This window comes from Pongo pygmaeus, chromosome 1 (genome assembly GCF_028885625.2).
Source record: "Pongo pygmaeus isolate AG05252 chromosome 1, NHGRI_mPonPyg2-v2.0_pri, whole genome shotgun sequence".
NCBI classification, from domain to species: domain Eukaryota; kingdom Metazoa; phylum Chordata; class Mammalia; order Primates; family Hominidae; genus Pongo; species Pongo pygmaeus.
The window spans coordinates 166,084,765-166,621,765 of record NC_072373.2 but is presented as its reverse complement, the minus strand read 5'-3'; the positions used below and the strand labels follow the sequence as shown (position 1 = coordinate 166,621,765).

At 41.6% G+C, this 537,001-nt stretch overlaps 1 protein-coding gene, 1 long non-coding RNA gene, 1 other non-coding gene and 1 pseudogene across 6 annotated transcripts; 2 read left to right on the top strand and 2 right to left on the bottom strand.

Annotated features, from left to right (window-relative positions):
- Positions 1-53,671: 53,671 nt before the first annotated feature.
- LOC129034748 (uncharacterized) lies at positions 53,672-90,522 on the top strand. The gene is made up of 3 exons (XR_008501998.1): positions 53,672-53,725; positions 81,258-81,330; positions 90,429-90,522. It is a non-coding gene; the product is annotated as an uncharacterized LOC129034748 (long non-coding RNA).
- A 3,394-nt stretch (positions 90,523-93,916) lies between these two features.
- Positions 93,917-514,799, top strand: ROR1 (receptor tyrosine kinase like orphan receptor 1). Of its 4 annotated transcripts, none has more exons than XM_054493632.2 (9): positions 93,917-94,722; positions 341,416-341,487; positions 381,257-381,544; positions 382,249-382,279; positions 470,776-470,903; positions 473,495-473,812; positions 475,838-476,083; positions 492,326-492,537; positions 510,735-514,799. In XM_054493632.2, the coding sequence occupies exons 1-9, from the start codon at positions 94,629-94,631 to the stop codon at positions 512,160-512,162; spliced, it is 2,817 nt and encodes a 938-aa protein (XP_054349607.1). In that variant the 5' UTR covers positions 93,917-94,628; the 3' UTR covers positions 512,163-514,799. The 4 variants fall into 4 exon arrangements, with proteins under 4 accessions (XP_054349607.1, XP_063510753.1, XP_063510747.1 ...); XM_063654677.1 differs by lacking the exon at positions 93,917-94,722 and adding an exon at positions 109,374-109,433; XM_063654686.1 differs by lacking the exon at positions 93,917-94,722 and adding an exon at positions 225,526-225,579.
- LOC129039629 (cofilin-1-like) lies at positions 177,396-177,891 on the bottom strand (annotated as a pseudogene).
- Positions 360,438-360,541, bottom strand: LOC129023314 (U6 spliceosomal RNA). Its single transcript, XR_008496764.1, has one exon. It is a non-coding gene; the product is annotated as a U6 spliceosomal RNA (small nuclear RNA).
- Positions 514,800-537,001: the final 22,202 nt, after the last annotated feature.

Sequence of the window (537,001 nt, the reverse complement as noted above, 5' to 3'; positions counted from 1 at the left end):
CCTTCTCTTTTTGCTTCTCCTTTCACCATGTGATCTCTGCATACACTGGCTATCCTTGATCTTCCACCATGAGTGGAAGCAGCCTGAAGCTCTCACCAGAAGCAAATGCTGACACCATGCTTCCTGTACAGCCTGCAGAACTGAGAGCCAAATAAAACTCTTTAAAAAAAATAAATTACCCAGCCTCAGATATACCTTTATAGCAACACAAATGGAATAAGACAACAGCTTTACCCATTTTGTCTAAATCTTTCTTATTTCTTCATTATCTTGGGAGACAATTAGATCATCCACTCAAACTTTGTCTTATTCATTATGGATGATTGTGTTTTCTCACCTTGAGTAGGTTGCTAACTCTCTGAGAACAAATTAAGTATGTTTGGTGCTTGGGTGTCATGCCCTTCTCATGGGAACTTGTGAAGCCCAGGTGAGTTGATGTTAAGTTTTGGGTCCCAGAAGTCAGAGTTGGGCACAGAACTCTTACCACAATGACCAGGAGTACAAACCACTAGAACAAGGGCTGAGCCAGAGTTCTTGGAATTATCCAAAGATCAAACTGCAGAACTATTATATTAGTGCAAAAGTAATTGCGTTTTTCATAATTAATTGTGGTTTTTGCAATTAAAAGTAATTGCAAAGGCTGCAATTACTTTTGCACCAACCTAATATCTCTACGGGTGCCCTGAACAGGAGCATGTGGGGTCAGGATCTGGACAGAAATGGAATGAAATGGATGTAAGTCCAGAGCAGAGAGAAGAGGCAGCAGAATCAGCATGGTGTTATGGGATGAATTATATCCTCCACAAAGAAGATTTTGAAGTGCTAACCTCCAGTACCTCAGAATGTGACCTAATTTGGAAATGGAATCTTTAGAGAAGTAGAGTTAAAATGAGGTCATCAGAGTGGTCCCAATCCAATATGACTGGTATCCTTCTAAAAAGGGGAGATTTGGACACAAGGGACAGACATACACACAAGAACAATACATGGACATGAAAGTGGAGGTTGAGGTGCTGCATCTATAAGTCAAGGAATACCGAAGATTGCCAGCCAACCCCCAGGAGCTAGGAGAGGGGCATGCAACAGATTCTCCCTCACAGCCTCGGAAGGAACCAACCCTGCTGACACCTTAATCTCACACTTCTGGCCTCCAGAACTGTGGGACAATAAGCTTCTGTTGTCCTAAGCCATCCAGTTTTTCATGCTTTGTTATGGCAGCCCTAGCAAATGAATATACATGGAGTATCTTGGAGTGCCCCAGGATTCTGCCATGGACCCTTGCTGTCCTCTAACTAGGTGGCATCATCCAGTTCCGTGGCTTCAAAGCCATCTCTAAATCAGTAAATTCCTAATTTAGATCTCCAGCCATGGGCTCATCCCAGAACTTGAAGCTTCTATATCCCACTGTCCATTTGTCACTTTTTTGGATGTGTTTTAGGCACCTCAAATTCATGGGGCTCAAACAGAAATCTTGATCCCTTGCATGATCATAGTCATCTTATTCTTTCCCTGGTGTGATGGTTAATTTTATGTGTCAACTTGGCTGGTCCAGAAGGTGCCCCAATATTTGGTGAAGCATTATCTCTGGGTGTGTCTGGGAGGGTGTTTCTGGGTGAGATGAACATTTGTGTTTGTGGATTGAGGAAAGTTGATTGTCTTCCCTAAGGTGAATGGACTTTATTCAGTCGAGGTCTGAATAGAATAAGAGGCTGAGTAGAAATAATTCTCTCTATATATCTGACTGTCTTTGAGCCACAACATCAATCCTCTCTTACCTTCAGACTTGGACTGGAACTTACCCCATGGGCTCTTCTGCTTCTCAGGCCTTCAGACTTGGACTGGAGCTCTACCATCAGCTCACCTTAGTCTCTAGTTGCCACCTACAGATCTCAGACTTCTCAGCCTTCATAATCACATGAGCCAATTCCTTACTCTCTCTCTCTCTCTCTGGTGTGTGTGTGTGTGTGTGTGTGTGTGTGTATATATATGTGTGTATGTGTTCTGTTTCTCTGGAGAACCCAGACCAATATATGTAGTTTTTCCCATCTCAACAAATAATCCCCAGGCATCCAGATGCTCAGGCCAAAAATCTAGGAGCTATCCTTCAGTTCTTTCAGTTCAATGTACCTTAGAGTGCCATCAACTTGACCTCAGAAATATGCTCTGAAACTCTCCACTTTTCTCTGCTGCTGCCACACAATTCAAGGCACCCAGATTACAGCAATGGGTAATCCACAGCTTCCACTCCTGCCTCACCCCCATTCTCCACACAGCAGCCAAAATGAACTCTTACAAACAAAACCACAGCATGCCACTCTCCTTTTAAAACCTTCTGATGACTTCACAACACACTTAGAATAAAAACCAAACATCTAGCCCCAGCTCATAAACATTGCAGGATCTCGCCCTGACGACCTTTTCAACCTCCTCGCCTGGCACCCTGGCTACCCTGGCCTGTCATGGGTTCCTCACACACTTTGAGCTTCTTTTTATTGAGACAAGGTCTCACTCTGTCACCCAGGATGGAGTGCAGTGGCACTATCTTGGCTCACTTCAACCTCCGCCTCCCCGATTCAAATGATTCTCATGCCTCAGCCTCCTGAGTAGCTGGAAATACAGGCGTGCACCACCACATCCAGCTAATGTTGTATTTTTAGTAGAGATGGGGTTTCACCATGTTGCCCAGGCTGGTGTTGAACTCCTGAGCTCAAGTGATCTGCTCACATTGGCCTCTCAAAGTGCTGGGATTATAGGCGTGAGCCACCGCTCCCACCTCAAGCTGCTTTTTGACGGACTCTGCACTAGCTGCTTCCTTTTTGCAGAATCCCCTTCATCCCCTGCCCCCTGTCAATATTCTCATGAAGGCCCCGTGTTCTTCAGATCTCTGCAAATGCCACCTCCTCAAAGAAGTCTTCCCTGACCAGCCATCCTGAAGCAGCTGCTTCCTCAGTTACATGCCCACAGTGCGATTGTCAGCATGAGTGGTATCTACAACTAGCAAACAAGTTGTTTGTGTTTTTGTGCGTTCATTTCTTTATTTTCTCCCCCTCATAAGAGTATACAGTTCAAGAGAGATACAAGGTCTGCCTTGTTCACCATTCTCTATTCAGTTCCTAAAACAATACCGAGGCCATGGTGAGTGCCTGACAGGCATTTTTTGAATGACTGCCGTGTGGCTTTGAGATGTATATTCATGGCTCTTTGGACTATGCAGGTGGATCAGCCTGGTTTAAAAATAGAGGATTAGACAGACATTGACTCCTGGTACATGGTTGATATTTGTAGCAAGCATTCCTGAGGGCCCATGCCATAGCCCCGAAGCCCACCTCTGATTTCAGCTGCAGCTGTGGTGGGCAGTTCTATGCTTCCTGCTCCCTAAGCTTTTTTTTTTTTTTTTTTTTTTTTTTTTGACAGAGTCTCACTCTGGAGTCTCTGTTGCCCAGGCTGGAGTGCAGTGGTGTGATCTCGGCTCACTGCAACCTCCTTCTCCTGGGTTCAAGCGATTCTCCTGCCTCAGCCTCCCAAGTAGCTGGGATTACAGGTGCATGCCACCACGCCTGGCTAATTTTTATATTTTTAGTAGAGATAGGGTTTTGCCATGTTGGCCAAGCTGATCTTGAACTCCTGACCTCAAGTGATCCTCCCGCCTCGGCCTCCCAAAGTGTTGGAATTATAGGCATGAGCCACCACGCCTGGCTCCTAAACTTTTCTTGGGGATTTTGAAGAGGCAAGGCAAGGAAAAGCAAAAAGAAAAAGGCACAGTCCAGAAGAGCTAGAGAGTTCGTGCCCCTAGGATAATCTTCAACAAATGAGAGGTGGGAGTTTATGGATAGAAAGCCTCCAGTCTTACAGAGGAACTACGCAAGGTATATGCTACACCATTTCTCATGGGAGCTCCCGCAGAAGTGAACCATAGTTGCCCATAGTAGTAACTAGTTCATACTCTCCTGTTGGCTGTTCCTCCTCCTCTGTCTTCCTCTCCCTGCCCGCTCCTTTCTGTTTTCTGGCTCACCTCCCACGTAAACTACCTGCATCCAAATCTTTGTCCTGGGCTCTGCTTTCAGAGGATAAGATAATGCTTAATAGTGTTTGGATGCATGAATGATTCAATTGTGGTAGACAGTTTCAAAGCAATTTGAGAAGTGTTCTTTGCCATATACTTGGAAAATATTATTAAAAGCCATTCTCAACTGCTTGTATAGCCTATAGATTAATATGTTTTTGTTATGCTGTTCCTTTTTTAAAATAGATTTTTATTTGTATGGATGGATAATATCGATTTACAAAAGGATAATTTAGGTTTACATGCTTAAAGTTTCCAAGGTACCTTCTTTCCCATGGAATTCATTTGCCTGTTAGGCTCTAATTATTCCAGTCTGTATGACCTTGACTGAAACACTTCACTTCTCATTCTCCCTGCATATAAAATGAGTGAGCTAGATAGATACTTTCTGCGGTATATTTAGGTGCTGAGTTTCCGTAGGTCTATATGCAAGACCAGATTGTGTTTATTGAAGGCAAAACAGTCGTATTTCGAGGCAGGGGCTGCTTCTTATGACCAGAGGTGGATGTATCATGAGGCCAGTGAAGCCTAAGCTTCAGGATCCTGCCCTTGCTCTGGCCCCATGCAAGGCCCCACTGGGAAGCACCCTAGCAATGTGCTCGTGTGGTTATATACTTTGGTAAAATGTGCAATCATAATATTGTTTCTTGTTTTTCTCGATGAAGGTCTCCCTTTTTTATTTTTGGAAATGGAGATTCGCTTGTGTTGCCCAGGCTGGAGTGCAATGGCGCAATCTCGGCTCACTGCAACCTCTGCCTCCCGGGTTCAAGCGATTCTCCTGCCTCAGTCTCCCGAGTAGCTGGGATTACAGGCATGTGCCACCATGCCCGGCTAATTTTTGTATTTTTAGTAGAGACGGGATTTCTCCGTGTTGGTCAGGGTGGTCTTGAACTCCCGACCTCAGGTGATCTGCCTGCCTTGGCCTCCCAAAGTGTTGGGATTACAAGCGTGAGCCACTGTGCCCGGCCAGGTCTCCCACTTCTTTCTTTTTTTTTGAGACAGAGTCTCGCTCTGTTGCCTAGGCTGGAGTGCAGTGGCATGATCTCGGCTCACTGCAACTTCTGCCTCCCAGGTTCAAGCAATTCTCCTGCCTCAGCCTCCCAAGTAGCAGGGACTACAGACGCCTGCCACCATGCCTGGCTAATTTTTGTATTTTTAGTAGAGACAGGGTTTCACCATATTGGCCAGGCTGGTCTCGAACTCCTGACCTTGTGATCCACCCACCTCGGCCTCCCAAAGTGCTGGGATTACAGGTGTCAGCCACCGCGCCCAGCCATATCTCCCATCTCTTATAAGCTCTGCAAGCCTGGATCTGCCCTATGGCCTCTTCCTGTGCCCTGGTTAAAATCTGTCATGACTTCTTGCTGTGGCCACAGTCTAGCTGCAATGACCGCAGCCTGAGGGGTCCACATGGAGAGATGCAATCCACTCTTACTTGCTGTGTAAGTAAACAATGGTGCATTTAGATTTCAAAATGACTCTATCTTCAAAGTGCCTGAATTGAAGTCCTTGTGCTGCTAAACTATCTTTTGGATTTTAGAATCAGGGTGGTTCCGAGTCTTAATTAGCACACTTTAGTCTAGACTACTTCTGTCTCCCTGAAAATGGTTTTAACAAATGATAGGTCATGCTTATTAGGTAGGCTCTTGGCCACAAAAAGGCCTCGAATTAATCTGCTCCACAGTATTTATTTATATGTAAAGTTTACCTATCATTATTGAGTGTAAGGCACTGTGTTAAGAGCTTTACAAGCATTGGTTCTCCTCCGAAGAATGTTGTAAAGCATTATCCCCAATATATCGATGAAGAAACGTAGGCCCAGAGAGGTTAAGAAAATTCCCCAAAATCTCACAGCTCCAAAATGGGAAAGTAAAAAAAAATTTTTTTTTTTTTAAATTTTAGACAGATCTCGCTCTGTCGCCCCAACTGGAGTGCAGTGGTGCGATCTCGGCTCACTGCAACCTCTGCCTCCCGGGTTCAAGCGATTCTTCTGCCTCAGCCTGGCCCAAAGTACAAATTTAAAACAAAGTTTCAAAATCCTCCTGGCAAAATATCCATAGACTCTTGGAGATGACACATTTGAGAGACAACATTGGTTTTCAAGTTAAGATTTTGATATACTTTTTAAAAATCACTACTTTTTCTTTCTTTCTTTCTTTCTTTCTTTCTTTTTTTTTTGAGACAGAGTCTTGCTCTGTCACCCAGACTGGAGTGCAGTGGCATGATCTCAGCTCACTGAAACCTCTGCCTCCCGGGTTCAAGTGATTCTCCTGTCTCAGCCTCTCAAGTAGCTGGGACTGCAGGTGCACGCCACCACACCCGGTTAATTTTGTATTTTTAGTAGAGATGGGGTTTCGCTGTGTTGGCCAGGCTGGTCTTGAACTCCTGACCTCAGGTGATCCACCCACCTTGGCCTCCCAAAGTGCTGGGAATACAGGTGTGAGCCACTGTGCCCAGCCAAAAATCACTACTATTTTTGTACTTATGTTTTATAAGTGACTATTATGCCATATATATTCATCATTCATTCCTTTATTTATACATCCATCCCTCCATCCATTCACCTACTCCTTCATCCATCCATCCATTCATCTATCTATTTGTCCATCTGTCCATCCAACCATCCATCCAGCCAGCCATCCACCCACTCACCCATGCATTGATCCACTCATCATATTATCCACACATCTATCTATCTGCTCACCCACCCACCCTCCATCCATCCATCCCCCATCCATTCATCCATTCACCATCCATCCTTCCATCCATCCATCCATCCATCCATCCTTTCATCCACTTCTTCATCCATCTATCCACCCATCCACCCATCCGTCCATCCATCCATCCTACAATCTTCCCTGCACCAGGTCCTATTCTAGGTGCCAGACATCACACATCCATTTCCATGACACATTGCCTTTCATGTTATTTCTCACACTCAGAACAGCGCCCCTCCTCCTCTCTGTCCGTCCAAATATTACCAGCTCTCACATGCCATTCAGATTCCTCATCTGCATTGAAATTTTCTCTCCCTACATTAAACCAAATAATTTCAGTCCAAATCTGGATTTGATGTAATATTAGGACCACAAGGCTGGGTGTGGTGGCTCACATCTGTGTGAGGCACTTTGGGAGGCTGAGGTGGGAGGGAGGAATCCTTGAGCCCAGGAATTTGAGACTCACCTGAGCAACATAGTGAGACGCTGTCTTTACAAAAAAAAAAAAAAAAAAATCAGCTGGGTGTGGTGGCATGTGCCTGTGGTCCTAGCTACTGGGGAGGCTAAGGTGGGAGGATCACTTGAGCCCAGGAGGTCAAGGCTGCAGTGAGAAAAAAAAAATCCACAAGACTTAGAATTTGACAGATTTGGCTTGAAATCCCAGCTCTGCCCCTTCAATGGCTGTGTAACCAAATTGTTTTATTCTGTCTCTAGTTTCCTCATTTGTTAAATGGAAATAATAATAATAATTAGAGTAGTAATTATGATAATATCTGTCTTAAAGGTGATTGGAAGATTCAATGAGCAGTTGAACGTGAAATACATGGCAGGAAGTAGATGTTTAATAAAAGTTATTTTGTCTGTCTCTGTGTTGCTCCTTCCATCTCCAAAAAACTGACCCAGTGGTCTGTACTGCAACTGACTCAGATTCAGGTTGTTAATTAATCATTTAATATGTTTAAATCATTTCTCTAATAAGAAGCCTATGAATTCCTTAAATGCATAGACTACATCTTATGAATCTGAAACATCTTTCTCCCTGCATGGAGATCCATATGGCACTAGGGATATAGGAGATTCCCTTTAAGTAGTTGTCAGTTCAAATTGGATTCAGCATTTCACTCACTTCCTTCAGTTGCCATGAAAAAAAGGAGTGAGGAAGCTCTGCAGGAGGTTCTGGAGGCCCCAAACCGGCCAGGGGTCCCACATGCCTGCTTGCTCCTAGTCTCCAGCAAGTCTGCTCATGTCTTGGGGGTTTCTCTATCAAGACTCTTATTCTGCCACCCAGGGTCTGGGGAAGGGATGAGGGTCAGGTGGAGAGGCAGGCGGTTGCAGAAGTCATGTCCTAAGTCGGAGTCACGTGCAAGGCTCAGCTTGGCATCTGGCTGTGGAGCCCCAAAGCTCTTGTCTATCAGCGTCTCTTAATGCTGAAGGGAAGGCAGCCCAGACAGCACCAAGAGGGCAGGTGAAGGTGAATACAGGGACAGCCAGGCAGCAGCCAGCCAGGATGCTGAGTTACACAGGGGACCGAGACATCATGGGATTAAATTGACAAGATGTAAACTGGTTCTGCTCCCACTGAGGGAGATGGCGACCGTCAGTGGGAATGGAATGAAGCACACACTTGCTGGCCCAGGCTAATCTCTGCTGAGTTTTTGTGAAACTCAAAAATTCTGTATGTGTAGGACTCATACATAATCTGTTGAAGTTCTAAAAACCACAGGATGAATGCATAGTTCGTGCTATTTGCTGGGAACTTTCTAATTTTCAAAACCTTTTAAAGTGCCTGTTTAAGAAGTCCACTTGAGGAAGTCAGCAAGGAAAACCCAAGAGGGAACCAGAACTCTAGAAAGGGTGGAAATATTGTCAAATTTTCCTGAACACAGATTCTGCTTTGGCCAGTAAACAAGAAGTAGTAATTGGGTCATTTCTGTAAATAGTATTTATTCATAGGAAATCAGCATTTACTTATGACATTTGTCCATAGGAAATCCCCAGCCCCACTTAATAGCTGTTAAGTAAATAATTCGAAAATAATATCTGATAGCACAGCAAATGATTGGAGCCAGGGTGTGCCTCTGAGGGCAGGAATGTAGCTCATCTTGAGGGGGGCTTCCTCACAGACAGGCTCCAAGACTAAGATTCTAGTGCAAATGGTTTATTTAGGAAGTGGTCTCAGGCAACTCTTGTAGGGGAGTAGGGAGGCGAGGCAGGGAACGGAAGGAGGCCAGTGAAGAATGAATTTTTTTAATCACCTCACCATCTGGGAAGCTGGAGCTTAACCCCACTGGGGACACACTGGGAGCTAATGTCAAATACCTGCCTTAGAGTTTACCTGCCTGAGGAGTGGGGGAGCTAGAGCTGCCCTGGGGGTGTTAATTCTAAGACTTGTCTGTTCTGTCTTGTACATGGGTACAGCAGGTTTCCTCCATTTAAAAAAAGAAAGGCCTTAAAGCAAAGACATAAGGATGCTGAGAGTCTGTTGGGCCAGTTCACCCCAAAATGAGAAGACCTGAGGGGGCATAGCAGCTCTGCCACCCTGCGGTATCACCAGCCCCTAGCACAGTGCCTGGCCACAACAGGCAGCCTGTATTTTTCCACTAAAGGAATGAATCCACAACAGCACCCATTTTAGAATGGCCACAGTGAAGGCTGGAGAGGTAACCCAACACACAATAGCAGGGCACCCAAGTGCAGGCATTTCTCCACGTCCCAGGCTTTCCGATTTTACCTTTGTGCCAGGCACTGAGATAAGCACTTTCTATGGAAAGTTTGATTGAATCCTAAAAACAAGTAGTAGGTTAGAATAGGTCAAAATGGTTTAATATTTACAATTTCATATGCTTCTACCATATACATGAATTAGGTCTTATTATTTTTTACATTGTACACATGAAAACTCTGAGACATGAGAAAGTAAGCAACGTAATTATGGTCTCACAGATGGTGTTTCTCAAACTGTAATGTCCACTGGGGACCTTGTGTAAGTGCAGATTCTGATTCAGTAAGTCTGGGGACCATTTGAGATTCAGCGTTTCTCCAAGTTCACAGGTGGTTCCTGCTGGATGGACCACATGCTTTGAGTAGGTGATTTGAGTTTATCTGACTCAACTCTAGAGCTGAGATGGGGATCGGGTAAGGAGACTACCAAACAAGCATCCTGTAATATGTTAATATTTTTCATAAAGGAACTTTTCTTTGATCCAACTTTAGTGCCTACTATACATTGAGTATATGATAGGCACACAGTTGCCAACCAGAAGACTCCAGGATCTTTCTCTTTCATCTCCCTCCCTCCCTTCCTTCCTTTCTTCCTTCCTTCCTTTTTTTCATTCTTTTTCTCTTTCTCTTTTTTTTTGACTTCTCTTTTCCTTTGCTCGTTATAAATTCATTAAATTTTTTTCAGATGCAAGTAATGCAAGTAGCAGAAACTGATTTTGGTTTAGTTGAGTCAAAAGGGGAATTAATTGGAAAGTCTTCCAATGTAGGCTCACAAAATTTCCAGAAAGTCTGGAAGACCATGTTTGGAACAGAGGCTAGAGCCAAGATGTATTAGTCAGGGTTCTGTAGGGGGACAGAACTAATAGGATAGATGTATATATAAAGGAGAGCTTATTAAGGAGTATTGACTCACACGATCACAAGGTGAGGTCTCACAATAGACCATCTGCAGGCAGAGGAGCAAGGACACCAGTCCGAGTCCCAAAGGTGAAGAACTTGGAGTCCAATGTTTGAGGGCAGGAAGCATTCAGTGCAGGAGAAAGATGTAGGCCAGAAGACTAAACCAGTCTCATCTTTCCATGTTCTTTTGCCTGCTTTTATTCTGGCTGCGCTGGCAGCTGATTAGATTTTGCCACCCAGATTAAGGTGGGTTTGACCTTCCCAGTCCACTGACTCAAATGTTAATCTCCTTTGGCAACACCGTCACAGACACACCCAGGAACAATACTTTGCATCCTTCAATCCAATCAAGTTGACACTCAATATTAACCATTACACAAGACAACTCCAGAGGGCCAAGACGCTGGAGCCCCAACTTTCACTGTCTGGAAGGTGCTATGTCTGGGGCATGGCCTCCTGATGGAAGCATGGACTTTCCAGCCAAGCTTATTCCTGGGTCTGTGCCCTTCACCCCCAAAACTGCTACTATAAAATAACTGTAATGACCTTTCAAGTTTCACCATCCCCTCATGAGTCAAAGAGTATTCAATTGGCTGATGTTGGCTTACATGCCAGGTTCATGGCTGCCAGGAGACCAGGAGAAGGAGGCAAGGTACTGTCTCCTTCAAGCTACCCACAACAGGTGTTCCCCTAATGGAAAGGAAGATTGATGCTAGACAGTACAACCTGCAAATGTCCATCACAGCTATGCATGACTAGTTTCTTTGATTCTGCTTTCTAGAAAAAAAAAAAAAAAAATCAGCTGCCCTGCAATTACCAAGAACTTCAAAGAAAAAAGTGAAAAGCACAGGCTGAGAGGCTGAGAGCCTAATGACCTTGATTTAAACAATGTCAGGCATTTAATTCTGCTCAGCTACAGGAAAAAGAGGAAAAGGGAAAAAAATAGTTTTTACCCTGCTTTTAGAATCTGCTGATGAAAATTCGGAAGCACTTCTTGATGATGAAACCAAATGTGGCTTTCCGCAGTTTGCCACGAGCTAAGAGACATATAGAAAATCTCCCTCTCTTGGCCAAGCACGGTGGTTCATGCCTGTAATCCTAGCAGTTTGTTTGGGAGGCCAAGGCGGATGGATTGCTTGAGCTCAGGAGTTTGAGACCAGCTTGGGCAACATAGTGAGACCTCGTCTCAAACAAAAAAAAAAATTAAAAGAAAATCTCCCTCTGGAGCTCCCTTCCTTTCATGCTTTAATTAATTTCCACATACATGTATTCAATGAACATTTATTGTGTAACTACTCTGTCTCCAGACCTGTGCTAGGTGCAGAGGAAACAATGATGAAAAATAGAGTTCCTTAGGAGAAGCTCTGATGGAGTGAAATTGTAGGATATGAATATGATACAATGAAAGTAAGAGTTGCTGTAAAATTAGTCCTGGAGGGCCCTGAGAATTGGGGAAAGATTTTTATTTAGGTGAGTAAACCGAGCCTGCCACTGGCTGGTAGATTTACGGTTGAAAACAAAATGTTCTTAGCTACAAAAGCAACTGAATATTTTCAAGGGAAAAAGCCTCTGCATCCTAGCCGTATAGAACAAGTCACCTTCCATTTGTCACCAGTAGAAGGCGACAACACGATGGATTAAAGCTGGTCCTTAGTGAAGGAAACCAACAGGCAACATCTAACTTCTGAGGTAAGAGCTGAAAAAATAGTCTGGCAGTAAAATCTTTTCTTTCTTTCTTTTTTTTTTTTTTCCTTGTACAAAGCTATTTCAAAACTTTACAATCTGTTCTCAGGGAGTAGGCCCTTATGTTAGTAAGGAAGGAAATTCACATAAAGAAATCAGGTCCACTGTAAAATCAATGGGACTTAGGCTATAATAAAAGTCTAGGGGACCAAAAACCTAACAAAAATATTCCTCACTGTTAAGATATAATGTGTCTCTATGCACCAATTGATTAACAGTGTTTATAGAGCAACTACTTGGTGGCGTTCTAGGGACTCAGGGGTGTTTAAAAAAGGTAACCCTTCAAGAGAAATATGAATTTCAAGTTTTTTTTTTTCTTTTAAGCACACGACATTTTTATTTTGGACTGTACTTTATAAGGTATGAAAAGTAAATGGGATTTGCAATCACCATTTCTGCAGTGTAACTTTGGGCTGCTGGTTTATACAAACACCTCCATACTCAAAAAAAATGCAAAATTATTTCTGTAGTTGAGTCATCTTGTTAATCAACCAATTAATCAATACTGCATAAGCACTCATGTGTTGGGATACTGAGGTTTCGAAGGCACATTTTCTGTTCAGAAGGAAATTGCAATCCAGCTAGAGAAGAAAAACATGGGAACAAACATGCTATTTAATAACAAGTAAAGGGCCTGGCACGGTGGCTCACACCTGTAATCCCAGCACTTTGGGAGGCCAAGGTTGGTGGATCACTTGAGGTCAGGAGTTCAAGACCAGCCTAGCCAATATGGTGATGGACCGAGACTGACTCAAAAAAAAAAAAAAAAAAAAAAAAAAAAGAGAGATAAATAATATGAGGATTGCCACTTAAAAGGTACTCCAACATATTGCAAACTCTGTGAGACCAGAGACCATTTTGACTTGTTCATCAAACACCTTTCAAAGAGCTGGCATTTAGCATAAGTTCTAAGCATATTTACAGAGTCAATGAATCAACACACAAATGAATGAATACCATCTAAAGGGTAAAGAATAATTCATTAATGAAATAATATGAGGGCCAGGCATGGTGACTTATACCTGTAATCCCAGCACTTTGGGAGACCGAGGCAGGTGGATCACTTGAGGTCTAGAGTTCGAGACCAGCCTCGCCAACATGGCAAAGCCCCATCTCTACTAAAAATACAAAAATTAGCCAGGCATGGTGGTGGGTGCCTGTAATCCCAGCTACTCGGGAGGCTAAGGCAGGAGAATTGCTTGAACCCGGGAGGCAGAAGTTGCAGTGAGCAGAGATCGTGCTACTGCACTCCAGCCTGAGCGACACAGTGAGACTCTGCCTCAAACAACAACAACAAAAAACCAACCAAGAAAAAGAACCAAGTGAGTGGTGGTTTGGATGGACAGTTGGGTGATGGAAGGCTGTCTAGAGCAGGAGGTGAAGCATGGGCTTTCAGATCAGGGGGTACCACCTGTACTTGGGGATGACCCTGGGCAAGTCATCATCCTCACTGGGAAGCCAGTGGGGCTGGGTTTGATCCTGGATGCGTGACCTAATCTCTGTGAGAATTTGAATAAGTTCACCATCCTGAGCCTCGAGTTTCTTGTCAGTTCAGTGAAAATGATAGTAACAGTACCAACTTAGTGGGGTTGTGGTGAGGATAATCTAGATAATCCACGGAAAGAATTTAACCCACTGTGTAGTACATGACTAGCTCTCATATTGATGGGGATTTCATTCCCTTTTCTGTAAACTGGGGATAACAATAGCCCACATTTAATAGGCCTCTTGTAAAGATTAAGTAATAAATGTAAACATATTTTACATTTGTTACATATAAATAATGCATGAATGTAAATTGCCAAGCACAGTTCTTAGCATACAGTAAGTATTCAAGAACTGCTGCTAGTGAAAGTAAAGACCTCTTATGCCAGGGTAGTCAGGGCAGGCTTCTTGGAGGAAAAAAGGCTTGCAGGATGAATCATCTTTGGAAAGAATACAGAAGCAGGCATTCTAGCAGGGGCCCAGGCATATAAGCAAGTTATGGAGATAGAAATATGAAAGATGTGTGTTCGAGAAAAAACAGAATCCCTAAAGGAAGCACCTGATCAAATCAGAAACTTAGGAAGGCCATTAGACTTAAGGATGGTCACACTTGCAGCAGCCAAAATTGAGACTGGGTCGTGAGATGAATCACTTCAGCAAGCCACTTCCCTCTCTGGGCCTCAGCTTCTGGGTTGGTAGAGTTAGACAGGAGTGGTTCCTCATCAGGGACTCTTTCAGCGCTAACATTCTGTAAATACAGGTTTGTTCCCACAGTGCAGTGTGAGCACACATGTTTATGCAACCCCAGAGGACTTTAAAATTGATGTGTGAATGTCTTCAGTGCTTACACCATGGAGGCTAGGTTTCCTTCAAGCCATTCATTCATTCATCCATTTTTCTAAACATTTACTAAGCTCCAACTATGTGCAAAACACTGGTCTGGATGCCAGGGCTTTCTTTCTAAAACGAAGATCTGACTGCATCCCAGCCCTGCTTAGTACTTTCAATGACTTCTGGTTGACAAGCGCAAACTCCAGGCCACATAAACCATGTCCTTCCTTATTGCCATGCCTTGCTTTTGTTCCTGCAGTTTCCTCTCTCTAGATTTCCCTCCAAGTCATCTAGACTGGCCAGCATCTAACGACCCAGACTCCTTTAAAATTTCTCTTCTCTTCTGAAGCCGTCACCAAATGTGCTTGGTCCTTGTCCCTAACCCAGACTGGTGTAATGCTTTCTCTGTGCTCACACAGCACTTTGTATCACCTCTGGTTACTGTGCTTGGCATTTTTTCAGTTCATTGTTTGCGTGGCTTTCTTTCCTGCTAGATTTTCAATACAATGAGGCAGGAACAGTGTTTTATTCTTCTCTGAAACCTCAGCACCTGGCATACTGCTTGGCACATGAGCAATAATTACACATTTGGTGAATGAGTTTGTTGAAGCCTTAGAAGTGAATGTGAATGGTGATATGAATAATATGACAATAATAGTGACTATTTTATATCATGTACTTCTTACACATCAAATTCTGAGCCAAGTGCTCTACATTCATGATCTGTTTAGTTTTAATCCTCACAACATGCTGTGAGGTAGGGGCATAGGGGATTGGTGAGATACGGTGTCTCTGGAGTTAGAGAGGCCAGGGTTTGAATTCTGGCTCCATGAGTGCCTTGTACACTCTTGTACTTTGTGCCTTGCAGTAGGGGGCTTGGTTAAGGAGATGAGTGGGGCTAAATGCTCCCTCTGCTTACCAAACCAAGTACTCTGAAATGGGGCTGCACCTGCCCAGAGGAAAGCTGGTGCCTGCCCATAGGGTGCCCTTTTTGGAAGTGGATGGGAATGGTGATTTCATATTTGAAAAAGGGCACACTATGGGCAGGCACTGGCCTTGTCTAGCTCCAACGCATGCCAGCCATGTGGCATCGCACAACTTACTTAACCCTGCTTTTTGCCTAGCCTTTCTCATCTTTATAATGGGATTATGACACCACTAACCTCATAGAGTTTTTGTTAGGGTTAGGCAGGATAATGCATGTGGTATGCTTGGCACTTGTCTCAGATACGTATTCCATAGATGTTAGTTTTTATTAGTAGTAGCAATAATAGCCCTATTTGCCAAATAAGCAAATTTAGAGAGAAAAGAGTTGGCTGAGAGCAGAATATGGGGGCACTCCTCCATTTAGAGGCAGCAGAAAGAACCAGGAGAGAGAAGGGCTGAAAACATTGCACAAGGGTGTAGAGGAGAGGCTGGTCAGGTGTCAGGAACTTCTGAAAGATTAAGCTGGAAAAAGCCTGTGAACGGTCCCCTGGACTTGACAGAGATCACTAGTGATCTTTGAATGAGAAGTATCATGACAGCAGTGGGAGAGGAAGCCAGATTGCTGTGGGCTAAGGTGTCAATGAGTGGTAAGGCAGAAAGAGTAACTCTGACCTATTCATCAGAAATTAACTTGTGAAGTGCTTGTTTCTGTGCCCCCAAATTCATATGTTGACATCCCCAACCCTAAGGTGATGGTATTAGGAGGTGGGGTGTTTGGGAGGTGATTGGGTCATGAGGTTGGAACCCTCATGGATGAAATTAGTGCCCTTATAAAAGAAGCCTGAGGCTGGGCGCGGTAGCTTACGCCTGTAATCCCAGCTACTTGGGAGGCTGAGGCAGGAGAATCACTTGAACCCAGGGGAGCAGAGGTTGCAGTGAGCCGAGATAGCACCACTTCACTCCAGCATGGGTGAAAGAGCAAAACTCCATCTTAAAAAAAAAAAAGCCTGAGACAGACCTCTTGCCCCTTCTGCCATGTGGAAGGTGCTGTCTATGAGCCAAAAACTGGGCCCCCACCAGACACTGAATCTGCCTTGATCTTGGACTTTTTCAGCCTCCAGAACTGTAAGAAATAAATTCTTGTTGTTTATAAGCTACTCGGTTATGATATTTTGATATAGAAGCCCAACTGGACTAAGACACAAAGGGTTAGAGGCAAATAGGTCAGTTGCTTTAGGAGGATTCAAATTGATAAACACCTTCCACATACTTTATTTCTTTTTTAAAAATTTTATCCACATGGTTTATTTTAGGTGATAGGTATCCCCTTCAAAAGGCCAGATCAAGGGAGCTCTAGGGAGATATGGACCTCTGCCTGAACCCCATATCTATCTGGGGAATCTGGGTATCTCTCCATCTCTCCAGACTCCTGGGATGATAAGGAGGATGATTTATCTCAGCTACTCAAACACTGAATGGGACTCTCTTGTATTTAAGGAGAGAAGAAAGTTGAATGTATTTTTTTAGGCAGAGTACAGTCAACAGAATACAAAGCGATAGAAGGATGAGGTCAAGGACCCAGGTAGATGGATTCATCCTGGTGGGTGGTGGGGATGGAGAATGCAAGGGAGAAGACAAATAGACAAGTCAAGGATGCAGCAGAAGGAAGATGAAGGACTCTCTGATGGTCTTTCTTGGAACAGAAAAAGGTAAGGTCTGCAGAGAGTGCAGGGAGCAAAAGGTGAAGGGCCGTGCATTGGTCAGGACAGGTTAAATGCTGCAACAAACAATCCCCAAGTTTTAGTGGCTTACTATAATGAAAATTTATTTCTTTTCATATCAAGTCCAGACAACGTAGGGTTGGCAGGAGCCTCTGCTCCATGCAGTGATAAGGATCAAGGATCCATCCATTTTATGGCTCCCTCATTTTGTGGGGCTTCAAAGTCCTTTTCTGAACCTTCTTCATCTGCTGGCAAAAGCAGGAAGAAAGAAAACGTGGAGGATTGTGTAGGAGATTTTATAGGCCACTCCTGGAGGTGTTGCACATCACTTTTGCTTATGTTTTATTGGCCAAACTCCAGTCACATGACGAATCTTAACTGCAAGGGAGGCTAGGAGGCATCATCAAACAGTGTGCACAATACCATCTTGTCTGTGTCCTCAGTGCCCAGTGCCTTGCACAATGTCTGGGCAATAGTGGATACTCAGAAACATCACTGAATAAGTACGTAGGTGAACATGATCTCATTTGGTCCTCACTATTCTCTCTACTGGTACCCTGCTTGAGGTTCAAAGACAACATAGACCTAATGTCCTAGATATGAGCTAAAGGTTGGGCTTATGCTTAGAGCTGGTCTTCCTATGATGCTGATATACTGCAGGGATCCATTCATACTCTTTGCACTGGTATATTTGCCAGCTGGGGTTAGACCTGAAGTCTGTAGTTAGTGAATCTGGCAGAATTATACGCCTTCCTCTCAGGGAAAGAAATATCAGAGTTTTTCTTTCAAAGCCCAGCACTATAACAAGTTGAGTTAATGATTCTACAAGTACATTAACCAACTACAATTTCCAATCCAAATATGAGATAACCAGCCCATGATTTGTCTAACCAGATCCTCCCTGAGCCATCCAGCCCCTTGCTAAACTAGCAAGTCCGAAGATGAATGGACATGTTACTGACTGAGCTAACAACTCCCCATTTAAGCTAACTAGTTCCTAGGGTCACAAGGTACTGCTGATTCGACTGTGTCCTACAGAGAACGTTTAAAACCCAGGACTAGGGTTAATCTTCTCCAACACCTTTATAATGACGCTTTTTATGGATAACATGCACTCTAGAAGGGGAAGGAAAGCTGGTGATGTGAGTCATAACTTTCCTAAAGGTCAAATAAAGGACTCTTCATCAGGCTGGCGAAGCTCGCCTGCAAGCGCAGCATGACGCGAAACCGCATCGGGCAGGGAATGCCAAGGATATTTTTATAAACAACTCCAGAGCCATCAACAATGTGGGGCTGTTGCAGAGATTCCCATATTTGCAGATGATATTTCATGAGCCAGGGTGCCTGTGAATGAGAGTGAGTGCCAACAAGCCCAAGAAGGAGAAGGAAGGAAGCAGAGGCAGTCAGTTCTAACACAAGTCAGTGTTTCAGGCCTGTGGAGACACAGGGGCTGAGGCCGACATCTCTGACTCACTCAGCCTGGTGTGGGGCAGTAGAGGCAGTGCTGGATAGCAAGGCGTTGGGTGGATGGGAAGCGAGTAGGGTCTCCTAGTGCCAGGAGTCCTGCCCAGACTGTAGAAGGCAGCTGGGCCCTTAAGGATAAGAGTTCTGATGGCAAAGGAGACAGGCATCCCATTCAAAGGGCAGATCCATGGAGCCCTCAAGGAACATGGACCCTCCCCCCCGACCTAAACCCCAAGTCATCTGGAAAATCTGGCCATCTCTCCAGCCTCCTGAGATGACAAGAAGGATGAATGTCCTCAACTACCCAAATCCAGGCAGGACTGTCTCCCGTCTCATGATAAGGCAACTCATTTCAAAGCAATTGAAAGTCCAGGCTTTGCAGTCAGTGGGTTCTAAGTCCCCATTTACCACCTAGTAGCTATGTGGCCATGGGCAATTCATTCAACCTCTCTGGGCTTCAGTATCCTCTTCTATAGAACAGTAATACTATTTTGCAGGTTAGTGAAGATTTATTTAATGAGATTGTGCATGAAAAAAGCCTAACCAACTGCCCAGAAAGCAGTAGGTACGTAATATACAAGTTTGATTCCCTTCCCCTCAAGCCTGGCTTAGCGCTCTCTGGACCAGGCTTAGGCCTTCCCTTGTCACAGTGGAGCCTTGGATAGGCAAGTGCCATCACTTCTACAGTGCCCACCTTAACTGCCTGCCCACCAGACGTGGGATCCTGCCTTGCTTCCCTGGCCCATGTGGGCCTGCTGATGGCTCCAACCTGCCTGGCAGGAGTTCTCAGGCTATGATCATTCTGAGATCATTCAGGCTTGTAGAGACACAGTGGGTAAGGCCTCATTCTCAGGTTATGATCAAGACTCATGCCCAGCATACTTATTCTTGGAAATAGCACAATGCAGTCAGGCAAGGTACTGGCAGATATGGGTCAAGGCTGGGAACCTCTGGCAGACTTCACATAAAGAACTAAAGCCTGCTCATGAATGAAGGCAGTTGTGGCTGGCCTGCCCTCTCCTTCATGTCTCTTTCTAACAATGTCCAAATTAATGTTCTCCAGCTCTGCAGAGGAAATATTCTAAAGCATAGTAGTTTGACCTAAAGAAGGACTAAAAGTCTGACAAAACTTCTACCATGTAATTTATATGTGCTGAGCTGATGTGGATGGGAATATGTTTGTGGTCAACCAGGGAGCCTTCCACATTCTTGAGTCAAGTTGGAGTGGTGTTTATTGTGATCTAGGGAACTCTTTGGATAGGCAAGACTCCAGGCCAGTGTTTATGACAATGGGGGATCTCTAGATCACCTTTCCCAGGACATCCAGGGATGCTTGTGCACATGTGCGCACTACATTTTAGGAACTCTATCCTTCCTTCTTTTTTGTTTTTGTTTTTGTTTTTTGAGACAGAGTCTCGCTCTGTCGCCCAGGCTGGAGTGCAGCGGTATGATCTCGGCTCACTGCAACCTCCACCTCCTGAGCTCGAGTGATTCTCCTGCCTTAGTCTCCCGAGTAGCAGGGATTATAGGCATGTGCCGGCACACCTGGCTGATTTTTGTAGTTTTAGTAGAGATGGGGTTCCACCATGTTGGCCAGGCTGGTCTTGAACTCCTGACCTCAAATGATCTGCCTGCTTCGGCCTCCCAAAGTGCTGGGATTACAGGCGTGAGCCACCACTCCCGGCCCATCCATCCTTCTTGACTCCATCTCCATCCTTCTCCACTCACTCTGCACCAGCCACCATGGTCTTCCCAACTTGAACACTCTAAGCATTACCCCTGGAGCCTTTGTTTCCACTCCTCCTCTTGCCTGGGAACTCTTTCTTCCCCCATCTCCTTCAGGACTCATCAGAGAGTGTCTCACTGACCATTCTTTATAAAACGGCACCCCCTACAAACTACTATTCCCTTATCATGGTGATTTTTCTTCTTACAACTTAGTTTCAGACCTATTACTACTTATTTTTTGTTTACCGTCTGTCTGTCTCCTACAAAATCAAGCTCCATGAAGACAGGTTTTCATTTTCATTTTTTTCACTGCCGTCTGCTCAGTTCATAAAACAGCTAGGCCCCTAGTAGGCCTTTAATACTTGGTCAATAGATGTGGGACTTGACCTTCAATTTGGCCTGTTGTCCATATATAGTGAATTAGATAGAAAGCTATCATTAATCACTTTACACAGATGAGGAAACTGAAATTCAGAGAGGCTAAGTGACTTTCCCAGGGTCACTGACTAGTTAGAGAGAAGGTCATAACCAGAACCCAGATATCTTGAATCTCAATATTATGCAAATGATGTGAGCCATTTGTGACTCCTTAATTCTTCAGCCCATTTCCCAAAGGACATCATGTTGTGTTGCCTTAAAGACTGCCTTTAAATGGAGCACTGACTCCATTTAAGCTTGATTGATTCTGCTCACAGACTTCTCAGAAATTGGAATTTAGAGATAATAGGCAGAGACTAGTGCTTTTTAGTACAAACCACTTTTCATTTTGTCCAGCGTCTACTCTGAACTCTGTTTATTCCAAGTCTAATGCAGAAAATACATGCACTAAAAAACAAATTAAAAATAAATGATAAGTGAGTTAGAAACTGCCTGGGGCTGTCAGGAACTTATGCACCGTGCTATGTGGGTTTTGAGTAAATATTTGCTTTGCAAGCCAGGAAGCAATATGTATTTACCAAGGCAGTCTCAGGCTGAAGGGCACACATGCTACTTCTGGGGCTTGGCGCAATCTCTCCAGAGAAGTGTGCACGCGGGCCTAAGCACCACGGCGTTCTGCGGAGAGGAGGCAGCTTGGCATCAGAAACCCGGGTTCTCGTTTGAATTCTGCCCCTCTCTAGTTGGGCAAATTTGGGCAACTTACTGCTCTCTCTGGGCCTTTTTAGCCCTTAGCATCCTATGACTTTAAGACAGGCCTGAAAGACTTGTATCAAAATAAAAATAGTTAGAAAGAATAATAAGACCTAGTATTTGATAGCACAACAGGGTGACTGTAGTCAATAATAATTTCATTGAACATTAGAAATAACAAAAAGAGTATAAATAACAAAAAAGAGAACATTTAGAATAACAAAAAGAGTACACAGATGAGGAAACTGAAGTTCAGAGAGGTTAAGTGACTTGCCCAGTGTCCCCAACTAGTTAGAGAGGAGATCATAACCAGAACCCAGGCATCTTAACACAAGACATAAATACTTGGGGGGATGGATACCCCCTTTTCCATAAAGTGATTATTAAACATTGCATGCCTGTATTGAAGTATCTCATGTACCTCATAAATATATACACCTACTATGTACCCACAAAAATAAGAAATAATAAAATAATTAAAAGTAAAAATTAAGAAATAGTTTTCTGGTCAGGAAATGATTCAGATGTGAGGGGGCGGGGAAGAAGTTGTGAGTGCTTTCCTGTCTCTTTCTTCTATCTTTTCCATTGAGTTAACTCTTTTCTCTCTTGTTTTTACTCTCAATTCAAGCATCTCTTTCTCTGAGCACTTGTAAACCAATGCCAGAACTTCCTGAGGGCCTTTGCTGTGTTCTTCAACAACAACTGGTACCTGTGCCGAAAACGATCTGTGCTTGCAGGATAAGTGTTTAGCTATGTGGGGTGATGCGGTGGGCAATGCCTAGAGGTTCCTCTGTCTAAAACATCACTCATCAGATCACACAGTGGGAAAGATGCTCACTGAACACATTCACTCAGCAGCTGCGTATTGAGCTCCTTACAGAGAGATATGTCAGCCAACAGAGCTCAGCCTGGCCCTCGTGAAGCTTAAGGTCTGGCGATGGAGAAATGGTTAGAGAATCAGCCCTAGTTCATGCTCCCGTGAAACTACTACAGGGAGCTGTAGCCACAGGAGGGGCAACTCCTTCCAATCTCAGTCTTGGCGAAAACTCTGGCAAACCTTCCCAAGGTATAATATGTGTCCTCTAAAACAAGATCTGAAATTATTCAGATAATTTCAGATAATAACTTCAGAGAGCTGAAGTTATTCAGGCAAAGGTGAGGAGGGAGAAAGTGTTCCGGGCTGAAGGTATACATGTGTGTAAATGCAGAGGCCAGGCTAGGGGTGGATGGATTCAAAGAAGGCAGAGAGCAGGGGGGCTGGAGTGGGAGAGCGGGGCAGGAGATGAAATTAGAGAGGAAAGGAGGTGGGCTGGGTCTTGCCTAGAGCCTTGTGAGCACTTGAAAGAGTTTGGGCTGGCCAGGCACGGTGGCTCACGCCTGTAATCCCAGCACTTTGGGAGGCTGAGGCAGGTGGATCACCTGAGGTCAGAAGTTCGAGACCAGCCTGGCCCACATGGTTAAACCCCGTCTCTACTAAAAAAACAAAAAACAAAAAACCCCAAAAATTAGCTGGGTATGGTGACATGTACCTGTAGTCCCAGCTACTCGGGAGGCTGAGGCAAGAGAATCGTTTGAACCTGGGAGGCAGAGGTTGCAGTGAGCCGAGACTGTGCCATTGCACTCCAGCCTGGGCTACAGAGCCAGACTCCGTCTCAAAAAAAAAAAAAAAAAAGAGTTTGGGCTTTGTGCCCAGGGCAGTGGGCAGTTCCTAGAGCTTGGGAATGTCACATTTAGATTTGTACTTTAGCAACGTCACTCCCCACCTCTCTGGGGAGTGTACAGCCCCTCTCTGGAGGGAGGCAAGGCTGGAAAACCAGGGACTGGGTGACCGGGTGAGAGAAATCGTCGAGCAGAGTACTCTTTTGACTCCAAGAGCAGGTCCAGGCTGTGGAGCTTCCAGAGCAGGTTTTGTCTGCTGTTCTTTCTCAAACCCCCGTGGTTCCTTTTCTCCATGTGGCCACAGCATTCTCAAACTTGATTTTAATACATTCTGGGGTTTTGTCACGTTAGAACAATGGGATACAACCCCTTTGAGCATGAGAGCTGTTTCTTAACGTAAAAGACTTCACCCCCACGTCACAGTTCTGGTGCTTTTAGTATCTGTTAATTGAGAAAATAACTAAGGAACAAAGCCTCCAGGAGATGGAGGCACACTTGAGAATTACGCCCACGTCTATATGGAAGCCAGGATTTAACCAGTCTGTTGACATGGCTGTTATAACGTATGCATCCATGGAGCCATCTGAAAGAACTCTGCACCCCCCACCCCCAAGGGGTTGGGAACCGTTGTGCTGGAACATATGTGTTAAGAAGCCACATAGACATCTGTCCCCAGAGTGCAGTGCATGGCTGCCTTCTCTGTAAACCGTGGGGTGCATAAACTCAGCTGGTTCTAATTGCACAGGGCATGCCATGTTGTTGCCCGATGTAATGTCAATTTTTATTTATTTGTGTTTGTGAAAAGCAGGGCTGATTAGACCACTTAAAACTACACAGGCTGGTTAGAGCCAGGCTGGCGTTAGTGATTTCAGCTGCCCTCCCCAAAGTCATCAGCGCTCCCAGCTCTCAGCCTCCCTCTGAGAATGTAAACTAGGGGCCTTGTGCTATCATGATTTCTATTTCATCCTGACTCTTATAAACTACCATATAAAAAGCAGCCACTTATGGTTTTTTTACATTTCAATTTCATTTTGAGGCTTGGAAAATCACAAAATAAAAATAGCCCTGAGAGTGGAAAGTTTGGGGGAGTTTGTTTAGCTTTCTTTGAAATATACTTTGTGAAGAAATGTCAGTCATGAGATCTCTCTTGGTGGAGTGCTTTACTGTTGGTGTAATTTTTTTACATCGCTTTCTCCTGTGTAATCCTAAGAGAGATGCTGTGAGGTGTGAATGATTACTATGCTCATTCTGCAAATGAGACAGAAGCTCAGAGAGATGAAAAGACCAGCCTGGGCCAAGACGGCATGACCGGGAATGGCAGAGTCAGTCCAGGTAAATCCTTACCCCAAATCCTGGCCTCCCCCTACAATCTTATGTCTCTCCATGCCTGGTTCCTGCCTTCCTCCTTCCTCAGGTGTCCAGACCATGTCTGGACAAGCATAGGCTCTGGCTTAGTCACCAGGCAACTTCCTCCCTGTCAAGAAACCTGCTGCTCGGTATGAGACTATTTACTTCCAGACCCTCTGGGTCCCCTTGCGGGTGGCCAGCTCCTTGAGGACAGGGCATTTGACTTTGTCACCCCTGTGTCCTTAGGACCCAGAACAGGGTTTAGTACATAGTAGATACTCAGTAAATGTCCTCCAAATGGAAGCATCATTGAATAAAAAAGGTTGTTTTTTTTTTTAATCATTCTATTTCATTCCATTTTGATCCTGATTATAAATTGGCCATCAAGAGATTGATTAAGGTCTTGAGGTTATTACTGGGCTTATCATTTTCTAAACTGTGTTTTGAGGAATGTTCTGAGATATGTCAATAGGCATTCCCCTAAAATGAAAATTTTTGTGGTCATAGAAGTTTGGGGAATACTGATTAAATAAATTCAACAAGTTTTTTTTAATTGCAGTTGTTCTCAAAGCATAGATCCTTCTCCAGGTCTGGTTCCCTTCAAGATCTCCCCATCTTTATGAGTTGGAGGCATACTTCTCCATTCTCATGGTTGTTTAATGAGTAACTTTTAAACACACACATCTGCACTTGTACACGGAACTGTTGTCCTGAGTGGCCCATCGTTTGCAGGGCTGCTTCTCTCATGGTGTCACCAGTTCTCAGCAAAGCCGCGAGTGTGTATGTTTCTCTTCTTTATCACCTTCTCTGCCTCCACGCATAGCCAGGCCATAGTCCTCCCAGTGCCTGAAAAACTCCCTTCCCTTTTGCCTAAAAAGGACTAAAGTCTCCTTCATTTAAAGAAATATATCCTTGTTCATACTGCTTCCTCAGGCTGTGGCTCCCTTTTACTTCTGCTCTTTGACTTCAAACTTTCTTGAGGAGTTGAGCACATCCGAAGTCACAATGCCTTCCTGAGGGCAGTCTGCCTCCAATGAGTAGTGAATGCAGAGGAGTCAAGCCAGCCTCTTTGCCCCAGGTCAGAATTACTCTGCAAGTCCATCCAAGCTCCAAAGCTCCACCTGGGATTAGCTGAGACCTTTGCTTCAACACGCCAACTTCTTCCTCTAGCCTATTCGGTTCCTTCACGTCCGTCAAGGTATTTATTCCAAGAATGCTCCCCAGTTCCTATTTGCTGATGTCCATCTCCAAGTCTGCTTCCCAGGAAACCCGACCTGCAGCAGTTGGTTCTTGGAGTAGCCAAGAATGTAAATATTAATGGGAAAATTTTCAGCTGCATTTTGAACTGGCAATAAGAACGCCATCATTGGTGGTAGATGAAATAGAGATGGCTCCAGGCACAAAGTAGCAGTACAGTCGTGAAAATTGTCATCATGGTGAACTGGAAAGGTATATACATGCAAGGAATATTGTGGTGGGTCGGGTGTTTGGGTAATATGGAGTCATAAAGAGAATGAAGTTGGATGGGTGTATCTGAGAGTTATTGATGCTTTTGAGAAAGATAATGAAAGGCTGAGAGTAAATATTTAGCAGCATAGAAAGAAATTTTCATCTCCTGAGATCTGGAATAGAAAGAGCTGAGGATCAGGCCCAGGATTTAATTATAAGAGAAGTAGAGCTTCTAGACCCAGACAGGGCTATTCCACCAAGGATGAGTCCCAACCGGGAAGAAATGGACTGTGTTATGGCAGGAGGACATCTGAGTTGATGCACTTCAAAATCTTGAGTGTCCAGATTCCCTTGAATTCTTTGGGCTGGCAGAGGTAGCCCCCCACTCCCTCTTAGAGGCCAGTGCTTCCCCCTTGCTTGTAGACAATGTAGAGACCATTACCCTTCAAGTGAACACATGACCTCCCTCCTTACCCACCTTTTGGCCACCAGACAAAAAAAGATAGAATTAAATCAAAACACATCTTTGCCAGGAAAGTACTGAGCCTATTCAGGGAAGAAAGAAACTAGATTTCAGAGAAGCTGTAGGACCTAACCCACAAGTACAGAACCTGGGAGAGTATGTGTGGGCCTGGACTCTGAGAGTGCTGGATCAAGGGGAGACCGATCTTACAAGTGGATGAGGGAGAGTTTATAGGTATGGCAGCAATCTCCCTGTCTAGGACCCTGGGAGGCAGTGTTAACACACCTCCCGGTGACTCTTAGAAGGTTGGAGAGGGCTATAACCCATAGAAGTGAAGTGGAAATACCTGAGTTACTACAGAAGACATTGAAAGGAGAGACTGGATGGCTCAGAGAACTGTGCATACCAGAATGAATAAAGTATGTGAGGCTGGTAAATCCACCAGAAGACTCTGTTCTGCAGGTGGGCTCCGGAAACACTTCGTTTGCCAGAGCAATAAGGAACACACTGACAAAAAGACCATCATCACGGAGAAGCTCAGTGATGGCCACTCTCTATAGACCAGAGTTAATGCTGGGAGATTTGGGCTCCTAATAACAATAGGGATGATTAGATATCAAAAATAGAGGCCAGGTTTCAGCATTTAACTATGAGAAGCAAGGGAGGTGCAATTATCATAGTAACAATAGGAATGATAAGATCGCAATAACAATAGGGATGATAAAATCTCAAAAATAGAGGCCAGGTTTCAGGATTTACCTGTGAAAAGCAAGGTTGGCACAATTATCATAGTAAGTGGCAAGACAGAAAAGCCCAATCTGCTATGGAGATGGTGTAATGTCCCCAGTAGGTCAAATACGCAGGTCTAGGAACCAAGGGGTTTGTGTAGGAATAGCCCCCTTATCATCACTCTCAGTTATTCACTTGGGGAATTTGTGCTTCATTTTCACAGCCCTGGTTTCTAGAGGCTTAGCAGTGTTGGCTCACAGAGGGGAAAATGCTTCCACCAAGGGACACAGCAAGAATCCCATTAAATGTTAAGCCACATCTTTCTTTCTAGTCCCTTCAGGATCCTGGCAAGAGTCATTGATCCTGACTATCAGGAAGAGGTAGCACCGGTGTTACACAATGGGGGCAGGGAAGAATATGTTTGGCACCCAGGTGATCCATTTGAGTGTTTCTTGGTACTTTTTGCCCAGTTTTGATGATAAATAGGTAAGTGTAGGAGTCATTGCCTGAGAAGGGCAGAGGAACAAGAGTTCAAATCCCTCGGATATGAAGGTCTGGGCACCCTCACCAGGTAAGCTATCTAAACCTGCAGAGGCAGTAGCTGAGACTGAGGGGAGTGATAGGAGACGAAGAAGATGCTGAGTATCTGTTTTGTCCTTGGGATCAGGTGCAGCAGGCAACACATTAGTTTACAGCATTAACCTTCCTCTTTTAAGTTTCTCTAGAAAAAGAGGTCCACTAGAATCCTAAAAGATCTGCTTTTAGGACACACACCAAAGGAGTGGATCTGAGCAACATGAGGCATGGATTGGCATGGATGCTGTGATGCCCCAGCCAAATTCTGTCTCCCCACTCCCAGGATCAAAGCACTCATTCCCCCAGCTACTAAGAGTGTTGACAATTGACAGCATATGGCTGAGTCCAGCCCCAGAGGCTGCCCACAGCTGAAGAGAGTTGCCTTGCTCAATGCCACACGCCTTCCTTAAGGGCAGCCCTGAGCCTAATGGGTCATTGCTGCATGGTCATAAAAGCTCAGCCCCATTGCCCCAATTAGGAACAATGCTTCAGGGCTCTTCAAACCCCAGAGCTCTCTATGGAATGGGATGAGGGCTTTTTTGTGACTGCATCACAGCCCAACTTCACTCTGTGCCCAGTCCTATTCCTTTGCTTCTTCCACAGATCCCAGTTCTGAGAGCCCTCCCGAGTGAGTTTTCAGCATGCTAATCTTTTACTCAGAGTCTGTGTTCCAGAGAACAGGGAGGCAATACAAAGCAACCCGCAGTTCCAAACAACAATAAATTCCAAGCTGGATAATCAAAATATATGTATATATGTGTATATATTAATATATATGTGGAGATGTATGTATAGGCAAATCATGGCAAAACTTCAGAAAATCAAAAAAGATATTTAGAGATGGGAAGAAGGAAAAGATAATGTCAGAAAGGCTGCTCTTTTCTCAAAAGAGCAGCAATTTTTCTGAGGGCTGACTTCTCTAGAGAAAATATTGAAGCCAGAAAAGGGGGAAATGAAATGGTCAATGCAGTGACATAAAATAACCTAGAACCTCATACCCAGGAAAATAACCAGTCAAAAATAAGGGCAAAATACAGAACATTTCAGAAAAAACAAAAATGCAGTAAGTTTACAAACAGCAGACACTTAATAAAATGTTTGTTAAGGAATATATCTCAGACAGAATAGATGGAGGGTGCAAGGACAGATGGTGAATATGTATTTTGGTAAATTTACAGATAAAACTTAAGAAAACGTTTAATTTATGAAATAATAATAATGTCTAATGTCTGTTGGGGGCAAAGAGCCTAGAATAGACAGAAGTAGCATGTGAATTTAGAGGAGTGGGAGATCAGATTTAAGACACCATGAAGTCATAGTATATTTGGAGAAAAAAATATTATTTAAACTTTGTTCAAAAGAATGACATAGCACTTTAATTAATTAATTCCAAACTTGTAGGGGAAGAATTAGGATGGAGAAGAGAAAAAATGCAGTCAATCCAAAGGAGGTAGGAAGGGTGGGTGTAAAACAGGAAAGGCAGAATGAATAGAAGGATAATTAGAAATAAGAGAGTAGACATAAATCCAAACAAGTCAGTAATCAAAATAAAGGGAAAAAATTCTGGGCATAGTGGTGCACCCTTGTAATTCTGACTACTTGGGAGGCTGACGTGGGAGAATTGCCATAGCTCAGGAATTCAAGATCAGCCTGGCCAATATAGCAAGACCCCATCTTGAAAGAAAAAGAAAGCAAGAAGGAAGGAAGGAAGGGAGGGAGGGAGGAAGGAAGGAAGGAAGGAGAAGAAAGGAAGAAAGAAAGGGGGGAGGGAGGGGAGAGAGAGAGAAGAAAGAAAGAGGGAGGAAGAGAGAGAAGAAAGAAAGAAGGAAGGAAGGAAGGAAAGAAGAAAAAGAAAGGAAATAAGAAAGGAACGTGGTGGCTCATGCCTGTAATCCCAGCACTTTGGAGACCGAGGCAGGCGGATCATGAGGTCAAGAGATTGAGACCATCCTGGCTAATATGGTGAAACCCCGTCTCTACTGAAAATACAAAAATAATAACAATAATAATAAGCTGGGTGTGGCGGCGCGCGCCTGTAGTCTCAGCTACTCGGGAAGCTGAGGCAGGAGGATTGCTTGAACCCGGGAGGTGGAGGTTGCAGTGGGCCAAGATTGCACCACTGCACTCCAGCCTGGGGACAAAGCGAGACTCTGTCTCAAAAAAAAAAAAAAAAAAAAAAAAGATAAAGAGATAAGAAAGAAAGAAAAGAAAGCAAGCAAGAAACAGAAGGAAAATTGATTAAGCTGTCCTGTTAAAGCACAAAGACCCTCATACCGCATAGAAACAAACTCCAGCTATGTCCTTTCTACAAGAGACTAACTAAATAAAACACAAGGACAAAAAAAGTTTGAATGTCAAAGCCTAGAAAAAATATGTCAGGAAAATATTAACCAAAAGAAAGCAGGCCTACAAAACAAAACAGACTTTGAGGAAAAAAGCATTTAAAAAGATAAAGAAAATCACTACATAATGCTAAGAGGTTCAATTTGTTAGGAACATAACAATTGAAAACTTATATTTACCTAATAATACACCTTCAAAATATAGAAACAAAAACGGTTTGATCTATGAAGAGGCATTAACAAATCCTTCACTATTTTAATACAGCTTTCTTGGTTATTGGTAGATCAAGTAGAAAACAATGTTGGCAAGGATATTTGAGATTTGGACAGCATCATGTAAAAGCTTTCAGGACACTGCTTTGGTTTATCACCTCCCCCAGGTCTCCACTTCACCTCATATACACTCCCATCGCTCTTGTCCCGACTTTTTCATTCACGCATCTCAGGGTAGTCCTTGATTTGTGTCTGCACCACCAGTTTTATTATCTGCCTCTGGTTTGTGGCTTTACTCATATTCTCAATTTTGCCTTCATAGTTTCTTAAGCAAGATTTCTGTCTTCCAGTATCTTAGCCAAAGAGAAGCCCAAGCAGGGCTAGACTTTAACCCCCTTGTCTTCTTCATATTACAAAAGGTGTCGGGGGACAGGTTCAGACATCATATAAATGTTAGTGCTTGGCACATGTTAGGTAAGTGCTCATAAATGTATGTAGAACAAAAGCAATGAATATTAACTTATTTGAAGGATTTTTCTCCCGGCATCATTTACTTCTAGATCAAAGTGCTTAGTCATATCAGACCCTAATCCCTAAATGCAGACAGCTTTATCCATTTTCCTTCTCCCAGCCCTGCATCCCTACACATTCCAGGTCTTTATATTTCTTCTCTAGTCCCTATCTCCTACCACTTAGTGCCAACCACAGAATGAGAGAGGCTGGGGATGGTTCTTCCAGTACAGCTCATGGCAGAGACAGCAGTGGTATATGGAAACTACCTCATATGCAGCGCTCTCCCAGCTGACAGCCTTCTTAGAAAATGAGAATTCATCTGGCAATAAATAACAAGGGCTACAGAGCTGTTCCTACTCTTTGACCCAGTAATTCCACTTCTGGGAATTTTCTCTAAGGAAATAACTTAAGGGGGAAAATATCCATCTGTCTAAAGATGTTCACAGCAGATCAATTCATAAGAAAGGAAAACTGGAAACAATCCAGATTCCCAGTATTGGGGAAATGGCAGGCAGATTGTGACACAGTATCACAATGGAATACACTATAGCTATTACAAAGGGCAGTTATATACACTAGGCCAGTTCTTGGAAGTGTACTTGTGAAGTTACATTCTGAGAGAGCAGCCTACCCGAAAACTCACCGTTTATTGCTTGTAAGACACTTCAAATCTGGTTCTAAGGATGATGAAACTGAGGCTTGAGGCGTTTATTGCCCTGCCTGGAGAGAAATTGGAATTCAAGACTGGATCTCTCTGATCCCAACGTCCATGTCCTCCTATACATGTAGCTCCCAGCTGTGTCTAATTTTCTAGCAAAATAGAAAGGGAACAGAGAATGATCCAAGCAGATTAGAGTTCTGTTTTTTGATTTTTTTTTGAGACGGAGTCTTGCTCTGTCGCCAGGCTGGAGTGCAATGGCACGATCTTGGCTCACTGCAACCTCCGCCTCCCGAGTTCAAGAGATTATCCTGCCTCAGCCTCCTGAGAGCTGGGACTACAGGCGGCCGCCACCATGCGCAGCTAATTTTTGTATTTTTAGTAGAGATGGGGTTTCACCATGTTGGCCACGATGGTCTCGAGCTCTTGACCTCGTGATCTGCCCACCTTGGCCTCCCAAAGTGCTGGGATTACAAGTGTGAACCACCGCACCCTGACTAGAGTTTATTTTTAATTGTGTTAATAATGAGAAATGTTTAAATTTTTTTTGAAAAGAGGAATAAAACAGATCTGTCTCATGAAGACCAGGCCCGACCATAGCTCGATCCAAGGATCTGTGCCACGTAGACACCCACATTAACTATCTGTCTACATTATGTACCCAAATACCCTGAGGGACTTGTTCGGTGCACACATACTTTCTTCCCTGAACCCCTGCTCTGCATTGAAACTTTATGTCTATGACACAATGAGCTACTGCTTGTGGTAGAAATATGGATATTTATTTTTGGTTTGTTCGGAGGCAGAAAGAAAGATTGAAAATCACTGGTTAAAGCATTGTCCTCAAAAGGTCCCTGTGAAAACCCAGGAGCTTGTGACACAAATGAGAAGAACGAATGTTTTCCAATTTTCAACGTATGACTTGATATAGGCACATTGGGTAAAATGGAAGATGCTTGAGTTTTGTGTGAATTTTGGAGTAAGAGTGATTTAGGTTCAAGTCTTGGCCCAATTGTAATTGTGGGTAAGATCTATTTTATTTTATTTTTAAAAATTATTTATTTATTTATTTATTTATTTATTTATTTATTTAGAGATGGAGCTTCACTCTTGTTGCCCAGGCTGAAGTACAATGGCACAATCTTGGCTCACCGCAACCTCTGCCTCCTGGGTTCAAGCGATTCTCCTGCCTCAGCCTCCCCAGTAACTGGGATTACAGGCATGCACCACCACGCCTGGCTAATTTTGTATTTTTAGTAAAGATGGAGTTTCTCCATGTTGGTCAGGCTGGTCTCGAACTCCTGACCTCAGTTGATCCACCTGCCTCGGTCTCCCAAAGTGCTGGGATTACAGGCGTGAGCCACCGCGTCTGGCCAAGATCTATTTTAAACACACCCACACACCCCTGGCATTTGCCCTTAGAAACTGTTAGAACAACATGTCTACCTTGCCCTTTACCTTGATATCGTTGAATTTTGCCACTGACAAAATGTCCTGGTTCTTGGGCTAATGATGTCTCGACGAAAGATAAGGATTAGAAATACTTTGTTTCTAAAGATCTTCTGTTCTTTAGCTGATGCCTGCGTTTCTGTTCCTTGTCCTTCCCTAGTACATTCACCAACCAAAGTTGCAATGGCAGGAGCCCTTCTGGCTTCTCCTAGGGCCACCTGTGCCTGCCTGCAGTCCAGATGGCTGACTTCCCCACTTCCTCCTTCATTACCTCTTATTAGAGAAGCAGTTGGACCACAGGTTTGGACTGACCAATGAATAAAGGGCAAGGAGCCACTTCAAGGTATTTTTAGTCTTAAAGAAACTATAAAACCAACCCAGACACAGCAATGGGAGGACTCCAGGCTCGAAGGCAGTAGGCCCAGAGGACAGCTTGGCACGAGTGCATCAGCTTCAGAGTTGTGCTTCTTGGCTGTTCTTCAGAGTCAGCAGTTGTTCCCTCAATGACTTCGCAGAAGTGGCAAGATGAGGTTGGTGCGGAGAGACAAGCGGCATGGGTTTGTAAGGCCCTTGCCGTCAGCTGACCCACCCGCCCTGCTAGGTTCCCGCTGCCGTGACCACAGCCTTCTAGTTAAAAGTAATACTTTTCTTCATATTTTATGGCAGATAGTTGGGATTTTTACTTTGCCATTGCAAATACACAGAAAGGAAACAATAACCCCAGGGGTGAGGAGCGGGCAGAATAATTCAAGATATCAAAGTCAGAACTGGGTCCCTGGGCAGGAATTAGAAGAGGGAGCTTGTGCTGTACAGACCTCTAGGAGCTACCAGCAAATACAGTGCTTACTTGCACTGTGACTTTGAGCCAGGGGCTTAACCTCTCTGACCTTGAGGTTCCTTATCTGTAGAATGGGCTAATCCTTCCCATGATGCAGAGTTGTTATAAATATTAGAGAAAATGTGTCCAACATACCTGGCTATTAGTGCCCAGAGTGACCTTAATATGGAAATAGCATCTGGTCAGAATGAAGGGTCCCACCCTCCATGTGCCCTGAACACATAGATAGTATAACTACAACCATGCACTATCCCACCATATTTTAATGGCATGCTGTCTTTCTCACTGATGTGTAAACTGTGAAGAGAGACTGAGTCAGATTCATCTCTGTGTCCTCAGGGTGTGGCTGGTATCTGGCACCATGTCAGGCTCAGAGAGGATATTTTTGTACTTTGAAATTGTAATTTAGTATTTGGATGATGAAAACACCTCATTCTTTCTCTCTTTCCTCTGCATTTGCCTCTTTTGTTTCTTAAATGTAAAGGAATTTAAACCAAATAGGCTTTTTGTGATGAGATTGGGCTAGGCTGTGTTTCAGTAACAGCCCACTCTGAAATCTCAGTGGCTTAACTTGACAAAAGTTTATTTCTGACTCATGCAAAGTCCCCTGTGGTTATGAACGACTCTCCCGGACAGCTGTTCTCCATACAGTGGCTCAGAAACCCCAGGCGCCTTTGATCCGGTGGCTCCATCATCTCAGCACAAGGCAAAGCAAGAGCCCCTGGAGAGCTGCACCCTCCAGGCTGTGCTTCAGCCCAGAAGTGCTACCTGTCACTTCCCTGCAGAGCCCCTTGGCCAGACGTCACGTGGCCACATCTAACTGCAAGATAGCTGGGAAGAGTAGTTTTCAGTGTGCCCAGGATGGAGAGCTGAGTTGGATCCTAAGGTGTCCTAATCACGCCCAGTGTAAGGGCTCAAGCTAAAATGCAAAACAACCCAAAGCAAAAGTGGAAAAATCACCCACATTTGTTGTTCCTTTTACGAAACATACATTTACTTATTTATCCAATGAATATTTGTTGAAAACCTGTAAGGTACCAAGCATTGCTCTAAGTACTAGGGCGTAGTGGTGAATAAAAAAGGTCCCTGACATCATGAGCTTATATTCTGTTGGGGAGAGACAAACAATAAATAGGTATATAAACTCTCAGATGGTTATTTGTACTATGAAGGAAAATAATAAAATAGGGTAAAAGGATAGAAAAGGAGAGAGGAAGTTGCTGTTTTGGATATGGTGGTAGAGGAAGTCTTTGCTGATAAGAGATTTGATGAAGTAAGAGATGACATGCCAGTACATGAGGTGGAGGAGAGGAGACATTGTTACAGTCAAAGGGAAGACTCAGTGCAATGATTAGTTCAATCATTTAGTTCATTAATTCATCAAACATTTATTGAGCTTTTACCACTCTGACAGACATTCTCTAATAGAGTTGGTGATACAAATGTGAATAAAACCCAGATGGCAGCCTCCAGAAGTCCACAGTTCAGTAGGGGACATAGATGTGCAAGCAAATATGTACACTAAGAAGTAAGGAGTCAGATAGGACATAAAAGAAAGAGTGAAATTTCCGTTTGGTTGGAGAGGGTCAATGAAGATGTTATACAAGTGATGACTTAATAGTCTAAAGTAGAAATTAAGAAAGTCAGCAATTAAGATAGAAATGTGGTATGCATTATCTATTTCTTTATAACACAATACCCCCAACTGTGGCTTAAACCATATTTTTTTATTTCTCATGATTCTGTGGATTGGCTGGGCTCTGCTAGACTGTTCTCCTGGCACATCTTGTATTAACCAGATCACTTGTGTGAATACATTCAGCTAGGAATCTGGAAGGGCTGAATATCCAAGATGGCTTTATTCCCATGTCTGGTGCCTCACTGGGGGTGGCTGGAACATCTGGGGATCACTGGGCCTCTCTCTCTCCCTATGTGAGGTCTCTCCTCTAGTCTAACTTGAACTTCTTTACATGGTAGATGAATCCCAAGAGAATGAACAAAGGCTGCAAGGTCTCTTAAGAACTGGAAGTTGGCCGGGCGTGGTGGCTCACGCCTGTAATCCCAGCACTTAGGGAGGCTGAGGCGGATGGATCACCTGAGGTCGGGAGTTTGAGACCAGCCTGACCAACATGGAGAAACCCCGTCTCTACTAAAAATACAAAATTAGCCAGCCATGGTGGCGCATACCTGTAATCCCAGCTACTCAGGAGGCTGAGACAGGAGAATCGCTTGAACCCGGGGGTGGAAGTTGTGGTGAACTGAGATCGCGCCATTGCACTCCAGCCTGGGCAACAAGAGTGAAACTCCATTAAAAAAAAAAAAAAGAACTGGAAGTCACAGGATTATTTCCACTGCATTTGATTGGTCAAAGACAATCAAAAAGGCAGCCCAAGGCTGGCAGCAGTGGCTCATGCCTGTAATCCTAGCACTTTGGGAGGCTGAGGTGGGAGGATCGCTTGAGCCCAGGAATCTGAGACCAGCCTGGGCAAGCTGACAAGACCCTGTCTCTACAAAAAACAAAACAAAACAAAACACAAAAACTGAGCATAGTGGTGTGCATCTGTAGTCTTAGCTACTTGGGAGGCTGAGGCAGGAGGATCCCTTGAGCCCAAGAGTTTGAGGTTGCAGTGAGATTCAAGAGGAGGGGAAACAGACAACCTGCAAGCCTGTCCTGGCTGGGAGGAATTTTTGGAGGCCATGTTTTCAGATGATCTATTAATGCCCTGAACATTAACAGTACAGTAAAGCAGGTGTGTCTGTATGCTTCCATGCTACCTTCTCCCCATCATATGTGCCTGTGCAGAAATCGCTAATTGATTTCAGCACACTTAGCTGCTGAGCCTAGGCTCTTTCTCAAGTCAGTACCTCAGGTAGATTGGCCAGAGTTGGGGCAAGAGATGAAACTCATTTGCCATCCCAACCAGAAAGGAATATAGAAACCGCCAAAATTGTATCTCTGGTATGATTATACTGACTACAGCTCTTGGGTCTGCAAATGAAGAAGGATGGGGACAAGCAATAAGATTGTGAGTCACGCTTTTTGTCGTATTTTTGCGATAAGTAGGCAGTTTTAGATGCCCAGGGGATGTAAACATTAAAAACACATTAAAAACATTATATTATAGGGCAAAGATGGAAAAAAGAGAAAAAAGCTGTCAACAAGGGGATTGAGTGAAACAAGCATGGCTGGCTCAGAGAGAAAGGAATTTGGAGGGACCCAGGAAGGGGAGCAGGTGACACAGGCTTGTCAAGGGGTTCTGGAGTGAACAACTTTGGTCTGAACAGGAAACCGTACTTGGTTTCCAGCCAGAATGAGCTTGGCACTCCCAAGCTCTGAGGTTTGGGTAACTAGTCTAGTTGGGCTTAGAGATATAACAGGTTGGAATGTAAAGGCAGCTTTATGTGTCCAGCTGTGCTAGCTGAATTCTACAGCAAGGTTCAGTGCCTGCATTTGACCTGTTTCCAAGGGGTTGGAATCCCCAGATGTGTCATAATGTGTTAAAATCAGTTTTGTGCTCTAAACTGCTGAGAGTGTTGTATTTCAGGTACCTCATCATAAAAGAAGGTTACAGAAGTTAGAGCTGCACCTGTAAGGACAGAGGTAACATAGAAGAAATCTATGTTATTGCTTTTGGTGGTGGTGGCAGCTGAATTAACTAAGCTCCAAAGCAACGGACAAGGCATCTTCTGGGAGACTGGACATATGGCATCTCCTGATCCTTAAAATTATAGATTATTTTAGCCCTACCTCTTCAGCAAAGCAAAATCCTCATGTAGAGGGACTGTGTGTGATTTAAGGCAAAATGTCTTTCCCTTTCCCCCAGCCAGGGGTGATGTGGTGGGAAGTATGTTGAATTTGGACTCAGGAGGGGGATTACCTAAACAGCAACTGTAGTGCATAGTGGGTTTCGGTGTCATCTAGACCTGGACTTGAAGCCAGACTCTGCCATTTCCCAGCTGGATAGCTGGCATGCCTTAGTTAGCAAGTTTGTAAAGTGACGGTAATGATACCTACTTTTCAGAGTTGTTGTGAAGATAAGTATCTTCAAAGTACTAGTGATAAAAGAATAGTATTTGCAGAGCTCTTGTCATCTGGTACCATCTCTCATCATTTTATTAGTGCTTATCAGCCTGCAGGCCTTCAGATGAATGACTTTCTTTCTTAGCTAAAGCATTTGAATTCGGCTGCAACTTAGAGGGAGCTAATCCAGTTGCCAAATGGTCCCAGAAGTAGTGGTCCAGATCCTCTCCCTAACAAGCAGAGGAAGATGTTTTTGTGTAGAGGCTTCAAATCAGACTATCTGTGAGGCCAGGTCACTGTAGGTTCTGGAATTCAGGGAAAAACTTTTCCCCAGATAAAATAGAAAATCGCATTTCCTGACATCTCAGCCACCATCTGGGTTTCTTTCTACATCAAGTATCATATTTTGGCTACTGTACCCTGTTAAAACATTTACCATAAACTCTCCCTCAGGATATTTCAAGGACCTCCCGATAAAACTTCCTAACCAGAAAAACCCCTTTGGAATACAAGAGATGGTCATGGATTAGGAGAGGGATCAAAACACTTCAATTCATCACATAGCAAACCTTCTCTGGGGGGGCCGTCACCAGGATATTTTATGGAGAGATTCCTTCTTTCGTTTTATTATCAATGTAATGTCGCTTAACTCCAAAATATTTCTCTATTGCCATGTGCTACAGTGTTTGTCTGATTCCTATCTGGGCAAGGCTCAAGGCTTAGTTCAGATTCCCTCCTAAACATTCTACAAATGCTCCCTGTGTTTCTGGTTTCAGGGTATTTGCCACTAAGTTTCAGTCTTGCAGCTGCTCATGTGTTCTGATGGCAGAGAGAAGCTGGGGGGTTATCGCATTCAAGCAGGTACTGAGAGTCTAATGCAAGCCAGGTACTGTGCTAGACAGTGGGGTGTGGAAAGCCATGAGACAGGCTCAGCCCTGGGATGTTCACAATCTGACCAAGGGCCTGTTCTCAGAACGGATGGGTAGCCTATGTGTAGTGTACCTTATTGGTTTAACTGACCATCTTTGAGGTGGAATGAATTATTCCACAACAACCCAGAACTTTGGCACTTTGGCCTCATCTGCCATATTTAGTTAAGATAATGCTAGATGTCGCAATACACCCCCTAAATGTAGAATGAATCAACAGAGTAGAAATTTATTTCTTGCTTACATTAAGCCCAAATGCATGTTTCCAATTGCCAAGCTGCTCTTCTCCAAGCAGAGATGCAGGGACCCAGCTACTGAAGGAGCCCTTGTTTTTCCCAGTTGCTGAGGAAAGTGGTTAAAGAAGGCGCCTCACTTCTGAAACACTCCAGCCCAGAAGCAACAGGCATCAGTTCTGCTCACCTTCCACTGGTGAGAACAAGTTACGTGGGCACACCAAGATGCAAGGGGAAAGAGAGACCCTGGCCTGGCAGTCCCTTTCTGGTGACATCTCTCCACTATGAAAGGGGAGCGTGAACCTCTGTTGGACAGCTATCTGTCTTGATCACATCTGCCCCCCATTGGTAGGTAAAAAACTTTGATTACTTCCCTACCGATTTGCTTGTCTGCCTCCTTTTTGTATCTCTGGTCATGTATCTTACTCAAGGATCTTCTAATTCTCTTTCTAGTATAATGTGATTAAAAGAACACTGAGCTAGAATCAGAAGACCTGGGTTCTGGAGTTATTGAGACTTCCTCACAGGATGATCTTGAGCAAGTCATTTTCCCTCATGTGTCTGTTTCCTTATCTGCAAAATAAAGGTATTAATAGCTACTATACAGGGACGTTAGGAAGATTAAATGTGATTCACATCCAAAGTACGTAGTATAGTGCCTGACAAATAAGAGAAACTCAACATATATTCAGTTATGAATTGAATGATGAAAGAAACTTTTATCAGTCATTTTCCTACCACCTTCTACTGGTCCCTGTGGCTGTGTGTATTGGCATTATTTAGGTATATGGGGGCATGAGGAGGTGATGGGAGGGGAACTGGAGTTTTCTCAGCTACTCAATAAAGGCACTGAAGGCAGGAACTGCATGTGAGCTCCCTTTTATAGGTCCCCCTTCAGGCACACGGAGCGAATGCCTGGTAAACTGGTGAATGCATTTTGTTGAATCATGGATGAGCGTTTACACCATTGCCTCAAAGGGGCTGAATACTGAGGCAACCACAGTTATGGCTGTACCCTAGAGCTGGAGCTGCCTCATCTCCAAGTATCAGACTATGTTTGTTCTTCTGGTTCCAGGGTGAAAGGCAATGTTTCCAAGGTGGGAAGGTCAGTCCTGGTCCTTTCCTGACTGAAAATGTGAGAGGACCCTTCTGTTCACCAGGCAGCTGGCTTCTGGCCTCTGAGCTGACCTCAGTAGTCAAATTGCCCACTTGGGTATTCAAAGCAATAAGTCCTTCTAGCAAACCATAGGCAACTGCCGTTAGGCTTGAGTTTGGTATTCAAACTCGAGTCCTGAATGGGCCACTAACTTAACAGGGCTGAGTGGTCAAGTGAAAAGACCAGGGGCTTTGCAGTTCCACAGCGCTGGCTTCAACTCTGGGCTTGGCAGGGAGGCTTTAGGCGACTTCTTCAGCCATCCCAAGACTCAGTTTCTTCATATGCAAAATGAGCACCACCATCCTGCCACCCTCTCTTCCTTTCTCCTTCTCGTACAGGGTTGCTGAGAAGCAGATGCATATTAAGGTTGAGAGGTTAGGCTCTGGAGGCAGACTCCTGGTTCATGTGATTGTGGCAAGTTACCTAACCTTTCTTTGCCTCAATTTCCCTGTATGTAAAATGGGACAATAATACTTCCTACTATATATGCTTGTGAGTTAATTTATGTGAAATGCCTAGAGTAGTGCCTGGCAATCAATAATAAGCAATCAACTATAATAAGTAATTAATAGCTACTATTATTTTTAAATCATTTATTTTATTTTTTAATTGACAAGTAATTATTGTACATATTCATGGGGTACATAGTGATATTTTGATACATATAATGTGTTGTGATTAGATAAGGGTAATTAGCATAGACATCATCTCAAACATTTATCATGTCTTAATGTTTCGAATATTCGATATCCTCCTTCTAGCTATTTGAAACTAAATATATTTTTGTTACCTATAGTCTTCCTACAGTGCTATAGAACACTAGAATTTATTCCTCCTATCTAGCTATAATTTTGTATCCTTTAACAAATCTTGGCTGGGTGTGGTGGCTCATGCCTGTAATCCCAGCACTTTAGGAGGCCGAAGTGGGAGGATTGTTTGAGCCCAGAAGTTCAAGACCAGCCTGGACAACATAAGAAGATCCTGTATCTACAAATAATTTTTTTTAAATTAGTGCATGCCTGTAGTCCCAGCATGTTGGGAGGCCGGAGTGGGAGGATTACTTGAGCCCAGAAATTCAAGACCAGCCTGGACAACATAAGGAGACCCTGTATCTGCAAATAAATTTTTTTAAATTAGTGGGGTGTGGTAGCACATGCCTGTAGTCCCAGCTACTTGGGAAGCTGAGGTGGGAGGACTGCTGGAGCCTGCGAGGTCAAGGCTGCAGTGAGCCGTGACTGTGCCACTGCACTCCAGCCTGGAAGGCAGAGCGAGACCCTGTCTCAAAACAAAAGCAAAAATAAAAATAATCTCCTCCCTCCCTCTCCACTACCCTTCTCAGCCTTAGTATCTTCTGTTTAACTGTTTACTTCTATGAGATCAACTTTTTTGTTTTAGTTTCCACATATGAATAAGAACATGTGGTGTTTTCTCCTGGCTTATTTCACATAGCATAATGTCCTCTAGTTTCATCCATGTTGCCTGGAATGACAGGATTTCATTCTTTTTTTATGGCTGAATGGTATTCCATTGTGTATATGTACCACATTTTCTTTATTCATTCATCTCATATTGGACATCTAGGTTGATTCCATATTTTGGCTATTGTGAATAGCACTGCAATAAACATGGGGGTGCAGATGTCTCTTAATTGCTCTTATTAGAACTATGATTACTATTAGAAGAATTCAATGAATGTAGCATTGTTTGATAACTCTGAAGTCACAACCCTTAGATTTTATTACTAAAGCAATAGGCCTTCTCTGGTCCCCACTGAGTCATGCTGCTGCTCCAGCCCTATTTTCTGGTCTCTTTGCAATTGTGGGAAATTTCTCAGCACCAATGGGGGCACTTGCTTGACTTTTATGCTTCTCTTTGCTGTGGCTGAGAGCTGGTGGGCTTCTTCCACGTCTGGGCCTGTGCTCTGGTGTATTCTACCCTACAGTGCTTAGAATACATGTTCCCTTCAGTACAACTCCTAATCACACTCACTGAAGCATATCTGCATGTTTGTACTATCCCTGGAGTGAGAGGGAACTGGCCCCAGGCCAGCACCACAGACTACAGAGGGGAAACTGCGATGCCAGGGTCTCTTTTACTGTGAACCATCTTCTGATACCCTACTCTGGGAAACTGTGGGACATGGGGTTAGTGGAGGGAAAGACCACCCACCTGGAGGTTAAGAGGGTGGGGCTTGGGATCTGACAAATCTGCATTTGAATCTGTTTCACCTTTCCATAGTTTAGTTATGTTAGCTCATTGACTTCACCCTTCTGAGCCTCAATTTCTTAATCCAGAAACTAGGCATAATAATACCTACTCCACAGTGGTGTTGTGGATCAGATGATTCAGTAGCTGGCATGTAGCAAGTGTTCAACTAAAGCCAGCAGGCCACGAGTCAGTGAAACCGGGTCCTAATAAATCAGCTACAAATGTTCTGCAAAGCACTGGGCAAGTCACTTAACATCTCTGGGTCTTCATTGTCTTCATCTTTATACCATGTCAGTTTAGCTAAGCTGGAATCATGTTTCCCAGAATTCCTTTTCCTTTGCAGATCTGATTTTAGAGTTGGCCACAACACAAATCTGTGCTAGATCTGGAAGATGGAAGTAAAGCAGTAGCCATTTTTATGCTGTGGCAGCATACACACTGTTGCTAATCTGCTTGCTCGGCTTGGTGTGTGGCTGCCCAGATCCTACAGCTCCTTCAGCTCCTGCAAGATCCTTTAGCTTTTTCAAGTCCCATGCCAGGGTGTGTGCAGTTGCATGCTGCATTAGTCAGGGTTCTCTAGAGGGACAGAACTAAGGGTATATATATATATATATGAGTTTACTAAGTGTTAATTCACATGATCATAAGGTCGCACAATAGGCCGTCTGCAATCTGAGGAGCAAGGAGAGCCAGTCTGAGTCCTAAAACTGAAGAACTTGGAGTCTGATGTTCAAGGGCAGGAAGCATCCAGCATGGGAGAAAGATGTAGGCTGGGAGGCTAGGCCAGTCTCATCTTCACATTTTTCTGCCTGCCTTATATTCTAGCCATGCTGGCAGTCGATTAGATGGTTCCCATCCAGATTAAGGGTGGGTCTGCCTTTCCTAGCCCACTGACTCAAATGTTAATCTCCTTTGGCAACACCCTCACGACACACCAAGGATCAATACTTTGCATCCTTCAATCCAATCAAGTTGACACTCAGTATTAACCATCACACATGCAAAGAGCATAGCTTCTTCTGCAGGTCCTACACAACACTGAGGGTGGAGGACATGGTAGACAGATGCAGCTTCCAGTTTACCTTCATGCATTCCTCATTTTCCACTAAGTTCCAGTTCATTCTTGGTCTCCATCACTTCATGTCCAGCTGTCCTTCCTGACTTCCAGCCTGGCTGACCTGTATGAACTTTAGGCACAACCCACAACACAGACACTTCAGCAGCCAATGCAATTGCGTAAGGTCTAATTTCTAGAATACATTGCTTATTCTATGTCAGTCTTAGTGAATCTACTTCTCTGCTCAAACTCTAACAGATACAGTGGGGCTAGTAGCAGCAACCTCACAAGGTTACTTGAAGGATCAAATGAGATAATGGATGAGAAACTGCTTTGAAAAGTATAATGTGCTTTAGGTGTGCCTTTTAAAATAAATCACATATAGAAAAATGTATTAATGAAACTCAAAAGTATAATTCTTTCAGATATTTTAAAAGCAAAACAAAACTGCAAGCAGAACTCCTGGTCTCCCTGAGCCCTGCTCCACTATCTTCTCTCCAGTTGCTCAAGCCACAGTTCCTAGATGACCTTTGACACCGTTCTCTCCTACACACCCTTGCACATATTCAGAGCTTAGTCACATCTCATTGCCTACACTGCTAACACCCTGGTGCAAGCCATCATGCCTCTTGTCAGGATTATGGCAACAGTCTTCTCCCTGGCCCCTTGCTTCTACTCTTTGCCCCAAAATGATCTGGTAAAAACTCGAGTTAGATTATCTCATTCTCTGCTCAAAGCCAGTCAGTTTCTTCCCTCTTGGAGGAAAATCCAAATTCCTCTCGATGACCTGACAGGCGCTTGGCTCTTCCTGCATCTCTCATCTCATTTCCTACCACCTTTTCCCTTGCTCACTCAGCTCACCATACTGGCTTCCTTGCTGCCCTTAAACATGCCAAGTGTGTGCCATTTCCTAAAACTCTTTCTCCTGTTTTTCAGAGAGAAGGAATCATCATACCCTGAAATGATGTGTCTCTAGTGTGACTGTTGGCTTAGACACATCTGGGAACTTCGCTTGCCACCCGTACCCAAGTATTTACCAGTAAACTATACGACCACAGACCAAAGCTGGATGCCATTCTGGAAAACGCTTTTTACCAAGAATTAAATGTGAAGTGAGGTTGCTGTTAGTCTTATGGTTAACAATGACAATTTAGATTTTAATTATTACTACCCACAACAACATCTTGCATCTCTGTAGCTATCCAGGGTTTTCAAAATGCTTTCATGTCTGTTATTTACTTTGGTCCTCACAACAGCACTAACAGTTGGGTATTATTTTCCCCTGTTTTACAGATAGGAAGACTAAGGCTCAGAGGAATCAATTAACTCCAGAGTCAAAGAGATAGTGGTTGACAAGATTAACTTTCAGGCAGATTTGCTGAGTCAAGGCTCTGTACTTTTTGTACTACAATTAGGAGCTTGCCAGGAGAACCTTATTCATAAGTAGGGTCAGATGCAATGCGAAGAAAGTTATTCTTGCCATTGCCACCGCCCGTGATTCAAAATGCTCCCAGCATGCCGAAACTTTTGAAAATTTTACACTTCCTTTTCAATGCAAATATCCCTGGGATTTGTGTGCAGAGTCAACCAGTTTACTTTCCTCCTGAGGTACCGCTACAGCAGAAATGGCCTTTTTTATTAATTAGCTGGGTGTGGGGGTGTGCATCTGTAATCCCAGCTACTCAGGAGGCTGAGGCAGAAGAATCACTTGAACCCAGGAAGGCAGAGGTTGCAATGAGCCAAGATTGCACCACTGCACTCCAGCCTGGATAGCAGAGTGAGACTCTGTCTCAAAAAAAAAATTGGCTGTTTTTGTTTTATGGGAAATTGAGGAAGGGAGAAAGGAGAAGTGTTAGGTGACAAAAAATTCTTTGCTTAATGAGACTTTAATCATGCTCCTCAACCTTCTCCTACGCCCATCTATACACTTTCTTAAAAAATCCAGTTTTAACAAGAACCCTGCTAAGTCATTTTAGCAAGAATCCCCGCCCTCTGTAGATGATCAGGTTTCTTATCCTCCACCATTCCCCAGGTGACTTCAGACCACCCTGGCCTGCCTTCAGCAAGAATCCTGTTAGGTCTGTCTATTAGTCAGTTCTTGCACTGCTATACAGAAGTACCTGAGACTGGGGTATTTATAAAGAAAAGAGGTTTAATTGGCTCACAGTTCCCAGGCTGCACAGAAAGCATGCTACTGGCATCTGCTTGGTTTCTGAGGAGGCCTCAGGAAACTTACAATCGTGGCAGAAGGTAAAGAGGGAGCCAGCATATCACATGGCTGGAGCAGAAGGAAAGAGAGTGAGGGGAAGAGGTGCCACACATTTTTAAACAACCGGGTCTTGTGATCACTCACTCACTATCCCAAGAACAGCACCAACAGGATGGTGCTAAACTATTCCTGAAGGACCACCCCATGAGCCAATCACCTCCCACCAGGCCCCACCTCCAATACTGGGGATTACAATTCGACATGAGATTTGGTGGGGACATAGCTCTAAACCATAACAGTCAATTTAGCCAGAATTCTCCTTACTAATTTCTTAGTAATTTTCCACTCCCACCATGCTCTTTGGCTATAAATTCCTACTTACCCATGTTATATTCAGGGTTAAACCCAATCTCTCTCCCACTCTGCAAAATCCCATTACAGTGCTCCCTATACCTATTGCAATGATCATGAATAAATTCTTCCTTACTGTGCTCTAGCAAGTATTATTGAATACTTTTTTTCTTTAGCATAGGAAGTATATCATTCAGGTAAGTTGAGTAGTCATATTATCCTCACCTTTTGATTAGCCAATATGATTCAAAGTGCTGAAAACAAGTTGTCAAAGGGCAAAATCATATCATGTTGTTTCCCTTGTAGAATGAAGGGTATTAGATTAAATATTGCTAAATTTGTTTCTAACATCCCATGAGCCCAACTCACTGAACTTTTGCAGCAAACTTGTGATGAGGGAACTGCAGAGAAATGTATCCTTTAAAAAAGTTAGAAAAGGTCATATTTCTCAGCACTACAGGCCTGCCCTATAAAAGCAAACAAGTGTTTCAAAAAAATATGGGATTTTCTGTCACTCAAGTAAGAACCTTGATTATATCACTGGGACATTTGTCGCAGACTCAGAATTGCAATGTTCTTGGCAAAGTGGAAAAGATTCTGGAATTTGGAGCTAAGAAACCCTGAGTATATGTGTCATGGGTCTCATACTTATTGTTTATTACTAATACTATTGCTATTTTTTGGGGCACTGATACCAGTATTTTATGTTTTCCCTGCATTATCTCACTTAACTCATCCCACTCCCCAGCAATTCTGTTAGGGAGATGTTATTACCTCTATTTTATATATGAAGAAATGGAGGCTTAAGATCACAAAGCTGCTATGTGTAAAAGCTGGGATTTTTTTTTCCTTATTTTCTTTTTAGAGACAGGGTCTCATTTTGTCATCCAGGCTGGAGTGTAGTGGCATAATCATAGGTCACTGCAGCCTCGAACTCCTGGGATGAAACAATCTTCCTGTCTCAGCCTCCCGAGTAGCTGGGACCACAGGCCTGCATGACCATGCCAACTAGGGCTGGGATTTTAACATAGGTCTCTCCCACTCTAAAACTGATGTTAGTCAGGAGTTTCAGGGAGGGCACAAAACTGGAGGTGATTGCTTTAATTTAATTTAAAAGATTTTAGGTAAAGTCCGTTTGAATCCTGAAGGTTGCTTACTACTATGAGATACTGCCTTCTTTGCAGGATTGTTTTGGGATTAGAGAAACCCATTGATATGGTTTGGCTGTGTCCCCACAGATATCTCATCTTGAATTATAGCTCCCATAATCCCCATGTGTCATGGGAGGAACCCAGTGGGAGGTAATTAAATCATGGGGGCAGGCTTTCCCATGCTGTTCTCATAATAGTGAATAATTTCATGAGATCTGATGGTTTTATGAAGGGCTGGTCCCCTACACACGCTCTCATGCCTGATGCCATGTAAGATGTGCCTTTGCTCCTCCTTCACCTTCTGCCATGATTGTGAGGCCTCCCCAGCCATGTGGAACTGTGAGTCCATTAAACCTCTTTCCTTTATCAATTACCCAGTCTTGGATATGTCCTTATAGCAGCATGAGAATGGACTAATACACCCATATAAAGGACCTAGCATAAGGCCTGACATATAGTTGGTACTGAGTAAATGGAACAGGAGGTGGTATAGGATGGCGACTGGGAACCCTGCTCTGGAGTGAGACTTCCTAAGTACAAATCACTTCTTCCACTTGGTAGCTGTGTGACCTTGGGAAAGTGATATAACCCCTCTAAGCCTAACTTTTCTCACATATAAAATGGAGATGATAACCAATGTATTCCAAGGATTAAATGAATGAGCTGATATGCATAAAGAACCTAGTACTGTTCCTGGTTCATTGTTGTCAACAGGAAATTTTGACTATGGTTTTTATTAATAGGATTATTTTTTTCAGTCTCCACCTGTGCTGCTCACTCCACGAACAAGGATGGTGGCAGGAGTTGTGGTGAGTAGTGAATGGGGAGGGAGGTGGGTATGGTTTGGATATGTGTCCCCTGTAAATCTCATGTTGAAGTGTGATCCCCAGTGTTGGAGGTGGGGCCTGATTGGAGGTGTTTGGGTCATGGGGCAGGTCCCTCATGAACATCTTGGTGAGGTCCTTGGGTAAGGAGTAAGTTCTTACTCTGTTAGTTACTGTGAGATCTAATTATTAAAAAGAGTCTGTGACCAGGTGCAGTGGCTCGCACCTATAATCCCAGCACTTTGAGAGGCCAAGTAGGGAGGATTGCTTGAGCCCAGGAATTCAAGACCAGTCTGGGCAACATGGCGAAACCCCATCTCTACGAAGAATAAAAAAAATTTGCCAGGCATGATGTGTGTGCCTGCAGTCCCAGCTACTTGGGAGGTTGAGGTAGGAGGCTCACTTGAGACCAGGAGGTTGAAGCTGTGGTGAGCCATGGTTGTACTACTGCACTCCAGCCTGGGTGACAGAACAAGACCTTGTCTCAAAAAATAAATGTATAAAAAGTAAAGAGTCTGGGGCCTCCCCACTCTCTCTCTTGCTTCCTCTCCTGCCATGTGCCATGCCTGCTCCCCCCTTGCTTTCTGCCATGAGTAAAAGCTTCCTGAGGCCTCACCAGAAGCTGAGCAGATGCTGGTGCCATGCTTGTACAGCCTGCAGAACTGTGATCCAAATAAATCTCTCGTCTTTATGTTACCCAGTCTCAGGAATTACTTCGTAGCAATGCAAAATGGATGAACACAGAAGTGAACACCCCACATTTCCTTGGGGCTTCCTCTTCAGCAAGCTCCCAAGCATGAAGAGAAGGCCTCCAAGGGTCTGCTGGACCCATTTCTCCATCTTCTATCAGCTCAAGCTCCCTTGAGTGGCTTGGTTAGGGGGCACTGGTGAACCTGTGAGGAGAGCAGCTTAGGCCCTGCGGTAGGGGAGAGCAGAGAGTGAGGCGTGAAGGCAAGCAGGAGAGGAGAGTGCTGGTGTTCCTAGGAGGTGGGGCGGAGACACTGGGAACCCCAGGCTGGGTGTCAGATTCCCAAGACGTGGTGGTTTTGTATTTACATCCCTGTGTGGGCAGGGGGCCAGGGGGCCAGGGACTCAGGCAGTGAAGCCTCAGGCTGACTGTCACAGGTGCAACACTGGCAAGCGGGGGCTGGTAGCTGGCTTTTCCAAGGGCTCAAGGGCACCACGGACTATCCAGAGGTTTTGTGCTCTTTCTTGTGACAAAGCGTCTAAGGCCTCCAGGCTGCCCAAGCCTCAGGTCAGCAAAGGTAAGAGAGGTTGTGGGGTGTGTGGTGTGGAAAGGCCTGCTCCTATCAGATGAGGATGCTTCTCTTGTCGAGAGGGCTTGTGTGTAACTGGGGCCATGGACCTGCCCAGAGATGAGTGACCAGCACTGCTCTTCAAGCAGTTAAAGCAGCCTGCTCTCCCCAGCAGAAATGCACACGAAACAGCCAAACATCAGACCCTGCACTACCTCCTGCCTCCAGGATATCCCAAGAGGCTCCTAGGGCATCACTTCTGGCCTCAAAAACGGAGTCGAATTTTGAATGTTTTTCAGTTGTCTTTATCTTTTCCAGTGCTGGAAATATAAGCTGTTCATACTATTTGGTAAGAATGAGGGAAAAGATTATGTCGATCACAATGACTACCACAGTGGAAAAGAGCACGGTGTCTGACTTGTAGTTGTTGCTCAATAAATATTTATTGAATGGCTGAATGAAGCTCATACAGGGAAAAAGACTTGAAGGAAAAAAGTCCCTCTAAAACGTTGTTATAGGTTGGTGGTAGGATTAGTGGTGATTTTTTATATTTTCGCTAGCCTCTGGAGTTTTGTATTGTGGTAATAAGATTATTATAATAACAGATAATTATGACCAAAAGAAAATTAGAGCCAAAATTAAGTGGTCTTTTTCGTATGAGGCACACGTCTGCTTGCAGCATCAGCAGTCAGCTGTGGGAACAAGGCCTGTTGAGGGGACACATTTTTACATCTATTTTAGGTCATCTATTTCCACCTCTGCTCTTCCTCTTCAAAAAGAAGGAAATCTATCTCTACTCCAAGTGAACACATGCTGACCGTCTTCCTCCCTGAGCTAATTAGTGCCTCGTCTAAAATCCTGCTGAGATTCTAGAGAGGCAAGGTTTTATAGTAGTTAAGGGGCTTTAGGATAGACCCATCATCTGGGTTCCTTATAATGTACTGTTAATTCTGAAAAAAATTTCTTCATGATATATATATATTTTTAAAAAAGCATTTTCTCCTGATTTTAACACTGCATTGCAACCTAGATAAAGTCGGCAGTAAGCAGTTGGTCCCTTTACTGTAAACTAGCACAGTCCTAAAGATTGTTGTCCAACCAAGAGCAGGTTAGGTTGGGGGAAACCTACTCCCAGGCCTCCCTGAGGAATTGGTCCTAAAATATTTACCTATTATCTTCCAACCCCATAACCCTCCAGGCTAAAATGAAGCCTGCTAAGGGAGCTGTGGCCATTTGGGGATTAGGCCAGAAGAGCTGGCTCCTGTGCTATCGGGTGACAAGATTCAGAGACAAGATAGAAGCACCTTCCTCATCTCCTGAGACCTAGTTGCCAACTCCACTGGAAAGTTACAGTTGCTATGGTGACAGGCTACATAAGGCACACTCAGCATAAGTGCCATTTAAAAAATAACTCCACCTTTTCTTTCTCCTTTTCTTTCCTTTTTGTTTTGAGACAGGATCTAGCTCTACCACCCAGGCTGGAGTACAGTGGCACCATCACAGCTCACTGCAGGCTTTACCTCCTGGGCTCAAGCGGTTCTCCTCACTCAGCCTCCCAAGTAGCTGGGACTACAGGCATGCACTACCATGCCCAGCTAATTTATTTTTATTTTTTTTTTTGTAGAGATGGAGCCTCATTATGTTGCCCAGTCTGGTCTCGAACTCCTGGTCTCAAGGGATTCTCCTACCTCAGCCTCCCAAAATGCCGGGATTATAGGCGTAAGCCACTGCACCCGGCCCTCCACCTTTCCTTAAACTATTCAGAAACCCTCTTTGACACAGGGTCAGGTTAAGATGCTTGAACTTTTGGGTAAAGAACAAGGCTGGGTGTAGTGGCTCATTTCTGTAATCCTAGCACTTTGGGAGGCCTAGGCGGGTGGACTGTTTGACTCCAAGAGTTCGAGACCAGCCTAGGCAACATGGCGAGACCCAGTCTCTACAAAAAATACAAAAACAAATTAGCCAGGTGTGATGGTGTATGCCTGTAGTCCCAGCTACTCAGGAGGCTGAGTGGAGAGGATTGCTTAAACCTGGGAGGTTGAGGCTGCAGTGATCCATGATGGCGCTACTGCATTCCAGCCTGGGTGATAGAGCCAGATCCTGTAAAAAAAAAGAAGAAAAAGAAGAAGAAGAGGAAGAAGAAGAGAAAGAAGAAGAAAAAGAAGAAGAAGAGAAGAAGAGGAAGAGGAGGAGGAGGAGGAGGAGGAAGAAAAAGAAGGGAAAAGAAAAGAAAAATATGTCTGAGAATTTCTGGAATGCATCCTGAATTCCCAATAGAGATTCCTGGAATGCATGCTTCACACCAGGGAATTTCCGTTCCTTTCTTACTGGGCAATTGTTATGGGGATCTGGATTTATTTCTGGCTCTGTCACTAACTTTTTGGGTAACTCTCATTCAAGTCACTTTGCGTCTTGAGGCCTCAGTTTCCTCATCTGTAAAATGGGAACAATAATCCTCACCTCATAGGCTTGTTGTGCAGATGAAATGAGATGAAATATGTGAGAAGACTCCCTTCCCTCCTTTCTCTACAAAATGTCAGGACTGTGCCTATCACAGGAGAACAGTAATATTCTCCTCAGTGCAGATTGTCAACCGCCGTACCAACTTGTGCTAAGTCTGTTCACGCATACCACCTGAGTCAGAGCTTTTCATTAATGCCAGGGGAATTCCAGCTCAGCTCCCCCAGTCAAGGAGTTCTGAGTCATGTTTCATCAAGGATTTATTGCAGGAGTACTTTGGGAAAGAAGGACGCATGCTGCTCTGAGGAACTGGGACCACACCCTGGTGCTTGGGAATTGGTGGCAGTGGTTGCATTTTGTTGTTGGCTTGTTTGTTTTAAAATATCCACATCCTGTCCCACAGCTGGAGCATAAAATCAAGCTTTAGTTGTGGGATTTTTGTTTACTTTATTCACTAGTTGGGCTGGTCAGAAGTTTAACGGAGGTCAATGCCTTTAACATTGCTTGGATTCTATAAAGAGAATTCTAGCAGTTTTTGCTACTAAATAGCCTAGTGTAAAAGAGGAACTTAGAAAAATTGACCCACATGGTCTGTTTGCTTTTAGGATAAATTAATTTTTGTTTTGCTTACAAAAATAATAACAACTTCTGAATGTTTATATGTTTTCATTTTGCACAGGAAGCTTTGTCAATAGAAAATGTTGGTAGAAAAAGTAATTAAAGAAATAAATGTGGCAACTCTCACAGCTGTAAATCATTGATTTCGTCCCATTTGTCCCACCCCCCAAAAAAAGAAAAAAGAAAGAAAGAAAAGAGGGAGAGGGAGAAAGACAGAGAAAAAAGAAAAAGAAGGAAAGAAAGAGAGTTAGCCTTATTGCCAGAGGATGATTCCCTGTCAGTTTTCAAAAATCTTCCTCATGTCCCTTCTCACAGAATATTTCAGAGGTCTGGAAAATATTTGATTTGTAAAGACTGCGAGTAGACCAAGTACAGCTTCTTAAAAATATCTTTCAAAATTGAATAACACCCTGTGCTGTTTTCATGATAAACATAATACTTGTTTATTCAAGAAAAATGAGAAAATATTGAAAAGCAGAAAGGGAAAGAATCCCTGTGCCCAACTGCCACTGTGACTGACATTGGGTGTATTTTCTAGCAGTCTTTTTACTTTACCTGTGTCTCCTCACTTGTTTTTGATGGAGATAATGATGGGGTGTATGTGCATTTGCACTCTGGGTCTTTCACATAACAGCAGCATTTGCTGAAGGCTCGCTGGGTGCCCATACTATCTACCATTGCTCAGGGCTTTTAAGCCAGGCTGACAGTCTCACATGTCCACTGGCTCATTATCCACCAGCAGCAGCAGCAGCAGCAGCTACATAACCATGATTCAGTTTCTCTCTGTTTCCTTGGCACCACAACATGTGAAAACAGCTGGATGAATTTCATCCAGTTTGAAGGGTATTTGAAGGTGATTTCACTTCAAATATGGGGTATATGGCAACAATTTCACCATGGGAAGCTCAGGGTGGAGGGGAGCCTCGGTTTTTTATTTCCACCCAGAGAGGGGACTGTGACACTTCATTCTGAAGATTTCCCTGAGTTCGGACATTTACCTTATTTAAGGTTTGCTCTAATTTTATGGATGGGGAAACTTCTGGGTTCATTATATTTCCAAAAATCATCATTTTCCCCCAGTGGGTGCACATAAGAAATTATACCTTACTGGAACCCCTTTAAAGGCATTAATTCCATGTCAGGAAGGATTTTTTCAGAAGAAAACTTTTTTAAAGAGTCTAAAATGTTAGTCAGAATGCGAAAGATGTTTGAGGCCCAAAGAAGAGACATGCAATGAGATTTCTTAGGGCAGTTCACCAAGAGAGACACACTTTTTCCAAGGCACTTGGGGAAGATGTCTGACTCGGGCATGTTGAAACACCCAAGTCGATGGGTATTCATCCTCCACAGCAATGAAACTTAGGCACAAAGAGGGGCCCTTATGATGCCAATTGGGAGATACAGCTCATTGGATTAAGCTGTCAGGGACATACAAAACCAACAGTGGTTTCAAATATGAGGCTTAACCCAAAATTCCTCTTGGCAGACACTCCACAATATAACAATGAAGCTGTTTCCCACATGGCAACTCCATGGACTCTTCAGGGTGAGACGTGAAGATGTGTTTATGCGTATCTCAACAACTAAAGTGTGTATACAGACATTTTTTTTCTATTTACTGAGCTGAAAATTATTAGAGGTCTCTTTGAATTATTGTATCTCTGAACATTAATTTTCAAGTAGTTTCTATTAAACTTGATTCTTCTGAGCAATGATTGCTTGAAATTATAACAATGGCTATTCTTACGGAGTTAAAACACTCACTAATACTCAATTAGAAATATGCTAGATGCTGTCCTTAGTACACTACATGCTTCATTTCAAATAATCCCTACAGCAATTCCAGGAGATGGGTATAGGCACACCTCATTTTATTAAGCTTCACTTTATTTTTATTTTCTTTTAAACATTTTTTATGGGTACACCGTAGGTGTATATACTTATGAGTTACGTGAAATGTTTTGATACAGGGTTACAATGTGTAATTATCACATCAGGGTAAATGGGGTATCCATTATCTCAAGCATTTATCCTTTGTGTTACAAACAATCCAGTTATACTCTTTTCATTATCTCAAAATGTACAATTAAATTATTTTTGACTCAGTCATCCTGTTGTGCTATCAAATACCAGATATTATTCATTGTATATTTTTGTACCCATTAATCCCCATTCTCCCCCTACCCTCTGCCACCCTCACTACCCCTCCCAGCCTATCATTCTACTCTCTATCTTCATGAGTTCAATGTTTTAATTTTTAGCTCCTAAAAATAAGTGAGAACATGCAAAGTTTGTCTTTCTGTGCCTGGCTTATTTCACTTAAAATAATGATCTCTAGTTCAGCAATGTTGTTGCAAATGATAAGATCTCATTCTTTTTTATGGCTGAATAGTACTCCATTGTGTAGACGTATCACATTTTCTTTACGCATTCTTCTGTCAGTGGACACTTAGGTTGTTTACAAATCTTAGCTATTGTGAATAATGCTGCATTAAACACGAGGCTGCAGATATCACTTCGATATACTGATTTTCTTTCTTTGGGGGTATACACCTAGCAATAGGATTGCTGGGTCATTTGGTAGCTCTATTTTTAGTTTTTTGAGGAACCTCCAAACTGTTCTCCATGGTAGTTGTTACATTCCCAAAACTGGATACAAGTGTCCCCTTTTCTCCACATCCTTGCCAGCACTTGTTATTGCCTGTCTTTTAAATAAAAGCCATTTTAACTGGAGTGAGATGATCTCATTGTAGTTTTGATTTGCATTTCTCTGATGATCAATGATTTTGAGCCCCTTTTCATATAGCTGTTTGCCATTTATATGTCATTTGAGAAATGTCTATTCAGATCTTTTGCCTTTTTTTTTTTTTCTTTTGGAGACAGGTTCTTACTCTGTCACCCAGGCTGGAGTACAGTGGTGCAATCACGGCTCACTGCAGCCCCAACCTCCCAGGTTCAAGCTATCCTTCCACCTCAGCCTCCTGATTAGCTGGGTCTACAGGCACGCACCGCCATGCCCTACTAAATTTTGTATTTTTTTTTGTGGAGACAGGGTTTCATCGTGTTGCTCAGGCTGGTCTCGAACTCCTGGGCTAAGCTGTCCATCTGCCTCATCCTCCCAAAGTGTTGGGTTTATAGGAGTGAGCCACTGCACCTGGCCTCTTTTGCCCTTTTATAAATCAGATTATTAGATATTTTCCTACAGACTTGTTTGAACTTCTTATATGTTCTGGTTATTAATCCCTTGTCAGATGAATAGTTGCAAATATTTTCTCCTATTCTGTGGGTTGTCTCTTTATTTTGTTGATTGTTTTCTTTGGCACACAGAAGCTTTTTAACTTGATGTGATCCCATTTGTCCATTTTTGCTTTGGTTGCCTGTGCTTGTGGAGTATTACTCAAAAAATCTTTGCCCAGGTCAATGTCTTGGACAGTTTCCCCAATGTTTTCTTGTAGTAGTTTGATAGTTTGAGGTCTTAGATTTAAGTCTTTAATCCATTTAGATTTGATTTTTGTATGTGGCAAGAAAGAAGGGTCTAGTTTTGTTCTTCTGCATATGGATATCCAATTTCCCCAACACTATTTATTTATTTATTTATTTATTTATTTTTTGGAGACAGAGTCTCACTCTGTCACCCAGGCTGGAGTGCAGTGGCGCGATCTCGGCTCACTGCAACCTCCGTCTCCCGGGTTCAAGCAATTCTCCTGCCTCAGCCTCCCAAGTAGCTGTGACTACAGGCACCAGCTGCCACGCTCAGCTATTTTTTTTGTATTTTTAGTAGAGATGGGGTTTCACCGTGTTTCCCAGGCTGGTCTCGAACTCCTGAGCTCAGGCAATCCACCTGCCTCAGCCTCCCAAAGTGCTAGGATTACAGGCATGAGCCACTGCGCCTGGCCCCAACACCATTCATTAAAGAGACTGTCCTTTCCTCAATGTATGTTCTTGGAATCTTTGTAGAAAATCAGTTCACTGTATATGTATGGATTTGTTTCTGGGTTCTCTATTCAGTTCCATTGGTCTATGTTTTTGTTTTTATGCCAGTGTCATGCAGTTTTGGTTACTGTAGCTCTGTAGTATAATTTGAAGTCAGGTAATGTAATTCCTCCAGTTTTGTTCTTTTTGCTCATGATAGCTTTGGCTATTCTGGGTCTTTCGTGGTTCCATATAAATTAAAGGACTTTTCTTATTTCTGTGAAGAATTTCATTGGTATTTTGACAGGGGTTGCATTGATTTGAGTAGTATGGACATTTTAACAATATCAATTCTTCCAATCCATAAACATGGAATATTTTTCCATTTTCTGTTTCCTCTTCAATTTCTTTCATCAATGTTTTATAGATTTCATTTTAGAGATCTTTCACTTCTTTAAGTTAATTCCTAGGTATTTAGTTTTATTTGTAGCTATTTTAAATGAAATTACTTTCTTAATTTCTTTTTCAGATTGTTCACTGTTGACATATAGGAATGCTACTGATTTTTGCATGTCAATTTTGTATACTGCAACTTTATTGAATTTGTTGATTGATTCTAATAGTTTCTTTTGAAGTCGTTAGGTTTTTCCAAATATAAGATCATATCATCTACAAACAAGGATAATTTGACTTCTTCCTTTCCAGTTTGGATGCCCTTTATTTATTTATCTTGTCTGATTGCTCTGGCTAGGAATTCCAGGACTATGCTGAATAAAAATGATGAAAGTGAGCATCCTTGTCATATTCCAGATTTTAGAGGAAAGGCTTTCAGTTTTCTCCCATTCAGTATGATACTAGCTATGGGTCTGTTGTATATGGCTTTTATTACATTGAGGTTTTATATTCAGTTTTTTGAAGATTTTTATTGTGAAGGGATGTTCAGTTTTATCCAATGTTTTTTTCAGTATCAACTGAAATGATCATATAGTTTTTGTCCCTTATTCCGTTGATATGATGTGTCACTTTGATTGATTTGCCTATGTTGAACCATCCTTGCATCCCAGGAATAAATCTCATGTGGTCATTATGAATGATCTTTTTAATGTCCTGTTGAATTCAGTTTGCTAGTACTTTGTTGAGGATTTTTGTGTCAATGCTCATCAAAACTACAGGATATTGGCTTGTAGTTTTCTTTTAAATTTGTCTTTTCTGGTTTTGATATGAAGACCTTGTAGAATGTGTTTGGAAGCATTCCCTCCTCCTCTGTTTTTCAGAATAGTTTGAGTAGAATTGGTATTAGTTCTTCTTTAAATATTTGGTAGAATTTAGCAGTGAAGCCATCAGGTCCCAGGCTTTTCTTTGCTGGGAGACTTTTTATTAGGGCTTCGATCTTGTTACTTGTTAGTAGTGTGTTTGGGTTTTGGATTTCTTCATGATTCAATCTTAGTAGGTTGTATGTGTCTAGGGATTTATCCATTTATTTTAGGTTTTCCCATTTATTGCCATACAGTCGCTCATAGTGACCTCTAAAGATCCTTTGAAATTCTATAGTATCAGTTGTAATATCTCCATTTTCATCTCTGATTTTATTTATTTGGGTCTTCTCTCTTTTTTTTTCTTAGTCTAGGTAAAGGTTTATCAACTCTGTTTATCTTTTTTAAAAAACAACTTTTTGTTTTGTTGAGTTTTGTATTGTTTTCTTCATTTCAGTTTTACTTATTTTATTTTTGCTTTGATTTTTTTTTTTTTGAGACGGAGTCTTGCTCTGTCACCAGGCTGGAGTGCAGTGGTGTGATCTCAGCTCACTGCAACCTCTGCCTGCCAGGTTCAGGTGATTCTCCTGCCTCAGCCTCCTGAGTAGCTGGGACTATAGGCGTGCACCACCACGCCCATCTAATTTTTGTATTTTTAGTAGAGATGGGGTTTCATCACGTTGGCCAGGATGGTCTCGATCTCTTGACCTTGTGATCCACCTGCCTTGGCCTCCCAAAGTGCTGGGATTACAAGCATGAGCCGCTGTGCCCGGCCCTGCTTTGATTTTTATTATTTCTTTTCTTCTACAAACTTCAGGTTTGGTTTGTTCTTGCTTTTCTACTTCTTTAAGATCCATCATTAGATTGCTTATTTGAAGTCTCTTTCTTTCTTTCTCCCTCTCCCTCTCCCTCTCCCTCTCCCTCTCCCTCTCCCTCTCTCTCTCCCCCTCCCCCTCCCCCTCTCCCTCTCCCTCTCTCTCTCTCTCTTTTTCTTTCTTTCTTTCTTCTTTTTTTCCAGAGTCTCAGTCTGTCGCCCAGGCTGGAATGCAGTGGCTTGATCTTGGTTCACTGCAGCCTCAACCTCTCGGGCTCAAACTATCTTCCCACCTCAGTCTCCTGATGAGTTGGGACTACAGGTGCATGCCACCATGCCCAATTATTTTTTCTTTTTTGTATTTTTGGTAGAGACAGGGTTTTGACATGTTGCCCACCCAGATTGAGGGTAGGTCTGCCTCTCCCAGTCCACTGACTCAAATGTTAATCTCCTTTGGCAACACCCTCACAGACACACCCAGGACCAATACTTTGTATCCTTCAGTCCAATCAAGTTGACACTCAATATTAATCATCACAAGTAGAAAGTCAAAAAGATGAACCTATCAAAAATAATATCTATAACAACTTTTCAAGACATAAAAAATACAATAAGACATAAACAGGAACAGCAAAAAGTTTTATAATGGGGGAGACAGAGTTCTTATCAGTTCTCAGTATGAAGAGGGAAGTTTACAGCTAAAAGAGTCTACATAAAAAAACTGGAGGCCAGGCATGGTGGCTCATGCCTATAATCCCAGCATTTTGGGAAGCTAAGGCAGGAGGATTGCTTGAGCTCAGGAGTTTGAGACCAGTTTGGGCAACATGCCAAAATCCTCTCTCTACCAAAAATACTAGTGTAAGTCCAAGAGTACAAAAGCCAAAGAACCTGGAGTCTGATGTTCGAGGGCAGGAAGCATCCAGCATGGGAGAAAGGTGAAGGCCAGAAGACTCAGCAAGTCAGTCCCTTCCACTTTCTTCTGCCTGCTTTATTCTAGCCACACTGGTAGCTGATTAGATGACTGTATTTTCAAATGGCCTGTCGTCAAGATCACTAATTCTTTTTTCTGCTTGATTAATTCTACTATTAAGAGACCCTGATGCATTCTTCAGTATGTTGACTGCATTTTTTTAACTCCAGAATTTGTTTTATTCTTTTTAATTATTTTAATTTCTTTGTTAAATGTGTCTGATAGGAATCTGAATTCCTTCTCTGTGTTATCTTGGATTTCTTTGAGTTTCCTCAAAACAGTGAATTCTCTCTCTCTCTGGAATTGGCCCCTGGTGCCTTATTTGTTCATTTGTTGAGGTCATGTTTTCCTGGATGGCCTTGATGCTTGTGGATATTCATCAGTGTCTGAGCATGGAAGAGTTAAGTATTTATGGTAGTCTTCACAGTCTGGGCTTGTTTATACCTGTCCTTTTGGGAAGGCTTTCCAGGTACACAAGGGCACTTGGGTGTTGTGATTTGAGTTTTTGGCCACTGCAGCTTTACCTGCATTAGGGGGCACCCCAAGCCCGGTAACACTGTGTTTCTTTAAGACTTGTAGAGGTACCACCTTGGAGGTCTTGAATAAGGTATGAAAGAAATCTCTGGATTACCAGGCAGAGACTCTTGTTCTCTTCCCTTACTTTCTGTCAAACAAACAAAGTCTCTGTCTGTGCTAACTCTCTGGAGCTGGGGAAGGGATGACACAAGCACCTCTGTGGCCACTACCACTGGGACTGCACTGGGTCAGGCCTGAAGCTAGCATGGCACTGTGTCTCACTGACGGCCCACTGTGAAACTACCTGGCTACTGCCTGTGTTCTCTCAAGGACCTAGAGCTCTATAATCAGCAGGTGGCAAAGCAAGTCAGGCTTGTGTCCTTCCTTTCAGGGCAACAAGTTCATTCCCCTAGGCCCCAGGCGGGTCCAGAGATGCCATCTAGGAGCCAAAGCGTGGAGTTGAAAACCCTACAAACTACCTTTACTCTATTGAGCTGGCACCCAAGCCACAAGACAAAGTCCTTCCACTCTTCCCTTCCCTTTTCCCAGGCAGAAGAGTCTCTCCCTCTGTCCATCATCATCACAGGCTAGTGGGAAATACTATCCGACTACTGCCAATGTTCACTTAAGGCCCTAGGGCTCTCCAGTTAGCTTGTGGTGAATGCCGCCAGGCCTGGGACTCACCCTTCAGAGTAGTGGGCTCCCCTCTGCCCCAGGGCAGGTCCAGAAATGCCATCCAAAGCCAAGGCCCAGAGCTGGGGACCCCAAGAGCCTGCTTGGTGCTCTACTCCACTATGGCTGAGCTGGTGCCTAAGCTGTAAGAAAAAGTCCCGTTTACTCTTCTGTCTGCTTTTCTCAAGCAGAAGGAGTCCCTCCTCATAGTCACCACAGCTGTGAATGTGCTGGGTCACACCTGAAGCCACCATGTCTCAGAGTCTCACCCAATGCCTGTGTTGTACTACCTTGGTATCACTGCTGTTTATTAAGGGCTTAAGGGCTTAGGGCTCTTTAGTCAGCAGGGGATGAGTTCTGCTAGGACTGAGTCCTTCCCTTCACGGCACTGGGTTCCCTTCTGGTCCAGGGTGTGTCTAGGTTACCCAGGAGATAGATTCTGGGATGGGAGTCTCAGGACTCTGCCTGCTGCCCTATCTTACTGTTGCCAAGCTGGTATCCAAATTGCAAGACAAAGTCCTCTTTAATCTTCCTTCTCCTCTCCTCAAGTGGAAGGAGGGGTCTTTTTCAGAGCTACAAGCTATGCTGCCTGGGGTTGGGGAGGGGTGGTGCAAGCACTCTCTTAGCTGCTTTGGCTTGTGTCTCATTAGGTTCCATACCCCAACTCCACTGGCTCTGACCCCAGCACAGCATTAGGACTTGTCCAGGAGTTGCAGTCCTTGTGGCCTAGACTGCCTTTCAAATTTATTTAGAACCCCAGAGCACTTTAGCCTGTGGTGGTGAGGCATGCTGAAACTCAAGTTCCAACTGCTGGAATGGATGATTTCCCTCTGGCTAGAACTTGTCTAAATGCTCCCTCCATGGATGTTGTTCTTTCTGCCCAGTGTTGGCAGCACTGAGTTCCAATGCAAAGTTCTACAATCACTGTGCTCTCCCTCCCTCAAGTGCACAGATTCTCTCTCCATGCCCCGAAGCCACTGCTGGAGGATTGAGGAGGGGTGGTGTTGGCAATTCAAGATTGTCTTTCCTGCCCTCTTCATTACCTTTTTCTGGAATCTATAGGTAAAATTAGGTACTGTGATTGCTCACTTGATTTTCGGTTCTTCTGAAGGCGCTTTTTTGTGTAGATATTAAATTTGGTGTTCCTGTGGGGAGGATGATTGATGGAAGTGTGGGATTATGGGTGTGAGCCACTGTGCCTGGCCAAATGTGTGTGTTCTGACTACTCCAAAGACCTACCATTCTCCCATATCTCTCCCTCTCTTTGGGCCTCCCTATTCCCTGAGAAACAGCAATATTAAAATTAGGTCAATTAATAGTCCTACAATGGTCTCCAAAAGTTCAAGTGATAGGAAGAATCACAAGTCTCTCACTTTAAAAAACTATAAATAATTAAGTTTAATGAGGAAGGCATGTTGAAAGCTGAGACAGGCCAAAAGCTAGGCCTCTTGTGCTCAATAGCGACATTGTGGATGCAAAGAAAAAGTTCTTGAAGAAAATTAAAAGTTCGACTCCAAGGAACACACAAATGATAAGAAAGCAAAACAGCCTTATTACTGATATGAAGAAAGTTTGAGTGGTCTGGATAGAAGAACCAGACACAACCATCCCTTAAGCCAAAGCCTAATCCAGAGCAAAGTCCTAACTCTCTTTCATTCTATGAACAGTGAAAAAAGTGAGGAAGCTGCAGAAGCTAGCAGAAATTGGTTTATGAGGTTTTAGGAAGAAGAGGAAGAGGAAAGAAGAGGAGGAGGAGGAACAGGAAGAAGAAGAGGAGGAGGAGGAACAGGAAGAGAAAGAAGAAGAAGGAAAAGAAGAAAAGGAAGAGGAGGAAGGGGACAGGGGAGGGGGAGGAGGGAGAGGGAGGGAAGGGAAGAGAAAAGGAGTAGAGTAGAGACAGGTGGGATGAAAGGCACGAGTAACCTGGTGTACAGTTGGGGATTATGAAGGACTAAATGGCACTAAAATTTCCCTGATGAAGAGGAGACTAAAAGATATTTTATACCTAGGAATATGTCTAACCAAGGAGGTGAAAGATCTCTACAATGAAAACTATAAATCACTGATGAAAAAAATTGCAGATGACACAAACAAATGGAAAAATATCCCATGCTCATTGATCAGAAGAATCAATGTTGTTAAAAATGACCCTACTACCTAAAGGAATTCACAGATTCAATGCAATTCCTATCAAAATATCAATGTTATTTTTCACAGAATTAGAAAAAGCAATCCTAAAATTCATATAGAACTAAAAAACAGCCTGAATAGCCAAAGCAATCTTAAGGACATAAGCTTGAGAGAGTAGAAGTAAGGAAGAGATATTTCATGGGAAAGGGCATTTTGGGTTAAGGGCATGGGGAGGGGTTCAATTTGGTTGCAGTGAGACTTGTTTAAGAGGAAGTGGCATATCATGGGGATGGAGGAAAACCACAGGTGACCTGTAAGAGGTCACACATGCAAGGTTTTGACTATCTTGTAGGTGCTGGACAACTACTGAAAAATGGCTAATTAGCAAATTTTCTCTGGCATCAAAGGAGAAGATGAAGCTGGGAGTAAACAGTTGCCATGTTCCAAGTGAATCAGACCTAAGGGTGAGACCAGAACTAAGCTATGAGTAGTAGAAATGGAGAAGAACATGCACTTTGAGGAAATATCAATTAATGAGGGTTGCCAGGACTTGGTAAAAGTACCTAAGAAGCAGTCCCCAAATGAAAGTGCACATTGCTGTGTTTTGAAGGCTCATTTGCTCCTCCATGTCTTGCCTTTCAGATAGCACAGAAATTATTTCTCAGCTCTTGGGGAGATTGTGCACTCTTCAGCCTCCCTAGGCTCAGGGTTAAACAAAGACGGAGACTTGGAAGGGAATGACTCCAAGGGCAGGGAAGCCACACACAACAAGCTGACTTCTTCTTGCATGTTCAGGGGTAGAGTGGCCACAGGTCATTTAGAGTAGGTGTCCTGCCTTTCCAGATGATGGCTGATGAAACAGAGAGGAGGCAGGAAGTGAGAAGGAATCCCTTCATGTATTTCTACTGGCTTCCTGAGAGCAGTGCAGATTAGCTGAGCATAGCACCTGGCAGGAACACAGAAGAGTATGCTAGCATGGAATTAATGACACAGACAAGGAAATAGAAGAAAACTAGTAGAGGAATGACTGGATCCCACTCTTTCCTTCCAAATGCCCTATCCTTATGGGTCAGCCTGATCCAAGGTTTGTTTCCAAGATGGTTTCAGGGACAGGAAAGCCCATCTGAGGTCTGAAGTTGAAGGATCCAGTAAAGTTAGTGCTGTAGGTTTGACAGGGAATATTACTCCCACTTTACACAGATGATATCCAGGCAGCAAGAGTTAAGCCAGTAACTATAGACAATGCTCTGGTGGTATGTACTTCTGCATACATTGTTCTCGGCATTTAATTTGAATTATGTTATCCTTGTGAGGTTGGTAGTTTTATTATCCCCATTTAATAGATGGGGGAATTGAGACACAGAGAGGCTAAGTAACCTGCCCAAGGCTATATAATGCATATGACAGAGCCAGAATTCAAATCCAGGCAATGGGACATCAGAGAGTATGCCTGACCACTATGCTCCATTGACTTCAGCACCAGCCAAGTCTTCTGATTCCAAGCCCATTGCTCTTTCCAATACATTGTAACAGTCACTTCTTGGCATAAAAATGTCAAATATCATGCCAATAGTTTCATATGTAGGGGATTTCAAAGATGTACCTCTGGGAAGCCTATGATCTCAGCCACACTGTAGGAGATAAATTGCAGAAGTTTAGTGTCTTCAATTCAAATCACAAACGTGGTATTAACAGTGGGGTGGAAGTATTAGTAAAAATTCATCTTATTAAATGAACATCTGTTTCCTGGAATTTGACAGCATTCTCATACAAGTATGGCCAGGCTGGGATGGCTCACTGAGAAAGTTTGAGTATACTTTTTAATGAAACTTTCATAGTTATAAAAACTACAGCGATGAAGTCAGTGGGTGGAGTCTGAATTTTAGTACCTCTAAAAAAGAAGTCAGACACATTATCTGCCCAATTCTAGAGTCATGATATCTCTCCCTCCCCAGTCTAGTGTTAATAAGACAGACTGGGCAGAGAAATGGCAGTTAGTGGGCAAAGGGTTTTTGGTAGGGAAGTGGGCATAGTCCAGAATATCAGGAAATGCCACTGCCTTTCATCTATTTTTGTGACTGGAATGGGTTTCCATGTCAGATTGATTGCAAAAAATGGCTGCAATTCTTCAAGCACTTTGCACTGTGACTTTGCCAGCAACTCCATTAAGAAATGGAGTCTATTTCCCTACCCCTTGAATCTGGGCTGTCTTGTGACTTACTTTTAGCTAGTAGAATGTGGCAGAGGTAATGGTATGTCAGTTCCAAGCCTAAGGTCTTAAACCAAGACCTCTTGGTCAGTTCTTTTTTTTGAGTTGGAGTCTCACTCTCTTGCCCAGGCTGCAGTGCAATGGCACGATCTCGGCTCACTGCAACCTCCATCCCCCAGGTTCAAGTGATTCTCCTGCCTCAGCCTCTCAAGTAGCTGGGATTATGGCCTGTCACCGCACCCGGCTAATTTTTGTACTTTTAGTAGAGACAGGGTTTCACCATCTTGGCCAGGCTGGTCTTGAACTCCTGACCTCGTGATCCACCCACCTCAGCCTCCCAAAGTGCTAGGATTACAGGCGTGAGTCACCGCGCCCAGCCATCTTGGTCAATTCTAAGATCAAGAGTTCTTGAACATTTCCACTCTCTTTTGCCCCTCTGCCTTTATTAGGAGAACAATCCTGAACTAGCCTGCTGGAAGATGAGACATGACATGAAGCAGAGATGCATATTCCCAGCTGAGGCCACCCTAGATCAGTCAACTCCAGCAGACCTTCCAGCTGTGGGCAGTCACATAACAAGCTCAGCTGCATACTTTGAGCCCATCCTGGATCAGCATGGTTGCTCAGCCAGCTCTTAGATGCATGAGAAATAGTAAATGGCTGGGTTTAAAGACAGTAGACATTGGGATGGTTTGTTATGCAGCATTATTGTAGCAATAGAGAGCTGACAAAAGCACCAGAGGAAAATCTCATCAGTGACAGGAAGTCTGCTCCCCTCTATCATGCCCTCTTTCTTATGCTTGCGGCTTTTGCATTTCCTTCTAATAGTGGCTGCCCCACTCTCACCCAGCCCCACAGAAACTCTGCTGGAAGGCCACTGCTTACCTACTGGGGAAAGGCAGCCAACACTTACGAACATACCGAAGAAACCACACTCATGTTTTCTCCAGCCCAGAGCAAGTCAGCAACATGTCAGAAATCCAGACCTTCCTCCTTTGTTCCTTTTGTGTTTGCACTTTGGTCTGCTTTCCACTCAATTCCCACCATGTCTCCTCTTTCTACTTAAAGACAGGTGTATCAAAGGGTTTCCAATCAAGAAATCTATAGTTGCACAGGTTTGGATTCACACTCTGGCTCAGCCTCCTACTAGCTGTGTGCTCTCAGAAAAGTCGCTCAACTCATTGAGTCTGTTTCTTTGTACATAAAATGGAGATGATAATTCCTACCTATAGGGTTATTGTGAGGATCAACTGAAGTATGTACTTAGGATGTATTAAATAATACATCAATAAATGGTAGTTTTGACTAATTGGTGGGCCCCATCCTCTCCAGTTCTCAACTCTGGGGCTCCTTTCAGAATTCTAGTTTGGGTTTGAACCACCTGCTAGCAGAACCCCATAGAATCTAGTCTCTTAGGACCTGCTCTAATCTCTAGTCCCTGCAGGCACCCAGGCTGATGTATTAGTGTCCCCATGCAAGTACCCTTTACAACAGAAAAGTGTCAAAGCCCTTTTGCAAGTGGGTCAGTGGGCTATCCTGCCTCCCCAAACCCCAAGCTCTGCTGACCGCCTGCAATTATTTCCACATGATGCAATGCTCCCCCTCGCCTTGGGAGCAGTATTAGGTTTCCTCCCATTCCCATACACTTCAGAGACTGCTACCCTCTCACATTTCAGACGCTGACCTGCTCCTTTGCACTTTTCCCCTCTGCTTGTCTGGAGACCTGCATAATGAAATTCAGACAGTGGTGACTAACTTCCCCTCAGAACGAGGTGGCGTGGGCTGGCAGGGAGCGTGCTTCTCCCAAGGCTGGGGCATAAAGCTGGGTGAGAGGAAGCTTGGTGACTTCATTGCTTCGTGTCAGATCAGAGGTTCCTCGCTCTGAAGGGAAAGGCAAACACTTTTGATCTGACTGTGGGAGGCGGGGAGAATACATGCGATCTATAAAATGAAAGAGGCTTTCCAAAAACAACAAGGCTGAATCATAAGAACTTACATTTATGGAACACTCTGCTGTTTCCAAGGCTCTTTTCACACGCATTGTTTCGTTTGACTCTCACAGCAGCCCTGGGAGGCACAGGGGACCAGGATTAACATCTCTGTTAGACCAACATTCCCGCTAGACCTTCCAGAGGAGTGCTGAGGTCACACAGTAAGGAGGTGGCAGAGACTAGGCCCACCTGCAGGCCTCTGGACCCCACACCCAGCACTCCGGCCTCTGTGGTGCCGCCTTCTCTCTTGTACTTCAGACCATGACTAAGGCCCAACATGTTTAAAGCTTTCCTGTAGAAACACCCCTTATGGCAGCAAACTTACTACCTCTGATGCAAACTTACTACCAAATCTTGCGTCTTATCTAAAAAATTCATTTGAACTATGAATTTTGTTATATTAATTGCCACATTTGTGTTAAATATATTTTATATTCTTAAGGTAAAGGTAAAACTTTTTATTTTTCCTTCCCTTAGATAAAATAAATGTTTTAGGAAGATGGCTTTGCTTAGCCTCGGGTGACTTCAGGAGCCCGTGGCACCAGGTTCTAGATGCTTTCAACCAGTGTGGAAGATGAGTGTGTGGCCTACATGCAACCGCCTGGAGAAATGCTTTATTGAGCCCCCACCTCAGTAAGGTGGTTTCTTAGTTGGTATTGTTGACTGGGGCTTCTTTTAAACCATATGTCCCAAACATTCCACGCTGCATTCTTTGACAATGGAAAGACACGTGTTTGTAAGGTGTGTTTAGTATCTTGAGAGGCTGGAGGCAGGAGCTTTTGTGCATTCCCAGATGCACTGAGTGCATTTACAGAGCAGAAAACATGTGCTTTAAGCAGGAATCAATGATGGGAGCAGGCACAGCCAGAAGACCAGATGTGTGTGGAGCTCAGCCGAGGGGTCGGAACACAAGATTTAGGGGCTCGGAATTGTTGTAACTCTATGCCATACCTTACGTCACCCTCCAGGCAGCTCTCTCTTGGAAGTCTTGGGGAGGAGTCCCACTGTCAGCCAGGGAGCATTCTCCTCTCTGTGCCTTTCAGCAGGTCCAAGATCTTTAAATTGTAACTTGGACTCCACAGGGCCCTGCGGTGCAAGCCTCAGCTGACTCTGGCTAGCTTTGCCAACTCCTGCTGTCCATCCCAGAGTTGGCTCAGCACTTGCTACTGGGGTTTTGCTTCAGAGAGGAATCCTGACACCACCAATCTGCAAAGTTAGTTGAGACAATTGTAGCACACTTATCAGAACAGATGGGATCAAAATCTCAAGTCTAAGGTGAGTGAGGTGGCCATCATGAGGGCCGTCTCCTTTGACATGGGTTTGAAGTACGTGGGAATATTTTCCAAAGTGGTCTTGCAGTTGTTTGCAATTACAGACTTGGGATTTGCTGAAGGAAAGAAAGAGAGTCATCCAAGAGGACAATCTCGACAGCTAACATGTACAACGGTTTCTTATGTGTGCCAGACACTGGCCTTAGCATCTTAAGTGCATTTGTTTATTTACACCTCACAACAGTCTTACAAGGTAGGTACTAGTGTGACCTGTCCCGTTTACACAGATAAGAACATGAAATCACAGAGACTGTAAGTAACTTGTCTAAGGTAAACAGCTAATACGTGGCAGAGCTGGGATTTGAACCCAGGGCCTCCACACTTTTAACTACCGTGCTATACTACTTCTCACTGCCTGCCCAATGCGCTCACAATTAATAGTAAATGAACTTTCTTTAGCCCTATTTTATGCCAAGTCATGTGCTGAATGCTTGACATGCCCTATCTCTCACGATTCTGACAAGATTCCTGGAAAGGAAGTACTATCATCACTTCCATTTTCTAAATTACGTCCAGCTTCAAATGAGGAAACTGAGGCTCAGAGATGTTAACTTGCCAGGAGTTATATACCTAGTAAATGACCCTAAAGCCGATACTCTTAATCATTCTATTTTGCTGCCTTCTATGTAAACTGCATAAACTGTGACTAGCTCAAAACAAATAAGAGGTTGTTTTTTTTTTCTTTTTTTTCTTTAGAGAGTGTCCCATGTATTCTGGACACTAAATAAGTGCATACTTATTTCCAAGAAAATGCTTATAGGATTTGAGATCTGGGCGGTAGGCAGTATGGTGAAACGCAAAGAACCCTGAGCTTGCGCTCAGAAGATCTAGGTGCAAGTCCCATCTCTGGCGCTTGGCTTCCTAGTTTCCTCATTTGTAAAATGGAGCAAACAAGAAAGCCTGTCTGTGGGAAATGAATGATAGGACATATGTGGTGCCGTTATTATTTAACATATGGAAATAGTTCTCTTTTTAGACCAACTCCTTTCATTATTTTTTAGATGACAAAATAGAATCCTAGAGAGGTTAAAAAAACTTTCTTGAGTCCCACAGCTAGTTCATGACAGTCAGGACTTGAAATCAATTCCTCAGCCTTGCAGTCCAGCACATTAGCTACTTTACTGGGCTGATTTTCTGATATTCCTTAGAGTTTGTGTTTTAGGATTATCCTGTCATTGCTTGGTTCCATTTATTAAACTGCTGCTTCTCTTGTATCTGTGGAATTAAGGGTCAAAAAGAGTTTAGATAAGGTGAATGCACACTCTCCACAACTATCTAGTGGATTCCTGGTTTCCATTTGCAGAAAAGAGCAGCTAAAAAGTCATAAAATTGGTAGACAGCTCTCCATCTCCCTGTCTCCTGTTCATCTTTAAAGGATGTGCCACCAAATGGTGATGTGAGCAGAAAAACAAGGAAGGCACCATAGAGCTCTCCCAGGTGGTCTTGTCTGGTCTAGTGGCAGGTGTGGTGTTGTGGGGAAAGGGAATTACTAAGGAAGAAATCAATAAAGATCAATGGAAAGTCCCACAGTTAGGCTCAAAACGTCACCTGTACCCAATGCAGGGTAAGTAGAATCGTTCACACAAAAATGACCTTGAGGTTTTAGTTGTATAAGCTCAATAAGAAATAATAGTGCTATGGATTTGTCTAAAAATCAGTTGCATTCTGAAAATGTGTGGTGGCTAATATTTTGTGTCAACTTGACTGGACTAGGAATGCCCAGATAGTTTGCAAAACATGATTTCTGGGTGTGTCTGTGAGGGTGTTTCCAGAAGAGATTAGTCTTTGAATCTGTAGTCTGAGCACAGACGATCCACCTCACCAATATGAGTGGGCATCATCCAATCTATTGAAGGCCCAAATAGAACAGAAAGGTGGAGGAAGGATGAATTCACTCTCTCTCTTCTTGAGCTGGGACAGCCATCTTCCCCTGCCCTTGAACATCAGAAATCCTGGTTTTGGGTCTTCAAACTCTGGGACTTATACCAGTGGCACCTCTCCTTCCAGGTTCCCATGCCTTTGGACTTAGACTGAATTATACCACTGGCTTTCCTGCTTCTCCATATCATCATATGCAGACAGCATATGATGATACTTCTTGGCTTACATAATTGTGTGAGCCAGTTCCCATAATAAATCCCCTCTTATAAATCTATATATATCCTATTGGTTCTGTTTCCTTGGAAAACTCTGACTAACACAGAGTGAGTTAAGACTTACTTTTTAGTCCCAGCCAGGTGTGGTGGCTACACCTGTAATCCCAGCACTTTGGGAGGCCAAGGCGGGCAGATGACCTGAGGTCAGGAGTTCGAGACCAGCTTGACCAACATGGTGAAACCCCTGACCAACAGACCAACTACTTGGGAGGCTGAGGCTGGAGAATCGCTTGAACCTGGGAGATGGAAGTTGCAGTGAGCCGAGATCGTGCCACTGCATTCCAGCCTGGGTGACAGACCAAGACTCTGTCTCAAAAAATAAATAAATAAATAAATAAAGCATTACTTTCTAGTCCTAACCCTTTCACAAACTGGCTGAGGAACTCAAGCAAGTGTTTTAAAGCCCTCAGAATGAGGAATGGTATAGTCCCTCTGTATTCTGTACTTAAGACAGATGCATAGAAAGGCTTCTTTCTGAACGTCTTATTTTCACATTGTGTGGACAAGCTGGAGCATAACCAGAGGCCTTGGACTCAGCACTGGAAAGAATTCACCTTTGTGGGGCTTTCCATCATGTACTAGACACTGAGCTAGGGTTTTACCTATATGGTCTCAGTTAATCTTCACATCAATGCTGAAATGTTTTTTATTATTCTAAAAAAAAGAGTTTTTTCTTTTTTTTCTTTTTGGAAGAAACTTGCCTAAGATTGCTCCAACTGAAAGTGAAAGGGCTGACTCCTAAATGCATGTCCTTCCCACTACTAGGATAGAAAAACATCTAAAAACCATGTCATGAGAGGGCAACTGTGGAAACCAAGCATAACAATAGCTATCCAAAAAAATATATGAAGGACTGTTAGGTCCAGGAAAATAGATTTATTTGTTTTTGATCCCAGAGAAACTTGATCCATGGTAGGAAAACAGGAAGTTGGTGTCGGGAAGAGCTTTCTATTAGAGGCGTTTCAACCAAGGACTCAGCTTCCTTAACTCATCCTGAGCATCCTTTGGCAGAGGAGATGCTGTCAGTATCCGGCAGTGTCCCTCTACATGCACCCCTGCTGGGCGTGCTGAACCAGCCTCAATTGCCAAATCCTGTGAATCTTTGCCTACGGGATTCTCTGGTCATTGGAGCCCACCTACTTGCATACTGGAAGTGACCAGGGAATAATCACTTCCCCCGGCAACTGACATGGAATGCCTGATGGGATAAATGCCCTGGCCCTGTTGCCCCTCGTGGGATAACTCTGGGGTGCATGCTCTATGCTGTTTCTCAGAGTTCTCAGCAGGATGAAGCTCCAGTTGGTGGAAACTTGTTTCATTGTGTTCTTCTCTTGCCTGTCTCACTTCCGCTGCTCAACCCGTGTTCCCTGGAATAACTTCTCAAATAAGCCACTTGCATTTGAATCTTTGCCTTGGAGTCCACTTCTGTGGAACCCCAAAGTAAGGCAATCCCTATGATTCATGAGCACTGGACTGAATGTCAAGGGATTTAAGTTTTCATTTTGCTTCCTGACCATGGGCTTTTGGGCAAGTCACTAACTCTGTCTGGCTCCTCATTTTCCCATTTGGACTAGATGAAATATATTTGTGTCATTTATATTCATGATCATGAGTATACCTAGCACTTCAATTTGTAGAGTCCTTTGGCTGCTTTTGTTTTTATTTATTTATTTTGAGACAGAGTCTCACTCTGTTGCCTGGGCTGGAATGTAGTGGCACAATCACAGCTCTCTTCAGTCTTGATCTCCCAGGCTCAAGTGATTCCCCCACCTCAGCCTCCTGAGTAGCTGGGATTACAGCTGTGTGCCACTACGCCCAGCTAATTTTTAAAATTTTTTGTGTGGGGATGGGGTCTCACTATGTTGCCCAGGCTGGTCTTGAACTCCTGATCTCTAGGGATCTTCCTGCCTCAGCCTCCCAAAGAACTGGCATCACAAACATAAGCCACCATACCCAGCTCCTTTGCCTGCTTTTGAAGGGCCCTTCTCATCAAGGCCCTTCCCATCCGTGTTTCATTTGATCCTCAAAATACCTCTATGAATTACAGAAGGTATGAACAACTTTGCCCATCTAGAAGATTAGATAATTGAACACCATAAGGGATTAGTGTCCTTTTTTCTCATCTAAATATTTTAACTAATTTGCTCGTATTATCCACCAGTCTGAGTGATTCTCATGCCTTATTCTTCTAAATTTCCATCTCCAACTTTGATGCATAGAACAAGTTTCCTGATGGCTAGGAAACATCTGGAATTGTGGCCAAAATAAGAAGAGATTCACAACCTTGAATATAAAATTCTGCTTTCAACAGTCTATACTAGGTTAAGTGCTGTGTGAGACAAGCATGTGGAGGGAGACATAGTCCCTGGGCTCGGCGCTGGTGGGCTGGGGAACTGTGTATGTGCACTCTGAGAAGAGGCAGCACAGGACACGTTTCAGAAATGACATAAACAAAGTTTGGGCTCTCTGAGAGATGGACTGTGTGTGAGTGTAAGTGTGTTTGATCTCTGTATCATCAGTTTCTAAAACTGTACCTTGGATATAGTAGGTATTAAGTAAATATTTCTTAAGTGTTAATATATGCCTGCATAAATGAATAATAGCACCCTGGGAGTTCTGGGAAGATACTGTATTACTACTAGAGTAGTCAGGGCAACTTTCCAGAGGGGATGGATGGAATTTGAGGTGGGCCTTGAATGACTGTCAGTGTTTCCGTTGTCAGAGAGGGCCTCCCAGGTGGAGGATATGGCATGGGCACATAAACAGAGACAAAAATACTCTAAGTATGTACAAGAGGGTGGCCAAAGGCCTTGTGCGACTGATGCACCATGTTAACATGGGGCGGGGTGGAGCCAGATTGGTGGAGGCCTTTGAGGCCAGGAGGAGTTCAGGATGCAGTGGTGAACTGCTAAGGGTTCTGAGTGCGAGAGTCATGGTCACGGCTAGGGAGGAAGTGTAGTCAGGTGTCAGTGCAGAGTATGGACACAGGAAGGGAGAGAGAAACAAAATCGTGAGGAGGAGATTACAGTAATTCTGGCAGGAATGTGAGGGTGTCTGAATTAGGGAGTGGAAGTGAAAATAGAAAAGGAAGAATGAGTCCAGAATTCAGTAGAATATGGATTTTAAGAGCACAAGCTTTGGGGTAAAGCAGCCTGGTGCCAAATTCTTTCCCTGCTGTGCAATATTAGAATTATGTATCCTCTGTTGTCTCATTTGCAAAAAGGGAGTCATAGGATGTTGGTAAGAATGAAATGAAATAATGTATATAAAGAACAAGGCAAAATGCTGTCACATACACTCTACATGACAGAAGTTTAAAAAATTATTATTTTATTAAAGAAAGAAAGACTCAGCTGCTGATTAATTACCCAGCATTTAGAGATGGTTATTATTAGTGCATCATACAGTCTGTCCACCGGAACTTTGTTGGTCCCCACACTGTTTCTCTAGATCCATGAAAAACGAAGTGTGTAACTAGTACAGGCCAGAAGCACTGAAGAAAGTCAGTACCATGGGGTTCATGGGCACTCTGGTAGTGTATTAGTCCATTGTCACACTGCTGTAAAGAACTGCCCGAGACTGGGTAATTTATAAAGGAAAGATGTTTAATTGACTCATAGTTCTGCATGGCTGGGAAGGCCTCAGGAAACGTACAATCATAGCGGAACTGGAAGTAAACATTCTTCACAGGGCAGGAGGAGAGAGAAGTGCCAAGCAAAGGGGGAAAGATCCCTTATAAAAACATCAGATCTCGTGAGAACTCATTCGCTATCATGAGAGCAGCATGGGGATAAGTGCCCCCATGATTCAATTACCTCCCACCAGGTCCCTCCCACAACATGTGGGAATTATGGGGACTACAATTCAAGATGAGATTTGGATGAGGACACAACCAAACCATATCAGGTAGTTATAATAATGACCCCCCAAGGATGTCTACATTCTTATCCCTGAAATCTATACATATGCTACTTTATGTGGCAAAAGGGACTTTGCAGATGTGATTAAATTAAGGATGTTGGGATGGGGAGATTATCCAGTAGGTGACCCCAATGTCATCACAAGAATCTTTATAAGAGGGAGGCAGGAGTGTCAGAGTCAGAGAAGAGGATGTGACAATGAAAGCAGAGATCAGAGTAAGAGACAGCTTCTCCAGAAGGAACACAGCTCTGATGACCCATTTTAGACTTCGGACCTCCAGAACTGTAAAATAATAGATTGGTGCTGTTGTAAGCCACCAAATTTGTTACAGCAGCAATAGGAAACTAATCCAGGCAGTGTAGATGGTATCTTCGTTCTTCACATTGAGCAGCAAAGGTTTTTCTAACTAACTTTTGGTTGGTTGCCTGAGTAATGTTCTGTCTCCACAACAGTGTAATTTGTGTTAGTTGGGGTAACAGTAGCTGCTATTGCAAAGAGACTGCAATAAAGAATGACTTAAAGAATATTGATGCTGTTTCTCATGTAACACTCTGCAGTGAGTGTTTCAGGCCAGCAAGTAGTTCCACTCCATAGTTATTCAGAGAACTAGGCTAATGGTAGCTTGGCCACTTCAATGAGTGACTTCCAAGACTGCTAATTGCATTTAGCAGGCAGCCCTGGTCATGCTATGACAGCTACCAGGAAGTGGGGAGTTTTAGAAGGTAGTGGAAGAGGCCAACCTCACTTGGAGAGAACGTGGTCACAAGGCCACACTAGACGCAAAGAGGTCTAGGCAGCCACATTCCAGTCAGAAACTATTACCATGGATGGAAGAAAGAAAGAGCAGATTTTGGGGGGCACCCAGCCATCTCTGTCACATCTGGTCCCATTCTGACCTTTAGATTGCTAGTTTCCCAAAGCAAGGACTGCGCTTTTGCTCACCCATTACATCCCCAGTAGTTGGCACAAGTGTTTGATACATGGTACGTGCTCAAAAACTATATGTTGAATGAATGAAGGAGTAAATGAGTACATAAAAGGACAAGTGGACTCTTCTTTAATAGGTGTGTGACTTCAAGCCCATCTGTTCAGCTCCCTAAACCTTCACCTCCTCATCTAGAAAATGGGCCTAGAAATGCAGGCCCTGCTTGAGTTCCAGTGTTGTTTTGAAGACAAAATATAATCATAAGAAAAAAACTTTAAAAAAATATTTCTCTGCAGTTTACAGAAGCACTTTCATATCTTTGGTCTCACTTGAGTCCCATGAACTTGGGGGATGCTGTTATTTGTTATCCCCATTTTGATGGGGGAACAGGCCGAGGGGGACTGAGTGCATGTGATCAGTGTGAAGCGCCCATTAGCATGTTGAGGCGGATGGACATGGGGGTTGTCATGCTCAGGCCTGTTCCCTAGACAGCTGTGCTGTATGAGTTCTGATTCTGTGTAGATTCACTCAGAGGTACTTGCCAGAATAAACCAGGCTCACTCTGTTACAACTGTGCTGTCATAAAAAAGGAAGAGAGGGCTGGGCGTGGTGGCTCACGCCTGTAATCTCAGCACTTTGGGAGGCCAAGACAGGTAGATCACCTGAGGTCAGGAGTTCGAGACCAGCCTGGCCAAAATGGTGAAAGCCCGTCTCTACTAAAAATACAAAAATTAGCCAGGCATGGTGGCAGGCACCTGTAATCCCAGCTACTCAGTAGGCTGAGGCAGGAGAATCACTTGAACCCGGGAGGTGGAGGTTGCAGTGAGCCGAGACCACGCCATTGCACTCCAGCCTGGGTGACAAAGTGAAACTCTATCTTAAAAAAAAAAAAAAAAAAAAAAAAGGGAAGAGCAAAAATGATACTGCAGAGTCCTTAAGTTATTATTAGATGACCCTGTGTCATTTTGTATAGAGCAAAACCAGACTTCAGCACTCTCCACAGAATCTTAGCCGTCATTCTGGTCCAAATTCCTCTTGGTCCAGAGAGTGGGTACTTTTCTGAGGTTGCACTACTCCTAGAGTGACTACCCATCCTAATTTGCACTGAAATTCTCCCCTCCCAGGAAACTCCTGAGTCCTGAGCGAGTCAGGATGATTGGTCATTACAATGGGTAGGTAAATGTTTTCAGATTCCCAAGGCTCCCTGATTCCAGAATACTACTTGTTAACCACACTGGCACTAAATGTAATCATGAGTTAGTTACTTTGCCCCTCCAATCTTAAATTTTCTCATCTGTAAAATAGAGAGAATAATACTGAACTCAAAGAAATGTTGTATGGATTAATTCAGAAAATGCATATAAAGTGCTCACTAGATTATAGATACCATGACTATTGTTATTACTTACCAGGACTAGAAGCAGGTTATCCTAGCCATCCAACTAACTCTCTGTTACCCTTGGTGGTCTCTGGTAGGACTAGAAGCAGGTTATCCTAGCCATCCAACTAACTCTCTGTTACCCTTGGTGGTCTCTGGTAGGACTAGAAGCAGGTTATCCTAGCCATCCAACTAACTCTCTGTTACCCTTGGTAGTCTCTGGTAGGATTAATAAATCATCATTATGGGAATTTTCTGTACATGAAATAAAGATGTCATATTGTAATTGGAAATTTTTGTAAACTTATATGCCCCCCCAAAAAAAAGTGTAGTGAAAAAAAAGTTTTTGCTGTCCATACTAAAAACCTCACCTTCCAAGAGGAATTTAGTCTATAGCTGAGCTATACCCAAATGATTTCTTTTTTAGACGGTGAGAACAAGCTACAATCAAGTACACTATAAAATGGAAGGATTTAGATGATTCTGGCACCAAGGGTTTAACTAATGTTTATGGCAGGAGGGAATGACTGTATTTCTTATATCATATTCAGTTATGTATAATGAAGTCTATTTTGGATCTAACTACCCTCTGACCACATTTTTCTGTTGTTGCTGCTGCTGCCCATGCAAATATGTTCTATGGCATTATATAGAGAGAATAACAAAATCTGGCATTTCATGCTAGATTTAGAAGCTGCCTGTTCCCCTGTTGTAGTGCTCTGAGGGGGTGTTTGAACTCTGAAACCCTGAAGACTGAGTCCCTCAAACAGACTCTCTCTGTATCTCAGTGGGAAACTCTCTGCTTCTCTTCTTCAGTTTCTTCAGCTGTAAACAGGAATCCAAATAATTCCCTCTAGCCCAGGGATTCTTTGAGCTGGTCTGTAAAGTTACAGAGAGATGAAAAACCCTGTAGTGACAATGCATGCCTAGTGTTGCTGTGAATCTATAGCTCAGAGTTCCATGAAATTAAAATTAAAAAAAAAACAAAAAAAACAGCATCCAAGAGGAAAAGCCCAACGTTCTCTCTGCTCAAACTGTGGTAGTTTGTGCATAAATGCGGGGAATCAATTTCTGTGCAAGTTCCTAGGGTGATCTTGTAAATGTTTTTCTACTCTTTTCTTTAAAGGCAGTCCTCTCAGTTTTTATTTTTTTATTTTTTTATTTTTTAGGATTCCCTACACACGTCTCTCCTTTTTTTTTGTAATAAAGAAAAAAAAATGAATACAGCTTCCTTGCTCATTGTGGAGAACAAATCTGTATCTCTTTGGAAGCTTGTTGATCAAAAGATTTGTGTCATCTGTGTGTAGTACATTTCTCTGAGGGGAAAAGGCAGAGTAATCAAGAATGCTTCTCTTCTGAGAGGAAAACAGATGTACTGTGTGTGTAATGGGACTATGTTTTAAAAACAAAGTCAAGAGCCCTGGAGAATGATAATAGTGATCTCTCTGAAAATGTGTGGAGATGATGGTAGCTGGAAAAGATGTCCCCACATTCCAGAGTTTTTGGTGTCTGTGGCAAAAAGCAGAAGAAATGTGTCAATAAAAATCTGGCACTTATTAGAGAGATAGGGAAGTCTGGAGTAAATAGTGGACTCTGAGTACAATAAGAAAAGTAAAACAGAAACATTTCTGTACCCCGATACCAACTTCTACCTTGGGTCTGGTGGTACCTGTGTTTATTATTTAAAATTTATAACAGGTATCCTTAAAATGATCGTTGGATTTTGAGGAGCTCCCTTCCCAGCTTGATAGTGTTTACAAATCACACCAGACGATAGATCTTTAACTCTATTACTAAAAAGTAATAATAGAAAATGGGTTTTGTATATAGTACATTTTCTCTGGGGGAATGAAATCCAGAAAAATATTGACCACAAACATTTCACTGTTTAACAAAACAAAAATTGTAGACACACAAAGAATCAGCTGATTCTCCTCCCATGGGTGGCTCTTCCGTAGTTGTATATAACTGTCTAGGGCAATTATTCTCATAGTAACCTGTTTAATAGTGGTAAAATCCAATATAATCAGAATACTTAAAACTTTAGGTTATTCTTTGTGTTTTGTAGTTATGAGGACAGACAAATGGGAATATGTATCTGTTTCCAGAATTTGGTTTCCAAACATATTTTTAGATTGGATAGTACTATATAGTTTCATTGCAGGCTTCCTGATTCAATGTTTACGTTGAAAGAGGAAAAATATTTTGTACTGACAGAGAATCAAGAGCAGATGTACTCCAAGGTCTCAAGCACACGTTTTAACTTACATTTGTATGCTGTGATGGACTGTCTCAGAGCCGAAAAGTGATCTGTATTCACTAATTGTAGGTGGTTTGGTAGGTTTTGCATATAAAAATAATGTTTGATGTGTTATTGCTGTTGGGTTTCCCCTCTCTCTTCCTGTGTTTCATGTGTTTACTTCATGGGCTCATTTAAGGTTGAATGTGGAGCTATCTCAAGTCCTAGGCTGCACTGGTTTTTACACCCATAAGTTTCCTTAGTAAATTTAATGTGGCTCTTAAATTCCACTGTTGGAGCACAGGTCCGTGGAAACAGGGCAGTTGCCAGGTAAATTTGATTAAGTTAGAATGTCAGGTTGGATTATTTGAGAGTCAGGACCTCCAAAATAGATCCAATTTGGTGTAAAAAAAAAATAAATAAATCCTGACTGCATATCTACATTGCTGTAACATACCGGAAGGTTGCCAGATTTCCACTTCAATTGGTGTGTGTATAAACTGCTTACATATGCAGCCTAAAGGGAGTGATTTCTGTTGAGTGGTTGGCCGAATGTCAACACAGCTAATTGTCATTTCTAGATAACAAATCATAAACACGGTTGGTCCCTAGAAATGAAGGTTAACTGCATGGGGCAGAATGGTGTAAAACATGGGTTGCAGAAATCAATGCCTGCAGAGGCTAGGTTCCTGTGATAATGAGTGAGGTGGGCCTGGTGTCAAGGCGTGAGGAAATGATGGGGACTGTGAAGATCTGAGGGGACCCGCCTCATCTGAAGGGGCACCTGCTTCTCAGCTCTGGCTCTCCCTTGCTCTTCCTCCATGAGGGCTCCCCGTTGCCTGATCTGTTAATTTTTTGCAAAACAAGCAGGAAATTCAGACTTCTATTTGAAATCTCTCAAACTCTAAATGTTGGCTTGAATTTCTTAAAACACAATGCACTCAGAGTCTAAAGACTTCAGAAGGCCATATATGGCCACTGGCTGCCATTTCGAGACCCCTGAATTAGGCGATTCTTTGAGAAGAAAAGAACCTCCTGACTTCCCACTTAGAGGCTTTTTAGCTTTTTTTTTTCCCCCAGAAACCTCAGTGGGTGTTTTTTTAATGACAGAACACTGGACTAGGAGTTGGGAGGCTGGATATGCCAACTCTCCATTTCCTAACTGCATGACCCAGGGCAAGCCCTTAATTTCTTACATCCTTGGCTTTATAAATCTATCAATTCATAATATATATTTCACTACTATCTCACAGATTAAATTCATCCAACTGATATTTATTGAAAATGTACTTGAGCATATCCTATTTTATTTAACCCTCAAGAAGTCTTTATGAGGTAGATATTTCTAACGTGTGTAGAGATAAAGAAACAGATTCTGCAAACTAAGGAAATTGCTCAAGGTCATAGAGCTAATTGGTGATGGAGTGGAAATTCAGACCAGACCTTCTGATTTTTAGCTCTGCTTTCCATTGCAAAAGCAATTCTTAAAATAGATAAAAAGCTAAAATCCATTTAAATCGTCATTGTCATCATCATCATCATCAACAACAACAACATTATTTTGGCCTTTTCTTATCCAGCCTCTAAATACTGACTTTATAAACAGAACCTGACCAGGTCAAGTTACTATATCTCTATAGGTCTCAATGTTCTTAACTCTTAAATGGCAGGAGCAAAACTTGAGCAGAGGTGGCAAATTTGCATTTTGAGGGCTGTATTTAGCTTAGTAGTGTTTGGTTGGGCCTAAACGCATTTTTTTTTTTTTTTTTTTTTTTTTTTTGAGACGGAGTCTCACTGTATCGCCCAGGCTGGAGTGCAGTGGCGCAATCTCGGCTCACTGCAAGCTTTGCCTCCCGGGTTCACGCCATTCTCCTGCCTCAGCCTCCCAAGTAGCTGGGACTACAGGCGCCCGCCACCACGCCCGGCTAATTTTTTGTATTTTTAGTAGAGACGGGGTTTCACCGTGTTAGCCAGGATGGTCTCCATCTCCTGACCTCGTGATCCGCCCGCCTCGGCCTCCCAAAGTGCTGGGATTACAGGCGTGAGCCACCGTGCCTGGCCATGCATTTTTTTTTTTAAAGCAGGTTATTTATATATAGCTGACATAATATAAAGCAACATATTTTAAGTGTACACTTTGATAAATTTCATCACATGAACACACCCATAAAACCATTGCCACGATCTGGATAATGAACATATCTATCACCCCGAAAAGCTTCCTTATGACCTTCTGTGATCCATCTGTGTCTCCCCACACCTTGTCCCCAGGTCACCATGGATCTGTTTTCTTTCGCTATACATTTGTTTGTTTTATACAAATGGGATATATAGAATGCACTTTTCTTTATGTCTGGCTTCTTTCAATAAGCTTAAATATTTTGCTATCCGTGCTACGGTGTATATCATCATTGGTTCATTTCTTTTGATTGCTGAGTAGTATTCCACTATATGAATGTACCATAGTTTGTTTATTCACTCACTTGTTGATGAACATTTGGGTTGTACCAGGTTGGGGCTATTAAAAATATAGCTGCTATGACCATCTGTGTATACGTCTTTGTGCGAACATATCCTTTCATTACTCTGGAGAAAAAGCCTAGGAGTGATTTGGCTGGATCCTATTGTAGGTGTGTATTTAACCTTATAAGAAACTGCCAAAATATTTTTCAAAGTTCTACCATCTTACTTTCCTACCAGCAGTGTATGAAGAGTTCCAGTTTCTCCCCATTCTTGTCAACACTTGGATGCACAGTCTTTTTTTCCATTCTAATATGTAAGTAGTGGTAAATATTATGATTTTAATTTGAAGCTCCTTAATAATTAATGATGTTGAGCATCTTTTCATGTGTTTATTTGCCATCTGTATATCTTCTTTGGAGATGTATCTGAGTCTTTTGCTTATTTTTATTGTGTTGTTTGTTTTTTAATTATTCTTTGAGCTTCATAGTTTTAGCTTTTACATTTATGCTTTAATTTATCTCAAGTTAATTTTTCTTTATGCTATGGAGTACAGATTAAGGTTCATTTTTTTCCCAGTTGGTTCAGCATAATTTGTTAGACTTTTATTTTTTCATTGAATTACCTTTGTGCCTTTGCAGAAAAATCATTGTCTATATATGTGTGATCCTATTTCTGTACTCTGTATTCTGTTCTATGGATACACTTTTCTGCCCTTATGGCATATTTATAGTATTGAATCTTTTAAGGTGTATATAGCTCTCCCCTTATTTAGGTCTTCTTTCATGTCTGTCAATAATAGTTTGTAGATTTTCAGTGTAGGGGTCTTTTTAATTCTTTCATAAACTTTATTTGTAGGTTCTTTATGGTTTTTGGTGCCATTGTAAATAAAATTTATTTTAAAATTTTATTTCCAATTGTTTATTGCTAATATATAAACATATGATGGATTTTTGTATATTGAACGTGTATCCTGAGGCCCTACTAAATTCACTTATCAATTTAGTAGTAGGGTTTTAAAAATGTTGTTGTGTTAGGCCATGTGAGGTGGGTCACACCTAATTCTGGAGTTTTGGGAGGCCAAGGCAGGAGGATCATTTGTTGCCAAGAGTTCAAGACCAGCTTGGGCAGCAAAGCAATACCCTTTCTCTACTAAAAATTAAAAAAAAATTAGCCAGGTGCAGTGTGGCCTGTGCCTGGAGTCTCAGCTACTTGGGAGGCTGAGGTGGGAGAACCCCTTGAGCCCAGGAGTTTGAGCTGCAGTGAGCTATGGTCACACCACTGTACTCCACCCTGTGTGACATAGCGAAACCCTGTCTCAAAAAGAACACACACACACACACAACACCAAAACCCCAAAATGTTGTTGTGTTGATTCTTTTGAATTTTCTGCGTCCACTATCATTACCTACAAAAAAAATAGAATTTTACTACTTTCTCAATATTTTTGCCTTTTATTTCTCTTTCTTGCCTTATGTAAGACATGCATGACATGGTGAATACCTCCAGTGTGATATTAAATATAAATGGTGAAAGTTTACATCCTTTGCCTTGTCCCTTACATTATGTGGACCATTTTTAATATTTCACCATCAATTATGATGTTAACTCTAGGTTTTCCTTAGAAGCCTTTTTTTTTTTTTTTTTTTTTAAGGCAGCCTCACTCCATCACCCAGGCTGGAGGGCAATGGCACTCCACTCATCTCGGCTCACTGCAATCTCCACCTCCTGGGTTCAAGCAATTCTTGTGCCTCAGCCTCCCAAGTAGTTGGGATTACAGGTGTGCACCACCATGCCCGGCTAATTTTTGTATTTTTGGTAGAGACAGGGTTTCACCATGTTGACTAGACTGGTCTCAAACTCCTGGCCTCAAGTGATCTGCCCACCTCAGCCTCCCAAAGTGCTGGGATTACAGGCATGAGCCACTGTGCTTGACCCCTTTTATCAGATTTTTCAGAGGTTCTCTTGTATTTCTAGTTTTATGGGAACTATTTGAAAATATATAAATGGGTGCTGGATTCTTTTTCAAGTGCTATTTTGCAGTCATCATTGGGTGATTTTCTTTTCTTGAAACATCTTTTATCATAATGTTTTGGTGTTTGGGACATAGAAGCTTATACAATGCATTAGGAATTGGTCCCTCCTTCTCTCTTTTGTGAAAGAGTTTGCCCAATATTGGAATTATTTCTTCCTAAAATACTTGATAGAATTCACCTGTAAAGTCATCTGGGCTAGAGATTTTCTTTGTGAAAATGTTTTAAATTAAGATTTCAATTGTCTTTTATGGGTACATAGCTATTTAGGCCTTTTATTTATTCTTCTATCTATCCATTGTGGTGAGTTGTGTTTTTCAAGGAATTTGTCCATTTCATCTACAACTTTATGTGTTGGCATAAAGTTATTCATAATAGTCCCTTGTTGTCCTCTATTGTCTATAGAACCTGTGGTTATAGTCTCTCTCATGCCTTATGTTGGTAATTTGTGGGTTTTTTTCTCCTCTTATTTTCTTTGATATCACTAGGAGTTTCCCGATTGTATTAATATTTTCAAAGAACAAACTTTTATTTTTGTTGATTTTTGTTTATTATTAACTTATTTTCTATTTCATTAAATTTTCTTCTTATCCTCATTACTTTCTTCTGCTCATTTTGGATTTACTTCACTCTTCCTTTTTAAGCTTGCTAATATGGATGCTTAAATCATGATTTTAGCTCTTTCTTGTTTTCTAATATAAATATTTAAAATCATGAATTTTCCCCTTCATACCACTTTAGCTGCATTTCTCAAATTTCAATAGGCTATGATTTCCTTATCATTTAGTTTACATATTTTCTAATTTTTCTTGTGATTATTCTGTGGTTCCAGAGTTATTAAAAATGTCGATTAATTTTTAAATGTAAATGGATTTTCTACATATCTTTTTGCTATTGATTTCTAATTTACTTGACTTGTGGCCAGAGAATATAGTCTATGATTTCAATCTTTTGAAATTTATTAAGACATTTTATGGCTTAGCAGATGGTCTATCTTGGTGAATGTTATGTAAGTGCTTGAAAAGAATGTGTGTTCGTTAGTTGTTGGATGTAGCGTTTCATAAACATCTACTAAATCAAGTTGATTGATAGTGTTCTCATTGCTTAAATACTTATTTTCTATATTCTTGCTCTATTATTTACTGAGAGAGAAGTACTCAAGTCTCCAACTATGATTGTTCATTTTCTATTCTCACTTTACTTTTGTCAATTTTTGCTTTTTAAGCTCCATTTTTAGGAACATACATATAAACACACGAAGATTTAGGATTTTTGTGTGATCTTAATGAATTGATTTTTAACTCTTTGTCTTCTTTCTTTTTGTGTTTTCAACAGTGTCTCTTTTTAATTTTATTTTAAAAATTCTAAGTTGACACATAATAGTTGTACAATTTATGGAGTACATAGTGATGATGTGATACATGTAATGTACTGTTCTCTCTGATGATAGTAGAGCTACGATAGTTTTTTAAATGGCTACTGTTTGTATGGTACGTCTTATTTTTATGCTTTTGCTTTCAGCCTATGTCTTTATATTTCATCGGTATGATCTCTTGAATGCTGTTCATAGAACATGTACTTCCCCTCCCAATAACCTTGGACTCTGCTCCCATTGACATAACCCTTCCACGAAGCTCACAACAAGACCCCATCAAATTTGAAAGCTATAGCTGCAGTCCATCCAGTTACTTTAGATTCCTCATGCCAAGAGACCCATCACTGAATAAAGGAATTACCATCCTGGCAAGAGTAATTACCCCGATCATCAGCAAGGGGATGCTGTTTTTTGGACAGTAATTCTTTGCTACACATAACATGGCCACACAGAACCTTTAGAGATCTATCTTGTGATTCTCTGATTGATGGTTGCCATTAATTTCATATAACATCTTTCCCCACTGCAGACACCCTCCAATAACAAAGGGGCTCCTGGCTTAAATGGGGCAAAGCAGCAACAAGTTGGACAACAACTCATACCATGGCTTGGTTCTGTGGAAGAGCTTTTTCTTTAATGCACTCACTGTGTCATAGGGAACTTCTTCCGAGCATCTGACCTTTCATTTACTCAGTGTATTCTGGGTCAGAAAACTGGTCCTGGCCTAGAACCAATAAACTACCATGATATTTTACCAGGGAAGCTGTCTTCCACCTCCTTGATTTCTTTTAGCTAAATGATTTGAACAATGCCCTTGTTGGCTGCCTACACATCCATGTATCTTGCCCCTAGGAATGCTGTGTTCTATTAACCATCTCCAGGCTACCCTGGTGGCCTCTCCAATCTCACTGCTCTTCACATTGATTGTGTCCATGCTGCTTTCACCTGGCCTTTATTTTGGGATATTATCATCCTTATTACTATTAGCAATCCCAGTTTCATAACAGCATTTCCTACCTTCACCTCTGGCCTGGCCTACAGAGGAGAGCCACTACTGAGCTTCTCAGTGATGCCAGTGTCCTCCCATAATCCAGCCCCCTTTTCCACATCTATTTCGTGATTTCAATGCTTTCAATATTTAGCTTCATGACCTTAAATAACATATAGCTACATCTTAATATTTCAGTGGCAGGTATTACCTATTGACTTTCCACTATAAGATATGACCTCTCTTTTACAACCACCACCACCACCACCATACACTTCCCATCCTTCTGTGCTCCCATCATAATTAGATCATAATTTTGGTTAGATTCAGTGTTTATAATAGTATGCAATCTCTATCGACAGCTAAGCCATGTAATATACTATGTTTACATTTGTCTTTTTTGTATAACTTCTTGTATTCCATGGAACTAATAATTGTCTTATATTTGTGTTTGCTTAGTGATTTCTATATGCTCATTACTACTTCATTCCAAAAGTCTTCCTCGAAAGTGGAAGTCTCTTTCAGGCCTAAATTCATGTAGTAGTTTATTGGATGGTGACTTCTCTCCCAGAGCCTTAGACCTGTTCCAATCTTGGCTAATTTTCTCTGATTAGTTATTTTGGTTTCCTCCTGGAACCTCCCTTCCTTCTTATCACTTTGGGAATTTCCTTCACTTCTCTTTTTCCTAGATTTCATGGTTTTTTTTTTTTTTTTTTTTTTGGCAGAGGAAAGTGTTGCTTTCTTGAGTAGCTAGAGTTTATCCTCTGTTAGTGTCTTTAGAAAGCGTGTATGGTAGGCTGAGATCTCCAAATCTGAATCCTTGAAACTTGTTAGTATGTTATCTTATACAGCAAAAGAGACTTTGCAGATGTGATTAAGGTAAAAATCTTGTGATGGTGATATTATCCTGGATTATCCAAGTGGGTCCTACGTAATTTGAAGGGTCCTTGTAAGAGAGAAGGCATTGTGAAGATGGAAGCAGAGAGAGTTGAAGATGCTACATTGCTCGTTTTGAAGATGGATATTATTCTGAGCTCCAAGTTCGCCCTTTAATATATGCTTTATGATAAACAATGGAATTTCTTTAAGCATTTCTCCTTTAAAGTGAGCTTTTAAAATAGAGGGCTCTGGAGGGATATTGCAAGAGGAAAAGCCTTCTTGCAGTTTCCAGCATGGGCCAAGTGGTGTGGGTGTGAGAAAGTTTGATGGAGGCTGCCTCAGCCTCAGGCCCAGAACCCACTTTCTCTGCAATCTTCTAGCCTTGGCCTGGTGATAATATTTCTCACAGCCTTCTTGACATGAAAACCAGAGCCTCGCCGGGCGCAGTGGCTCACCCCTGTAATTCCAGCACTTTGGGAGGCCCAGGCGGCGGATCACCTGAGGTCAGGAGTTGGAGACCAGCCTGGCCAACATGGCAAAACCTCATCTCTACTAAAAATACAAAAAATTACCCAGGTGTGGTGGCTAATTGTGCGCCTGTAATCCCAGCTACTTGGGAGGCTGAGGCAAGAGAATCACTTGAACCCAGGAGGCAGAGGTTGCAGTAAACCTATATCGTGCCATTGCACTCCAGCCTGGGCAACAGAGAGAGACTGTGTCTCACAGAAAAAAATAAAAAGAAAGAAAGAAAACCAGAGCCTGAGTGTGGCTTGCATGCAGTCATCAGTGGTTGAGGGGGTCACACACTGAGAAGCTGCTTCTTCTGTAAGTCCCTAGAGCCCACCTGCAGCCACAGGGTGGGAAGAGTACACACAGAAGCTGCTGCTGCTTTGCAAGCTCCACATTGCCCACATGTTTTGAAGGCCTCCTGCCCACACCAGACTTTCACTGCATGCCCATGCCATTAGTTGCTGCCCCTCAGCTAGAAATTTAGGAAATTCCCTTTGCATTTCTCCTGAGGGTGACCTATCATTTGCCTTACTCTGGCTATATCAGCAAACTCCCCTACTATCCAGTGGTTGACCATGCCTTCTCCCATGAGATCTGAACCCTTTCCAAGTGTGTAATTCTTTAGGGAGTCTCCCTTAGGGTACCATAGATAGTTGCTTTATATTTTATGATTATTCTTTATATCATAGTTAATATTTCTTTCTTTCTGTTAAACTTCTGCTTAATCTACTGTGTGGTTTCTATCTCCTGATTGGACCCAGATTGCTACGGTAAATTTTGACACAGGTATATATATACCTGTGAAACATCATCACAATCAAGATAATGAACAAATCCATCGCCCCCATAAATGAATGTCTCTATGCCCATCTGTCATTCATCCTTCCATTTCTCTCACCCCAGGTAAACAATGATCTATTTTTTGGTCACTGTAGATTAGTTTGCATTTTCTAGAATTTTATGTAAATGAAATCATGTAGTATATATTCTTTTAAAACTCTAACTTCTTTCACTCAGCATAATTATTTTGTTATTCAAATATACTATTACATACATTGTAATGTATTTATTGTGTTTGGTGAGTTTTATTATATGTCTATATCAGAGTTTTTCCACTCACTTCTTGATGAACATTTGCGTTGTTTCCAATTTTTTGGCCATTACACATGTAACTACTGTGTATTTTCATGTGTAAGTGTTTGTGTGGACATATGCTTTCATTTCCCTTGGGTAAATATCTAGGAGTGGAATGGCTGGATTGTATAGTAGATACAGATTTAGCTTTTAACTACAAAACTGTTTCCCAAAGTGTCTATACCATTTTATATACTCATTAGCAATATATGAAAGATCCAGTTGCTCCACATCCTGGCCAAAACTTGATATGGGTTATCTCTTTAATTTTAGTCACTGTATTAGGTATATAGTAGTTTCTGATTATGGTTTTAATTTGCATTTAATTTGATCATTAATGTTGTTGAGCATCTTTTAATGTATATTTTTTGCCATCCATATATCTTCATTGGTGAAGTGTCACTTCAATTATATTGCCCATTTCTAAAAGTCAGGTTGTTAGTCTTCCTATCATTGAGTTGTTAAGAGTTCTTTGTATATTGCAGATGTAAGTTCTTAGTCAGACATAAGTTTTTCAAATATTTTCCCCTAATCTGTGGCTTACCTTTTTAATTTTATAGCAATTTCATGGTTTTTTTTCAAATTGTACTTTAAGTTCTGGGATACATGTGCTGGACGTGCAGGTTTGTTACATAGGTATACATGTGCCATGGTGGTTTGTGGCACCTATCAACCTGCCATCTAGGTTTTAAGCCCCGCATGCATTAGGTATTTGTCCTAATGCTCTCCCTCTGCTTTCCCCCAACCTCCAACGGGCCCCGGTATATGATGTTCCCCTCCCTGTATCCATGTGTTCTCAAACAACGTCATTTGAAAAGCAAAAGATTTTAATTTTGAAAAAGTCCAATTTATCAAGTCTTCCTTCCTTCCTTCCTTCCTTCCTTCCTTCCTTCCTTCCTTCCTCCCTTCCTTCCTTCCCTCCTTCTTTGTCTCACTCTGTCTGGTACCATCTTGGCTCACTGCAATCTCTACCTCCTGGGCTCAAGTGATTCTCCCACCTCTGCGTTTTGAGTAGCTGGAACTACAGCTGGAACTACAGCAACCTCTACCTCCTACAGCAACCTCTACCTCCTACAGCAACCTCTACCTCCTGGGCTCAAGTGATTCTCCCACCTCAGCCTTCTAAGTAGCTGGAACTACAGGTGCCCACCACCACACCCAGCTAATTTTTGTGTGTTTTTGTAGAGACAGGGTTTTGACATGTTGCCCAGGCTGGTCTCAAACTCTTGAGCTCAAGCAATCTGCCCACCTCGGCCTCCCAAAGTGCTGGGATTACAGGCATGAGCCACCATGCCTGGCCTTATCAAGTTTTTCTTTTATACTTCATAGTTTTTGTGATATCAAGAAATCTTTTCCAAATCCAAGATTTTCTAAGATTTTCTCCAATGCTTTCTTTCAGAAGTATTACAGTCTATAATGTCTTGTAATAGCTTCACTAACAATCCCTTATTCTTAAGTTTCTTATTTATGAATTTCTGATGACACTACACATATTATTTTTAATCTTCTTTTCTACTCATGTACAAATAGACCTAAGAGGCTAATGGAACAAAATGTATGAAATCAAGATTGTGCTAGAAATTCAGATTGTATGATCACCCGAATTTATGCTTCTCTCCTATCTCATAATGTAGTTTTAGAGAAAAAACAATAATAATAACAATTTTTTTGAGTAAGTAACATGCTAAACACTGTTTTTAAAAATATATATGTTTCTACAGAGATGAGGGTCTTGCTATATTGCCCAGGCTGGTCTCAAACTCCTAGGCTCAAGAGATCCTCTCACCTTAGTCTCCCTAGTAGCTGGGATTATAGGCACAAGCCACCATGCCCAGCTCCTCAAACATTGTTTTGTGACTTTTGTATTCAAAGTATAAAGTACATTATTTTATACTAAAAATGACTTTATATGATTGGTTCTATTATCTGTCTCTCCTTTTAGCAGGTGAGAATGTTGTATCATAAAGAAATTAAACAACCTGTTCAGGTTATCTAGCCAGCTCCGTTTGATGTTAGAATCCATTCTCTCTCTCTCTCTTTTTTTTTTTTTTTTTTTGAGACAGAGTCTCGCTCTGTCACCCAGGCTGAAGTGCAGTGGTGCAATCTCAGCCCACTGCAAGCTCCGCCTCCTGGGTTCACGCCATTCTCCTGCCTCAGCCTCCCGAGTAGCTGGGATTACAGGCACACATCACCACGCCCGGCTAATTTTTCTATTTCTTTTTTTAGTAGAGACGGGGTTTCACTATGTTGGTCAGGCAGGTCTCGAACTCCTGACCTCGTGATCCACCTGCTTCGGCCTCCCAAAGTGCTGGGATTACAGGCGTGAGCCACCATGCCCGGCCCGAGTCCATTCTCTTAATCACTAACAATAGTAGCTAATAAATATTGGCTGCTTACTGTGTAACAGGTACTATGTTAAATTCTTTACAGGTATTAACTAATTTAATCTTCAGAACAAAGCTACAGGTAGGTATTATTGTTATGCCTCTTTACAGATGAAGAAACTAAAATACAGGGACCCAGGTCTCACAACTATTAAGAGCACAGCAGGATTTGAATCCATGCAGTCTGGCTCCTGAACTCTTCCTGGTAAGCATCACACTACACCGTTTCTCCAAGGATAATTAATGGTTGTATTTGTTGGGTAAATCAAGCAGATGGCCCAAATGAGTCTCTCCCACCAAGTTTTTGAAATGAAAGATAGTTTTCTATTTAATGCTCCCCCTGGCACCTGACCCCAGTGATTTACTATTGCCCTGCTCTTGTTCCATTTTCCCACTATGCCTCACAGTGATAATAAACAGAACCGTGTGGGCCAGTGCAAGAGGCCAGGGGAGATGAGTGCCTCTGTAAGTAGCAGGAGCCTCAGCCAGTACCTCAGGTTGAGCCAGGCCCCTGGGAAGTGAGCAGCTTCACCTGGATTCTCTAATCCATTTGTGTCAACTTCTGGCTTCCTAAAAGAGAGGGCATGGCCAAAAGAGGTTTGTGAGAGGAACATTTAGATTGCTTGGAGCTTTTCTCATAGCCCACCAGCGGTTTGAGACAGCGGTGTATAGTGTAGAGAGATATTTGACTTGGGATGGAGTCCTGTCTTTTTGCTTTAATTTTTTGACTTTGGGCAAGTTTTAAAAACTCATTTCACTTAGCCCATTTGTTAAAAACGGGCTAAGACCAACCTTATTTTGATGATATAAGTAGGTTCATGTAGTAAACAATAAAGATAATATCTGCTGTTTATTAGGTGTCTCTCTGTGCCAGATACTCACAAAAGCACTTTCTATGAGTTAACTCAATTAACACTAACCACAGCATGAAATAGGTGCTATTATTATCATCATCATTTTACAGGTGAGAAACAAAAGTATAGGCAACTACGATATTTGTCCATAGCCACTCAGCAGCAACCAGAGAAGCTGAAGCTTGAGACCAAGCAGCCCAGCTCCCCAGCCTGTGCTCTTAAACATTGGCATTTACTGAACTTGCATAAATAAATAAATATACATATACACATATATATTGCATATTATATATATATTTACCTCTTTTACTTTTTTAAACAGGAAAAGCCTTTTCTAACACCCCCCACTGCAGCTTTTTTTTTTTTTTTTGGAGATGGAGTCTTGCTGTGTTGCCCAGGCTACAGTGCAGTGACGCTATATCCGCTCACTGCAACCTCCACCTCTCAGGCTCCAGTAATTCTCATGCCTCAGCCTCCTGAGTAGCAGGGATTACAGGTGCGCCACCACACCAGGCTAATATTTTGTATTTTTTTGTAGAGATGGAGTTTCACCACGTTGGCCAGGATGGTCTCGAACTCCTGATCTCAAGCAATTCACTTACCTTGGCCTCTCAAAGTGTTGGGATTACAGGCATGAGCAACCGTGCCAGGCCATTTCCAACCTTTTCTTTGGAAACTTGTGTGCTATAGCTAAACTGAAGGAATCTGGGATGATTTGATGATGGTCCTTACCCAGGTCTCGACTGGTAGGTCTAGGTCCTAGTTTTGGCTCTGGCCAGCTTTGGGCGAGGCAGTTTCATCCTCCTGAGTCCCACATTTCTCCTGTATAAAATGTTGAGGGGGGTGTACTAGTTAATTTCCAAAGCCCTTTCCAGGTCTCACATTCCTTATGTCTATGATTCTGTGATTAAGTTCCTGGAAGGTTAAGTACTGATAAAAGTGCCATTAAGTTCTGTATACTCAGCACTAGCAGCTGTCTGTTACCTAAGATACCTGGGCCTAGGAGTTATAGGGTGGGGGCTGGGGGCAGGGTGGGTGGATGAGAAAGGCTCCTTGTCTGACAACTGTGTGTATTGACTGTAGACAACAGAGGACTGCCCAGCACTGTGCAGTGTAACTGAGTATCCTCTGATTTCTGGGCTGTGATATACTAAGACTGACCATCAAAGACTGTTTCCCAACAAGAGAACCTTGTGCAGTGAGTTCCTCAGGCAAGAAGCGAGATAATTGGGACAGGATTGAATAGATCTCAGGCAGAGAAACTTGGGGGACAGATCAATGTAGGTAATGAACTGGTTGACCCAAGGCCTCTCTGTCTATCATTTTTTGACCTCAGGTCAGAGCGATAGAAAGGGGGAAAACTACCAACACAGCTCCTGCCATGAAGTCCTGGAGAAGAATAAGTGACTGTTTGTCCTGCATGGGTTAGTCATTCACCTGCCTGAAGGCACAGGGCTGGTAGTCTGGAGTCCATGACCTGCTAGGACATACTTTGGGCTGCATTTTTTCCCCCTTCTAATGTCTCAGCTCTCAGGGATCTGCTTTTCCTGGTGCCAAGGAGTATGGATGAAATTTTGTCCCTCCTCCATGCACCCCTATAAAACAAATATGATGAGAAATTAATATTTTCCAAATGGTGACCTAACCTTTGTTCATTAATTGAGCTCCTATTGCATTCCAGGTACTATTAGAGGCCAGCAAGATACCTAGATGATTGAGACAGAGTCCTTGCCCTCCATGAAGTGACTGTTCATTTTAAAACCCTAAAGCTGGGTTCTTAGAGGCTACTGCAACAGCAACAACCCCCGAGTGAGTGCTTATCTTGTGCCAGGCTCTGGTTACAGGCTTTAACTCTGTCAGTGGAAACAGCCTGAGTGCTGGCTTGGCTGCCCCATGTCTGTGTGACTGTGGGCAAGTCATTTACTTTCTCTTTGAGTTTCAATTTCTAAAACTGTAATATGGGGATAATATATGTAAAACAGCTAAGAAGTATATACTTTTAATGACTCTTTTTAGTGTCAACGGAGGATTTGTGAGCAAATGCATATAAAACACAAGGCAAACAGGAGGTATTTAGTAAGTGGCCACGTGATTACTGATAGACTATGGGCTTCTTCCTGTTCCTCCAGAGCAAGACTGACAGGTGTCCTATTACCCTTGCATCTTCAGAGCCTAGAGCACAGCCCTGAAAACAGCAGGTGCTCACCACTTTTTATGATCAAAGACAGTCTCTACAGGGAAAGTCAAATCATTATGGGTATTTATGAATTACAAAATCCATAAAGTTAAACCAGGAGAAATGGACAAAAACACACTCATTGTAGAGGTCTTTAATGATCCCTTGGTTCATGGCAGAGCAGCTAGACAAAAAACAAACAAACAAACAAAAAAACACGCAAAGATTCAGAAGGCCTGAAAAAAATAATGAATATAAAGAAGATAAATCGACACAGTATTCTATCTTCACATTCGGAAGACAGAAACACCTTTCAAAAAACCATGGGACATTGATAAAAATAACCACAGATAATCCTCAATAAATCTTGCCAGGAGGCAGTACGGATGACATTGAATTCAGTGAAACTACAAATTAAAGACAAAAAGGCGAAGTATAAATTACTTGTGTAAGAACTCTCTCAACTCTTGGGTCCAAGAAGAAAGCAAAAGGGAAATTGTATGATAGCAATAAATGTGCCATTACCCAGAGTCACACAGCTAACAGTGACAGGGCTGAGGCTGCTAGAACCTGGGTCTGCTGTCGTCCAGCCACGAACTAGCTTGAGATCCCGGATAAGTCTCTCTGAGCCTCGGTTTCCCCTTCTGTCAAGTCGCCTCGAAGGTCCCCCGGGCTCGGTTCGGTGGCGAGTTTGAGGCGTGTGGGGGAGGGGAGGGGAGGGAGCGTGCCCGAGACGCGGGAGCCGCGACCGCTTTCTGCGAAGTCAGGGAGGGTGCGGGCGTTGAGGGGCGGCAGCAGAGGGCGCTGGGTCGCCAGCCTGGGCCGCGTCTCCCATTGGTCAGGGCTGGGGCGCTGGGCTGGAGAGTTGGTGGAAAGTGACAAGTTGAGCGAGAGAGGGAGCGTGGAGACCGGGAGCAGCCGCCACCGCCGCCGCCGAGGGAGCCCCGGGACGGCAGCCCCTGGGCGCAGGGTGCGCTGTTCTCGCAGTCCGAGCCAGGGCGACTCACGCCCACTGGTGCGACCCGGACAGCCTGGGACTGACCCGCCGGCCCAGGCGAGGCTGCAGCCAGAGGGCTGGGAAGGGATCGCGCTCGCGGCATCCAGAGGCGGCCAGGCGGAGGCGAGGGAGCAGGTTAGAGGGACAAAGAGCTTTGCAGACGTCCCCGGTGTCCTGCGAGCGCCAGCGGCCGGGACGAGGCGGCCGGGAGCCCGGGAAGAGCCCGTGGATGTTCTGCGTGCGGCCTGGGAGCCGCCGCCGCCGCCGCCGCCGCGAGAGGAGGAATGCACCGGCCGCGCCGCCGCGGGACGCGCCCGCCGCTCCTGGCGCTGCTGGCCGCGCTGCTGCTGGCCGCCGCACGCGGGGCTGCTGCCCAAGGTAAGAGGCGCCCGCCGGCCCCCGCCCGCCCCGACCCCCTGACCCATGGCCACTCTTCCGTCGTCCAGCCGGGCGCGGGACACGCAGGAAGCGCCGCGCTGGCTCCGGGGCGCGTCCGGCCACCCGCCACGGGGCTCGCCGGCGCCGCCAGGCCAGGGTTTGCCCCGGAGCCCCGCGGCGGGCCGGGGCGCGCCCAGGGACTCGTTCCTCGGCGCGCAGCAGCGGTTGTCAGCGCTGACAGGAAGCGTGGAGGGGTTTGGGGGTCCTGGGGGTGATCGGGGCACTTTTGTGCAGGGCGTCCCCCCTTGTCTCCCTGGACCTCTAGCGCGCCCCAGCCGGTGTTCAGGCAAGTCTATCCTGCCCCCAGGTTGCGAGCCGGCCCGGAAGGCGCGGTCCAGGAGGGAGTTTAGATTTTCAGTGGTGCCCGCCAGAGCCCAGGCGGCTCGCGGATCGACGCAAACAAAAGCCCTGTCCTCCTGGGGCTCTGGCGGCCTCGCATCGCCACCGCCTCTGGCCCTCTGGCCCTCCGGCCCTCCGGCCCTCCGGCCCTCCGGCCCTCCGGCCCTCCCGAGGGTCACCATAGAGGCCAAAACTTGTGCGCCGCTGCAGCCGCTGCCACTTTGTGCAAAATGTGCTGTCAGAGGCGGTCTGCGGCTCCAAAGTGCTTTGGGTGTGCACGCGCGCGCGCGCGCGTATGTGTGTGCGTGTTACAAACAAGAGGGGGGAAAAGCCATCTAATGCATATTTGATTTTGGTAATCTCCAAAGACAATCCCAACAGTTAGAGAAAGACTTCACCGCAAGCCCGAGCGTCTTAGTTCGCTGCGGGAAGCTGGGGTCCTTGCTGCGTCTGAGCCCGTACACAATGAGAGGGAAGAGCCCGGCTGAGCCTGTGGAGACAACCGATTCATTCTTTGGAGGTTGGAGGGGAAAAGTTGATTAAAGTCTCCGGGGTCTCGGGCCTCACTTTTAACATGCATCCCTTGAGGGGGTGAGGAGCCTTTGGATTCTGCCCTCCCCCACTCCCAGCCCTAAACCTGAGCGGATAAATAGATCTCCGCTCTTTTATCATGCATCTTTCATTTTTAAGTTAGCACTGTGTTTAGGAAAAGAAAAAGCTCTGCGCTACTTAGCAGTTGAGAGGAAGATGTATTCACTACATAGACTACGAATACAGAATTAGTTTTTACTAAAAGTTAGCTGACTTTCTTGGTAGAAAACACACTCTGGAAGGAAGTTGTGTGTAAATTTTGATTTCTTAGAGATGGTTTTTGGAAGCTAGAGTAGCATTTTCTGAGGATGATTTCTGAAACGGATCCTATAATGTGGTCGTGCTAATCTGGAAGCTCCTGGGGGTAAATAGATCTCCTAATTGTAATTAAGATGTACATCAGCAGGGAGTGCACCTTCCTGATGAAAAATCCTAATGAAATGTAAACAGCTTGGTCACATAGATGTTTTGCTTGGTGATGCCAAACATCTGGCCCTGCGCCACAACACCTAGGTGAAAAGTAAAAATGGGCCATGCTGCCTACGTAATGTAAACATCCTTTTCAAGTTGGGTTGCCCAGCAAATTGAGGTGGAGATAAGCAGGGTGATTTTAACTAAGGTGGGACTCCTGGCTTGGGGCTTTGATTAATTCAGTTATTGCCTCTGTGGACTCCTTTACTTTGTACTTCACCTTTCAACAATGGTTGCTTTTAGATCATAGCCCCTTGTGGGGGTGGGGGTCACTTGCCTTTAAATAAATGTCCCTGCATTGATTTTGCTCACTGTAAACACCCTTCTTATCAGCAGCCACCCCAATTCTGTCTCCTTTAACTGTTTACAGCCTTTTAGAATTGTTTAAAAAAGGTATTGCCTATTCCATTGTAGCAAGACGAGCCGCAGACAAAACTCCTCAGACACCGAGTGAGCAATTCCTGTCCCTTTTAAGGGCTCAAAACTCCAAGGGGGTCCGCGTGAGAGGGTCGTGATGGGTACATGACTGGGGGCTGCATGCACTGGTAATCAGAACGAAACAGAACAAGATAGGGATTTTTACATTGTCTTTCCATACAATGTCTGGAATCTATAGATAACATAACCAGTTATGTCAGGGGTCGATCTTTAACTACCAGGCTTAGGTCAGGCAGGCCCAGGCCTGGTTTCGGGTCTGGTTCCTTGGTTTCAGGTCTGGTTCCTAGGCGCCGGGCTATCTGCCTTTAGTTTCGCTTCTCTTTCCTTTTCTGAGTATAAAACAATATAAAACAATATGAGAGGGTCTGTCTGTCTTCTATAATGAGCTCAAATCTGTTATTATTGTCTTATTTGTTGTTTTATAAATCCCTTTCCATTTTGTGAATGTTTGATCTTTTCTCTGGGGTCAGACTTCTGGTAGAACTCACATTTACTTTCTCCTCTTGGACTCAAGATTCCTAAGGTAGCCCAGCCAGTGGCTCAGGAAATCAGCTTAAGGGGAGATATGTTTCATGTATTTATTTAAAAAGATACAAAACGTTTCTCCCACCATTTTTCTATTTTGTTAGCCAGGAGAAGAAAACCTTTAAATTCATTTTTTTCTGGTCTGTCCATTGTTGATTTCTCATCTACCCCCTCCCTATGCAAAGCTCAACTTCTTTAGGAACCTGAAGCTTACCTTATAACTGCACCCAAGCCCAGAGCTTTAGGAACCTACCTGGCCTTTCTCAAAATCTTATAGATTCTGTGGTTTGGCTGCTGGGAGCCAGAGGGAGGTGGCTTGCTACTGTGTTTGCTATCATTTTGTAAACCTTCCGTTGCCATTTAAATAGGTGTTTGTCTGTACTTTTAGAATAGAAGTCTCTTGAAGGCAATAAGACTGTGAGCTTTTCTGGTGAAAACACTGAGAGCCCAAGTCCGCTAGTCCCAACTCTTTAGAGATGCCTGAAAATCCTCCCTGGCTGGCTAGGGGGAGCCTCACCAAGGTGGGATGGGCAAAGGATGTGGTCAAATTGTCTCCTTCAGTTTTGGAAATATTTAATTTCCAATATAGATTCAGCATACATGGTAGGCTGTTTTGCTACTCTGATGCCTGGGATTATCTGCCTCATATTTAGTGAGGGGTCAGCTTTGCCCTATAGCACCCTTTCTCTTCTGTATCGTGAGCACAGGCCCCCAGTTAGACTTTTGGAAAGTTTCTGAAAGTGTCACTTGCTCTGAAATTAGTATCAGGGTTTGGCTGGTGGTTTGATGGTGAACATCTACCCCATTTCAAATATTTCTAAAAATTTTACACAGCATCCTATGGAGAATGGAACACTTTGTAAGCTATATGTACTTTGATGTAAATGTATATGTACAGATAGTGTATATATATATACACACATATATAGTAAGTAGTCCATAGATATTTGTTGAATGAATGGAGAATAACTTTTTTGGTTGTATGCAAAATTCTGATATATGCTTTGCTTAGTAAAAATGCAACATGGCATATTTTCAAGGATTTTTCCTTTTCTTGTCCCATCTTCTAGTATGAAAGAAGTGTAGTGTAGCAGAACTTGACAGTAAAGCTAAATGGTTACAACACAGGCTTTGGCATTTAACAGACCTGGATTTGAATCTTTTCTCTGTTGTATAGTGGGTATGTCAGTTAGTTTTCCTGAGCCTTTCAAGAGTGTTATGAGATTGAAGTGAGGTCATGCATGTAAAGTACTGGAGAACAGCACCCAGCCTAGAGGTGAGTGCATGAAATTAATTTGGGGTACATGAAATTAAGGATATGTGAACTCCCAGAAATAATATACACAATTTTATGTGCATTTTTAGGTTCTGTATTTATAGCTATAGCTATAATCTTATTTTCCAAGAAAAGTGTCAACCTCTGAACGATAGGAACTGCTGACTTGGAGTGTTTGATGCCTGAGGCAATGGGTTGTCTTCCTGGGGAGGCTGAAAGGAGTTGCCGGCCAGTTCTAGGCCAGTTCTAGGTGGCCAGTTCTAGGCCTTATCCCAGGTTAACACACTCCATGGAGCCCCCACTTCTCACCTCCCAGTTTCCCTTCCACCAGGCAGGCTGTTAATTGGGCCTGAGAGAAGCTGAAGAATGGTGCCAAGTCCTTGTGACCTCAAGTAAGAAAATATGTCTCTGAATCCAAGCATTCTGAGATGCAATTTGTACAGTTTATTTCACAAACACTTATCTAATCCTTACAATGGGCCAATCACTCTTCTGAGCCTTTTGCAAGTATTAACTCACTGAATCCTCACAACAACCCTATAAGGGAGATGGCATAATTAGCTCATTTTACTGACGGGTAAACTTAGGCACAGAGAGGTTAAGTTACTTTCTTTAGGTTACACTGCTAAAAAGTGGCATTACTGGGCTTATAAGCCCTAACAGTTCATGCTCTTACCTTAATGGCTGTCCTAGACATTCTCTCCTTGTTTAATTCTTACAATTTATATTCTTTTAATGTATGAAACAAAGATGGTATTTCCCAAGGTTTTCCAACAGCAGCAAAAGGAAGCTTGCTTAGCCATAATCTAGAGGTTATAAGAAATTATTGGAGACAGCCAATTTCAATTTTCCTTCCCGTGCTGGAGTTCCCTAAGATGGTCTTGCTGAAACTCAGAGATAGACTGGAAGCACCTTGTTGGATGGCCTGGATCTCTGGTTCTGGAAGAATTACATTTTTGTAATGAGCTTCAACTTTGATGTGGTTTGAGAAGTGTGCTCACCAGTTTTTTCCAACTATCAATGAGCTATATTTTGATGAAGTGACTTTGTATTTGCATCTTGGTGGACAACTGTGGTTGTAGGCTGAGAAGGCGGGGATGTATTAGAGTGCTGTCTAGTGGGACAGCTGGCTTGCCAGCTCAAGTTCCCACTAAGGACCAGACCCTGGCAAATCCAGCCCCAGGTGAGAAACACTCAAGTTTTCAAGGCCTCTTTCTCAAACAGAAGGGCCTTAGCCTGGCTTCACCCATTCCCTGGGGTGTGACGGGAGAAACTGTTCGGTAGACACTTGAAGAGAAAGGAGAGTCTGAGAAAGTTCTCTGGAGTTGAAGGGGGAGGGGATGGGGGCAACTCTTCGAAAATCCTTAACTAAATGCAGCTGCTTGTTACACGGAGACTGACTTGCATGCCAGGAATATCTAAAAAGCTAACGAATACAAAATAAAAATAAACAGCAGTAAAAAGGCTCTCTCTTTGTTGCAGTAAGCTCGGTTGGGGTTTTCAGTTTGTTTAGGAATGGGATAATTGTGGCAGCAGTGAAACGTGGATTAATGTTATGTCATTGGGATGCTACCACCATCTGAACTTTTTCCTTCATCCCCCGCCCCCAGCCACACCCCCCAGAACACCCAGGCATGGACATCCATAGGACCTGAGTCTCATACAGTTGCCCCTGAGTGAATTACATTGGAAGAGGGCAGATAATTTAATGGGATAATCTTGGCAGGGCCAGCAAATTTCACACCTCATCTCTCACTAATAGAAAGGCAGCAGAAGGCTACAACATCCTCAGATGAAAAGGTTGTATAAAAAGGCTCTGCTTAACAGTAACTGTCTGTCCATAAATAAGGTTTTGTAGAGTCTTGATCCAAAAGCTGTTATGAAATACTGATAAGCCAAGCCTCATAATGTTTGGCCTCCTTACATTTCCTTTTCCCGCTTCTCTCCATAGAACCATAGTTGTGTTTTTTTTTTTTTTTTTTTTTTAAGACAGAGGGGGGCTAAAAGATCAACAGTCCAAACTTTATTTTTTTCAAGTATTTCTATACAGGATGGACTTCCTTTGATAGCTGTTTAAAGAGGTGGCATGGAGTAATGGAAATAGAATGGGATTTGAGCCTGATAGGGAATGGGGGTTTGAATTGGGGCTTTGTTGCCTTCTTGGGCAAAGTTACCTAACCTTTTGAGCCTCTGTTTTCTTATGTGTAAAATGGGAATAGCAATAATATGTGGCTTACTGGGGGGTTTTGTGAGAATAAAAGTATGTTATGAACCTATAGCACCTAACACAGCACCGTGGACTTAGTGAACGTGAAGTATGTTAGCCACCATCATTATCAAGGGCTTACTGAAGAAATTTCAAAATTTGGCTTCAAAACGATGGTCCTGCTGCAAGGTAGCAACCAAGGCTCAGAGAATAGCAAGTTTTACAAGGTTTTAGGACTCCAGAGTGTTTTGTTTTATAGGGAGCATGCAGACGCTCTAGATCTGAGCAGTACCCAGGCCAGTGCTGGGGACCTGGATGGAAGGGATTCCACAGTGCAGTTTTGCAAAGCCTTAAAACAAAGGCTTTTTTCAGAACAGCAAGCTCTTTGGGGAAGAGCAACCCCTCCCAGGTGCTTAGTGTAATTCCAGAATCCTAAAATGGGGAATGTTACATTTCAGGGACCTCCACTTGTAATCTGACCGTTTTTAGCTGCAATATCCAAATAATCTTGCTGAGCACAACTTGAAAGAGAAGGATAATGGCCGGAGGAAAGGATCCTGAGGTGCTCTGTTTGCCATTTAAATTTTCTGAGTAGAAGAAAAAAAGTTCATGTTACCCAAAGAGAGAAGAGTAATGAAGTGTGTGGGAAGGGGGAGGGGTGATAAAGAGGACTTCTAAAGACAAAGCAGAGGTTGGGTTTGTTATTTTATTTTTCAACAGTGAAGCTTGTCACTCAGTGTATTTCAACTAACATTTATTATATATTTATCACATGAAAGATACAGTATTTGTGTCCAGGAATAAAGTATTATCTTTGCCCTCAAGGAGAGAGTAGGAGAAAAATTCTCACTTTTTTGAGCACCTGCTATATGCCAGGTATCATTTTTTTAAAGCTATTAAATTTATGCTTCTCAGCACTCCTTGGAGTTTGGACTTCTGATCCTATTTTACAGATAAGAAAATTGAGGCTCAGGAAGGTAAGTATCTCAGCCAAATTCATACAATTATTAAGTTGGGATTTGGGATTTGAATCTAGGTATTTTGACTCTCAGGTGTATGCTCTTTTTGTTATCCTTAAAGTGTGATTGGGGAGACACCAATGAGCAGATGTGTTACTACACACAACTATCTCTCCCACAAGCGAATTACAGGACAGGGTTGTGGAAAAAATGCTGTGGGAACATGGGGAAGAATACATTAATTCTCAGAGGATCAGAGGGTCAGAGGAAGAACAGGAGTGCCTCCTTCATAGGCTTATTATGAAGAGTCAATGAAATAATTCATGGAACACACTCAGACTGTGCATAGTGAGTGCTCAGTGAGTGCTCAGTTAGAGGCAGGATTTATCTGCCTCTAAAACCCATGTACTCTTGCTCCCCTGTGCACTTTTTAAACAGACATGTGGTTGTTGGAAGAGTAAGTAACTGTGCAGTCACCAAATGAAAGGGAAGACACCAATACAGTTGCTCTGGTACATTTGCCACCTGCTCTAATCCTGGCTTTTAGGACTGGACTGCTTTGGGTATGGGAGGGGATTTGGATAGGTGTGGGGTTGGAGAGAATCAAGATGTCTCATCATGAACTACAGCGCTCCTACAACTCTGGCCAGGATTTACCACCTGCCCTCATTCATTCATTGATCATACATTTTCTATGCACTTACAGTGAACCAAATATTCTGATAGTCTCACTGGAGATATAAAGATGAATAAGGTTAGATCATTGCCTTGGAGGGTTTTTCAAATGGCAGATTTATGGCAGAGATTGCTAGCTGATCACCAAATATGTTTCCATCTCTTCCGGTCACATGACTAGACAACATTTCTCAGCTTTCTCACAGTTAAGTGAAGCCATGTGACTAAATACTAGCCAATTAAATGAAATTGGAGGTAATTTTTGTCACTTGTAGGCTTGACCCATAAAAAACTCCCCAGGCAGAATTGCTATGATCCTTCTTCGGTGGCTTGACAACCTTAGAAGTCATATGTTGAAAGTGTCACAACATGGAAAGAGCCTGAGACTCTCCCTTAATCACTGTATGGTGGAAGCCACACTTGTTTAGGTTTTATATGAACCAAAAACAAGTGTCCATTGTTAAGGCTGAGATTTTGAGGGTTTTTTTTTTTTTTTGTTACAGCTGCTAATGTTACCTTAACTAACGTGAGGTTGTAAATCAGTGCGTGGTGAGATCAATTTAGTGGGTTAGGACCAGCATTTTTAGATAGAATAAAATAGGAAACCTGGTTTGTGTCTGACCCCTTCATGCAGAGCCTGGGGCTCCATCCAGTAAATTAAACCCCTTCCCAAATAATTTATGGCACACATAGGGTGCCTCTAGCACTGTAGAGAATCTAGAAGAACTAAAGGTGGCCTTTACCCTTGGGGAGTTTACCTCTTAGGGGCAGTAAAATAGGCACTTTATACAGCCAGTGAGTACGGAGTTGGCAATTATATATGCAGAATCCCTAGAAGGGTGGGTCTTTCGGGAGGAAGTGTGATATGATGTGAGCCTTGAAGGAAGGATTGAGAGGGTGTGGGATTGAAGGATGGGAGAGGAGAAGAGGAGTTGGACATTCCACTGCTGGAAAAGGGCTGGAGTTCTACAGCAGCCTGCAGCTGCTCTGGGGGTCTCCATGGACTTGCTGAGACTATCCTGAATTCTTAAACCAGGCCTTCACTGCGGAATGAAGCTGATCTCCAGGGGATGGGAGAGTGAAGAAAGACAGCGTTGAATGAAGCCTGTTGTGTTTTTAGCATATGAAGGGTGGAGGAGAAGAGAGAAGGAAGCAGTTTCACTGGGAGCTTGAAGACTTCTCTTTCTTCCCAAAGGGTATCCCAGGGAGTTAAAAATGTGGTGCATTTCAGGGCTGCTTATCAAAGGTATATGATTGTGTCTTATTCTCTCTAATGCAGCCATTTTCTCTTATAGTGCAGGCTACTTAATTCTATTCCCCCCTCTTGTCTGCTTGATGAAAATAATAATAGTATACTAATAATTAACACACTGAGCATACTGTGGGCCAAGTACTATTGTAAGTTCTTTAAGCATTTTAACTTGCATAGTCTTCAGGACGACCCTATGAGGTAAGCCAGAGTTCTAGCAGCATTATCGTTCACTATTAGGCATCTTGATTCTCTCCAGCTCCACACCTGTGTGAATCCTCTACCATGCCCAAAGCAGAATCCAGGCTAAAAGCCAGGATAAGGGCAGATGGGAGAAGATACAAGAGCAACTGTCTTGGTGTCTTCCCTTCCATTTGGTAACTACACAACTACTTACTCTTCCAACGACCACATGTCTGTTGAAAAGGTGCACAGCAGAGCAAGAGTATATGGGCTTTAGAAGCAGATTAATCCTGACCAGGTCTTTCACCGGCTGCTGAAGACTCCTTGAACACTCACAATGCATGTGGCAGGGTGCTCAGTGTGTTCCATGATATCCCCATTTTCCAGATAAGGAAACTGAGACACAGAGAAGTAAGTAAACTGCCCAAGACCACACAGAGAGTTAAATGGGAAAACTAGGATTTGAACCTGCATATCCTAAGGCCTGGGTTTTGTTCCTAATCATTATTATGCCAAACTGCATTGCAGTTTTTTTTTTTAAACTCTGTCTGATGATTAAAATTCTCTGTAAGATCCCAGCCAAATAGCTGAGTCAAAATAATTATAATTAAATCCTCCATTTGTATAGGGCTTTGCAGCTTACAAAATCATTTTATGTACAGTATTACCTTTAATTTTCCAAAAAATACAGTTAAATAGGATTTATTTCTCTCTCCCTTTTAAAATTAGGCAGGCGAGTTTGGCAGCTCACACAAGGTCACTCTAGCTGTCAGGGCCTGTCTAAAACCCAGCCCCTTTGACTTAGGGCCCATTGAACTTTCTGCTCTAAAGACTACTTTTGTTTGGAATTTGTGCCTCTAATATACTGATATATGACTATTTTCACTACTGTTTCACCAAAAGGTGAATTTGCCTGATTTTCATTTGTTTCATCCACAAAATCTTCAAATAGCTGTTATCTTTAGAAAGAGTTGAAAGGCATTTGTAGATGGGACCTGGCTCTGGGATTTCTGTAACCTAGGAAAATTTACTTGCAAAAAGACAGAGAAGTTATTTAAAAACAGGATTTTCCTAAGTGGTTGGTGATTGTGGCAGGGAGAGGAGCCAGGAAGAGAAGGACTTTGGCATCAGATGGACTAGGCTCACTACTGCTCTGCCAGGTCAGCAAACTACGTAACCTCTGAGACTGGCTTTCCTCACGTGTAAAATGGGAGCCATAATGGCGCCTACCTTGACAGAGGGGGAAGGACCATGGGTAGTGTTTGGCACAGTGTCTGGGCCATAGTTGGTGGTTGGTGTGTGATCAAAGCTATACCTCTGAAGTGAATGGAGAGCAGCAATTCTTCCTTTAAGATTTTTCACAGGATGGGATGGGGCAAAATTGCTAGTTCTCAGCGCCTCGTTAGGCATGATTTTATAATACAGTCATCTCTGACACGGACTTTCTTAGCACCTGGAAATCTTAGGTTATAATTATATTAATGTTTCTCAAGGGCAGGGACTTTCTTATGCTCTGTGAAGGTTAGATATCATAAGGTAAAAATAGAACATGCTGCCTGCAATCCTAGATATCCTTGAAAGGCTCTTATCTGTTCTTCATGGGAAATTGACACCATTTCCGGATGGGTTTAGACAATGTACATGAAAGCAACTTATTCTACTTTTTCTCCATGAGAGAGATTATAGCCTCGCTTCTAGGATTTCACTCCAACTGGGGTGTTTCAAAGTTTTTACATAATTTTCACACCCCCTGGAGAGTATTGGCTATTTTTCTTTTTTCTGCCTGAACTTCCATTGTAGTGATGGACTGTATTAGCCTTTCATATGCCTACCTTAAAGAAGTAATGCTTAACCCAGTCATGACTGTTTTATCTCCTCCCTTCAGAGAACTGTTGTGTGTTGTATGGGGATTTTCAGTCCCAGGATATTGCCTGTTAGAGACCAGTGGTGTGTAGACCACTGAAAACAAGCAGCAACATTTTTTTTTTTTTTGTGAGATGGAGTCTCACTCTGTGGCTCAAGCTGGAGTGCAGTGGTGCGATCTCAGCTCACTGCAACTTCTGCCTCCTGGGTTTTTTAAGCAATTCTGCTGGCTCAGCCTCCCGAGCAGCTTGGATTACAGGCGCCTGCCACTCTGCCTGGCTAATTTTTGTATTTTTAGTAGAGACAGGGTTTCACCATGTTGGCCAGGCTGGTCTTGAACTCCTGACCTCAAGTGGTCTGCCCCGCTCGGCCTCCCAAAGTGCCGGGATTACAGGCGTAAGCCACTGCGCCCTGCCTAAGCAGCAACAATTTTCCACGATGTTCTTAATCTACCAGTGATTTAAACCTCTTTTTCTCTGCGCAGCTCATAGCGCTTTGCCCACTCACATCTGGTGTCCCTAAGTCAAAGCATTGAAAACTTTGCCTGTGACAAGATAGTCTTCAGTGGGTTAGAGTCTGCTGTCACGGCCTCCCAGGAGACACGTGATAACTAATGTCCTTTTTCCCCACTGAGGAAGGGAGGCGCTGAACTGAGCATGTCCAGTCTGTGCTACCCAGCTCATCCATAAGTTGCTGCCTAGGACTGTACTCCAGGCCCCTGCAAGGAGGAGTTAGTAAAGGTGCAGAGAGAGTCCAGGAGTTAACACTGATTAGTCTCCCTCCCCAGAAAGAAAGCACCTGGCACAGGGAATAAAGCATTTTCCCCCTTATGCTGGCTACAACTTGATTTTTTTTTTTTTTTTTTTGAGACGGAGTCTCGCTCTGTCGCCCAGGCTGGAGTGCAGTGGCTCAATCTCGGCTCACTGCAAGCTCCGCCTCCCAGGTTCACGCCGTTCTCCTGCCTCAGCCTCCTCAGTAGCTGGGACTACAGGCGCCCGCCACCACGGCCAGCTAATTTTTTGTATTTTTAGTAGAGACGGGGTTTCACCGTGTTAGCCAGGATGGTCTCGATCTCCTGACTTCGTGATCCGCCCGCCTCGGCCTCCCAAAGTGCTGGGATTACAGGTGTGAGCCACCGCGCCCGGCCTTTTTTTTTTTTTTTTTTTTTTAAGGAGCAGTTGTCAGATTTGATGGTTGTGTTGGGGTTAAAACTATATAGACAAGGTGGTCAAAACCTTTTACAAATAATCCTCCCACATCTTTGCCCGAGGGCTTAGGTTTAGAAAGTTTCTTAGCCATCCCAGTATGTGGGTGAAAGTGGCTTCCCCTAGACTCATCAAATACACAGAGCAATTGATCTGAGTGCTGGTGGATGGGAGGGAAGGAAAGGAGGGGCCCAAGAGGCATAGCTCCACCTGCCCGAGGGAGACGTCCTGTGTAAACTAACAAGAAGTCACTGGTGCTTCCGTTTGGTTAAATACTGATTTAGCAACTGAAAGGGATGCGGGAGAAATATGGCAATATCCTCTCCTGTAAGAAGTTTACTGTTTTTGTTAGGGAGGCAAGACTGATACACCCCAAACAGTATGGGAATAATGAATTGATCCAAATATCAGTGTCCTGCCCTTGGTTTAGGGCCCTTTGCCTATCTTGAAGCCTCCAGGAATTTCTACCCTCACACCGGCCTACCTCCCTGGCATATTCAGCTCAGACTCTTTCCTCTTTTCATTTCTTCTTGCTGAATTCTTGTTCTTCAGCCTGTATTGCATCCACATCCAGGAAGGCACCCTGGCCTGTTTCAGCCTCTGTCAGTCCTTCTTTTGTGGTCTCACCTTCCACCAGTGTTCTCACATAGGCCGTCTAAATCACACCTGGTTATTCTGATTTAGCCCAACACCTTTGCAATAATTGTCACTGTCAAGTATTAAGCATTGACTGTGGACCGAGCACCTGGCAGGCATTTTGTATTTTGTAGTGGAATCGTATTATTTTCTCCCTGTAGAACTATTGCCTTTCTTTCCTTCCTTCCTTCCTTCCTGCTTTCCTTTCCTTCCTTCTCTTCTCTTTTTTTTTTCTTTTTTGATGGAGTTTCGCTCTTGTTGCCCAAGCTGGAGTGCAATGGTGCGATCTCAGCTCACTACAACCTCCGCCTCCCAGGTTCAAGCGATTCTCCAGCCTCAGCCTCCCGAGTAGCTGGAATTACAGGCACCTGCCACCACTCCTGCCTAATTTTTGTATATTTAGTAGAGATGGGTTTTGCCATGTTGGCCAGACTGGTCTCAAAATCCTGGCCTCAAGTGATCCACCCACCTTGGCCTCCCAAAGTGTTGGGATTACAGGCATGAGCCACTGCGCCCAGCCTATTGCCCTGCTTTCAATCCCTCATCCGTCACTACCTCCTTCTGGGAAATGACCCTTCATCAGTTCCAAAAGGAACTGCTTGGCCCACACTAATCATAGTCTTTCGTTGGGATTTAGGGGAATCCCCTTCTGGGATGGGGAAGCTGAGAGATGCCCTTGGTCATGTCTGAGCCCAGGAAAGAAGCTGGTGTGTAGGAGAGAATGACTTCATTTCCAGAGCAGGCATTGCTGAGAGGCAGAAGAGGTCTGACAGCCTGCCAATCTCTTTTCCACCTCTCTTGGGTTTCCTTATCTGAGCCAGTAGATGCTGCTTTCATGAGGTTATTGTGTTCCTACAATGCACACAGCCTCACCTCACTAATCCTCATAACAAAATGAAGTGGGTGTTATCTTTTTTTTAAACCTAAGAGGAAGCAGTTTTATTGCTTTTTCTGATGAGAACATTTATATCCATTAAAAGCAAATTCAGAAATGTATAATGAAAACAAATTTCACCCATTATCCTACCATTCAGAGATAACTTCTGATTGTGTTATTTATACACGTGGATTTATAAAAGGAGGTTATGCTTTTATTCCCAGAAGAAAACTGAGACTCAGAGATGTTAAGTAACTCCTCTAGGGTCAAAACCAGTGCAAATCACTAAAACATGTTGACTGTCTGTTAAATTCAATGTAATTAAGTGCCACAGGGAGTTACAGGCAGTAGATTTTGTGGATCAAGAATGAGAGAGGCGGCATTGATTGGAATTACTGGGAGGGTTTTCTGAAGGAGGTGGGGCTTGACAGAGTGATCTAATATGTACGTTATATGTTATACATATATATTTTAAGGCTTGTTTTATTTTAATGGCTGATCTATATAATCACAGAAGCCAGTATGTACAGACAAAGTGGGAGCTGTTATTTCCTGGTCTCTTCCTCCTTGGACAAGGTCTTGATGATTTCCTCCTTCTTGACCTGGAGGCACTCTTTATGGCGCTTGCATGTTTCCTTGGTCTTAGACCTTTGGGCCTCAACCTGGTTAGTCAGGAGCTTCTTGCGGGCCTTATCTGCCTTCAGCTTGTGGATGTGTTCCATGAAGATCGCTTGTTTTTGAACACATCCCCCTTCACCTTCAGGTACAGTCTGTGATACATGAGGTGATCAATCTTCTTAGATATGCGGTATCTTCTGAGCAGCCAGCACAGAATCCTCATTCTCCTCATCCACGTGACCTTCTCTGGCATCCGGGCATTGGTTGTACCCTTTGGCTTACCTATGCCCATGTGCCTGCCCTTCCGGTAGGCCAAGGTGTTTTCCTGGCATCGAGCCCGGGAATGGACAGTCATTGGCTTGCGGATCATCAGCCCATCTTTGATCAGCTTCCAGATCTGCTGACGGGAGTTGGCATTGGAGATTTCATTGGTTTCATTGGGGTCCAACCAGATCTTCTCCTTGCCATAGCGGAGGACCCTAGAGGCAAGCCTCTTCTGAAGCCTGAGCATACTCATGGCTGCGACCATAGCAGTGAAAGGTGAGTGATCTAATATTGACTTGATTCCTCCCATTAAGTGGCCTCTGAGTGGGCAAAGCCAGTGAATGGGGACACCTGAGCACTGCCTGCTGTCGGGACTGGGTACTGCCTAAGACAATGATTACTTTTGAGCTTTTCTGAATTGAAAATAAGTCAATGTGAACATGGCAAAGAGGGACACAGGAAGAGACATACGGTATCTAGAAGGAAGTTGGCAGGTAACAGGGTGCCGGGAAATTAAGACCTAAAGAAATAGAGTGGAGGAGAAGGAGGATGGGGGCACAACAGTGGATTGTGGTTTTGCATTTGAATCAGGAGGAGGAAAAAACCACCCATCCTTCCTCTTTCCTCTCCTTTTTTTTTTTTTGTCTTTAAACAGGCACTGTCACTCTCTTTTGGGATTACTTATTTATATGTTTGTCTCTCCCTCTGCACTGTGAGATCTGGGTGAGGAGGAATGGTGTTTAATTTTCATGCACATCTTCAGTGTTCAGCACATTAAGCCTGGCACAAATCAAAGAGATACTCATTAAATATTTTTCAAAGCAAGGATCCACTGACGTGACTTTCAGGCAGCCCCTCCCAGGCTGTCTACAACCCCCTCTGTGGTCTCATAGGGCAGCTATGCTCATGGTGGCTTTTCATGGGCTGTTCCCTCCCACAGAAGCACCTTTCCCTCACCCATCAGCTGCAGTCCTTCTGTCTCGGCTCAGATGTCACATCCCTGACTCGACAGGTGAGACTGGATTTCCACTCGCATGCTCTCCTAGCACTTTGTATTCTTAAATAACCTTCGCTATAATTTGTCATTGAATATTTATTTGTGTAATGACTGTTTTTTGGGATCTTCTCTATCACTGGGTTGGTTGCTCCTTACAGTAGGCTCTGGTTCTGGATCTCCTGAGCCTGGGCCCGTTGAATGGATTCTACTTTTACTTTTACTAAGCATTGTTCTTCCTTCGTAGAGGCCGAGATAACTCCAGCTTACCTTGGTGTGACTATCAAGGAATTTAAAAATGCGTCTTTGAACAACTGAAAATCTCCAGGCTGTCTCTTCCAACAGTTGAGGAATCCAGCCCTGTAAAAAGTCAATCAGGCTAAATGACACCTGCTGTGAGTTCTGTTTGCAGTAGAGCAATGGGCAGCTCCAGAGCTGGGCTGTTTTCCCAACATGGAGTCTGTGATAACTGGGTTTTGCTGCTATAAATTAGGGTCACCCTGCTCTTAATTGGCAACCAATTCAGATTCTCCCTTACAGTCCTCCTCTTTCTCCTTTTTTGTGTGGACTGTGTTTGAGAGAAGGTGTGGAAAATCCTGGCACTGTGCTACAGGGACGGTGTACCTGCAGGCTGGGAATAGAGGTGGTGAGTGCTGGCTGCCGGCCCTCAGCACCTTTCTCTCCCTCCCTGTTGCTCTGCGCTTCCCTGTCTTTTCTCAGGAATTTTTTTTTTTTTTTTTCAGTGGTTTCTGAGGAAAATAGCTCCTCTTTCTTGAGAGAGAGTTTTCAGAGGAGGACTTTTTCTTTCTTTTTTTTTTTTTTTTTCTTTTTATTATTATTATTATTATTATTATTATTATACTTTAGGCTCTATGGTACATGTGCGCAACGTGCAGGTAAGTTACATATGTATACATGTGCCATGCTGGTGCGCTGCACCCACCAACTCGTCATCTAGCATTAGGTATATCTCCCAATGCTATCCCTCCCCCCTCCGCCCACACCACAACAGTCCCCGAAGTATGATGTTCCCCTTCCTGTGTCCATGTGTTCTCATTGTTCAATTCCCACCTATGAGTGAGAATATGCGGTGTTTGGTTTTTTGTTCTTGCGATAGTTTACTGAGAATGATGATTTCCAATTTCATCCATGTCCCTACAAAGGACATGGACTCATCATTTTTTATGGCTGTGTAGTATTCCATGGTGTATATATGCCACATTTTCTTAATCCAGTCTATCATTGTTGGACATTTGGGTTGCTTCCAAGTCTTTGCTATTGTGAATAATGCTGCAATAAACATACATGTGCATGTGTCTTTATAGCAGCATGATTTATAGTCCTTTGGGTATATACCCAGTAATGGGATGGCTGGGTCAAATGGAATTTCTAGTTCTAGATCCCTGAGGAATCGCCACACTGACTTCCACAATAGTTGAACTAGTTTACAGTCCCACCAACAGTGTAAAAGTGTTCCTATTTCTCCACATCCTCTCCAGCACCTGTTGTTTCCTGACTTTTTAATGATTGCCATTCTAACTGGTGTGAGATGGTATCTCATTGTGGTTTTGATTTGCATTTCTCTGATGGCCAGTGATGGTGAGCATTTTTTCATGTGTTTTTTGACTGCATAAATGTCTTCTTTTGAGAAGTGTCTGTTCATTTCCTTCGCCCACTTTTTGATGGGGTTGTTTGTTTTTTTCTCGTAAATTTGTTGGAGTTCATTGTAGATTCTGGATATTAGCCCTTTGTCAGATGAGTAGGTTGCGAAAATTTTCTCCCATTTTGTAGGTTGCCTGTTCACTCTGATGGTAGTTTCCTTTGCTGTGCAGAAGCTCTTTAGTTTAATTAGATCCCATTTGTCAATTTTGGCTTTTGTTGCCATTGCTTTTGGTGTTTTAGACATGAAGTCCTTGCCCATGCCTATGTCCTGAATGGTAATGCCTAGGTTTTCTTCTAGGGTTTTTATGGTTTTAGGTCTAACATTTAAGTCTTTAATCCATCTTGAATTGATTTTTGTATAAGGTGTAAGGAAGGGATCCAGTTTCAGCTTTCTACATATGGCTAGCCAGTTTTCCCAGCACCATTTATTAAATAGGGAATCCTTTCCCCATTGCTTGTTTTTCTCAGGTTTGTCAAAGATCAGATAGTTGTAGATATGTGGCATTATTTCTGACGGCTCTGTTCTGTTCCATTGATCTATATCTCTGTTTTGGTACCAGTACCATGCTGTTTTGGTTACTGTAGCCTTGTAGTATAGTTTGAAGTCAGGTAGCGTGATGCCTCCAGCTTTGTTCTTTTGGCTTAGGATTGACTTGGCGATGCGGGCTCTTTTTTGGTTCCATATGAACTTTAAAGTAGTTTTTTCCAATTCTGTGAAGAAAGTCATTGGTAGCTTGATGGGGATGGCATTGAATCTGTAAATTACCTTGGGAAGGATGGCCATTTTCATGATATTGATTCTTCCTACCCATGAGCATGGAATGTTCTTCCATTTGTTTGTATCCTCTTTTATTTCCTTGAGCAGTGGTTTGTAGTTCTCCTTGAAGAGGTCCTTCACATCCCTTGTAAGTTGGATTCCTAGGTATTTTATTCTCTTTGAAGCAATTAGACAGATCAACGAGACAGAAAGTCAACAAGGATACCCAGGAATTGAACTCAGCTCTGCACCAAGCGGACCTAATAGACATCTACAGAACTCTCCACCCCAAATCAACAGAATATACATTTTTTTCAGCACCACACCACACCTATTCCAAAATTGACCATATACTTGGAAGTAAAGCTCTCCTCAATAAATGTAAAAGAACAGAAATTATAACAAACTATTTCTCAGGAATTTTGAAAGAGGTCTCATTACTAGGGAAATATCCCCTGGGGAGCTCTTCCTCTCTCTTCTTTCTCTCAATGAGTAGAGGGGAAAGTGTTCTCAGTTTTGAACCTGCAAGGCATCTGGATGCAAAGATGGCCAGAAATGCCCCCTTGTCCCTGGATTTCCTACAGCAACTCTGCCTTAGCCTCCCACTGCCATCTGCTTCAGGCTGGGACATCTTTCCTTCATGCAGGAGAAAGGGGCGCTTAATAAAATTTTGCTCAGGTTTCTTGGGGCCTGAGGCAGTGGTGGGGAGGAGAGAAGCCTGGGCTGTTTTATTTCTTGCACCTGCTATGAGTCAGGAGTGGTCCTTGGTCAGCAGGCACATGGAGGCCTGCTGGGTGCCAGACATTGGGCAGGTGTTGGGGCTACAGGATTATCTGCTAGTACCTCAAAGTCTGGCCTGGTGGGCAGCATGAAAACAATGATGGTGACACAGTGAGAGTTTGGGCACAGGTCCTGGAAGGTGTGGAGAGGGAGCAGCCAATGCAGGCTCCTGTTAGAGTGCTGGAGGCAGAATCAGGAAAGGTGACTCAGGGGAGGCTTCACTGGAAAAAAATGTGTCTGGGAGGCACTAAAACAAGAGCCCATTATGTGTTTTAAAATGATATTAGTAATAATGTATGGGTTTATTTGGACAAATGAGTTCACAAAATCATGCAGCCTCTAATGTTGATTCTTTTTTTTTTTTTTTTTGTTTTTGTTTTTTTTGTTTTTTTTGTTTTTTTTATTATTATTATTATTATTATTATTATTATACTTTAGGCTCTATGGTACATGTGCACAACGTGCAGGTAAGTTACATATGTATACATGTGCCATGCTGGTGCGCTGCACCCACCAACTCGTCATCTAGCATTAGGTATATCTCCCAATGCTATCCCTCCCCCCTCCCCCCACCCCACAACAGTCCCCGAAGTGTGATGTTCCCCTTCCTGTGTCCATGTGTTCTCATTGTTCAATTCCCACCTATGAGTGAGAATATGCGGTGTTTGGTTTTTTGTTCTTGCGATAGTTTACTGAGAATGATGATTTCCAATTTCATCCATGTCCCTACAAAGGACGTGAACTCATCATTTTTTATGGCTGCATAGTATTCCATGGTGTATATGTGCCACATTTTCTTAATCCAGTCTATCATTGTTGGACATTTGGGTTGCTTCCAAGTCTTTGCTATTGTGAATAATGCCGCAATAAACATACGTGTGCATGTGTCTTTATAGCAGCATGATTTATAGTCCTCTGGGTATATACCCAGTAATGGGATGGCTGGGTCAAATGGAATTTCTAGTTCTAGATCCCTGAGGAATCGCCACACTGACTTCCACAAGGGTTGAACTAGTTTACAGTCCCACCAGCAGTGTAAAAGTGTTCCTATTTCTCCACATCCTCTCCAGCACCTGTTGTTTCCTGACTTTTTAATGATTGCCATTCTAACTGGTGTGAGATGGTATCTCATTGTGGTTTTGATTTGCATTTCTCTGATGGCCAGTGATGGTGAGCATTTTTTCATGTGTTTTTTGGCTGCATAAATGTCTTCTTTTGAGAAGTGTCTGTTCATGTCCTTTGCCCACTTTTTGATGGGGTTGTTTGTTTTTTTCTTGTAAATTTGTTGGAGTTCATTGTAGATTCTGGATACTAGCCCTTTGTCAGATGAGTAGGTTGCGAAAATTTTCTCCCATTTTGTAGGTTGCCTGTTCACTCTGATGGTAGTTTCCTTTGCTGTGCAGAAGCTCTTTAGTTTAATTAGATCCCATTTGTCAATTTTGGCTTTTGTTGCCATTGCTTTTGGAGTTTTAGACATGAAGTCCTTGCCCATGCCTATGTCCTGAATGGTATTGCCTAGGTTTTCTTCTAGGGTTTTTATGGTTTTAGGTCTAACATTTAAGTCTTTAATCCATCTTGAATTAATTTTTGTATAAGGTGTAAGGAAGGGATCCAGTTTCAGCTTTCTACATATTGCTAGCCAGTTTTCCCAGCACCATTTATTAAATAGGGAATCCTTTCCCCATTGCTTGTTTTTCTCAGGTTTGTCAAAGATCAGATAGTTGTAGATATGTGGCGTTATTTCTGAGGGCTCTGTTCTGTTCCATTGATCTATATCTCTGTTTTGGTACCAGTACCATGCTGTTTTGGTTACTGTAGCCTTGTAGTATAGTTTGAAGTCAGGTAGCGTGATGCCTCCAGCTTTGTTCTTTTGGCTTAGGATTGACTTGGCGATGCGGGCTCTTTTTTGGTTCCATATGAACTTTAAAGTAGTTTTTTCCAATTCTGTGAAGAAAGTCATTGGTAACTTGATGGGGATGGCATTGAATCTGTAAATTACCTTGGGAAGGATGGCCATTTTCATGATATTGATTCTTCCTACCCATGAGCATGGAATGTTCTTCCATTTGTTTGTATCCTCTTTTATTTCCTTGAGCAGTGATTTGTAGTTCTCCTTGAAGAGGTCCTTCACATCCCTTGTAAGTTGGATTCCTAGGTATTTTATTCTCTTTGAAGCAATTGTGAATGGGAGTTCACTCATGATTTGGCTCTCTGTTTGTCTGTTATTGATGTATAAGAATGCTTGTGATTTTTGTACATTGATTTTGTATCCTGAGACTTTGCTGAAGTTGCTTATCAGCTTAAGGAGATTTTGGGCTGAGACAATGGGGTTTTCTAGATATACTATCATGTCATCTGCAAACAGGGACAATTTGACTTCCTCTTTTCCTAATTGAATACCCTTGATTTCCTTCTCTTGCCTAATTGCCCTGGCCAGAACTTCCAACACTATGTTGAATAGAAGTGGTGAGAGAGGGCATCCCTGTCTTGTGCCAGTTTTCAAAGGGAATGCTTCCAGTTTTTGCCCATTCAGTATGATATTGGCTGTGGGTTTGTCATAAATAGCTCTTATTATTTTGAGATACGTCCCATCAATACCTAATTTATTGAGAGTTTTTAGCATGAAGGGTTGTTGAATTTTGTCAAAGGCCTTTTCTGCATCTATTGAGATAATCATGTGGTTTTTGACTTTGGTTCTGTTTATATGCTGGATTACATTTATTGATTTGCGTATATTGAACCAGCCTTGCATCCCAGGGATGAAGCCCACTTGATCATGGTGGATAAGCTTTTTGATGTGCTGCTGGATTCTGTTTGCCAGTATTTTATTGAGGATTTTTGCATCAATGTTCATCAAGGATATTGGTCTAAAATTCTCTTTTTTTGTTGTGTCTCTGCCAGGCTTTGGTATCAGGATGATGCTGGCCTCATAAAATGAGTTAGGGAGGATTCCCTCTTTTTCTATTGATTGGAATAGTTTCAGAAGGAATGGTACCAGCTCCTCCTTGTACCTCTGGTAGAATTCGGCTGTGAACCCATCTGGTTAATGTTGATTCTTGACTGAGGGCTAAAACTCACTTCCCAGGCCCCTTTCTGTAAGCCAGTCCCCACCATCCCCTTGAACCTCAGCTGCTCCACCAGAGTCAAAGCAACTCAGAAGGAGGCTGAGACCCCCATGCCTCATTGCTAATCGATGGGCATGATGGGTGGGCATGGGGGTGGGGTTCAGGACCTTACCTAGCATCTGTCTTCCCAGAATGTTGCTCTGCCCTTTCTGGGGATAAGAGGTCTTAGTTTCTTTATCTCTATAATGGGAATTATAACCCATTCCCTGAAGATTATGGAAGAGTATAGGAGATGAAGGCCATAAAGTCACCTTGTAAACCTAAAGTCCTATCTGAGATCGAGGATTTAGACAGCAAGTACCATTTTGTCTTCATTTCTTGGTGAATGGATCCATGAGGCCTCCTTTATTCACTCAACAGATATTTACATGGCAGGCATCGTTCTTGATACTGAGGGTAAAGCTGTGAACAAAACAAAGACCCTGGTCATGGAGGAGTCAGGAAATACAGAAGTATACATGACAGCAGGTAACAGGAAGGGCCAAGAAAAATGAGCAGGGTAAAGAGCTTGTGATGGAAGTGGGGTGGGTGCTGTCGCATGGGGCAGTCTGAGAGGCCTCTAGGTAAGGGATTCGAGCAGAGAGACCTGTGTGAAGGGAAGGGGTGACCCCTGAGACTGTCTGAGGGAGGAGCAGTGAGTGCAGAGGCATTCAAAGCAAACGCCTTGAAATGGGAGTGTTATCAGTTTACAATACAACCAGCAATTGCTTCTACTGCCACTGGTAATATTTATAGAGTCTATACTGTGTGCCAGGCAGTATTCAGGCGCCGCGACAACCCTATTCGGTAGGTCCTATTTTTATCCTTCCCCCATGTCATAGATGAGGCATTCTTAGAACAAACCAAGCATCCAGATAATACGAAGAGGGAGCAGTTCTCATTTACATGGGGAGTGTATAAGTCACAGCCCTGCACAGAGGGAACAGTGTATGGTTTGGAGAGAAAAAAAATCTCAGTTTGGGCCTGGCCTGCTACTCATCTGCTGCAAGGGCAAGATGTTTCACCTCTCTGGGCTTCTGTTTCCTGACTTATAAAATGGGCTAATAAAATCTCAGAGGATTATTGTGTATATAAAGCGAGAGATCCAAGTGAAAGAATGTTGCAAACTGCAGGGCACCATGAGAATATCACTTTATTCTTATTATTATTACACCAATTCACATTCCTTGCCTCTTGCAAAGAGAGAGAATGAGAGAAAAATGGAAACTTGCAACTTACTTAACTTCCTTGGTTCTTTCCCTGAAAACTTATTTTCTACTAATGTCTGTGGAAATGAGTTAACTAGAGTATCCAGTTGAATTAAGTATTTTGCTGAAAGATGAAGGGACTGTGAGATAAAGTTGGTGCCGAGGATTCTCACATTTCTAAAGGAATCACTTGAGGTGCTAGGACTCCCAGTCCACTCTTCCACAATACCAGACAACCTGTAATCCTCAGACGCAGAATCTTATGACAGCTTTCTCTGATTCACATTGTGTAGATTATCTACGCAAAAAAGTAAGTGGCCTCAAATAGTGCTGGCCTTTAAAATTATTCTATGCATTTGTCCCAGAGTCTTGTGGGATGAATGGCCAAATCCTACTGGATTAGGTGAGATAGGTATTATTATTTGGGGTTACAGAATGGAAAAACCCAGGTGAAGGAAGTTATCCCAAACTTCATAATTGATGGTGAGCCTGGATACTCATTCTCAAATCTGGTGAGGCATCGTTGGCTTCTACCACGATGGCGATGGTGAACTCATTTGTCAATCAAATGATCGATTGGCAGTAGGGTGATGATAGTTAATAATAATCTATTATATATTTCAAAATAGCTAGAAGAGAATAATTAGAATGTTCCTAGCATAACATTATGGCTATCCCAGTTACCCTGATTTGATCTTTACGCATTCTATGAATGTACCAAAATATCACATGTGCTCTGAAAATATGTACATCTATTATGTGTCAATCAAAAAAGTTAAGCAAATGATCGATGAACACCTACTATGTGCCAGGCACAGTGCTGGGTGCTGGCAATACAATGGTGAATGAGACAGGGACCTGGGTGCTTGCTCTAGGGAATGCCCTTAGGAGAAGCTCAGGGTATGTTTTTTTATTTGAAATGCTTGCTGATGCCCTTCCCAGGACCTCCAGAAAGAGGTGGTGGTTGCTTCAGCGGTCACTTGGTGATGACTGGCAGGTGTATACCTGTGTAGCTGGCACATCTCGTGCCTGTGATCAGAGCCGAGCCATCCAGTCTGAGCTTTGTTTTTCCTAGTGAAGCAGTGGTTTCCTGCAGTAAGCTCCATCTTGGCTGTGCTGCCCTCCCTGCTGGGGTTGGGATAACAGCCTCCTGGGGACTGTGGCTAATCTCAGGAGAAGTAGGACCCCCAGGGAAAGACTCCTGTCTCCGTTGTGTGCACCTAGGATTAGGTAGAACTGCCGCTAATGCAATTAGGTAAAGGCAAGGGCCCTGGTTACTGGGGAACCAGGAAGCACAGGGTGAGCTTCCCATCTGCTCTCAGTGAAGGACGTCCTCACTGTCACCGCTTCCTAGGGCCAAAGGGGCCTCTGACAAAGCTAATGTGACCAAAGTCAAAATACTGGCTCCGAGAGTCAGCCAAACCCATTCAACTAACTGTGATCTTAGGCAAACCTCAAAGCTTCGGTTTCCCCATCTGTAAAAATTGGGGTACTAATCATATCTACCTCATTACCTTTTGGTGAGGGCAAAATCAGATAATGCTGACGGACACTGGCATGTCTTGAGTGTGCATGGTGAGTCGTCCATCAACAAGAGCTCAGATGACCATGTTCCAGGCGAGGAACCCGAGGCCCACCCTGGCCTTGATCAGAAATAACCATCCTGAATTCCTCAGTGCCTGAGTCTGGCTTCGAAACTGGCTTCCCCGGCCTCCAGCACTAGGCCACGAAGGAACCAGCTTCTTTCCGTCACTGGTGGTGGCCTGCTGTGCCCTGCTGGCTGGGTCCAGAGAGAAAGAGTGAGGAAGAGCTCAGGACTAATCATCAGAGGCCAGAGGGCGGCTCTCCAGCTAGACCGCTAACAGGACCGCAGTGATGGAATCACCTGAAGGTCTTCTTCAATTTCTTCATCTGTAAAATGCAGTGGCTTGACTGCCCCTTTCAGCCCTAAATTTGTTTTAGGAAGCCCACTGGAGGACGCAGCGAGCAAGAAGGGAGCAGCGGAGGGACTCTTACAATATGTTGTAAGAATAATAGCTCCCATTTTGTAAGTCCTGACTGCATGCCTGGGACTGTGCTGGGATATACAGGGTCCAGAACATTATCCATTTTCTAGGGGCTCACGCACTCATGAAACTGGTGGTAGTGGTGGAGTGCAGTCGTTTGGGGTGGGTAGAGAGACATAATAACCGGAGGAATTAGAATTTGTTTTGGTACATGCCTTAAGAGAGATCTGCACAGTGACTTGTGGACCCCAGACGAGGCTGCCTGTGTGTGCAGAGCCTCGAATGCCATGCAGTGAAGGGAGGTTGGAACCCTGCATCCAGGGAAGTGGACTTCGTGGTTGGGAGCGCAGGTTCAGGAAGGTTCTGGTGGGAGGGTTGGCGGCCAGGCTGGTGCTTCAGGGGGCTGATGGATTACGTTCTTCGAGTTAGAAATCATCAGAAGCCACGCTGAGAGGGCTCTTGTGGCTTTGGAGCTATGCCTGAGGTTCCCTCTTGCAAGGGGAAAAATTGGCTGTGCCTTTAAATGTTATCCTCCTGTCCTCTTGGTTTCCTAGTGCGGCAAGATTCAAATCCAAACTATTTGCATTGAATTTGTTAATTTCAACTACTGGTAGAATAGAATAAGAAGTCTAAACAGCCATTTTTTCTTCCCTTTGAGGGTATGTTTTCTGACCTTTTAAGGAAAATCCTGTCGAAACCTTGAAAACTTGTGACTCTAGGTGCTGGATCTGACACTGGGTTGGGAACATATTGTGGACCTGCCGTGTGCTTGGGCCTGAGCTGAGCAAGCTCATGGAGTAAGCTCTCTTGAACTCTTAAGATTGTGAAAATACAGTTCCAAGCCACAGAAGCCCTTTGGAGTGATTCTGAATGGTGGGAGGGCAGAGAGACTTTGAATGCTGTTTGAACACTTAGACTGCTAAGTGCGACTCTTCAAACACTTCACGTGCCTTAGATGGTCTAGTGCAAAGGATATGCAGGAACATAAAATATCCTGCCGCTACTGGAATAGCCTTATCTTCTGCCTCAATATTGATTTAGAACAATAGCTTGTTTTGAACTTTCTCCCCATAAATTAAATTTTAATTTAGAAATGCCATTAGGGGAAACTTAGTATGTAAGTACAGAAGGTTTTGGAGATGGGGGTGGCTGCTCAGAAGGGAGTCTTTAAAGAGACGACAAAGGTAAAAGCATTACTCTAATCAGAACATTTCATTAAAACCCCCATCAGATTAATCCATCGACACATAGTATTTTGAGTATCTTTTGTTGGCAACATTCTGTGCTGGAAACTGGGAGAGAGAGAGTTTAGCTCTTGTCCTCTATGTATGTGCATATTTATATGTGTGTAGTATTGTCTTACATGGGAAAGGACAATGGGATTTTTTTTTTTTCAGAAACATTTTTCCCTTCTACAAAGGATGACATCAGGGCATAGCAGAAAGAGCTCTGGACTGAAAGTCAATAAACTTGAGTTTATCTCCTAGCCCTACCTCTAACTAGCTGTGTGGCCCCAGACAAAACACTTGCCTTCTCTGATCCTCAAGTTCTCATCTGCAAAGCAATAAGGTTGGACCAAGCCCTGTGTAGTGGCAGTGTCAACATCACCTGGGAGCTTGTTAGACATGCAGAGTCTCAGGCTCCTCTCCAGAACTACTGGATCGGAAGCTGCATTTTAACATGATCCCAGGTGATTTATATGCAAATTAAAGAACCATGGCTTTAAAGAACCATTCCTGCTCTAATAATGTATTATTTTGTGTTTTTTTCCAAATGCATATTAAAATATAGTTATGAAGAATTTATCGAAGACTGCATCAAACATTCTACATAAAATGGGTGTATCATCTCTTACCCTTCAAAAGTTTGTACTTTGTGAGAAAAAAGGCTTAAAGGCAGAAACAGGCACAAGCAGTCATACATTCAGTTCCAGTGCTAGATATACATATTTCTTCCTTTTGCCTCCTTTGTGTTTTGGGCCTTGACAGTGTGGTAAGGGCAGCGGTGGAGAGAGGAGAGGAGGAGTTGCAGAGTCGAGGTGACTGAAGGTGGAAATGGCAATGCACTGAGCCCTGAGCTGGCAGGTGGTCCAGAGAGCAGCGGGCCCCAGCCCAGCTCCTCAGTATCATTGCAAGGGTTTTGAGACTCCAACATCATCGGTGATGAGAAAAATGTTTCACATTTTTCAAGCATATGTGAAAGTGCTTTGATGAATTGAATAACAATTCATAGTGAATTTTTGATGTTCTATATTTTTCGAATTAATTGATTCTAAATCTTAAACCTATTAGATGGGAAGAGGACTCTAGTTCATTTTTGCATTAAAAGGGGTCTTTCTTACTTGAAGCTGGTGGGAACTATTGGAAGAGGGCATAATAATTAATAATGATGATAATAACTAACACATGCTGAGAACTTTCTAGGTGCCAGGCACTGTGCCTTGCAAAAAAGGACTTTGAGCATCTGTTAATTAATTTATGGAAAAGGAAACCAAGGCTCAAAGCGGTGAAGTGACTTGCTCCGAGTCATCCTATGAGTAATTGGTGGATCCAGGCTAGAAACCCAGTGTCCTGGCTGTGGGGCCAGGTTTTTTTCTGCTGTGCCTGATTTTGTGGTTTGTCTGTCTGGTGCTCTGGAGTAGCACGTGTGGGAAGGCTGAACGGAGAGTCATGAATTTTCCCGAGTTCCTCCTCTGGGAATCACAGACTATCAGAATCTGGAGGACTTCAAAAGCATGCAGGCCACAAACTCCATTTACAGGTGAACACATCCAGCCCAGCAAGGGAAGGGAACTTGCCCAAGGTAAAACAATTAGTAGGGTTTATTTGTTCTGGTCTCCCTCTACCTGAAATTCAGCTCTATTTGAACAAGTGAAACAAGCCCTTCTATGAAAGCAAATGAACATGGTTTTGAATATTGCATCTCAGGTTGCTGTGAGGGCTATATATACCTTTAAAAAGGATTCAGCATAGCCACTGGTAATTGATAAACACTCAAATAATGTTTGTTATTGTTATCATTTTTACTAAGCTTCACATATTAAATTTAGGGACACTTTTGTTGTTGTTGTTGTTATTGTTGTTGTTGTTTTAAAGCAGGACTGATTGTAGTCTTGTCTTTTTTTTCCCATGTTCTCTATCTTCAGGATAACCTTTGAGAGGACAAACGACCAAATTCCTTTTCACTAAATACTGCACCACATAATCATTGGAAGCCATATACTGGGAAGGGAGAAAGTTGCCCTTTTGAGAGGCTGCGTTCTTCATCTTATGAGCCCATGCTATGCCAGCTCTCATTGAGCCGAGAAGCTATCTTTTTGGCAGTAGGTCTCCTGATCCTGAAGATTTGAATGGAACAGACATTTTCTGAGAATCAGTCAGGCATCTTTCCACTCTGCATACAATTGTTACCAATCTAGAGAAGTAGGAACTGGTTTAGAATCAGAGCCAGCTTCATAGGTATGCAACCTGTGCAACTGCACAGACCATCCACATTGGAGCCCCCTGATTGATTTAATGCTCTGCAGGGAAATTGGAATTCTTAATATTATTTTCAATAAGAGGCCCCACTTTTTTATTTTGCACTGGGCCCATCAACTTAAGTAGGTACTCTTGGTTAGAATAATCTAAAACAGGACCAAGAGCCTGTGAGGAACAAGTCAGTGGGGGTTGCAGTTTTTGGGGGAGGAGGAGGAGGCCACAGACCTGACCCCTTGCAATGGGTCCTAGTATTATGCATGGGCTTGAGCCAGGCAGCATGCGGTCCGCTGCCATAGAGAGGAGGTAAGCAGGGTGGTTTGTTGTCTTGCCCACCCATCACTTTGCCTTGTGAGTATAGACAAGTCACTACCTGCTCTGCATGTCTCCTTTGCATCCCCAGCCCTGATCACACATAGTATCCAGCACATAGTAATCACTTAACACATTGTGGCTATTTACTTTATTGCTGCTCTAAAGTAGTCCAGAGATGAACCATTATTCCAGGGGCTTTACATGTATTGTCTCTAGTTTTCCTAACAGCCTTTCAAGGTAGACATGATCGTCCCTTCTTTACAGATGAGGCAACTGAGACTCAGAAACATTAAGCAAAGGTATCTCTGGTTCATCTCTGGACTACTTTGAAAAAATAGATGAAGTGTTATGTGAGATGCATTATAAACTTTCCTATTTTTGGTGTCAGCACCATACTTTATATCTTGGCTATTCGGGGGCTTAACGTTAATTTCCCTGCTGGTAACCTCTTTCTTTTATTGATTCAACAGCTGAATTAACTTCCCCAGCATCATCATTTATTAGCCACGTAATCTTAGATACTTTTGCTTAATGTTTCTGAGTCTTATTTGCCTCATCTGTAAAGAAGGGATGATCATGTCTACCTTGAAAGGCTGTTAGGAAAACTAGAGATAATACATGTAAAGCCCCTGGAATAATAGTGATTGACACATAGTAGGTGTTCAAGTCACTTTTCTTACTATAAAGTTGACATACAAACAGCTTTCATTGTGTCATTTCCCTTCCTCAAAAATATCTTCAATGGCTCCCCATTGCCATGGCCATGGTGGATCAAAGCTCATCATGATCTAGCCATAGCCTACATTGTCTGACTTCTCTCACCAGTGTTTAAAAACTTCTCCAGTGCTAGCTGTGTCTTGTTCCCCAGGCCACTGGAACCTCCTTGGTGACAGAATTCCATGTTATCACTTGAGTGCCTAGGAGCGTGCCTGTCATAGTGTCTGTATGTCTGGTTGCTAACCACAGTGTATTTCAGGAATATTGTGCAATTCTGCTTTTTTCCCATTTGTTTATAGCTCTTAGTTCCTTCAAGTTGGAAATGGATTGTGGTTTTGCATTTGACTCAGGAGGAGGAAAAAAAACACCCATTTTTCCTCTCCTGTTTTTTTTTGTTTTTAAACAGCTAGTGTCACTCTTTTGGGATTATTTGTTTATATGTTTGTCTCTGTCTCTGGACTGTGAGATCTGGGTGAGGAGGAATGGTGTTTAATTCTCATGTATATCTTCAGTGTTCAGCACATTGAGCCTGGCACAAATCAAAGAGACACTCATTAAATATTTGTCAAACTGATGAATATTGGAAAGCTCAAGTTTTTATGGCAGACAAGGGAGACAGTGGGAGCTGCCTTTTTATTGGAAAAACATTGTTTATTAGATCTGTATGGACCATTTAGAAAATATGCAGTTGGTTATCTTTTATGGTCAAAGAAGAAAATCAGTATAAAATGCTTAATTAAAAGCAGGAGCTAACATTTCCCCTAGTAATGAAGGCAGGCTTGTGAATATTTTCCTTTCCTTAGCTCAGGAGATGGGCAGGCAGCCAGGCTCAAAGATGGGGATGCTTCATAGACAGATGAGAAGGTTTGACGTAGGAGGACTGAGTCCCAGGGTTACCCTGGGTCCATTTTTGCTTTAATGTTTCTACGCATGGATGTTGAAAATGTGAATGAAGAGTGTTAATTCCTTAAGATATTCTGATGACAATGTCAGCCCCTTTAAGGTGATTTTGCTGTTACCTATAAAATTATCACTTGTTTGTGAATTGATTATAATGGCATATTTTCAGGAGTACATTCTGTATTTGAGATTAAAAGCCCTAAGAAGTGTGGGTCTTTTTCTTATTCTTCTTGGTGCTCCTGTGCCTGGCACGGAGCAGGCCCTTAAAAGATGTGATACTTGGAGTTCTTAACCACTTGGCATCAGCAGAGTTGGCCCTTTCCTGGGTGTAGGAAACTGCTGAGGACTAGGAGCTGGGGAGGCAGAAAAGGCAATGATGTTCTGAATGGTTTCTGCCACTGGAAGGAAATCAGGCCCTCTGAGACAAACAATGATTGGATGTGCTGCAGGACAGGAGGTCTGAGTACCGGCAGCATCCACATTACCTGGGAGCTTGCTGGAAATGCAGAATCTCAGATGTGCTCCAGACTTACTGAATCAGACGCTGCAGTTCGTCAAGATCCCCAGGTAATTCATCTGCACATTAACATCTGAGGTGTGCTGCTCTGATGAGAAAATCTGGGAACTTCCTCAACCTTGAGGCTCGATAGTCTGGATTTTCATAATTCTCGGATGTAGCATGGTGAAGTTTGACTGACCATGAATCCCAGAGCTGCCACTGTGGGGTTATTAATTAACCTTTTTAATCTCAGATGTTTTTCATCTATAAAAAGTATATGTTGGATATTTTGCTAGGTTTATTTTTTTGGTGAGGATTAAATGAAATAATGTAATGCTCTTGGCATATAGTAGGAACTTAATAAATATTACTTATTGCTGATTTTGTTATTTTATCTGAGCCCTGGTGTAGATGGTTCAATTATTTATTATGATTGGAGAAAATTACTGTATTATTACGATTACAATGTTGTAATTTTGCATTAGTTTTATGTCATTTATATGATTTAATGAGTATTCTTAAAGAATTAAAAAGCATTTGCATGCTTTTGAACTCTTGTTTTAACCTGTTTTTGAATCTTCTACTCATAACATGGATGTATTATGTGGCTGTATTTATGGGTATCATATTTTTGGTCTTTTTTTTGAGACAGAGTCTCGCTCTGTCGCCCAGGCTGGAGAGCAGTGGCGCGATCTCGGCTCACTGAAACTTCTGCCTCCTGGGTTTAAACAATTCTCCTGCCTCAGCCTCCCGAGTAGCTTGGATTACAGACACCCACCACCACACCTGGATAATTTTTGTATTTTTAGTAAAGACGGGATTTCATCATGTTGGCCAGGCTGGTCTTGAGCTCCTGACTCCAAGTGATCCGCCCGCCTCGGCCTCCCAAAGTGTTGGAATTACAGATGTGAGCCACTGTGCCCGGCCAGGTATCGTGTATTTTTTAAACACCACTGAGTCACTTATATTTCATTTTGGAGATTTCTTCCTCCCATTTATTCTGATAATAGTGATTAAGTAGCCTTCTTATCCAGCACTCATTAGACAGTTAATGAAAAAGGTTAGTTAAAATAGGGAGTGAGGAAATAGTGAAGAAATGAAATTAACTATTTTATCTCACTTTAACTGCCTAGCTGTACATTCATTTAATCTCGTAGCTTTTCCTTTGAGCTGGGTCTGATGTTTGGAGGGTACTGTCTTCTTTCACATCCACACCTAACCTGTAATACATTTTCTGTGGTATCCAGCTTTGTTTTCTCTAAAGTAGATAGAAGCTGAAAGACACATGTAAAGCACTGTAAATGGAGAATTCTTTTAGATACGTATAACGCCCCCCCATGTGTTTATCCTTATCTTAGAGTTAACACAGTGGTAATTATTTGGTGGGGGGAGGGGAGGAGGTTATTTTTATTGCACTTTCCAAAGAATTGGGCTTAATTTTCATAGAAGCAACAATTCTTCTTATACTCTTGTTTTATTAATTTAAATTCTGTAAAGTACACAATTTCTAAAAAATTATATAGCTGAAACTGTATAACAAGCTTTGGGATCAAACCCTACTGAACCTTGTCAGAATAGAACTCAAGAGGTGGGAATAGTGCATGGCTTGTCCAGGAGCATCCACGGAGCATCCTTGGACACTAGGTGGGGTGCTCTATAGAGGGAATGGAGAGCCCTGCCCGATCTAGTGAGTTAGTTGTGTGGAGGTTGGTTAAAAAAACTTCTATGTTTGTTTATTTGCATGCTACTTTACAGTTCTTGAAGTACTTTCAAATTGATTATCTCATTTAATTTTTACAATGCTCATAAAATAAGCAAGGCAAGATAGAGGTGGGAAAATGGAGGTTCATAGAAGTTGAATTGTGTGACTATGAATAAGTAATTTCCTTGAAGGTACATTGGAAGCAGAGTTCAGATTTTTCAGTCTTAAGCCAGATCTCTACCCTGTCTTCTCGATTGCCTCTTTTCATGCTGTTTTGAAAGCAGTGATGAGACTTTGATTTTATTTAGATATTTATAATTTTCTGGGCCGGGCGCAGTGGCTCAAGCCTGTAATCCCAGCACTTTGGGAGGCCAAGGCGAGCGGATCACGAGGTCAGGAGATGAAGACCATCCTGGCTAACACGGCGAAACCCTGTCTCCACTAAAAATACAAAAAATTAGCCAAGCATGGTGGCGGGCGCCTGTAGTCCCAGCTACTCGGGAGGCTGAGGCAGGAGAATGGTGTGAACCTGGGAGGTGGAGCTTGCAGTGAGCCGAGATGGTGCCATTGCACTCCAGCCTGGGCGAGAGAGCGAGACTCTGTCTCAAAAAAAAAAAAAAAAATTTTCTTATAGCATTATGTTACCATCATAGGGCGTATCAGTAATAGTAACATACTACATATGTCAATGTTAAACATTAATCACCTCTAGCAACCTACAAGCAAATAAAGAGACAAAACTCCTCTGGACCAGCACTGTCCAATAAAATTATAATTTGAGCCACATATGTAATTTGAAATTTTCCTTTAGGCACATTACAAAACAAAAAAGAAACAAAATTAATTATATATTTTCTTTAACCCAATAAGTCCAAAATATCATCATTTCAACATTCAATCCTTACAAAAATTCTTATTGTGATATTTTGCACTCTTCTTTTTGTACTAAGTCTTTAAAATCAGGTGTGTAAATTGCTTTACAGCACAGCTTATCTCAGACTAGCCATATTTCAGATGGTCACTCGCCACATATATTTAACAACACACCTCTGAACTTTAAGAAGAATATTGTAACAAATGCAGGCATGTGAACACTTCGAGATACAAGCCTCTAATACTTTGGGGCCATTTAATTTCGAGACAAATAGTTTTACAGATTTCAGTGGCTCCTAATAATGACTTCAAATCATTAAAAATAAGATTAAATTATCTACATTGTATTTAAGAGGGCTGAGTATGGTATGAAATATGTATTTAGAAAACTCTCCATCAAATTTTTTTTTTTTTTTTGGAGATGGAGTCTCGCTGTGTCGCCCAGGCTGGAGTGCAGTGGCACAATATTGGCTCGCTGCAACCTTTGCCTGCTGGGTTCAAGCAATTCTCCTGCCTCCGTCTCCTGAGTAGCCACCATGCCCGCCTAATTTTTAATATTTTTAGTAGAGATGGGGTTTCACCATGCTGGCGAGGCTGGTCTTAAACTCCTGACCTCGTGATCCACCTGTCTTGGCCTCCCAAAATGTGGGGATTACAGGCGTGAGCCTGTAAAAATATTTGGGCGCCCAGCCCAAAAATATTTTTAAAAAAGGTTTGACATATGACCCAGGCATTGTACTCCTGGACATTTGTCCCAGAGAAATGAAAACTTATGTCCACATAAAAGCCTGTACAGGATTGTTCATGGCAGCCTTGCTTGTAATAGCCAAAATCTAGAAACAAACCAAATGCCCTTCAGTGGGTGAATGGTTAAACAAACTGTGCTACATCCATGCCGTGGAATACTACTTCACAATAAAAAGAAATGAACTATCGATGCACTCAACAACTTGGATGGGTCCAACGGGAATTGTGCTGAGTGAACAAAGACTCAGCAAAACTCAGTGAAAATAATGTTTTACTGGGTAAAAAATTATGAGACATTAAAAAAAGTACCCTTTTGAGATTATGCTGAGTAATCTCTAAAGGTTATATTTATAGAACATTCCCAAAATAACAAAATTGAAGAAATAGAGGACAGATTAATTGTTGCCAGGGTTAGGGACTCAGGAGGGGGGCGTCCTGGGAGGGGGATGATTGTGGCTGTGAAGGAGGATCATGAGGCAACTCTGGTGGTGGAACAGTCCTGTATTGTAATTGTAATGGTGGTTACATGAACCTATGTGTGATAAAATTGCACAGAACGCACACACTCACACACAAACACACATGAGTACGTGTCAAACTGGTCCAATCTGAGTAAGGCCTATGGATGTACCAATGCTGATTTCCTGATTTTTCTATTGTATTAGTGTTATAGAAGATGTTACCAGAGGGCAAAACTGGATGATGGGTACGTGAGACCTCTCTGTGCTATTTTCGCAACTTCCTCTGAATCTATACTTATTTCAAATTAAATAAAAGCCTGGTGCTTGAATAGATGTTCTATTATTTGTAAAGCCTCCTTCCTAGAACTCTACAGTGAAGAACCCCAGTGCAGATGTATGAATGAGGATGAGCATGGACATCTGTTCAGGGACCCTTTTTATTTTATTTTTTTACCGTTCTTTCTTTCTTTATTTTTAATTGTACTTTAAGTCCTGGGTTACATGTGCAGAACGTGCAGGTTTGTTACATAGGTATACATGTGCAGGGCTGCTTTTTTTTACAAGCTTGGGGCTGGGCTTATCTCAGTGCAGAGGGGAATGGTTGTGGCCTAGCTGCAAACTCTCCCCTAAATAAGAAGGGACACCATTCTTGTTCCAGTTTCTTGTTAAGGTCACTGCAGCAGAGGGTGCCATCTCTAGGCTCCTGCATCAGAATGTCCCCTAAGGTGCCATTGGGCTGTTTGACCCCACCTTGGGAATGCTAGAGCCTGAGATCTTGTCACTTGCTCTTCACATTTTCATATTAATGTGTCACTGGCTTTCAGCAGTTGCCTCTCAGTAATGCATTTAGTCCCTGGGGAGTATTTCATAGCCAGATGAACTTTAATCCCTGAATGCGCTGAAAGGGAGGGTTCCTTTTCCTCTTTTGAACATTCTGCTCCCCTGTAAGAAAAGTGCATGATTTAATTAGTGGATGAAAGAAAAGGGCCCAAATGGAGCCAAAAAAAGAGTCAGCAGCATTGCCACCCACCTGCAGACACACAATAGGATAAAAGCAGTACCTGATCAGGGAGGGGAAGGAACCAGGAGGGAGAGGGACAGGCTTGGCCATGGGTGTAGCCCGGAGTCGGGAAGCCCGTGGCCCAGGATCAGGTCAGCCACTGGCTCAGTGTGACCTTGGAGCTCAGCCTCTGTGGGATTTGTTTTCTCATCCTTTTAAAATGGAGATGGTAATATAGATCCTTCCTTCCTCCAGAAACATGTAGACAACAGAAAGAAGATGGGGGCAAATCTATGAAAGTATAAAATGCACTATAAAAAAGTATAATGCAGTTTATAAATGATTGCTCATAATGCATCAACTGGAGTGAAACTAGCCAGAGTGTAAGAGAGGAAAGAGGGGAAGATGCAGAACTCTGTTCTTGTATCTTTTTTAAAAAGCACAAAAAGATGACATCTTGGTAAAGAGTAGAAGTTTGACATGTTTTGTCGTGATAAGAATAGAATTATAGTGGTGACTGTCCATTTATCCACTTGGGATCCAAGCATTCCAAAGTATAAGATGCTTCATTACAGGCCGGGTACAGTGGCTCATGCCTGTAATCCCAGCCACTTTGGAAGGTGGAAGCAGGAGGATCTTTTAAGGACGAGTTCATGACCAGCCTGGGCAACACAGCAAGATCCTGTCTCTATAAAATATATTTAAAAAATTAGCCTGGTGCAGTGGAGTGCACCTGTAGTCCCAGCTACTAGGAAGGCTGAGGTGGGAGGACTGCTTTAGCCCTGGAGCTCAAGGCTGCAGCGCACTATGAGTGCATGACCGCACTCAAGCCTGGGCAACAAAGCAAGACCCTGTCTCAAAAAATAAATAAAAATGCTCCTTGGCTGTATAAGACATACTTTATTGCCCTTTTGGAGATTTATAATGAGCACATTAAAGTTTTGGGAAAATCCTGCAACAAAGAAATCCGTTTTACTTTGTTTAGTTCAGTAACTCTTTAGTTTATTATCCATGGACCCCTCTCCTGTGCCCTGTGACTTCCTCCTAACTTGTTACATAGCCTGGTCAAGTCCCCTGGAACAAGGATACTGCTCTGCAGAATTCTGAACTGAGTTCCTGGGGTTTTGTTGTTAGCTTGTTTGTGACTGTCAGACTTTTTTTTTTTTTTTTTGAGACGGAGTCTCACTGTGTCGCCCAGGCTGGAGTGCAGTAGCACAATCCCAGCTCACTGCAAGCTCCACCTCCCGGGTTCACGCCATTCTCCTGCCACAGCCTCCCGAGTAGCTGGGACTACAGGTGCCCGCCACCACACCCGGCTAATTGTTTGTATTTTTAGTAGAGATGGGGTTTCACTGTGTTAGCCAGGATGGTCTCGATCTCCTGACCTCGTGATCCACCCACCCCGGCCTCCCAAAGTGCTGGGATTACAGGCGTGAGCCACCGCGCCTGGCCCAGACTATTTAATTTTTGTAAATAATTTAGTGTTTTGTTTTTGTTTTTGTTTTGGCCTCAAGGAAACTCAAGGAAAATTTGTACCTCAGGGTTAGTTTCCATTTTAGAGTATTGTGACCTTTGTATCTTTGTACTGTTTTTCAAGTTTTCTTTCCTTGTCTTGACAGATTCACGGGCCCTGACTTAAAAATTCTTGTTACTATATTGCTTGTTGTATCATAAGCCATTTCAGAATCTCCCTGGATTGAGATGGGCTATGAATATAATTAAGAAACAAAAACAAACTAATAGCATTACAATAACAACTCTTTTTTGAGGGCCTGTCATTTTTCAGGCATGGTACTGGGTTCTTTGCATAAATGATTTCTTCCTTAATGTGATCAAGGTGTTCCTCAGTTTTGTCCTAGGAGGTTTTAGATCTCATGGTTCTAATTTAGTTTCTCAGAGTCTTACAACTGGGAGGGACTTTTGAGAGCATCTGACCCTAAGAAATAACCTCGAGGGAGATGAAAGTCTAAACCAGCCAGGACAGATGGTCTTCTGAGACTCTCCATGGCAACCTGCAGCTAATCTCTGCCCTTCTGCCACTTCTGGGAAAATTGCTTTACGGAAATGCTGTTTTAACTGGGAGCATGAAATCACTAATGATGGGCAAGGTGGGGGTGGCTGGTTTGTGTTTGGGAAATTAAGGTTCAGTGCCTGTCTCTCTGGGGAGAGCAGCCGCTGTGAGCCAGGATTACCTAGGACGGTTTCTGTCTGATGAGAGAAGGGGACAATGCCCTCCTCCACTCAGGTGGGCGAAGCAGGACTCTCACATGTGCTGAGTTTGTGCTAGCATCAGTCTTTTCATTGCCCTGCCTTCACATACCCCAGCATCTCATCTAAGATGTGTCCTGCTGACATGAGCCAAGTGATGTCATTCTTCCTCATCCAGAGCCATTTCTGGCTGTCCCAGGCTTTAGAGAGATTTCCCTCACTTGGCACAGGTCTTTGCAATTTTTTGTTATATCATCTTTCCATGTGTAAGCCCCATCTTGTCTCCTTGTGTAGACTGGGCACTCCTGAAGGCAGGGATGATGCCCTACGCATGGTTGTTTCTCAAGTTACAGTTCAGTACCAGGTGCGTATTGGTCCTGGGGTGGGGGGTGGAATATTTATTGTTGCTGCTGGGAGGCATCAGTATTTGGTAAACAGAGTGCAGGAATCTGTGCAGGTCTCTGGAGATACAAAGATGCATGGACACTTTTCAGCTCATAGTAATAACTGAGCTTCTTGAGGGGAGGGACTGAAATTTATTCATGTCTCTCCAGCACTGTACCTGGCATATTGAAGTGTGGCAGAGGCTGCTACTTGTTCTTCCCAATATTATTATTATTAGCGGTAGTCGTAGTAATAGTATTAATAGTAGTTTTCCCTCTCCTTCTCTCTTTCTTCCTCTTCCTCCAACTCCTACTCTTCCTCTCTTCCTCTTCTTCCTCCTCCTCCAATAGTAATAGGAACTTTACCTGGGCACGTTTGCCAGCCTTCCTTGCAGCTGAATATGGTCATGTGAGGTTCTGGTGAAAGAGACATAAACAGAGGTGATAATTGTAACTTCCAACTTGTGCTTTAAAAGGAAAGCAGTGGGCCATCTCCTTTTTCTTCTTCTATTGGGCTGGAGCACAGTTCCATCTTTGACCATATGAATAAAGGTCACGCTTTTGGGATGGCAGAGCAACAAAGTGGAAGGAGCCTGGGTCTTCATCCTTGCAGAGCTGTTGCCACGACCCTAGACTGAATAACTGAACTGTTTTTATTTGTAAAGTAACATTTACATGAGAGACAAATATACTTCTAACTTGTTTACAACTTTTCTACCTTTGGGTACAAAAGGCACTTATTATAGCTGCCTAGTCTGTATTCTGATCAATTCAGGAGGTATTGATAAATGTCTGTTAAATGGATGAATGAATTTTTGCCTTCCCTTATTATTGAGCAGCTTTAATAGTGGTCAGCACATACATTTCTATTGAGAAAGGAGGTTTCCCAAGTGACTTTCACCATATTTCACTGGGCAGAAATGTGTCATGTGGGTCTCTCTGGCTGCAAGGAAGCTGTGGATGTGAGTTTTATTTTTCAATCACTGTAGATGAACAAGGCAGAAAAGGGGTAGGAAAAAGGAAGAATGAGTGAACCAATCTATAGTACCTATCAGCAGTCACATATAGGAAAATTAGTTTTGATTTATGTTTTTTTTTTTTTAAAGAATATAAGCCACCTAATTTGAGTATTGCCAAGAAGAGATGTACTTCTCATCCTAGTTGAACCAGATTTTGGGAAGACAAGATGTTTTCAAAAGAATAGATAATTATCAGCATGGACCTTGGGGCTAGATGTAGTCATTTTGTCACACAACTTGATTCATGGCCATTTGGAACTGTCTACAATGGGATGGATGTTGATGCTGAGGCCACCTGGTGCTTCAGTGTCTTAAATGCTTTCTTTGGGGCCACAGCCAATTCCAGGCAAGGCATGGCAATCCCATAGTTTGTAGGTGATATGGAAAAGGTAGTGTCAGGGCAGTCAGAAACCCCCAGCAAATACTTAAGTACTTCTGTGCACCAGCAATGCTGGGTACCAGGGAATCCCATAAATGAGCTCTCTGCCATCAAGAGGGAGATGAAGAGATAAACTGATGAGTCCCCCACAGAGCAATGAATGCCATATAGAATCTCTGTGATGAGTATTGGGAACAAAGCGGGCGAACAAGACAGAAAGTTTCCCTGGAAGAGCAATAGGAGGTACCTGGAGCCTCTATATTTAATTTCTAAAGAGATTCCAAAACAGTGGGTCTGAAATACATAGCCTGCTTCCAAATTGGGTTTAACTTAGCATCTTGTGTATCATATATACATTGTACTTGTTACTCTGGGGAATGGAGAGTTTCAAAGAAGTCTAGACTTGAAGCATTGTCCTTTTCTCTGTCTAGGGAAGATGCTTAAGCAAACGTGAGTGTACTTCCAGTGTGGCATCTAAGCAGAGAGACCATGGAAAGGCCAAGTTTTAAGAATTGAGTGTTTCTCCTTTTGATTAAAGAAAGAAAGTTGCTCATGAATATATGTCACTTCAGGCAGTGGGTATGGGATCCTGAAAATATCTGTGTCAGAAAATCTTTGCAAACAAAAATCATCCTCCACACCTTTCCAAAGTCAAGAATACGTTGGACATTTAACATTTTAGGTTTTGGATTTTCTTAAAGCAAGGCACACAAGAAGATCAAAGAAGGTGCATTGACATGTTGGCAAAGAAGATGCGTGGAATTCAATTCTGTGGAACTCATTTTACCAAAGAAATTTCATAAAACAAAGTGAACTTATCAGTGGTTTAAGTCACCAACCCTTGGATTCCAATGCAATGAGCAGGCTGGATGCAGGCAGCTTGCCCAGGTTCAATGGAGTTTAAAGGCCAGGTGTTTGTGTAGGGGAAGGAAAAACGTTGTCCTGCTCAGGAAAAATGTATTCAAATAAGAAACGAGAAACCCATTTTGAGAATTTAGTGCATATGTTCATTTTATAGGTGTTTTGGGAAATTATCGGCAAATGAATGGATTTGGTCACAAAGCCTTTGGGTTGATTTGGGGGAGGAATGTTGCTTCTTGGGAAACAGCCAGATGAGGCAAAAGATATTTTTGGGAACATTCTAAGGCGTTCTCTTTGCTCTTTTTTGTTGATGGCTTCCAAGTTGTCTAGCCCTGAATCTCTTATGTGCATTGGGGAATTACATAGCGGTAGAAGGCACGCATCATTTCTTTTTTTTTTTTTTTTTTTTTTTTTTTTTTTTTTTTTTTTTATGTACAAACATACAACCTTATTTATTTCCATGTGATTGAATGTCGACTCTTAAATCTCCATTGTTGTGGATGATGGAAAGTTAATTTTGTCAATTCAAAGTAAATTTGGCCACTCTTAACTTAAAACACAGTCTCCTCTGGGTAACTACTCACTCAATTCAGATTTTCCCTGCTGGGCTGCTGTGTAGTATGGTGGTGTTTGGAAGGTGCACATAACTCTCAGTTGCCTCTCTGCTGGAATTCACTGCGGATGTCACCTGTCAGCCTCTCCTTTGTCCAGGGAGGTCCCATCCTCACCACATGGGCTGCCGAGACATCTGGTTCTCTGATCCATGAAGGTCATCCTGCTTCCTCTGCGTCTGACTGTCAAGAGCTCCCTGGGGCAGCTGGCACATCAGGACAATCCTGGGTACCTCTTCAAGGCACAGGAAACTTTCAGCTATACTCTCATCCCCAAAGGAAGACTCAGGAGAGTGTCCCAGAATCTTTGTCTAAATATCCCAGGTGGATATTTCTACTCTGTGTAGACTCACACTCAAAGAGCCTCTTTTTTCCCAGAATCTCAGGCAGGGAGTGGGATACAGGTCTCTGAACAGTTTTCTCCAGTGTGGACGGCCCCTATCTCTTGGTGCCAACTTCGGAAAAGAGCAGAGTGGGCAGAGGCCCTCTCAGGCTCCAACCTGTGGCCTTTGAACGTCACCCTCCCTTCAGCTGGGCAGACTTTTATCTGCTTTTGGATAAGAAGAAAGCTGCTCAGATAGCATCTCATGTTCTTCCCAAGTTCGTGGTTTATGACATAAATTTTGTGCTTTGCGTCCTCCAGGCTTTTCTCTTTGTAGTCAAAGCCAAGCTTTTGGCATCAAAGAAACAAACAAGATAAAAACAAATCAAATGTATTTATCTGGATAAGCCACACAAGTTTAGTGGCTTAAACAAGGCAAAGTTATTAGCTTACATTTCTGGAGGTCAGAAGCCCAACATGGGTCTTCCTGGGCTAAAATCAAGGTGACAGCAGGATTACACTTCTTTCTGGAGGCTAGAAGGGATAATCCATTTCTTTGCTTTTTCAGCCTCTGGAGGCCACCTGCATTCCCTTGGCTTATGGCCCCTTCCTGCATCTTTAAAGTCAGCAGCAGAGCATCTTCAAGTCTCACTCTGACTCTGACCTCCTCTTCTACCTCCTTCCACTCTTAATATAAAACACAGTCTCCTCTGGGTAACTACTCACTCAATTCAGGATTTTCCCTGCTGGGCTGTTGTGTTTGGAAGGTACACACAACTCGCAGTTGCCTTTCTGCTGGAATTCACTACAGATGTCGCCTGTCAGTCTCTCCTTTGTCCAGGACCATCCTCACTATATTGGCTGCTGAGGCATCTGGTTCTCTGATCCTTCCACTTTTTTTTTTTTTTTTTTTGAGAAGGAGTTTCACTCTTGTTGCCTACGCTGGAGTGCAATGGCATGATCCCAGCTCACTGCAACCTCTGCCTCCCGGGTTCAAGAGATTCTCCCGCCTCAGCCTCCCGAGTAGCTGGGATTACAGGTGCATGCCACCATGCCTGGCTAATTTTTGTATTTTTAGTAGAGATGGGGTTTCACCATGTTGGTCAGGCTGGTCTTGAACTTCTGACCTCAGGTGATCTGCCCGCCTTGGCTTCTCAAAGTGCTGGTATTACAGGCAGGAGCCACTGAGCCGAGCTGTTCCTTCCACTTTTAAGGATACTTGTGATTACACTAGGCCAGCCTGGATCATGCAGGATGATTCCTTTATTTTGAAGTCAGTTGATTAGCAACCTTAATTCCATCTGCAATCTTAATCCCCCCTTGCCATGTAACATAACATATTCAGGTTCCCAGGTTCCCAGGTTCAGGATGTGGACATCTGTGGGGAGGCCATTTTTCTGTCCATCAAACTTTTGTCAAAGGCTTGATTCATATCATTATGAATCATGGTTTTCAATATTATAGTCTTTGCTACTGATTTAACAAAGTCTATTTAGGAATTCTAAAGCCAATGCTTTGACTTATTTTTTTTAAATAATTGTATAGATGGTATGAATTGAAAGTGAAAAGCCCAAAGGGATATTAAAAAGCTCATGGTGAAAATAAAAAAAACCCTCAATTTTATTCTCCAGATCTGATCTTGTTTCATGTATGTGGATCATATTTACACCATGTTTTTTGTAAGTGGTTTTATTCACTTAATAATATAATGCAGACATCTTTTTATGGCAATACAGCTTATTTTATCACATCATCTTAATTTCTTTTCTTTTCTTTCTTACTTTTTTTTTTTTTTTTCTTACAAGTTTTATTTCTGGATTTTTGTTGACACGCTTTTCAAATTGACTGCTTTCCAAATACCTAAAGAGATCTCCCAGATGATGCAAAGGTCCAAAATGACTAAATAATGGGTGTGTAAAGAGAAGTTTAAGCACGTGGACAAATAGTGGCAAATAGCAGAGCTTCAGGTACAGAGAGACCTCTGTCACTAAGCAGCTCAGACATATTGGGTGAATCCTGTAACTTCTTTGGCTTCAGTTTCACTTAGCGAAGCAGTTGGCATAATTCGATATATATCAAACTGTGAACTTTTATAGTAAATATTGTCCTGATGAACTCGCACAAGAAAAGTATTTTACAATTTAAATGTAGGGAAATCAAAACCTATATGATAGAGCTGCACCAAATATACATGTACACATTTTGAATTCAAATATATATTCATTTGTAAACTATACCTTAATACAAATAAAACAAAAATGAATATATGTATATGTATCTAGGCATACATTGTTTTATTACTCTTTGCTTTATTGCGCTTCACGGATATTGCACTTTTTTTTTTTTTTTTTTTTTTTTTTTTTTCTTTTATTGTAATTATTATTATTATTATTATTATACTTTAGGTTTTATGGTACATGTGCCCAATGTGCAGTTAGTTACATATGTATACATGTGCCATGCTGGTGCACTGCACCCACCAACTCGTCATCTAGCATTAGGTATATCTCCCAATGTTATCCCTCCCCCCTCCCCCCAACCCACAACAGTCCCTGAAGTGTGATGTTCCCCTTCCTGTGTCCATGTGTTCTCATTGTTCAATTCCCACCTATGAGTGAGAATATGCGGTGTTTGGTTTTTTGTTCTTGCGATAGTTTACTGAGAATGATGATTTCCAATTTCATCCATGTCCCTACAAAGGACATGAACTCATCATTTCTTATGGCTGCATAGTATTCCATGGTGTAGATGTGCCACATTTTCTTAATCCAGTCTATCATTGTTGGACATTTGGGTTGGTTCCAAGTCTTTGCTATTGTGAATAATGCCGCAATAAACATACGTGTGCATGTGTCTTTATAGCAGCATGATTTATAGTCCTTTGGGTATATACCCAGTAATGGGATGGCTGGGTCGAATGGAATTTCTAGTTCTAGATCCCTGAGGAATCGCCACACTGACTTCCACAAGGGTTGAACTAGTTTACAGTCCCACCAACAGTGTAAAAGTGTTCCTATTTCTCCACACCCTCTCCAGCACCTGTTGTTTCCTGACTTTTTAATGATTGCCATTCTAACTGGTGTGAGATGGTATCTCATTGTGGTTTTGATTTGCATTTCTCTGATGGCCAGTGATGGTGAGCATTTTTTCATGTGTCTTTTGGCTGCATAAATGTCTTCTTTTGAGAAGTGTCTGTTCATGTCCTTTGCCCACTTTTTGATGGGGTTGTTTGTTTTTTTCTTGTAAATTTGTTGGAGTTCATTGTAGATTCTGGATATTAGCCCTTTGTCAGATGAGTAGGTTGCGAAAATTTTCTCCCATTTTGTAGGTTGCCTGTTCACTCTGATGGTAGTTTCCTTTGCTGTGCAGAAGCTCTTTAGTTTAATTAGATCCCATTTGTCAATTTTGGCTTTTGTTGCCATTGCTTTTGGTGTTTTAGACATGAAGTCCTTGCCCATGCCTATGTCCTGAATGGTATTGCCTAGGTTTTCTTCTAGGGTTTTTATGGTTTTAGGTCTAACATTTAAGTCTTTAATCCATCTTGAATTGATTTTTGTATAAGGTGTAAGGAAGGGATCCAGTTTCAGCTTTCTACATATGGCTAGCCAGTTTTCCCAGCACCATTTATTAAATAGGGAATCCTTTCCCCATTTCTTGTTTTTCTCAGGTTTGTCAAAGATCAGATGGTTGTAGATATGTGGCATTATTTCTGACGGCTCTGTTCTGTTCCATTGATCTATATCTCTGTTTTGGTACCAGTACCATGCTGTTTTGGTTACTGTAGCCTTGTAGTATAGTTTGAAGTCAGGTAGCGTGATGCCTCCAGCTTTGTTCTTTTGGCTTAGGATTGACTTGGCGATGCGGGCTCTTTTTTGGTTCCATATGAACTTTAAAGTAGTTTTTTCCAATTCTGTGAAGAAAGTCATTGGTAGCTTGATGGGGATGGCATTGAATCTGTAAATTACCTTGGGAAGGATGGCCATTTTCATGATATTGATTCTTCCTACCCATGAGCATGGAATGTTCTTCCATTTGTTTGTATCCTCTTTTATTTCCTTGAGCAGTGGTTTGTAGTTCTCCTTGAAGAGGTCTTTCACATCCCTTGTAAGTTGGATTCCTAGGTATTTTATTCTCTTTGAAGCAATTGTGAATGGGAGTTCACTCATGATTTGGCTCTCTGTTTGTCTGTTATTGATGTATAAGAATGCTTGTGATTTTTGCACATTGATTTTGTATCCTGAGACTTTGCTGAAGTTGCTTATCAGCTTAAGGAGATTTTGGGCTGAGACAATGGGGTTTTCTAGATATACTATCATGTCATCTGCAAACAGGGACAATTTGACTTCCTCTTTTCCTAATTGAATACCCTTGATTTCCTTCTCCTGCCTAATTGCCCTGGCCAGAACTTCCAACACTATGTTGAATAGAAGTGGCGAGAGAGGGCATCCCTGTCTTGTGCCAGTTTTCAAAGGGAATGCTTCCAGTTTTTGCCCATTCAGTATGATATTGGCTGTGGGTTTGTCATAAATAGCTCTTATTATTTTGAGATACGTCCCATCAATTCCTAATTTATTGAGAGTTTTTAGCATGAAGGGTTGTTGAATTTTGTCAAAGGCCTTTTCTGCATCTATTGAGATAATCATGTGGTTTTTGTCTTTGGTTCTGTTTATATGCTGGATTACATTTATTGATTTGCGTATATTGAACCAGCCTTGCATCCCAGGGATGAAGCCCACTTGATCATGGTGGATAAGCTTTTTGATGTGCTGCTGGATTCTGTTTGCCAGTATTTTATTGAGGATTTTTGCATCAATGTTCATCAAAGATATTGGTCTAAAATTCTCTTTTTTTGTTGTGTCTCTGCCAGGCTTTGGTATCAGGATGATGCTGGCCTCATAAAATGAGTTAGGGAGGATTCCCTCTTTTTCTATTGATTGGAATAGTTTCAGAAGGAATGGTACCAGCTCCTCCTTGTACCTCTGGTAGAATTCGGCTGTGAACCCATCTGGTCCTGGACTTTTTTTGGTTGGTAAGCTATTGATTATTGCCATAATTTCAGCTCCTGTTATTGGTCTATTCAGAGATTGAACTGCTTCTTGGTTTAGTCTTGGGAGGGTGTATGTGTTGAGGAATTTATCCATTTCTTCTAGATTTTCTAGTTTATTTGCATAGAGGTGTTTGTAATATTCTCTGATGGTAGTTTGTATTTCTGTGGGATCGGTGGTGATATCCCCTTTATCATTTTTTATTGCATCTATTTGATTCTTCTCTCTTTTTTTCTTTATTAATCTTGCTAGCGGTCTATCAATTTTGTTGATCCTTTCAAAAAACCAGCTCCTGGATTCATTAATTTTTTGAAGGGTTTTTTGTGTCTCTATTTCCTTCAGTTCTGCTCTGATTTTAGTTATTTCTTGCCTTCTGCTAGGTTTTGAATGTGTTTGCTCTTGCTTTTCTAGTTCTTTTAATTGTGATGTTAGGGTGTCAATTTTGGATCTTTCCTGCTTTCTCTTGTGGGCATTTAGTGCTATAAATTTCCCTCTACACACTGCTTTGAATGCATCCCAGAGATTCTGGTATGTTGTGTCTTGGTTCTCGTTGGTTTCAAAGAACATCTTTATTTCTGCCTTCATTTCGTTATGTACCCAGTAGTCATTCAGGAGCAGGTTGTTCAGTTTCCACGTAGTTGAGCGGTTTTGAGTGAGATTCTTAATCCTGAGTTCTAGCTTGATTGCACTGTGATCTGAGAGACAGTTTGTTACAATTTCTGTTCTTTTACATTTATTGAGGAGAGCTTTACTTCCAAGGATATGGTCAATTTTGGAATAGGTGTGGTGTGGTGCTGAAAAAAATGTATATTCTGTTGATTTGGGGTGGAGAGTTCTGTAGATGTCTATTAGGTCTGCTTGGTGCAGAGCTGAGTTCAATTCCTGGGTATCCTTGTTGACTTTCTGTCTCGTTGATCTGTCTAATGTTGACAGTGGGGTGTTAAAGTCTCCCATTATTAATGTGTGGGAGTCTAAGTCTCTTTGTAGGTCACTCAGGACTTGCTTTATGAATCTGGGTTCTCCTGTATTGGGTGCATATATATTTAGGATAGTTAGCTCTTCTTGTTGAATTAATCCCTTTACCATTATGTAATGGCCTTCTTTGTCTCTTTTGATCTTTGTTGGTTTAAAGTCTGTTTTATCAGAGACTAGGATTGCAACCCCTGCCTTTTTTTGTTTTCCATTTGCTTGGTAGATCTTCCTCCATCCTTTTATTTTGAGCCTATGTGTGTCTCTGCACGTGAGATGGGTTTCCTGAATACAGCACACTGATGGGTCTTGAGTCTTTATCCAATTTGCCAGTCTGTGTCGTTTAATTGGACCATTTAGTCCATTTACATTTAAAGTTAATATTGTTATGTGTGAATTTGATCCTGTCATTATGATGTTAGCTCGATGTTTTGCTCGTTAGTTGATGCAGTCTCTTCCTAGTCTCAATGGTCTTTACATTTCGGTATGATTTTGCAGTGGCTGGTACCGGTTGTGCCTTTCCATGTTTAGCACTTCCTTCAAGAGCTCTTTTAGGGCAGGCCTGGTGGTGACAAAATCTCTCAGCATTTGCTTGTCTGTAAAGTATTTTATTTCTCCTTCACTTATGAAGCTTAGTTTGGCAGGATATGAAATTCTGGGTTGAAAATTCTTTTCTTTAAGAATGTTGAATATTGGCCCCCACTCTCTTCTGGCTTGTAGGGTTTCTGCCGAGAGATCCGCTGTTAGTCTGATGGGCTTCCCTTTGATGGTAACCCGTCCTTTCTCTCTGGCTGCCCTTAACATTTTTTCCTTCATTTCAACTTTGGTGAATCTGACAATTATGTGTCTTGGAGTTGCTCTTCTCGAAGAGTATCTTTGTGGCGTTCTCTGTATTTCCTGAATCTGAATGTTGGCCTGCCTTGCTAGATTGGGGAAGTTCTCCTGGATAATATCCTGCAGAGTGTTTTCCAACTTGTTTCCATTCTCCCCATCACTTTCAGGTACACCAATCAGACGTAGATTTGGTCTTTTCACATAGTCCCACATTTCTTGGAGGCTTTGCTCGTTTCTTTTTATTCTTTTTTCTCTAAACTTCCCTTCTCGCTTCATTTCATTCATTTCATCTTCCAGGGCTGATACCCTTTCTTCCATTTGATCGCATCGGCTCCTGAGGCTTCTGCATTCTTCACGTAGTTCTCGAGCCTTGGTTTTCAGCTCCATCAGCTCCTTTAAGCACTTCTCTGTATTGGTTATTCTAGTTATACATTCTTCTAAATTTTTTTCAAAGTTTTCAACTTCTTTGCCTTTGGATTGAATATCCTCCCGTAGCTCAGAGTAATTTGATCGTCTGAAGCCTTCTTCTCTCAGCTCGTCAAAGTCATTCTCCGTCCAGCTTTGTTCCGTTGCTGGTGAGGAACTGCGTTCCTTTGGAGGAGGAGAGGTACTCTGGTTTTTAGAGTTTCCAGTTTTTCTGCTCTGTTTTTTCCCCATCTTTGTGGTTTTATCTACTTTTGGTCTTTGATGATGGTGATGTACAGATGGGTTTTTGGTGTGGATGTCCTTTCTGTTAGTTTTCCTTCTAACAGACAGAACCCTCAGCTGCAGGTCTGTTGGAGTACCTGGCCGGCCGTGTGAGGTGTCAGTCTGCCCCTGCTGGGGGGTGCCTCCCAGTTAGGCTGCTCGGGGGTCAGGGGTCAGGGACCCACTTGAGGAGGCAGTCAGCCCGTTCTCAGATCTCCAGCTGCGTGCTGGGAGAACCACTGCTCTCCTCACAGCTGTCAGACAGGGACATTTAAGTCTGCAGAGGTTACTGCTGTCTTTTTGTTTGTCTGTGCCCTGCCCCCAGAGGTGGAGCCTACAGAGGCAGGCAGGCCTCCTTGAGCTGTGGTGGGCTCCACCCAGTTCAAGCTTCCAGGCTGCTTTGTTTACCTAAGCGAGCCTGGGCAATGGCGGGCGCCCCTCCCCCAGCCTCGCTGCCGACTTGCTGCTTGATCTCAGACTGCTGTGCTAGCAATCAGCGAGACTCCGTGGGCGTAGGACCCTCTGAGCCAGGTGCGGGCTATACTCTCCTGGGGCACCGTTTCCTAAGCCCGTCGGAAAAGCACAGTATACGGGTGGGAGTGGCCCGATTTTCCAGGTGCCGTCTGTCACGCCTGGAAGGGGAACTCCCTGACCCCTTGCGCTTCCCGAGTGAGGCAATGCCTCGCCCCTGCTTCGGCTGGCGCACGGTGCGCTCACCCACTGACCTGCGCCCACTGTCTGGCACTCCCTAGTGAGATGAACACGGTACCTCAGATGGAAATGCAGAAATCACCCGTCTTCTGCGTCGCTCGCGCTGGGAGCTGTAGACCGGAGCTGTTCCTATTCGGCCATCTTGGCTCCTCCGCATCATTTCTTTACTTAACTATGTGTCCAGAACCAGTGTTGAGTTCTGGAGATGAACAGACACACTTCAGCCTTTAATGAACTGCTAGGCAGGAGGGGGAAACACACATATAATCTAAATAATGTAATTAATGGCATAAGTGGTGTAAAGGCTTGTGGTTTTGGAGAAGAGGAACAGATGAACTGTCCTGAGGACATTAGAGAAGCTTTCACAGAAAAGGTGGTATTTGAGCTGGATACTGAAGGATCTTGAAGGTGATTGCCAGGAAGAAGGGAGGAAAGGGCAGACCACGTGGAGGTATCCACATATGCAAAGGCACGGAGGTGTGAAACATGATGCCTCTAGGGGATGGCTCATTTAGCTGGAACACGGGTTTTGGGAGGCCCATGGAGGCTATTTTGGGAAATAATACTGGATCGCAAATGGCCTGATATGCTTGCTAGTCTACAAATCTAAACTTAATCTTTTAGGAAGTAAATCACTTCTCTGTAGGAAAGTAACTACAAACAGTAAAGAAAGACATGCTTGTCAAAAAGGCCAGAACTCCTGAATGTGGACCCCAGGAACTCACATGGACTATCTGGTCTCCCCTAGGTTCTGCAAGGACATCAAAGACCTGAATTTTGCCTAGAAACTGACCCTAAGAGAGACAGGAAGTAGTGAGAGGATACAGACTCAACCGACTGTAGAAAACTGTGGGATTGAGGTTAATATATAATTTGCTTTAACTTGGGTGAATGTGGAGTAAGGAGAGTGGCAAAACGTTAAGTTCATACTCATCTGTTTATAATTGTGTGCTCTGAGCACCCTTTCCTTTAAAGTGGGCTGCACACACACGGAAAGAAACATTTTTCACACAGTTTGGACCAGTGCCTGAAAAGCTCAGACTCGGAGCATCCAGGAGCTGAGCTGCCTGTGCTGGACAGCCCCTGATTGGAGAGGAATTAATGATCAGTGCCCCTAAAATTGTCACATAGGCAGCTGATTATGAGAAATTGGTCCAGCTCTTTAGGTTACTTTTGAGATCAAAATTTTGTGTTTTGTCAGGGGAGTGAGTTGTCACAAACCCCACGTGGCCAAGGAGAGACTACTAGCCTGTCCTTGTGCCAAAGTGTTGCAAGCTTCTGTGGGCAGCTGATTTTGGTAGGCCTTATAGGGAAACCCCTCACTCCATTTTTTTTTTCTCCTTCCTACACTGAGATGTAGCAGGAAGGACCCTGGCCTTTGGGACTGGAGGTGTGGTTAGCTGGAAGTAAGGTTCTGCTAGTTCCCTGGTGAACATAGAATGGTACTTCTTTCTGTCTCCTCATCTGTGAGGTAAAAACATTCAGAGACTCAGTGATAAGCTAAGGTTCCACTCCCCTTTCTGGCCTGTTTTGAGTTTTCCCTGTATACTCAGTGAGTGCATATGATCTAGAAAGGTCTGGGTGGCTCAGGCAGTGGGTGCGAGAAGAGCTGCCTCACCTTGGGCTCTATGTCCTTATGTCCTTAGTTCCAGGTTGGGATCAAGTCCAATAAGCTAAAGAAGGCTTTTGGGAAATAAAACCAGAGGTGGTTTTTTTTTTTTGAGATAGAGTCTCGCCCTGTCTCCCAGGCTGCAGTGCAATGGTGTGATCTCAGCTCACTGCAACCTCCACCTCCTGGGTTCAAGCGATTCTCCTGCCTCAGCCTCTCCAATAGCTGGGATTACAGGCGTGTGCTGCCACACCTGGCTAATTTTTTGTATCTTTAGTAGAGACAGGATTTCACCATGTTGGCCAGGCTGGTCTCGAACTCCTGACTTCGTGATCTTTCCGCCTCAGCTTCCCAAAGTGCTGGAGTTAGCTAACTAAGGCCTGCAGGCCAAATTTGGCCTGAGGCCTGTTTTTATAAATAAAGTTTTGTTGGAACACATTCACCCACATGCATTTACATATCATCTGTGACTGCTTCCATGCTACCATGTCAGAGTTGAGTAGTTGTAACAGAGACCATGTGGCCTGCAAAGGTGAAAATATTTACTACCTAGCCCTTTACAGATGGATTTTGCTAACTAACCCCTGTCCTAGATCATAAACTCCAGGAGGGATGGGGACATTGAAGGTATTCAGTAAGTTTTGACTGAATGAATGAATGAATGGATGAATGAATGAATGGTCAGGAAATCGGAATTTGTTGAATATGTAATTTGACAGCAGACTTTTTAGGACACACTTCAGGTTCCAGTTTCCCTTTAAATAAAATAAGAACAGTGCTACCTATGAAACAGGCAGTACTTAAGAGGATTATTTCCCATAATACAACTTTGAGTGTTTAAAATGCTATTAAAAATATAACTACCATCTATGAAGCTTATATGTGTTGAGCACTTTATTAAGAACTTTATTTTTATTACCTCCTTTAGTCCTCACAGCCACCCACTGTGAGGCAGGAATTATTGATCCTAGTTTATAGATGAAGGAGCTGAGCCCAGAGAGGCTGAGTTACTTGCTGAGGTCACAGAGCTGGTAAGGCATTGAGCACAGGGTCCAACTCCAGGGTGTCTAGTTCTAAAGCCTTCCCACCATGCTCCATTGTTTCTGAGTGCTGTTAGATGCTTCCCACCACTTTTTTAAATAAAAGAGACAGATATCACTTTTGGAGAGGGGTCTTCAAGATAGAAATAAATGGCAAAAAAAAAAAAGTTGGTTATCAAACCTTTTAAACCATTTATGTGATTTAGAAAACTGTGAAGTTACTCATCATTAGAAGTGCACTTTAAAAAATTCCCTTCCTTAAGGTTCAGCTCAGTGTACTTCATGGAAAAAACTAAATGGGGGAGCATGTTTTCTTTGGGAAAAACAAAATAGGTAAGTTTTAGGGATTTGTAGAATTTTCATTTGTTTAGCAATGGTGTATGCAGTGGTAATACACATTCAAATGCTGCCTTCTCCCAGAAACCTTCCACCAATTCCGCACATCACTCGGAACTGGGTACCTAGCACATAGCAGACATTCAATAAACATTGATTGAATGAATGAGAGTGCCTTCTAGCATTTCACACGAATTGCCTTCCAGTATACTTGGTTTTACGTGAATGTGTGCCCTTACCTACTATAGCATAAGCACTAGAAGAGCACGGGTACCCTGCCCACTTCTTTGTACCTCTTATGGTGCCTACCTAGCACAGGGCTGGAACTGAGTAGATGCTCAATGAACATTTGTGGAATTATGCTGTGGCTCCCAAATCATTTTGTGGCCCCCAAAGCTTTGCGGCTGAGTGAATGGCCCATTGAAAACTAGCATGATGATCAGATGGACTTCTCTGTGTCTAAGGGCATTGATTGAGACCCACATTTATATTGAGGGTGGAAATGTCCAACAAAGACAAAGAAAAACATATTTATAGCTTTAGATAGAAGTCATATTTGTTTCTTTCACTCTGGAAGATATAGTCACATAAGGTCATGAGCTATTTTTTCTTCCTACTTAGTTGCCAGTCTGTGGGTTGGTGTAAGCTGACGTGCTTAGCTTTTCAGTGAAACTTTCACAGTCCATGTGGCTCTGACTCAGAATTTTTCCCCCATCTGCTTCTTCTGTTGCCAATTCGTTGTTTATCTCCTTTGTGTTTTACATCTGACCTATTATTTTGCATGCTGTTTTGGATTACTGAGGTAGCAACATCCAAATAGTTTCTGTGTACATTTTAGCTTTTGGGAGTCAGGCAGCTGCTCTGGGGCCTGTTTGAGTCAGGCCAGGGTCAGAAGTGCCCTTCTGTTTTTGTTTCCATGGAAGAAGTTGGCCTGGAACTCTCTCTGGGCACCTTCTGCGCCCTCTGGCAGCCAGAAAAGCAAAGTCGTTCATCAAAATCTCAGACTGGAGCAACTCCTTAAAACAGCTTCCCCAGTTCTTGCACATACTCCTTTCTTGATTTGTTGCATATCATTTCAGGCACCTCTTTTAATGCAGCTGTTCAGGCTGCCTAAGGCAGTGGTCCCCAACCTTTTTAGCACCAGGGACCAGTTTTGTGGAAGATAGTTCTTCCACCGATGGGGTGGGGGTGGTGGTTTGGAGATGATTCAAGCATATTACATTTATTGTGCACTTTATTTCTGTTATTATTACATTGTAATATATAATGAAATAATTATATAACTCACAATAATGTAGAATCAGTGGGAGCCCTGAGCTTGTTTTCCTGCAACTAGATGGTCCCATCTGGGGATGATGGGAAACAGTGCCAGATCATCAGGCATTAGACTCTCATAAGGAGCACGCAACTTAGATCCCCCTCGCATATGCAGTTCACAACAGGGTTCGCTCCTATGAGAATCTGATGCCACCACTGATCTGACAGGAGGTGGAGCTCAGGCGGTAATGCAAGTGAGGGGGAGCAGCTGTAAATACAGATGAAGCTTTGCTCACTTGCCCACAGCTCACCTCCTGCTGTGCAGCCAGGTTCCTAACAGGCCATGGACCAGTAGGAGACCCTGGCCTAAAGGACCAGGACAGTGGCCAGTGCTTTTCATAGCCTCTTAGTACTTCTGGTGGAGTGTCTCTATTCCCCTCAATTCCCTCCTATTCCCCTAGGAGTTTGAATCTGCTTTGCCGAGTTCTGTCCTGCCAGCCTTTTTCCTTTCACTGAATTGCCTTCACTTTTTGCCTATAGCTTTGATCTCTTTGGAAAAAAGGGCACTGGGGTATTATTACTGCCTCTGTTTGTTTTTGCAAATGCACTATGATTTGTGGTTGGTCTTTTGGCTAGCCTGAGGCTACCTGACCCTCCCTCAACAGCCCTAGTTCCCCCAGGTCATTCTATAGTTTTGCCCATTTCTTTAATTAATGTTGGTGAGAGTCTCCGAGCAATGAAGACTTTTTGGATATGGAGAAAAGCAGAACCAGAGGGATACCAGTAATTATGCTAATCTGAGAGCATTAAGTCTTCAAATATACATTTTTGGATAAGCAATTCTGTTGTTTTTGAAGTTTGGTTGTCTTTTTGTTTCTAGGTGGTGGACTATAATTTTGTATTAAGGAAAGAATGCCTGCCCTTGTATATTAACTTGCTGTGAAACATAGGACTGGATTTTTTTTTCTTTTTCTTTTCTTTTGTTTTGTTTTTTTTCCTTTTGAGTACTCATGAAAGGAAACCAGAAGAATGTTTGGGTCTAATAATATACTTGCTTGTGTATGAAGATAAAACCAATAATAATACCACCCTTCAGTGGTGAAATGCTTTAACCTTTCAAAACAACTCCTTTTATGAACTTACTCTATCAGTTGGCAGGGTGATTTCAGGGCTATCTCCTGTGGTGATGATGGATCTGTGGGAGCTTTTCCAATTGTGTGGGTGAATTTGAGAGACCCCATCCCAGTGGTTCTTGTTCAGGGGTGAGTATGGAATCATGTGGGGAACCGCCATGAATTACACATACCCAGGTCCTGCCCAGGACCTACTGACACAGTCCTGGGGTGGGGGACCTGCCCACTTGGAAAACTTCCTGGGACTTCCTCAGCTGGACCCTCTGGGGATTGGGGAAATGCATTGCAGTCACCTGCCTGGGGTAGTGGGGGCTGCCACATCTGTGACCAGAACCCAAGGAGAGCAATGATGACCCATCTTGGAATCATGCAGAACACACAGTGCCAGTCTCTTTTGGAAGCTGGCCACAGGCTGCACTTTATCCGTTATTTTAACAGCAACCAAACATTTGCTGTGTGCCCACTGGTGGCCGCTAGACAGTCTTCCTACCCTTTAGTTCATGTAGTCATTTAAACCAGTTCCATCACCAGAGAAATGTGTTACTAGCCCCTTGAAGGAGAGTGGGCCTTCAACTGGATTCAGGAGTTGTGGTCTGAGGAGAGTGATTGATATGGTTTGGCTCTGTGTCCCCACCCAAATCTCATCTGGTAGCTCCCATAACTCCCACGTGTTGTGGGAGAGACCCAGTGGGAGATAATTGAATCATAGGAGTGGGTCTTTCCCATGCTGTTCTCATGACAGTAAGTCTCATGAGACGTGATGGTTTTAAAAATGGGAGTTTCCCTGCACAAGCTCTCTCTCTTTTTGCCTGCTGCCATCCATGTAAGATGTGACTTTCTCCTCTTTGCCTTCTGCCATAATTGTGAGGCCTCCCCAGCAATTAGGAACTGTAAGTCCATTAAACCTCTTTTTCTTCCCAGTCTCGGGTGTGTCTTTATCAGCAGCATGAAAATGGACTAATAGAGTGATTTAATGAGTTTCACCAGCATGGGTTTCTTTAGCCTCGGTTTCTTTGTCTGCAGTATATGGGCTAATGGTACACACCTTGAGGTTGTTGAGGGAGAAGAGACGGGCTCAAGTGCTGCCTTTGTCTTACCAACCTTGTGAAGTCTCCTTGAGCAGCCATGTCTTCATTTGTAAGATGAGAATAAGAGCATCTGTTTTATGGGCTTTTTGTAAGGATTGCTTGTGCTCATGTAAGAAAAACCCCTTGCACCCTGCATAGTACCTTGCAGATGCTCAATCCATGGTAGGTGTTTTCCTTGCTACTTTGTACCATAGGTCTGTGTGGATGGCAGGGGTGTGTTTTTTCAGTTGTCATCCTGGAAAGTTCTGCCTAATGGCCTGTACCCCTGGTAATTGCACAGCAAATGGTGGTGATAATGACAATAGAAGGAGCTCTCTTTATTGAGTGCTTACTGTGTGCCAGGCACTGTGCTGGGCACTGGACTACAACAGAGGGGAAAGATAGGCATTGTTCCTGACCTCACTGAGCTTAACAAAGAGAAGGCTCTAAGAGAAAGTTTTCAAAGCTTTACCCTTCTCTGTATATATAAGAGGAAAGCTTTAATGTTATAGGATGCCTTCTAAATATGTATTTTATAACACAGTGGGTAGAATGTGGAATGTGTCTTCTGGGAGGGAACTGGAGTTTTGCATTTCCTGCCTGCTTGTGCTTTTGAATTTGTGGCTGTAATGCTGCCCTGCCTGAAGTTTCAGCAGTTAATATTTCCCAGGGCAGCATGATGTCAACGCCCTGTGGTCTCTTATCTACAAGAAGGGTATAGCCAGGGCAGAGGGAGAGAAAGGACTATTTTCAAAGCCTCTCTTGAAGACTTTGTTGAGCTTTAACTTAAAATTTTCCTCATCTCCTTCCTCAAACGTTTGTGCTTGATATGCATAAACCACGCCAGTGTTTTGGAAGATTCAAGTTTGACCGCCATAAATTGGTTCATATTTCCAGCAGGGCAGTTATTTAATTTCCTGTTGGAAGTCTACAAAATGTTGGCACTGTTTGCTCTTTGGCAGTAGACCAAAACTCAGTACAGTATCATTAGCATGCTCTGGTACGTAGATTAAAGCACGATTGTCTTTAATAAGAGGACATCCCTGTTTAGGATGGGGCTTTGGGGGCTGCAAGGGTGCAGGGAAGCACAACGAGCATTCTAATCAAAATCAAAGTGCAGTTACTGGGACTCACGCGAGAAGGGTTAGAGGGAGGGCAGAATTCCGATTTATTGTCTCAATTTCATTTGTTTGGGTTATTTTGCCCTAGACTCTGGGAGAGTTTTGGAGGCCGGGGCTGGCTGGTTTGTGGGATACCCTGGTTTAAGCCTCGTGCTTCTTCTGCCTTCCTCCCTCTTGGCAGTATGGCTCATGGGAGAAGCCCACCTCTGAAGCCCATAGAGAAATGCAGAGTGTCTCTATGGAGCCCACTGTAGTAACTGAAATGTTATAATGGCATTTACAGAGGCTCTGTTATCAGTGAGGCACTTTACATATGCATGTTCAGCCTTTACAGTACTCCTGTGAGATACGTATTGTTATTGCTGTTTTGAAGATGAGATTACTGAGATGCAAAAAGATTAAAGTATCTGTAGCCAGTGAGTATCTGAGCTGGGGTTAGAACCCAGTTCTGTTCCTTGGAAAGATTCTTACTCTTCTCATATACCCTAATAAGGGCCTGGGGAAGGAAAGGATCTGAGTTTTCAAAAAAGTTTGAAAATTTGCCTAACATGAATCTTGGGAAATTATTTCTAGGGGCTTCTTACCAGATTAGCTCTGTTTTTCTTTAGCAGAGGCCCTTCAGTGTTGGCTCTTTGGTAGAATGAGTATAGAAATGTATTTTTTTCCTACCAATATTGTATCATGAAAAATGTCAGACAGATTGAAAAGTTGAACACCACCTAGATTCTACTACTGCTGTTTTATTCTATTTACTTTATCACTTGTTTCTCCATCTAACCTCCAAGATCTATTTATATTTGTTAGAACATCTTTTCTCTCTGCGCTTCTGTTCCTTTGATTGATGGCAATGGCCTGATGGGAAGTAATTCACAAAACCAGAGGGCAAATACAGTGCTTAGAACAATCTTTTTTTTAGGAAAAAGAGGAAATTGTTCTTATGTTTAGGTAGAGCCCCAAATGGGCATTTTCTCCTCCCTAGGTCTGTTGTTTAAAGGATCTGATAGAAATAATTATGATGAGGCTGATGGTGAATACATAAGGTATAACCTATTATTACTGTCTTCTATGCACCAGGCATGATGCTGACTGCTTAGTAACCTTATCTCATTGATCATTTCAACATTCCTAATTTACAGATGAGCAAACAGCCTAGAGAGGTTGATTTCTGAGCTGGGATTCGAGACTGGTGTGTAGAGACTATGGTGTGATTTCTCTGCATTTCAAATTATGCTTCCCTATATTTCTGTTCCAGGGTCTCAGTGGGAGGCCCTAGAAGGTTACTACTAATAAGGAAAAATTGCTAAAGCCCCGGGAATTGAAGGCTACCAGAACCTTGTAAAGATTCTCTGGGACTAGACCTCATTCCTCTGAGGATCCTTGTCAGACAGTCTCCAGGGGATGGGGAGACGTTCTGCTCTCCCCAGAGTGTCGTAGAAAGTTTCTGTGGCTTTTGGAGTTTCTCATGACTGATTCACATCTTCTTCTCCAGCTTAGAAGAAAATCCAAACACTTACCTTTGGGTCATCAGTTGGTTAATGTTGTTTTCTTTTTATGGCAGGATCATCTATGGCCTCCTTAGACCTATACAAGTGACATCTTTTCTTCCTGGGGAAGAAGATGGTTTCTGTAGGCACTGACTTATGAGGGCAGGTACATACCTTTTGTAAGGGATGAAACTTGAAAAACAATGGGTGCTTTTTGGTGTGTTTATGCTGAACCTGCTTCCTTGTTGAGTGTGATCTTGAGCAAGTCACATAAGCTTCTTAAACTCTTGGCATCCCTGCAGCAGTTATTGTTGTGAGGGAGATGGAAAAAAAGTATGGATAGAGTTCTTTCCATTAGAAAATGTAATATTCTTCAGGAGCCCATGAAGAGGATGTTGCTGAAAACGTAGGACATGGCATAGATAGGAATCGTTAGAGAAAGGCAGTAGAGAGAAAAAAATACCTGTTGGTTGAAATAGTTGATTGGAGGAATACAAAATGCCTGGAACTTAAAGTTTCCTTTGAATACCAGCACTGTCAATCAGTAGCTGTACAAATTAGCCTCTTTGGTCATTAAGTTTCATCATAAAGTGGGATTATTAATACCTACATCATAGTCTTATTGTAAGGATAAAGTTTACATAATATATGTAAATCTCCTAACATAGTAGTTCATAGTACTTGGCAATAAAAGATATCTCTTAGAAGTAGGAAATGGGGAAACTGAGGTACACCTTGAAGCCTGAGTAGGATTTGGATGCGTAAAATGGTCCAGTTCTGAAAGTATTTTACAAATATCACCATGGAACACTATGTAGGCATCAAGAAGCATGGTTGAAACCCAAAACTCTTCTTTCTTTTAATAAGGCAAAAGTGGTTAACTTGTTGAGCCAAAAGTTCCAAATTGTTCAGTAAAATGTCATTGATAAGATATCAAAATATCAGATATCATTTTGGTTGAATCTCAAGTTGGCAAGGACCAAGGGTGGAATTGCTAAGCTGGGTGACACATTTGAAGCCATTGTAATGTTTTAGTGATCTCCACACGGCGCGTCGTGAGGTTTGGTGGCTCTCCCTGTCCCCCTGCAACCCCTACAATCTGGCTACATTTTCTACCCACTTGTTTGGTTGTTTCATGAAATCTACCCCGCTGTACTGCTGCAGGCCACAAAGAACAGTATTCAGTAAGGTGGATTTTGGAAACTGAAGTTGTGATCGCACTGTAGAAGGCTTTCATTGTTTGTTTTGTTTTGCTTTTAGTTTATGGAGGACTGTTGGGAGATTAGGAGAAGGAAAATGCCCCAGTAGAACTGAAATCCTAGTCTAGCACCTGAAAAGAGTGAATTTTGCCTTCTTTTTTTTCTCTGCTACCTTGCAGTCATTTGTGCTATATGCAGATTCAGGTTTGATGTGAATTTTGAGTTTAGCTGGAATTAGTTCTTTTATGGCCTTGGGGAAGATGTGGATACAAGAATGAACATACCAAGGGTTGACAGTAAAATTCAAAGGTCAGATAAGGTTCTGCATGCATCCTCTGCCTGGAGTGGTTGTGTAGTGATAGTGTTAGGACTTTATAAGTCTTTTTCTCACATCATCCTTATAACAAGCCTTAGAGATAAGTATTGTTTTTATTGCTGTTGTGCAGATGGAGAAACAGGTGAGGAATGGAGAAGTTCAATAACCTGTGTGAGGTGGTACAGCTAGGAAGTGGCAGAGATGGGACTTGAATTCAAATGTCTGACATGTAAGCCCTTCTAGCAATTGTGGTGGAATATGCTATCTCTGTTACAGGCTTCTTTTGTAACAAGCTGTGCTTGTTAGTGCTCTATAAAGAGCCTCTGGGAGCAAGGAAATGGGAAAGATTTTTTGTGTTCACTTTCCATCCACACAGCCCTTTTTATTCTCAAGATTATGCTGGGGGGAGGAAGCACTACAACTACTGTGAATTAAGTATTCACATTGTTCCTAGATTAAAGCAAGGTGCTCTGCATAATTCTCACATTTAACCATGCTGTCATTATCCTTATTTCATTGATGAGCTTCAGAAAGTCAAGTTCCTTGACCCCAGGTTCACCCACAGAGGAAGTTCTGATGGTGAGATTTGAACACAGAATGAGTCCACCACCTTGCCTTCCTCTACAGTTTTCAATGACTTCTCTCTGACAGTCCTGTGATGGCATTTGTGGTTTTAACTTCAAAGACCCTTACAATTGTTGATGGTTGATAGCATTTGGTATCCATTGGAAACTGCCAACACTTTTCACTGCTGCATTTGGAAGAAAATCATAGTGAGTTGATGTGTTAGTGATTCAGGACTTCTGGGAAACTGAGAGCACCCGTGTGTACTTATTTTGAGTCAATAATTTATGAACGACTTTGGCCCAAAAGGAGAAAAATCTGTCTTCTGAAATTGAGTGCAGGTCTCTTAGTGGCTTACCTCAGCAGGGAGCCAGTTATTACATAAGCTGAATACCAGGTCCATGGGTTTCCCTAGCCTGAAAAAGAAGCAGCGTCTGCAGTTATGAGGAAAACAGAAGGACCGATTTCTCTGTGGCATGATACTGAGCAGGCAGCTTCAGCCGTGAGGATATTTTGGCCGAAGGAAAATGTAGCTTAAGAAAAGTCCCAGCTGGTTCAAGTAACTTAAGCCCAGCTATTTGTGAAATATTATCTGACAGCTCCCCCTTCTCCTCAAGTGGCTGGGGAGTGAGTCACAATTGCCCCAGAAACCTGTGTTCTCATATGGGATTTTGGTATTCCAGGTTTACTCTGCTTTGCACACTGGACAGCTTCATGAAAAGCCGTATTTGGTGCAGACATTTTCTTGTGATGATAAAAGCATTTAGTAAATGTACTGGGAAGCTTGCTGTGATGAATCCTTTTGTTAAGAAATTAACCAACATTAATTTTGAATGTAGGACTGTCCCACATGCCCAGCACTGTGCTTGCTGATGTGGGGGTTCAGAGATTATGAGACATGTGAAATACTAGAATGGAATCTCCATGAAGGCAGCGATTTGTCTATTTTGTTTGCTGATGAAACTGTACTATGTGTAACAGTGTCTGGCACATAGTGGATGCGAAATAGATATTTGTTGAACAAGTGAGTATGTCTCTGCTCATAAGAGCTTACAACCTAGTTTTCTTGCATTAATAAATCAACTAATTATTAATTAATGAATGATTTTATTCCTTTATTCTACTTGTATGAGCATCCCGAAGTCCTCAATTTTATTAGGATATCTTTAATTCTTTTTATTATTTAAAAAGGTAAACATGTGATGTGTTTGTTGTAGAAAATGAGAAAAGAGCAAAGATGTAAAAAGAAAAATAATTGAGACAATAATTATTTTCATTTAAGCTTATATCATTAGAAACTTTTTCCATGTAAATATCTGATTTTAAAAAATGAGTTTAATTCTCTTGCAAGTTGATTTTATAACTTGCTTTCCTCCCACTTATCAGTGTTATTGTGAACAGCTTTCCATATCAAAATACACTGTTCTCAAATCATCAATTTTTAAGCATCACACAATTTAGCATTGTGTGTGATTGCATCATAGTTTTCTTAATCCCTATGGCTGAATTGTTGGGCATTACTCCTCTCTCTGTTTTGTTAGTATAAACAATGCTGTGATTATCTGTTAATTTTTGTGCATATCCATGATTATTTTCTTGGCAATAACCCTTTGAAGTGGAATTATTAAGTCAAAGGTAAAAGTCTTTTGATCTACACAATCATTGTGGCTACCATAAAGGTTACAGAAATGTGTCCCCCTCTCTGTGTTCTCTGGAAATAAAGTGGTTTTTTTTCTTTACACATAACTGACTCCATGTATTGTCATTAAAAAAAACCCCAACTTTCTGGGTTAAAAAGGGAATATTATTGTTATTTAAGTTAATATACTTTTGATTACTGGTGATGTTAAAAATCTTTTAAAATATTTTTTGTCATTTGTATTTCTTCTTTTGCAAGTTACTGGTTTATATCCATTTTCTTACTCAGAGACTCGAGGACAGATCTTCTTTCCTTGGTCCCTCCCAATCCATGACGGGACTTGCTATGGAATTTGTCCACAGTTAGCCCCAGTAAATGTTGAATCCTCCCATCCACCCACTCATTCATCTACCCACTCACCCATCCATCCATCAGTTTATATGTTGATTCATTCAATGAGTATGGAGGACCTAATAGATACAAGGTTTATAATTTAAGATAGTGCTTTGAAAGTTTTTTGATATTGCTGCTAACTACAAATATTACTTTTTTTTTTTTTGAGATAGGGTCTCACTCTGTCACCCAGGCTGGATTGCAGTGGTGCTATCATAGCTCATTGTAACCTCAGACTTCTGGGCCCAAGTGATCTTCCTGCCTCAGCTTCCTGAGTATGTGGGACTAGGAGTGCGTGCCACCACACCCGGCTAATTGTTTTATTTTTTGTGGAGATAAGGGGGTCTTTGTATCTTGCACAGGCTGGTCCTGAACTCCGGGCTTCAAGGAATCTTCTCACCTCAGCCTCCCAAAGTGTTGGAATTACAGGCATGAGCCCCGACACCCAGTCCAAATCTTACACTTTTTGTTTTTTGAGATGAAGTCTTGATCTGTCGCCCAGGGTGGGTGCAATCCCGGCTTACTGCAACCTCTGCCTCCCGGGTTCAAGCCATTTTCCTGTCTCAGCCTTCCTAGTAGCTGGGATTACAGGCATGAGCCACCACTCCTGGCTCATTTTTGTATTTTTAGTAGAGGTGGGGTTTCACCATGTTGGCCAGGCTGGTCTTGAACTCCTGACCTCAGGTGATCCGCCCACCTCGGCCTCCCAAAGTATTGGGATTACAGGCGTGAGCCCGAAATCTTACCTTTTAAGAAAAGACATATTAATATGAATTAATACAATGAGCAACTAATCCAAAAAGATTTTTTTTTCTCCTAATGAGTTTTCCTTTGGATAATGGAACTGATTTTGTCTTTTCTGTGCACCCACCAGGGTTGGGTAGACAGAAATCAACAAATGTTTTCTGTAAAAGTCTGGATAGTAAAGATTTCAGGCTTTGCAGGCCATATAGACTCTGTTGCAACTATTCCACTCTGCTCTAACAGCAGGAAAGCAGCCATAGATAATTTGTAAACAAATGAGCATGGCTACGTTCCAATAAAAACTTATATATAGAAATAAAATTTGAATTTCATACAGCTTTCATTTGTCATAAAATATTATTTGTCTTATGTTTTTTTTCCCCCAGTCATTAAAAAATTTAGAAACCATTCTTAAGTTTGTAGGCCATACAAAAATAGACAGTGAGCTGGATTTGGCCTGGGGTTTGCAGTTTGCTGATCCCTGGGGTAGGGTCTCAGAAGCATGCTTTGAGGCTGTGAGAAGCTCATCTGGTTTTGCAAATTTGCTACAAACAACCCCACAATGGATGATTCATAAATGAATAATAGAATTGAGTTTAGCTGAGGCTTGGGTATGTATCCTACCTCTTAATGACTGGCGATACATAATTCTTAGTGTTTTAGCAATATTTTAAACTTCTAAAAATACTTTTATTATATATTTACTCATAAAAATTTTACAGTTATGAGCAAAGAAAAAAATGCTTTCCTATTCTTTGTCAATATTTTGATGTGTCTTTTTTCAGTCTTCATGTATGTATAGGGCTTGCATATGTATAAGGTCTTTCTTTACAAACTATGTTGAATCATGCTTTATTTCTCTTAATAATATGTGGTAAATATTTGTCAGTGTTGTTGAATATTCAAATATAAACTGAAACCACAATAAGATACCACTACATACCCACGGAATGGCTATGATTAAAAAAACAGCTAACAATACCAAGCATTGGTAAGGATGTAGAGAAACTGAAATCCTCATCTATTTCTGGTGGGAATCTAAAATGGTACAGCTACTTTGGACAACAATTTGGCAGTTTCTTTAAAAATTAAACTTAGCATATGACCCAGGAGCTCCAGTCCTAGGTATTTATCCAAAAGAAATGAAATCACATGCCCACACAAAGATATGTATGCAGATATTCAAAGCAGCATTATTTATAACTGCCAAAAATTAGAAACAACCTAAATGTTCATCAACTGGTGAATGGATAAACAAAATGTGGTGTGTCTATACAATAGAATACTATTTAGTAATTAAAAGGAGCAAAATACAGATAGGCTACAACATGGATAAACCTCAAAAACATTATGCTAAGTGAAAGAAGTCAAGCACAAAAGACCACATATTGTGTGATTGCATGTACATCACATTTCTAGAAAAGGCAAAAAACTGGAGACAGAAAGCAGAGCAGTGTTTGCCTCGGGCAAGGTGGGAATGGTTAGCGTCACTTCTAGGAGCAGCAGAACTTTTGGGGATGATGGAAATGTTTTAAAAGTTGAATGTGGTGATTGCACAACTGTATATATTTACTAAAATTATTGAACTGTACACTAAATGGGTGAATGTTATGTGAATTATACCTAAATATAACTGGTAAAAATATTCTTTGAAAGCTGAATTTTTAATAGTGTCATATTATTCCATCATGTGAATGTTTTATTTCTTTATCCTGTGTGACTTGGGAGAAATATTCAGTGTTTATTTCCTTTTACGCCCAAATCCGTATTCAGTAGGTTCAATTTGAGCCATTAAACAAGAATGATTCAGAGGAATGAATCCCAATCCAGTTGTCAAGAAACCTAGCGTGGTCTCAATCCTGCCTCCAGCTGGGTGGACCTCAGTTCCCTCATCTGTAAGATCTAGGACAGAAATAAATACAAGGAAATACTGGGTTCCAGGGAATAGAGGATCAGAAATAGAAAACATAGTAGTGGCAGTAATGAATAAGACTGATTTCCCTAAAAGTAGGAGGCCAGGCACTGATTATTTTTATTTTTATTTTTTAGCTTTTAAGTTCAGGGGTACATGTGCAGGTTTGTTACATAGGTAAACTTGTGTCATGGGGGTTTGTTGTACAGATTATTTCATCACCTGGGTATTAAGCCTAGTACTCATTAGTTATTTTTCCTGATCCTCTCCTTCCTCCCACCCTCCACCTTCCTATATGCCCCAGTGTGTTGTTCCCCTCTGTGTGTTTATGTGTTCGCATCATTTAGCTCCCACTTAGAAGTGAGGACATGTGATATTTGGTTTTCTATTCCTGTGTTAGTTGGCTAAGGATAATGGCCTCCAGCTCCATCCATGTACTTGCAAAGGACGTGATCTCATTCTTTTTTAGGGCTGCATAGTATTCCATGGTGTATATATACCACATTTTCTTTATCTAGTCTATCATTGATGGGTATTTGGGTTGATTCCATGTCTTTGCTATTGTGAATAGTGTTGCAATGAATATATGCGTGCATGTGTCTTTATAATAGAATGATTTCTATTCCTTTGAGTACATACCTGGTAATGGGATTGCTGGATTGAATGGTATTTCCATTTTTTGGTCTTTGAGGAGTTACCACACTGTCTTTCACAATGGTTGAACTAATTTACACTCCCACCAATGGTACATTGTGGAGAAAAAGCATTCCTTTTTCTCCACAACCTCACCAGCATCTGTTATTTTTTGACTTTTTAGTAATAGCCATTCTGACTGGTGTGAGATGGTATCTCACTGTGGTTTTGACTTGCATTTTTCTAATGATCAGTGATGTTGAACTTTTTTTCATATGTTTATTGGCCACATGATAGACTGGATAAAAAAAATTTGGTACATATACACCATGGAACACTATGCAGCCATAACAAGGAATGAGATCATGTCCTTTGCAGGGACATGGATGGCACTGGAAGCCATTATCCTTTTTTTCATATGGCTGCTGGCTGCATGTATGTCTTTTGAGAAGTGTCTGTTCATGGCCTTTGTCCACTTTTTAATGGGATTGGTTGTTTTTTTCTTGTAAATTTAAGTTTCTTATAGATGCTGGATATTAGACCTTTGCTGGGTGCATAGTTTGTGAAAATTTTCTCCCATTCTGTAGGTAGTCTGTTTACTCTGTCGTAGTTTCTTTTGCTGCACAGAAGCTCTTTAGTTTAATTAGACCCCATTTGTCAATTTTTGCTTCGTTGCAATTGCTTTTGGTGCCTTTGTCATGAAACCTTTGCCTACAGGTGCTGTTTATTTACACCCCTGTCCCAACCTCACCCCACTCCCTTTCTTTTGCTGCTGGGAAATCAGAACTGCATGTGGGGTTCTGAGGTAATCAATACAAGGGAGAAGGTAAGAAACTGGAGGGGACTCAGGGGAGATGGCAATGCTGACAAGGGGTTGGATGGAATTTGTTCTGTAAACTGGAAGCATTCTGCTTGGCCTCAACACTTGCCAAGGCGTTGATGACACACAATTTGGATGATTTAATCACCAGGAAACTATCTAGGTTTCTTGTTCTGAAGTATGAGAGGAGAGCCTATTAAAGGAAGACCGAGGCTGGATATTGCCATGAAAATAGTAAGTTTTCATGTTTGGCTTCTGAGGGGGGAGCTGGTGCCATACTCACTGCAGGGAAATTTAAACTGGGTGAAACTGAACTGGTTTCCAATTGCTTGTGTTCTCCATTTCCAGCCAAGTTCCAGGTTTTCCTACAGTACAGCCAGGAGCATCTGCACCTAGAGAACACAGAATAAAATTGTGGAAACCAAACTTGTAAATGTTTTTTTCATTAGCTTCAGGCTCCCAGCCACCAATAAACTGTAGACTTTAAAAAATCCTGTATTATTTTGCGAGTTAAGAAAATGTGCATATTCCCCTTATTTATATGTTCGGGATTTTCTTAAAATGTTACACATCAAGCATTTATCTGCTAAGCCACCCCAAAAGGTAACAGCATTCTAGTTTTTGTACAAAAGAGAAAAAAAATTCCACTTAATAAACTTGCTGTAACTTGAGCCTGTTGGTGGTCTTGGAGGAAACCCAAATCCAGGTTTGGTTGATACTGTGTAATGTGAATGCAGTTAGTAGCGGTTTTTCTAAAGTAGAAAGACATGTAGAAAAATAATGCACAGCAAATTTAGGTCAGAGCTGGGAAGCTTATAAATCCTTATTTTTGTTTTCATTACTTTAAGTAATAGGACTTTTGTCTTTGTTATGTAATTTCCCTAGCAATAATACGTTTTAAAACAGTTTTCTGTTAATTTCATACATTGATCAGAAAGCCACAGTTCATAAACCCCTGTGATGTGGCAGCTGGCACTGTTTATATACAGAAGATGACTTCTTGTTCATCCCTAGGAGGCCAACACAAAAATTACTGGTGGGGGCAACTTTCACTACCTATTTTTTCATTTAGTAGGTTTGCAAAGCAGTTTTCAGTTGATCAACATCCTCCTGATAGGCTAAGGAGTGAACTGACCTTTATATGCATGGTTTATTTCAGAGCATGTGATTTGATTCCAGCATATTTAAACCTAAGCAACTAGATTGTAAGGTCTGTAAAGACAGAATTTGTTTTTCTGGTTTTTTACTCTATTCCCCTGGCACATAGTAGGTGTTCAGGAAATATTAGCTACTATTCTCCTCTCCAAGATGCAGCTACTCCTCTCCAGCTGTCCAGTCCTTGCTGCTCCTCCTTGAACTTGCCAGGCTACTCCTGCTTCAGCACTTTGGAGATCACAGACCAGCAGGGATCACTCCCTCTCTTCTTCTGGGTCTTTGTTCAGATTATTCCATCTCAGTGAGGCCCTAACTATCTCCTTCCTTTCTTTATTTTTTTTTCCATTATATCATTGCCATCTGATAAACTGATATATTGATGTACTGATATATTGACTTATTTATTTGGGAACGTGAGCGCCACCAGGACAAGTGTTTCTGTTTGATTTGGTTATTGCTGTATACCCAGTGCCTAGAACATAGTTGCTATAATTTACTTGGATGTTCCACCACATACTGGCTGTGTGGTAATAGCTAATGAATTTGCTCCCTTGGATCCTTTGTTTGATTACTCATTTGTTTCATATGGCATATGATGAGATGTTGCACATTGAAAGCTCTTTTGTGATATGTGTTATGCAAATGTATTCATTCATTTATTCATTTAATCAACCAGATGCAGTTCCTGCCTTCACAGAGCTTAGTAATTGGACAAATAAGTAATTTCACCAAAGTGGGAATGCGGGTGATAGGGATAGTGTGATAGGGAATATGCAGCATGCTATGGGAGCACCCTCATGAGGGATTCCTAATTCAGATGTGGGGACAGGACCCTGGAAGGCTTCCAGGAGGAAGGAACATAGAAGCTGAGATCTGGAGATGGAATGGGCATTCAACAGGCGAAGGGAGTGTGATGTAATTGATGGCATGGAGAGTATTCCAGGTAGGAGGAATAATGTACAGTCTGGAAGTGCAGAACCATAGAGTACTGGTGGAACTGAAAGTAATTCAGTCTTTCTGGAACATCCAGTGTGAGGACAGATAAGTGGATAGGGATGTGGCTTGTGAAATAGTCTGGGGACAGATCAAGGAGCGCTTTGCAGGCCATGCTGGGGAGCTTGGACTTGATCCTAAGGACAGTGTGGAGCCATGGAAGTCTTCCAAGAAAGGAGTGACTTGGTCTGACTTTCATTTTCAACAGTCATTTTATGGAGTAAGACAGCTTATTTCCTCGCCAAGGAACTTGAACACAAGCTCCCAGGAAGGGAGGTTGTGAAAACAGTGAAAGGGCCTTCCAGAAAGTAAATCCTTAAGCTCCATGAAATCAGCTTAAATTCTGTTGAATCTGACTGGTGAATATCATAGCAATGAGGCCAAAAAAAAAAAAAACTTTCATAAAAACTTAATTATCTTTGAGGCTGTAGCTCATACCTGAGGGAAGGGACATGGGTAATGCTACAGACATATATGTTTGCATTAACTTTTACACCACTGTGGGGCAGACAATTAAAGCAGGAGTGGAGGAGTCAGAGCAGTTTTGAATCTGCTTTTAAGTCCCAGAAAGTGTCACAGTACCTCCTACCCAGCACTGGTTGCCAAAGTAAAAGAAAGTGGTAACAATAGGGCATAACGTGGTGGAGAAGAGGCTGGGTAGACCTTGGCCATATCCTTGCTTTGCACCTTACTTATTGCCAGTGTTTTAGTTTGTTTTTACACTGCTATAAAGAACTACCCGAGACTGGGTAATTTATAAACACAAAAGAGGTTTAATTGACTCAGACTTCTGCATGGCTGGGGGGGTCTCAGGAAACTTAAAATCATGGCAGAAGGTGAAGGGGAAGCGAGGCATGTCTTACATGGCAGAGCAGGAGAGAGAGAGTGCTAAGAGAGAAGTGCCACTTTTAAACCATCAGATCTTGTTGGTTTAAAACAACCACTATCATGAGAACAGCATGGGGGAAACCACCCCCATGATCCAATCACCTCCCACCAGGTCCCTCCCTTGACACGTGGGGATTACAATTTGAGATGAGATTTGGGTGGGAACACAGAGCCAAACCATACCATTTCACTCCTGGCCCCTTTCAAAGCTCATGTCTTTTTCACATTTAAAAGCCAATCATGCCTTCCCAACAGTCCCCCAAAGTCTTAACTCATCCCAGCATTAACCCAAAAGTCCAAGTTGAAAGTCTCATCTGAGACAAGGCAAGTTCTTTCCACCTATGAGCCTGTAAAATCAAAAGCAATTTAATTAACTCCAAGATACAATGGGGATACAGGAATTTGATAAATGTTCCCATTCCAAATAGGAGAAATTGGTCAAGACAAAGGGGCTGCAGGCCCTGCACCAAGTCCAAAACACAGCAGGGCAGCCATTAAATCTTAAAGCTCCAAAATAATCTTCTTTGACTCTATGTCTCACATTCAGGGCATGCTGATGCAAGAGATGGGCTCCCAAGGCCTTGGGAAGCTCTGCCCCTATGGCTCTGCAGGATACAGCACCCCCTGACACACAGCTGCTTTCATGGGCTGGCATTGAGTGCCTGTACCTTTTCCAGGTGCACAGTGCAAGCTGCCAGTGGCTCTACCATTCTGGGATCTAGAGGCTGGTGGCCCTCTTCTCACAGCTCTACTAGGCAGTTCCCCAGTGGGGACTCTGTGTGGGGGCTCCAACTCCATTTTCCCCCTCTACCTGCCCTAGTAGAGGATCTCCATGAGGACTCCACTCCTGCAGCAGACGTCTGCCTGGACATCCAGACATTTCCATACATCCTCTGAAATCTAGGCAAAGGCTTCTGAAGCTCAACTTTTGTCTTCTGTGCACTCTCAGGCCCAACACCAGGTGGAAGCTGCCAAGGCTTGGGGCTCCCACCCTCTGAAGCAATGCCTGAGCTGTACTTTGGCCCCTTTTAGCCATGGCTAGAACTGGAGTGGCTGAGACTCAAGGTGCCACGTCCTGAGGCTGCACAGAATAGGGAATGCAGGAGGGACCCCTGGCCCACAAAACCAGTTTTCCCTTCTAGGCCTCTGGGCCTGTGATGGGAGGGGCTGCCATGAAGATCTCTGAATTGCCTTGGAGACATTTTCCACATTGTCTTGGCTATCAACATTCAGCTTCTCTTTATTTATGCAAATTTATGCAGCTGGTAGCTTGAATTTCTCCCCAGAAGATAGATTTTTCTTTTCTACAACATGGTCAGACTACAAGTGTTCTAAACTTTTATACTCTGCTTCCCTTTTAAACATAAATCCCAATTTCAGACCATCTCTCTGTGAATGTCTATGACTGTATGCTTTCAGAAAAAGCCAGGTCACATCTTGAATGCTTTGCTGCTTGGAAATTTCTTCTGCCAGATATCCAAACCATCTCTCTCAAGTTTAAAATTACACAGATCTCTAGAGCAGGGGCAAAATGCCACCAGTCTCTTTGCTAAAGCATAGGAAGAGTGACCTTCGCTGCAGTTCACAATAAGTTCCTCGTTTCCATCTGAGACCACCTCAGACTGGACTTCATTGTCCATATCACAATGAGCATTTTGGTCAAAATCATTCAACAAGTCTCTAAGAAGTTCTAAACTTTCCCACATCTTCCTGTCTTCTTCTGAGCCCTTCAAACTTTTTTATTCTCTGCCCGTTACCCAGTTCCTAAATCACTTCCACATTTTCAGATATCTCTATAGCAATGCCCCACTTCTCTCAGGACCAATTTTCTGTATTAGTCTGTTTTCACACTGTTATAAAGAACTGCCTGAGACTGGGTAATGTATAAGCAAAAGAGGTTTAATTGACTCACAGTTCTGCATGTGTGGGGAGGCCTCAGGAAACTTACAATTATGGTGGAAGGTGAAGGAGAAGCAATCTCCTCCCTTGACATGTGGGGATTACAATTCGAGTTGAGATTTGGGTGGGGACACAGAGCCAAACCATATCAACCAGTGATGTGGCTTTGGGAATCATTTAACTTCGCTGAGCCTGTGTTTCCTTTTCTGGAACATGGAGTTAGTACTACTGATTTTTCAGTGTTGCTAGGATTCAATGAGATAAAGCGCAGTCAGTGCTGCTATAACAGTTGTTTTGAAAACACACACATTTTTTCAAAGCTGATTGATGTATTCAGAAAAATTTGGGAATAATGCAAATTTTATGTTTACTTACATAGTCAGTTTTATCCATGAAAAGTACTAGGTGGACTCAGAAGACAGCACTTAGCTAAAGTGAGATGCATGGCAATATACAAACACACACACCTGAAACATCTACCACCTCCCTCAGTTCACCAGGTGTGTTGAGTTACACTCGAGTTACACTTGTCCACATCTGCCATTACAACTTTCTGTCCATTTTCTGATAACCAGCCCCCCACCCACCACTTCACAATAACCCATAAGCTGTAACCCTTACAATGCCCATTTCCACAAGAAAGTAGTAGTGTGTTCCAATCCTGTTTTCCCATAAACTCTGCTGTTTTTACTGCACAATTTTGCATAGTATGGTGATTTCTCAGAACTCATATGTTGTGTTATAGCAGAACTGACTCTGTCTAACACAATTCCTGGCAGACAGCAGACACTCAGTAACAGGTAGCTGTTTTATTATTAATATTAATTAATAATATTGTACTTAAAATTGTACTTAAGTACAATTGTGGGTTGGGGCAGGGATCACTAGTTACAATGTTTAGTTGCTTTGATTGATAGTGTTAAGTGAAATGGACTGCCTGAGTGGAAGGGTTTTGGTGCTTTTATCTTTTCTAAGTGTGTGCTGGTCAGACCACCCTTGGGGTATTAACAGTGACAAACCAGGTATGTCCAGAAAAGAGCAAGCCAGAAAAGGAGAAGACATGAGAATGATCTTTAACTAGTTAGAGGGCCATCTTGGAGAAGGATTGCTTTGTTTTGTGGGGCTTCAGGGTGACAAGGGAAAGCTCCCAGGGCCCAGGGTTCTGGCTAGCTCAGGGAAGAGCTTCAGAATGGTCCCTGGGGGTGATGTGTTCTCCAAGCTCTGACTGGCTGCTCTGGGAGGGGAGAGGACAGAGAAGAGTCAAGCACGGGTTTGGAGGTTCTATCTATAAAGTTCCTTTTCATTTTTTTTTTTTCCTTCAAGGTAGTATGCAAGGACAGATTCTACAGGGCTGATCAGAGTAAATTTCAGACAGAAACAACCCAAACTTTTCCAGGAATATTTGGACTTCTGCTTGCCTGCTTGCGTTTTTTTTTTCTTTTTGGGTGATCTAAGAGAATAGTTAGCACATGTGCATATTTACACACTGGTTTTTTTTTTTTTTTCTAGTTATGCCCTTGAATGTTGCAAATATAAAGACTATGCTTTACAAATATTTATGGCTTCTGGCATGCTTAGGAATAGTGAAATTACATCAATGCTTTCCGTCTCGAGGGCTTTTTTTTTTTTTTTTGACTTTTCTTCTTCTTTTTTTTTTTTTTTTGTTTGTTTTTTTCCAACTCAGGGAGAAAGCTCGGTTAGTTACTGACCTGGCATTGCTTTCTCTCTAACATCCTGTGTAGCTTTTGTCCTCTCCATCTAAGCAGGCTGTTAAGCTCTCGTAGTAAGAAAGATGTTACTCTGGGCTTAGACCCTCTCGGTGGAGCTGACATGGAGAAGCCTCCGGAAGCATGGGGCATTTGAGCTGAGGGATGGCAGGATCTGCTTCAGATATTTAAAGTGGGTTACTCTGAGCCTGCAAACTAGAGAGTCTAGTGTGGTGTCTCTAGAAGAATTACTTTTGTACCCCTAGATGAATTAAAAAGTAATTATACTGAGTGTTTTATCTTGTCTGTATACGGATGTATAAGATTCCAGGTTTCTAGTTGATGTTACTGTTAAAAACAGAAGATGTTTCAAACATATTTGATTTTATTAAATTAGTTTTCCCTGTAGTCATAGGAGGGGTACTGCTGTTTACATGCTGAATCTTAACAAAACTATAAAACAGCATTTTAAAAAAATGGCAGCTCTTCTGTTCTGATGCTTTGACAATGAATGTTATCTCTTTTTGTTTCTATGATGAGCACATGGGACTTAGGCTTACTCTTAAAATTGATTTTTCCAAAACCAAGAGTCATTACATTTCTTCCTCTGAGACAAAGTATTCAGGCCTCCTCCTCTTCTAGCACTCAGTCTGGAAAATGTGGTTAGTCTTTCCATGTGGGAGCTCTTGTGCTTTGTGCATTGGTTCCAAGATGGCAAGTGGACTACTGTTCCAAGATCTGGGCCCAAGGCATTCCGATGGGCTCGCCTGGACTTATATATAATGACCAGAAGGAATTGGTCTGCACTGCCATTACTGCCAGCCACTACCTGGTCAATTCTGCTTGGGAAATGCCTCTAATCAACATTCTTCTAGACCTGCTGTTCATGGCTGCAGGTGGCAGGCCCATGGATCAATAATTGGCTGGGGCGGTTGGCCCCACTGGTCAGCCTCACTCCTTGAGCCCTATCTACCTGTTGCTGCCTCCTCCATCCTCCCCTAAAGTCACGCAGCTTCAAATAAGGTGGTCCCATCTATTTTGGTGCTTTCTCTTCTTTCTTAACCTCCCATAATGGAAAAAGCACAGGTTCCAGAAGCCTGGTTTTAAATCTCAGCTCTGTTATTTATCAGCTTTGTGATTTTGGGTAAGTGACTTAATCTCTCTGAGCCCTTGCTCACTCATTTTAAAACGATGTCACTCATCCCTTTCAGAGCTGTTAAGAAAACATCATGCAAACCATCTTGTACAGTGCCAGACACAGAGAAGGCCTTCTAGAACTGGAATCCACACACACCTTACCAATTACTTTTTGAGTAGGTCAATTACCAGCATGTCTCCAGAGCAAAAAGATTCGTTGATCCTCCTTTCTTTATGTGCCAGGTTCTGCCCAGGCCCAGGGGCTACAGAGATGAGTAAGAGAAAGTCCCTACCTATAAAGGCATTCCCAATTTTGCTCAAATCCATTTTTCCAACAAACGTACTTTGATACCTACTGTGTGCAAAATTTATGTGCCTTTGGGGAGGATACTGAGATGATTCAGTCACTCATTTATTCATCGGTCATCAGTCATGTGTCAGATATTGTTAGAAGCACTATTGGTAGAAACAACAGGCAAGACATTGTCCTTCCTTTTGAGAAGCTCATAGTGCAGTAAAATATACTAAAGTATGGGAGAAGTAGATTGAAAGAGAATATGATCTCATTGTTAAAAGGCACTTGTGTTGTTGGACAATATACGGTGCACACAGTAATGTGGATTTCATTTTTGCGAGTATTCAGATCTTGATAGAGCTTCGTTGAGACAACCATCTCCTTTTAGAGGAAATGGAGCTTGGGAGTGGTTAATACGTCACACATTTAGGTTAAAGTAAAGCTGACACTAGCCCCACAGAAACTTTAATTTGTGTAGTGACTAAAGTGAAAACACTCTCTTTCTTCTTGATTCTATTGTCTCCCAGCAGAGATTTTATAATTTGAAAACATTGTTCCTTAGGTAGCCCCAAGAGGTAGAATTTCAGATCTGCTGCTTGCTTTTTGTAAACTATTGCATTCCTTCCTCCCAATAGCCCCACTGGGGTCAGGACCATTTTGAACTTAAAGAACTTGCTCAGAGTTACACAACTTGACATACAAAGTCAGGATTTGAATCCAGATTTGCCTGATTCCAGAGTCCAAGCCCTAAGCCTCAACACCATAGTCCATCCATGATTCACACTCATTGTAGTGTCTGATGGCTTTTGAGACTTTGTAGAAAAAAGCACATCTTAAATCATTTTTAGGACCTGTTTATCTGAACCAGTGGGAAAACTAAATTTATGAACCATAAATAGCGTCTATAGATGTGGAATGCCAAGTGAGTTAGGATATATTAATAAATAGGAACAAAAAGTTGTGACCAAAAGTTGTGTTTTCCTATACCCAGTTTCTTAAGATTTCATAATTAGCAAGGGGGAATTCTGAGTTGATGAGTATAAAAAGGCCTCTGCAGATAGCCCAAGAGACGATACTGAAGTCCAGAGGTTATAAACAGAAAGAGGAACAGACACTGTAGATTTTTCTCTACTCCATGACTTCTTCTTGCAGAAATTCTGCACTTGGCACTAATCAGACCTAAAATTAATTTCTTAAAATCGCCAATGCCTTATTCAAAGAGGTTAACATTCTGCATGTAGCTGCTCCACTGCCAAACAAAAACACCCCTGGTTCTTTTGTGACCACTAATGCAATTGACTTTCCATCTTTTTAAGAATGCCCCCTCCTATCGCTCCATCTTTGTCTCCCAATTAATTTATGTTTATTTTGTAAAAAGCTTGTGGGCCTGTTGAGTTGATATCGTTAAAGGCTGACAACCACATAGAGGTACCTCTTACAGCGATGAAGTGTGTGTGCGTGTTTGAATTATCTGTTAACCAGCATCAAGACGTCGGTTCCCTGTCTTGGAAGAATGGCAGGGGAGGCTGAGCTTAACTTGGCCAAAGCAGCAGGGGGTGAATAGAATGTTTCTGTTCCCCATAAAGAAAGGTAGTCAAGCATCTGTACTTTCCACTGAACTCCAGTTTCTATCCTGCTTTGAAAATTCTCCTTACCCTTTCAGTGAGAGCCACATGACAAGTGTTCAGTATGTCAGATTTGTTTTCATTTTGTACTATGTATGAATTTGACCTCCACAGTAGGGCTACGTTAATTTCCCAAAGTTCTTCCAATAATTGTATTCTTTTAAAAAAATATGCATACTATTATTCTTTTTCGGATTGTGTTATGGCTGGTGTTTTGAAGGTGGTTAAAGGATGACTGGTTGCATGTGGAGTAATGTGTACATGATGCACATTTCCAGATGGAAACAGCCCTCAAAGTACACTGTGTAGTTTGTGTACCTATTCTACTCATTTCGTTAGACTGAACTCAGTACTTTCTGGCCAATAGAGTAGGTTTTTTCTTTGACAAAATTAAGTTTGGATAACCTTTTCTGAAAAGCAGTTTCAGTTTGTCATACTGACATTTATATTGATAATTAATTGTGGCTGCCAAAAGAAAGTGTGTATCTTTGCTTGAGGCCAGGAGTTCCAGACCAGCCTGGCCAACATAGTGAGACCTTGTTTCTACAAAAAATACAACAATTAGCTGGGCACGGTGGCGTGTTCCTGTAGTCCCAGCTACTTGGGAGGCTGGAGTAGGAGGATCAATTGAGCCCAGGAGGTCGAGGCTGCAGTGAACCGTGATCATGCCACTGCACTTTAGCCTGAGTGACAGAAACGAGATTCTGTCTCTTAACAAGTAAGTATGTATGTAATTGTGTATGAGCTAAGTTACTCTTCCTGTCACATTTGTATGGCAGCTACAGTCAGGCACTGCATAATCATCTTTCAGTCAACGTTAGAACTGCATATAAGATGGTGGTCCAATAGGGTTATAATGGAGCTGAAAAACTCCTAGAGAGGCTGTAGTTGTTGTAATGTTGTAGCACAGTGCATTACTCATGTGTTTGTGGTGATGCTGGTGTAAACAAACCTGCCCTGCCAGTCCTGTAAAACTATAGCACCTCCAGTGATATACAGTATACCTAATTGTATACTGATAATAGTAAGTATATTTGTGATAATAGTAAGTATACTTGATAATAGTAATAAACAACTATGTTAGTGGTTTACATATTTACTATACTTTTTATTATTATTATTTTAGAGTGTACTGCTTTTGCTTCTAAAATAAAACATTACCTGTAAAACAGCCTCAGGCAGGTCCTTCAGGAGGTATTTCAGAAGAAGGCATTGTTATCATAGCAGATGACAGCTCCATGCCTGTTATTGCCCCTTGAAGAGCTTCCAGTGGACAAGATGTGGAGGTGGAAGACAATGATATTGATGATCCTGACCCTGTGTAGGCCTAGGCTAGTGTGTGTGTTTGTGTCTTAATTTTTAACTTAAAAATGTGTAAATAGAAAAAAGCTTATGGAATAAGGATATAAAGAAAATATTTTTGTACAGCTATATAATGTGTTCATGTTTTAAGCTAAGCATTATTACAAGAGTCCAGAGTTAAAAAATAAAAAGTTTATAAAATAAAAAATTACAGTAAGCTGTCTAATTTCTATTGAAGAAAGAAAATACTTTATAAATTTAATGTAGCCTAGGTGTACATATGAAGTCTACAGTAGTGTATAGTAATGTCCTAGGCTTTCACTTTCACTCACACTGATTCACCCAGAACAACTTCTAATTCCTGCAAGCTCCATTCATGATAAGTGCTCTCTACAGGTGTAACATTTTTAATCTTTTATACTGTATTTTTACTGCATCTTTTATATGTTTAGATATGTTTAGCTATACAGATACCATTGTGCGACAGTCGCCTACAGTATTCAGTATGGTAACATGCTGTACAAATTTGTAGCCTAGGAGCAATAGGCCATATCATAAAGCCTAGGTGTGTAGTAGGCTATACCATCTAAGTCTGTGTAAGTACGCTCTATGATGTTCACATGACAACAAGCATATCAACTAAGCACTCTTTTCTCAGAACATATCTCTGTTGTTAAGCGACGCATGGCTGTAATTCATGCATTAATTGGTTACCTGTGCCCTCTATTTAGGGCTTCAAAAGTCAGATCTGTCCATCTAAGATGCTTTTAAGTAACATTTACCTTAAAGAAATACATGGTTGATTGGTTTAAAGAAAGAGACAGCTGAATTGGACGGGGAAGCCAGATTTTGACTACATTTCTAAGAGGAGCTGTTCTGTAATGTTTTGGTAAAAGAATGTCTGTCTCCATATCATCTATCTATCTGTCTATCTAATTTGGCATCTATTTATCCATTAATATGTCTGTAATACAAATATTCCAAACATTTAAAAAGTATAAGAAGGCTCTGTAGTGCAATGGATAGCACATTGAACTTTTTTTTTTGTTTTTATGTTGGTTTACTGCAATTAAAAAAGGTACAAATAATATATGTATCAAAGAAAATTCAGAAAATAAAGAAACACTGAGAAAGTGAAAGACTAGGGCTCATATTATAAACACACAAAAAATCACTTTTAATATTTTGGTACATTTCCTTGCAGGCTTTTTTGCCCTATGCATACATTTTTATCCATAAATGTAATCATCTTGTCTATGTTATTTTGTAGCAAGCTTTTTTTCACTGAATACCTAATACTATTTTTTCCAAGTCTTTATAGATATTGTTTTTCTTTTATTTTATTTCTTTTATTTAGCCATCACTCAGTGATTGGATATTTAGGGTATTTCATCGTTATTTTCTTTGAAAATTAAATAAAACAAAATTTGATGAAAGTCCAAGGTGGCCCAACACAGTGGCTGAATATATCTCATCAGTCTGTTACATTATTCACATGGAAATGGAAAAACAACCCCCAAAACTCTGCATCTGAGAGGAGTGTATATTAAATTAAGCTTAAGGAAGTGCTTATGAACAGTAGGAAATGAGAGTTGGTAAATGGAGTCATTTTATTTCATAAAGGTGCCTCAGAGCTTTAAGCCCAAAGCCCTACACTTTCAGTCACTTTGGATTTTGTGCATCCGTCCATGATGCACTGTGATTTTGTCTTACACCGTGTTTGGTATGAAGCATTAAATCTTCCTTCCTTTACAGTTTTCAGAATCTGTGAAATAGGACCTGAGCTAACCTAGAAAAGTCTCTCCGCTTGTCGTTTAGATTTTTTTTTTTTTTTTTTTTGAGACGGAGTTTCACTCTTGTTTGCCCAGGCTGGAGTGCAATGGTGCGATCTCGGCTCACTGCAACCTCTGCCTCTGGGGTTCAAGTGAGTCTCCTGCCTCAGCCTCCTGAGTAGCTGGGACTACAGGTGCACGCCACCACGCCTAGCTAATTTTTTTGTATTTTTAGTAGAGACAGGGTTTCACCATGTTGGCCAGGCTGGTCTCGAACTCTTGACCTCAGGTGATCTGCCCGCCTTGGCATCCCAAAGTGCTGGGATTACAGGTGTGAGCCACCGCACCTGGCCCTGTTTAGATATTTTAAAATAATCTTTCAATTCTGAGTAGAATAGTATTTGTATAATAGTTGTGAGTTGAAGGCAAATAGTTTCAAAGAGTTCAGTTCTTTTGTCTTCAAAATATAAGTCATAAAAATGCATGATTCTCCCTGAGGAGCCAGCTTGGCATCAGACTCTGGAGCCAGACAGCCTGGATTTATTTCCTGCTCCACCACTTTCTGCTGGGTGAACCGGAGTAAGTTACTTGACTTGTCTAGGTGTCAGTTTTCTCATCTAGAAAATGGGAATAATACTATTCATTCATAGGTTTGTTGGGCTGGTTTAAATAAGTTAAAACACAGTGTTAACTACTACTGTTTTCAACAGGTTCCTAAGGGTCTGTGTTTCTAGTGCTTTAGCACTTCAATGGCATTTATAATGTTCTGCACTCTCTCTCACTGAGTGGTTTTTCTATGAGTATTTCTATGAGTATTTCTTCCCCAACTAGTTTATCATGATGGTAATCATACTGGCCACTACTTTTGATGGAGTATTATAATACATACTCTACGTGTATTACAAAATGTACATCTCATTGCCATTTATGAGGTATGCATTTGCACTATTTTCTTTTTACAAGTTTAGTAACTAAAGGTTGTAGAGGTTAAGTAACTTGCTCAAGGTCATAAAATTGCTAAATGTGGAACTTGGAACTAAATTCTGGTCTGATGTATATACCACCACCCCGCTTTTGTAAATTCCTTTAAGGATGGGACTTTTATGCTTTTTAGATCCCTTACAGATTTCAGCACCGTTCCTTAAACATAGTAGGTCCTCAGTAAGTTTTTTGTTATGTTGAATGAGTGAAGGTAGGAGTGATCCTGTGGATAATAGAACTTTTTTCTCCGATAAGAAAACCAACAATATTGCTTTTTAATGACATGATATTATGAGTCTTAGAATTCTGTTCTGCTTCCATGTTACATGTAAGAGTTTGTAATTACTTGTGTATGAAACTGGTTGTATTTCGTGTGAAACAAAAGTACATACCCTGTATTTGAGACTCTGATTTGAGAAAACGTGGATTAGCATTACACCGGTAACCACTGAAGCAATTTTAATTTAAATAAAGGATACAACTAATTCTGGATCTGTTTTTAGCCATTTATTTAACAGGCATTTATTAAGCATATACATTGTGCAAAGCCCTCTGCAGGGGACTAAGAGTTTAAGGATGAATATGATGGTTTCTATATGAAAGAGGATTTTATCCAATATCATGGGTTTACCTATGCCCTGATGCTAATGAACCCTATATATCTTTAATCCAGCTCTTCCCCTTTTGCCTTCATTATTCAGCTCTGTGTTGGATACTTCCACATGGATGTCTCATAGACCTCCAAACTGAATTTATTATCTCATCCCCAGCACCCACTATGTCTCATTATATATTACATTCTTGTACCTGTTATATATTCCACCTCTGTTGGTGACACCACTGTCTAAAGTAACCATTCAAACCACTGTCCAAACTTCACCCTTCAAACAAACAAACAAACAAAAAAACCAGAAGTAATCTTTGATTCCTTTTTTCTCCCTAACATTCTACATTTGGCTATTCACCAATCCTGCTGATTTTTTTCCCCTAAATATCATCAAGAACTGTGAAGGATTTGAGCCTTTAGCTTACTTGCAAATGAACTTGCCTGCCGCAGTTCCATAGATGCTGGCGGAAGGATTCCTGGGTTAGAGACAAAGAACTTTATTAGTCATAGCAATAGCAATAGCCAGAGTATCAACATATTTATTCACTGTTTCTCCAAGACCCAACTCCCATAGGATGTCATGAAGAGGGCCAGGTGACATCCATACATGAAGTGCATTGCGTTACAGGAGAGAAACTCTGAACTTAGGGAACCCAAATCTTTTATATTGGGCAACAAAGATGCTTCACCTTTGCTCCAGAGGGAGATCATTTCTTCCAAGGCTGTTATCCATATAAACATCTTTGAAAAGTTAGTCTGGAACCAAGGGTAGCCAGTGCTTTGCACACAAGATGTGCAGAAACCGAAGGGACTCATGGAGAATGTCTCCCAACAAATATATCTTGCATCTGTTCCCTTTGCTCCTTCTTTTTTTTTTTTCAATCGAAAGTCCTTTACTGGTCCTGCTTCCATGAGTAGTGGTGACCAGGGGAAAAGGGAGAGGAATCAGCCAGCACAGGGAGGGGTCATCTCCACAACATTCCATTTATACACCGAACTAAACACCAAGCATAGAGTCACTATTGCGGTTAGAAGTTGGAAGCTTGCGAAGGGGGAGGAACAGGTTGGGTGCGGGGGTGTTGTTAAAAAAAAATATGGGCCCCTCTCCACAACTGAGGTGCCTGGGGGAAATTTGGTTTGCTTCAACCCAAGAGGAATAAGAAGACCAAAAGCAGTTTGGGACGACTAGAACCATCACGGATGGAGGGAGGAGGAAAATCCAGGAGGTGGGGCTGTCTGTTTGGCAACTGGGGTGAAGGGATTGCCCTCCCCCTGCTGGGATCCCCCCAGCCCGTCTGGTCTGGGAGGAAGGGGACAGCCTGCAACCCCTGAGGGCAGATGTGGGGCTGCCAGATGTTCCAGGCAGGGGGCCAGAAGGAGCTCACAAAGTCTTGTCCTCTAGGGAGATGACCACACTGCCCCCCAGCTTCTCTGCCAGGGTGCAGCGGTCCTTGACCTCTTCATAGCAGTTTGCGTGTAATTCATGCTTGATCCCTGTCAGCTTCTTGATGGCGTCCTTGGAGCTGGCATAGATCATTTTGCTGTTAAGGGGCGCGGACTCAGGGGCCCAGAAGATAAACACCAGGTCCTCCTCCTTGCTGTCCTTGGTCTCGTAGGTTGTGTCATAGGGGGCGTAGCGGCAGTCCTTATCTGGCAGCATCCTGACAAAGGTGGTGTAGGGGTCGTTGACGGTCTGGCTCACATCACCCACCAGGATCTTCTTGGCCTCCTCTAGGATGATGTTCTTCTTGTCCTCACTAAGGCAGAAGAGCACCGCCTTCTTGTGCTTCTTAACCTCCTCTGGCATTGAAGACTTATGCACCTTCATGTCGTTGAGCATGTTCATGACACCATCAGACAGCCACACCGGAGGCCATGTTTCCGGAAGCGAAAAGGAGAGGGCGCGGAGAGCCGCAGAAGACAAGAGCACTGCAGCCGCTGCCGGGACCTGACTGCCCTCTGCTCCTTCTTTGCACCATTAGATCAGGCTGCACATTGCTCATAGGAAGACTGCAACAACTTTTTAGCTGATTTCCCTAACTCTGGGTAGGTCCCTCTTCCTATCAGTCCTCCACACCTTGCTGAAGTAGCCTCTTGAGACACAAATCTGACTCTTTCCTGCTTAAAGCCATTTACTGCCTGCCGTTTATCTATAGGAAAGGCCCAAGCTCCTTAGCATGACACCAAAGGGATTTTCAGACCAGCCCTTGCTGATCCCTCTAGCCTTAGGGGGGCAGCATATCAGAGTGATTATCTCCCTTACTGCCCCAGTGACTTAACCTTTGTAGCCTCGTTTCCTCATTGCTAACATTAGGATGATAAAACCTACTTCATGGGTTGGTGAGGAATTAATCAGCTCACACATGGTTAGCCCTCAGTAGATGTTGGCTGTTATGGTTATGTCTTTCCACTCTCTGCCTCGCACTTTAAGATCTGGCTACATGGTTTTCTGCTCACTCTGTGTCCCTTTTCACCATGGTTAGTGCCTTTATTCCTGCCACCCACTCTTCTTGCAATCTCCTCCAAATCCTATTGCCTGGCTTCACGCTGGTTAGGCACATCCTCTTCCTTCTCTTGGATGCTCCATGCATGTGTTGGCCATTGAGCTATAAATATCTACTAAGAAGTCAGTTAATGCTGCTAGACTGTCAGCTTTATGGGGATGGGGGGTGTTTTATTTATCTCTGTGTTTCTAGCACATAGCATGTGTTGAAAAAAATGGTGAATGAATACATGAAAGAACAAAAAGAGTTCACAGTCTACTAGGGTGTTTGGGGTCTGGGGATGAAGGGTGGAAGGCAGCTAAGTAGCTTAATAATAACAGGTGAGAGAATCTGGGTAAAGTTGGGGCTAAGGTGAGAATTAGGCCCTGTAGGAGTCCAGTGTAGGGAGTTTGCTTGTCGAGTGTGGTGCATGTGGTGAGGAAGCCTGTTTAAAGTTATCTCCTCAATGAAATAAAGCAGCCCCTTCTAGGCAATCTTAATTACTCCCTTTCCTGAAAGAATCTTTTGCAAATGGAAGGTCATGCAATCTGCCTTCTTGTAAGATCTTCAATTTCTCAGAATACAATGAATTCTCTATTACCTGGAGGAGGGGGTAGAAAGGAGCTTCTTTTTAATTAAATTGTCTCTGCAGCAGAAAGTGACTTTATCCCGTCTTTTGAAGTCTTCCAGTTGTCCTCAGCCTGGCTCAAATCACTCTCCTTGAATTCATTGTTACACTAGTGCACCCTGCATTGTGAGTTATAATTTAATGTGAGCGTATCTAATTCCCTAATGAGATGGAAACTCTTTGGGGGTTTATGTTTTTTTCCTGAAATGTTTAATGTCATGCTTTTGAATTAAGAAGGCCTTCTACATATATTTATAGACTGGCTGAGTTTCTCCATATATGTGTTAAGAACTTTCAAATAATTAGAGCACAGCCTCAATTTCAGAATGCCAATGATCTTCTCCAGGGCTTCAGCTTCCCTGAAAGAACAGCTACTCAGGGCCTGTTATTAAATGTTTAAGGTGCCATTTTTTATTAACTTTGAAATAAAAACTGAAATATTTGGAAAATATTGATAAACAAACAAAAAACCCTGAAATAACCCTACTAGTAGTAGTGATAACTACTATTATAATAGTATTTGGAGTATGTCTCTATAGTCTGTCTTCCTTGGCTTTGTGTTTTTGCTTTTCTTTCTCTTTCAATGAATGAGGTCATTTTTTATCACTCATCTGGCAATCTGCTTTCTTCTCCTTAACAATAGATATTTATTAAAAGTGATGATGCTGGAGAATTTCTTTTAGGTTCCTGTTTCAACCCTTGACCCACTGTTTTGCCTTGTTTGCCACTGCCTGCCTTTTCTTGATTTCTGTTTGTCTCTGGATTGACCCATTATTGTGTTCTGATCTCTGATACCTGCATGCATCTTCATAGTAACTTCAAACTTTTGGGAGTGTCTGCTGTGCCCCAGATACTTGTATGTGTTGTACCTGCTTTAAAAATCTCTTTTCGGATAGACTGGGTATTTGTAGTCTCCATGTTACAGATGAGGAATTAATTTGGTGTAGAGATTTCGTAATTTATAAAAGATCATGAAGCTTAGATGGAGCCTGAACTTATGTTTTTATACTCAGCACCCCCTCTAGTATGTGAAACTGCCGTCTTTAGCTTCAAACTCCTTCTGGAATACTGATTTTTGGGTGCTGTGTCTAATCAGCTTTCAGCTCTACAATATTCCTTGAAGGGCACCGCAACCCACACCCCTGGGCCAGCATAGTGAATTTTATATTTTTTTATTTGAGAGAGAGAGAGAGAGAGAGAGAGAGAGAGAGAGAGAGAGAGTGTGTGTGTGTGTATGTGTGTGTTTGAAAAATCAGCTGTGGTTCTTGCTTTCACTCCTCATGGTGAGGAGGTGGCCTACCCCTCACATCTGTTTTCAGCCCCTGTTCCTCAATACCAGAGTTATTTTCTATTAACTCAATGCACCTTTTCTTTGTAATTCTTGTCAATTTTCCCTCCAGCCACCTGCACGGTCTCTGGCTTGCTCTCAGGCTGTGAGTAAGTTCTTTGTATACTTGCTGTTTTCGATAACCTCAGCCCAAGATTTAATGTCAAGGTGGGGGCCCTATTAAAGATGCCATGAATCATCCTGTCTTTGTTTGAAGATTTCTGTGTTGGCAAGTGGGCAGATAGAAGTAGATGTAGGTTTCCCAACCAGATGTACTGGTAGCTGAGATGGGGGCATTCAGCTGAAGTACATTCCTATCATTATTTGGCAAAGAAAGAGCCACTGAGATTAAAAGCATGATCCTTGCTTGTGATCTGGCTTCATCAACGGAATCATAGAGCCTTTGTGTTGGAAAGGGCCTTAAAATCATCTGCAACTATGCGGCTTGATACTTGAGAGAACTGAGGAAATAGATAAAGGAAGTGATGTAAAGTTATAGAATGCCAAACCTTCAACGGACTTTTGACATGACCTAACTCTGCGCTCTTATTTTTGGGGGGAAGAATAGTAAGACCTCTAGAAGCTCACTAACACTCCTAATGTGGCACAGCGTGTAACTGCAGAGCAAGGACTCTGCTGACCACAGGCCCAGGACAGCGGCCTTGGAGGTGAAGTCACTAAGGGGGATCTGTAGGATTTGGCTGGTTACAAGAGCTCACCCGCTATCTCGTCCAGGCTGGCTTCCGTGGGCCTCTGTTGAACTATCAGTCCAGTGTTCTTGCCTCTGTCCCCACAGCCCTGCAGGGGTCTTCTTCCACCTGACAGATGGTGACTGCCTTCTCCAGAGTGGTAGGAGTGAGGGAAACAGTGAGGGGAAATCAGGAAACAGGAAGCCAGGGAGAGGAGCAAGAGGTGTTGGGGCTGTATGTGCTGGCTCTGTGCCTTGGTGTTGTGGGTTTCTAGAGGGTTTTAACTTTGTAGTAAAGACAGGACTTGGGGGAATTCTCCCTGTGGTGGGACAGGAGTGTTCTCCACAGCCTTCACAAAGTATTCCCCGCAAGAACTACTCATCCTTCACGGGCTACTTCTATTGTAGCAGTTCAGTCTTCTGCTGTTTCTTCTGGTACCAGCCTATGGATTGGGTAAGGAGAAAGATCAGGTTTGTAAAGAGATCTTTCTGGTCCTTCCAGTAATAAAGCCCCTTGGACAAGGGCCAGGGAGATTCATCTCCCAGAGACTCCTGTGCTCTAGGTGGTGGTAGAGGCTTCCTGCCAGAAGGATCTGAGGCAGAGGACGTGGATGGTGCCATGCTGGCGTCTCTGTGCATCTGGCAGCGCAACAAAGGACTTCTGTCTGCCCTGCGAGGCTGGGTCGGTAAAACCCACTTCAATTGAAAGCCACCACACTTTAGCAACTTGATAATTAAAATTCTAATATGTGAATTAAAGAAAACAAGGGGCTGTGTTCCTGCCATTTTAAAATACAGCTGCAGTGATTCCACTATTGTTTCCTTTGACAGAGCTGTGGTTTTCCTATACACCTTTGTTTGAGGCTTTGATTCAGATATACTCCCTGCGGCTGATAAGTCCCATGTGTCTACTCATCGGTTAGATGGTGCATGGGGATGATTCTTCTGTGATGTGGAGAATCAAAGATTGTGTCTTCAAGTTCTGTGAAGTGGCTAAGTGACATCTCATCAAGAGCAGAGGTAAAAACAAAACTCATGGAAAAGGTACTTCCTGAGCTCCCTTTTTGTTTCCTAAGTGATTTAAAACAATAAAGGCCAAATCGAAGAGAAAACTTAAGAGCCGATATAGCTGACACCTGGACTTATGGATTGATTTATTTCTGTGAACACTCTGGGAAAATGGCCACTTGTCGCTCTCTGTTATTAATAAAGAGGTCACTTTATCATTAGGCCTTTGAATCTGTATTTAATGGCTAAAGCAGATGTTTATAATTTCTGACTTAGTGTGGCCACCTTATTAATAAAAAAGAACTGATGGAAACAAAAAGGCGTCTTCATTTTTAACTCCAGAAGCATAACACAAATGCTTTCCAGTCTTTCTTTGTGTGGAGAGCAGACCGAGTGACTGCAATAAGATCCTGTTACACATTTGAAAAAAAGACTTCTGCAGAGTGGAGGTAACTCGGTTTGAATCCTTCTTTTGTTAAACTTTAAAAGAACACTATAAATATATGCCCCTTTCCTTGAAGAAGGTATTTCGAAGGAAGCTTCAGGATTATATTTAAAAGTAAATTAATATTTTAATAACATAAGGAAACTAAAAAACACCTAATTTATTTCAGATAGTGGAGGCCTGTGGTACTTTCTAAAATTATTCTTTTTGCTTAAACTACTGTAAACTGCCTTTTTGGATTTAATTACGAGGCTTAGATGAATGTGCCATGCATCTTATTTTGGTTCTTTTTAAATTCACTTGGAATTTAAAAAAATCAATAATGGCAAAAACGTCTGGTAGTGGATTTCTGCTTGATTTCATCAAGCCTGTATATTCCCCTATAATGGTAAGGAGTTTGAAATCGTGGTTATCATCCTGGAAATTTTTTGTCCCCAAGGGGACAAACCTACATTTGTGAAGACAGAATGATTTAGAATCTTAATGTACTCAGTAAACCGAGTGAACAGAGCAGAAAAATGCTGGGAATTCTTCACATAGGCTCAGAAGAGCTGTTTAATTCGCTTAGATACCTAAAGACTTATTGATATGTCAGGCTGTGGGCAGCATCCTGGGGTCTGTTATGGCAATGAACTCCTGGTCCTTAGGTGACAAGAATGGGATGAGTGTGCTATGCCTGGCTCTGAGATAAAGAAAAAACATGGAATGTTAAGGATCTTAAAGTCTTTAAGGGTTTCTTTGCCCACTAGTTTTCAATCTTTTTTAATTAATGATGCCTTTCAGAGCTGTCCATGGGCCCACATTTAGAAGTGGTTTGAATTTCAAATTATTAATGGTAATTGTTGTTTTCCGTTTTAATTAACCAAAGGCATGTATAACAACCCATTCAGTTCATTTGTTTATTGATTTGTTCATTTATTCTTCAATATTTAGCTTGTATTTACTTTTGGCTTGGCACCATGCCAAGCACAGGGATGCAGAGGAGTTTGTGATGGCCACCAGTCTTGTTTAAAATGCCTAAAATAGGGTCAGGAGCAGTGGCTAACACCTGTAATCCCAGCATTTTTGGAGGCCGAGGCTGAAGGATCACTTGAGCTCAGGAGTTTGAGACCAGCCTTGGCAACATAGTGACACCTCATCTCTACAAAAAATAAAAAAAGTTAGCGGGGTGTGGTGGTATGCGCCTGTGGTCCCAGCTACTCCAGAGACTGAGGTGGGAAGATCACTTGAGCCCAGGAGGTCAAGGCTGCAGTGAGCAGTGATGCTACCCCACACTCCAGCCTGAAGGACAGAGTGAGACCCTGTCTCAAAAAAATAAATAAAAATAACTAAAGTGCTCCGCAACAGCGGATGGATTTTTGTTTTTCCTACCATCTCAGATTCCTGGATATCTAGACCAATCCATTGCTAAGCCATCGTGTTTTGTTTTCTTTTTTAAACTTTGAAATATTTTAAGTGTACAGAAAAGCAAACAAAAGTGACAAAACCCATTTCAGATACAAATATTTTTTTTTGTTTCAGATTTTTAAAAGAAATAAAACATTATAGATACAACAAAAGCTCCCAGTGTACCCCCCTAAATCCTGTCTCTTTTCTTCTCCAGAGATAATCTGTCCTCTAAATGTGATGTCTTTTCATTCCCATGCATGTTTTTATATTTTCGCTCTCTGTGCATAAATACACTGAGTGCTACTAAAAATAGTGCTTTGCCTATTTTAAAATTGTGTATAAATGGGAACTTACTGTACCTGTCATATATCTTGCTATTTTTGCCCAATGTTATGTTTTTGGTATTAACCTAGTTAATTTAGGAATTACATGTTGATCTAAGAAGTTATTTTAGTTGCTGTGCAGTAAGTATGCTATTGTATGACCATTTCACAATTAATGTACCCATTCTTCTGTCTTCATTTTTTGTGTATTATAAACAATGTTGCCATGAAAACTTTGACTTGTCTTTCTGTAAAAATGTGCGAAGTTTTTCTAGGCCAAATACCTAGGAATAGAATAGAGTATGCATGTCTTCGGCTTCCCTAGGTGCTGTGGAATTGCTCTCCAACGGCCTTATGCCAGTGTGAGCTCCTTCCTACAGGATATAAGTTCCCGTTGCTCTTTACCCTTTCTAACTCTTGGTATTGAAAGTATTTTTAGATTTTGCTTATTCAACAGGTATGAGATAAACTTTCACAGTGTGGATGTATAAAGATATGTCAAGTTGAGTAAAGATGTTAGAGCAAAGACTGGAGATTTTTTTTTCCTTTTCCTCCTGTTCTAGGACATTGTTCTAGCTATATTATAGGGCAGATTTGAGTTTCTGCTTGGATAGAATTATCCTCATCAAAGCCTACTTTGGCCCTAATTAGTTTGCTATACATCCATTGTACACAGAACACATTATGTACATTTCTAAGGAATTGAAGAGACAAAGTCCAAACTTATGGAACCTATGTTGGGGGTGCATAGCAGGAGATACTGGGGCCCAATTTACAGTAGGTTCATTGCACTGGCCAGTGAATTCAGGGACCTTGCTCTCTATACCAGCAGAGATTGCTGCCTGTGTGGCTTTTTGGGTTTTTTTGGTTTGCTTTTTGTTTGTTTGTTTGTTTGAGACAAAATCTTGCTCTGTCTCCAAGCTGGAGTGCAGTGGCACGATCAAGGCTCACTGCAACCTCCGTCTCCCGAGTTCAAGCAATTATCCTGCCTCAGCCTCCTGAGTAGCTTGGACTATAGGTGTGTGCCACCATGCCCAGCTAATTTTTGTATTTTTAGTAGAGACGGGGTTTCACCATGTTGGCCAGGATGGCCTCAATTTCTTGACCTGGTGATCTGCTAGCCTCGGCCTCCTAAAGTACTGGGATTACAGGCGTGAGCCACCGTGCCCGGCCACTTTTTGGGTTTTAATGTCCATAAAATGAGAGATTGCATTAGTCATTCCTTCTTCAAGTGCAGGTTTTCTTTTCTGCTTTCAAAATTCCATGCTTCTAAGTGGCGTTGACCCTTGGTACTTTAAAACATCTTAAAAATCGCTAATACTTAATTGGTATTGAGAACAGAGGAACTTAATGCAGGAGCTACCACTAAGTGAAGAGCAGTTAAAAAATGCTAAGAAGTCACCTTCAAAATTCTGATCTAATTAAAATTATGTAAAAAAAGACCACCATCACTCATGTATAAAGATGACAGGGAAAAATAACAATGAATAGACTGTGGGTGATTATTCCCCTCATTGTCCCATTTTTCTGTTTTCCAAAGCTTTTTTAATGGACATGGAGTAATATTCTTGGAATAAAATACTAAGCATATGCAAACAATTATAAGCTCATTTGGTATGAAAATAAGAATGCGATTTACACAAAACATGTGCTGGAAGAAGGGGAGAACACCTGTATATGAAAAATGATTTGTAATGATTTTGTAAATGATCCTATAATCCTTCCTTGGGTTAAGGTTGGTGGATGATAAGTGTTTTTCTTTAGGTTTTGCTGCTGGAAAGATCCAGGGAAGATGGAAGACAAATAGACTGGCATCTTACCTAAAAGCAGTGGCACAGCAGGTGGTAGAACAATTTGAGCTTCGCTCATTGGGTTTTAAGACCAAAAGAAAAGGCAGAACTAAAGAGATTTTATTCATTAGGTCATGTAGATATTCCTGTTCCAAAGGCATATGACAAATCCCTCAGAGTTGAAGCAATCATGATGCCTACCATATATTAAGCATTAAATATACATATATTTTTCAATTCTGGAATAGCTGTGAATGTGGGAATAACTGTACTGACTGACAGGGGAGAGATCAGATAGTTTAAGAAACTTGCCCCATGTGCACAGCTCATCAGTGGTGCTGCCTGGACTCAGCCGCCATCTGTTTCACTCTGCTGGGGCATACGTGTATGTGTACCCTTGCCCTGGCAAACTCTTCCTTTTGTAGAGCTGAAGGCAGCCCCCTGCAACTTTCCTATATATTTATTCTCATCCTGCCCTCCTGAGCACCCAGCCTTAGAAGTCTGCTCCCTCTTTCACACAACAGCCTTTCTGATCTTCAAAGAGGGCTATCGTGTCCATTTGTCCACTTCTCCCGTCTCGGTCTGTCATCTTGGAAAAGCTCAGAGAGGTGTTTTTATTCACAGATGCCTTGAGAAATTTCATGGTTTTTAGACTCATGCTGAGTTTGTCCAGATGTGCCAATATTTGTCTTATATGATACAAATTAATTGTCCAGAAGAGGAAGAAATCTTTGTAGACACTCACTAATGCAAACCAGTTCCTTTGAGTATTGATGGAAGGAAAAACACTAAAAAATGAAACAGATCATTTTCACTGGGAGAGTGTGGTTGTTGAATTCACATTCTACTTTTAGGACAAATCTGTAGCATGACAGTTCAGTCTTACCACATGCATTAACCATGGGAAACCTAGGGTGACATTTGTAATAGAGTCCTGCTTTTCTGTAAGGACTTTATACAGATGGAGAAAGTATGATACTCATACATTTTATTACCAAGTTCTGTGGCCCAAGGTTTACAGCATAAGGTGGCAAATAATTTAGCTCCACTCAGATTTGGAAGAGTAACTATTATTATTATAAGTAAGATTTAAACTTAGGGACAGGTACATACTCTTTAAGGAGAGTTCTAAGACTAAGATGTTGTATCATTATCAGTACCTGGCATAAATATGTGTATCTGAGTTGTCTTTGAGAATCGTAAGGGAAAAGATGTCTAATATGATTTAACCTCAAGACATTAACAATGATTACACCCATCCCCTGCTCCCAGCATCATAGTCACCAACTGCGGCAACAGCTGCTGCTAAAGTTTTTTGAACTCCTGTGGTATGCCTGGTGATGTACTTTATATCAGCTAGCTCATTCTCAAAACTTGAGAACACACTACATATACCATAGTAAGTACTATTGTTAGCCTCGTTTTATAGATGAAAAAACTGAGAGGTTAAATATTCTGCCCAAGATCATATATAGGTTGGGTATCCCTAATCTGAAAATCCAAAACCCAAAATGCACCAAAATCTGAAACGTTTTGCATGCCAACATGATGCTCAAAGGTGCTCCTTGGAGCATTCAGATTTTGGATTTTTGGATTAGGAATGCTCAGCTGGTATAAACGCATATATTCCAGAATCTTGAAGACATCTGAAACATTTCTGATCTCAAGCATTTTGGGTAAAGGATACTCAACCTGTATCTTGTATATAGTAGAGTGAGAGTCTAGCTTATGCTTTGCTCTTATATCTTGTTTCTTTCTTCAGCAAAATAGTCTGTAAATTGAACATTAAACAGTGCACTGGGGACACAGTAAGGAATCTTTCATTGCCAATGGAGCATGAATGAAAAGTTTCCAAATATGAGGTTTCCTTAGTGAAACACTATTTTTAGGAAAACTATTAAACCAAGGCTTATGATAAATGATCATTCCACATCCGAATATACCTCTCCTGTATTAGCATAATTCTCTATTAAAATCACAGCTGAAATTCATTCATTCTAAGAGATGGATAAAAACTATACGGTTTCATGTAAAGAACGCCAGCTTCCCAGAACTAGGATGATAGGAATTTTAACTAATGCTGCTGTGACTGTGGTCTAGACTCTTACTCTCTCTGGATCTCAGTGGGCCCATCTGTAGAATGTGAGCATTGGCCTCTGTGATCATGAATGTTCCTTCTAGCTTTGTATATTGCATAGTGCATGACTGCTAGCTTCAGGAAAAATAAAATGTTTTCAATGGAAATATCAGATCACCAACCTGATTCCAGTGAATTTTTTTTTATTCACTGAGGCTTTATGTCATATAAAAATATATGACGTATTACCGCTCTGCTGCCCATCTATTTAAGGCATTCTTCAATAGACTTGTCAGGGCTTATCTAAATCTTAGCACCACTTAGGTGTGGCTGATTGCTTGGCAGGAGGAGGTTCCTGCGTTTTCTTCCTCCTGTGTATTAGTGAATTGAAATCAAGGGGAAAACTGCTTGGCTTTCTGCTTCCTTCCATGGTAGGTAGACTTTTCTACATATTTTCCAGCAGTTCTTTTTGACAGCCAAGTCTGGAAACAGGGCAGGATGGAGGTTTTACAAATAGGTGACAGTTGTTTGTCTCGTGAATTTCTTCTATTTCCTTTCCCTAGTGGAGTTAACTGCCTCCTTCCTACAACAATCTGAACATACTTCCATCACAGAGTATCTAGCAGTGTGAGCAATAGCCATTTCTCTCTTTTACCTCTTCTAGATTCTAAACCCATCATAGGTAGAGATAGAACATGTCTGTGCTTAGATAGTATCTGGCGCATACAGATTGCTCAATTAATGGTGAATGAATGAATAAAGAAGAAAAAGTGATGAAAGAAGAAAAACTACAGTCATCTCTTGGTATCTGTGGCACATTCGTTCCAGGACCCTGATGGATGCCAAAATCCATGGATGCTCAAGTCTCTGATATAAAATGGCATAGTGTTTGCATCTAACCTACATACATTCTCCTGTGTACTTTAAATTATCTCTAGGTTACTTATAATACCTAATATAATATAAATGCTATGTAAATAGTTGTTACACCATATTTTTAAATTTGTATTATTTTTTATTATTATTTATTTACTTATTTTTCCAAATATTTTTGATCTGTGTTTGATTGAATCCATGGGTATGGAACCCGGGGATATGGAGGGCTGACTAGATATACTAATGAACACTACTTTGGATTATATGAAAATACCCATTTATGAAAGGACAATTCAAATGTTTCCTCTTTGACTATTCTTAACCTGACCTCCCAACTTGAAGTAATCTGTTCCTCTCCTCTAAACAGTTATGTGTACTGTGTGTTTGGTAATTAATTATGTACTGACTCATGACATTTGTTTCTGTTCTTATAATACTTTTTGATTTTCAAATACCTTATGACTTTGTTTTTTATTACAATTTGTTTTCCCATCAAGATTGTAAATTCTTGGAGGCAAGGGCGATTATGAAATACTATATTTGATACTTAATTTTCTCCTCTCCTTTGGGGGCTCCAGTTACATGTATATTAGGCCAGTTGAAGTTGTTCCTCGACTCACTGATTCTGTTTATTTTTTTAATTCCCTTTTTCCCTCTGTATCTTATTTTGGATAGTTTTGATTTTTGTGTTTTCAAGTTTACTCATATTTATCCTCTGCAATGTCTAATCTGATGTTAATCCCATCCAGAGTATTTTTCATTGCATACATTGTAGATTTCACCTCTAGAAGTTTGATGTAGCTCTTTTTTTTTTTTTTTTTGAGACGTAGTCTTGCTCTGTTGTTAGGCTGGAGTGCAGTGGTGTGATCTCGGCTCACTGCAACCTCCGCCTCCCCGGTTCAAGCGATTCTCCTGCCTCAGCCTCCCAAGTAGCTGGGACTATAGGTGCACACCACCACGCCCCACTAATATATATATATATATTTTTTGTATTTTTAGTAGAGATGGGGTTTCACCATGTTGGCCAGGATGGTCTTGATCTCTTGACCTCGTGACCCACCCATCTCGGCCTCCCAAAGTGCTGGGATTACAGGTGTGAGCTACCACGCCCTGCTGATGTAGCTCTCTTTCATATCTTCAGTGTCTCCACTTACTTTTGAACTTAGAGAATATAGTTATAATAACCATTTTAATGTTCTGTCTGCTAATTCTAACATCTGTGTCAGTTTTGATTGATTTTTTTTTTTCCTCCTCATCAGGGGTTATATTTCCCTGCTTTATGAATGCCTGGTAATTTTTGATTAGATGCCAGACATTGTGAATTTTCCTTGTTGGGTACTGGCTATTTTTGTATTCCTGTAAATATTTTTGAACTTTGTTCTGGAATGTGTTTAAGTTGTTTAGAAGCAGTTTGATCCTTTTGGAAAGTCTTGCTTTGAAGATTTGGAAGACTGAAATAGTTGTACTTAGTCTAGAACTAATTATTCTCCATGACAGTGAAAACACTCTTCTATGTGCTCTCCTCGTTGCCTGGGGAATCATGAGGTTTTCCAATCTGGAAATATCTTTTTGGATATTTCTTTCCCCAGTGTTGGGTAGTTGCCACACATGTATGCACTGATCAGCACTCTGCTGAATACTTGAGGAGGATTCTCTGTGGCTCTTTCTGCAGCTCTCTTTTCTCTGATACTTGGCCTTGCAAACTCTAGTTGCCTTGGTCTCCCTGGACTGTTAGCTCAATTCACTCAACTCAGACAATTCACTCAACTCACTGAGCTCTGCCTGAGTTCTCCCTTTCCTCCAGACACCTTGAGCTGGAAATTCTCTCAGGCAGTAAGCTGGAGGACTCGTAGGATTTGTTTCATTTGCCTTCCTTCTTCCAGGGATCACTGCCCTTTACTGACTGTTATCCCAGTCTTGACAATTATCCTGTTACTCCAACTTGGCCAGAAATGGAAGTGATACATTTTATTCTTTCTGTCTGAAATAATCCTCCATCCCCAATGTTTAAAAACTGCCATCCTTGACTCCATGTGACTGTGTTAGGAGCCCTTTCTCTGGTCTCCCATCATACCTGTGCTTACAGTAACTTAGTGTGGCACTCCTCTCCCTGTGTTGTTCTTGCATTTTTTTAACCCTCTCTTTTCTCGTTAGATTTTATTTCCTTGAGGACAGGGAATGTCTTTAATCTCGGGATTTCTAACACCTAACATAGACTCAGGCGTGTAACAGTTGCTCAATAAGTACTTGTTGAATGAATGAATGAATAAATAAATAGGATTCAATTTTCAAAGTATCTGTTGTTGAACAACTTTCAGAAGTTTTTTTTTTTTTACAGAAATGAGATTAGACATGCATCTTCATATATGCAATTGAAATCTCTCTTAAATTTCTAGATAATCAGTTGTTGTTGATGGCTGGGACATGGTTTTTACCTATTTATTTTTTGTAGCCTCTCCTTAGAAGGTGTTAATAAAAGCCACCTAGTTGATGCTTGAAATAACACGTGGAGGTAAAGGAACCAAGAACAGAATAGCCGTATTCTATAAACAAACAAAATGAAGACTAACTTTTAGGTATCTGTTTTATGATGGACCCTCAGGTGTGGTATATCCCAAGTCTGCCAGGAGGTTATTCTTATCTGAAGTGCCTTTTCCATGTCAGATGTACTTAGATGCCTTTTATCCAGGTAGATTCAGATGGTCTGCAAATAGCTCTATGGATTTGGTATTGGAAAACTTCATGGTTCCCCAGGCATGGGGAGAGCACATAGAAGAGTGTTTTCTCTGTCATGGAGAATAAATAGCTGTGAGTCGGTGCCTTCTTATCAACTGGAGACAATTGACAGTGGATATGTGCCACTAGAGTTATGGTCAAGTGCAAGTTCATACTATATTTGGATCTTTAAGAGTAGGTAGAATGAACCATATTTGGTAAGCCTCTTAAGACTGTCTTGCTCCATTTCCTCAGCAGCTCTTGGTTACCAAAGGTGACTCTGGAGCCCCACCTCCAAGTCCCCCAGATCCCCATCCTGCACAGTTGGCATGATGGAAATGGCTTGAGGTTCTTGTTCTTTCAGATTCAGTGTTTTCATCTATGCAGTAGGATATAAGTAGGATAAGATGTAATTTGTCAGGTTGCTATGAGGAATAAATGAAGTAATAAATGTTAGTTGCCTATCACAGTTTCAGGCACATGGGAACCCTCTCCCCATTCCCCCAAACTTAATTGAAAAGATAGCCATCAGCCTCTGAAGTTGAATTGTGCTGAGTGGTTACTAACATTAAAGACATATGGAGTTATTGTATCTGTATCTTTCACTTATCAGCTTTTCCTTGAAGGTTTAATGTGTGTTCCTTTGCTTTTAGGCCCCATGTTTATTTTCCTGAAATGGTGTCTTCTTGACTTAAAGTACAATCTTTGCTTTTTTGTTCTTTTTTCACTGCTCTTGCCTGGTGATCCAGTTGTTTAAAGACATCTCCATCCTTCCCTATCCTTTCCCTTTCAAATCTATGGCCCAGACTGGGGGTGGCTTTAACTAACAACACCACTTTGCATTAGTTAAGTAGAATGGAATTTCTCATTCTACCTCTCAGCTATTGATGAAACCTTTCCCTGATGCACCAATTAAAACTGGGTGTATTTTGCATATTTTCCTAGAATGACACAGTGATTCTGTGGCTAAACCAAGATTAGACCCTACCACTTTAAAAAATCTGACTTTTTGCTTAAAGCGTAAACTATGTTGCTTCTAAAACTACTAGTTGAATTTAACTTTCAAGTGTACTTTGTATTTAAATCTGATGATAGTGTTGTTTCTCCTTCTGTCTTGTTTAGATGAGGGTATTTTCTTCACTTCCCTGACCCTAGTGCCTCAGTGACCTAGGCAGCAAGTTTTTTGATGCTGTCCAGAATGCTAATTAAGATATTTATTCTCTTTGGCCCTATTGTTTATGATACTTGTAATTATGTCTATTAGATGGTAATCTCTGTTATCTCCTGCTATACTAAGTGTAGTACTCTGCACATAAAGAAATGTGTGAGTATGTGAATGTATACTCACATGTTTGAATAAATGTGAATAAATCAATATATTTATATAGTTACTGATTTAAATGTATTCCATCTTGGGATGTGAGATGGGATAATTGAATAAGAAATTAGCCTGTGTGTGTTAAGGTAGTCAAAGTTTTTATGGTACCTTTGTACAAACTGCCCCTTCTGTTGTGTGTGTGCTGACCCAAGTCATGATGCTCAGCATGACTAGAGGAGTCCTGGTGTGTTTCTGTCCTCACTTGCTCCCTGGGTTGGGCGCCCCTCTGCAGGGTACAACCAACACAGTTGTATGAAGACCCTCTGACTTTCATTTTCTGGCTGGCTGGGGGTTTTGGTGTTGAGTGCTTTTAAGGAAGACAGTCACCTTATCCTACTCAATGTTTTCTTGAAGTGCAGGCCCTGTGAAGATGAAGATCCCCTATTCTATTTTGGGGACACTTTTGTGATGCTTTTATCTGTCTCTCCAGAGTCTGATTTAATGAAAATATGTACCTCCCTCACCACATTCTGCAAAGCTTATTTGAGTTTTTAAAATTTAATAGTAGATATGTTAGTACATGTTGATTCTAGTGCCCAGCACATAGTTTCTGCTCAATACTTAGCTATAATTATTAGTTTATTTAAATTGCCTTAATCATTCATGCAATAAGCAAATGTCCCCCCTGTAGGCTCTTCTCCAGCTCTTGGATACAGACGTGGGTAAAGCTTGGAGCTTGTGTATAAGCAGTAGGGTTGATCGCCTGCCAGTTCACTGGAGAGATGCCATGCTTGGAGGGTGGACTGACTGTAAGGCCCTCCCAGTTGCCAGACTCTAGGCTTCTAATGTGCCCTCCCTTACTGTATGGCTGGTCAATGCATGGCACTAGAAAGTGCAAAGGCTTCAGTGTTGAATGAGTATGGATTTGAATCTCAGCTGTGTTGTGGACTGTCTCTGAGCTTCAGTCTCTTCCTCTTAGAATGAGAATAATAGGGTAGTTGCAATGTGTCATTGTTAATTAGGCCCTGGGCTAAGTTTTTTACTCTTGTGATTTTATGAAATCCTCAAATAGCCCTGTGAGGTGTATCTTGTTAATATCTGTATTTTATAGATGAGGAGCCTGAGGCACAGAAGGGTAAAGAAACTGGCCTAAGTGGTAGAGCTTTTCACTGAACCCAGGCCTATTAGAGAGCAGAGGCCACATTCTTCACTGTTATGCAGTGTCATGCTATGTTATCTGTCCAGACATGTTACGATTCCTGGCACGCAGGATCAGAGCAAATAGTAGCTATTATTCTTATTACTATTATTGTTCTAAAATTCAGGCCTTTCTTCACCACACTGACACCGAGTAATATATATAGTAGCTGTTCAATAAAACTTTATTGGATTTAATTGGTTATGAATTTTATGTGTGAGAAGGTGGTTAACTTTCCTACCTGTAAGGAGAAATGCTCAATAGAATATCCTAAAATGGGGGAAGTTATGAAAATATAAAATAACAACCAGAGAGGGAAACTAGTTTATGAGATTCTGTATTAGAAAGCTGGAAAGAAGTTTTTAATAAGAAGAATGGAGGCCAGGCGCAGTGGCTCACACCTGTAATCCTAGCACTTTGGGAGGCCGAGGTGGGCAGATCACGAGGTCAGGAGTTTGAGACCAGCCTGGCCAACATGGTAAAACCCCATCTCTACTAAAAATACACACACACAAACAAACACACATACACACACACACACACACACACAAATAGCCAGTTGTGGTGTCATGAGCCTGTAATCTCAGCTACTCAAGAGGGTGAGGTAGGAGAATCGCTTGGACCTGGTAGGTGGAGGTTGCAGTGAGCAGAGATCGTGCCACTGCACTCCAGCCTGGGCAACAGAGCAAGACTCTGTGTCGGAAAAAAAAAAAAAAAAAAAAAAGAAGAATGGAAGGGTACAATCTGGTGGTAGACACCATTTGAAAATATTCTGGCTAGCAAATAGTGTTTTTGAGTAAAAGAAATAGACATGACGAATCAGTTATGTGGCCGTCCCTTATAACAATGATGAACAGATAGAAGGGTGTGCAATCTTTAAAGTTTAGAAACAAATTTGTCCTTCTGACATCTTCCCTTCTCTTGACACACGGTTGGTAATGGCCAAGATTCTGTTTTGCCTTATGGAGTTTTGAGTGAATTGAATTAAGTTGTCTTGAAAATAGCTGGGCCAGAAAATAAAAAGGTTTTCTGTCTTTGGAAAGGGGCTTTACTCCAGGGAAGAACACAGCTGTCCAGGAGGAATCTGGGACTGTTGAGTCCAGAAACTTCGATCCTTCTCCACCCTTTCCCCAGTGTTTCACCAGCAGAAAAAGAATGTTATTAAAGTCTGTGATGAAACAAAGCTGCACACTGAGACGTGGCTGCCAGAACTTTTATTTTTATGGTTCTCTTGAGTTTGGGGAGAAATAATTAAATGTTGCAAATGTAAAAGTTGGGAGTAACATTTTCCATTTTGCCAACAGTCATTCCTTTGGTTTTCCCTTGGATTTTATTTATTTCTTTCTCCTTTTGGGCATTGCTCTGTCATAGCCTGCTTGAGTGTTGTGATGTTACATAGCCAAGAACATTGTGTAGCAGTGCCTGGTTTTGCCACGAGACAGGTCTGTAGGAAATACCACTGCCACTGCCGCCAAGCACATTGAACTGACTGTGCTCAGGAATACTTCACCAGTAGGCTTACTGGAAGGTATGTCTTTCTGCATCCGTGATTTGCAGAGGGGCATATGATTGCCTTGCTGTTGGAAACATAGGAAATATGGTTTTTGGGAATTCTACTTTGAAATAATGGTACTCATCAATGCAGTAGGAAACTACAATATCAGGATGTTAAGAAGGGGTTCAAAAGGTTTTAGGAAATCTTGAAAGATAAATGCCCATTCCAATTGAGCCAGTAGGTCAGTCTTCTTAGGGTTTCTGTGATAACATAGGACTTTAGAGTGGAGATGCCTTTCCTAACAAGTCTAGGGTTGATTTTATGTATTTGCTAAGATTCATTAAAATAAAAAAAGGCATATTCTATAAGGAAAAATAATATTAATGGTATTTTAATTAAGCTTAAGCTATAAATAATGGTTATCACATAATTTTTATTTATTATTCTTTACCTTATTTCAGGGTCTTTCTTACGGTGAAGTTTCAATAAAATGCTTAGAACTACATTTTCCTGGCCAGGCGCAGTGGCTCATGCCTGTAATCCCAGCACTTTGGGAGACCGAGGCGGGTGGATTACTTGAGCTCAGGAGTTCGAGACCAGCCTAGCCAACATGGTGAAACCCTGTCTCTACTAAAAATACACAAAATTAGCCAGGTATGGTGGCACATGCCTGTAATCCCAGCAACTTGGGAGGCTGAGGCAGGAGAATCACTTGAACCCAGGAGGCAGAGGTTGCAGTGAGCCAAGATCATACCACTCTATTCCACCCTGAGAGATAGAGTGAGACTGTCTCAAAAAAAAAAAAAAATTTTGTTTTATTGCAGGCAGGATACATTTCAGAGGCTTACTTCACCTTCTCTGTCTGATCTCCGCCAAATATCTTGGCTTTGTATTTCCCATAACCCATCTGATCTTCATGTAGCTATGAAAGAAGTACATCTTTGAAAGTAGAATTTTGAGTAAAGAAACCTGAGAGTTAGGGAGAGATGACCAGGTTCCATGGCTCCTTATTAATTTCACCTTCAAGCCACGTACTGCCTCTTCTTGGGCCCTTGATCTACCGCTGAGCATATCTTTTTCTTTCTTGGTGTGAATTCTGCCTCTCGGTATAAGTGGTATTTGTTAATTTAACTCTGACATAAACATGGGAACACTCGCCTCAGTGAGTCTGTAAAATGTCTCAGTGTCATTGTCTGTAAAATGGGGTTATAAGGTATTTCCTGACCTACTTAAGGTTACCGTGAGGATTAAGTGATAATGTACAAAGAAGACTTTTAAAAATTAATATTGGAGTATAGTATAAGCATAGTGACATACAATGAATTATAATCAATAATAAATTGAATTTCACTTTGGGACCTCATAAAATTTGATTCCTTTCAGCTCTATCAAGGACAGCATCTTGCCTAGTCACTTTCTTTTTTTTTTTTTTTTTTTTTAAGAAAAGCTAGGTGCTTGTCCAATGTCACAAAGCAAGTTAGGGTAGAGGTAGGGCAAAAGTCCTGATCTCCTGACTCCCACACCAGCAGGATGCTTAGTTGTGATTTCTGCCTTGCTTTACCACTTGGGTCATCTTTCAGTGAAGGAGGTAACTATCTCTTCTTTCTTGAGTTAAAATGATACCTTAGTAGAAGCAAAGAACACTATCACTTTAGTTCTTTTCAGCCTTCGTTTGCTGTTGCCTTCTGTGTCTAGGTGTGCTGAGCTGGCATGAAGGTGACAAGTATGATAGATTCTGGCCTCTAAGGGGCTGTCAAGTCTAGTGAAAGGAGGTAAATGAGTAAACAGATAGACACTTGGGAGTCTTGAGTTTCTGGTGCTGGTCCTTACACACAGGGTCTATCTGGGCAAGTCGTGCCTGTCTTTGGGCTCAGGTTTCCCAGCTGCACACTGAGGTCCTGGACTAGATGTACAGAATGATCATGATCACTGAGGTCCCTTCTAATTTGTCACCATCTATGGGTCTGTGATAATCCAAAGCTGTGCGCTTGCCAGCTGAAACTGAAATGAAGGAAAGCGATTAATTCATTTCACAAACTGAAATGAAGGAAAGCTATTAATCTGATGGCATATTTTTCTTTATTTGTGATAAGTTTCACAGACTACATTTTCCAGCATTCAACACTGCCATTGTATTGTATTGTACTGGAACATAGATGGCGATACTTGTTCAGTTAACCAAATGGTCAACTTTGCAGAAATAGCAGAAGTGGACATCTCATGATAATTTAATACAGGACACAAAAATCAATGCTAGCATTAACTACTATTTTTGGCCTTTCTGCAGTGTTTTTCTGATAGGAACCTTTATATTAAACCACCTTCTTTTTTTCCTAAAAAGGACCATAGAATAATAGCAGCTAGCATTTATTTGGTGTTTTCCTGTGTGATAGGTAAGGGTTGTTTTAAGTGCTTCCCATATGAAAATTCATGTAATCTTTTCAATATTTTGAAGTAGGCATTATTATCATCCCTATTTTAGAGATAAGACAACTGAGGTACAAGAAATTAAGTAAAACTTATTCAAGATTACACAGCTATTAAGTGATGGAGGCAGGATTCAAACTCAGGCGGTCAGCCTCAGGCAGCCTGATGTTTCATGGCTGGACCATTGCCTAAATTAAAGCTGCTCACTCTCAGCCTATTGAGAACCTGGAGAAACTGGCCTTGTTATGAGGCCACAGGCTAAGAAAGCAGTTGTATCAGCTTACTTGTGGCTCTAAACTTGGCCAGATCCTCAAGTCTAAGGATTCTTACTATGCACAGGTGTTCTCAGTCTGGATTCATGTCTCAGGTGACTCATGAACCCTTGGAAATTGTGTGCCAAATGCATTTATGTGTCCATGTGTGTTGTGTTGGTATGACGGGGGGTAGGCGGCTTGATGGTTTTCTGCACAGTATCAGCGGAGCCTCTACTCTGTCACTGGCAGGATCCTAGCTGTGCAGGCATTTGTCAGCCCAAATCTAAATCAAGATTCTGGGCTGGGAGTTAGGATATAGCTCCCCATTGAACGAGTGAGTGGCTATAGGAACCTGGAAGAACCAGGCTTTCCAAATGTCCTCCCACCCCTTGGAACTCTGCTGCTATGGAGCAGTTGTACAATGTCCTTTTCTCTCTTTGAAGCTTTCCAAATTTTTCAATCTTTTTTTTTTTTTTTGCCTCCAAATTTTGGAACCTCAAAATTTCAAAGTTTTTTATTTATTTATTTATTTTTTTCCTTTTGTTTTACCTTCTCCTTTCTGGCTTTGTTCAGAAATCAGGTATCAATAAGCTTTTTATTGCTCATCCAATCTGTGAGTTCAGTTTCCCATTTAACTTTTATGAATGTTTTCTTTGTTAAGATGGGTCCTTTCAAACCCCTGTAAAGAATGTTTCACTATATACAAACATAAAAACGAAGTGTTAAAACTAGAAAATCCAACTGGAAACACAAACATACATATACATATACATTTTTCCCTAGGCAATTTGGCTTCATAGAAATTGAGTGCATCTGCAAGGGAATTTTTTTTAAATGTTATTGGTTGTTTTGTTATTTGTATTACCTGTTTGGTCCTAGTCTTTATACTTGATTACTCTAGGTAGGTCTTTTTAGGACTGAAAATAGGTCACACATATCATACTGGTCCCAGTATTAGAGAGATGATAAAATTCTATTACAAAGTAGTTTTGTCATGCTTTTGGTCTAAATGAGTAATACAACTAGCATGTCCGGTGTCATTTTTGCTGTACTCTGGAAAACTTTTACCATCTATCTCATCCTTATATACTGCAACAAACTTCTGATATTATTTCAATTGCAGTTCAGGCATTGCCCTCGACACAGGCTTAAGTTCAAGTCTCAGCTCTGTTACTTACAAACCATATGACTTTGGGCAAGTTTATTTAATTTTGTGGAGTCCTTTTTTTTCCATACAAGGGGAGAATAATAATTACATGTTGCTCAAAGGGTTATGAGGAGTGAGGTCAGCCATGTTTATTTGTTTCACTCTGGCCTTTTGCAGAGTAAGCACTTGATAAGTGATGCTCATGTTATTGATTGTCATCATCATCACTAATATGTGTAATATGCTAGGTACAGTGCTTGGCACATAGTGGGCACTAAACAAATATTTTATTGGATTTGATTGTACATAGTTAGCGCTTGTGACTCAATCAGAGGTTGCCAGGGGTAGCTTTTTGCTCAGTAGATTAACAAGGAGGAAATTGTTGAACAGAACAACTGATGGCTCTACCTTTAAGTCAACAAATTTCATAGTGAAGTGGTCTTGAATGCAAAAGATGAAATGTGGCAAGTCTGGTGGAGAAAAAAACCAGACAACCTTGAAGCTGTTTTAAAGAGTAGCAGTTGCCTAGTCACCCCAATTGCTGAAATTTTCCTTCTCTTCCTTGAATGAGGAGTAGAGAGGGGCAGAAAGGTTACTGGTCATGTTCATTAATTTTCTTTCAAGAACTGCCACATGTCACCAGTGGTGCCCCCCCAGCACCAGTGCTGTTTGGCGGTCTTCTCTTTGCCCCAGAGAAGCCAAAATGTTAAATTGGTGGAGCTTACTAGATCTGACAGAGAAATTCTTCACGTCTGGCCTGGATGTCTAAGTAAATTTGGTGTACTTCTTGTGCTCTGGGGCAAATGCTGGAAGCTATTAGAATTCTGAACAAAACCCTCCATTCAAAGACTGCTCGTTTCCTGCTGGGGTAATCCAAGTATCAAACATTAAGAAATATGGGCAAGGCAAATGTGGCTGCTCAATGCAAAACCCAGCAAGGTGTCTACGACATCTCCCCAAATGACTTGGAATGTTACTTCCACTTGATCATCTTGAATAAGTGGTTTCTTTTGAAAACAAGAGCTCTACTTTTCCTACACCAAGTATAGATGAGAATTGGCTGAATTTCCTCTTGTCAGTCAAATTTAGGAGAAGAAAGCTTTCCTCCTTCCCTTGAAGTTCTAGGGACCTACACTTTTTTTTTGGTTTTGTTTTATTTTGTTTCATTCTCCTTTCCTTATACATTTCCTTCTGAAATAAAAAAAGTATATTTCATTAGATGAGTTGTGGATCTATTGTTTTAGACTAGGCCTGCTCAGTGGCTGGAAACGATTTTATTAAGAAGGCTTTATAGAGAAGCTTTGGTTTATCTCATGAAATATCTGAGTTTGTCATAAATTGTTTCCTTTCTGTACAGAAAGTTATTTTCTGTGAAATTCCAGGTGTTCTTTTACATAGACTTGAAAGGAATAGATTTGATAGTCCAGGTTTTTTTTTTTCCCTAGGAAGAATATGTTCTTGTGATAGATTAATTGAGGATGAAATCAGATAACATAGGTGAAATCACTGGGTAGGCATGGTGAAAACCATTATTTTAATTAATCTAGCTACAGTGTTTGTACAGCCAGCTATGCAGCTGAAGGCTGCCATGTAGTAGCTGCTACACTGTTTGGCTCCTGTACTTATACTGTATGGGGACCTCTTTCTTAGACAGTCTCACTCCTGCTGGACTGTAAACTCCTGGAGAACAGGGACAAAGCCTTGTTCATCAGAGTATTCCTAGTGCATTCCACTATAGTAGACACATAATTAATACTTTTAAAAAATGAACAAATGAATAAGACATTTGTACAAAACTTGAGTGTTAGACCAGGTGGTTTCACAAAACAAAGCGCTCACGGGGGTTTATTGGCCTTACTCCTATGTCTTTGACCTTTTCCTTAGCTTGTGTCTATGCTATGTTTCCTGTCTACGAGATGGTGGAGGTGGCGAGTCCAGTTTTGTTTCATCATGAAAGGATTCAGCTCCATTACTTAATAGTCCCAGTCATGTTCCTTTCCCCCTAGAATCTGTGTATGAGATGTGAAATCCATGAAAAGATAATGTTGAATGGGAAAACATTAACCTATTTTGATGACTTTTAAGGAGTTCTAACCGTGCATGATAGCAGGCGACTCCCTTGTCAGTAGGCAGCAGGCCTGTGTTATGTCAGGGGTAACGAGGTGGTTCACTTGTGGAGAGTTTTCTGTATTTTCTTCCTAGTTATGCTGACCTCGCCGACAAAAATATTCCCCATCTAATAAAAGTCAGAGCAAATTTATGGGCCTGCCCCTGACCACTTGTCCTTTATCCTTTGAAAGAAAAAATAAATCTAGGATAAGATCCATAGGTTACTGTTGGACCATGGAAATGATGGGCAGGGGCCAAATATCCCACCTTCCTTGGTCTGCTTCTCTTTTCCCGATTCCGGCTGTCTGGGGGTTGCTGAAGCTTGTGGCATGAGGGTTACTGCCGAGCATAGTCATGTCGTTTGTTCTCTTTGGAAACAAGCTGTTGCTCTCCCTGCCTGGAGGGCCACACGCCTTGGCACCACACTGAAGAGATCCCAGGCGTGGCTGGAGTGAAGCTGCTAATGAAAAAGCAGCCATGGCAGGTCAGGACGAATCAAGCAAAAAGGAGGACATTCTGTAATTAAAGGTTCAGGGAAATACTAGCGCGGTTTTTTTGTTTTTGTTGTTTTGTTTTTTTGTTTTTGCCAACGCTATGACAATTGCTCTACCTGTTCCCATGGGTTTTCTGTCATTTTATCACTCGTTAAACAAGTGTTTATTAAATCTCTACTTTCTGTATGCTGTTTACCTGTGTGCTGTTGACCATACTTCAGGGATTACTTAAAGCATCAATGAATGTGCGATGACTCAGGAATGAGTCGGGTCCTCAAGGATCTTGTCACCTAGTAAGAGACAGAGAAATATGAGGCAGAGGGAGGCTGGGCCATAGGATATGGCAGGATGCAGAGCAAAGAGCTCCAGAGTCTGATAGACGTGGGATCAAATTCAGGCTCTACCACTTATGAGCACATTTGGCTTTGGGCAATTTACTTAATCTTGAACTTCAGTTTCTAAATCTTTGAATTCTGCATAATACACAGCGTCCTGGAAGGGTTGTTTTAGGATTTGAAATAAGCTGTGAAAAGGGCCTGGTCTAGAGTCAGCACTTGACGAATGGCTGCTCTTATTATTTTATTATCTCTGGCGAGGTACTCATAACCATGTGAGTTCAGGGAGGCAGTCTCCACCCCCTGGACAGCAGTGAGAGGATCAGCAAGGGGATCAGGAGTTTCATGGGGCACATGCATCTGCACTGAGCTTGGGAGAATGAGTAGGATCTGGGAATGTCGTGAAGGAGAATAGAGAAGAAACTGTATTCAAGACATAGGTTTTTACACATTTTGTTTTGCTTTTAGCAAATAGGCACTTATTTTGCATCGTTTTTATTTGCAGTATGTGAATCAAATTGTGAGATTACTTAAGCCTTAGCATGAATCCCAGTGCCAACAGCTGTGTATTTCTTTCTTTTGCTTTCTTTTGTTGTCCCCCACAACCTTCTCTGAACAGCATCTATTAAGTGATTGCAGAGACTCAATGACTTGGCTGTGTTGGAATCTCTGCATTAGTGGGGACACCCTTCCAATTCCTTGTTAGGATCAAATGTGTTTTAGAGAAGGTATCTGGTTCCCAAGTTCTCTGTTGTTTTTTGGAACCATGAAAGCCTAGGGATGTTATGGCAGGATGTCCCTAATATGCATGGCAAGCCCTCGACGATGATTATGGCAGTTGTTACTATTATTGATTATTTGTAACTTCTAATAATCCAGAATTTAAATTGGTCAAAGACACGCTGCTCCTCAGTGAGTCTGAATATACTGGTATCAGCCCAGTGTCCTTCCACACTGGCCTGCAGCTCATTGTGACTGGGCCAACTTTGGCCTTTGTGCCTGGCTTCTATGCCAACCTGCCAAGTCCTTGAGATGCTGTGCACCTTACTATTTTTTGTCAGGCCTGCTAAGAAGGGGGCTTGTGTCCTACAGATCAAGGACCAATAGGAAGCCCTCACTACAAACCTGATTCACAGTACTCTCTCCTCTTTGCACTTTGCACTGAAGAATCATCCTCTCCTCCATACACATTTTTTCCCCAGTACAGAACTTAGCTTTGTGGTGCTGGGTTATTAAGGAACCCAACTTGTATCCACTGTAGTTGTAATCTTGCCGGTCTTTGTCTGAGTTGCAAAACAACACTCATGGAAGGCCTCATTCAATTATTCTAGAACACTTGTTGGGCTCCTAGTAGAGGCAGAGTGCTGTCCACCAGATTTGTGCCTGATGGCACAGAGAATGATCAAAAGGAATCTTGCAACTGGACATAGTTTCTTTAGACAGAGACAGAGGTAAGTAAGTAACCTCAGATAAGTATCCTAACTCTTATTTTCCAAATGTTAATGCTTGACTGGCATGTTATAAAGCTAATTTGTTTATAGTTGTGCCACATAATTATACACTCAGTACATAATATGCTTTTGAAATTATTATTTATTGCACAAATATTACAACAGAAACTGAACTCAAAACATAAGGAAAAATGTGTGTGGGCTCACCATTTGTATGAGTAAAACTTTTAATATATTTGTGTGTTTACTCATAATTCTTATCCATGAATTCATAACTTTTGCACACAGTGGAAATCATACTGTACATACCATTGGGTGTTCTGTTCTCCCCATTCTCCTCTCCCCATACACCATAATATTATTCATGTATGCGCTAAAGTTTAGTCATGTCTGCATGCAGACATTTAGCTATCCTTAGAGAGCTCATAATTTGAACTCTGAGCATCTAGAAGAAGCTGCTGCCCCCAGCCCACTTAGGTACTTTCTTTTCCCCTTGTGGTGAGAATAGGAATTAGGTAGCAAGAGTGCCCAGACTTCATTGTCCAAGGCTATGTTAGTATTTTCATCAGAAATCTAGAGGCATTGCCTATTAAATCCTGTTTGCCTTTCTCATTAAAAGAAGAGAATTTAGAAGGAAGTGTTTGAAGGACTCTAAGGTGCCCAGGAGAAAGGTTCCAACATTATTACTCTTAGTAGACCAAGTTAGGTGTGGATATATATTAATAGTAACTAAACACCTAGCAATTTGGTGTATTCTGGAATGCTCTTGACTTGGGCTGAATGCGTCTGATGCTCTAGGTATTCTTGCTGTCTCTGTCTGTCATCTGCCTGTCATTCTCCCGTAAGGGTGAGTAGTATCCCTTCCCAGACTGAGGATGGAAGTGTTGGGGGGTGTAAAATCATAACTCAAAGCTTTCCAAGAGTCCCCAAAGTGTGTACAATGCATATGAAATTCTCCAAAAGGAGAAGAGGGATCTGGAAGTGCCACTGGGAGTGAGAGGCAGGGGAACCAGTGGAGTAGAGAATAGTAGTGGCTTGAAGTCACAGAGCAAGAATTCAAAACTTTGCTCTGGCACTAGCTTGGTGGCCTTGGGCAAATTACTTAATGTTTCTGAATCTTTCCATGAGGAAGATAATTACATTGCCCACCTCACTTGGTTGTGGTCGGTATTAAACTGGATAATGCAAATAATGCACTTAGCACAACGCCTGGCATAAATAATAAGCACTCAATAAATGTGAAATGTTATTGTTGTTATTTCCTGCTTCACATTATAATTTTATTGCTTTCCAGACTGGTGTCTCTGAACTTAGGTAGTAGTGGAGTCTGTGAGCTATTTTCGGTATTTCAAAATCTATGAAAAGGAGACAGTTCTGGTCACTGTAATAAGTACATGACAGATGGAGTCTTTGAAACATGGTACCCACAGGGGAAGAATCCAGAAGGGGTCCTTTGTGTTGAAAAGTTGAGGCCTCAAGCTGAGGAAGTTAGCAAGTGCTTCAGTGAAAGCTTGTGGGTTTCCAGTCATAATGGGAGTAAATCGAGGGGTGTCATAAGCAAAGAACTTGATTGGTTGCTATGAAAGATCATTCCCCTGTGGAGCATCAGAAGTTGATGCACTCTGGAGTCCCCAGTTGCTCTGTCATGTTTACCAGGTTGTAGAGTGTGTTATCACTGCCAAGCACCTTGGAAGCAGTGAGAAAACTGCCAGACAAATGGAAACCGGTTTCTCTACCCAACTTGGTAGAACATTTGCTCCAGGCAACCAGACAGGCTCCAGGAGACATTTGCCTTGACAGTGCCTTTTTTGTAAAGCTGTAATTTAAACTGACATAACTTGATTTTGACATTGCAACAAAGTCTCTGTAGACTTAACACTGTGTTCATTTTCCCATGCTTATCCCTACTGGGGATTGATGGGTTTACACCAACATGGAAACTGGTTGGAATGGAAACCTTCCAGAAAATGATTAGGGAGCTTGAAGCTCTCTGAAACTGGGCATAGTGTGTATTAAGTCATTATCGTTTTAATGAAACTTGTCTTAGCTGGGGTCTCTTAACCACTTGTTTTCTAGTTATAAATATTGAGTCACTAATTTACACTAATGAGATGCTGTTGAGATTTAACAGCAATGTTATACTGTATTTGTCAAAGTGTAAGAGCTAGCCTGAAATGTAGCTTTGCAAAATATTCTATTAAATAAACTTGGTGGAGAAATAGCAACAAACAAACTCCCTGCTTTCAGCAGAAACTGTCAATGTACACATCTCTGAAGAAATTCATGTTTTATACCAGGGTGGTCTACAGTAGGTCCCATTAGTAAACGGTTAAATATCACCCTTCTCTGGTAAATTTGAATACTTTTGTGTCTGTTGTGAAATGCTGTACACATCCTTTTTTGATGATCTGCCTGTGAATTCTCCACTATGAGAATTGTCTCTTAAAAATGGGAAGCAGCAAGGCATAGTAGAAAGAATATAGGCACTGGTGACACATATATTTAGGCCTGAGCCCAGCTCCCAGTTGGTGGCCAGGTAAGTTCTTTAACCTCCTTTTGCTTAGATATTTTTTTTTCTCCCTGCAACATGGGGGTGTTAATACTTATAGGGCAGTGCTATCCAAACACTTAGTAGAGGTGATAATGTAAGTAGTGAACGTAGCTCCTGACATATAGTTGGTGTTCCCTAAAGGATAGATTGAAAGATATGCACACCACCAAGTTGAATTCCTCTCAGATTTGTCCAAGGCCACCCAGCCTTTCTTGGCCTTTTCTCCCGTGATTGGTTAGTGTGTGTTCTTGAAGGCAGTCTGATTTTGTCCTTGGCTTAGAAAGTGGGGAAATATTTAGGAAGCCTAGCCTAATGCAAGAGAACTCATCTATCTTAGTGTAGGATCAAATACAAATGGTTTTTGGATTGTCCATTTTTTATCTTTCACTTCTCTTCATTAGTGGTGCTAATGGAAACACAATTATCTTCATAGACTTTGTTAGTCACAATCTCTTGGTTTCTTCAAATCCCACAATAGCAAGAATATGTTGTGGTTTTTATAATCTCTTTTGGTTTCCCAAACCCATAGAAGGACAGTGAGAGGGTGGGAGATGATTTGAGAGGGTATTTACATTCCCAGGATTTTCAGATATATTTATGATTTTTTTTTTTGGAGACAGTGTTCCAATAGAGAGGTAGTCTGTCTTCTCTTCTCTTTTTTCTCTTCTCTCTCCTCCCCACAAATCGAGGTTGTAAGTGATGTGAGAGAGCTACTGTGAACTGCTGTCACCAGATCCTGCTATGATTTCTCTTTGTTCTTAGTTCTGGAGTCATCGGGGCTACATGGAGACATGTATCTTCTACTAATATGTTTGCTCCTTGATTCAGGGCTGAGTGCCTGTTTGAGTGATTCTGGCTATAGCTAAATGGAGTTTCTGTTTCCAATAGTATTGTAAACTATAGAGTAAGAATTTTGTTGTTGTTGTTGGGAGAGTTTTTCTTCTTAGTGTATTATCTCCCACCTCACTCCTCCAACCCATTCTTTAAAAAACAAAACAAAACTAACAAACAAAAACTTGCATTGAAGCAACACCCAGAAGGAGTGAGCAGGCCTAGGCTGGAGTCTTATCCTGACGTGGTAGAATCCTGTTACCATCTCTTCGTAGATTCATTTAAATTGTTTTGACTGATTCATGCAATGTCTCAGTCCACTGATCAAGTCAAAAGAAAAGGTATCACTAAAAACTCACAGGATTGGTTCAGGTAGAATATTCTTTATCTATGGAAAATTCATTATCCTATCTAGAAGGATGTCTTGAAATAGCAGAATATTTTTATTATGTTTTTTTTTTCCAAGTAATACATGGTTCAAGAAAAAAGAAATTTTAAAAAGCCACACTAATAGCAAAACTAAAATAAGCATGAATCTTAATTTTAACAAAGATTGCAGTAGTCCATGGGAAGGATTGTCTGCCTTGAATTTAAAACCATTGCAGTGGGTTTGATAGGTTTTTTTACTTGGAAGTGCTCATATTCTGGAATGTGTTTATAGATCTTGACCTTAGATACTTCTCCTGACTCAGAAATTGTAAAATGTTTTGCTAGAGTAGCCAGTGATGAGAGACTGCTACTGCTCTATGTTGTTCAGGGCTAACCTGTTAAGAGCTGGTCTTGTTGCTCAGAAAGAACCATGATGCTGATGCCAGTTTCTTGTTTATGTAAAAACATTTAAAAATGGGCAAGATACTCTCTAAGTACAAGATAGTTATTATTGAGATATGTTCATGAATAAATTAATGAGAGAGGAACTTGAGATAAAGGAAATGGAGGAGAGAAATTGCATTTTTCCTGCATAATTACTCTCTTGTTTTAGAACACAAGTAGTCCTTTGGCATATTTTCAAAGTGTGGTATGTTTCACTTTTGTTTAAACTTGTCAAATTCTCAATGTAAAAGCCATTTAAGACATTTTTTTTCCTTCTTTTTTGAAGGTTGCTTCTTTTGGCCTTTTAAAGATAATTAAGAGCTGTAATTTGTGAGGATTTTGATGGCATTTTTTGGCAGTGGTAGTGCAGGACAGGATACATGAATCATAGCATCTGCTTATTAGCAAGGTCTCATAGATCACTTGTCCAACTTTCCACCGGGTGCTGAGATGGTTGGTCTCTGTTATCTGTTCTTCCCACTTCTGCTGGATACATTCTGGGAAAAGAATTTCATTGATGAGTGAGCTGTACTTCCACTTCTGAAGTACAAAAGTTATTAAGCTAGGGAGCATTTTCTCCATTTGACACCTACAGGCCACTCAGTAAAAGAGCAAACGAATGATGAATAAGGTCCCTGGGCTGCTTCCTACTTCTTCTTAGAGTGGTTAAGGCCCTCTTGACATTTTTGGAGGATGATAAATGTGTGCCTTTAAAGTTTCCTTGTCCAGGCCAAACAGCCCCAATTTCTCCATGATCTTTGGACATTGCTTCCACATTTTCTCTCCTTCTTGCTCTCCACAGGGCAAGTTTCATTTTGTCAATTTTTTTTTGTGAAATACTGTAAAGATATCTGAATGAAGTAGGCCAGGTATAGTCTGATAAGCATAGAGTATGGTGGAGCATTTCTCTTAAGGTTCTGGGCATTGTTATTATCCTACTAATGAAACCAGCATTTGCTGGACTTTTTGGGGCCACCGTGCCTTAGACAGTTAGATAATGGAATGGCATAGAGAACAGCCTGAAGCCAGCTGTCTTGGTTTGAATTCAGACTTACCATTTATGAAATGTTTGACCCTAGGCAAGTTGTTTAATCTCTCTGTAAACTTGTCCTCATTTGTAAAGTCGGGGGTAATCATAGTACTTATTTATAAAGTTATTATAAGGAGTAAATAAATTAGTTTGTGCTAAGTGCCTACAACAATGCCTGGAGTGAAATAAGCACTCTGTGTTAGCTTTTATTGAATTTACAATGAAAAACATCCAGGTCTTACTATCTGAAGTGCAGTTAATTTTTTCAGCAAGGTTTTAGAATTAGACAGGGCTATGTTTAAATCTTAGCTCTGCTGTGTGTTTTGGGGCAAATTACTTTGCCTTTCTAAGCTTCTGTTTCCTCATCTGTGAAAAGGGCATAAAAATAAAATCAGTTGAATTTCTGAGCCCTAATTAAGATCCTTGAGGGCAGAGCCATGGTTTACCCTTGCTTTTTTTCTTCTTTCTTAACTTTACCTGGTATGCCATGTTTATAATCACTGCTAAATTAAAATAGTAAATATTTAAACTGAGTTTTCCCTTCAGTCTACCTTGTAGTAGAAAAATTAAATACTTCTATGTTACTTAAAACTGTGCACTCACAAGTTTATGGTGGTGTATTGATTGGTTGTTCTGAAGAATGTATTCTCTTTGCCACCATGAACTGGGCTTCAGAATAAATAGGCTTCCTTGATCACTTCTCTCCTCATTAACTGCTGTCTGGAATTTAGAGGGAATACAAAGTCTGGTAGCTACATTGCCTACTAATCTTGCAAATGGCCTGTGAGGTGGGTAAGCAATCAGGTGAGTGACAAAGGTTATAGTCAATTTTCCTGGCACTCTGGGATTTATTTTTGTGTCCTTGAAGTTTTAAGCAAGTGAGTTTTGAGGCTGTTGAGAAAGTGGGAGACTATATTTTAAAATGGTTTATAGTTACCAATGTTTTCAAATCTTGGTGGGATTTTAAAGGTGGGTTAAACTGCTAAAGTGAATGTAAGTTAAAGCCAGTTAAATAGAGGAGTCCCTCGTTCATTCTGTCTTTGGTATGCTCAGGATTTCATAATTTTATGGGTTTCAAAATCTTTGCCTTGTTTTGAATGTTTCTAATAAGATGGAGTGAAGTGGCTTACACCTCGTGAGACATGGAACTGTTACCCAGGAATGCTGCTTGGCACACATATAAAGAAAGCACTGGTCTATTGATTCATAAAAAATGTGTGACTGATTTTCCTGGGACATGTGCATTATTTTCACAGAAGAATTTCATTTTTTACTTCCTCCCACCCTGTGCATCACTTGCACACGTTTGCAATTCATCAACTCTGATTTCCAAAACTTCTGCCCCCTCCTCCCCCAACCATCTCCATCCAACTACCTAAAGTGAAAGACACTAGATGGGGAGGAGGGAAATTTCCTTAAATGCCTAATTTTTATGTCTGTAAGGGGCATGGTGAATTTGAGAAATGGTCTGAATGTTAGCCCAGATGACTCAATGCAATTATGAAACAAATTGGAAGCTGTTTCCATGAAAGAGAGTATGTATGCATGTGTTTCCATGAAAGGGGTGTGTGTGTGTGTGTGTATATGTGTGTGTGTGTACATGTGTTTAGGTCAGTTCTTTCATTCGTTCTCTTTCTTCCTCTTCTTTTTGTCGTTTCAAGGCTATATTTTAGGTTGGCTATACAGCAATGAGGTTGCACTGCACAGCCTCATCCCCTAAAGCCAAAATACAGCAAGTAGAAGACTGCTTAGCTCATCCAGTGAGAATCTCATGTATTATATTCTCACTTGCCATTGAGTTGCCGGAAAAAAACAAATAGCTTTGTCTTAGAAAGCAATAACTTTTCTGCAATGAAAATGACATATTAAACAACTCTACCTGGTATGCCATGTGCATTGTTTTTCCTTTCTTGGAAAGGAAAATCTTTCTTAGAAAACGAGAGCACACAATGATTAATGCTAACTTTCTCTTTCACATGTCCAACTTAAGATTTTCTAGTGAGGCAGAGTTATTTCCCCCTACATGCTTGGTTTAATGGAAAGGGCCTGGCTTTCAGTTTTGTTCATATTCAGCTACCAAGACCCAATCAGTTAATAACTTTGCCCAAAGTTGAAAGAAAAATTCCTCTGGGTACAGAGTTAAATTTCTCTGGATGTGGAAGGCCATAGTGGTTAAAAACAGGCTTCGGAGCCAGATCAACATAGATTCAGATGTACCTCTGCTGCTCAATGTGTGACGAGGGCAAATTGCTGAACCCAAGTCTCAGCTTCCTCATCTGTCTGATGGGGATCATAATGCACATCACCTGATGTTGTAATAATTGCTCAACAATGTGTATAAGGCACTCGTGTAAGATCTGGCACTTGGCAAGAGTAAAATGCATTTTAGCCTATACTTTTTACTCTTCATTTGTAAAATTGTGGTAAAGGGATTGGCCCTGGAGGGAGTAGGGTGAGGTGGCGTTTTCAGGAAGGTAGCACAAGGGTACAGGGAGGACAATAGAAATGTATAGGATGGCTGAAGACTCAGTAAGTAAATAGCATTGCTTCTTACAGCAGGCCAGAGGAGACCTTTATATTTCTCTTTATTAGAGAAAATCTAAGGGATATTGATTTTTAAAGGGAAGATTTATATTTTAATTTTAAAGAGGAAAATTTATCAGCTCCTATATATTTATTAGACATTTTGGGGGGGGGAAAACAGTGAATGAATGAGACTGGTCCCATTTGATGTATGCTGTCAAAGTTTATAAACTATCTGATGAATTAGTAAGAACATATCAAACAAGACAAAGAGGCTCCTTGTTAATGTGCGCAGGTGAGGCTTTGCAGGCTGCTTGTGGGTGAGGGTAAAACTTTCCTTAACCTCAATCCTGGACTCTGACCACAGAAACATTCCTCCTGAGTGAGTAGTGCTTCTAGAGTGCTTTCCTTCAAGGACCTCTCCGGCATCTGGCTCAATCACATGCCATCTTTTTCTCCTTTACATCTGTTTCCTTGCCCCACTTTGGCACCCAACTAAGTGTGGGCAGATGGTGTGGCCTTGGGGACTCCAGAAGGGCCTTGGTGTCCTTCAGTAGCATGGAGTTTATAGTAGGGTCTGCCCGTGGAGAACCAGGGAGGTGAAGGGCCTTACAGGACTCATGTGGAATGCTTGGGAATGCATTATTTCCAAACATCCCTGAGCATTCGCAAGCGTTTTTATATACCTTTACTTCCATTTTGCTTTGACAACACCATTACCATTCCTTGGCGATGAGAAACTGATCGTAAATAAACCTAATTGTTATTTGCTTAACAGTTTCAAGACCTGCAACTTGCAGCAGTGTCCTGACGGTCTCTGTACATTTTCTCTGTCCCCTTCTAATCTATTCACCACATTGTAGCTGGAGTGATTTTTTTTTTTTTTAAACAGAAATCTGATCGTGAGCCTTCTTGGTTTAAAACTCCTTCACGGCTGCCATTTGCTTACAGGCTTAGGGCTGAAATCCTCGCCGTGGCTTGGCTTACAGGACTCTGTGGGTCTAGCCTCTGCTGACTTTGCTCCTCAGCACCAACCTATTCATCTTTCATCCTTCCCTCTTTCCAGAAAACCTAAAGGTGGAGCCCTGTCTACTCCATCTGCTGCCCTGGTTACTTTCATCCAGGGCATTCATTCTCTTTTTATAAGTACTGTGAGGCCTTTTCACAATTTGTTACTACTGCGTAGTTATGTACTTATTTCTTGCCAGTCTCCCTCACAAGGCTGCAAACTTCACGAGAGTGCAGACCGCAGCCTGTTCAGTCCTCATGGTATATGAAGCCTGTTGCATTACAGATCCTGAGCCTCCATTTGTTGAATAATTTCATTAATTAATTAATCAATTAATTAATTTCCTCTAAAGGGTTTGGAAACCCCAAATATTAAGGCTTATGTTGAAAGGACAATTTAAAGGAAAATAAACTGTTAGAGGAGGGAGAGATAGAAGCCCCAGAAACTTGGAATGAGTCAGATCTTACAGCTGAGCAGGAACACAAGCTTTGAGGAAAGCTTTATTTATTTAAATAGCAGTCTCATAAGGAAGGCAGAAAAAGGAAACCCAAGCAGATGACTTGGTTCCTATTATCTGCTGAGAGGAAGCTCATCTGGAGTGATGACTTTTTCCTGGCACTAAATTTGACCTGAAAATTATAAAATGAATCCATAAAGAATAAAAAATACCCTCCTGCTCCCATTATGGATGATGTCTTCTATTGTAGTTTGCCAAAGGGATAGAGTTTTTGAGAGGGAGTGAGTTGAGATGAGGCGGAAATGAAAGCCTGTATATAATTTAGAGAGAACTTGGGGCAAACTAGGAAGATAGCCTGTGGTCGGAGATGAGGGCCAATGCCACAGACATGGGGACCCCTTTCCTTTCTGGCAGCATTTTCCTGTGTGTATTCCGGGGGCCTTCAAGGTATTCTGTGACAAAAGAGTTCTCTAGTCAGATAGGTTTTGCAAAACACTGCATATTATATCCTGGCCCACCCTTGAAGATGTATAATGCATACCAATAAATAAAGACCCTGAGAAGTGAGAGTCTTCTACTGAAGAGATGTTTAGCTGTTTAATCCACCATTTTTCAAGCTTATTTGACCTCAGAAAACATAATCATAGAACTTCCCTCAAAACAGACCTGAGTAATGCTAATTTAGGAGTTGGAGAGAGCAAGAAGTACCAGCATGAGATCAAGGTAGAGCAACTCAATTATCTTTGTAGAAACATTTCTACTTTGAAATAGAAATAGAATGATCTAAGCTGAAATATATTTTTTTCTGTGTGTTTTATTCTGGTAGTGGTTGGAGTGGATGTCCCCGAAAAGTAAGAATTAAGGGAGTGAGGATCTTTCCTTTATGAAAATGGTATGGACCAGCGTCATTTAATGGAGGGTTTTGGTGGTTAGGAAAACAGGTTACTGGGTGTGAGTTGAGGGTCTACCATGTTTTAGCTGAATGATGTAAGAAATTGCCTACCACCACAGTGCCTCCTTCCTCACCTGTGAAATGTGGGTAATAATAGTAATGACTACAAGAGCTCTTCTAAGAATTAAATGTGATGATGCATGTATAATGCTGAGAACAGTGCCTGGTTCAAAGTAAGAGCTTAATAAATGTTAGCTATTAGTATTGCTGATTAAAGAATGCCAAGGAATTAATAAGCATGGAAAGATTGGAGCCCTTTACTCAGAACAAAATCTAGAAATGTCTAATAGCCAAAATATTCTTCTCATGGGGCCTTTTCCAGCTTGAGGCAAATGATAATATGTTTAGAAGCTGATGGGGTAATAGTTTCCCAGCTGGAGAAAAACCTGAGGCTTCATACAAGGAGAGAGAACCACAATGTGTTTTCCTGCAGTACTGCTGTGGAAGTCATACTGTATACAAGTACGTCCAAATCAATAATCATAAGTAGCCCCGATGGCTGAACCCAGAGTCTTTCTTTATAATCTTTTAAATTATTTCTTTAAAAGACTCTGCCTGTAAAAGAATCTGAATCTAGTAAACTTACTTGTGATTTAATTTGAGCTCTGTTTGAGGTGTTGGCTCTGTTTGTTGATTATGCCAGATTCTTTTCGGTTTCTAAGCAGTTGAATCAAGTGATAGAATGTCTGGTTTTCTAGTTGCTTCATACATGAAGTTGCATATCCATCCATCTATCCATCTATCCTTCCATCCATCCATCCATCCATCCATCCATCCATCCATCCATGCAGTAAATATTTATCAGTCAAGTACTACTAATCACTTCCAATTTATGAAGCATCCTCACAAAGCCCCCAAATGTGGTTTAAATATAGCACTAGAAATTCTTTAGGCCTCTGAAAGTTACTTATGAAAATGAAGGAGACTGTTCTATCTTATTTTCTTATCCTCCTAATTTATAAGTTCTGTTCTGTGTACACCGTGACTCTGTAAGAGTAATGTTGGAGACTAGATTACATCTAAGACCTAAAATATCCTGTCCATAGGCAGAGATAGGTAAAGAATGGCTAATTACTAAATAATTAATAATAGTTGGTGATGCTGCTGGCCCTTATTTGACCTTTACATAAGCACAGCTGCCTCTGGACTCATCCCAGGGGCTATCTTTATCAACACCAGAGTGTGATAATAAATGAGTTTCTTTAGGAATTTTTCTTTTTGGTTCAGGCACGGTCTCTGAAGAGTGTTCCATGGGAAAACAATCTTCATGATATACATTTTTTTAATAGATAAAACTTTGGCAGATCCATTTTCAACCCTGGCATTCAGACCTCCTAAAATTGCTATCAGCTAATAGAGATTTAGGATATAGAAAGCTGGGAAGGCAAATTGGTTCCAGGCCACTAAGGCCCTGCATGCATAAGTATCACATGAGGGCTATGGATACCAAGACCAATCAGGCCAGGCTTTTCAGGAAGCTCTGCTCAGAATCAGGTGGAGAACATTCTTAAGCAGTAGTCAATTATTATTCTTGAATATTAATCACAATTAGTGCAAAAGACTACCTCTTGCCACTACCAGAATTATTTTGTATATAGAGATCTTATATGAGCATGGGAAAATTTATTTTTTAAATGCTAGCTCTCTGGTAAACAAAGTCATTCACTCACCAGATATTTATTGAGTTAATTTTACACCAGACACTTTGCTAGGCCTAGTGATACAAAGGTGAATGAGGCATGGCATTGCCCCTAAGGAAATATTAAATAGTATAGAGTTTCAACTTAAGTGTCAGATCTAATCTATTAATTGGTAGTGGCTGCCTGGAGGATTGTGTTGGGGAGAATTCTGAGGCTTTGTCTGGACACAGTGATTGATTAGAACAATCTTCCTTGAGGATAGAAAGGGGATAATGGCAGATGTACCACCCATTTTCTGTACCTAGTCTTCTGAGAGACTGGCAGGCAGTTGCAGCTCCATATATTAGGTACTATAGCAGGGGATCATATAGGATACTCTGGGAACACCTAATTCTGCACATGGAGCAGATGATAGCATCACAGGCGGTTGAAACTTTGAACTGAGACCTGAAAATTAGTAGGAGATCCCCCCCAGTGAATAAACAAGAGAAGTGCATTTTAGGGAAAGAAGCAAAGTTGGACATGGGAGCAAGCAATAGTAGGATGTGTTGGGAAAGGCAAATTGTTCTTTGTACCAGGAAACTTTGCCAAGACCAGATCTCACTGAAGGATTTGGATGTTAGGCCCAGGAGCCTTGGAGGACTATGAGACAACGCTAAAAAAATACCGATCCTTGAAAAATATTAATCTGAAAAGAAGGCACTGATGGCAGGCACCCTTTAGAGCTCTGGCCTCTGGTCTGTTCTGTTCAATCTCTATATTGATGGCTTGGTTAGACAAAGATGACATGCATGTTGATCAGATTAATAGAAGACACAATGTTTGGAAGGTTTGTGAGCCTGTGGATGACTTAATCTGAAACCAGATGTCTCAAACAGCTTGAACGATTCCAAACCAGAGGATATTTACTAGGGAAAATATAAATTCTGTACTCTAGCTGAAACAACCAATTGTACAACAGCAGGATGGAGGAATATTTAGCCTGGCAATAATATGTGTGACAAGAGTCAGATTTTGGTTACAAATGTCACCAGTCCACAATGTGACATGTCCACACTGAGAAAATAGTAATGATGGGCATGAAGAGTTCTAAAAGAGTTCTAATCATCCTGTCCCCTTCTGTCATGGGCCTACTACAAAAGGAGTGTTCATTTTGGTAAAGATGTTAAGATAAAAATTAGCTGGCATGAGTCCACAGGAAAACATCTAGGCTGAGGAGATATTTTGGTTGATGATTTTAGGGTTACTAAACCCAGAAAGAGAAAATCAAGGACTGTCTTCAAATGTTTTGAAGATAATCAGTAGCCTAGCACTTAGGCTTATGTTGTATGGAGTGATGAAAAATGGGTAGACATTTCTGGAAAGCAAATTTCAGCTCAGGTTCTCAATGAAGCCTCCAATGATGGGAGCTTCTTTGAAGTGGAAAGGGCAAATAATAAGTTTCCTGTCCCAGAAGTGAGGATGCAGAGAATGGGTTAACACTTGTTGGAAAGATTGTAGAAGGGATTTGTGTATTAGATATTGTTTGGGCTCAAAGGTCCTTCCAACTCTGAGATTTTTTTCATTCTAGAGGAAAAAAAATATCCCTACACTGTACTGTCTTTGAAGCCAGAAAAAGAACATCTATAAATTTGAGCCCAACCTTTAAGTTGTGTCTCTTGTTGGGGCAGGTTTCTTGACTTGATGTGATGACAGTAGAGTCTTTCTGTCCCTCATCTGCACTTTACTTGTTGTATTCTTAAAAGTTCTCTCTCTCTCTCTTTTTATTTTTTTTAACATCTCCTTCCTCTGTTTTCTGGGCCACTCACTCAAAGACACTCCATAAAATATTTGCCCAGGAAAGAAGGCACCTTCCAATAAAAATACCTATAACCTGGAGGACAAGACACAAAAGCCTTATTTCCCAGCTCTGAGCTTTTGTTAAAACCTGTGTTATGACTGGGTGAAATGAGCTGGCCTCAGAGAACAGGCCAGAAAACACAGGGAATCCTTTGGCTTGATTGGCATCCTCTGCCATTTGTGACTCTCCATAACCCATGTTGTTGTCTCTGGCCACCAGCACCCCGTCAGATGTTTTGCCAGCTTGAGTTCTGAGTCTGATTTCTCATGCCAGCTTCATCTTGGTGTTGCTGAATAAAGGAGGTTCCCACCATCACGATACTCCTCCCATCCCTAGGCGAAATCTTCCTCCAGAGGGATGGGCAGCCGTGTGGCTAAATGGGTTCCTGCTCAGAGGAGAGGAGGTGAGGAAGAACATAGTGCATGTGCTGAGCAGAGATCCGGCTCCTACTCCTGGTTTCTTCCAAAACCTGCCTGTTAATCACCTGTTTACAATGCCAAGCATGCTTGACTGGGTAATGATAGTAGGGGGAAAAGCAGTGAAAGGAACATCACAGGTTTTACTCAAGTGGAGTAATCCCTTCCTGATTTACAGGCATTTCGGTGGCTTTGGTGCAGACAGAGTGGCTGGTCTCATTCTTTTCACACCAATGGCCAGCAGCCCCCAGAAAGCAGTTGGACTCTTTGTACCCCTTTGATGTCCCCTCTTGGGTGGTTCCCACGTGGAGGGTGGTGCCACTGGGCTTGGTTGCAGTCTGCCACCCCACCTTCCCAGTTAGCGTTCCCGCCTGCTGTTCCTGGTGACTCTTGGTAAAGTCAGACTGATGGTGCCTGCACCTGTGGGTGTGATGTGAGGGACACATGGAGACCAGTTTGCTGTAGTCTCTTCTCTCACTGGCCTGCCCCTGTGCCATGATCTTAGGATACCACAGCTGAAAGGGAACTCAGAGGTCATCAAGCCTGACCCCTTTCATTTTGGCAATGAGGAAACCAAGGACCAAAGAGGTGAAGGAAATTGCTCAAGGTCACACAGCTAGTTGGTGACAGGGACTGCAGCCTCAGCCTTTTGATTGATAAACCAGGGATCCTTTTTCCCTCCTAGGTTAAAGCATTGCCCTTTTTAAAATGAATATATTTATTTATTCAGAAATTCAGCAAATATTTATTGAACTGTGACAGAGATGAATAAAGTCTGTCTCCACAAACAACTCATAGACCTGGGGAGGAGACGGGATTATACAAATTAACTCAATGTGGAAAGTGCTGGTAAATGGGGGTAAGAATAGAAGGCTCTTCTTTCCCTTCTCCGGGGAAAGTGCCTGACTTGTGTTTTGGTTTTGGTGTTTTTTTGTTTTGTTTTGTTTTGTTTTTTTGAGGAGAGTCAGAAAAAGTACCAAGGTAACCTGGAGACATAAAATAGCATAGTGACCCAGGAAATGGGCTCTGGAACCAGACTGCCTTCATGTGAATCCAAGCACTGCTGCTCACCTGCTGAGTAATGCTGAGCAAGTTGCTTTTTGTGCCTCTGATTTCCACTCTAAAAATGTGAGAAAATTTATAATACTTATCTCCTAGATTTATTGTAGGAGTTCAGTGGGTTAATACATGGAAAACACTTTAAAAGTGTATTGGCATACAGAAAAAAACATAATAGCTATTATTATTATTTCAAGAGCTGTATTTGAATAGTATGCTGAGTAATGACACAGATCCCTATGTTTCAATGGTGACCAAAGATTTAGAAATGTTAGCATAGTTGCCAGTGAAAGATGCTGGTTTTGCTTGGGGCTCCTCCTAGGGAAACCAGACACGTAGGTGGGAATGGACGGGTACAGTCTGGAAGCAGTGGGTGAGAAGGGATTTGGGGAAGAAGAAAGCCTGAAGGCTAGTATTTCTTTTTTCCTTCATGGTTTTGTCTAAGTTGGGGCCACAGAGGGGTGAGTATTGTTCTGTTGAACAAACAGGGGGATATGGCAGTGTCTGGGGCTTTGGGGGACCAGTGATGGTTTCTGGGTATGGCTTTTGTTCTGAAGGAGCTTCCTTCCAGAAGTGGGGACGTGTGCCCACAGATGCCTGTGCCTTGAAGAGGTGCAACAACGAGGTTTATCTTTTGGGAAAGAGGAGAGAGACCAGTATCTTAAGATGTTGTCATCTGGTTCCAATTTTCTCTCCTCACCTCTTTAGCATCTCTTACCTAATTGTTTGCTTCCCAAAAGCATTTTTCTCCCAAGAGTAGGTGCCCAGAGATGCCCTTGGGTATAGGATCCATGCAACTGAGCAGATTGATTCCTCCAAATGTGAACCCTCATATGTGTTAGATCAGTGGTCCCCAACTTTTTGGCACCAGGGACCAGTTTCATGGAAGGCAGTTCTTCCACAGACAGCGGTGGGGGGATGCTTTTGGAATGATCCAAGCACATTACATTTATTTTGTACTCTCTATTATTATTACATTGTAATATATAATGAAATAATTATACAACTCACCATAATGTAGAATCAGTGGGAGCCCTGAGCTTGTTTTCCCACAACTAGATGATCCCATCTGGGGTGATGGGAGACAGTGTCAGATCATCAGACATTAGATTCTCATAAGGAGCATGCAACCTAGATCCCTCGCATGCACAGTTCACGGTAGAGTTCACACTCCTATGAGAATCTAATGCCATCGCTGGCTGATCTGACAGGAGGTGGAGCTCAGTTGGTGATGCGAGCGATGAGGAATGGCTGTAAATATGGATGAAGCTTTGGTCACTCTCCCACCGCTCACCTCCTGCTGTGCAACCCTGTTCCTAACAGGCCATGGACTAGTACTAGTCGTGGCCCTGGAAGTTGGGGACCCCTGTGTTAGACCATTTCATATGGGCTGCATTCTTTTTTGGAAAATGAGGTGGTTGCAGTGCATGGTTCTTAAGGTCCCTTCTTAGCACAAACATTCTTGTTCTTGGGCCCTGGTATTATGGATTTTACACACATGGGTTTTGCTACTTGCCGGGGATCTGGGAAGGCCTGTGGCACCCGGTAATTTATAATTCTGCTGAGGCAAGGATTTGGCCAGAAGGAGTCACATGACTGGTGAGTCAACCTAGCTGATCACCCAATCTCCACACTCAGTTCCTGGCACTTACTAACTGAGGTTGCAAAGGTCTCTGCATTTTCTCCTTCAGAATGTTGAAGGTTGGCTGCTACATCATTTTCCCTTAGATTTAGAGAAGAAAAGTTTTTCTACTAGAGCTCATATTTCTCTCGTCTTCCATAGCGGCTTTTATTTAAACTATTAGGAGAGAAAACCCTCCATACTCGACCACCCACCTCCACACTGGCACAAATCCAGCCTAAATCAGAACCCTCAGCTCACCCTGAGCCGGGCTGTGGACTTTTCTTCCAGGCAGGTGGGATAGGAATGGGAGTTGAAGTTTGAGCAACTTTTGAATTATTGCAGTTACCTGGATATACGATGTTTTTCTGCTTGTGTATAAAGTGGGCTGGAAGGATCCTCACTCTTCCACACTCTGTCCTCCTCCCAAATGAATTTCCTATTTGTTCAAGGTGCAGGATTGACAGCCCAGGAGACCTTGTGTCTCCACCTGGGCAGGTCAGACCATGGCCCATGTGGGTGGCTTGCAGCATGTCTGTGGAAAGTGGGCACAGACCACCTTTCAGGGAGAGAGGGGCTGTTGTCTGAGGGCCCCTTTAGGAGCTCACCTTCCTTTGCCCTACTATTTCCTGTTTTGTTTTGCGTTTTGGGATGGGGGCGGTTTGGGGATGTATAGGCCATGCCTGTTCACCCAGAGTTGCTGTCCTTTCTTCCCATAACAATGTCTGAAGAAAGAAGAGGAGGGTGGGCTTGAAATTGTGATGGGGCCAATGCTTATTTTGAATACATGAGGTAATTTTTTGGGTTTTTGTTTACTTTATTCTTGTTGTTGAGGTATAATTAATATAGATGAATTATGTGTTTGGTTCCATCAGTCTTAACAGTCATGTCCACTCATGAAACTACCTAAAACAAGCTGTAGAACATTTGTGTCATTTCAGAAAGTTCCCTTGTGCTCCTTTCTAGTCAATTGTACTCGCCTGCCTCCCATCCCTACTCCCACACCTCTACCCAGAGGCAATCACTTTCTGGCTTCTGTCACCATAGTTTATACACAGGGTAATTTTAAAAAGCGTGTATTCACTGCAACCTGTGTAAATCCAAAAAGGGTTACAGTTCATTTGGGACTGTTTTTAAAAAAATCAGAAGGCTGGAGCTAGAAGCAGCCTTCTCCCATACCTTGAGCAAATCTTTGACGATGATGGGCCTAGGTGACCTGATCTCTAAAACAATTATAATAATAATTCCTACCACATAGCAGAAAATGATAATAATAGCTGCATACCATTATTGACCACTTCACTCTTCTGAACATTTTACTTCATTATCTTATTTAATCTTCAAAATGACACCTTGAGATGTGTACCATTTTTCCTATTTTAACACATGGCGAAACCAAAGCTTTCAGAAGGGAAGTACCTTGCTTAGGGCCACGGAGCAGTCAGTCATAATTCAAATCAGGAGCCTTTGTGTCCAGGGCTTTAACCTAGAGCAGGCCTATGAGAGATGGCCTCTTGTGAACTGAAGTAGCAGCTAAGCAGAGGTCATTATTATTTTAAAAGCAGTATCTATTGGTCAAAGAGGACAGTCTTCCTTTTTTTCTATTTTATTACCTTTTAAATATTTACATAGAAAAAAATCTAGTTTTCAGAATGCTTGACATCAGTGGGTATCTGCAAATTAGAGCTGTGGGTACTAAGTTTAAGCCTTGTGCTACCAACAGGAAACATGAAAAAAAAGTGTCATTAAGATTGATGCCCAGTTGGGCACGGTGGTTCATACCTGTAATCCTAGCACCTTGGGAAGATGAGGTGGGAGGATTGCTTGAGCCCAGGAGTTTGAGACCAGCCTGCGCAACATAGGGAGATCCCATCTCTACAAAAAAAAAAACTTTAAAAATTAGCTGGGCATGGTGGCATGTGCCTGTGGTCCCAGCTACTTGGGAGGCTGAGACAGGAGGATCACTTAAGCCCAGGAGATCAAGACTGCAGTGCACTATAATTGTACCACTGCACTCCAGCGTGGGTGACAGGGCAAGACCATGTCTCCAAAAAAAACCAAAAAAAGACTGATGCTCCTTCTGTTTGTTTCTTTCCCACAGAAAAGCATTATGATGGATCTATAAATATTATTTATAAATATAAATAACAATAAAATGAAATATAATTGATATAATTATCAGTGATATAATTTAAATTTTTATAGCTATCATTTGAATTCCTAATATGTGCCAAGCATATGCTCAGCATTTGACATATATTATTTCAACATAAGAGACATTGTGTTAGTTATCTATTGCTGTATAACCAATAACCCCAAAATTTAGCAGGTTAAACCAATAAAAGTTCATTATCTCATATAGTTTCTAAGGATCAAGAATCCATGTGCAACTTGGCTGAGTGGTTCATGAGATTGCCGTCATGCTGTCAGCTGCATCTGCAGTCTCTGAAGGCCTGACCGGGGCTGGAAGTTCTGCTTCTGGGCTCACTCAGTGACTTTTGGTAGGAAAATTCCTTGACATATGAGCAAGGAATCCATGAGTCTGTTTAAGACATGGCATTCCCAGTGAGTGATATGACAGAGGAGGAGAGAGAGAGCCCAAGATGGAAGTCACAGTCTTTTATAACCTAATTTACAGAAGTGACATGCCATCACTTCTACCATATACTATTAGTCATAGAGTTTGACTGTAGTAAATATAGGAGGGAACTACACAAGGATGTGAAAGCCAGGAGGTGGAAACACTGGGGCTATCTTGAAGGCTGGTTACCATAGGCATTATTAGCCCCATTTTACTGCTGAGAAATGCATGCTCAGAGAGGTTCCATAAGTTCCCAAAGTCATCTACCCAGGAAGTGAGCAGGCTGGGATTTGAACACTGATCTGGTGAACTGCACTGCCTGTATGCTTTCCAGAATGAATGCCCAATGCAGAGAGTCCTGGAAGAATGAAGTGCATGCAGCCCTGGCTTTGGATATTCTAGCATGTTTCTGAGGGTGCCCCCGGACGGCTGTTTGCTCACAGATACCTATCTTTACATAGTTAGTATGTCCCTGAAGAGCAGGGCATAAACCAAAGATTTGCAAATTCAATTCATTTCAGATGCATGATGGAAGTTCATATTTAAGGGACTTCTGCTTATATCTTCCTGTATCACTTGGTAATTTATCATTGGCTTTTAAATAAGCATTCAGGTAGTGGAGTATACCAGTAGTATTGCAATTGTGGGTGAATGAAACTACCCTGAAGGGAAGATTTTGTTTTTCCCTTCTAGCATAAATGTGGAATTCAATCTTGTTTAAAAATATTTTGAGATCCAAGGAGGACACTAATAAACCATGTGAAAGTCTAGTTATGTTTAAGATTCTAGGTGGTTGGTGTATAGATGGTGTTTTCCCAGACCATCCCAAACCACCCTGGGTTACCACATCCAGAAAAGGGCATTTTTATAGTTGCCTCCCCTGCAAGAGGACCTGACCACTGAGATACATCTTCTTGTCATGACCTACTTAAGGGAATTTCATTTTAGGGAAAGAATTCGGGAAGATTATATGGTCTCTAGCTGGCCTATTAAAAATGTAAACATCTATCTGCTTTTTAATGTCCATACCAAGCAAATAATCAAAGTTACACATACTTCTCAAGCTCCTTTTCTTTGGAGATCTTGGACTATTTTATAGAAACAGGGAAATGTCACCTTTCTAGTCCTGTTTACCAACTCCTTTCCTGTCCTGCCTAGGTTAAGGGAATTTGTTATTCATTCTACTCATTTATTCATTTAACACTTATTTCATACTTGTCCTCTGCTAGACATAATAGGTATAAAATTCCATACTAGATATTAGGGGGAAAAAGATGAAAAAGACTAATTTCCTGCCCTCAGGGAGCTCATAGTCCAATGGGAAATTCAACAAAGAGAAAGATGGTTACAACTCAAGGTAATCTTTGATTTGTCAGGAGTCATGCAGGAAAGAGTAATTTACTCTTGTTAGGGAGTACTGAAAGATTTATCGTGGGTGATGATGGATCTAGAAGGATGAGGGGGAGTTTGCTAAAAGAAGAAGCAAGGAAGGAAAATGAAAGTTTGGGGTGGTGGTGGAGGAATTTCAGGTAGAAGAAATCATTCACAAAGGCATAAAAGTGAGACACAGCCTGGTCCATTTTGGAACAAGAAATTGGGCCATAATTGATGTTTGTTTCTCTACCTTCCAGAGTCTCAGCAACTAGAATGTTTTTCTAGGACTGTTCCAAATCCAAATGGTGTATCGTTTATCCCCCAAAATATAGTGTATGACAAGGAGCTCAAAACTTATTCTCATTGCCATGACTAATAGTGTTTTAAAACTATATTTTTCTGCCTGGTGTTCATCATGACCCTTGGGGACATATCTGGGACATGTCACATGGGCTCACCGTGAGTCAGGTATGGGAACATTGCATGTCAAACTACTTTTGCTAATCAAATACACAAAATGCTGATTCCCTCACTGTTCTTGAGATTTGCAGCAGTCATAAGTTCCAGTTTGCTAAGAAATTCTCCTATGCCTGATTGGTTATATTATTGTTTCCATCTCTTTGCATCATTAGGGCCCTATTGTTACAAGAAACAGCAAAATAAAAGTATTTCTCTTTTTGTTGTGGTAAATTGGAAATACCCTAGAGACTGTCAAAGAGGGATGTGAAGATATTTCAGAAATATTATTTCATGCCTCCTGACTACAGGGTGGTGGTGAGGACTCCTTCGTCTGAGGCACTTAGAGCTGATGGAGGTGTGTTGCCTGGAAATGCACCTCATGGGAAGACTTGCAGGTGTGAGTGGTTGCCTAGGAATGTCATTTCAGGATTGGTAAGTGTGATGTTAATTTTAGGAGTCAACTTGGCTAAGGGAGGCACAGATAACTGGTAAAGCATTATTTCTGGGTGTGCCTGTGAAGATTTCCAGAAGAAATTAGCATTTGAATCAGTAGACTGAGTACAGAATATCTGCCCTCAGATATTCATGCCTCGGGTAGGCATCATCCAATCTGCAGAGGGCCCAGTAGAACAGAAAGATGGAAGATGGGTGAATTTGATGCCACCTTGAGCTGGGACACTTATCTTCTTCTGTCCATGGACATCAAAGATCCTAGTTCTTGGGCCTTTAGATTCTGGGACTTACACCTGTGCTCCCCTAATCCTGGTTCTCAGACCTTTGGACTCAGACTGCATTATACCACTGACTTTCCTGGTTCTCTCACTTGGCTTTTAGAGATGGCATATTGTCGGATTGCTCAGCCTGCCTGATTGTATGACCCAACCCCCATAATGAATTTCTACATATATATATCTTCTTGGTTCTGTTTCACTGGAGAACTCTAATACAGCAAGTCAAAGGAGGAAAGTATATTCACCTTTAGTTTGTCCCTATTACTTAGTTATTTTATTCACTTCTACTTTAATTCAATAAGCATTCATTAATTCACTTCTAATGGACCGTGAATAGTGCTAGGTGCTGGAAATGCAAAGATTAATGGACTATGATTAAGACACGGTTCATTTCCTTGAATCTCACAATTGAATAGGGGAAAAGGTACAAGGAACGGTTATACTAAGGTGCAAAGATAGATGTGTAGGAGGGAGCTGGGCACCTCGCTGCATCTGGGAAGGTAGGGGAGGTTCTGAAGGAGATAATAACAAATTGGATCTGAAAAGATGAGTTAAGAATCTGTCTGACCCAGAGGTTTCATGGGTCTTTAAGCACATTAAGGAGACTTGAGTGTAGTTTATAAAGTATGATTTGTACAAAAAAGCACAAATCATATTCCTGTAAACACTTGAAAGTATCACAGTTTCACATCCACGTAGTGAGCTGTAGCTATGTTTATTGTATATTTATTGTCTATTTTACAGATGTGAAAGCCTGAGAAGGCAGATAGATAAATGTTACTTGCCCTAGGTCACCAACCAGTGATTAGCCACTCTAGGACTGAAACCCAGTATTTTTTTTCTTACAGTAAAACCCGTGCTTATGGAAGTCCATACTGGATAGCAGTCTTGGGTTTGGCTAAGCTCTGCCACCACTAATGCCACCCTGTAAACTTGGACAAGTTGCCAACCTTCTCTAAACTTAGGCTTTCTCATCTGCAGGGTGGAGAGAGTAGGACTTGAGGCCCTTCTAGCGATGCAGTCTGTGATTTCTAGAGACAGAACAGGGAAGGGCAATAGGGGTGACAGGAGAGACCAGAAGCTGCCGTCACAAAGATTAGCTTTATGGCAAGCCTGTTTCCCAAAAGCACAGGCCCTTCAGCGGCCAGTGAAACTGATGTGTTTGGATTTATCAAGTAGCTTTGCCAAGGACCAGCTGGCAGAAGAAAGCAAAAAGCAGCTCGGCAGATTTAAAGATGAGTTCGTTTCTATGGTGTCAGCCGCAGAGGGTGCGGTTTCCCTGTCTCTAGAGTGGTGGACACAGTCTACAGTGGGAAGCATGTTTCTTCGAGGGGAGATTGACTGTGTGCTTAGGCAGTAAACATCTTCTGGGCACAGTGTCACTGGGAGGATTTTTGTATTGAGAGGGCAGTGAGGCGTGAAACCTCAGACTCCTGTGGTACTTCCTGCTACCCAGTGATGTCAGAGGCTTGCTGCTGGCAGTCCCCAGCTTAGGGCCCTGTTTCTCCAGCTCTCTGCTTACACCGTGTGGGAGAGGAGCAGCAGCCATGAGAAAACCCAGCTCCTGGAAGGGCAGAGATAGAGACTGGGATAAAAGAGGGGGGTAAAGAAAGAATTCATTAAATTTGGCCTTGAAGATGGTTATTTACTTGTTTGCTGTGCTTGCTAATATGCCATATGAATAGAAAAGAGGCTGATTTTTGATGATACCATTTCAAGTGTATCCTTCATGATGTCCAGGTTAAAAGGTTTTTGTTGGTTTCTTAATTTTGTTGTTTACTGACTGGGCATGGACATATGGACTCTTATTTTTTTTCTGGTTGCCTTTGCTACATTTACAGGCTTCCGTGTTTCTAAGAAACAAAGGAAGCAGCCGTCTTTTCATCAATTAATGGTATCAAAAGTATCGGTAATCTCTGGATGGTGCTATACAAAGTGGGTCAAGAGATGTACAGTGGTCCTCCCTTATCTGTGTCCTGGGAATATGTTCCAGGATTCTTGGTAGATGCCTAAACTGTAGATAGTACCAAATTCTATATATACTAAACATGAATTTCTTTTTCCTTTTTTACAATTTCATGCATAGAAGATTCATTTTTACTGTAGATCTTAGCGACCTCAGCATACGATTTTTTTCTTTTCTTATTAAGTCAAGATTTTTTTCACCTTTTCACTTCAATCTTTTACCTTATCACTTTATGGTTTATTGGCAAATCCAAATGCCAGCATCACTACTCTTGTGCTTTTGGACTATTAGTAAGTAAAATTAAGGTTACTTGAACATAAGTACGTGATATTGTGGCAGTCGATCTGATCACCAAGACAGCTACTAAGTGACTCATGGGCAGGTAGCATAGAAAGTGGGAATACGCTGGACAAAGGGGTGACTCACATTCTGGGCAGGATGGAGCAGGATGGCCCAAGATTTCATTATGCTACTGAGAATGGTGTATAATTTAAAACTCATGAATTGTTTATTTCTGGAATTTTCCATTCCATATTTTCAGACCATGTTATCTTAGATAACTGAAACCATGGAAACCAAAACTACAGATAAAGGGGGAGACTACTATATTCTAAAAGTTTATAAGAGAAAGCAATTTGATGGTGATATCAAATGCCATTGCGTTGATCACTGCAAAAACCCCTCCCATTCATTAATGCATTCCTACATACATATACATATAGCCTCCTATCATCTTCACATACCACATACACCTTACATTTGTGCACTTGATTTTTGTGAAGCTGATGTTTGTACTGATCATGTTCAGGATGGGGCTCCTGTAGCACAGGGGAGGTTTTTGGGATAGGTGTGTAAGAGAAATATAAGGAAGGAAGAAATATAAGGAAGAGAAATATAAGGAAGAGCAAAAAGGATTTGATTCTTTATTGGTTATACACCAAAACCACTGCCCTATGCATAATCCCTCTTTCTGGGCACTGGGTAGTGAGTTGGCAAAGTGAGAAAGACAGAACTGGTAGTTACAAATATTCTACAAATTGTTAGAATAAACACTGGTTTTCATTTGAGTTGGCCATTAGGTTGGAATCTGCTTGTCCAAAAGGTCGAAACCCTTTCTTTGGCAAGAGTGATGCATCTTAAGTGTACTTTATTTTGCCAAGTAGACTAAAGACCTTCAAATCTTTGACAGAGGTGTGGGAAATCCTACAGTGCATGTTTTCTCTCAGTCTAGGAAAATCTCCTGGACGTGGATTAGAGGAGCTTTTAGATCTTAGAATGCTCTTTATAAAACGTATTTGGATGACACATGACATGGACAAAGTTATGGCATGCTTGTGTTTTATGTAAGTATGTGATTTGATCAGGGCTTAGGAAAGTTTATCAAGTTTTTTAGATATGATCTTGTAATCTCTCAAGACAGAGATGGCACTTAATGGCATGATAGTTGGCCAATAAAGGTCACTGCACAATTTAACAGAATGTTGTATTCTTGTAATATATTCTTGTTCTTCTTTGAACACAGGACTATTACTCAGATTTAGAAATACTAGCTATCTGCATTTTTCTTCATTGTCTCTGTCAGACAGTGGGATATAGTATTGTCTTTAGTTTGGCTACATTGCTGGACTTGAAACTGTGGGTAAAGGCTAACACTCACTTAAGAAAATGAACCATCTATCTTGGTTTCATGAAGAAGATGGTTAGACCTGAGAAAGAGGATGACCTCTGTTGACCAAGATGGAATTTGAAGTGGAGGTAGTGTGAAGTCAGGGTGAGGTTTTGGCATGTTTAGTCTCCCAGACAGAAAAGATGAAGGCCAAGAATTGATATTCACACATCTTGATTAGGTACCTGGCATATCATTAGCCTTTCTTGAAGTCATTGATTCACAGACTGGGCTGATAGTGAATTTTGAGGTGCTCTGTCAATCTCTTCTCCCTCTCATTTTCCCATGAAGGAACCAAGTCTCAGAGTTGAGATCATTAACCGTGAACATTTACCAGCTGTTAAATAGACATGTTCTTCGATAATTGTTGAAAAATTTTACAATTTTTTCTTTTCGTCTTGATTCTAGGTGCCCTATGATTTTCTTTCTATTTCGTCTTGCCATTTTTATTTGATTTGATACTGAGTGTTTTGTGCTCAGGAAATAATACCCAGTGGTGTCTTGGAGTTGGCATCTGTGAGATTAGAACTATGACCCCTCTAAGTTCTGGATACCCTCTGTTCTGTAAAAGGGCTCACAGGTCGCTAGATGGACTTGGAGGTCCTGATATCCAACCTCCTCTAAGATGAACACTTCCACCTACAGTGCCCTAGATGAGTGGCTAACCCCTGTTTGAGTCTTTCATTCACAATGTGCTTCCTCCTTAACCAAAACAGCCACTCCCATTATTACATATTAGATTTCATATCATATCATATTTATTCAATGACTTCTATCAGATTGTTAAAAAATAAGGATATTTTTGTTAAAAAATAATATAAATGTATCCTTTCTGAAGTTGTTTTGATAGCTCCTTTGATAGCAGGTGGAATTTTTAAACGATGTCTTTGGTGCCTGGATTGTCAGGACTTTGCTCGGATTCTGGTGGCATTTCTGAAAATGTGACAAATGACCCCTCCAGTGTTCTAGAATCTGTGTTTAATAACTTGAACTCCATGCCATCTGAAGCCTTCTCCAAAGTATGTGCTGGGTCCCTCCTTTACTCTGAAAGATTTCTATAACACTTGGTAGACATTAAAGAATGCTTCCTCCACCTTCTCCTTCATTACAAACCGACTTGTTGGACTTAACAGTTCCTTTCTCATCTAATCAAGGAGGTGGATTCTGTTTCCCAATAATGTAATCACAGTAAGATGGTGATGTTGGCGAAGCACCAGAAATGACTGGCAGGACACTGGGGAAAAACTGACTAGTCTACAATTTCCTTAGAAGACAGCCTGAAATTGCTTATAACCAGAGGGGAGCAGGTCACTGAAAATGTAGACTCATATGTGAACACATTTAACCCTTGATTTGGGGGGCACTGGGGGGGCTGCTTTCTGGAAAGCCCCTTATGTATGCCTTGCGCACCCACATCTCACCTTGGAGCCTTATTTCAGATGCAGAATAAAAAGACCAGAGTTCGAGTTCTGACTCTCTATTAATTATTAGCTGTTGAGCTTGGGTAAATCCCTTAATCTCTTTGAGGTTAATAATAACTACCCCAGAGAGCTATTAAATGTGTCAAATGAAGTAATAGGTATGGGAATGCTTTGTAAACTCTACAAGGTCATAAAAAGTCAAGCTGTTGTTATTAACAGTATTTTCTGTAAAATTTTCCTGGCTATTCCAGCTCTCAGGATTTTGCATTTCTCTTATTCACTATTGGTACTGCCCTTTGGCCCTTTCACATATTCATCTGTGATGCTGGTCAACCCTTCCCCTGGATAGAAATTTTCTCTCTAGCAAGTTTATGGCTTTCGTATTTTTAATTTTGTACTATTTTTTAAAAATGTAACCTTCGACAAAATAAAAGGATATGCATAACATACATAAATTTTAAAGCATAAGACTGTTTTAGCCAACATTTATTGAGCACCTATGAAATGCTTGACATTGTACCAGGTCCTGGGGATACCCAGACAAATAAGACAACCCTTGCCATGAGACATCTCCCTATCTGAGAGTGGGCACAGATGGCAGTGTTCATATTCAATAAACAGGAAAAAGGGAAGAGAGGCTTTTCCACTCAGTGAAATTGAGGCTGTGTTCTGAAAGTGTTTACTGTTTTCCACGTAAAGTTTCCTTGTTTCTCGGTTCCTTCTTTCTTTTTCCTAAAATGTAAGCTCAATGAGTCTTTAAGCTATGTCTTCCATTAATATTTTTTGAACACCTACTGTGGAGCTAGGTACCCAACAGGACGTCAGCAGCAGAAGGGCAGAGATATTTGTCTCTTTTGTTCACTGATATATTCCCAGACAATATCTGCTACACAGAAGTGCTTAATAAATATTTATCAAATGAACTGTCACATTTTATTAGTTAAGATAATACTAGCTGTCATAACTGATAATCCTTGGTAACTCAAACTCAGCTTAATAAAATAAAAGTACATTTCTTGCTCATGTAAAGCCCAACTTGAAGTAGATTGAGTGACCCTGCTCCATACAGTCATTCAGGGACCCAGCCTGGCAAAGGTTCTGCCATCTTCAACCTGTGTCTTCTTTAGTTAACTTACTGTCAATTTCCAGCCAGGAGACAGAGGAGAGGGAAGGCGTGGAGGGTTCCAAAAGGGCCTTTTTGGCCGGAGCTCATTCTGTTGTCTGTTACATTTAGACAACTGGAGGGGTTGGGGCAAGAAATGTAGATCCTTGCTGGTCTCATCCCAGCAATAATTTTGCATATTGAAAGGAGTGTACAAATCTTTGAACAGCTGGCCATCTCTGCCTTATGGACAAAATGCCGTTTGTTTTCTGTTCACATGTGGGTCTTTCATGACCTGTGAGCTCCTTGGGGGCAAAGCCTATATAATATTCAATTCTGTTATCCCTAGTTCCCAGTATAGTACAGCAGGTAAATAGATGTTTTCTGAATTGGAAGTAAAAAAATAGTTTTTCTGTTGGATGTCGGGCACCATAATAGAAGCTTACTTTTTTTTTTTGGACAAAAGAGTTAAAAAAAAAAAAGGAAAGAACAAAAGAAGAAGAAACCGTTTGCTATAATAAAGATCTGCAAAGCATGGTACCGGGTTCCAGGATGGTAGGTGTTCAAGAAACACATATTGAAAAAAGGGAAAGAAAAAGAAGAGAAAGACAATGAAAGGACAAAGGAGGAGGGAAAGAAAGAAGGAAGGAAGGAAAGAGAGAGAGAAAAAATAAAAAGGAAAGAAGAGAGGGAAAGTGGAAAGGAGACAGGAAAGAAGGGGGTGAAAGAGAAGTTGAACAAGAGGAAGAACAGGGAATGGAGCGAGAGAGGGAGAGAAAGGAGGGAAGAGAGAGAGAACGAGAACACAGGAGGTTCCTGAGAGGTAAGTTGTGTGGCGCTGTACTCACTGCAGAGGGAAGTTTTCCCCTGCCTAGGAGGTCAGGGAAGGCTTCCCAGAGAGACCTTGCTCTTTGGCTTCTGCTTTTCTTGGTCCTTCTGGCCTAATTTCTGCAACTTTATGATTTGCCCACCCCAATAGAGGACAAAAATATCTCCCTGTTGTCTGATGGGGCAATGAAGTTAATAAATCTCCTGGAAAGTTTGTGCTTCTCCATGGAAACAGTACATAAAGTACTCCTGCCACCCACCAAGAAGCACCAGGACGGGCAAAGCTCTCCATCACACAGGACCTGCTTCTTCAAGCCTACAATTTCTCAGGCCAGGTTCTGTGCAGCCAAGACACAGTTGTTCAGATCTGGGGTGTGGACCAGGTGGTGCCGGAGGCCCTAAGAATACTCTGTTTACTTTGCCTTCCTCATCAGTCTCTTTCCTAACTCATTGAGTTTCTCCACAAAATCCACATTCAGAAGATTTTCAGTAATTTGACTGACTATAGCCGCATACGCAGGCATGAGTATACTGTGCCCAGATGCCTGCCAGAGTCTCCCGACCACAAACCCAGCACATTGATAGTTGCATCCTTGCCATATACACAGTGGAATCTTTTGCCTTTTCTTTCCTTTTGTGCCTTTAACATTTTCCCCTTTGTATCTCCTAAATTTGCATACTTTGTAGCAATTCTTCGAAGCGATATTAATATGCCCATTTCATAGATGAGAGATCTGAGGCTCAGAAAGTTTCAGTGTCTTGTTTATGCTGCCTGGCATCAGTCTGAATTGCTCCGAGCCTTAAGCCCAAGACTCTTTTCAACAGTGCTGCAGCCCTGTCAAAGATGTACTTGTGAATTCAAAACAGCACTCAGGCATATACATTGGCACCAGAAAACCTAAGCAGTATTTCCACGACCAAATTCTAAGTGAATTCAACACCAGAGGAGAAAAGGAAATGTTCTTTGCTCTCTGTATAGATTCCTCTTCTGCTTGCTTGGGTTTTACAAAGTTCTTCTAATTTTTATGTGCGATTGGACAATGCAGTTTTGGTAAAGTTGCTAAAACCATAATTGTTACTCTTGGTTTTAAATATCAAACCAGGTAAAAGGGAGGAAGGAACTTCTTAATGTTACAGAAGGGAAAAATCACTTAAATATCCGAACAGACACCATATGGGAGGCTTTTTACTCCCCTTTCTGCCTTTAAAAACAGTGTGTTATTTCTCCCTCTAGATTCCAGTTACTATGGAGGGATTTAGGATTTAGTGAGACTAGTGTTGCTGAATTAGCTTTGTAAGACAAGTCTGTTTACTTTTTATACTAATTTTCGTGCTTACCACTGACTCTGATTAGTTTGAAGAAAGCTATTTCTAAGAATCTGTTCTTAACATTATAGAAAGGAAAAGTTGGCCGGGCGCAGTGGCTCATGCTTGTAATCCCAGCACCTTGGGAGGCCAAGGCGGGCAGATCACCTGAGGTCAGGAGTTCGAGACCACCCTGGCCAACATAGTGAAACCTTGTCTCTACTAAAAATACAAAAATTAGTTGGGTATGGTGGTGGGTGCCTGTAGTCCCAGCTACTTGGGAGGCTGAGGCAGGAGAATCGCTTGAGCCTGGGAGGTGGAGGTTGCAGTGAGCCAAGGTGGTGGCATTGCACTCAGCCTGGACAACAGAGTGAGACTCCATCTCAAAAAAAAAAAAAAGGAAAAGTTAATGATTTAATTTTCTTTAGCTGGGCATCTGGTAACCATGTATCAGAAGGTGAAGCATGTGAGGTGACTTAGAAATCATGGAATGCTGCCCCCATCCCATGGATTAGGAAATTGAGGTCTGTATAATTAATATGAATAATTATTACCATTTTTCTTACACTAAAATATATTAAAAACCATGGAGAAAAAGACACAGGTGATCTGCAATTCCATGTCTAAGAGGAAGCCCCTATTAATAGTTTTATTTACCACTCATCTATTTTCTATTCGTATGCATTATATATTAATTTAACATCTTACTGTATGTATCTGTTTTGAAATGTAATTTTAAAAAAATCTAAATATATCATGAACATGCCTCATGTTACGGTTGCATTCTTCATTTATTCAACAAATGATAATCACTAACACTTAACATGGCTCTGTGAGCCAGGCATTCTCCTATGCACATTACAAACAGTAACTCACGTGTCCTCATAATGAGCTTCTGAGGTGGTAGCATTATTACCCTCATGTTACAGGTGAGGATGCTGAGGCCCAGAGGGGTTACATAACCTGCAGGGTCCTGCAGTTAGGAAGTGGCACAGCCAGAATGGTCACCCATTCTGTATGACTTTTCTGTCTCCCGGGACCTGGCCTGGCCCGCTGTAAGCTAGCAAACGTGTGTGCTGAATGAATACTGGTGTTTAAAAGACTGACATGGTGCGTGAGAATAGGGTCTTCCTGGTTTGGGGAATGGTGCTGATTCACACTTGGCATGTGTTTATTTCCTGAAGATTCTACGGCCAGCAGAGCTCTATCCTGACAATGTTTCTGAACCACCGATCATCTACAGGTGTGCAGAGGTTATGACACAGCAGTTTTACACTTGGCCTTGGGAGTTGTTGTCCGGTTCCCCATTATCCCCAGTTTACACACTTTCACTAAGTTAAGATTCCATGTCTGTAGCTGTAATAGCAGTGTAATAGCACTGTGCTGAAGGGCCTGGAGTGTTCCTTGATGTGTTTTGGGATTTCTAGCCAAATGAACTCAGTATAAGTTAATCTCACTTTTCAGATTCTAATGATCTCTTTAGAGATTTTATCCTAAATCAGTGAACAGAATTTGATTCCCAGGGAATTTAATTTGGAAAAAAAAACAAAAAACACCCAGATACATACTTTCCTGCTTGTAGAGTAAAACCTCTCTTTATTAACTTTTTTTTTTTCTTAAAGGATACAACATTAGCCCTTTTAATTATATCTTTTGCTTTTCTGGGGTCCAGCATAACCTGTTCTGTATGGGTTATACATACTTCCTTCTATCATATATTAGTGAATACAACTCCCTTTAGATGGAGATTGTGCTAGCTAGTGTACAAACTAGATAGGCCCTGACCTCAAGAAGCTGGCAAGCTAGTGAGAAAGATAAATAAACAAAGATACTTTGTTCTGTTTCTTTATTTATCCTAAGACATATGGATAAAGAGTAAGCAAAGGATACACGACTCTAAATACTGCAGTACAGTATAGTGGAGAAAGGTCGAGTATGAACTTGGGAATAAGGAAATATCTTTTTTTATGGTGACGTTATTGAAACATCCAAACCATGATATATTTAAGTTATATTTTCGATTATGGCACTTCAAAGCTTTTTTGAATATATTCAGTGTAAGTCTGCAGATAATAAGAAAAGAGCTTATCCTTAGCTTTAAAAAATTCTTTGTTCATAGCTATTTAAATGGAAAAGAAGGAAGAATTGTCATATGCAACATTTTAAATGTAATTCATAGTTTCATGTAAATTAGTGGAATTAACAGTAACCAGGGAAACTTCCAAACCTTAGTGTGATCAGACCCTAGTAGACAATAACAGATCTTTTTTTTTTTTTTTTAAGAGTCTTGCTCTGTTGCCCAGGCAGGAGGGCAGTGGCTCAATCATGAGATACTGCAACCTCGACATCCCAAGCTTAAGTGATCCTCTCACCTCAGCCTCCTGAATAGTTGGGACCACAGGTACATGCCACCATGCCCAGCTATTTTTTTTTTTTTAATTTACTTATTGTAGAGACAAGGACCCACCAGGTTTCCCAGGCTGATCTCGAACTCCTGGCTCCAGCAGTCCTCCTGCCTCAGCCCCACAAAGTGCTGAGATTACAGGCATGAGCCACTGTTGCCCAGCCAAAAGATGTGGATTGTAAATCTAGCTCCATCACTAGCTACAGCTGTATTACAATCTGCATTCAGCTGTGAGTTCAGACACCTGAAAAGTATTGGCTTAATAAGTTATGGAGAGTTCCTAAAACTCATGTTTTAATTTTCTCACGTAATGAAAACAGGAGATAGGCAGTAGACATTTCCATCCTGGGACCCAGACACCTTTTCTGTTTCCCCCAATCATCCTTAGTGTGTGCTTCTCATCTGTAGTCATAAGCTTGCTGATCCTCCTTCTGCCTCATGTCCATGTTCTTGTTAGAAGAATGAGATGGGCAAAGTGTAGGCACAAGCTGAATCAGCCCTCTTTCAAAAGCTTGTTCAGAAACCCTACCTAGTCACTTCCCAGTCCATCTCATGTGCCAAAACCATAACCATGTCACATGACCACCCTCAGCTGCCAGGGAGGCTGGAAAAAGTTTTTTAGCTAAGCACATTGTTGCCCCCAATAAAATCAGGGTTCTGTTAAGATAAGGGAAAAGGGGGGACGGGATATCAGGTAGGAGTCTACTAATCTCTGCCCTATCAGCTGGGAAATAAACTTAATCAGCAGTTAGCTAACTTTTTTGAATGCACCCTCCCTGCCTTTTCTTCATTAAATCTTCACAGACCCAGGTTCAGATTAAAGTGTATTTTCTTTAGTTGAAGTTCGGGTTAGAGTGCCAGGGATATTTCTCCCTTCCACTCCCACTTGATGATGTCATTCATTTGAAATATAGTTGGGTTCATTTATTTAGTTTGTCTTCCATTTTAGGTTCTTTTTTTACCCACTTCACTGATTTTATTTATGTGTTTGTCTGTTTATGTGTGAAACATTCATGTGTTTTGGAAGTCAGAATGATACAAAAAGAAATATTCAAAGACACGTCCCTCTCATCTTCCTTCTGCTCCTTTCCACCCTCCCATCATTTCCACCTCATTCCTGCTCACCCCACGCCCATAGGTGCTCAGTCTCATTTATTTCTGGTTTAACTTTACTGTATTTGCTTTTGCAAAATGTGCACAGATTATATAACTATATAGATATATAAGCATATGTAAACATAACTATATATATCTATATAGTTATATAACATATAGATATATATTTTTGTATATAGATATATTTTCTCATTCCCTTTTTTTCTTACACAGCAGGTAGCATACTTTAGATACTCTTTACTCAAGAGTCTATGTAGATAGTTACAAGAAACGAAATAATCATGAGACTAGGGAGAATGACAGGTGTCCAGTAAAAGAGGTAAAACCAAACAATACAAGGGAGAGACCTCTGCTTAGGAAAGGTTTTATGAAGGAGGCTGCATTTGAGCAGAGTCTTGAGAATGGGAGATATGGCAGGAAAGGGAAGGATTTTTCTAGACATCGATAGAAGAGGAGAACAGTCAGGGAATGGTAGGGAAGTGGGACCAGGTCAGGGGCATCAGTTCAGGGGAGCCCCATGGTGGAGCTGAAGAATGCAAGTCTCTAGGGAAGAGTGTGACAAGATTGCAATGATACAGGAAGTGAAATCTGAGTGTTGTGTGCTTTTTGTGGATTACGGGTTTCCAGAGAATTTAGACATCATCTAGTGATTCGTTTTAAACTGACATTGTGTGCCCATGTAATAAAGGAGGAAACTAAGGCCCAGATAAACAAGGGTCTTGCTCAAGGTCTCATAGCCAGATGTTGGCAGAGTTGGAAGAGCCATGCCTGTGACTCACAGTCCCATGCTCTTTTCCTCAGGACTTCCCTAGGATGTAAGGTGGCCCCTGTGCTTCATAGACCTGGCAGTTTTTCCTTTGCCAGCTTGTGTCTGGACTGCTCAATTAATTTAGTCCCAAGTCTCCAAATCCAACCAGATTAACAGCAACTTTAAACCAGCCTGTTATGAATTGAGGTGTGTCTCTTCCTCCTTCTCTTTAAATTCGTGTATTGAAGGCCTAAGCCTAGTTCCTTAGGAAGAGATTGTATTTGGAGATGGGGCTGTTAAACAGATTAGGTTAAAATGAAGTCATTAGGGTGAGCCCTAATCCTATTTGACTGTTGTCCTTGTAAGAAGAGGAGATTAGGAAACTCATCCCCACAGAAGAAAGACCAGTGAAGATGTGAGGAGAAGACAGAAGACAGCCATCTGTAAGCCAAGGAGGGAAGCTTCAGAGGAAGCCAACCTGCTGATGTCTTGATCTCAGACTCCTATTTTCCAAAATTGTGAGACAAATTCCTGTTGTTTGATTCTGTGGCACTTGGTTATAGCAGCCCTAACATATCAGCCCATGCCTTAACCTACATTTTAACTGGCTCCTCCTGAGATCGCACACCCAGGCTGGTGTCTTAGCTCCTGCTTGTTACAGCTCCTCATCCTTCCTGTTGTTAAGAGCCTTCCCTGGGGCCTATCTTATGTCACCTACTCAGCCACACTGCTTCAGAGGCAAGAGAGTAGTGGAGGGGAGTTTGTCTTAGTGCAGAGAACATGGAGGGCAGATTGGGAGTCTGATGGAGCCACTCACTGGCCAAGAAAATAAATTGCCTAACCTTCTGGATTCAATAGTGCAGTTGAACTAGGAATCTCTGAAGCCATTTCCATCTCCTCAATTCTATAAGCAATGTGGACACAAACTATTTGTTGATTTTAAGTGCATACTCAAGGATTTAAAGGTATTTTTTAAAATTATGCTTTTTAGCTTTTTTAATATTCTCAAATGTTTTGCCTCACTACAGACCTTAATATACCCAGGATATTAACAAGTTTTAAAAATCAGATGATGGGATTATGAGTTTTAATTTTCTTCCTTTGCTTTAAGTTCCTCTGTATGTGAAGAAAACTAATCAACTTTCTAATGCAAATGGTAATGAAACAAAGGGTACACAAGTTCATATTAATTGACATATAGCATTCAGAAACGGATGTAGTTTTTAAGATAATAAAATGTGAAAACACTAGTTAAGTTGAGGATGGAAAAAGCTGTCACAAGATATCTATAATCTGTTGTTTGGGTCATGGCAAAGCATACATGGTAATGGACATGCACAATCATGGAAAAGCTCATCCTGTTGACGTTCTAGCTTGACCTTAGGAAGAAGAAGGTGCAGATAAGAGTCTAACTTAAAATTAGAAAAAGGGAACTAAATTCAAAAATTATAAACAACCAAATAGTCTCATAAGAAAAATGAGAAAATTTTGCTGTAATTTATAGCTCAATTCCTCAAGTAACAGGAATTTTTAGTTACTTAACTCAATAATAATCAACATAAAATAATGTACTTGAGGTTATTGGGACTTCATAGATCAGGGAATATTATAATTATTACTGATAATTAGCTAAATGTAATCAAACGGTTCCATTTAGAATGTTTTTAGGTAATCTGGATTCTTATTATTTCCTATAGACATTTTATAAGCAAAGGTGGAATACAACATGCTTATAATACGGGGAAGAACAGATCTTGGCAAATGGGATTGTTTTGAGACCTTGTTCTAGGGCACTAACCAAAACAAACTAGATGAAAAATCATCCACTTCTGTGAACGTTTCAGAGTCAACTGCCTGTTCTTACACGCCCTCAGCCTCATAGATACGGGTACTGATAACCCGAAGTCTTATGCTTTGGTATTGATTACAGGACTGATCTCTCCTCCTGTGTCCTCTTTTGTAGAAAGCAAGGATCATTTTGTAAACATCTGGTTTCACCTCAGAAGCACACGTGCTATCAAGATTTGTGTGTGTGTATGTGTGTGTTTGTAAAAGACATTTTATGTATGCCTGTAAATGACCTTTCCAAGAATCTTGCACAGCTTGTGGCTATTCAGGCCTGTTCCATGGATTTTTCTTCAATGCAAATCCAGCTGTGCCAGTTCCCGTAACCCCTCCTGTGCCTGCTCAAGGTTAAGCGCTGCAGTCTGCTCTTTAGTAAGTGTCCAGAGGGTAATTACCCAGGTGCATCTGGGTGGGGTTTAACCCCTTTCACCCCCACCCTGTCTGCCAGATTCATGGGGGAGATTCAGATATGCAAGAGAGGCAGTTAGTGAAATCAATTCCCTCTCTTGGGGTAATCTGATCTTGTCAAACAATGCTTTTTACTGAACATATGTGCTTTAGTTTTATTTTAAGTTTCTGAAATACCATTCTCCATTTTGCTCACCACTGAGGCATATGTACAAATCCGAAGACCGTCTTTTGTTACACGTGAAACTTTATTCTTATTTTTTGGTCAAAAGAAAAGTCCTAAGTTTCCCAAATCCAAAGCAAAGTGAATGCTTCAATATTACTTTATCCAGAGCCACAGGCAGGAGAGAAAACTTGTGAAAATCAATTCAGGAAAGACCAGGAGGAAAACAAAATGATCGCCCCAGAAATGAATATTTAACTGTTGTTTGTTGGCCAGATTTAGGAGAAGAGAAGGTAAAATGGTTTAAAAGGCAAAATATTAAACTGCTCAGATTATGGACAGCTCTCTCCATAGCTTTTGCCCCCAGATACTTTGGGTCTCATGATGCTAGAATATCTGTCGTGTCTCAGAGGCTAGGACATTCTAGGCTGAGAGTGGTTGTGATAATATTTTGCCCTGGAGTATGGTGTGGGAGCAGCACGTTGGACAGGGACTTGGTGATGTTGGCAAATAATAAGCATGGGGCTTGGGCGACCGGCTGGTGATTGCTTAAGCCAGGGGAATTACTTAAGCTTTCTGAGCCTCAGTTTCCTTCTCTGTAAAGGGGCCATTGATTCCCACCTCCTGGGGTTATTTTAAAGATGAAATGAAACCAACTATGCTAAGTGTTCAGTGCTTGCCAGGCACATTACACTTAAGTGGTAGCTGTTATTTTATTATTTAAAAAGATAGCTTTGCCACAAACCAGATATGTGACATTGAGTAGGTCATGCCATGTAGGTGGCTGGGCTTTGGTTTTCTCATATGAAATGTGAAATTTAGAGCTATAGTCCCTTCTACTTCTAAAATTCACTGAGCCTTTGAATCCCCTCTTAAGCATTAGTTCACTGGAAGAATAGTTTCTGTGCCTAGGAGTGTGCAAGGTTGCCAAAGTTCAGATTAAATTCTTACCAGGAGGTTACTAGAACTTGAAACACTTCTTGTGCATGGATTTCAATGTAATTAATCATTTGAAAGGTGAAAACATGTGTTCCAATCCTGGGCAGTGACTTATCCCAGTGCCTAGGTGAGTTGCTAGCAAATCTTAGGTCTCGGGCAGTTCTTTTTGTCCTGATACCAAAGCTAGAGAAATAAATCTGCTTTATGGCTCCTCAGTCTTATTTATGAATCAAAAAATCCTTTCATATCCAAAATCTGTATTATTCTGCATCTGAAACTTTTCTGATCGTCCTCACTCCTTTACAATAATATTATCTAATGCATAGATAATGCATGGTTGCTTCCAGAGTACTTTGATTTATATAATTACACTCACTTGCTCCTCAGAACAATTCCATGTGGCAGGTCTGTTATCACCCCCAATTCACAGATAAGGGAACTGAAGGCTGGATTTGCCGAAATCATATAGCCAAGAGTTGTTGGATATGGGTTACATACTCGTGTCTTTGACTGCAAAACACACTTTTCTGCCCCTGAAGGAAGCTCCCTCTAAAGTGCCAGAGTATTTTGTTTATGAATGAGGAGTGGCAAAGCAAAAGATGAGGTCACAATTGGAAATAGGATCTGGAAATGCTGGTTCCCAGATCGGTGAATCCCAACATCTTTTTATATGAGGGCCTATTTTTCTTTGGTAAACAGAAGTTTATTATTTTATTATACAGGCAAAATACAGATGTGCAAAAGAGAAATATGTTAATACTCTGGTGATTATCAGTGTTAACATTTTGGTGTCTTAACCTCTTCGCTCCCCTATTTATGTATTTATATGTATATGAATGCGTATTCACCAGAATGTTCTTAATTTGCACATACTATTGAGAACCCATCTTTACTAACAAAACATGATGGATTGCCCACAGATAGTTGTATGGGACCTAGATTTTGCATCTCCCGGGATAGGCTTATCCTGCCTGCCTCTTGCTGAATTTTGCTAGAAAGTTGTTACTACCACCTTGTACTACTTCATTCCCCAGGGGAAAACTGCAGCTCAGTCTGCATAGCTCCTGGTGCAGCAGAACCCAGCAGTGCCAGCAGCCAGGCCTGATCCGGCCCCTACCATGAAAGCCCTGACTTCTCCCACCATGCCAGGACTCAGATGAAGAATGTGCCAGGGAGTGGGAAGTGGTGTCTCCAGTGGCCTCCATAGCTAGTGATACAATGCAGAAGAGCAGGGAGTTAAGGCCCACAGGTGAACCTTGGCTAAGGGGAGATAGAAGCGCAGGAGACTGTTCTGACCCATATGTGGTTTCCATATAGCCTTTGTCTTGGCGACCCAGCAAACCGGCACTTTTCTGTGAAGTTGTGACAGCTTAGTAACTAATGCACCACTCTATATTTGCTCTATCTCGATTCCTACCTCACCTCCCCCTGCCCCCTGCCCACCTGCTTTCCACCCTGGGATCCCCACCCCTGCCCCGATAAAGCTTGAGCACAAATCCTTTTCCTCAGCTCCTTTTTTTCCCTTTTTTAACTTAGAAAAGTGAGCTGTTGGTCATTACATTTATAGTATCTCTGTTCAGTAAGTACTTACAAACAAAAATTCAGTTGCTTTTCGTGAATGTGGATTTTATTAATTACAACAGCATCTGTATGCACTTGAAGAAAAGTAGTATATTGATGTTATCTTCAGATGCCATTTGGTGATAGGTGAATTAAAGGATTCCTTGAAGCCACTCTGTGCCTCTCTCTACCTGTGTGTCCTCAAGAAGAAGCCACAGTTGGGTTGTTTAGGTGAGATACAGGTCATCATAGCTGTTTTACCCTGAACTTGACCTTCGTGCTGTAGTTAAAGACTCTCAGACAGAAACCTCAGTCCATCCAGTCTCTTCCTCCAGCTGCCTTTCAAGTGCGTGAAGTTTTGAAGTCTGCAAACATTTTCTCAGGGTGAGGCACTGTACACATCTGGGTCAGCTTTATTCCAGTTTTCTTTTTTTAAAATATATAAAGTCAATCAGTGTGAGTAACTGCTACATGAGACCACGGAGAAAATGAAATAAATATGTTGGAAATGCTAGAAAGTGATCTGCAGTTGTTTATTCGCCTCAGTCTCACTTCCTGGCTTATTTTAAAGCATTCAAAGGGTTTGAACAATCTTTGAGCTGTTTGGCGTGCTGCAAAAAAATATGGTCTGTTTTCTAATGTGAAAGAATTTTACACTGTGCTTCCTGGCCTGGAAGTGTGTGGGAGAGTGAGGAAAACAGGGAGAAACTAGTCTCAAGGGATGGGACCTTTTATGCTGATTAACATTCTCTTAACAAGGCACTTAATCTATTATATAATTCAGTGCACTTAATCTATGAAGCAGTATTCACGGGGCTTCCTTTTGTTTCTCAAGGCCAGGGATGCTGTCTTGTACATCTTTGCACTCTCCAATAGTGCTACATTTAACAGGTACTAGCTGCACTCTTTGAATGATGAGGTGGTTGGTGAACTTTTCAGCTAGCTAAGTCAATTATGGTGAGTTGCACAAGATGCCCATGTTACAAAGAATAAATGCTAGAAACACGATTTATATATGGACAAATTGCTGACCAAGACAATGTCCTTGTTTGTACAATGGACATTGTTCAGGCAGAGCTCATGTGTTGTATTCACAGAAAGGGCTCATTGGCTGGTTTAAACAGAAACCAAGAAGAGAGGGGTCAATGAAGGCAGGACTGGTGAAGGAAGGCTGTGTCTAGGGCCTTATAGGGATGAAAGGGGATGAGACAGTGGACTATGGACTGTGAATTCTGAGTTCCAGTCTTTGCGTCTTGAAATCTAGTGTCACTTTTGAGGCCTGTCCCCTCCAGGAAGCTTTTCCTGATCCCTGAACCAGTTAACTAACCTCCTATGACCCCATAGCCCTGTGTTGGGACCTTTATCCTGGTGTGCTCCTGCATGGCCATTTGTGTTCTTCCTGATACCGTCCTCTAGATACTAAGTCATGTCTGTGAGGGCTGCGCTCTTTCTGGTTCATCCATATGACTCCCAGACTGCCTTGCACTCAGGCCACTGCACAAATGCCTGTCGAAGTAGATGTTCCAACCCAGAGGTTCAGAATGAAAAGGACATGCATCCAGCCTTTGTAGTGCAGTGGGTTGAAGAGTGACGCCCTGAAAAAGATGTGGCCACATCCCTTCTCACCAGCCCTGGGCTGCATTCTATTTAACAGTTTTGGTTTTTTACGTCAGAGAAAAAGAAATGACTTTTGTGTAAGTCATTGTTATTGACTGTCTGTCTCCAACTTGAGAACTGCAGGAAGATTATTTGCTCATTGCCTGGCCTTCAGGTGTCTGATGGAACAGGAATCAAATGATAGACACTTTGAACCTCTCCTTCGCCATGATGCTTGGACAAAAAACTTGTGGCCTCAATTCTTTAACTGAGGAGCCTTGTAGCATAACGTCTGGAGTTAAACAGGCCTGGGTTTGAACCTCGACTGTTACTCATTTCTGTGGTGTGGTCTAATCTCCTTATGCCTCAGTGTTCTCATCTGTAAAATGGACATAACAATGACCACCTCTTACAGTTGTTGTTCTGGGCATTAGAATGGTACTCTATCTGTTAGTACAGGGGTCCCCAACCCCGACATCTGTCCAGGGATAGTTAGGAACCGAGCCTCAAAGCAGAAGGTGAGTGGCAGGTGAGCGAGCATTACTACCTGAGCCCTGCCTCCTGTCAGCTCAGCATTAGATTCTCATAGAAGTGCAAACCATATTGTGAACTGTGCATGCCAGGGACCTAGGTTGTGTGATCCTTATGAGAATCTAACTAATGCCTGATGATCTGAGGTGGAATAGATCCCGAAACCATCCCCCTGACCCCCAACCCTGGTCCATAGAAAAATTGTCTTTCATGAAATTGGTCCTCGATGCCAAAAAAGTTAAGGACCGCTGTAGATAGTAGATACTGTTGGTTGTAGTATTGTGTCATTACATTGTTTGTACTAGTGAAATCACTAAGACTCTTGTTCCAGGGAAGAGAAGAAACAAAAAACTGAAGGAATAAAAAGTTTAAGCCACAAAGCATTAATAGGAACACTTGGACCTGTACAAGAGATATGCTGAGGGGCATGGGGAAGGAATTCCTTCCTTCTCAAGCTGTAGGTGTCAGGCTTTGGCCGTGAAGATGACACTGGATTTTCTACTCATTCAGCAAACATTTCTGGAAACCCCATCACCTGCCACGTGTGTGTGGAGGTGCTGTGTGAGTATACAAAGGCGAATTAAGACATGGTCCTGGGTCAGGGACAGTGGCTGCCACCTGTAATCCCAGCACTTTGGAAGACCAAGGTGGAAGGCTCACTTGAGCCCAGAAGTTTGAGACCAACCTGAGAGACATAGTGAGATCCCCATCTTTACAAAAAAAAAAAAATACTAGCTAGCTGAGCATGGTGGCATGTGTCTATAGTTCTAGCAACTCTGGAGGCTGAGGTGGGAAGATCACTTGAACCCAAAACTCAAGGCTGCAGCAAGCCATGATGGTACCATTGTACTCCAGCCTGTTCAACAGAGTGAGACCCTATCTCAAAAAAAAAAAAAAAAAAAAGACATGGTCCTGATCTCTACTCTCAGGGTTTCATACTCTATTGAGGGAAGATAAAGTTTATTATAATGCAAGGAGAAACCACTCTAAATGCAGCATTTACAAAACGCTATGAGAGCATAGGGGTCTGTTTGAGGGAAGTGGAGAAAGGCAGAGCTATTGCCATTTAGGTCAGATCTTGGAAGAGTTAGGAGTTCTTCAGGAGGGGTAGGAAGGATAGATAACATGTACAAAGGCAAAGCAATGCAAAAATACAATGGTATGATGTTCGCTGTGACTGGCATCTTACATTATAGGGCTGGGGAGAGAGAGTTAAGCAGAACATTCAGCCGGAGTTGTATCCTTGACACTGTTGGGCTAAGAGGCTGGGTTGCCTTGTTTTAGTTTGAGGAAGGCTGTGGACCTTTTAAAGGGAGGGAATGATACGGGCTCTTCTCATCTGATACTTGTGCTTCTCTTCTCCCTGTTCTTTTGAGTTGGACTGTGGCCACGGAAGGGCAGAGGAGGAGAAATCTTCCAGCAGTCATGGGGAGACGCAGATATCCTTTATCTTAGTTGGGATTAACAAAACAAATTAACTTTGGGTGTGAGGAGAAGCGCTTCAGATAAGAAATGGGCAAACTTGGCGGGGGTTGCTGATAGTGACACCACATCTTCCCTGTCTTTACTTGGGGACCATTTATTTTTATTTTCCCCCTCTCTTTAAAAGCTGCTGTATCTCTAGGCAAAAAAAAAAAAAAAAAAAAAAAAGCCTCCACTTTCAGGAATGCAGTGTGGTTTTACTTCTGGTAGGTGAAGAAAATTTAGCTTCTGGATTTTTCTATGCTTGATAAAGGGTATAGTGTGTAAATGTAGGATACAAAACTATCTCTAACCGGATCTCAAATTTTATGAAAGAAACACAAAATATGCATATATTAATGTAGAATAGACATGTGTAATATACATTGCCCTTTGGGTTGCAAGGTTTTCTTCTATATTTCCCATATATTTTTTCTGGGAGAAGAATAAATCTTAAATATTTTAAACAAAAGTTCTCAGTGAGTGTGATCTCTGTACTCAACCTTGGAAACAAAAACAAATTTCTTGGGAGGAAGAGGGATAAAATTGGGGGTATGCTGTGTATTTTGGGAAGAATTTGGCTTCTTTTTTGCTGATACCTTTCACTAGTTGCTGTAAGATTCAGGTGATTCTTTCATGATTCATTCTACATGTATTCATTGAGCAACTATTCATCAACCAGCTGTGCCTTTCTGGACAGGCTTATTTTGGACTGAAAGGCATTCCCTTGCCTGTCCCACGGCCTCCCCCTGAGATTTTCTTAGCTGCGCTCAGTGTGGCCACAACACCCCGTGATTCTGTCATCACCTCCCTTGCTATGAGGCTGCTCTAGAGCCCTCCATAAACAAGCTGTCCAGGCTGTTTGGATAAGAGCAGGGGAAAGACAATAATAAACTCGTGAGGATGGCATGACCAAGGTGATTCGCACTGAAGGTTTTTAATGGCTTTTTACACATGATGAGCATTTTATTGTCTGCAGTTTAAAACACTGTCCTCACACAGTGGCTCTGTGAATGCCAGCCTCTCCCGGGGAGCCTTCCCTAGCAGTGCAGCCTCAAATTTAGGGAAGGTTCTGGTTGTTTCGTCTGTGAACAAATATCAGAAGTTCCTATGCCTGTGTCAGGAGCTCTAGGTTAGGTGTATAAAAGAGATGGCTAAGTTTGGGAGGCTGCATTAGTGTGTGTTTTTTTTTTTCAAGTTTTAAGATAAAAAAAAAATGGTTAGACTTCACTAGCTCTTGCTTTCTCCTTTTCAGCACCGGCTGAATAACCGGAACCCTGAGCTGAACTTGAGTATTCAGGAAGGTGAAGCAAAGAGGAAAATGTTTTATTAGAAACAGGCTTTCTAGCTGTGACAAATTATATGTGAAATTTCAAGTACAGACCCGCAGGATTGTGATGACTTCAAGAATGATCAAGTGTGGCCCAGCCTAGGAAAGTGGAGGGACAGGAACCCTGCGTGCCTGGTTTATTGTGTGGTTTCACTTCCTAGGGAGAGGAAGGCAGGAGGAGAGAGAAAGTAGCATGCTGTAGGGTGCTGCTGAGTTCAGGCTGTGGCTGTCCCCAGTATTTCAGCTCATGCCAGCAATCAGAAGGCCTCCAGAAGGAAGAGGCAGGAGCTGTTATGCAAAGCTGAGAACCTGTAAGTCGAGGTAGGAAGAAGACAGTTCAAATCCCTTCGGATGACTCTTGGGCTGTCTAAAGTCTGATCCCAATTTATCTTTCCAGATTGTTCTATTAACCTGGCCAAACACCAAATCTTTTGTGTACACATGACCCTTGGAACCCTCTTCTCTGCTTGGCAAACTCTAAACCCTCCTTCAAGAACCAGTTCAGAAGTGATCAGTGTAATCAGCCATTTAAAAAAATTGGTTTAAATCTGTACCCCTCCACCCCTATTTCTGCTTCATCTCTCCCCAAGGCAGAATCAGTCTCTCTTCTCTGTTGCTTCCATGCAACTTGGCTGATGGACACTGTTAGAATTGACGCTCACAGCTTGGGAGAGCAGATGGGGTCTGGGAGAGCCTCCTGAGTTCACTGGCACAGGATCATACAAGACAACATGTGTGAAAGTCATTGGTTAATTGCAAAGCACTGTACCAGTGTGTTCATAGCTACCCTTTATTGAATACATCGTGCTTGGTATTTTCTCATCAAATCCTCACAACAACCATTTGAAGGTAGGTGTTATAGTCATCTTTCTTTTAAAGATACAAAAACTGAGTCTCTAAGAGGTTAAGAAGTGGGCTGCCCATGGTCACATTAAATAGTAAGTGGCAAAGTTACATTAAACCCAGTTCTGACTCCACCATCTCAACCCATGTCACCATTTTTCTGGGCCTGTGGGCAATGCAGACGTGAGGGAGACCTGGTCTTTGCTGTTAAAGCTTCTAATCTGGGATGGAGGTAAGGCAGTCACTGCCCCCTGGTGTATAGCCTAAGGTGGGATACAGGCTCTAAGAAGGGTGCACATAAAAAGTGTTTGGAGAGCAATAAAGAGGCTTTGTGGAGAGAGCTTTCCTTCCCTGCACCTTGAGGAGTGGGCAGGGTTTTTATAGCAGACTTAGAGAATAGGGAATGGCAGAAACTACATGAATAAATGCTTAGCGGAGTATAAGAAGAGTTCAGTGGAGAGAAGGGTATGAGACTAAGGCTGTCTTAATCATATGACTATTACCAAGGACTTAGAGCCCACAACATCTCCCACCCTCTGCCCCCATCCTTGGTCTTTTATGATGGGAGATGGTTGCTAGCCTGCATGTAGGGATAGCTGTGCTTATACAGAAGTTCTCACACAAAGTAGTACTGCTTCCCTGGGTTTGGAAGCATTTTTGATTTTGCCACAAAGATTGGCAGGGGGTGGGGTGGGGTGGATGCATGTGAAGCCAGGGTGGTGTGCTACAATTGGCACTTGGTGCTCCCTGAACCAAATATACTAAATATCTTGTAATGGATGCATCAGTCCTGCCCAGGGAATAATTCTCCCACTCCGGAGACCCAGTATCTCCTGTGTGGGATCCCCCATCTACAAGTATACATGTAAACTTTGCCCTGGGCCACTGCAGTGTCCCTCTGGGAAACATGAATCTGTTCCTGGCACCTCTCTAGACACTCTAGAATGGTTCAGTTATTTTATCCCTATACATACTTGACCTCCAGAACCTGCTATTTATGCTACGCCCAAAGCTTATAGCTGAAAACAAACATTTCTACCCTATTTTTCTTCCCTTGAAATATCCTCTGGCTCTGAGGTCATTTAAGGAATAGGCAGCCCTTGCAGATTTTTGTAAGTTTCCTTTTCGCATAAACAATAACTGCAAAATGATCCATCTGATCTGGCTACCGTTGTTGAAGGCAAGAGGATAAAAAGAGCGTTCATCAGGCCAGGCGCTTTCTCAAGAAGGGCTCATCAAGGTGGAAAACCAAGTGGCACATACTTGTGGAGAAATTTTGAAAGGAGTAGGGGTTAAGGGAGTGGTAGGGATTGAGGAAAAGCCTAATAACATGGTAATAGGAGATAACAGACTACAAAACCCCTGTGAAACCAGGAATAAAAGAGCCCCATGCTTCACAAATACAAGATTGAATGAGTTTCATGTTTAATGTAAATACACCTGCCATTTGTTCTCTGAAGCACTGGTTACAGGTTTTGAGATAAAATAGAGTTTTGAACATTGTGCCAGTGTAATTTGCCTTTGCCCAGGCATAGACTCTACACTTTGTTCCTGAACAATCCTTAGAGACAAAATAGTGCTCTGATGAGCCCAAAGGTCTCACCTCCTGATGTGAGACCTCTGCTTCCACCTGGCCTGCATCTGAGACTCCTTGGCTATTGACAGAGTAGGGGGAAGGGAGGCAGTGGCCCAGGGTGCCAGTGATCTCATGGCTAAAGTGGATCATTTTACTCTTCTGCACTGAAGTTACTCACTGCATTAAGGGTAAAGAGCAAGACCCTCAGTTTCTCCTATAAAGCCCTGGCCTACCTTTTGCTCAAGTCTCACCATTCTCTCTGCAGTTGCTCAGGCCTGTTTTCAGTTCCTAGATTGTAACTGTGCAGGGTCCAGCCTCAGGGCCTTTGCTGTCCTCTGCGTGTGAGCCCTTCTCCTCCCTTCCCCTTCAGCTTTAAATTCTTCTTTCCTTAAGTCAACATTACATATTATTTCTTTACGGACGCTTTCCCTGAACCCAACCTCACAGCAGAAGACATCAGGTGACCTGTTACATTGGTCATTGGGCACCACACTTTCCCTGTGGCTCCTGTCCCAGTTTATAATTATACATTTGTGTGATTACCTGATGAATGTCTCCTCTTCCACTGGACTGTGAGTTCCATGAGGGTAATTCTGGCACTCAGTCTAAGCCTGACACCTGGCAGGTACTCAATAGGTATTTGTTTAAGAAATTAATTATTAAATTTATCACAGATACATCAGAAGATGCAAATAAGCACATAGGAAGACAAAATTCTACAACCAAAGAAAAGCCACTTTCCATTTTTTGGCATAAACTTTTTAAATTTTTTTTCTATTCTATAAAATAATATGATTTTCCCTTAATAGTATGGTAAACAGGATTAAGCATCCGCTAAATTTAATTTGTCATGATTTTATTCAACCAATCCCCTATTGCTAGACTCAAATCAGATTTGTATGATCTATTGTTTCATGGAAACTGATGCAAAATTATAAAAAATTGAATCATTTTTGCTTCTCAGTCAGCATTTTACTTTATCCAAAAGGAGTATATGATGAGAAATCAAGAGTGAATGTCCAGGAAAATGGAGATGTGGCAGATGGAGCTGCAGACCACGTGGGGAGAGCCCTGGCTGCACGAAATGACTGTGGTTGGTAGAGGGGAAAGTGTGGGGCAGTTAAGGAGTTGCCACCTGCCTTTGGTGGAGGCAAATGTTGTTTTGTGGAAAGCACATGGCATAATGACAGGGCCTCTGCAGGCTCAGTGATATGGGTGAGCAAAATGGCTGCCTTGATTATCTAGGAGCTTCTGAAGGCAGTAGGGTGGTGGCTAATTTCTTAATGCTGCTCTCCCATCCTAGTGATGGGGAGAGAGGATGAGAAAGCCAGCTCTGGGGAGACAACTATTGTTCCAAAGTGAGGAGTCAGCACCACCTGCCATCTCGCAGACTCTTGTCTAGTGCCCCCTTGAGGCCATGCTTGTTGTTAGCCCTGACTCGGGTGCCCTGGCACCTGCCATAAACCAAGCTAGATCCAGATTGCGTTTGGGTGCCTGGAACAGGAAGAAGTTTTAGGAATTTATGTTAGAGATTCACCATGTTGTACTTTCTGTCAAAGCGTCCCTCCCTGAGTCAGAATAGTAGAAGGCTGACTATATTCCACCTACCACGACTCACTGAATGCTTGGTATGAGCAGCCCATCATACGACAGGAATCTCACAACAAAGCAATGAGGTAGTTACCACTATGATCTCCACCTTATAGATGAAGTACCTGAGACTTGGAAAGTGTCAAAACCAGAATTTGAACGCAGGTCTGTCTGAGCCCAGACCCTTTGCCTTTTAAACCACTTTTTATGAAGAATCTCAGTAGGTTTTTAAGAACGGGGCGTGATACTCTCTAGAGCGTTTGTGACCCAACACTATGAATTGAAACAAGGCAAGCTCTGTGCTCCCATTTGGGGAAAGTTAATATTTCACACGCTCTCGAGAATTTAGGAGCTTGGTAAAAACTTACTATTAAACAGGGCTTTTCTTTAATTCCTTTTGTTTAAAGATTTTCTTGTGAAACACTCTATGTGCTGTGCCTCCCTCTGAGACGTTAGTGGTGCCAGAGACCGTTAGGGAGTTTGTGTAAATAGAGAGAGGGCCAAATGCTGCCCACACAAGTAGTGAGGCATGAGGCTGAGTGTGTGGAACAGTTCCATAGCTAGCCCTAGGCTCTGAGGAGTGTCCTGAGACCTCATCTGGGTCCCAAAATCAGTGGGCAGTGCTGTCTCCACGAGACAATGACCAGCATGAGGAAATACCTTTAACCATTCATCTTTTTAAAAAGATAAGTTTGCTAAGCAAATAAAACCAGTTAGCCTTGAAAGTTCAGTATTAATGAATGTTAATGCATATCTTGATGATTTTTTTAAAAACTGACAAATCTTCCAAAAGACAGAAATATCTAGAGGGTAAATAACAGGACCAAAATGCTTTGAAACATCTTTGAAATGATGGTTCAATGCACAGGGTCAAAGGGTAGGACTGGTTCTCTTCAAGCATGTAAAAACAATGCCTCATTTTTATTTAACATTGTTTTGGGAAGGAGTCCATTATATTGACACATTGAGAAAAAAATTCCTTTTTGTTTTTCTAAAACTAATAGAAGCTTAGGCATTATGATTAAGGACCAAAAAGAGCCAATGCCGATGAATGCCCTCTTTCTTCAGCTGTAAAATTTAATAGCCGCCACCGAGAGGTTTTTCTTTTAATCAGCAAAAAATGTATTTTGTCCTTGACATTTTATGCCAAAAATCAGCCCAGAGAATGTGTTTTATAGCCTGGGCTGAATTGCCCTAAAGGTAGAGCTTTCCTATGAGCAGTGTTCATTGAATTGGCTTTTTTTTTTTTTTTTGCACTAGATAACTATATTAATTTATTAGATAATCTTTTTGTTGTTTCAGCAAGATAGAGGAAACTTACACAGAGACAGCAGAGCATAATGAGTAAGCATCTGGGTTCTTTTGGAAGACGAGATATTGGTTTCCATTGGCCTTGCTACTTCCTATCTTTCTGACCTTGAGTAAATTACTCTTCTAGAGCCTGTTTCTTTGTTCGATTGGGGATCATAATAGTGCCGCCGTCATCATGCTGTAATGATTAATGCACCTAAAGCATTTAGCACAGCTGCCAGCACTTATTGAGTATTGACTAATTATTAGCGATGCACAGTGATCTATAACTTAAAGCTTCGTCTCAGAATATGCCTTCTTATGATCTGATAATAATAGAAATCAGTAGAAAATAAGGTGGTTCAACTATCCGGGAAAACTACCAAATATCCGCTTAGCAGAGGCAAAATAAATGTAGCTTAAATGCAGCTGAAAATGCTGAAAGCTGCTTTTGTTTCTCATGTTATAGAAATGCAGTTATTTTTATTAAAAGTGATGGGAAATCCATCTGTAATCTCCTGTCTTTCTTTTATCTGTTCGTAAAAATAGCTCAGTAAACCCATAAATGCCGAGACCCTGTTCAGTGTGAGGAACATTGTTGGGCAGGATGGGAAAGTTCAAAGAAGTATCAGATTCAATCCCTGCTTTGGTGGAATTTTTGGTGTAACTTGGAAAATTAAATGGAAAAAAAATTAAACAACAAAACAGCACCTAGCTGCTAAATAAGTGAGGAAGGAAAGACCTCAGGCTGAAGCACTGGTGATGGGAGGAGGGATTTATTTGAGCTGGTTTTTCAAAGGATGGGTAAGGAAAGAATAGCAGGAAAGCATCTCATAGGTATGGTTTAATGGTAAGAGCAAAGTCAGTGTAGTGGCAAAGAACAAGGCAAGAGGGTGGAGTGGTTAGCAAGTGAAGGCTCATTAACGCTTAAGGCTACCTTTGAACCAGAAGTGTCTGTCTGACCGGATTCAGGAGGCCTGTCCATCACGCCATTCTGCACCACCATGATTCATTACTCCAGAGTCTCTTATCTTCAAATCAAAAGCAAGACGAGAGGCAGATACAGATATGAGGAAGTGCTTTGCTTTTCGCTACTCTGCCAAACATAGTTTACATACCAACACTGATAATCTGTCAGCCCACCTCTCCTGGACACTTAATCATTTCCCTGGAATCCACTGGAATAATTTTTTTATGCGTTACAAAGTATGCTTCAGAGTGTCTATTTCTTAAGATAAGTTTACATTCCTTTAACCAAGTGGCATTCCCACAAAGCCCCAAGGTGGCCCGTGTTACACATTCCTTCTCACAGCCAAAGTGGTCAGTTAGGAAGGCAGCTACCTTCATGGCCTGTTAGTAAGAATGTTGGACATTGTTGGGCATTTACTCTGTGCGAGACACTGTTCTCAGTGCTTTACATGTCCAAATTCATTTAACTCACCAGAAGAGGGAGCAGTAGGAGAGAAGGGTGATGAACAGACTCTACAAACGGACTAAATTATTAAATAATGAATCAGCAATTAGTTCTAAAAATGTTTATGTAGTGCTTACTGTATGCCAGACACCATGATTAAAGGACAATCGAAGTAACTCAGTAATCACCTCTGAACTGCCAGTATGGGAATTTTATCACCTTCCATGTTCTATGTTGATGGTTTATTGAACACATTTTGAGTTCTTCAGGACAGTGCTTATTAAATTCAGTGTGCGTTTGGATCACCTGGGAATCATGTTAAAATGCAGATTCTGATTTGAAAGTGCTGTGGTGGAGCCTGTGAGTTTGCATTTCTAACAAGCTCATAGGGGGTGGCGACGCTGCACATCCAGGTGACCTCTTGAAGTAGCAAGATCTTAGAGAACCAAGTAAATGGCAGAAGAAATACAAGCAGGATAAGACAGGAACATATTGTCACTTTCACACCAGAAGAGGCAGCAGGCCTGGATTTGGCCCCAGGCCCCAGTTTAACATGATCATTATGGTTATTGTTGCTACCATGTGCACCAAAGGAATCTAAGAGCTTGAGATCTCAAGGCCCAATGGCACGGTTTACAATGCTAACACACCTTAAAGTTAAAGGAAGAATGTACGCTATCCTAGGAACATGATTGATAAGGTGCAGCAGAGAAAGTGGGGTGGGGCGGATGGGGTGGGGGGCTATAAGTCAGGAAACCTGTGTTCTCATCAGGGCTCATTTACAGACTTGCTATGTGACCTAGTTTAATCACTGAGCCTTTCAGTGTCCCGATATCCTCATCTGCAAAACAGACTGGTAACATCTGCTCTGCCCACCCAGGACTGCAGAAGTGAGACAGGATGCACAAAAGCTTATGGGAAAACCAAAGAAGCACTGCAAATGTGCATTTTTATAATTAAAAAATGTAGAGTCTTCAGCAGTAGGCAGGAAAGAGGGGGTATCTCAGGAGCTCCCACTTTGGTTTATGTCTCTCTGAGGGCTTGTTATGCTTCTCAGCCTATTCTGTGTTCAGGAGATGCATAGAGCTTCTGGGGAAACTGGCTTCATGCTATTTCAGAGCAGCCCACTTCAGCCTCTTCTTCACCAATAGAAACCCCTAGACTATCACAGCTTGTCCTTCTTGCACTGAACCCATTAAGAATAAAGGAAGTCTCTGGGCTGGGGAGTGGAAGGGAAGGGGCATAACATTTACTGAATATTTTTTGTGAGTTATTTTACTTAATCTTCACAACACTCCTAGGAAGAAGGTAGTTTGAATTATGAAATTGTTCCAATTTCATAGATGAGGCACCTAAAGCTCAGACAGGCTCACTTGCCTGGGGTTTGGTTTTGTTCTCTTTGTAAAAGGTAAGTCTTTTCAATTTAGTAGCTCAAAACACGTGATTCTTTCCTTTTCATAAGACTATAAAGTTAGCAACCTCTGGTATCTGGTTAACAGTTCACTTTGTGCAGGTTATTCCAGAGGTAGATAGCATGAGTTTATGTCGAAGCCAAGAATTTTGTGCCAAACACCCATCTCTTTGCAACAAAATTGGAGAATTGTTCCAGAATTCTTTGAATTCTTAATTTGCAGAATTTCATGAAGAGTTCTACAGCTCACTTTTCCTCGGAATAGAGGAGAGCGGCAACTGAAGACAGCAGGCTTTTTCTTTTTAGTATTGATGATGATGATGATGATGATGAGCTTTAACACAGATTATCCAGGTAATCCTCATGTAGTCCTGTGATGTTGATGGTTTTGTTACCCATATTTTAGAGAAGAGGAAACTGGAGACTTAGAGAGTTAAGAGACTTATACACAGCCTAACTATTCCCAAGTGTTTAGAACTAAGTGGACTTTAGTCCTGGTTTTTCCAGCTCCAACACTGATGCTTGTTTCCATATTCCCCTGTATTACATGGATTAACCAGTGTTAGTGACCATCCGGCTAAGAAATTAGCAGTGGCTCTCAGTGGAAAACAGCTACTTGATTCTAATGTAATAATAATGGAAACAACTGCCAGCTTCCTGTGCTGTTGGTAGGGCCTCCTGGGTTGGCCCTGTCACATCCCATCATGTCACGGGGCATGTGAGATCACGGGGCCGAAATAACCCTGGGCGACTGATGTAAAACAGATTGCATGTGACACCTGCCCTTGGGCTTCCCAGCATGGCACTTCAGCCCCTGTTGGCTCAGAAAGCATTTAATATACCCGCAGAGTGCTGGGTTCCCCCCCAACACTTCCTGCAGACAGTGTAACTCTGGAACAGGATCCCAGGCCGTGTGGAATCTTGAAAAGGTGAATGACATTGGAGATGCAAGGTCCTGTTGGTTTGGGCTGGTTACTCAATGTCTTTGAGTCTCAGTTTTTCACCTGTAAGTGGGAATAAGGATAGTACTCCGTTCTCTGAGTTGTGAGGGTTAATTGAGCCAGTGGTGCCAGATCCACAGTAGGTACCCAGGCAAAGAGGATCATTGTAGCTTACTTTCTTCTGGATTACATCATCCTTAATTTTTCTCTTTCCCTCTCCTCTCAGAAGTCATCACAAATTCTGACACTTCTAAATTATGCCTTAAGCCTATCTATATTGTGCCTAGTTACCACCATAGTCTAAATCAGCTTCACCTCTAGCCTAGATTACTATACTAGCTTCTTACCTGGTCTTCTGCTTGTACTCCCACTTGACAGAACATCAAGTGTGATTTTATTAAAATATAAACCAGATCATTCATTCGCTTTTGTAAAACTCTTCACTGGTTTCCAATTGTACTTTGAATCAATCTGTACCCTTGACCCTGCAAACTGCCACCTGCTGTGGTCCCTGCCCACTTCCCCACCTCCACTGGATGCCCCTCGCTCCCCAGCTCACTGTGCCTCGGTCATGATGACCTTCTTTTTCTTCCTTGGATGCACCAAAACCAGTGGGCCTGAGAACCTTTGCATGTGCTGTTTGTCCCCTTTGCCTGGAATGCTGTTCTCCAAGATCTTTGCATAGCTGGAAATTTTGTATCTCTAAACACGGGGTTCTTTCATTTTCATAAGACTATAAAGTTAGCAACCTCTGGTATCTGGTTAACAGTTCACTTTGTGCAGGTTATTCCAGATGTAGATAGCATAGGTTTAGGTTGTCATTTAGAGAACCACCTGACTTCTCTGTAGAAACTCACCACATTCTCTCCCCCAATGACTTTCTAACACATTACAGTGTTTTAATTTTCTTCATGTACTCAGCACTACTTGAAGTTTTCTCATGTATTTGTTGACAGTTTATCTCCACCCACTAGAAGGTAACTCTGGCTAGGGTTACAGCACTAGTTCCAACCAGTGTCTGCTGTATAAGAGGCACTCAGCAAATATTGATTGATCGAATGAATAAATTTTTTTATTATATATTAAAAATAAGTAGAAATGAGTTTTTAAAAATAAGAGAGAAGTCTTTCAATGTCTATGTTCAAGCTGAGGTTTGGGATCCAGTGGCCATGGACAGGCCTGATGGGAAGGGTGGGTGGAAGAATCACTCGTCTTCAGAGCACTGAGGTATGGTGAGAGACCATCTCATACAGCCTACTGCCTCCTGATACTTTCATTCACTTGTTCAGTTATTTGAAAAGAGCTCACTGTGTGCTGCTCTATGTGCTGAACTCTGGGCTCATAGCAACTAACCATGATAGACCTGGCTCTGCCTTTACCGAGCATATAGTTTGACAGTGAAGACTGGCACTGAGTGCAAGAATTTTCCATTGAAACAAGTATTTAACAAGAGAGCAGCACAGGAGGGCCTGGGAGCATTTTGTAGGAGGCCCTCTTCTGGAGGATCAGGGAGGCATCTCTAAAGGAGTGACATCTAATCTAAATCTGGAGAATGCCTGACCTTGTCCACATTTTCTCATCAGCCCTTGAGGAGGGTGGAAGGTTTTGCGGATTGGACCAGCAAAGGGGCTGCTTTTTTTTTTTTTTTTTTTTTTTAACTTCCTCCACCCAGATGACACCTTTTTCTTAAAAAAAAAAAAAAAAAAAAATAGAGTAGTCTATCTGGACTAGCAGCAGTCCTGGGGAGGTGTTGATATCCTCATTGTAGATGAGGAAGCTGTGGTTCATGGAAATAAGGTGAATTGTTCATATTCACACCACTAGTAAGTGGTGGGTTAGGCCCATGTCTCCATGACTCAAAGCCCCATCCCTTTTCAGACAACTAAAGATGTACCCACTCCATTGCGATCATGAGGAATTTAAGTTTCAGGACATTCCATCTTGCTCCTTTTGTTTCCTCAACTACTAGGCCTGTTCTGGATTTTTAGGAGTTGAAATTTGGCTGATGCTCTTTTCAATCCTAACAAAATGTCTCATTATCCATAGTCCTTTGCGATCCACTGGCAAGTGAGAAACCAAAATGTAAGGGGTTCCCTTTTTTTTTTTTTTGCCAGCCAGCCTAATGATTTGGCATGCTGGCAACTGTGTGGTTTTGAACCATGAGATCGCTCTGAGTACCTGCATCCTTGTCCTCATGGAAGTCACCAAAATCGTTTGTCAAATGGCCAATTCCATCTTATACAGGGAGTCGGGGAAATGCTCACGAAATTGATCTTGAAGTACTTGGCAATCGCAAGCTCCATAAGAATCCTGGGGAGGAGTAATTAACTTATTTTGGAGGATGGATTTACTTAGGAAAGCTCCAACTGCAATGAGGGTGGGCCCTTTTCCTGTTGCTCCTGGCACGTGCTCTTCTCCAAGTAACATTTGCAGCAGTCTGGGTGGTTTGTCTGCTTAGAGCCATCCAGAAAAGTTGGTGGGAAAAGCCAAGAGGCCATTGGCCCTCAGAGACTGGGGTTGGCACCAGTCACAGTGAGAAGCATTACTTTTATTAGCAACTTAGTCATTTTACAGCAGGCATGGCAGAAGTGCCTCTTATGCAGATGTAAGACGCTAATATAGTTATTAGGGTAAGAGGAGCAGATATGCCCAGTATCCCACAAAAGTCTCAAATTATAAGCATAGCACACCTTTCACTAATTTGATGATAAGACTTAGCTTATAGGCTTACGTCCTGAAAAACCTGCTCTCAGTCTCTCCTAGGTCATGGGCTGTGGTGTTTGAATCCTAATTCTGCCATTACTAGCTGTGGGACTTTGTCATCACAAGACTAACTTCTCTGTTCTCATCTGTAAAATAAGGATGTTAATGGCATCTACCTACTAGAATTGTTTCAAGGAATAAATGGGTTAATACAAATAAAGCTCTTAGAAGAGTGCCTGGCACTTAGTGCTCAATGAGTCCTTGGGATAACACTCTAGAGAGGCCAAGATCTGGGCTGTGCTGCCGACTGCTCTTTGCCCCATCCTAACAATGAAAGGACACAGTGTGCCCTCTGTCAGACCCTGTTATAGGCCGAAGCTCATAAAAGTCAGAGGGAGAAGTTTGGAAATTTAACCCAGCTGGGGCATCCCAGATAAAAAGGATTAGTATTTAAAGAGTCATTACAGTTTATACTAGCAAACACACAAATAGGCAGATTGACACTTCCTGCTTCAGGGATATGGGGTTTCCACCCTTTCCAGACTCCACAACTCGCTTCGCTGTGTGTTTTCTCTTTCTTCCCCTTTCTTGTTTAATATAATGTTTGCTTCCTTTGCCCATCAGTAAGCACTGAATAGTGGACATCTATCCTGTAGAGGACTGGGATTGCTGGTGTGATAAGTCATGATTCCTGACCTTGGGGAATTTTGCAATGTTACAAGCAAACTGGGAAATATACACTTATGTGTGAGCACGTTTACCCTGGCCAAATCCCATTTATTCTTTAAATCCCATCTCAAATATCACCTCCCCTAAGAAGCTTTCCCAGAGTTCTCCTAGCACAGTTTCAGTTCTCTCTCTCTCTCTCTCTCTCTCGATTGCTTTCATAAAACTTTGCCTTTTACCTTATTGGAGATGTGATTGTCTGCTTCTCTGACTCACATATTAGATTAGGAGCCCCTTGAGGGCAGAGACCATGGAAAAGCAGCCTAGGGGGATGTTACATAGTTCTTATTTATCTCCATAGCTTCTAGTACTTGGGGATGCAGTGTATGCTTATTCGTCAAAATGGTAAATAAATGTAAATGGTAAATAATAAAATAATAGCTAACACCGAGTACCTCTTGAAAAGCAATTCTTATTCCTTCTCTGCTATAATGGTAACTAACATGTACTAAAGGCTTTCTTTTGTTCAGTGTGCTTTTTCCTTCAGTAGCTCATGTGATCATCCTGCCTTAGGAGGAAGTATAATTAACAGATTGTAAATGAAGAGACAAGAGGCACAAGGAAGTTTTGGGTAACTCAAGCTAGAATTCAGATCCAGCGATCTGGCCCAGAACCTGGTCTCTTAACAGCTACGTTAATCTGCCTCTCACTGTGAGTCTGTAGACAGAGTTTTAGGACTTTTTTTTATTATTATTATACTTTAAGTTCTGGGATACACGTGCAGAACGTGCAGGTTTGTTACATAAGTACACACACGTGCCATGGGTGTTTGCTGCACCCATGAACCCGTCATCTACATTAGGTATTTCTCCTAATGCCATCCCTCCTCTAGCCCTCCAGCCGCTGACAGGCCCCGGTGTGTGATGTTCCCTTCCCTGTGTCCATGTGTTCTCACTGTTTAATGGGTTCTCCTCTCTCTTACTTTAAAGGCAGGGATTCCGGCTTATTGGACTCTGCTGTGAACTGACCAAAGTCATTATCTGTTCAACAGTGGTCAGGTTCTTTCTGGTGGGTTTGGGAACCACATTTCCTCCCCAACAACCCAAGTTACAATGAAAGCAAGTCATAGGCTAAATTCTTCACAGGTACAAGCATTTATTAGCCATTTATTAGCCAAATCATCGTAAATCTCTTTTCTTTAGGCTCCAAGTAATTCCTTCTTTCTGTCCTTGAGGCCCATGCACCATCCTTGCATAAAAAATTCAGGATAAGACAAACATAATATTCTGATATCAGGGTTGGCCAGTCTTCCAGCTGCATTAGGTGATAGACTTACTGGGTGGGACACACAGGACCTTACAGAAGTTTGGACCTAGGTACGACTCCTCTTGTTCATGCTAGAGTGGAGATGCCCATACAATGTTGTAAGCCAATCGTATTTCCTAACCATAGCTCATTTTATGAATGAAAAATTATTTCTAATGCCCCATATTAATTGATGCTCATTCATGACTTCTCAAATGCAGATTTAGATAGCAATATGTGAAGTGGTTACAGTTTCCTCCTTTATATTCTTACCAACTTCTATTCACATGTGTGAATTCCTAATTAGTGTACTTGAAATGTTAATAACCATAGCAGGGATGTAGGTCCCTATTTAGGCTACACAAATGTTAACTATCCATCCCTCAGAGTTAGATTAAATTTAACTTAGAAACACACATGTTCATCTCAATATCAGTACTCAAGAGCTTTAAAGTAAATCACAGAAGGCCGGATGCAGTGGCTCAGCTTACGCCTATAATCCCAACACCTGGGGAGGCCAAGAGAGGCGGATCAGTTGAGGTCAGGAGTTTGAGATCAGCCTGGTCAGCATAGCAAAACCCCATCTCCACTAAAAAGACAAAAATTATCTGGACAGAGTAGCTGGGTGCCTGTAATCCCAGCTACTCTGGAGGCTGAGGCACGAGAATCACTCGAACCTCGGAGGCAGAGGTTGCAATGAGCCGAGATGACGCTACCATACTCCAACCTGGGTGACAGAGTGAGACTCTGTCTCAAAACATAAAGTAAAATAAAGTAAATCACAGACAATATAACAGAGGTGCTCAGAGGTTGTGTAGAACAGTGGAAAGAGGCGTAGCTTTGAGGTCAGACAGAATGGGTTTGAATCCCAGCTTTTTTGTGGCAGTGGGCCAGAGACCACGTCTCAGAACCTCGAGTACAGTAGTCTTCCTTTATCCAGGGTTTTGCTTTCCAAAGTTTCAGTTACCCTCAGTCAACCGTGGTCCAAAAATACTAAATGGAAGATTCCAGAAATAAACAACTTCTAGGTTTAAAATTACATGCTGTCCCAAGTAGTATGGTGAAATCTCACGCCTTCCTGCTTAGTTCTGCCTGGGACCTGCATCCTCCCTTTGTCCTGCGTATCTAAGCTGTCTACAATTTCTAGAGCCTATTAGTCACTTCATAGCCGTCTGGGTTATCAGATAGATCCTCACAGTATATACTCATCTTGGTATCACAGTGCTTGTGTTCGAGTAACTCTTATTTTATTTAATAATGGCCTCAAAGTGCAAGAATAGTGATGCTGGCATATTACTATGTTCTGTTTTATTATTAGTTATTATTGTTAATCTCTTACTGTTCCTAATTTATAAATTATACTTTATCACAGGTATGTGTGTGTAGGGAAAAATAGTATATATAGGGTTCTGTACTATACATGATTTCAGGCATCCACTGGGGTCTAGGAACGTACCCCCTTTGGATGAGGAGAAACTGCTATACTCATATTATGTACTCATAATAGTGCCTACCTTACATGCTTGCAGTGAGGATTAAATTAGATAATATTTATAAAGCACCTAGCTCAGGGGCTGGCACTGAGCCATCGAATACATAAAGCCAGTATTATTAACCTCAGTTACTGGCCTGTAGCAAGATGATCAATAGACCCGAGGAGAATGAGTGAAGGGGAGGTTGCCTGGCATGGGAGGAAGAGGTGGCAAAGGTGCAGGGGTGATAGATAGGATTCTTGGCTGGCCTCTGGGGGCCCCAGCTGAGTGGGAATGGAGAGGAAGTGGGTTGATGGAGTCCCATTATGTGCAGAAAGAGGGGACCTCTGCTTGGGTGGAAAATGAGGAAAAAAGGCAGCACTCAGGTCTTGGCAAGAATAGCCCTGCCTCCCTTCCTTCAGCCCATCTTCTGAACTGGAAAAAGGCTGTTGGGTGCTGTATGAGAGGTGAGGCCTACCAATGACAGTCATCATCATGTAAATTCTCTACCATCCTGGCTTGGTCGGTAGCATTTCTACTGCCCCCAAAGCCAAGGAAGAATGATGCCCCTGATGGTTCTTCCCATTTAGAAGGAACTGCAGTTTACACACATTACCTTATCTGATTCTCAGATGTCCTCAAGTGATGTTATCATGATCTATCATTATTTTCCCTGCTTTATAGAAGGGAAAACAGTCCCAGAGGAGGTAGGTGACTCCTTTAGCCAGTAAGTGACAGAGGCAGGATTTGAACCTGCATCCGGCTGATCCTGTTGCTCTTGCTGTAGAGGAGAGGCAGTGTATGGGCATTCTCCCAGCTTGCTTGGTATTCATTCCACTGATTTTCACCTGGAACTTGAAGACTGGAACTGTGTGGTGGAATGGCAGGTGTAGGGCCAGAGCTGGTAGAGTGGGTGGTGACAGTTCTGAGCCTTCTTTGCCCACCTGTCTGACAGCGCTTTATCTCTGTAATAATTGCCAAGAGTCCTGAAAGATGCCTCTTCCCTTCCCAGTTGCAAGGCCTGAGATTGAGCCCAGGGATCTTGCCAGCCTTAATTGACTTGTGTTGAAAATTATAAGAACTGACCCTCTTTTTAATTTTCCCTAAATTAAACACTGTGGAGGGATCCAATGGAAAATGACCAAGATTCCTGAGAAAGGATTATCCATCTGGCATCTGATGGAACTTGAGAGGCAGGGCAGCATAGTAGTGGTGCCTGCTGCATCTTATAGCTGTGGGACCTTGGCCAAGCTTCTGGACCTTTCACAGTGCATTTCATTTCCTTATATGTAAAACAGGGTTAATAATACTGGCCTCAGATGGTTGTGACAGTCATTGAGATTCTCCATGTACCACTTGCGTGGTACTAGGCAGGAGCTTAATCAATGTCCCTTTACATCCCTAGAAGTGGGCTTAAATAGCCCAGTAGGAGTATCAAACCCTCAATCAAATGTCTGGCATGTAATAGGTGCTCAATAAGTATTTGCTGAATGAATAAGCGTGGTTGCTTTGCTCTCTTTCATAAGTTTCCTAACTCCATCGCAGAAGGGTTAAGAGACCATTAAGATCTTGCCTTTTCATGGGCAGAGATACTAACATTTATTGAACACCAACTGCTTTATACGTTTTATCTAATTGCAACAATTCTGAAAATCTTTACTATGCCTGTATTTTAAATGAAGAAATTAGGGCCTTGAGAAGTTCAATGAGAAAACCAACGTCACCCAGCTAATTGGTGAAGTTGGGATCTGTAGGCAGAGCTGTGACTATAAAGCCTGTGTTCCCACCAGCAAATGCCATGCAGTGTTAAACATACACATCCTAGGTGAGACATGCCCTCTGCCTGGACTGAACATACTAAGACCCAGAGCAAGTTCCGCACCTTCGTGTCTGGATGTGGGGTCAGTACAGCTTCTGCACAATGAACCACAGTGAATAAGGAAGAACAGAGAAGCAGGGTGAGGGCTGATGGGAGTACCAAGGCTTGGGAGCTGGGCTCTGTCTCAGACTTGGCCTCCAGCTAGCTGCTGCTTTGCAGGTGCAGGATTCAGTTTGGGTTCTTGGTGGTGGTGAGGAGGTATGTCAGGGAGAGCACTAAAGCAGTGATAAACATACCTCATGGTAAATCCCCTATGGTGAACGTAAGGGATTTGATGATAAGAACGAGGTCAAGATCCTGTAGGTGAACTCCACTGGTATGGACCTGGGTGGCCAGTATGGAGCAAGAGGCCTTGAGCTTCCCAGTAAGGGCCTGGCTCTGAGCTAGACCCCCCCTGGTTTGAACCGAGCCATACCACTCACCCTCTTTGTGACTTTGGACAAGAGACTTACACTCATTAAGGCTTAGTTTGCTCATCTGTTAGATGGGTATGATGCTGGTGACACCAACCTCATGGACTTGCTGTGTGGATCAAAATGGTATCAGACCCATACAATCTTCAGCATAGTACCTGGCTCCTGTAGTAAGCATATAACAAATATTAGGTGCTATCATTGACAAAAAGGCAACATTTTACCCTCAACTTCATTTATTTCCTAAATGGATCCTGTGGGATGGTTTTGACAGATAAAACTGTTTACCAAATTCGTACCCCGTGACTTGGACTTGCAAGGACTGCTAGGCAGAATCTAATTTAACACTTATTTTAATTTAACAGAAAGAAAACATTTGGGTTGGCTTTGTCAGGGTCTCCTTTTTTTAAAAAAGTATATTTTACTATTTTGGCTTTTGAGATATCAGGGTCTTGAGGGACAGACAGCTTATGTCTAATGTCTGGGCCCGAGAAGATCCTGTAAGAGACAGGTCTATGGGGTCAATTGGCCTTTCAGACTGAGCCTGCCATAGATTTTCTGAGGATTTAGACGATGTGAAGGGGAGTTAACCCATCCCACATTGTAAATTATTTTTTCAAAGGAAGGATGAGGGAGCCAAGAAACAATTTATCATGCTTCTTTTACATTTTGACTCGGCAAGAATTTAGCAATCTGCCATCCATCTCCAGCTCTGTTTGATTTGGGAGAATTTTTTTTTTTTTTTTTTTTTTTTTTTTTGGGTAGAGGGGATAATGATTGTAAACCAAATGTTGAAAAGTAGCCTGTTGGGTTTTTGTTGCACTGTAAAATATGGTTCAGTAATTCATTGCCCAACCTCCCTCCCCTGCCGACACTACCACCAAAGAAACAAAAACTAATGTCCATGCTCCTGGACAGCAAGAGTTAATTTTCAGCCTTTGGTTAGGAAAACAGAATGGAGGGAACTTCATGAACTTTATGCTTATAGCTTAGTTCTGCAAGCCCAGGAGATCATTGGTCAGCATCAGATGAGCTAAGATGCAGTTCTGCAACTGCTGAGGACCAGGTCCTGTTGACAAATACAGTGAAACTGTATTTGTCTTCAAAATTTAGCACAAACAGTTGAATAGTTGAAAAATACAATACTCTCAAAATACAACGAGGAATAGAAGTGTTCCTGAAGGGAGCATAGAACTTAATAATATTGATGAGGAGGATGATGATGATTAGACCTTTATAATATAGATGAGGATGAGGATGATGATTAGACCTTTATAATATTGATGAGGATGAGGATGATGATTAGAACTTACTTATATTGATGATAATGATTAGAATTTTATACTATTGATGATGGTGATGGAAGAGAAGTAGGAGTAACTGCCATTTATGCAGCATCTATGCCAGTAACTTTCTGTACCTTATTTAATCATCATAACAGCAAATACCTGCTTGAAGTAGATGTTTTAAGCCTCATTTAATAAATATGGCGGGGAAAGGTCTCTGATATTAAGCATTTTGCCCAAGTCTACGGAGGAGTGAATAGATCAGCTTGAATTCAGACGCAGATCTGCACTTTCAAAGACTGTGCTGGAAACCCTGATGCTACAGTACTGTCCAGTGATTAAAGCAATATGGAAGGAAATCACTAGAATATAGTGTCACGCACGTTAAAACAATGGTGTCCAAGGTGCTTTGGGATACAGATGAGAGAGGCTCACCTTTGACTGGAATGCTGGGCAGGGTCTCCTAGAGGAGGTTCCACTTAACGTTGGGCCTGGGGGGGCGAGTGAGAAGGAGTTTCCACTAGTGAGGAAGAGGAGTGAAGGATTTACCAGCAGGGGCACAGCCTGTGCCAAGGTACAGCTAATGGGAAGTCGGAGACGGAGTGAAATGGTCAGGTTAGTTGTAGAGGGTGGCACAGATCAGGCCTAGGTGTGCTGAACTAAGTAAAATCAAATTTCTCTAATGGAAACCCCAAAAAGTGATTAAAACACCACCTCCCTCTAATCATTTACCACATGGTTTTTAAATTCTGTGGATAGTTTACAAAGAAGGCCTCTTAGGATTATATATAATGTCCACATACTTGATTACTGAGAAAGGAAACCAAGACTATATTTAATCACAAACTGTACAGTGTCAGAAAAAGTCCTGCTACCCTGTCTTGTCACTGCCCTGAGTGGCAGTAATTTATAGCTTGAAACAGCAGCTGGAGCAGGAAGGAGCCTTTAAAGCAGTCACATTTGTTGGTTAACTTTGGTTAACCCAGAGGTCAAAAGCAGTTTCTGTCTAGCACATTAGATAACTTTTGAAACGTTTGACATATTGCAGGTAGCATTACAGGAACATCCACACTTGTGATAAAAGGAGTTATTTATGAGGTAGCTGTGGTTTCAAATGTAAAGGAGAAAAAAAAGTCCTGTAAATTATGAAAGCTTTGGTAACAATCCCAAGTTGGATGTTGCTGGCATTTCTGAGAGGGTGAAAGGGAGATTAGCCAGGAATAAAATGGGAAAGTCCATTTAAGTACACACTGGTATCCCAGTGGCATTACCTGCTGATGGAAAAACCATTATGGAGAAAGGATTAATGCCTTCAGCCTTCCCATTAGTTGTCTTTTATGTCATGAGTTGCTATGAAGAACTCTGCTATTGGTGCTTTCCAGCTGACCTCTTATTGTCCAGAAATAAGTGAAGAAGATCTATTGGTTCCAAACACATTATCACGGAGCACTTGTAATCTATTCGTTTTCTGCCTTGGTTTATCAAAGCTAAGAAAGGGGTGCTGTAAAGTGAAAAGGTAGAGACCTCAGATTCAGCTGCTTTCTGAAGTCTCTCCTTTTCTCCCACAGAACAATCATTGTGGTATTTAATAAAAAAAAAAATGCATGCTTTGGGGGGAATAATGACTGTTTTCTAAAACACCCTTACCTTAAATGCTTGAAGGTTTTGCTGGAATGCTAACCTTCCAGCGTTTAAGGAATATATGACTAAGTTAAGAATTATTTTTTAACGCATGTTATGGGAAAGTTGAAGTTAATTGGAGAGAAAGAAATTTAACTTGACACCATTAGATTTCTTCTTCCTTCTTTCCTTCCTTGTCTACATTCAAGTCACACACCACATAATGTAGTGATCTGGGAACTGGCCTTGGAATAACACATCCTGCTGATGCCATTTTTAGCTAGAGGTCTGGGGCGGGTGATGTTACCCTTCTGAGCACTTTCCTTAGCTCCTTGTAAAGCTGCTATCAGGAACAAATGAAGTTCTATGTATAAGAGTCCTCTGAACATTTGTAAAGTACTGAGCAGATGTACAGTGGTGAATATAAATTCCCTGAGGGCAGGGGCTGTGTCTGATTTAGGCCTCTTCATATTGCCATTACCAAACACAGGGCCATTTGTTGACTCAATGAGGCAATCAGCCAGTAGACAACTTTATCTCATCAATAGCCCAGTTTTTATTATGTGTCCAGTGTGTTTCCTGTCTGGAGCTTTGATAGTTTTTAGAGCTAGAAGCCAATGATATGGTTTCTCAATTAGGAGATGTCTGATAATTGGCCAAGGAAATGGGCCAAGATGTTATTAATTTTCTGCTTCCTTCACTTGACTATATGCTCCTCCAGGCCAGGGGTCGTGTCTCATTCATCTATCTCTTAGTGACTGAGGCTTAGCACAATGCTTTGCACTTCTCAGTGAGCAGGCAATGCTTCTGGATGGAATGTTCAGTGGCCCTGGGCCGTCCTTTTACTGCCATCCCAGACCCATTGCCACTCCCTGTTCTGAATTGAGATCTGAACTTCAGCAGGTTTGTGGACTTGCTCTTCTTCCACTCTAGGAATACGCTATCAGGTACCAACACTGCAAGATGGACCCTTCTACATTCTGCAGTGAGTTCATTGCATAATCTCTATTGCCCACTTTAGAGCGCAGGCATCCTTCTAACTTCTGCAGATGTCATTGAAGTTTTTTTTTTTTTAAATTATATGGCTGAATCATTTACACATGTGTGGTGACCACATCTCATCTTCTAGTGCAAGCTGCTCTGGATAGCCATCTTGGGCATGGCTGGCTCAGAGAAGTGAGTGGTCCTAACGTTGAATAAAGGAAGGAGCCACATTGGCAGTACAGTTGTAAATCAGAGCCTGAAGGTGCAGGTGCTTTTGGGAAATGAGAGTTTTCTGAACCTAGAGGCAAGAAGAAATATGTCATAGGAGGAAGTTAATATTTCATTAGTGTGTTTTTAGTGTTCATGTGACATGGATTTCAAAGGAGGAAACTACTGAGTCTGTAGATGTTGATTAGTTACTTGTTCCAGTGTTTATCTAGTTCCTGTTGCTGTAGAGCCCGTATAGACAGGCATTTAGACTTGATCACACATTCAGAAGGTTCACAGTTGGCCTACTACAGTGCTCTTCTGCCTAAACACCACCAAATTCTCCTTAGCCCTCCTTCCAAATCCTGGCTCCCTCTTCTGTTTCCAGTCTCAGCTGAGATTTTACATCCTCAGGGAAGCCTTCCTTGATATCCCCCAGAGAATACAGAGTTGGCCCCCCATATCCATGGGTTCTGGATCCATGGATTCAACCAACGTCAAATGGAAAATATCAGAAAAAAAAGTGTCTGTGCTTTATATGAGCAGAATTTTTTCTTCTCATTATTCCCTAGACAATATAGAATCTATTTACACAGCACTTACATTTTATTAGGTATTATAAGTAATCTAGAGATGATGTAAAGTATACAGGAGGATATGCATAGGTTATATGTAAATACTAAGCCATTTTATATCACGGTCTTGAGCATCCATAGATTTTGGTATCTGAGAGGATCCTGGAACTAATCTCCCATGATACTGAAGGATGACTGTATCTGACTTGGTGCTCCAGAGCCCCCTGCACCTCCCCTTAGTGACTTTCCCCACACTGAGCACCACTTATAGCCATTACCTTTTTACTCAAGGCTCCTTGAGGCCTGAGTGTGCCCACTTGCTCCCCACTGTATTCCCAGTGCCTTGCAGGGGGAGTTGCTTCATAAATACTGACCGGATTGCTGTTCAATGAAATCTCCATGAAGCCCATAATATTAATCACATCTTTCACTAAGGTAGGTTTCAAATTTTTGTTTGTCCTTGTAATTTTTTTGTTTTAATTTTTAAAATTTGGAATTTAGCTTGGGTACAGTGGCTCGTGCCCATAAACCTAGCACTTTGGGAGGCCAAGGCAGAAGGATCGCTTCAGCCCAGGAGGTCGACACCACCCTGAACAACATTGGGAGACCCTGTCTCTACAACAAAACAAAATAAAACAAATAGGTGTGGTGGCACATGCCTGTAGTCCCAGCTACTCGGGAGGCTGAGGTGAGAGGATTGCTGGGGCCCAGGAGGTGGAGGCTGAAGTGAGCAGTGATTGTGCCACTGCACTGCAGCTTGGGTGACTGAGGGAGACCCTGTCTCAATAAATAAATAAATAAATATAAAAATTGGAATTTTACTAAGGAGCAAATTTCTGCTTTAAATTCATTTCATATAATACCCTGGGTCATTGTCTGAAGGAAGAAGGATCAGGTTGATTTCCAGAATGCCCAAATCACTCCTTAAGTTTCTGAACCAATTGAGAAGCAGTTGTCTTTCCCAGATTCTTTTCATTGTGGCTGGCAGTGGTTTCCAACCTTTGCTGCGCATTAGAATCGTGTAGGCATCTTTTAAAAATCCCCATGCCCAGGTCAACTTTAAGCCAATGAAATCAGATATATGGGGACGAGAGCATATTTTGAGGGTCTTAGGTGATCCTAATGTGCAGCAAAGTTAAAGAATATAGGAGTATGGATTATTTTTTTGAGAGGGTGGTATGCCAGGTATATAGCCTTTAAGAAGTAAAAACTTTGCTTATTTTCCTGAAATATAGAGAAACAAAACTTAAATAAATACTTTTGGAGAACACATTCTACATTCTATTTTAATGAAAAAATTTCCAGGCATATCAGAAACAATGTTATTCACAAAAAACAATGTAAGTTAAAAGAAATACAAATGGGCTTCTACAGTATATTTCAAAGTATGTGCTTTGGCTTTGGATTCTGATTTTACAGTTCAACAGCTGTGTTACCTTGAATAGGGAACATTATACCTCTCTGAAACATGCAAAATTAGGGATGAAAACACCTACCATGGAGGGGTGTTACAAAGATTAGAAAGAATGTCCTTGGAGGATCTAGTACTTAATGTTGGCTCAATTTCTCCTTCTCTTTCCTGCACGTTTTGAGTTAATGCATTCAGCTTTCTTTCCTAAACCTGTCACCACAGACAAGCCTGCTACAAGGATCCCTGAAGTTTAGAGAGATTGACTTCCCCAAGTACTTTCTCAGTTACCAAGGATGATTCATTCAGCGGGTTTTTACACTCATTTTCTTGTGAAGGAAGAAACATAAGTGGGAAGGGAGGAAGTTAGGAGTTGGACCTGAGTATCCTGCATACAGGAGTGTCTGAAAGTGCACGGCTGTGATCCGTCCATCTTTTAGGTAGAGTTGGATGATGATTTTCTGGCTCTGTAGTGACTCATGAGCCACACAGGGAAGGCAGGTTTTTATTCATTCAGTCATTTGAGCAACAACTACATGCCAGACCAAGAAGTATCAGGTTATACAATTTTTCCACTCTAAAGAACCAGGGGTCCTTAAGTAAAAAGGCTAATTCCACGGTTTGGGCAGGGAAGGTACAAATTAAGCCTGGAGCACTTTGTTGTACCAGAAAGTATGCAAACATGATCAGTGATGTCAAGAAGACAGAGAGAAACCAGCTTGAAGGTCTTCTGCTGGCCAAATCTGGGACAATTTGAGTGATGGAATAGATAAGGACAGCAATGGATTATAAGCCATTGAATAAAATATGAAGCCACAAGTCTATTCTGTGACAGGTAGGTAAGTATGTAGATAGATAGATAGATAGATAGATAGATAGATAGATAGATAATGTGAAGGAAAGGAAAGGGCCCTTCCTTACAATGTAATGCCAACTGACATATGTGACATGTGATATATGTGGAGGAAGTAGTGAATTTGTAAAGTCATCATTTTGCAACCCTAGAATTGTTGGGCAAAAATCATCAATGGATGTTAAATCTAGAGAGAGAGGGGTTGATAAGGAACAGGATATTGGTATGGGTTTAAAGTATCCCCCCACATATTGCTTATTGGCTAAGACTGGGCAAACGGTAACTATACAGTGGAAAAAATGGACAGCATCTCAGCCAGATGATCAGGTTAATATCACGAATGAGAAGCAGATGGACATCACAAGGCATCCAGGTGTCCAGATGCAGGTATGTGATGCACTGGGAAGGGCACAGCATCATTTGTGTAGTATTCTGACCAACACTGCATAACCCAAATTTAATCAGGAGGAAATATCAAGCAAACTGAGTGAAGAACATTCCGCATAATAACTGTCCTGTATTTGTCATATACCAATGTCATGAAAAGCAAAGGCTGAGGAACTGTTCCAAGTTAAAGGAGACTAAAGAGACATGGTCACTAAATGCAATAGGTAACCCTGGACTGGGTTTTGTGCTGGAGGGTAGAAAAAACAAATGCTCTGAAGTACATTATTGAAACAATTGAAAAAACTGGGATATGGCCTCTGGATTAGATATATATAAATATTATACACATATATTTAAAAATACATACTGAAATATTAAGGGGCAAAGGGATATGGTATACGCAACTTATTCATCAGTAGTTCAGAAAAAATAAATACACACACAGAATGATACAGCTGTGCTGAAATGTTGAAATTGACAAGTCTGGGTAGATAAAGGATATATAGGAGTTGTCTGGATTACTCTGGAATTGTCTAGATTGTTCTCCAAGTTTGAAATAATTTCAAAGTAAAAGGTTTTTTAAGTATTGGAGTACAGTAAATAAGTGGAGCCCAGCTGTCTGCCACCACTTAGCTGTCTTACTTTGGACAAGTCACTGAGCCTTTCTAATCCTCAGTTTCCTTGCCTTTCAAGTGGGGATAACATAATACCAGTTCTTTTTCCATTACAGGGTTGTGTGCATGACAGGTTTTCTAACTGCAAAGATGTGTAGACATAGCTGTGACATTTTCATCTAAACCCTTCCATACCTCCAGGGCTTTGTATTGATCATAAGGCTTTGTTCCCTTCTATGTATGAGACACTTGTGTTTATAAACCATGAGGAGATGATACTACTACTGCCGGTACCATTAATAATAACATCTTGGCTAGCCTTAAAAAATAATAATCATATCTAACACTTACATAGTACTCCAGCTTGAATAGTACTCATGAGCCTCCGGGTGCCAGACACTGTTCTAAGTACTTTACATGCATTATCTCATTTAACCCTTACAAAATTATCTCCATTTTACAGAGGAGGAAACTGTGGCAAGAAGAGGAGGCAGAGTGAAGATTCAAATTCAGGCATTCTACTCTCAGTTTATGCTCTCAACCAGAGCCCTCCAGTGAAACCTTTTTCTCCTATGCCCAGTACCCTGCCTGGCACGGTCTGGTGCAGACCTGATAAATGTCTACAGAATGAATGATGGGAAAGAGTGTTTAGAAAGTGTAAGGGCTCTGCAACTAAAAGGACCTCACCTAGAATCTTCACTCTTTCTTCAGTCTCTACATTCAGCTTTTCTGAGCCTTGGTTCCCATGTTTGATAAAAACAATCTTGGCAGAGAAGAGGTATTCAACAAATGGTCATGATTCTTCTCCTTCTCCTTTGTCTTTTTGTTCTTATCTTTCCTTCTGAATATTTCCTTGTGTATAATGCTAATACTACTTTTAACCAGGTGTTTCTCCTCTTTCGTGTCTATTATGATTTTTATGTACCATTTTTTTTTCATATTTGTGATGGCTTATTTTACTTAAGTGCCTCCACTTAGATTTTCTTGAGGGCAAGAGCCATGCCATTTTCATCTTTGTGTCCTTATTGCTCTGTATGACGCATGGCCTTAGGAGTAGGGCCATTGCTAGCCCATCTCTCACTTTGGTGAAATTTAGAAAAAGGCAGTTCCTTTTAGAAAAAGCTTTGCAGGGAGGAGAGCTGGTCAGCAGATACCTGTATGTGAAGAAAAGGCACCCTGTCCTTGGAGGGACACATTTCTCTGTTAGGAGGCACAGCTTGGCAAGTGAAGCTATATTCTACCTCCTACTCTTCCCCACCGCTGGGCATTTTGTGTAATCTACAAAATAAATGATTAAGTGGGCTTGGCATGGTGGCTTATGCCTATAATTCCAGCAGATTGGGAAGCTGAGGCCAGAAGATCATATGAGCCCAGGAGTTCGAGAGCAGCCTGGGCAATACAGTGAGACTCTATCTCTACAAAAAATAATAAAATTAGCCAGGCATGGTGGAGCGTGACGATTGTCCCAACTACTCAGGAGGCTAAAGTGGGAGGATCACTTGAGCCCAGGAGGTAGAGACTACAGCAAGCTGTGATTGCACCACCACTGCACTCCAGCCTGAGCAACAGAGCAAAACCCTGTCTTGAAAAAAAAAAAAAAAAAGATTAAGTGCAGCAGCCATGCCTATGAGCTACTCAGGACATATTGAATGAATGAATAGGTACACAGATGACACCTCCTTCCTGGATTCCTTTATCTTTTCAGACTTCAGACTCCCATTGTGCCACAACTCACTCAGCCAGAGAGATGATCCCAAGGCTGCTTGTTGAACTGTGGGAATGGTTGCTCCTCTGTAGCAATCTTTGAGCGAAGCCCAAGGGAAGGCTAAACTTCAGCCCAGGCACCAACACCCAAACTCAAATTACCCTTCCTAGGTTAGAGCAATTGGTCTCAGCTTGGATACAGCTCAGGGCAAGCCCCTGTGCTTCACAGCCGTGCTCTTTAGGAAGTCCGTAGAGGAACCCAGCTCCACTGGTCCCTCACCAGTGTGGTCTCCAAGTCCTTCCTGGAGAGCCACTCTCCCCAGGCCCAGGAAGGGAAAAAAGCTCATCTGGTAACTGCTGGCATCAGCAGAGCAGATACCGGGTGAGAGCTCTGTCTCTGCAGGCTGGAGGTGGAGCCATGTGGTTAACTGCTCCCCACCCCCAAGCTGGCTGGTCACATTTGCAGAGAGAACCTTGACTTTGTCATTTGATTATATATAGGTAGAGGCATTCCTACTTTTCACTTGTGATTTATTATTGTTATTTTTCCATTAAAATAATTTTCTTCTAAGATGCAAAGTACTAAGTATTTGTTATAGAAAAGTTATGATAATGCAAACAAAAAGAAAAGAGAGAAACCAATAATACAACTCAGACATAATCACTGTAAATACCAGAGTTTATTCTTTCAGTCTCTGTCTTTTCTGCACACAGGCACACACACATATACACACATACACAACATAGCATCATCTTCATTTACTCATTGCATTTTGGAGACTTCATTAATTGCTTGGAAATTTAGAGATTATATTGATTTGTGAAAGCAGTTGAATGAGCTAGGAATATAAAGTATTATTAACATGTTGGGAACGGAGGTGAGATTATACCTTAAATTCCACAGATATATGCTTCTAGTCTCTCATGCCTGAAATAAACTTGCTGGGATGTGAGTCTTTTATGCCAAGCATTTGATACACAAAGAACCTACTTCCCAGGAGATTGGCTAAACCAAGCACGTTGTGTTCATCTTTATGATGAAATACAGATTTCCCATTAAAAGGAAAATCTCTTCCTTTCAGAAGGTTGAAAAAGATGATACTTACAAAAAAAGGAAGAAGAAAAAAAAGAATCCCAGCTGGTTAAATTTAGGGTGCTGAAAGAGATCCAATTGGCAGATAATCCCTGGCCATGGGCCCACAGCATTTTCATTTGATTGTGCATTGGATACATTTTCATTCATTTTAAGCCCTTGCCTTTCAGTATTTTGTTCCTTGGAGACAGGCAAACTAGTATCAATAGCTCTCTTAGCCTATGTTAAATGGTTTGATTTACTTAAGTGGTCTATTTTGTTATTCCGGTAAGGAGGAACTTGTATTTGTTGATGCATCTCTGAGAATGATTGTGCAAAGAAATGCTGAAATTCTAACCATTTTTCTTCTATCCTTTCAGTGGTTTCCTTGTTTCAAATGGAAAGATGTTGGATAAAATTGTGAGTGTGGTTCATGGGATGAGGGTGCTCTGGATGCAGAGTCAGGAGACCTGGCTTCTCACCCAGCTCTGACACTGACATCATGGATACAGCCTTGGCCAAATCTCCTAATTGCCTTGGGCCTTAATTTCCTTGTCTGAAAAGTTGGGATAATCATCTCTTCTCTGCTTTTCCCACAGGGGTATTATAAGGATAAAATGACCTAATTCAGTGTCTCTCAACCTCTCTTGCATATTAAAATTACCTGGGGAAGTGTTAAAAAAAATACCTTTTGTTAGGCCCCACCCAGACCAATTAGAATCCAGGGTGACCTGGGCTTTGGTAATTTTTTATATCCCAGGAGATTATATTGTGGAAGAAGGGTTGAAAATCATTGAACATCAAGGAGATAATATATTGGAAGGCCTGAGAATGCAAATTATGGGAAAAGATTAAAATGACCCACATTAGTATGGTCCTCCATAGTTTTCAAATGGTGTCACTTGGAGACTTGTTAAGGGTCTATAAGGCAGTGGCCTTCAAACTTTTTTGACTGTTAAACTAAAAAAGATCGTTATCTCGGTATACACATGCAATAACATGTAAATACACTCAGTCCCATGTAAATACAGCTTTCATGGAACAATACTTTCTACGTGTGATTCACTCTCATATTTTTTCTTATTTTCTATTTCATTGCAGTCTAAACTAGTCCATTTCATTTCTTTCATTGTATGTGGGTGCAGAGCCATGGAATTGATTTAATGATCTGTTGTACAGTCCCCTGACCTATAGTTTGAAAAACACTGATGAAGGGATGGCTTATTTCTGGGGAACAGGCTCACCCATTGTTTAATGTTGATTCCTTCTAGTACCAGAATCAGTCTACTGTTGCCTGGATCGACTTTCCCACTCTCCCTCCCTTTTATACCTTTACTTTTTACATCAAACATACCCAGCAGGATTGTCCTGGTTCTACACTTATTTGGCCCTTAATTGGGTGACTTAGAGTGTTGCCTTCTCTTCTGCATTCTAATCTCTGAAGTGATAGATCTTAAACATTATACTTTATTCCTCACATGAGATTTGTGAAACAAATTCAAGACATATTGTCAATTGAATTACATATAGTTTACTAAATAGATTCTTAGCAAAAATACAAGAAGGTACAGTTCATAGGTTGCTCTAGCTGCAACATGGTGCTAGTGATAATTTTGGTCTCTCCACTTTGGAGAACTGGGGAGCCCCCAGGCCAGATCGTAGAGGAATCATCTCCCTCTTGTTCTGCCAGATCTTTTCTTCCATGCGTCCTGGTCCTCCTAGGCAATTGTGCTATCAGAAGTAAGTTTGTTTTAGCTACAGAGAATTCTCAGCTTCTCTCCTGCACTCATTAAAGTTTGGCTGTCACAGCCCAGACACATCCTCTGTGACATTTCTTTATCCCTGGCTTGGTACTGCTTCTGTTGGCTGGTGTGTGACTCTGGGCAGGTGCTTGAGGCTCATAGTTCTCTCTCAGGACACACACACTATAATATTCAACCTAATTAAATAGCTGTTGGTTCCTTCTCTCTGCTTTACTGCCAAGGGGACTAGAAGGTTTGGGTATAAATTTAGGCAGGAAGAGAACATCTTCCAGATATAACTATCTCTGAAAACTTCCCCCAGCTTTTTTCCCCAATGTCTGTTTAACCAGTTTTGTGTCTGCTTAATTTATGCTATATTGCCTCTAACTTTGTTTGACAGTGGCACAGAATCAAATGTATTCAAGTTAAAAAAATGTTTTCGTGGTGTACAACATGATGTTTTGATATATAGGTACAGTGTGGAATGGCTGAATCAATTTTCAACATATACTAATTGAGCGTATACCTCAACTTTTGTTTTTGTCATGTAATTTTTAAGGCAATCTTTGAAGAAATATATTATAATTTCCACTATATAAAGGAAGTAACAGAGGCTCAGAGGGGTGAGATGATTTATATGACTATTAAATGTCAGAGGTAGGATTTGAATTCAGGTATTTAGATTCTAAATCATGGCCTCTTTCTTCTACATCCAAGCTCTATATCTGTGACAGGCACAGGTCATCCTTGCTTCCTCAAGGCATGTTGGATCCAAGACAGAAAAACTGGTACAAAGGATATCCTAATGCCAGGCGTGATCTTGTCAAGGGTTGAGGTGGTGGATACCACCATATGCTGGCTCCTAACGGAGGGAGTAAGGCTTCACCAGACCTCTGACCCTTCTGAAGCCATACCTTTCACAGTCAGGTTTGCCTGAAGCTACCGTGATTCACCAGCATACCAAATCCTTCCTGCCAGTGGAGGCTGCATTAGGCTGGGAAAGGAATCTTGTGAAAAAATAGATCTACTTCTCCTGACCCGTGTTCTCCAGGGGATTCAGGGAGTCCTCTCTCAGACGGCTGTCTCGGTTCCACGGTGATAGGCGTCCTGAGTAAATACTCTGATAGACTAAACACACGTTGCCCATGTTGGCCCAGGAGCAGCAGTCCGGGAGCGCGCCCAGTACAGTCCCCTGTGCGGCAGCCCAACTTGTTAATCATCGCACTGGCAGGCTAGCCAGAATGGGGATATTTAGCTTGGGGCTTATGCATTACTGTCTATGCTAATATGGCATTCTTAGAACTATAATTTCCATTCTGACCTCCATGGATACTCCTTATAGAGAACACAGACATAAAACAATTCTTGAAATGTCAGGAAGAAATTGCATCTAATGGAGGGTACCTCTGCCAAGGAAAACATACTTCAGTGTTAAAGCATTCCCATCCAAACAGGGAAATTTGAAAACTGCTCTTGGGTCTGCATTGAAGCCTGAGCATTTTTCCATGCCCTTTAATAACCTGTAATGTATGTACCAGCCAGCTCCACTGCAGGCTCCCCATCAACCAAGAGGGCTTACTGTGAAGGAGGTGGGGTGGCCGGCGGGAGGTGATAGCTGAGACCTGTGTGAGCTGGTGTCAGCTAGAAGACCTTCCTGGGGGCTAAAGCAAGAAGATTTATAATGGGAACATATACCACATGCCATAATGTCCTACCTGCATCTGTTACAGCAGAGAATATGATCCCCAGTTGGGTCTTGAACCCTTGGCCCTCCTGATACCCGATACCAATGAAGCCTATCCTCCACCCTTTAGGATTTCATATTAGGAGACACACAATCTGTCTTCTAAAATCATGCTGGTGAACAGATACCACTTAGTAATAATAATATTATGTTGCTAATAGTTGCTGTCATTATGAGTGTTTATAATATGCCAGGAATAAATACTTTACCTAAATTATCTCATTTTTACTCTGTCAATAACACTGCATTGGGTACTGCTGTTTTCTCCATTTTACAGAGAAAACTGCCGCACAGAATCATTAGATCACTTGGCCAAGATCACGCAGGTAGTAAGTTACTGACGTGGAATTTAAAATTGATTTAGCCATTCCACACTGTTCTAGACCGTACAAGTTGATCCCCTGAGATAACAAAACAAACAAAAAGAAATTATCCTCTACACGTTTCTATTTTATGTAGATGTTTTACAATAGATACTATAATAGTACAGAACTTCATGTATGTAAGTTCTGAATAAATAAATATACATATATAATAGAGGTTTGTGATCCAGTTTTTTTTTTTTTTTTAACTAATTTACAAACATTTGGAGATTGCTATACTTAACTACAAAGTTCAGTGGAAAGAAGAGAGTTTCTTTTCCTGATAACTGATATTGATAATATTATGGGAAATCTGATACTTCCAGAGGGTGTAAGCCAGATATTTTTGTCTCATTTGCTCACCACCATATTCCCGGTACCAACCCTAATGCCTAGTAGATGTTCAATAAAGAAGATGGCCATAAAGTTTGGAAACCAGTGAACATACATAATGCTACTGAATGTTTGTGTCCACTCCCTGCCGCCACAGATTCTTATATTGAAATCCTAACCCCCAATATGATGGTATTAGGAGATGGGGCCTTTGGAAGGTGATTAGGTCATGAGGACAAAGCCCTTCTGAATTGGATTAGTGCCCTTATAAAAGAAGGCCCAGAAACCTCCTTTATTCTTTCTGCCATGAGATTTACAGCAAAAAGAAAGCCTTGTATGAACCAGGAAGCGAGGCCTTACCGGACTCTGAATCTGCCTCTGCTGGTGCCCTGATCTTAGACTTCCCAGGCTCCAGAGCTGTGAGATTTAAGTTTCTGTTGTGTATAAGCCACCCGGTCTATGATATTCGTTATGCCAGCCTGAACTAAGACACACAGTAAATTTTTCATTGCTATGACATTATAATTCATGGTATGTTCTGTGACATTGTACAATATGCTTAATGAGCTACCCTACATGTGCTCCAGTGTGCTGTGCAGAACTGCAGTGAGCCAGGTGTACTTTCCTCAAGCCCCGCTCAGGCATCTGAACCATTCCATATAATGAAGGCAGGAGTGAGCACTTGCACAGAAAGGGGTTAGGGCAAGTCGGGGACATGGAAAAGAAAAAAGGAAAGGCTAAAATAGACGAAATCAGGTCCAAATTCAATTTCATCAGGTGATATTTCCTGATTACCTATTGCTCCTTACCTTCTTACCAATGACTTTCTTTTTTCCCACTCCATTCCCCACCCCCAGAGAAGGAAAGGTTTTTGCCTGAGTGGAGGTAATGGGGTAAGCTTCCATTAAGGTGGAAGATTTGAGCCTGGCTTTGGATAGGCAGGAGAACAGCCACATTTGAATAATGTTTCTGTAGAAACCTGAACTTATTTCATTCTGTGAGATAGTCTGGTTTTCAGCCCATTTTGTGAATTAAGAAACAGAGGCTTAGAGTGTTCCAGCAGCTTGCCCTAGCTTACCTGGAGGGTTTCCTGTTTACGGGTGCTATTTTCTTTCTGCTTCACTCCTCCAGGAGCTGGACCACATTCACAGAATGTGTCTGGAAAGTGCCATAATTCCTCCAGGTGCAAAGGGCTTAGTAATTTACTCCTTCAGTCTCCTGCTTGGTTGTCTCAAAATTGAAAAGGTTTCATGCCATTTTCAGACATGCTTAAGTTTCTCAAAGGGGGTAGCCCGGGAACTTGAGACTTAAGTAGTTTTTCCTTCTTGAATGCCCCTGTCCAGCCAGTGCCCTAACTTGTACAAATCAAGGAAAATGGTTTGTGTGGGGTGGAGGTGGGGTGAAAGTTTTCATTTTTCATTAGACGACATTTGTAAACATACTTGTTTTTTCTGGGTTGGTCCAGTTGTCTTGACCTTCGTTTTGTAAGTATCTTGAAGATTCCTTTCTTATCCAAATCTGTTAGAATCACCGCAGTTTCCAAAGTTGGCTAAACATCAGAATCACCTGAGGTGCTTGTTAAACACAGGGAATGTCCTGATAGCCTCTGGAGATTCTGATTAAGTGGACCTGTTACCAGAAAGCAGTCCCGATCCAGCCCCCATGAGAGGATTCTTGGATCTTGCGCAAGACAGAATTCGAGGCAAGTCCACAGGGTAAAGTAAAAGCAAGTTTATTAAGAAATTAAAAGAATAAAAGAATGACCACTCCATAGGCAGAGCAGCCCCAGGGCTGCTGTTTTGCTGTTTTTAACGGTTATTTCTTGATCATATGATTATTAGGGGTGGATTATTCGTGAGTTTTCTGGGAATTCTTCCTTTTAGACCATATAGGGTAACTTCCAGATGTTGCCATGGCATTTGTAAACTGCTATGGTGCTGGTAGGAGTTTAAGTATGGTAATGTATTATAATTCACATATAATGATCCGTGAGGACGACCAGAGGTCACTTTCATCGCCATCTTGGTTTTGGCTGCCTTCTTTACTGCATCCTGTTTTAGCAGCAGGGTTTTTGTGACCTGTATTTTGTGCCAACCTCCTATGTCATCCTGTGACTCTGAATGCTTAACCTCCTGGGAATACAGGCCAGGAGGTTTCAGCCTCATTTTACCCAATGCCTATTCAAGATGGAGTCACTCTGGTTCCAAGGCCTCTGACAGACCTAGGGCAAGTTCCCCAAATGTTTGTTTTTAGCAGGCACCACAGGTGAATGCAAGGGCAGCCAGATTTGGGAGCCAGTGAGCTATCAAACACTTTTAAGGGGAATACATGAGAGATTCCCTGCAGGAGTTAAACTATTTTGAAACCACAGTGAAGGGAGCAGAAAATGACATTGAAATTTCATCAAAGCTATACACCTACACAGGTGAGATTACCACTCATCATGGGAAAGGATGATGAAAATACAACCAAAAACCTTCATCGAACAATACTCTTTACTACATTTACTAGAAAATCCTAGCAAATCCAAAAATAACATGTGAAATAAAGCCCTGAACTTTTCATCCTTTAGGAGCAAGAAGTTCTCTTTGGGGATTGGCCGAAGTAGAAGGAGCTCTGCAAGAGCCAGTAAATGGTTCATTGTCTGTGGTCATTAGCAAAAGAATGACCATGGCTCACCTCAGAGGTCACAGAGAAGGGAGGTAAAGAGGACAGTTAATTTCTTTACCAGGATCTAATTTATCATCTGGGTTTTCAGAGAATGTGGGAGGTGGCTGTTGGGCTTGTTTTCTTTTGCAGCAAAGCTTTTTAGAGCATGACTATGAGGCAGACATTGTTCCAGGCACCCTGCACTGTTGCACCAAAGTTCCTTAAGAGCTGACATTCTTGTGGTAAAGACAGATAATAAGCAACTAAATGAAATACTAATACAGATCATGTCAGTCAATGAAAGTGATATGAGGAAAATAGGGTAAAAGAGGAGGGCTGGGGAGAACTCGTCTCTGAGGAAGGGACAACTTTGAACGGAGGCCTGGCTGGCACAGCAGGTGCCATCGGGAGACCCGAGAGAGAATGGTCTCTCACACAGAGGCAAAGGGAATAGGAATGTCTGTGGGAGGATTTCCCAGGGAGCCATGAAGGTGACGTTCTGGGCTCCACCCTATATGCCTCTCCAGGGGCCTAGGAGGGGCCTTAGCTATTTTGCATTTGTAATTTCTCTTAAAGACACCCCCCCTCACCACCAGCCCCCCTGCCACCCACTCTGCCTATCCACACCTAGTTATAGAAGCTTTAGGCCCTATCAAACATGGATCTGCCCCTGAGAACCAGAAGTACAAATACGCTGAAGAAGGGAACAAGCTTGGTGTAGTCTAAGAGCCTTAAGAAAAAAGAAAATTGGTGTAGACAGAGCTGTGCTTAAGATGGAATTTAATAGTAGATTCATTCATTCATTGGTTCATTTATTAAATATCAATTTACTGAGTGCCAGGCACTACTATGAAAAAAATAAGGTCCCTGTCCTAGTGGAGCATCCATTCTAGTAAAGAGAAACAGAAAATAAACAAATACCTATATAATGTCCCGGGTGACAATGGTTAAAAATGAAATAGGTCAAGGGGGGATATAGGGTGAGGGTACGATGGGGTGGGAAAGTGTTGCTGTTTTGTAAGGGATGGGAAAGGAAGGGCTCTCACAGTTCTGGTCTGAGCTGAGATCTGGAGGAGGTGAGAGAGTGGGCCATATGGGGGAAGAATACTCCAGGCGGTGGAATAGCAAATAGAAAGGCCCCCAAACAGGAACATGCTGGGCCTTTTTGAGGAAGGTCCTAGAAATTGAGGAAAGCAGAACTAGGTGATGGAGGACCTAGGTAAGGAATTTGGATTTCATTCTATGAGCTGTGGGCAGCCTTTGGACAGCCAGTGCTCTAGAAGTCTAGGGAAGGAGAGAGCATGGGGCATCAGAGGCCTCACAGCTGACTTCAAATTGGGCCTGGAAGTATCCAGTGGGCAGAGTTCAGCATAGAAAGAAGGCCAGTGGCAGCCACTGCAGGGCCCCAGGCATGGAGCTAGGAAAGGTGACCTGTCTGAGGGCCTTTGACAGACCAGTGCTGCCTGGAGCTGGAGTTCTCTGAGGGATAGTGCTGGGGATGAGGTTGCAAAGGTACCTTTGCCTGAAGCATGGAGAGCCTTGAAGCCAGGCCAGGGGAATTTGATATTTACTAATGTGAATACCTGAGTGCCCTGAGAATAGTGGGGACTCCAAAATTTCTGTCTAGGAGCAATTTGAGGATAGCTCTCAGGTGGAGGGTAGGGGTGATGGAAGGGGTAGAGGATTTGTCGTAGAGCTAGCAAGCAAAAGATTTTACCTAGGTTGTGTATTTACTTGAGGGTGGTTTTGGGAAGAGCCAGTGGTAAAGGTTTGAGGTCTTGCCCTAAAGCTACACTGCATAGCAAACACACTGTTTTTACTTGGATGGTATCCTATTTGGGGTTACTAAGGGGTTGGGGATCAATGAAAATTATGGGGCATTAATCCTTGGCTCTGTCCTGGGAGAATGAAAATTACATAATGAAAGGTGTGATTTAGAAAGGTGGTCAAGAGTGAGTGTGGGGAGGCATTCACTCATTCACCCATTCATCCACTTAGCAATTGTTTATGAATACTCCAGTGTGCCAAGTGGCAGAATGGAACTTGTATATTCCTGTGTTCACACTCTGTTCCTACCACTTACTACTTGTGTCATCTAGGGCAACTTTTATTTAATCTCTTAGAACCTCAGTTTCCTTGTCTATAGAATAATAATACCAGCAGTCCCCTCTTATCTGTGCGGGATATGTTCCAAGATGCCCAGTGGATGCCAAAAACCATGGATAACACTGAGCCCCATATTTAATATGTTTCCTACACATGTGTACCTGTGATAACAATAATAACTAATAAGATAGGACAATTATGTTAATATGCTTTAATAAAAGTCATGTGAATACAGTCATGATCCCTCTCTCTCAAAATATTGTTATACTGTACCACATGTAACTGAAATAGTAGAAAGTGAAACTGTGGATAAAGCGGGACTATTGTAACATGCCTACCCTAGTGGTGCTTGTGATTAGAGAGAATGTGCATACAGTGCCCAACCCAGTGCTTGGCACCTAGTTAAGTGCTCAATAAATGGTGGCACCTACTGGGTTGCAGTAGATGGAGAGTACTGTAGGCAGAAAGTTATTACTGTGGCAGCACAGATTTCCCACAGTGAGGGCCTTCATTAGGGCGAGGGTGAGGTTTGTAGGACAGGAGATAGTTTTGAGAGGCTTGGAAGACATCTTGAACAGGACTTGGGGCCTGAAGGATAAGAAGATAATGTGAAGATAATATGAAGGTCTTCAGCACAGAAAATGTGGAACTAGATGCCCAAACAAGAAGGAAAATTGGGAAGAAAGTAGACTGGGGAAAGAGTCACACTTCAGGTTGAATCTGGGGCAGCAGCCAAGTGGAGAGAGTCTCTAGATTTGGAGAATACAGTGGTTTGCAAGAGTGAGACCTGGGCTAAGCAGACACATTGCTTTTAATATCACTGTGATGGCATACTAGTCAGGATATAAACTTGGTTGCTATAACAAAGACTCCCAGATAACGGTGATTTATGTAAGAGAGATGTCAGAGTAATCCATGCAGGGCTTTGGATCCTTGTCCTGTTGCTCCACTTTTACTAATTGGTAGCCCTCATTTGAATGGGCCAAGGTGGCACAGCAGTGTGCCTACATTCCACTCCCAGGGAGGGGGAGATGGGAAAAAGTGAGGGCACACCCAGCTCATTTGAGGGCACAACCTAGATACTGCAAACCCAACTTCTCACATTCTGCAGGCCAGACTTGGTCATATGGTCACACCTAGCTGCAAGGGAGGCTGGACAATGTATACTTTATTCCAAGAGGCCTGATTCATAGCTACAGTTCTATTATTTTGGAAGAGGGAAGAACAGATATTCGGGACAGCTAGCAATGTCTGCCATAAGCAGTGTTAAATAAAGACCTGAGTTTGGATGAGAACATGGAGAAAGAGTGTGACAGAAGTATGGTCTGCCCTCAGTATCCATGGGTTTTGCATCCATGGATTCAACCAACCTGGGATTAAAATTATTGGAAAAAACATTGTGTCTGTACAGGCATTTTTTTCTTGTCATTACTTCCTAAACAATACAGTATAACAGCTATTTACATTGTATTAACATTGTATTAGGTATTGTAAGTAACCTGGAGATGACTTAAAGTGTATGGGAGCATGTGCATAGGTGGTGTCCAAATAGTATGCCATTTTATGTCACGGACTTGAGCGTCCTTGGACTTTGGTATCTGCTGGGGGTCCTGGAGCCAATCCCCCACAAATACCAAGGGACGACTGTAATTAGTTGGATTCCATTATGGCAATGGAGAAAGACCTAAGAAGTTAATGAAAAACATGGAAGATAGACAAGTAGGCAAAATGGGATGGTGTGGGTTGTGGGATGGAGCAGTGGTTAGCTGTATCTAATCCTGCAGAATGCAAGAGAATTCCATTTGGTGATTAGTAACATATTGGGTGGGAACAAGCAAAATCTGGACTGAAGAGGTTAAGGCATAGACAATTAGAGGCAGTGGACGTGGATTAGGCTAGAGAGGTTTAGCAAACACAAGGACCTTGGAAACTCCAGGGGCCAGCCAGGTTACGTGAAATTAAGTTCACATGTCTGAAGGCGTTTACAGATATTAATTTTACTTTTTTTCCTAATTAGGAAGAAGCTTTAAAAAAATCCTCTTAACTACAAGGACCTAATCCTTTTGGGGAGTTTGCTAATATGAGCATAAATTTTTTCTTTGGCAATTTTTTTCCCCATCTCCCTCAGATAACCTTATCTCAATTTTGAATCAGAAATCTTATTTATAGCTTTTCTGGAGAGAATTATTTCAAAGGGGGCAGATTCTTTGCCCTTTGGACTTATTTTCTTTTTAAGAACAGATAAGTTATCCCTCCTTTTTCTCAGGAGAGACAGTTAAATTATTAATTTAAAAATAATGATTGTGAGCTGAAAGGGGGTGTAAATCAAAGTCGGAGAAATAAATCCAGCTGCTTCCTGTTTTTGTGTTTCTTTTCTTCTTATTCTTCTTCTTTTGAAGGGAAACTAAAAATGCCAAAGTTTCATTTATCCCTCAGGACCAGAAGAGAGCTTAGCACAGCTCACATCCTTAATAGACCTGGAATGAAACTGGGAATGGCATGGCCTTCCAGGATCCTTCCTTCCACCCTCTAGCTTTCCCCCACTCCCACCATAGCAGTCTCCATTTTTACCATTATCCCAAGTACATTGCTAAGGAAGTGTGACTCAGAGGCTTTCTCGGCTAGAAGGCCTCTGAGCCTAGTTTTGAAGGCCATCTGAGTCCTAGGCCTTTGTGTGTGACCCATAATTATCTCTGCAAAGATGTGTCCATTGAGTACTTATTTGGGAAGAGAAGGCAGAAGGGCAGCTGCAGCACTCCCTGCACCTGGTGATTCACTCTGCTGGCCTCAGCCCATGGGGATGAGGCCTGTGTAGGTGGTGGTAGTTCTGGTGCTCCCAGCCCTGTTAGAGCGTGCACAGTCTGGAGATCAGATGAGATGGGTTTGAGGCCTCTGAGTTTACACACACACTGGGTCTTAGGAAAAGGAACTGTCATGGATGTTTCACAGGCGTTGAGTGGGCAACTAGTCTGAGTCCCACACTGAGTCCCTGTCTCCGAATACATTTCTTCTGTATCGCTCTAGCTGGGTAGCTGGTCCTCCTCAGCTGACCAGTCCCAGCAGAGCTCATTTCTAAAGAGGCCAGGGAGTCACTGATCAGCAGAGCTCAGCCCTCAGGAAGCTGAAGACGAAAGTGGATGGAACCAGGGGCTCCAAGAGCAACAGTCCCAGATTCTTACCCAAGCCCTGGAAGCTAACTCATAGGGTTGTTGAGGAGTGAGTGACTTAATGCAGGTGAAGTGCTTGACATAGTACATAGCACATCATAAGCATTTAAGAAATATTGGCTGTTATTTATTATCAGCTGGACCCAAGGCAGTGGCCCAAATTCCCTTAATTCCCACTAATTCACTGTATCTGAGGGGTCCTTAATACTGGCATTGATTTACTTTGTGAATCACTCACAAACATTGTGATGCCTTGTGGAAAATGCTTGTGGAACCAACTCTGTTGAGAAAGACATTTTTAAAACTTACGTTTTTAAATATTTTGAAAGCAATAGATGGCTGTAGTGAAAGAATTCGAACCTGACTGAAGAGTATAAAGAAGTAAGTCTTCTCCCACTTTTCCCCTAATTCTCAGTCCTATTTCTTAAACAACAAAATGGTTACTTGGATATCCTTCTGAAACTTTAATGTAATGGAGTTGAAAACACTACCTTGCAGATATGCCAAGAAAACGTAGCATCTGTTTTATTAATTAACTACTTTTCCTGAGCGCTGCCTCCTTCCTAGTTGGGGAGGGCCAATAGAAGTGGGTAATAGAGTTGAATTTAAGCCCTGGCGTCTGGACTCGACATCCTCTGCTTCAGGTCTGGCTGGGCATCTTGGGCTGGTGTCTATTAAGGAAGTCTATGGCTGGTGAACTTGTAGGCAGTTCTCCTGGTAGAGATTATATGCAATGACAAATGTAGCAAACATCTCCTATCACCATCGGCTCCTTCTGCATTTTCCTGAGAGCAGTGGTAGCCTTGGGGTACCTTCCTGCAGCCTGAATGTACTCAACTGCCAGTGTTACTATGTTGTTGTAATTTCATGCAACTGCAGGATCTTTGGGTATGGAGGTCCCTCTGTCACCGAGAAATTCCTAATGGGAAGTAGGGTACATGCTCCAAGCAGCTTTCTCTTAACAAACATAACTCTGACCCTCTTCATCTTTCTAGAATTTCAGTCCCATGTGAGAGATGCGAATCCATGATGCCAACAAGCACACCTCTTCTTTTTCCTTCTCCTGTTGCCCCAACAACAGAGGGTGAGGACCCCCCTTTGCATCCTATTCTCCCCCTGCCCTCATTCTCCTGCCTTCCCTGAGGGAGTGGGGGAATGACTGCTTGGAAGGAAATGGAAAGCACATGGGTTGCATATCTTCAAAACATGATCTGCACTGCATGAAGTCTGTCAGTCTGTCTATCAGGTGATCCAGCCATTCATGCATCTAATGTTTCTCTACATAGTGTTTTGTAACTTGCTCTTTAACCAGTTGATAACCTTTTTTTTTTTTTGAAGACAGAGTCTCACCCTGGAGTTCAATGGTGCAATCTCAGCTCACTGCAACTTCTGCCTCCCGGATTCAAATGATTCTCCTGCCTCAGCCTCCCGAGTAGCCGGGATTACAGGATCATGCCACCACACCCAGCTAATTTTTTGTATCTTTAGTAAAGATGGGGTTTCACCATGTTGGCCCGGCTGGTCTCAAACTTCTGATCTCATAATCTGCCTGCCTCAGCTTCTCAAAGTGCTGGGACTACAGGCATGAGCCACTGCACCCTGCCTTAATAACTCTTAATGACCTTTCCATTGCAGCACTTACCAGAGTTCCTCATTCTTTCTAATAGATGTATAGAATTTTGTCATATAGCTATATCAAATTTTATTTACTCATTTTCTTATTGACATGAATATTTATTATTATGCAAGTATGTCTGAAAAATACTTTATGCCCTCTGCCTATGTTTTCTTTCCTCTTCCTTTGCAAATTTCCTTACTTGTCACCTAGTGTACAATCAATAGTATGACAGTTAACTTATTCTTTTTTGTGAGTCCCCCAGATACTCTCCATGCCTCCTGTACACCTGTAATCCTTTGCTTAACAATTTGACAACAAGAACATAGGATTATGGTTTCGGGGGAAGAAGCAGCAATAATGGTAGTTAAATTTTCAAATCCCCAGGTGCATATGTCTTCCTTAAGTGCATACTCTGAGTCCCAAGTGAGAGGAGAACATATTTAGAAAGAATTGTAAATTATTTCTGTTTGGCAAGAGGAAGGGAAGGAGGGTCAAATTATGTGGTTGATCAGTTAGGATGAATCCTGAATATGGTAGCTTCCACAATTTAAAGTTTTATCCTCTTACATAAAAGAGGTCTGGATGTAGGTGGCAGTCCAATGCTCATATAGTGGATCTATGAAATCATATCTTTCTGCTATACCTATGTCCATAGTATGTAGTTTTTACCCTTAGGACCAGAAAATACCTGCTGGCACTCTATCTATCACATCAACATTCCAGGCAGGGAAAAGTAAAAGGGTAAAGGACAAATGATGCATATGTCAGCTATCTGTCTGCCTTTTTAGGAGCTTTCACAGCATCCCACATAATACTTCTCTTTGCATCTCACTGAACAGAACTTGGTCACATGCCCACATCTACCTGTACCTAGGCACAGTGCCATCCTGAATAAAACTAGAGATCTGTTTGTAAAGAATAAGGGAAGAGTTGTGTATTAGTCTGTTCTCACACTGCTAATAAAGACATACCCGAGACTGGGTAATTTATAAAGGAAAGAGATTTAATTGACTCACAGTTCAGCATGGCTTAGGAGGCCTCAGGAAACTTACAATCATGACTGAAGGGGAAGCAAACATGTCCGTCTTCACATGGCAGCAGCAAGGAGAAGAAGAATGAAGGAAAGGGGGAAAGGCCCCTTATAAAACCATCAGATCTTGTGAGAACTCACTCACTGTCACGAAAAGAGCATGAGGGTAACCACCCCCATGATTCAATTACGTCCCACTAGGTCCCTCCCATGACACATGGGGATTAGGGGAACTACAAGATAAGATTTGGATGGGGACACAGCCAAACCATATCAAGATGATACTGGGTAGACAGCTAGCAGTAACTGTCTCTTGTGATTTGATCCATGGTTTGGATTTATCCATTCACCAAGTGCTGACATGTGGGATAATAGTTGCTACTCAGAGCAGAGCTGTGCAATGGCTTCAGTTGATTTCCTCACCCTCCCCCATCATCTGGGTTTCTTCCTCCTTCCTTCTAAGGATCTTGCCTCCTGAATGATCAGGGAACCCCAGTGTAGCATTTGGCCATAATGTAGAAGCATATCACATGTTTAAAGTTTCTTTTTCTCAACCTCCTCTTCAAAACTTACCTGTTGTTTGCACCATCTTTGCTGGGCACAGTTAGGCAGCTGGCTTGCTACCCGAATCAGCATGAGCTAAGGAGCTAGGATTCACTGGCTTCCCATTCCAGCTCCAGTTCCCATTGCCCTCCTTACCCTTCCAAGTCCTTACCCTCCAGCTGTGCCAAATCCCCTGCCTTGGATTCTTCATGTCCTTCAATAAGTCCAGACACTTGCACCAGCAGCCGCTTTAACCTGGAGTGTCCTCCTCATCCCTTCACTTCTTCTGCAGCCCATTCCCAGCATTCTGTGCTCATTTTAAATGACCCACTTTGAGCATCACCTCCCATGAGAAGGCTTCTCTAATCCCTTAGCATCACTATCCCCTTTTGACGTCACAGAGTCCCCCAAATGCACTGCTGTGACAGCGTGTATCACACTGAGTCATCAGAGTTAACACACAAGCCCATTTCCCCCAGGTAGACCCTGCACTTTTCCAGGGCAGGACAGTAAATTGATCACACAACCTCTTACATCTAAAAGAAACGTTGTTACTCATTGTTGAATGAAAGAGAATGAATGACAACTTTCAGTACTTAGATCTACAGAGGGAATAAAAGAATTTTCCCTCTGGTGGGGAGATCTTTTGGGAATGGGAGACCTTCCCACAGCCATGTTGTGATGAAGGTATCTTCTTACTTCGTCGAAGCACGAGCATGCTTGGAATTGCTGTTATATTAAAATTCCCAACAGCAGCTCTGTGGTCAAGACCGTCAAGGGAGAAGGTCTTAGTTTGTGCAGCTGAAGGGACTCATGAGACATCATCAGCCACTTGAATAAAATGCTGGGCTTTCTATAATGGTTTATTTTTGAATAGGAACAGGTCCTTGGCGCTAATCCTGTTTGAATCCTGGAGCTCTGTTTAGCAGAAAGATGAGCCGGAGACCTCAGGTTACATTTGTTGCTCAAGTTTGACCAGATACTTGTGTAAGTGTGTGTCATGCTGGACTTTGCTTAAGTAATTAACATTCCTGTCAAGGCTCCTTAAAAGGGACCTGTGTTATAGAGCCCCTCAAAAGGCTGATTTAAAACTTTGAACTCTCAGACTTTCCATTCATTGCCAATTACTGATATGCTTAAGTTTCATTTTTCTAAAAAAATACAAAAAGGATTAGGTTTTCCAGGAGAAATGTTTATTATTAGGAGAACCAACCTTGGAAAGTAAGGTGATTTCGAAAGAAGAGAATAAGTGTAGAAGTGGTATTAGAGAATGTGTTGAGGAGGGAGTCTGAAAATATTTTTTAAATTAGGAAACAGGAAAATTAACATGACTATGACAGCAGCTTTCAAATGTTTTAGGGACTGTCATGAGGATAAGCAATTTGATGTACCAGAGGGCTGAACTAGCATTTTCTTTTCTTTCTTACCTTTCCTCTTTCTTTTTTCTTTCTCTTTTTCCCTTTCCTTCTTCCCTCCATTCATCCTTTCCTCCTTTTTGCCATTCCCTCTTTTTTTAAAACTCCCATTAAGCTCCTTTAATATTATAAGGTCTGGAACAAAAAAATAACAAATACTGGCAAGGATGTGGAAAACGGGGAACCCATACACTGTTGGTGGGGATATAAATTAGTACAGCCATTATGGAAAACAGTATGGAGATTCCTCACAAAACTAAAACTAGAACTTCCATATGATCCAATAATCCTGTTACTGGGTACATATCCGAAGGAAAGGAAATCAGTACATTAAAGAGATGTCTGCACTCCTGTTTATTGCTGCAGTATTCACAGTAGTCATAATATGGAATCAACCTAAGTGTCTATCAATGGATGAATGAATAACGAAAATGTGGTACATATACACAATGGAATATTACTCAGACATAAATATAATCAAATCTTGTCATTTGTGGCAACATGAGTGAGCCTGGAGGACATTATATTAAGTAGAATAAGCCAAGCACAGAAAGACAAATACCGCGTGTTCTCACTCATATGTGGAAGCTAAAAAAAGTTGATCTCTTAGAAGTAGAGAGTAGAATCATGGTTACCAGAGGCTGGGAAGGGTAGGGGAGAGTGGGAGAGGGATATGAAGTTACGGTTAATGGATATGAAATTACAGTTAGATAGGAGGAATAAGTTCTAGTTTTCGACAGCACAGTAGGGTGATCATAGTTAAGAACAGCTTAGTATACATTTCAAAATAACTAGAAGAGAGAAACTGAATGTTCCAAACCCAAATAAATGACAAACGTTTAAGATGATGGATATTCCAAATACCCTGATTTGATCACTATGCATTGTGTACATATATTGAAATAGGACATTTCATTTATCTCATAAATATGTACAATTATTATGTGTCATTTAAAAATTTAAAAAATAAAATTACCCAGCACTTTGAGAGGCCCAGGCAGGAGGATCCCTTGAGCCCAGGAGTTCAAGACCAGCCTGGGCAACATGGCAAAACCCCATGTCTACTAAAAATACAAAAGTTATCTGGGCATGTTAGGGTGCACCTATAGTCCCAGCTACTTGGGAGGCTGAGGTTCAAGGATTGCTTGAGCCCAGGAGGCAGAGGTTGCTGTGAGCTGAGATTGCACCACTGGACTCCAGCTTGGGTGACAGAGTGAGACTGTCTCAAAAAATAAATGAAATAAAATTATTTTTAAAAAGATTATAAGGTCTGTAAGAATAGGAGATGGATCTAACTTGTTAACAGAGGTCCTCTTGAATAAGTGAACAAAGACATGAATGTTATTACAATGTGCCAAGCACTGAGAATATGGAGATGAAAGACATAAGCTAGAAAAGAAAAATGACAACAGTTCACTGCAACCTGGAGATGTTAAGTACCTGGAGATGTAAATACAGAACTGCTAAGGGAGTGGGAGAGGGTAGGCGTCTGCCGCTAACTGCAGAAGAAGGAGTAGGGGACTGAGAACAGCCTCCCTGGAGTTGGTGATGATTTAACTGCATCTCAAATAATGATCAGACATCCGTCAGATGAGGGAGTGGGGAGAGTGCCTCAGGCACGGCCAAGTGTGAGCAGAGCCTGGAGTGGAGAGCGTCACGATGGGGGCTGAGCTACCTGTGGGAAAGTCAAAGGTGGGTCTGATGGGAGATGATGCTAGGAGAGGTCAGTGGGGCCACACAGTGTATAGCAAGTGAAGGAATGTGGGTTCCATCTGGACGTGATGGGATACACCCATGGATTTTAAGCAGGAGGCCAACTGGTAACTGCGTGAAGGGCACCTCTGAGGGGAAAGAGAACCAGGCAAGATGGATCTCAAGACCAGGTGAAGGCTGGAACTTGGACATATAGGGTAGAGATTGGAGAAGAAGGGACAGATATGAGAAGTATTAGGACTTCTTCTTGCTCGAGTTGGTTGACTAGATAGACGATAGTGCCTGGTGTACACTAGACAGTGAGTTTCTCAGTTATAGATGATATCTGTTATCTTTATACCCTTAATCTCTGTATCAGTATCTGACACCTAGTAAGGTTTGAATTTTAATACTGTTTTCTTAATAAGTGCTTTAATTAATGAATTATTTCATAGTAACTTAATGTGCCATATGTGTCAAAGAGTGCTAGTTTTTTTTTCTCCTAATATCTATTTCTCTTTTAGAAAAATAATTCTGGGCTGGGTGCAGTGGCTCATGCCTTTAATCCCAGCACTTTAGGAGGCCAAGGTGGGTGGATCACCTGAGGTCAGGAGTTTGATACCAGCCTGGCCAACATGGTGAAACCCCATCTCTACTAAAAAATACAAAAATTAGCCAGGCATGGTGGTGCACACCTGTAATCCCAGCTACTTGGGAGGCTGAGGCAAGAGAATTGCTTGAACCTGGGAGGTGGAAGTTGCAGTGAGCCAATATCCTGCCAATGTACTCCAGCCTGGGTGACAGAGCAAGACTCTGTCTCAAAAAAAAAAAGAAAGAAAAAAAAAGAATTCTGATTTGTAGATGAGTACTTTGCTTTCCAGAGTGTAAGAAAAGCTACATTTCTCAGGCTCCTTTACAGATAGGTGTGGTCATGTGACTAAGTCCTCACCAAGAAGATCCAAGTAGAAGTGTTTTCTGGAACCCCAAGAAAGGCTCCTAAAAGATGAAGAGGAAGCACCTTCAGCCCCTCCCCGCTGCTCTCCTCTCCCTCCTTCCTGCTGTCTAGAATGCAGACGCACTGCCTGGGGTACCAGCATCCATCTTTCTAAGAATGGCAGAGCAGTAAGATAGAAGAAATCTGGCCTTTTCTGACCATGAAGCTACTGTATCAGTCTTATATTTTTTTGAGCAAAAGACACACTTCCATTTAAACTACTTACTTTAATTTTAACTTTTTGGATACGTGTAGCTGAGCCTAGTCCTAACTGGGACACTCAGGAAGTGTTCAGGTATGTAATCTCTTTTGACTTTAACTGCTACTCTGTAAGGTATGATCATCCTTATTTGACAGGTGAGGAAACTGAGATTCAGAGGTATTATTTGGTTTCTTTAGGGGCATATAGCCACCTAAGTCTTCTGACAGAGTTCACAGCTCTTTGCTACCAGATCCCACTTCCCTTAGCAGGCACACAGCAAATGCTTATTAAATGGAATTCACCCGAACTGCACTGTGTTTCTATACCTGCTTTGGGTTGGGTTTCATAGCAAGAGTTCAGTGTCTTGTTGGCTTCCCTGGGATAAATAAAATCAATTCTGTCCTCTTTCTTCATACATATACCTACATATATATATGTGTGTATGTAAAAACTGACATAGCAGTCTGAATTCAACTTATCCATTCCACCAATTCTTCATCAAATATTTATACAAATCTTATTGTATGTCTAGAGCTGTGCCAGGAGTAGTGAAAACAAAAATAAACAAAAATAAATAAATCACATTCCCTTCCCCACTCGGAGCTTACAGTTGATCTTCGAGGGTTTTGACGAATTTATTTCCCTTCCTAATTCTGAGGTGATAGTAGATTAATATGCCACTTTATCGGTTTGTATGAAATAGTTGGGCTTTTCAAAGAAAGCCCATACCCTCAGCAGTGGGGCAGTTTTGATGGCACACCATGTGCTGATATTAACACGTGGTGGTCTGATTTAGGTTGTGATTCTTGGTTTCTGAATGTGTGCTGTCACATTTCACCTACTGTGTCTGAGCACCTGGTTATGTGGGCCAGAGGCATGACCTGAAGCTTCAGCAACTTTTTGAGAACTGAGGATGAGTTTCTAAGCTGGGCCTTAAGACGCTTCGCAGTTGAAAACCTAGGCAAGGGGTGTGCTAAGAGTTTGCTTAGGTGTGAAGTCTGTGTTCAACTTTCCTTATGGCTTTATCTCTCAACAGGTACAAGGAAATAGAAAGTTCTAGTATTATTATTGTTTGTTGAACACTTTTAAATATGCCATGCACTTTACATACTATCAATTATTTCATTCTAAGAACTCCATGAAGTATCATCATCTGTATTTTACAGATGAAAAAACTGAGATTCAGAGAAGTTAAGAAATTTGCCCAGCGTTAACACAGCTGGTAAATGGCAGAGCTCAAATCCAGCTCTACATGACTCCAAAGCTCCACACTAAACTGGCCCGCCTTCTTTGGTTACTTTAGATGTGTGTATTTACAATCCATCCTCATTGAGGCTGGACCAGAAGAGTGAGACCACCTTGCTTCTCGGCACTTGCTCATGGCAAAAGTTGCCAGTACTAACTGGTTACTACCATGAAGAGTGTTGTTGTTGGAAACTTTAGTAATAGTGTTTCTGCATTTAACATCTCCCCAGACATTACATTTGCTTAGGAAAAAAACCAACTTGTTAAACCTGTCTTAGCAAACTGACCACAATTTGTAATATTTTCTTTAAAGGAAGAAAAATTAAACCCTGAGTTTCCAAAAGCCCATAAAGACAGTGGAAGGACTCTTTCCACCAGGGACTTCCGTAGTTGCATGTTGTCTCCTCCGAGAATTAAAAGTGTTCAAAGCATTATTTTATTCTATTGTGCTGTTATCACCTCAATCAGTATAATTCTACAGTTTTACTTCCTGGTCTAGGGACTCAGTTTCGATGAGATTTATTGCTTATTAAAGAGGATAGCCCTTTTTTGGAGACTATTGAGTTTCAGATTAGTTGACAAAGTAACGAACAAGCTTGGGGTGATCTTGAACTAAACATCATGGGAGGCAGTGGTGCTATCAATGAATACCGCAAGGGCTGTGGAGTCAGGTAAACCTGGCTCCTCTACTCATTAACTGTGTAATCTTATACAAGTCAGTAAACCTCTCTAAGCCTCAGTTTACTCCCCTTTAAAGTGGGGATAGGACTGTTACTGATAGTAACCCCTTGTAGGATTGTTATGAGGATTAAATCCGATGTTAGAGCTTGGGTGCAGTGCCTGACACAGGGCAAATGCTGAACACCTGCCACTCATGGTTCATTATCATTCTTATCTTCATGCTCTATCATGTAATTTCGCCAATGTGGTTAAAACCAGTTAGTTCCCTCGGAAGTTGTCAAACAAGGAGACATATATGCTGAGCATAATGTGCTCAGCAATTGGAGATGCCGCTCTCTTGGTTCAGTTACTCAGAGCTGTCAAAGCGACCGTTGGAATCCCCTTCCTGGAGTGTTGGCTGTGCCTCCTGGGTCTCCCGCATGGATTCCTCACAGATGGCAGGGCACACCCCAGCTCGGCATGTCGACATAGTCACCACCGTGGCTTTTAATGAGAACCATTCATTGTAGACGGATGCTTTCGAGTTTTGTACAGAGATAAACAGATGGCAAGGTTTGTATAATTTCCTGCTGGGTAATCTGGTACTAGAAGTATAATCTATCTGGAAACTACAAAGTGTTACCTAGTCTAAGGTGAGTTTTTTACAACAGAAGAAGTTAAGGAAAGGCTGAATGAGTCTCTTATGGAATTATGCCCAAATGTTTTACCCTCAACTCTCATTCAGGCTGCTAAGTACAGTTCTGTCCCATCTCAACTAAGCAGTCTTAACTTAGAGCTTCTTGTTTCTTTGTTTTGTCTTTTTGTAATTACTTTTTCTGTTTGTTTGGCTGCCTCTGAAAATATTGTTTCAGGGCAGTCAAGTTTTAGCTTTCCTTTAAACTGAGGGAACTGGAATTGCATATGGTGAGGCTCATCTTCTTTACTGGAAGATGACCAAGCATTGAACCAATTGCTTGAAAAGTTCTTACTTCAGATCAATTTCCTGTACAAATGATATCACCTTACTAGGAGGCCTTCACGTCTTGTTTTTCAATGACCCTTATTTCCTCTGCTTATATGCTTGCATTCTACTTTGGTTAGGTGCTGCCTCATCAGACTGGATTCTTAAACTCGATCAAATTTAGTTATTTGACTCCACCAGGTTTGGGATTTTCTAAAATTAGTTCTTAAGGGGACTTGATATGATTTAGGAGAAGCTCAAATGAAAGGAATTACTGTAAGTAAAGATTTAGAATGGTGCTTGGCACATAATAAGCACTCAATAAATGCTAGCAATTGTGGTGGTGGTTGTTATTATTCCATCATTTTATGCAACTTGTTGGATAGATTCTGTATCGAATTGTGGGAATAAGTATAAGAATTTTTCGTTCCTTCTGAAGAAATGACATCATGAGAACCCAGACTGAGAAAAAACATTCCTGCATACAAGGTGAAGGGTGACATATTAAAGATACTATCCTATGACATAAAAAAAATACACAGTCTCCTTTAATGGCTCCTCTTACTTTTTTAAATTTGGAAATGGATTCTCGCTATGATGCTCAGACTGGCCTTTGAACTCCTCGGCTCCACCGATCCTCCTGCCTCAGCCTCCTGAGTAGCTGGGAGTACAGTTGCATGCCACCACCCCTGGCCTCCACTCATCTTAGGAGTTCTCCTCCTCTATCCCTACCACCGTCATCAACCCTGTTGGGTTCACCTCTATTTCCAGCATCGAATACAGTACCTGGCATTTAGAAGATGTTCAGTTGGCACTGAACTGCTCGAAAGTGACCTGCCCCAGTCCTAATTCTGCCATGTACTATTTGTGTGACTTTATCACTAAAGTCAGTGATAAAATCAGAGTTTGCCCTCAGGGCCCCAGCTTCCTCAATTATAGAATTGGATGGGGAGCTTGGACTCTAGGATCTCCTGAGTTCCTCCTGGCTCTGAAACTTGATGTCACCTTGGGGCATTTGGGTTTCTGTTGACTGGTGGTGTGCTGGAACACTTTATGCATAAACATTCATGCGAAGATGCAGTATAGTTTTACACACTTTTTTATCCTGGAAAGTGAAATTAGTTTAGGAAGTTCTTCTTACAATAGATACACAAATTCCTTCTCACATTTTGTTCCCTTTAAGGCCTATGGAAATTGGTAGGGTTGTCTGTGTGCGTATGCCTGTGCATACTTCTGCATCTGTTTATAATTTACAGATAGATGGTAAGAATTTTTTCTGTCAGATCCAAGAATGTTAAATAGTTGTATCTGAAGCTAGTCATCCACTTTTAGGAATATGTTCTGGCGAAATAGCCTGGAATGTAGATAACAATTTGTGGATAAAGTGATTGTAACAATTTTATTTATGGTACTGACAAGCAGAATACAAAATAAAATGCTCAGCAATAGGAGAATGATTATATAAACTTGATAAGAATATTTATACTAAAGAGCCATATACAAAGAAATTTTGTTCCACCTCAGCTATTTAAAACAGTAGAGATAAAAAGTAGAGGAAATAACCCCAAATGATAATGGTTATCACTGGATAGTGGATCATGAAATACTTTAATTCTCTTATTAACACTTCTCTTTCTGTTTTTTTTTTTACAATGAGTATTATTTTTCTTATGAGAAAAATTATATTTAAAAGTTCAAACCTTATCTAAAATATAGATAATCCTGGTAATACACACCAAAAATGTCAATGCAGGTTTCTTCACTGTGTGGGAAATACCTTGACAGAAAACAGTGAGATGGATCAAACTTTTCTGCCCCCGAGTTTATTGTATACACCCACTAGTTTCATGCTTGGCATCAGGACCTTCTTTGAAAGGTCCTAACTATAGCATCTGTTGGACTGCCTGGCTGGGCTCCATGTCCATGGCACTGCAGTTAAAGGCGGAAAGAGAAGGTCACCCTGTAAACTTTTCTGCCAGTGACCACAGCAGCACAGCCAGCATATGTCTAAGTGTGCAGGAATTTGTTCAACACAGAGTTCAGTGTTTATAGAAAGGAGTGCAGACCCAGGAAATAATAAAATGAATGAATTTCATTTCCCACTAAGTGTTTTGTGATGGAAAGCATTAAATAGGAGCTTCCTTGGAATGCTATTAATGCAGCAAACCGCCAATATCACTTTACTCCAAATCCTGGATTCTCTAAGCCTGCAGGGGGGTGTAGGAGAAGAAATCCTATCTGAAATCATCCAGACTACTGTAGTTATGCCAGTTTCTGACTGTGTGACCTTGGACAGTTTACTCATTCACTCACAAAATATTTACTGAGTTGCTGCTTTTTGTGCCAGGTGCTGGGAATAAAAGAATGAAGACGGAAGACTTGCTGTCATAAAGATTAATGCCCACTGGGGTTGGAAGGAGATGCAGACAAGATATTTCACTTCGTTGCAACTCTTGTTTTCTTTGTCTTTTCCTTGAATTCTTTGGTTCTTCCTGGTTTGGTCTCAGGCCTTCTCTCACATTGTGCAATCTCGCTTGAGAGTTTCAGGCTCTCCTGTCCTTGCAGATACTGCTTACTGAGGAAGGATTGGCCATCTATAAGTCTAGGCTGGGGTGCCCTCCTGAGCTATGGACTCATAGCGCTGGTAGTCAGCTGGATAGTTCCCCTTGGGAGTCTAACAACTGTGTAAAAGTTGGCTTGTTCAAAACTGAGTTTGGTGTCATCTCCACTTCTCTTCCCTGCAAACTGGCTTCTCCTGTGTTTCCTGTCCCCATGAATGGCCCTGTTGTCCATCCAGTGTCCGAGCCAGAAATCTCTGCTCTTCCATGTGTTTTCCTCCCCTCCATGTGTGATGAACCTCCCAGTTCTGTGGATTCCCCCTCCTGTGTTGATCTCATTCACTTCAGTCCCCTTCTTTCTAATCTAACCTCTACTTCTCTTCAGGTTTCCCTGCCACCTGTCTTTCTCCCTTTCACATTCCAGACAGATGAATCTCTCTCCTTGTAACTCTGATCACATGACTCCTCTGCACAGTGCCTCCTGCCTGGCTGCCCACTGCCCTTTCTCTTTAATATGGCACTCCTGAGTTCTCCAGTCTCATTACCTGCCCTCTTTTTCCTCAAATCTTAAGACTTTAGTCATAAATCATTACTTTCTTTTATCCATATCATACTCATTTTACCTTATGACCTTTATATCTTCATGCATGCTGTTACCTCTGTCTAGAATGTTCTCTCCCCTGCATCTTCCTCCCCCACTCCTTCCCTCATTTATCTGAACACCCCATTTCATTCTTTGGATATTGAATCAGACACTACTTCCTCCAGGAAATCTTTATCGAATTCCAAAGTCTAGGTTGGACACCTCTACTTCTTGTTGCCATAGACCCTGTACCTCCTCCATCATCACCATTAAGACACTGGTTGGTCTCTTTGCTATCACCAGAAGACCATGGGCTTGGTGAGGGCAGAGGCTGCCACCACTTTTTGTGTTTCTAGAATCTAGTCCAGTAATATGTAATTGTAGGTACTTAATAAATGTTGATTAAAAGATAAATTTTTGTTTCTCCAGATGACATTAGTCTGGACATAAAAGTAAGGTTACACAGTAATAATAATAACACACCAATTGTTTTGTTCTCTTGGTCCTTCCTTGGACCAAACTCTGGTTATAACTCTTGCTTCCTTTAGGAAGCTCTTCAACCTCTCTGGCAAACTCACATTGTGTAGTTCACGCCACTGAACCCTAAGATCAACCACACTTAAAAAAATACATTGGTATAAAAAGAATCATACATGGGCTGCTGTCTAAGATTCTGATTAGAAAGGGGAAAAATGCCTAAGTAAGAATAATAGTTAACATTCACTGAGAGCGTCTTCTGCCAGGCGCCTCCTAACTACTTTACATGAATTATTTTGATCCTCCCAACAACGCTATGAGCAAAGTATAATTATTTCCATTGTACAGATGAGAAAGCTGAGATCCAGAGAAGTTAAGCAACCAGCGTCAGGGCACAGAGCAGAAGTGGTGGAACCAATGCAGGCAGTCTGATTCCATGGTCACCACCCTTGCTGCCGCCCTCTATGAACTCTAAAAAATCTTTAGCTCTCTGGTTATCAAAAGCAAAAGCGAGCCTGGCCAATAAGGCATTTGCAATTGCAGGGCTTCCTCTCACTCAGACACTATCCCTGGTTGCCGGAGGACCCAGCCAGTGCAGATGGGGGTCAGTCCCCTCTAAGCCCTCTGTGATCACATCCTTGTTTCCTAGATAGATGTTCATACTGTTCATGAGAGACAGTATAGCACAGTAGCTAAAAAGTGGACTCTGAATTCTGACTACCTGAGAGCAAACCACAACTCTTTCACTCATTAGGTATATGACCTTGGGCAAATTATTTAAACTCCTTAGGCCTCACTTTCCTCATCTATACAAGGAGGATATTAATAATATTACTTAACCCATAAGCTATTATAAGGATTAAAGGAGTTAATATATGTGTAACACACTTAGAACAAGGCTTGGCCCACAATAAGCACTAAGTGTGCTTAGTCCACTTTTTGATTAGTATTTTTGTAATTAAAATAATCTTGTTAATATTTTCTCAAGCTGTTGTTAGAGTGCTTTGATTAAGTACCAGGTTAGCTCAACTACTGATTGAGCTGTAGATATCTGGTAGATACCTACCAGTTCTTTCATCTCATTATGGGCTTTAATATATATATATATTACTCAGAAAGATAAAAATAAATCATCTGCAAAACCCCACTTGAAAGGTTTTCATAAATCTTGTAAAAGTTGGGCCAAGTTTAAAGATTGCTGCCTAGATTGGTTTAAAGCCCTTCATTGTCTACAATCTAATGGGGATGCTTGTAAAGGGAGGATCTGGAATGGTCTGTCTGGCCGTGTGTGTGGTCACAGGAATCACGGCCTTTTATCTACCTGATGGGTATGAGGAGGAGGAGTTGGCTCAGGCTCCAGGAAAGTCAGCAGATGATAAAGCCCTTGTCCTCAGTCTTGCTCATGCCAGCAGTTGGAGAGCAGTATATTGTGTGTTATCAAGTTCTCGGACCCTAGCCCGGCATTCATGGGCTATTCTCCAGCCTTGATCAAACCCACCTTTCCACTGTATACCGTTCCACACTTACCCTTTCTTTTGCTTAGAATTTTCTCACCCTACCTAAGTAAGACCTAATCCTAAAGAGGCCCAGATTAAAAGCCATTTCATTCCTGAAGTTTTTTCTCAGCACTCTACTGGCTGTGTTCTTTTCCTTTGCACTATGCCTGTGTCTCATGCCTGTTTTCCCTTTCTGTCTTTGTTGTGCTTATAGGAATTTGCCATCTAGCCTGGGCTCTCAAATACTTAAAGTTTTCACATCCATCCTTTTATTTAGCCCTTAAAACAGCCCCATGAGGAATGTAGCATTTTCATCCTCACTTTTCCGGTGAGGAACCCAAGGCTCATAGAGGTTACGTGATTTGCCTAAAACACAAAGTTAAGTCAGACTCCAACTTTGGTGCATTTTTTCTCTGCCCCAGGCTCCCTCCTTGAAGTCATATGTCATGTCTTGCTCAAGTTTGTATCTCCCTGCAGTGCCTAGCACAGCTTTAGGCTCAGTAAGGTGTTTTTTTTTTATTATTCAACTTACATTTATTGTATCTATGAGGTGTTAGTTAGGTCTTGGGTACTAGCATTAAGCAAACATAGATATGTGTGGAAGAAAAGAAGGAAAGAAGGGATGTGGACATTTTTGTTTTACTTAGTAAGGTGGGTGGCATACAATTCATAAGCTCAAATGCCAACCAGGGCAGGTAAACATGAGTTAAGAAGGTTGGGCATGACCCATTGAAAAGTAATGGGGACTCTTGCTAACTGGACATCAATACTGTCTAATGGAAGCGACCACAACTTAATTCCAGTTAATCATTTCCATGTTGGAATATGGGCCTAGTGTTTTGAGACTTTCCATTTTTTCAAGAAAAGCTGGAAGTCCAGACTTACTGTACAGTTTCTTTATAGTCAATGTTGCCAACTAATTTGTTTTTATTTTTTAATTGAACAGCTAAACAATACATGGCTCATGATTACCACTAACCTCCTTGAAATGCTGAGGATTGAGCCAACCATGCAGCTAGTGGTGCCCATGCTTCTGAGGCAGGGAGCCAGTGCTGAGGAAGGGCAGGCTGCTTCTTCTCTCCTTCTCCTCCTTGTTAGCCCCCATGTGGGTCTCACCCACCTGCAGTCCTGTCCTGGCTTTGCAGCAATACTCCACCTCTTTGCCCCTGCCCTCCTGGCTTGTCTCCCTCGACACTGGATCTCACTCTCTAATTTAGCTCCTTGTCTTTATTGCGATGAATGAGGTTGAGCAGATGACAAGCAGAGATCCCTGGGCAGAAGATCAAATGCTCCCCCTGGGCTGCCCAGAGCATATTTATGACTGCTGCTTTGGGAAGTTCCACCCATGATAATGTGATGCCTGCAGAGAGTGAATTGTCTACCCTCTCCATACCTCTACCCAGTCCCAGTGGGAAGATAGAGATTTGTAAAGAAGACCTCAGAAAGCAGAATCCATGACAATCTGTTTGGAATTTTCTCTTCAGCTTTGTGATTTGGTGACTATAAATTAATAGAACACTCATTTAAAATATGACTGGAGATAGTTGTGCTAAGTGACTCCTGCTTCAGGGACTAGTCATAGAGTCCCCAATATTGGGACACAGGGTGGCTCAAAATACGATTTTAGGGGCATCAGCAAAAGACTTGCTGGATGTTTGTTAAAAAAAAACCCAATCCCTGAACTTCATCCCAGATCTAGGGGGGGGGTCTGGGAATATGCATCTTAACAAGGATCACAGCAGATTCTGATATATGTGAAGATTAGAAACCTGTGACTAACGATAACAATGAACACAGAACCCTAAGTATTCTAAGTGCTATATATTTATTTCTTACAACATGCCTATGAGACACTGGATTTTCTAAGTGTGGAGTAGATATCACTGTTTGCAATTATTTTGGGTGCCACAAGGAGACATTTTTAAAAAAAGATTTCAAAGTTATGTGTTTAACTGACATATAAAACTCATATGTGTAATAAACCCACTAAACTCATAATTTCATCAACATTATTGCTTAAGTAAAGGCTAAATGTATTTAAATAAAAATAGTGAATCAATTTAAAGGGAAATATTAAATAAATACTAATTCTGGTAACAAACATTGTGAGGGCAGTATGGGGAAAATTCAAGTTTGCAAAGAATTGAGATGAGTGGAAAAGCTCTGTACTGAGTCAAAGAATTTGGGTTTAAATCTTGAATTAAATTCTTACTAGCTGTGTGGCCTTGAGCAAATCTCTATCTCTCTGAGTTTTAGCTTCATTCTTAGCGAAATGGAAATATTAAAACAAACTCAGCTAGGCTGTGGTGAAAAGCATATGACAAAAAAAATAAAAGAACACTTAATAGGTGGTCAAGAAATATTAGTGAATATAAATATTACTGTAATCTTTCTGAAGTATTCAATATGAGGTGTTTTTTGTTGTTGTTATTGTTTTGAGACAGAGTCCTCTGTCACCCAGGCTGGAGTGCAGCGGCGCGATCTCAGCTCAATGCAACCTCCGCTTCCCGGGTTCAAGCAATTCTCCTGCCTCAGCCTCCAATATCAGTTTTTAATGTGGACATTACTTGAATCTCCTTTAAAACTTGTTAGAAATATAAACCCTTTTTTTTTTCTTTTTTATTGTTTTTAGAGACAGGATCTTGCGCTGTTGCCCAGGCTGGAGTGCAGTGGTATGATCGTAGCCCACTGAAACCTTACACTCCTGGGCTCAAGCAATCCTCCTGCCTCAGCCTCCTGAGTAGCTAGAACTATATAGGTGCACACTATCACCACCGACTACCAACTCTTATTTCTCATATCTTTCTCTGAGTTATGTTTTCACTACATTTACTGAGGTATGAGGGGGAGAGTGCTGAACTTGGGTTTCACCTCTGCCTTTAGCTACCGATGTGATCTCTGACAAGACATTTTGCCTCATTGTGCCTCAGTTTTATAATCTGTAAAGTGGGATTGCACTCAAAGACTTACAGGTTTTCTCCCAACCTCTTTGTATTGCAGCTATTTTTTTTATTATCTGTAATAAATTGAGAACAGTCAGAGCATAGATTAAATATCACTTTTTCCCGGTAGGCAATTGGCCAGAACTGCTCTACAGTGGCCCAACTTACAGGTTTCATCTTCTCACGTTCTTTGGAGGTGCTAACGAGCAGTAAAACCAAATGGCTGGCAGAAGGAAGAGGAAAAAAGAAGATACTGGAGCAGGGAATCTGGATTCTCTTCAAACTCAAAATATCTCCCAAATGAATAAAAGTTGATTATGTTTTTATAGTAGTATAGTTTGATGGTACGATATATCTCGTTAATAGAATCATGCTAGCACTGGACTAAAGAGATTCATGATTAAGTTGTGTCTATTTCTTTCTGCCTTAGAAATAGCAATGAAATCTGGATTTTTTTTTACATGGGAGCTCTTCAGTCTTTAAAAAAATGAATTAATAACTGAGATGGCATAATTAGCTGCCTGGATGAGCTCTCAGAAATCAACTTTTCTTTGGGTCAGCTGTCTCCCAGTTAAGCAGTTATGCGGAAATCTTTCTTTTTCATGCCCGGAAGTATAAAACAGAAAAATCATGGGATGCTGAAATTGCTGAACACACACGAAGCGGTGCCACAGTGTCCCCACCCTGTGCCAAAGCAAATTTCTGAGCATTATGTAATTTCTCCCTGGCTTTGAGCTCCTGTGATCCTGTCTGAGGTTGATGCTGTACAATCTGCTAAAGCTGAGCTCTTTCAAACACTTCCTTGGCGGGTGACATCTTGTCAATATTAGAGACCTGTGATTGGGAGAGGGGAGAGAGGCTCCCATCATTTCAGTCTACATCCAGCACCCTGCATTTTCCAAAATTCATGCTGGGGATTGCTAAAACAGACGGCATTTGTTGGCTGAAGAGTAAATCATGACTTTTGTGGGTACATTCATTCATTTGGAAAGTATTTTTGATCATTCACTGGGCTAATAGTGCTGTGGGGAATTTGAAAAAATGTATTTTATATGGTTTCAAAAACAAAGTCTATGATAAAGCTTTTGCCCTCAAGGAATTTACAGTCCTTTAGAGAGCCAAGACATGCATTTGTAAGTTAACTAACAGCACACACAAGAACTAGATACCCCTGTGATACACTAGTGGTAAAGCTAACAAAAGGTAATGTCATGGAGTGTGAGTTCTGGTTGGGTGATCTTGTCTAATTCTCTTACGTTCCCGATGAAGAAACTTAACCACAGAGAGGTAGGAAAGGCCGACCTGAGGAAGCACAGCCAGGAAAGGATTGCATTTAGGCTTGAATGCAAATCTCATAATGCTTTTTGCACTCTGCTTTCTGCTACCCCACAGCCATCTCTCTATATATTTAAGCATAAAAGTGGTGATTTCAGAAAACTGTTGATGCTCAGAGGGAGAAAACTGGCCAACTTTAGGAATCAAAATTCCAATATTACTCCAGATAATGCCAGAGAAACATAATTTGACTTCATATGGTCCACATCTTCCTAGTCCAGTGTCAACATCATTCATTAACTAGATATATACTGTTGTGTACTGTAAAACCATAACCAACTTTCCACCATTTTGGAGAAATTTCTAGCATAAGGAGAATCTAGATCCCTGGTTTGTTGGTGTCATTTTTTTTCCTCCTCCTTTTGTCAGTCACTTGGTCATATTGCTCATTAGCACCTTCAAATGGTTATAGGAAAATGAAACTACAGGTTGTGCATCCCTTATCCAAAAATCTTGGGCCAGAAGTGTTTTGGAGTTCAGAATTTTTTGGATTTTGGAATATTTGCATATATATAGTGAGATATCTAGGACACAGGACATGGGTCTAAACACAAAATTCATTATGTTTCATATACACCTATATTAGTCCATTCTCACACTGCTAATAAAGACATACCCCAGACTGGGTAATTTATAAAGAAAAGAGATTTAATTGACTCACAGTTCTGCATATCTAGGGAAGCCTCAGGAAACTTAGAATCATGGCAGAAGGGAAAGCAAACATGTTCTTCTTCACATAATGGCAGCAAGGAGAAGAATGAGAGTGAAGTGGGGGGAAAGCCCCTTATAAAACCATCAGATCTCATGGGAACTCACTCACTATCACGAGAACAGCATGGAGGTAATTGCCCCCATGATTCATTTACCTCCCATTGGGTCCCTCCCATGGCACATGGGAATTATGGGAACTACAGTTCAAGATGAGATTTGGGTGAAGACACAGGCAAACCATATCAACACCTTACACACATAGCTTGAATATTTACACAATATTTTTTAGTAATTTTGTGCCTGAAACAAAATTTTGACTGCATTTTGACTGTGACCCATCACATTAAGTCGGGTGTGGAATTTTTCACCTGTGGTTTCATGTTAGCGCTCTAAAAGTTTTGGGTTTTGGAGCATTTTGGATTTTGGATTTTTGGGTTAGGGATGCTCAACCTGTAGTGAGTTGGCTGTCACTCAGCAGCTCTGGAAAATTACCTGTCTGCACTGAATTTCCTCATCAGTAAAATGGAAATGATTATAGTACTGACCTTGTAGGATTATTCTAAAAATCAGAGAAGTTCATGCAGCTTAGAACAGTACCAGGCACATGGCAAATGCTATGGCATACTTAAGCATCTTCCTCTGTGGTGCCTCATCATCACCATGTGATTGTGCCTTGCTTGTCCCTGTTTCACTTTTCAGAGGGAGAAAAGTGGCCAACTTTAAGAATCAAAGTTCTGATGTTACTTTGGGAAATGCATAGAGCCAGAGAGACGCAATTTGACTTAGTATGATCCACATCATCCCCTCAGGCTGAATAGTTGTGGCATGCACATCTATACCAAAATTTTTTACCTTTTTTGTAGAAGGAAAATATTTGTATCTTCTATTCCATATCTTAGATCTTTATAAGACACTTAAGTTCAACCTCCCAAGAAACTGCCAATTTTGTTGATGATGATTGTCTGCACAGATTTTCATACTATTTAGTGTTGGGAGTGCCTTAGGGACCATCAACAACAGGCCCCTCCTTTCATCCATGAGAATACTGAGGCCTTGGAGGTTATTTGTCCATCCATGGCGGGTGCACACTAGAGGTTATCTGGTTAGTAGCCCAACTAAGATTAGAACCCAGGAATTTTGATTTAATCTCAAATGACCTCTTTATTTCTGCATCCGGGAAGGAGAAGAGGAAAGTAAACGGGAAATTCATGTTATCTATGGAAAAGTTGATCAGTTTGATGTTTATTAAATGATTTGTTTCAGGAGATTGTTTACAACTTTTATCTTCCTAGACAATAATTTTCTGTAAGAGTAAAGTCATGGTCATTAAGGTATTCATATTAATGTATTCAGTAAGCTGTGTGGTGTGGATAATTTTGGTTTTGACAATAATTATACTTTTATTGGACACTTCCTGTGTGACAGATCATTTATGTTATTTTCTGCTGAAAATTCAGTATGGGCTGGGATCACATTTATTTTGTAGATTGTTCTGTCTGCAATTCCCAAATATAGTGGGAGGCACGTGGTAAACACTTTGTAAATAATTGTAACATGTTGTAGTTTTGTTATAGCGTTATGCTTTGTAACACTAAAAGTAGGTATATCCTTCTATGATCCAGAAATTTCACTTCTGGTTATATAAATCAAAGAAGTTCTCATATGGTTCTATAAGAGAACATGTATAAGCATGTTCCTCACAGCATTGTTGGTGATAGCTGGGAATTGGAGACAATCTGAACACACATCTGTATTAGTCAAGGTTCTCCAGAGAAACAGAACCAATATATATAAAGAGATTTATTACCAGGAATTGGCTCACGCACTTATGGAGCCTGGAAAGTCTGAAGTCTGTGGGGTGGGCTGGCAGGTTGGAGACCAGGGAAGGGCCGATGCTGTAGTTTCAAGTCCAAAGGCTGTCAGGCCGAAGACCTGGGAAAGAGTGAATGTTGTAGTTCAAGTCTGAAGGCCATCTGCTGGAGTAATTCCCTCTTGCTCTGGGGAGGTCAGCCTTTTGTTCTATTCAGGCCTTTAACTGATTAGATGAGGACCACCCACATTATGGAGGGCAATCTTCTTTATTCAGAACCTACCCATTTACATTTTAATCTCATCCTAAAGCACTCTCATAGAAATGTCAAGAATAATGTTTGACCACATATCTGGGCCCAGCCAAGTTGATGCATAAAACTAACCATTGCACCATCCCTGTGAAATTATATGGGTAAAATTTAATGGCTGCTGACTCTGGGGTACTGTATCAAATAAACTTCGAAAGAAGAAAGAGATGGTATGCTCAAAAGAGTTCAACTGAAAAGAATTTAATGAAGGTGCTGCTTACGATGGTGAACAAAGTTAAGGAATCAGCAGAGACAGGCACCCAGGGACTAGGAACTAGGCCTGAAGGGTAAGGGGAGAGAATGATGCAATTGGAATCCAGTGAGACTGGAGCCGTAGAAGAGGGCCATCCTGCCATAAGCTGTGGCCATAAAGGAATGGACCTACTGCCAAATGCTCAATAAGGCAGAGAGGGAGGGATAGGTGAGGGGCCAGAGTGGTAGCCTGTAAACCTGACCTCTTTCTTCTGGCCTTCAGTCTTCTTTGGGTGTCTTTCATTGGTCAAACACAACCAGAAGCCTGTGAGCATGGGGCTCTGGGTGATGTGTCTGTAGAGATCAGCCTTAGGGGCACAGAGCTGGGCAAGGAATGACTCAGTGGCCTGGAAAGGGCACATGATGAAAGGCCATCATAAATAGTATACAGCAGTTAGAAATGATGAAGTAGATATGCTCAAAACCACATGGATGAATCTGAAAACGTAGTGCTTGGTGAAAAAGGTAAGAAATAGAAAGATCTAAAACAGAATTCTAGTTATGAAAATAAAATACATATGCACAAAACAACAATGCACATCTGCCAGACTATTTGGGAACAAAAGCATACACATCAAACACTGAGGAATAGCTGCATGTGGTAGAGGAAAGTAATGTGGATTAAAGGGAATAAATGAGAAGGAGAGAGAGGTCTTTCATGGACCAATGATGATAATGTGCTATGAACAGAGGAGAGTGATTAAGTCAACTCCGTGCACTAAGGATCCAACTTTATGAGGAAAAATATATATTTATAAAATATATATAACATATATGTATATATTTGGTATTAATTTTTCTGTTATATGGATGAGGTACCTCATCCATCTAGCTCATGCTGCCAGATTGGAGGAATCTGAGGCCTGAGGGGTTCAAGGTACTAGCCCAGAGTTATGAAGCTAGTGGGTGATCTCTTGAGGAAATGAGACGCCATGGATATTCTTGATATAGATTCTTCTCTTCAGTGACATTGTCATGACCCCACCTCATTGAGATATTTGATCCACACAATACAGTGATTTAAGGCCTGTGTGAATGTAAATTACTGCTGTTCATTTTTGTGCTCCTGCCTGGGACCAGGGAAGAAATTCTCCAAACATCCTGCTTTCCGAGTTTGAGGACTTACTTTAGAAAAGTACTACCATTGGCCTTATACCTATCATTAGCTAAACCTTCTGTAAATGGCATCATTTTGGGAGCAAGGTAATTGTCAGGTCAGGCCTGGGTAGACATATACCTCATCTGTTATCTGCAAGGTTGCTTTCAATCTCCTTCTTTTCCATCTGTCTACAGGCATCTCAATTGGTTTATGTTAACCTTTGAAAATAGGGCTTGGGTTTCACCAGAGGGGATGGAAGATGGCCTTAGCCACATGGCTGTGGAAGGGAAGGAGGTAGGGATGGCCCTAGTCACACTGGGCCTGTGTAAAAGGGCCAAGGAGCACTTGTCCCTCCAAGGGCACTTGTCTCTGGGGCTGTACTTGCCACAAACCTAATCCTCTCCATTACATAGCTCTGCAGGCTAAGTTTTCAGGAGACAGCACAGATGGAAAAGCTCCATAAAGCTGTTGTGATCCTGTTAGCACTTTGTGCAAGGAGCACAGATAAGACTTTTGATTCTGGGAATTACTGGAAGAAAAAATATACCTTTGTCTGAATCACTCATGCTGCCAGATTGGAGAAACCTGAATCAGTTTGGTGTTGTTCATAACAACAATGGTAGTAATAGTAATAATGGAATCTGTCCCCACCATTTGTTTACCTACTCTGTAGGAGGTACAGTGCTTGAAGGTTGGCATCTGTGATCTCATTCCATTTTCACACAACCTTGCATTTTGCTGGCAGAGAGACCAAAGTCAAACAGGTTAAGCAACTTAGCCAAGAATAGAGCCAGAAAATGACCCAGTCCAGCAGCCTCCTCAGCTCCTGCCCTGTCCTCACAGTGGTTCCATCCCAACTGCAGTAGCCAAGTCTGTCCTGAGACAGGGTGGCATTGGGGTGGAAGCCCAGGAAGGCTGAAGCTTCCCAGGTGGGGCTAAGTGGAATGTCCCCAAGGCCCAGATTGGTGCCTATTTTAAGGGCAGAGTTTCCTTGTTGAGGTTGTTCTCTCTTCTTGCCTGCAGAGAAAGCCTGTGTTATCTTCTGAAATATCTTACCCTCAGGTAAGAAGGGAGTGCATTCTATTATATGTCAGGACATGGATCCTGCCAGACTGCAGTGAGTCAAGGCTGCTTCATGATGTCTTGAGAGCTGGTGTCCTGGGATCCTTTGGCTGGGCTGGAAGGTTCAGCTGGTCCACATGGGTAGGAGGATGTGTAGGGAAAGCAGGAGAAGGACGGCCTGGCCTAGCGGTTTAAGTTTGCTCCTAGAGAGCAGAAGTCCTGGCATAGAAAAGGGGATTCCTGGGCTGTCACAGTGAGTCCATATTAGTTTCTCTTACTCCAATACTCTTCAAAGTCCATCCAACTGGAGTCACATACTCCCTTCTTCCTTTTGCAAGCAGTGCTCAAAAGTAAATCAAGCCCACTCAGCCCAATTTGTTGTTAATGCTTGTTGCTCTTGCTTGCCTCCCTTTTTGTTTTCTCTTTTTAAGGCTATTTTGTCCTAGTAACAAATAATATAAAAAATAAAAATAAAATAAATAATAAAATACTACTACTAATAATTGGCAACAAGCACCATTCTAGTTGCTTTATGTAGATGATCTCATCTGATCCTCTGCAGAACCTTATAAATTACTATCCCCAATTGGCAGATGAAGAAACTGAAGCTTGGGAAGGTTAAGAAACGAGTTCAAGGTCGCCCAGCTAGAACATTGAGGAGCAGAGAACAGAATGCTATTCTGTTTTCCTTCAAAGCCTGGGTTACTCTCTACTTGACCACATTGCCTATAAAATGGGGATGGTAATAACAGTTGCCCTGCTTGCTTTGCAAGCCTGCGGTGAGGATCAAATAAGACAGTAATTGGGAAAGCACTTTGAAAATTGCAAAGCGCTATGTAAATATATGGTATTATTCTAATGTATCACGGGCCTACAAAAACACTGCTCAAACATTTCATTTAAGAGAAGACACACCAAACCATTATTCAATAAGATAACACCATATGTGATCCTTTCATCATTCCAAGAATGTTTATCAAGTCCACAAAACCAAAGCCATTAGTAAGGTTTTGTTTTCTGGGTAGGCTCAGCAAACTTGGAGCAAGCTCAAGTGGTCTTTAAATAGTCAAGTTAAATTGAAGAGACCGCATTAAGTGTCAAATAAATAAATGCACTTACAGACTCTGGGAGTTTAAGATATATGCTTTCAATACATTAGAATATTCCTAAAAGTAGCTTTCAAGGAGTTGAATGGGAATCCCTTTGGTACTAAAGGGAGCGGTAATGATAATAACAGAAAATAATAGCAGTAATTTTAACCAGTGGAGTAGTGTGAGGAACACTGGCTATCCAACCAGACTCCTGGTCTACTAGATATATAACCTGGAAAATAATTTAATCTGTCTGTGCTTTAGTTTTCTTGTTGGTAAAATGGGAGTAGTAATAGCACCGACCTTGTAAAGGCTGTTGTGATGATTAAATGAGCAGTTGGAACTGCACCTGCCATATATAGTATGTACTCTGTGAATGTTACCTCATGCTATTATTATGCTTTCTTAAGCACACAAAATATTCACAAACAACATAAGAATAAAATGGCAAAGAAACTGAATTCAGCTGTAATAACTAAGGTCCTCCAATGTGCCAGGTATGATGCTCTATACTTTATATACATTATCTCTTTAATCATCATAACAATTCTCAGGGAGAGATTTTCTCACTCTCCCCCTCCCCATTTTACAGATATGGAAACGGAAGTCCAGAGGACTCAGTGTGATCATCTGAATTGCTGTTTAAGACTTTTTTATTCTTTACTACTTTCCCAAGTTGCCGAAGCCTGGCAGCTAGCAGCAAGTCCTCTGCCCCGGATCTGATTGGTCTTGAGAATGGGGAGGACTGTCTGGTGTTCCAGCTGTGCCTATGCTGCTGAGAGACGGGCAATAGGGGAAGCAGGACCCCTCTAGAAGTGATGGCTGAGAAACTTGAGGCTGGACTTTCCACACCTTTTCAGGGTTCTGGAGTGAGTCAGTGTTACTCAGCCCACTTTAGGGCTATTCTTGAAGCTGCTTTGAACCAGATTTTAAGGTTTTAGAAACATTCGGTAAGGCAGGAGTGTGGTTGGTACCCTGCAATCCCTCCGGAATGGTCTGGTTTCTAACTGGGTTGACTTAGGATGACATCACATCAGTTCACAGCATTACAACTGCCTTTAGCGCCTCATTGTCCAAAAGGACAATGTCCTCATTCTTTAATACTGTGGTTGAGTGGAGTAAGTTTTGACTTCAGAACCTAACAGACACAGATCTGAATCTTGGCTCTGTCATCAATGAGCTGAATGATTTTGAGATAAGGTAAATTTCTCAGAGCCACAGTTTCCTTATCTACTAAATAATGCTTCCTTGCCAGATCAAATAAGATGCAAAGGGACGCAAAGTACCCCACACCCGGTGTGGCTCACAGTGAGTACTTACTAAACATTAGTTCCCTTCCTTTCTCTTAGCAAGGCACACATAACCCCTTCTAAACACACCTCGATCTATTTATTAACATACTGTACTTTTTTTCTATGTGTCTGATAGTTCATGAAGACCAAGTTGAAACATGCCTTTCCTAGTTTTGCCACAGAAATGAGATTATCTATGTGGAATTACCTAGCTTACTGCCTGGGACAAAATGGGCTCTAAATAAGGAAGAATGAATGAAGGTGGCTGAATGGTAGGGGCTAGGAATGTTGGTAATATTTTCTCCTGAAGGATACCCAGACTTCTCTGGGAAACTCGAATTTAAGAAAGCTTATAAGGGGGACTGTGCAGTGGAAGGGATCTGGTCAAGGAGAAACAGAGCACTGGTGCCTGTATACTGCCCTCCCCCAATAAAATATTTGTCTCCTCCACCCCACAAGCCAGACCACAGCCATTCACATTTAAAGCTTGTGGTTTGTCCATCCTTGGGAGGGTGCCACGTGGAATAGGATTATATTAAGTGCATAGTGATGGCTTTGTGGCTCAGGCAGGGAAATGTCCCTGGCTAATTGCACATTAGATACTAGTCCTGTAAATGTTATTAGGGTGTGCAAGCTAGCTGCTACTATTAACTTTATGTTGACTTTCTTTGTACCAAACACAAGCTCTCAAAAGAGTTCTTTGCAGAGTGCCATTTAAGGGCTCGTGCAGCCTTTGGAAGTTGATTTGGGGATGCCTGGGAATGCAGTCTCCTGGAATTGCATTTAGGATCCTGACTCAATGTGTATTTTCATTCTTGTGTTTCTTTTGGTCCTATTCCATGCGTTGGATAGCTGAACATGGACAGATATACAATATGAAGTCTCTTTGGTTTCCATAGTAACACATTATTTATTTGGCATTGTCAGCTCATTAACTGTTCCACCCAAGTGAATTTTCCAACCAATCGAAGCATTTCTCATTAAATGCCAAACGGTTTGTTGCTTAATGGAAATCTTTCCTAATGGATTACCCACGCACCTCTGTCTTCCGAAGGAGGGCTGTGTTTTCACAATACTGCTTGGACTTCATTGTGAGTTTTTGGATGGTGCTGTCATATATATTACTACATACCCGGGGTGTGTTGAACTCTGGACCAATTGCCCTAAGCTGTTAAATTTTTTGAGTCTCTGGGTCTCCGCACTTTCTCCTGAGCAGTTCCCAGTTTATCTGCCTCCATCTCCTTTCCTGATCTCAATTTGTTGTGTCTAGTCAACTCCAGACTAGGAAATCTGATAACGAAGCTTGTGAAAAGTACATATAAACAGCTTCTGAGTGAAAACCTCTTGAGCTTTTCTAAGGAGTAAGAGCTTCAGTGCAACAAACTGGGCTGATTCTCCACAACAGAAAGCATTCTGCCTCAGACATTATTTTTTCAGATATTTGTTTTCCTATCCTGCCAAATTTGAGTTTCAGGAACCTAATCCAAATGTTAATTAGAATTTCCAAATCACCACAGATTGCCCATCCCTAATCAAAAAATTCGAAATGCTCCAAAATCTAAAACATTTGAGCACCAACATGATGCCACTGGTAGAAAATTCCACACCTGACCTCATGTGATGGGTTGGAGTTAAAACTTTGTTTCATACACAAAATTATTAAAAATATAGGGGCCAGGCATGGTGGTTCACACATGTATGTAATCCCAGCACTTTGGGAGGCTGAGGCAGGAGAATCACTTGAGTCCAGGAGTTTGAGACCACCCTGGGCAACATAGAAAGACCCTGTCTTTTTAAAAAATAATAATTATTATTATTTTATATATATATAATAAGATTACCTTTAGACTATGTGTATAATGTGTATATGAAAAATAAATTTTGTGTTTAGACTTAGGTCCCATCCCTAAGATATCTCATTATATGTATGCAAATATTCTAAAATCTGAAAAAATCCAAAATCTAAAACACTTCTAATTACAAGATTTTTGGATAAGGGATACTCAACCTGGACTATCCAAGTGCTGGCTTTAAGTGGGATGTTACAAGGCCTTCAGAAAGGTCTGTTCAATCATTTCTTGTTTACTGCCAGGCACTGAGCAAAGCATTGGCCGCCTAGATAGACATAGTCCTTGCTCTTGGGATACTGAAAGTCTAGGTGGAAAAAAACTTAGAAATATGCAGATAAACTTGAAAAACAGTATAGAGGGGTGCATGACTAGGTTCTGCATAACACAGAGAATGGAATGATGTCTGCTTAGAAGAATCAAAGACCATAAGCAAGAGGAGATAATTTGCCCTCTCTCTACCTCCCTTTTAAAAATTCATTTATGTCTTTCTGTATTTCTCTTGTTCCTATAGGCAATAAACAGTTATTCAATACAAACTATATTCCTTTCACTGAGATTGCAGTAGCATATAAAGAAGATATAATTCCTGTTCTCATTTTGACATAAAGGATGAATAGAGAGAAAGGGAAGAGGAATGAAAATGGACATCCCAAGAAAGAGAATCACGGATTGAAAGGGCAGGTGTGTTTGGAATGGTGAGCCGTCATTTAGCATGGCTGGAATTATGGGAAACGAGGTTGTAAAGCATGCTCTGCTGAGGACTTCAAGCTTTATTATATGTGCAGGAGATGGCCAGCGAAGGTTCTAACTCAGGAGTTCTTAGAAAAGTGTCACCAGGCTGGGCGTGGTGGCTCACACCTGTAATCTCAACACTTTGGGAGGTGGAGGTGAGAGGATCCCTTGAGCCCAGGAGTTCAAGATCAGTCTACTCAACATGGTGGAGACCCTCTCTACACAGAAATTTGTTTTTTAATTAGCCAGACTTGGTGGTGTGCACCTGTGGTCCCAATTACTCTGGAGGCTAAGGCAGGAGGATCACTTGAGCCCAGGAGGTCATGGCTGCAACAAGCCATATTCGACTCACTCCAGCCTGGGTGACAGAGTGAGACCCTGTCTCAAAAAGAAAGAAAAAAGGAAAGAAAAGAAGTGTGACCATATGATGGGGAATTGTGGCATGGAAGGTGGGCAGAAGCAGAGGACCAAACCCACAACATCTAATAATCGACGTGTAATTTTCGACTTCAACTTCAGGTCTTAAATTTTGGGTTTTTTGCCTCAATTACCCAGAATCCATCAATGGCTTTTTTGTTGTTTCTGCCTCTGCTCTTTTCCCTTGAATGGTGTCACACAGATCCAAGCAATTAGAGCCTACAGAAACAAGTAGAGGCTGCCTGACCCCAGGAATGGGCTAATAGATGACTCAGCCATAGTTTTGCTGCAGAATTATGTTAGTGGAATTTATTAATGCCTGAATTATATTCCACGTTGTACTGGTTCTTAACCCACATCATGAGGATTAAATGAGATAATGAGTGTGAAATCTTCATGCCTGACCCATAAGCACTAAATAAACAGCAATTGTTTTTAACCCATGCTCATTTCACTCTGTCACACTGCCTGCCAACTTAACGCACTTGGTCTTTTTTCAAGGTATATGTGCTCTCAGTTTATCTTCACTCTACCGTTAGCTCCTCAATTGTGGGGTCTGGGAATGTTAATCTTTGTATCATAGTGACTTTTAAGTTAGATTATTTAAACATGTCATTCTAATCATAATGCAGAGACACACACATGATTTCAGAGAGCAGCAGAAATTCAGTTTTAATTTATCATTGCATTGAAGCTGGAAGAAAACCTGAGGGTATTGTTCTCAGAAGTTTTAATGAGAACAACATTCTTTTCGCATTATCAATGTTCCTCAGTCCCCACTTGGCTGGAGCAACTACCTCTGGCTTCAGTTAGCTATTTACATTCCTCTATTTTTATATAAATTGTGCTATATTAGCATGTATTTCACACTGTGACCTAGTGTTTCCCAGATCCTTTAAGCCAGGCTATTTGTACATTAGTCCACGTCAATGGAAGTAAAATAGCAAATTGAGTACAGACTGTAGCCCTGCTACATTGCCCACTCTGTCCTGCTGAAATGGATTCCTTGTTCTAAGAAGATTTGCTGTGAAATACAGTCTGTTTACATTAAGAAGACCTCTGTATATTTAAGGCATAATTGTTTCAGGGCCTTTATTAATTCTTGAACTGCAAGACCTAGATTTTCTTTTCTTGTATCTTTTCTATAACAATAGAAGTCAGGAGTTTCCAAAAAAATAACAAATTGTTCCTCATTAAAATGGAACTGAAAATGGTTTTCTGGTAATGTGCTTTACAAACAATGAGAGAATCTGATTGTAAATCAACTCCAGGACCCAGCTGTTTCAGGGTCCAGGCTGGGAAGCTGCAGGATAAAAGGTAGTCTGTATTTTTATGGAAAAATAAAACAATTTTTTACTTCCATAATTGATGAAGTGCTTATCTTGTCATACAATTTTAAAGTTGAAAGAGATCTCAGAATTCATTTAATCCAGCCCCTTCTCGGAAAATAACTTCTTCCTCGGTATCTCTGACATATGGACATCTAGTCTCTTCTTGAACACTTTTAGCCATGGGCAACTCACTGCTTTTTCAGAAAAAATTGTGGTTAAACATACGTAACATAAAATTACTTTTTAACCATTTTAGGTGTGCAGTTCAGTTGCGTTAAGTACATTTCACATTGTTGTGTAATCATTACCACCATCCAATGCCAGAAATTTTTCGTCTCCTCCAACTAGAACTCTGACCCATTAAACACTAACTCTCGATTCCACCCCACCCCTGCCTCTGCTCCCTGGCAACCATCATTCTGCTTTCTGTCCCTATGATTTTGACTAGTCTATGTGCCACATTTAAGTGGAATCATATAGTATTTGTCCTTTGTGACTGGCCTATTTCAATTATCATATTGTTGTCGAGATTCATCCATGTTAGAGCGTGTGCTAGAATTTTCTTCCTTTTTAAGGCTGAATAATATTACATTGTATACACATGCACATGTTGTTTATCCATTCATCTGTCAATATACATTTGGGTTGCTTCTACCTTTTGGCTGTTATAAATGTTGCCATGAGCATGGGTGTGCATATTTGAGTCCCTACTTTCAATTCTTTTGTGTGTATATACCCAAAAGCAATTCCAGAAGTGGAATTCCTAGATTACATGGTAATTTTATGTTTAATTTTTTGTGGAACTGCCATATTGTTTTCCACAGTGGCTGTACCATTTTACATTCCTACGAGCAGTGCATAAGCATTCCAGTTTCTCTACATTTTTGCCAACACTTGTCATTTTCTGTTTTTTTTTTTTTTTTTTTTTAAACTCTTTAGAGTTGTAAAGGCGTGGACTTTGGCTTTGAAACCTGGCTCAGCCACATACTAGGTGTGGGAATTTGAACAAATTATTTATCCTCTCTGAGCCTGAGGGGCTTTTTTGGAAAATGTGGGTAATGGATAATATTAATTTTATAAAATTATGAGGATGAAATGAGAAAATTCATGTAAAAATACTTAGTTCACTGTCTGAAAATAGGAGGCTATCAGTGAATATTTACTCTTGCTTTTTTGGTGGTCATTGATTAGTCCATTAAATTTAGGGCTACTCTGATGTTAGACTGACTTCTTCATTTTGAATTAAAACCTACTTTGGTGTAACTCCTGTAGCTTGTGTAACAGGTGCCTTTAATTCATCAGTCCTGACTCTGCTCTTTACAATGTCACATGATAAGTAATATCCCCCTTCCACATGTCACCTGTCTGATATTTGAAGGCAGCTATCAAGTATTCACTAGTCTTCTCTTGCTTTGGTCGAACACTCTGGTTTCATTCAACTGTTTCTTAAATGATGTGGTTTCTAGATCTCTCATCATGTATATCAATCAATTCTGGACTGCAGTCTAGTAGAATAGGATAACTGGAAGTCACACCATCTCTCCCCTTATTTTGGCTTTCCTGCCAAACTGTGATGTCCACATGAAAGAACAGATGCATGGATATGCATCTCTCAATCAGTTCAACACATTGAGCCCTTGACCATGCTTCCATCCCTTACTCAACCTCTCCCCTTCCTCATTGCTCGGAGTGCTTGATATCTAAAGCTCTTGCTTTCATTGAGTTTAGGATCAATAATAATTTCAAATTTTCTCCATTTTGTTTTTTCTCTCCTGTCAGCTCCTTAAGAGAGACCAGGGACTACCTGTTCCCATATACCTTCCTCATGGTCCCACTAGCACCCAGCAGGCATGAAGGCTGTACTTTTGAAATAAAATTCGGTTTCACTCTGAGACATGGAGCTGTGTCTTCTGACACAATCACAAAAACCACAGAGGGCATTGGCTAGAGTTTGAGCCTCTTCTGTTGCTGAAGGGAATACCTAAAGACTTGCCCAGGAAGAGAAGGCTAGAGTGGGAGAGTATTTTGGCTGGAACTCCAAGGAGCACTTTGAACTTGGGTCTTCAGACATGAAAGTGTAGGGAGGGCTTCACTCCACCCCACCCCGTCCTGTAATTCATGGACTCTTCAATGCCAAGCGAAATTATCAGTTTCTAAATTTGCCCTTAGGAGGGTGAATAGAGTGCCTTAGAAATACCAGTGCTGTTTCTGAAAGTTCCCAAGCAGTTGAAAGAATTCTGGATGTTTCTGATTTACATGCCTAACTCATCTAAATGTCTTTTCTTTATGAGCTCGTTGACATCCAAGAAGACTTTTCAGTTTTATTATGAACCTTTTTACCTTTAAAAACAAAAATCCCAAACCTCTATTCCTGAGAAGGGAAGTTGTAATTTTGTCAAAGATAAAATATTTGAATGGTGCTCTGTCCCAGCTCCTCCACTGTGTGTTTGAAAACCTAGTTCCTCATGTATTATCCTCCCAAGCACATGTTATGTGTTTACATTAAAAAAAGGTAAAAGCCAGATTCTCTTCCTTTCTTTAAAAATAGAACAAAACAAAACAAAAAGTGAAGGAGAGGGAGGAGTAACTCATTTCTTGGCATTTTAATAGAGTACCCAGAATCCTCCTAATATAAGGCACTATTATAGTTGAAAGGCATATTAAAACTATGTATAAATGAAAAACCCTGTCTTTTAAAAATTGTTTATTTATTAGACTGGAGTGCAATGGTGTAATAATAGCTCACTATAACCTTGAACTCCTGGGTTCAAGTGATCCTCCTGCCTCAGGCTCCTGAATAGCTTGGACCACAGGTGCATGACACCATGCCAGGGTTTTTTGTTTGTTTGTTTTTTGTTTGTTTTTGTTTTTGTTTTTTTGCTTTTTTGTAGAGTCGGGGTCTCACTATGCTGTCTAAGCTGGTCTTGAACTCCTGGCCCCAAAAGATCCTCCTGACTTGGCCTCCCAAAGTGCTAGGATTATAGACTGAGCCACCGTGCCCAGCCTAAAAGCCCTGTCTTTAGTAAAGGACTGGTAGACTTACTTATGATGGACATACATGAGCTTTATGGCATGAGTTTTGTGACTTCTACATTAACCACTCAGAACACTGACAAGCTGTAAAAATATTGTAGATCACAGCCATTTTTCAGATATTTGCAGTTGCCAGATTGCTGATAGGCAGATCTTATTTTGCAAAGTCAAGGCAAAGTGGTCCTTCTTAGTTTGCCTGTTTGCCATATATGCATTTGGAATGATGCCACACTGCCTGGTGAGGCCCCAACAAAGGCATTACTTGGTGGTATAGAAAAATAACCAATTTCTGGGGAAAGACAGTAAGAGGCAGGTCTTCTTCACCCATATGGGTCCGTTGTCTTCCAGGTCTAATTTGGGCTATGTTTGGTTTATCTGTGTGGCAGACTTCACTTTTCTTACATTAATTATTTGTGATCTGCCACCTGGGGAAGTTGGAAAACATGAGAAGTTAATGCTGTTGGGTTTCTTTAAGGAGAAGGAAGAAAGGCCTAGAGGTGTCTTTGCAACAAAGAAGGTAGCTATTAACCTTTAAGGGTGTTGTAGAAGCCAGTATAACATCACTAATGTGGTTGTCATGAAATGCAATGACCCTTCTCTCTTCTGTCACCTGTCTTGCTTGACTAACTCTACCACTCACATTTCGTGATTCAGTGTGGAGAACATAATGTGACGAATAGGAGAGGAGAATGTAAACACCTGTAGTATTTAGTCTAGTGTGTCTAGTGTGACCAAAATCCCTGACCTTATATTTTAACATTGTAACTTTTGGGAAGAATTTCTTTTGATACATGTTTTTATTTTATGAACTTAAAAAAACCCGACAACCCTTGTATATGTCAGAGTCTGTTAGTACTTTGTGATACATTAAATAGCAGAGAATGGAACAAATATCTGTGGAATAGGTTAATTATTATTACTATTATTATTATTTTATTTATTTATTTATTTTTTTTTTTTTTGAGACGGAGTCTTGCTCTGTCACCAGGCTGGAGTGCAGTGGTGCAATCTCGGCTCACTGCAACTTCCGACTCCCTGGTTCAAGCGATTCTCCTGCCTCAGCCTCCTGAGTAGCTGGGATTACAGGCACACACTACCACGCCCAGTTAATTTTTGTATTTTTAGTAGAGATGAGGTTTCACCATGTTGGCCAGGATGGTCTTGAACTCCTGACCTCGTGATCCACCCGCCTCGGCCTCTCAAAGTGCTGGAATTACATGCATAAGCCACCGTGTCAGGCCAGGTTAATTATTTAATGCAGACTTCTGCTCAGGGTATTTGTGTTTAAAGAGATGGACTGTATAGACACATCCTAGTAAAAGGCTTGAGTTACTGGTAGTTTAAACAGAAGCCACTGGTGAACAGGGGAAAGAACTATTGGTTCAAGTTTAATTTGGCATCTTTTTAGCAGTGACATTTGGCACATCACCCTCTAATCCTTGGTTTTGTCACCACTAAAATGAAGATAATAACACATCAGCATATGTTTGTGAAAATGTATAAATGTGCTTTGCAAACTGTCATGTATAGATAGCATGTTATTAGTATGATTGCTCTGCTAATGAGTGTAGACTTTGCTGAAGTTCTCCTCCCCCTCCTCTTCCTGCCTCTTCTTCCTGCTCATTACTGTCACAACTACCCCTTATGAATTTGTGAGCCATTAGGGTAGATTCTGCATCTCTTAACCCATGTCTTTTTCTGCCTGCCAGTCAGAGTCAGCAAATATTAGATACCTAATAAGTGTCCAACACAAAGGATTTAAAGATCAGTACTCAAAATATACAAATATGGACATGCAGCGATACCTAAGGGACTGTTTACAGTTCCCCAAATTAATATGGCTCCCTGGGGCAGAAAAATCTTTTGTCTACATACCTAATGTCTACTCATCCTTAAAACTCAACTCGAAGGTCAGTATCCCTTGGCAACCTGAGATGTTCATTTCTGTTGCCCTCCTACTCGCTCTTACGAGGTGCTCTTTCTATGGAGTCCTGTAAAACCCCGGGCATACTTCAGAAGAAACACTTGTCATTTGAAAGAGGAATCTTTGAGAACTGAACTCTTTTTAATAAAAATTCTCCCATTTTGCACATGGTATAGAATTTTAAGAGTGCAAAAGGATGTACAGTAAAACATCCTGCTTGCCCTTGACTTGAAACCACCAGTTCCCCTTCTCTGGTGTAGACACTGTTCCCAATTTTGGGGCATCTCTTTTATAGATATTTTATAAAGATGTATATTTATACATGTAAGAGTATGCATACATAATGCATATTATACATTCCATATATATCTGTGTATAAGAACACACAAGCACATTTTTGTTTTTGCATAAATTATATTGTTGTATACAAACTATGAGTACTTTGCTTTTATTTTTAAACCTAATAATTTATTTTGGTGATTGTTCCAAATACAGTACATACAGTTTCCTTGTTTTTTTTTATAACAGCTGCATTGTATTTCATTGTGAATTTTGGATAGCCATAATTTATTTAGGTAGTCTGCTATTGCCGGACAAGTAGGTTGTTTCCAATCATTTTATATTATAGACAATACTGCCATGAAAATGTTGTACCAATATCATTTCATGTATGTTTGAGGGCATCTGTCAGATTAAATTCCTACAAGTGGAATTGATGTACACACAGTTATTAACATTTTAAACTTTCATAGATATTGTCAAGTTGTACCAATTTATGCTGCTTTTGATACAAGGGTTCCTGATTGTTCATATCCCTTTCAGTATAGTGAGTTATCAAACTCTTCATATTTCCAATCTGATTGGGGAGAAATAACATCTCATTGAAGTTTTAAATAACATTTTTTATATTATCAGTCAGATTATCATGTTTGATATGTTTAAAGACCACTTACATTTCCTTATCTGTAAATTGTGCACTCATATCCTTTGTCCACTTATCTATTTCCTCCTTGGATTTTTTTTCTTACTGATTGGTAGGAAATTTTGCTTACTATATTGTAGCCCTTTGCCTTTTGAGCTGCAATAATTTTGTCTCCCTAGTTTGACATATGTCTTTTGATATTAATAACCCATTTATGCCTAAGTAGCAATTTTTTGAATTTTTGCAATCAGACCTCGGCAGGGACCTTGAGCAGTAGGATATCAATAACTCTCACGTGCTTAGCCTTCCAATAATGGAAAACTAGGCATAAATGGTTAATACGGTCAAATTTATTACCTTTTTAAAGGCTTTTAGATTTTCGTGTCAAACTTTGAAAAGGTCTTTACACTACAAGGACCTTGAAGCAGCAGGTCAGAAAACATGCAGACAATGGAGAAGGCTTGTGGGGAAAGGCCTGAAGAAGAGGGGTCCTCTTAGTGGAATAGCTCACAGTGTGGGACGGTGACATGAACTCGAGGGAGAGGTAGTAAAATGAAACTCATTGCATTGCTTCTGTCTCCCAAGTGCTTCCACCAGCCACAGCAAATTCCCCCAAATACCTCCGTCATCCCTGACTGAAAATGGATGACCACATTCCATATGAGAAAAGTATACACCACCTCTGAGCATCCTCTTATCAGCCAGAGATCAGGTTGCCCATCTCAGAAGGAGATACACAGGAGCAGACAGGCTGCCTCATCCATCAAGTGCACAGTAGCTTTGGTCATTCCTGTTCATTGCAGTCGACTGGAAAGGCCTCCTGAAATGCTGATAGCTGTGGGAGGAGGGAGAGCCCTCCCTTTCCACATATGGGCAGATCTTTGGCAAATCCAAAGATGGTCTTGCATTTTTGTGAAAGTTCCTATGCAGGCAGCGACAAACAGCTAGGTTGTTTATAAAAGCTGCAGGTAGAATGCCATTTCATTTTGGATGTAGATATCGACACCCGGCAACCAAGTCAAACTGTTTCCATCAGATCTAAAAGCCAAAACAGTCTTGGCAGGTTGATGGCTAATGAAAAGGAATTGCAAAATTAATTACATGGAAAATTATTTTTTTTCTAATAAGATAATGAAAAAATACATACTGGATTAGGGAATGACAAACTCACCAAGCTTAAATAGCAGTTGTTATTAGCTGAACTCTGTACTTTTGGATGTGAGAATATCATTCTTCTCAGATGATTGTTTGAAAGAGACCTCCTGTACTTTTGCCTCTCTCAAATTTGATTAAATGAGCTGCCAACGCGAGACCCTGTCAGACTAAGATGACTCTAATAGGCAGTTCTCCGTAGCGCTTCACAGCAATGAAAGTAAGTTCCTCCCTCCATTTGTCTTTTGCCTTTAGTTTCTTGAACTTATTTCTGAATGCACAAGGATTTTTGAAATCTAGTCAGCTTATTTAGTGGAATGATTATGGGCTTTGCAATCAGAAAGACTGAATTTCAAATCTTGGCTTTGTCAATCTATGGCTTTAGATTAGTTCTTAACCTCATTGAGCCTTAGAGTTCTCATCTGTAAATGGACATGTATTACCCACAAATAATTCTATATAACAAATTACCCCAAAATGTAGTGTCTTAAAACAATGAGCATTTATTTAGCTCAAGAATAAATGAGCTATTATTTATTATTGTAGCTATTATCAAAAAAGATTGGTTAGGCAGTTCTCTGATCTGGACTGAGCCAAGGTGATCTCGGCACATCCTATTAGCCAAAGCAAGTCTAGGTTCAATGGTACAGAAATACACTCCATCTCTTCATTGGAGGAGATACAAAAAGATGTGGATACAGGGAGGAATAAATTGTGGGCATTTTATAGTCTACTACACTACCTTATAGGAATAAATGTGGTAACATAGGGAGCATGCAGGTATCATATCACCTATGCATTCAGAAAACGTCTATTGACTACCTACTATGAGTTTGGTGCAACATTGATACTGTGAGATACTGTGAGTAACGTAGAAGAAAGTAAAATCTCATCCCCAGCCTCAAGAAGCATACAATCTTATTAAAAAGATGTACCCCCAAAGAAACTGTAGATCACCTTACAAAGTACAAAGTCTCTTAAGAGTGGAACAGATAAAATACTGTGGGGTTTCAGAAGAGGGAGAAATTAAACTAAGAGGCTCTGGGAAGAGATTCTGGTCCCAACTTATGCTCTGCTAATGTTTTCCTCGATTTAACTTTAATTATTGATCTCCCCAGGCTGTCAGTAATGACATGGTGCAGGAAACCCAGTCCAGACGGGCGAAACATTTTAAACTGGTGCAATTTCAGGTGAATTAAGTATTTGAACATTGCCAGCCATCCAGATTCTACACGCCCAGGCTAATATGGCTGGAGCAAAACCATCTTACTGTGTTGCAGGATGATAGTAATCCTCCTAAATTTATCTCTCTGATTAAGATAATTTCCACTAATCCAGGAGTCCCTCAATCCCATGAACTTAAACACTTGATTTCCAGGGACAGCCAGAAGGTATAAATCACACTTTCAATATATTTTTCTGAAAATAGTTCTTTTTCTCCCCCTTTCACGCCTCACAGTTTGGAGCTTTGAAATAATTGAATTAACAGTGCGCTAGAGGTGGTTAGACAAAAACAAAAACTGGGAAAGGGGCTTTACCAGCAGTGCAGTAGAGAGCCTGAGCAGAACCAGGATTGGGTGAGGAGAGATCATGGCTATGTTCTGGCAGTTGGTGACATGTCAGGGGACCTTAGGCAAGTTCTCTGCTCGAGTCTGGGTTTCTTCAAGTCCAACCAGGGATGATTATCTCGGGCCTTGATCCTTTGCATGGGGAGTCATGAGCTAACGTCTGTTCTGTGTACGGACCTTCTTGAAAGGAAAAGTGCTACCTAAATACAAGGTACTTGTATTACTGTAAGGTGCTTGGAATCTTAATAGCTTTCTCAACTGCAGCCAAAGTGGGCTTCTCTTTGTAAATGCTTTAAGTGGCTGAGAATCAAGGCTGAAAAGGGGTTTGTTTCTCTCCCCATCTATGCCTAGAGTAGGATGGCTGCACATTTTTAGGGCTTGCCCAATTTGCCCATTTATAATGGAGGGCTCCACAGACATCACAGCCATTGAAATCCTATGTAAAATAGAGAATGGCTAAGACAATACTACACTGCTTTTTGTAGGAAAATAATTTTCTATGTGAAAGTATAGTTGTCTAATTCAGTGGTCAACCAATTAAGAGAACCTTCAAATTAGACCTAAATATTTGGCTTTGAAAGACATTCAAGAGGTACCAGTTTTGTTGTTGGTTAATATTCATTGAGCTGTCTCAATGTTGAGGTTGCTGCCCACGCTGAAATTTTATGACAAAAGCAAAAGTAACATTTTAGTTGGCTAACTCCCTTTTCCCTAGACTCTTAAATTACATTAAAGTTCTCAGTTCATTTAAAGCTTTTTGTGTTTTTCAGTTATTTTTACAGACATACTATCTGGGTTTCCTTACCCTGGTGGTTTGTAGAGGATCGGTGCTAGGCTTCAGGTTATGTAAGACTCACCTAGGGAGATTCAATAGTTTAGAGACAGGGGTCCAAAAATCAGTATTTTTTTTAACATGCTCCCCAGCTGAGTTTGGGAATCATTACATTAAACATCCTTCAGGCTGTATCTATGGTTAGTTTCTGTATCTATGATTAGTTTTTTTTTTTTAAAGTCTTTACCCAATTGTGAGAACTGCTACTTCGCTAAAAGTTTACCTTCTGCTGGACATTGAAGTCATCTCCAAATATTATCCTAGTTAAGCCTCATAACAGTCCTGCAAGGTCATTACTATTATGCCCATTTTATGAATGAGGAACTGAGTCTTAGAGGTATGAAGTAATTTTAAGCTGGTGTGTAACAGAGCTGGGATTTGTGTTTGAACAACACAAAGTTGACACCTTTCATCCTTGTGCTGAACTGCCTCCCATCTAACCTATTCCAGGATCATTTAATAGTCAGGCAGGACACAAAGAAAGCATGAGACATGACCCTCCCTCTCAAGAAGTTTACTGTCTGAGAAGAATGAAAGGAAGAACACATACTCACTGGTGGCCAAAGGAACATAAACTTAAGTGGAAAATTGTAAAGTAGAAAATTGGGGTAATTTAAGGTTTTTTTTTTTTGTCTTTTCAATGGTAAACTGAATATCATTGAATTAGGGGGTTTATTTTCTTTCCTATTGAATTACATGGTTGTTTTGCTGTGATTTGAACATAGTGTGAATCAGAAGCATCCTTCTGTTTGAGGTCCCAACATGAAAAATATTTTTGTTGATATCAGTGTTATAATCTTTCAAGGAGATGCAATTTGTGCATCAACATATTCTGTTTTACATATTCTATTTTGCCATTGGTCTCTAAACACACAGGTTGGAGCAGAAATAATGTAACCTGTACCTTGTACCATGTTGAATGGACAATTATTTTATCTTTTTCAGGGGGCTAAGTGTAAACTAGAAAGACAAAAGGAATTGAAAGTTTAGAACATCTTAGACAAGTACATTAAGCTAACCCTGCATTCCCAGCAGATATTTATGTTGCTAGGGAAATAAAAGCCAAAAAGACTCAGTTCTGATTGAAGAATCAATTTAGGAGGTTGATATGGTTTGGCTCTGTGTCCCCACCCAAATCTCATCTTGAATTGTACTCTTATAATTTCCATGTGCTGAGGGACCCAGTGGGAGATAATTGAATCGTGGGGACGGTTTCCCCTGTACTGTTCCTGTGGTAGTGACTAAGTCTCACGAGAGCTGATGGTTTTATAAGGGATTTCCGCTTTTGCTTCTCTCTCATCCTCTCTTGCCAATGCCATCCTGTAAGAAGTACCTTTCGCCTTCCTCCATGATAGTGAGGCCTCTCCAGCCACGAGGAATTGTGAGTCCATTAAACCTGTTCTTCTTCCCAGTCTCAGGTATGTCTTTATCAGCAGCGTGAAAACAGACTAATACAGAAATACAGACGTATACATGGCCAAGGCCAAATCACTAAAACTGAGGGAGGCATTCTTTGTTTCCAATAGAAGGCTCCTTTGAGTATCCAAGTTTGCAGGCAAAGACAGATATGTGATTATGACAGGTGAAGATGTACCCACTGTAGACCATCTTTTCTATGAAGATTGGAGTCTTTCTAGGGGAGGTGATATCCTCACCAGGTCTCAGCTCACTGTTTACTTGTGGTGGAAAATTCTGTTTTATTCAAAGGAAGAAATCAGATTATCCAGGATCCCATGTCTATCTAAATATCTGGTTTGCCATAAGCCACATAAGCCTCATCACCAAAATCTTTGGTCAGGACAAGATCCTCCAGAACTGTGCTAAGCCCTTTGTCCTTCCCAGGCCCCTATCACAGTATTTATCATACTATACTTTAATTTTTTGTTTACTTCTCTGTGTTCCTACCAGAAAATGAGCTCCATAAAGTAAAGAACTGTCTCAATTTTGTTCACCATTATATCCTAGTACCTGGCTAGCACTTAGCTAGTCTGGAACAGAATAGGTGCTCAATAAATATTTGTTAGATGGATAGATGGATGGATAAATCAATGAACAAACAAATGAATTTAATGTCATTAAACTCCAAATGAACATAAGGAGTTGTGTAGCTCCTTGTGGCCATATAGTTTTCCAAACTGTCTGCTAATATGCTATGGCTTTAGGAAACACCCAGTATAACTTCATTCTCATTGTGTATAGGACTTAACCAAGACTTCATTTGTTTTTCAAGAGTCAAGAACAAACTCTCAGGCTGTCATGGACTTGCAGCTGTGAAAGCATCTTCCTTGTGTCTCTTGTTTCTTTTGAGTGGCATGTGACTTTGAATTGGCCAGAGATGATTAGTAGGTAATAGATTTTTATTGTAAAATGGATTATAGAATATGAAATGAAAATGTACCTGGGCCATACAAAGGGGAAAATGAAATGGCAAACTCCATAAGACAAAGACAGATGACACAGAAGGATGAGTAAGAAGAAAAAATTGCCTGGAGGCACTTTTCAGGGGAAGCATGTGTAAGGAAGGGCAGTCAAGTGGAAATAGGAAAAAAGGAGTAAAGTTTGTTGATGTCATTAGAAACCCGAGATGTCCACAGCTACTGAAAGGAAGTGAAATGGAACCTCTGTAGGGAGCTGAGACCAGTTTCTGAGTGAAGCATTCTGCAGCATGCCTCCTCCCTTTTATACTCTGTCTTTGCCAGCTTCTTCTGAGGCCAGAAATAAACAAATTATTTTATTGTATTAAGCATCCATTGAGTCTCCAGTGGCACCATGGATGAATGAGGGAGTGTTAACTTTGGGTCCACTCATTTGAACTTCTCCTTGGGGAAAAGCAAGATATGAACCATTTTGAAATTTATTTTAGGACTTTCCACTGTCCCTAAGGAGATCCTGCCTCCTTAGTAACTAGTTGGGATGTTTCTTTCTTGTCTTTAATAAACAAAACAAATAACAACAAAAAGAACAGAAGGCCCTGGATTGGAAAAAGTTGCTATGGCTGTAGTGGAGTGAGACCATTATTGAGTTATTTGCACTCCCTCCAATGTGCCATGGTCTTTCTAATACATAGGTCTCCTCTTAACCCAGAACAATCTTTCAAAGGACCACCCTCCTGTCCTTTGGGATTCCTCCTCCCCAAACGGGAATATGTATTCTTCCTCAGTGATGTCTTAGAACCCTGTGCCTACCTCTGTTGTACCTCTTATCACATATTTACCTGTTATCACATATTTACTTTTAGAGCCATGGCTTATTTTAAAATACTAAACACGTTTCCCAATGTATTTGCTTATTATTGCTTCTTACATACAACTCTTCCTTCTAAATGCAGTTTCCTTTTTACAGGAGTAAATAATTTAGCACAGAAGTCTATGCATGGGTTCATGACAGCTTTATTTGTAACAGCCAGAAAATGGAAACCACCAAATGTTTGCAGTGAATGGTTAAACAAAATGTGGCATGTCCGTACGATGGAATACTCTACACAGCAATAAAAACAAACGATTGATACATGCAACAAAGTAAATGAATCTCAAGGGCATTATGCTGAGTGAAAGAAGCCAGTTTTTAAAAGGTCACATACTAAATGAGTCTGTTTATACAACATTCCTGAAACAACAAAGTTATAGCAATGGAGAACAGATTAGTGGTTGCCAGTGGTCAGGAATGGTTGGGAGGAGGGAGATGGGTAGGACTGCAAAGGGGTTGCACATGGGAAATCTTTGTGGTGACAAAATTGTTTTATCTTGACTTGTGGTAGTGGTTACTCGAATCTACACTTGCAATGAAATGGCAGAACTGTATATACATATTTTAACAATGTCAGATTCCTGGCTTTGACATTATACCATAATTCTGTGAGCTGTTAACTATTGGGAGAAACTGGGTGAAGGGTGCAGAATCTCTCTGGTCTTTACACAGCCTTTTGATGTCTTATGGAGACGTTTCCCCCAACCCCACCCAAGTCCTGAATGGACTTTCAAGAGTCCTAGCAGCTTCTATGGACTGTTAGGAGAAGTATTTCCAGCGCCTTCCCACAGGTAGGGCAGCTCTCCCAGGCTCTAGTAAAGGCTTTAGGCAGGGAGCTCAGATTTCGCTCTGGCCTAGGGCTACATCTTGGATTATTAAATGAACATTAAAACTGCAGGCCCCAGTCCACAGGGCCCACATTCATAGGCACCTTCAGCATCGGCTTCCACTTTCTATTATCCTTTTTGGCACCAAGAATTTCTTTTTCTTTCCATCTCAGCTATGCATCATATATTTCCTTGTGACATTTTATTCAGTACTCTTCATGTTTTTAGCCTCGTTGTGGTGGTGGCGGTGGGGGTGGTGGTGGCTAGGGGACCAGAAGGCTGTTTCTGTCAGGTCTTATTGTTAACCCCATCACATTGTTTATAATTGCCTGTTTGTGGTCATGTACTCCTCTCCCACCAGACTGTAAGGTTTTAAAAGGTGTTAGGGACCAGTTCAACTTTTTTTTTTTTTTTTTTTTTTTTTTTGAGACGGAGTCTCGCTCTGTCACCAGGCTGGAGTGCAGAGGCACAATCTTGGCTCACTGCAACCTCTGACTCCCTGGTTCAAGTGATTCTCCTGCCTCAGCCTCCCGAGTAGCTGGGATTACAGGCATGCGCCACCACGCCCAGCTAATTTTTGTATTTTTAGTAGAGACGGGGTTTCACCATGTTGGCCAGGATGATCTCAGTCTCCTGACCTCCTGATCCCAGCCTCCTAAAGTGCTGGGATTATAGGTGTGAGCCATCACGCCCGGCCTGGTTAGAGCTTTTTCATCTGAGTTCTTATACATAGAAAGTGCTAATACATATGCATATGTAATGAATGAATGAGTGAATCTCTATAGTTCCGTGGAAGAGAGCCCAAGTATGATAGTTTTAAAGTAATATAGTTTTCAAGAATACAGACTATTTTTATTCACTTTAAAGATGTGTGTCATTGTGGTGCTTTTTGTAGCATAGTTTCTTTAAATACAAGAACTGCATGTGATCTACAAGATGAATTTAACAGATTTAAAAAAGGGAACAGTATCTCCAAAGAGGAAAACAAAAGGCATTTAAGTGTGATTCAAGAAGTATTTCCTCTCCTCCCTTTGTGCTGTGCCATCCTTTGGGGATTTTAGAATTGGTGAAACAAGCATTGATCGTTGAGGAGCTTGGCCTCTGTTATTGGTTCTCCAGCTATGTATTGCAGAGCTTAGAGTTCCACAGGGGACCTCTGGGGCTGAAGAGGGTTTAAGCCAGGGAGTAAGTGGTTATGTCTTTCAGCTCCTTCCCCCATCCCCCATATGGCACAGTTGAAGATTCTCTGTCTCTGCTCTCAGTCTTCCTGGATTTGATGACGATCCCCCTCCCAACCATGACAAGCTGATTGGGCAGCTGCCTTCACATCTCTGCCTCAGGTTCATCAATCATAAAATGAAGATAATAAAGGTACCTACCTTATAGACTGTTGACGGTTGAGAAGATCTCTGAGAACAAGCAGAGTCTTTTGGACTTTGACAAAACCTAGGCACCTTTTCCTTCCTTTTTTTTTCTTTTTCTTTTTTTTCCTGCAGATCTCACCATATAAAAATACAAATAATAGCACAAATTTTGATATATTATGAATTTTTCTTCAGCAAAGTAATGGATTCATCACATATATAATAATTATGCTGATTACAAAGTAATTACATGGTTAAAAAATGATTTCGTACTGCAATATAGGTAGTGTGACTGGGTAATTGAGCAGGGGTTTAAGGTTGCAGGATTGTGCCATCTTCTTTCTTTGTGACTATATTGATAATTCTCTTTAGAGATTACATCAGAAATCCAAATTTGAGGTCACTGAGGACTAGAAGATCCTTGTAGACATTGAGCATAGTACTTTCCAGTCCTGACTATCCCATAAAGGATGAAGAAAACTCCAAATTTTCTCTCTCCTCAGTAAGTCAGCTGAGTCCCTAGTGTGGAGAGGCCCCCTCCTTCAGGACTCCAGATGTGGGGCAATTGTGAGCCTAGGGCTAGAGCATGGCTCAGGCTGACTGATCTCCTTGCACTACTGGAGAATGTAGCCTGCCTGTCCTTTTAAGTTACAGCAGACTCTTACTTTTCCAAACAGGCGCCTTTGGTTAAGGCGATTTACCTGGCTATGGGCTTCTCCACTGAGGCACTAGGGAGAGGAAAGAAACAGGGCTAAGAGCCTTCACCAAACAACATCTAAAGTAACACTGAAAACCAACAGTCTCAAAGCCATCAGCATCTTTGACTCTTTTCCCACCACCCTCCAAATGATCACAAGTGGAGGCCTTCTTTTACCATAGGAAGAAAGTGTGCCCCTTCTCTGTGATTGAACCTGGCTGCTTGGAAATTCCTTGAGTGTCTCTCAAAGCTCGGCCTCTGAGGATACATACCACATCTTATGGCTATATACAGCAGAACATGCAGCTCAGTGAGAAGTCAGCATGTATTTCCTTTTGAGCCACCTCTAAAGTCTGCCTCTATCTTAGAACTTCTGTGATTTTGGCAAAGCCACTTCCCTACCAGGGGCCTCACTTGCTTCATCTGAAAAATGAGGAGATTGTATGACATAATGTTTTAAAAAATTGTTTAAAAATTGGAGAATTTTCCACAGTACCTGTAAACACAACAATATATAGAATAGATAAAAGTAGAGTTGTTCCTTTTGAAGGAGGGTCTATAGAGCCTGTACTCTTGTCCTCTGGAACCCCAGATCCTCTTATGTTCCTCTATAAATTGCTCCAAAAAATCCTGTGGATCCAAAGAATATAGTTTGATAAATACGTCCTGGGCCTTGAGTGCCCACCCAGTTATAACACTCTAGGACTCAGTGAGTAGTCAAGAAAGGCGCTGGGGTAGCCACTTGCTTCTCTTGCGTTCAGCCTTTGCAGCTACTGGGCTGGCCGCTGGTCTTGTGAGTAAGCGCATGCCTGTGTAACCTCATGCATCACTGAATCGGGGATACGGGATGTGGCATGGCTGGGAGCTTCTTGGAAGGGCTTCCACATCCTGTGAACGTTGGGTCTCTACCTGCCAACTGCTGAGATGAACCAGTAATCCTTTCAGAGAGCACAGGCTTTTATCAATAAGGAGGATTCAAGGCTTATTTTTTCCTTCCTTCCAAATAACACTCCCACTGTTGAGGCTTAAATACCAAAACCTTATGGTTTGCAGAATCAGTGCCAAAAAGTCAATCCTCCGAGAAACTGCAAAGATAATAGCTCCTATTGATCAAATCGGGAGGAGACTAGCTTTTGAGGTTTGCCCTCCTGAAAGAGGTCGAGAAAGATAAGGGCTGGAGTTTTCTAAAACATGCTTGGTTTGCTCAAATTGGATGAAGCCATATAAAAACACTTATGTTCTTAGAGAACTGGTGACCAATTCAGGAAAACCTCACAAAATGAAAAGATTGGCTTGGATTAGTGAGGCATGTGAAATGCAGTGTCTTTCTAAGAGCATGGTAAATGTGTTATTTCAAATACAGACAGTGACTTAGTAGCTAACCAAGTACATCCATGCAGAGGATGGCCACTGTCTGCCTTACTAGACAAAGGAGAGGTATGAAAGCCCTTGAGTCTCTATGCTGGACACTGTACAGGAGCCTTTTGGTCCATTATTTAACCATTACCTCAGTCCTTTGAGATGGCTTTTATTGCTCCCATTTTATGGATGAGAAAATAGAAACTAAATGATGTTCAGTAACTTTCTCATGATCACAAAATTAATAAGTGTCAGACAGTAGTATTAAAATCTAGGTGTGTATTTCCATTAAATATTCTACTGTCCTCTAAATGGCGCATACACATTTGCTATTACCATAATGCTTTTGTTGAAGAGAGGCGGCCAGGCTGGTGGTAAATATATTTGGAAATGTCTCATGCTTTTGCCAGTGGTGAGGCGAATAGGAATCCATCAGTGGAGATCCTACAGGGTCAAAACTTGTGGCCATGTCTCTCTCTGAAGCCACTGGTGGCCGTGGAATTGATGGAGTTCAACTGAGATGTGCTTGATTTTTCTCACTTAATCTTCAGTTTTCCTTTCAGTGAAGAAAAAAAGCTTATTAAACATCACTTTGTGAGGGGAGATGATTAATATTCAACTTTCTACATAAAATAATCAGCCTTTATTTTTAAAAAATATGGACTTGGAAGATATTATTTTTCAGGGAAGTTATTCATATTTTAAAATATTTTATCTGTTTTTATTATCATTTTATCTGAGAAGCTGAACACATGGTTATCTAAAGGAATGGATCTTGAGGCTGAGAACAAAATTCCCCAGAATCAGCACAATCACTTAATGAGCTTGCGAATTGAAATTATCTTTGCTACAGCCCAAGAACTGAGTGGTAATTAGCGTCCAGGGACACGTGGGGAACAATTTCACTGTTAGCAGTGCCAAGAATCTATTCATTTGTCATCAGTCCCAAATTATATTCAATCAGCAATTCAACTCAGCTTGGAAAAACCAAGTGACATATAGCTAACTGTCTATAAAATTAACACTGTAAAATGAAACCTATATTTCTGGCTGTGAGCAGCAGTAAGATGAAGCTATGAAAATATTGCATGTAAATGCTGTCAAGCTTCATCTTAATCCCACCACTTTCCAACCTATGCTTCCTTCCCTGAAAGGCCGCCTTGGCTGCCAACCTTCTATTCCCAAGCTCCCTGAAGTCTGGGTGTTGGAGTGTTTGATGAGCCTTTTCATAGGTGAACCACAGCAGTCCATACTACTGCAAACAAGGGCTGTCATTATTGAAAGAGCCAAAGTGGGTGGCAGCAGCATGGGGCTCAGAGTGGAGTTGGGGTTGGAGTCATATGTGGAGGGCCCTGAAATGTAGACAATTAGCTCTTCCTGGGGAAAGCACCTGCACGAAATACCCATTCTCCAAACAAGGGGTTGATAACAGAAGCACTGCTTTCCACCGTGGCTTTGTATTAAGCATTTCTCCTACTTGGGTAAAATTTTCTTTTTGTTTTCATATTTTGGAATTAAGATCCCTGCCATACTGCCTATCTGACATCTGGTCCCCTTAAAAGAGTCTATGCTATTTTTGGCTCAGGATGTTGGAGGAAACCAGGGCCATTGTAGGTGGGGAGGGTATGTGTTGTTTGTCTACTTCTTTCCCACCTGCCTCTAGGACTGGGAAAGAGGTAAGCCAAGGAGGTCTGCACAAACCAAACAATCCTTTTGTCTCTGCTGTGGCAGGGAGATAAACTAGAAGTATACCTTTGCAAGGTCTCGGTGGGTCAACATCCTGTTCTTATTCAAGCTTAGTCAGTGACGATGACATGTGGCCATTAGGCAGACAGTCACCATCAGTAAATATGGAAATACAAAAAATGTGCTTATCTCTGTGAAAAGGTGAGGCCAGAGGTAAGGTGAAATAAAAAGCCAGGTTTCACAGGCTTGAGTACTGGTCAGCATGGGCTGCCAGAAGGTGTGGAGTGCTAGAGTCAAAGAGACCTCGATTTGAATTGCAGTTCTTCCACTTAATAAAGTTCATCCTGCATTCTATCTCAGATCAATTTTTAGTGGCTACCTAGAGCACTGTGCTTAAAGGACTCTACGACAGATCCCAGACTTAACAGGCAAACAGAGCCATAATTGATTAAAGGTGCCTACACTGGATTGAAGTAGGAGGGATTGATAACTTGTATGCCTTTTAGCTAATGACCCTGGGTCCTCTAAGGTCCTGTCCAGCCCTAATATTCTCTAATAATGTTCTGAGTGTGTGTGTGTGTGTATGTGTGTGTGTGTGTGTGTGTGTCTGTGTGTGTAGACATAGCCTAAGGGGAGGTTAGTATAGCCCCATTACAATACATTAGTAGCATGGCTTAAATTTTCAAAAAACAAGAACAACAACAAACATTATTTGTATATTACAGTCTATTATTAAAGAGTTTTAACAGCCCATAAGTACTTCTAACAGTCCATAAGTACTTCATAGTGTATTATGTCGTTCAGATTATTGATGTGTATGTTTGCTTTAATTCATGATGGCTTTGAAAATTATCTTTTAAGTTATTTACCACAAATGACTCTCTATATTCAAATACTTAGCTTTCATTTGTCTTGACCTAAAGTTCCAATGTAGAGAAACACATTTCTCTGTTCACAGAAATGGTAACAATTCCAAACACGACCAGTGAAATTAGTTACAGGAGCAATGTTGTTCTTCCATAGGAAGGCTATTAAATTTATTAGTCTAAGACTGGTCTTTCAACAAGAAAAGGAGTTTATGTTTGACTATGTGTGGTCATTTCTGCAGATTTGTTTTCTTGTTAATGTAGTATTTTAGGGGTGAGGTGTATTTTGCCCGTGTTCTTTTTTTTTTTTTTTTTTTGCAATTTCCATTTTTATTTTAGATTCAGAGGGTACATGTACAGGCTTGTTATGAGAGTATATTGCATGATCCTGAGGTTTGGGCTTCCATTGATCCCATCACCCAGATAGTGAACATACTACCCAATAGGTAGTTTTTCAACCCTTGCCCCACTCCCTCTATCCTTTTGTAATTCCAGTGCCTATTGCTCCTATCCATGGTACCCATGATTTTGCTCCCACTTATAAGTGAGAACACATGATATTTGGTTTTCTGCTTCTCTGTTAATTCACTTAGGCTAATGGCCTCCATCTGCATCCATGTTGCTACAAAGGACATGATTTCATTATTTTTATGGCTACATAGTAGTCCATGGTATATATGTACCACATTCTCTTTATCAGTCCTCTGTTGATGGGCACCTAGGTTGATTCCATGTCTTCGCTATTATGAATAGTGCTGTGATGAACGTATGAGTGCAGGTGTCTTTTTGGTAGAATAATTTATTTTCTTTGGGGTATATATCTTGTAAAGTGATTGCTGAGTTGAATGGTAGTTCTATTTTTAGCTCTTTGAGAAATCTCCAAACTGTTTTCCACAGTGGCGGAACTAATTTACATTCCCCCAACAGTGTATTAGCATTCCGTTTTCTCTGCATCCTTGCCAGCATCTGTTATTTTTTGACTTTTTTTTTTTTTTTTTTGAGATGGAGTCTCGCTATGTCAGCCAGGCTGGATTTCAGTGGCACCATCTCAGCTTGCTGCAACCTCCGCCTCCTGGGTTCAAGCGATTCTTCTGCCTCAGCCTCCTGAGTAGCTGGGATTACATGTGCATGCCACCATGCAGAGCTAATTTTTGTATTTTTAGTAGAGACAGGGTTTCACCATGTTGGTCAGGCTGGTCTCGAACTCCTGACCTTGTGATCCACCTGCCTCGGCCTCCCAAAGTGCTGGGATTACAGGCGTGAGCCACCGTGCCCTGCATGACTTTTTAATAATAGCCATTCTGACTGGTATGAGATGGCATCTCATTGTGGTTTTGATTTGCATTTCTCTGATGGTAAGTGATGTTGAGAGGGTTAATGTAATATTTTACATTTTAATTTTCAAGCCAGTGTTTTGAAGTAAAAATCTTCAAATCTGGCCCATAGATTGTTCATTTGGATGGCATCTAAAATGCAGGCGCCTCTACTGGCATCTAGAGCCACCATTCCAGTCTAATAAGCTATGGGATTGCCGTGGTCTCTCTCCAAAGGCAGGCCCTTTGGAAATCTCTAATGCTTCTAACAGCCTATAAGTTACTATATTTAATATTGCCCTTGTCTTTCTCCCTTCCCTTCTTTTTCTTTTCAGAAACAGAGCTGTCAGTCAGTGCTGAATTAATGCCTACCTCATCATGGAACATTTCGAGTGAACTCAACAAAGGTACACAGTGGGGGCACACAGGGGAGGCGAGGAAAGAGGCGTGAAACTCTGTTTTTAATCCTGGCATGACCTTCTTTGAAATCAACTGTTTTTCAGATCACTGCAAGGAGGTGGGGGCCAAAATAAATCCCCAGCTTACTTTGTGATCATTTAACATTAGATTACTTGGGATTCTATTATTTGTGGAGAGTTTCTTTCCCCTCCTCATTCCTTTTTCTTCTTCCTCTAAAATGTTCCACATGGTAAAAATGCTTCAAGATGTGAAATAGGGTCGTTTCTGACCTTTCTGACACTACATCTAGTGGATCTTATTTAGGGGATTTGATTCAGCCCAAGCCAGGATTGATCAGAGCTGTTTGCTCGGTGACCTTTCACGATGAGCATTTGATGTGCTTGCAGGGTTCAGGACCGAGTATCTGGAATGTTTGTAATTGCCTGTGCATAAGGATGGCAGCTTCCTTTGTGCACGTGGGGAACAGATTTTTGCTAGGAGATTGTTGTTTAGCATTAATTAAGCCCCACCATATGTTAAGCATTGGGTATTTTATAAAGACCCTATGTCCTGGAGTGGTACATCAGGACACATTCAAAACCCCTGCAGTCTGGCTCAATCTACCTTTCTAGCCTTAGTTATCTTTATTCCCCTTTATGCATTTCCAGCCAAATTTTGATTTCTTCTTATACATCCTGTGCTTTTCTGCCTCTCTGCTTTCATCTTTTCACCTGGATTGCCTTTCCTTCTTTGCCAATACCCATTCTCCCCCTTTTGCAAGGCAACAAATTACTTCGCCTTCAAGACCAAGCATAAAATTTACATTATCCAGTCTTGTCTAATCCCTCCAGCTGGAAGTGGCCTTTCCCTCTTTGAAACTCCCATAGCTCTCTTCTCTGTTCTTCTCTTCACATTTTCTATATGATATTATGGTGATTTGTATACTTATCTCACCCTTAAGCTTAGAAGTTCCTTGTAGGTAGGGTTTCTATCTTACTTTTTTTTTTTTTTTTTTTTTGGTCTCCATCACAAAATCTAGCACAAACTCTTATTTGTAGGAAATTCTCAATAAATGTGTGTGGAATGATGAGTCACATCTTACCTGGTGAGAAGCCATAGCCATACGTATGTGTGCAAATACATTCAGCAAACTTACTGAGTTTCTACTTTAGTTCAGGCATGATTCAAAGTTCTGAGATTACAGTGGTAAAGGGAGCTCAAAAGTCATTGTCATAAATGGTCTTTTATGATTAGCTCTCTATTGTCTACTGATATAGTTTGGTTGTGTCCCCACCCAAATCTCATCTTGAATTGTAGTTCCCATAATCCCCACGTGTTGTGAGAGGGACCAGGTGGAGATAATTGAATCATGAGGGTGGTTTCCCCCATCCTGTTCTCATAATAATGAGTTAGTTCTCATGAGATCTGATGGTTTTATAAGGGGCTTCCTCCTTCGCTGGGCATTCATTCTCTGCCCTGCCGCCCTGTGAAGAGGTACCTTCTGCCATGATTGTAAGTTTCCTGAGACCTCCCCAGCCACGTAGAACTGTGAGTCAATTAAACCTCTTTGCTTTATAAATTACCCAGTCTTGGGCAGTTCTTTATAGCAGCATGAGAACAAACTAATACATCCACTAATACATTCACTGTAAGTTGTATTTCCTCTCTGAGAAGAGATAAGTTTATTTTATAAAACAGCAATGAGTGAAGTTATTTTGCTGGTTATACTTTACTAGGCACTTTAGGATGGTGGAATGAAGTGAGATGTCTTTTTCACCTTAAATCAAAGGACATTTAGAATATTTTTTCTATTGCCAAATTTGACCTGACATTATTTTTCTATTAAATATTAAATCAGGCACTCCATGTTACTCCTCTCCACCTCCAGCACCAACCACAATGCCTAGAAAGCAGATTTTCAACAAATATTTATAGAATATGTTTAATGGAAAAGAAGAAATAAAAGACCCTGAACATTAACTTAGTACCTGTTCTGTGCCAGGCACTGTGCTGGGTGCTTTTATCTGAACTTATTCTGCAAGTTCCTTATGGTGCCAACAGAAAAATTATATCATGCACACTGCATGTTATTGATCAGATTCCAGTTATGGCAATAGAAAAGCATCAATGTGTGCTAAGAAAGGCAGCAGAGCCAGCAGTCTAGAACCCAGCCTGCCAGACTTGGAATTTCTACCAGACCAGCACTGTAATTAGTAGTAGTTGCCCATCAAGAAAGAAGTAGTGTCAATAGTATGAACCTGCTGGCTGAAGGGAAGGATAAAGGCAGGCCCCAGACTCCTTTGTTTGTTCAACACAGACTTCCAGAGAGTATGGATGGCTTTCTGGAGGTGCGAGGATGCTTGGCATCATCTTTCTCTAGAAGGTAATTAGTGTATATTCTTTAATTTCCATTTTGAATGAGAGAGGAAGATCATTTGTTGATCAAAACCTTATTGATTCCTACTCTGGTCTAGGAACTCTATGAAAATTAGGATATAAAGATAAACCAGGCAAAGGCCCCTGTCCTCCATGAACTCAGAGACTATTTGGAAAGACTGATAGCTAAATGCATAATCAAAGCCTTCTGGTCAATTTGGTAGATTGAGCTTTCAAGAGACACTTCTTCCAATCACAGAGAGATACTAGTGAAATATACAATGAGGAAAATAATCCATTGCCCCGCTGGTACACAAAGAGGTGAAATCCCTAGGCTGCAGAAATGAAGAACAAGTTCAATACCAGAACAATGATCTTTGAGGAGGAATTAAGCAAAAGAGTCCATGATAATTTGAAAACTGTGTACTCCCTAGGGCCTGGAGTTTTAGTATCCCACGAGGATAAGAGTTGGAGCCACAGGAAACAAACTCCCTGCATTAGGATATGAATGAAGAATGACTGGCCTAAGTATGAAATAAGGAAAATTCTGCTGAGGATGTGATACAGAAACCTATGAAACACCTTGGGCCATTGGGATCACCCAGGAGAAATCAAAACCTCAGCCTGTACTCCATGTGGGAATGGGGTTGGGGTTCTTCTCAGGTATTGCACAAGCCACAAACCAAGAAGGTAACATAAAAACTTGGCCTGGAATTGATTAAACTAGGAGACACTGACAGCAGCAAACCTAAAACCAGCTCTTAAAATGTCTCAACATCCGCATGCATGAAGGTTTTCCACCAAAGACAAAATTTTAAAAATGAAAACCACAAAACAACAATGGCAAACTCCTGCTGATGTTGAGCTTACTTTAAAAAATTATAATGCCGACAAGAGAGGGGAAGAAAGCCACCATTAGTAAGGGTTAGCAGACAAAACACATGGAAAAGTTCATACCTTAGAAGCTAAACACAGTGGGCCTTCCGCACTTTAGTGTTCATTCATACAAGTGACATACTTCTTAGCTTGGCAACACAAGATTCTCCATGGTATTACTCCTACTGACGCTTCTTATCTTACCTCCAGTCCCCATACTCAATATTCAATTTATTTCAATAACCTGTCTCCGATTCCCTAAACATACCATTCTCTTTCCAGCCTTTGTTCATGCAGCTTCCTCTGACTGGGTTTGTTCTTCATTCGGCTAACTCCTCTTTTACTTAAGCACATCTTGAACATTCCCTCCCTCCCCATTTCCCCACAGTGCCCCTAATGGACATACTTCTGAATAACACAGGCAGTATTCCTTCCTTGTTGGAACCTCCTGGAGGAAGAGACAGATGATTAACAAATCCTTCCATTAACCCCTTTGACCATGCCATCAACAGTGCTCCAAATTATGGGGTACCGTATTAGCCTATGTCTATCTTGATCAGAATCCTTACCTCGGTGTGTTGAAATTATCTATTTCGTGCCTGCCTCTTTAAAGTCAGGGTTTGCCTTATCTATTGCCTAACACCATGCAGTAGGTAACATGTAGTAGGAAACAAGGCATTAAATTATTTGGGTTCAAATCCCAGTTATGGTGTGTAAATGCCTACCAGGCGTGAGGCACTTGCTAAGCAGGTTGCACGCATCATTTGAATTCACACCACCCTTTGCAATAGAACAGATAGGCAACTGAGGCTCATTTGGGCTAAAGGATTTGATGGAGGGGAAGTGCCAGGATTCCCACCAAGGCCTCAGGGCCAGGTCCAAGGACCATGTCCGTGTGACAACTGAGTGCATTCATATCCCCTCCTCTTGTGGGACAAGTTCCCTCACGTGGAGAAGCAGTAAAATACAGTCCATCTCTTGGTGGGCTTTTATGCCTTCCTCTTCACCCAGCTGCCCTGTTGCACCTGTCAGTCCTACTGCGGCTCCCCAGCCACACTCAGGTCCCAGTGTTCTGTTAAATGAGTCCAGTCACTGGCATTAACCAGTTACCTGTCTATCCTTTCCAACAGGAAATGAAATTTAAAAGAGACAAGGCCACTCTGGAAGAGCCGCTGAAAGCTACTATTGATGGGTCATGGGGGTAATTTCTGAAACAACTGCTTCAGAACCAAATACCGCCTAAAATAAATGGATCTACAGGGGCTCAACCTCAGCTTCCCCATGAGAGTGTTGGGGTGGGTGTGATAAGGGCCTCTTTCCCCTTCTACCATACTCAGTCACAAAAGGTTTCAGAGGTTCTCTTTAGAAAGCCAAATGTTTCTTTTGGAGAAGGGGCTGGAAATTGCTCCCATAGGCAGCAGAAAGGGAGGGAACCTACTACTTAAAAAAAAAAAAATACTGAGGCCTGTTTCCAACTGCAAATAGTTCTCTGTGCTGACAGACTATATATATACACATATATATATGTGTATATATATATATTTGTCCTGGTTTGCCTTTTCAAATGGCTTTCTTTACCAGGTTGGAGCTTTAGCAGGGAAGTGTGCAGTATGGGTCTTATAAACATGGGCCCTAAAGTTACTATGACTCTGAGCTTCCTTTTGCTCACCTGTGGATGGAGGTATATGTATCTATTACTGTATTAATCCATTTTCATGCTACAGATAAAGACATACCCGAGACTGGGAAGAAAAAGGGGTTTAATCGACTTACATTCCCACATGGCTGAGGAGGCCTCACAATCATGGCAGAAGGCAAGGAGGAACAAGTCAAGTCCTACGTGGATGGTGGCAGGCAAAGAGAGAGCTTGTGCAGAGAAACTCCTGTTTTTAAAACCATCAGATCTCATGAGATTCATTCACTATCACGAGAACAACACAAGAAAGACCTGCCCCCATAATTCAATCAGCTCCCACCAGGTTCCTCCCATGTCACATAGGAATTGTGGGAGACACAATTTAAGATGAGATTTGGGTTGAGACACAGGCAAACCATATCAATTACCTAAGGTGGTTTTCCTAGCCAACTAGCATGTCTGTGGGTTTCATGCCCATGTTATGATAGGATAGCTGCTTGCTCAGTCACAACAGACGGATACATCCTAGACTCAGCCCCCTGGCCTGCCTCTTCCCTTGAAGCTTCACCATCAAGGCCTATGACCAGATTCTCTAGCTCAGGAGTGGTTGCTCCCTCTTGTCCCCACTCTGTTACTTGATTTGTCCTTGGCACATGGTCTATTTAAATGGTATTGACTGGCCTATAGCTTAGAGCTTGATACTTAGCTAGTCAGAATGGGGTGACTGAGTCATTTTCTTGTGCTTAAATTGTATATATTTGGAGCTATGGGTTGAAGGTGGTATTGTAAGGATAGACTGGATCTTGCCTTGGCTCTTGGCAGGTGGCGAGCTGATAAACAGTCTTCCTAGGACTGGGGTGTCTGAGAGCTTATCCATCCTTGTGTTCCATCTTCAAAACTGGTAGCTGGTTGGGGTCGTAAGCAACATCTTTCTAATATTGATAGCACCATTTTCTTTAAAGGTTGTCACCTTGCCATTATCAACTACTAAAACACTTAGAGCCTCTCTAACCTCATATGGAAAATAGAGGAGTGATATGTACTTGAAAGGGCTGGTGTATGAATTAAATAAAATATAAATCTCATCACAGTCTCTAGCATATATAGGTGCTCACTACTGGTAGTTCTCTTGATCGCCCCCTCTCCACCAACTCCCTTCTCTTTCCCAAGGGGAGGGCAGTATGATTTGAGGAAACAGCACTTTAACAAGGAAGCTAGGTTCTAGTTCCAGCTCAGCTCCATCACCAGGTCAATGACCTATTTAAGCTCTGGGCCTCGGGGTTTTCACCTGTTGAAAGGGAGGCATCAATCCTTGTTCTGGCTGCATTGCCCATTTTGAGACTCCAATGCTGTGTGACCCAGTAGAGTAGCCACTACCCACCTGTGTCTATTGAGAATGTGAAATGTGGACAGTCCAAAGTGAGGGGTAGCATCAGTGTAAAACACACTGCATCTCAAGGCCTTAATATAAAAAAGAAAATATCTTACTAATAATTTTTACATTGATTACATGTTGAAATGATATTTTCATATATTGAATTAGTAAAATACATTAAAATTAATTTATAGTACCTGATCCCTTTTAATGTGGCTAGCAGACAGTTTAAAATTACACTTCTCACTTACATTTGTGGTTCACAGTTTATTTATATTAGATAATGCTGCTCTCAGGAAACAATCGCTGGAACCTTAGGTAAATGTAACCTGTGTTTCCTCCTTGCAGCATAAAGAAATGCTCTCATATCCATTCCAGCTTCAAAATTCTAGGAACTACTTTTTATAAAAAGAAATGTTTCTAAACACTGATTTTGTGTGTGTGTGTGTGTGTGTGTGTGTGTGTATAATGCTTTATGTACCCTAGAACTTAAAATATAATAAAAAAATTATATATAAAAATATATATATATAAAGATTTTATGTGTAAGGGATTATCATTACTGGTATAGTCTGATCATTATTATAACTAGATTACAAATTGACCACTAATATGATTAGAGACAAGCAATATCTGGAGTAATTTCTCATCTGTGGAGAAAAATATTGTGGGTTAAAAGCCGAAAAACACATAGGGATTATTTTTTTTTTCTTTTGAGACAAGATCTTATTCTGTTGCCCAGGCTGGAGTCCAGTGATGTGATCATGGCTCACTGCAGCCTCCATCTCTGAGGCTCAAGTGATCCTCCTACTTCAGCCTCCCAAGTCGCTGGGACCACAGGTGCACCTCACCATGTCCAGCTAATTTTTGTATTTAGAGACAGGGGGGTCTCACCATGTTTCCCAGGCTTGTCTTGAACTTTTAGGCTCAAGCAATCTGCCCCCTCGGCCATCCAAAGTGCTGGGATTACAAGCATGCGCCACCACACTCAGCCAGGAACACCTTCCTGATAGGAGAGCAGAGATTTGGATATATGCGGGGAGCTTCTTGCCTGCTGTATATCTCCTGTATCCCTTTGCTGGCAACCAGCTCTTATTCCCTTTGCTTACACCCAGCATAGAAGCATGCAACATGAAAATCAGTTCCCTTCAACCAAGCAGCTCTCTCTCTCTCTAAGACCAGTATTAATCCTCTTTGACAAGTCTATTCACTAAGGCATCGTCAAGATGAGGGATATGGAATTCTATCCGGAAATAGAGGGAAAATGACCCTTTATGGTCCATCTTGATTCTTCAAAACATGCTTAAAGGGGAGAGATTTGCCATCAGCCCCCCTGCCATCCAGCCATCAATGGAGCAGAAAGGGTCTTCCTCACCATGTAGGGGTCTTTCCAGCCGGTTATTCCAGCTCTTGACACCCAAGCCCTCCCATCATTCCTCATCTCCCCATCTGTGCTGTTAGGGGGGCATTCAGCCTAGAGGAACGAGGCCCTGGGGGTGCTCCGCAGATGGCTGTGTGAGCAGCATAGAACCCCACCTCCATCCTCCCAGCAACCGCTGCCGCAGCCCAGGCAGTTGAGCAACCGCACAAGCTTGGAAGTGTTTGTGCTCCTGTTTTTACCATTTAGAATGAGGAGAGAGCTCATCTACCTTATATCTTGAGTCTCAGATTCCTTACTCCCTTGGTACTATTTTCAGTAATTACTGGCTAAGACAAGGCACATTTCTGGACTCATAAATAATAAGGCAGTCACAGAGAAAGAGTGTCTGGCTTTTTCCCAGGCTGTTTTTTCCTTGCCTGTGTGTCTTTTAGTTTGAATTTAAGCCTATCTCCTCCTGTTGCACCCACTTCAAAAATGGCTTTAGAGTTTGGCCTCAAGGTACTTCCAGAAACCTATGGACTGGGGTCCTGCTCGCAGGGATCATGGAAGTCTTTCCTAGCCCTGGGCCCACAGCTTTGGTTAACCTTATCTAAAGACTTGCTGGGACTTTCAGACTTAAAAGGTCTGCTTGGTTAAAGGGAGGGGAAACAGAGATTATACAAAGTGCTTTACCATGGGGGCTCCTCCCTCAGTTTCCTGCTTCTCCTTCTCCACCTTTGCTTGTTGTGCTCTAAAACCAAACTGTTCATTGTTCCTCATCCTATTTCAAGCATCTGTGCAAACCTTACTATTTGCTCTGATGAGAACACCCTCCCCTAACCTTTTGTCATTGTTAAAGACCCAGCTCATACTTCACCACTTCCAAGAAGCCTTCCCTGACTCCACCTTCTCCCACTGGTGATCACACCTTGTTCCTCCACATGCCAGGTGATGCTTGTTTGCATGTATGTTCTTCCTCTTCTCCCCATTCTTCTTTCCTCATGCAAGAAATTTTATTGAAGATCTTCGTCATTTCAAGCAACGCCCTCATGTGTCTCCCATTCAAACAGAGGTTGACCAGGAAAAGCAGTACGGAGAGGGCTTTGAGACAGAAAAGAGCAGCATGTCAAGCTGTGAACTTCTTGAGATCAGAAGTCATGTCTTCTTTATGCATCCTTATCTCTCCAACATCTAGTGCAGTTGTTTGAATAAAGAGAGAAATGAATGAGTGGTGAAAATCAGAATATGGGAGCCAAAAGTACTTTAGCTGTCCTCAAGCTTTGGTGGGTGTTAGAATCACTTGAGAGACCCGGGTTCATTGAATCAGGCTAGATCCTATTCCCCTCCATTTTTACCACCTTCCAGGTGACTCTGATGCCCACTAAAGTTTGAGGACCAGTGATAGAGCAGTAATTCTTAACCTCAGCTGTAATTGGTATCACCTGGGGAATTTTAACAATTACTAATGCCTGGGTCTGTTCTCCTCCTCCCCTCATTCTTATTTTATTGATCTGGTGTATAGCCTGTGATTTGAGAGGTTTAAAAAGTCTCCAGGTGATTCTAGTGTGCAACAAAGTTTGAGAATCACTGCTTTAGAGTTCTTCTAGGCTAACCTGCCCTGTAGTTCGACTCTTCATAATATTCTAACAAGTGATTAATACAAGTATAGGTGCTTGGCACTTTGTCAATTTCTGTCCTCAATTTTCTGAGGTAATGTAGACAAGACCTGGGCTTGGAGTGAGAAGTCCTTGGTTTATATTTAAGCTCTGTGGCTAACTCCAGATTCTTGAATATTAAGATCTGGATTTTTTTCCCCTTCTGTAAAATGTGGAGAATACTAGCCTTCAAGGGCTGTTGTAAGTACAGAATGTAATGACATATGTGAGACAGCTGAGCGCAAGCCCCAGAACTCATAAAATAAATACAGAGAAGGGTGGATTGATAGTGATATTGATATATTTTTTAAATATCTGAATGTGTTGGCATAACTCCATCGCTTGTTCCTTGTGGACATCGGGAGTAACACCTCCCTTTCTCATGAGATAATACCAATTATTAATAGCTACCATCTATTGAGGGCTTATGATATGCCAAGAACCATGTTAAGTGATTTACATGGATTGTCACATTTAATCCTCATAATAACTCTGAGATACTGTGCCAGATTTACAGATGAAAAACTGAGCCTTAGAGAAAAATCGTATTTTGAATAGTGACATCCTGCCTAAAAAAGATGTGTCCATGTCCTAAACTCTGGTACCTGTGAATTTTTCTTTATTTGGAAAAGGGGTTTTGCACGTGTAATTAAATTAAGGATCTTGAGATGAGATTATCCGGCATTATCCCGAGAAGCCTAAATGCCTACAAGTGTCCTTATAAGACAGAGACAGAGGGAGTTTTTAGATGGACCCACAGTGGAGAACGCAATGTGAAAATGAAAGCGGAGATCACAGTGATGCAGCCACAAGCTCAAGAATGCCAGGGCCCTCAGAAACTAAGAGACAAGGAATGAATTCCACTCCAGGGCCCCCAGAAAGAGTGTGGCTTTGCTGGATTTTGTACTTCTAGCCTCCAGAAATGTGAAAGAATAAATTGCTGATGCTTTAAGCCACTAAGTTTGGGATAATTTGTTAAAGTAACATCAGGAAACTAAGAGAGTTAAGCAACTTGCCCTACGTCACAAAGCAGTGAACCCAGAATTCAAACCCATGTTCTTAATCAATATATTATATTGCCTTTAAGCTGAATTGAACTGTGTAATAAAATGTCTTAGATTTATTTATTCAACAAATGTTTATTCAGTGCCTACCATGGACAAGGCCTGTACTGGCTGAAGATACAAAAATGAAAAATGCAGAAACATTCTTCCCTTTGCATACTCTACAATTTAGTGGAAGAGAAAAACTTTAGACAAGTATTTTCACATACACGGAAATACTGAAAACCATTTAATTCCAGCAGTGATAGTGCTGCAAAGGAGATGAATGAAAAATATAAGACTTATCTTGGAATATAGGATCAGATCCATCCTAGGTAGGCCCAGCTAATGGCTGAGGTAGACGTCAGCTCTTCATTCCCTCTGGCCTGTTTACTGAGGGTTTGAGGGCTTACAGCTCCACTTTAGCCCTCCTGAGCTTGCAGAAGTTGGTCCACAAACAGATTACTTGGGGATAAAGACCCACAAAAGAAGAAAGGCAGTAAAGAATTCAGCAGACAGCGAGCTCTGCAACCCGTTGCAGACATTATTATGAGGCAGTGGAGTGTGTGAAAACTTCTTTTAGACAAACTTCGAAAATGTTGCGTTCCTGTACCAAGCAAGATTTCCTGTAGGGTCATGAGAAGCTCACTAATCATCTCTTTAGTTCCAAGCTATATTACTTCAGGGAAGTTTCTGTCAAGGCTTCATGCTTAAGTATCTCTTTGTCTGGGTTTATTCTGTCAAATGCTTATTTGCTTAAAAAAAAAAAAATGCCCCAAGCCTTAGCTGGTCTAGCGGCTTAGGAAGTTCAAATCCCCGCATACCTCAGAGGCCTCCTAGCCTCTGCCCCAATTGCTGCAAATAACTTATTTTCTGACCCTTTTCAGCAAATGATTTCATTATCTGTGGGCCCAAAGTCAGACCAAATGAACTCTGGCCGTTGGACTATGGTTGTATAGAATTAAAACTGACCTACAAGATTTTTCTATCCATGGTCTTTACTTGTCTTCTGAACTCAGAGACCTGAATTCTTCCCAAAGGTCCTTCCTAGGACTCTAATTTCAACCCCAATGTCCTCGATAGTTACATTCACTTATACATTCAACAGGTATTTATTGAGTGCCAGCCATGTGGCAGGCACTGTGCTGATACAGAGGTGAAAATACAAAATTCCTGTCTCATGAACCTCACTTTCTGGTGGAGTTAGCAAATCCCTGTGTGGGAAGTACTGTTATACCTGACACTTCCTGAGCACCATTTAATGTGCCATAAAAACTCTGCAAGGTAGATACTATTATGTCCATTTCACAGGCAGGAAAACAAGTTCAAGGTAAAGTGACGCAGCTAGTAAATGGCAGAGCCAGAATTCAAATCCAGGCTTTCCTGGCTACCAAGTCCATGTTCTCAGTGACTATTTATTTCTAAAATAATAATCTGTGTATATAGGGAGGAAAGAAGGAACGGGCTTAGAAGGCTTTTTGCTGGTAGGATATCCTTTCTGGAAGGGGATATTCTTGATTACCCTTAGGTGGTTTTTCTTATTTGTCTTTTTTCTTTGATTTTCATATTTTCTTTAATAAATATCCTATACTCTTGTAGTCAGATAAAAAATAAGTAGAAGACATAAAAATTGTAAAACTCATACTGAAAACAGGTATTCAAACAAATGCAGGTATGCACATATTCATAGCTGTATTACTCACAATAGCCAAAAGATGGAAGCAGCCTAAATGTCCATCAGTGGGATGACTGGTAAACAAAGAATGGTACAGACATACAATGGAATATTATTTGGCCATAAAAAGGAATGAAGTTCTGATACATGCCATAACATGGATAAATCTCAAAAACACTATGCTAAGTGAAAGAAGCCAGACCTGAAAGGTCACATGTATGATTTCATTCATGTGAAATATTCAGAAGAGGTAAATGCGTAGAGGCAGAAGTTGAATTGGTTGCCAGGGGCTGGCTAGAGTGGGAAAAGGGAGCAATCGCTTTATAGGTACACACTTTCCTTTTGGGCTGCCAGATCTGTTTTCCAATTAGATAGAAATGGTGGTTGTACAACATTGTCAGTATACTAAATGCCACTAAATTGTTCACTTTAAAACAGTTAATTTTATGTTAAGTGACTTTTGCCAAAGTAAAACAAAAATAAGAAAACTCTAAATAAACAAAACAGTCACATTGAAGAGCTTTGGTCTTGCTATTCTTCTGTACTGCCGGGTCTCTGAGGGCTACAAAAATGAATTTAACATTGCAACGCTAACTGTTTTTACTAGTGCTACAGCCCCATTTCCCCGTAAGAGCCCTGGCATGTCCACTAATAAGGTAACCCTAGGCCATTCACTAAACCTCTCTGGACTTCTGTGTCCTCAGTTGTCATACAAGGGTAAAAATGTCCACATGAAGTCATTCCAGATCCTAATATGATAATATTGTGCTTCGTAAAATGTAAATTGACTTGAATATGTGTTTCTTTATTTTTACATCAAGAAACAGTAGGTGATCTGAAATTATCTCTGCTTACCAAGCATCTGTGTTAAAAGAACTGTGAGCATAAGGGGTGAAATCTTGGTAAAGTGTCTATTTAGAGGCCATGCTTTCTGTTGATGTTGACATTGCTGTTTTTTGTTTGTGGGTGTTTTGTTTTTGTTTTTACTTTATAATAACATTTATTCATGTAAAAAGGAATGTTTGGGCTGGGGCTAGGAGAAATGTTGAGGTAATGGAAAACTCTAACAATGTGATCATCCATTGAAGACACGAGCTCAGGGAAAGCCTTTCTACTGGTGACAGGCATTTTTCTGCTAAGGATTCCCAATAGGAATCAAATACTGCTGAAGATAGTAGAATCAGACTTTTGTGCTGGATTGCAGGTAAACCCTGGGTAGACCTTGAGATACTGCCCTTGCAACGGTGCTGGGTAACAGAAGGATGCTAGCATCCTGCATCGAGTCAGAGGAGCTCACTGTAGCCCATCCCTCCAGTCCACCCAGACTAGCTAGACAGTGCCTTCTTAGCTCTCAGCAGCCCTCATCCTGCTGAGAGAGGAATTTGGAGACGACCTGGGGAAACCTTGAAAGACCACCTCAGAATCCAGCTAAACAGCTTGGGTCCTCTTTCCCAGGGTCAGTTGAGGCAGGAGACTAATAGCAGGAAGATAGATGGCTCCCAGCAGTTCAGCTCTTTTAAGGTAAGGTGGGCCTGATGTGTCACCTGTACCGTTTATTGCCCTTATCCTTAAATCATTTTCTTCCTTTAAAAACAAAACAAAACAAAACACTAGCTCTTGCAATATCTAAACATATTTATTTATTGTAGAAAATCTAGAAAATGAAATGAAGCCAAAATTATGTTACTGCTAACAAACAGGTGCTCTTTTAGTCTTTTTAATGCATATATTTTTACAGGTATATTTACTGAAATGGAATCATATTGAGCCATTCTATTTGTAAACAACATTTGTCCCTTAGAAACAAATTTGCAAACATCTTTCTGTGTCATTAAATATTTTTAACATCATTTTTATTGGCCATATTAAATGTTGATATGGTTTGGCTCTGTGTCCCCACCCAAATCTTATCTTGAATTGTAATCCAAATTGTAATCCCCACATGTCAAGGGAGGGACGTGGTAGGAGGTGATTGGATCATGGGCGCAGTTTTCCTCATGCTGTTCTTGTGATAGTGAGTGAGTTCTCACGAGATATGTTGGTTTAAAAGTGTGTGGCAGTTCCTCTCTCTCTTTCTCTCCTGTCACCTTGTAAAGAAAGTGCTTGCTTCTCCTTCACCTTCTGCCATGATTCTAAGTTTCCTAAGGTTTCCCCAGCCATGTGGAACTGTGAGTCAATTAAATCTCTTTTCTTTATAAATTATCCAGTCTCAGGTAATTCTTTATAGCAGTGTGAAAATGGACTAATACAAATGTGGGCTGGGCGCAGTGGTTCATACCTGTAATCCCAGCACTTTGAGAGGCTGAGGCAAATGGATCACCTAAGGTCAGGATTTCAAGACCAACCTGGCCAACATGGTGAAACCCTGTCTGTACTAAAAATACAAAAATTAGTAGGGCATGGTGGCATGCACCTGTAATCCCAGCTACTTGGGAGGCTGAGGCAGGAGAATCACTGGAACCTGGGAGACGGAGGTTGCAGTGAGCCGAGATTGCACCACTGCACTCCAGCCTGGGAGACAGAGTGAGACTCCGTCTCAAAAAACAAACAAACAAACAAACAAACAAAAAACAAATGTGTTCCATTGTAGAGGTATTCAGTAATTTACTGAACCTATTATCACCTATTGTTGAAAAGTTAGAATTATTCTAGCTTTGTGTTATAAATAGTAGGGTGATGAAAAATGCCTTAAAGGGCCCAGGACAGTATCTGGCCTCATGAAGGTACCTACTACACAGTGTTCTCTTAAATCTCTCTGCATATTTACATCCCTAGCAACACTGCAGGAGAATGTCCTATTCTACTACTTACCTTCACTCAAACTAAGTATTGTCATTTTCTTGGTTGTTGTCAATTTTAAAAGCAAAAAAATGGTATGTCATTGTTATTTTAAATTCCATTTCTTTGATAACTAAGGTTGAATTTTTTATGTTTAGTAGCCAGTTTATCTCTAACATATTCATTTCTTTTTCTCATTCTACTATTAAGATACTTATCTTTTGTTTGAAATCTGCATTATTTCTAGTTTAACTTTTATTTTTGTTTGCATGTATATTTTAACATGGAAAAATTTTATTTTTATGAAATTGAATCTATCAATCTTTGACTTTGGTGTCATGCTTAGAAAAGCCTTCCATTCTCCAAGATGATCAAAACAGTCACTTATATTTTCTTTAAGGTGTTATAAGTAATCACTTCCTTTTCAGTCTGAATCAAATTGAGCAATATTTCCAGCCCTAGGAAGGGCAGCAGATTAGTCTGGTGCCAGAGACAACTTTTCTCCACAACCTAGACTCAGGGAATCTCCAAGTTGAATGACCTCTAGGAGTCGTATAATGTGAGTTCCTGGCTGATACGTGATTCCCGTCTTCCAGAAGCCTGATAAGTGGTGGTTCCTCGCTTCTATACTACTGGTGGGAGTATAAACTAGTACAACCACTATGGAAAAAACGGCATGGAGATTCCTTAAAAAACTAAAAATAGAACTACCATTTGATCCAGCAATCCCATTACCCAGAGGAAAAGAAGTCATTATACAAAAAAGATACTTACACACACATGTTTATAGCAGCAGAATTTGCTATTGCAAAAAATGTGGTATCAGTCCAAATGCCCATCAGTCAATGAGTGGATAAAGAAATTGTAAGAGAGAGAGAGAGAGATATATGTATATATACACACACACACATATATACATATATATATATATATATACACATATACACATTCACATATATATATGATGGAATACTTCTCAGCCATAAAAAGGAATGAATTAATGACATTTGAAGTAGCCTGGATGGAAGTGGTTACTGTTATTCAAAGTGAAGTAACACAGGAATGGAAAACTAAACCTTGTCTGTTCTCACTCATAAGTGGGAGCTAAGCTATGAGGATGCAAAGGCATAAGAATGATACAATGGACTTTGGAGACTTGGGGGAAAGGGTGGGAGGTGGGTGAGGGATAAAAGACTACTAATTGGGTTCAATGTTTACTGCTCAGGTGATGGGTGCACCAAAATATCCCAAATCACCACTAAAGCACTTACTCATGTAACCAAATACCACCTGTTCTCCCAAAACCTATGGAAATAATTTTTTAAGTGGCGTTTCCTTCTAGCTCAACACTTTCTTAAGTGACATTACACAAGAATAACCTATTCTTCTTTTTGAGAAACTCTAAAATTAGGTAGGTCTTTCTTATGTTGAGCCAACTGGTCTTCATTCTCACTCTTCTGTGTTTTATTCCCTCTTCTGCTCAGAAAGTGGCTGGGAGCTGTTATCTGGACTTTGCAGTAAGATTGGCCTGAGTTTCTAATCTTATACTCAGTAGCTGTATGGCTTTGGGTAAATTACTTAATCACTTTGAGCTATAGTTTTATCATCTATAAAATGGGGGTTCAAAAATTACTATTATTACACATTCTAACTTTGAGACAGACAAAGCTAAATGCTGGAGCAAGTGGGCATCAATGCTATTTTATTTAGCAGTTATGTGTGGTCATTTTAGACTTGATTATGACTCAAGTTTTCCTTTAGTTCTTTGCTTCTAAAGCTGTATTCAAAGCAGTATCTTGTAGCATAATTTATGCTTAATAAAGAAAGCCAAAATATATCTGTACTAGTCCATTTTCACGCTGCTATAAAGAACTGCCCTGGGCTGGGTAATTTATAAAGAAAGGAGGTTTAATTGATTCACGGTTCCACATGGCTGGGGAGGCCTCAGAAAATTTACAATCATGGCTGAAGGGGAAGCAGGCATGTCTTACATGGCGGCATGTGAGAGAGAGTGCGTGAACGGGAAACTGTCAAACACTTATAAAACCATCAGATCTCATGAGAACTCCTTCATTATCAGGAGAACAGCATGGGGAACCTCTCCCTTGATCCAATCACCTGCCACTGGGTCCCTCCCTCAACACATGGGGATTATGGGGATTACAATTCCAGATGACATTTGGGTGGGGACCCCAACCATATCAATATCTCTAGATAAAATTGTGAATACTTTGAAAAGAAGCAAGAAGGATCAAAATCAGTGTCATATTAATACCAACAATCTGTTATGAAACTTATTGTTACATAGATGTGTCCTCATTAGTTCCAGTGTTGCTTTGAACTTTGGATAAAATGACAAATAGCCTTTCAGACCTTGTCTGTTTTTAGGTAGAGGACCTGGTATATGGACGCCTAAACCTCATGAGGTTGATTCGAGAATTACAGGAGATCATGCAGAGCTCTGATAGTGCATTTTCATTGTGATGTTATTGCCCACAGAATCTCTTCTTTCTCTGACTGAAGTTTCCATTCATTTCATTATCCCCTTCCTAGCTCGTTTTCCAGATCCTTCCCTCATAAAAGGTGGTCTCCTGGAGTGAGCACAAAATACTTTGTGCTGCCACTTCATTTTGCACTTTTTTTCTGCTAATTCATTTTATGCTTTTATTTCTCAACCTAAATTACCTGCTGCTCAGTAACATCAACTTATTAACTTTTAATCAATGGCAATTAACTAAATCTCCTGTGAGTTTCTTGCAGTTTTTAGCATTCACTTGCATCTCCCTTTTCTCATACTCAACTGTTTAATTCTCGTCTCTCATTGTGTAATCGGTGTTTTGTGTCCCAGCACTCACTAGAAGCTATTCCTATTATATTTCAACATGTTAGATTTGTCATATTATTTGATGCTATCATTTTGCATGCTCATAACATCCCAACTTTGTGTATGATATTAATTTAGTTCTTTTTTTTTTTTTTTTTGACAGAGTCTCACACTATTGCCAGGCTGGAGTGAAGTGGCTTGATCTCAGCTCACTGCAATCTCCGCCTCCCAGGTTCAAGTGATTCTCCTGCCTCAGCCTCCTGAGTATCTGGGATTACAGGCACCTGCCACCACATCCAGCCAATTTTTGTATTTTTAGTAGAGATGGGGTTTCACCATGTTGGCCAGGATGGTCTTGATCTCCTGACCTCATGATCTGCCTGCCTCGGCCTCCCAAAATGCTGGGATTACAGGTGTGAGCCACTGCGCCTGGCCTTAATTTAGTTCTTATCTAAGACGTTGATATGGCTGTTGGCAGGAAAAGGATGTAGACAGAGCCTCTATCATGATTATACCTTGTCTTGTTGCCAGTGTGGAGAACTGACTCTCTTCTCTTACAAATGCATATAGTTTAGATTTTTAAAAAAAATTCTTTTCACTGATTTCAGCATCTTCCTGTTTCTCTGAACTTTAAAGTCAGCATTCCCATTTTGCCACGTTAATTCACTCAACAAGCATTTGTTGAGCTATGTGCCAGTTACTGTGGTAGGTGCATAAATAAGTAATATGCATCTGTCCTCAAGATGCTCACAGTTTAGTGGAAGAAACAGATCAAATGAACTGGGCACATAATAGGTTTGGGGAAGTTTGGGTAAGACTTTGTGGAGGTGACATTTGAGTTGGGTATTACAGGATGCATGGGCATTTGCTAAATAGGAAGCAGATCAAGGACACATCTGGCCATGACCCACATCTCCTCTCTTTAGCCCACATGAATGCCAATATTGCATGCATATTTTCTCTCACAGTTGCTGCTGTTTTTCTGAAAGCAGCAACTTTCAGAAAAAGTTGTTTCTCATTCACAATTAGATTTTTGTTCTTGGCATTCTAGAAGATGCAATTGCCATCCAGAAATGCTAAGAAGAAAAAATATGCACCATTCTAAGAGGACTTAAAAAAATTTTTTTAGATACATAGTAGGTGTATATATTTATGGAGTTTTTGAGATATTTTGGCACAGGTGTGCAATGCATAGTAATCATATCATGGAAAATTGGTTATCTGTTCCCTTAAGCATTTATCCTTTGTGTTACAAATAATCCAGTTACACTCTTTTAGTTATTTAAAAATGTACAGTTAAATTATTATTGACTATAATACCCCTGTTTTACTATCAATACTAAGTCTTATTCATTGTTTTAAAAATATGGAACACTTCATGAATTCGCCTGTCATCTTTGCCCAGGGGCCATACTAATCTCTTTATTGTTCTGATTTTAGTATATGTGCTGCCAAAACAAGCCCTAGAGGAATTTTTAAGATGTATTCAGATCATTGAACATCCTATATCACTCTTATGTCTTGTTTCAGTACTAGTTTTATGATCAGTTTTATGACCTTCCACATGCTAGGTGGAAGGTACTTAACCTACCATCCTTCTATCAATAGTACCTGTGAATCATACCTGTGAATGGTACCTTACATATATTATCTCCTTCTACCATTAACAAAGAAGAAATCTGAGCTCAGAGAGGTTGAGTAACCTTAGGTCATGTAACTAATCAAGCAGCAAAACAGATTTGAACATTGGTTTCTCTGTCTCCTAAGCCTGACCATTTACGTTTTCTTATTCTACCCCATTGGTCAATATACCCTCCGACTCTCTTCCTTGGTCTTTACCCATTGATTCTCCTCTGTAATTGCCCTTCGTATTAGTCTGCTAGGGCTGCCATAACAAAGTACCACATACTGTGTGACTTAAACAACAGAAATGTATTGTATTACAGTTCTGGAGGCTGGAAAGTCCAAGATCAAGGTCCAGCAGGAATCAGTTTCTGGTGAGGGCTCTCTTTCTGCCTTACAGATGGCCACTGCCTTCTTGCTCTGCCCTTACATGGCAGAGAGAGACAGACTGATAGACAGAGAGGTCTCTTATATTTTTATGAGGCCACCAATCTTATCAGATTAGGTCCCCACCCTTATTATCTCATTAAACGTCATCTCCTAAAAGCCCTGTCTCCAAATACAGTCACATCAGGGTTAGGGCTTCAACCCTAACTCCAATATAAATTTTGGAGGAACACAGTTCAGTCCATTGTACCTTTCTTAAAACATCACATATATTTTCATTTCTCCATGGTTTTGCTTATGCTGTTTTCCCAGCATAAGCTTTCTGTCTTTTAAAATCTTTCCAATTATTCATTACCCAACTCAAATGTCATTTCCCATGAAGACTTCTCTGGTTTTCCAGTCAAATTTAGTTGCCCTTTCACCTACTCAATGATGTTTCTTTGACTGTATTTTGATTGAGCCCCTATTTTACCCAAACTACATTATATACTTAAGCTCCTTGAAGTTAGGGACTCTGCCTTAATATGTTCCCAGTTTGCTCCCAATTTTATTGGTACTCCATAACATTTATGACTTGAGTTTTTCATTAGCTCTAAAGAATGATGGAGGTGATTGGGTGGGTGTAGGCTAGATAAGAGAAATGCTTGTGCCCATCTCCAAGTGTTGGAAGTGATGCCTTACAGAAGACAGAAAAAATGTTGCTTGAGGGGTTTAGACTGAGACCACCAGGTAAAAGTTTCAAAGAAGCACATTTCTGCCCAGTTTATGGAAGAACTTTTTAATAAATAACAAAAAGGTGAAGGAAACTAACACTCATTGATGATCAGTTGCTAAACTGCTGCTTTACAATTTCCACTTCCACGTGGTCTTATAAAATAGTTCCCACCTTTTATAGATGAGAAAACCACATTTCCAAAAAGTCTAAAGATGTGATATAAGATCATGTAGACTACCTCCATCACTCATTCCTTCAAGGAGAAGTAATCTCCCTTTCTCTAGAGGAATTGAAGCCAACTGCATGATCAGTTTTCAGGAATGCTATATCGAGAATGCTCTGGGGATGTTGGTATAACTAATATTTTAGTTTTCTTTCATCTCTAAAGTCTTCTGACTCAGGAATTCTCCATCTCTGACATAGATTTAATGGAAATAGACCTATAAAACCTAACTTCTCCCATCCCTTTTTGGGTAATATATATTAGAAAACTTATATTAAGATTATTACAAATTATCTTTACATTGTTTCATGTATGTTGGTCCAGTGAATTAGGGGTGTGTGTGTGTGTGTGTGTATGTATGTGTGTGTATGTATGTATGTGTGTTTTGAGACAGGATCTCACTCTTCACCCAGGCTGGAGTGCAGTGACATGATCACAGCTCACTGCAGCCTCAATTTCCTGGCCTCAATCGATCTTCCCACTTCAGCCTCCTGAGTAACTGGGATTCCAGGCACACACCACCATGCCTGCCTAATTTTTGTAGAGGTGGAGTTTTGCCATGTTTCCCAGGCTGGTCCTGAACTCTTGGGCTCGAGCAACCTGCCCGCCTCTGCCTCCCAAAATGATGGGATTATAGGCATGAGCCACCACGCCCAGCTTCTGTCAGTTAGTATTTATGAAGCTGTTTGGAGGACACAGCTTGGAAATATCCATACTAACAAAATTGACTTGGTTCTGACCAGTAGAGGCTATATTTTTCAACCAAGAGCTACACTGTCTGGGGAAGAAAATAGTAATATGCATGAGTTGTCCACGACTGTAGAAGTCAGATGGATGAGGTACTTAGCCTTGCTATCCTGAGTACATTCCATGCTGAAGGTGGGTCCCAGCAGCCTGAGCCCCCCAGGGTCAGCTTCTGGGGCAGGCAGCCAATGTTCTGATGTAGCTGCCATTTTTCTTGGATGATTCATGTGTGAAAGTGTCTCCCCCAAAAGAATTTGGGTCATCTTGTTCTTTTTCCCAAAGCCAGGCTCTTATCAGACCAGAAGAGTCTCTTCATACAAATGGATCCCAGTTGGGAAGTTTATGAATGTTAAGGATAGTTGCTCATTCCAAATACATAACCCTTTTTGTCTGTGGCGTCTTATATTTGACTATATTGCTTTTTCTACTCAACAGAATTGGATCTTAGAATCCTGGAGCTGGTGTACATGTGACTTCAGAGATAACTTAAAAATGATCATGTATCTCTGTCTTCTAAATTCAGATGGTTTAACTCATTATTTCTTTTTTCTTGTGAACGCATAGCCTTGAATTTGAACACAGCTTTTGCTTGTGTGTGTGTGTGTGTTTGTGTGTGCGTGCGCATGCACTATAACATTTTGGCATGTGCTATGAAACTCTTTTTTTTTTCTGGTCAGAAGAAAGATGACAACACTGAATCGACTGCCAGTAACATCCAAAACCAGTTCAATATTACCCCCTGGTTTCTTTTCCTAGGAAAAATATCGCAGGTATCTTCCTCCTCTTCCATTTTCATTATACAAAATATGGCCGGGCGCGGTGGCTCATGCCTGTAATCCCAGCACTTTGGGAGGCTGAGGAGGGCGGATCATGAGGTCAGGAGATCGAGACCATCCTGGCTACCACGGTGAAACCCCGTCTCTGCTAAAAATAAAAAAATTAGCCGGGCATGGTGGTGGGTGCCTGTAGTCCCAGCTACTCAGGAGACTGAGGCAGGAGAATGGTGTGAACCCGGGAGGAGGAGCTTGCAGTGAGCCAAGGTTGTGCCACTGCAGTCCAGCCCAGGTGGCAAAGCGAGACTCTGTCTCAAAAAAAAAACAAAAAAACAAAAAACAAAATATGTTGTTCCTGGATGGAGATTGGGGGAGGAAGAGAATTATATTTTGCAGTGTCTTGCAAGGAATAAATACCATCAAAACACTTGAATATGAAGTTGACACTACTTTGGAATAATGTAGCCCATTGTGCCTGAAGCTTAACAGACATGACCCAAAGAAAAGAGTGGTTCACACAATATCAAGAGTACTTTGTGGCAGAGGTGGGACTAGACTCCATCCCCTGGTCCTCACTGCACAGCCTTATAACATCATAGCTTCTCAGAAGTATCCTAAGATTGCAATGGAGACCAGACCAAGCAGTTGGCCCTATCAGAGCTTGGAGGATGCTATCAGGGAAGTGTGTGTTTGTTTCTTCTTAATCACAGTCCTATTGTAAACCTCAAGGATTTAGGACCCACAAAAGGAAATTCTCAATTTCCACTGCTTTTTGTACTCAACTTTTAAAGTCAAAGATGGAAAAGGTAAGAAAATAAACAAGAGACTTTTTTTAAAAAACAATATTCTGTATGACACCACTTATATGAGGTACCTAGAGTAGTGAAATTTATAGACAGAAAGTAAGATGGTGGTTGCCAGGGATTGGGAGGAAAGGAGAATGGGGAGTTAGTCTTTAGTGGGCATGAGGTTTCAGTTTGAGAAGATGAAAAAAGTTTTGGGATGGATGGTGGTGATGGTTGCATAACAATATGATTGTACTTAATGCCACTGAGCTAAACACTTAAAAATAATTAAAATTGTACATTTTGTCACGTGTATTTTACCACAGTTTTCAAAAAGTGCAACATCCTTGGTATAATCTGGAATCTCCATACCCCTATGCACATGCATCCCCAGAAACAGGATATCATATTCTAAAGAATGATAATAACAAATTTATGCTATTTTTAGTTCACCTTAATTTTGTTGTTTTCAAAATAATTGCATATATATGGTTGCATCTGATAGTCACCAAAACTGGGAGAAAAGCATAACAGATCTTTTATTTCACAGATGAGTAAACTGAGGCTCAAAGTTACACTGCTGACAAGTAACAGAGTGGTACTAGAACCCACGACTTCTGATATGTATTCCTGGAACCATGCATGATCCTGTGTAAAAGTTTTAAGTTGATAGTTAACATATTATGCTTACTAATCTTGGAAAAGAGACTAATACATTTTAAAAGGATTTTCAAAAACTTGAAGTGGTTTAGAGGTTTTAAGCATGAAAATAAGTTAACTTAGTTACCTCATTGTCTAGACATCCTGATTAATGGAGGTTTTACTATATAGTAATAATAATGACAAACCCTTATATAGAACTTCACTGTGCACCAGGTACTGTTCTAAGTGCCTTAAGAACACTAACTCATTTATCAAAATGTACTATTTGTATTTAAAATGTATAATGAAATTTATTGAGACTTGCATGTGCCAAACACTTTCCTAAGTGCTTTATGCACTTTATCTCATTTAATCCGTATAACAGTCTGAAGCAACAGGTAATACTAGAGCTTGGAGATATGAAATAATGTGCTCAAAGATACATGAGAACAAGTGACACAGCCAGGACTCAAACCCAAGTCCACCCATCTCTTTACTATGATTCAGATGGTGTCATGTGTGTCTTTCTATTCACTGTTATCTCTAAATGTTAGTTACATCATTCAGGCAGCTGGAGCAATGTCCAAGTAGGGATGCTGGTTGGCTCATAGTTTACTTCTTGAAGACTTCTAAGTTTTACCCTGAAATTCTGGCTGGAAATTTGATTCCATTGCTAAAAACGGAAGAAATACAGCTTTCATGTTCATGCACAATTTGCTTTTTCATTTTTTTTTTTATTATCCTGAGACTTACTGTAAATTACACTTTCCCATCAGTCCTGGGGGTTCTGATTATGTTCATGGGGTCTAGCTAAGAGCAAGGGCAGTAAATTACTGCCACTTTGTTTGAAAATTTTTTTAGCCACAGTACATTAGCTGCTTTTGTTTGCTTTTCCACTGGTGGTGTGCCCATTTTTATTTCAGAATTTTTGTTTCTTGAATGTCTCATTTGTGAATAATGTAGCTTCCAAAATGGAATGATTGGAGAAAAAAATATGAACGAGGGTGTCTTGTTTGGCACCTGTAAGATTTTAAAGCATTTATAGCAAAAATGAATTATTGAGTCCCCCCTCTTTCTGTCTCATGCTCTCACTCACTCATCTGCATTCTCTTTCCTTCCTTTTCTCTCCATTCTACTCCATTTCCCAAAAAACAATTGCTAGATAATGACCATTATGGTGGCTAATATCAGGTAACTACCAAGAAATGCCTTCTTCCAGGCTTCTCTAAGTATTCTTGTTTATTTGAAAGATTGATAGATCAGAGGGTCAGGGGACGTGTTTTATTGTAAGTTTCTGTTCTAAATTTCCTGACATTTTCCATTAAAAATATATAAATAAATAAGCCTTTTAAAAGGAAGAAATGGAACTAATAAGAACCAGACCCTAAAATGATGGTCAAAATGTCAAAAATAACTGCTTTTCCTTTATTCAGTATCATTAATCTTGAGGTAGATACCTACCTTTCCATAGAATCTCCCTAATAGCTTGACCTGATTCTCTTGCTGGGCTATTCACAAATAGAGTGACTTCTAAAGTGACACCAAAATCCTCAGTAGCTCTCAGGAAGTGGTGTGGGAGTTCAGTGGTGATATTTGCATATGTTTTTCAAATCACATCTTTTGGTAAAGTGATGAGAAAGGAGGCTGTGGCACACACTAGCAGTCCAGAGCACAAGGCCTCCTCATGAGTCCCCATCATCATAATGTTTGTGAGATCATCCTAAAGGTGCTAGAAAATAGTGATGCTTGTGTGCAACCTAGATGAATTTGAAAATTAACTGATTTTCCTCAAGTTTGTCAGAGTTTCTAAAGTGGCTTTGGAAAGGGTTCCAGTGCACACGAAGAGGAAGCTTAAGTTAGACAATTTTTGTACTTATCAATAATCCATACAAAAATTGTTTATTTCATTTTCTTGGACTTTATATGAGATACCTTTCAGGGAGGCTGCCTACCTCATAATAGCCCTCTGTTGTCTAATAGCTGCTTTCACGACCCATCATGAGGGGCCTTCGGCAGCCATGTTTGAATTTATAACCCTGTCCTTCTGGTGAGAGTTGATTGGATCAGGGAGACGACACCTGGCCCAGGTTACGCCAGAGTCTCTTTCCCAGGAATTTGCAATTGGAACTCAGAAGTAGCCTGTTAGTGTTTGTCAGTTGCTATTAGTGCCAGGAGATCAATCTGGGGGCAATAGAGTGTTGATCTTCTACTGTGTGCATAGAAAAGCCAAGAAAACTGGTTTTCAAAGACAGATTTAATCAGATTCATAAAGAGAATTAGAGTCTAGGGGTGGAGGGAGATTCCTGATCTGGTTCCTGGCAACTTTCCAGTTCTTGGTTCTCGTTCCTCCCAAAACCTGGCCAGACATCTTGCCAGAGTTTCACAAGAAACCCTTGCATCCTGTGTTAAATTCCCCATCCACCTCGTCTGCTTTTCCTCACCCTCTTACACTGGCTTGAGTTAGTTCCTGTTGCATGTAATCAAAGAGCCTTAACAAAGACAGATTGATACCTCTCTGGTGTGTATTTGTTTGATTATAGAGATGGCCAAGTAAACACATAGATGGATGTTCATACTTGCCCTTTGGTACCCTAGAAGGTTTGAGTTGGGAACAAACCTCAGAGATCTCCTAGCCTCATCCTCACATTAGACAGATATGGAAACTGAAGACTATAGACAGGTAAAATAAGTGATTTACCCAGGGTCACACAGCTAGGACTCGATCCCTAGCCTTCTGGTCCTCAGGCCAGCCAATGTTCTTTCTAGGCTGGCTCCCTAGTGCCATCCATCCATCCATCCATCCATCCATCCATCCATCCACCCAATCCATCCAGTGAATATAAACTGAGCAAGATTCTGCTACATGACAGGTACTGGGATACACGTGTTTTGTCCTCAACAAACTCACAGTGTGGAAGGACCAAAGTTCTTTATGTTTATTTTTACTTCATTCCCTGGGGTTCCCCATCTGGAGGGCACTTTGCTAACTTTGCTAGCCCACGATCACAGCGAGTTCATCCAGGAATCTCCCAGAATATACTTCCATCATATATTCTCTGTGCCTCTTGTGTCTATTCTTTCCTAATATTTGTGGTAATCCATTGTTCATATTGAATCTCCCCTGGGAGATCCTTGAAACCAGGGACTGTGTGTAAGTCATTGCTTTTATTTCCTAGCACAGAATCTGCCACAAGGTACTTCTCCAATAAATGTCTGCTTTTCTAGAGAATTTATTTCACTCCTTAGAATCTCAAGTGAGAGCTGTGTATCAGTTAGCTCCTGCTAGGTAACAAACCACAACAAACGTAGCTTCCAGCAACAATTATGTATTATTATTCTCTCTCCTGGTTCTGAGAGTTGACTGGGATCAGCTAGATGATTCTTGTGCAGAGTCTTTCATGTGGTTGCAGTCAGATGGTGGCTGGGCCTAGGGTCATCTTAAAGACTTTGTCATTCACATGTCTGGTGTCTCGACTGAGAGGACAAAAACAGCTGGAGTCTGGAATAGCTGGGGCTGTTCCACACACAAGTATTGTTTGCACAAGAGATGTCCAAGAGCATCTCCTTATTCTCTCCAAGCACTCTCCATGTGGTGGCTTCAGAGCAACTGGTGACTGAAGGCTCCCAGAGGGATTGCGTCAAGTTTTTTTCAACCTGACTCTGAAGTCTCTCACACAGTGTCACTTCTGCAACATTCTGTTCTCAGAGGTCCTGCCACATGCAAGAAAGAAGCGATCACAGAGGTCCTGCCAGGTGCAACGAAAGGGCACACAGACTCCACCTTCTCATAGAAGGAGCATTAGACAATTTGCAGATGTGTTTCTACATCTCTGCTTTATACGTCTTCCTGCATGAGAAATATGAAAAAATGAACACTTTTCAGGGAGCTTTCATTTCAGCTGGAAGCCATGATTTTCAGACAACTGATAGTTTCTGGCTTCACTGACAGCTACATCCATTGCAACTAGTTTGCTAGCCCTAGCTGCAGTTACTCACAGAATTTGCTAACTATGGACTTTAGTGGCCTAGGAGTTAGTATGGGCAGGCAAGGTGGATCGGGGCCTTGTTTTATCATGCAATTCTTGTGTGCTGGGAACTGGCTAGGCTCTATGTTTAATAAGACTGTGATGAAAAGATGCCTTGGGGTTCCTCAATGTAGTCATATATGAATGGTTCTGTTTTTAGTTCTCACCATGATGAGGGTGTGCAGCTGACATTTATTGAATAGGGGTTTAGGATGTTAAACACCCTACCATGTGCTAGCAATCCTGCTGGAGGAGGAACTTTCCTACCAAAAATGTTAATAATTTCTGACCTAATGTCAGAAACACAGTGAAGTGGGGAAGCTGTGAGAAGTGCACTGTGGAGTCCTCAGTAGTTACGCATGGTACATGTCACCAAGGGTGGCATCTGGTTTGTGTGCCACACTCTCCCCAAAACAACTGCGCAGCCTCTGCCCTTCCTCTCCCCTCTGCAGCCTTGCTCTCCATCAAGGCCCAATGCAAGCACCCCCTACTCTCTCACACCTTCCCTGATTTCTAGAGCTGGACAGGTTCACCCCCTCCTGAGCATAAAACAGCCTTTTCCTTACCTCTTTCCTTGTTCTGATTATTTTCATATGTTTCTTTTGTATCACTGTTTTGCGAGGCCAAGGAGAGATGGGACAGGTCCCCCCTCCATGTCCGCACAAGTGTTTAATAAGTATTTGCTTATTTATCTTCTGTTTCCCCTCTCCTATCTACTCCTCGCCTCCCCTAAATGCCTGCACATTCCAGCAAGAGGACAGGAAGTCTGGGGTTTCTCTGCCTCTCCACTCCACACTGGGTCTTGCCCACTCTGCCTGATAAGAGTCAGGGAACCATCTAGCCTCTCTGCCACCACCTCAGTAACCTTGGCCGGCCTGTTTTGATCTCAGCCTCCCTTTCTCCACCCTCTCTTGTGAACGCCTTCAACACTCAACATCTTGACCACACACTTGGCTTTTGCTCTCACTCTGACTTGTGCTTTCAAATTAGATCCCTAGAATAGCTCTGCTTTCCTTCCAGATCTTAAGGGGCTCCTGAAGGACAGAGGCCGCATCACCTCTTTTTTAAAAAATTCCACCGATTGCAAGGTGTTACCTCCTTTAGAAACCCTTCTCTGACACCTCTGGCCTGGAAGATGGGTTAAGTTTCCCCTTTCTAGGGTTCTTTGCCACCCTGAACATACCCAGATCACACTTTATCATGATTATCTCTTTACCTGCATAACTCTGTAGCCAGGATGAGTGATCTTTGAGTACAGGCTCTTAGGTATTTGTTTATCTATTTATAATAGATAATAAAATAAAAATAGATCCGTTCATCTCTTCATCCAGCATTTTACACATCTATCTTTAGCAAGCCTGTGATCAGTTTAAGGAGCCACAGCAAATGAAAAAGGCATGGTCCCATCCTCAAAGTTCACGGCCTTGTGTGTTGAATTGATTTTTGTCTCTTGCTACGAAGAAAATAGTACCTCCTTCAGTCTTCATCTCCAGATTTCTCAGTGCTTTTCTGTTTTCTTGAAAAGCAGTAGAGCAGATAATTTCTAATTGTTGAGGAATCTGGTTCAAAATTTCAAGGCAAAACCACCCCATTCATGAGAGAGAACATTCAAGTGACAGGGCCTTCACCATTGCACTGCCCTGCTAACAAGAGACCTTGAGTTGTGGTCAAGTCAGCAGATTCTTTTAAATTTTGAAATACAGATCTTGCACAATGAATGGAGAAAGGGGGAAAGAATGGCTTGTGTGCCCTTTTGTGCTCCTTGAAGTTTACATTCTGGGAAAACATGAAACTGGAATGTCGGCCTTGGTGGAACTGAGTTGGAATGTTGACTGGCACACAAAGGGATTCTGGTCCTGTTTAACCAAGATGTGACTTTAGAACACTGAGATTGTATGACTGTATGGATCCCCAGAGGAATAGAAATTCATGGGCCAGAATGACAAACTTTTATTTTGAAAGCCACCTAGGCTCCACTTAGAGCCATCAAATGCTTGAGAATTTATTATGACTGGGCAAGCCACTGCCTAAGAGTCAAGCCAGGGTAGTGAAAATACACATGGACTTTGTCTTTGAATGCCCTGAATGTGGCCTGGTTCTTCCTAGCACAGGGCTCTCTACCAGGGCTGAAAGCACAACTGTTGCATTTGCATGACATAGAAGCAGCCAAAAGCTTCCACAGTGAGGATCATGTGTCGTGCTGATGCTGAGGCATCTCCTGCGCATGGTACTGAAATCACAGAGATGACTTATGATGTGTTCTGTTTGTGTTGGCCCAAAGCCCAAACCAGAAATGTATTTCAGGCTTGGCTTTCTAGATTCTATCTCCAGTCATTTAAAAGTTCATTACGTGGACCCACTCATCCTGTCCTGCTATAGTTAAGGTCTGTCAGCATTTTTCAAAGGTTTATAATTCAACCACAAAGGAGAATGCAGTCTTTAGGTTGCAATGTGACCTATAAAGCTTAAGCCCTGGAGTCAGAAACTTTGCTTTTTTGTTGTTGTTTTTAAGTTAGGCCGTTACTAAGTTATAGTGAAGCAAAGTAATAGCTGGTGGTTTTGTTATTATTATTTGGTTTGGTTTTACAGGGATGGGAAAAGCTGCAAGTGACTTCTTGGAATGCAGGTGTACCCTAAACCTAAAGAGTTGTTAGGCCTATAGATTTACTTATCATCCTAGCATTCAGCTAAAGATGGAGGTTTAGTTTTTAAAAATTTACCATTTTAAAATTGGGATGGATGAGGCTGAGAAAGTTAGAAACAAGATTGGGAATATTTCACCAAAACTCAAGGACCAATTCTCAAGCCAGAAACTTTGTATTCAAAATTCTAGTTAAAAGACTTTGGTCATATTATATAAAAATCAAGTCATTTCCCTGATGGTTAAGTGTGTTTCTGCTCATAAATTCTAAGTATTCTCACTTAAAAATTTAAGTGAAAAATGCACATATGATAAATATAAAGTAACAAAATGATACCTTCCCATAATAAAAATACTTGAAAATTTGAGGTAAAATAGATACAAAAATTCACTTTCTATGTCTGTTCAGCTGCTATAATAAACTACCATAGACTGGGTGGCTTATAAAACAACAGAAACTTATTTCTTACACTTCTGGAGGCTGGAAGTTCAAGATCAGGACACCAGCATGGTCAGGTTCTCCCTGGTGAGGGCTCATTTCCTGGTTCACAGACAGCCGTCTTCTCGTTGTGTCCTCACATGGTAGGAGAGGCAGGGGATGTCCCTGGGGTCTATTTTGTAAGGGGACTAATCCCATTCATGAAGGTACCACCCTCATGACCTAATCACTTCCCGAGGCCCCACCTCTTCACCCTGAGCATTCAACATATACATTTTAGGGGGCCACAAACATTCAGACCATATATCCACAAAAGCTTATAATCAGCAAAAGGTCTCTTAGAGTAACCTAATTGGTGGTTACTAAGGGTACCATTAGATAACCTGCTCCTGGGATAAAAATAAAGACTTGTAAAAATCATAGCACCTTTGGTGTGGGAAGGAGGTTTTATCTGGATGGTCTCAAGTCAATTAATAGTGAGAAAAGTTCTTAATGACAGTATGTTATAAAATGCAGATTGGGAGTAGGGACAGGAGAAGAGTGTCAATGGAACTGAGTTTCAGTCCAACCTGTGTAGAGTCTAGCTATGCTAAGACCTCTATAAACCTTGATATCTTCCTTAAAATGGGGCTGGAAAATCCTATATATATATACAGGGTTCTGGTGATGACAAAATGCAATAATACATGTAAAATGCCTGATAGAATCAGTGCCCAATATATGTTGTTTCCTTCGTCTCCCACCTTTATTAATTATACCTGAGACATAAAACAATCTAAATGCTGGAGGCCAGCCACTCTCATTTGGTAGAGATCTTTTCTTAAAAGGAAAAAGTAGTTTCCCTGAGCTTTTAAGAGTGCATTTACATACAATTTGTCTATTTGTAAAAAAGACCTATTCATTAAAATAAGCCTCTTCAAGTAGCGAAGTCCAAGTTTTCTTAAACTCCTTTGAGTTGCACCACATGCTAACTGGGCTTCCTAAGGAAAGAACTATAAAGGTGGCTGTCTTTCCCCATTAACCCTGATTTATAGGGGGTTTTGCTCTAAGTGCATATTTGCAGAACCATTATTAATGTATGTGTGTTCTCTCCCCAAAAAGGAGGCACATTATTGGCCATTTGTTGTCTTTGGTCCAGTGGATACTCTTTAAACCCACTCTTACTACTCTGTAATCAATAGCCCAAGCTCAGCTTGATGCATTAGTCCTTGTGTTTTCAAGAAAATGTGTTCGGCCAGCACCCAGCCCAGCACAGTACTTCTTTTCTTTTCACTTTTAACCATCATATCCCCTGGTTTCCAGCAGGTTCATTCACCCAGATAATGTTTATCTTCGTTGTGCCACCTCGGTACTTAACCTGGGGCAGAGGTTTGGATACTGGAGAGTGCAAGACGAAGGGCTGGGTTGGAGATGCGGCTTCCCTCTCTATCAGTAATGTGACCTTAGGCAACACACTTAATGTCTCGGCATTGGTTTCTTCTTGTAAACAAGGGATTGTAGTGGAGGATACTCCTGAGGATTTTTGAGGAATAAATGAATTACAGGGTTTAACAGGAAGCCAGGCAAGAATCAGGGGTCAGGAAATGATAGTGATAGCTACTGTAGCCAGTTGTTCTCTTATTCACTGCACAGGAGAATCATTTGGAGAAGGCCTTTTAAAAATGCTCATGTCTGGATTCCATCCTTGAACAATTAAATTCGAATCTCTAGGGGTGGGACCCAGGTATCAGTATTTTTTTCTGGAATGCTTTTGATATTCCAGAGATGGATTAAATCCTTTTAACCCCCACAACATCCCTAATAGGTAGGTATCATTATTAGCCCATTTCACATTTGAGGAAACTGAGGCTTAGAGAGGTTAAATCACAGCAAGTAAAAGGTGGTGCTCAGATATGAAGCCGAGCAGTCTGGCTCCAGAGCCCACGCTCTTGGTTGGTGTGACGCAGTCTGTTTTATTATAAGCAGCACCTCCAGTGAGATGTCCGGTGAGAACTAAGATCCAGCAGGTGGGGTCATCCGATGGTTTGGATCCCTTCATACCTTCAGGTTACCCACCTCTTGCTTTTACCTTCAGCTCTGTGTGTTCAGGACTTCCACAGGACTTCCCAGCAGCCCTGTGTCAGATAACGAACTGTGGTTATTCAGAAGTCCCCTGCTATTTTTGGCTGATTTTATTAAACTCAGCTTGTGGCTTCGACTCAAGAATGTGCAAGCTGATTTAGATTATGCTTTGCATTGAGTTTATTAAGATAAAAAATATTTCCCGAGATAGTGAGTCAGAAGTATTTATGGTGAAGTGTGCTGAAAGTGAATGCAGGTTGATAGCGTGAACAGAATGTTCTCTCCAAGTCAAATGCGATGACCTAACTGTGTTTGGCAGCCTTCCTTTATGTTTAGCTAAGCATTTTATTTCATGTTGGGAACCTCCTCCCTCTTCTGAAAAGCATCAGTCATGTGGGAGGCTAGGATTTTGGCATGTGCCTCTTTTGATACCGAGACCCAGGCCCTAAACCTAATTGTGACTGGCTCCTTGGCTGACTGGCTGGGTTGCCATGGCAATGGACTGCTCAACTCTTTATATCTCAGTTTCTCTCACCTGTCAAAATGGGAATATAACACTTGGCCCCACCTTCCTCCCTGAGGAGAGATGGGGGCACTTTGAAAATTAAGTAATAAATGTTGGGAAGGATTTGTGGATTTGTGGATGTGACATCTTGTCAAGTGGGTAAATAATAAATGGGGTGTCTCCAAAGCTAATTTGCCTAAAATTCACTTGAGTCTTCCATTTACTTCATCAACCAGCATTTATTAAATGCCTACGAAGTTCACAATAACACATGAAGTGCTGAGGGGAATACAAAAAAATGTAAAAAGGAGGAAATAGAGTCTCAATTCCCAGAGAGGTCATAAACTAACTTTTTTCTTGCAGTTTGCTTTTTCTGGTTCATTAAGCCTCAGCGCAGACCATGCCTGCGCTGTATTTAAAAAGCTCATTCTCAATGATGACTTCCAGTTACGTCATAAGCAGCTAGTGGTGATTTAGTTGTTTTCAGTACCAGTGGGTATTGTCACGTGCTTGATGGACTCATAAAAAGGCAAGAATATTTTTTAGTCCAGGTTATGAGTGGTGCAAAGGACAATGAAAGACTACAGGTTGGATTGATTGGGAATCTGATTGCATCAGATCATAATATGGTCTCTGCTGTTCAAAGGCATGGGTTTGGGTCCTGGCTCTGCCGCTTTCTAGCTGTGTGACTTTGGGAAATTCTTAACTTCTCTGTGTCTCAATTTCCTTATCTCTAAAATGAGGTCAATTTTAGAGTCTACCTCATAGGATTGTTGTCAAGTTTAAATTAAAGTGTGTAAGATGCTCAGAATAGTGCCTGGCATTTTGTAAATGCTCAGAAAAATGTTAGCTATGATCAACACTTTCTATTGTTAATGGGAGAAAATGGTGGCACTAAAAGGATACTGGCATTTCATTTTCCTACATTGTAAAAATAACAAATCCTTTTTAATTCAGAGTCCTAAACTTTTGCCCAGATCTGACACAATCGCTTGGGATTGCCCCAAAGCCCCAAACTGCTTGTTCAGAAATAGAAAACATGCCATCCAAGCCACTCCGCTCTCTGACTCATACTGCTCAAGGCCTGAGCTAACCCATTTTGTTCTGAAAGCCTTACACCAGTCTAGGACCCCGAGGGCTGGGAAAGGGCAGCTATGGAGTGTGATGGAAACAGCGCTGGGCTTGGTGTCCAAATCCTGGCTTTGCCTTTTATTAGCTGTGAACTCTGGGATAGGCTGTTAAGTCTTCTGAACTGCGGTTTACCCATCCTAATTGTGCAAAAGCAATGGTGGGTGAAACTGCTCAAACAAATTCAGACAATGGCACCAACTGTACCAAACTAGTGGTCACTGTACGTTCCACTGCCATATACTTGTAGTTGAAAAAAAAAAAAAAAGCCAATTGCACTTAAGAATGTCTTCCATGAAGCAGTAAAAATTATTAATTGTATTAAATCTTGACCCTTGAATACATATATTTTTAATATTTCATATGGCAGATGGGCAGTATACGTAAAGTACTCCTGCCAAATACTATGACTGTCTCAAAGAAAAGCATTTGAGTTCTGAGCTGAACTAGCCACTTTTACTTTAAAGAATGACTGACAGAAAAATTATGGTTAGTTATTCTTGAATATTCTTTAAAATGAGCAAAATGAACCTGCCGCTTGAAGGAAACAGTAGTATTAGTTGCCAATAATAAAATTTGAACTTTCCAGAAAAAGTTAGAATTTTGCGAAAGTTTTAGCCACCATCACGAGCTTGACAACTTCTTCCTAATCATAACTGATGACACTGGTGGTGATATTAATGCTTTTGAATTTTCTATATTAGATAAGTAAGGGTGTCCACATTTTGAAAACGAACATAACTCAGTAAACCAGTGTTTTCTAAATGGGCAATGCATGATGTTACAAAATCGTATGTAGGTAGAATAACCATTCAAAGTACAAGATAAATCAATCCATTATAATTTAATAGATTATGAAAAGTTTATTGATATGATTTCAGATTTCACATTGCAACCAACCTTTAAGAAACTACCACCTATCGAATTTTGTTGTAGTATCAAAGAAGAATATCCTAAATTATCTGAAAGACTATTAAAAACCCTTCCCTTTTCCAACTGTGCAAAGCCAGATTTTCTTCAACTAAAACAACATACCTCAACAGATTGAACGCTGAAACAGGAGGCTTCAGCTGTCTGGTTTTAAGGCAAATAATAGATATTCAATATTTTAAAAAATGCCACTTTTCTCACTATTTTTGGTATATGTGTGTGGAAAATATTATTTTTACTAAATATTTTATTAAAATATTTATGTTAAGCAATGGGATTGTTTTTATTTTTAAATAAGTTAATAAACAAATATTTTAAAACTTTCTCCCCTCAGCGGCATCAATATTTTAAAGATTATCTAGGAGTCCTGAGACCAAAAAAATTGAGAACTTCTATCCTATAGCATGGACTCGGGAGCCAAAATAATTTGTTTTAAATCTCACTTCTACTTACTGTCTGTGTGATCTTGGACAACTGTCTTACCCTCTCTGTGCCTTACCCTCTCTGTTTTCCATGTGTAAAATGTTCATAACAATAACTGTCATAATGATAAATACCAATTAGGTGTTAGGTATTACCACCATCATTATGATATCGTTATTGTTGTCAGTGTCATCGTCATCATTATTACCAGTATTAGCACTGGAAGACATCATTTGTTCAGGGACACAGAGCTAGAGATGGATTCAGTGGGACTGGAACTTTTCCCTTAAGCCAGACTATACCCTACCTCCCACTTACCATCTGCCATCTCGACATTTGCGGTCTAGGGAAGAAGGGAAAAAAGGGTGAGAAATCTTCCATAGCTCAAGCACATATCATCAGAGCTACTGAATCAAACCACTGAAAAATGTACAAACAGCCAGGTTTACACATAAAAGCCAGATTGCTTTGTCTGGCATTCAAGCTCACTGGACACCTGCTGCCTGTCATCCAGTTGTTCTGCAGCTGCCCATATAGAAACACAAACTGTCTCAGAAGAAGCAGACCCAACCCCAAAGGCCCAGATTATGAATCCAAAGCCCAGCGAGGGGAAGTGATGGTCTGACACACATCGCTAGTGAGTGACAGAACTGCTACTTGAGTCCAGTGTGAATTCCTTCTGGACTGGACATCTTTGCTGGGATGCCCAGGTGTTCTCTGAAGGTCTATTAGTTCTGCTTACTAAATAAGCAGCTACAGATGGCCAACAAATTTGAACCTTCTTCTTTGTCAGTGAAAAGTTAAAACCAAATTCCCTGTTTGTGGCAAGGCTCCTTTGTTCAGTAAACACAAAGATCTATTTACATTTCTTTTGTTCTCTCTGGAAACACACTGCTTGGGTCATCTACTACACTGATTTCAAGGTGCCCTGCAACCCTCATGTTTGTTTTTAGATAGATATTTTATAGAGCAGATCAGGTGAGGTGCCTGACCTCTGGAGGGAAACCAGAAAGAACATCAGCTAGCACCCGTGGCTAAAGCTTAGGCCCATTAACCAGACAGTCTTGGCTGAAGTTAGGGGAAGAGCACAACCCTGTGGGTATATGTGTGTCCACGGCCCACCTTGGTTTAGGGAGATATTCCAACTCTCCATGGGTCTCATGGTACCAAATCCCAGCCCTCAATGGGTCCCATGGTGCCAAAGCAGTCTGGTGGAGTGAAAAGAGTTGGGCTTAGCAGCCAGAGAGATGTAAATTGGACCTCAGTTCTGCCACAAGGCCTCCGGCAAGTCACTAAACCTCTCTGATCCTAGGTTTCCTCACTGTAAAACAGTGATAATGACTTCTCCCTTGCAAGGTTAGCATACAGGTGAATACTAAAGTAAAACCCTAGCATATAGCAGGATTTCAAAATAGTCCATTATTGGTCCAGAACTGGCCAGCTGCCTCAAATGGACTTTCTTTAGGTGCTTGGCAGAGCCTGAGGATTAAAGGCCATTAGTGATGGAAGCTTTGGGCAGTTTCCTGTGTATCCATGGGGCAAGTCTGCTAATCTCTGAGACATGACTTCCTCATCTGCACTGGAAATCATAGTAATTAATGTGCCTTTCTTACTTCTCTAGATTGTTAGAGGATAACAGGAGACAGAGGCTGTGAAAACATTTTGTCATGTGAAAAGTGGTATACAGAAGTTATTGTTATAAAAACAATAGTAACAACATTAATTAACATTTTTGAGTGCTTACTTTTTGCCAAACACTGGTAGAAGTGCTTCCCAGATGTCACCCACTTTCATTTTAATCCTCTTCTAACAGTTCCCCTCAGATGGAGCCCTGTTTATTATTTCTGTTTTTCAGTTGGTTAAACTGAGGTACAAAGAGGTTTAGTAACTTGCCCAAAGTCACACAGATAGGCAAGGGGCTGACCTGAATTCAAACCCAGCCAATCAAATTCCAGAACCTGTCCAATGGAGTATTAATCACTATGCTTATAGTGGCATTTTTATGTGATTGCTATCTCTAAGTTTCTCTCCACAAAGGGTACATAGTTATCTATTCTCAATGAATGATATGGGGCTATAAAGGCATGATAGTGGTTCCATAGAGCCATCTGCTAATTAGTCTCCCTCCTTTCTGGGCATACCTCAAACATCTTAGGAACATATGTGCTTATATCCATGAGCAAGCACATTCGTGGATTGAGTATAGATGTATATAGATTAGAGAAACATGCCCAAAGATAGAGATCAAAATATAAATGTTAGGAAGCAAAGCATTAGCAAGATCATTTATGGGCTCATGAATCTGTTGTGAAGGATAATTATTCACTGGCTTAAGTGAGATGGAAAGTGTCATTATGGTAATGCAGTAGTCATGCTTAATCTCTTTCCTACTGCACACGTGATAAATGCCATTCATATATGAGACACACTCCTGTGAGGCTGCCCAGACATTAACAATGTTCCTTCTGAATTTGGGAGGGTTGGAATTAAAGCAAATAATGAATCAATTATTTTTAGCATTTATGAACTCATTTTACAGACATTTGGGCAATTAAATTACCCAGTTAAATAGCTCAGAAAAATGTTAGTTTTCAATAAACTTCTATTAAATTCAACAAATTTGTTGCATTCTACCTGTGCTGTCCAGTACAGTACCCACTAGCCACATGTGGCTATTTAAATTTAAAAATTCAGTTTTCAGTTGCTCCAGCCATATTTCTTGCATTCGTTAAGCCCTGTGTGACTAGTGGCTATCAATCAGACAGTGCAGACTATAGAACATTTCCATCATTGCAGAAAGTTCTGGTGGATAACACTGCTAGACAGTAGTATACACTGAGGATGCAGTGATGACCAGAACATTCCCATCCCTGCCCTTATGGGGCTTATAGCTCTGCTGAACAAGTTACCCCAGACTTGGACCTATGGAAGGACATAGGACAATGAGAAGGTATGGCAGGGGATCTATCCAAGAAAGGGTGCTTAGGAAAAATAAAACCAAAGAAAGCTCCCTACACATGAATAACAGAGCACGTTTTTAAAGAATCAAATTTAATTAAAAATAAATAAATAATTTTATCTGCAATTGGATTCTACAACTAATATTAATATTGATGTTTAAATACTTGATTGAAGAATAAGCTTAAATAAAACTTATTTTGTTATTAAAATTTATAGTGCAATAAATCTTAAGAGGAGCCAAAGCAAAATATACATGCAGCATGATTCCATTTATATGAAATTCTGAAACAGGCAAAATTAACCTACGGTAATAGAAATTAGAACCTTAGTTGCTTCAAGGTGGGGTGGGAGGGAGTGGTTGGGAGCAGGGACCAACTACAAAAGATTGTGGGGGTACTTTCTGGGGTGTTGATGTTCTATCAAGATAGGGACATTTGTTACATGAGTATATGCATTTGCCTGTACTCATAGACCTGTATAACTAAGATCTGTATATTGCACAGTATTGTATATGAATTAATCTATATATATGTGATCGAAATAATTACATATTGTAACATGTTATGGTTGATATGAGTAATATGGAAATGTCCATTGCTTTATTACTCTGTCTGCCTCTGACCTGGCCTTCATAACCTTATATTGTCAGTAACATGAAAGTTTCAGGCATCCTTTCTGATCTTGTGCCATGTGGATATGAATGTGTTGCTCCTACTTTTCCAATTTTTGATGCTTCCTTTCTTATCAAAAGTGAGCAAACTGGAAGGATGTTTGCCAGGATGTTAAAAATGGTGTTATTTTTGGGTGGGGAGATTTGAGGTGAACTTTATTTTCTCTCTCTTTTGCTATGTTGGAATTTGGAACAAGGAATGTTTGTTCCAAAATATGATTTTTTTATCTGAAGCACAAAAGCTCATTCATGTAGTCATTTGGAGACTTTGGGTTTTATACTCTGATTAGTGACAAATTTTCTTCCAAGCAGCAGGCTCTGTGGGTGGTTATTTAGCAGTCCTCTGGTCTGAGTCAATGTGATTGTTTCTTTCCTTGTCTGTCTCACCTGCCTCTCCTGCTCAGCCTCTCTGTGATCCCAAGGGTACACTGGAGGAGATTTGGCTGCTTGGAAGCCCTCTCAAGCTGTCTGCCCCTCTCACCTGCCTCCTCTCTGTGCTCACAGATTCTTACCTGACCCTTGATGAACCAATGAATAACATCACCACGTCCCTGGGCCAGACAGCAGAACTGCACTGCAAAGTCTCTGGGAATCCACCTCCCACCATCCGCTGGTTCAAAAATGATGCTCCTGTGGTCCAGGAGCCCCGGAGGCTCTCCTTTAGGTCCACCATCTACGGCTCTCGGCTGCGGATTAGAAACCTCGACACCACAGACACAGGCTACTTCCAGTGCGTGGCAACAAACGGCAAGGAGGTGGTTTCTTCCACTGGAGTCTTGTTTGTCAAGTTTGGTAAGCAGACCCCTACTGGGGATGGACTTTGGCCCTCAGCCCAATGTGGTAGGATGGCTAGAGTCCACAGGGACAGGAAGGAAGGAATGCACACTTAATGAGAATGTACTCTGTGCCCACAACCCTAAACCTGGTACGGTTGTACCCATTTTACAAATAAGTAAACCAAGGCCCAGCAGTTAGTTACCATGTTACACAGCTAGTAAACAGCAGAGCAGGAATGAGGTCCGGATCTTTCTGACCTCACAGCCCCTAATTGAAACCATCGTGCCATTGAGCTCTTTTCAACAAGGATGCTTCTTGTCCAAGAAGTTGGAAATGTTTGCAGCGTGCATAGCCCTTTTCCTGCCATCAAGGACTAGAAGGAAGCCCCACTCACTGTTGCAATCAACACCTTCATGCTACCACTCAGCCCACTGGAAACTCCCTGCATAGTTTGAGGATGCTTACTCGATTAACTCATTTTTTAGCACTCATCTTAGCGTTTTCAGGCCCTGAATTGTGAGACATAGACACGTTCTCACTGGTATTTTTTTTTTTCATAGAGATGGTTGGGGGAATAGAGCAAAACAATAAATTCCAGAAAAATAAATACTACCTCTGGGTGGTTGAGAACTTTAATTTGTAATGATTTGAGTGTATCCATACTCACCCTCCAATAATCTAGACTAACTGTTTCTTTTGTTTTTCTTTCATTTCTTCAGGCCCCCCTCCCACTGCAAGTCCAGGATACTCGTAAGTACTTTTATCTCCTTTCTTGTCATTTCTAAGTGTTTCTCCGTGGTTTTCTAGGGCAAAGGCAATGTTATCCTCTTCTTGAGCCAAAATACTGACTTCCAGATGTCATTCCATTTTGCCCTGCCCTCATTCCATTTTGCTTGTTCTCTGCTCTAAAGATTCACAGGAGACCACCACTGGAAGAATTCTCAAGTGTAGTAATGTTGATTCTGAATGATCAAAGCAAAAATCTTCCATTTACTGTTTTAGAAGGAATCTAACATTTAGTGGCAACAATGGATTGATTTGGTAAAATCAAACAAAAAATGATATAGTGCTGGCATAGGAACCTTTACTCTCAGGGTCTATGTTTCTGCAAGCATTTTTGATGAATTCATTATTGATCAGGGCAACAATTAGGTAATCACTTTATTTTTTATTCCCTTTAAAGAACTCAAAAGCAGAAGTTCTGGCTGGGTGCGGTGGCTCACGCCTGTAATCCCAGCACTTTGGGAGGCCGAGGTGGGTGGATCACGAGGTCAGGAGATTGAGACCATCCTGGCTAACATGGTGAAACCCCGTCTCTACTAAAAATACAAAAAATTAGCCGTGCGTGGTGGCGGGCGCCTGTAGTCCCAGCTACTCGGGAGGCTGAGGCAGGAGAATGGCGCGAACCCGGGAGGCGGAGCTTGCAGTGAGCAGAGATGGCGCCACTGCACTCCTGCCTGGGCGACAGAGCGAGACTCCATCTCAAAAATATAAATAAATAAATTAATTAAATTAAATTAAATTAAAAAGCAGAAGTTCTAACTTACACTGGGAAAGAAAGTCCCAAGCTTGGACTGAGAGTTGCATGGAAGTTTGATTCATTTTGAGTCCCTTGTTAATGGAGTTTTAAGGTCCAATTTCTTTCACTGATGCTATTGTTGATGCATTTGTCCTTTGTTCTGGCTAAAGGATTCTCATCTTTCACTTTAAGAGTATCTACTTGGGGCATTTTTCTTTATCTATATTTTTATTTTGGGGGAAGGACCCACTTATTAAAACTCTTACTCTACAAAAAAAAATCCTCAATACTCTGTAGACTTTTGAAATAAAATTTTTGTGGCTCTGCCACAAGAGCATCAAAATGTCTGATCTAGACTACACCTATGGCAAATATAACAGCCACTTAATTTGCTCCAATCCCCTCTGTGCCACTTAATTACAGTGTGGGGTATTTTAATACATTTGTGTGTGCCTGGAGGCCCAGTGGCCCACAATCCCATTAATGAAATAGGTAATGGGTAAAAATAAACATTGGCCTTCAGCCACACAGTTCTGCTATTTCATCAGCTAGTTAAAGGCAGCTGTAAAAGAGTCTTTAAAATCACTCAAGTGCTAATTGCATTCTACTTGCCCAGGTAGAAAATGCTGATTGATCTTAAAACAGGTCAGAAATTTGGTCACTCTGCCTTGCATTTCTTTATGCTAATCTGCTTTTTTTTTTTTCAATGGTCTCACCATTGGTTATATGTGGAATCCTTTTGAAGTCTTAGTTAAACAAAGATGAAAACTTTTGTTACTTGTAAAAATGTCTCCCACCCTGGTACCTTATTTGTTCCTGTTAATCTGTGTTTCAAATGTGGCTGATAATCTATATCCCAGGCTGATTAATGTGGTTCACTAATCTGCCTTTACTATTAAGTACTGTGTTGTTGACTTTCAGCCTGTTGTATTTGCATTAGAGTTCTTTTTATTATCAAAATTATGATTATATCCTTCTATGTTCTTGAAGTTTTCATTCTTCACTGCTGTCTTTCTGATGAACCCAGTCTAGGTCTCTCGTGGTTTTTAATTTTATACAAAGATTTTATACCACTGTTGTGAACCGATATCTATGGAGAGGGTATTGAAGTTCCTTAAAGATGCTCAACCACAGCTAAAAAGTATCCTTTGATATCACGCATCTGTGTTTTATATTAGCTGTCAGATTATCTATTACATTAGTTGGTAATAGCATGAAATGTATAGTTACCATGTTTGCTTGCAGGGAGTTACAATAAAATACAATTCAAATTGGAAATCCCATGGGGCCTTTTGCAGTTACATCTCCATTCTGTTTTTGGCATTCCTAGTTGGCATTTTGATACCTTTTTTCTTTTCTTTCCCAGTGATGCATCCTGCTCTTTATCTCTTCTCTTAATTGCCACCACTTCCCCTGTCTCTAGGAGTTCTTCACTTCCTGAGACTAACTCCCAAAAAGAATGCTGGTTCCCATCCCTAGCCTCGGAGTAGCCCGCAATAGGCAGCCAACCCTCTCTCCAAGGGGACAGGCAGAAGATAACAAAATGATAGCCATGGGGAATATCACAACATCGAGGTCCCTCTAAAGGTTGTTTGTCAAATTGTACACTACTATTTCCAAAAGAGGAGTGAAATACAGTTATAAATTGCTCTGTTTATTTGAAAGTGGCACAGAGTTACTGCAAAAGAAATAAAAGCATCTATGACCCAACTCTAACATTCAGAACATAAGGACTGTGAAACACATTAGGCATATGAAACCTGGTGAGAGCTGAGGTCCACTGAGGCAACAGGGCTACACAACTCCTGCCTGGGAAGGGCTTGTAGAGACCCTTGGGACTATGGCCCAGAAAGGCACTTGTCACTTCCTCTGAGGGACTGCATCAGGTTTCCACATGAAGCTTTCAGAATGATATTTTAGTTTATAGTAGGAACAAGCTTGATATTTTCGTTTGGTTTCCGTTCATAGATTTAGGCTTCATTTCTTCTGTCATTGCTGGGTCCTGGCTACCCCTAACACTTATAGGACCTGGGGCATGAGTACAAGTGGAGGTTCACATACCATATGTCTAAATATTTAAAAGTTATAAATCAAGCTAGCAACATTGTTGAATAAAATATGTTCTATCCTCCCACAGTGTCAAATATACCTTTTTAACGATAAAATTTTAAAATACATAGAAAGTTATGGGGTGTTTTGAATGATTAAGAGCCAGGAACTATCAAAAATGGCTATTTTAATTATTGTTATGCATGTCTGGATGTTTTGTTCATGGGCCAAAGATATTATATATAATTCATAGATTGTTATATATTAGTTCCATAAAAATTTGTTTGCCTTGCTTTCAGGAAAATGACTACCTAAGTTGTTTTATACAAGATTTTTACAGTGCATATTCTATTGATAACATTGCTAAATTAGACAAATTTCTTTTTCTTTTTCGTTTTTCTTTTTTTCTTTTTCTTTTTCTTTTTCTTTTTTTTTTTTTTTTGAGACAAGGTCTGGCTCTATCACCCAGGCTGGAGTGCAGTGGTATATGATCTTGGGTCACTGCAACCTCTGCCTACTGGGCTCAAGCCATCCTCTCACCTCAGCCTTCTGAGTAGCTGGGACCACAGGCACGCACTACTGTGCCTGGCAAATTTTTGTATGTTTTACAGAGATGGGGTTTCTCCATGTTGGCCGGGCTGGTCTCGAACTCCTGGCCTCAAGCAACCCACCTACCTTGGCCTCCCAAAGTGCTGGGATTACAGGTGTGAAGTACTGAACCCGGCCTGAACAAATTTCTTAAGTCCTTGTCATTCTTGCTTTTTTTTTTGACAGGGTCTGTCTCTGTCATCCAGGCTGGAGTTCAGGGGCATGACCTTGGCTCACTGCAACCCCTGCCTCTGCATTCAAGCAATCCTCCCACCTTAGCCTCCCGAGTAGCTGGGACTACAGGTGCCAGCCAACATGACTGGCTGTAATTCTTATATTGTAAAACTGATTTTAATTTGGAGAAACTTCACTCCCCGGAGCCAGTGGCAGCTATAGTTATCAATAAAATTCCTAAAGTGATACTTAAATTTGGGAATGAACTAAGAATTATACATGCCATGTTCAAACACAGAAATAGAATCATATATGACAAATAATCATTATTGTAGAATATATTACAAAATATTATAATTTAATCATATAAGTCAGTATCATACTTCATACATTATCCTAGGTTTGTACAAATTTAAGAGTAATATGACTTTTTTAATGTGTTAATTTTCTTGGGCTGCTGGAAAGTATCACAAACTGCATGGCAAAAACAATAGAAATTTAGTATCTCATAGTTCTGGAGGCTAGAAGTATGAGATCAATGTGTTCATGGGGTTGGTTCCTTCTTATGGCTATGAGGAAAGATTTCTCCTTTCTAGAAGTATGTCAGAATTTTTCCGTATTCATTGGCTTATAGATGCATCTCCCCAACCTCTGCCTTGGTGTTCACATGATAGTCTTCCTATATGTGTAGCCCTTAATTTCCCCTTTTTATAAGGACACCAGTCATACTGTATTGGGATCCGCTGTGATGACCTCATATTAACTTGATTACCTCTGTAAAGACCTATTTCCAAGTAAGGTCACATTCCAAGGTACTTGGAAATTAGGACTTCAAGATACATATTTGGGAGGACATGGTTCAACCCATAACACTTGATATTGAAAAGTTTTTCTCAGCCATGCAAAACTCTTGCAAATATTATTCTAATCTGTGAGAGCTTTCAGAAGTGCTGGTTGGAATATAATGAAAATAGATGTTTGGTAGTATTGGGAATGATAGTTTGTTGTGCAAGAATATTTTGCATTCAAACTGAGAGAAGAATTTGACACATTGGTTTATTTATCTTTTCTCCTGCTGAAGTGGCTCTGCCACTGTAGTTTCTCCTAGGCTCTAAGAAGAGTCCATCTCCTCCGCTGGCAGTGTCACAATACACAAAACTTTGACAGTATGCAGTTGTGGTCACCTTCTATTCCAAGGACAGAGGGCAAGACATGTAGAGAAATGTTCCCTGGGCCAGAACAGTGCTGGTCACAGCAATAGATGTCTAAGGTTTTGGTTACATTGTGCGAGCACTCATTGCCAGATCCCAAGAGGCGAAGGGTTCCATGCGTACTCTTTACTCTCATTACATATATTCTCTGTGTATTTTTTGTATGTAGGCCCAGGGCCAGGACTTTTCTCTCTTTTTTTAATAACAGTTTTATTAAGATACAGTTAACCATAAAATTCACTGTTTTAAAGTGTGCAACTCAGTCTTTTTACTATATTCACAAAATTTTGCAACTCTCACTACTATCTTATTTTAGAACATTTTCATCATCTCAAAAAGAAACTTCTCCCGGCTATAGTAGCTTCTAATTTACTTCCTATCCGTATGAATTTGCCTATTCTAGACATTTCATATAAGTAGAGTCCGACAATATTTGTCCTTTTGTGTCTGCCTTCTTTCACTTAGCATAAGGATGTTGAGGTTCATATAAATTATAGCATGCATCGGTGCTTCATCCTTTTTATGGCTGAATAACAGTCCATGCATGGCTATACCACATTTTGTTTATCCCTTCTTCTATTGATGGACATTTGGGTTGCTTCTACTTTTTGCTTATTCTGAATAATGCTGCCGTGATCATTCATGTGCATTGTGGGGTATGTGTTTTCAATTCTCTTGGGTATATACCTAGAAATAGAATTCCTGGGTTATATGGTAATTCTATGTTTAACTTTTTGAGGAACTGCAAAACTGTTTTCCAAAGAGGCTGTAGCATTTTGTATTTGCGGAAGGATAGTATATGGGTTCCAATTTCTCCACATGCTCTCCAACACTTATTTTCCTTATTTAAAAATTATTTATTTATTTATTTAAAATTTATTATAGCCAGCCGGGCACAGTGGCTCATGCCTGTAATCCCAGCACTTTGGGAGGCCAAGGCGGGTGGATCACCTGAGATCTGGAGTTCGAGACCAGCCTGGCCAACATGGTGAAACCCCATCTCTACTAAAAATACAAAAAATTAGCCGGGTGTGGTGGCGAGCATCTGCAATCCCAGCTACTCAAGAGGCTGAGGCAGGAGAATCACCTGAACCCAGGAGGCAGAGGTTGCAGTGAGCTGAGATCATGCCATTGCAGTCCAGCCTGGGCAACACAGCAAGACTCTATCTCCAAAAAAAAAAAAAAAAAAAAAATTGTTATAGCCATCTTCATGAGTGTGAAATGGTATCTCATTGTGGTTTTGATTTGCATTTTCCTAATGACTCATGATGTTGAGCATCTTTTCCTGTTCATATTGGCCATTTATATGTTCTCTTTGGGGAAATGTTTTTTCAAACTTTTTACCCATTTTTTAAATTGAATTAATTGTCTTTTTATTCTTGAGGTGTAAGAGTTACTTATTTTGGGGATATACCCTTATTAGATATATGATTTGCAAATACTTTCATTCTATGGATTGTCTTTTCATTTTCTTGATAGTGTTCTTTGAAACACAAAAGTTTTTCATTTTGATGACATTCAATTTATTACCCATTCTTTGGTTGGTTGTGATTTTGAAAACCATTGCCTAATGCAAGCATACAAAGATTTACTCCTCTGTTTTTTTCCTAAAAGTTTTTATTTACAGTTTTAGCTCTTACATTTAGGTTTTTGGTCCATCTTGAATTAATTTTTGTATACAGTGTGAGGTGGGAGTCCAGGTTCATTCTTTTGCATGTGGATATCCTGTTGTCCCAATATCATTTGATGAAAAGACCATTCTTTACCCATTGAATTGTCTTGGCACTCTGTTAAAACCTATTAATCATGTGTCTATGTGTCTATCCCTATTCAGTTCTACATAGTCTTGATTACTATAGGTTTGTAGTAAGTTTTGAAATCAGGAAATATGAGTACTCTGTATTAGTATTCCACTGGAGAAACAAAACCAGTAAAATTATGTGTGTATACATATATAAAGAGATGTATTACAAAGAATTTGCTAAAATCCTTAGGGCAGGGAGCCAGGAGGCACAGGCTGGGAACTTTTGGGCAGTTGTTCATGCCGTAGTCCACAAGTAGAATTTCTTCTTCCTCAGAGATACCTCTTAAGGCCTTTCATCTGATTGGATCAGGCCCACCCAAACTATTGAGGATGACCTCCTACAACCAGTCAGTTGATTGTAGATGTTAATAAAATTTATAAAGTACTTTCACAGCAACACCTAGACTAGTGTTTGAATAACTCGGTACTGTACCTTGCCAGTTGATACGTAAAACTAGTCATCACGTCTTTCTATATTGTTCTTTTTCAAGACTTTTTTTGTTGTTGTTATTCTCAGTGCTTTGCATTTCCATATGAATTTTAGGGTCAGTTTATTAATTTATGCCAAAAAGTCAGCTGGAATATAGATAAGGATGGCATTAAATCTGTAGATTAATTTGGGGAGTGCTGCTGTCTCGACAGTATTAAGTCATCTAATCCATGAACATGGGATGTCTTTCCATTTATTTAACTTCTCTAAATGATGTTTTGTAGATTTTGCTGTGCAAGTCTTGCTCTCTTTTCTTAAATTTATTCTTAAGTATTTAATTCTCTTTCATGCTATTGGAAATGGAATTTTTACTTAATATCATCTCAGATTATTCATTGCTACTACATAGAGATACAATTAATTTTTGTATATTGATCTTATATCCTATACCCTTGCTAACTTGCTTCTTAGCTCTAGCAGTTTTTTTGTGAATTCTTTAGGATTTTCTATCTACAAGCTTGTGTCATCTGCAAAAAGAGATTGTTTTACTTTTTTCTTTTCAATTTGGATGCCATTTACTTATTTTTCTTGCCTTATTGCCTTGGTTAGAACCCTCAGTACGATGTTGAATAGAAGTGGTGAGAGTGGACATCTGTTTTTTTTCCTTATCTTAAGTGAAAAGATTTCAGTCTTTCACCGTTGAATATGATGTTAGCTGCTTTTTTGCATAGATGCCATTTATCAGATTGAGAAAATTCCCTATTATTCTTATTTTCTTCTGTGTTTTTTACTATGAAAAGCTATTGGATTTTGTCAAATGCTCTTTGTGTGTCCATTTAGATGATCATGGTGGGTTTTTTTTTTTTTGGTCCTTTATTATATTAATGTGATATATCACATTAATTGATTTTTGCATGTTAAACCAAGCTTGTATTAGAATAATTCCTACTTGGCCATGGTATATAATTTCTTCTTATCTTTTGCTGGATTCAGCTTGCTGGTATTTTGTTGAGGATTTTTGAGTCCATGTTTATAAAATATATTGGTCTGTGCTTTGCATTTCTTGTGATAGCTTTGTCTAGTTCTGATATAAGGGTAATATTGGCCTCAGAATATATTGGGAAGTATTCCTTTTTTTTCCATTTTTTAAGAAGAGTTTGTAAAGGATTTTTATTTAGATGTTTGGCATAATCACCAGAAAAGTAATCTGGGCCTGAATTTTTCATCATGGGAAGTTTTGAAATTACTAATTCAACTTTCTTACTTGTTATAGGTCTATTTAAATTTTCTATTTCTTCTTGAGTCAGTTTTGGTAGTTTATGTCTTTCTAGAAATTTTTCCATTTCATTGAGATTATCTAAGTTATTTTATTCCTTTATCATTCTTTTAATTTCTGTAACATCAGTAATGATAGTCCCTTTTTTATTCCTAATTTTAATAATTGGTGTCTTCTTTTTTTTTTCTTGGTCAGACTAGCTAGTCTAACTAAAGATTTGCCAATTTTGTTGGCAAAGAACTAACTTTTGTTGAAAACTGGATATTGAAATAGTGTATTGTGACAACTGTGGAAATCAGATTGCCTCTCCTCTGATGTTGCTGTGTGTTGTTTTTGCCATTTGTTTGGTGAATTTCCTGAATTAATTCTGTATAGTCTGTATTTTCTGTCATGTACTCCCTTTAAAGACAGAAGTCTCGGCCAGGTGCGGTGGCTCATGCCTATAATCCCAGCACTTTGGGAAGCCGAGGCAGGCGGATCATGAGGTCAGGAGTTCGAGGCCAGCCTGACCAACATGGTGAAACCCCATCTCTACTAAAAATACAAAAATTAGCCAGGCATGGTGGCATGGGCCTGTAATCCCAGCTACTCAGGAGGCTGAGGCAGGAGAATATCTTGAACCTGGGAGCCGGAGGTTGCAGTGAACCGAGATCACGCCACTGCACTCCAGCCTGGGTGACAGAGCGAGACTCCATCTTAAAAAAAAAAAAAAGAGAAAGAGATGTCTCTACTCAGTTAGCCTAGTAACTAGTTAATGATTGGACAGAAATTTCCTTAAACCAGTAAGTCTCCTACCCTTTGCCAAGAGGTTTAAGGAAATCTCTGTCCAGTCATTAACTGATCACTAGGTTAACTGAGGAGCTCCAAATTCATCCTGCCTCCTCTAGTGACTGCTGGGGTGCTAGTTTTCACGGTTACCACAGAACTTGAGAGAGGAAAATGAAAATAGGGCAAATTAAAATGCCATAAAATTCCATTCTTAACAAGCATTAGTTTTTTTTCCTATATATCCACTCTCTCACCTATCTTATGACATATGAGAAATCCTAACATGGGACTTGGTGTATAATTAGCATTGAATGAATTTAAGTTTTCTTTCTTTCTTTTCTTTTATCTTCTGTGGTCTCCTGCAGAATCAGTCTATAAAAAGGGCGTGGTAAAAAAAAATCTATCTTGTAGCGTTGTTGAGAAGATTAAATGACATAATAAGATGATGCATATATAGTAGCTAGCACTGTACCTGATGCATATTAGGAGCTTGATAATATTACTAACATTATCATCATCAACGCTATCTGAGCAAAGAGGCTATTCCTTCTTTCCAGCCAGAGTTCTTCTGTTAGGTAATATTTCCAGCTGTGAACCCCAACCTGAGACCTTGAAGGCTTTATTTCCTTTTCTCTCATTGGCCTTTGGCCAAAGTCCCTTTCTGCAGAGAACAAAGTGACCAGCTTTTGATGAACTATTTTCCTCTTTTATCCGTTTCCAAGTGTTAGCCATAGTGAAGAAGTGTAGCTGGGTGCTAGCCCAACTCAAGAAGTGCTAATGTAATATCCAACCCAAGATAAACTCAAGTATAACTTTCAACACGGCTACTCAAGAGTTCATGGGTGAGGCATCTTGTAGACAGGAGACCAGGAAGTCACTTGGCAGCTGGGCCAGCACACAGAGGGCCATTGCTCCAGTAAAGCAGCTAACCTCCATCTCTTCATCAAACCATCCTAGACTCAGCACTCTGCAGAGAAGGAGCAGATGGAGGGAATGTGTGGAGAGATTAGATAAGAAGGATTTCTAATCCAGTAGGGGAGTGAGTAAAATGTACAGAAGGTTGAGAAGCCAAGCTCTTATGTCCCAATCCACCCCCATTACTCAACAATCCCCACTGTATGAATAAAGCCTGGAAAGTTTCCAATTAAAACAGTACTTGTGAATATTGGCAAGGGGTATCTTTGTGTGCAGGGCACATTTAAAGGGAGAAGGGAGAAGATACACCCTTGCCTTCTAGGAGTACACTTTCTGAGAGCTTGTTCACCAGGCTGTGAGTTTCTCAGTCTTTCTGTTTCTCGGTCTGTTAGTAATGAATGTATCTCCTACTTAGCACAGCAGCTAGCACATAGTAGATGCTTAACAAATGTGTGTTAAATTGAATGTTGGAAGTCTGTGTCCTGAAAGCTTTTCTTCACATATTACAAGGCTTTTTATTTGTTCAACACATTTTTACCAAGTTTTTTTCTGTGTTCCAGGTCTTTTGATTAGCTGTTTTTAAGTCACAGAAATGGGTGTCGGGAACAAAACCAGTCAAAAGTCCTCATTCTACATCATTTACACTTTCCCTTCCTATATTTAAAAGTTTTAATATCAGCTTCTACAACAGGTTCCAGAACAAGTGGTGCTCAAGGAATGGAGAAAATGACTATTCCAACCCTGGCTGTAGGTGAACCAAAAACCCCAGAGAAATCAAAGTGTAGTTTAAAGCAGTGCTTCTCAAGTTGTAATGTGTGTATAGATCACCTGGGGTTGTTGTTAAAATGCAGATTCTAAAAGAGCAGGTCTGGGAGGGGGCCTGGGACTGCATTTCTTACACTTTCCCAGGGGGTGCTGGTGCTGCTGGTTCACACACTTAGAGAAGCAGGGGTTTAGAGAAGAGGTGCCTGGTCAGATACTAGTTCTTTCTATGTAATTCGCTAGTTCACTAGCCAGTGACCCTGGGCAAATTGCTTACTTTCTCTGGGTCCCAAGTTTCTTTATTTGCAAAGTGAAGCACTTGGACTTAATGTCTTTTATGATTTTTTTCTATCTACGTTTGATGACTAACTGAAACTCAACATTTCCTCTGTTATAGTAAGATCTTTTCATTGCTGTGGATTTCATGCAACTTGCTCCTAGATTCTCTTTCTGTACCCTGAGGTGTTAATCACCCTCTTTTATCTGTCAGGAGCTTCTGTCCTGTCCATTCTAAACAAGATCTTATCTAGTTACTTTCAAACAGTGTGAAAGATTTTTACAGGGAACTCTAACCTGGAAACTCTCCCTCAAATTCTGAAGTGGCCGTGGTATTGTGCCCTCCTGGGTACAGAGGAAATTACTGCTCCTTTTGCTGGTCAGTAGCAGACTCTACTTGCCTCCTGTTGAATAGAACAGAATTTTCTTGCCATATTTCTTCACTAGGCTCCTGCTATATTGGGTGACTGCCTGTGTTTTAAATTGAATGAAAGGATTGTAGCAGGAGGCAGTGTGGTGGTGGATTCAGCCTCTTAATGTCTTCATGTGGGTGTTTTTTGTTGTTTTTGTTGTTGTTGTTGTTGTTGTCGTTTTAGATGGAGTCTTGCTCTCTTGCCCAGGCTGTAGTGCAGTGGCACAATCTTGACTCACTGCAAGCTCTGCCTCCCGGGTTCATGCCATTCTCCTGCCTCAGCCTCCTGAGTAGCTCGGACTACAGGCGCCCGCCACCATGCCCGGCTAATTTTTTGTATTTTTAGTAGAGATGGGGTTTCACCGTGTTAGCCAGGATGGTCTCGAACTTCTGACCTCATAATCTGCCCACCTCGACCTCCCGAAGTGCTGGGATTACAGGCATGAGCCACTGCGCCCGGACCATGTGGGTGTTTTTAAAGCACTGACCTTTTTGCCTGACTGGTAGGCCCAGAAGGCTGATAAGAAAACAAGATTTATGGCTTTGCATGTGTGACTTGTGAATGCAGGTCCATTATTGATTCATCACATCTTGTACACTCATAGAGCTTTTTGAGGGAAACAACTGAACCTCACAACAAACATAGCTAATGAAATGTTATGAATAATCTTGATGATGTTAAAGGGTGGCTAAGCATAATGATCAGTTCTTCACATAAATATTGTATGTAATTAGCCTTCGACTTTGTAGGGTAGGAAAGACACTCCCCTACCCTCTTAGGTTCTGTGGCTGGAGCCCATGAAATAAATTTTGAAAAGACAGATTAACAAAAGAAAAAACATAAACATTTTATTTGATGTTAATATTTTTACATGACGCAGGGGGTTTCTTAGAAAGAAGTGAAACCCCAAAGATATGGTTAGACCCAGGGGTTCATATACCATTGTAACCAAGAATGATAAATTGTGGAGACATGATAAGGCAAAGGAAAAAGAGGTTTGGGATAGGGTGGTAAATTGTGGGAAAGTGACTAGAAAATGCATGGAGGAAACTAATGGAAAAAAAGTGTTATGTTAGCAAGGTTTGTTTGTACAGATTCCTCTCATCGTCAACTCATTATCTTCTGTGGTATGAATGTTTTCTTCTTCGTGGTTTAGAGAAGAGATCTTTCTCACGGGAAATGTATGCCCTGACTTTTGATAGAAAGGGGGAAGACAGCCCTTCTTGAATCTATTGTTTCTCAGTTGCCTTCAGCCCAAAATGCCAGTGAATCATAATGTGGAATGGCATATTCTAATCCCCTCCAAATTCTTCAGCAGAATGTGCAGGTTTCTTCCTTCTTTGTTAAGCCTCTGGCTTTTTTCAATGTCAGTGTTGACAATTTTATCTAATTGCTCTCCTCTTTTTTAAAAAATTATTTTTAAAAATTAAAAATCATCTGTTGCTGTCCTCTCTATGTCTCTTTCTCTGTCTCTCTCTCTCCCATACACACACAAACACACTCATTCACACAGTCACACATGCTCCAAAAGCAACAACAGCTGGGGTCTCATTATCTAGGGCAGTGCTTCTCAACTCCATCTCCACCTTAGACTCACCCAAGGAGCTTTATAAATTACCTATACCTGGGCTACACCCTAGATAAGTTAAGTCAGAATCTCTCAGAGTGGTGCCCAGTCATGATATTTTATCAAATCACCCTAAGTGATGTCATGTCCATGCAACCAGACAGGACCCTCTCCCATCCCCCTTCTCACCTGAAAGGAACTTGCATTAGCCCAGCTCTACCTCTTTCTCTGTCTCTGCCCCAACACCATATTGTAGACACCAAAGGAGTTGCAGCAGCAGAAACTGTGCCTGGATGGCAACATGCCTACAGCATCATCAGGATCCAATCAGGAAAGCAGAAAAAATTCTGGACTATTTAACACAGAGAATTTAACGTAGGGAATTGGTTACACAGGTGATGAAGTTTGCCAAAAAAGCAAACAAGAAATTGTGATGCAGCATCAGCAACAGACAGAAGCCCCAGCTACACTTAGGTTGGAGGGAAAAATAGGAGGGGTAATATTACCAGAGCCTAGGTTTGGGGTCATCTTTGGAGGCTGGAATGGTGGCATGTCTGTTCTGTGGGCGCTGGAGTCATGAGAAGATGCTTCCACTGCTGGGGTTATCACCCAAAGCAAAAAGAAATGAGAGAAACAACGTGGCTGCTGTCTTCCTTCCCACTTTCAAACGCCAGCCAGTTTCTCCCATTAGGGGAATACTGCCAGAAACTGTATGACACAGGGAGCCTGAGAATCACAGCCTGCAGAGGTCATCTGCCTTGCAGATGCTGACCCAAGCAGGAAATGGGCAAGGAACAGATCTGAAGACAAATAGGTCCAGCAACAGCACTGATACCCCAGATTGATTTCCATGCCACTAGAAAGCCGAGCCTGCAGACAGCCTTGAAGAAACAGGCTGGGGAGAAGACAAAGCATTCAAAGCTGCAATTCCTGCCCAGCCTTCAGGTAGAACATTCAGTGGACAGTTTGGATTGTGGAACTGAGGCCTGGAGCAAAGGTCAAGGCTGAGGGGGCAGACATGGTGTTACATTTGGCTAAGTTGGTGGACAAAGCTTTGAAGGGAGTAAAACTCCCCAAGAAAAACTAAAAAGGAACAAGAATAAGCAGACCTCTTATATTTATAGTACTGTCTGTAATTTTCAGAATATTTTTTCTTTTCTCCTTTGATCTTACAGCCATCTAATAACTTTGACTAGATACCCTGGTATTTTCATTTTCTATCTAGCAAAATAAAAAATTGATAAATCATCATACCCTTGCCCTTTATCATAAGAAGTACTTTTTAATTGTGTAGAGGGGTGCTCTGATCTAGACCTCAATATTTATGAACTTTTGAAGGCTGAAAACAGACAGTAAACTTCTAGATATTTGCTTCTTGGGCCTCCAAAGACAGAATTTGCTAACTGTGGCAAACACTTACTAAGTGCTACGCTGTGCCAGGCCTTTTTATAAAACTTTGCACAAAAACTAATAGACTATTAGTTCCCCATTTACTCACTCAAGGAGACTCAGCAAAGGATGAAGCTTTGATTTGAGCCCATGCAGGTGGACTCCAGAGCTCAGACTTTGGCCAGTCTACTATACTGCCTGTCCTTATTGTGGGGAGATGATCAGCTGATGAACTCTTACCTGAATTACACATTTAGTCACCTTAAGTGTTTGATTGCTGAAAGGACTCACAACACTCAAATGGTTTATCCTCATGGGGTAGTTTTATTACAGACAAGGGAAACAGTACAGCAACAGCAGAAGACAGATAGGTAATGCAGGGGTCCCAGAGATATCAGATACAGGCTTCTTTATCCTCCTAAAACTGGGTTGCACAGGGCACTCTATCTCCAGGTCTTGAAGGTTTACTGGTATACATGTGCAGAACCTCAGTTCCAAGAAGTCCAGTAGTGGAGGTGACTTATAGTGAGCTGATCACATGGGCACATTCCAGCTGTGTGACATACACCTCAGTGATTGAAGCCCCAAGACTCCACTGAAACCAGGTGCAAATCATACCATCCAGTTATTATTACTAAATAATGCTAAGTGACTCATACATCCTGCCCCAAACAACTTGAAGACTCATAGTTTCAGAGCATCACTTATCTTCAGTAAATACATTTCATAGTGATTGCCGATAGTTAGTGGTTCTGAAGATTAGTCTGGGGTCAATTCAGGCCAGCTGGGATCACCCTGTGCTTTTCAACCCTCTTGGCCTTGCTTAGTATGTAAGTCAGGAACCCACTCCTAGAACTTGAACAATGGTAAAGTCATCCAGGTATAAATACTTGCCACTGGGATGGGACATGTTCCATAGATAATAGAAAAGTTATCATGGTTCAGTCATTACAAATGTCTATTACTTCATTGGATGGCCTGGTATTTTTGTGGCCAGTTTCTGATGTTCTTGTCTTCTACTCATTATTCTAAGATTGGCTGGGTAGCTGTCCTATGTGCTTACATGAAACCCCAACTTTCTCTCAAGGCCGTTAAAATATAACATGATGAGTGCTGTGATACCTATCTGTGTCTCTAGAGCGGCAATGCTGTCCACTAGAAACATCATACAGGGGACATATGTAATTTTAAACTCACTTTTTTTTTTTTTGAGACGGAGTCTCGCTCTGTCGCCCAGGCTGGAGTGCAGTGGTGCCATCTCGGCTCACTGCAAGCTCCACCTCCCGGGTTCACACCATTCTCCTGCCTCAGCCTCCCAAGTAGCTGGAACTACAGGCGCCCGCCACCATGCCTGACTAATTTTTTGTATTTTTAGTAGAGACGGGGTTTCACCGTGTTAGCCAGGATGGTCTCGATCTCCTGACCTCGTGATCCACCTGCCTTGGCTTCCCAAAGTGCTGGGATTACAGGTGAGAGCCACCACGCCCAGCCTAAACTCACTTTTAAGCCACATTTTTTAAGGCTAGTCAAATGAAGCAGTGAGAGTGGAGAAGGAACAAAGAAATTTGTAATTGCTTGTGATCAATCAGTTGTAAACATGATGGCACTTGGACTAGCCTTAAGATACATTTTAAAAAGTTAAAAGAAACACATAAAATTAATTTTAATATATATTTTATTTAACCCAACATATCCAAAATATTATTTCAACATGAAATCAATATAAAATTATTACCCAGCTTTATTCAGATGTAATTGACAAGTAACAATTATGTATAATTAAGGTATACAATGTAATCTTTTGATATACATATACATTGTATAATAATTATTATAATGGAATAGCTCATTTTTTTTTTCTAAGTCTTCAAAATCCAGTGTGTACCTGTCGTTTATATTTAGAGGACATCTTAATTCAGATGCTAAATTTTCATTGGAAATACTTTAGGCCAGGCGCAGTGGCTCACGCCTGTTATCCCAGCACTTTGGGAGCCTGAGGTGGGTGGATCACTTGAGCCCAGGAGTTGGAGACCAGCCTGGGCAATGTGGCAAAACCTTGTCTCTAATAAAAATACAAAAATTAGCCTGGCATGGTGGCACATGCCTGTAGTCCCAGCTGTTTGGGAGGCTGACGTGGGAGGATCATGAGCCCAGGAGGCAGAGGTTCCAGTGAGCCAAAATTGCACTACTGTACTCCAGCCTGGGCAACAGAGGGAGACCCTGTCTCATGAAAAAAAAACAAAAAAAAAAGGAGACCTGTTGTGGTGGCTCACACCTGTAATCCCAGCACTCCAGCCTGGGCAACAGAGCGAGCCTCCGTCTCAAAAAAAAGAAAAAAAAAAAAAAGCAATACTTGATCTGTACTTATATTTTATAAAATGAATAATTAAAAACATAGGTTCACATTCCCAAGTTATTTCAAATATACTCAATTTTCTAGTAACTGAATCAAATACCAAAACATTATTTTTCTTTCATTTTTGCATCCACGTTGACAAAATTGGTTCATCATTTTTAGAATAATTGAATTGACTTTGAACCACAGTGTATCATTTTTCAAACTATTTCTATGCAAGTTAAATAAATTCTTTTTTTTTTTTTTTTTTGAGACAGAGTCTCGCTCTGTCACCCAGGCTAGAGTGCAGTAGCGTGACCTCCGCTCACTGCAAGCTCCGCCTCCTGGGTTCACACCATTCTCCTGCCTCAGCCTCCTGAGTAGCTGGGACTACAGGCGCCTGCCAGCATGCCCGGGTAATTTTTTGTATTTTTAGTAGAGACAGGGTTTCACTGTGTTAGCCAGGATGGTCTCGATCTCCTGACCTCGTGACCTGCCCACCTTGGCCTCCCAAAGTGATTCACTACATCTTGGATCAACTCAGTATTATTTATATCAAATTCAAAGGGATATTGCATAAATTGAAAAGCAACACTAAATTTATCAATGTCAACAAAACAGTTAAATTCTTCTTGCAGTTTATGCAGGCAATTTACAAAATGCTGTCAATTACAATTAAAATCTTCAGCATATTGATCCATGTTAAATGTCTAAAAACATCATGATTGTTTATTTGTATTGTGAAAAGCCTCAGTTCCAACATACATTCTTATACCTGTCTAGCTAGGTTATAATAAGCTTTTCCTTTTCCTGGAGCTGCATATTAAGTTTGTTCATATACAACATAGTATCAGTGCAAAAATGTAAATCATATTGCCATTTTTTTTAACTTTTATTATTTGGCAACCATCCTTCCATTTCAAGAAAGTCTTGAGGTGGAGTTAGCAGTGCAGTAAATCTTTGTAAAACTATTCTACAGTCAATCAGCAAGCACTGCAAAGAATATAAGATTATTAAATCCATTGCCTTTGATTTTTTTCAACATCTCTGCAAACTGTCAATGATTCTAGTTGCACATATATATGAAATGATTTTAATGACTGTATCCATGATACCTTAATTTATAAAGTCTGTCTCAGAAAACTGAGTACATATATTTTCAGTTTGTATCACAAAGTACAACAAAGCAATAAGGGAACCATCAGTATTGTTTTACAATTCCACTAAGTCTAGTTTTTTGACCTAATGGCTAGAGTACCATCCATTGTGATAGAAACTTTTTTTTTTCATACCTAACTGAAATTCTTTGACAGATGTAAGAGATTATAAACTACTCCACAAGTTCCATTTTACAGGCTGCAAATTGACATTTCCTTGTGAATTTGGAAGTCCTTTAAAGTAAACATACCCAAAATATATATTTTCAAGTTTCTCTTGTATCTCATGCCTCATCAAAAACTGAAGAAAAGTTTCTGCAATTTTTCAAAATTTTAATCAATTGATTTTGTTTTTATATTCTATAAGCTAAATAATAGCTAAAATAATTATTTCTTTTACCATCTCTGTATCTGAAAGTGGCTTTATAGTTGTACAAAGTTGCAAGCACAGATTCTGTTAAAATTGTGTAGACATTTTTTTGTAGGACATTTATTTAATTCTAATTTCAGGTGACCAATTTCATCAATTTTTTTTAATTGGTGGGGGGGAACTTTAAAAAAAAACCAAAATCACTGTGTATTTGCTGAAAAGGGTCTCTTTATTATTGTCCACTTTATTATCTTTAAAATTCTTTTTGCACAACAAACTTTTTTGTGATCCATTATGAAATTTGTGGCATATCTTCTTCCCGTCTCTTTTTTCCATTACTTTTTTGTTTCGGAGAGACTTTCCTTGCCTCAAACACTACAGAACTCGTAACTTCTCCACAATAGTACGTGTTTGAATCAATTTTCTGTTTAGGGCTAAAAATAGAAATTCAGAAAACAGCAGCAGCAGTCTGATAGGATTTCAAAGCAGCATTCAGCAGGCTACATTTCCTCTTGGGTTAAGTGTGTGTGTGTGTGTGTGTGTGTGTACACGTGTTCATGTGTGTGATTGGGTGATCATTGTGATTAAAGAGAAAGGGTAAATTGCAAAAAGAAACACCACGAAGTTGCAAAGTAAAATGTTATTCTTTTAGATTAGGGTTAATTTTGAAACAGCCCACGACTCTAGCAGGCAGATCCCTGCAGAGGTTCATGACAATGGGAGAAGGCAGCCAGCAGTGCAGAGGAACCAGGGAGGCCACAGCTCCTGGCCCAGTCTCCAAGTAGGTGTGCATACCTGGTTTTCCTGGGAAGTCTCCCTTTCTTTTTATTATTATTATTGTGGTAAACTATACATGACATAAAATATACAATTTTAGCCATTTTAAAGTGCACAGTTCAGTGGCACTTAGTACATTCACAGTGTTGTATGATCCTTACCACTGTCTAGTTGTAGAACATTTTTATTACTCCAAAAATTACTCCTGTACCCATTAAGTGGTCACTCCCCATCTTTTCCCACTCCCAGCCCCTAGCAACCACTAATCTACTTTCTGTCTGTATGGTTTTGTCTACTCTGGACATTTCATATAGGCAAATGATCCTGCCTATATCCAGGATCCAAATGACAATTCATATACATGGAATCATACACAGTATGTGGCCTTTTGTGTTTGACTTCTTTCACTTAGCATAATGTGTTCCAGGTTCATCCATGTTGTGACCTGTGTCTTCCTTGTGTTTTGATGACCTTGAGAGACTTTCTGGCATAGCAATGAGAGGTCTGGCATTGAAGCCATGCATACCTGGATTTGAATCTTGTCCCGCCTTTAAGCTTCAGTTTTTTGTTTTGTTTTTTGAGAGAGGGTCTCGTTCTGTCACCTAGGCTGGAGTGCAGTGGTGCAATCATGGCTGTTTGCAGCCTGACCCTCCTGGACTCAAGTAATTGTCCCAAGTAGCTGGGTCTACAGGCATGCACCACCACACCCAGTTAAATTTTTTTTTATTTTTTATAGAGATGGGATCACACTGTGTTGCCCAGGCTGGTCTCAAATTCCTCGCCTCAAGCCATCCTCACACCTCAGCCTCCCAAAGTGCTGGGATTACAGGTGTGAGCCACCACACCTGGCCTATGCTTCAGTTTTTTCATCTGCAAAATGGAAATGATATTCATCTCAGGAATTCTTGTGGGGGTTCATTTGCTCATTCAAAAAATAGTGATGGAGCAGCCACTGTGTGCCAGGCCAAGGCTTCACGGATATAGTGGTGAACAATACCGGGCAAGCTCTTTGTCCTCATAGAACTTGGTTCTATCAGGAGAAATGGACAATAAACATGGAGACCCATAAACAAGATAGGAAGAAGGAAGTCTAATGTGTCAGAGAGTAATGTCTGGGGGTAGGAAAGGGGCAACTTTAATAGCTTGGTGAGTAAAGGTTTTCTGCCAAGGGGCTGACATTTGAGCTGACATCTGAGGAATGGAATGAGCAAGGCTTGCAGAGAGCAAAGGGAAGAAAGATTATTCCAGGCAAAATAACAGCAAGAGTAAAGTCCGTGACATGGGAAATGGTTTTGTCACGATCATGGAACAGAAAGAAGGCCAGTGTGGCTGAAATTGGATTAGCGAGTGGTGGAAAGTATGACTTCAGGTTAGAAAGGTGAGCAGGAGCTACACCTTACTGAGCTGTGCAAGCCAGTGTTTGGGCTTCATTAGAGCCATGGAAGCTATGGGACGGTTTCAGCTAAAGGGGTGATGTGTCCTCATTTACAATGGAAAGAGCACTCTGGCATCTGTGCGGAGGGTGGATGAGAATATGACCAGGAGCTGGAAGAGCAATAAGGAAGTTTCTGCACTAGTCTAGATGTGAAAATAGGTGGTTTGATGACTTGGACCAGGTGAGGGTAGGTGAGTTGTAAAGAAGTAAGAGGATTTGAGATGGCTTGAAGAGGAGGCAGGTGTGAAGGGTTAAATTAAATAAATAAACAGGATAAATAGAATCTGCATCCAAAATGCCTAACTGCTTACAACAGTGGCGGTGATCAACTCGTGTCCCGTTCTGGTCCACCCCCGCTTCCCCCCACCACAGACACACACACACACACACACACATAAACCTTGGTGGCTCTTTGAAGAAGTATTTACGGGTTTCATCCTCATCTGGATTTTCCCATCATCAGGAATGAGTGGCAACTGCAGGGAGAGGGATGTGGATGTGTCTGTGATTTTCACAGCATGAAGACAGGATAAGTCTACCATTTTCTATTCCTCTGTAATCTTGGTCTCTTAGAATAGCTATAGCCTTCAGCAATGATGGAGAAGCAGGGTTCCATGGGATGAAGCAATTAGCCGTGTTCTAGGAGAGGAGAGAAGAGCCAATAAGGAGGGTGTTCTCTCCTCTCTCTCGGTTACCAGAGCTCAGCCTGAAAGGGATTCCCTTTCTCTGCTCTCCCACCACCGTGGTGCTTCCCTATGTTACACTACGTTGTGGTCCATGGTTTAGTTCTCCAAGCAGGACCACTCATCTGTGTAAACTACCCCTGGCACAAGGAGGGCCTTGATTAATATCTAAACACTGAATGAGCAACGGAAAACACCAGTGCTTCTTGTCTTAGAGCCGAGAAACTTCTGAGGTTGCAGAATAACCTGTGAAGTTTTTTCTTTTATAAAGATAGGAATAACAGTAGCATCTATTCAAAGAATTGCAAGGATCATGAGAGATAATTTGTGTCATTCACTTTGCATGATGCCTGGCATATGATAAGTCCTTGATAGAAGTTTGCTATTACTAGGGGCCTGCTTCCTATGGCTTCTTAAAGAGTTGCTGTGTGTAAATGGCCCTCAGAGCCTCTTTGAGGGCTCTGGATTAAGAGGGAAATATATATGGCCAATCTCCAGGAAAGAAGGACTCTGGTGCAGGGACCCAAATAAGCTCTATCAGTTCTCACTGTCAGTAGGGGCTTGATGGTGGAATTAATAAAGTGCCTTAGGTTTACTGCCAGTTCCCTGACAGCCCGATTTCCCATGTATTGTGTACCAGATGAGACATAAGGGATTGTGAAGGAAAATGAAAAGCAGGATATTGTTTACTGGGGCCAATATAAATATGTTTGTGGGGAGAGGAGAACAAAGACCTCAAGCCCTGTTGTTGACAGAAACCACGCTAGTGTTTAATACGTGACGTCATCCTAGTAAAAATAATAGTTCTCACAGGTCTGCCAGGGAATGGGAGAGCCGGGGTTATCTGTACCCACACATGCCAGGAGCCTCAGGGGTGCTGGTAACTGGTATATGACCCTGACCTAGCTTCCAACTAGCTCCATGGCTTGTCCAAGGGAGGGGCTTTGAGGGTGGTGTCCTCCTCTGAGTTCCAAACACACAAATCCCAATGTCTGGATTCCACCTCTGCTAGACACCAGCTTGTAGCAGAGACCTCAGCTGGGAGCCTGGTTTTTCCCAAATGTAAATTCAGATAAGAATTCAACCCCCCCTAGAGTAGTTGTGATGAAAAAACAAGATAAATGAAACAAACAAGATTTAAAGGAAATGCTAACTGCAAGAGAGCCTTTGGTATTCATGGTAACCTCACCCACTTCTGTGTGCTCCTCTCTCACCTATGCAGAAGCATTGAAATTCCAGGCTTCATCTCCAGTCTCACCACCCTGAACCCCTACTTTGCTTAGCTTCCCTCCTCTATGTAAATTTGTTTTATTTATTTAGGCCTTTTGTAAGGTGTGTGAAGGTATCTGCGCTAAGAGAGTGGAAGGTCAGTGAACCCCTGAGAAAATACTAGCCACACGGGAGTCCTTATTCTTGCCCAATCAGTCAGAAGATCCAACTACTCTTCTGTGTGCCCCTTCCTGCTCCATGTGCTCCTTTATTTTACCCATTTTTCTCCATGAAATGCAAGTGTAAGCCTTTGAAGGCATAGGGGAGCCTCTACAAGCCCTGAGTGGAAATTCGCAGCCAGTAAGTGAAAGCACGACTTCAATCTTATGAAGACTGGGCCCTAAGAACTGGACACGATGAAGCTTACCAGTTTGCCAATCTTCACCTTCTGTTTTCTTCCCCTGAGAGTTTCCACTAGAAATTCCCCAGCTTTGGTTTGAGTGCTTGGCTCTGTAATCTTGGAGACACTCTGCATACACCCCACAATTAAGACATTGCAACTCCATGCAATGTTTCTTCAGAGAAAGTTAGATGCAATTAGATCATTTGAAGATGGATTAGCCTGCCATCTGTACAATATTAAGAAAAATCATGTTGGCAAATGATGGGGCCTCTTTGAAGAGCTCTGAAGGAAAGCCACTAATGGGCTCTACACTGGGTTTCCCCCCTCTTCCCAAAGGGTTAACACAATGTGTGGGAACGGAAAAAAAAAATCCCCTGTGGCATTAAAATGCTGTGTCAGAGATTTGCAAGCTCCCCTTTGTAGCTCTGCCCTGGGGCCTGGCTCACTTCAGTGGAGATGAGGTTAATAAGAGCTCTGTTGCTGCTTGGCAGTTCTTAACGGGGTTACAGTCTGGTGCCTGACCAGTGAAGGACAGTTATTATTAAAGTGCTGAGGAATTTAATTCAATAAGGTAAGGGACATCTGCTGTGCTTGCTTGCCCAATGTCCATTTATTCTTCTTTTGACAAGAACTGCTTGCTTTTCCTTTGCGGAAAACCACCTCATGCCCATTCTGTCTAGGTGGAGCTGACCCTTACCTAAATCAGGGTGGCCACGTGACCAGGCCGGCCCAGTTGGTGTATTTGGGTATCCAACCGTGCCCCAAAGTCACTGGACTTGTCAGTTACATAAGCCTATAAACACCTTTACCCCACAACCCTCATTTTTCTTTTTTCAGCTTCTGCAAGGTGGAGTAGCTACATTAACTATTTAAGGGATTAAATGGCATGGAGTATAGTTAGATAGAAACTAAACTCTGTGGGAAGTCAAGAGAGGAAGAGGTTGATGTGGGTGGCTGGGCTTCCTGGCAGAGGCTGAACTTGAACTGGTCTTAAAGGATGGAGAGGATTAGGTGAGACCAAGAGAATGCAGAACTCTGTGCAAGGCACAGAGGGAGGGAGAACTCAGTTAAAATCTGTGGACAAGAAATGAAAAGTGGGTTTTGACAAACAGAGGCAGGGAAAATGCCAGACGACTTGGAATCCCAGGATGAGAAGTTTGAACTTATCTGGATAGTTCTCCAGTGTGGACTTATGTACAGGTGGGGAAAATCCACACCAGATTGTGCTACCAGTTTGGGCAAGTATATGACTCTATGCCTTACCTGTGTTAGAGACTGGCACAGGTGCAGGCAGGGCACTAACACTTGGCTCTGCCACTTAATAACTGAGCAACAATGGGGGAGTTACTTAACCTCCAAATCTCAATTTTTTTCCATCTGCAAAATGAAGATAAATAATAACCGGACACTCAGTGTTTGTGAGGATAAAATGAGATAACCTACGTGGGAGCCCTTAGGATAGTACCTGGCACATGATGATAATAGTGGATAATATCTGTTGAGTGCTTATTAGTGTTCCCGAGGCATTGTGCTAAGCTCCTGACATACCTTATCTCATTTAATCCTCCCAATAGCCAGTGCTTTAAAAATGTTAGCTGAATCTGATTTGGGGTGACCTTGTCATTCCTGTGCTTGATCAAACAATAAGCTTATCAGACATTCACTGTCCAATGAGATCTGAATACATAATCTGAATATTCAAGTTCTAATTTCTTAATACACACCCTAAAATGTTTTAAATTTAATAAAATTACACTTCAGAACATCTAGAGAATAGAGTAAAAAAAATGTACATATAACTTCACTAACCACAACAGAATCATGTTTTTCTAATATAGAGGGGGTTAAGATTATCTGCTTTTAGGCCCGCCAGATCACCACAGTGTGATCTGGGACAAGTTACTTTATCTTCTCTCAGCCTTAGTTTCCTCATCCGTCCTTATACAATGTTTCTAGAAGCTTCTTCATAGAAGTTTTTTGTTTTGTTTTTGGCAAGGTTTAAGAGTGATAATTCACGCTGTATGGAGCATCTGACACATAATACACCATCAATGTTAGCTCCTATGAATGCCTCCAGTCACTGTCCTATACATTTTCCCTGTGATTGCAATAACCGTGTATATACAGTTGCATCCTTATTTTTTCACTTAACACTGTATCTTAGATATCTTTTTAAGTAACAAGATCTCCCTGTCTCTCATTCCTAATGTATATGTTCTCCTAAAATCACTTTAAGTGTATCAACTTGCCCTTGCTTCATCTTTTAATAACATGTATAAGTAACGCTGCACTATACACCTTTACGCTTAATGGCTCTAAGAGTTCACGTTTCAGTGCACTATCTCTTTGAGTTCAAATTATGGTTCTGCCCACACCTTTTCAGAATGTGGTGAGAATGAATGACACCCAAGTCAGGAAAGGCCTTTGACAAATTGCAGATTATGCTGGCTTGATAAGTGACCACAGGAAAGTATGATTGTCACTTTTCCAGCAGTGGGTTTCCTCCAGTGTGATATTCTGTGCCTCACCTATCAGGAGGTGTTACTGTGGGTCTTCCTGTCAGCTCAGTTCTCCTACCCTTCTTGCTGACAGAGCAAAAAGAATCCCACTACCTTTTAGCTGGAAGTTATTCTCCTGATCTCACTGAATCTTATTTCTTGGAGTAGCAAGGAATCTGCAAAACAATTTGAGGCTGTCTTTCTGTTGCAAATCAAAGCCCCAACCTCTTATTTGGGTCTTAGAGTAAGAGTTCCCCAAGTGCTTTGAAATTGGACCCTTCTGTACACACCTGGAGTCACCAGTAAGCCTTGCCCATAGATTCCCTGGTGGATGGACACACAAAGCTAAGGGCAAAGGTGACCTTTTCATTTCTTCTTCAGGTCCTACAATGCCTTTGAAATCTTTATGATCTGCACCTTCAGGGGTTATGCAAACAGCTTGAGGAAATCCTAAAATTGTGTTTTCTCCAGATAAGCATCCAGGTCAAAGGAAAGACCTCTGCCTGACTTGCTGATAGAAAGAAACTTGCCTCAATTTAGAGAATGCCACCAAGGACAAAATTGGCATGCAGTCATTTGTGCAGTACATTAAAAACCAGTTTACAAATAGTAGTACCATTCTGGAAGTGTCAGACCTCGTAGTGTAGTGTAGTGTAGTGGAAGTCCACAAACTATTTACCATATTTCAAATGTCTTACTGTTTTTAAACAGCAGCACAGGATAACCAGAGTAACACATTTCTTTGTTTCTGTCTCAAATTACATCAATTAAGTAAAAATAAAATTTATTATCATGCAAGTTAGAAGCTTTCCCTGGCAATTATATTTTGATATATTTATATGCTAATTTTAACAAATTTTGGTTAACATATCTTACAGCAGTATTTTTTATATTAATAACAGTAAGAGGAACAGTTACTTTTTTACTTAGCTATTAGTTAATTGAGATTATTTTAAAAGCTGTGTGACCTTGGAAAACGGATTAACTAATACAGGTATTTAGAAGATGTTTGGTCTAAAATAAAGTATTTAAACTACCTGAGCCTCAGTTTCCTCATATAGAAAAAATGTACCCTCCTCATATGGCTGTTATAAGGGGAAAAAGACACAATATGCAAAGCACATAGTACGGAAGCAAAGTATCCGGCACATAGTATGGTTCAACAGATAAATAATTTTCCCATAGAAACTGCAAATTTATATATGAGACAGAAAACATTTCAAGTATATGTTCTTGAGGGCAGGGAGATGTAAGGTTTTTAAAAGTTCTTTGATAAAAAGGTTGGAGCATGGCTCTTTGACTCTGATCACTCCATTGGATACTTAAAACAATGATCAACTCTGTCATCAGAATGAAATGTCCACTGATTCATCTCCATTTCTTAACTACCAAGCAACATTCTTTTGAGGGCTTTCACACCCTCACATATCCTTTCCACCTGAACTTCAGTGGCTGACTTTACCCCAGGCCCTGAAGGCAGAGGTGGAGCTGAGCTCTGTGTCTGGGAAGAGAGAAGCAGGCACGTCCTCTGATCCTTGCCCAAGGGCCTGCTTTGTGAGTGGAGCATCAATGCCGCTTTTGTTCCACCTTCAGCGTCTGGCCCACAGCTGAACCCAAAGAGGCTGGCTGCTTAGGGCAACCCTGGCCCACAAAGGACAGACAGCACCAAGCCCAGCCAAGGGTTCACTCAAGACCCCAAGATCCAGCACGGTGGTTCTCCCCACTGGGGAGGCAGCCTCAGGGAACATTCTGTCTCTCTTTGGCATTCTAAACCATTTCTAATTTCATGAAGATAAGTCAGAGGTTTGAAATGTGATATCACTGCTGAAAAGGCCAGAGCCATCAGCAGAGAACCAGCATGTCCTTGCTAATTACAATACACAATCATTGCCTTGTGTTGATGCAGTCATTTGCTCATTCATCAGCTATTAATTGAGTTCCTACTATGTGCTCAATGTGATGCTCAATGTGAGGGACATGGATGTGAAAAGAGGATGTCCCTGCCCTTAACTATCTGGTATACTGGCAAATAAACTGTCACCTGCTAAGACAAATAGAACATAATATCTGGACACTATAACAAAAACCTGGAGAAGCAGAAACAGAGTCTACCTAAGGGGCCAAGAATAACCATCGCTACAGTTGATCAAGCATTTGCTGTGTGCCACTCACTGTGCTAAGCACTTAGTGTATATTATCTCATTTAATTCTTAAAACACAGCTATAATAGTGGTTTGATTCTCTTCCTATCTCTCTAGGAAAGGCCATGCAAAGAAAATGGCATCTGAGGGTCTTGGAAAAAGAATAGGAGTTTGCCAGCTAGACAAGCAGGGGAGATCATTGCGGGCACAGGAAACAAAAATGGTCTGTTTGGAGAACTGCAGATCTTTTGGTATGCGTGGAGCAAAGGGAATATGCAGGGCCTGGTGTGAGAATAGTGATTGCAGTGAAGTGAGAAATAAGTGGGATGAATGTGGAAGACACATGAAATGTGGAAGACTGTAAGCAGAGCTAAGATGTGGAGGAAGGAGACTCAGTAGGATAGTGCTTCAGTTAGAAGGAGGGATGGCCACGTTTGTTGGTTCACTTTTGAGATGCAGAGCCTACTCATAGGGTAGGCTATGAGAAGGGAACAATGAGAGGGAGAAACTAAAAATGCTGGACAGAGAGTGACTAGTGGAGACAGGACCTCCCCCTCCTCTGATTGGAGGAAAGATAAGAAGAGAACCAAAGACATAGATACATTCTAAGAATAGGTGTTGGGAGGCAGAACACAGGTAAGAGGGGGCAGAAGGAAAAGATACGATCTTAGGAGTTGTACCTGCATGACGCCTGATGTCTCTGAGGTTAAAGGCAAGTCCAACAAGGAGAGTGAGAGGTGACAGAGTATTATAGGGGCCTTGGTGAAAGGGGTAAAAGTTTGGAGTCATTGTTGAGTACGATGATGAGGTGCTGATGACACAAACTCTTGATTTCGAGGAAGGAGTGTTCAAAGGAGGAAGAGGAAAATGACTGCTAGAGAGAAAGGTGATGCATGGCATGTGAAAACAGTTGAGTGTGCTGAGAATGGTTGATTAGAGTGGCGAAAGGTGATGAAGGGAAGACTTAATAGGTGATTTCAGGTTCAGACATCTGAATAAGGGCGTGGACTTATTCCACGTAGCTTCGGGAGATAGAACGAGGTCCAACAAGTGGTCATTCCTAGGAGACAGATTCTCTACCTCCAAACATTAAACATTAAAACATGTAAGTAAGTGTACATTAAAAACATTAAAACGTGTAAGTAAGTAGCACTATCCAGCAATGGAATAATCTGCCTCTTGAAGGATTTCAATCATCTGCCAAGGATGTTGTGCTGGAAATTTGGTATCCTTAGTTAGATGGCTTCTTCTATCTTTTTTAATAGTAATATATCATAGATACTTAATATATGGAGCATTGAAATAGAAGCCAATTTTGGCATTCTTGCAGGTTGTCCCACTGTCTGAGCAAGAGAATCTTGATTGGGACTTTTTTTTTTTTGAGACAGAGTCTCGCTCTGTTGCCAGGCTGGAGTACAGTGGCACAATCTCGGCTCACTGCAACCTCCACCTCCCAGGTTCAAGCGATTCTCCAACCTCAGCCTTCCAAGTAGCTGGGATTAGCTGAGATTACAGGCACCCGCAACCATGCCTGGCTAGTTTTTGTATTTTTAGTAGAAACGGGGTTTCACTATGTTGGCCAGGCTGGTCTTGAACTCCCGACCTCAAGTGATCTGCCCTCCTCGGCTTCCCAAAGTGCTGGGATTATAAGCATGAGCCACCGTATCTGGCCTTGATTGGAATTTTCAGTAAGATTTATGCAGTTTAAGAACTGTGGAAACAATCTTGAATTTTTTTTTTTTTAATTCCAGGAGGATTTTTGTTAAGAATAGCAGAAGCCATGCTCTAGTTTGAGAAAAATACCCATGGTATTATTGAGTTAACAGGCATGATGTGTATATAATACTTACTATGGAGAGGGCTTCTTTCCATCCCTTCTCATTGTGGATCTGGAGAGGACCCTTAGCTGGGATGACTAAAGGAGGAGCCTCTGTTCTTACCTGATTTGGAGTCCTCTTCTCATAGGTGTTTGCGCATCTTTCATGCCCTGTACCTTTCTTTTCATTTGCCCCCTGCATTTGGGATTGGTTGCTTTCTTTTTTGGAACCTATGAGACTATTTCAGTGGTTCTCAACTGAGGATGATTTTGACCCTCAGAGGGCATTTGACAATGTCTGGAGATATTTTTGGTTGTCATGACTGGAGAGGGATGCTGCTGGCATCTGGTGGGTAGAGGGCAGGGATGCTGCTCAAAGCCCTACAGCGAACCGGACAGCCGCTCTTAACAAAGAATCACCCAGCCCAAAATGACCATAGTGCTGAGGTTAAGAAACCCTGGTCTGTTTTTAAGTCTTCCTTCTAAATCAGCTACCACCAATACACTCTGTAAAGCCCTAGATGACTACTTTTATTTTCTAATTTAAGAACTGTTGTGTGGCTGAATACTCTGTCTCTGTGAACTGTACCCCCACCCATCCCATTCTTCATGCTGTAGCAATAAGAAGGACATTTTAAACTCCCTTTGACCAGAAAAGTCACTTTTGATTAGGGTCCAAACAAGAAACACATCCCTCCCTGGATAAAGGCAAAGATGCCACAGCTTGCAGAGAAACAACATCAGATATTTCCCAATGGCAGCAGCTCTGGGCCAAGAGTACGGATGGAGGACAAGCTACAGATATAGCCACATGGTGCCCTTCGTTTGCTTTTGAGTAGGAGCCCACACTGTCTTTAAAAGATTGGACAGTAGAGCTCAGCCATGAAGCACCCCTGTAGCCTTTCCAAGCCAGAATAAGACCACGACAGTGGTATGAAAGCAACTGTGACTTTGGCACAAATACAGACTGAGAAAACGGTACCTGACTAGGTTACTCTTAGGACCCTCTGAGAGTCCCCACACAGCGCATGCTAACATGTACCTACACCTCTGTGTCCCAAATTAGGCTGAAGTTTTCAGTGAGCCAGATCATAAATTAGGCCTTTGTAGCTCTAAGATCCCCTACCCCTGAAGAATCCTAGGAAAGCCTCCCTTACTACACTTCATGACTCAGCACTGATAGCCTGCTCCAACAGAAATAGCCCAAGGCTGAGATTTCCCTTCTCATCTCTTACGTTTTTCAGGCTGAGCAGTCATAGGGAAATCATTCAAACTCTTAGAACCTAGGTTTTCTTATCTCTGAAATGAAGACATCGACCTTCCGATTTCTGGGAACGTGTATTGAAAAAGTACTCTCAAATATGGACATAATTTTATGTACAAAGTTACTTATTGCTTCATTATTTAATGTTAGACATCATTGTGAAATAGATTAAATATGACACATTTATAGAATGGAACATTATGTACCCATGAAAAAATAATATACATGAGGAGTTTCATTGGCTGTGAAAAATGCTTGTGCTCTAATGTCAAGAATAAGAAGCAGGCCGGGCTCGGTGGCTCACACCTATAATCCCAGCATTTTAGGAGGCTGAGGTGGGAGGATTGCTTGGGCTCAGGAGTTCGAGACCAGCCTGAGTAACATAGGGGGACTCTACAAAAAATAAAAAAATTAGCCAGGTTTGGTGGCCCATGCCTGTGGTGCCAGCTACTCAGGAGGTTGAGATGGGAGGATTGCTTGAGCCTGGGAGATTGAGGCTGCAGTGAGCCATGATTGCACCATTGCACTCCAGCCTAGGTGACAGCACGAGACACTGTCAAAAAAAAAAAAAAAAAAAAAAAAAAAAAAAAGAAGCGGCAAAATATAACACCCCCCCCACACATACACAAATACACATTTATATGCTTATAATATGATCTCAATTCTATAAAATATATATAGAAAAAAGTCTGGAGGGAAACCAAACTATTACCAAGAGTTTATACTTTTTTTATGTTAGTACGTTTATAACATTTTTAATAAAAATAAAGCTGAGGTATACAATAATTCTTTTCCCTTTAAAAGCAGAGCATATAACTCTCAAGCTTGAGAAACATTGATTTACAGCTGTAGACAGAACTGGGGCCAGAGATAAAATTTTGGAGTCATAGATGTTTTAGTAGAGATTGATTACTGCATAAGATCACCTAGGATGAGCCTGTAGAGTGAGAAGAGATGAGAGCCAAGGCTTGAACCCTGGGAAATACTGACATTTAGGGAATGGATGAGGAAGACAAGCCAGAGAAGGGAATAAGCTCGTGGCAGTAATCCATATGAGATAATAACCTACATGGATTAGCATGGTGGTATTGGGACATGCAAGGGAATGATAAAGCTGATAGGCATTTTAAAATAAATTAGGGGTTGTAAATTACATGTATGAGATGAGGGTAATGGAAAAGCCAAATATTACTTGAACCTCTCTAGCTTGGAATATGGAAGAATGCTGATATCAAGGAAAGCGATGGGATCGTTGAAAGAGATGCATATACGGTAGGAGTGGGGAAGAGGTTAGGCTTAGTCTTATATGAGTTGGGTTTGAGATCTCCCTTCAAGAAAATAGCTGCTCTAAGAAGTGCAGTTACCTGAAAGTCCCCAGCTGCAGCCCCTTGGGGATCGGCCATACCACACAAACTGAGGTCACCCTCTGCCCAGGCAGCTCTCAGCCATGACTAAGCAGCATTAGAAGCAGCATTAGAGCTGATCCTCTCTGCCCATGCGAGCCTCCTCTAGTAAGTAGGCAGTCCTTGCACGTGGGCACCCCACTAGGCTGGCCCAGATTCTGAGGGCTGACCTTGGTTTAAGCTCTTCCCATTCAATCTCCCTTCTTCCCCCTATTCTTTCTCAGATATCAAGTCTGTATCATGGTCTGAATGCTCTCCCTTCCTGCTCTCTCTCTCCCTCTTTCTCTTCCACAAACACTGCCCCCAGTAAATCTCTTGCACTTTTAATTCCATCTTGGTATCTGCTTTCTGGAGGACCAGAACCAACACAAGTGATGGTTACATATCCAAAATAAATTACTGTGGAAGGAAAATAGTACAGTTCTTGAAAGCAATCAGGATTGAGGGATAACTGTATCTCGAGAGTCTCCCTAATAGCATAATTAGAGGGAGGAGTGGGGGACAAGGTTTGAACCTTATGTTACAGTCATAATTAGGAAAGAGTACAAGTACAGTTAGTCTTATAACTGGCAAGAGAATTCAGGATGATGGGGGGAAGTCATTGAAAGAGTAGAAGGAAACTCTGGGAAGTGTAGGATCATAGAACATGAAATAGAGAGAGAGCTTTTTAGGAACAGGTGATAATCAGCTCAGATGTCGTCAAAGAAAATCTGAGTAGGGACTGAGGTCTCGCATTTAGAGACTGACACTGCGGCTGGCTGGCCATCAAGTGATTATTTCAGGGAAAGAATGAGAATAGGTGCCAAGTTTACAGAAATGAAGAAGAAACGTAGTGGGAAATAGCTGGAGGTAATGACAGTAGACCTCACATTGAAAATGTTTGTCCGTGAATGGGAGGAGGGAAATTGAGCTAACTAGAGTAAAAATTTCCAAGATTGAGTGTGTGTGTGTGTGTGTGTGTGTGTCTTTAGGAACACCTAACCATTTCCAGAAGAGGGCTTTAAAGGTGCTAGAGAGAGAGAGAAAAAAAAAAAACCATTGTGGAATTAAAATGCTGAAGGCAGTGGGAAGAGAAAAGCTACTGAGGCCAGAGAGAGGAGTTAGATTTTAAATGGAAGAGAGAAACCTCTTTTCTGGAATGTGGCAACAAGAAGATGGCAGAAATGACAGAGATATAAGGGGTGAGAATGAAGAACCTCACCCCTTAGAATGTGTTCCTGGTACAAAAGTAACAAGACCAACCTCTGAGAATAAGAGAATGAGATGGAGAAAATGTATAAAGAGAGTGGAGATGATCAGGAATGGCTGGTGAGCATACTGTTATTCCCTAAGAAATGTGATGGGGCAAAGGAAAATCTTGCCTTAAATGCATGAAGTTGGATCTCTGTCAAGTACTGGTCCAAAGGACTATGACTCTAATTTTTAAGAAAGAACTAATAAGGTCCTGGCATTTCTCTTACATCTTGAATTTTCCTAGTTCAACTATAACTCAAGCGTTCAGAGAAACAAATTGGCTTTATGCAGTCCACTTTTGTAATTATCAACAATCACAGAAAAGGAACTAGTATATAGCTACTTGTTTGCTTTGTTTGAATGGCACTGTACTTTTTCATAACAATGGGTGATAAAGATGATAAAAATATCCAAGAACCACCATGCTCTATGTCAGAACTAGGTTGACTGGGGAAGAAATGCTCTCTGAAGCAAACGTTCTGGATACTCAAAGACTGGATTTGTACAGTGGTCTTTAGGCGATATAACTCTGTCCAGGTCTCTCAACACTTACAGCTATCAAGGAAACTTTATTATTGATATTCTACAGAAAAAAATCACGATTACTGCAAGTCTGTAAGCTCTTAAGTATTTTTCCCATTGAAATTATTGTTTCATTAATATAATATATTCAACTTTGTGCTATCTTGGGTATGCAACTCTACAGTTAGAGCAGATCAAAGGGCAGTAGCCTGAAAGGAGCTGAATGACAAAATCCATGGCATTTCTCATTAGTCTTAGCCAGATGTGGCTCTTTATGGAGAGGACTCACCCTGGTCTTGTGAAGAGAAATGCACTGAAACTGGGAAGGAATGAACCAGCCACATCAGTTTCTTCAAAGCTGCCAGTTGATATGTCTATGTCTACAAGTATGACTTATGCCTGTTAACTACCCCCCAAACTCCTTCAACAGACAAAGCTCTTTATTCTGCTGACTTTGTAGTATAACTTGGGGATGGCTTGAGAAGGTCAACCCGACAGGCCAGCTTTTGCCCTGCAGTGGGCTGTGCAGGTGTGTGCTAGCTGTTGGCTTCCAGGCCTATTTTATTCCAGCCCTGGCAGAGTTTGCAGGAATGTCATGAGAAGAGATTTATAATACTTTCTGATTCCACCCAGTTTCAAATCATTTTATGAATAATCTTTCTCATAGCATACTAGTAATTCTACAAGCAGTCTTGGCCAAAATCAACGGAGTGAGCATGCTTAAGGAAATAATTTTCTTTTTCCTTTTTAAGAAACCATTTTGCTAAAGTTTTACAAATCTCATAAAAATTAAGGGTTGGTTTGAATTTGGGAGAAAGACTCACTTTATCTGAACTCATTTGCCAAAAATATTTAAATGAGCACATGCTGGATGTAAAAGTGCCAAAGCAATAGCATCAATTATGCATTCTCAACCTTCCAGACTTTCCAGAGTCATTAAAGGCAGTGTTTTCCTACAGGTGTTAATGGGATCCTGCAAAGAGGAAGGTGGTTTTAGGTAGGATTGTGACAGAGTGGCTCGTGGGTTGGGTGCTATGGAACCCACTGAGGGGCTTCTGACCACAGTCCCATGCAGAGCCAACAATGGCATTCGTTGTTATAAGCAAGTGTCAGTCACGAGAGAGCTGCCATTACAGAGTGTTGCCCAGCTTTCCATATTCCCAACATGGCCAGAGGTTTCATTCTTTGAGAATGTGTTTATTCAGCCTAGTAAAAACATTAAAAAGGGGAATAAATCTCTGCCGACCCCAAAATGCTTTTCACCACAGCTGTAAACCATAAAACATTTAGAAAAGTAAGCAGAACTAAAGATAATATAGTTTCCCCAAGCAGCATGGAGGGCAGACCTGGAGGTGGCCCTTGCAAAGACAGCTGCAGTGCACAGAGCTTCCCTGCAAAATCATTAAGAAAGGGACAGGTTCTATAAGGTGCTAAATTATTATTAGTTTTTTTTTTAAGTTGGGGGAGGGCAATAATAAAAACCATGTGCTCAGCAGCCTGCTTGGCCATATAAAACAGAAAGGCCTGTGACTTTAAGTGTTGTAAAAGGGGTTAATTGTCGATTTCTGAATGTGGCAAGTTTACTGATCTTGTTAACAGCAACCGGGCATGTGCCATTGGTTATCATGGCGGGAAAGAAAAACAGCCATCCATCCCTTATTCCCTGGATGCTGTTATTAGTCTTGGAACCCAAGTTAAGGGACATATGGGTAAATGCAGTCTTAAAATTGCTCCTTTCCACCTGTCCAAATTTCTACCCATTCTGAAGCTTCCAGTTCCACCTGACAACTACATTTTTACTGCCATTTTTCAAGTGCCTGCTGTGGATCGTTTCCTTTCACACAAAATGTGTTGTCTATTTGTATGACAACCTAATGGAGTGGGCAAGGATGATACAACCATTTTACAGACAAAGCAACTGAGGTTCAGAGAAGTTAAGAAAGTTATCTATGGTGACAGAGCTATGAAGCAGAGGTTTAAAGCCCAGTCTTTATATTCCAAGTCCAGGTCTTTTCAACTAGTTATTCAAATCATTCATTCATTCATCCATTAACTCAATAGATAGTTATTGGCCGTGCACTAAGAGCCAGGTGCTGGTCTAGTTGTTGAGGATAGAGCCCTGGACACAACTGACAATATTCCTGCCATCACAAGGCCTATAGTTTAGGAAGTACTAGTCTAACTTCCAATAACCATCCTCTCTTCTAACCTACTTTCACATGCACAGTCGGCATCTGTAATTTGATATTTTATTTTGCTGTTGAGTATTGCGCATTACCTTTGAGTATTGTGTGTTACCTTTGGCTCCCCCAGCTAGATGATGAGCCCGGTGAAGGCAAGACTGTTGTCTAATATTTCTCTTTTTCACAGTCTACCCAGCACAACCCATTAAATAAGTGCTTTTTTTCTCATGTAGAAAAATAAAATAACATCTTTATTACCGTCATCTTAAGATCATTTGGGGTTTTATTTAGAGCTTAGCTATTGCAGCTTTTGTTATTGAGCACTTTGTCAAATGTTATGTTTATATCGTCTCATTAGTGCTGACACCACCCAACTATAAGACCCATTTTACAGTTGAGGAAATTGTGGCTTATGAGGGCTGAGGAACTTGCCTGAGTTTTAGAGTCAGTAAGAAGAAAAGCTAGGATTCTGCCTGTGGCTGAATTCAAAAGCCCAATTTCTGTATACCATGTACTTGAGCCCGAGCAGTGAGGGAATCTTTGCCCACCTGAAACATATAGAGAATATCAAAAGACCCTATGATATGATATACATGATACATAAGGTGAATTTAATACCAGCCGTTGATTCATCCAATCACTCCCATCACTCAGACCTTCATAGTAAAATTCATGCTGCATCTTGGCTCCTGCCCCACCTTCTGTTTTGTGGTCTTCTTAAAATGCTGTCTTTTTTCAATAGAATAATTTTCAAAGTCATCCCTGTGTTCCTAGAAAGGTGACAAATCAGAGATTGACTAGCATGAGGAGGGTAGTGGAAGGTTCACACCTGTTTGTATTAACTGGCTTATACAAAACATAAGTACGAACACAATGGGTGGCGATTGTGTTCTGCCAATGCAGTTGGCATTCATTCTGAGAAAAGATGGCAGACCAAGGCCAGAGCATGGCCCAGTTGCTGAAAATCAGAACCACACTGGAGCCACCAGGGGCCCTGGTAACTAGGTGGAACTAAACCATTTATTTCTGTTTTGATGGCATACTTTCCACTTTAAGTAATGTGGGCTTAATCTTCATTTACATTCTTCAATCTACATAGAAGTGTATTTATTATTGTCTTGTGATAAGCAGTAATGTTAATATAAAGCAGTGCTCCCTGAAACTGCAGACAGTTTCCAAGGTCTGGGCAAAAAGAACAAAAATATAGGGAGGGGAGCCCTGCAGCATGACAAGAGTTTTTGAAAATGAAAACCAAAAAAATTTTAAAGAAAATGAATCCTAATCCTTTTGTAACTTTTATCAGTCAGTCTGTCGACAAGGAACTGATAACTTCTGAGTGTGCAGATTTGGATAACAAATGAGTTACATGTATAACTAGGCTTTTGCTGGATTTCTCTATGTAGATAATGACTCAACTGGTGAGTACCATCAGAGAAAGGCCAGTAGACTGGGTGGCCTGTGAATGCTTGTGTTTATTTGATACAAGGCTCCTGCTTTCGTTGGGGATTGCTGGAAGAGTGACACACACCAAGCTACATTTCTGCCAGTTGTGGTTTTGAGATAACAAGGCTTAAAATTTGTATGCCAAAGTTGAAATTCATGATCTTTTTCCTATGGGCACATTTTAGTTCAGTCTCTTTGCTCAAAAGAATTTGACACCAATTATTGCTTTTCAATGCTATTGAGCATGAGACAATCTATAGAATAATCCAAAAAGGAAGATCTATAAGTGTACACCTTCTCATAAAGGGATCATGGATATTATTGCTATGTATGTCCAGAATAGCTCTTCTTACTTTTGAGGAGTAACTGTTAGAGTCTTACCAGGTGCCAACCACAGTGCTTCACATTCTTGCCACAGAGACTGGTCCAAGGATGGGCAGATGACAAAGCTAGGCAAATTCTAATTCTTCCACAAATGTTTTCTAATATAGAGCTGCCAAAATTGCTCTCCTGCATTTTTTAGGTGTGCAATTGTAATATAAATCTGGAAATGCCCATGGCCATGAAAGATCTGGAAATGAAAGATAGCATTATCTGATTCTTTGGGTCTAGTCTTCCCTGAGCCAGCTCCACTTTTCCCATACATTGGCTAGCGAGCCAATAAATATCTTTTTATTGCTTAAACTAGCTCCAGTTCTGATCCCACCATTTGTAACCAAGTGTCCTGAGTGATATAAATAATTAAATCAGGCCCAGAGAAATATGACCCTTAGTATCTGACAATTAGGAGAAGCATACAAACCATAAATTAAATGACATAAAAATAATTCTTATGCGAAAGACAGTATACCTCAAGACATGAAGGGTTGTTTTGAAATCCTTGGAAAGCAATACAGACTGCAGAATATAATTCTTGTGGGAGAATCAGTCTCCACAATGTTTTCTGCAGAACTGAAAAAGTATCACCTACCTGCCAGAGCAGGGCTTTAAAATGACATCTAGTTTGTTCTGGACACAGTGATTTTTTTTAGAATTTTTTTTACTATACTTTAAATAGTAAAAATATATTTTCATTGTTATTAAATATTATTATAATACTTTTGTTGGTATTTTAGGAGCATTACTCCAAAGGTGATGAGAAATTATTGTATACAAAATTGTAATGTGTTTCACCTTCAGAATGCTATTTTATTTTCTCAGCTAATGATTATTATTTTAGCAAGATTTGACAATAATAGTAAAATAATCAAACCAGTATTTTTTTTTTTTTTTGAGACATGATCTCACTCTGTGTCTCAGGCTGGAGTGTAGTGGCATAATTGTGGCTCACTGCAGCCTCAACTTCCCAGGCTCAGATGATCCTCCCACCTCAGCCTCCCCAATAGCTGGGACTACAGGCACATGCCACAATGCCCAGCTAATTTTTTGTATTTTTGGTAGAGTCAGGGTTTTGCCATGTTGCCCAGGCTGGCCTTGAACTCCTGGGCTCAAGTGATACACCCACCTCAGCCTCCCAAATTGCTGGCTTTATAAGGGTGAGCCACCGCGCCAGGCCTCAAAGCAGTACACTCAGCCCCAAATCTCCTTAAGCTGATAAGCAACTTCAGCAAAGTCTCAGGATACAAAATCAATGTACAAAAATCACAAGCATTCTTATATACCAATAACAGACAAACAGAGAGCCAAATCATGAGTGAACTCCCATTCACAATTGCTTCAAAGAGAATAAAATACTTAGGAATCCAACTGACAAGGGAAGTGAAGGACCTCTTCAAGGAGAAGTATAAATCACTGCTCAGTGAAATAAAAGAGGATACAAACAAATGGAAGATCATTCCATGCTCATGGGTAGGAAGAATCAATATCATGAAAATGGCCATACTGCCCAAAGTAATTTATAGATTCAATGCCATCCCCATCAAGCTACCAATGGCTTTCTTCACAGAATTGGAAAAAACTACTTTAAAGTTCATATGGAACCAAAAAAGGGCCCGCATCGCCAAGTCAATCCTAAGCCAAAAGAACAAAGCTGGAGGCATCACGCTACCTGACTTCAAACTATACTACAAGGCTACAGTAACCAAAACAGCATGGTACCGGTACCAAAACAGAGATAGAGATCAATGGAACAGAACAGAGCCCTCAGAAATAACGCCGCATATCTACAACTATCTGATCTTTGGCAAACCTGAGAAAAACAAGCAATGGGGAAAGGATTCCCTATTTAATAAATGGTGCTGGGAAAACTGGCTAGCCATATGTAGAAAGCTGAAACTGGATCCCTTCCTTACATCTTATATAAAAATTAATTCAAGATGAATTAAAGACTTAAATGTTAGACCTAAAACCATAAAAACCCTAGAAGAAAACCTAGGCATTACCATTCAGGACATAGGCATGGGCAAGGACTTCATGTCTAAAACACCAAAAGCAATGGCAACAAAAGCCAAAATTGACAAATGGGATCTAATTAAACTAAAGAGCTTTTGCACAGCAAAAGAAACTACCATCAGAGTGAACAGGCAACCTACAAAATGGGAGAAAATTTTTGCAACCTACTCATCTGACAAAGGGCTAATATCCAGAATCTACAATGAGCTCCAACAAATTTACAAGAAAAAAACCAACAGCCCCATCAAAAAGTGGGCAAAGGATATGAACAGACACTTCTCAAAAGAAGACATTTATGCAGCCAAAAGACACATGAAAAAATGCTCATCATCACTGGCCATCAGAGAAATGCAAATCAAAACCACAATGAGATACCATCTCACACCAGTTAGAATGGCGATCATTAAAAAGTCAGGAAACAACACTGGCCATCAGAGAAATGCAAATCAAAACCACAATGAGATACCATCTCACACCAGTTAGAATGGCAATCATTAAAAAGTCAGGAAACAACAGGTGCTGGAGAGGATGTGGAGAAATAGGAACACTTTTACACTGTTGGTGGGACTGTAAACTAGTTCAACCCTTGTGGAAGTCAGTGTGGCGATTCCTCAGGGATCTAGAACTAGAAATTCCATTTGACCCAGCCATCCCATTACTGGGTATATACCCAAAGGACTATAAATCATGCTGCTATAAAGACACATGCACACGTATGTTTATTGCGGCACTGTTCACAATAGCAAAGACTTGGAACCAACCCAAATGTCCAACAATGATAGACTGGATTAAGCAAATGTGGCACATATACACCATGGAATACTATGCAGCCATAAAAAATGATGAGTTCATGTCCTTTGTAGGGACATGGATGAAATTGGAAATCATCATTCTCAGTAAACTATCGCAAGGACAAAAAACCAAACACCGCATGTTCTCACTCATAGATGGGAATTGAACAATGAGAACACATGGACACAGGAAGGGGAACAGCATACTCTGGGGACTGTTGTGGGGTGGGGGGAGGGGGGAGGGATAGCATTAGGAGATATACCTAATGGTAAATGGCGAGTTAATGGGTGTAGCACACCAGCATGGCACATGTATACATATGTAACTAACCTGCACATTGTGCACATGTACCCTAAAACTTAAAGTATAGTAATAAAAAAAATAATAAAAAAAAAGAACTGTTGGTGTAAATAAGCTCTGTTGAGGGACATTAACTTGGGAATGAAGTGGCTGGAATGGACACATTGAACTCATTTTTCATCTTCTCTGAAAATGTTAATAATAACTGAGATACATCTCTGTGTCTGTATCTATACTTTTCATAAGTGAGGAAAGAATATGTGAAAATTTGGCCAAAACTTGAAGTTTTTTGAATGCAGGAAAAGGTTTGTTACTCACAGTAGAACAAGGGAAATGTAAGAAGATGATATGGTTTGGCTGTTTCCCTACCCAAATCTCATCCTGAATTGTAGCTCCCATAATTCTCACGTGTTGTGGCAGAGACCTGGTGGGAGATAATTGAATCATGGGGGCAGTTTCCCCCATACTGTTCTCATGATAATGAATAAGTCTCATGAAATCTGATGGTTTTATGAGGTTCTCATTCCCTTTTGCCTGCCACCATGTAAGACACTTGGTCCTCATTCCCTCTTGCCTGACTCCATGTAAGATGTGCCTTTCACCTTCCACCATGATTATGAGACCTCCCTAGCCACCTGGAACTGAGTCCATTAAACCTCTTTTTCTCTATAAATTACCCATGTCTTTATTAGCAGCATGAGAACAGACTAATACAGAAGTCTTCCGCATATTGAAGAGAAAAAGCCTGTTGTCTTCTCAATGTCCAGATCAATTGCATTTATTCCAAGTCTGGGGTGTCTCATGGTTCATTCAAGGAACACTGACAGTGAGTCATGTGACAGGCCTTGGGAGAAAAACATAATTGTGTTCATAAATATTATTAACAAAAGCAGATGATCTCAAAAGTCAGATTTGGATGAACTTTAGTTGATGCATTGAAACATTGATTATGTCAAATATCCCATGAATTCTAAGCTGCCTTAATTGTAAAAACTCTTTGATGCTCTGCTTAGTACGTAAGCGCCTTCAATTGCTGTCAAGTGTACATAGAGCAACAATTAAAGATAAACAAATAAACAAATTGGGATATGCTGTCATCAGAGTACAGGGAAATGACCCAAAAGCTCAATGTTTCCAAGAGGAAATTAGTTCCTACCCCATGTGGCCATTGTTACTTACTAGAATCTGGATTTTGTTTGCACTTGATTACACAGAGGAAGAAACAAAAAATAAGTTGTCCTGGTGATAAGCAAATGGCTGGGATGGTTTTCCTCAGTGAAAATCAATGTGATGTCTTATTCCCAGGCCTAGAGAAAGGTGGGAGATGGGGAGGGAAGCTATTTAGTCTACCAGTATTACTAAAGTTGCCCTTTTTTCCCTGGTGGATTTCCTTTTTCTGATTTCAGAGTTTAGAGAACTCAGTTCTGTCTAGGGGCCCTAACATCCACTTCCCACACTCACATGGGCCTATTGTCATCATGGACATTTTTTAATGTGTAATTTAAGTAATCCTCAAAGCAGCCCTAATAGTTTGGTATCTTTATTGTTATCAGCCTCTCTTGAGAATCAGGAAAGTTAAATACTTTTCTAAAGATGCTGTAGATGATTAGAGGCAGCTAGGATTCAAATACCCATCCGTCTGGATCTGAAGCCTATCTCTTAATCCCCAAACCCACTGCAACATGTAGTCCATTCTCACATGTGCAAGTGCATCTAACCCACAAATGCTTTTTAAAAAAAAATTATTAAGGATGAGCTGGTGGTGTTTCCTCCATACCCCGGCCAGTCACACTTTAGCATCATGGGATAAGTGTGGGAAAGGTCTGACTAGAGTAGAAATACAGATTGTGCCCAGCCTTAAAACAAAAACATGTTTCTTTCACATTTCACAATAACAAATCTAAACAGCTGATGAAATACTGTAATCCTAGGATTACACACCATGAGGAGCCTAAGAACCCCTTTTTAATTTATCAAAGATTCAGTATATTTGTAATCACATGTAATAAGTGAGGTTGCTGATGTAGAGGAAAAAGAAATGACAATCTTTGATCCCATTGTACCCTGGGATCCCGAAAATCATCCTTAGCCTGCTGGTAGCCAGTCTGGTCTTTGGTGTTCCTGGGCATGTGTCCCATTCTGAGCCATGGAAATACTCCTTCTCATGTCCTACCCTTCCACGCATAATGCCCACCTGGTATTCTTCCTTCTCACTCCACACCACACTCCCCAACTAACCACAGCCACCACTATATTCTCTTTCCTCTTCTCCCCTTCCCTGCCCTTGCTTCCTTTCTTCTCCATGTCTCTCTTCTCCTACTCTGTTCCCAACATAAGATTTAGCATCAAGCCATGCCTTTTCTCCTCAAAACTGAGTTTCTCAAAGTCCAGGATCATTCACCTCCATATCCCTGCAGGAAGTGATGGGTATGAGCAGTGTCTGCTAGTTGGATGGATGGATCAATGGATGGATGGGGCTTTTGACCATGTGTTTCTTTCAAGACTTGTTGAAGTCACTGAATTTAGTGAACAAATAGCCATTTTGATATCATCTCTTTTCCCCTTTCAAATTACTTATTACAATTTTGGGTGTGGCTTTATGGTGGGTGGGGGTAGTTGCCCATGCTTTTGGAGCTAAGATGTAATTCTTCCCTCCCTCCCTCCCTCCCTCCCTCCCTCCCTCCCTCTCTCCCTGCATCCCTCCCTTCCTCCCTGCATGCCTCCCTATCTCTCTTCCTCCTTCTGTTCCTCCCTTCCTTCCAGATAGTCTTTAGACAAGCAAAGAAAGAAACTTCACAGAGACTTTAAGCAGTTTATATCCTACTGTGTGACTCCTAAGAGGTGACCGTAGGTGGTTTCAAAAGTCTTCTGGGAATGATCCCATGTTGTATAATAATGAGAAAACTGAGCTCGACATCAGGAGGCCTGGCTTTAGCTTTGGTCTCCCTTTTCAGTATGCCCGGAATTCTGGGCAGATCACTTGGCCTCTCTGTGCTTAGTTTTGTCATCTGTAAATAGGGAAGGTAGGACTAATGAGTGATTTTTAAACTGTTCCTGGGAGCCCTCAAAGATTCATGGAGGTGTCTTGAGAGTCTGTCCTACAAGGGATGTTATGGTAGAGAAGGAGGTGGTTGCATAGATCAGGCAGGGCTGAGTCCCTCATTCCTACTTCAACCTGAATTAATATTCTGGTGAAACTTTTTGAATGTATCCCATTTTTAAGCTTTCTGCTAGAAAACCTACTCCAAAAAAGTTTGAAAACTACCAGACTAGATTATCTTTAAGGTGCCTTCCAGCATACCTGACTTCAATATATAAATTATCTGTGTGTAATCTTCCTTTATAGAAATAATGGAGCCTTTCTTTTCCTCGTGTGGTTGTTGCTCTAAGAATGCATTTCTTATCAAAAGAATAATCTGCTTTTCATTCTGCTTCCTACCTAGCTCAACAGAGCACAAAATGCCCAAGCTAGATCCCTTATTCCCCTGTGAATATCTTCTGTTTAGACTCATCCATCATCAGTGGGGCTTATGACAGACATAGATGTTTTCACAGTTACCACACAGAGCCAACTGTTTTAGTAAGGGTGACCACTTAGGACAGCTTTGGGCTCTTGAGCTGTCCTCTGTTGAAGCCGGGAAACCCTAAGTTGTCATCTAAGCAACGCCAGGTTGTTCATCCACTTTGAAAGAGACAACTTTATGGTCCTGATGACATTTCCTATATTATATTAAGGATGCATCTTGAGAGGATGTGTTGGGTTTGTTTTCTGGACAAGCTGGATGAGTCTCTCTCTCCTTCTGTTTTAGCCACTGCCCTTTGTAGGGTTTGTTTTTCCTGCTGTCCCAGAATAGATGACTTAATGGGTTGCTGAAAATGTCCAGGCTGCCTCTGGCTCTGGGGGTAGCTCGGCCTTAACAATGGAAGGCATTTAGCAGAGCCTCATGTTTTAGAGCAAGAAAGACTTGAGAGAGCATCTCATCTGGTATTTTTCAAGATGCTTTTTAATTTTTTAAACAGCAAATCTTTTTTTTCCCCAATACAAATCTGACGCAAAACCTCAATTTATAAAACAGATTTTTAAAAGAGGGGTGGGAGGTAAGAGAAATTCTACCAAATGGTACTTTCCTTGCTATTTATCCTCCCCCCATACTGCCTCCTACCACACACACACACACACACACACACACACACACACACTCAGCAATACCTAAGCACTTCTAGGGAACCCTTGGCCTCCCAAAAGCAATAGAAACCCCCTGTCCTAAACCTCTTTTTTTTGTTTGTCAGGAAACTGAAAAACAGTGAGATACAGTAACTTGCCTAAGACCCCACAGCTAGAGATCTCAGTGCCAGACTGCAACACTTCTAAATCTGGTTTAATCTTCCTCTCCACCCCTCTCTAATTTATTATGCCACTTCACCTTTGAACACTGGAAAAGAGCAGGAAGAAAAAATTATGTACCAGTGTGCTCAATTCTTGTACATCTGTCTTTAATTCTCAAAGCAACTTTACAAGGTGGGCATTATTATTATGCCCATTTTACAGAAAAGTTAAATTACTTGTCCAGTGAAACTCAGCCAGAAGTGGCAGAACTTACATTGAAAGCTAGGCCTATCTAATTTCAAAGCTGTTCTTTCTACTATACCACAGGATTAAAAAATGCCAACTATTGCTTGTCATAAATGAAACCCTCTCTTAACATAAGTTTGACTCAAAAAGTCTGACTCATAATTCATGAAATACTAAGTAACTCTTCTTAAATAACTACCATAGACTGTCCCTCTCCAAAGTTTTCTATGTCTATTGCAAGCACATTTTTCCTTTAACAAACAACACCCCTTTCTCTGGGAATCATTCTCTGTCATTCCTCTACCCTATCCCATCCAGAAACTGGGGCTCTAGAAACCATGATTTTGATGTTTAATTCAAGTCAGGTCTTGAGTGGGCCAAGCTAGGAATGAGGACCAGGAGAGAGTTAAGATGTAAAATTTTACTCACTGTATGGATAGAGCAGTGGAAAGAGAACCAAAGAAATGAAGAGAGATCTTGTGACAACTTACATCTCTGGTTTACTTTTGCATTTCAGTTCAATGAAACAGCCTACTTACCATATATTTTAGTCTTCCTTTTTTTCCTGAAGCTTTGGCGTGTGTGTGTGTGTGTGTGTGTTTTGTTGTTTTTGTTTTTTTTGTTTTGCTTGAGACAGAGTCTTGCTTTGTCGCCCAGGCTGGAGTATAGTGGCACGATCTTGGCTCACTGCAACCTCCACCTCTTAGGTTCAAGCGATTCTTATGCCTCAGCCACCTGAGTAGATGGGATTATAAGCATGTGCCACCATGCCCAGCTGATTTTTGTATTTTTAGTAGAGACGGGGTTTCACCATATTGGCCAGGCTGGTCTAGAACTGCTGGCCTCAAGTGATCCACTCGCCTTGGCCTCCCAAAGTGCTGGGATTACAGGCATCAGCCGCTGTGCCCAGTCTCCTTCCTGAAGCTTTGAATTTATGTTACTAGCAAACCAAACAGTCCTACTGACTATATCATCAAATCGGATGGCCAGAGGATTCTTCAGGTGGGTTCAGACTGCCTTCCTGTTGCAGTCAGTCATGCTTATTTTACATTCACATCATATAGTGCTGCCATGATTGGAGTCCTCAGCAATCAGTTATTCCAGTCCTCTTTGTTTATACTGAAACAAGTCACTATAAAATCTCCTGTTCACACGGATAAGGTACAGTATCCAGAGAAAGCCAATCTGCTTAGCCTTATTGATTTTGTCTCTTAGACTTCTCCCTGCTGGACAGAAAATGTAAAATAGGAATGTTCAAAATAAATAAGCCAGGGATACTAAGTTCAATTAAATAGAACAAAATGCTTTATATTTTACAAACATTAGCTTGAGAAGAGAAATCTAAGTTATTATGGTCTCCAAATGGTAATAGCCCAAATTTCTACTAGCAATAAGATAGATAATTATGGTACTATATATTCATACAGCAAAATAATATACAGCAACAAAAAGTAATGAATTATAGTTACAGGCAGCAACATGGGTGAATGCCATGTTAGTTCCCACTTGTGATAGAAATCAAAATAATAGTTACCTCTTGAAGGGAATGACCAGGAAAGTCATAGGGGAGGTTCCTGGGTGCCATAACATTCGATATCTTTATTTAGGTGGTAGTTACAGAGCTGTGTTCACTTTGCAAAAATTAATTGAATTCTATAGTTTTCATTTGTGCAGAATTATGTATGTATATTATACTTCAATTGTAAAAGCTTACCCCAAAAATATCTGAATTATTAGAAATTAGATGTAAAACTTACTTCCTCTAGGTCATGGTCTCCCATTATACAAAACAAGAAATTAAACTCAACATTCTTAAAACTGGAAGTGATCTAAGAAAGAGTATCTAGTTCAAACATGAAATGTTTTACAGAAAGAGAGACCAGGGCCAAAGAAGTAAAGTGATAGGCTATAAATTATGAAGTTTATAATTGGTAGAGCCAAGATTAGTCCTTAGATCTTTTAGCTATGTTAACAAAGATATTCTAAATAAACCTCTTAATACTATTCTAAAATAATTTGCTCTGAAGTATACTTTTGTACTAGGAACAAAGGGTTTGTAAAATAAATAAATAATGTGAACAATACCATCAGTGTTTGCATAGAAACAATATGATATCATTCTTAAAGATAAAATCCCTTTGTCACTCACTCCATGAGATACCATCTGATTTGGTTTCTGAAAATTTTGGCAAAATTATACATTGCTTGAAATCTCATTCCCAGGCTGTATTTGAAATAAAGTCTTTTTTTTTTTTTAATTTTTTACTTTAAATTTCAGGGGTACTTGTGCAGGATGTGCAGGGTTTTTACATAGGTAAATGTGTGTCATGGGGTTTGTTGTACAGATTATTTCATCAGCCAGATATTAAGCCTAGTATCCATTCGTTATTTTTCCTGATCGTCTCCCTCCTCCCACTCTCCACCCTCCAATAGGCCCCACTGTGTGTTGTTCCCCTCCATGTGTCCATGTGTTCTCATCATTTAGCTCTTCCTTATACGTGAGAACATGTGGTATCTGCTTTTCTGTTCCTGCATTAGTTTGCTAAGGGTAATGGCCTCCAGCTCCGTCCATGGCCCTGCAAAGGACATGATCTCACTCTTTTTTATGGCTGCATTGTATTCCATGGAGTATATTATACATGCCACATTTTCTTTGTCCAGTCTATCATTGATGGTTATTTGGGTTGATTCCATGTCTTTGCTATTGTGAATAGTGCTGCAATGAACATACTCATGCACGAGTCTTTATAATAGAATGATTTATATTCCTTTGGGTATATACCTAGTAATGGGATTGCTGAGTCGAATGGTATTTCTGTCTTTAGGTCTTTGAGGAATCACCATACTGTCTTCCACAATGGTTGAACTAATTTACACTCCTACCAACAGTGTATACGCATTCCTTTTTTCTCCACAACCTCACCAGCATCTGTTTTTTTTTTTTTTTTAATAATAGCCATGAAATAAAGTCTTGATGATGATAATGATGATGATGTCAAGGATTCTGACAATGTAAACAATGATGACAATGGTACAGTCTTATGGGTGGTATGTTAGTTTCCTCATTTGCTAAATTAATTTTTTAATGGCTACTCTAAAAAAGTAGCACAAACTTGTTGACTGTCTGACAGTTTTGAAAGTCAGAAGTCCAAAATGGGCCTCACTGGCCTAAAATTAAGGTTCCTTTTGGAGGCTCAAGGGGAGAATCCATTTTTTTTGTCATTTCCAGGCTTTAGAGGTGGCCTGCATTTCTTGGCTAGCGGCCCTCTTCCAAATTCAGTCAGCAACAGACGGTGGAATCCTTCTGAACACTGCATCATTGTAACATTCTGACTTTCTGCCTCTTTCCTCCATATTTAAAGGATGTTTATATTCCACTGGACCCACCCAAAAAATTCAGGAGAATCTCCTTATTTTGAGGTCAGCTGATTACTGATCTTAATGCCATCTGCAGCCTTAATTCCCACTTGCCATGTAACATATTCAAATGCTCTGGGGATTAGTACATTCACATTTTTAGGGGCCTTTATTCTGTTTATTACAGACAAGATTGTATTTATGCATTTTTGAAATACATACATATATACGTATTTCATATATGTGTATATATATGTGTGTGTATATATATATGTGTGTATATACATATATGTGTATATACATATATATGTGTGTGTGTGTATGTACATATATATATATATATATATATATATCTCCTTGAGACAATGCTTTCTTTACCTAGAACAAAGTTATTTGGTTCTAGGTGTAATTATTTCCATTTTACCAAGGGAAAAAAAAAGAATAAGGTGTGGCAAATTGCCTACATTTCTGGAGCTGGTTATGGCAGAGCCAGGACTGGAAGCCAGATTTCCAAACCCAGTGTTCTCATTCAGTGAAAAGTGGTTTTCCTAAACCCAGCAGTCATGTTCCTCAAGCTTCAGAACCTCTGGAGGGTGAGCTGTGGTGGACAGTTTGAGAATTTAGGTGGGTTTTGTTTCAGAGGTTGAAGGATTTGAAAGATGAAGGATTGGCAGTTGCTGAATAGTAAGTGCTAGTCCATGGACAAATCTATGCAAAAGGCTGCGTTCTCCGTCAATTTACACACAATTGCTACTCATCTGTAAGACTTAGCGTCTGCCTTACACTCTCCTATATTTAACCCTCAGCCTGGATCATGTGCTTGTCACAAATCGATATTTCTCCCACTCTACAGGAACTTCAGCCCTTTCAAATTTGTTCCAGGTAATTTGAGGAGACTCCAGGGCAGTGATGAAATAAAGTGAAAGCCCCTGATTTACTGGATCTGGAGGCTTGTGCTGTGAGTGATAAGTGAGGGTGAAAGACCCTTATCACAAGTATTTGTGCTTTTAGATGCACTGAGTCCCCACCCAGAGGTAGGCTCCCTGCCAACTCAGTCCCAAACTCCATCTGAAATGGGGAAGAAGGGGCCCGGGTTGTACAGTTCAGGCACCACAAGTTCTTCATTTGTGCTTGCAGCAAATAGAAAAGCATGTTTCTGACTTGGCCCCTAGTGTGAGGTCTGGTCTTGGAGGTTCCACGGTCTGTCTTAAGACTCTCACTGGCTCACCTCTGCTGCCTCTCCACATGCCAGAATTCTCAGGCAAACTAAGCTTAAGCACAAACTAGGGCTCCACAGTGAAGCCCAGAACTTAAAGCACTTTGCTAGGTGCAGGCCTGGATTTGGTATGAGTCTGTGTAATTTGTCCCATTTTGTCACAGTTGTCAGTCACACCTCCCTGTTTATAGTGGTTCCAGGGCTTTGGGATTCTTCAGGATCAGTCCTGCATAGTCCAGCCAGAGGGGATCACTGTTCCCCAAGGTACTACAGGCCTCTTCTTTCATCCCAGCTGACTGTGGGGGCACAATCAGCTCTGTGATATTGATAAAGAACTGAAATAGATCCTTTTAGACTTCAGGACTTCATCAGCCTGAAATAACTTTCTCAGTACTAAATAAATAGTTGCCCCAATAATGATGAAAAATAAATATCGGGGCTATGGGTGAAATAAGTTGCTGAAGGAAATTTAATGTTATCAATAATATAATGGAATTTTGCCCTGTTTTACAGCTCATAAAGCACTTTCACACATATTATTCATGTCATCAGGAAATGTTTACTGGTGGGCCCCAATGCTGTAGATACACCAGGAAGTGAAGCAGAGATTGTGTTCTCGCAGGCCTTCTTCTGGGATTATAAAGGGAGGCTGCTGAGGAGTGAACCTGTAATCTTACACATTAGCGTATACTCCCACCATGGAGCCATATCCTGCTCACAGTGCATGTCATCACAAACAACTCCCCGAGGCAGGCAAGACTGCTAATACTACCTCCACATCAGGGATCTGGCAATTGAGCCTCAGAGTGGTGAAGAATCTTGCCAAAGCCCCACAGATTGATATGTTAAATCTGTGTTCAGTTCTGGCGATCCTTCCAATATGCCAGTTTGTTGCAAAGCACAGTGCCATAGGAAGCCCTCAGTAAATAGCTGCTAAGTGCTCAGTCAGTGCCACCTGCTATTATACTTGTCACGGTGGTGTGAGAAGGATAACAAAAGTCATCAGAGCATCTGAACTCATCAGAGGCCGCCAGAGGAACATTCTGCTCCAGAGCATTTGCGTTCCAACTGGAAACTATAAAAGCAAAAATAAAATGTTTGTATTTTCTAGTTGGCTGTAAATAAAGAAATAATGATAAAAATAAATTAGTTGCCTGACCTAATGCTTTAAAGTTTGCAGACTGAGTAATGTCTTTTTCCGACAGTAAATTTAGTTGACAGTTATTTGTAAAATAATTAAAATTTCAAGTAACACATGCTCATTTTGCTTAACTAAGTTTGTGGGTTTATTGTTGAAAATAAAGATCAAATAGGCCGGGTGCGGTGGCTCACGCCTGTAATCCCAGCACTTTGGGAGGCCGAGGCAGGTGGATCACAAGGTCAAGAGTTCAAGACCAGCTGGCCAATATGGTGAAACCCCATCTCTACTAAAAAATACAAAAATTAGGTGGACGTGGTGGCGCGTGCCTGTAGTCCCAGCTACTCAGGAGGCTGAGGCAGGAGAATTGCTTAAACCCAGGAGGCGGAGGTTGCAGTGAGCCAAGATCGCACCACTGAGTCCAGCCTGGGCAACAGAGTGAGACTCCGTCTCAAAAAAAAAAAAAAAAAAAGGTTGAGTTTATTTTTCAGCTAACTGGCTATTTTAAAATTTTGGAAAAGTTTAAAAATATTGCAAATCATGCACAATAGATGTTGAGTTAAATTCAATTCAGTTGACTTTTTTGATTTGGTAATTTTTTTAAAAAAAAGTTGGCCATGTGTGGTGGCTCGTGTCTATAATCCCAGCACTTTGGAAAGCTGAGTTGGAAGGATAGCTTGAGACCAGGAGTTTGAGACCAGCTTGGGCAACATGGCAAGACCTCATCTCTACTAAAAATAAAAAATAAAAAATTAGCTAGGCATAGCAGTGTGTTCATATAGTCCCAGCTACTCAGGAGGCACAGTTGGGAGGATCACTTGAGCCCAGGAGGTTGAGGCTGCAGTGAGCTGTGATCACACCACTGCACTCCAGCCTGGGTGACAGAGAAAGACCTTGTCTCAAGAAATAAACAAACAGAATAAGCCTATCAGTAATATCCCCAAATGTTAATAATTGATACCTTGATTTAAAGATAGTGATATCTATTTACTTTATATCAGCATCACTTAATTTTGATAAATACTCCAAGCCTTCATTTTGTTTTTAAGTAAAAGATGTAAAATTCATCTGGGAATATATCAAACCCCTACTAGTGCCTGCCCTCAAATGATCAAGCCTACACATAACTGAGTCATGACAAATGTGTTTTAAGGGAATACCAAGCATTAGCAATCTACCCACCATAGGAAAACATCTAATTCTATAGAGTCAAGAGTTAGTCCTCATTCTAAATGCAGATACTCTGGGGTGTGTAATTCAACCCATGTAAGTGCCCTCTCTGTGCCTGGACCATGGAATAGATCGTTCGTAAGATTGCTGCATCTCAGGAGACGGGTCTTTTCAGGAGCACTGGATGATTAGGCCAAGTTACTTGGGAAAGCCAGTCACTGTATTTATTTTTACAAGCCAGATGCTGGTGCGTAGTGCATTCTTTTACAAAAATAAAAGGGATTTGGAGAAAAAGAAAGGTTCAGGGTCACAGATGAAATCATGAGGGTATTTTACACAGTTTTATGGGTAGAAATTTTTACTTTTACCTTCTGCAATGGTTCTAAAAAAGCCGTTCAGCTGCTCTGTGCAGAAAGTAAACAGGGAAGAGTTTTATGCCTACAGTAGAGTAAAAACCTTAAACCGGGACATCAAGGAACTCCATGCCTGAGGCCGTGGAGAGGCTAATAGTGCCATGGGGTAGGGAACAGGGGAGTCTCTGTTCACCATGGTCCTGTCTCATTCCTAAGGAGTCTTTGGGAGCCCTTAGTTAAGCTGTTTGGGTAAACACTAAGTAATAACCAGATATGGACATGTGGAATTGATTAAGAGAGGAGGGATTAACTAATGCACTAAATAACCCATCATGCGTGGTGGGGTGGGGAGGAGGTAGAGACATAATGGTACAAGCTCCTGACCAAGAAGGGCCCTGAGATTTTCCTTCAGTCCACAAATATTTACTGAGCACCTACCGTGAGCCAGCTCCTGTTCTAAGAACAAAGGATATGACAGTGAAAGAAACAGGCACAAATTCTGCTCTATTGCTTGTGGAGCTTACATTCTTGAGGGGGAACCCAAGGATGCTTAAGAAGAAACAGAAATCACAATGAGAAGAAAGAGAGTAACGTGGTAGAGGTTGCTGGTTTACATGGGTTGATTAGAGGAGGCCTCTCCGATAAGGTGACATTTGGGCAAAGGCTTGAATGAAGTGAGAGAGTGAGCCATACATTTATCTGAGAGAGAGGGACAGATAATTCCAGGCAAACAGGACAGCTAACCTAAAAGCTTTGTGACAGAAGCATGTTTGGCAGAATCAAGGAATAAAAAGGCATCTTAGAAATTGCTTGGGTAATGCTTTAAGATCAATTGTCATCTCCTTTCAACTTGTTACAGACCCCTGCTTTTAGGTGTATGCAATATAGTTACTGGTCAAACATTAAGAGCTGGTCCCCATTAATAACTGTAACACTTCCTGTATTCAGGTGATGAGGAAAAGAAGGTCCTGCTCTCAAGAGGTACAAGTAGGTCTGGGGAGAGGTCTGGAGAGAATGGGAGACAGAGGCACCAATAGCTAAGTAGACTAGAAGTAGGTAGCAGAACTCTGACCTCCACATTTCTCCTGTTTGTTTTAACAGCTCCACTTAGCAGCACCACAAGAAGGAGCATGGAGAGTATGGAATCAGATCTGTTTGTGCGGTTTTTACATTTCAGGCGATTAAGTGAAATGGTAAATGAAACCAAATCTATTGCCTCTGTCCCTGTCAGTGTGAGGCAAAGAAGGAAAATAAACTTCAACTCCTGGTGTAGACAGCGGAAGGGTGAGACAAGCAAACCCAGCTCCTTCACACCCACTTCTTTCTTCTCACAAAGAGAAGTCCCTGTCAGTCCCTCAGAGCTTACATTGATGTGTCCAGAGAGGGAGGTTAAGGAACCCTGGAGATTCATTGTTGGGCCTCATAGCTGTGCTTTTATTCATCTGCCTTTTATAAATGTCCACTGTATGCCAGCATTGTGCTGGTGATACAAGTGCTGTGATGGGAATATGCACAAAGGTAGGCTTAGAAAAAGCTTCCTGAAGAATGCAACAGGTATCTATCTCAAAGCCAGACAAGTAGAGTTTGATTGACTTCGCTTTTTTTAAACAGTTCATTCATTGTTCATCTGCTCAATTCATCTCCGAGCCATGGTCTAGAGCAGGATTTTTTTAACCTTGACACTTGAACCTGGATAATAATTCCTTGTTGTAGGGGCTGCCCTGTGTATTACAGGCCTTCACGCACTGGATTTCAGCAAACCCTCTCTCCCCAATTTCAACAACCAAAAGTGTCTCCAGACAGTGCCAGGTGTCCCCTGGGATGACAATCACCCCCCCCCGTTGAGAATCATTGGTCCAGATGAGGAAGTCCCAGGCCAGGCCTGGTGTTACTTACAATCTCCAGGTACACAAGAATGAGGCTCTTCTTATGAACATCTGGTCTCATTTTCCACTGAAGTTTGAACAATAGGAAACAGGCTAAAAAAGCAGCAGGAAGATGTTAGGTTCGCTATGGAAAAGAATTTCCTGCTTAAAAAGTTAGTAAGAAACTAGAAAATCTCAGTGCAACATTTATAAAATGTCCTCTACTTTAGGTATGTGAGTGAAACAAAACTTCATTAAGCTGCTTATTTAAAGGGAAAGTTAATCTGCAGTAGAGGACAAAGTCAGAAATAGTTGCTTTGTTTCTTAAAAAATATATAATTGCCATTTCAATATATTTAACTACAATTATCAATTAAAATTTGCCTGAAATGGTTGTGATTTAAATATGTTTTCTGAGGCTTTGAGAACTTAGTATATTAACTGAATGTAAATGACTTTCAAATGAGTCCTTATAAGTAGTATGTTTTCATAAGTGAATGCACAGTGTTCTCTAAATAACGGTGGACACTGTTAATTTTTTTGTATTACTGAAAATATAGATTTCAGTTCTCCCATTATCTCAATTAACATGACTCCAAGTTAGTTGTGCCTCACTTCACTTTAAAAAAAAAAAAAGGTTTCTATCTAAAAGGAGGGAAAGAATTAATATTCATTGACCACCCATTTGTGCCAGGCTTTGGGCAAGGTCAGCAGTTCTCTAGTGAGGGGGATTTTGCCCACCAGGGAACACTTTGCAATGTCTACAAACATTTTTGGTTATCACAACTGGAAAGGTATTATATGAGCATCTAGTAGCTTAAGGCCAGAGATGCTGCTAAATATCGTACAGTGCACAGGCCAGCTCGCTCCAACAAACAACTCTCCAGCCCCAGATGTCAACAGCGCTGAGATTGAGAAACTCTGCACTAGGCTATATATCTATGTTACCTTATATTACCCTTAGGACATTTCTTAAAATGTCTTTACTATTATTATCCCCTATTATAGATGAAGAAACTCAGGCTTAGAGGGGTGAAGCAGTTCAAGATCCTAAAACTAGTACATAGAAGAGTCAGGGTTCTTATCCACACCCTAGGTGCTGTGGGCAGCTCTCTCTACCACACTCAGCTGTCCTCTTGTAGATGGGTTTTTATTTATTATCATTATTATTTTTACTTAAAGCCATGTGTGACAGGACTTTGCAAGGAGGATGCTGATGAGTCCAAAGGAAAATCACAAGTGTGCCCAGTCCTCTACTAATCAGTATAGCATGAAGTCATATACATCCTGTTCCCTCACGGGTAATAAATTCTTTTTTTTTTTTTTTAATTTTATTTTACTTTAAGTTCCGGGATACATGTATAGAACATGCAGATTTGTTACACAGGCATACATGTGCCATGGTGGTTTGCTGCACCTATTGACCTGTCCTCTAAGTTCCCTCCCCTCACCCCCACCCTTCAATAGGCCCTGGTGTGTGCTGTTCCCCTCCCTGTGTCCATGTGTTATCATTGTTCAGCTCCCACTTATGATGAGAACATGCGGTGTTTGGTTTTCTGTTCTTGTGATAGTTTGCTGAGAATGATGGCTTCCAGCTTCATCCATGACCCTGCAAAGGACATGATCTCATTCCTTTTTATGGCTGCATAGTATTCCATGGTGTATATGTACCATATTTTCTTTATCCAGTCTATCATTGATGGGCATTTGGGTTGGTTCCATATCTTTGCTATTGTAAATAGTGCTGCAATAAACATATGTGTGCATGTGTCTTTATAGTAGAATATTTTATATTCCTTTGGGCATATACCCAGTAATGGGGCTGCTGGGTCAAATGTTATTTCTGGTTCTAGGTCCTTGAGGAATTGCTGTACTGTCTTCCAGAATGGTTGAACTAATTTATGTTCCCATTAACAGTATAAAAGTGTTCCTATTTCTCCACAGCCTCACTAGCATCTATTGTTTCTTGACTTTTTAATAATCGCCATTCCGACTGGTGTGAGATGGTATCTCATTGTGATTTTGATTTGCATTTGTCTAATCATCAGTGATATTGAGCTTTTTTTCATGTTTCTTGGCCATGTAAATGTCTTATTTTGAGAAGTGTCTATTCATATTTTTTGCCCACTTTTTGATGGGATTATTTTTTTCTTGTCAATTTGTTTAAATTCCTTATAGATGCTGGATATTAGACCTTTGGTGGATGGATAGATCGCAAAATTTTTCTCCCATTCTGTAGGTTGCCTGTTCACTCTGATGATAGCTTCTTTTGCTGTGCAGAAGCTCTTTAGTTTAATTACATCCCATTTGTCAATTATGGCTTTTGTTGCAATTGCTTTTGGCGTTTTCGTTATGAAGTCTTTGCCCATGCCTATGTCCTGAATGGTATTGCCTAGGTTTTCTTCTAGGGTTTTTATGGTTTGGGGTTTTACATTTAAGTCTTTAATCCATCCTAAGTTAATTTTTGTATAAGGCATAAGGAAGGGTGGTCCAGTTTCAGTTTTCTGCACATGGCTAGACAGTTTTCCCAGCAACATTTAATGAATAGGAGATCCTTTCCCGATCGCTTGTTTTTGTCAGGTTTGTCAAAGATCAGATGGTTTTAGATGTGTGGTGTTATTTCTGAGGTCTCTGTTCTGTTCCATTGGTCTATATGTTTGTTTTGGTACCCGTACCACGCTGTTTTGGTTACTGTAGCCTGTAGTATAGTTTGAAGTCAGGTAGCTTGATGCCTCCAGCTTTGTTCTTTTTGCTTAGGCTTGTCTTAGCTATATGGGGTCTTGTTTGATTCCATATGAAATTTAAAGTAGTTTTTTTCTAATTCTGTGAAGAATGTCAATGGTAGCTTGATGGGGATAGTATTGAATCTATAGATTACGTTGGACAGTATGGCCATTTTCATAATATTGATTCTTCCTATCCATGAGGATGGAATGTTTTTCCATTTGTTTGTGTCCTCTCTTATTTCCTTGAGCAGTAGTTTGTAGTTCTCCTTGAAAAGGTCCTTCACATCCCTTGTTAGCTGTATTCCTAGGTATTTTATTCTCTTTGTAGCAACTGTGAATGGGAGTTCATTCATGATTTGGCTCCCTGCTTGTCTATTGTTGGTGTAAAGGAATGCTTGTGATTTTTGCACATTGATTTTGTATCCTGAGACTTTGCTGAAGTTGCTCACCAGCTTAAGGAGTTTTTGGGGTGAGACGATGGGGTTTTCTAAATATACAATCATGTTGTCTGCAAATAGAGACAATTTGACTTTCTCTCTTCCTATTAGAATACGCTTTTTGTCTTTCTCTTGCCTGATTGCCCTGGCCAGAACTTCAATACTATGTTGAATAGAGTGGTGAGAAGAGGGCATCCTTACCTTGTACTAGTACTCTAAGGGAATGCTTCCAGCTTTTGCCCATTCAATATGATATTGGCTGTGGGTTTGTCATAAACAGCTCTTTTGTTTTGAGATATGTTCCATCAATATCTAGTTTATTGAGTTTTTAACATGAAGGGATGTTGAATTTTATCAAAGGCCTTTTCTGCATCTATTGAGATAACCATGTGGTTTTTGTCTTTGGTTCTGTTTATGTGACGGATTATGTTTATTGATTTGCATATGCTGAGCCAGCCTTGCATCCCAGGGATGAAGCCAACTTGATCGTGGTGGATAAGTTTTTTGATGTGCGGGTAATAAATTCTTAGCACACGGGTATGGTCTTTTGTTTCACTTTGTTTCCCTCATTATTTTCTAAACATGCCAGTTTATGCACGTCAAAGGTCTAGAATGCCTTGCCAGTTCCTCCATCCAGAGTCCCCACCCTGCCACTGAGGAGCAGCATGCAGTTTCACAAGTCATGTTACCCCAAGAGCTTCTGTTTCCTCATCTGTAAAACAAGGATGATAACACTTTCCTCACATGATTGTCAAAATGATCATAGAGTAATAATAATAGTCAGAGGTACCATTTATTATGTGCGTTATGTACTAGGCGTTAGATTAAGTGCTCTACACATATTATCTCATTTAATTTTTAGAATAACCTTTTCAGTAGTTGGTGCCCCCATTTTGCAGATGAGAAAAGTGAGGCACTAAGAGGTTGTGTAATTTACTTGAGTGCAGGTGGTCAGTAAGTAGCAGAGCCAGCATTTGAACTTAGAATTAGAATGTCTGGCTCTAAGCCTCAGACTCTCTTAACCACAAAGCTCTCTGTCAGGTGCTATACAAATGTGAGAATGATTATGAGCAATGATAGCTAGTTTAGGTGATTAAAAAGCTTTATGTGCTTCAGAGAGTTTTCACAGGGTAATCATCATAAATTCCTTTTTCATTTTCTTTGCTGTTCCATCCTTGTGATCATTATGCAGTACCTATTATGTTTCACCTTTGTGTTTTTTTCTTTCTGTTCACAAGTTTAAATAAGGGAACTAGGGGTCTTTTTTTTAAGTAAAGCTTTGTTAATAGATTTTCAGAATGCACTTTAAAGTGCCAGCAATTGAGTGCTTTTCTTGATTAGTAAAGATTGTATTGTGTTTTTTTTTTAACAATTCACTTTTTAGATTTCTATTTTAAGCCCACTTAGAGCTGATTACAATAACCCCTATTTATAAATATAATTTTACTGGGCCTCACCTCTGATGTATTTTCAAATTCGGTCTCACTCACTTTATTACTAAGTAAAATAATCATTCATCAAGTGAAGGTAGGGTAGAATAAGAGCGTATTTCTGCAGCTACCTCTGTGTTCTGAGGGAGCCAGCCATAAATATTCAGCATTGGTGGTCAGAGTTTGGCTCTGCATTAAATCATAATCATTTTACTGGCGAATAAATGACATGTTTAATTCTTTTGTATGGTTGTATAAATTTTGGTTTTGATTTGGGCAGCATATTTTTAACATCTGGATTTTTTTGTTTTCTTGTTTTGCGTGTGTGTGTGTGTGTGTGTTTAGTTTAAAATCACTGTTTAGGCTGGGCATGGTGGCTCATGCCTGTAATCTCAGCACTTTGGGAGACCGAGGTGGGTGGATGGCCTGAGGTCAGGAGTTCAAGACCAGCTTAGCCAACGTGGTGAAACCCCGTCTCTACTGAAAATACAAAAATTAGCCAGGCATGATGGTGCATGCCTGTAATCCCAGCTACTAGGGAGGCTAAGGCAGGAGAATCGCTTGAACCTGGGAGGCAGAGGTTGCAGTGAGCCGAGATCACACCACTGCACTCCAGCATGGGTGACAGAGTGAGACTCCATGTAAAAAAAAAAAAAAAAATCACTGTTTAGCTTTTAAGTGCTAGGACACAAAATGTGAAGTCACTGTGGTCTTTAAAAATCTCAATTAACCAGAACATTCAAATCGCTGGGTGAATTCAACACTCCACTTCTGGGATGAAGAGTTAAGTGACAAGGGCAGAGCTGGCCGTGGGAATCACTATGGGGCTCCCAATGCCTAGGCAAGTCAGGTTGAGTGAGCCTCCACTCCACCCATCACATAACACACACACACACCCCAATACAACATTCTAAAACAAAAAGTTAGCAAAAGAGTGTTCAGCAATTACAGTCTTAAATGGAAAAGTCAGAGAGATGAGGACTCAAAGGGACATTCTGTATTCTGGAGATTATGTATGGAGAGGTACAGAAGAAAGTCATTTGGCAACAAGTTTCAACAAGCTTCTGTTATATAGGTCACCCTTACAGGGTCATAAGCATCCCTTGGGGGATTGCTAAAAATAATGTTTAGGACCCTGTCCTAGTCCTACTAAATCCAAATCTCCAGAAAACCCAGGGAAAATGATTTATTTAAAGGGCCACAGGTATCTTGGACCCACCCTAGAGCTACTGAATCACAGTCTCTAGAGCTTGGGCCAGGAATCGGAATGCAAAAGAAGCTCCACAGATACTTCTGATACAAACCCCTGGCTTAGATATCTGGGGGTGGTTCCTGGCAATCTGCATCTTTAGTCCATCCTCTAGGTGTGTCTTACAGACACCCCAGTTTGAGAGACGTGGCATCAACTATTGTTCTGAGTTTTATCAGATCAGAGGCAGCCAAATCTTCTATACCTTATAGATCAGCTCCAATGCACAAGATTGGCATGAAAACAGCTTACATTAAAGTTTACTTAAAAATTACACATTTCCTATTAATTTTAATCTTCACAGTCTTATGAGGCTGCTGTAGCTGGAATTATGAATGAAGAAAATGAGGTTCAGAAAGGATAAGTAACTTCTCCAGGGTATTTTCTGAGCACTCTGAGCAGGTGGCAGAGTTTGGGCTCAAATCACATCTTTTTGACTCAAGCCCTGAGCTCCATTCCTGCACTTATGATGTGGTGCACAATGCCTAGATAGCACTTTCACACATAGAATCTTCCTTGCACTATAGAAGAGCCCTGTAGGCAAAGTTACTTATCCTTTCTGAAAAATCACAATCTCGGCTCACTGCGACCTCAACCTCCCAGGTTCAATCAATCCTCGTGCATCAGCCTCCCAAGTAGCTTGGACTACAGACACACACCAGCATGCCCAGCTAATTTTTGTATTTTTTTGTAGAGAACAGGATCTCACTTTGTTGCCCACGCTGGTCGCAAACTCGTGGGCTCAAGCAATCCTCCCCTCTGCCTCCCAAAGTGCTGGGATTATAGGTGTGAGTTACCTCATTCAGGCCCTCCTCCCTTCCTTTTATTATATGGTAGGGTGGGATGGGCAGGAATATGTTGTCTTTTGGGGGCTTCTGATGTCCAAATGTCTTATTACTTAGCCCTACCAACAGATACAACTCAGACCAGAGCTAACTCTGTCAGTTTAGACATCACTTCTTCTAGGAAGCCTTTGCTATATCCCTCCAGTAAAGGTCACATGACCTCCTCTGCACACTCAGTCTCCCTGTCTTTGTCCATACCACATAGCACTATCTGTTCCATGAGGCCAGGTATTCTCCATACGTACAATAGGAACATAACTCTTAATCAAATATTCGTGGAGTTAATGAACAAGTGCAATTAGAATCGGTGGATAAATCCTTCTAATATTCAAAGCAATGAAGGCAGCTCACTTTTCTCCTATGCCTATTCTAAAATCAAATTATTCTTTTATTCATATTGTCTGTTTTAACTAGATTTTATGTGCATAAATGTATTGTAAAGTGGGAAGGAAGACCACTAGAGGCAAGTACTTCCTTCTCCATTTGATGATGAGGAATCTGAAGGTAAGAGGCACCAAGTAACTTTTCTAAGGTCACACAGCCTATCAGGTATAGAGCTGGGTTTTGCATTCAGGTCAGTTGAACATTGAACCCTGAGGACAGGCAGCTGGTAAGTATCACAGCTGAGATTAAAACACAAGTCTTCTAATTCCCATCCTCATCTTTCTTCTGCTTGCTTCCTGCCTAAAAAACAGGGTAACAAAGGAGGGTTGTTTCTGTTTGTAATTTCAAAGTTAGTACTCAATATATCACAAGGGTCTCTTAAATCATACAGTGTTCATTGCCTGCGTATTCCTTGTGAGAGTTAAGCTTTGGTCTTCCTCATTTTACCAGATGGGAAACCAAGGCCAGGAAGTTTCAACATTCTCACCAGCTCTTCAGAAAGCTCATGTATCTTGGAAGCAGAATGCAGGATGGTGCTGGAGGGGCTGAGAGTAGGTAGGAAATTAAGGGACTCTGTTAGGAGCAGTGGAGTAAAGACCTTTAACTTGAAACCATTTAAAAAATACTTTCATACCATATTTTTGTGAGCTCAGGTAATTTCTGAATTTCTGATCCAAATCTTTTCCTCCAAAATGCCTGCTAAGAAACTCTAGAGGTGGTGGGGGTAAAGCGAGGAGGGAGAAGGAAGAAAAAACGAAAAGAAAGGACAATGATTCCATTCAGAAACTTGGTCCAAATCCTTGTCTCTTTCTTCTATCAGAAATCCTCTGTTGTCAGTCCGTGGCATCACCTAGAGATTTCCTTACCAGCAGCATTCTTATGTTTTTACTAAAACTTCTCCTAGAAGAGCATGTTTTGCTTTTAGGAGCCAGACTTAAGAAAGTGCATCAGCTTAAAAATACATTTGGTTGTAATTTTTGTCCATGCTGCCATCTGACAGGATTTGAGGATGCTTCCATTTCTGCCAGGATAATAGCTTTGTTATCTGCTGAGATCTGCAAGAGCTCGACAGCACAGGAAATCTGTGTCTCAGCTCCCTGCTCCAAATTTAGCTCATGCATTACCTAAAATTGGGTTTACACAAGGAAAATTACTTTAGTGCTAATCCAGTTGACTTGTAAAGTAAATTTAGCTTCCTCGGGTTCCTAGTCCCATAATCTAAACTGATTTCAACAACAGCTTTAGGAGTCCTCCCACACTTCTTAAGAACCCTCAGGAGCATGGGTCCCCAGCAAGCTGACCACAGCTACTAGTCATCTTCAAGCCAGTGATGTTTGCTGCCTTGGTACATTGTCCGTGGCTCCACAATTACACACAGCAGGGTAGGGCTGGGAGTAGTGGGAGAAGATAGCCTTGGGCTATTCATTTCACATTTCTGTGTCTCCATCTGTAAAATCCTGGTAACAAATGAGGTGCCACATAGAGGGAAAAAGTGGAATTAAATGTTTTGAACCCAACTCACAGAAAATCTGTGGAGTAAAAAACTGATCACAAGTAACAAAATCTTCCTTTTTTCTCCCTTGTTCCTAAGTGTTAGACCTGGGTTCACTTGCCACAACTTACAAACCAATCAAATGTGATGATGTTTAAGACTTGCTTACAGTGGTTTCCCCAAAGCTAATCAATGAAAAGTCCTTACATTCCACAAACTAGTCAGCTTTGCAGCAACAGCCTCACCTTCTTGGGGAGGCACATGATGTGAGTCACACAATTTTCATGCCAGCCCAGAGCGTTGGGTGCCATTACAAAGCCATGGGTGTCTTACATGAATGGGAGCCTCGTGAGGGGTTGAAGAGGCTGATCTGATCTGTGGTTCCTCAATTCAGAGGACATGAGCTTTTGAAAATAGGCCTTTCTAGGTGGATTGGCCTGCATGTCATAGTTTACACATACTGAGTGCTGATCATATATCAATAATTGTTCTAAGTTCCATTGTGGGTGAGTGCTATTGTGATGTGCTATTGTGTGTGTACTATTGGGTAAGTGCTATTGTGATGTTTATCAGATCCTCATCATAACCATATGAGGCAGTAAAGGTATTATCTCCAACTGGGGCACAGAAAAAAAAGGTTAAGTTGTCCAAGTCACATAGCTAGTAAGTGGCAGGCCTAGAATTCCAACCCAGGCATTCTATCATGATTACTAGTGGCCACAAATCAGATGATTATAGTAACTTGTTCTGGACTTGGGAGAGCTGTATGCTGACTCATAGAGCCCCAACAGTGTCTTAACTGATAAGCCCAGTGGTTTCTTCTCAGTCACCAGTGAACTTTGTAGAATGGGATGCAGCTGGTTACCCTTTCATAGCATCTTTTACCCTTTTTTCCCACCTCTCTGAGACTCTTTTTAGTGTGCTTTGCTGACTTCTCTTCCTCTTTCAACCTCATATTTGTGTATTCCCACACAAGTTTCTGTCCCTGTCCTTCCTCCTTCCCTCACCATCTAATCTCACCTGCATACCCAGTGTGTTCATCAGTTCTTATAGGTTCAACTGGCGGTTCTATAAGGACGACTGAAATTTATCAGCCAACCCTGACTCTTTTCCTGAATGCAAGACCTGCATTTCCAGCCTCCCATTGGACATTTCCCTGTGGACAGCCTGCCAGCATTCCCTATTTCACCTTTCCACATTGCCGCACTAATTTGCACAGTAGCCAGTACATAATAAGCATGTGATGAATTGGTAATAGATGAAAGAATGCATAATTTAATGAAACAGTGGCCACCTTCCATAGATTTAATCTTCCAGACTGCTCTTACCTAAGCTACTTTCTTCTGTTTTTCTGAATCCCCTCACTTAACCCTGCTCTCAGGTGCCCCTCAACCTGCATCTTGTGTTTCTCTTTGTTCTGGTGCCTGTTTTCTTCTCTTCTACACTCTTTTATAGTTATTTCTGTAAATGTCTTTTCTATTCAAGAATGTGCATACATTAAGGGAAGAGATTGTATTTTCTTCATTGGTTTTCACTAAATAGCCTAACACTGTGCATTTCACAAAGAGGTACACCATATCTATGGAAAGAGTGAATCAGTGAAAGTAGACATAGCACTCTGCAGTTTACAAAGGGCTTCACAGGTACCATCCCTATATTCTGCAGTAGGCTGAAGAGATAGCCGTTGAGTCATTAGCCCCATTGTACAGATAAGGAAGCTGCAAGTTAGTGTGGTTGTTAATGGTCCAGAATCTCACTGCTCTTAAGTTTCCAAGCCATTCTTATGATTTTAAACTGGAAGGCAGATCATCCCCTCATCATGACTTTCTCCCCCATGTACTCGGGAAAAATGAGGGAGAGAGAGAAGAGAACTTTGGGGTGAAAACTCACATTGGGAACAATTACAAGTGTGTCTGATTTGGTACCTTGGATGTTACAACCACTCATCAATTTTCATGTGGCTTCAAAGACCCTCATTTGAAGCTCCTAAGAGCAGCTCACTTCAGAAGAGACCCAGGTACCAATTTATTCTGGAGAGTTCTAGTGTTTCATCCGAAAGAAAGAGAGAGAGAGAGAGAGAGACAGAAAGAAAGAAAGAAAGGAAGGAAGGAAGGAAGGAAGGAAGGAAGAAAGAAAAAAGAAAGCATAAAGTTTAAAAAGATCCAAGGATTTTTCTTTTGGAATCTGACAGATCTGGGTTGGAGGCCCAACTTTAACATTTAACAATCGCCTCCCTGCCCCCATCTATAAAATGAAGATAAAAACACTCTTACTCGTGGTGATATATGTGGATTAAAAGGATAAATTTTAAAGTGCTTGGCATGACTCCTGGCATGGGAACTCAGTCCATTTTCTCCCTCTGCCCCTGAATTGTGCCTCTGCCTTTAACTCTTTCTATATGTGGGACCATGACCGGTGAACTTGGAGCCAAGATGAGACTCACCTACCAGGGGGAGAGAATAGAAAGCCCAAGCTGATGACTGAAACTGGGAAGTGTCACCACCTTGCACAATTGCTGCCCTGTTGGAGCCGCTTGAGGCCATCTCAACGTGCAACATGACTGACATGCAGTTAGGTCATTGAAATCACACCATCGGAATTCTTCAGCTTAATATGTCACTTCTTAGAAAGTTAATGCCCTTTTGATACTATCAGTATGAAATGTTGAGAAGCAAAAGCTCAAAGGCTTAATTTTAGGAGAGAGAGAGCAGTTTCTAAAGGAGTGACTGATGGGAGAGAGACTCAGTCGTTGACTATGCAAAGGTGCCCAGGGCAGATGTGAACAACAAAGCTGGCATCCTGATACAGGTAGTACTGAAAGAACCCCGGCTCCACAGCCCTGCAGCACCTTTAAAGAAAGGGTGGGGGAGACATGCTTAAGCATTTTTTTTCTGCTCCACAATAGGGCCCAGGGTACTGACAGTGCTGACAGAGCAATTGAGAAGTTGTTTAGGTTGGCATTAACAAACCTGGCACATTGCCTTTTCTGATTGACACAATTCAAACGGGTATCAACTGCCTTTCAGTGGTGAACGATGAGGGAATCATAGGGCCATCCAAGTGCATTCCTGGCAGGGACCATGAATCAGCCTTATCTTGTCCCACCTCCTCTTTACACAGGGAGGTAAGCCAAGGCTCAGCACATCATCAGATATGTGATAAATCCTCCATTAACTGGAATAGTCAGTTAACAAGACTTGTTTGCCTTTTATATTGTTATAATCCAATTTTGGTTAAGTAGAGGTAAAATAGGTAAAAATAAGATGGTTGTTTTGTTGTTGTTGTTGTTGTTTTGTTTGTTTGTTTTTGAGACGAGGTCTCACTCTGTCACCAGGCTGGATTGCAGTGGTGCGATCATGGCTCACTGCAGCATCCACCTCTTGGACTCAAGCAATCCCCCTACCTCAGCCTTCCGAGTAGCTGGGACTACAGGCACGTGCCCAGTTATGTTGGGATTTTTTCATTGAAGTGATTTTAAGTAATATGTACAGTATCACATCTGGTACCTTGCTCCACCATTTACTAACTAGGTGACCTTGGACACATTTCTTTATTTTTATTTTTATAACTTGCTCTGTTGCCCAGGATGGAGTGCCGTGGTGCAATCATAGCTCACTGCAGCCTTGAACTCCTGAGCTCAAGGGATCCTCTTGCCTCAGCCTCCCGAAGAGCTGGGGCTACAGGCACATGCCACCATGCCTGGCTAATTTTTAATTTTTAGTTTAGTTTTTTTTTTTTTTTGTAGAGACAGGTCTTGCCTTATTGCCCAGGCTGGTCTTGAACTGCTGGCTTTAAGCAGTTCTCCCACCCTAGCCTCCCAAACTGCATTTCTTAAATTCTTATATATGCCTCAGTTTACTCATCTGTATAAGAGGGTAAATAGAACTTACCTCTTATGGTTGTAATGATAAATAAATGAGATAAAGTATATATATATATGTGTATATATATATCACTTAAAAAGAATAAGCACTCAATATATATTTATTTTATTAATACTGCTATTATCATCTGCTTTTGCTCTATCTCTATTCCTGCCTGATGCACCTGAAGGTTGAGTGGCATTGTAAACAGAGGGTGGCAGCATGAGCTTAGGCATTGTGTGGAACTGGGTGTGAACTTGGGGAAATTGCTTCATTCTCTAAACCTCAGTTTCCTCATCTATTAAATGGGAGGAGTAATACCTGCCTCTACATGATTCTTGTATGGAACAAGTAAGATCATATTTATAAAGTGCTTAATACACACCTGCCAATAAATGGTCAACATGATTATGGTTAGAATAAGGATTCTAAAAGCACTGTAAAGTGCCGGATCATGAAAGATCGTAGCTCTTCATTGATTCAGTATTTATCTCTTGAGTACTTGCTTTATGCCAGATACAGAGTTTGGCACTGGGGACACAGATTTACAATGTGTTGAAACAAATAGGGAGTTTCTTGTGAACTCTTGGTCACTAATGAGATGAGACCATCCCGTTCCACCGCACTTTCAAGTTAATCCATGCTCTTCTATAGAATCCTTACATTCCAGCTGTGGGATGGCTGTGTCTCATATCTCCTCAGATCAAAAAGCATTTCTGTGGACAGCGATATTGAACATTAAACTGGCTGCATCAAACTTGAAAGGATGGGGTGGTGATTTTGTGTCACAATATTTTTAACATTATGCCTGGCGAATGTGCACATGGTAGATATAAAGGAGGTTTCCAAAGGGGAAGCTTTACTACTTGGACTTTTAAATTGCCAGGCTGCATTCTTGGGAAAGCCACATAAAAGAATGCCCCTTTTTAAATGAGTATTACCTCAAAAAGTATAGCTCTTTTACGAAAGGAATACGTTGTTCTGAAGCCTTGTCCTTGATGATTTTACTGATATTGTGATGGTTATTTCAACTAACATAAGAAGGAACCTATTAGATAACAAACATTCACAGATTGCCTCTGCTTGCTGGGAATTACATCCAGCAGCTCGAAGAGCTGGGTACATTGAAAGGAAAAGGGCATTTTAAATGTATAATCTACTCTTCCCTTTGGCACCAATCTGTGCAGTGAGACAACACTTGGCTGGGACTCGGGATCTGGCCCTGGCTTCCATTCTGCCATGACTTTGAGAGGAAACTCAAGTTCCGCCTTCTCCAGGAAGTTATCCCTGACCACCCCAGCCTACAGTGGATTTTCCTGCACTGAATCTGTTACACTTAGATTCCATGGTATATGATTTAACACACGGCCTCTCATATGAAATAACATATGAAATGTTATTTCAACATTTTATATCTTGTCTCTCCAGAAACATTACATGCTCCTTGAGGGAAGAAATCAAGTCTAACCTGCCTTTTGAACCCTCTGTGTAGTGCTATAAAATAAATATGTCCTCAACCAAGGCCTGATTGACTAAGAAAACCAGTGATTGGTCAATGATGTTACTTTGTCTTCTGCTAAACATTTTTGGGGCAGGGAATAGAGGGGTGTGGGAGAATGGGGGTTCAACTCAGAGGAAACAGTAAAGAGGAAAAGACGTAACAGACCTGGTATTGAGTCCCCATCTGGCCAATTAATCACCAAGTTATCAAATAAAGCCTATTTGATCTCTTCGACCTCATTTTCCTCATCTTTGAAATATCTGCCTCTTAGCATGATTTTGAGGATCAAATAGAGATAATATATGGAAAATGCTTTGTATGCAGGAGCCCACTTTGTAATGTTATTCATTGCTTCAATTTTCAATTTGGCTTGGGTTAAGAAAAAAAGTATTATTTTTTTCTCTCAAACCAATGAGTGGGGGAAGAATGATAAAAATCACATTTTCTGAAATGACTCTAGCTTATGTAAGAAGTTAGATCTGCCAGTATTTGCCTTTTTCTCAAATCACCTGCTGCATGCCACACACCTGATTTGTCTGTGGTATTCATGTAGGATTTTGTAGCTCACAAAAGCATTTTCACATGCATTATCATACAAAAACCCTGTAATACAGGCACTGTGGAAGTAAGTATTCCCATTTCATTGATGAGCAAACTGAGACTCACAGAGGCTTTAAAAATGCCCCAACATCACCCTATCAGGCTGACAGTGCCTGCCTTCCTCCAGCCTTGTCCTCTTTCCACAACACCACACTGGGTCTCCTGTACAAATATTAGGCAGCTCCCACAAGACATTCTCAGTCACAAACATGTTCACCATCTACTTCCTAGTCAAGGAGATCAGTTCACTAGCATTTTGTCCTCATACAAATAATTAAAACAGGGGCTGGGTACCTCAGCCCATGCCTGTAATCCCAACACTTTGGGAGTTCAAGGCGGGGAGATCACTTGAAGCCCAGGGATTTGAGACCAGCCTGGGCAACATGGTGAAACCTTTTCTCTACAGAAAAAAACACACAAAAATTGCTGGGTGTAGTGGTGGGCACTTATGGTCCCAGCTACCCAGGAGGCTAAGGTGGGAGGATCACCCAAGCCCAGGAGGTCAAGTTTGCAGTGAGCTGTGATTGTGCCACAGCACTCCTGCCTGGGTGACAGCATGAGATCCTGTCTCAAAATAATAATAACAATTAAAACATTCAAGCAAGATCCCATTCAGTTTATAAGTCATTAATAATTCATAATAAATGTAAACATTGTAAGCCTGGCCTTTCTGTATTTAGCAGTATAGCAAAATGGTTAAGAATTAGATGGACCTGGCCGGGCACAGGGGCTCAAGCCTGTAATCCCAGCACTTTGGGAGGCCAAGGCAGGCAGATCACGAAGTCAGGAGTTCAAGACCAGCCTGGCCAACACGGTGAAACCCCATGTCTACTAAAAATACGAAAATTAGCTGGGTATGCTGGCACATGCCTGTAATCCCAGCTACTCCAGAGGCTGAGGCAGGAGAATTGCTTGAACCGGGACTTGGGAGGCAGAGGTAGCAGTGAGCCAAGATCGCGCCACTATACTCCAGCCTGAGCTACAGAGCGAGACTCCGTCTCAAAAAAAAAAAAAAAAAAAAAAAAGAATTAGATGGACCTGATCCTAACGCTCGTTCTGATGCTTAGATCAAGGGGAAAATGAGGAGGCTTTTTAGGCCTTAGTAAATCAGAGTTAACAATACCCAGTTAACAAGCCCAGTGTTGCAGTGAGAGTGAAATGAGATAATGCATATATAGCACTTACTCCTCCATGTGACTCATGGATAAAAGCTGTTGATATTTCAACTGTTCTGGGCTATGTAAATTTTAAAAGATTCATGTCTAGGTGACACGTGAAGGTCCAGCACGTGGACTGTAAATGTTGTCATGGTTTGACAGTATTAATGAAACACTTCATCGTGTGTCAGCCAGCTTCACCTTGACAGGTCATCTCTGGCTGGCGTAACCCGAGGGCCAATGTGAAACGGACATTTCACTGAGGACATGATGGGGTTACCTTGTTTTTCTTGCTTCTTAAAGAGCCATTTCAATTAATTTTTTTCACACATATTCCTGACTCCTTGGCCTCTCAGTAGAATGCTATATGTGCATAACGGGAATTTTGGCATTTATTGTTTATCCTCTGGGGGAATGTGGTCCCCCTTTTACTGCCTTTTTTAGCCCACTCCCCCCAGTTGAATTTTTCTGAGAGGCAGTGGAAGGGAAAGTATATACCCCCATAGTTGTATTTTTTTATCCTTATTCATGATTCTCAACAGCTTTTTAAAAGTGATGGCTGGCAGCCAGATATGGTGGCTCACACCTGTAATCCCAGCACTTTGGGAGCCTGAGGCAGACAGATCACGAGGTCAGCAGTTCCAGACCGGCCTGGCCAACATGGTGAAACCCCGTCTCTACTAAAAATACGAAAATTAGCCAGGCGTGGTGGTGGGCGCCTGTAATCCCAGTTACTTGGGAGGCTGAGGCAGGAGAATCGCTTGAACCCAGGAGTTGGAGGTTGCAGTGAGCCCAGACCACGCCATTGCACTCTAGCCTAGGCAACAGAGTGAGGCTCCATCTCAAAAAAAAAACAAAAGTGATGGCTGGGGGCCTATAGTCTATAATCTAAGCTGACCTATATCCATGGCACATGTGTTAAAGATGGAACCATAGTAGGTCAGGACAGCCATGTAAGGTGTAGGTGATAATATCCTGACTTTGGAAATGAAGAAATGGATGCTTAAATGGGTAAGTAATTATTTAAGGCCACGTGGGTAAGAAAGGGGAGAGCTAGGATTTGAACTCTGGTTTATTTGATTCCAAAGCCTTTGCTCTTGGATACTGTGACTTAGAGTTTTTCAAATGCCACTTTCTTAAAAAGGATTCTTCTAGAAATAAAAGCTTTTAAGAAAAGGCAAACTTTCAATGGTGGAAATGTGTGTATTGTGGCAGTCCAGTCAGGAAATGATGTGTTATTTTTGAGAAGCAAAACCTTTTGGTGGTTCTCGACTGTTCTCCAAAGAGGCAATGTGCACTGGGCCTCCATGTAGGGAACTCCCTTTGCTGAGTCTTTAAAGGAACCTACTGGGTGATGATGATTATTATTAATAAAGCCTAATATCCAGAGAGCAGGATTCTTTCCCATGAACAGGACCATGGAAAGCCTGGAGTTGGGGGTGGCCTAGGGAGTCAACAATACAAAGGAGGTAGTAGGTTCATGGAGAGCGCTGTGCGGGGCACAGTGAGGAATTGCTATGGGGAGCCTAAAGCAGCATTGTCCAGTGGAACCACATACGTCATCTTCAGTTTTTAAGAGCTACATTTTAAAAAGTAAAAATGAATGAAAGTAATTTTAATAATCTATTTTTAACCCAAAGATCCAAAATATTTTCATTTTAACGTGTAATAAATATAAAAATATGAATGAGATATTTTACTCTTTTTTTTTCCTTTGGTACTAAGTCTTTGAAATCCAGAGTGTATTTTGCGCTTACCACACATCTCAGTTTGAGCCCACCACATTCAAATGCTCAAAAGCAGGCACGTGTGGCTAGTTGCTACCATACTACCATACTGGACCATGTAGGTCTAATGGTAACAACGGCACTGCAGCCTCCTTGACCCAGCAACACTCACTCTCCTCCACCCCACTTTATTTTCCTGCATTCACTTAACACCTGCCAGACTATATATTTCCTTTATTTGTTTATAGTCTACCTCCCAGTATTATTTAGGGTTCAGTCTAAGTTGGTGTAATAAATGGATGGATGGGTGGATGGATGGATGGAGAATGGCTTAATCAAGGTAGAAATTGATTTCCCTCTAGTCTAGAGGAGGCTCTCCATAGCTGGAAGAGTATCTCTGTTCCCAGTGTTCACATTAACATCCAGCCTCAGTCTATCTTATTCCTCTGCCAGCCTCAACCTGTAGTGTTTACCTTGTTCTGGATGGCTTCTTCAGCATTTCTCTTCATGGCCACACTCCAGTCAGGGGGATACCCTTTTTTTTTTTTTTTTTGCTCAGCCCTATCTTCTATCTTTTCTTTTTTCCCTTCCCTTCCTTCCTGTCTCCTCTCTTTCTTTCCCTGTCCCTCCCTCCTTTCCTTTCTTCCTTCCTCCCTCCCTCCCTCCTCCTCCCCTCCTTTCCTCCTTTCCTCCTTTCCTCCTTCCTTCCTTCCTCCTGTTTCTTTATTTTGGTAAGGACCTGACCCAGAGGTGGTACACCTTGATCAGAAGGTAAACACCTCCTTGATCAGAACGTAGTCACATGACCATATCTAGCTGTGGTCTCCAGCTGGTGGTCAGTCAATGTAAGGAGTTCTACTATTAAAATTGGGGGAGAAGAGCAGATCTTGATGGACAACTAGAAGTCTCCACCACTGTCCCTCCCCAGGAATGTAAACTGCCATGAGGGCAGGGACTTTGGGATGTTTTGTTCAATGTAATAGACCCAGCAGTGGTGTACCAAGGGCTGGGCAGTGGGAACATCCACCTTGGCGGGGAAGAGTATTTTAAACAACATTGTTTGAATTGCCGGTGCATAATGGTAATAAAAGTGGACTAACTTATAATTGATCTCATTATTGTTTTTAAATTATCCACAGAGTCTGCACCCAATATTGGCTGCACCAGAGCAGACTGCTCTGTTGCCCAGCCCTTGGTACACCACTGAGCCCTGGCACCTAAAATAATGGCTACTCATAGCAAGCACTCAATATCTGCAGAATGAATCAATAGATCTACCTCTGCCTCTTTTCTTGCCATTTCTTCCTGACTTCTACCCTTGGAGAGGCAGCCCTCACCAGGTAGTAGCCCTTATGGCATTTCATTATGGTTAGCTACTTCCTCCTCTTTAAACTGTGAGCTCTTTGAGCACCAGAGCCTGCACCAGCTGCCACAACCTGGCACCGACCAGGTGCTCAATTAGTGCTAGTTGAAGGAACCAGTAAAATTCGTTGAAGGCTGCTCCCCTTAGCCTCGCTTAGCTTGCATTTAGTTGACTCCAAGCAGGAATTTTCTATCTGATTCTCCTTGTTTTGTCTGAACCCGAGATGTTGAGGCTGGAAATATAGTCAAGCTCCAATTTGTGAGCTAGCTTATGAATCATGTTAAGGGATTTACACTTTATCCTGAAAACAGTAGGAGTCATCAATGCAATTTAACCAGGTGGAACTTTCATTAAAATGTAACTTAGTGATGTGAGGATGGGGAAGAAGGAACTAATTGGCCCTTTCTCTTCAGACCTCTTGACTTCAGCTTTCTGGGGACTGGCACTGTTCTTCCACCATTTCTGAGGGTATCATTGCTTTACCCTCTCAATCCAAATATTCCTCCACGGTTCCCCATTTTGATGTTTAATCTTTGAGGCATCCACTTATGTATTCATTCATCCTTCAGCAGTCATGTACTGGAAACCCTTAGGATGCATGCTCTGTAAGGCAGGGGTTCTGCCTTGTCCACTGCTGTAGCCCCAAGAGTGGGAGGAGTGGGCTGTCAGTAGGCCACCAATAAATGTCTGTGTTCTGGCTGACCCCCATATGCTAGGATACCGGAGATGAGGAACTGGAGAAGGTGCTTAAAGAGCACATCTGTCTGGTAGAGGACACAGAGCTGTCCTTCAAGCATTTGAACGATGTTCTCATTTCCCTGGAGTCTTCTCCTCTCCAGGCTCACGTCTCTAGCTCCTTCAATGATTCCTCTTGTGACATCATTTTAGTTCTCTTCCCCAACCTAGTCTCTTTGCTTTTAAAGAACGATCACTGATGTATAGCCCTGTTGACATCTGGTGTCCACAGTGGTGCCTGATGCTCCAGGTGAAGTTGAAGTTTGACCAGTAAGAGGGAAGAAAGAATAGCTCCTCCCTCATTTCAGAGAATACATCCTAGTCACAAGTGCCCCTAATGTCACTCAGGTTTTTGATAGCTACATTCCCTCACTGATCCAGTAGAAAACACTACCAACTAATGCACCATCTTGCTTTACAACGGCAAGCCTCCCCTTCCTCAGTATCTCTCCTCACATGGTCTCCCATCCAGATTTCCTTTAAGCCTGCCACTCTGGAAGGGACACAAGAGATCATTTAAATAAAACACTTTGTAGAAGTGGTTAATAGGCTACCTCTATGTCTCTGCAAATATTCCAAGCATTGTTTGGTGAGTAGAATCAAAGACCAAAACAATGTTTGATCCTCATGGAGGGACACTATGTCTTGTTATACTATTGTAAGTTCCCTCGGTTTTATTCATTTTGGCATTCAATGGGTTTGTCTTTGACATGTTGGATTTCAGGACATCATTATTCTTGGAATTTAGAAAAGAACACTGTACCTGGCACGACATGAAGCCAACTTAGAAAACCCAAATTTGAGTCCCATTTATGCCACTTAACTAGCTGTGTGATCTTGGGAAAGTTGGTTAATCTCATAAAACTTCAGTGTTTTCATCTAATAAAGAATACTAATATAAACATAGAATGGACAGAAAAAGTGCTAAAAATGTACAAACAGTTCATGTAATAACTAGTACAAAAGTTTTACATACGTGAACATATGAAAAAGATGTTTAACTTTACTAGGATAAAAAAACGAGGTATGATCTTAAAAAGTGATTTTACCCAGCAGGTACTTTAACAGGCACTTATAGGCATTGAGTGCAGAAAAATAGATACTCTTCCCCATTGATAGTAGAAATATAAGTCATAACAATTTTCTTAAAAGATATTTATAAATACATGTAAAAACCCTGAAAATGTGCATACTTTTTACCTCAAAATAATTCCATTTATTGTTTTGAGCCTAGAAAAATAATCATAGCAGTATATAAGGATCTATCTACAAGGATGTTTATCTCAACATTTTTATAAATAATGATAAGTTGAATATAATAGTAACTGTGTAATTGTGGTCACTAAAAGTAATATTTTAGAAGAATACTTCATAATGTGGAAAATACATATTACATTAAAAAGAAGAAACTATGTCTAGCATAATTCCAATTTGCAAAAATAATTTGTGTGTTTATATGTATGCGTACAGAATATATGCTACATATTAACCTTAATTATCTGTGGTTTGTGGATGTAGATGATTTTAATTCCCTTCTTTGTGCTTCTATTCTTCAAAATTGCCACAACAAGTATTATTTTTAAAAGAGTGGAATGAGAATGCCCTGGGGTATCTTATAAGAATGTGATGAAAGTCTAAATTTAAATTATAAAATACATCATGCACATTTATTGTATTATTGTTAGATATTAGACTGATCTCAAGCTTTGCCTTTCTTTTTCTCCCTTCTTCCCTTTCTCCTTCCCTCTCTGTCTCCATCTGCCCCTTTTTCTTTTCTTCACTGTCTGTTCTCTCCTTTCCTTCTAGGCCCGGTTTTTTCCTGCTCCTTCCATGGGGAGCATTGCTCAGCTGCCCCTAGGATTCAGATCAAATAGTTTGCTGACCCTGGTCTGAAGCTCAGTTGACGAAACTGAGCAAGAAGTGCACAAGTTTCTTGCATTTCCTTCCAGACCTCTAGTAGCCCTGACACACATCCCGGACTAATCAAGACTATGTGAAACGTACGTCCATCAGTTCAGAGTTGAGCTCTTGTCATATAGGAGCAAATACCAACTTCTCAAAAACTGCCAGGGGTGGGAGGGTGTTCTTTCCTTCTGCATCCAGAAGTGCTGGACACTTCTGCCTTCCAACACTACTCGAAAATAGCTTTGTCAAACAAAGCATGAACACTAGGAGTTTCTGACATTTTCATAACTATGAGCATATGATTTGCAGTTCATATTGAATAACGATGTAAGAAATCTGCCAAGAAAGCTCCAAATACTATTTCCAGCACTGGTTCATAACCAGTTACAGCTGCCTCACCACAGAATGTGAGCACAATAGACTACCATGTTCCATGATCTCTTGCTTGCAGAGTTTGTATTGAGTTACTAGGAGTCATTCTAATGGGGGAAGTCACTCTCCTGGAAAGCATGTAAGATGAATCAAGCAAAGGATTTAATGTTCTAATGAAAAAATTTGTCAATATTTAAATCAAACGTGTGAACACTAAACGTTTTTACATATGTTTGCTGTAGAGGTTTCAAGGCGGGCTTTGGCTTTCCAGACTCAAATAAAGTAGATAGATGCACTGTTAAACTTTCGAACAATGACAAAGAAAAACATGGGGTAATTGCTTCACTCAAAGCCTGCCAGGAGATTAATTGCCTAAGAGATGTATTTTGTGCAGTATCCAAAAACTGCAGAATCTACAGGAGTGCCCTGCTTTCACTAGGAGAAAACATATGTCACCTCTCACCAAAGATGTTTATGTCTTTTCACAAACCTGTCTTTTTTCAGCCTAAAAACATTCCAACTGGAAATGACTACAAAGCTGGGAGTTGATAGGTTAGGGGTGTTTAGTAAAGCTTCAAATACTCTCATGGAGTCAGATACTATTCCATACTACGAGCCCCACATAACAGCAACCTGGGCCCAGGGATTGTGAAGCCTTTTCATTTCTGGTTAATCAGTGGGAGAGGTGGGGAGCCATGAGCCTGCCTTGGACCCACCAGCTCCGAAACTAAAAGACTAAAGTTGGCAGGGCTTATGGGGAGCTCGCCTAGTGCAGTTAAGAAATAGGGATGGAACTTGCCTTGTTCCACCTTTGGGATTGTATTCAAATGAGGGCTTGCTAAAGGCTGATGGTGTTGGAATCTGGAGGAGGTCTGTGTAGCCATAGCAGAGAAACATAGAGTGCACTTTTATAAACATTTATTTGGTGCCTTCTACAAACCAAGTTATATGTACTAGACTCTGCTGGGAGTGAGACTGGGGCTGCATTACTACTACATGGAAAAGTAAGAACAGTTGCTGTATTTCCGGAACATACTGCCTGGTAGAGGAACAGACTTCTCAACAAATAATAATTATACAGTGAAGGATGCTGGAGAGCACATATTTTCTCATGAACTAATCTGAAAGTTTCAGGAAAGCATCTTAAAAGAGATGAGACTGAACCGAAACTGGAAGGATGAGGGAGAGAGAGCCAGATGAAGAAAGATGAGAATGGATTTCCTGGAAGGGAAATAGCCAAGGCACAAACATCAGTGCCAGTGTGATATGTTCAGAAACTATAAGCTGTTCCTTAATACCAGGACCTGAGGACCAAGAGGGGCAATGCAGGAGACTGGGCTGAAGATGTCCGTGGGGCAGTTATATCGGGACCTTGTGATTGCTGTTAATGGTCTAAGACCTTTGCCAGTGGACTTTATACAGTAGAGAGTCACTGAACATTTGTAAGAAAGAGATAATGCAGTCTACCTATTAGCTCATCATTCTATGGCAACAGGAAAGATCAATTTACAGGCCAAGAATAGAGGTAGGGAGACCAGTTAGGGGACTCCTGCAGCCATCTTGGTGGGATATATTGAGAGCTTACACTAGAGTAACCATAAAAGGTTAGAATTGGAAAGAACATATTATACAGTTCAACTTCCATATTATACAAATGGAGTAAGTGAGGACAAAGACGGTAAGTGACCTATCCAAGGTTGTATGGAAATAACCTTGTTGGCAGCCAAAGTGGGACCAAGACCCTGGTCTTCTCATTTCCAGTCCAGTGACTTTTCCACTCAGCAATGCCAAGTTCGGTCCCAGCATCATGCTTCAGTTAGGGAATGCCCTAGAGAAACTTGAAATGTACTTGGCTAGCATTTTTCCTGGCCATATCTAGGAAGTGAGAACAGTCCTTGTTGGATGGAGGGACCCTGAATCCAGCCAGGCTGCCTGGGAGGGATCTTTTCTGTTCATTGTCTTTCTGGCTTTAGGTGCCTCCCACATCTTCCACCCTCTTCTTCTCCTCTAAAAATCCTTCTTCAGCCATTGCTTACAAATTCTCTCCCTTCTACTGAGTCTAGGCAGTGTAGAACAAAACCTAGCACCTTTTTTCAAGTTTGTTTCCTCAGTATTTTAACCTAACTATTGTATCATTGTTAAGCACTTGGGCAATTTTGAGGATGAATAATCCAATAAAATCGAACTGTTTCCATCTAAACTCCTTCCACACTTTACATGGCAGTGTTATTTGTGCAAATACTCTTTTGTGTTGTCTCTTTTTCACTGAATCATATATGTACACATTTCAAAGCTCTTGGCTTTATTATATATTTCTTATAATGGACACTGCAAGAAATTTGGAGCAAGACCTAAGGTTTTGGGAAAGAGACTTAATCTCTGGACCTAATTCCTCAACTATAAAATGGAGATAATGCTACCTACCTTGAGGGGTTCCTGGTACAAGGTAGGTGTATAGTAAGCTTTCATCTCTCTCTCTCTGTCTCTCTCTCTCTCTCCTCCTTCTCTCTTTCTCTTTCCTCTGTGTGTGTCTGTCTCTTTCTCTGTCTCCTCTCTCTCTTTTGGTTGCTTCTGGTTTGGGGCAATGTAGTATTTTCATAAACATGTATGATCACAAATTATATCCATGCTGAAAGTCAAAGGTAATTTTTTTGATGTCTACCTCGAGGCCTAGAATACTGTTGAGGATAGAATAAAATCTCAATAGGGCATAATGGTAGGAAGAAGAAATGAAGAGGAGAAAAAGAAGAAACCGTCTTAACTTGAAAACCAAATTAGCTGAGATGCTCATGAGCTTGCAGTCTCATACAGGCATTCTAATAACAAGCATTCACTTACTGTGGACCCAAGAATGGCCGGATGGCTTGTGAAGAACATCAGCCTCAGCAATCACGCAGATTTCCATCTTAGATGGTGTTTTGCAGCCTTTGGAGGATGGACTGGAAGAGTGGAAGGTTGGAGGTAGGGCTCTCAGTGAGGGGCAGCTGAGAGCCATGACCTGAGGCGTGAGGGAAGAAAGTGGTCAAATTCAAGAATTCCTTTGGAAGCAAATTTAGTTTTCAAGGTTGCTACTCTTAGAAGCTGCCCCTCTTCCTCTTCTCATTATTTCTTCCATTTAGCAAAACTAAATGCATGGGGAGGCCAGGTACGGTGGCTCATGCCTGTAATTTCAGCACTTAGGGAGGTCAAGGTGGGAGTTCAAGACCAGCCTGGGCAACATAGCAAGACCCTGTCTCTACCAAAAAAAAAAAAAAAAAAAAAGAAAAAACTAGCCAAGCATGGTGGCACAAGCCTGTAGTTCCAGCTACTCAGGAGGCTGAGGCAGGAGGATCACTTAAGCCTGGAAGTTTGAGGCTGCAGTGAGCTCTGGTCTCACCACCACACTCCAGCCTAGGTGACACAGTGAGATCCTGTCTCAAAAAATAAAGAAAAATGCATGGAGAGGTTGGGTGGCTGGGGTGGGGAAGTAGAGAGATTGACTACACATACCAGATTGCTAGAGGATCCCTCTTTGCTGCCACCACACAGAAATTAAAATAAAAAGTGGGAGAGGTTTAATTCACTTATTAAGCATTTATTTATTAAGTATCAACAACTTGATACTTAATAGGCACTATTCTGGCCATTAGGGACATAGTAGTGACCAAAACAAAGTTCCTATTCCCATGAAGTTTGTTTATAAACAATAAACAATTGAATATATCAATAGAGAGTATGCCTGATGAGACTAAATATTAACACAATAGGTAATAATCAAGTAAGGGTCGGGGGGAAGTGGCAGGGCAAGAGGTCAGAGAGGCGAGGTGAGGCGGGAGAAGATGATGTAAGGATATTGTAAAGATGCCAGTTTTACTTAGCATGGCAAGGGACGCCTTTAGGAGGATTGAAACAGAGAAGGAACAGGACAAATCTGTGCCTTACAAATTAATCACTATTTTAATGTGAATTGCTGCTTCTGCAATTATAAAAATGTGTAAGATTCTACCTGTGACATGGGCATCTCTGTATGGCCTTTGGAGTTGAGGGTACAGAGAGGCATTAAACTCACCATTGCTTTTTACGGAGGCCAGTAGTCTTTTGTAACCACCATCAGCAGAAGGAATGGGAAACAAAGCTGAGATGAGACAGAAAAGCAAGAATTGGGGATTGGGTTTCACCCCACTTCTGAGTAGTAAGATGAAACTAAAACCCTCCTAAGATGTCCCTAAATTCCATTTACCACTCTTTCCACAAACCTTCTCTTTTTTCAATCCATGGCCAAAGGCATAAAAGGAAAGAAAAAAAAAAAATCAAAGCAATTCCAGTAACATTTGTGGTAGAAAATCTGCCTAGATTGGTATGTGTGAATTTCATATTATTCTAAAGTCCCATTATTCTTAATAGGCAATTTTAGGGGGTGGTTTGAAAGCCTGATATTTGGAGAACTGCCAAAGCACATCCAAGGGGTCTCTAATAAGAACTCGGGGGCCCTGAACTCGGGGACTCCAAGTGTCACCTATGCATTTCCAGCTTCAGCCTAACCTTGGGGGCAAAGCAGGCCCTTAACAGAGGAAAAGTAAAAACATCCAAAGCATTCTTAGAAGGTGCAAGACCGCCCTACCATGAAAACCTCAGTAAATTGAAGACAGTAAAAAATCACTCAATTCTTTTGATTAGCAATCTTCTGTATTCTTGCAAATACTGTACTAGTGCAGTCCTATCATTTCAAATGTGTGTTTAAATAGGAATAAAATATATTACACACATAATTTTCCTTCAAATTACGTGTGTGAGATACAAGCCTGGGTAATTCTGCTCCTGTTCCAAGTGAAATGCAAACCCTTGTGTTTCCAAACATCACTATGAAGCAAAACCAATACCTTCCCTTTTCTGAGTTGGACACAAGTAACTCTTACGTGCTGCTCTGGAAATTATGACAGAACATTATTCATCTGTTTGTTTTAATAGCCAAGGGAAAAAAACTTCAAAATTTTGATTTAATTTTTTAAAGAAAAAAGGTGGTATGAAACAGGTCGAGGGACTCTTTAGCTAAGCGAATAAATGTTAACCAAATTGTCACTGACCAGATGTGGGAACCAGCATGTGATATTCGACACAGTCACCTCAAAATTGCTTATGCTTACAAAGGCATTCCAATAAAAGAAAAAGGGATGTAAGGGTTAGCTGAATTCTCAACCCTATAGATTTAAGGCTTCTCTGTGAGTCGTTGGCCCTCTGGGTTGACATGCCTTGATTGGCTCCCTTTGAAAACTGACCTTAAAGGTCAAGTATGTTAACACGTACTTTTTGATGCCCACTTTCAGACCGGTCTTTAGAAAGCAGAGTTTGTGAGATAACTTCAGGATCACATATTTAACCTGTAATCTCTTGACCACAGCCAGCCTGAGGCGAAGTCTGCTTTTGGTGCTCCCGACAGCTCCCCTTCCTGGATGCTCACCCTCCCCAGCCATCCCTTTCCTTGTCTCTGCCTATACCTGTCCAGAGATGCTCCCTCTCCCAGGGCCATCATTTCAAGGTGTGTGCAGCCAGAGCTGATAAGATTTAAATGATGCCCCCTCCTCCTGGTTAGCAGTTGATTAAGGTTGCTTCCAGGCTTGAAGTCTCCTCCGGAAGAGGAAGGAGATAGGTTGGAATAGAAGGTAACTTTTCAGACCACCTCCAATTATAATCTGTTCTTTAAGTTTCTATGTCTCTGATCTTCTGTCTACATTGGAATAATTCTGCGTCTTTTACTTGGATCCTTCATTTTATAATATAGCCCCATTTTTATTAAAAGCCAAGGCTAATTTTACCTTAAGAGATCTGTTTGCCCCTCCCAAGGGAGAAGAACCCTGCCTCTGAAGTGGGAAGCTTCACACTCGCTTGAGGTTACTAGAGTCATTATGTGGCCATGCTTTTAACCAGATCTGCTAATAGGTGGCCTGATTCACAAGTTTTAAAAAGGGATATTTTCCATTTATTCATGGCCGTGATGGTCTTTTGGGAAAGCATTAGTAAGTTGTGTTTGCTTGAGTAAAGAGAAATTACTATCCACATGACAGAAAATAACTCCCACTTTAATAAACTGCTCACTGAGCAAACCTGTGGACCCTCTATCTCTTTGAGCTGTGTGATGACTTTCCTTCAAGGGTTTTAGGGGCAGCCATCTTGATGTGATTTCCTCTCCATGGCTCAAAACAGGGTGTATGAAAGGGGCTGGGGGGATAAATTCAGAAGTCAGAGGTGTTGGGCTATTTAACTCACTGCACTCTGTCCCTATGAGGCTGCCATGCTGTGGGATTGCCGAGTCACTGTCCCTGGCATTCCATTTGAAGAGCCATGAGAATCAGAACAAAAGAACCTGCTGATACTGAGTAAACTGCTCATGCTTATATCAGATTAGTCTGCTTGGAAATGACTTACAAAGCTACCCCCACGACCTCCCCCACCTCGAGGCTTGAATTGGCAACCACTGGCCCTCTCCCAAGGTCCCTCTACCTTGGCCCTTGTGTAAATGATATTTTTTTTTAATTAAGGTGGAATTCACATAACATAGAGTTCACCATTTTATTTTATTATTTATTTTATTATCGTTATGTTTTAAAGAGATGGTCTTGCTCTGTCACCCAGGCTGGAGTGCAGTGGTGTGATCACGGCTAACTGCAGCCTCAAACTCCTGGACTCAAGCAATCCTCCTGCCTCAGCCCCCTGAATAGATAGGACTACATGTGTGTGCCACCATGCCCTGCTAATTTTTTTATTTTTATTTTTGTAGAGACAGAGTCTCACTATGTTGTCCGGGCTGGTCTTGAACTCCAGGCCTCAAGTGATCCTCCCACCTTGATCTCCTAAAGTGTGGGGATTATAGGCATGAGCCACTGCACCCAGCCAGAATTAACCATATTAAAATGAATAAGTCAACAGTAGTTAGTATATTCATAATGTTGTATAACCACCACATCTGTCTAGTTCCAAAACATTTTCATCATCCCAAAATAAAATTCCATGCCCGCTAAGCAGTTACTTCTTATTCCTCCCTGTCCCCAGCCCCTAGCAACCACCAATCTGCTTTTCTCTAAAGACTTACCTATTTTAAATATTTCATATAAATGGGATCATACAATATGTGCCCTTTTTGTTCAGCTTATTTCACTTAGCATGTTTTTGAGGCTTTCCCACATCATAACCTGTTTCAGTACCTCATTCATTTTTCGTGACTGAATAATATAGTCTATTGTAGGTATCTACCACCTTTTGTCTATCCATTCATCTGTTGATAAACACCTGAGTTGTTCCCACATTTGGACTATTGTGAATAGTGCTGCTCTGCACATTTGTGTACAAGTGTGTGTTTGAGTACCTGTTTTCAATTCTTTGGTTTAAGTGAGATTTTACAGTCAGGAAAGTCCCTCTGCATCCATTCTCTTCTCATTAAGAAGAGGTAGGAGGCCAGGCACGGTGGCTCACGCCTGTAATCCTAGCACTTTGGGAAGCCGAGGCAGGTGGATCATCTGAGGTCAGGAGTTCAAGACCAGCCTGGCCAACATGGTGAAACAGTGTCTCTACTAAAAATACAAAAATTAGCCAGGCATGGTGGCACATGCCTCTAATCCCTCTACTCAGGAGGCTGAGGAAGGAGAATCACTTGAACCCAGGAGGTGGAGGTTTCAGTGAGCTGAGATCGCACCACTGCACTCCAGCCTGCGCAATGGGAGCGAGACTCCATCTCAAAAAAAAAAAAAAAAAGGAGAGATAGGCATTTTAACTGAAATTATCCCCAAAAAGAATATTTGAGGGCCAAGTTTGTCAGTACCGATCAGTTCAGCTATGTCTGCCCATGCCCTGTATATTCTGATGAGGAAGAAAATGGCTTCCAATTTAGAGGATACTCCTGGTATGGAGAAGGGTCCACGTTGGTGGGCTACCCTGGGACAGTCTCCTCATCTCTTCTAGTTCTATTGGCCGGTCAGTGGTAAGGTGGGCGCTAAACAGATAAAATAGTATATGAAACTGGAAATCTGTGGAATGGTTTGATGAAAGTACTGGGAATGGGTGGGGTTAGTGAGTGACTAACTTTCCAGGGAAGGTAGGGGCATTTGGATCTGAAAGATGAGAACATTCATAAGGTGAACGAGGGGGTGGAGTGCATACCAGCCCTCAGGATGAGCATGGGTCAAGCCATGTCAGCATTGAAGTGCATCCTGTGGTTTGAGACTAGCAAGATCATCCACATGACTAGTATCATCAGGCTCGTAGGCTTGTCTGGCAGGGAAGGAAGCTGGAAAAACTGGCAAGAACTAGATTATGAAGTCTCTGCAGAACAGCATTTCCTTTCCTTGCTCTGCAGTGGTTCCTAGATGGGCACTCCTTTTGCTGCCACACTGTTCCATGATCCCTCTTAGCACTCTTCAAGTATCCTTCATAAGCTCCTTGCCCTGGAGAAGGAGGAGACCCTGGAGGTGGATTACAGACCACGTTTGCGTTTCCCAATCCCATGGCAGAGAATATGGCAGGTTGTAGAGGCTGGCAACATGGTAACTCAATTACTTTTATGAGAAACATGAGTTCCCATCACAAAGCACCCCTGCACCTTGACATCATGGTGAGGCAGCGGCACACGCTGGTGCCAGCCACTGTGATGAATGGCCAAATTCCATTTGCCCTTTCACAATGCACTTTTCTTCTCCATTGAATGCAGCCTCGGGCACGCTCATTGCAAGTACCCTTGCACTTTTGCTGCCTTGCCACTTGCTTCATGTTTTTAATTTGCTGAGCATGGAGTGAGGCAGGAAGACATCAATGATGAAAGAAGTGTGAGCTGGAAAAAAGCATAAAGCTGATTAATGCTGGGAGGAGTATTTGTTCCCCTCCAGCCAAAGCCAGTGGTGAAAAATGGAAAAGAAAGAAATGTGATTTTGACTTCATGTTTAAAAGAAAACCTTTTACCACCCAGCATACACCAAAGCTTCTCCACAGCAGAAAGCCCCTGTAAGCACTGCAAAAACTCCATCGCCAAACCACTTGGAAAGAAGCTATAGAGTGTGGTTAGAAACACTATTTAGGGCAAATCTAGCTCTTCTACTTGCTGCGTAACTTTGGATAAGTTCTCTATGCTTTCTGAGTCTCACTTTTCTCATCTGTAAAATGGGAATAATTACATCTTTACCTTTTTTATAAGATTGTTTTTGGGATTAAATGACTTAATATCTGTTTTATAAAACTTAGCAGTATCTGGTACAGAATCAAGACTCATTATAAGGTCTCTTTCTCAAGTAGGCTGATTTAACTAAGAGTAGTATTGAAACGCAGAACATAGTTACAGACCTAACAACATGGGATAGTGGCCTCATCTTGAGTTTCAGTTTAAATCCTAGCTCCACCAGACTGGCTTTGTGAATTTGAACAAGTTACTTAACTTCTCTGAATTTGTTTCTCCCTCGTAAAATAAGGATAATAGCTCATCAGGGGCTGCTTCGAAGAAAGCACCTAACACAGTACCCAGCCCAGAGCAGCAGACACTTAATAGATGTTTGGTTTTTTTCAGTGTTGTAGTTCTCAACGACATTCAAATCACCGGATAGGTTTCTTTAAGCATAGATACCTAAGCCTCATCCCCAAAGACTATGATTTAATAGGTCTAAGGTGGGGCCTGGGCATTCGTATTTCCAAAGCTTCTCAAGGAGATTCTTTCATTCTTGTTTTTTTTTTTTTGAGATGGAGTCTCACTCTGTCACCCAGGCTGGAGTGAAGTGGCATGATCTTGGCTTACTGCAACTTGAACCTCCTAGGTTCAAGTGATTCTCCCACCTCAGCCCCTGACCAGCTGGGATTACAGGCACCTGCCACCACACCCAACTAATTTTTGTATTTTTAGTAGAGATGGGTTTTCACCATGTTGACTAGGCTGGTCTTGAACTCCTGACCTCAGATGATCCACCCGCCTCGGCCTCCTAAAGTGCTGCCAAGGCGATTCTCATAAGGAGCCGAGACAGAACCACTCCCCAGCAGATAACAGTACATACTGGTTTGGGGGATTTTTGTGTTCTTTTTAAAAAATCTGTCTCCCAGGAGACTGAACAGGATAGTAGGAATTCTGGGAATAGTCAAAAATTTAATACACCTGCAGTTCTAAGCCCTTGATAAGAAATGTGCAGCCAAGGAATTGCATTCCATTTTATTCTGAAAAAAAGTATTCAAAGAGTCTTTTTAAGAGTCTTGAACTGGAAAGGTGGTAAGAAGTTTAGCCTAAGCCTTACACATAAAATATGGGAACTCCCAGTAGGTTGGGGATTTATATCTGGGGGTAATTCCAGGGTTTTGTCCTCCCAAGAGATATAAATTGAAGCCTTGAGAGTTTAATGTGGAGGAGAAAGAAGTGTTCTCATAATGACACCTTAAAAATCCAGGGCTCTGCTAATGCCTAGGGATAGAAAAGCATCATCTGTAATAGCAGGGGGGTGGCATGGGGGTGTATTCTGGTCTCTGTACTTAGGTTTCCGAGATCCAAGTGTAGGTCATCAAGAACCTTCTTTCTCCCCATAGGTTTATGGTATTAGTTACCCAATAAAAATTGGGTTAATTTTACAACCCAAGTAAAATTTAAGCCAAAAAGGCTTCAGCATTACTCTAGGATTTATGAAAGTAAACATGTGGAGTGCTTGCAGGATTGTGCAACAGTAAAATTTCAATGTCTTTATGTCAGGTATATGATATATTAATTTGTATGTGTATTTAAAGGTTAAGTTTTTAAGAGCTTTGCAATACAAACTATTTTCAGGACTAAACTGAAGATACTTCCCCCACCTTCACCTATAAATGATTATTTCAATGAATGGGAGTAGAGAGAAGCAGAAAATTAGTGTCCTATCAGGTGATTTTTTCCACTTGGTTTGCTGCTATACTTTGACTTTCTAGACTCCTACACTAGACCTTCAAGCCGGGAAGTGCAGCACCATAGCACTAACCGCAGTCTCTCTTACGATGTGGGAGCTTAGTAAATAACTGTCTTTTAAATAAATGTCCTCTTTGGTCATTGTAAATACTTTAAGAATAGCCATATATTATCTCTACAATTTAAAAAAGCTTTTACATTATCTGATGGGCTCGTCATGACTTTCCCTTGTAGGGCAGAGAAGTCAGTTACTGTGTCCAACTTGTAGATGAGAAAATTGTGGCTCATAGGGCTCAGACAGCTTGCCTAAGGGTGCCCAAATGTTAAACTCAGGAAGAGAATTTTGTTCTCCTGACTTTGCTCTGAGGGATTTTTACTTAGAAGAAACCAAAGGGGAAAAATGGTTTGTTTGTTTTTTTGGTTTTTTTTTTGAGATGATGTATTGAGGAGGAGCATCCAGGGTTGAAGTCAACTTATACATGTGGCAGGCAGACTTTGGTTTGGCTATGGTCTGCCTTTGAGAAACAGCTGGATGTTCTGCACTCGAGGGCTCTTGTGCTCATTGTAGGCCCTTGTGGGAGATGGTAGCCTCTGCCCTTTCAGGTTGAGCCTGCCATCTTGGGTCTTCATCTCTAGCCTTAGATCTCCAGTCCTTTTACCTGGCACATGAATCATGTCATTTCTGGTGTCCCTCTGTCTTCAGGATGAAATCTGCTACCCCTCCTTATTAAAAAAGTATTATAATTTTGAGGCCCCCAAATTTTAAGAAGACTATTTTTTAAAATCGTAGAGAAGCATGAAAGCAAAATTTCCATGGACATTTTCTCTAGATTTCCTTGGATTTAGTGACTCAATTCAAATTCTCCAGACCATGGTTTGCCCTGGTCCTCTTTGGGCAGGGTACAGATAATGGAGGTTCAGCAGTGAAGAGCCACCTAACTGGGCTGCCCTCGGGTTTCTTTCCAGCTGCACCCAGCTTCTCACCCCATGGATCCCCCTAATTGACACATCATTTGGAGTGGATCTGGTCGCCCATGCCTTTGTAGCAAATGAAGCAGAAATAATCTGTGCTTAAAAAACAAAAAACTGTAGAACATGTGCCCAGATTTCCAACTCATTTCCTCTTTACTCCTATAACTACATCATCTTCCAGCTCACCACCAGCTGCGAAAATAAAAGCATTTTCTCCCATATTTAAGGATGATTTTGTGCTTCAGGATGACTTTCTGGGGGTGTAGGAAACTTGACCAACGTGACCAACAGATGTTTTAAGAACTGAGCAAAAGCCCAATTCCTTAGCCCAGTCTTTTGTATATTGTGCCCAACTATGCCCCCTAGTGACTATTTAGGGTATCGCGCAGTCAGAGCTTGTGCCTTGTATGTAAGTGGTGCATCAGCTAATGTGTCTATGCTTTCTTTCAGAGATGAGTATGAAGAAGATGGATTCTGTCAGCCATACAGAGGGATTGCATGTGCAAGATTTATTGGCAACCGCACCGTCTATATGGAGTCTTTGCACATGCAAGGGGAAATAGAAAATCAGATCACAGGTAGGTAGCACCAATGAAATTATATTTGTCCCTTGAATAACTATTTTTCTCACCAAAAGTTTTATTGAGCTCCTCTCTTGACAAAGGATTAAGCTCAGCATGGAGGTTGGGAGCAGGACCATAAAAAAGCAAGAGACATGATCTCTGTGCTCTGGAATTTACATTAAAGTAATTTATTGAAGGTTGCCCTTAGAGGAAAAGGAAGCTTTGCGAAATCTCACATTCATTCAAACACTCAATAAATATTATTAAGTGCTTTCAGCATACCAGGAACTGAACCTGAATGGGAGAGATGATGGTGTGTAAATAAGCCAGGTACGTCTCTGCCCTCACAGAGCTTACTGTTTAGAAGCAACATGATGTCAACTGAGAGGGGATGAATTTAGAGTTTAGAATTCTGGACACTCATCCCAGAACTATTATGACAGTGAACTTTGGGGAAATTGCTTACTTTCCCGAAAAGTCCCCTTCTTCATCTGTGAAATGAGTGATGAAGCAAGATGACCATTGGTCTCTTCTTGCTCTAGCTTTCAACATTTCACTCTTCATTTTTCTTAATTGAAAGTATCCTTTTGATAGAAATCTAGTAGCGAAGCACTTGCTAGCACACATGAGTTAAAGTAGCCTAGGCTACCTCGTAGGATTTTGCATGCATCATTCTGGTGGTTACAGCAGCTTTGTCCCCTTCCATTAGTGTAGTTATGATGCCTCTGTGTCACATATCCTTTGCAATCCATTCACACTGCCTTCGTGACATTCTAATGAGGTTGCCATATCTAGAAATAAAAATTCAGGATACCCAGTAACATTTGAATTTCAGATAAACAACGAATAATTTTTTAGTATAAGTATGTCATAAATATTTATCTGAAATTAAAACGTTACCATTGTCTTTTTCTTTATCTGGCAACCCTAGGGTTTAGGAGAGGTAAGAACGAACCCAAGGCAGAAACATAGAACAGCAAAAGGCCCAGAAGCTATGTGGAAGCTATGTGCTATGAGGAATGTGAAGGAACTGAGAGGAGGCTGGGGGAAAGAGGGAGAAAGACTTCTTTTTTTTGAGATGGAGTCTCGCTCTGTCACCCAGGCTGGAATGCAGTGGCACGATCTCGGCTCACTGCAAGCTCCGCTTCCTAGGTTCATGCCATTCTCCTGCCTCAGCGTCCTGGAGGACTTTTTAACCAACCAAAAGCAGCAACTATAGGCATAGGTAGTTGCCATTTTCTGAAGCCCTCATTTCAACAGGAAGAGAATTCTGAAATTTCAAACAGCAGTAAGACTGACAGGGAGGAGCTGTTAAACACCCATTTCAACCTAATGTAAGAATGCCTTAACGTACTTTTAACTGAATATCCAGAAAAACAAGTAGACATTTTGGGCCAGGCACAGTGGCTCACTCCTGTAATCCCAGCACTTTGGGAGGCTGAGGCGGGTGGATCACTTGAAGCCAGGAGTTCAAGACCAGCCTGGCCTACATAGCAAAACCCCATCTCTACTAAAAAACAATACAAAAATTAGCTGGGTGCGGTGGCACGTGCATGTAGTTCCAGCTATGTGGGAGGCTGAGGCATGAGAATCCCTTGAAACTGGGAGGCAGAAGTTGCACTGAGCTGAGAGCGTAACCCTGCACTCCAGCCTGGGCAACAGAGTGAGACTGTCTCAAAAAAAAAAAAGTGGAAGTTTTGCTGTAAATAATTGGTAACCTATTTATAAAAATCCTCTCTTGGAGATTTCTAATGGGTATCAGCCTGGTGGGAAGTTTTTTTAAAAAATTCATTTACCTTTGTTTATCCCAGCGTTTCCCAAACTTGTTGGCTTGTTTCTCAAACACTATTCTATTTCACATGATTAATGTTCTGAGCAACATACTTGGGGAAATAATGTATCAGCAACCTCACAGGTTTCCTTGTGAGGTGTAAGCTCCTTGTCAATAGCGGTATTCAAAGGTAGGCTGGTGCGCTTTTTGTGCATCTTACCCTACTAGTAAGAGATTAAGCTAAGGAACCACTAATATTTGATGATACACATTGGAACAATTGCACTGTGCTCTTTGAGAACTTCCAAGTGAGTTGCCTCATTTTCAGAAGATGGAGTAGAAAGTATTCAAGCCACAGGGAAATTAAGCAAGTTACCCTAAGTCATCCAGCAACTCTTGCCATCCAGCAAGACACGGAACTGGATCCTGTGCTCAGGCTCAGCCACTGCAGAAACAAATTCTGTCCCTACAGCTGTCAAATGTTTTAGAAGCCTCACGAAACTAATAAAAAGCACCAGATGAAACACAAAGTTCGATTGCTTTGTAGTAAAAAATGAAAAATATATTGTACTTTAACTTAATTAATTTTTTTATTAGGAAATGGTACATATGTAATTTAATCCTGTTTTTTTAACTTTGTAGTCAAAATGGTTTTTTTCAAGCCAGTGAAAGTAAGCTGCTTAGACATCTGAAATGAATCTCCTTCTCTGGGCCTTGTCTGTTTCAGCACGGCGGATTCCTCGCAATGTGTGTTTATATCTGATATCCGTTGACTAGATAACCAAAGAAGATAAACCCCGGCCTCTGGGAGTTAATAATTGTGTTTGTTTTCCAGCTGCTTTCACTATGATTGGCACTTCCAGTCACTTATCTGATAAGTGTTCTCAGTTCGCCATTCCTTCCCTGTGCCACTATGCCTTCCCGTACTGCGATGAAACTTCATCCGTCCCAAAGCCCCGTGACTTGTGTCGCGATGAATGTGAAATCCTGGAAAATGTCCTGTGTCAAACAGAGTACATTTTTGCAAGATCAAATCCCATGATTCTGATGAGGCTGAAACTGCCAAACTGTGAAGATCTCCCCCAGCCAGAGAGCCCGGAAGCTGCGAACTGTATCCGGATTGGAATTCCCATGGCAGATCCTATAAATAAAAGTAAGTGGTAGCCCCTGACCTTCTGTGCTCTTCTAAGGGTCAGCAATCTGTTGGCACAGGGAAAACTGGACCTTGACCCATAGTGATTTTCATACTGCTAATCAAATTATTTTCCAATGGGCTGAGTACTGTGCCTGAGCATTCAGTGGTGGATTAGACATAGTTATCTTCAAGAAGCTTCATGAAGATAATAATTTTAAAATATGGGAGCTGGTTTCTCCATAACTTAAACATAGAATTACTATATGACCTAGCAATTCTACTCCTGAGTATGTAATCAAAAGAACTGAAAACAGATGTTCAAACAAAAACTCATACGAGAATGTTTATAACAACACTATTTACAATAGCCAAAAGGTGGAAATGACCGAAATGCCATCAGTAGAGGAGTGGTTAAACAAATTGTGGTATATCCACATGGTGAAACATTATTTATCCATAAAAAGGAATGAAATACAGATACATGCTACAAACCTGGATGAACCTGGAAAACATTATACTAAGTAAAAGAAGCCAGACACCATTGTATGATCCATTTATATGAAATTTCCAGAACAGATAAATCCATATAGACAGAATTCAGATTAGTGGTTACCAGGGGCCAGGCTAGGGGTAGTGGAGAGTGACTGTTTAATAGATACGGGGTTTCCTTTTAGGGTAATATAAGTGTTCTAGAACCTATAGTGGTGAAGGTTGTACAATATTGTGAATGAACTAAATAAATGCACTAATGGTACATGTAATGGTAAGTGTATTATAGCACGTATCAGTACATTCTCGCATTGCTATAAAGAAATACCTGAGACTGGGTAATTTATAAAGAAAGGAAGTTTAATTGACTCACGTGTGGTTCTGCAGGCTGTACAGGGAGTATAGCAGCTTCTGCTTCTGAGGAGTCCTCAGGAAGCTTCTAATCATGGCAGAAAGTGGAGGGAGAACAAGCTTCTTACATGGTAGGAGCAGGAGCAAGAGAGAGTGAGTGGGGAGGTGCCACATGCTTTTAAATGGCCATGAGAATGAGAACTTACTCACTATCCCAAGGACAGTACCACGGGGGGTTGGTGCTAAACCATTCACAAGAAACCTGCTCCCATGATACAGTCACCTCCCACCAGTCCCCACCTCCAACCCTAGGGATTACAATTCAACATGAGATTTGGTGGGGACACAGACCCAAACCATATCATACCGCCATTTTAAAGATATAGATGGGTTTGCCTCCATCCCCTACCCCGTCAACACCACCAAGCAAAAGACTATTTCAGTGTACAGTTCCCTTTCATCTAGCATTAATCTCACCGGCAATTTTTTAGTTTCCTTTTGGTCGTTAATACTATTTTATGAGTTAAGTAAATGAATGCATCTAAAATGCCTAACACATGGTAAGGGCTCAGTAGCAACATTATTATTATTGTCATTACTCCTCCAAACTCCAATTCAGTTCGACTGTATAGATTCTGCAGTGCTTTTAAGCCCCTGTGGCCACCTGCGAGGTCTACTTAATGGGATCTGCTTCTCAAGGGTGCCGACCCCATCAGCACAGAGATAGCCCCCACTTTTGTTAGAAACCCAGAATGCACAGCCTCTAATAAGCATGTTCTGTGAATTACAATACCAACTAGATTCCTTATTACATGATTTCATGTCTAAGGCTGTCAATCAGAATGGAAGGAAAAGTTTGGCTTGAACCTTCCTTGAACTGTTCACTAGGAAATTACTTCTGTGCCCCCAGGTCCCACCCCACTTCCGATTTCTTCTGTGTTCAATGTTAAAAATACTTTTGGAAGACTGATTTTATTCCTGAAGCAAAAGCTTTAAATCCTCCCAGGAATGTAACTGCAAGGCAGGCCCTGGGTCCAAGCCCAGCGAAGCAGGGAGAGTGCCCTGCATGGCCCCTGACCAGCGGGGAAGCTGTGGCCACGAGGTTAATTACCAGCCCTCCCCTCCAGAAACTGCTGGCTAGAGGAGAGCTCCAGCATCTCCTATGTTTCTTTCTAATTGTTTGGGGTTTTGTGTGTTTTTCAGATCACAAGTGTTATAACAGCACAGGTGTGGACTACCGGGGGACCGTCAGTGTGACCAAATCAGGACGCCAGTGCCAGCCATGGAATTCCCAGTATCCCCACACACACACTTTCACTGCCCTTCGTTTCCCAGAGCTGAATGGAGGCCATTCCTACTGCCGCAACCCAGGGAATCAGAAGGAAGCTCCCTGGTGCTTCACCTTGGATGAAAACTTTAAGTCTGATCTGTGTGACATCCCAGCTTGCGGTAAATAGAAGTCATTGCCCCTAATGTATTCAATCACCTTTAAAGATCCCTATCCTACCCCTCTTCGTTTAGGAGAATCCTATAAGGGGGGGCAAAGAAAATGGACAGTATTTGCTTGATCTCAGTCTGGTTTTAGGGTAAACCTTGCCATTTCTACATAAAACACCTTGTAAGGTACCAAAACACGTTCTCAAGAAGTCAACTGCCTTTATACCTGCAGCCATTGCACTCGTGGATGTAACAGGGACCCAGCCCTCCAGAGGCACAGTTGAGACAGTTTATCACATTGATTTTTATAGAAAAAGATGTTACCTAGAATGGTCTGCATCCAAGTGGTCCTTTTTAGCAAAAAAAGGAATATTGGAAGCAGGAAGAAATTGTTTTCTGTATGCCTTAAAAACACCACAAGGCAGGATGAATCTACAACCATTACTCTGTCATCCAGGGCAATCTGTGGGTAAACTGTGTCCTTCGTTATGTCTGTTAATACTGCAGAAGCAGCATATAGGTATCTAGTAAGAAAATGGAATTCCTGAGTCAGTTAACTGTTCCTTTTTCTAGAAAATGTTTGGAGAAAATAATGAAAATGGGCCAAGCATGGTGGCTTATACCTGTAATCCCAACACTTTGGGAAGGCCGAGACAGGAAGATCATTTGAGCCCAGGGGTTCAAGACCAGCCCAGGCAACATAGTGAGACTCCATCTCTACCAAAAAAAAAAAAAAGAAAGAAAATGTTGGTGAAACCTGGAGTTAGGAACTATTTTAGAACTAATTCATCTTCCTGATCCTAGTTCTCATAGATATCATAAATAATGCCAAGTTTCCCAGGCATAGTGGGAGAGTCAGGATGTCACTGCTGGAAAAGCAAAAGCTACAGGGTAGGGGGGTGGGCAAACAAGAGCAATAGTCATGGGACTCACAATACAAAGTGAGCTCAGTGTTTAACCAGATGATTATTCAAGCCATTCATTCAGAATATTTGTTGAGTACCTACTACGTGCCAAGTACTTACTCATCCGAGCATGGGGAGACGCCAGGGACCCTAAGGAGGGAGTAGGCATAGCACATCCACAAAGAAGCAAGGAGTCATGGAGGCGGAACAAGCAAGAGGGAGAGTAGCAGAAGATTAGGTCGGGAAAGTAACAGGACCCAATCATGTAAAGCTCTGTAGGCCATTGGAGGACTTAAGCTTTGACCCTGAATGAGATGGGAAAGCATGAGAGGGTTTTGAGCAGAAGGGTGACATGACCTGACTTATATGTTTGAAGGCTCACCGGGCTGCTGGGTTGAGACTAGCCTGTGGGAAGGATGCAAGAGCAAAAGCAAGGAGATCAATTGGGAAGCTACTGCAGGAATGCAGGGGAGAGATAAAGTGGCCTTGACAGGAGGAGGAGTGGAAGACGGAGGGACACGTGGGCAGATTCTGGATATGTGTTGAAATTGGAGACAAGAGGAGTCACTGACGGATCAGATGTGGGATATAAATGATGGAAGGAATCAAGAGTGACTCCGGAGCTTCTCCATGGAATTGCCTTTTGCTGAGATGGAGAAAACTATAGGAGGAGTAAATTTAGTGGGAGCTGGAATCAAGAGTTTTTGTTCATGCTGAGTTTGAGATGCCTTTTAGAAATCCAAAAAGAGATACTGAGGAGGCAGTTGGATATCACAGACTGAAGTTCAAGTCAGGGTCTGGGATGAGATGGATACGAAGGAAATGTTGGCATACATATGGCATGTAAGGCCATGACACCTGAAGGAAAGAGGAGCATATCTACTGAACAAAAGAGAAGGAAATGTCAGTGCAAGACAATGAAAGCTAGCTTTAGACTCTGGGTCAGGGGCAGTAGCCTCAGTTCCTAATGTAATAATGACCTAACTGAGTGGCTACCATGTGCCAGATCCTATGTGAGACACCTTACCTCTGTCACCTCATTCAATCTTCATATCCAGCTTCTATCATCCTTATGTTATGGATAAGAAAACTGACACTCAGTAAGAATTAAGAGGTTTGCTCAAAGACATTCAGCTATCGGTGACTGAATCATGATTTTAACTCAGGTCAGCCTGATTCCCAAACCTGTTGGCTCTTTCCACTAAGCATGCTCTCTCTCTAGAGAGCAAAATGAATCTGCTTAATGGCAACAATAACAGGTAAACAATAAATATATAGTTTGTAGTAAAAGCAGTTTATTGTAATAGGTAAGGACATGGGTTCTCATGTTTAAGTGCCTGGGTTTGAATCCCAGGTCTTCAATGAAATAGCTGTGTGCTCTTAGCCCCTTCTAATCTCATTTTTCTTATCAGTAAAATGAGAAAATAATGATATACACTTAGGATTTATTGTGAGAATAAATTAGTTGTTAGCTGAAAAACCCTATGATGTCCGAACATAGTAAATGTTCAGTACATATTATCTATTATTATATAGTCAATATATAAAGATAAATCTATTCGAATTATCACATAGTCAACATATGTAAATAAATTCTTGCTCTCAGCTCAGCAAATATTGTTTGAGAGCCCACCATGGAGTAGGGAGGTTATAAGAGAAATAAAATGATTCATGCTTTTGAGGTATGTCAGTTACAATGCAGTATGTATGATACAACAGAAGTTAGCACAAATGTTATGGAACAAAGAAGAGGAAGGGCTTAAAAATATACTAAAGAAATCCTTAAGAAAAAGTATTAAAAATATTGAAAAGAACCCTAATGATGAAACTTTGAGGAACTCTTATTCTATAATTTTGTTCCTACCTGTTACTTATAGTGACTTTACTTGCAAAATGGTTTTACGGAAAGTTGAACACAACAAATTTTAGAAAGATCACCACATCCCCTTTGTGTTGCTGGGCTTTCATACACCTTCATATGGGCTTTAATATACTTTCATACGTATTATGAAGTAACCTCTTGCAGAGCCATTGCTGATCATTTCAAGGAAAATTATTCTGTATTTTGTAATGGTTTGCACTTCATTTATGACATTTTCCATGTTATTTTCAACAGTGATAAGAAAGGAATAAAAACAAAACATAGATTTACTTAGTTGCTCCATTCCTTCTCCTAAACCAGGTAAGGTATGAGAGTCTGCAAGAGAGTCCAGGATAAAAGCAGTACTTACTAAGCACCTTCCACGCACCAGGCACAGTGCTAGGGTTTTCACATGCTTTCTTTATCCTCATCCTCATACTCTGACAGGTATTATTAACCCTATTTTTGCTGATATAGAAGCTGAGGCTGAGAAAGCCCCAGGGTCATCCAGCTAGTAAATGGAAGGTCTGTGTGATTCCAAGCTCATCTTCTTGCTACTCTACTGTGCTACTTCGGGTTATTGGTTGATGTACAGAGGAAACCAAATGAATTGGTTGGTTTTGTTTCTTTGTTTTTTTGAGACAGGCTCTTGCTATGTTGCCCAGGCTGGTCTCTAACTCCTGGGCGCAATAAATCTTTCTGCCTCGGCCTCCTGAGTACCTGGGACTACAGGCATGCACCACCATGCCCAGCTTTAAATGAATTGTTTTAAGAAAGAAATGGGCTGCGCTTGGTGGCTCACGCCTGTAATCTCAGCACTTTGGGAGGCCGTGGCAGGCAGATCACTTGAGGTCAGGAGTTCAAGACCAGCCTGGCCAAATGGTGAAACCCCGTCTCTACCAAAAATACAAAAATTAGCCAGGTGTGGTGACATGCACCTGTAATCCCAGCTACTCAGGAGGCTGAGGCATGAGAATCGCTTGAACTTGGGAGGCGGAGGTTGCAGTGAGCTGAGATCGCACCACTGCACTCCAGCCTGGGCGATAGAGCGAGACTCAGTCTCAAGAAAAAAAAAGAAAGAAAGAAAAGGAAAGAAAAGCATTATTCGTTCCACTCTAGGTAAACACTATTGTTCTCTGGGTGACTTCTGACCCTTAATTTCCAACTAATGCCCATCAGAAGTAGGGAAGTAATTTGTCTAGAAGCTGGAAGACATATTGATACTCTGATTCAAGGACTCAAGCTCTATTACGATTAGTTTAAGCAAAGACTACAAATTATACCTAAAAAGTACTCGTTTTCATTTCAATGCCCTTCCTGCAGCATCCAGATCAAACACATTCTAGGAGGGATGAAAGAAACCTTCGAAAGGTCTTTCAGACTGAGTAGAAAGAGGGAGATCACTTACATCTACAGGATACCTACTATGTGCCTGCATGGTGCCTGGTGCTTTACATATTCATCTCCATTTAAAACTCACAACCATGCTGTGGGGTAGGTATGATTAACATATTTCACTGAGGTTCAAAGGGGCTATAGGACTTGTCTAAATCACACAGCCAACCACTGTCTGCATAGAGCTCTGACCAAACTCAAAGCTCATGCTCTTTTACCAGACACTCTGCTATCTCTCATTTGAAGATTTTTCTGAAATAAATACAAGCATGATGATAGGTTCCACCTCTGGATTACATCATGCCGATTTCCATTATATGATATGACATCAAAAAGCTTCCCGTGCTGATGAAGAACCCTATCATAGTATTACTTGGTGTGTTATTATCTTAGTATTAATCAGTATAGCGATGTTGAAAACCCTTGGAATATTTCTTTTCTGAATATATGTGCAGAGGACACAGTGAAAATCCTGAGGACTGGTTAATACTAGTCACATGAGAGATGAATTTAGATGAAAGTTAAATATAGAGATGACAAGGCAGTTTTCACCACTTAGATTTTTTTTTTAAAGAACATTTTCATTTTATTTTAAAACAAAGCAGTTCCTCTTGAATTCTTCAAGCCAAGCCACAAATATATCCATTAAAGGAACAGGGAAGCCTTGACATATGATCAATAAGCTGCTGGAGGGCGAGTAGCTCCCAGATGGGATTCCTGAGAAGACAGCAGGTCAGCATCAGCTGTGCTCAGGAGTATGCCTGTCTTCTCCCAGTCGCCCTCAGCCCACTTCTAACAAACTGATCATCATGGAATCCTACTTTTATAACTCCTTTGGAGCATTTGATTTTTTTTTTCTTATTTCATTGTCACAAAACCACGAGAGATCAAGTAGGAATTTCCAGCCCTGTTTTACCATATGAGAAAATCAAGGCCCAGAGAAGTGAGAAGACTTACCTAAGATCACAAATGAATTCCTGGAAACCAGGTCTCCTATCTCCAGGACCACTGCTCTTTGTTCTACACCAGTGATTCTCAAACAGGGGCAGTTCTGTCTTCCAGGGAACATTTGGCAATTTCTGGAGAGATTTTGGTTATCACAAGTGGGTGGGGTTGGGGGATGCTACTGGTATCTGTTGTGTAGAGGTCAGGGATGTTGCTAAACACCCTGCAATACCCAGAACAGCCCACGCAATGAATCATCTAGCCCAAAATGTCGAATGTTGGGGTTGAGGAACTCTTTTCTACACCGTAGAATTGTAAACTATAGAATAACAATAATATTCAATAGTAATTACCATTTATTGTATGCTTACAATGAGCTGAAAACTATGCTGATACTTTTAGGCATTATCTCGTGTTTAAATAGTTCTATCCCCCTAGCAGTAGGGTTTTATTATACCCAAGAAAGAAAACTGAGACTTGGAGAGGTTAAGTAACATGTGTCCAAGGTCACATGGTTAATAAGAAGTGGACCCAGGACTCACATCTGTAGTCAGCCTTTTAAACTGTGGTTTATGCATGTATGTTGTTGCGTATGTGTTTTTGTGTGTGTAAACAGATAAAACTTGAGAATAACTTCATTTTACAGTGAGTTGTAAGCTAGTGGGGCAGATTTGAAATGAGCCCTTTTTCTCCTCCATCCTGAATGAGACAGAGTCTCATAGGAAAATTCCTGCATTCTTTAGCTAACTCAAAGTTAAGGAGATTTCAGAATCTCCATGGGGTTTCTCATTTTCCTACTGATAACTTTTGTTTTAGTTTCAACTAAGTAAAGCTAAAAGACGCATAGGCCTAATTAAATAGAAAATGTGAACGTTTGTTGTACTTTCTCTAATAAAGGCGCTTGAGAACAGTCTGCTGCAGATTGTTTTATCTGTGAACTTTCACTCCAGAGCAGAATATAAAATTAAGTACAACCAAACATGGCTGTTGTAAATTCTGGGAATTGGCTTGGCTAGGATTATATGCATATGCCCAGACAGTGCTTAGAGAAAGTGAAAAAAAAAGACAAAAGATGGTTTGGGCAAGACCTGGCTTCTCATCCTCCATGTCTTTTCTTTTGTGTTCCAGGCATCTAACAATTAGAATTACTAATTATTTATTCATTCACTCACAGAAACCAATATATGTTAAGCTTCTACTGCATCTCAGACCCTGTAAACAAGCTAAATCAGACCGTGCCCTTGTGTAGCCTGCAATCTAATGAAGGAATCAGATGGAAAAAAAATATGAATCACATTAAGTATTGTCATATAGTTCCCAGTTTTATGTCTGCTCTTATGTGCGTGGCATTTTAATGATGACTACTGCTTGTTGAATACTGTGCTAAGATATCTGTGCCGGCATCTAGCCTAGGACTTAGTTGGTGCTCAGTAAAATATGTTGAATTAATTGGTTTAATCCACACGGTAAACACAAGATAAAGGTGTCATCTCCATTTTCCTAAAGGAAAAACAGGCAATGTTGTTTTTACTGAAGCCAAAATTCAAACCAATTCCATAGAATTTCATATCCGTTCCTCCATCTACCATGCCATAACTGCTTAAACAATAGAGTCCTGATTATTTCAGAGGAACACACATTCCTTTATTATTTTCCCTTTCCCTTTGATCATTATGATCTCTCTGCGTCTTTGGGATGCTGCCCATTGATATTCTTATTTGCAGCTCCAGGGATATAGGAATGGAGCCCCCAGCCACAAAGACATCTACTCTGAGAGACCCTACTGTGCTCCTCTTAGACGCAGCCCTGATATAGATTAGCTCCCCAGCAGCTCCACCCACATCTCACAGGGTGTGCCCTTCTCCCATTAAGTCCCATCTCCTCTCTTTCTGGAAGCCCCATGTCTCCTCCAGTCCTCAAAGCTGGCCATCTTCTCTGCCTGCAAAGCTTCATTCACTATGCTTTCACCTTTTGTTGTGGTCACCTTCCAAGTCAAATATCTTGGGTTGGGTGTAAACTAAATTGAGAAAGAAGCATTTTGCCAAAGTTCTTTCTAACTGGCATCTAGGCACACTGCCTAGGTTCACCATTTCACTGTAGCCCTTTATCATTGCTTTTCTATGCAGCTCTGGGGGTGTAGCTGTGGAAACTGTCAATACCTCTGAGAACTCCTTTTGCAACAATCTGTCCATTTTACTTTGGTTGTATTTTATTAATACCATAAGACTTATGTTCTTTCTCTCTCTCTCATTTAGATCCCCTATTTGTTTCTTTCTTGATTTGTATGGGAAGGCAGAATCCCAATCGTATTGGTATTTTTATATTTAAACCATGGCCCTTTATTTTACCCTTGATCAAATCCTGAGGCCACATTTCTTCCCCTAGCCATGCCAGCATGTCTGTTTCTCCTCTAAGTAAAGGTTTCTCCCTCTACCAAATAAAAGTTCCAAGCAGCAGTATTGTTTTTACTCCTAAACCAGCTTCACCAAAGAGTATCCATGATAAGAAAAGTGGTGAACCATTTGGCTCCATTTGGAGTTTTCATACCTGGCCTATTGCTTTTGTATTTCCTTTTAAGTCATTAGCTTGCAACGATTTGCCAAAGGGCATATTGCCCAGTTTTGTGCCTGAATAGCCTTGACTTGTCCCATAACCTTACAAACACCCACCCTGGGCTCCAGTTTGTCACAAACCATATTCTGCAACGTGGTAGTTTACAGTTCGGGGCAAGGCAGATGTTTTCCAGATTGTGAACACTGCCATTTTTCACTTGCTCTGTCAGCAGCCTTCACCCATATTTTATAGAAGACCTGTTGTAAGGCAATTTGTCTTTCAGCCATTTCTTCAAAATAAAATTGAACATTACAGTGAATTGGATGGTGGAGGGGGTAAAGGAGGAAGAAGTATAGCACTGTTTTATATAGTTTGAAGCTTTCTGGAAGAGTTATTTTTATACTACAGAGATTTTCAAGATGTGCTTTCATTTCCAGTCTCTATACATTTTCAACAACAAAGTAAAGAACAATAGTGACCCAAAACTTATAGCTAAGTCATGTTCCATGAACATTTTTAACCATAAAATAATTTCTCTCAAAGGTTTTTTTGTTGTTGTTCCTAGTATATATTGAGTCATTTACCCAGCGTGTAAGCTGCTCTAGCAGCTTATTAGCTTCTGAAACCTCTGAACTCTTTGGGCTCACCACCATGCCAGTAAGAAGTGCTTGTTGGTATCTTAACCTTTGGTGACAGAAATCTGATATAACACCACAATGATTGTTGCCACTGGCTTTGTAACAAACTGTTTTTTGGTTAAGCTTCTGGCAGGAAACACATGGCACAAGCCAATCGACTAAGGGAAATGTTATAATGTAATTATTTAGGGAGGTATTGGCAGAATTAGGAGAAACCATCAAGGAAAGGTGCGAGACCTGGGGCTAACATGAATGGGAGGTATTACCATCCTAGATCAGTTACCTTACCTTGCAGAATATAGCTGAGACTGAAAAGAGGGCTGTCCAGCACATGCTGTGGCCTTTGGCAGAGGGATATAGTCAACCCTCAGCAACCCAGCAAGGAGGAAGCCAGAGGAACAAGGGTTTCAACCCATACTCTTCTTCTGCCTTTCATCTCCGGCAAATAACTCCCATAGGTTCAACCTAACTGGAAGCCACAGGTCAAAGGTATCCATTGATACTATCAGTAGAGGTTGGCCTCAGCAAGGAGCTGGTCAGAAAGGACTGAGACTGGATCTGGTGGGCTGAGGATACTCAGGGGAAATGTCATCACTGACTTTAAATTGCTTCATAAGAGTCAGCTTTAAATAAATTGTTTTAAGAAAGAAATGGGCTGGGCTCAGTGGCTTATGCCTGTAATCCTAGCACTTTGGGAGGCTGAGGCAGGCAGATCATTTAAGGTCAGGAGTTCAAAACCAGCCTGGCCAACGTGGTGAAACCCCATCTCTGCTAAAAATACAAAAAAAAAAAAATTAGCCGGGTGTGGTGGGGGGTGCCTGTAATCCCAGCTACTCAGGAGGCTGAGGCAGGAGAATTGCTTAAACGCCAGAGGGGAGGTTACAGCAAGCTGAGATCGCACCACTGCACTCCAGCCTCGGCGACAGAGCGACACTCCATCTCAAGAAAAAAAAAGTTCAGTAAGGGCCTAAATAAGTTATTTCAACTCAATTTATAAAATCAGAGAACCTTGGGAGCAACCATAGAAATCATCCAGCCTCTACTTGAACATTGCCAGACATCTCCAGAGACAGAGAAATCCTTCCACTTCAAAGTGATTATGGAATGATTCCAACTGCTCAAAAGTTCTGCCTTTGTAAGCTAGAAACCAAAACTCGTATGCAAAATCTGATTTTTTTTAAATGTTGGCCACTGATTCCAATTTTTTAAAAAACCTAATAAAGAACAAGTCTATGGACTAGATCCAAATTTTAACTTCTGGATAATTTCTTACACAAATTTGAAGACATATATCACATCCTTCATTTGATTTTCTCTTTGGCCTAAAGATCACATGGGTCCTCCTACATTTCCTTCCCCATTCTTCTCCTCTAGGTGTTTCCTGCTCCTTTAGAGCCCTCCTTAGAAATGTGGCTCTTAGAAAACACCTTTCAGTGCTTTTTAACCAGAGCAGGTAGAAGAGGACCACGATGTTCTTGATCATTACCCAGTATTGCCAATGAATACTATTATGTTGCTATAAGTGCCATATATACAATTTTTTGAGCAATTGCATCATGCTGTTGCTGGGTTCATCTGAGCCTTTAAATCTTCAGTAAAACTTATTAGTAATCTTTTGTTTGTTTTTGGGGTTTGGTTACATCAACAATTATTTAGTAGATTTGTCTAATCATGGATTTTATAAACAATGTCTTTAACCTTAAAGCAACTTATAATATTTATTTTTAAAATTTCAGCTTCTGGTTTGGATTCATTATATTAGCCTGTTGAGTATGAGCCTCTAAAATTTTATTCCATAATTAAACAGTTAGGTATCTTTCCCAGATTCTGGCCATTTCAAGTTTGATAAACATATCATCAATGATAATGTTGAGCAGGCAGGATTCCTCAAGCATAGCCCTCTACAATTTGATGTTGATTGACTGATTAACACTATTAAATAAAGGCAGATGATGAATTACAAATACATCTGATGATATTATTATTCATCCCTTCGTCTTGTCCATAAGAATGTCATAAGTCACTCGAGTCATTTGATCAAATGTTTTGCTAAAGTTTAAATGTGCTTGGTCTATCACTAATAATCTCATCAAAATGAAAGAGATTTAATTTTATACAACCTATAGGATTTTGTCACTTAAAGACTGGCCCGATTAAAAAGTGGGCAAAGGACTTGAATAGACATTTCTCCAAAGAAGATATACAAATGGCCAAAAGCATATGAAAAGATGTTCAATATCACTAATAATTAGAGAAATGCAGATCAAAACCCCAGTGAGATACCATTTCACACCCATTAGAATGCCACTATTAAAAAAATAGCAAGTGTGAAGAAATTGGAACCGTTGTGATCTGTTGGTAGGAATGTAAAATGGTGCAGCTGCTATGGAAAACAGAATGGAAGTTCCTAAAAAGATTAAAAATAGAATTACCATCTGATCTAGCAATCCCATTTCTGAGTATTTAATCCAAAAGAATTGAAGTCGGGGTCTCAAAATATTTGTACACCCATGTTCACTGCAGCATTATTCATGACAGCCACAAGGCAGAAGCAACCCAAATGTCCATCAGTGAATGAATGGATAAAGAAAACATGGTATATGCATACAATGGAATATTATTCAGTCATAAAAAGAAGGAAATCCTGTCACATGGTACAGCATCGTGAACCTAGAGGACATTAGACTAAGTGAAATACACCAGTCACAGAAAGATAGATACTGAATGATCCACTTATATGCAGTACCTAAAATAGTCAAAATCGTAGAAACAGAAAGTACCATGGTGGTTGTCAGGGCTGGGGGAAGCGGAGAAGTGGGGAGTTATTCAATGGGCATAGAGTTTTAGTTTTGCAGCATGAAAAAGTTCTGGAGATTGGTTGCACAACAAGAATAAATATATGCAACATTATTGAAATGTAAAATTAAAAATGGTTAAGATGGTAAATTTTATGGTAATTTTTACAATTAAACATTTTTTAATTATTAAAAAAGATTAGCCCAATTCTTTTATAGAGGAGGAAACTGAGGCCCTGAGAGTTTATAGAAACTTTTAGTGAACTTGTGTGGATTCCAGTTACTAAGATTTTTCCCAAATGCTCACAAATGAGTTGCTCTCCTTAACTTATTGTAGTTAAAACCTTTTCTGCAGGGAAAAATTTTAATCAATGTATATGGCCTGTTCAGCATTTTTTTTAAAGAATTCATTTGAGAATACATAAGGCAATAGATCATCTACTTAGTACTTCCATCATCAAGTCAAGAGAGTGAATGCTTGGGCCCAGCCTGCCAACTGAAGGCCTAATTACCTCTCTCTCTCGGCTTCCAGGCATATGCCTAAATCACTGGTGCAGGCCCCTATCTGCTACCAACCTGCTTATTTTATAGTTTTCAAGTAATAAATTGGTAGTGATTCCTGTTTGTTTTCTATGGTTTTTAAATTTTTTTCAGTCAAGGTTATAATTTAAACTTGTTTAATTTCCCTTGAATTCTAAGGTTCTGTAAGATTTCTTCCCACCTTTGCCATATTTAAAACCAGAGCTTTTTCTTGTTTTAACTCAAAGTAATATCCCAGATGATGTTTCACTTTATTAAAAGTACCTCTTTAATAAGAAAACATGATTACTTTGCTTTAAGCTTCAGGATAAGAAAGGAGTGTTTTCTCCATTATATTTAATTACTGATCAAAGTATTGAATATCATTGTAAAAATAAAATAGGAATGTCAGATGTGAACTGTGATACCAAATTGTTGATTTTTAAAAGGAAATTAATCATGTGATCTGGTAAGTCGTTGGTTTCAAAAATCTCAAGTATTTAACTTGATGTAACTAATATGTGCATTTCACTTTTAAACAGTTATTCCAAAGTATTAAAAATCTTCAACATTCTAATTTTCAGCCGATTTTCTCTGTAATGCATTGGAGGTGTCCATTACCCTTTAAAATGACTAGTAAGAATAATGTCCATTGTTCCAAAGTGATTTTCTTAAAATAGTATGATTCCCACCGGATATTAGTCTTCATTGAAAGAAAACTTCGGACTCTTAAGGAGAATGATGAAAAACAATTATATATAATGTTTTAGGGTAATTTTGATTAGTGATATAATTTACTAGAAGCACTGAAGGTAGACAGGCTTGCATTCCAACCCAGACTCTGCTACTTTGAAGCTTTGACAAGTTATTTTTCCTTTCTCGGTCTTAATTTCTCTGTGTGTAAAATCAAGATAACACCAATATGCCTTCCGGGTTAAAATGAGGAATACAAATGCTAGGACATCAAAAAGGACCTAGGCAGATATTAGTTTTCTAATTTTTCATTTGGAAGGCTCATTGTTCTATGGAATATTTTTATATAAGATTTTCAGAGCCAGCAGAGACTGAATCCCCTTCTGGCCAAATGCAGAGAGCTGTGTAGGGAAGGAAGCACTTTGTATGGAAGACTTACAATGGGCCTGAATGTGTTTCTGTCATGACCATGTATTGTTCTCCTTGATTATTTCACTTGGCAAAAAGACATTGGGCCCCTTGTGCTTGTTAGCATATCCTCAGTGTAATCAGAAGGAGCCAAGCTTGAATGTTTAAAGGATTCAGCTTCTTGAAGTTTGTTCTCCTGCAGACCTACAGGGGGATTTATCCCAGACCCTCGTTTACAATAGAAGACCTTCCATGAATAATCTGATAGGGCATGAATACAGAATAGACTCCTTTGTTTGCCAGACAGGTGAGGCCCTACTTTGTCTTGTTGCTAAAAATCTGGCCTGGAAAAATGACTAGCATTGCGTTAGTACTAAATTAGCCTCATTGCTTTTGTAATCATTACCCTCAAAATGATTTCACTGAAAAACCAAGAATAACAACAGAGACTTTACCCCACTAGGGTACTGAGAAATTTGAAAATGGTTTATAATGTTAATAATAACCATAACATCCAACAACTGTATGGCAATTTTCAATTATCCAAGTTTCTTTCATGAACATTATCTCATTTGATTCTCACGTGAACCAAATAAGATTGGTAGAGCAGATACCATTATTCCTGCTCTACCAATCTTATTTATGCCATTGAATAAATGCGGAAATGGAGATCAGAGAGGTTGTTTCTTGCTTAAGATTATCTAGCCCAGAACTTCCAGCCCAAAACTTTTACCTGTGAATCCCCCTCTAGTCTAAGGGTAAAGGGTAAACATTAAGTGGTAACTGGTACTAGAATAGATTTGTTGCTTACAGCAATTCTGTGAAGTAGGTATTACTCCCATTTTACAGATGAGTTTGCTTGGAGTGGCTAAGGGCCTACTGAAGGTCACGTGGATAATGAAAAAGGCATTATTCAGAGATTTGTGACTTGGTGCCCTGTGGCAGACCATCTTCTACTCAGGTGATTCCTTTCTGTCTATCTATAGGCATGTAGACACAATCATTACTGGTGCACCCAGCACTGACTACAATGGCCTCCAGTGATGCCTGGGTTATATATTTACCTGTAACAGTGTATAAAGCAGGGATTTTCTGTAATCCCAGCACTTTGGGAGGCCGAGGCAGGTGAATCACGAGGTCAAGAGATCGAGACCATCCTGGCCAACATGGTGAAACCCCGTCTCTACTAAAAATACAAAAATTAGCTGGGTGTGGTGGCACGTGCCTGTAGTCCCAGCTACTCAGGGGGCTGAGGCAGGTGAATCGCTTGAACCCGGGAGGCAGAGGTTGCAGTGAGCCGAGATCGCACCATTGCACTCCAGCCTGGTGACAGAGCGAGACTCCGTCTCAAAAAAAAAAAAAAGCAGGGATTTCAAAAGAATCACATTTGGCAAAGCTTCAGTGTTATTCCCTTCCTTTCAGATCACCCTCATCCTTCCTACCTCCATGAAACAAGAGGAACCCTACTATGAGAAAATAGGGGCAAAATTCTCCAATTATTGGCAGTGAAGTGTAGTAGCTAGAATGGTGGGCAAAAAGCAAGACCGACGATGGAATCCCAACTTTTGACTTACTAGCTGCATGTCCTTGGGCAACTTACTTAACCACTCTGTCTTCCAGCATCTTCACCTATAAAAATGAGGATAATAATAGCTAACATGATTTTGCACCAGTAGAAAATATTTGATAAATATTAAAATTGGGTTTTGTTTTGTTTTTTTGAGACAAGGTCTCACTCTGTCACCCAGGCTGGAGTGCAGTGGCGTAATCACAGCTCACTGCAGCCCCAACCTTCCGGGCTCAGGTAATCCTTCCGCCTCAGCCTCTCAAGTAGCCAGGACTACAGACATGCACCACCATGCCTGGCTAATTTTTTTAATGTTTTGTAGAGATGGAGTTTCGCCATGTTGCCTAGGCTGGTCTCAAATTCCTAGGCTCAAGCAATCTGCCTGCCTCGGCCTCCCAAAGTGCTGGGATTACAGGCATGACCCACTGCACCCAGCCTAAAATTCTTATTATTTTTATTCTACTCTGTAACCAGATTTAACCCCTCTCCAGACTCTTCTGAGGGCTAACTCACAGGGCACAGTCCCAAAACCAGGTTTTGGTATTCCTTTCGAATAACTGTTATGCCATATCTCACCTGCCAAACAGTTCCCAAACAAGGTGTGTACAAGTAAAAACTACATATGGTTTATTCTCATTTACATGTACTAGGGTAACTCATCATTTAAAGGACCTTTTGGGTCTTTTCATCACTCTCTTTATACTTCCAGTTTAGCATTTACAGGACATGTCATTATCTTTCTTCTATTTTCCTTACCAGACGATGAGCTCCTTAAGAGCAGAGGGCATGTCATACTTAATTTTATATTCCCAGTACCTACAATAGTGCCTGACATGCAGTAGCTTTTGTTTATTGACTTGCTGAATGAGTGGAAGGATAACTGAATGAATGCATGGTTAATTTTGTAAGGTAAATAATCTTCTCTGAATTTTGTGTCAATTTGAGTTTTCACACTTTGAGTTTTCTTAAAGATAGCTATCTTGGTTATCAGGGCATGTCCTTATGTAACCCCTGTAATTACTATCCCATAATTCTGTGTTTGTTTTACCAGTCAAATAATTCATTAATGACAATATATGCCTAAATATTTGGTTTCAATGGTCAGGCTCAAACTGATAAAAAGAAAAGTATGTCTCATGTTCTACACATATTATATTCTTTTCCAAGCAATGGGATATAAGATTTCAAAAACATACTTCAAAGTGTTAGCACTCATAATTATTGGGCTCATATGAAACCATTTAAGAATTCTGGGGTTTCAATAAAGTGTCAGATTATACAGTGCTGCCATGCTGGAAGGAATTATAGACATCATCCAAAATAGACACTTCACTTTTGCAGAGGTAAAAAATGAGGCCCAGAGACGTGAATATTTGTTCAAGGTCACACAGCTGATCAAAGATCAAACTGACCCTGACTTCAGGCCCCCATATTCTCAGGCCAGTGGCTTTTTGGACACTGGGACCAGGATTCCTTAGTAATGTTGATTCTGGAAGATGCAGGATTGGCCCCATAAGTCCAAACCAGCCAAGACAAGGTCATGATTTCTAGAACACATTCTTGTGGGGGCTGATCTGGGCTGGCAGCCAATGGAAGAAGAGCCCTGTGGTCCACATTAAGGCTCTTGGATGTATACAGTCCATTCACATGGCGTTTAACTTTTAAGGTGTTAGAGAAATGTGGGTCTGCCACTAAAGAGAGGCAACATCAGAGGGGGACCCACACACATACAAAGTCTTCATAATGTCCCTCTGCAGTTTTTAAACATTTGAACTTTAAACTTTTAAACTTCAATAAATTATGTTGAAAGTTTGATGGAAACAAATAGTAATAAGCAATGGGCTCCTTTTTTCTCACAGTGGATTTGTGTGTATAGAAGAATAGAAGAGGTGGTTCATTTTAAACTATGCAATGTAATATTATACATGTTACTTTGAAGAGTATAACTTTTGCTCTTTTTCATTTCTGCACCCAGATTCAAAGGATTCCAAGGAGAAGAATAAAATGGAAATCCTGTACATACTAGTGCCAAGTGTGGCCATTCCCCTGGCCATTGCTTTACTTTTCTTCTTCATTTGCGTCTGTCGAAATAACCAGAAGTCATCATCACCACCAGTCCAGAGACAACCAAAACACGTCAGAGGTCAAAATGTAGAGATGTCAATGCTGAATGCATATAAACCCAAGGTAATGTTAGCAGTACAGAGCTACATTTGTTCCATGGGCTTCAAGTTAAAGCACCATGTTATAACCCTCCCAAGCTTGGAAATCGAATGATATGGAATCAGAGTTTTATAAGTGCTAAGGTTCATTTTAACCAAATGCAAAGATGAACTACCTACCTCTATCTAAACCAAGATGCTTTCATCAGTATGTCTACTTCAGTGTTGGGCCAGCCATATCACTGCCTTGCCATAGAGTCGTTGGGCTAGAAGTGATCCCTAAGAAATCATCCTGGCCAGCCCGTCAGGACTCAGAATGTGAGCAATTTTTCAATATTTCAAAGAGGAAATTTCATACTTTTCCATCCAAATTGCAAGAGAGAACAAGATCCATCATTGTTCACAAACTTCACCGTCAAGAACCTTTTCGTTGCATAATGTGCAAATAGTTAAAACCACTGTACTATATACTTAAAAATGATTAAGATAGTAAATTTTGTTGTGTTTTTTACCACAATTTTTAAAAAGTCTTTTGTATGCCTAACTTACATCCCTTTTTCCTTGGCTTAAGTGTATTTTAAGGAAGTGTTGTCCTTCCAATAGTCTTTGAACGCTGTTTTATGATAACCAACCTTAGCCTTCCCCACTTGGAGCTAAATCAACCCCTTCCCTTTTGCTTTTCATCCACATCTTTCAACGTTTGAGTTGCTCGAGGTCCTGGCAAGGAACCCAGGGTCACTGGCCCTTACCTTAAATGAAGCCCCTGCACTGCATCTTGGAACTAAAATACAACAGAGCCTTTCTTTCAGGAAAGCCAGCACCACAATCCCAGGCCTCTCAGCAAAAAGATTTCATTTAAATAACTTAAGACTCTTGCATCTAACAGCCTGTTTTTTATTCTAATTATTCCAATTCCATAAGAACATTCATTCATTCATTCAACAAATATTTATCTTCCCTGTGGACTAGTATCTGTATTATTCTTTTGACCCTCATAAAGAGGAGAAGCATCACTTTTAATAAAATTTTAGGAAAAAAAAGTCTTCACACTCAAATTAACTAATCCTCTTATCTAATAAATGGAGTAGCGTAATTGGGCTGACACAGAGCCCTCATTTTTTTTTCTGCTTTACTGTTTAGATTTTTTTTATTTAAAAAGTCTTGAAAAGATTTTTGCTATTATAAAGTCATATTTATTAATAGGATTTGGAATTCCTTAAATGCTAAAAATTCAGTGTATATATTCTGTATTCAGCAAAACCACTGTTCTCTTGCTGAGTGTGAATTTTTATCATTTAAAAAAAAAAACAAAAACCTACAAATCTTGAAGACCGTAGAGTTCACACAGTAGCCCGGAGGGTGGGCAGAGGTAGGGATTCAACTCTTTTGACATCCCAGCTTCTAGCTAGCTGATTTACATATATTATAGCATTTTATATAATATCACATTTAATCCTTACTACTTAGTGCTACTGTAAAAGTAGTAAAAGCAAATGAATGGGGGTTAATATTGCTACACATTCACCTAGTTGACCTGGCAGATACTTTTACCTAGCTCATGACTTCAAGCTTCTAGTGTAAGAGTCATAGTTCCATGAGACTCTTTCCCTTTCATTTCTGTTGGTAAATGTTGAGAAGTCTTAGAAACACCAGAACTCTGGGTGGGGGAGAGACCTAGATCACTTTGGTTACAGCAGACGGCAGTTTGGTGCAGTAGCCACCATCCTGGAAAGATGTACTCCTCACTGCCAGGGCACGAACCATGGAAGAATCATTTCCATTTTTAGAAATTATCAATTTTGTGGGTTAGCCTTAATCTGCAATTTAATTCCGTTTTTAGTGGAGGTTTGTTTTGTATCACATGATGTCCAACAGAGATTCCAGAGAGCTTTGTGGCATAAATAGAAAAAAAGCTAATATATATATCGATGAATACAAACTGTCAAGAACAATACCAGGAGCTTTTACATCCGTTATCACACTTAATCCTCACAGCTATTATATAAGGCAGGTGTTATTATCACTATTGTACAACCAGGGTAATTGAGACACAAACAGACTAAGTAACTTGCCCAAGGTCCAAGAGATAGTTATTAGAAGCAACAAAATGTGAATACAGGATTTTTCACCTTTTCTAAATTGAGCCAGCCCTTGCTCTTGCAGAATCCGTGATAACTTTTCCACAGAACAGATCAAGTGGGGAAGGAGGAGGGAGGTTTAGGCAAGCAACTGAATGTGATCCCACTTGGTCAGTTTGTGCTGCAGAGTAACCACAGGCATTCTCCTGGCTTCTGACAAATCTTTAAGGGGCCTGCATGGCAGTCACTGAATGAATTAGCCCTAGCCCTGCCAGGGACATGTACAATTTGGCTAGAGCAATAATAGTTCCCCATCCTTCATGGTCAAAGAGACAAATGTAAAATATACTGGCATGAGTTTTCCCAGAGACTGGGTGAAGTAAACATTGTTTTCATAGTTTCTGGATCATTTCTGAGGTATGCCTTGCTAAATCTCCCAATGTCAAGATTTGTCCAATATGAGGCTTAGAGCTTAGCCTTAAACTCCTGAACCAGAGAAGTAGAAATGGCTTAAATATTTGAATGGGTTGGGGAGGGGAAAGGAAACAACAAAAACAAATGCTAACTTTTTTTTTCTTACACTTCTAAGGGACTTGACTCCGATCAAATTTGAGTTATTCAATTGTTTGTTTTGGTTCTTACTGAGTGCGTTTCCTGGAAAAAGCACAAAGGACTCTGTAAACCTTAAAGAAAATTCCTAAATGTAAACAGAAAATCTCTAAAACTGCTTTGGAAGGTCACTGACACATAAATATTACATGTACCTATAAAATCTAAAAGGAAAGGACACACATAAGAAAGAAAGAAAGAAAAAAAAGTCCTGAAAACAAACACTCCACCAGAGCAAAATCAAAGGAATATTTGGAGGCGAGGATGAAAAAGGAAGAAGGATAGAAGCCAGTCTGCCCTAGCCTTATTCTTTTTTCCCCTTGGCCAATTCAAAAGTCAGATACTCTAGGGTTCTTATTTATCCAAATGAATGTGCCCTTCAGGGTTTAAACTCTCTGCTTCCATCTCTCTTCACTTGCTGAGCTGCTAAAATTCTCCTGAGTGTTTGGATTGAGAAGAAGAGGCTCCTGTGGGAGATTAGAAACTGATACCCTTGAGAGAGCACAATAGGGGGCTGCCGACAGGCCTGGCTTGGGTCCCCAGAGAGGTAGGACGATGCAGTTGGAAGTAAAAGCTTTTGATGAGCCATGAGTTTCCTTCTGATCTGTGGGCAAAGGAAGCCAGTGGACCAGGGAGGCACCTTAACGCCGAACAGTCAGGAAAGTGGAGATGCCCTGGCTCCCATGCCAACTGCTCTGTGACTCTGAGAAGTCATCTAGCCTTTTGCAGTTCAATTTTCTCAGCTGTTCAGGGGAAGAAGTAGACTGCATTCAAGTAGAAGACTGTTTATTTTCCTGTTATTTTGTTTAGCCAAGGATTTGAAGCCATTCAATCCTCTAATGAGTACTGTAGTGATGCCTAAACTAAGCAGGATTTTTCTATATTGCATTACAAATTTTACAATCTGAGTGAGGTTGTTTTTTCTTCTTTTAGTACTGCAGAAATTGAACCTTCTCAGAGGAGCCTGGAAACTCTAAATTCCTTCTCTGTTTCTTTTCCTTTGCTTCTCCTTCCCTTGCCCCTACATCACCTGCCAGGTATGACTCTGGAAAACAGCATTCTGTAAGCTTGCTTGGGTAAGGGAGAGAAGCTGTGGTATGTGCTACTGTGAGAGCAGGGAGGGGGCAGAGTCTCCCCTTCAAGAACAGGATGGGTCCCATTCAGCCTAGGCCTCCTGGCTCCTCACCTACCTGGAGGTTAGGCAGACAGAGAGGTTAAAAGATGGAGGAGTCTGAGGGGCATGGTTGCTCACACCCGTAATCTCAGCATTTGAGGAAACCAAGGTGGACAGATCGCTTGAGCCCAGGAGTTCAAGACCAGCCTGGGCAACATGGGGAAACCCCATCTCTACAAACACACACACACACACACACACACACACACAATTAGCCAGGCATGGTGGTGCATCCCTGTACTCGGAGCTACTCGGGAGGCTGAGGTGGGAGGATTACTTGAGCCTGGGAATTTGAGGCTGCAGTGAGCTAAGATCATGCCACTGCACTCCAGCCTAGGCAACAGAGTGAGACTCATCTCAAAAAAAGAAAAAAAGATGGAGGAGTCTGAGAATGGGGGCGAGGAAGAGTCAAGGCAGGCCAGGGGTGTGAGATGCAGCCAAAGCCTGGATAGCCCCCATGAGTCAAACTCCTGCAGCTCCTGGCTGATGTAAGGAACATCGCAGGGGAAAGAAAGCAGGACTGGCCCAGCTTTCCAAAGCTGATGGCTGTGTTTTACTTCTCAGTTTACCCTCATCTCTTGCCAGCTTCTCTGCTTTTTCACTTCCAGACAATTCATCTCTCCGTTTTCCTTTCCAGCCAAAGTAGTTGCTGAATATACTGAAATTTGATTACATTCTCTGGCCCTGTCCCTTTTGCCAGCAACACGCTTCCATCTAAAAGCCCTGCTGGAGTCTGGCTACCCTTTTTAATTTGCTGTTCTTACCAAATGTCACCACACTTCATGCTAAAATATCCTCAATAACTTTTCCACTCACTCCTTAAAGCTATTGTCTCCCAACACTTCTGAGCTCACCATTCTGTTAACATGGGCCTCTTGGGAATCACCAGTGATGTTATTTAATCCAGTGACCTTTGCCAAATCTTCCTCCCCTTTAATTTCTCTGGAGCCTTTGATATTCTTAACCACCATCCTGAAATATTTTTTTTTCCCCTTGACTTTCCTCCTATCTCCTTCCCACACTTCCTGCACTAGTTCTTTTAATTCCCTTAATGGGAGCATCCTCTGACATTCTTTTCCTCTCTCATTCTCTTAAGCTGATTTCATCCTCCGGCATTGCTCTAGCTCCCCCTTGAGTGTAATGATTTCCCAACCTGGAAGGCCCAGTTTCAAGTTATAATAAAATTCTTGCCACCAAAATCCTGCCACCCAAAAGTCCATACTATCGGGGCCTAGCTTACCTTTCCAGCCACGCTTTTCTCTTAGTTTATTTCTGGAAAGTAGTCTGATACACTTCAAAGAGCAAGAGTGTAGAGACAAAGAGATATGATTACAAATCTTGGCTCTGCTGTCAACTGGCCACAGATCTTAAGCAAATAACTAACTTCTCTGAACCTTTTATTTTCTCATCCATAAAGCAAGGATAAGAATAGTACTTAAAAGGGATATTTTTTACACTTTGAGATAGCGTGTCTGGCACCTCACAGGTACTTAATAGCTAGAAATTACTATTATTGTTATAACTGATGAGTACAGATCTTTTTTTTAACTTTTAAGTTAAGGGATACAAGTGCAGGTTTGTTATGTAGGTAAACTTGTGTCGTGGGGGTTTATTGTACAGATTATTTCATCACCCAGGTATTAAGCCCAGTAGTCATTAGTTATTTTTGCTGATCCTCTCCCTCCTCCCAAGCTCCACCCTCTGAAAGGCCCCAGGGTGTGTTGTTCCCCTCTGTGTGTCTATGAGAACAAACTTTTGCTCTCACTTAAAAGTGAGAACATGCAGTACTTGGTTTTCTGTTCCTGTGTTACTTTGCTAAGGATAATGGTCTCCAGCTCCATCCATGTCCCTGCAAAGGATGTGATCTTATTCTTTTTTATGTCCACATAGTATTCCATGGAGTATATTGTATGTACCATATTTTCTTTATCCAGTCTATCATTGATGGGCCTTTAGGTTGATTCCATGTCTTTGCTGTTGTGAATAGTGCTGCAGTGAACATGCATGTGCATGTGTCCTTATAATAAAATGAGTTATATTCCTTTGGGTATATACCCAGGATTTAAATTGCTAGGTCAAATGGTATTTCTGTCTTTAGGTCTTTTAGGTCTTCCACAATGGCTGAACTAATTTACACTCCCATCAACAGTGTATAAGTATTCCTTTTTCTCTGCAACCTCGCCAGAATCTGTTGTTTTTTGACCTTTTAATAATGGCCATTCTGACTGGTGTGAGATGGTATCTCATTGTGGTTTTGATTTGCATTTCTCTAATAATCAGTGATGTTGAGCTTTTTTTCATATGTTTGTTGGCCACACGTATGTCTTCTTTTGAAAAGTGTCTGTTCATGTCCTTTCTATGGGGTTGTTTTTCTTTAAGTTCCTTAGAAATGCTGGATATAAGACTTTTGCCGGATGCATAGTTTGCAAAGTTTTTCTCCCATTCTGTATGTTGTGTTACTCTGTTGATAGTTTCTTTTGCTGTGCAGAAACTCTTTAGTTTAATTAGATCCCATTTATCAATTTTTGCTCTTGTTTTGATTGCTTTTGGTGTCTTCGTCATGAAATCTTTGCCTGTGCCTGTATCCTGAATGGTGCCTATGTTGTCTTCCAGGATTTTTATAATTTCAGGCTTTACTTTTTTTTTTTTTTTTTTTTTTAGATGGAGTCTTGCTTTGTCACCCAGACTGAAGTGCAGTTGTGTGGTCTCAGCTCACTGCAACCTCCACCTCCTGGGTTTAAGCAATTCTCATGCCTCAGCCTCCTGAGTAGCTGGGACTACAGGCATGTACCACCACACGTGGCTAATTTTTGTCTTTCTTCACAGAGATGAGGTTTCACCATATTTCCCAGGCTGGTCTCAAACTCCTGGCCTCAACTGATTCACCTGCCTTGGCCTCCCAAAGTGTTGGGATTACAGGCATGAGCCACTAGGGTTTTACATTTAAGTCTTTAATCCATCTTGAATTAATTTTTGTATATGGTATAAGGAAAGGGTCCAGTTTCAATCTTCTGCATATAGCTAGCCATTTATCCCAGCACCATTTATTTTACTAGGGAATCCTTTCCCCATTGCTTGCTTTTGTCAGGTTTGTTAAAGATCAGGTAGTTGTAGGTGTGCAATCTAATTTCTGAGTTCTCTATTCTGTTCTATTGGTCTCTGTGTCTGTTTCTGCACCAGTACCATGCTCTTTTGGTTACTGTAGCCCTGTAGTATAGTTTGAAGTCAGCTAGTATGATGCCTCCAGCTTTGTTCTTTTTTCTTGGCTATTTGGGCTCTTTTTTAGTTCCATATGAATTTTTAAATAGTTTTCTCTAGTTCTGTGAAGAATATCAATGGTAGTTGAATAGGAATAGCATTTAATCTGTAAATTGCTTTGGGCAGTATGGTATTAATTCTTCCATACTATGATATTGATTCTTCCAATCTATGAGCATGGAATGTTTTTTCATTTGTTTGTGTCATCTCTGATTTCTTTGAGCAGTGTTTTGACTACAGATCTTTTAATGAAGCAAATGCTGTGCAAACATAGATTAATGAAGCAAATGCTGTGCAGACATAGGATACTGTGGGCTGGGGAGGAAGCTATAGGATCCGGCAATGCACAGCAGTAACTGGGGTGAGGACACAGGCAAGAGAATCCCAGCAAAGATTATAGAGGTAGCTCTTTGGACAGCTCTTGTATTCCTTGTGTCCATCCTGTCAGCATACATGCTCCTGCCCCACACCCTGCTCACATCCTGGATAAAATCCATCAGGGTGGAGAAGGTCTGATAGTGAGGGCTGGGAGGCTGCCCAGTACATAACCTCAGCTTAAACCAATGTCTATAGAAACTCTACTTCTGGGAAAAACAAGTCCTATAAATGACTATATTACAAATTGGCATCATAAACAGACTAAAGTACTTCAGTATCTCAATAGAATCTTTGTAATAACCCTATGAAGTAGGTACTAATTTAAGTCTGATTTTTAGGATGAGAAAACTGAGGCTTCAGATTCAGAGTTGGCCCAAAGTCACAAATTATTAAGTGACAGAGCCAAACTTGAACCCAGGTCCGCTCAGGTGCAGAGCCCAGTGCTTTTCTATTTGCCTCTACTGCCTTTATTTTCAGGCTGACTGAAACATATGAGCCCAAGTTATGAGCACGTGATGGCTCAAGCTGACATTAAAATTACTGGCATCTGTTCTGTCTATTTTCAGGCAGAATAGAACCTCTCCCATTGGCGTTATAAAGTAACTCAACCACAGAATCAACCTTGCTCACCACCAAACACTCAAGCTAACTATCAGAAAGTTACGTTATAGAGAAAAGAAATGCTTCTGAAGTTAAATCACTTCCAGAGAAATGCAGCTGAACTCCAAGCAAATGTGGCAAAATATTGGTTGAAACTCCCTCTAGAACTTGATTGCATAAGCCAGAAGGCACTTAATCCAGCTGTAGTCTTTGAAAATGTCCATAACCTCCCAAAACAAAATGGCTGTGGCCTCTAAGCTTTTAAAATGTAATCATTTCCATTTATGAGTAGAGTCAATTGTTTCATAATTCTAACAATGTTTACCTAAGAACCAGTAAAATGCACAAGAAAGGAAAATAGGTTTTGGAGTCAAGCAGATCCACGTCAACAGCCAACTCCAGATACTAAGAAATCTTACATCTATATACTCTCCAGGGCTCTCATACTCAATTCAGGCGAAGGTTGCCATGGACAGGTTTTGTTCATCTATCCCAGTCAACTAGCAGAGACAACTGAGCATCAACGGAGTGAGGTCTAACTCAAAAACCAGAGAACTCTTATACCTTGAGCATTTCACTTTTGCATCAATGGTCCTCATGCTTTTAAAATGTAGAGTCCTTTGAGGATCAGATGGAAAGTCTGCCTCCTCTTCCCAGAAAGCTCTGCAACTTTGGTGTCAGACATACTTGGATTTGAATCTTGGCATCACCACTTAATAGTTGTGCTTCTTTAGGCAAGCTGCTTAACCACTGAATGCCTTATGTCCTTATCCATAAAATGGGGGCAGTCGTAATATGAATCTCACAGGATTGTGATGAGGATTAAATGGGTTGATGCATTAAGCACTTTATGTCAGAGAGCAAACAAGGGAGTGTAGTGTGGTCATTAGCAAGGCAGGCTCTGGTGTCTGAATTGACCACCTACCAGCTGTGAGACCACTTAACTGACCTGTTCTTCGGTTTTTCCATCTGTAAAATAGGTGTGAGTCATAGTTACCAATCTCATGGGGTTAGTGTGAGGATGAAAGGAGCTAATATGTGTAAAGTACTTACAGCCTAACATATAAGCATTCAAAAAATCATAGCCATTATTAGGATCTCAGTGTCTGGCACATGGCAGATATTTAATAAATGGTAGGTATTGTTAAATTCAGATTACAGATATCTAGGATAGGAGCCATGTCTTCTCTCTTCATGGTTCTTTCATGGTCCCTCATATAGTAGTCTGTAGGTATATTTTTCAGTATATTGTATATACAGTATCAGTTGACTGACTGATGCAACTAGCTATTAAAATATATCCTAAATGATTGGCTGTAATTGAAACTAAAGGAAACTGGTGATATGGCCCAAGCTATAGAGAGACTTATATTTCAAAGTTTTGAAATATAAGTCTCACTAAGACAGTAGTCATGTAGTATGTAAACCTAATAAATGCTGGTTAATGGTTCATATATTTTTCTCTACCTGATATTTCCAAAGCATCTTTTCAAGCAAGAGTATTGTTTTCTCTCAGTTGGATAAGTTTGAATTGCCCAACTAGGTTCATCAGACACATTGTGGTCATTCATCATGCAGAGAGAAGGGACCCAGATCACTAAGGAATTGACTGATCCAGAAAACTACATCCATTTATTCCAGGGGCTCTCAAAGTGAGGCCTGTAGGCCAGCAGGAGTCTCCTCAACTGAGAACTGTCAGAAATGGACAATCTTAGACCCACATAGGAACTCTTGAGGTGGAGCCCAGCAATGCCTGCTCTGATGTAGACTATGCTGGTCGGTACTTGAGATTCAGGAAGCAGATCAGCCCATAGGGAATACCAATCTCAGAGAAAACTGTGCTTCCAAAGAGAAAAAGGACCTGGGATAGCCCTCCTATTACCAAAAATACTCCTCTAATTTCAATAGGGCCAGGATCTGCTCATCATTACTCTGATGGGGTGTATTAGTCTGTTTGAACACTGCTGATAAAGACATACCTGAGAATGGAAAGAAAAAGAGTTTTAATTGACTTACAGTTCCACATGGCTGGGGAGGCCTCACAATCATGGCGGAAGGCAAGGAGGACCAAGTCACATCTTATGTGGATGGCAGCAGGCAAAGAGAGAGCTTGTGCAGGGAAACTCCCCCTTTTAGAACCATCAGATCTCATGAGACTTATTCACTATCACGAGAAGAGCATGGGAAAGACCTGCCCCCATGATTCGATAACCTCCCACTGGGTGCCTCCCACACCATATGGGAATTCAAGATGAGATTTGGGTGGGGACACTGCCAAACCATATCATTCGACCCCTGGTCCCTTTCAAATCTCATTTCCTTACATTTCAAAACCAATCATCCCCTCCCAAAAGTCTCCCAAAGTCTCAACTCATTTCAGCATTAACTCAGAAGTCCACAGTCCAAAGTCCCATCCAAGACAAGGCAAGTCCCTTCTGCCTATGAGCCTGTAAAATCAAAAGCAAGTTAGTTACTTCCCAGATACAATGGGGGTACAGGCATTGGGTAAATACAGCCATTCCAAATGGGAGAAATTGGCCAAAAAACAAAGGGGCTACAGGCCCCATGCAAGTCCAAAATCCAGCAGGGCAGTCAAATCTTAAAGCTCCAAAATGATCTCCTTTGACTCCATGTCTCACATCCAGGTGACTCTGATGCAAGCAGTGCATCAGACACCTCTGCCCCTGTGGCTTTGCAGGGTAGAGTCCCTCTCCTGGCTGCTTTCCTGGGCTGGCATTGAGTGTCTGGGACTTTTCCAGGCTCACAGTGCAAGCTGTTGGTGGGTCTACCATTCTGGGGTCTGAAGGACAGTGGCTCTCTTCTCACAGGTCCACTAGGCAGTGCCCCATTAGGGACCTGGTATGGAGGCTCCAACCCCACATTTCCCTTCTACACTGCCCTAGCAGAGGTTCTCCATGAGGGCCTCACCCCTGCAGCAAACTTCTGCCTGGGCATCCAGGCATTTCCATACATCCTCTGAAATCTAGGTGGAGATTCCCAAACCTCAATTCTTGACTTCTGTGCACCTGCAGGCTCAACACCACATGGAAGCTGCCAAGCCTTGGGACCTCCAACCTCTGAAGCCACAGCACAAGCTGTACCTTGACCCCTTTTAGTCATAGCTGGAGTGGCTGGGATGCAGGGCACTAAGTACCTAGACTGCACACAGCAGAGGGACCCTGGGCCCAGCCCACAAAACCATTTTTCTCTTCCTAAACCTCTGGGTGATGGGAGGGGCTGCTATGAAGACCTCTGACATGCCTTGGAGACATTTTCCCCATTATCTTGGTGATTAACATTTGGCTTCTCATTACTTATGCAAATTTCTGCAGCCAGCTTGAATTTCTCCTCAGAAAATGGGATTTTATTTTCTATCGCATTGTCAGGCTGCAAATATTCCAAGCTTTTGTGCTGTTTTCCTTTTAAAACTGAATGCCTTTAACAGCACCCAAATCACCTCTTGAATGCTTTGCTGCTTAGAAATTTCTTCCGCCAGATACCCTAAATCATCTCTCTCAAGTTCAAAGTTCCACAAATCTCTAGGGCAGGGGAAAAATGCCGCCAGTCTCTTTGCTAAAACATGTCAAGAGTCACCTCTGCTTCAGTTCCCAACAAGTTCCTCATCTCCATCTGAGACCACCTAAGCCTGGATTTCATTGTCCTTATCATTATCAGCATTTTGGTCAAAGCCATTCAACAAGTCTCCAGGGAGTTCCAAACTTTCCCGCATTTTCCTGTCTTCTTCTAAGCCCTCCAAACTGTTCCAACCTCTGCCTGTTACCCAGTTCCAAAGTCACTTCCACATTTTCGGTTATCTTTTCAGCAGCGCCCCACTCTACTGGTACCAATTTACAATATTACTCCATTTTCACACTGCTGATAAGGACACACCTGAGACTGGGAAGAAAAAGAGGCTCAATGGACTTACAGTTCCACATGGCTGGGGGCGCCTCATAATCATGACGGAATGCAAGGAGGAGCAAGTCACATCTTACGTGGATGGCAGCAGGCACAGAGAGAGCTTGTGCAGGGAAACTCCCCCTTATAGAACCATCAGATCTCGTGAGACTTAGTCACTATCACAAGAACAGCATGGGAAAGATCTGCCCCCTGACTCAATTACCTCCCACCAGGTCCCTCCCACAACATGTGGGAATTCAAGATGAGATGTGAGTGGGGACACAGCCAAACCATATCATGAGGCAAGCACAAATGCCATGTGAAACCTGCTATTCTTCTGTAGACACTTGTGTCCAGCTAGAATCAGCTTCAAAAGAATAGCATAGATTTGAAAAAGGACAGCAGTCAGTCTTGGGACATTAGAACATGGGGAATTAACTGGCCTTGAGTGAAAGGGACCACAGGGGGAGGTTTGGAGCTGACTTGTGAATATGGGTCCTGTTTCAGCACCTACTGTTGTTAAAGCCCCGTTTCTGTCCCAGAGAACCACCCTGGGCTCGATTTCCTGCACCCTAATGTAGCTCTGTTTTTTTATCTGTGTGTCTACTTCAAGTTAGACTCAAAAGTAGAGCAATTATATGACATTATGTTCAAGGCAAAAAGTGACAGAGCAGGCTTCATGTTGCATACAAATGTTGGCGGCCATCACAAAATCCTCACCTCATATCCTATGGTAATCACTTCCTTAAAGTAAGCAGGAAATAGGTTAGTCGTAGGCTGCTTCACCAGGAGTCATTTCAAATGTATTGTCACCTAAGGTATAACTTCCCAAAGATGGAAAGAGATAAAGCCACTGAGTCTGCCCTCTTTATCCATCTACAGCCACCAAGGTAATTACAGTTTTTAAAAACGCTACTCATAGTTCATTGCTTTCATATCTAAAGTTAAGAGATCTAAAAGTTCCCCCACATCCCCACTTAGCAGTCATCACTAAGGTGAAAAAAGCCACCAGTATCAGCCTGGTCTCTCTTATCAGCAGTTTAGAAAGTACTACAATTTTCCCATCTGACTCGCATCTAAATGACTCGCATCTAAATGACTCGCATCTAAAATGTTTTTCCTTCATTTTCATTCTGTAAAGAGTTCATTTAAACTCTAATACTGTTGCTTTTCAAAAGTTTCTAAAGAAAGAAGCATCTTGGAACAATGTATTAACTTCTGCATCAACTTTTATTTTATATAATAATTTTATATAATTTTTTAAAGGCAGATGTGTGTTTACTTTGAGAAGTAAAAATGTTAACATTGAAACTGAAAGCCTGTTTCAGTTTTAAGGTACTTAATTGCCTTACAGCATATAATAAACCGAGGCCATCTTGTCCTTCAACTAATGGAGGGAGTGATAAAGAGATAGGAGCCTGGGACCCTATTCATTCCAGTTTTCCTTTGTACTTGGTTTACTTTGGCACCATGCCTCATGTGTATTTTACACTTCTTTACATTTTGTACATCCCTGTATGACAAATACTTGTCAAACAAAAACTAAACAGATTTATAACCCCTTAACTTGAAATGAGCCAAAATTGAACTGCCAAAACTTTATGACTTCATTTTCTTTCATAGTTTTCCACTACATTGGTTCAAACAGACAAACCCCACTTGAGGTCAAGCAGAGGTCATTTCACTTTCATTACTAAAATATAATTTACAATATGCCAGACCTAAACAAGTTTAGCCTAAAGGGTTTGTATAATGTAAACCATCTGTTCCTCAACAATACAGCTAATTTCCTGCCGTCACCGTACAGTCTACTGACTGCTTCTTTAAGGGTTTTTATGATTTTTTAACTAGTTCAGGATTCATGTAAAATTTGAAAATGAGTCTATAGTTAGGACTCATTTGTACCAAGTAACTTGAGCACCTTAAAAATGCAAATCACTGTGGAAATTGTTCCCCTGAAACCAAGCTAGGAGCATTTTTTTTTCTGGGCACTTCTTTGCTGGCAGCTGCACAGGTGTTTGAAGGGAAGATTTTGTGGACTCTGCCATTTTAGATGCTTTCCATGCCTCTTTGCAAAGCAAACCCCCCAAATTTAGTTTTCAGTAGCTCTAGTAAATGACTCCTTGGAGAAGACCTGGGATTATATGCTATATGGCCCACTGGATATTGGTGAGATAGGACAAGATATACTTTGGGGTAAAATCTACTTTCTTTCATGTGTCTGAACAGGGAGGAAGAACAATTATAATTCCATAGAGTGACCACATACTGAAGGCCAACCTCCTAGCTCTGTGAGGTGGCAGGCCTCGGGCTGAGCCTCCAGAGACATTCGGCATCAATCTGGGATCGCTGGCCAGCAGGCTTCTCTGGTTTCAAACAGAATGCTGTGGCCGAAAAACAGAGAGCCTTGGAGTTGCAAGTGTGGCTCTTTCGGCTCTCCTGAAAATTCTTGATACTTTCTTTAGCCCCTTTCTCCATCTGTAAAATAGCAAAATTAAGCGTTCTTTTTCCAAAGGCAAATATATGAGAACAAATTTGCTTACCTCAGTGGAGGGGAATGCAGCTGGCCTTCTTAGCCACGAAGCCCCAAGGCCATGTGTAGGGCTGGTGCCAAGGTCCTGTCCACCTCTTCCTCTTTTCCCACCTCCAGAAGTTTGGCTGGCTTGCTTCCTTTTCCCATCTGCTACCATCCACTCTTCCACACGAGTTCTTGTTGCCTTCACCTTCATTCACATCTCAGAGGAGCCAGCCACGGGCCACTCAACTTCTCACCCACCCTCAAGCTCCAAAACAAATTCCCTGTCATTTTTAAAGTATTTTTTTTTTAAACTAACAACTACAGGAGAACAGAGAAAGATTAACAGGAAGAAATTTAAACACTCTGGAACTACTTAAGGCTTAAATGGATCTAAATCATTTGCATTACTTTACTTCCTGGATGACTTTCCTAATAAGGATAATAAGAATGATTTAAAGAGCACTTATTAGGTGGGAATTACGTTCATACATCGTTGTATTTAATTCCTACTGCAACAGCTCAAGCTAGATAGTATATTAGTTCATAGATATGGAAACAGAGGTTCAGAAAAGTTAAGAAATTTACCCAAGGTCAGTGATTAATATTATAAGACCTATGCCACAGGATCATGGTGTTAAATAAGTTAATATTTGCTAAGTGCTTGGAACATTATCTGGCACAAAGTAAGTGCTATGTAAGTATTAACTATTATTCATAGAAAGCAGCAGATTCAAGATGCAAACCCAGATTTATAGGAGTCCAAAGCTCACTTAGTTTGAATTATACCATACTGCCTATGGATACGTTTCAAGCAGTGAAGAAGGAGAGGGTATTGGGTTTCTAACTCCTCATTATACCAGTCTAATATTCCATGAATTTACTTCCTAATTCCCATTTTCCACAAAGAAGTTTTAGTACTCAGTCCCTTAAACTTCTCTATCTCCAAAAGCCTAGAGATCTTATTTTTGTCAAAAAGTAAGTGATGTCTACTTTGCCATTCAAGGGACCTTCACCTAAACTGGATTTATTTACATCATTAGGAAAAGTTCTGATGGAAATCTCCAATCTTAACGTCACGCAGGAAAAATTCACCTTGAGTTACTCTTGCCAGCAAAAGTAAAATCATCTGAGAGCTACAAGACAAAAAAGTAGGGTTGGCTCAACTGGTTACCTTTCTCATCACCCACACCTTGCTCTCTCAAAGGAATTCTACAAGCTCCCACAAGAATACAGACCCTAAAAGCAAAAGGAAAAATGGTGGATGGACTTGTAATTGCAAAAGATATTTCCTAGTTCAGTAAGATGGGAAGATTCGCCTGTTTTTTTTAAAAAAAAAAATTAATTATTTAATTTGAGCACTGTTAATATATTCACCTGGTTGAAAAATTTTAAAGCATAAAAAAGCATGAAGTGAAAAATCTCTTACCTCTGCCCCCCTTTTTCTAGTTTCTACTTCCATACCCCCAATAATCACTGCTATTTCCCAAGTATCCTTTCGTAGTTTCTTTATGCTTATACAAAGAAATATATTTCACGTGTTCTTTTTCTCCTTCTCTCTTACACAAAAGCAGCACCCAGCATTAACTGTTCTGTTGCTTTTTATTTTTAGCTGAGCAAAGGATTTTGCAGACCTTTCCTTACCAGTACATACGAAACGTCCTCATTCTTTTTTTTCAAATGTGGAATATTCTATTTACTAGCTCCACCGTAATTGATTTAATATGTTCTCTATCGGGACATGGAGGTCATTTATAATATTTTGCTATTACAAACAATACTATATTGAATAGAACTAGATCAATAAGATTTAATTTACTGAAAGTTTAAAGCAACACATTACCATTACTTTCAGCACAAGTAAACTTTCTAAAACTCATTTCCAAATATAAACCTCACAAAATCTGCTTTGATGAACAAATAAGACCAATTTATAATGAGACGGATTATTTGCATAGAATAATTAATGTTCCAAAATCCCCAATCCCAGTTTGTCCTTTTAAGTGAGTATTTTGCTGCAAGTTTATTTACACTTACAATTAGGTTAGTGGGCATTTTGCCCTGGAAAATATCAGCCTAGAACAAATCTAATCATCATGAATTCTAAATTAGTAGAGTTTGGATAAGAAAACTTTCTTACCAAATTATCTAAACTGTTGTTTTAAACTCTGTACAGAGGGCTCTGGATTTCATATGTATTTCAACGTTGTCAGTTTCAGTTAGAATTTTCAGGGTAGTATTCTTTTTTAAAAAATAAGGATTTGAAGGATGGGGATTATTTGAAAAATCAGTTGTATGTAAAATGCATTGGTTTTATTACTGTCTTTTCTAACAAATTAAATGAAACATCAGACTAAATTTGAGGTACATTTTAAAATAGTAAAAACATATAACACTATAGACATTTACTTGCCAAGATCAAATGTCATGATTCAATACTTATTTTCTTTGTGATCTAATGCCTTCACCTGTCTTCACCCACTTGCGAAGCCCTAGGGATATACGTTGGTATGAAGAGCAGTGCTTCCAATAAGATTTCCCTTGAAATCTGGTTGTGAGGACAAAATACATGCATAAAAAGAACAGAAACATCAAGTTGATAATAATAACAAAAAGTTAAATAGTACTTACCATGGGCCAGACCTAGGTCTGAGTACTTTACAAACATTAACTCATCGGTCTGAGTGCTTTACAAACATTAACTCACTAAAAGTTTGCCATAACATGGTAAGTACAATTATTATCATCCCATTTTATAGATGAAGGAATTGAGGCACAAAGTTAAATGTTGTATCTGGGGTCACACAGCTGATAAGTGGACGAGGCAGGATTCCAACTCAGACTGTCTGGCTATGGAGGCCACATGTGTAACCAGCCACCACACTGCTGAGTGTATGTGGTGGCATTCACAGTAAAGGCAAAAGAGTCTAGCAAAGAAATGACCGTAGTGGTCAGGGAAGGTTTTGCGGGAAGTGGGGCCTGAAACAGGCTTTTTAGAAAAGAAAGGATTTAATCAATGGAGAAGACCACATTTCAGATCTTCCCATCTCTATTGTGAGTACTTCAGAAGGACGATCTTTTGTTTTGGTTTCTCTTTTAGCACAATAAATATTCTAAGAATGGCAGAACATTGGAGGAACAAAAGTATTAGGCAAGAGTGTAAATGGTTTCAGGAGTGGACATTGAGAAAACCTATTTAACTAAAGTGATGCCATCACATAGAGAAGTAGCAAGGGATCATGTCAGGAAAGTGAGTTAGAACCAGATTACAAATGCTCTGAGTACCAGGCTATAGCCTCTGCGGTACTGCTTCTGACACCCTAATCTTCACAGAAACCACTGGGGTCTTGTTAAATGCACATGCTGATTCAGTAGGTCTGAGGTGGGCCCGAGAGTCCGCATTTGCAGTAAGTTTGGGTGATGCTGATGTTGCTGGTCCCCAGACCACAGTTTGAGTACCAAGACTCTAGACAACAGCAAAAAACCATTTTGTGGCTGGGTTGAGGGAAAGGGATAGGGTAGTGATGGACGGTTGCCTATGGCACCTCCCCTGAGTTGCAGCCAACGATTTGAAAGATATATAGACCTACAATATTTTATTTAATTTGTTTATAGAACATTTTCCTATATGCCCCATCCCTCCTTTCGGATGCAAAGCTGTCTTGCCTGAAGATATGTTTTAAACCACGTTTTTCCTCTCTTTCATACAGAGCAAGGCTAAAGAGCTGCCTCTTTCTGCTGTACGCTTTATGGAAGAATTGGGTGAGTGTGCCTTTGGAAAAATCTATAAAGGCCATCTCTATCTCCCAGGCATGGACCACGCTCAGCTGGTTGCTATCAAGACTTTGAAAGACTATAACAACCCCCAGCAATGGACAGAATTTCAACAAGAAGCATCCCTAATGGCAGAACTGCACCACCCCAATATTGTCTGCCTTCTAGGTGCCGTCACTCAGGAACAACCTGTGTGCATGCTTTTTGAGTATATGAATCAGGGGGATCTCCATGAGTTCCTCATCATGCGATCCCCACACTCTGATGTTGGCTGCAGCAGTGATGAAGATGGGACTGTGAAATCCAGCCTGGACCACGGAGATTTTCTGCACATTGCAATTCAGATTGCAGCTGGCATGGAATACCTGTCTAGTCACTTCTTTGTCCACAAGGACCTTGCAGCTCGCAATATTTTAATCGGAGAGCAACTTCATGTAAAGATTTCAGACTTGGGGCTTTCCAGAGAAATTTACTCCGCTGATTACTACAGGGTCCAGAGTAAGTCCTTGCTGCCCATTCGCTGGATGCCCCCTGAAGCCATCATGTATGGGAAATTCTCTTCTGATTCAGATATCTGGTCCTTTGGGGTTGTCTTGTGGGAGATTTTCAGTTTTGGACTCCAGCCATATTATGGATTCAGTAACCAGGAAGTGATTGAGATGGTGAGAAAACGGCAGCTCTTACCATGCTCTGAAGACTGCCCACCCAGAATGTACAGCCTCATGACAGAGTGCTGGAATGAGATTCCTTCCAGGAGACCAAGATTTAAAGATATTCATGTCCGGCTTCGGTCCTGGGAGGGACTCTCAAGTCACACGAGCTCTACTACTCCTTCAGGGGGAAATGCCACCACACAGACAACCTCCCTCAGTGCCAGCCCAGTGAGTAATCTCAGTAACCCCAGATATCCTAATTACATGTTCCCGAGCCAGGGTATTACACCACAGGGCCAGATTGCTGGTTTCATTGGCCCGCCAATACCTCAGAACCAGCGATTCATTCCCATCAATGGATACCCAATACCTCCTGGATATGCAGCGTTTCCAGCTGCCCACTACCAGCCAACAGGTCCTCCCAGAGTGATTCAGCACTGCCCGCCTCCCAAGAGTCGGTCCCCAAGCAGTGCCAGTGGGTCGACTAGCACTGGCCATGTGACTAGCTTGCCCTCATCAGGATCCAATCAGGAAGCAAATATTCCTTTACTACCACACATGTCAATCCCAAATCATCCTGGTGGAATGGGTATCACCGTTTTTGGCAACAAATCTCAAAAACCCTACAAAATTGACTCAAAGCAAGCATCTTTACTAGGAGATGCCAATATTCATGGACACACCGAATCTATGATTTCTGCAGAACTGTAAAATGCACAACTTTTGTAAATGTGGTATACAGGACAAACTAGACGGCCATAGAAAAGATTTATATTCAAATGTTTTTATTCAAGTAAGGTTCTCATTTAGCAGACATCGCAACAAGTATCTTCTGTGAAGTTTGACTGTGTCTTACCAAGCAGGACAGACACTAGGCCAGAAAAAAACAAAACAAACAAACAAACAAAAACATTGTGGGATGTGCACTCCATTGGAGTGTATGACATGGCATTGGGATTGGAACATGTGGTTTCAAGCACTGAAAGCTGCAAACCAGTGAAGAGGAAAAGAACCTTGTGATTAAATATAAAACCAAAAGTCAAATGGTGCTTTGTGTTTTAGCCTTCAGTCACCATGACTGGTCTCTCCCCCAGATGTATATATACCATAGCATTTGTCTACCTGCTGTCTTTTCTTCAGGACAGATGTTCAGGAATTATATTGATTGAATTTAGACTCTTTGCATGTTCTTATGGAAATGATGTTCAGAATCAATGAAGAAACTTCAGGCCAAATTTGAAACCCTGGAGGGAAATGAGCCATAAGACAAGTATAACAAGCCCTGAAGCCTTCTATGTCGTTGTGCTTCTTTGGGAAGGTGTAGAGCGTGCCTTTTTGTGAATCCTCCTCTGATCATGAGGGTCTTTCCCACAGTTTCTCACAGTGTGTTTACACTGCCCTTGGAATAACACAGCGCATCAGACCATAAGAAGGGTAGATGTGGATGCTAGAATTGATTGTTGGTTGATAGTTCTCTTTGCTGGATTAGGAATGAGGCGCCAAAGGAAGCACAGCCAGGAAAATGGCCCTACAGCCTAGATCAGCATCTGTGGGAAAGGAAAAAGGGTTCCCATGGGGACAGCCCCCATAGGAGTTTTCTGGAACCAGTAACACTGAAAAATAAGTGTGTGGCTACAGATGAGCACACCTACCCCTTGCAACTCCCTGTTTACAAGTTGTCCAAGGCATTGGAGTGCTTATGGTCAATGGACTCTAGGGAAGTAGGAAACTCCATCATGATACCAATGTCTAGTAATTTTAAAGTTTCTCTCCCTTTTTTTCTGTGCTGGAAACTTTCACAGATTTGATTCCCACCCCAAGAATTACAACGATGTATTCATACAGTTAGTTGGAATCCAAAGGTAATTAATTCTATTTTGCAAAATATGATGGTCTTCCTAAAAAACAAGTACTGAGTTCTCATTTCAAAAGTTACCAAGAACTGAATTCTTTAAACTAGCAAATCGAAGTAACGTAACCATTTTTGCCTTAGTGGGAGGTTTCAAATGTGCAGCTCATGGCATTTACCTGCCAACCATCTTTTGCCAAGTTTAGAATTCTTATGCGTTTCAAGTTCTATATAGAAAGTAATTTTACTTTTGATTTTTCTCTTGTTAAAAAAAAAACTCCTTTATTCTAAGAACAATGTCTCAAAGTCTCATTTTTACTTTAAAGGTATAAGAGACTTATAAAGAGACTTACAGGATATAAAAGTAATTCCTGGAAATGATATTTGATGAGGAGAATATAAGAGAATTAAAAACACATTGATGTTTTCATTTTTAAAAAATACATCTAGCATGAGAAATCAAGAAAATATGTTTACCAAAATGTATTGCAATTTTCCCAAACCTGAGTCTTCAAATAACAAACATGAACTTACAGGTACTGTGAACTCGAAGAATTGGTTATATCCAGATTTCTGGGAGATAAATTAAGACATATTTTTGTGGCATAAATAAGCTGATTCAGAAGTTACATTTCTTAACTTTAGGTAGAGGAGAATATTTGTATCCTTTTGTTGCTATGCAACTGTTTAATGATGAAGCTTCAAACCACAATTTTGTATATCATATGACAATCAATTGTTTTCCAAGAATATTTATTATTTTAAGTACACAATTTCAGTGAATCTGAGTTTTTCTAGGAGTCCCTTAAAGGGAAATTAGCATTCCATGAGCCAGTAAAATACCTACTCTGGTAAAACATTATTATGGTTAAAAAGTAAATTCAAGTTAGTTTTTTATAAAGAACTATAACATTTATTTTAAACATTTTATAATAACTGAAAACATTAAAGTGAGCAAATGAAATTTCAAAACCACTTGTAATAATGTATTTTATAATCGCACTGTGATACTATATAACACAGTCTCTTTTGTATTAAAATAGTATTTTTTTCACAAACTGAAAAATATCTTTTCCTTTGTTGACAATGTTTTGTAAGATGACTTTATTTTCAGATCTTTTTCTCCTTTTTTGCACAAAACTATGCTTATGGTTTGTGTCACAGAAGTGAAAATATATCTTTGCATTTTTATATCTGGTCTGTTTTTCTTGTTTCCTTTGTTTTTAACTTGATATAGATTTTCTTCAAATATATAATGGCAATTTTCAGATATCTCACCCTACCATATCTTTCCTTATTTTCACTGCATGCATGTAATCACTGTACTACTTAATGTTTGATTTGTTATTATGGGCATTTCAAATAGACAAGCATTGAATTGTAATGACAAAAAGGCTATTTTATATTAAGGATATATGCATTTGTATTTCACACACCAGAGATGATATTAAACACTGAGTATTTTATGCTGCTGTTTATTAAAAATGTTTACTATAAAATATTATTTCCTGAATATTGCTGTCATAGAGGTATTTGGGGATTTTAATATTTACATTTTACAGAAAGAGGAATCAATTCCTATTTGCTGTTGTTTCATTAAAGTTTTTTTTTTTTCAGTAGGCTTTTAAAACAGACTTGGGCATTATTTTGCTAACAAACAACCGTAGGTGGAGAGGGGAATCCTAATGATTTCATAACTGAATACTATCCACCTATATATGGCAAGTTTGAATTTTTAAAATCAAAATAATATATTGAATAGTTACAACCAATGGAATATAAAAAATATTTGATTTTAAGAATACAGTTGCATCATTTTCTGCCTTGATGTTTCCATATAACGTTAGATATCAAAGTCACCTCTTTGGACTCTAAAGAAGAAGAGGCTGTGTACATCTTATCATGCCCAACTTAGCTTCCAAACATATTGATAAAATAAATGGGGCCATTTAATTGTCACAACTTATCTTTATGACCTTATTTGCCCAAAAGAAAGAGTTCCTCATCTGGCAATTAATATACACGGTCAAGGAAAATGAGTACCATAATGAAAGTTCAAAGAAGTTGTCCATATCTGCTATTTAACACAGAAAGGAATACAATAAAACCTTTAGGGCCTTATCCATCTATTTTAGGTACAGCTCTTGTCACCACCTCAACAATCAAACTCAATAAAGCAATCCCTTCACATGGCAGTGAGATCTGTGTCAGGCTGGGTTTCTCCCTCTCACTTGAATTCCTCAGCCTGCCTTTCACTCCCATTTCCTTCTTTTATCTCCCAGCTCTTGACCCTCCCACCATCCCAATCTCTTCAACTCTGAGATTCCCTTAATTCCCTAATCACCAACATCTGCAAACTCCTAGCATCACCTTCCCGTAATGCCTACTACAATACTGAATAAAGAGGAGCTCTTTTATCCACACATCTTCAAAGATGATTACCTATCCCAGTAGTTCTCAAAGTGTGGTTCCCAGAGCAAAGAAACAGCGGCACCCTGGAACTGGTTAGAAATGCAAATTATCAAGCCCCACTTTGAAGTACTAAATCAAGGGATCCACAGGAGATGCTAGGGGTGAAGTTCATCCTCTTAATTTAGACAGCATTTTTTTTTTTCATCTAATAGTTCAAATGCTAAAGAGGAAATTCTGGGGATGAGACCCAGAAATTTGTGTTTTAGCAAGCCTCCCATGATTCTGATATACTCTAAAGATCAAGAACTGACCTAATTTAAAGGCATGGGGGCGGGTGATCATTACATTTTTTGTTTGTTTGTTTGTTTGAGACGGAGTCTCACTCTGTCGCCCAGGCTGGAGTGCAGTGGCGCCATCTCAGCTCACTGCAAGCTCCGCCTCCTGGGTTCACGACATTCTCCTGCCTCAGCCTCCCGAGTAGCTGGGACTACAGGCACCTGCCACCGCGCCCGGCTAATTTTTTATATTTTTAGTAGAGATGGGGTTTCACCGTGTTAGCCATGATGGTCTCGATCTCCTGACCTTGTGATCTGCCCGCTTCAGCCTCCCAAAGTGCTGGGATTACAGGCGTGAGACACCGTGCCCGGCCGATCATTACGTTCTTAGTAATGTGCACATAAGCATTTAATAACATTTTAGCCCCTTTATTCCCCTTTAAAGAAAATCAAGTTTTACTGTAAAATTCAGCACTAAAAGCTGTTTGTGTTAGCCATTTGACAATTAGCTATATTTTTTGAAGTTGTTCCCTTGGATAGAAAACTGACAACATGTAGTCTTTGTCAAGAAGATACTCCTCATCCAGTTCACCTGAGACCTAAATTCTGGGATGGTGGCCAAATGCTTTTTCCTTCTTATGGACAAACTCAAAGAAGTTGGTCTCTTAGTACGCGTTTTTTTGACCCTTGAACTGATGATTGACAAAACAAAACAAAACAAAAATCCCTTCTATGTTGCAACTTAACAAAGTTAAGGTCAAGGATAGGCTGGTCTTTGAGAGGAGGGACAGACTCAGCCCTAGTAAGCATCAAGCAGGAAGCTGCTGCAGGGGCTCCCCTCCCTCCCTTGCACTTCCTGTGATGCCCTGACCCAGCTGGCTGGATGCAGACACCTGTGGCTTGTTCTGCTGTTTTCCTTGGCCAGCTGGAATCCATCATCAGTCCCTGGCTGGCCATGAGTGCTCTTCTGCCCGGACTTGCTCTCCTCCGCCTTTAAAGGGCTGAAAGCTCTGAGGAAGGACAGAAAGAGGGATCCAAGGGAGGTTCTGGGGTGCAGTTCATACTCTTCTTAATTTATACGCATTTTTTTTTCAGCCAATAGCTCTAATGCTAAAGAGGAAGTGCCAGATTAGAGGAGAAGGAGCAAGGGAGCACACACAAGAAAGGGTTTTTGCAGCCAAAATATGACTGCACTGAAGTTTGTTACCATAAATGCCAACGGTAGTAGGACACTGTTAGCTCAAGAAAAGGAGAATCTTACAAACCATCAAAGCACTCAAGGTCAATGTAATCCTCTGGGAAATTAGGCTTTGAAGGCTTAAAAATATAGACATCTAGAGGGAGAAGGTCTGCTGACATATTTATAACTAGTTGAATCTTAAGCACGTATGAATTGCTCACTCACAAATGAGTACCATAACATTTGCTGACCAGGATTGGCAAGATACTTTACCAAATGACTATGTTAGTAAATACAGTCATGCGTTACTTAACGAAGGGGATACATTCTGAGAAATGTCCTTAGGTGATTTCGTCACTGTGCAAGCATTATGGTGTACAATTACACACACTTAGATAGTACAGCCTACTACAAACCTAGGCTATATAGAGTATGGCCTACTGCTCCCAAGCTACAAACCTGTACAGCATGTTACAGTACTGAATACTGTAGGCAACTGTAATACAATGGCAAGTATTTGTGAATCTAAGCATCTTATCATGAATGGAGCTTATAAAACTGGAAGTTGCTCTGGGTGAGCCAGTGAGTGACTGGTGGGTGAAGTGGTGGGTATTGTACACTATTACAGACTTTATAAACACTGTACACTTAAACTACACTAAATTTATTTTAAAATTCTTCAATTATAAATTAACCTTTTGATTTATGAACTTTTAACTTTTTGACTCTTATAATAACACTTAGCTTCAAAAACGTACAGCTGCACAAAAATATTTTCTTTATATCTTTATAAGCTTTTTTCTATTTTTAATTTTTTTAATTTACTTTTTAAACTTTTTTGTTAAAAACTGAGATACAAACAGACACTAGCCTAGGCCTACACAGGATTAGGATCATCAGTATCGCTGTCTTCCACCCCCACATATTGTCCCACTGGAAGGTCTTCAAGGACAATAGCACACATGGAGGTGTCATCTCCTATAACAGTGCCTTCTTCTGGAATACCTCCTGAGGTATCTGCCTGAGGCTGTTTACAGTTAACTTTTTTTTAATAAGTAGAAGGAGTACAATCTAAAATAACAATCAAAAGTATAGTACAGCGAGTACATAAGCCACTAACATAGTTGTTTATTATTATCAAGTATTATGTACTGTACATAATTGTATGTGTTATACTTTTATGCAACTGGCAGCACAGTACGTTTGTTTACACCAGCATCACCACAAACGTGAGTAATGCATTGTACTCACAATGTTACTATGGCTATGACATCACTAGGTGATAGGAATTTTTCAGCTCCATTGGTATCTTTTGGGACTACTGTTTTAAATGTGGCCTGTTGTTGACTGGAATGTCATTATGCTGTGTGTTACTGAACTGAATTCTTACCTAATCATGCTTAAGAGAAAGGCACCTCTTTAAAATTAGATGGGGCCTCTCCCTCTCCCTCTCCCTCTCCCTCTCCCTCTCCCTCTCCCTCTCCCTCTCCCCGGTCTCCCTCTCCCTCTCCCCGGTCTCCCTCTCCCACTTTTTTCGGTCTCCCTCTGTTGCCCAAGCTGGACTGTACTGCCATGATCTCGGCTCGCTGCAACCTCCCTGCCTCGGGCTCCTGTGATTCTCCTGCCTCGGCCTGCCGAGTGCCTGGGATTGCAGGCGCGCGCCGCCACGCCTGAATGCTTTTTGTATTTTTGGTGGAGACGGGGTTTCGCCGTGTTGACCGGGCTGGTCTCCAGCTCCTGGCCTCTAGTGATCTGCCTGCCTCGGCCTCCCGAGGTGCTGGGATTGCAGACGGAGTCTCGCTAACTCAACGCTCAATGGTGCTCAGGCTGGAGTGAAGTGGTGTGATCTCGGCTCGCTGCAACCTCCACCTACCAGCCTCCTGCCTTGGCCTCTTAAAGTGCTAAGATTACAGCCTCTGCCCTGCCGCCACCCCGTCTAGGAAGTGAGGAGCGTCTCTGCCTGGCCGCCCATCGTCTGGGATGTGAGGAGCCCGTCTGCCCGGCCGCCCTATCTGGGAAGTGAGGAGCGCCTCTGCCCGGCCGCCCATCGTCTGGGATGTGAGGAGCACCTCTGCCCGGCTGCCACCCCGTCTGGGAGGAAGTGAGGAGCGCCTCTGCCCGGCTGCCCCGTCTGGGAGATGAGGAGCACCTCTGCCCGGCCGCCCCGTCTGGGAGGTGAGGAGCGCCTCTGCCTGGCCGCCACCCCGTCTGGGAGGAAGTGAGGAGCGCCTCTGCCCGGTTGCCCCATCTGGGAAGTAAGGAGCGCCTCTGCCTGGCCGCCACCCCGTCTGGGAAGTGAGGAGCGCCTCTGCCCGGCTACCACCCCATGTGGGAAGTGAGGAGCGCCTCTGCCCAGCCACCCCTTCTGGGAGGTGAGGAGCGCCTCTGCCCAGCCGCCCCGTCTGGGAGGTGAGGAGTGCCTCTGCCCGGCCGCCCCGCCTGGGAGGTGAGGAGCACCTCTGCCTGGCCGCCACCCGGTCTGGGAGGAAGTGAGGAGCACCTCTGCCCAGCTGCCCCATCTGGGAAGTGAGGAGCGCCTCTGCCCGGCTGCCACCCCCTATGGGAAGTGAGGAGCGCCTCTGCCCGGCCGCCCACTCTGGGAAGTGAGGAGCGCCTCTGCCCGGCCGCCCACTCTGGGAAGTGAGGAGCGCCTCTGCCCGGCCGCCCACTCTGGAAGGTGAGGAGGGCCTCTGCCCGGCCGCCCCGTCAGGGAGGTGAGGAGCGCCTCTGCCTGGCCGCCACCCCATCTGGGAGGAAGTGAGGAGCATCTCTGCCCAGCTGCCCCATCTGGGAAGTGAGGAGCGCCTCTGCCCGGCTGCCACCCCCTATGGGAAGTGAGGAGCGCCTCTGCCCGGCCGCCCACTCTGGGAGGTGAGGAGTGCCTCTGCCCGGCCGCCCCGTCTGGGAGGTGAGGAGCGCCTCTGCCTGGCCGCCACCCCGTCTGGGAGGAAGTGAGGAGCGCCTCTGCCCGGCCGCCCACTCTGGGAAGTGAGGAGCGCCTCTGCCCGGCCGCCCACTCTGGGAGGTGAGGAGCGCCTCTGCCTGGCCACTCCGTCTGGGAAGGGAGGAGCGCCTCTGCCCGGCCGCCACCCCGTCTGGGAGGAAGTGAGGAGCACCTCTGCCCGGCCGCCACCCCGTCTGGGAGGAAGTGAGGAGCGCCTCTGCCCGGCTGCCCCATCTGGGAAGTGAGGAGCGCCTCTGCCCGGCTGCCACCCCGTATGGGAAGCGAGGAGCGCCTCTGCCCGGCCGCCCCGTCTGGGAGGTGAGGAGTCCTCTGCCTGGCCACCCCGTCTGGGTAGTGAGGAGCGCCTCTGCCCGGCCACCCCGTCTGGGAAGTGAGGAGCGCCTCTGCCTGGCTGCCACCCCGTCTGGGAGGAAGTGAGGAGCGCCTCTGCCCGGCTGCCACCCCGTATGGGAAGTGAGGAGCGCCTCTGCCCGGCCGCCCCGTCTGGGAGGTGAGGAGTGCCTCTGTCCGGCTGCCACCCCGTCTGGGAGGAAGTGAGGAGCACCTCTGCCCGGCTGCCCCGTCTGGGAGATGAGGAGCACCTCTGCCCGGCCGCCCCGTCTGGGAGGTGAGGAGTGCCTCTGCCTGGCCGCCACCCCATCTGGGAGGAAGTGAGGAGCGCCTCTGCCCGGCTGCCCCATCTGGGAAGTGAGGAGCGCCTCTGCCCGGCCGCCACCCCATATGGGAAGTGAGGAGCGCCTCTGCCTGACCACTCCGTCTGGGAGGTGAGGAGCGCCTCTGCCCGGCCGCCCCGTCTGGGAGGTGAGGAGTGCCTCTGCCCGGCCGTCACCCCGTCTGGGAGGAAGTGTGGAGCACCTCTGCCCGGCTGCCCCGTCTGGGAGATGAGGAGCACCTCTGCCCGGCCGCCCCCTCTGGGAAGTGAGGAGCGCCTCTGCCTGGCCGCCACCCCGTCTGGGAGGAAGTGGGGAGCACCTCTGCCTGGCTGCCCCATCTGGGAAGGGAGGAGCGCCTCTGCCCAGCCGCCACACCGTCTGGGAAGTGAGGAGCGCCTCTGCCCGGCCGCCCCCTCTGGGAGGTGAGGAGCGCCTCTGCCCGGCCGCCCCCTCTGGGAGGTGAGGAGCGCCTCTGCCCGGCCGCCCCGTCTGGGAGGTGAGGAGCACCTCTGCCCGGCTGCCACCCGGTCTGGGAGGAAGTGAGGAGCGCCTCTGCCCGGGCGGCCCTGTCTGGGAAGTGAGGAGCACCTCTGCCCGGGCAGCCCCGTCTGGGAAGCGAGGAGCGCCTCTGCCCGGGCGGCCCCTTCTGGGAAACGAGGAGCGCCTCTGCCCGGGCGGCCCCATCGGGGAAGTGAGGAGCGCCTCTGCCCGGCCGCCCCGTCTGGGAGGAGAGGAGCGCCTCTGCCCGGGCGGCCCCGTCTGGGAAGCGAGGAGCGCCTCTGCCCGGCCGCCCTGTCTGGGACGTGAGGAGCGCCTCTGCCCGGCTGCCCTGTCTGGGAGGTGTACCCAACAGCTCCAAAGAGACAGCGACCATCGGGAGCGGGCCATGAGGACGATGGCGGTTTTGTTGAAGAGAAGGGGAGGAAGTGTGGGGAAAGGAAGGAGAGATCAGATTGTTGCTGTGTCTGTGTAGAATGGGGTGGGCATAGGAGACTCCATTTTGTTCTGACTAGGAGAAATTCTTCTGCCTTGGGGTGCTGTTGATCTATGGCCTTTCCCCCAGCCCCATGCTCTCTGAAACATATGCTGTGTCAACTTAGGGTTAAATGGATTAAGGGCGGTGCAAGATGTGCTTTGTTAAACAGATGCTTGAAGGCAGCATGCCCTTTAAGAGTCATCACCACTCCCTAATCTGAAGTACCCAGGGGCACAAACACTGCAGAAGGCCGCAGGGACCTCTGCCTAGGAAAACCAGAGACCTTTGTTCATGTTTATCTCCTGACCTTCTCTCCACTATTATCCTATGACCCTCCCATATCCCCCTCTCCGAGAAACACCCAAGAACGATCAATAAATACTTCATAAATTAAAAAAAAAAAAAAATAATAAAAAAAATAAAATAAAATTAGATGGGACGTTACTTACACTTTGAAAAAGGACAATATCTTGACATCCTGAAATAAAGATAATTCAGAGACTATTCAATTTGAAGGAAAGCAGTTTTAAATGTCAATCTTCATGGACTTGTGCTCCCAATTGTAAATCCAAACACACACAAAACAACAGAACTACCTACACAAAGCCATAGATTAATGCTTAAGCTCTGCCCAACCGTACAGGCATATGGGCCTTGCATCAGAAATAGGTCCAGGACAGACCCCATCCTATGGCAGCTGCTCCTTACCTACGGCAATCCTTGGGCATTAGAAAAAAATTAGTCCAGTTATCATTTGGGCCCATTTTAACACAATTCCCTGAATGGCTTCTTTTGGGTCTACACGCATTAAAATCACTTAAAAGGGACTGAAACTCCCTAATGGCATAACCTAGGTAGTTTACCAAGAGTCAGTCTAATAAGACTAAAACTAATATTCAGACAAAATGACAGTTTAGGATTATTTTTCTTTCCAGGGTTCACTGGAATTGATTTTAACTGATTGATTTCAAACAGATCAGTTCCAAATTGGCCAGTACTGATTGTATTGGTCAGCTTGGCTGCAGTAATAAACAACTCCAAAATCTCAGTGGCTTGCCTTTCAAGAGCAAATGATTATTTCTCACTCATGTCTATCAGCAGAGTTGGTCTGCTGCAGTGGCCCTGTCTCCAGTTCTCTGAAGGACAACGTGTTCTCATGACAGAGGGAAACAGCAAGAGGCAGAACTGAAACACAAGCACTCAAAAACTTCTGTGCAGACAAGTCAGATATCACATCCTCTCAGTCAACACAAATTCTGAGGCCAAACCTGACTGCAGGACATGGACATATCTCCACCTGCAGAGAGGTACAGACAGTTGCATAATCATAAGCAGGAATATAGAATCTTCTTGCAGGGAAGGAAGTGAATAGTTGGGAACAATAATACGATCCCCCAGGCAGCTGAATCCCTGAGTGAATAGAGGCTGTGTAGCAAACCCAGGTGGAAGGGAAATGGCTGTGCTTTAGTCAGGAGTAGGTCGAGGCGGCCTTCTGGTACAGCATGAATCAGCAGGTTTGGAGCACAGGTGCACAACCCCACATGTTATGTAACCATGCCACGTGAGGTGCATTAGGTGATCACCCACGTGAGCTCGTGCTTGGCTCAGAGCCTCTATTATCTGTAAAATGTCTAACTACCCTGCTAACACTGTACACACAGCTCACTCATGCCCAGAGAGAGAGTAAAGCCATGTCGAAACTGTCTAAAATTCCTCGAGTGTTTTTCCAGCCACCTGCCACTCACCCACCAACTCCCCTCGGACTTCAGTTAGAACCTGATAATTGGCATCACAAACAGGATCCTGAGGTGAGTGAGCCTTTTGTCCCCTCTGATTCTGGGTCGGCCATGTGGCCGCAACATGGGTTGTGGTACCCAGTGGCAGCTGTGCTGCTCAGACAGGCTCCAGTGGAAACCTGGGTGGCAGTAGATGGGTCTGCCACAAGCATGGAGAAGGTGCTGAAGCGGTGGAAGCACAGAACACCAAGAAGGAGCAAGCTTTTGCCCGCAGAGTTGGATGGGCATTTTTGACTGTGCTACAAGAAGTACACACCCAGTCCCTGAGGGATGCAGCACAGGTGAGGGCACTCCAGGCACAGGCGGGGTACCTAACACCTGGCTACACAGCTCAGAAAAACAGTTAGAAGCTGCTGTGAATGGGGACCTCTAGGTGCAGGCAGGGCACTTGGAGGCCGGCTACAGAGCTTGGAAAAGTAATTAGAGGCTGCTGTGAATCCAGGCCTGGGTCTATTGTCTCCGCTGGAGACCCCCCACTTAGTCTGATACCGAGGAGGAAGAACCTCCATTGTGGGCTTGCTCAGTGGTTCATCAGAAGGCAGATCATGAAGAGCCATTGCGGCCCCAAGGGCAGGCTCAGGGACCTCCCCCCCCCACCCCCCACCATAACGCAACATACTTCATATACTGCCTGTACCCCAACTGAGTTGCAGGAATTAGGCAAGCAGTGCCACAACATCCAGGGCAAACTCTGCCCACATGGATGCTTTGTTTGTGGAATGAGGGAGCAGGTAGTATCTCCTATTCCACGTCTGAAATGGAAAAGCTGGTCTCTATCATGACTCACCCCTCCCTCTGTCAGCAGCTGCAAGTAAGTAGGTGGTTGGTACAAGGGCAAGATGACCACACCCTGACTGAGTGGCTAAAGGCAGCCATATGGACTGCGTGGAAGGATGCCGATGAAATACCCAAAACCATGAGTAAATGGCAGTCGTATACCGATTTGGTGCAAATCATCTGGGAGATGGGTATGCAGCAGGCTATGTTTGTCCTGAATACCCAGGGGCCAGATGATGAAAGTTTCACCTCCCACAGGAGGGATCTCATATTGAGTTCTGCCCCACTGAGTGCCTTTGGCTTCCTAGCTGCTGTCCTCACTCGGTACATAGGGTGCAGCATACATGAAGTGACCACTGCTATGGCAGGTCTCAGGCAAGCTGAAGGCCATCCACAGGACTGAGGGGTCTGTGCCATAAAGAAGGGGAAGATGCTCCACCTTAAGGGTGCCCCGCCATGGGAGAAAAGGGCTCCAATGAGTGACACACACAGATGTGGATAGATTTGATTTTGGCCAGGGTTGACTGAGGGAAAATCCATAAGCAGACCAATGAAGGACTCTTAACTTTGTGGAGACAGTTGTCTCCGGAGCAGCAATTCCAGAAAATGTCCAAGGGGGAGAAGGACATTGCTGCGTGACCCAGTCCCGCCCAGGCGCTTTAGCTTAAAGACTACTTGCTGCAGCCAGGCAGAAATGTAGAGCCTTTTCTCTTCGATTAGGGAACTGGCTAAGGTGCCCAGCCTGGGGGGACACCAAACAACCAGAGGCCACATGTGGAATTAGCGATCCAATGTACAGCGGGTGCCAGCACTGGTGGATACTGGCACCGATGGCAGCCTTTTTTATAGGAACCCGAATAAGTCTCTGGGCAAACCTGCTTACATTGATGGTTATGGAGGCTGGTCAGTGAAAGTGAAACCTGTATCTCTGCACCTTGGCACTGGCCATTTGGCTCTCCATTTACATACTGTGTATATCTCTCCCACATCTGAATACATTCTGGGGGTGGATATTTTACATGGCCTGGTGTTACAAAGTATGGCCACGGAATTCAGGCTCTGAGTGCATGTGGTGAAGCCGGTGCTGCGTGGACATACACATCACCAGCCTCAGGTCCTACCACAACCCCAATGGGTTACTTCCACCCATCAATACTGTTTGCTGGGTGGGCATACAGAGATAACTGAGACAATCAAGATGGAGGAGGAGGTGCAGATAGTGCGTGGCACCCACAGCCCCTACAATTCTCCAGTGTGGCCAGTTAGAAAGCCTGATGGAACTTGGCAGATGGCGGTGGACTATCAGGAACTGAATAAATTAACACCCCCTTTGCATGCAGCTGTACCATCAATCATGGATTTGATGGACCATTTGACGAAGGAACTGGGACGGTACCACTATGCAGTGGACTTGGCCAATGCATTTTTCTCCATAGAAATCGCTCCAGAGAACCAGAACAGTTCACCTTCACGTGGAAAAGGCAACAGTGGACTTTTACAGTGTTGCCACAGGGCTATGTGCATAGCCTCACCATATGTCATGGTCTAGTTGCCACGGATTTAGCCACCTGACAATATCAGAAGGGGTCTGCCTATTGCATTACTTTACTGATATTAGGCTAACCTCTGATTCTCTTGAAGATTTAGAAGCGGTGATGCCCCTCTTGCAGCAACATTTGGCAGCATGCGGTTGGGCTGTCAATGAATCCAAGGTCCAAGGGCCTGGATTATCTGTCAAATTCTTGGGAGTTATCTGCTTGGGTAAGACAAAGGCCATCCTAGAGGCTATTATTGATAAGATTCAGGCATATCCCTGGCCCACCACAGTGAAGCAGCTATAAACTTTTGTGGGACATTGTTGTGGGATATTGTTGGACATCTGTGCCCCATTTAGCTTAGATGATAAAACTGTTGCATGGTTAACAAAAAAGGGACCTACTTGGGATTGGGATGATGCAGCTGAGACCACCTTCCTGGCAGCCAAATGGGCTATTCAGCAGGCACAAGCCCTACAGGTAGTTGACCAGGGGTGCCTATTTGAGCTGGGTGTGCATGTGACCACAGATGGCTTCAGCTGGGGCCTGCGGCAGCACACGGAGCACTTGAGAATGACAGTAGGCTTTTAGTCCCAACTATGGAAGGGAGCTGAGCTCTGGTATTCCTTGATAAAGAAACAGCTAGCAGCTGTGTATGCCGCCCTTCAGGCTTGTGAGAGTGTGACAGGATGGGCTGCAGTCATCATGCAGATGACTTACCCAATAGCAGGATGGGTACATTCATGGGTAATGACCTCCCGGACTGGGATGGCCCAGACATCCACTTTGCCAAAGTGGAGTGCCTACTTGGAGCAGTGGAGAACGCTGAGTACAAGTCCGTTAGCAGCAGAGTTGCAAGAAGTCTTGGAACCTGAACCTGTAGTCCTAATGTAAGATAAGGCCATGGGGCCTGAGCCGCCCCTAGACCCTGAGCCTTCACTGTTTAAGGGTGTCCCCCTATTCCCGATGGGGCATGGTACACAGATGGGTCTGGCTGAGGTGCTACTTCTGCCTGGACTACCGTTGCAGTCCAACCTAGTACTAACACCGTATGGTTTGAAACCAGGTATGGACAAAGTAGCCAATGGGCTGAACTTAGAGTAGTATGGATGGTGATCACCAAGGAAGCGACACCTATAGTAACCTGTATCGGTAGCTGGGCAGTCTATCAAGGCTTAACCTTATGGTTAACTACCTGGAAAATACAGAAGGGGTTAGTCAGCCACTGACCCATTTGGGGCCAAGTCATGTGGCAAGACCTTTGGGAAATGGGTCATCAGAAAGAGGTGACTCTTTATCATGTCTCAGGCCATATGCCTTTCACTACCTACCCCCGGCAATGATGAGGCAGATGCCTTGGTTAAGGTCTGATGGTTAGTCAGCACCAACATGAGATGTGGCCTTGTGGCTACACTAGAAACTGGGACATGCGGGGGGTGAACTGATGCAACGGGTCAATAAGCATTGGGATCTATTCCTGCCCAAGCAAGACATTTGAGAGGCTTGTCAGAAATGCCCGGCATATGCTCAGGCATACCCTAAATGGAGGCAGGGGCCCAATGCTACACAACAAACGACAATAGGGTGAGTGCCCTTGACCAAGTGGCAAGAAGATTACATTAGGCCGCTGCTGAAGTTGCAAGGGTATAGGCATGTGTTAACAGCTGTGGACACAGTCATGAGCCTGTTGTTCACCTACCCTTGCAGAGTGGCCAACCAACAGAACACCATCCAGGCCCTGCAACACTTATATGCCCTGTATGATCGCCCTCTGGCTGTTGAGAGTGATAAGGGAACACATATCACTGGACAACAGGCACAAAAATGGGCATAACAAATGGACATAAAGTGGGGATTCCATGTACTATATAACCCACAAGCTGCACATACAATTGAGTGGTACAAGAGGCTCTTAAAGAATGGGTTATGCTTGCCTGTCACACCCCTGTCTTTGTGGGGCTGGAGTTCCAGGCTGGACCTGGTACTTCAAACCTTGAATTAACAGCCACAGAAAGTTGGCCCAGCTCTGGTGGCGGCTTTGTTACACTGGGCCACCATCCCCATCCAGTTGCAGATACATACCAAGGATGACCTCCTCCAACCAGGTATGGGGATGAACAGTAACCTGTTGTTACCAGCCCCAGCGCCCTTGAAAGCAGGGGAACAGAAAACCTGGCTGTGGCCATGGACCCTCTAAGCCCCCCACTGCCAGTGGTTGGCCATCATAGCTCCCTGGGGGTAGGGCATACACTATGACTTGCATGTCACTCCTTGGTTATTCAATACATGGCCCCTGCAATTGACTGTTTGTAGGGGAATGGCCAGGGAAGGAACCCTCCTCCAGGGAATATATGTATTGCTTGTGTGACCTATTATGAGTTCCCCTGTGACTTTGGCACAGATACAGGACTCAAAAGAACCATGGGGAGCTGAGAAGGTGTGGTACCATCACCCGGGGCAAAATCCCTTGTTGGCTGCATTGTTATCCAGGGATGAAAAGTTAGCCTGTATTTTGCTTGAGAGACGTGATTTACCTCTGTTAGTACCTATGTCTGCTCTGTCATTTCAACCACAGGTTAACATGCTCCAACTGCATCGTGAACTGGGCCCACACGTAGGCTGAGGTGACCAATATTTCCAACTGTTGGCTCTGCACCACTCTTCCAGCAGCAGTTGCGGACAGCTTGCCTTGGCACATGCATTCAGTGTCTGCAGAGAACTGGACATGGCTGGAGACTTGGGGTCCCACGGCTGACACCTGGAACGCAAGGCAGCAAGCTTTAGACAAAAGACACTGCAAGACCCATGGCACACCTACCCCTGGCTGGCCTGTAGCGTTTATGATGGGTGGGGCTGGCTAGTGGGGGAACATGTAGTACCCCTAGCCCAGGCACCGTGGTGCATAGAGCAACACTGGGGTAACACCACTGCGGGATGGGTACCTGTCATGGCCTGTGTAAACATAATACATGTCGCTCCACTGAAGTTATGGTGGGCATTCCTGGGCTCTGGCCTATGCTGGGCCCTAACAGTCATAAGTAGCATAACTGGGATCCTAGTAGTGAGCTATTGCTCTCTGTATTGTTGTTTGAGCTATGGATTCAGGGCTCCGCCCTATGGGCATGTGTCCCTGCCCAGAGGATGCCCTCAGCCAAGGGGGTGGAGTGTAAGGGAAATGGCTGTGCTTTACTCAGAAGTAGGCCAGGGCGGCCTTCTAGTGCAGCATGACTCAGCGGGTTTGGAGCACAGGCGTACAACCCTGCACATTATGTAACCACACCACATGAGGCATATTAGGTGATCGCCCATGTGAGCTTGTGCTTGGCTTGGAGGGACTGTTGTCTGTAAAACATATAATTACCCTGCTAATGCTGTATATATGGCTCGCTTGTGCCCAGAGAGAAAGTAAAGCCATGTCAAAACTGTCTACAATTCCTCGAGTGTTTTTCCAGCTACCTACCACTCACCCACTGACTCCCCTTGGACCTCAGTTAGAACCTGACACCAGGGCACCCATGTCCTTCTCTTTCCTCAAATTCATGGGAGACATCACTAATTGGTGCTCTTCCCAACTGAACTCAGACTTAGCCTTAAAATTTTCAACATAGTTGCCTGAACAACCTACCGCTCAGAAATGGCACTAGAAATAAAACTTGTTAGCCATCCCTGTGCTGGGGCAATAGTTGTCAAGCCAGGTTATTATCACAATTGTCTGGGGGAGAACCTAAAAATTATAACTTCTCAGGACCATTCCAGAATGTACCAGAAAAGCTACCTTGAAAATCTCCTATAAATCCCTGACACATAGCATACAGCACTGTAATCTCTAGTTCCTCCTCCTTCCTGGGACTTGGACAAAGAGAATGCAAGCACACAGCATATATTTTTCAACTGCACTGGCAGATGAGCTAGCTGATTGAGCAAGTAAGGCAATCTCTATTTTCTTATGCATCAAATGGTGTAAATATAGCATTTACACTATTCTGAACACCAAGGGTTCTGATGTCAGATTGTCTGGCTTAAATCTCCCCTTCACCCCTTGGTAACCATGTGAACTCAGACAAGTTACTGAACTGCTGTTTCTTCACCCGAAAAAGTGTCTGTATTACAGAACTGTTATGAGATTTAAACAAGATAATTCATGTAATCTGAATAGAAGAGCACCTGACATAAAGTCCTCAAAAAACACAGTCTATCTAATTTTATCTTTTTTTCTATAATACTTATCTCTCAGAATTTGTATGAGCATTTAATGAGAATATATGTGAGTATATGAGAGGTATCTGGGCACATAGTAGGTGCTCAAAGAGTGGTAAGATTGTTATTATTCAATGTGTTTTAAACAACTTTTACTAAGGGATACATATTTTCTAGTATGGTGAACAGAGAACAAAATATTCCATTTAATTATTAATGTATATGCCATCACATAGAACACCCAGAGGACTGGTGCTAAGGAAGTGGGGGTTGGGTTAGCCAACTCCTCATTCAGTTCTATCATCTCCCTTCAGACCACCCCTAATAAACATAAACTAAGTAAAACAGCTTCAAGACACATCCCTAAGCCATCCCTAAACCATATGTCATCCCTTAAACCCCCTCTTCCAAGATGATTGCCATCTCAAAGTCTCTCCATCGTCCAATTCCACATTTACCCTTGGGGGCAACTGAGAGCACTATAAAACGGTATATTAAACTGATATATATGAAAGGAGCCTAGAATAATTACATCTTTTAAACACCTGTATACACACACTGAATAGTCACAAATAGATGTTACTGAATGCAGTATCACTCAACAATTGAAATTCTCATGTGGGGAAATGAATGGAGAACTGATTTTCTAAAACACTTCAGTGCATGTAAAGCACACAAGCAGGCACTGCTTTCCTTCATCACAGACATCTCCAGAATCATCTCCTAACACAATTCTGAGCAAGATTTTTTATAACTTTGATCACAGGCTTTGGGCACCAGCCTGCCATGGAAACCAAATTGGGTGCCTTTAAACACCAAGCTCCCAAAACAAGTAAACAGCTCTTGCAGAGTTGTTTACACAATTCCCACTCTAAAAAGGTCATTGATGCCCAAGTTAGTCCCTGCCAGTTTGCCAGGGACTGTCCCAGTTTTAGCACTGAAAAGTTCTTTGTCTCAGGCAAACCAAGACTGTTGGTCACCCTAGCTAAAGCAGAGACAGCAAACTAAAAGCCAGTAAGTATTGATTCTGAATTCCTCCCTGTAAACACAAATACAGATACAAATAATGATTAAGTGGCCCCCCCATGTCAGGTGCCTTACAGAGAGAGGCCTAATTATTTTGTAATTAACACACTTCTGAAAATGTGGGGGAGTGTACAACTCCAACTTTAAAAAGAGGAACCAAGCATTTTTTGAGCCAAGGCTTTTATAAGCTAAAATAAAATGTTTAAATGAGAAATTTCAGGAATTCAAGTCAGTGAACTATGCTCCCCACCTCTTTCTTCCTGTTTGATCTTTGAAGATTAGCATTCAGTATTTTTCATGACATTTATATTGAGGAAGGAATATAAGATTATTAAAAGCAGAGAAACTCAATATTGGGAACTCACATCAAAAGGTCTTCAAGACAAAGAAGATATCATAGGATTTGAAACCAGAGTTACTAGAAGCATGTGTGCTGCACTTCATTTTCTAGTTAACAGCATAACCTACGTCAAAATATGATTTAAAACACTTCTCACAGCTGAGACGACATTTGGCAATCCCCAGCCTTCTTTTGCTCTCGAGGATGGGGGTTCAAATCCACACGACGTTAGCACTTTGTACTGCTACATATTCCTGGTGGAGGAGGAAAACAGTCTTTTGGTTTAAGTAAAATGAAAACATCTGTTTGAGTCCTGAGGGAAAGAATTATTTTTACATAGAGGGGAGAGGATGCCTGGTTGTTAAAGCTGGAGTCAGCCTCAGTAACATTACAAAAGGGAAATAGTTACACTGTCAGTTGCCTTGCCTTGCTCACTTGCCTTGCTCACTTGCCTGGCTCACTCTGTCAGTCTGATCTGGGCATGGCTTGACTAGATTCTCTGTGCAGGGTCTTACAAGGTATTGGCTGGGTTCTGCTGTGATCTGGAATTCAGGTCCTTTTCCTAGCTCATGTGGTTGTGGCAAAATTCAGTTCCTTGGAATTCTAGGACTAAGGCCCCAATTCTCTTGCTGGCTGTCAGCCAGTGGTCACTCTCAGCGCTTGCAGGCTACCGACATTCCTTGCCATATGGCCCCTTCCATTTCCAAAGCTAGCAACAGACAGTCTCCCTTACATAGAATCCCTCTCATGCTTTGAGTCACTGACTTCAGGAAGGGCCTAGTCCCATTTAAGGGCTCACCTGATTAGGTCAGGCTTACCCAGAATAATCTCCCTTTCTTCAAGTCAAATGTGCCATATAACTTCATCGCAGCAGTAAAATCCATCATTTTCACAGTCCTGAGGATTGTACAGTGAGTAGGGATCCTGGAGGTCATCTTAGAATCCTGCCTACCATAAAAATACAATGCAAGATTTTTCTTTTCAAACTTGTAGTTCTATTTTTAGGGGGAAGGACTGGGAGAGAAAGTCCAAGAAAGCATATAGTAGAACTTAATTAAATCTACTTTCCCTTAAAGGTACAAATTTACTAAAAGTTAACATCTTAAAATTATTTTTATAAATAATAATAGTTGGTATTTTCTGAGCTACATACAGAGTATGATAAACGTATTCATAAGTTGCAGAGGTCAAACTCAGTTCTCAAGGGATTTACAATCTAAAAGAGAAGATAGGATACACATTTAGTTAACAGATACGTATTTGGGCACTGTTTTAATTTTTTTAAGTTTTCAGACTTTATTTCACAGGGATCAACACGGAAATGTACTGGAGTTAGTAACGCAGTGCCCAGCCTCCCCACAGCCTGCTTTATCTGATCCTGCTCCTAAGAGGACTGGGCTGGGGCTGGAGAAGGGATGGGGCTTTGCAGTTTAAGGCATTTCTGGCTTCAGAGCCATCCCTGCCGCCCCTGCACTTGCCCCTTGACCTTGGTCAGACACTGGCAGGCCCCTGGTTATTCCGAGACAAGGACAACCATCACTGACACTGAAGGGAGGGTCTGCAGTGAGGCATCCCTCTGCTGCTCTCTGCCAAGATGAGAAGGATGAGACCCACCACTCCAGGGGTCAAATAAAATCAACACACGAAGAACACGGCTGGTGGCCAGGCCCAGATACCCAGGCAGGCAGCAGAGGTTATTAACTCCATGGTACAGTGGGCTCCTCTTGGGGACTCCTCACAGGGCCCGGGGTGTGGCAGAGGGACAGAGCCATGTCCAGGGTGGCTGGGTGGCTGGGCAGGGCCAGCTGAGGGGCAGGGTACCCAGACTGGCCCTGGTCTGGCCTCTGCTGCCAGCAGCCTGGGGCTGGCGCGGGCAGCACGGGGAGGGACGTAGAGCAGCCCAGCAGTAACACTGTTTCTAAGTCACAGTATTGGCACAGGAGGCTCAGGCAGGGCCAGGCCCTGGGGTCCAGCCAGCCTGGGAGAAGGCCAGCCACGGATGGGCACTATTTTATACAGCAGTGGTCTGGCTTTCTTGGGTTTACTTTTTAACGGCAGGTAAAAATGCAGCCACAATAGTTAACAAAAACAAAAATAACAGCTGGACAAAAATATTCTCACAAGTATTGAGAGTAGCAATAATTTACTGAAGGCCAGAGAGCTCACTTAGTAGAACATGAGATACTTGTGAGGCAGAGTAGCTTAGTGGCTAAAAGTATGGACTCAGGTTTGCATCCTGGCTCTGTTGCATTCCAGCTGTGTAACCTTGGGCAAATCATCTAGTGTCTCTGTGCCTTGGTTTTCCTCATCCGTAAATTAGAATCTTAAGAGTACCTACTGTACAGAGTTATTAGTGAGGATGAAATTAATTCCCATAGAGCACTTAGAACAGCATGCTCAGCACATGGAAAGTGCAGGTGTTGGCTATTACTTACTCTAGGCCAGGTGTGACTGAGTCATTGGCAGGGATTATATCTCTTAATCCTCATAATGATCCTGCAAAGTAAGTATTACTATTGGCCACAAATTACAGATGAGAAAATTGTAGGTACAGGGAAGCTAAGTAACTTCTTCAAGACTATCTGTACACGTTAATAAGACACAGAACAGAACCCAGGTCTGCCTTGAAGGAACATTCTATTTGTCAACAGACTTAATAATAAATTAACGCAGTGGAAGGACTGAAGATGGGGATTTATTTTCCCAATTGAGTTGGTTTGTCTAACCCACAACCAAACACAACAAAGCTGATGAACAAGACAGAGAAAGACAGGGCTCAGGAGTGAGAAGTGACAAGAAGATTATGACAGCAGTATCATGTATGTGAAAAGTTTACTAAAACTAACATTTGTTGTAATAAATGGAAGGTGATACCATGCAGAGAAAATATTTTCAGATGGGCCTCTCCTTATAAATTTCCAATTTTGAGTGACTCAGATGGCTGAACAGCTGATGCTATTAGTTTTCAGCTCCTGCTGCTATAATATTAATTGTAGGAGGCAAACCTAGCCAGTTGCTACACAGATGCTAGATGCTAGGTACACACACACACACACACACTTACACACACACACATGCACACACTCACACACAGGATAAGATATGCTATGACTGCGCCGAGGCACTCCAGCCTGAGCAACAGAGGAAAACTGTCTAAAAAACAAAAAGAGAGAGAAAAAATACAAGATGCTGGCCAGCCAGTGAGTACATCTGTGATCTTGTTTAGTTAGCATCTCCAAACACAACAGCACCAAACCCTCACTTTGGCAGGAAGCTTTTTATTTCTCAAAAAATTCATTCCCAAAATATTTCTGGAAACCTTAACCTGTTTGTCCCCTCAGCCCCTCTGGGTGTGGGACCTTTGTAAGTGTCTTTCCCTTCCTTTTTGGCATCCTGGGGATTTTGCTTATAAAATGTGCCCTGGCTGCAGCTCTGCAGCCCCTTCTGCTCTGGTGGCTCTTGCTCTCAAGGGTGCTTCTGCTTCATTGTCTACTCTGTCACTGTCCTCCAGACTTTAGCCTCCTATGTGTCATGGAGCTGGCTGAGCTTCTCTACATCACCCAGCTCTTCATATCTCTGCAACCCTCTTCCTTTGCTTACGCCTAGTTCTTTCATGGAAGATCACTCTCCTGGCCCCAAAACTTTCTATTCTGCTAAGTTCAATTCAATCAGAATATACTGATACCTCCTCTGAGCCAGGTGCTTAGTGCTGGGAATGCAGCGATGAATAAACAGGTCTCCATGGCCTTAAGAAGTAATATTCTAGTGAGGGAGAAAACCCCATAAAAAATAGCTTCAAAATAATGTGGTGATAATATACAAAGATGAACCCAGGTCAAATGAGAACACAACGCATTCTGGCAGTTCAGGATGGCTCCAAGGAGGCATTTATGTCTTTCAGCATGTGTTAACAGTTTTTAATTAGATTTAAAAACAGGAAGAAGTCAGGGAGAAAAGATGATGAGCCTAGGTAACATGGGTACATACAGGAAAAAGATATGCAATTTAATGGAGTGGGTACCTCAAGTATGAAGCAGAGTGAGTGTCAATAAAAGTAAGGATAAATAGGAAAATATTATGGAATGCTCTGCTTTGCCATGTTAAGAAACTTAGATTTAATTCTGTAGTGTGTGGTTTATCAAGCAAAAAAAAAGTCCATTTGCATACACATACAAATGTAGAGACAGACACATATAAAGTTGCCAGTGATTTCAGCCATCCCACCTACACCCTTGGAAGTAAATCCACATGTTGAAGATGGGATAAGTTGGGATGAAGGGGAATCCTTTGAAGTATTTTAAGTAGAGAATTTCATGATCACATGTTAGTTTAAATACATTACTATCAAGTTTCATGACAGGCAAGTCTGGAGTCAGGGAGTACAATACAAAGAAGTTCTGTATCTAGGCAAGAGACGACAAGGTTATGAAATTGAGTGTTAGTGGTAAGGCTTGAGAAGAAGCTATGACAACAGCATGTCTTGTGAGTCATGAGGAAGAGGAGGAGTCAGAGATGACTTCAAATTTCCAACTGGGACAGAAGCTTGGTTGGGAGAAACAGTAATGAGTTGATTTTTGGATGTTTGAGTTTGAAATGTCTTTGGGACAAGACAGCTGGGTGATAACCAGGCATTTGGATATAAATTAGTAGGTATACTAGTCAGAAGTCCCAAGAAGAGGTCAAAGCTAGTAATATAGGTTTGTTGTGGGGGCAGTCGTATGAATATCTTCCAACTTGATTTTCATTGTGCTAAAGTATCATGTAAATGCCATCTTCTAAAAATTCACAACAAAAAATGTTTTTCTTTACCTTAATTTTCTTTTACTTTACTTACTTTTATCTTTCTTTTACTTTAACATAATTTTCCCTAGAACAAAATTCTAAACAAATGATGGAGGATTCTTATTGTATGACATGATGACTATAGTTAATAAAAATGTGTTGTATCCTTGAAAATAGATGAGAATAGATTTTAGGTTTCCTCAGCATAGGAGGTAATGCTTATATTAATTAGCTCAATTTAGCTATTCCATAATGTATACATATTTCAAAATATCATGTTTTCCATGATAAATAAATAAATATATATATATTTCAAATACAAAAGATTCTGAATTCGTTATCACAATAATCCATTAGGGTGGGAGAAAAGATTGTGGGACCACAATGATATGGACAAACCTAGTTAGGATCTCCAAACTGGGCCTATTCCCTTCTCACTGAAGTAGCCCTTTACTCACTTTCACATGACATTTGCAGTCCTATACAAGCCCATGTTAAAATCTGATGGGATGGAAAGAAGGGCCAAAAAATTCAATCCCAGATCCTGTTGATGTTTTCACAGGAAAAAATCCTTTATATTTAGTTTTATGAAACATAGAATAATAGCATTTTATTGTGTCAACATTTTAGTACAGTTAATATGTTGTTGGTGATTTCTAAGCTACCATACCTGGAGATGAAATTTACTGTGGGATCCTTCCAAGTGGTCTCCCCCACAATTCATTCTTCGTAGAGCAGCCAGAGTAATCATGTAAATATAAATCAGAGCATGACACTCTCCTGTTTA

Bases quoted from the DNA above. Each gene is read 5' to 3' on its own strand.
- ROR1 (XM_054493632.2), top strand. From the start codon at position 94,629: ATGCACCGGCCGCGCCGCCGCGGGACGCGCCCGCCGCTCCTGGCGCTG. The intron at 470,904-473,494 runs GTAGGTAGCACC...TTTGTTTTCCAG, and splicing joins AATAGAAAATCAGATCACAG to CTGCTTTCACTATGATTGGC. The intron at 492,538-510,734 runs GTAATGTTAGCA...TCTTTCATACAG, and splicing joins TGAATGCATATAAACCCAAG to AGCAAGGCTAAAGAGCTGCC.